The sequence below is a fragment of the Staurois parvus genome, unplaced genomic scaffold (genome assembly GCF_062004578.1).
Source record: "Staurois parvus isolate SC_StPar_1 unplaced genomic scaffold, SC_StPar_1.0 ptg000081l, whole genome shotgun sequence".
NCBI lineage: Eukaryota > Metazoa > Chordata > Amphibia > Anura > Ranidae > Staurois > Staurois parvus.
The window spans coordinates 17318479-17895194 of NW_028317877.1; the positions used below are offsets into that span (position 1 = coordinate 17318479).

Below are 576716 nucleotides of genomic sequence, written 5' to 3' on the forward strand. Positions count from 1 at the left end.
TTCAGGGGTCCATTTGACCATGACAGACGCCTTCCCTTTTGTCAAATTGGTCAGGGGAGCAGCCTGTGAAGCAAAATGAGGAATAAACCGCCGATAATAACCAGCAATTCCCAAAAACGCTCGTACCTGCTTCTTGTTGGTGGGGCATGGCCAGCTTTGTATAGCTTCAACTTTGTTGAACTGGGGCTTTATCAGACCTCTCCTAATGGTATATCCCAGATACATGGCTTCCTCTAGCCCAATGGTTCATTTGTTTGGATTGGCTGTAAACCCTGCTTTCCAGATAGAGTCTAATACTGCCTGGACTTTCGGTAAATGTGAGTCCCAATCTTCACTATGGATGACCACATCATCCAAGTTTGCTGCAGCATAGGCTCTATGGGTCTTATCCATCACCCTTTGAAACGTAGCAGGAGCATTCTGCAACCCAAACGGCATTCTCCGATACTGGAAAGAACCCTCTGGAGATACAAAGGCAGTCTTTTCCTTGGCTGATTCCGAAAGAGGAATCTGCCAATACCCTTTGGTCAGGTCCAGTGTTTTCATATACCAGGCAGTCCCTAGACGATCAATCAGCTCATCTATACGGGGAATGGGATAGGTGTCAAACTTAGTGACTTTATTCAGTTGGCGAAAGTCATTACAAAACCACCAACTTCCATCTGGTTTGGGCACTAGCACAATGGGACTGGACCAGTCACTGTTTGACTCCTCTATAACCCCCAGTTCAAGCATATTTTTTATTTCTTGGTGAATTGCCTCTCGCCGAGCTTCTGGAATACGATAGGGTTTTAACTTGACCCTTTCCCCTGGGGAGGTAATAATGTCATGCTGAATCCTGGCCACCCACCCAGGGAATGCTGAGAATTTTTCTTTGTTGCGGAGCACAAACTCTAGCTTTCTGTTGCTGCGTTTTTGATAGAGTCTCCGCTACCCCTACCTCTGGGATTTCCAAGGTAGGAGGAGCAGGAATCGGGGAAGTTTCAGCAACCAAGGATTCCCTATCCTTCCAGGGTTTTAGCAAATTCACATGGTACACTTGCTCAGGTTTTCGCCTTCCTGGTTGGCTAATTTTATAATTCACGTCCCCCATTTTTTCTAACACTTCATATGGGCCCTGCCATTTGGCTAGGAATTTACTTTCAACCATGGGGACCAACACCACTACCCTATCACCTGGTGAAAAAGAACGGATCCGAGCTCCACGGTTGTAAATTCTTTGTTGAGCCAACTGGGCTTGAGTCATATATTCCTTCACAATAGGCATTACCTGTGTAATTCTGTCTTGCATTTGGGCCACATGTTCAATTACACTTTTATGAGGGGAACTCTCACTCTCCCATGTTTCCCTTGCAATGTCCAATAGCCCCCGTGGGTGTCTCCCATACAACAGCTCAAAAGGAGAGAACCCTGTGGACGATTGGGGAACCTCTCGGATTGCAAACATTAAATACGGTAGTAGACTATCCCAATTTTTCCCGTCTTTATCAACCACTTTCTTCAGCATTTGTTTTAACGTTTTGTTAAACCTTTCTACTAACCCATCTGTCTGAGGGTGATACACTGAAGTACGGAGTTGTGTCACCTTCAGAAGTTTACAAAGTTCTTTAGTTACCCTAGACATAAACGGAGTGCCCTGATCAGTTAGTACCTCCTTGGGAAGGCCTACACAGCTGAAGACTGAAATAACTCTTTGGCAATGGTTTTGGCATAGGTGTTCTGGAGAGGAATTGCCTCTGGGTATTGGGTGGCATAGTCCATTATCACCAAGATGTGTTGGTGCTCCCTAGCAGACTTTATCAAGGGGCCAATCAAATCCATGGCGATCCTGTCAAAAGGCACCTCAATGATGGGCAGAGGAACCAAAGGACTGCGAAAATGTGGCATTGGGGCTGAAATCTGACACACTGGACAGAAAGAGCAGTACATTTCTACTTCCTTACTGACCCCAGGCCAATAGAACCTCTATACGATTCTGTCTTGGGTCTTTTCAGCTCCTAAATGTCCCCCTAGAATGTGCCCATGGGCCAGCTCTAAGACCAATTTGCGGTAAGACTTAGGTACCACCATTTGTTCTATGGTTTCCTCCGCCCTCTGACACCCGGTATAATAGATCCCCTTCTATGATAAAGTACGGGAGGGTAATCCTCTCATCGGGATTCACTAATTTCCCCTCTATTTTTACTAAATTCTCTCGGGCCCTTAGTAATGTGGGGTCCTTCAGTTGTTCAGTGGCAAAATGTTCTCAGTGTCTAACACTAGGGGTTGCTGTTCCACTTCTGAAGGACCGTTCAATGGGGAATCTGGGCCATTCCAGAGCTCCCAGAATTTTGAGAAATCCCTTCCCACAATTGCATCATGTGGTAGTTGGGGAACCAGACCCACCTGATGGCACAGGTTACCCAGGGAGGTCTCAAAGGATACTGTTGCCACAGGATACTCTCGAGTGTCACCATGAACGCAAATGACTACCAGTTTTCTAGGGTGCAAGGTTTTCCCCCTTACCAGTTCAGTTTTGACTAGGGTAACCAAGCTAACCGAGTCCAACAACACCACAACATTTCTACCATCAATACACATTTTGCAAAAAGGTTTCTCATTTCCCTTTACAGCAGTGCAAGTGATAGTGGCAAATAGGGACTGCCGTCTCTCTGTAAGAAAGTCACGGTGCATTGGTTCATCCGTACTTGGGCAATCTGCTGCTACATGGCCCTCTTTCTGGCAGCGGTAACAGATTATTCTTCTGCCCACTTCTGGCGGGGTTGGCCTTCCAGGCCGCTTGCGCCAGATATTGGAACCAGTCCCAAAAGTACCTTTCATTCCCCCTTTTCCATTCTCTCCACCCCCATCTCTTGGTGCAATCTTACCCACAGCCGGAGATGGTCTGGTCTTGGGGTGGAAAGTCTGTGAGTCCTTGAGGGAAGACTTTAGATTTTCAGTTGCTAGATACCTCTCCACAAGGTCCACCAGCTTCTCTGCTGTTTCTGGATCTCCATGACACACCCAATTCTGCAAGGTAGTAGGAAGAGACCTCAGGAATTTGTCCATAACCACCGTTTCCACAATCTTTGTTCCAGACAGTGTATCTGGCTGTAATCCTTTCTTGGTCAAATGAATAAGGTCATACATTTGTGATCGGGGTGGTTTTCCCAGTAGATAACTACAGCCTGGAGAGCCAGGGTTACTCCCAGCCACGCCAAAATTTCCATTTTTAAACAATCATAGTTCTTGGCTTCCTCAGGCTCAAGGTCAAAATACGCCTTTTGGGACTCTCCAGATAGTAGGGGGGCCACTAGTCCAGCCCACTGCTCTTTAGGCCAACTTTCTTTTTCAGCTGTTCTTTCAAAAGTGGTAAGAAACGTCTCAGGGTCCTCATCTGCAGTCATCTTTTGCAGCAGGTGACTTACATGGAAAGATGGTATGGTAGTAGAATCACTCCCAGCCTCAGTCTGTTGCCTCTGCTGAAGCTGTTTCATGATGGCCGCAATTTGCTGTTGGTGTATCTGTTCCTGCCGTTCCAACGATTCCCTATGGCGGGCCGCCACCTGTTCCAGGGCTTGCTGCTGGACTGCATTTGTTCACTGCGGATTTGCATTTGCTTGCTGCTGATTTGCATTTGCCAACGCAAGCTGTCTCAGTATCTCTTCCATGCTGGCCTTACTTCACCTGCCCTGCAAACCTCCACCATATGTGAGGGATTAGCTCGGTAGCGGGTTGTGCTTGACCCCCTGGATGGGTCAGGGCACCATGAAAGAGGCTCAGCACGACAGCAGGATCTTGGTGAATAAAGTGGTGTTTTATTTACAAGTCCGGTGAACACACAGTGCACATAGTCCAAACAGCAAAACAAATACAAATAGAAAATAAAGCCTTGCCACACTGGGCGTCTAACTACAAACACAGGTTACCTATCTAGCTGTCTGAATACAGCCTATCACTGCTCAGACACAGAGTGTTCACACAGTCTAAGATCACACAGGTTTTCTCTCACCAGAGGATGGCTTGGTTGCTCCCCAGTATGTCCTGCACAGCAAACTGGTTCCAGGTTGGAGCATTCTCTCTATGCAGCCTGGGAGTTTTATAGAGCCCACTACACTTCACTACACCTGAACTCATTAAATCATTAGTGAGCCAGCCAGGATCACTACACAGCACCAAAGGAGAAACAGTCGGTGTATAACATGAACCTGGGACAAAAGTACCTCCCATCCTGGACACATCCCTTAGTTCTACCTGACCTCCTGTCACAATACCCATCAAGTATCTAATACATTTACTTTGTCCATCTTGCTTACAGCTGCCCAGGAGATCTGATGGCATCATAAATGTAGTTGTGAGCTTACCAACACATGGATTATAATGTAAAATGGTATTTCCACACTTGGAATAGGTAGCAAGTTGTAGAGGAAGTTAACATTTAAGTATTGAAAAATTTAATTTCTCAAGAAAAAACGTCTACTATCAGTTTAAATACATGCTATAGATCACCTATAGAAGCATGCCAACTACATACCAGTTACTGCTCTCTAATAACATGCATTATCATATCATTGCACCAACTGTATCATATAGTGAACAAGAGGATGCTCTGCATTTCAGGCTAGAAAAAGAGTTTAAGAATTGTGAACAACCAAACCTCTGCCAGTAATACTTTACATTGTCAGCACGTTTTTACTCTTCTGCATCCATTCCCTTGGAGTAAAAAAATATTTTCCTTAAAATGTTCATGATGACTGATTTGTTTGGCAGAAGTTTTAATAAATCATATTATTAAAGGCAAAAAGATTACAATTTCTTTTTCAAACTCCAAGACTCTCTCAGATATGGAATATGCTGCATATCCCCAAGGATAGTTAATATTTCAATTTAAAAAAAGAATATGTAAAAATACCTGTATTCTGCTTATCCATAATTACATGGTTTCCCTTAGTGATTTCAACTTAATGAATAAAAAGTAGTGCAATCATTATTTGACAGCCCAGGGAAGAGGTTATTTGTGTTTAAAGAATATCTACACTGTGAAAAGCATGGGACTACCACTGTTGGCCAATTGCTAAAAATGCTAGTTACCAGTTCCCTGTGATGTAATGATCAAACTTTATATTTATGTTACTATACAGACTATTTAGACCATTACTTATACGGAATTTCCATTGTGGGATTATTGATTGGGGTTTGCTCTTTCTGGGAGCTGAGATGCATTGAAGTGGCTCATCTCTTTTCACAGTCCCTGCCTGCTCATCTGGGAAGGGTGTGACATCATCATGCCTGGCGTGCATTATGTCACCTGTTTGCAGCCTAATGAGGAGTTGCACCCCTGGCGCCATCTTACCATGTGGTGGTGGATGCTAGTTTGTTCAACTCCCCCCTTTTGCTACACCTACATGGTGTTGGGAGGGACCAGCTGTGATCCCTCAGAAATAAATGGAAGAGACAGGTGGGGGTCATTCTTTTTATCAGGGTATTGTGGATCAACACCTTGGCTTTCCAGCTCCAATTATGTTAGACTCATGGTAGTCTTTTTTCCCAATAATTTTTTAATTACATTTTTAGACATTTCTTTTACAAAACCAACAATATGGCAATCCAATCTCTCTTTACAATTGCAATCAAATGTCCATACAATTACAAAACTTCCAAAAATATGATTATCCAAATAACATTATACCCATATATAATTCGGAAATAAACCAAACACTTAACTAAACAAAACAAAACAAAAAAAAAAAAGAAAAAAACACCAAAACAAAAAAAGGGAAAACACATTCAGCAGCATGACTTAAATCTTACTTATATTTCATACAGCCATAAACAATATAATAGCTGGCTGATCAACATGAATACCCAAGGGACTAGTGCCCTCCAATATAGGACACACCAGCCAGTCTCCCCCTCTTTAAAGCGGAGCTCCACCCAAAAAGGGAAGTTCCACTTTAAGGACTGCTCCCCTACTCCCCATTAAGGATTGGCACCTTGGGGGGCAGGGGGGAGTGGGTACCCGAATTTGACAGGTACCCTCTCCCACTTCCGGTCCGATTGCCTAGGCAGTCGGAAGCGGAAGGTGTCCTCCCTCCCTCCCTGTAGTCTTTTGGGACACGTGACAGGTCCCAGAAGACTACAGGACCATTCATGAAGCGCAGCGCTACTCGCGCATGCGCAGTGGGTGCCCGGCTGTGAAGTCACAAGCTATCACAGCCTGGTGCCCACCTGAAGATGCCAGCCTCCTGGAATACAGGACGGCTGGTGAAACGGGCTGCGGGGACACACCATGGGACCGAGGGACAGGTAAGTGGCTGTTTTTTAAAAGTCAGCAGCTACAGATTTTGTAGCTGCTGATGTTTATTTTTTGACAGGGTGAGTGGAACTCCACTTTAAGACAATAATCTATTCAGAATTAATGAGGACGGAACTAAACCCGGAGTAGCGAGCCACCTATTTCAAATTTTCTTCAAATTTGTTTGGACAGTTTCTGTGTTGGTTAATTAGCTTTTATTTAGACAAAGTATTATTTGTATTTTCAGTTCCTCCATGGTGGGAGAGTAGGGGAATAACCATTTTTGAGCAATTAACTTACAGGCTTAAAATATACACTTGAGTAATAGGGATATATGTATTTTCTGGTAAAGTTGCCTTATCCACTATGTTCAATAAACATATCCCTTTATCTTCTGCTAAGGTATCCTGAAAAAATGATCTTATAGTACTCAGAACCCTCTTACAACATCTATGAAGTTTAGGACATCTCCACATCATGTGGATTAGAGTGGCAGGGCCACTATTACATTTATGGTGAAAGGTATTCTCTCTATGGTGCCAGGCAATTTTTCTGGGGTGTGATACAGGAAGAATAACTGTGTAAGTTATTGGGTGGGAGATAAACTAACCTTTGAGAGTGCAGACAACACCATTTCTTTGGATATCTGTTATAGGACCCAAATCTTTGAAGCACTGTTCTTTAGCTGGAACAACCACTAATGCTTGAAACTTAGCATAAAGAGTGGAATAAAATTGGGAAATAAGACCCTTCTTAGTATCACCACTCTGAAGTGTAGACGAAATAGTGGACCTGCTATATTGCAATGTATGTGTATGAGTTTGAGACTGAATGGCAAGTCTCAGCTGGAGGTACAGAAAAAACTTCTGATGTGGAAGGTCAAATTCCATACACAACTGATCAAATGATTTGAGAGAGGCATTTTCATACAGTTGTACCATATACCGTATCCATTTGATATACACGATTCCAAATACCTTCAACATTTTTTTCATTGATTGCCATACTTTTTCTGAGTGATGGAACTACCATGGTTGCAAAGGTCACACTTGCATCCAGGCCCTGGGGGGGAGGGGACCCACTGACTTATGCTCAGGTTGGGACAGGAGATAGTACACTCTCTGCACAGCGGACTGCCCACATAGTCTCTCCACTGAGTCCACCCATTGAATTTGCATGGGGCATGCCGTCAGGAAGCAGAATCTAGAAGAAGGTCAGCTGACACAGTACAGTGAATGGGGAGGAGCTGGAGGAGGTTGCAGCCACTGTGTGAGGATCCCATCTTCTGATAAATGTCAGTGGAGACACGTAGAGGGGCACCCCATCCCCCATAGGAGTGGTGGCATATAGAGGAACGGATCAGTTCCTCTACATGCCATCCTACCACCCCTCTTATCCATATCCTGCTTCCCCATGCTTTTGTGTACTCAGCATACCCCTCAGTCTCTGCAGCACTGCCAGTTTCCTCCCTCCCCTCTTCTGCCAGTTGCTGTGGGGGATGTGTCAGGATGGAGAGCGAGGGCATTCTGTGCAGCTGAGGCTGTAGAGATGGTGATTGAGGGCTGTGCACTCAATCTCCTGTCAACATCAGAGGCCTGTTTAGACCCCTTGATATTTCACCAAAGCCCCCCAACTCGGCTCCTAAAAAATTGTAAAAGAATTAATAAAAAAAGAGTTAGATAAATAAATAAAATGGTAAAGAATAATAAAACATAACATAACAAAAATAAAAAAAATATTGACACCAGTGGTGGAACTACCAGGTTTGTAAAGGTCACAATTGCGACTGGCTCATGGTGTTCCACCACCATGGTGAGGGGACTGGCTGGGGTCAGGGGGGCCCTTTATGGTTTCTTGCACCAGGACCCTGAAGGTTCTAGTTATGCCTCTACTTTATCTCATCATTTTCCTGTGTAGAAATTAGGGGGTTGATTCAGGTATCTGGCATACAAGAAAGCTAGGAGTGGATATTTATTATAAGTAAGCAATATCCCTTGTATTGAGTCAGAGTCCTAAATCCTATCCCATCCTAGCAGATGTTGTAATTGAAAGGTTAGAAAATAATACTTAACATACGGTACAGCCAACCCTCCTACCTCTCTATCCAATATCAGCATTGTCAATTTAATATGTGGATGTTTCTTCCTCCAAATCAAATCACAAAACAAGGTATCTATTTTTCTAAACTAACTAGATGTAATCCACACTGGAGAATTATGACGGATGTGTATTATTTGCGGGGCCCAAATAATTTACCTTTTGGAAGGTATATATTGCAGGAAAAGATGTTTTTAAATTGTATATTTTATTTTTTGTTTCAAAGTAATTGGATTGGCATGCTAATCAAGAAACCAATATTTTTAAAAAGAGAGGTCAGCAATGACAGCCTACATGTTCCTTGAATAAGATACAAAAGAAAATCTCTCAAGGGTAGTCTTGGTTTTACCCACCCATTTTTTTTTATTTATTCTGTAGCAAAAACCACCATATTTTAAAAACAGGTAAATTCCAACCAGTCAATCACAGTTTAATTTGCCACCTGACAACTTTCTCAAGGCAATTGGATGTCAGGGCAATTTCCCTGAATACTTGGCCCAATGAATGCTTGGACCAGTGGGAGTTTGTATATCTCATATTTGAGATAATAATCACTGTAGTAGTTGGCGCTACCCACTGTACACTGATGACAGAGGGTTGCTTGCCAGAACTACTGCCATTTGCAGAAAGCCCTATATTGTTTTCCAAGAAAACAGGGCTTTATCCTGTTGAATTGAGGGTGGGGAGGTGAGGCTGTGAGGTTGCGATCTCCACCTCATCCAAACGTCGCTACCAGAAAGCCGGATGTGAGGTTATAGGGACCCGGAAGCAACGGGATCACGCTTCTACATACGTTTCACCTAGCGGTGTCTTCAGGAACTGACATGCTGCTATATCCAGGCTTAATATATAGCAATTCGGACATGTTAATTGGACGGCTCCAAAAACATGGCTGCCCTTAATAGATTTAAAGGCAAATTAATGCCATATAAAGTATGTCGGCTGAAGAGGCTGTTGCGGTCATTCGCTATATATTCAAAATATATTTTGACTGGGACTTATAGTCATTTTATGTTGTTTATAGATCATTTTGATATTATTTGTCATATAGTTTATTGCTTTAGCGCCTACTTATTCACGAATATACCTTTTAAGTGTATTTCACTATTTAGGGGCAGCTGTCATTATTGCTGGCTTAATGCTGGCATCAGGGGCGGACTGACCATTTGGGAACTCGGGCACTGCCCGAGGGCCCGGAGTAAGAAGGGGGCCCCATAAGATGCCCCTGGTACCTTTCATAGGTGTTTTTGGGTGTGGTTTGAGTGTGGGCAAGGACACAGGGGCCCCATAATCCCCTATTGCCTGGGGGCCCTATGAGTTGTTAGTCTGCCCCTGGCTGGCATCATTCACAAACTTCTGATTTATTCACTGATTTGGGCGCAACAATATTGCTTTTTCACAAATATGTTACCAAAAGGACAACTGAACTGCAATTTTTTATGTTACTAGTAAAAAAAAATTTTTTACACAAAGAGTATGATCATTTATCTCTAAATTTATTGGTATTTTCTGCAACTCTAAATGTTCCAAACCTGACAAATGAAAACCATATTAGATTAAGAGGCAGTGAACATGACATTCACAAAAAGTCCATTGCAGGAGAATAAAAAAGCTGCAATTTAAAACACGTGCCAGGAAGTTATGCCCGCAGTGAATGTTTGGTGAATGTTACATTTACTGTTTTCTAAATACACTCTTAAGTTATTGAAATTGTATTACACGTTAAGTCGCACATGGTGCAAAGTGGCTAACCTTTGCAGCTAAACTAAGCATTTTATTGCTCTATTTATAACCCTTTCAGAACCCACATTTCAGTGAAAACAGATAAAGGACAGCTATTGCTCCCTTCAAAAAGCTAGTTTTAAATTGCTGAATGTAACTAGGTCTCTTTTAAAAGCATACGAATCCATTTAAAAACAACAGATGAGTCATATACAAAGTTTTTAGTGGTAACCATGGTCAGGTCACCAAAAAGACAGTACTCAGAAGAAGCAACATTGTTTCACAATATGAGTTATAAATAAAAGTCATGTAAGAATGGTACATACTCTTCAGTTCATGTCTGAATACTCAATAAAATGAAAAGTGGCATGCAATAAATTGCTGAATGTGACAGGAATTGTATTAACACCATATGTATATACCACAATGCCATCACAATAGCATCTTTGAAAAAAGTTATTATGAGACTATTTTAAGGTTCTGTTTCTCAAACTTTTTTCGCCCACCCATGGCCCTATTTTCTACTGTGGCCTCCCATCTAGGTTTTGTTACAATAGAAAATTATACTAGTTAAAGTGTTACTAAACCTAGGACCCTGGATTCACTCTGATCTCTGTCTTGGAAATTCGCTTTAACGAATTTCTCCTTACCGTGAGTACTCGCAGTTGGATGCGCAGAAATCCCCCATAAAGCTGTGCGAATCTCGCTTACCACGACTGCAGCTAAACTACACGAATCCTGCCCATCCAACTACTTTTAGCTTCTGTTGAGATGTGGGGGTGGTGCTCCGTTACCCTAGAATGATCAAACGACACTCTCAGGATGGTGTTGCAATTCACATAAGGGCTGGTTTCAGACTCAGCTCTCTGTTTTATTAAAAATACACACATGCCCCCCACATGAATAAAGTCAATCCCCTCCCACCGAACAATGCAATGGGGAGTGCCTATACACAGGATGTACATTCCAATTGGAGCATAGCCTTTCCTATTATCTATCACTGGTCCTCCCCCATGAGTCTTCTGAGGTCAGCAGACTTCCTCCCCTTCCCCCCCATGAGCCATCTGAGGTCATATTTCCTGTCCTACTAGCTTCTATTGGTATGTAAATTCTTTGTACAAGCATTCCCTAAAAATATCAGTCTGTACCTGGATGGGCCCGATACGATCTTTATTAAAACACATCCATCCAAGATACAGTTTCAAGTTGGTAATGGGTTGTAAGATATGCATAAGCCTACACGTGGAGTTCACACCGCTTGGCGCCTTGCGTTATGAAGCCCATGTGGTACTATGCTGCTGATATGTGGATACAGGCCCACGGTCTACTGCCAGCGACATTCGCATCGAATGCCGTGGTGGTATACACGCCGGTCTATAAGCGCAGATCTGCCATCTCATCCATTACCAAGCTGAGTACTGTAATACATACATTGTACATGCGCATGGCCCAATTGCAGCCTTCAGAGCTTTAATTAAGCCACACGAGAGACATATGAATAACACGAATATATGACACATTTAAAGTTCGACCAACAATACAAAATTTCCATGACATTCCCTCCTGTTTTATCATATTCTCCTCGTGTCCCTTCTTGATCTTCTTCAGCTTGATGGGTGTAGTCTCAAACCTCAAAGAGTTCCTGTAGTTGTCCCTGAGAATAAAGCTCCACGGGGTACCTGAAACAACAAGACCCGACGCAGACTCGACGCAAACAGGCTTGATTGAAGCAATGATCCTCAAGAGCATTGGAACCTTCACTACAGGAAGGCTCTTGCAAAAACCACAAACAGACTTGTGGTATGAATAAGGCTTGTGATCCCACGGTGGTCTGGGGAGATCCAGCAACAGATTCTCAAATTGCCCCTGCAGACGGGGCCACACAAGGCTGGTCTCGACCCAGACAGTTTTCCAAATCGCAGACACAAACCATGATGAGGCTTGAAGCTTGCTTGAAGGTCTTGGAGAATGGGGTCTTCAGGGAGATAAATTAGAGGGAAGCCAGGACGTAATCTGTAGAGAAGGTGGTTGGTGAGGTCTTCCTCCGATCAGTGGTTGGAGTGGGATCCCAGGAGCGGGCATGGAGATGTGGTCGTCTGCCCGAGCTTGGCTTACACGGTCGATGAGGCAACAGGAACATCTCACCGCGGCATATAAAAGGCAGATGAAAAAGAGAAGCATCAGGACATACACTCCCACTTCCTTCAACCAAGATCCGATGGAGAACAGGAAATCTCCCAATCCTCCCAAACCCTTGAACGGATTCCAACCCTCACTAGCTATAGCTCTAGCTTTTCCCTGTAGTTCACTAACTTTGTCCATATGGGCCTGGACCTTGTCATCGGTGTCTTCTATCCAAGTACAACAATCCTCTCCGATGAACTCACAGAACCCCCCTTTGGCGGCTAAAAGATAATCAAGGGCCATCTTCTCCTGAAGCACTAAAATTCCCATCTGCCGTTGTTCTTGGGCAATTTCTCTGACAGCCTCTACGGTCTCGTTAAACATACTATCCACGATGACAGAAAAATTGTTCAGGCGCTTCATAAGTTCTATTCCCCATCCTGTCCATGAGGGGAACCAAGCCCATGCCTGGTCGCCCTCAGAGAACAGCTCTCTGCGAACTCTCCCTGCCATCCTTACCTTCTTGTGGACCATCAACTCTTCATGATCCATCACTACATAGGATGCTGGGACTAGCTTTATGAGGGCACACGAACCTTTCGCGTTCTGGGGAAATGTTCTATAGGCTGCCGAACCACAAAGAAAATAGTATGGACCTGTCAGAGCAGAGCAGGAGGAGTTCCTCGTCCGGCCTCTGGCACTGAGCAACAGTTGCACAGACTGGGGGATTGCTCCCTCAGTCTGCACATCACATCCGTCCTTCCAACAAACGTGGTCTGGTCGGTCAGTGTGGTTACTCAGAAGGGAAGTCTGGTTAGTCAGATTGACAGTGATACCTCCCTCGCAGGTGGTAGTCCCAACAAACTTGTTACCTGTGCCAAAGCTGATGTTAAAGCACACCTGAGGGCTGCCTAGCTGCCCAGTTACCCATAATGGACTGACGAGGGTCCTACAGGAGCTAGAGCTGATATTGGTGCTGAAACTGATGTTACCTGCTAAAAATGTGTCATTAAGTTCTACCGACAAATGTCTACGTGGGGGCTGACCAGGGGTCCCTTGCTTTTTCATGCCGACGCAGATGTCATATAGGGCATGAACAGCGGCCATTGCGGACATGTGATGACTGGGTGGGGGCTTAGAGCATACCCAACAGTTGGTTTTGTTGGCGGTTCTGGCTAAACGCAGGTGCATTTTAAATAAAAGGTTGGGGTATCTGCCGTCTTTTCCTCCGTTCACACACATGTAAGACATACAAACAAAAAGAAAAAGGAAAATGACACCCCTCATTCTCTGGTGTAGCTGAAAAGCTTCTTGCAGTGGCTTGCGTGCACCCAGTTGTCTCGTCCCTCGAGCTTGAGTGGAGTAGGTGTCGTCAGCTGGAATGTTTCTTTAGGACGACCCAATCACCTGGCTCAATAGAAAGAACACCTGTTATTGCATTTGGATCCGGGAGCGATTTACGAACCCGATGGTGTATCTTCTGCAGCTCCCGTTGCAGAGATTGCACATAACCTGTAAGCTGTGAATGCAAAGACGACAACTGTTGAGGAAAGTACAACCCTGTTTTGGGAGTTCCCCCAAACAACACCTCGTAGGGTGACAGCCCATGTGGTTGCCGAGGGGCATTCCGGATGGAATAGGGGGCAATGGGGGGACACTCAGGCCAAGGTTTTTGGGTATCGGAAGACGTTCAACCTTACCGTTACTCTCGGGATTATATGGGGTGTGTCGCCGCTGACTCCAGTTCCACCAAAGAAATGCAGTCGTGTCCTTTGGAAGAGAGGTTAGTAGTGGACAAAGAAGACATGTTAGCAGAAGAGGTGTTAGTATTGTTAGTCGTGTTGCAAAATTCAGCACTGTCATTGCTGTCCTCCCCCCCCTTCTCATCTTCCAACACAGGAAGAAGAGAAGCTGGGTTAAGAATAGTGCATCGTTTGATAGTGAGGTTAGTAGGGGTTAGGAGGGCTTTCCCCTGAGAGGGGTACCTTGCCTTGGATGTCCTGTTTTCGCAGGACCGTTCTTGCTGCACCGGTGTCGGTCTAGAAAAAGATGGATCTGGGCCGACACCGATTTGTCAACTTCCTATGAGAATTCATAGGAGTTACTTACCATGTGGTCACAGGGGCGGAGGACTCATCAGGAATGAACTGCCACCGACCTTTAGGTAATTGGGGACAGCTCCTCCTCATGTGCCCCGTTTGGTGGCACTGGAAGCACCTGGGTGGGGGCCTATCCTTCCTGTGACCCAGATCCCTTGGTTTTTCGTGTGGGGTCTGGGACATAAGAACTTTGGCCTTGTCTTGTTTTCTTCTATCCATTTCCCTCTCTATTGCCGCAAGAGTGGAAAGGATAGCAGGGATAGACATCTCATTATATTCGGGTCGGGCCAGAACCAGCCTTTCCCGAATTTTAATATTGATGCCTTCCAAAAATTTGGCCTGCAACAGAATGTGCGTCGCGGTCACCTTTACCCCTTCAGTTGGAGCATCAGGTCCAACTTCCAGATCCGCATCCAGTGCCGTCTGCTTGAGACGGCGCCAGAAGCAGGCGCTTTCCTCATTAGGACCCTGGGTGAGCTTCATCATGTCCGTAGTAGAGGTAGCACCATACATTTCTGGAAGCTTTGCCTTTAGCTGTGTACAGAACTCTTTGCCCCCTGAAGTCATCTCCTCATGCGTGGTTATAGAGCACCCTGCAATCACTGTACTGGCCACTTCCATGCCCACCTTCGCCCGCAGGATCTGTGCACAATCTGACCCACTCATACCATAGCTGAACTGGTTTTGTCCAAACATTCGAGCAAATCCTCTCGGATTGACTCGATAGTCCGGGAGCTCAGCCAGAATAGTGCGGATCTCTGCCGGGGTGAAGGGGACATGCCAAACTACCCGTTCCCCTAAAGTCCGTTCCCCCTGTGCATTGGGAGGACCTTCAAATTGCTGCACTCTGACTGGATAGGCCTCGGTCCGGGAAGAGTGCAGGGCTGACCCAGCTTCATCGGTGGGCTTAGATTAACCACCTCGCTTACTGCACCTTGAGGTTTGAGGTCCCTCAGATCAGGGTATAGCTGGGGGGCAGGGGTCTGATCAGTGGTTCGTAGCGCTTTGATGCAATCCGCCCTGTTTCTTAACCGGGTGTCTATTCCCCTTGATTCACAGATAGTCTGCAAATCGGTTGTTGAGAAGGCTTCATAGTTGGAAACAGAAGGAGCTGGGGTGAAGCAGGGAGAAGGGAGAGGTAGAGGTAGAGGCTGAGGCATAGATACAGAAGACACGGAAGGCACGTCAAGAGTGACATCACTAGCAGAAGAGAAAGGTGCAGTTATACTTATCTCAGCCACTGTTGGTTGTTGGGGAACCCCAGCAGACCCTGATCCTGCCTGCCTTAGTAGAGTCAGCCCTGAAAGAGCTTCCTCCACCTCTGACACTGGATCCTCCTGTTTTATTCCCTCTGGAGGCCATGTATACATCACCTGGTTCTTCCGCACAGACACCAGTTTATGTATGCCCTGCCTCCCTAATCGGATTGACCTGTGAAGCCATAGCTGTGCGATCTCTAGTTCTGACGCCTGCATTCATGGTCCAAATTCAGAGATGAATTTTTCCCACCTCCATGCGTCAAATGTACCTTCCCGGGGAATTTCCCATCTGGTACCCTTCGACCATTTATTCCACCTTTTGAGGGGTTCTGTAGACTTCCCCCCCAAACTCACCTTCATCAGTTGTGCAGCTGTCCTTACCCTGAAGAGGGCTGGTTCCCCCTCTCTCTTCATGGACTGACTACTGCCCATCGTGACTAGTCACTGGTATATATCCCGCGTCCGGGTACCTGTTTACCCCCTGGAGCACTCGGTGGGATCCTACCGAGAGGCCTGATTCCACCACTTTCCCAGCACAGCGTAATTTATGTGATACTTATCGATCACCCGAAGCGCATCAAGTGGCGGTCAGACTGAGAGCACACCTCCCACTCCCACAGCGCAATTTATGTGATCCTGACCACCCGAAGTGTTTGTGGTAACCAGGCTAAGTGTTATACTTCCCTGGACCGCCCACTCGCACAGCGCAATTTATGTGGTTCTCATCACCCACTGTGTTTGGCAGGCCACACCGCACAATGATGAAAGTGGCTTTTCTCTCCCTGCACACAGTAGCTAACACAAGTCAAAACAAAAAAAGAGGGGTTCTTGGATGTTACTTAGGGGTCACTGGTTGGGCAGAAACCTGCTAACTGACCTTTAGGAAATTTGTGTAAAGAAAAAACTTTCCTAATACACACAGAAAAACCCTTTTTCAACCTGAAAAACTGTTAAAAAGGACAAAGTGGATCCTTATGAAAAACACGGGACGTTTCACAGTAAAACAATTACACAGAGGTAAACCGTAAAACTGCGCCAAAAGTAACCTTGTTGCTGACGCAAAAATCACTCATACCAGCACCGCTAAACGATCTGCGCTACACACGCAATCTTCACTGCAACCACCTAGAACCGTTTACACAAAAAGTCTGCTGGACGCGAAACACGTGACACAGCAGCTTAAAACAAACGCGCTTTACAATAAGGAACTACTTTTAACAGGAAAAACACAAGAAAAACATAATCACTATACAAGAAATCTATGTGCAAAAACCCAGACTTCACCGCGCTCACTAAATGTGGAACACGTGAAGGGAAAACTCGCTTAACACACTTTAAATTGGCTGGCAATACGCAAATTTAAAGCTAAAAGGAAACAAATGAAACTGTAAAAAATTTGGATTAAAAACATAAAATGGGTCAAATGCATATAGAAAGCTGCATACACATTGCATAGAGATTACTGCACATGTGGTATTCAACAAAATGGCCACCAACAGGGAAAGCACATGGTAGCCAACAAAATGGCCACCAAACAAAAGGAGTCCATGTGGTTAGTCAAGAAAATGACCCCCCACAGAGGAGCACATGGTAGATACTAGAATGACCCCCCACAGGGAAGCACATGGTAACACTAGAATGGCCCCCCACAGAGGAGCACACGGCAGACTCTAGCCTCAAAATTGCCTCTAACCTCTTACATAAAACAGACTTTTGGACAGAACATACACCGGACAATTGCACAACAATATGAAGTACACATACAACACAATTTGGCACAATCACAGAACAGATATAAAACACCAACATGTCACACTAACATGCACATGTAACAGAAAGGACCCCCTGCTGCATGCTTGCTGGGAGCAGTAGTACCAAACAGAAAGGACCCCCTGCTGCATGCTTGCTGGGAGCAGTAGTACCACAAAACATTGCACAGACTACATACAAAGATCTTACAACAGTTAACAATTAACCTAAACCTTTCAGCACTGTAATAATTACCTCACGTGGAGGGGGGTAGAGCAATTACCACAGTACCTACAACCCGCAAATACTTACCTAACACTATGCAACAACTTTTACCCGCTAAAACATATACCCGTTTAATTTTTGGTTGGAAGATTTTTAAACTTGACCAAATCCAGCCAACCAAACCCACCCCTCTGCTGCTCTCCGCAGAGACAAACCCTTGTCTTTCACCCACAAATCAAGAGTTTAGGACAAAAAACTAGGTCCTTGCTAAGCGATAATTCTTCTTAGCTAACCGAGAGCGAAATCAGCCACACGAACACGCAAAAAGCGATCCTCTTAATGGCAGAGAGACCTGAAATGTGCCGGCATACTTTTTGCTAGTTCATGATGGCTATTCCCCCCTCGTACTGGGTTAGATATGCAAGAATACACGTTAGTATCCACCAGGCTCGCCAAACTGTCTTGGAAATTCGCTTTAACGAATTTCTCCTTACCGTGAGTACTCGCAGTTGGATGCGCAGAAATCCCCCATAAAGCTGTGCGAATCTTGCTTACCACGACTGCAGCTAAACTACACGATTCCTGCCCATCCAACTACTTTTAGCTTCTGTTGAGATGTGGGGGTGGAGCTCCGTTACCCTAGAATGATCAAACGACACTCTCAGGATGGTGTAGCAATTCACATAAGGGCTGGTTTCAGACTCAGCTCTCTGTTTTATTAAAAATACACACATGCCCCCCACATGAATAAAGTCAATCCCCTCCCACCGAACAATGCAATGGGGAGTGCCTATACACAGGATGTACATTCCAATTGGAGCATAGCCTTTCCTATTATCTATCACTGGTCCTCCCCCATGAGTCTTCTGAGGTCAGCAGACTTCCTCCCCTTCCCCCCCATGAGCCATCTGAGGTCATATTTCCTGTCCTACTAGCTTCTATTGGTATGTAAATTCTTTGTACAAGCATTCCCTAAAAATATCAGTCTGTACCTGGATGGGCCCGATACGATCTTTATTAAAACACATCCATCCAAGATACAGTTTCAAGTTGGTAATGGGTTGTAAGATATGCATAAGCCTACACGTGGAGTTCACACCGCTTGGCGCCTTGCGTTATGAAGCCCATGTGGTACTATGCTGCTGATATGTGGATACAGGCCCACGGTCTACTGCCAGCGACATTCGCATCGAATGCCGTGGTGGTATACACGCCGGTCTATAAGCGCAGATCTGCCATCTCATCCATTACCAAGCTGAGTACTGTAATACATACATTGTACATGCGCATGGCCCAATTGCAGCCTTCAGAGCTTTAATTAAGCCACATGAGAGACATATGAATAACACGAATATATGACACATTTAAAGTTCGACCAACAATATAAAATTTCCATGACATCTCCCATAGTACATATTACATGGAAATGCAATTATTTTAGTACAGTGGTTCTTAACCTTTTTGGAGGTACTGAACCCCACCAGTTTCATATGCGCATTCACCGAACCCTTCTTAATTGGAAAAATAAAATATGATTTTTAAAATTCAAAACATAGGTATATATTTATACATAGGTGCACAAAATGAACAAAACCATTAAGAACAAAGAACAAAACCATTAAAACATGATTTTCACACAAAAACAAAATAATGAATATTTACCGCAAATCAGTGTGACTTCTGCTGTTGTCTTTCAGAGGCCAGTTCAGAAATGCGCGGCATTACCTTGGCAAGTGCCACTCTCATGTCATTTTCGCAACAAAGTCTGTTCCTTTTCTTCGTCTTTATGTCCAGCATCCTCGAAAAGGATTGCTCGCAAAGATATGTTGTAACAAACGGTATGAAAATTCATCCCCCATAGTAATTCATCCCCCATATAGTAATTCATCCCCCATATAGTAATTCATCCCCCATAGTAATTCATCCCCCATATAGTAATTCATCCCCCATAGTAATTCATCCCTCATAGTAATTCATCCCCCATATAGTAATTCATCCCCCATATAGTAATTCATCCCCCATAGTAATTCATCCCCCCATATAGTAATTCATCCCCCATATAGTAATTCATCCCCCCTATAGTAATTCCTTCCCCATATAGTAATTCATCCCCCATATAGTAATTCATCCCCCATATAGTAATACATCCCCCATATAGTAATACATCCCCCATATAGTAATTCATCCCCCATATAATAATTCATCCCCCATATAGTAATTCATCCCCCATAGTAATACATCCCCCATATAGTAATTCATCCCCCATATAGTAATACATCCCCCATATAGTAATACATCCCCCATATAGTAATTCATCCCCCATATAGTAATACATCCCCCATATAGTAATACATCCCCCATATAGTAATTCATCCCCCATATAGTAATACATCCCCCATATAGTAATACATCCCCCATATAGTAATTCATCCCCCATATAATAATTCATCCCCCATATAGTAATTCATCCCCCATATAGTAATTCATCCCCCCTATAGTAATTCATTCCCCATATTAATTCATCCCCCATATTAAGTCCCCAAGTCCCCCCTGTGTCAATTCACTTACCTTTGCTCCGCGCGTTCCTCTCGCTGTATTCCCGCGCCGTTCCGGTCTTCAGGGCGGACTGTGAGAGGAGCCTAGCTCCTCTCACGTTCGTCACGCTGCCCCGCCTACACACATCCTGACAGCCAATCACTGGCTATCAGGATGTGAGTGGCAGCGAGACTGGCCAATCATTGCATTTGAGTCCCTGCCGCCCGAGAGGAGGGAGGGGAGCGGGCGCCCCGCACACAAGAGCCGCGGCTTGCCGACCACTGGGCTAAGCGATGTTGCGTGACCACCTGCAGCCAATGATGGACAAGCGGGGCATGTCATCACAAATCATATGAGTCGGGTGTGGGTCACCTCCGCCGAACCCCCGAGACTGACTCACCGAACCCCTGGGGTTCGATCGAACCCAGGTTAAGAACCACTGTTTTAGTAAATATAAATTGCTAAATAACTTTCTCATCAGCAGTTAGAGCAGTCTTGTGACTTCTATCAGTGTCCAATAGAGCACTGGTTAAAGCTTGTAGAAGGAATTTTCTTTCTGTTCTAGGAGGATGCAGACCTCTCTCTGGACAGTGCTGATTGGCCCTATGCTGATCACATGCATTCTCCCAAGAAAAAAAAAACTCTCTAGCAATACACATAAAACTGAGCATGTGCCTCCACATGGTATGTCTTATCAGGAGATAAGAGAGGAACACCGGAAGAAGGGAAGGATCAGACAGGTCAGGATCGAACAACATTTTCATACAATGCAGAGGATTAACCCCTTAGGTTCCACTGTGAGTATAACTAGCAGCCTTACTGCATATACAGACTGATTTACTGTTGTGGGTTTAGTAACTCTTTAAGAGCACCAGCCTTAAAAAGTGAAGTTTACAAGAAAATTGTTGTTCAAAAGAAGTACTGGAAGAATGATTGCCTGCTTGACTCATCAAGGTTTTAGAGAACATTGGGCAAGAAAAACCAAGAGGTACAGATCAACAACCAATTATGTAGTGTGAGGTGCTGCAATGTGACTCGAGTTGCCACCTTTCTGGTATTCACCCAGACAGTCTGCATTTTGAAACATGTCTAGTTTTCATGTGTCCTGAAAACCGGACACATTATTCAGACCAGACTGTGGCTCACTAAGCTGGAGAGGACACTGCTGGTTGAACAATGCTGCAACCTCAAGGGAGGCTGCTAAAGTCTTTTCTTATGAAACTCTTTCCAATCTGTTATTTAGACAATCCTTGCATATTACATAGTTAGTCTGGCTGAAAAAAAGACAAAAGTCCATCCAGTTCAACCATTAAAAAAAAAAAAAAGTTATAATCCTATACCCACAGTTGATCCAGAAGGCAAAAAACCCAACAAAGTATGATCCAATTTGCTCCTGCAGGGAACAAAATTCCTGCCTGATCCCCGAGAGGCAATCAGATATTCCCTGGATCAACTTTACCTATAAATGTTAGTATCCAGTTATATTCTGTGTATCCAAGAAAGAATCCAGGCCTTTTTTAAAGCAATCCACTGAGCTGGCCAGAACCAACTCTTGAGGGAGTCTATTCCACATTTTCACAGCTCTCACTGTGACCTCAGGGTGACTAGCTCTACACCGAGTTCACTATATGAACCACTAATGTATTTATACATGTTGATCATATCCCCCCTTAATCTCCTCTTCTCAAGAGAGAATAAATTCAGTTCCTCTAATCCAGGGGTGTCCAAACTTTTTTGGAAGAGTGCCAGATTTGATGAAGTGAACATGTGCGAGGGCCGACCATTTTGCCCGACATTCTGATGAACCATTAAAATTAAATGCAAATGAACTATTTTATGCAAAAGTTTATTGAAAACGGCATACTTTTCATTTTGTGACTTGGATGACAAATCTAAACATGTGTTAAATCACTCTGCCTTTAATCTCAAAAAAACAGGAAGCTGAAATATGTCAGGAACATTAGAAAGTACATTACACAAAGTATGAAGGTTGTTTGTCAACTTTTAAGTTCAAAAAATGTGAACAGGAACATAACACCAAGTATACATGTGTTCAAATATATTTAGAACTGATTTAGACCAACTGACATTAACTGAGATTTTACAATGTATTCCTCTCAATTGAAAAAAAAACTTGACTGCACTAATGTGAAGGGTGAAACTGAGATCTGGACTGCAGCACATAGACTAGGTCTGGTTCAAAGGCCGTGGTTTTGATGCGCAAAATGTCACGCAGGTGAGAGTCACTTAGTCTTGTCCTCACACGGTTCTTGTTAAAGTTCATAACAGAGAATGTCTTCTCACACAAATATGTTGAGCCAAACAAGCTCAACATTTTCTTAGCCATTGTTCGAATCTCTTGAAACCGGCTCTTATCCAGTTGGCGGTAAAAGTTCACAAGAGAGAGCTGTTGGTGGCAACTGCGTAACTCGCTGTCACAATGCAGCTCAATGAGCTCGAGCTGCAGCTGATCTGGAGCATTGTCGGGGTCAACAGAGAATGGAGAGGAGAAAATGCTGATCTCCTTTTCAATAGCTGCAAAATCTTGAAAGCGCCGTTTAAACTCCCCAGCCAGAGATGCGATGTCCGCTGCATACCTGCTCGCTTGTGCACTGATATCATCCTGTGGAAAACTGTTCATTATTTCCTGCAACGCTGAAAAGTGAACAGTATTGGGCTGCGTTTGTGACAAATGCCTTAGGAAAAGTTGCAGCTTTGTTCCAAAGGCTTTGAGGTGTGAATAAAGCTGGTTCACCGCTGCATCTTTGCCCTGAAGACTCGTGTTCAGTACATTCAGATGCTTTGTTATGTTGACTAGAAACCCCAAATCAGCCAGCCAAATAGGATCAGATAGTTCTCGCATCGGTTGTCCCTTTGTTTCCAAGAATTCTCCAATTTCCTTTCTGAGGGAGTAGAAACTCTGCAGTGCAGACCCCCGACTGAGCCATCTTACATCATTATGATATAAAACATCTTCGTATTCAGCCTGGATATCCAGTAAAAACTGTTTAAACTGGCGGTGGCACAGGGCTTTAGAGCGGATGCAATTAATGGTCTTTAGCACCGGTTTCATAACATGATCATATTTGAGATGTTTAGCACAGAGAACTTGTTGATGAATGATACAATGAAGTTTGATAGCGTTGCCTCCTTCTTCAATCACCTTGTTACAGATTAGGGTTGATAATCCACTTCGTTCACCAGTCATGGCAGGTGCCCCATCAGTAATAATCCCAGTAACCTTGTTCCAAGGCAGTTTCATGTCATCTATGGCAGAACTAACAGAGACAAATAAATCTTTTCCTCTTGTTTGGTCCTTAAGGCTCTGGAGGTCAAGCAGCTCCTCAGTCACATTCATTTCATCATCCACCCCTCTCAGAAAAATCAGCAACTGAGCTGTGTCAGAGAGGTCCGTGCTTTCATCACAGGCTATTGAAAAGAAGTCAAAATCAACTCCTTTTGACGTTAACTGTCTCTTAATATCTGATGAAATTTCTTCAATTCTCCTTGCTACAGTGTTACGAGCCAGGCAAATGTTGGCAAACTCTTGCTTCTTCTTGGGACAGATATTCTGCACCATTTTCATGATACATTCTTTGATAAACTCACCCTCAGCAAAAGATTTGCAATTTTTAGCAATTAACGCTGCCACCTCATAGCTAGCCTTTGTGGCATTTTCATTTGATTCATGGGCTCTTGTAAAAAATCGCTGTTGTGACATTAAAACAGCTTCAAGTTGTTTCAACTTTTCACTGCGGTCGCGCCCTGTTAGCTTGTCGTATGTGCTATGTCTCGTCTGGTAGTGTCTCTTGATATTAAATTCCTTATAAACAGCCACAGTCTCTTGGCATATCAGACAAACACAGTGATTCCGTATTTCAGTGAAAAAATATTCCACTTTCCACCTGTCCTGGAAGCGGCGGCCCTCACTGTCAACTTTTCGTTTCTTATTTGTAGTTCCAATTATAAAAATTGGCCATAAGGGGAGAAGTTATGTAGAGACTATGAGGAGCAGAGGGTGGAACAGCAAACATAGGATACTGTAACACAGGCAGACAATAGCAGGCTGTGCAATAGTAACAAATCAGATCATCATGGCATTATAGCACAGTGATGGACAGTCAGGGGTTAATGAAGGGTATTACCAGATTCCTATATGCTCCCTTGCCTGCTTTAATGTATCCTGAGCACAGCCCAGCCTGCCTGTCAGTGTGTTGTCTGTTTTTTTTTACTTTTAATATTTTGCCTTAATGGTGGCCCTTGTCGCTTTGTGTGGAGGCTCAGCACTCTCTGGACTTGGACTTGACGTCATCAGCCAGCAAAGGGAGAAGGAAAGCTCAAATCTCGCGAGATCTCGGAGGTCGCGAGATTTGGGCTTTGTTTCTCCTTGCACTATCCCTCGGCACCCGTTCCGGACCCCACAGATGAGCTGCACAATATATATAACTTACGGTCCTCCTCTAGTGATTCTGCGAACGCCACTGAGGATTCCAGGGATCTCTCGAGCGGGAATTGACGTCATCAGCCAGCACACAGAGAAGGAAAGCCCAAATCTCACGAGATCTCGGACGTCGCGAGATTTGGGCTCTCCTTCCTGCGCTGGCTGATGCTGTCATTTGCTGCAGCTAGAGATCGCTAGAGTCCTCTGTAGCTTTCAGGGAATCACTACCGGGGGCCGTAAGTTATATATTTTGGTAGCTCACCTGTGGGGCCGTTTCAGTCCGGAACGCGGGCCGCAATTGGCCCGCGGGCCGGACTTTGGACATGCCTGCTCTAATCTTTCCTCATAGCTGATCTCCTCCATGCCTCTTATCAGTTTAGTTGCCCTTCTCTGTACTTTCTTCAGTTCCACAATATTCTTTTTTGTGAATTGGTGCCCAAAACTGAACTGTATATTCCAGATGAGGTCTTACTAATGATTTGTACAGGGGTAACATGATATCTCTCTCTATGGAGTCTATACCTCTTTTAATACAAGAGAGGATTTTGCTTGCTTTAGAAACCTCAGCTTGGAATTGCATGCCATTATTAAGCTTGTGACCTACCAGAACTATATTACCGGGGGTACTTCTGTTCTCCATATGTCCCTCTATATTTCTAAGCAGTGTTCTATCTCCTTAGCTTAACAAGATCGTATTTGTTCCCCTAATCGGCCGCTGTGGCATAATGCACGCCTACCACATTTTGCTTCTCTCACCTGTGGTCAACTATGGGCAGGACGAGAGTTAACTTATCTACACCAACTGTATGAGGGGTGCACATTCAAATCTTTTGCCCAAATGCACCAGGAGTTGTGTATTCCAATGCATTGGTCCTTTTGCTATGCATAAATCAGGCATGCTGAAGCACAAATTGGTCTCTGTAATGTTTGCCTTACTAATTCAACACTTAAGCGGGCCCTCTTTTGTCCAGACCATACAGGGTTGATATACTCCTATTACTCCTTGCTTATGGGTAAACCAGACTCCCACCTATTGAGGATTCAGAATAAGTGGTTGGGAGATATCCCTGGTCTCAGCTCTGAAAATTTACAGGAGTTGTTTAATTCACACTCGGGGACAGTGATTTCAGCCAAAGATAAGCTTCTTCAATTCCAATATTTGCATAGAGTGTATTAAATTCCATTTGTTTAAAATACATAAGAGAGACACTCCTATCTCTCATAAATGTGAAAGTGAGGCAGGTGACCTTCTACATATGGTTTGGGGATGTAATAGGATTTTACCCTTTTGGTTGCAAGTGACGGCATCTATTGCCGATATCTTTGACCTACCTAATATTTGTTGTCCTAAATGGTGTCTGGAATATTTGAAGATTTAGAAATGTCTGCCATTTCCAAACACTTTCTTCATCTTCTACTTTAGCATACCCGCAAGACGGTTGTACTTAATTGGACCTGTATGGAGACCCTACCTATTTTACTATGGAAGAAGGTTATTAACCATACCTTGCCATTGTACAAACTGACATATAAAGCTAGATGATGTCCCAATATGTTTTATAAACTTTGGGGCCCTTGGCTTGATACTCAGGACACCAGTGACTCTTTATTATCCCTGATATCTGACCCCATAAACGGATTGTTATGTTATGTTGCTGGCCTAATGTATATCTGTACCTCAGTACTGGGACATGTATAACATTTTATTGAGTGCTACCTTGACCAATGATCTACTTTCCTTCTCAGGTATAGGTGAATTGACTTTTTCTATTATCCTACTCTGTTGGTGTAAATGCAGAGTTTCTTTTTTGCATTTTTTTTTCTTTTTATGGGCAGGATGTTTCTGCCAATTAGTTTGTTATGAGTTATATAACACCATGGGTGAATAGCTTCTTACACATCTGTACCTGTATTTAGTGTGCACCGGTTGTATCATTGTAGTGACTGTACTTCTTATAGTGAGGTATATAATTTTGTACCAAGTATATACTGCTGGAGACTGCATTTACCTTGTGATGGTGTCTCTGCACTTTTTGTGTAATGATTGATTGATTGTTGCCTCATATGTATGAAGTTCCTTTTAATCGATAAAACAGAGTTTAAAAAAAAGAGAGAGGATTAGGTGTTCTTTTCCCTTCAGCCTGTAGGGGGTGATAGAGAGACAGTCTCAATGCAGCACTGCAGGGAGGTAAAGACAGTTTGTCCTCCTTCTTTCCCCTTGTCATGTGACTTATCACATGACTGGAAAAGGAAGTAGGAGCTGCCTTCTTTTGAATTCGTGTCATGATCTGTGAAAGGGAAAAGGGAGGCAATTCGGATATTAGCGACTATAATTGGGACATCAGATGGAAGGAGGTACTCCATTGAGACAGCTGGTTTAGAGGGAACTCTATTGGGGACACCAGATGTTAGGTGGGACTCTAGTGGGGGGCACATGATATAGGGGGAACTCTGGTGGGGACACAGATGTAAGGGGGACTCTGGTGGGGGCAATTGATGTAAGGAGGACTTTGACGGGAACACCATATGTCAGGGGGCACTCTGATGGGGACACCCAATGTAAGAGGTACTCTGATGGGGATACCTGATGTAAAGAGGCACTCTGATGGGGACACCTAATGTAAGGGGGACTCTGGTGGGGGCACCTGATGTAAGGGGCACTCTGGTGGGGGCACCTGATGTAAGGGGGACTCTGGTGGGGGCACCTGATGTAAGGGGGGCACCAATGGGGACACCAGATGTAAGGGGGACTCTGATGGGGACACAGATATAAGGGGAGACTCTAGTGGTGGGCACTTGATGTAGGGGGGGCTCTGGTGGGGGCACAGATGTAAGAGGGACTCTGATGGGGACACCTGATGTCAGAGGTACTCTGATGGGGATACCTGATGTAAGGGCATACTCTGATGGGGACACCTGATGTCAGAGGTACTCTGATGGGGATACCTGATGTAAGGGCATACTCTGATGAGGACACCAGATGTAGGGGGTGCTCTGATGGGACAAGGTGGTTTTATTTTCTTTTACTTTAAATGTGGATATGATTGGCCTAATTTTATGTTGTATTAGAGAGCCAGTTGGAGCTCAGATGGAATTTTAATTTATTACCCCTGCCCTAGGTGGACATTTTTGCATTGTAGGAATATGTGCAAAATTGTGCGCATTCCAGCAATAAACAAAAAAGCACAGCCCTTTTGCAAGTGTGCAGTGGTGCCATGTTTACTAATGGCACAGCCACACACCTTGCTCCTGCTCTTATTCATCTGTGGCACAATTTTTAAAAAGGTTCTACAGGTTTTACATCTATTTGCACTATAATTTGTTTTTAATTTGCCTTGTATTAAAAAAAATGCTGCATGCCACTAAAGTGTTCACATTTAGTTTGAGGAAAAGGTGGCAACCCTAAATGTGACTTCTTCTTGCATTGGAGTTCAGCAAAAACTAGTAAATCAGTTTGCTAAGGCCTTCTGTTGTCTTTTATGCTCCATGCACACTGGGAGTTTTAATAATGCTGTTAACGTTAGCTGTGTAAAGTCACATTAAATATGAGTTTTTCAGCATTTTTTAGCGCTTTTGCATTAGCGTTTAGCAGCATTTTGCCATGTTTTGCCACTTTTTCATGTTTGTGCTATTTAGCATTTTTTTGCTCAAAAAAAGTTCAAAAACGCGGATTTGCTGCATTTTACCGCATTGTGCCGTGTTTTTCAGCATTAGAGCGTTTTTACAGCTAAAAATCTCCACTAGTCCTGGGTTTTTTTCCAGCCAAAAAACATTGATACAGTCTATGTGTGCATGGACACATAGGATAACATGCTGGGGAGTTTACTGGCTGTAGCAAAAATGCCAAAAGCCAAAAACAGCCGCTGTAAAAATGTCCAGTGTGCATGAGGACTTATGTGAATACACTTGCAGCAACTTGCAATTTTATATGTCAGATAAGAACATGGGATTGTAAATGATACATTCTCTGGCTTCAACAAGATAGTACTTGCAGTAATTTGCATTTTGCAGTTATGTGGCCTCCTCAATATATCCTGTGGCCCCTATTATAGGATTTTACCTGTAACCACCTTGAAATATCCCTGGGCCCTCTGGGGACCACATGATATTGTCCAGCAAGAACTTAAACACCAGTTTTGGCTGAATCCCAGCAGGTTTAATCCTCTAATAACTTTTTACATCTTTCAGTTACTCAAGCAATAAGCGGCAATTTTTCAATTATTCTACAATTTTCTTTTACATTAGCATTTCATAGTTACAGAATAAAGTAGCTGTCAGTGAAAATAAAAAAAAGGCTAAACATCAATACCTATGGAGAAAAATTTTAGTTCTAAAAAGGCAAGTGTTTTTTACTTGGCTTGAAAACAAGCATGGATCTGGAAACTCCATGAAAGATGGAACAGAAAAAATATAATAATTCTGTTCAGCCAGGCAGCCATGCAAAACAGTGAAATTCACTGTGTTTAATGGAGAGCCCCAGAAATGACATCTTAAAAGGACAGAGAGGAGTAAGTGTAAAGAGTTATTTGCAGTTACCTCTGTCCTTTTCCGAATACAGGTCTCCAAAAGACCTCAGCACATTGATACTATTGCAAATAATTCCAATGAGAGAATAGCAGGGGCAGGAGGCAGAAAGTGCATGAAATTAAAATATTAAAGGCTAAGTTCACTTTTCTTTTTCTAAATTCCAGCTTCCCTCTGTACCAATATACCATTAATGTACCTCTCTTGCAGAAAAGAAAAAGCTTTCTTGATATTCTAGGACAGGCTTTACCTCAGCCATCAGGTTGTTTTACAGAAAACGCTTCAATTACTTTCTGCTATATGTTCTGGTATTTGCTCTGGTATTCAGGACCTGAAAGCTGGTAAAACTCAGAAGGTAGATCAGCAGCTGACCTCATTACCCACTTGCCTACCGGGCACTTTTACTCCCTTCGTGCCCAGGCCAATTTTCAGCTTTCAGTGCTGTCGCACTTTGAATGACTGATATAGAAAATGGCATATGCATATACTGCTGTGTTGGAAGATGGACTCTACAGAGGCTATAACCACATGTGGGATGTCTTAAACAGTGCATGCCTTGCTGTCCTCAATGGATCAGGAAAATCCAAATGTACTGCATGCAAAAGAAAAACAAACAGAGGGCGCACGGGCCTAGTGAATTATCTCAAAAAACCATTTATTGTATAAAAGAATTGGTAATATACTCACAAAGGATAACAGTGTCAAGGGCACATCATATAAAATACAGCTAGGTCCAGTCTCACTGAGCCTGACTTGCTCTGAGGACGAGGCAAGTGCTCGAAATGCGTCAGCCGGGTGGAGGTCTAGGCATCCCATCATTCAGTGAGACTGGACCTAGCTGTATTTTATATGATGTGCCCTTGACACTGTTATCCTTTGTGAGTATATTACCAATTCTTTTATACAATAAATGGTTTTTTGAGGTAATGCACTAGGCCCATGCACCCTCTGTTTGTTTGTCTTTTGCATGCACTTTGAATGACAACTGCGTGGTCATGCAACATTGCACCCATATGCCATTTTTATAATTTTTTTTCACACAAATAGAGCTTTTGTTTGGTGGTATTTACTCGCCACTGGGTGTTTTATTTTTTTTACTTTAAACAAAAAAAAGAGCAAAAAAATTTTTTTATTTTTTTCTTTGTTTCTATTATAAAATTTTGCAAACAGGCAATTTTTCTCTTTCACTGATGTGTATTGATGAGACTGCACTGATAAGCAGTACTGATAGGCACTGATGAGGTGGCATGGATAGGCTGCACTGATGAGGTGGCACTGGTGGGCATTGATGAGGAGGCACTGATAATGCTGCACTGATATGCAGCAATGATGGTCACTGAGGTGGCACTGATGGGCACTGATGGGTGACACTTACGGACGGCACTGACTGATGGACCTGACTGACAGCACTGACTGGGGGCACTGACTGGCAGCAGTGATGGGCAGCACTGATGGGCGCAACTGCTTGTACAGAACTGACGGGTGGCATTGATGGGTCTGATACGTGGCACTAATGGGCACTGATAGGTGAAACTGATGGGCGGCGCTGACTGATGGCACTGACTGACAGGACTGACTGGCGGCACTAATGGGTGGCACTGATGTACACTGATAGGCACAACTGCTTGTACAGCACTCATGGGTGGCACTGATGAGTGGCACTGCTGGGCACTGATGGGTGGCACTGCTGGGCACTGGTGGGTGGCACTGCTGGGCGTCCCTGATGATCAGTGCCGATCTGTTCTGTTACATTTGCTGGTTATCGCCAGTACTTTCCTCTCGCTGTGACAGCGTGAGGCAAGTGCTGCTGATAACCGTCAACTGTATTTACTCTATGATCTGCTGTGTCATTGGATATAGCCGATCACGTGGTATCATCTTTGTCCAAATGGGGAGACCTACCTTCACTTCCTGTCCCATAGCCAAACAGGGAGCGAGCGGAAACCCCTGCAAATTAAGGGAAATTCTTGGGGACCCCCAGGTCACCAAAACTAGTTCCCTATTGGAAGATTTCCCCTCTATTACTTTTCTGGGGACAACCCAAAACTTGGTATTTCCTTTTACTTTCACTTTCAATAATATCAGTAAACAGGACAAAAGGAGAGTGGAAAAACTCCCTAACGGGGACACAGACATCAATAAAAACTGTCAGGTTTTTTAATCCCCCTTCTTTCTATCCAAAAAAAAAAAAAAAAAAGATTTGCCTTTAGCTATACTTTAATTGTAAACAGCACCCCAAACACGGAAGCAATACCACATTTTGCTCATTTTGCTATTTGAAAAAATGTGTGCAAACCATAAAACACTAAAAATACCCCATGAGCCATTTTGCTGCATTGGTTGCGCAGAGGGCAGCCCTTTGAAATCAATGGGCTACCCTATGCTTGTCATAGGAAAAATGCACCAAAAACCATGTGCTCCTACTACACTAGATGTGAATGGGGCCTGAAAGTGAAATTATTGTGTTTACAGAAGAACAATGACAACTGAGTGCAGAAAGACTGAAAACTGGTGTGTGCCTGGCTGCTGTATCCCCTTTAGGGAATAAGAACTTGGGAAAAACAGCGGGGCCAGCTTGGGATCTTTGCTACATACACAGTTGTGTCAAGTACCATATCTATGGAAAAAATTTTTTTGGGTGGAATATTTAAATATCACATTTTGCATGCAAACTGCTTTACACAGTCACCTAACATTCACTTAAAGCACTTTCTAATATTTCATTTAGTGATACCTTTCCTCTAGCCTATAAAAACACATGGTAAGAAAAAAGCCTTGATTAAAAATGGGCAAACTCTAAATTTATAGTTGTGGAAACAGTCGCATTCCTCACTTTAACATGCATGGCATTGTCAGATATGGAAGCTACAATAAGTTAGTAACTGTTTTGCCACATATACTCATCCTATTTCCCATCCCAGTTCTTTAAACAATACATTTAAAAAAAAAAGAAGCTTCTGCCTATTGTGCGTAGCGACTGAAAACTGCTGTGTGCCTGGCTGCTGTATCCCCTTATGGGAATAAGAACTTGGGAAAAACAGTGGGGCCAGCTTGGGATCTTTGTTACATATACAGTTGTGTCAAAGAGTTGGCAATTCTGCCTGGCCACATTTTTAATTCATACCACTTTGCCAGGCAGCACAACTGGTGGAGGGTGATACTGCTTTTTCTGTTAAAGTTAATACAGTGGTGTCATCTCCTCAGCCTGTGGATTGAACAATGAAGGAACATCAGCCCATTGAAGCATCATCAACTCTGCTCACTCTGCTTTTCTTTACCATTAGCGTGTTCCTGGTCAAAAAAGATGTGCATGTAATAGAGCCTGATTAGCTTTCAGTGACCTTCTCATGCTCATTCTGAATGCTGTTGCTGACAGGACGCTGTAGACAGATTTGTGTACTTTGTATTAGTTGGATGTTAAATACGTTTGTTTTTTTTAAGAAATAAACCAGTTGATTATTTTTTAGATGCCTGGAGTTCAGCTTTCGTTAATTATTGTATTAAATAAATATGTTACTTCAGCATTATAAAACACAAAACAAATGTCAAGGGGCTCATTAAAATCGGCAAATTATAATTTAGGAGATGCAAAAAATATACATCTGATGTGTCAGTCACAAAAAAAAAAAATAAAATAGGTTTTACAGATCATCTCTTTAACTGTGGTTTTGCAATCATAAATTATTTAAGTGCCACGTCTATGGAAAAAAACATTTTTGTGGAATATTTCAATATCACATTTTGCATGCAAACTGCTTTAAACAGTCACCTAACATTCACTTAAAGCACTTTCTAATATTTAATTTAGTGATACCTTTCCTCTAACCTATAAAAACACATGGTAAGAAAAAAGCCTTGATTAAAAATGGGCAAACTCTAAATTTATAGTTGTGGAAACAGTCGCATTCCTTACTTTAACACGCATGGCTTTGTCAGATATCGAAGCTACAATAAGTTAGTAACTGTTTTGCCACATTTACTGTGTATCTGATTTACAGATTATAACTGCTAATAAGGAGTTTTAAAAAGGATGGTATAGTTCAAATCAAATGTAATACCTGCAGATAGTTACCGTATATTATATTTTGCAGCACCACAATCTGTTCCCGCTATGTCCACCCGGAACACAGATCGCTGTACGGGACCTCTGTGTGAGGTCCCAATTCATGTGGTCATTGATTGGTCAATCAGTGATCACAGGAACAGTATCAACAAATATACTATTTCTACTAAATGACAAAAATCTAAACAAAGGCACACATGCGAGAAGCAGTCGAGGATGGTTTTGCAATGACTGCGCCACAAATCCCTGGACACTAACAGCTATAAAACAAGCATTCAAAACCAAATTTCCCCAAAAAGCTGCCAACAAGTCTGTGGCTACCCTAACAACTTTTGAAAGAAGCCTACTAGCATTCCAAACACTGCCGAACTGCCTACACTATATCAAAGATGCCATCGTAAACTTCACAAGTTGAACAGTCCACAAGATTTAGGGAGCATCAGAGGAGAGTCAGTGTCCTGCTTTTTAAGAGACTGATGATGCAACAGGAAAGGACTTTCTCCTTCACCAAATGAGAGGGATCATCGGGGAGAAAAGAGCAGTGCAAGTCTACCTATCAGTTCCTGCACAAGATCAAAGAGATCTTTGAGGCCACTGAATAAAATATCTTGAGTACAGTATAGATGATGCGACCACAGACCAGGAGGGACAGGAACAAGAGATTAAGATCTGCTAAAAAGATCTCACTCCATCAGGGGTATTACTGTGGTCAACACTGAGCATGATCTCTCTGAATATGCAAAGGATATTTCGTTCCACATTACCGATCCCCTTGTTTCTTTGCCAAACCTACTGGCGGATCTAATAGATCTCGGACTGGTCTCCAATTTTAGAGAACTAGATTTCCAAGATTAATTACACTAAACCAGAGATTGTATGATCACTTTGTTTTCTAACCTCACCGCCAACTTGAAGGGCTCCTTAACCTTCACCTGGGCATCCACTTCCCTGAAATATTTAGGGATCCAGCTTACCGATCACTTGTGAAAAATTACTTGCTTTAACTAGGTTTCATTTGCCGTGATCTTCAGTCGTCTCATGGTCGATGACATCATAAGGGGTCGGATCAAGGCAAGAGATCTGTCATTCGGAAGCCAAGCATCAGGTGCAGATAAAGGTTTTTTTGTGTGTGCGGGTCGGCAACCAGCATTCATCCTGACTGATGATCTATTGAGATGGCTAGAACAAGCTCCTGTGGAAGTCTATGCCATATTTCCAGAGCATCTTTTTTATTGGAGTATGGCCCTATTCAAGTCTATGGGGTGTTTCAGTGCAGTAGTAAAGGAGATTTTGGGCCTGAATTTTGGCAGATTTTGGGAGGCTGCCCCTCTCATGTTGAGGTAGATAAACACTTGGATGGGGGAGGGGGGTTCTAGGAAAAATAAGGTTAGAAGACTAAGAAGTGTAAGCAGGGCTTTTTTATAAATAACTGTCCTTTAAAGTAGTAAAACACCCTTTTAGCCACTTTCCCTCCAAAGGATCTACCCCCCTTCCTCGCCAGGCCATTTTTTGCAATACAGCGCTGCGTTACTTTAACTGACAATTGCGTGGTCATGCAACGCTGCACCCAAATAAAATTTAGGTCATTTTTTTCCTCATGAATAGAGCTTTTTTTTGGTGGCATTTGATCGACCAGCAATTTTGAGAAAAAAAAGTGTAAATTAATTGGTTTACATGAAAGTTAAAGCATTTACAAATGGCTGGATTTTTTTTTCTACAAGTAATGGCGACGATCAGCGACTTATAGCGGGACTGTGGTGGGCATTTTAACACTGGAGGGGAACTGGCTTGGTGTCACTGACATCCCCAGTGACACCAATACAGTGATCAGTGCTAATAAAAAGCACTGACACTGTACTAATGGCACTGGGCAGGAAGGGGTTAACATCTGAGGCGATCAAAGGGTTAACTGTGTGCTGTGTGTCTGTTTTACTGTAAGAACACTGCTTTGTATGGCCAAAAGGGACGCTTTTTGGACACCATGGACATTTCTCAGTTTGCAGGCAGAAAGAACGGTAAAAATGCAGGCAGGGCACAGGACATTCTTTTATTATAACCGGGATGTTTACTAGACTCTTGTTCGGACAGATTTCAGTGAGTTATTCCTACAAATTACAGGCCTGCAATAAAAAAACAACATATTTCCATGCAAAAAAATGTACCGCTTTGAGCACAGAAATACTGACATAATCAGACTGCTAGGGAGGTTAATGTGATAATATTAACCACTTCCACGCCACCCTGTAGTAGAAATACTGCTACAGGGCGGCACGGATGGGCAAAATCACGTATATATATATATATATATATATATACATGATTTGCATTCCCGTGGTTTTCACACCCCTCCCAGATAGCGTCAGATTTCCCGTCAGTACACCAGTCATCACATTTAACCCCTTGATTGCCAGGAGCATGCTCATGTACAATAAACCTCCATAGCTAGTATAGTGTCTGAACGGATCAATATCTTTGATCAGATCAGCACTATACCAGCATTAACATTAGTATAGCGTCCCTAAAAATGCAGCATTAATGGGATCAGCCCCGGCACCTGCGTTTAGCCCCAACGCTTACCCCACCTTTCTCCCCCAGCAAGTGCAGTGTCAGTAGGTCACTGTCACTTGATACATTGCACACAAAACCACAGAGTTTGCAGAATCAGGCCTGATCTCTGTTAGCACTTTCCAGTAAATTTTATTATTCTCATATGCAGCAGAGTTCCAGTACTAGTATTTATTTATTTCAGGTACTTATATAGCGCCGTCAATTTACACAGCGCTTTACATTTATATTGTACATTCACATCAGTCCCTAACCCTCTAGGGGTGTACAATCTAAGGTCCATAACTCACATTCATACATACTAGGGACAATTTAGACAGGATCCAATTAACCTACCAGCATGTCTTTGGAGTGTGGGAGGAAACCGGGGTACCTGGAGGAAACCCACACAGGCAGAACATGCAAACTCCAGGCAGGAGGTGGTTGGGTTGGGATTTGAACCAACAACCCTAGTACTGCCAGGCGGAAGTGCAAACCATTTAGCCACTGTGCCGCTCTACATTTTGGTGAACTAGCGAGTACCAGCGGTCTAGTACATCTTGGTCTTTCACATAACTCCTTGATTTTTGGAGGTGTTTTTCACAGAATATCTGTATGCGTTGATTGTGGATCAAAGTAATTTATATGCACAACAATTTATCGCCGCCAACCCAAATTCAAACCTTGCTAGACCAGTCGCATGGAAACTCCTTACAGTTTCCGAATTGACATTTTTTTGGGCCTACCCCTCAACATGGGCATTACTAAAAGAAATGAATTGCAGTTGTATTGGTCCGCAGACCCGATTCATCATATCCCGTGTTCTCTGCTGCCATGGCCAGGCATAGATATGAGAGTAAAATGTGTTTTATGCATTTCAACGACAATACACTCTGTCATCCTCGGGGTGACCCTGAATTTGATTGACTCCACAAAATTCAGCCCCTCGCAAATCACCTTAACCAAAAATTTGCAGATGTCTATACTCCCCAGCAAAAAATCTGCATTGATGAGTCCCTGATTAATTTTTCTGGCCGCCTTGCATTCAAACAATTTCTCCCCAGCAAGCGTGCCAGATATGGGGTCAAGATGTAGAAGACCTGTGAGACGGTAACAGGCTATACTTATAAGTTTCGGATTTACGAGAAAAAAGATAGTCACGTGGAGCCCCCTGGATGTCCAGACTACATGGAGAGCAGTGGCAAGATAGTTTGAGACTTGGTGTCATCCTTTTTCCATATGGGGTACCACTTATACGTGGACAATGTTTATAAAGGGCGAGCCATTATTTAGACATTTGTACAATCTTGGAACTAGTGCATGTGGCAAAGTGTGACCTAATGTGTGCCCACCATTAGAAGTGGGTGGATGCAGGGCAGTATATTCTAATGGTGGGCATACCACGCACTTTTTCTGGCAGAGATTTCTTCTTTTTTTTCATTCAGCCCACAGGCTACATACAAAAAAAAAAGAACACAGCATATACACCCAACAAGGACCAGCAATGTACTGGTACATCACAGGATTTTGAATGGTTATACCAGGATGATGCCTACAGCTGCAGGCATCATCCTGGTATCGTATTTTTCAGCCTGTGATCGACTTTCATGGAAAAGCAATCCTAGTGGTTAATTAGCTGCAGGATTGCTTTTATAAGCAGAGGGATATGATGCCCCCTTCCCCCGCTGCCTTCCATGGCCTTCTCCGGCAGTCCCATGCCATCGAGGTAACCTGAGAATGCAGCCGGTGTTTCTGCCAGCTGACCATAGAGCTAATTGGAGACCAGAGTGGTGCCAATCATCTCTATAGTCTAAGAATTTGGAAGCTACAAGCATTTCATCACTTCAATTTCACAGGATATAAACAGCGCCATTTGTAAATTGGCAAAGCATCTGATCACACCGATTTTGGTTTGATTAGATAATGTAAGGGCAGAGGAGATATCCAGAGTCTGATAGACCCCAGATTTCTCAAAAAAGAATACAGTCAGGTCCATAAATATTAGGACATGGACACAATTCTAACATTTTTGGCTCTATACACCACTATACACCACCACCACACCTGCTTTAACTGCAGACTGTCAGCTTTAATTTGAGGGTATTTACATCCAAATCAGGTGAACAGTGTAGGAATGACAACAGTTTGCATATGTGCCTCCTACTTGTTAAGGGACCAAAAGTAATGGGACGATTGGTTTCTAAGCTGTTCCATGGCCAGGTGTGTTATTCCCTCATTATCCCAATTACAATGAGCAGATAAAAGGTCCAGAGTTCATTTCAAGTGTGCTATTTGCATTTGGAATCTGTTGCTGTCAACTCTCAAGATGAGATCCAAAGAGCTGTCACTATCAGTGAAGCAAGCCATCATTAGGCTGAAAAAACAAAACAAACCCATCTTAGAGATAGCAAAAACATTAGGCGTGGCCAAAACAACTGTTTGGAACATTTTTAAAAAGAAGGAACGCACCGGTGAGCTCAGCAACACCAAAAGACCCGGAAGACCACGGAAAACAACTGTGGTGGATGAGCGAAGAATTCTTTCCCTGGTGAAGAAAACTCCCTTCACAACAGTTGGCCAGATCAAGAACACTCTCCAGGAGGTAGGTGTACGTGTGTCAAAGTCAACAATCAAGAGAAGACTTCACCAGAGTGAATACAGAGGGTTCAACACAAGATGGAAACCATTGGTGAGCCTCAAAAACAGGAAGGCCAGATTAGAGTTTGCCAAACGACATCTAAAAAAGCCTTCACAGTTCTGGAACAATATCCTATGGACAGAGACCAAGATCAACCTGTACCAGAGTGATGGGATGAGAAGAGTATGGAGAAGGAAAGGAACTGCTCATGATCCTAAGCATACCACCTCATCAGTGAAGCATGGTGGTGGTAGTGTCATGGTGTGGGCATGTATGGCTGCCAATGGAACTGGTTCTCTTGTATTTATTGATGATGTGACTGCTGACAAAAGCAGCAGGATGAATTCTGAAGTGTTTCAGGTAATATTATCTGCTCATATTCAGCCAAATGCTTCAGAACTCATTGGACGCCGCTTCACAGTGCAGATGGACAATGACCCAAAGCATACTGCAAAAGCAACCAAAGAGTTAAAGGGAAAGAAGTGGAATGTTCTGCAATGGCCAAGTCAATCACCTGACCTGAATCCGATTGAGCATGCATTTCACTTGCTGAAGACAAAACTGAAGGGAAAATTCCCCAAGAACAAGCAGGAACTGAAGACAGTTGCAGTAGAGGCCGGGCAGAGCATCATCAGGGATGAAACCCAGCGTCTGGTGATGTCTATGCATTCCAGACTTCAGGCTGTAATTGACTGCAAAGGATTTGCAACCAAGTATTAAAAAGTGAAAGTTTGATTTAGGATTATTATTCTGTCCCATTACTTTTGGTCCCTTAACAAGTGGGAGGCACATATGCAAACTGTTGTAATTCCTACACCGTTCACCTGATTTGGATGTAAATACCCTCAAATTAAAGCTGACAGTGTGCAGTTAAAGCACATCTTGTTCGTTTCATTTCAAATCCATTGTGGTGGTGTATAGAGCCAAAAATGTTAGAATTGTGTCCATGTCCCAATATTTATGGACCTGATTGTATATGACAATGCCCATTGAAGTTATAAGGGATATTTGCATTCTCTGAGATAGCATTAAAAGTGATCAAAAAAAAAAAAATGAAAGTTACAGTGTAAAAATTATTTTAAAAAATCAAAATAACTCGCCCCTCCCATGCGCACACACCTGTGTGCACAAGTGTTGACCCTGTGCCTGTATGTAAACAGCGGTTGCACCATACATGTGAGGTATCGCCGTGAATGTCAGATCAAGGGTAGTAATTCTAACACTTTACCTCCTTTGTAAATCTAAAATGGTAGATTTTAAAGGCTTTTAAAGTGTTGCCTATGGATATTAAAAATGTATGCAGTTTGTCACCATTGCACGGGGCATGCGCAGTTTTAAAGCATGTCATGTTTGGTATCTATTTACTCGGCATACCATCATCTTTTATATCATACCAAATAATTGACCAATATATTGTGTTTTTGTGCATTAAAAGTAAAAAAAGTGTATTTTTTTTAAAACAAATTGCTTTTGAAAAATCGCTGCGTGAGTACTATGTGCCATAAAAAACTGTAGTACCCACCATTTTATTCAATAGGGTGTCTGCTTTAAAAAAATATATAATGTTTGGGGGTTTAAATTAATTTCCTAGCAAAAAATACAGATTTTTTTCATGTGAACAAAAAAGTGTCAGAAAAGGCTTGATCTTCAGGTGGTTAGAAGAGTGAGTGATGTGTGGCATAAGCTTCTAATTCTGGGCTTAAAATGCCCCCACCCCCCAAAACGACCCCTTTATGGAAAGTAGACACCCCAAGATATTTGCTGAGAGGCATATTGAATCAATAGAAGAAATTATTTTTTTACCACAAGTTTTTGGAAAATGACAAAAATCTTTCTTTGTTTTTTTTTCTTACACAAAATTGTCACTTAAATGATTTACTGCTCACACATGCCATAGGTATATGTGGAATTACTCCCCAAAATACATTCTGCTACTTCTCCCGAGTATGGGGATACCACATGTGAGAGATGTTTTGGCAGTAAAGCCAAGCACAGGACCCCAAAATCCAATAAGCACCTTCAGGCTTTTAAAGAACATTATTTCCTCATTACACTTTCAGACTACCTATCACCGTTTCGGAGGCCCTGAAATGCCAGGATAGCACTTAATCCCCCCCAAATGACCCCTTTTTGGAAAGTAGACACCCCAAGGAATTTGATAAGAAGCATGGTAAGTATTTTGCAGATCCCATTTGTTGTCACAAGTTTTTGGAAAATGAAGAAAAAAACAAAAATATATTTTTTCTATTTTTTTTATATTTCAAAACCTCGTGAGAAAAAATGAGATCTGCAAAATACTCACCATGCCTCTTTTTAAATTCCTTGGGGTGTCTACTTTCCAGAAAGGGTCATTTGGGGGGGGGGTTTGGTGCTATCCTGACATGTCAGGGCCTTCAAAACTGTGATAGGTATTGAGGAAGTGAAATGAGGAAGTTACGCACCTTCAGGCTTTCAAAGTGGTCATTGGATTTCAGGCTCCTGCATGTGGCTAGGCTCCCAAAAAGTCTCACACATGTGGTATCCCATACTCGGTAGAAGTAGCAGAATGTATTTTGGGGTGTAATTCCACATATACCCATGGCTTGTGCAAGAAATAAATAATTTAAATGACAACTTTGTGTAAAAAAAAATGTTTTTGTCATTTTCCAGAAACTTGTAGAAAAAAATAAATCTTACATGGACTCAACATGCCTCTCAACATGCCTCTCAACAGATAGCTTACTACTTTCCAAAAAGGGTTCATTTGAGGGTGTTTGTACTATCCTGGTATTTTAGCACCTCAAGAAATCTGATGGGCAGTCAGAAAGTAAAAGCTGTGTAAATTCCATTATCTATGCCATAGTTTGTAGACGCTATAACTTTCACACAAAGCAATAAATATACACTTACTGGGATTTTTTTTAACCAAAAACATGTAGCAGAATACATTTTGCCCTAAATTTATGATGAAATTTTAGTTTTTTTAATATTTTTTATGACCGAAACGAGAAAATATTGTTTTTTTAAAAAAGTTTTTTTTTCTTCAAAAATATAAAGTGCACAGGTGATCAAATACCACCAAAAGAAAGCTCTATTTGTGTGTAAAAAGGATATAAATTTCATTTATGTACCGTAACGCATGACCGCGCAATTGTCCGTTAAACTAGCGCAGCGCTGTATAGCAAAAAAATGACGTAAATTGCAGTATCTATACCATAGTTTGTAGACGCTATAACTTTCACACAAAGCAATCAATATACACTTATTGGGATGTTTTTTTTACCAAAAACATGTAGCAGAATACATTTTGGCCTAAATTTATAACTAACTTTGAATTTACTATATATTAGTTTACTATATATTTTTTATTGCTGAAAGTAAAAAATATCGTTATTCTTCAAAATTTTAGGTCTTTTTTTGTTTATAGCGTGAAAAATAAAAAGCGCACAGGTGATCAAATACCACTGAAAGAAAGCTCTATTTGTGTGAAAAAAGTACGTAAATTTCGTTTGGGTGCAGCATTGCATGACCGCGCAATTATCAGTTGAATTAGTGCAGCGCCGAGTAGCAAAAAGAGGCCTGGTCATTAACTCCTTCACGCCGGATCGGCGTGAAGAGAAGTTCCTGCGCTGGGATGTGGGTGGGACGGGGCAGGGCTTAGTGTCAGGTGGCCGCCGTGACGTCACGTCATGGCTGGTCACATGATCGGGAAAGGTCCCGATCGAAAGAGAAAACCAGGACCTTTCCGTGAGTACCTCACATGTGTGCTGGGAGCGTGCAGGGCACGTGCTCTCAGCACATATGTTTTTTGTTACATGAACGCAAATGTGCAGCCACTCGGCGTCTAGGCTGGCGTGAAGGGGTTAAGGGGGGAAAATCCGCAGGAGTGCAAGTAGTTAAATCAGCTACTGAACATGCTTAAAAAACTGAGGGTTTAATATCACTTTACGTTTCATTAAGGCTTTACAACTTACCCGATGTTTCAGCAAATACGTGGCTAGAATCTATATTTTGGTTATGGGTGATTGATGACAAAAAGACTCTAACCATAACTTTCTGCCCTAAATGTAGCTGTAACATAACCTGCGCTCTGAGAGCTGCCATCATAAGTCCAGGCCCATCGCTGTGTTTGCATTCAGCTTGTTATGTCTGCACTGCTGACAAGGATTGAAGAGGCACCTGGTTTGCATACCTGTTTTGCCCTCTGCCCTATATCAGAAGTACTGCTACAGGACGGCTGGGCTGAGCAAAATCATGTATATATATGTGACTTGCATTTCCAGGTAGAGGGTGCACGTAATCCGCCCTACCCACTCCGCTATTGGAGGCTAGAGATGTCAGTCATCGGGTCCCGGCCAGTGATTCCCAGCCGCCACTCGGCAATCATGGGGGAAAGCTGACAGGGGAGAGACCTGTGTGTAAACCCATATGGAAGAAATATATATTTGAAATATATTTTAAAAATATTAATATACAAAAAATGCAGCGCAATATTATAAAATAAATAAATAATAAATATACGTAAATCTTGCTCTGTGATTAAATACCTTATAAGTGCATGTACTGTGCTCAAAACGTATTGCTTTAAATTAAACACTATAACGCACACTTCCTCATACTGCTCATAATACCATGCGTTATCTTAATCCTATCCACTGTGCGTTTATCTAATATAAATCTTGGTGAACTGTCCCTTTAAGACTCAGTGCTCCAAGTGCTACTGTGCAATCTCTCCTCTGTATATATTCATCCAGTGATTTTGTGTGACCCCCCAGTGTTAGATCCACCTCCAACACACTTATGCGCTCACCTTGTGGATTGACCCGAACCGTCAGGTCAAACTGCGCCTTTCCCTTTAACCCGGGCGGGTATACTGGTGTATCAATCTCCAACTCCTCCTGCACCTCCAAACACCAAAACGCACCACTTGGAAGTTGACCCGAACTGTCAGGTCAAAAGCGCACCTTTCCCTTTAACCCAGGCGGGTTTGCTGGTATATACAGGTGAAACTCGAAAAATTAGAATATCATGCAAAAGTTCATTTATTTCAGTAATGCAACTTAAAAGGTGAAACTAATATATGAGATAGACTCATTACATGCAAAGCAAGATAGTTGAAGATGTGATTTGTCATAATTGTGATGATTATGGCTTACAGCTCATGAAAACCCCAAATCCACAAAATGAAAAATTAGAATATTACATGCAATCAATAAAACAAGGATTGTACATAGAACAATATCGGACCTCTGAAAAATATAAGCATGCATATGTACTCAGTACTTGGTTTGGGCCCCTTTTGCAGCAATTACTGCCTCAATGTGGCGTGGCATAGAAGCTATCAGCCTGTGGCACTGCTGAGGTGTTATGGAAGACCAGGATGCTTCAATAGCGGCCTTCAGCTCTTCTGCATTGTTCGGTCTCATGTCTCTCATCTTTCTCTTGGCAATGCCCCATAGATTCCCTATGGGGTTCAGGTCAGGCGAGTTTGCTGGCCAATCAAGCACAGTATCCCACGGTCATTGAACCAGGTTTTGGTGCTTTTGGCAGTGTGGGCAGGTGCCAAGTCCTGCTGGAAAATGAAGTCAGCATCCCCATAAAGCTCATCTGCGGAAGGAAGCATGAAGTGCTCCAAAATCTCCTGGTAGACGGCTGCGTTGACCCTGGACTTAATGAAGCACAGTGGACCAACACCAGCAGATGACATGGCGCACCAAATCAACGCAGACTGTGGAAACTTCACACTGGACTTCAAGCATCTTGCAGTGTGTGCCTCTCCATTCTTCCTCTATACTCTGGGTCCTTGGTTTCCAAATGAGATGCAAAAGTTGCTCTCATCAGAAAAGAGGACTTTGGACCACTGAGCAACAGACCAGGTCTGTTTTTCTTTAGCCCAGGTAAGACGCTTCTGATGTTGTTTGTTTTTCAGGAGCAGCTGGACAAGAGGAATACGATATTTGAAGCCCATGTCCAGGATCCGCCTGTGTGTGGTGGCTCTTGATGCACTGATTCCAGCCTCAGTCCACTCCTTGTGAAAGTCCCCAGCACTTTGGAATGGCCTTTTCCTGACAATCCTCTCCAGGCTGCGGTCATCCCTGTTGCTTGTGCACCTTTTTCTTCCACACTTTTTCCTTCCACATAACTTTCTATTAATGTGCTTTGATACAGCGCTTTGGGAACATCCAACTTCTTTCCAATTACCTTTTCAGGCTTTTCCTCCTTATGGAGGGTGTCAATGATGGTTTTCTGCACAACTGTCAGGTCAGCAGTCTTTCCCATGATTGTGATTCCTACTGAACCAGACTGAGAGACCATTTAAAGGCTCAGGAACCCTTTGCAGGTGTTATGGCTTAATTAGCTGATTAGAGTTGGACACTTTGAGCCTAGAATATTGCACCTTTTCACAATATTCACGGCTTGAACTATCTTGCTTTGCATGTAATGAGTCTATCTCATATATTAGTTTCACCTTTTATGTTGCATTACTGAAATAAATGAACTTTTGCATTATATTCAAATTTTTCGAGTTTCACCTGTATTATTTCCAAATCCTCCTGCACCTCCAAACTCCAAAACGCACCACGGAAAATGGAAAAAATGCTCCAGATGGTGAAGTATATCAAACCATTATAAACTTTATTAAAACTGGTAAAATTGTCCACTCACATTTATTTGTGTCCTTCTGGGACACTACAGGATCAATACCTCTTTGAATAGTGATTTTGTGAATGAAACTGCATTGGATCCCCTATCCAAGATGGTGGTACGTACACTTCCAGTTACGCTTGACGTCATCGACGTGCCCTACGCGTTACATCACGAAATCCTGCATGAAGTCACATGTCGTGACGTAACATGTAGGGCACTCCGATGACGTCAAGCCGTAACCATAATACTGTATATACCAGCAAACCCGCCTGGGTTAAGGGGACATATTGGGACACTGTTATTAGATAAACGCACAGTGGATAGGATTCAGATAACGCATGGCATTATGAGCAGTATGAGAAAGTGTGCGTTATTATGTTTAATTTAAAGCAATACGTTTTGAGCACAGTACATGCACTTATAAAGTATTTAATTATTGTCACAGAGCAATATTTATGTATATTTATAATTTATTTATTTTATAATATTAATATTGCCCTGCATTTTTTGTATATAAGTTATTTACACACACTGCATGTTGAAATGCGTTATTACAAAATATATGAAGAAAAAAATTATATATATATATATATATATATATATATATATATATATACACTGCATGTTGAAATGCGTTTTTATATATTACAAAATATATGAAAATATTTTTAAAAATAGATTTCTTTTTTAATTATATTCTTCAGATTTTAAAAAAACATATAAAAAAGTAATTTTAACATATATTTGTACATACATTTGTAAATGCATTCCAAAAATTTATAGTATATTTGAAATGTATTTTTAAAAATAGTTTTCATATATTTTGTAATTTCAACATGCAGTATATATATATATATATATATATTTATTGAAATATATTTTGAATATATGTCAATATATTTGGGAAGAATATTTTTAAAATTTATTTCAAATATTTTTTCTCAAATATATTTTTCTTCCATGTGGGAACAACACTGGTCTCTCTCCTGTCAGCATGGACATGCTGCTTTGTATCTCTCTGCACAGCAGACAGATACAAAACAGCATGTCTCCCTAGTAAAACACACAAAGCACATGGTTAACCTTTTGATCGCCCCAGATGTTAACCCCTTTCTGCCCAGTGCCATTAGTACAGTGTCATTGCTTTTTATTAGCACTGATCACTGTATTAGTGTCACTGGGGATGTCAGTGGCAGTTAGTCAGTTCCCACCCAGTGTCAGAATGCCCATTACTAGTATAAAAAAAAAATTCTAGCATATATACCGCCATTTGTAGACACTTTAACTTTCACATAAACGTGAATTTACACGTACTGGGATTTGTTTTAGCAAAGACATGTAGCAGAGTACATTTTGGCCTAAATTTATGAAGAAATTAAATTTTTTTTATTGGATATGTTTTATAGCAAAAGTCAAAAATATTGTTGTTTTTTTTCAAAATTGTTGGTCTTTTTTTGTTTATAGGGCAAAAAAATAAAAACCGCAGAGGCGATCAAATACCACTGAAAGAAAGCTGTTTTTGTGAGAATTGAATTTATCAACAGCATTGCACGACCGTGCAATTTTCAGTTAAAGTAACGCAGCAACAAAAAATGGCCTTGTCAGGAAGGGGGGTAAATCCTCTGGAGGGCAAGTGGATAAATGTCTTTACTGCCAACATCCATAAGTAAAAACATTTACCCTGTTTCCCCTAAGATAAGACCTACCCCGAAAATAAGACCTAGTGCTATTTTTGGGAATTGCTAAAGTATAAGACCTACCCCGAAAATAAGACCTAGTTGTGATCAGGGCTTTTTTTCAGGCGGAACATGGCAGACTGCCATTCCGCCACCTCTGGCACTGGCCCTGTGCACACCCATATCTACTGTCTCTTATAAACATAGAAGCACGGCTGAAGTGACAGCACCATCCGCTCCCACAGAACCTCCCTACCTCTGTACTCACTGTGGGACAGGGAAGGAACAGATATATGTGGGTGCAGTAAACAGTGTGTTTAGGGGTGCGGCATCTCCTCCTGCAGCCTAATGCATGGAAGCCGATGCCCCAGGGGTGATCACCAGCCAGTGGGGAAGAGGCGGAGCGGTGAGTAAGTGCGCTTGGTGCACTGTGTGGGAAGATAGGACCCGAAACAGGAGTTATAGAGAGGGGCCGGCTGCTGACAGCAGTGTTTTGCAAAACTAGCTAACCATATGAAGGCAGTGGAGGGGGAGGGGGGATGTGCAAAGGTGAGCTGCAGTCAGGTGTTGCAGAGGTAAATTAAGTCAGGTGAGTTGCAGACAGGGTGCATAGGTGAGCTGAGGCTGGGGGGGTGCAGAGGTGAGCTGAGTTGCAACCCACCTTTGCAGCCCCTGGCCACAGCTCAGCTCTGCACCCCCTGGCCACAGCTCAGCTCTGCACCCTCCAGCCACAGCTCAGCTCTGCACCCCCGGCCACAGCTCAGCTCTGCACCCCCCGGCCACAGCTCAGCTCTGCACCCCCCAGGCAACAGCTCAGCTCTGCACCCTCCGGCCACAGCTCAGCTCTGCAACCCCCGGCCACAGCTCAGCTCTGCAACCCCCGGCCACAGCTCAGCTCTGCACCCCCTGGCCACAGCTCAGCTCTGCATCCCACGTCTGCAGCTCACCCCTTCACCCTGTCTGTGGCTTATATCTGCACCCTGTCTGAAACTCACCTGTCAAGTCACCCCTGCAACACCTGACTGCAGCTCACAACTGTCATCAGCCGGCCCCCTCCATAGTAACCTTCATCCACAACTGCCTGCAGCTCACCTCTGCACCCCCTGTCCACACCTGGACATTTAAAAAATAAGACCTACCCAGGGGTGGACTGACAACTCATGGGGCCCCCGGGCAACAGGGGATCATGGGGCCCCTGTGTCCTTGCCCAAACTCAAAAAAGCCTATGAAAAAGGTACCAGGGGCATCTCATGGGGCCCCTACTGACCCCAGGCCCTCGGGCAATGCCCGAGTTTCCAAATGGTCAGTCTGCCCCTGGACTTACCCCAAAAATAAGACATAGTGTGTTTTTTCTGAGCCAAAAAAATATAAGATAGTGTCTTATTTTCGGGGAAACATGGTATGTAACATGCGGTCAGTGGAGAAACATCCAAAACTGCTGGAAGCAGGCAGGACCTCCTTCAGTTTAGCTATTGAGTGAAGTGCACAAGTCATCAGACCAGGACCGAGAAGTAGGAAAGCATCAATGATTTTTCTAGGTCTGCAATCTACCTACTACAACTGACATTTGCATCACAGAAATCATTTATTGCTCCTGGCAGTGAAGCCAGGGAATAAAACAGACATGTACAGAATACACTTTCCTTGATCCTACACCTTATCTGCAATTACAGTACTAACAGGGGTAAGCTGAATGTAAACAAAGTAATGTTTACACCAGACTGATTCTGAGGTGATAGTCCTTTACCACTTCAAGTTCAGACACTTTCACCCCCTTCCTGTGCAGGCCAATTTTCAGCTTTCAGCACTATCACACTTTGAATGACAATTGCGCAGTCATGCAACACTGTACCTATATGACTTTTTTAGCATTTTTTTTGAGACAGATAAAGCTTTCTTTTGGTGGTATTTATTCACCACTGGGATTTTTATTTTTTTTGCTATCTAAATGAAAAGTCCAACAATTTTGAAAAAAAAGTGTTTTTCTTATAAAATTGTGCAAATAAATAATCTTTCTTCATAAATCTTGGCGAAAATGTATTCAATTATCTTTTTAGTAAAAAAAATAACCCAAATTAGTTTATAACCAAAAATTATAATTAAAAATGTATTTTTTTACATTATTATTTTATTTTTTTATATTACTATTTATGTTTTTTTTCTTTTTTTTTTACATACTGTCACCCTAGCAGTACAGTGTCATCATGGTGACACTGTACTACTTGTGGGTGGTTTTGAATATTTTTTTTTTTTACACTGATTGCTTTTACACCCATAAATGCTGTAAAAGCAATCATTTTGCCTTCTCTCTGGCTGCATTCTTGCAGCCATTGCGAAATACTGTGTGAGCTGTGATTGGTCACAGCTTGTCACCTGGTACAAGGCTGTTGTGAATAGCTTCGTACCATGTGACCTCTGTAATCATTCACAGATTTCACACATAGCAAGCAATGATGTCAGAAGTGACATCTTGCTTACTACTCTTCAGTGATCACATGATCGGAACCTCGCACAGAGGTCCCATACAACGATCGGTGTTCCACTGTGTCCCAGGGAGCGCGCACAAGCAGGGGGCGGAATGGCCGTTTATAAACGGCCACCCGTCCCTGCACTGCCACCGTCCGTTTATATAAAACAGCCGGACGGAAAGTGGTTAAAGCACAAGAAAAGAAAAGGAAATATATTACATTTTATAGTTGTACAGTTTCTCCAGATATACACAAATTATTATCTTTTAACATTTTATTACTCCAGTGTATTGCTAAGGCATATAAACAAAACAATCACAAATTTGTATTTCCATTTCTAGCAAATGTATCATTCAAGCCAAGCAGAAAATTCAACATTTAATGTGCCTCTATTTCTGAAAAGCAAAATGTCTAGGCAGCATGTAACTTACAGGATAAATCAGAATTAGGTCCTGCCAAACTCTAATATAATTTCCTACATAATGCCCTACAGTACAAGGGGAAAGTTCCATTTCCATTCAGGAACATTATTTTATTTTCCCATTCTTAGAAATAACTTATTACATGTGTCAACTGGAAATTTTGAAATTATTTGTTGGTATTGAGTTAACAAGCATTATTACATTCCAGGTTTTAAAATACGACCTCTGTGCTTACAGCAATGTTATTGTAATGTCTGTTCTATCTTATGTCATAAATTAATTGCACAGGGAAGGATATTTTTCAGAGTATAAAATATAATAATGCATTTCTAAGTGTTCTTAGGGAAACTTAAATGTACTGTATGCTGACACTTAGCCATGATGAACCACAATGAAATTGGAGCCCTAGAATGAATCTTCTTCTAGTCAAAATTTAGGACCCTGCAAAAAAAAGATTAACTCTGTGTAACTACAGGGAATGTGCCTTGCATTTGCTGTTGAGCACCTTGAATCCTGATGCTGCCATCCTTCACATTTATTTTTTTAATTTGTAGGCTGCTTTGGCAGCTGTCTGCTTCTCTTTCCATCTGCATGCTCACCCTTTACCTGTCACGCTTGTATCACAAAGACTATGGAAGTTCTCCAAAACTTCTCCTTGACAACACTGAGAGTTAGACTAGCCATACATTGTACACTTTTCTTGAGAATTTTGCTTTATATTTACTAAAAACCATATAATATGAGGTCAAACCCACACAACACTTTCAATTGTATCCAATTAGGCAGGCCCTTGCACTACATAGTAGGTGAAGGTAAATCCAAGAAAATTAGGCAGAAATTGGACAGAAAATCGTATAGTGTATGGCCAGCCTTAGTGTGTTGTGCACACTTCCTTGTATTGAAAAAAAAACTCAGTCCACCTAACAGAGCTATCTAACAGCTGAAGGGGTTCAGGGTTTTTTAGTTTACAGTTATCCTGATTTTATCTACAGCTCAAGTCCCTCAACAGCCGTTCTCATAAGCCCTGATGAAGAGGCTGAGTGTCATAGAGAATAAAATAAAATCAGAAATGGTGTCGCGCTCCACTACCAATTGCAAAAATGTGAATAAATAAATATTACATAAATAATAGTCCAGCTTCGAAAGAATACATATCAATATCTCTGCAATTATATTACTGCTGCAAACTTGTCCTTATTAAATCCGTGACCTTGACACTTCTTCCAATGTTGTGATACAAAATAATAACTGTGCAGTTCACCAATCATAAAAAAATGTTATGCACCTTCACTGGTTGTGCTCTGGTGTATATGACCAGACCGTTAAGTGAGGTCATAAAAGGCTTGTGTCCCTTTAATAGGGCTTAGTGGTGAATGGATGGTAGGATTCCGCTTTCCCTGGAATGGATGGATGGACGGAGTGTTCCCTCTTTCCAGCAAGGGGTCTCCTCACTTCCTTATCGATTTTCCTGGAGCAGGATAAATGGACGGGAATATCCCTCTTCCCACTAGGGGGTCTCCTCTGTTCCTTAGAGATTTTTCTTCATAGGTGTAATGGCCATAGAATGTAATAAAAAATATAGTGCCTTATCCTCTTTAAAACATAATTTATTAAATATAGTAGTGCACTCACATGTATTACAAGTTAAAACCGCATGAAAATGTTGAAATTTGAATCTACAGTAAAGTTTTCCAATATTGTTAAATGCTTGCTGTATGTTGCTTTAAGCGTTGTGACGTCCGTAAAATAAGTGGGATGTTGTTTGAACTTGTTAAAACTTCCTGTTTGGATTTCAACATTTTAGTGTGTCACTCCAACCCTTTGATTCAACCAACATACTTACTTCCAAAGGCTTTCCATGGAGTTCCCTTAGAGTATGAAAGCAGCCCCCCAGATCCCCTATTGGGATGATATTAGTAGAGTTTCTGACAATACCAATCATAGGTATAAATTAACATCCACCTGGGCCCATCAAATTCACTGGCTTAAACCAGAATGTTGCCCAAAAGGGAAAGTTCCACTTGTTTGCATCCTCCTTCATCCACTGCCACATTTGCCATTTTTGGGGAGGAGTGGGGAGTGGGTATTTGGTTTTGACTGGTACGCGCTCCCACTTCTAGTCAGATGCACCAAGAAAGTTCTCCCTTCAGCCTTCTGGGACACTTCACACTTGTGCAGGACCATGCAAAAGCGTAGGACATTTTGCGCATATGTAGTAGGAAACTGGCTATGAAGCTACAAGGTTCCTTACGTAAGATGCCTGTTCCTGCACATGAAGCTGATTGAAGAATCAGCCTGGGTAAGGACATCGCTGGATCCCTGGACAGGAAAGTGTCCTTATATTAAAAGTCAGCAGCTACAGCATTTGTAGCTGCTGACTTTTAATTTTGAGATGGAGACTGGAACAAAACTTTAAGCAAATTTCTTTTTTGTAACATTGGAATATTTAGAGGGGACATTATTATTGTCCTAAATTCCTTCCTCTATAGACTCCCTGAAGAATGAAGAAAATAAAAAAAATTCTGTTTTTTGACCAGATGGCAGTTGCTTCAGTTCTCCTACAGAGTTCCAAAGTGTTGAACCTCCAACAGCTACGCTAACCAGCTCTGCACTGCCTGGATTAAAACACATGTGGCACACTAAAAAACTAAAAAACAGAATGGACCAATAAGAAGATCATATGATACATTTCCAGTCCTTGTACAGTATACGCTGGACTTTTCCAAGGAGCAGGGGAGATAAAGCATTGCTAAGGGGAGATAAAGGATTGCTAAAAGGAGCTAAAGTACTGCTAGTAGAGAACTGTTTCTTCTGGCTTACCTCCAGAAGAAAAGTTTCTTCACCTCCACATGGGGTAGGGTTTCAACAATTAAGGGGTGAAGAAATTTTTACAGGAAATTATTTCTGTTAGGGAACGTAAGGAAACATACGGTAATATATTGTTTCTAATTGCCAATAAGACAAAAGTAGATTAGTTGGTTTTATATCAGCAAAATTGTTTTTAAACGCAATGGCTGGGGATATGTAATTGAAAGGATCTAGATAACTTCCATTTTGTATTATGTACTCCATTTTAAGTATTAAGTTAGCTTTTTGCAGATATATTAGAAGTTTAATGAAACTGTTTTTGGTTGTTCAAGGATGTATCAACAGAAGCTAACATGACCCTGACAATGTCTTTGTCTGGCTGTTTTTCAGAAAGTTAGCCAAAACAGTTTGTACCAAGAATTGTATATGTTATGTTTCATGTAGTCAGCTCATGATGGAAATTTACAAGTTACAGTTTTGAAACTCGCTCTCCCCTCCTTTATTTTATCTGTAGTCTATATAATCTTTTTAATGTCTAATAAACTTTGAACATCTCTGAACATAAGCTGCCATTATTCCCGTGTTCAAGGGGTGTTCCCAGAATTCTGCTGATAAACCAGGAATCTCTCCACAGACCGGGGGTCTCTGAGGGGAAAAGAAAATCATTCCTTTCAGTAATGACAGAACCAAACTAAACTGGTGGTATTATTTCAGACACTATTTTTTTTTTACTGTTAACATCCACTTTAAAAAATGCTATCTATATTGTATCATTGATTTTAATATGATATCTAGGATGTCTGCTGCAGTGTGCAATATTCTTTTAGCTGGATGTCTTATGTGTATTGAAAGAAAATGTTGATATGAAATGTTGGTTTCCACAAAAAGCTGTTAGCCTTGGTTCACACTACTGCGGTGCAGTATATCGCATGTGATTTGCATAAGAACCGCACCGCATTCCTGTACAAATCACATGTGATTTGTATGCAGTGCGATTAGAGCCATACATTTTCTATGGCTCTATTTGCACCGTACTTGCGCCAAAAACATGCAGGACCCTTTTTTGGTCTGCACTTAAATCAGATCGCATAGGTATTCACAAATATGCGATCCGATTCTGCACATCGCACTGCGTTTTGCGGACCGATGTCGGGGTGTTGTTAACTTAACATACACACCCTCATCGGTTCGTATGAATGGGGTGCAATTCTGATGTTGTGCGGAATTTGCACTGAAACAGCATCAGTGTGAACCAGGGCTAAAATAGAATATAGTCTGTTAGGACACAGCTCTGAAGGAGTCTGGCATGGCCATTACCAAACGGTGCTCACTTTTAGAACACAAACGGGGAGTTTTACTAAAACTGGTGCACATAGAATCTGGTGCCACTGTGCATAGTAACCAATCAGCTTTTAGGATTTATTGTCAAAGCTTAATTGAACAAGCTGAAGTTAGATTGATTACTATGCACAGCTGTTCCACGTTCGGTGGGCACCAGTTTTAGTAAATCTTCCCCAAGGAATTTTAACCAACTTTACTGCAAAAAAATGTCAGTCCCAGTGTCTAGAACAGGAATCTAAATGCTATGGGGTGCGTTTTTTGCTGTTTCTATGAACAACATTTTCCCAAAAATCTTGATACCCTATTTATCATCTCAAATTAGTGGAAATGTGTGCAGCATTCACCTTATTTAAAGCAGAGTTTTAACTGAAAAATAAAAAAAAAAAAGTCAGCAGCTACAAAAACTGTAGCTGCTGACTTTTAAAATACAGACACTTACCTCTCTCTTGGTCCAGCGATGTCCTCATCACCGCTGGTTTCACCGGCCGTCTTCTCTCCCTGGTGCAGGCATGTTCAGTGTGGGCACCCAGCTGTGACAGCTTCACAGATGGGTCCCCATTGCGCATACGCAAGAAGTGCTGCGCTTTGTGAATGACCCTGTAGTCTTCTGGGACCTGACACGTGTCCCACAAGACTACGGGGAGGATGGGGGGGGGCTACAACTTCCGCTTCCAATTGCCTAGGCGAACGCAGTGGAAGTGGGAGTGGGAACCTGGAAGGTGAGACAAACTTGGAGTAGGTCTTATTAACTATGAACTGGAAGTAATTTATTTTTGAATTTGGTGCATTAACAGTGCCACCTTATAAGATTGGTGCTATTAAGAACTACCCAAGGCTCCATGCACGCTAGCAATTTTTTTATGTTAAAAAAAAACTCTGGAAAAAACGCTGGATAAAAAATGCTGGCAATAGCATTGTTTAGTAGCATTTTAGTAACATTCAGAAGCATTTAGGAGTGCTTAGGAGCATTAGCGTTTTATTAGCATTTTTACAGTACATGTACAGAAAAAAAAAAGCTAGAAAAAAGCTGTTACGGGTGTTATAGTAGAGTTTAGCAATGTTTTGGATGATAAATAGTGCAGCACTAAATGATAAAATCTGAAAAAAAATGTCCGCTGAAAAGTCTGTAACATAAAAACGTGCCAGGTGACTAGTAGAAATCAATGGTGGTGATACGTGAAGAAAAGCAGAAATGCGCACTCACCAGAAGACAGATATATGTACGTGGTATATATCAAAGCCCACAGATCTTCAATCAAGGAGAAACTGGTCTGGTCAGGATGGGTTGATCTTCCCTCAAAGATGCAGAGCTTTCACAAAGCCCTGCATCCTTGAGGGCAGATAAACCCATCCTGACCAGACCAGTTTCTCCTTGATTGAGGATCTATGGGCTTTGATATATACCGCGTACATATATCTGTCTTCTGGTGAGTGCGCATTTCTGCTTTTCTTCACGGATCACCACCATTGATTTCTACTAGTCACCTGGCACGTTTTTATGTTACAGACTTTTCAGCGGACATTTTTTTCAGATTTTATCATTTAGCGCTGCACTATTGTTGTTATTATTCTGTTCTAAGTATTTATTGGTTACTTAGAGTGCATAGCTGCTCTTTTTGGTTAGCGCTCACTCTTTCATTACATTTACAGTGTTTAGGATCATTTAGGAGCATTTAGGGTTTTTTTCTGCTGGAAAAATGCTCCAAAAACTCTACAAAAACAATTTTTTTTCTGCTCCTAGATGTGAAGCTCATAAAATACTAATGGCCTAAAGTAGCATGCATGGACACATAGGATAACACTATTTATCTTCTAGGAGCAGAAAAAAATGATAACAGTTTCTAGGAGTCTAAAAAAATGCTAGTGTGCATGGAGCCTAAATCTGACACTTGTGATGGTAAAGTTACTAAAACTGGAGGTAGGGATTTTTTAATCTTCCTTCAGGTCTTGTTGTTACTCTGCACAACCTCTCCTACATGGGAATTGAATGTCCTCTTAAAAAAAACAAAATTATGTTTTTTTTTTATTTTATTTATTCACAAACATAATACTCAAAATGACAAATTTAGGGACGCATACACTTTCTAATCTCTGAATAGTTACTTTTCATAGCCCCAGATCTAGCTCGGTTATCTGTGTCTCATTAACAGAACCGAAATGTTTCTCAAGCACGTATGCTGACAATTACATCATGTGTTTACAATAAAATAATTAGACATGTTCTTCAGTTTTAAGATCTTAAGGAATCAATTTTGTTTGGTGACTGTAAATGTGATTTTCCAAGAAGACAGTCAGTGACAAGGCATGAATACCATACTCTTATTCAGAACATGTTGCTGGCAGAAAGGATTTAATTGTCAACCATAGCTTATTGCCATGTTCACCATTTATCTCCAATGGTAAACAAAGTTGTAGTCTCAGCATGACATGACTTTTCATTTAGTCAGCGCCACTAATGAGAACACAATTATGTTAAAACTGTCAAACATTATCATATGTGATAGTTCCTGCACAGACGATTAAATCCAGTCAGTGTTCTGATACACAGATCGTATATTGATACTTGTGGATTTATTTAGTGGACGTGTACCTCTAAAACTGTAAAAAGACTGGGTAAAATTGCAAAAACCCAAATCATGGCAAGCAACTAAATGAATTTCACACCCAAGCAAAGAACAATAGCATGAAACATTTTGCTATGATGTACCCTAATGTAACTACACCCATTGGCTGACCTTTTAGAAAAGAAAAAATAGTAAACTCTCCCAGCTTTGTTTTGAATAGTTACATGCAAATTTTTAATGTTGCCATCCTGCTGCATAAGAGCGTTATTTAAAAAAAAAGTTGCAGACATGCAGTAATAATAAATAAAACACATCCAAGTTCTAAAGCCAATTTTTTTTTCCATTTTAAATTAAGTTGAAATAGCTCGAACCTCTGCAAGGTAATTGCTGCCTTTTTCTCCATTGGGGAGATCCACCCTCTCTATTTAGCTTGGTGATTGTTACCACCAGAAGTTTAATGCCAGCCATAGATGGTGTGATTTTATGGAGGGATTTTTTTTTTTAGCAAAGACATGTAGCAAAATACATTTTGGCCTAAATTAATAACAAAATTTGATTTTTAAAATTTTTTTACTGGATATCTTTAATAGCAAAATTTCAAACATTTTTTTTTTTTCTCAAAATTGTCGTGCTTTTTTTTTATAGCACAAAAAATAAAAACGCACAATCAAATACCACCGAAAGAAAGCTCAATTCGTGGGAAAAAAAGGACATAAATGTCATTTGCGTGCAAAAAATGGCCTGGTCAGGAAGGGGAGTAAATCCTCAGGAGGGCAAGTGGTTAAAGCTAGATGTACCTTCAAACAGACCTTAGGTGCAATAGGTTAATTGAAATAATGCGCTTTCCCTCTGAAAACACTACTTGTCTGGCTGGTGTACTTATCCAATAGCTTTACCATGACCCCTTTGAAAGTGGAATTTTGTTGCCCCCAAAATGTGCTGGTTGTTTTTAATGTAATCAAATAATTAACAATTAAAACATCTTGGACTCTTTATCTTTTTGGATTGGTGCCCCCTCTATATGTCTACAGCATGGATGGTACTTTTCAGCTTATTGGGGCTCATTAATACAGTCATATAACAGTCATCATTCTCTTTTTCTGTCCATAATGTAATATCTAATAATTATTGGATGCGTTAGATTGTTCTGCAACAATCCTGTCACCTTTGTGCACAAGAAATTTATTAGCACATCATAAAACATCCTTAAAACAGCGTGTAAGGAATCAAGTTCTTCTGGATCATTTCAACATTCAGGATGAGCAGAATTTTAAATCTTTGTGTTCCCCAAAAATGTCAGACAAAATTGGGTCAGCAAAATTTTGCCAGCTTGACAAAATGCATAAAGTTAATAGGAAGGATCAACATAAGGTTTTGGCTTTTAACTCCTGAGGGTTACAAATACTCCTTTCAACTATTCTTGTGCCATAAATGTCCCCCAATTAATTTACTTATTTTGTGTTTTTGTTACAAAAATTGAAAACATAGAGAGTGGAAATGGTAAAGTAAAAACTACAAAGCAACAGTAAACATGTAAAAGGTCAAATACACAAAAGGGGTAACTACACAAATAAAAAAAAAAATAAACTACCATAAAAATACCCTATATAACAGATCCTCTTAAAAACAAAAGTTTTTTTCCAAGCATATTTGATATAAGCAGCATAATGAGCAATACTGAGCTATTTGATTTCAGCAAAATGTAGGCAATGGTAAAATCAGTAATTTCACCAGAATCACTCCTCTCCTCTGTCCTAAACACTGAAGCGCAATGCTTTAGTCCACAAAATGCAAAACTGTATGGTTTGTTTCCATGGTGCACATTTTTTTAGTTTGTTTCATCAAAAGGCATAAGCGTATTGGTATAAGAGGAGCAAAAGTGTTTCTTAACCACTTGACCTCCAGAGGATTTACCCCCCTTAATGACCAGGCCTCTTTTTGCTACTCGGCGCTGCACTAATTCAACTGATAATTGCGCGGTCATGCAATGCTGCTTCCAAACGAAATTTATGTCCTTTTTTTCACACAAATAGAGCTTTCTTTCGGTGGTATTTGATCACCTGTGCGCTTTTTATTTTTCACGCTATAAACAAAAAAAGGCCAAACATTTTGAAGAAAAACAATATTTTTTACTTTCAGCTATAAAAAATATATAGTAAACTCAAAGATGGTTATAAATTTAGGCCAAAATGTATTCTGCTACATGTTTTTGGTAAAAAAATCCCAATAAGTGTATATTGATTGCTTTGTGTGAAAGTTATAGCGTCTACAAACTATGGTATAGATACTACAATTTACGCCATTTTTTTGCTATACAGCGCTGCGCTAGTTTAACGGACAATTGCGTGGTCATGCAATACGGTACATAAATGGAATTTACATCCTTTTTTTTTCCCCTCAAATTGAGCTTTCTTTCGGTGGTATTTGATCGCCTGTGCGATTTTTATTGTTTGCACTATAAAAAAAAAGGCTGACAATTTTGAGGAAAAAAACAATATTTTGGACTTTTTGCTATAAAACATGTCCAGTAAAAAAAAATGTAAAAATCAAATTTAGTCATAAATTTCTGCCAAAATGCATTCTGCGACATGTCTTTGCTAGAAAAAAAAAACAATACGTGTAAATTAATTGGTTTACGTGAAAGTAATAGCGTTTACAAATGGCGGGAAAGATACTGGGATTTTTAGGGTTTTTTTATACTAATAATGGGGGTGATCAGCGACTTATGGCGGCTATCAGGGACTTATGGTGGCGATCAGCGACTTATGGCGGGACTGCGGGACTGCGGCGGACATTCTGACACTGGGGGGTACTGACTTGGGGTCACTGACATCCCCAGTAACACCAATACAGTGATCAGTGCAACAAAAAAAAAACACTGACACTGTACTAATGGCACTGGGGAGGAAGGGGTTAAGTTTATTTTGCAGGGAAAGGTTATCTGTGTGAGGGGAGTGTTTTACTAGGGGGCGGGGGTGTGTACTGCAGGGGACATGGCTGATCAGGAGAGTGAAACTCTTCTGTCCCAATCAGCTTGTCCTCAAGCTGTCAGGGAAGTGACAGAAAGCACAGCTACTGCAGCTGTGCTCTCTGTCACTGATTGCCGCCGATTGCCGGGAGATAGCCGGTAAGGACCGGCTGTGACCCGGCGACTGACATCCGCAGCTGTGATCGGCGGGACAGGTAGGGCGGCGGCGCGCCTTGCGTGCGCCCCCTACCTGTTTACAAAACACACATTTTAAAACGTGGTTTTGCCTGCCCGTGCTGCCCTGCCGCCGTATTTCTACAGTGGCAGGGAGGCAAGTGGTTAAAGTGGTTATAAAGGTAAAAATGTGTGGTTTTTTTTAAATAACAAGCATGCCTGCTTTGTGCAATATTTTTTTAAAGAGCAGCCTTCATCCAACTCTCCTCAGGTCCCCTGCCAGTGCTCCTAGCTCCTCCCCCCACTGATTGCCCCCATAGCAAGCCACTTGCTCTGGGGGCACTTGTGCATGCTTGCTTGCTCATGATACAGCTCTGTGTGTCCATTGACACACAGAGCATGGCTTGGTCTTGCCACTTGCTCCCTCCTCACTGCCTCAATTGACATCAGTGGGAGCTGCTTTCTCTGAGCCAATGAGGAGGGAGAGAGCAGAGAGAGACTCTTCTCTTATGCTCTTATGCACATTGCTGGATCGAGATCAGGCTGTGGTAAGTATGAAGGGGGGACTGGGGGGGAGATGCTTTTTTTACATTAATGTATAGAATGCATTAAGGCAATAAAACCTTATGCCTTTAGAATCACTTCAGTGTATAATGCACAACCTCTACAGGTTTATGGCTGTCATGAGGGTTTTCATTAACAGTCACTCATGTAAAATCCCAATGTCTATATGTTAGACTCCCAGAAGACAACTTTTTACAATCATGCACTGGCTACTTGTCTTCAAGTCCTATTACAAGTGCTCCTGTTCTTTATATTTGTTCCCTTTGATTGGTAGGAGTCATAAACAAATGTTCATGTTACACCCTGTCACAAAACACTGTGATAGGCTTACAAAGAGTCATTCTCTCAAGTCTGGCTAATGTTTGGCATGGTAAATGCATGGAAGAAATGTTAGATTATAGAAGGGTGCACTGTCCAGCAGCTGTCATACTCTTTCAGAGTTGAGCCCTAACAGACTACAGTGGACTATACAATTTTTTCTCAAAAGCAGCTTTCCATACCTTTTTCTTCCAAAACGACTAAGACATCTTGTTGGCTAATGGAAAGTTGTGCACTAGAACAGAAAGGTTAGTATGTGGAAACTATTAATGCAGTACATATTCCACTCACCTCTTTTTACTTGGAATCATCTTAACAATGTAAATATTAGAAAAATTCAAACAGCTTAACAGCTTCCCGACTGCCCTATAGCAGAAATACTGCTACAGGGTGGCATGGGTGGGCAAAATACGTGATTTTGCATCTCTGGGTTAGGGGCGCGCGCTGCTATTCTCGGCTGTAGCTGTCAATCACCGGGTCCCGGCCAGTGATTACTCTCCAGCGCCGGTGATTTCCAAGGATCTCCGATGGGGAGGAAAGCTGTTTTGTTTGCTAACAGTTCTCCTCCCTGTCAGCTCGGGCACACTGCTTCGCACAGCACAGCCAACCAAAGCAGTGTGATTACAGTGAAGCACACTGACACAGCCCCATAGTAAAACACTCCCAGTACACAGTTAACCTTTTGATCGCCCCTCATGTTAACCCCTTCCTGCCCAGTGCCATTAGTACAGTGTTCTTTTAGTACTGATCGCTGTATTGGTGTCACTGGGGATGTCAGTGACACCAAGTCAGTTCCCCCCAGTGTCAGAATGTCTACTATAAGTCGCTGATCGCCGCCATTACTAGTAAAAAAAAAAATTTAAATCCCAGTATATATATCGCCATTTGTAAACGCTATAACTTTCACGTAAACCAATTATTTTACACGGATTGGGATTTTTTTATCAAAGACGTGTAGCAGAATACATTTTGGCTTAAATTTATGACGAAATTAGATTTTTTACATTTTTTTACTGGACATGTTTAATAGCAAAAAGTCAAAAATATTGTTTTTTTCTCCAAATTTTTTTCTCTATAGCGCAAAGAATAAAAAAAAGCACAGGTGGTCAAATACCACCAAAAGAAAACTCAATTTGAAGGAAAAAAGGATGAAAATGTTATTTTGGTGCAGCATTGCATTACCGCGCAATTGTCAGTTAAAGTAATGCAGCGCCGTAAAAAAATGGCCTGGTGGGGGGGGGGGGTAAATCCTCAGGACGGCAAGTGGTTAACAAAGAGGTGTAATATATGCCTGATGAGTACATATTTTGAGTTATTTTTGTAGAGCTTTGTGATGTGATTTTCACATTTTTCAATGCTTTCATTTTGCTACCATTATAAATAACTGCTCGACATTTTTTTTGCAGCCAACAGCCAAATAAAGTACATTGTTTACCAGAGGTTTGGATTTTGAGAAGGAGTTGTAAAGAACAACTATTGTGTTGCATTTTGAAGTGGAAAACAAAGCCTGTGTATGAAATGAGCAAATACAGCTTGAAGCTTCAAAGCAGACCTCCACCCTAAAGGGGAAATTCCGCATTAAGCAAGTAAGTGAGGAATTGGCACCTTTGGGGAGTGGGGGGGGGAGAGTGGGTACCTGATTTTGACAGGTACCCGCTCCAACTTCCGCTGCGACTACCAAGTTGATCGGAAGTGAGTGGACATTGCCCCCCCCCCCCGTAGTCTTCTGGGACACGTGACAGGGCTCCAAAGACTACGAGACAATTCACAAGGTGCAGCGCTACTCATGCATACACATTGAACACACGACTGTGAAGAAGCAAGCTGTTAGAGCCAGGTGCCCACACTTAGGATGTTGGCACCAGGGAGCGAGGAGCGGTGAAACCGGCTGCAGTGAGGACACCGCTGGACTGTGGGACAGGTGAATGGCTGTTTTTTAAAAGTCAGCAGCTACAGTTTTTTTGGAAATGCTGACTTTTATTTTTTCTTAGGATTGACTGGAGCTCCCCTTTAAGCTTCCTCTTATGAGTTTACTCCACCAACAGCTCAGCTCCTGATGGATTGAAATGCATAAAAGGAGCATATTGACTGTCCCTGTATTGGATGACATATTCTGGACTTTTGGAAGTTGAGTTCCTTCATCCTTGTTTGTTTGCCACTGATGTTAGCAGATCATGGACCATTTTGAAGCCTGAATCTTTCGGTAAGTGGAACAGTGTGGGGAGTCTTGCAACAGAATGGTTGGGAAAATTGTATCTGATGGTTTTGATGTCCCAGCAGGGAGGTGACACTACAGTTCTTTTTCTACAGCTGAGTAAGGTGAACACCATGAGCCCCAAGTTTTGCTTTTAATAGAGCACCCCAGAGGGTAGTGAAAGAAAATTTGATGATGGAGTGGCAATCATGATAGGGAGTTGACTTCAGGGTAAAAAGGAAGGGTAATGGCACAAAAGAGGTTTAAAGATGTCTCTTGGATGCAGATAGTGATGCCACTGACCATAATAATGTTGCCTTATTTATGCAATAAATTATAATTAAATGCAAATTTTTTTTACATTTTGAATAGAATGGAGAGGGATTAGAACCTCTGTCAAGTTTTTAATGATGTATGTGCCCCATTTAGGGGATTCACCCTCTCTATTTGTCCTATTACCAATGTAATTGAAAGTGAAAGTAAAAGAAAATCCCAAATGTTGGGCTGTCCCCAGAAAATTGATAGAAAGGAAATCTTCCAAAGGAGACACCAGTTCCTGTGACTTGGGGGGGGGGGGGGGGGGGTTAAGGATTCCCTTAATTTGCAGGGATTTCCTCTCACTTCCTGTCCTGGCTATGGGACAGGTCATGAAAGTAAATCTCCCCAATGGGACAAAGATGGCCAAAAAAAAACTTTGTCTGTTCTCTCTCTCGTTGATTGCATTCACATTTAGTACTGTCACTGTATTCAGTAAAGAATTGTACCCTATTTACCATAATGCAGTTTCAGAAATTCAGCCTGCTAACTGAAAGATACAGTATTTGCGTGCTTACAAATGGCAATCAAAAAGCTCTTTGGTGCTAGAGGTAGAAGCTAAACTATTGGATCTGTTTAAAGAGTCATAAAAATGTATTACAGAGCTGTACTTGCTGTGTTCAAATAATACGTGGTGGATAAAATCTTCTTAAAAGTTTTATTAACAGAAATAAATATGATCTGTTTATATTTTTATATTCCCATTGAGGGCTATCACATTTTCCATTGTTATCGGTCATCATCATTTTAATGTCAACTAGGGGTCATAGCAAAGACAGGGCATTTTCATTTCTTCTACATATTGAAGCATTTTTTTAAGCATGTGGGCTTTAATTGCTTATAAGGGAGTGCAAGTAGTGCCAAGGTTTTTTTTAACTATCTTTATTTGGAATATTGGTAAAGGTTAAGGATTTATGTCAGAGGCATTGTATAGTCTGATCTGGGTTCTCTACACTAAGATCCCTTGTACAGTTTAAGTGCCTGTTCACATTATGCCCGCACTAGAATTGCACAGGAATGCACAATGCGTTCCTGTGCAATTCAACCTGCATGAAAAAAGCACTGCTTTTGCGATCAATAAAATAAACTGCACGCACCAGATTGCACGGTACTTTTGTACCATGCAATCTGGTTTCCATGCGTTGTAAAAAGTAGTGCATGAACTACTTTTGGCATGGTGCAGTGCGATTTGAACGCATTCAAAACTAAAGGGCTTGAAATTGCACCGCACAGAGCCACATGTGAACCACACAGGAATGCGATTCTAATGCAAGCCTGGTGTAAACTGGCCCTTAATCTTTGTGTGGATTGTAAAAATACTCTAGTGCAAAACTGCTAGAATATTCTTCCATAACTGTCAATTTTCTGCTATTGGTTTTGCTGCTACAAGAATCAATTGATTAATTAATTAAAAAAGTATAGGTAACCCTGACAGTACTGCATTGTTTTATGCTATGCTTCCATGGGGACCATGCTGTTGTATCTTGTCTGCTGGGGATGCTTGGCAGTGTGGAAAGCAGGTGTGAGGGACCGCCGAGCGGCACCACTAGCACTCCACTGGTCAGGCGTGCCCAGAGCGCGGAATCTAAGCCCCAGGGTACTTGTTCACCAGGGCCCCTGATGGTGGGGATGGACTTGTAGTACCCTGAGACCAGGTCGCCTCTACTGAGCACACCTGTCAGTGGTAGGGGTGTCCGCCAGGGGTTCCAACCAGGGAGAGCCAAATGTGAGGAGGTCGGGTGACCCTGATGGGATGGATGGATGGATGGCTGAGCAAGTGCGTAGTCAGACAGGCCGAGTCGGTAATGTAGAGGACGGTAAGGTACAAGGGAGCAGGCAGAGAATCGTCGGGTCACACGCCAGGTCAGCAACAGGAGGTCAGATCTACAGAGGGGCATCCAGGGAGAGAGGTCAGGCAAGCAAGGGTCTGGGCGGGAGAAATCAGCAAGGTCAAGAGCAATCCGGGTCAATAACTTACAGGATACAGGTTCACAGGATCAGGAATGCAGGTAAGACCAGAAGGCAACGAAATGACAGCTCAGGGACCTTTAAATATCCCGCCCTGCGCTGCCATTGGTGCCCAGCGGGCGGCCGCGGCTTCTACTGCGCATGCGCGAACTCGAACGCCGCGGCCGGCCCGGACCTAGTGCCCGTGTACTGGGAGGAGCAGTGCGCCTGCGCCGGGACCATCGAGGGACGGATCGCGGGGATCCCTGACATTGCCCCCCCCCTACGGGCAACCTCCGGATGCCCACCCGATCTCTCCACCACGGGTGATCACAAAGAAACCTCCGGACAAGCCTAGGTGCATGGACATTATGGGCTGGTTCCCACGAATTGTCCTCAGGGCCGTAGCCCTTCCACTTGATGAGAAATTGGGTCTGGCCCCCCCTTCGACGGCACTTCAAGATTGCCTCCACCTCGAATTCCTCTTCCTCTTCAACCGTTACGGCCTCCGGGGGCCTGGATTCCCGTTCCGGGAAGGCATCAGGGACTACCGGTTTCAACAGGGACACGTGGAAGACAGGGTGGATCTTGAGTGTGTCAGGGAGAACAAGTTCATAGGCCACCTCATTGACCATCCGTTTGATGCAAAAAGGGCCTATGAATTTAGGTCCCAACTTCTTCGACGGGCAAAGCATCCTCAAGTTTGACGTAGCCAGCCAAACCTTCTCTCCGGGCTGCAACACCAGGTTCCCTCTTCGCTTCCTATTGAAAGCCTTCTTGTAGTCTTCTTGGGCTTGACGGATGGCTTCCTGTAATTTCTTATTGTTGGAGGTGAAGAAGGTCAGTGCATCCTGCGTCGCTGGAATCGGGCATTCCGGGACCAAGTCCGGGAGGAAGACCGGATGAAACCCATAGTTGGCGAAGAACGGGGACTGCCCAGTTGCTGAATGGCAAGCGTTGTTGTACGCGAATTCTGCCAAAGGGAGGAGTGGCGCCCAGTCGTCCTGAGAGAATGATGTGTAGCATCGCAGGTATTGCTCCAGGGTCTGATTGGTCCTCTCGGTCTGGCCATTGGTCTGAGGATGAAATGCCGAGGAAAGAGACAGCTTGATATCCAGGGCTTTGCACAGCGCCCTCCAAAACCGCGAGGTAAACTGCACCCCTCGGTCCGAGACGATGTCTTCGGGAACCCCATGCAGTCTAACGATCTCTCGAATAAAGACTTGTGCCGTCTCGGCTGCAGATGGAGTCTTCCGTAAAGGGATGAAATGGGCCATCTTGGATAAGCGGTCCACAACCACGAGAATTGCTGTGTGGTCCAGCGAAGGAGGGAGCTCGACTATGAAGTCCATGGAGATTCTCTGCCAGGGCCGTTCAGGGATGGGCAATGGACGTAGCAGGCCCCATGCCTTGTTCCTTGAAGGCTTGTTCCGCTGGCAGATGGCACAGGAGCCCACGTAGATCTTACAATCCTTGGCCATGTCCGGCCACCAGAAGGAACGCCGGAGAAGTTCCAGGGTCTTGACCGGTCCAAAATGTCCTGCCAGTGGGTGGTCATGGCAATGTCCCAAGACTAAGGTTCGGGCATCCTCTGGCACCACAATCCGGTCCTCCCTCCATAGGAGTCCCTCCTTGTTCTGGAGGGGGGCCCCATCGGAGGTAGACATTGCTGTGGACGCCCTCAGGATCTCGGAGCGAAGGTTTGTCTGAAGGGCCAAGAAATTCCCTGCCGGAAGAATAGTGTCGGGCACTGGGATCTCCTTGGTGTCCTCATACATGCGCGACAATGCGTCAGGCTTCGTGTTTTTCGAGCCGGGCCTGTATGTGATGTGGAACTGGAACCTCGAGAAAAACAATGCCCATCTTGCTTGTCGTGGGTGTAGACGTTTGGCCGTCCTCAGATATTCCAGGTTCTTGTGGTCCGTGAATATCAGGATGGGATGGGAGGCACCTTCCAGCAGGTACCTCCATTCCTCTAAAGCGGTTTTGATAGCCAGTAGCTCGCGATCCCCAATGTCGTAGTTCCTCTCCGCCGGGGTAAGTTTCCGTGAAAAGAATGCTACTGGGTGAAGTAATTCCTTGGCGCCCTTCCGCTGGGAAAGGATGGAGCCAACCGCGTTTTCAGATGCATCTACTTCTAAGATGTAGGGCAGGGAGGCGTCGGGATGACCCAGAATGGGTGCCGAGGTAAATAACCTTTTTAGTGCCTCAAAGGCTTCCTGTGCCTCGGGCGTCCATCTGAATCGCGTCCCAAGCTTAGTTAATTGAGTGATAGGGGAGACCAGACCCGAGAAGTTCTTGATGAACTTCCGGTAGAAATTTGCGAACCCAATAAAACGTTGGACACTTTTCCTGTCCGTGGGTTCAGGCCAATCTAGGATCGCTGAGACCTTCTGAGGGTCCATTGCGACCCCCGTGGTGGAGATAATCAGACCCAGGAATGTAACGCTAGCCTGTTCAAAGCAGCATTTCTCTGCTTTAGCGTACAACCCGTGCTGCCGCAACCGCCCCAACACCTTTGTTACATGTACCCTGTGCTCCCCCAGGGAGGATGAGAAAATCAAAATGTCGTCTAAGTAGACGATGACAAAGATGTCCAGGAAGTCCCTAAAGATGTCGTTTACAAAGTGCTGGAAGGTGGCTGGCGCATTGCATAACCCGAAAGGCATGACCAGGTATTCAAAATGGCCGAATCGGGTGCGGAAGGCCGTCTTCCACTCATCCCCCTCCCTTATGCGAACCAAATTGTAGGCTCCCCTTAAGTCCAACTTGGTAAATACTACCGCAGCCTTTAAGCTCTGGAACAATTCAGGGTAACGATTTTTAATGGTGACCCTATTCAGCTCCCGATAGTCAATGCATGGCCTCAAAGTCTTGTCCTTCTTTTCTACAAAGAAGATCCCTGCACCTGCTGGGGAAGTGGAGGGACGGATGAATCCCTTACGGAGGCTATCCTCAATATAGTCCTTCAGGGCCCCTAATTCCAGCTCAGAAAGGGGAAAAATTCGTCCGAACGGGATTTCAGAACCGGGCAACAGATCAATCGGACAGTCATATGGGCGGTGGGGGGGTAGAGCATCTGCTCCCCGTTCACTGAACACGTCAAGGAACTTGTGATAGGCTGCAGGAACCACTTGTTCCAGGCTGTCATCCCCTTCAGAGCACAGAAGAACCTGGGGGACCCCCGGGCCTGAAGTTCGACACAGTTCCCGACAATATGGGGAAGGGAACGAGACAACCCCAGTTTCCCAGTCAATTTGGGGGTTATGGGCCCGCAACCAAGGGAGCCCCAGAATGACTGGGAAAAGGGGTGATGCAATAGCATCCAGGCGGAGGAGTTCCCGGTGCTGACCGGCAATGGAAGTCATAATGGAAGGGGTCTCCTGGTTGACTACTCCTGACTTTATCCGGGAACCATCAGCTAAAAAGATATGAAACCCCTTCTCCTTTGGGCGGAGGGGAATACCCTGCTGGTGAGCAAAATTGATATCCACAAAACAGCTGCATGCCCCCGAATCAACTATGGCCGACACCTCCACGGTCCTTTCGGAAAGCTGAAAGGAGAGGGGAACAACTAAGTACTGGGACGGGGTCATATCGCCAACAGATAAAGAAGATGAAGTGAACTTACTCAGTTTCTGCGGGCAGGAACGCACCATGTGACCAGCTTCGCCGCAGTACAGGCACAGATTCTGGGAGCGTCTGCGCTGGCGTTCCTCAGGCGATAGTTTAGGCCGAGCCAGGCCTAGCTGCATGGGTTCGGGGGCATCTTCAGCCGGCAGGTTCTGGATGCTTGGCCTAGTATGTTGACCGGATCCCTGAAATGACCCCCAGGGATTTCCGCGACCCTGACCAGACCTCTCCAATCTGCGCTCCCGTAGCCTACGGTCAATTTTAATAGTGAGTGCAATCAAGTCCTCTAATATCTCGGGCACCTCTACCCGGGCGAGCTCGTCTTTCAGAGCCTCAGATAGGCCCATACGAAACTGGTGTAAAAGGGCGAACTCGTTCCAACGAGTGTCACCCATCCAGCGCCTAAAGTCAGAGGCGTATTCCTCAGCCGTCCGCCGACCTTGTCGGAGTGTGTATAACGTGGCCTCGGCCGAGGCCGCCCGTTGTGGGTCATCATATAAGATGGCCATAGCGTTAAAGAAGCTGTCGACCGAAACCAGGTGAGGGTCATTGTTTCCCCTTAGTCGGTGGGCCCAGTCTTGGGGTTCACCCTGCAGCAGGGAGACAACAAACCCCACTTTCACTGACTCTGTCAAAAAGGTCCGTGGCTGTAGTTCAAAAAAGAGCAGACAAGAGTCACGAAATGACCGAAAACGTGTGCGATCCCCATGGAAGCGCTCGGGTAAGGGTACTCGGGGTTCCGCCATAGGGAGTGATGTGGGAGGCCCAGGAGCCGGCTCGTGGGCTGCTGCGACTGGAGGTGCAGGAGCCGGGGCCTGTGAAACAGGAACAGATATGGTGCAGGCCTGAAACCGATTCTCGATCTGCAGACATCTGTCCTGTAATGTGTTTACAGCTTGCGTCAGGGTAGACAGGTGCCTGCACACCTCGTCCAACGGGGTGAGTCCTCCTCGAGGCTCAGTCATGGCCTTCTGGTACTGTGAGGGACCGCCGAGCGGCACCACTAGCACTCCACTGGTCAGGCGTGCCCAGAGCGCGGAATCTAAGCCCCAGGGTACTTGTTCACCAGGGCCCCTGATGGTGGGGATGGACTTGTAGTACCCTGAGACCAGGTCGCCTCTACTGAGCACACCTGTCAGTGGTAGGGGTGTCCGCCAGGGGTTCCAACCAGGGAGAGCCAAATGTGAGGAGGTCGGGTGACCCTGATGGGATGGATGGATGGATGGCTGAGCAAGTGCGTAGTCAGACAGGCCGAGTCGGTAATGTAGAGGACGGTAAGGTACAAGGGAGCAGGCAGAGAATCGTCGGGTCACACGCCAGGTCAGCAACAGGAGGTCAGATCTACAGAGGGGCATCCAGGGAGAGAGGTCAGGCAAGCAAGGGTCTGGGCGGGAGAAATCAGCAAGGTCAAGAGCAATCCGGGTCAATAACTTACAGGATACAGGTTCACAGGATCAGGAATGCAGGTAAGACCAGAAGGCAACGAAATGACAGCTCAGGGACCTTTAAATATCCCGCCCTGCGCTGCCATTGGTGCCCAGCGGGCGGCCGCGGCTTCTACTGCGCATGCGCGAACTCGAACGCCGCGGCCGGCCCGGACCTAGTGCCCGTGTACTGGGAGGAGCAGTGCGCCTGCGCCGGGACCATCGAGGGACGGATCGCGGGGATCCCTGACAGCAGGATTTGTAGCTGAGTTTATAGTTTTTTACTCAGAGGTTGCTTTACTGTAATCTTGCACCTTGAAAAAATTAATTTAAAAAATGTAAAAAGTACAGCCAAAATGTTTTTTTTTTGTTTTCAGATCAATGAACTAAAATAACTATCTAATATTTTAAGCACACAATTCCCCTTGTAGATATTTTCTCTCACTTCCTTTGCATCTTTAGAATAGGAAATGAAGGGAATCTCCCCCACACAAGGACAGAAACATCAAAATATCAATTTACAGGGATTTTAACTAATATGACAAAACAAAAGGTTTGGGCTATAGAAACACTTTAAATTATTAATATACTCCAAATATCAGTAGGTACAATCAGTATGTAATTTGTGTACATGTGAGATGGGGAAACAGCTCTCATTGTTTGAACACTGTTTGTGTGGAAGTAAATTAATGTTTTGACTGACATTCTGCGGTTTAGCCACAAGATGTCACTGTTTTTCTAACACAGCCTCAGACTGCATAGATTTTTATATATTCATGAAGAGGTGGGGTTTTTTGCACACAGAGTTGGAGAGAACAGGAAGGAGAGAGAGAAGCCATGTTTTGGAGCATGGTGAATAAGGGGCCCTGTGAGCTGAGAATCTGATGATATCCAGGTGTGAAAGCGTCCCTCCATAACCAGAGCTGCAGCTAAGTGAAGCTGATGAGATTGCTGCCAGGAATGCTGATGAGATTGCTGCCAGGAAGGCTGATTAGAGCAGAGGAACTAAGCAACATATACGGTGAGACCGCATGCTTGTTGGAGAGACATTTGTTCTGTTCAGAGTCACCAGCAGATGGAAAGCAGACCCGGGTCGGTAAGATCGTGCATGCACCTCAATTCAGTGTTGGCGCCTTGAGACTGAGACAAGCCTATAGTTAGTTAGGGTCTCTGTTTTTGTCAGGCCACAAGTGTTGTTACTGATCATTGGAAGGACTCCACAACTTAAAGTGACATTTCACATTGGAGAGCTGATAAAATCCCACAAACTCAAGCCAGACTGGCGTTTTGCTCAGAAGGAATACTCAGGCACGTGCTACAGGACCAGTTATGGGAGAGAGAATACTGTAGATTTGTGTAAGATTGTAAGCTGTTGTGCTGCACTGCAGGCTAGCCCATACCATACACCCATACACTGATTCTTGCTCTTTTAGGGTAATAACAGGTAAGGTGTGGCAGCTTAGTTGTGCCTGCCAGTAGGTAAATTACTTCACTTTCTACCTTCATCCATCAGAAGGTGCCGTGCTGTGCAGCACAAGGGTCTCAGCCTTTGGGCTGGGTGTATGTAAATTTATTGTATGTTTCCAGCATTTGTGGTTGTGTTTATTTACCACATCTAAGTAAAATTCTGTTGTGGCAAAAGCTGGTGTTGGGGTTGCTTTCCTCGTTCATGACTTCACTGTATCCTGGGGAGCCCACCCCGGTACACGGCTTACATACAAAATAGCATGCCACAGATGTATTGGGGTTAATTTACTGGAAAGTGCAAAATCTGGTGCAACTGTGCATCGTAGTCAATCAGCTTCACTTCTAACTTCAGCTTGTTCAATTAAGCTTTGACAAAAAGAAATCTGGAAGCTGATTGGTTTCTGTGCGGAGCTGTAGCAGATTTTGCACTCTCCAGTTTCACAAAATCTACCTCATTGTGTTTTTTTTGAATAGATGCATTACAAGCCTATAACTTAAAGGATAAGTTCACCAGGCCTGGAAGAGCCCGTTTGTCCCTCTTCAGGGGGTGCGGGACCATATGACCACTATGATGCTCAATTAACAGATGTTGATTATCTGTAACGACTCCCAATGAAAATTCTTGAAAATATGGGAGCCGTGGTTGCAATATGCCTTTCCCACACTCCCCTGGCTAGCCTGGGGTTGTGATGTTGCTCGGTATTGGCGTTCTCGGACCCCTGCTCTTGGTCTTGTTATCTTTTTCCTTTTGTACTCCTCTTTCCTTTTCTTTTTCTGTTTGTTTTTGGTGTGGCAGTGGATAGCTGCCTTTAGTTTGAGTTACTGTTGGTGTTATACTAATGTTTTTGTCATTTATGTGCCATTGATACCCGCTGCGTGGGCGCACCTTTTGCTCTGTTGGTGTTAGAGCACTGTTTTTTTATGTGCAATTGATAGCCCCTGCGTGGGCGTGTTTTGTTGGCCCTTTCTTAAACTGTTTAAAAATTAATAAAAAACCACAGGTCAGGTGAAATGCTTTGGCCAATCACAGCACAATTGGGTGGAGCTAGCGGTGACATCATCTACATCTAGCTGGTTACATCAAACCAGCAAATGTCAGATAGTGGCGAGTGCTTGGTGGGTGCAGACAGGTCTGCAGATGTCGGGTTTTTTTCTTTTTCAGTGAGTAGGCATTGTTGTAACATGGCTGGATGTGATGATTGACGATAGATTACAAAGATGGAACCATTTTTTTTAGATAAAGGACTTGTCAAAAACTGTTGTTGTGTCCCTTTTAACATTTTACACTTTTTTGGTGAATGGGTAGGGGTACTATGTACCCCATACTCATTCACAAGGGAAACCAGGATCTGGGGGTCCCCTTGTTAAAGGGGGCTTCCAGATTCCGATAAGTCACCCCCAGAGACCCCCACAACCACAGCCCAGGGTTGTGGGAAAGAGACCCTTGTCCCAATCAACAAGAGGACAAGGTGCTTTGGGGGGAGCGTTCAGGAGGGGGGGCATTCGTTTGTCCCACCGCCTTTCCTGGCCTACCAGGCTGTGCTTGGATCAAGGGTCTGGTAGAAACTTAGGGGGGACCCCACACTTTTTTCCATTATTTGGGGGTGGGGTTCCCCTTAAAAGTCTTACCAGGCCTAAAAAGACTGCTAAGCATTTTAGGGGGAACCCCATGCACTTCCCCCCCATTTCTGGAAGGTGAGGTTCCCCTTAAAAGTGTTACGAGGCATAAAGTTCCTGGTATGGCTTTTAGGGGGAATCCCACACACTTTTTAAAAAAAGTTTTACTGTGGGGTCCCTCCTAAACTTCCTACCAGATTTAAAGGGTCTGGTATGGATTGGGGGGAGGGGGAACCCAACGCTGTTTGTGCAACTTTGCAGGTAGTTTAAGCCCCCCCCCCCCCCCAGGCATGATATTTAAAGGAATGTTTTTTTTAAGCAATGAAAACTGACTTCCCCTTTAAAAACAATACTTTTTGATGTTTTTTTTTCACTGATTCATGTCCCTCAGGGCAGTACCCGAGTCCCCATACCCCTGTGATGGCCAATAACTTGCTAATAAGCCATCAAAATGAGGCATCTTGAATTTACATGTTTGAGTTTCGTAGACTTGCATTATGCTCAAAGTCTGCAGTTGAACTTTCATTAGGTTCGCATGTTCGACCATGAACCGAACAGGGTGTTCGGCCCATCACTATAGAAAAGTGTACTCTTTAAAAAATACTGCTAAAGCATTCAACATCTTACAGTTTGGCCAGTGACAAAACAGTTTAATAGTATAGTTTGTGCTGCTTTGCTTAAAAGTATAATACAATGCCAAATTAGAGTTTACTAAAACACTTCAAGACTACATTCCCTAAACCCCCTCCTATCCTTGTACCCTAAATTATTCTTAGATATATTCAAAACACAGACTGTAGGCAACGCACGTCTTGCATCTTGCAATAAATATTAGAGTGTATTTTTGGGAGGCAATGACAGCATGTAAGAAACTTGGCAAGTCTATGCCCCACTTTTTCCAAGCTATTTGTGGTGCAATCTATCCCCTGTATAATATAGTGGAAAAAAATTATGCCTTGGTTGCCTCGGAGGGGCAAATGCCTATCTGTGTTTTTGTTTTCTCTCTTTTTTTTGCATAAAGTCTTTTTTTTATTTTCATATGTATTTTATTTTTTCTGTATTTTCTTTTTTGGCTGCACACAGTAGAGGCCCCAAATGTCTCCAATTCATATGCTTTGCCAGCATAATAGTTCTTCTCCTAGACACTGAACAGCAATAAGTTTAATATTTTTTCACATTTATTTATTTAATTATTGTCAGGGCACTGAAGGCATAACTGCGGGGACTGTGCAAAGAGAATGACAGGCGCATGGTTCAGCAGTCCATGTATATGTAGATAATTGTATAAATTCCAATGTGGGCAGGGGTAATCCAGTAAGCACTAAGGGCAGGCTGCGATGGAGCAAAGAGAACTCTGCAGTAGAAGAAACAAAAGGACACAACGCCTCTAAGCGTAAACTGTGTGGTATTATTTAATAAGAATGTAAGTATAGCAACTCACAATTGGATAATAAAAACAGGCTCATAGGGAAGTGGTGTAAAAACATCTGTCGCCAGTTGTAGATGACTGATCCGGAGAAGAGTGAACCTTGGTCCGCCAGCAGGTGGTGCTGCATCAGGTAAAGCATGGATGGTAAAGCCTAGCTGGGTCTCCAATATGTTTGGGGTTAGTCACGTTGGGCGTCTGACATCATCGGGATGCGACACATTTCTGAGCATGAGCGGGACCAGCTTGCCTGATGAAAGAGCGCTCCGGCCGACACTGGTCCCGCACATGCTCAGAAACGTGTCGCATCCCAATAGCGTCAGACGCCCAGCGTGACTAACCCCGGACATATTGGCGACCCAGCCAGGCTTTACCATCCATGCCTGGATGGTGTTCTCAAAGCTCCTGGCATCTAAATTAATGTTCATAGCTTCTGATTTACTTGTATTTATAGTGTGACTTGAAAGATTTGCAAATTGTTTCAGAAGTTTAAAAAGATTTGGAAGGGTGGTGTGAGGCTTTGTGATGAAAATCAAAAGGTTATCTGCAAATAATGAATATTTATGATTAATACCTCCTTTCTCAATTCGGAGTAGGGTGTCCTTTTATGAAACTGAGATCAGCGGCAATCCTGAGGATCGTTGCTGATCTCAGATCATTAGTGGTTTAGAAAACAGAGAACATGTTCTCCGCTGATCATCTCAGCACACAGACTGCCAGTGTATGAAGGAGCGATGTCAGCCCTTCACTGGAGATCTGTGTTCTCCCTCCAGATTCTCCAGCCCAGAGGTAGATCGCTTCTCTCCCCATTAGGAGAAGTGATCTACACCATTTCATAAAAAGGCATTCAAAGGAGAACTGTCTCCTCTGAGAATGCCAGATAACTGAGCAGTGGTCATTTACTACTACAGGATAAAATGACACCTATGTTTGAAATGTGTGAATTGCAATAGCCAATGTTTCAATAGCAATTATAAAGAGGGAAGGGGATAGAGGGCTTCCCTAGAGCATATCCGACCTGATGGCTATAGGTTCTGATTTATAAAATTTCATTTTCAGCTGAGCTGTTGGAGTGCTGTATAAAGTTTGCAAAAAAGTAAGAAACCTAGGCCCTTTTCGGTCAGGACCTGAAAAAGATATGTCCAAGAAACTGTATTGAAAGCCTTCTGAAGATCAAGGGATAAACTTTTTGTTGTTCAGCGGCTTGTCTATGTGGCAGAAAACCCCACTTGGTCTTTATGAACTTAATGGGCAATAAAGCCACCAAGTCTGGAAACGTACATTTTTGTAAGTAATTTGAGATCACAACTGTATAAAGAAACTGGCCTGTAATTGGCTATCACACTGGGATCTTTATTGAGTTTTGACATTAAACAAACAAATGCCCTAGAGTCTTCATTCACATAATTACCTTCCCTAATTCCATTAAGTTCTCGACCATGTGCAGAATAAAGGGGCACATTTCTTATAACAGGCAGCTTTGAAGCCATCAGTTCAAGGAGTTATTAGGGTAATTTAGTTTTTTTTTGCCAATGCAACTTCTTCTGCTGCTACTTCTTTATCCATAAAGTCTGTGAGTCTCTGACAAAGCAGGGATGGGTAAGTTGGAGACAAAATTTTCAAAATTCTGGCCAATAGCAGAAACAGGATGTTTATATAAAGAAGTAACGCAAGTGTGACATTCTTTGAGTACAGTTAGAGGATTTTGAGTGAAAGACCCATCAGATTTCCTGAGTTTAAGAATAACACTAGCTAATAGTGGATTCAGTTTTTTAGCCAATAAGGTGCCTGGACGATTAGATTGTGAATAGCAACCATCCATTGCAAAAAAATTTCCTTTTTTGTCATAAGACAGGTGATAAGCTCTAGCCTAGTCTTTTCTATTTTATTTCTAAGATCTAGATGGGGGTTCATTTTATGTTCTTTAAGTAAATAGTATGTGTATGTATAGATGTAAGTTAGGGACCTTAGATTGTACGCCCCTTGAGGGTTACGGACTGATGTGAATGTTCAATATATATGTAAAACACTACATAAATATACGGCGCTATATAAGTACCTTTAATAGATTCATAAATAAATGGTTAAGTTAATAGGGGCCTCAGAGTTTTTTTTATATCAGGAAGCAATTTGGATAAGGGTGCCACAAAGTCATTTTATGGGCATTCCAGTTAGTTATCGTAGATATAATTTCTGAAGTATTAAGCATAAACTATTTTCGCAGGCAAAGTTCAACATTAAAATAAATGGATAGAATACTAAGAGATCCACTCAAACACCAGGTAAATGAGGACAGCTATCTACGGATTTCGGAACCCGGCCAGGGGACTTTCAAACTTTTGATGATAAGACAAGCAGGATTGCAGTTGAAGGAGTAAAGATATGGTCTATCCTAGAATACGTAGAGTGAACATCAGAGTAGAATGTATAATCACTTTTAGAGCCATTAAATTCTCTCCAGATATCAACTAAGTCAAGCCAGTGTGGTAGCTTAGCCAGCTTGGTACCAGATTTAGCACAGAAAAGAATCTGTGAATCAGGAGGTCCAGATCTATCCCAGGATGAGTCAAGAGCTAAATTAGAATTGCCTCCTGTGATGGAGAGTAGGCAGGACAGAACACACAGAGTAGATGGCAAACGCACAAAGCTTTATTGAGGCAAACAGATGACAGTCACCGAATAGGGGAGTTCGCAGAGAGGGTGAATACGCCAGTCCAGGGTGACACGGAAGGACCAACACACTTAAAATCCAACACCGAGAGCCAAGGGAGAGTCTCTGTAGCAAGTAATCCAACAGGGGGGTGGTGTGGGGTCAGCACAAGAACAGTTCAAGTGAAGCAGGCAGAGGGCTTGTACTCACAGATCTCTGGAGTCTAGCAAACAGTCTTCCTCAGCTCTGGGAGAAGGGGGGGTCCTAGGAAGCCTTGGGTCTTTGCCGAGCCTGGCCACGGAAAAGGTCCCAGCCACAGCCCAGGCTCCTTTCAGGCTCCTTCTGTCAGCTACACAGCGGTGAATACCTCGGGAGCCTGGCATCAGCTTCTTAAAACTGGTTGGACCCCCCTAGTCCCCTAGGCAACCGGGGGGGGAGTGGAGGTAGCTTGGCTCTAGCTTGTCTTAGGAATGCATTTCATCTCAGCAGAAGGGGGGAGGGGCATGGAAAAGGACAGCAGAGAGACCAGGGACAGAGCAAGGGGCTGAGAGGGGGGGCAGCTGTGACACTAGATACATAAATAAATGATTAAGTTAATAGGGGCCTCAGAGTTTTTTTTATATCAGGAAGCAATTTGGATAAGGGTGCCACGAACAGTCATTTTATGGGCATTCCAGTTAGTTATCGGAGATGTCATTTCTGAAGTATTAAGCATTAAATATTTTCGTAGGCAAAGTTCAACATCAAAACAAATGGATAGAATACTAAGAGATCCACTCAAACACTAGGCAAATGAGGAAAGCTATCTACGGAATTCGGAAACCGGCCAGGGGACTTTCAAAATTTTTGATGATAAGACAAGCAGGATTGTAGTTGAAGGAGTAAAGATATGGTCTATCCTAGAATATGTAGAGTGAACATCAGAGTAGAATGTATAATCACTTTTTTAATGGCACTTTTTAGAGCCAATAAATTATCTCCAGATATCAATTAAGTCAAGCCAGTGTGGTAGCTTAGCCAGCTTGGTACCAGATTTAGCACAGTAAAGAATCTGTGAACCAGGAGGACCAGATCTATCCCAGGATGAGTCAAGAGCTAAATTAGAATTGCCTCCTATGATAACCCTTTCTTCAAACTCTGTTTTGAGATCAATCACCCGGTGGTCTGGGGATCAGGGTGTGCTGGTGAGAAGTGGCAGGGTCCCTGCTGGTAGATGGTATAGACAGTATTTGTCTGGTAAGGTGCAGAGCTGTGAAATTAAGCCTCCGCCATGTTCAGCTCCTGAACATCACTCTCTCAATCATCAGTGACTATTGATAGCCCTTATGCTGCTAGCAGTGGTATACAGATAGGAAAGTATGTCAAATTTACTTGTTTTAATCTTTTTTTCACATTTCTTCAGGTACGTTCTGGTTTCCAGACCTAGGCAAATGATGACAAACATCCCAGGAGTCTTCAGGAGGGGTGGAGGGCTTCTTCTCCTTTGAAGCCACTGTTATGTTTAAAATCAGCACGGCTATACAGAGATATGTGAATGAATAAACTACAGGTTTCATCTGCCACCGCAGCAGATGGACTTGTAGTTTTAATTGAACTACAAGCATGCTGATTAGCATGCTTTTAGTTCATTCATTCTTCCTCCATCTTTTTAATTGAAAGCCCATACAGAGATACATTCCTGTAAAATAAATAAATACATGCATATCTCTTTTTCCTGTGAACTTAGCCTTTAGGATTTCTGCTGCAATATTGTGTTTTAAGAAACCCTGCAAGGTTCAACGTTGATGTTTGTTTAATTCTGCTGACAAATTAATGCGGGAAATAGATATTCAGAGGTGAATAAGGCAGAATAAAAGACAGTCAACAAGCTCTGCAGAAAAAAAAAATACTATTTAGGAAGCACCCTGTTGTTAACATTTAATGATGAAACAGTATACAATTTCAGTGTGCAAACTTGCAAACATTAAAATTGATAAAATAATTATAACCTTAACTGGTATTTTGATTTCTTCCTTCTATATATGTGCAGTGATTATTGAAACACTCCAATGTACTCCAGTACATTATAAAGTGAAAATATGAAATTTTGAAAAACTTAAGAAATACAACTTTATAGGCAGTGCTCACTAAATTTGAACACAGAACACTGTCAAATATAGAACTCTTGCATCTAGGTACTGAAAATGTATATGTATTGTATGATTGATTGCATTACTATGACAAAATAGATCATTCACAGAGCAAAAACCTGCTGAAAAATTCCAGCTTGCTGAGTGATTTTTGCAACAACATTTATCTAGAAAGATAATTCATATAAACAATATTTCTTGGATAAACAAACACTCGACTTGAAACCATTAACCTATGCATGTGGGTAATCTTAGTAAGTCACCCACAATCTGCTTATTATAACTAACAGAGAAAACAAATGTACCCAGATGTCTTCCAGAGAAATTCTTGTTTTTTCCTACAATTCTAGCTTACCAGATGCAAAAAAACATTTGTTGTATTACAAAAAATAGCTTTGAACATAAGAAAGTAGACACCTACCAGTTCAGAGCACCTGCCAAGACCACATTGAAATTTTAGTCGCCCAAAGCAAAATCTTTTTGTCTGATTCATCCTGTTAGTACTGGAGTTCATTTGGGTGCAGCTGTTGACAGATGAGGCTCTACCAGAACAAAGATGAGTCAAGCACATATTAAGCTATTCAGCAGAAACTATAAAAAGGTATATAAAATTATGATTTAGGACTTAATTGTTCCAATTTAATTAACAAGTCTGAGTGTGATATGCCAATCACTTTGCAAGGTATATTAACAACCAAGATTCTATAAAAGTTATCAATCCCCAAAGACTTTAAAGAAGAAATCTCACCCACCTTTTTTAGTTGATTCTGTCTCCCAGGGCACAAAATGCATAAAGTATTTTGTTTCATCTTTCTAGGCCAGCCTAGTGTTGTCAACTGCACCGATCCCCCTGCCGCTGTTCGACCAGGCAGTTAAAAAGGAAGACAATATTAAATGAACCTTGACTTGACAGCACTTTTCTCTGGCACCATGGGCTTCCCCAATGGAAAGGGAGTGTCAATTCAACCCTTTGCAACACAGGCGCACTTACAGCAGAGCACTACTGGTTCTTTGTCTGGGTAAATGGCATCTGTGAAAATGTGGTTGGTGTTCTCATGGTCATTAAGTTGATACTGCCATGAAATTAGAGATAAGAAACAGATCCTTCTGTAAAGAATAGAGAACATGTTTACCTGTTCCATTGCCCACAATGCTGATCTTCCTAGTCTTAAAAAGCTAATGTGCTCAGAGAATCCTCTTCATCCAAAACAATGGCCAATCCCCGAGTGAGTGGTATAGTTTCTGTTGCTGGCCCTTACAGCACTACTATGTCCTCTGGTTATATAGAGGCAAGCGGAGTGAAGTCTGGTGTTTGCCAGGGAATCATATACTCAGTAATCCCAGAAGTGTGTTGGATGAAGAGGATTCTACCTTTTTAAAGGGATAAGAAGTGTGTGTGGCAGGACAAGTAAGTATAATGTCTTTTCTTTATAGGTGGATCTGCTTTTTCCACTTTATAATTGAGCAACAGTGTTGTTTATTCTATCATTATTACATTAAAAAAGTATTTTTTGATCATTTATCACAGGAATGCCTATGAAAAATTCCAACGGCAAAAGTTTTTAATAGTTTCAATCATTCAAAAAAAAATTAACGATTGAGTTGTGCTCTATATTGTGGTTGTGTAGAAAATAGGCAGTGACTTGGGAATCCCTTGAGAGAGTGGATGTAAATTCTAATCTGTCACAAAAATTAAAGCAAAATGGCACCCAGTGATAACAAAAGTAAGCTAAACGTTCTCGATTACTTAATTGAGGTAAAAGATAGGAAACGTTGACATGACCACTTGCCCTCCTGAGGATTTACCCCCCTTCCTGACCAGGCCATTTTTTGCGTTTTGGCACTGCGTTACTTTAACTGACAATTGCATGGTCATGCAATGCTGCACCCAAATGAAATTTGCGGCCTTTTTTTTTCCAACGAATTGAGCTTTCTTTTGTTGGTATTTGATTGCCTGTGCGGTTTTTATTTTTTGCGCTATAAAAAAAGACTGACAATTTTGAGAAAAAAACAATATTTTTGACTTTTTGCTATTAAACATGTCCAGTACAAAAATTTTAAAAAATACAATTTTGTCTTAAATTTAGGACAAAATGTATTCTGCTACATGTCTTCGCTGGAAAAAAATCCCAATACATATAAATTACTTGGTTTACGTGAAAGTTATAGCATTTACAAATGGAGGCGATCAGCGACTTATAGCGGGACTACGGCAGACATTCAGTGCTAAAAAAAAAGCACTGGCACTGCACTAATGGCACTGGGCAGGAAAGGGTTAACATAAGGGGTGATCAAAGGGTTAACTGTGTGCAGGGAGTATTTTAATAGGGGGCAGTGTCTGTGTGCTTCACTGTAAGCACACTGCTTTGGATGGCTGCGCTGTGCACAGCCATCCAAAGCAGTGTGCCCGAGCTGACAGGGATGAGAACTGAAAAACATCTCCCCATTGGAGATCCTCAGTAATCGGGCACTGGCGAGTAATCAATATTTATAAGCAACAGCGTAAAAATAAATAAATACATAAATTTAAAAAAAATTTAAATGCCTACGTCCCCCTGTGCTTGTGTGCAAAGGCGAATGCATGAGTCTGTCTCGCATGCACGCAAACAGCAATCATCCCACACATGTAAGGCATCACCAAACATCAGATCGTGGGCAGTAATTCTAGCACAAGACCTTCTATATAAATCTAAAGTGGTAACCTGTAAAGGTTTTTAAAGGGTCGCCCATAGATAGTAAAAGTTATATTGTTTGTGGCCTTTGCACGGGTGTGCATAATTTTAAAGGAAGACATTTTTGGTATCTATTTACTCATCGTAACATTTATATTTTACCAAAAAATGTGGTTTGTTTTGTGGGGGTTTTTTTGCATTACAATTAAAAAGTGTAGTTTTTCCAAAATAACGTTTTTGAAAAACCTCTGCACAAATACCATGTTACATAAAAAACTGCAAAACCCGCCAATTTATTCTCTAGCGCCTCTGCTTTAAAAATATATAATGTTTGGGGGTTCTAAGAAATTTTCTAGCAAAAAACACTGATTGTTACCCGTAAAAAAAGTGCTGGAAAAGGCTTGGTCTTCTTCAAATGGATATGGTATTGGGGAGTCTCACATTAGATAGAGACCATTAAGAAAAGAAGGTCCCCAAAATGCTTTCAGATGTGTAGATCCTCTGAACTAACAAAAGCCAATCTGAAAATGAATGAAGGTCCAACTAATGGTACTGGGCGTGCAGTATCTCTTAAAGGTAACATAAGACAAAAGCTTCCTGCAAGTTCAGTACTGTACATCATACATATTGTTCAAAGACAGGAGGAAGACACTGAAATGTCTAGCATGAGGGATCATTTTGCAGCTCAGTCTAGGACATGGTACTCTCTGATTGGACAAGGCGGAAAAGAGGGTCATATGACACCACATTTAGTACCAACAGAACAGATTTAGTAACCAGTTTAGTGATAGCAAAGGAACCATCAGGTTGATTAAGAATATACAGTACATGGACCCCAAACCATCGAACAAAGACCTAAAAAGGAACCTTTACCTAATAGCTGCAAGAGAAGATTATGTTACCTGATTTACCAAAACCTATAATGTTTTCATGTATATGTGATTCTGTCAAAAAAATAGATGATGAATCTAGTGAACAACATTTTCTACTACATTTAGAAGGTGTCTTTGATTCGATTACCAATGAGAGCAAATCCTACTACAGATGTTTTTCGACAAAAGTTAAATAAAGTCCTAGAAGGATGCTCTCGCATCAAAACAATAGCAGATGATGTTATATTCATTTTGGAAAGCGATGACCTGGAGTTTGCACCTAAGACTATGATCAGGAGATGACATAATTCTGGACAGAAGTATATAGTAGAATAGAAAACTAAACTTGAATGAATTCAAACTGAAAATTACCGAAGTTCCATACATTGATCATTATCCAACCTTAAGTGGTTTGAAAGTGAATTCAGAAAATGCATGATCTACAAAGGAAATCTGTACTCTTACAGATGTACAGTATATGAAATCCAGTAATTTTGTAAGCCGTGTACCAGGGTGCGCTCCCCGGGATACAGTGAAGTCACGAACGAGGAAAGCAACCCCAACACCAGCTTTTGCCACAACAGAATTTTACTTAGATGTGGCAAATAAACACAACCACAAATGCTGAGAACATACAATAAATTTACATACACCCAGCCCGAAGGCTGAGACCCTTGTGCTGCACAGCACGGCACCTCCTGATGGATGAAGGTAGAAGGTGTAGTAATTTACCTACTGGCAGGCACAAATAAGCTGCCACACCTTACCCGTTATTACCCTAAAAGAGCAGGAATCAGTGTATGGGTGTACGGTATGGACTAGCCTGCAGTGCAGCACAACAGCTTACAATCTTACACAAATCTACAGTATTCCCTCTCCCATAACTGGTCCTGTAGCACGTGCCTGAGTATTCCTTCTGAGCAAAACGTCAGTCTGGCTTGAGTTTGTGGGATGTTATCAGCTCTCCAATGTGAAATGTCACTTTACGTTATGGAGTCCTTCCAATGACCAGTAATAACACTTGTGGCCTGACACAAACAGAGACCCTAACTAACTAACTATAGGCCTGGACTCAGTTTCTAGGCGCCAACACTGAAATGAGGTGCGTGCACGATCTTACCGACCCGGGTCTGCTTTTCATCCGCTGTTGACTCTGAACAGAACAAATGTCTCTCCAACAAGCATGCGGTCTCCCAGTGTATATTGCTTTGTTCCTCTGCTCTCATCAGCATTCCTGGCAGCAATCTTCCTTTCTCTGAACAGGATCAGGGTCTTGGACACGATCAGTTTCACTTAGCTGCAGCTCTGGTTACTGAGGGAAGCTCTTACATCTGGATACCATCAGATTCTCTGCTCACATGGCTCCTGCATTCACCATCCTCTAAAACATGGCTGCTTTCTCTCCCCTTCCTGTTCTCTAAACTCTGTGTGAAAAACCCCACCTCTTCATGAATATAGAAATATCTATGCAGTCTGAGGCTGTGTTAGGAAAACAGTGACATCTTGTGGCTAAACCGCAGAAAGTCACTCCAGAACATTTAATTTACTCCACACAATAATTTGCTGGACACAAACAGTGTTCAAACAATGAAAGCTGTTTCCCCATCTCACAATTTCATGGTATTGTTAAAATGAATGTAGTTTAAAATGATAAGCAGGTGTATATTTATCTTCTCTATGCAATGGGATCCCCAAGAAAAAAAAACCCTTTAGTGTTTATGACCACTTTTTCCAAATACTGTACATGTCACTCTGATAGCTGTGGGTATTTGATACACATAATTCAGAAAGATTTGGGCTGGGAATGGACTACACAGGATGGGGCATTCCAGGCTGTTGCAGATACAGATGTCCACAAATATTTTAATCCAGATGAAACAGTGGTAGTAGAATGTGATGCCTTAAAAACAGGTTATGGAGTCACATTAATGCAGAAAAACAGCTGACCATCTTTGCACAGCAGAGCTTCAACATGTACAAAGCAGGGCTGGGATCTAACTGGGAAGAGACAAATGGCAGTAGTGTTTGGGATGGAAAAACTGGATCATAAATCCAAGGATAGCATTAGAAAAAATCCACCCAATAAATATGTTGTCAATATTAATAAATTATAAATATGCATATATTGTATGAATTATTTAAATATTAGGATAACTGGAGCTAAATGTTTGGTTAACCACTTGCCTACCGAGCACTTATACCCCCTTCCTGCCCAGGCCAATTTTCAGCTTTCAGTGCTGTCACACTTTGAATGACTGATATAGAAAATGGCATATGCATTTACTCCTGCACTGGAAGAAGGACTCTACAGAGGCTATAACCACATGTGGGATGCCTTAAACAGTGCATGCCTTGCTGCCCTCAATGGATCAGGGAAATCCAAATGTACTGCAAGCAAAAGAGAACAAATAGAGGCCTAGTGAATTATCTCAAAAAAACATTTATTGTATAAAAGAATTGGTAATATACTCACAAAAGATAACATTGTCAAGGGCACATCATATAAAATACAGCTTGGTCCAGTCTCACCGAGCCAGACTTGGTTGGAGGTCTAGCAGAGGCGTCCCTAGGGTTGGTGTCACCCGGTGCAGTGACACTTGGTGACACCCCCTCCGACGATCCCCGCAGAATGGATCAGATCTGCGGATTGAGCATAATGGATTGGACTCCGATCCATTATGATCAATCCGCAGATCCGATCCATCCTGCGGGGATTGTCGGCTTTCTTTACAACTTACCATTTTTTGGAGCGGGTCCGGTGTAACCCCATATAGATTGCATGCCAACGATCCCCGCAGTAGCCAACGATCCCCGCAGTAGCGCACGTTTACTCGCATCAAATATTATTTTCTGCCAAAATGCTGCTGCTGCTGCTACCACGCTGGTCGCATTTTTTTTCTGCCTCGAAACACATGGAAGCATAAAAACAGTGCTAAAACATCCAGCATGGATGAGGCCGTAAAATGGTGCCGCACCAAAACCGCATGGTGCTGAAGTAACACGCAGTTTGGCGTGGCGTGATCGCACCCCTATTTTCCAGGTGCGTGGGGGTGGTGTTAACAATTAAAGGCACCTGCGCTCATCTACAAAGGGCAGCCGGACCCGTGCGGTGCGGGAAAAGCGCGTTTCCTGCACCGCAAAGTGGTGTGAGCGGGCCCTGTGTGAGGCTGCGTGCCCATATAAGGGCATGGATCTTGCCCCCGCCCCTTTGATGGGGGCAGGGAGAAGACCTAGCTTGCAAGCTGATTGGGTGACAAAATAAGTTCGGAGGAAGATGACGCCGGAGACAATAAAAGTGTTGCCTGTGCATTTCCGTTTCCAGTGTCACACAACAAGAAGTGCGAGGAAATCTCCTCTTAGGCCGTTGGTGTCCCCAATGGGAGGTTTCCTCATCACTTCTTGTTTTGGTGACAACTGTAAAGGTTTGGGTCCCCATCACTTCCTCTCTAGGGGACACCAGGAGAGTGAATCTCCCCAACGAGGATGTAAAGGGGTTCTCACCCATCCCCCTCTCCATCAAACACTGAAATAGACAGATGTGAGGGGAGGGGGTGATCTGAGGGACACAGGTGCACAGTGGCCCTGCCTCCATATTGCCCGTATATGACACCCCAGCGGGTACACTTACCCTGGCCTCTCCCTGTAGATCTCGCTGTATGTCTGTGGCTCTCTCATGCACTCTCTATGGCACCTGCTGTGTTGCACACCAGTCCAGAGGACGCGTCTCCTAGGTAACGGGCAGGGGGCAGTGCGCCCAAAAGGTGGGCTAACTCGACGATTGCATCACGGTGGGCGGAGCTTTAGCTGGCAAAAGGCAGACCTGCACACTCGCAGCCTACATGTGGGCGGAGCTAAACCTACAAGGCTCGAATTCACCTATACGGGGTGACACCGGACCTGCTCCAAGAAAAGGTAAGTTGTAAAGAAAGCCGACGATCCTTTCGTTTTGTCGGCTTGCTTTACAAGTTACCTTTTTGGGAGCGAGTCCAGTGTCACCCCGTGCGGTCAGTGTCACCCGGTGTACAAGCTGGCAACGCTCTCTTATACTAGAAAAGAGAGGGTTATTTCTTATTAATTGTGCTAGGGGTTCCATAAGCATGACAAAACTGATGGAGGAAAGGAGATATATATATACACTATATTACCAAAAGGATTAAAGTATTAGGACACCCCTCCAAATCATTTTATTCAAGTGTTCCAATCACCTCCGTGACCACAGGTGTATAAAATCAAGCAGCTAGGCATGCAGACTGCTTCTACAAACATTTGTGAAAGAATGGGTCACTCTCAGGAGCTCAGTGAATTCAAGCGTGGTACCGTGATAGGCTCCCACCTGTGCAATAAGTCCATCCATGAAATATCCTTGCTACTAAATATTCCACAGCCAACTGTTAGTGGTATTATAACAAAGTGGAAGCAACTGGTCAACAACAGCAACTCAGCCACGAAGTGGTAGGCCACGTAAGATGACAGAATGGGGTCAGCGCATACTGAAGAGCATAGTGCGCAGAGGTTGCCAACTGTGTGCAGAGTCAATAGCTAAAGACCTCCAATTTCGTGTCGCCTTCATATTAGCACAACAACAGTCCGTAGAGAGCTTCATGGAATGGGTTTCCATAAACGGGCAGCTGCATCCAAGCCTTACATCACCAAGTGCAATGCAAATTGTTGGATGTTGTGGTATAAAGCACGCCACCAATGGACTCTAGAGCAGTGAAGACTTGTTCTCTGGAGTGATAAATCACATCTCTCTGTTTGGCAATCTGATGGACGTGTCTGGGTTTGGTGGTTGCCAGGAGAATGGTACTGTTTAGATCTGTTTGCAGATGATGTAGCTCTCATGATATCCAACCCTTTAATATCACTCCTTGCCATACAAACAACATTCATTCATATGGAAATGTTTCATTTTACAAAATCAACAAAACTATATTTTAGTTATTAGAACTCAAAAACAGATTCTTCAAACACAATTTCAATATTCCTGAACATCTGACTCAATAATCTACCTATAAATTATGAACAATTGCTGACCAACCCAGATATCTACTTCTAGCGTAAAACTTAACTCGACATGAAGTAGGACAGGGAGAATACCAACTCTAATTATACCACTATATAAGCTATTTTATAAGGTTGTAGACAACTGGACCAAACCCTAAAGCATCCAGATGACCCAAAAATGTGATCCCAGTTGAAAGTTTTGAATGTTTCATTCCATGTTTAAACCTTACATCCTGATTTACGCTGGGTATCTATAATATTCATACACTAGATCTCTTGAAATCCTTTGATGCGCTAAAAACAGAATAACATATTCAACTAAAGAATGACTATAAATGCTCTCAAAACAATTACTTCTTCCAGAGTAAATATGTAGAAACGTCATTCTATATGAACCAAAACATATCCTGCTTCCCAGATCACATCGCAATCCATGGTATGGGAATCTCTTTATATAATGAATTTAACCTGAAAATTTGATTCCAAAAAAATTACTGTTAAGAAGGGAAAAAGATATGAGCAAAAATTCCCCATCTTAAAAATGGAAAAAAAAGCTGTTCAATATAATTTCCAATCATTCCATTGAGCGAACAACTGGGGACTACTTCAGACTACAGTAGTACAATAAACTAGAATAGTACAATAGAGATGGTACCTTACCAGTACAAGCCATCCAAGTTTTAACCATCCAACTCCACCCAGGGCTGGAGGGAATTTGGTTCTCTAGGCTCTCTAATACACAAAAAGAAACGAAAAAAGCTGAGCAAACAGTGAAAAAATAGCTGCTGGCAAGACAATCAGGTCAATTGCATACAAATATTGTAAATAAATTGCCATGCTCAAATGTCACAACTCAGAATCTGTCACAACCAAATAAGTAATAACATAAATGAGTCCAAATGTAGAAACAAATAGTCCCAATGTTATGTAGTCACAATGTATCTTCAATATAATTAGTGCTCCACCACCAGAAAATGTAGGACTCTTACCAGAACATGTGGACACTTATAAAAGAGTCACAAACGTATGAGAATATATCCATCAAATCTCTCAGAATTAGAAGATGTTATATCGTGGTACTGGATGGAAGTATCACCTTTAATTCCTCCCCATTCTTAATCTCATGATAATACCTCTCAGTATGGCCATGCAAAAAAAGACAAAGGGGTGACCATCGCATAAACCATGTTTATTATCATAAAGTATTGCACTCACATTCAGGTGAGTGTTCTTCTGTCCTAGAAACAGGTACACTTCCTGGTGTTAGAGAGTAGCGTGTAGACGTCAGGGGCACAAGCTCAATCTGCTGCATTTCATCACATATGGCGTCGTCTGGGGCATCATTAGGCATTTATTGACAAAAAAATCAAAATTTTTCAGCTTCCAAAAATCAAGTGCCCCTGATGACGTTACCTGTGATGAAGCACGTAGGATGGAACCACGCACACACGCTACTGAGCATGCACGAATGGCCAGTGGCCATTTTGGAAACTGGATAATTTGGATTTTTTTGTAAATCAATGCCTAATGATGTTTGCTTACATGTAAGTGTAACCATACTTTAAATAAATGCTGTGATTATGGTTCTACACTTTGTGGAGTCCAAGCCTTATCCTGAATGGTTTAACTACCCTAATTAAGGTCCATTGTTTGGAAGATCCTTATCTGCTGTTTTGGTGATCTGGAGGAGGATTCGAGTGACCGGCTTTCTGGATTGTTTAATAAAGCGTGATTGACCGCTCTTGACAGGGGGTCATGCCTTTCTGGTAAGCCTTCTGTAGTAGTGGTTGGCAACATGACAACTGTCCTTGGATTTCTTTTGTTTCATCACAGCCTCTGGGACTTTTATTTTATTTTATTTTTGGATGAGTATTTTATGACACATTTTCACTGTTTTCTTATGATTATTTGTAACTTTTTAAGCGCTGCACTTTTATGTATTTATAACTCAAGCATTGCTAATAAAAGAATTAATGTCCCACTCAACATTCATGCCATAGGGGAAAAAAGATTTAAGTTCATAAATCCAACTTGTCTCTAATTGAGACACTCCCCTTTTATAGGAACCCCCATGCCATGGTGCTTTATATCTATCGCCAAAAATTTGGTCCCCCTTATATCTTTATTGTGATGGAGAACACTATGTCCCTTATTGCCTTTTTCGATATTGTTTATTAATTTATTTATTTCAGGTACTTATATAGCGCCGTCAATTTATGCAGCGCTTTACATATATATTGTAAATTCACATCAGTCCCTAACCCTCAAGGGGCGTACAATCTAAGGTCCCTAACTCACATTCATACATACACATACTAGGCACAATTTAGACAGGAGCCAATTAACCTACCAGCATGTCTTTGGAGTGTTGGAGGAAACCAGAGTACCTGGAGGAAACCCACGCAAGCACAGGGAGAACATGCAAACTCCAGGCAGGTGGTGCCTTGGCTGGGATTCAAACCAACGACCTGAGTACTGCCAGGCGGAAGTGCTAACCATTTAGCCACTGTGCTGCCTATGTGTTAATGCTAATGTGTTTGTTCACTCGTACTGAAAAGGACCTAATGGTTCTACCTACATATTGTTTCCCACAAGGACAAATGATTGGATATTCCACATTTTTTGAAGTACATGTGATAAATGATTTTATGGAATACTCCTTGGAAGTAACCGTGGGTTTGAAATTATCGCATTTGGCAGACACAACATTTCTTGCATGGATAATACCCTTTGAGATCATGAAAAAATGTAAGTTGCTCAGGGGGATCGGCAACATTTGGTGCCACTCTAGCATGAAGTGAAGATAGTCCTCTAATTACCACAGCTGGTCTATCTGGGAGAGATGGACCCAAAACCTTATTGTTTTTGAGAACTCCCCAATGTTTTTTAAAGATGTTTTGTATCTGCCTATGTTGGGTCGAATATGTGGTAATGAAGGACCATTTAAATTTATCAGAGTCATCTTGTTTAATTCTATCCTCCAATAGAATATCTCTACTGATCTGTTTAATATTCATTATTTCTACTTCCATGAGATGTTCATTGTAACCTTTTTCAACAAATTGTTTTTTAAGGGTCTTAGCTTGCTCCATGTAATCCTCCAATTTGGAGCAATTATGTCTCAACCTGATGAATTGGCTCTGGGGTACTGATTTTAACCATGTCTTATGATGACAACTATCAGTAGGAATAAAAGAATTATGATCAGTGGACACTGGTTGACACTTGGTTGTTGTTCACCTTAATTTCTAAATCCAAAAATTGTATAGAATTTGAACTTGCTTGAAAGGATAATGAAATTCCCCTATTATTCCTATTCAACTCATCTATAAACATTTGTAAGGTTATTCAATCTCCCTCCCAAAGTAGGAGGATATCATCAATATATCTTACCAACAGACATAACTGGGGTCGCATGCAGGAGTATATCTCATCCCCCTCCAATTTGGCCATAAATAAATTAGCCATACTAGGGGCAAATTTAGCCCCCGTGGCTACTCCTTTCCTTTAGATATAGGATTGCTTGTCAAACCAAAAATAATTGTGATGAGTAGCAAATACCAAGAGTTCCATAATGAATTCCTTTTGAGCCTCCAGGATCCGTGTATCCTTGGTAATATAATATTCAACGGCATTAAGACCCAGCCCATGCGGAATGCAGGTATATAATGATGCCACATCTGCCGTTACTAGCAATGTTCCATCCTTAAGCACCATACAATACACATCTTATGGCATTGAAAATCATTATTATTGTACTGAAATCATATTTTTATGAATATGTCAGAAATCACAGCTCAACTGATGATTCCATTCCAAAGAAATAGCCCTTTAATGTATTGGAGTTAACAATCTATCAATTGTAGAACCTATTATTCACCCACTACTTACTATACAGTTAAACTTAACATAGCCAAAAGATGGAAAAACACCTTCCCCTTAAACACTGGAGAAGTAAAATGGGATCCTAATATATAATATGCCATGGGGAAAATCAGTTTTTAAAAACAACAATGAGACATTCAAATGTACATGGAAAATTTAGATGCTGATTCCCTGTTGCAATGTAGTATAATAACTAATATCTACCTGATGTGATGAAAATAGACTGGTATAATTAGTGGAATAAAAAGATGAATCCGAATGACTTGGTCTACTACAATACAAGAATGATACGATTCTGCAGTATTGTATAATACTGACTTGTTATTACCATACATCTGAATGTTTGTACAATAATTGCACTGTATCACTGGTATCTCTTCTGTATCTCTTAAGGAAAATCTCATCAAAATTTCTTGAAATAAAGTAGATAAATTCTATCCCTGAAACCCAAGAACTTTTCCATCCCAAATATATTTACAGCCCTTCCAACTCCTAGCCAGAGCTGGGTGGATGAAATGGCCTGGGGCACGTGGGGAGGGTGCGGGGCACAGCTTTGTGAATGAGTAGTAGAATTTGGAGACCAAAAGGGTACATTATCAGGCACTCCAGTTCTATTGGTTTCTAAACCTTTAATGTTTGACCAAAGGTGTGCTTAAATATTTCCTGTTATTTGTGTTACTGATGACCTTACTACTTACAAATGTACAGTTTTGTGAGACATTATGATAGTGTGAATATCTGACTATTTATCAATTAAACTGTAATCATTGTGCATTTATTTCCCTTTTAAAAGATCTTAACAGGTCAGTTGTCTGGAACGTAAAGGTTCAAAAATACTGTATATGCACTGATACAGATGCATCTCAGTACCAATCCCAGAACCTACCAGCAGGTGACAAAACAGAGCATTCTCAATATTACCTTTTCTATGCTTTTCACAAAATGAATGAGTAACAATTAATCCATCTTATTGTTCCATATCTTTTTTTTTATATTTGCATTAAAAGAATTCAGGTACGGAAGGGCATATGTGTTTTCCCATGGTCTGTTCCAAAGATACAACATTTCTTTGAATTTATCTTGTAAAACATTGCTGTGATTCATGCTTCTCTGTTTTGTGTTATGGTCTTTACACATGGTGGTTAGCAACGGACTCTAACTTTACAATTAGATCATCATTAGCTTGCATTTCTGGCTCTGTATTATTTGTAAAGTGTGTTTGATGGATTCATTGCTCTGGGCACTCAGTGTGTTATAAACAGGCATTTTCCTGGCGAAAGAAAAGACATTAGTGTTCTGCAGCTAGCGATAGTTTGTTTTCACCTATGATGAGCTTAGGAACAATTGGCCCTGCCTAAAAGGAACATCCAAGTAAGCTCAATTGAATCAGCCTCCATATCTAAGAGCTTTCCAAATGGACTTAAGCTAAATGGCATCCCTAACTATTTTGTGTTGATATAAAACCTTGTACATATTAGTTGTCAGCATTGCTCATACCTACCCTGGAGACTGAGGTAAAATAGGCACCTCCTTCCATGGTGTTATAACGTACAATTACATTCTTCATCCCTGTTTATGGTTAGCAGGAGATAAACACAGGTGATATGACCAGCTTGTACACAAAATGGGCAAATGTTTGTGGACACCTGACCATCCCACCTACAGTATATGAATTTGTTGGATATCTCTTTCTAAATCCATGGGAAATATTATGGAGTCAGCCTCCTTTGGGGATATTAAAGTCTTCAGTCTTCCAAGAAGGCTTTAAACAAGATTTTTGTTAGCCTGTGGTGTCATTAAATTCACATCAATAAAACATGTCAGTACATGCAATACTACATGCTGTTTTTACTCATTCAGTCACCATGGAATTAATTTTCTGTATTCTGCAAAAACCTGGTTGACCCTGCAGTTCACTGTCCCTCCCTCCTTGTCTGTGTGCCTGGTGCAGGTTGAGATTGTGTAGACCATCCATTTCCACATCTAGTGAGTATGCTTCAGTTTTAGCTCCCTTCTAAGCTCTTCATTTCCTCCTTTTTCTTATTTGTGCAGCCCACATGAGTATAGAGTCGCACATATGGGTGTATACACTCTGGATAAATGACAGCCCCCTCTCTTCCTCATCCTCCATGACCACTAAACAGCTCTACATTATGGGGACAGGATATTACATGTTGGCTGATGGAAGGTTCACCTCCCTGTAATTCTAAGTACATACAAACAGTAGACACAGGCTGGGGAGTTGTGAAACAGTGGTTGATTGGCAAAACCTCCCCCCTCGATAGCCCACACTATGTTTTGGCACAAAAATAATAAATATTTGAGTTCAAAAACATATTTGTATGATGGTTTAAAACATTTATTTTATATAAATTATGCATTTTTCCTTCTTATTCTGAAGGCTGATTTTTTTCTTTTAACATGTGACCAGCAGCAGAAGGCTAGAAGCTCCTCCTGTTGATATTTCCCATCAGACAGGCTGGGAAAGAGCTGGGTCACATGACATCTGTATATAAATTATGAAAAAGGAATTTAGAAATTTTTTTATCAAAATAAATACAGTGCCATTATCCACATACATAAATAGAAGGGATAATGTAATTTAAACAGTGTGTGTTTAGTTTCACTTTAATTCAGGGGTCCTCAAACTTTTTAAACTGGGGGCCAGTTCACTGTCCCTCAGACCGTTGGAGGGCTGGACTATAGTATTAAAAAAAAAGCTATGAATAAATGTGGACACATTACAGGAGATGACCAGAGACTGCGGATATAGTACATGAGATGACCAGAGACTGCGGACATACAACGACGGCGGGAATACTGGGCTGACCACTCCATAATACGCACAGACATTTCCCCCCAAGTGTGTCTTATGGAGCGAAATATACAGTAAATGCAGGGGGGGGAAGAGAGCGAGGAGGGGGATAGAGAGAGAGGAGGGGGGGAGAGAGAGGAGGGGGGAGAGAGAGAGGAGGGGGGGAGGGGGAGAGTGGGGAGGGGGGAGAGAGAGAGGGGGGAGGGGGGGAGAGAGGGGAGAGAGAGAGAGGAGGGGGTAGAGAGAGGTGGGAGAGAGAGAGGAGGGGGGGAGGAGGGGGAGAGAGAGGGGGAGAGAGAGGAGGGGGAGGGGGGAGAGAGAGGAGGGGGAGGGGGGAGAGGAGGGGGGGAAGGGGAGAGAGAGAGGAGGGGGAGGGAGAGGGAGAGAGGAGAGAGGGGGGAAGGAGAGAGGGAGGAGATCGATCATCTATTGCACTTATCTAGGGTCCATGGCCATGATACCCGACATGCAGCAATGGAGTCTCCTCTCTTGCTCCCCCTCTTCATGGTCAGCTCTAGGCTCCACCCTCTGGCCGTGACGGTTGCATGCACTAATCAGAATAGATGGCCGGCTGGCTGCAGAGAGGCCAGGTGAGTGGTGCGGGTTCATAAGCCGAGCCCACCTTCCCCTGTTCTAGGATTGCTGATCCCGCCCTCCTGCCTCCCGCCCGAGCCCTGCCGAGGTCTCCCGACCTGCCAAACCCTAGTCCTTTGCCTCGCGGCAGATACGCCCCTGCCCAGTGGGCCGGATAAATGTCCTCGGCGGGCCGCATGTGGCCCGCGGGCCGTAGTTTTAGGACCCCTGCTTTAATTCAATGCAAAGGTGTTCAGTAGGGTTGATTTCTGGGCTTTGTGCAGGCCACTCGAATTTCTTCACCTAAAACCATGTCTTCATAGTCCTGGCTTTGTGCAATTGGGTACAGCCCTGCAGGAACAGAAAAGGACATTCCTCAAACTGATGTCACAAGATTGGACATCTATAGTCATCTAAAAGGTCTTTTATGCTGTAGCATTAACAGAGCCCTTCACTGGTGTCAGGGATGCGGGTGTGACCAGAAGTGTGTGGACTGACAGGGAAACGCAAGCTTCAGATATGGTATAAATAAGACAATTTATTAAGACTAACAATACAAATATAAACGCAGTGCACCAAACCCCAAGCTAACACAAATACATACAACAAGGTGAAACAAACCCAAACCTAAACTGATATAGATACACAGATACATACACATATAGAGCACAACGTAGTCAGGCAGGCCGGGTCGATAACTATCAGGCAGGTAGGTACAGGAGGAGCAGGCGGAGAGAATGGTGAGGGTCACAAGCCAGGGATCAAACAGGAGAAGTCAGTAGAGGTCAGGATCAGGCAGGGTCGGCAACAAGTCAGGCAGGAACAGGAACAGGAATGCAGGTTACAAGATACAGGGTCCCATGGAAAAATACACACCAAGGCACAGACTGCAGGTCTGGCCATCCCTTAAATACCCCACCTGCAATCAGCCCCAGGTGATGGCTAATTGCCGAAGTGAACCTCTGGTTGTTGAGAGCACCTGCTGGCCAGCCCTGGTACTGCAGCCCACAAGGCAGGTGAGTCCCACCACTATTGGCAAGTCCATTCCAGACAACTGGAAACACCTGACCTCAATAATTTGGAGGTGCATTAACATACCATATTGTGTATATGTTATATATGGTAATTAATCCATCAAAAAGTGTCACACTCAAAAGGGATCTTCAATATCACCAGAGCATACAGCTGCACCTCCAGTAATGTTTGTACCTTATCCAGAGCAGAAAATGCAGCAATGGATCTTACATTGGCAAAACAGGACAGAAGTTGCAAACAAGGATGAATGTGCACAGACATATCATCAAGGAACATAGAGAAGATGACTTCTGCACACCTGTGGGACACCATTTCGCACAACTGGACCACACTATGGAAGACCTCAATATCTTAGTTCTTAAAGGACATTTCAAAACTATCCAGGAAAGGAAAACTTTTGAACTAAAAATTATATTTCTATTTAATTCAAAAGATAACGGCCTTAATTTGGACATGGGATTCCTCATTCATTATCCAGCAGTTTTACGACGCCCTCTGTGAGTGTTGTCCCAAACCCCCCAGTCTTTGCTTTTGCTCTGTCATAGCTCTAGTTTTATAACCATTGCTGTGTACATTTGTTTGTGTGTGTTTTTTTCTGTTTTTTTTCCCCTCAGAGATTGTTTCTTTTAACATTCTGCTAAAACTTTGTGAAGTAGTACTGCTTGGACCTTGAAGAAGGGGACATACTCTGAAAGCTTGTCCTGAAAATTGTATGTTAGTGCAAATAAAAAAAGTATCACGGACAATACTCAGTTGTTTCTGTCGCAAGTGCACTAATACGGCTACAATCACCTTAGGCAACATGGAAGATAGTGCATATAGTCGCATGAAGAAGTAGTTAACCAACCTAATCACAAAGAAAACACAGATCAACAGTGATATCTTCTTTTTCTCATGATGCAAAAAGAGGAATTTCATACCACAAGGCCTCCGGATTAAAAATCCTTGCGTAAATACAATCAACTCTCCTTATGCAGAAGGACTTTGCAGACGCACCAGCGAGAGATTAAGGAACAACCTCATTCACAAACTGTATGGAAAAAGGGTAATCAGGAAGCAAATGCAGTCGTTGTTTGAAACCCTAACATAATTGGACCCTACCAGCATTAACCAAATTAAGAGTGAACTGGAAACTACAAAGACAACTACAAAAACTTGCCATGAATGGGAAGCAAAAAAAAACTTCAGAAGCTACACCAAGAGCAGAACTTTTGGATACAACCTAAATGTAAAAGCAACCCAACATCTATACATCCTGCTATCAGTGACCTGGAATCCAATTCAGAATCCCAAGGTATCCCTTGTGTAAGTGCTGACCTGACTGAAAATGTGGATATAACTGGGAACTTGGAATCATCAATTTATCAAATCATAAACTTTCTCAACCAGAATTAACCATCCTCTCCAAAGGCCTAACATTCTGCCCAACCACCAAATTGGATCATTTGCAGTTATTGTCAGATATGGAGGAATTCTCCAGGAGACTAAGGCTCAAATAATATTTCCACAGTAATTAAAGGAATCCTGGGACAATGGAGTGCAACACAAAGAAAAAGTACTGCTGCTTCACACCTCCACAAGGACGCAACCCATCACCATCAAACAGTGTATAAAGGGGGAGCAGTTATTTTAATGGATACAAACAAATACATACAAGAGGGCCAGAGGTAGCTGGAAAATGCCATTTACTATAAAAAACTGGATTATGATCCAACCCAGGACTTTACCAAGCAATTAAAAGGTCTCATTAAAACATTTCCAGCCCGCCTACATTCAGAATTTATCAATGTGATTCCTGATAATCCAGAAATCAGGGACTTCTACATGCTGCCCAAAATCCACAAGCCAGGAAATTCAGGCAGACCCATCATAACAGATATGAACACACTCACCGAACAAATCTCAGGCTTTGTAGAAAAAATGTTAAAACCTTTAATCATAAATACTGCTAGTTTCCTGCAAGACACAACTGATTTTCTGAACAAGATAAACAACATACAGCAATTACCACCAAATACACTTCTAGTCACTATGGATGTAATATCCCTGTATAGTAACATCTCTCACAAGGATGGATTAGCTGCATGTCACAGATCCTTATCATCCTTACCTAAATACACTGCTGAGGATGTTACACAGCTCATTGAATTCATACTTACACACAACTACTTTGCTTTCAATAAAGGCATCTATCTTCAATGTATGGGTACTGCTATGGGAAGTAAAATGGCATGCCAATATGCCAATTTATTTATGGTTGACCTGGAGGAAAAATCCCTGAACAGCATGCAACAAAAACCATACAGATACTATCGCTATATTGATGATATTTTCATCATATGGACAGAAGGTGAAGAAAACCTAAAACAATTTTACTCATTGATCAACACTTTTCATCCATCAATCAAACTAAAAATGGAATACTCAAACAAACACGTCAACTTCCTAGACACCACAGTATACATCAGGGATGACAAGCTTCACAGCTCAATATACAGAAAACCCACTGACAGATGCAGCTACCTCCACAGTTCTAGCTTTTACCCCCAACACACGAAACGGGCCATCATACACAGTCAGGCCATCAGATACCACCGAATATGTTCAGACTCAGAAAACAGAGATAAACATTTTGGGACACTATCAGACTCCTTCCATAAGAAAGGTTACAAGGAGAAAACTATCAACACCAGCATAAACACAGCCTTGAAAACCCAAAGAGAAAATCTACCCCAATACAAAGAGAAAAAAAAGTGTCACACACTCAAAAGGGATCTTCAATATCACTGGATCATACAGCTGCACCTCCAGAAATGTTGTGTACCTTATCCAGTGCAGAAAATGGGATCTTACATTGGCGAAACAGGACAGACGTTACCAACAAGGATGAATTTGCACAGACATATCAAGGACCATGAAGAAGATGACTTCTGCACACTTGTGGGACACCATTTCGCACAACCCGACCACACTATGAAAGACCTCAATATCTTAGTTCTTAAAGGAAATTTCAAAACTATTCAGGAAAGGAAAACTTTTGACCTAAGAATGATATTTCTATTTGATTCCTCACTCATTATCCAACGGTTTTACAACCCCCTCTGTGAGTGTTGTCCCAACCCCCCCCCCCCCCCCAGTCTTTGCTTTTGCTCTGACTTATCTCTACTCTAATCCTAGTTTTATAACCATTGCTGTGTACATTTGTTTGTGCGTGTTTTTTTCTGTTTTTTTCCCCCTCAGAGATTGTTTCTTTAAACATTCTGCTAAAACTTTGTGAAGTAGTACTGCTTGGACCTTGAAGAAGGGGACATTCCCCAAACACTTGTCCTGAAAATTGTATGTTAGTACAAATAAAAAAGTATCACGGACAGTACTCAATTGTTTCTCTCTTTCTAATCAAAACTCAGTATGAAGCCAAACAGAGCAGTGAGATAGGCAGGGGTTGACAGTCAGTCGTCTGACTTATTTGGCTGTGTATAATTTGAACTTAAATTACATATTTGATAATCATGAGAAAAGGAGTCAAAGGCTTACCAGATCTCTTAAATTGTAAATATGAAATGTGCTTGTGCACAGTAGGTATAATGATTATTTTATTCCTGAACGTGACAAAGAAATAATGTACAAAAACTCTGTGTATTCCTTACTTATTTACATTTGGGAGATGTTGGAGAGTTGAACTACCTAAAAGTCTTTTTTTTTCCATGAGGAATAGGGGTGGGGGTCATGTTTGCTGCTACCATGGGTTCAAAATTTGTAATCCCATGGATGTTTTGTGCAGATTTAACCAAGAGAATTGTTGCAAATCAATATGGACTGGTCTTTGAACTAACAGCTACTGATGGGTCATTTAGGGAGCTTTTGGGTAAGCCAGCCCTCTCACTATAAAAGGGAGTCACAGAGCAGCCATAAAGTCAATAAAATTGAAAGCTGTCTTAAGGAAAGCATAGGGAAAGCTGACAAAATGCATGGGGAGAGATTTTAATCAGTTTATTTCTGATTGCTAGCTCTTTGGGCTATCTACCCATTTGCTGCCTTTTGTTCCTCTTATTTGGGATTTGTGGTTTATATTAGGGGGTTGTATGTTAGGGTTTTTATTTCTTTTGGGGTTTTATTAATTTCTTATTTTAATAAAACTGTAGTTTGCCTAATAGCCCCAACATGGCCAGATTTTAACAACAAAATTTGCCCCCATAAACATATTTCATGGTGCGGTATTTCAGGGATTGTATTTATTTAGGAGGTATGGTTTTATTTTATGTTGACAGGGCATGTATTTAGGTTAAACTGCAAGATCTCCCTTTAAAAAGTTGGATTTTGTTTCCGGGGGGTATTTTGAGGGGTTCAGTTTCTTTTGGGAGATTTTGTTTCTTGATCTGGCTTTATTTAAGTTTGGGATGCTAAAAGTGGAGCTATCAGATATTACTGACCATCTGTTCTTGGAGCTGTCCTTTGTTACAGCACACAGGCGGATACCTTCAAAGAACAAAGTGTAAGACCGGTGTCCACCAAAACCACCTCAGATTATATTACCCACATTCACCACAATCCCCCTGTCCCCCTAAATAAAATAAAAGTTAAGGCAAACATCAGTTCTGCCTATTATCCCTGGGGTCAGTAGGGGGCCCCATGAAATGCCCATAGTACCTTTCATAGGCTTTTTTTGGTGTGGTTTGAGTATGGGCGAGGATACAGGGGCCCCATGATTCCCTATTGCCCGGGGGCAAACATTGTCTAAATACAAGTGTCATGTGGATAATTTACCTCTATGCATGAGTTTCCTGTAATAAAGTCCGGTCACTGCTGCTGCACACAATGTGGATTTACATCCTTTGAGGCTATTAAGGAATATATTTAAATTAAGGTTTTTGCATCCGGAGTTCAGTTTTGAAGGTTATGTATCTGTTTGCCCTCAAACCCTATCCATGCTGTACAATATTCTTTTTCATGGGTATATGTCTCTCATGGCAGTGCCCAGCTATCAAACCACTTTTTTTACAGCAGTTTGGTTATTAGCCCTAAAAATGGCCAGAATTCAGCAATATGATTGACCCCCAATGGACTTGAATAGGATTTGCCTCTAAGTTTGGGTTCACCAAATTTCCAGCAAGATTTGCTGAACTGCCCCCTAAACCGCACAGATCATGCTAAAACAGTACCGTGTTACTGATGGGCAAATCAAACTGGGGCAGATTCTCCCATCACTAATCAATAACTTTGCTGGTAAGATTTGTGTGGTTGAGATATTCATTGTATTTTATATTATGTAGAATGCAATAGGTGCATTATATATTCCTCATTCTTATCAGCCTGTCTACCAGAGTAAGATTCAAGCTCATATAAAGCTTCTGCCTAAATGATTTTTTGTTTTATATATATATATATATATATATATATATATATATATATATATATATATATATTTGTTTTGTATATATATATATATATATATATATATATATATATATATACTGTATATATTGACATCCAGCCTTAACAGAAAAGTGCCTTCTTGCAGATGCTGCATTCTGTGCGAGAGCAGCGGTCAGATATGTACAATAAAAGCTGTAGATCTGACTCAACGGGGTTTTTTTGGATCACTGCACACACACAGAGCTCAGTGGTTTGACTCTACAGCATTCTGCAAGGAGCCACTTTTCTGCTAATGGCAAATTGTGGGAAAAAGATTAGAAATACATGTTATTGTTTTGTTCCACACAGATTCTATTAATATAGAATAAGTTTGAATTGGACTTTAAGAAAACATAACACTTTCACAGAAAACCTCTTTGTTTCTAACATATACACTATGTATACTTTATTAACAAGGCTAGACCAACCTGTATCCAATTAGTTTTATAAATTATCTGTTACAGTAATGTTAACTTAGCAGTAAACTAATAGATAAGCAACCAAATACATGTGTTGTAGTGCCTGCATATGCAATAAGTTTTATATATCAGACTTGTTGCACTTGGACTGCTATAATCTTGGCTAGTTATTCTGCATCTTATCATAGACTCTGTGAAGCAAATTGGAAGTAGTTTATGATTGGCAGTTCTTGCTTGTCTGAGTTATGCTCACTTGGCAAATTTCCAGTTCCTTGAAGTCTTAGAACGTTAGATGTGCTCTGCTGGAAAGACATTTATAGCCTTTTACAAATTTCCTTTCACACAGCCAGATACACGTAACGCTGTAACTTTTTATTCATGATAGTTCATGTTTAAGACATACAGTGCTCAGCATAAATGAGTACACCCCAACAGATTTATCAGAAAACCTTTACTTTCCTTTCAGAATCAACATTTTCGGTGGGACACTATACTACCAGGGGCGGACTGACAACTCATGGGGCCTCCGGGCAATAGGGTTTCATGGGGCCGCTGTGTCCTTGCCCAAACTCAAAAAAGCCTATGAAAAAGGTACCAGGGGCATCTCATGGGGCCCCCTACTGACCCCGGGCCCTCGGGCAGTGTCCGAGTTTCCAAATGGTCAGTCCGCCCCTGTATACTACAAAATACTCTCAAATTTGGGCCATTAATTACAAACAAGATTTGTTAATTTGCACACACAAAAAAGTATTTTTCCTAACAAATTCATTCAAGACCATGTTGCAAAAATGAATTCAACCCAATTAAAGTTTTAGGAGCAAAGCTAAATTTTAGACAATAAAATATTAATTAACAAGATTCAACTACAGGTGAGTCTAATTATTCATTAAAATTAACAGAAAAAAAAACCCTTCCCATTTCATGCTGTCAGCAATGGCACCACATGGAAGAGAAATGTCACAAGGCCTGAGAAAGAAAATAATTTCTTAACACAAAAAAGGTGAAGGCTACAAGAAGATTAGCAAAGCTTTACTTAACAGTTAGAATACTGTAGCAAAAGTGATACAAAAATTTAACAAAGATGGAACTGCAACCATCTCACAGAGATGTCCAGGCTTTCCACAGAAGTTAACACCTCGACAGGAGCGTCTTCTGATGAGAAGGGTTTAAGAAAATCGCCATGCAAGTTCACTGCAGTTAGCTAAAGAAGTAAAAAAAATAAACTTGGGTGATTGTTTCCCATGACACAATACAGCGTATGCTGCAGAGGAATGGCATGCACAGGTGTTGTCCATGAAGGAAGCCTCTACCAAAGCCCATACCCAAAAAAGCCTGCCTAGAGTTTGCCATGGCCCATGCTGAAAAAGAGGACTATTGGGATTCTGGAGAGGCCTAGATAAATGTTTTTGGAACTAATGGCTTCAAACCTGTATGGCATCGCAAAGGTGAGGAGTACAAAGAAAAATGCATGGTGCCTACAGTGAAACATGGTGGTGGCAGTGTCCTTCTGTGGAGCTGCATGAGTGTGGGGCATCATGAATTCTTAGATGTACTACTCTATATTGAAAGAGAAGACGCTACCATCACTGTGTGCCCTTGGTTGTCGTGCACTTTTCCAACATGACAATGATCCAAGACACACATCTAAGACCACTGTTGCATTTCTGCAGAAGAAAAGGGACAAAGTGATTCAGTGGCCAAGTATGTCTTCTGATCTGAACCCAATCGAACACCTATGGGAAATTTTGAAGAAACAAGTTGAGCATCACTCTCCATCCAGCATCCAGGCTCAAAAAGAAGTCATTCTTGAAGAATGGAAAAAGTTATATGCTGCAATATGTCGCCAACTTGTTCATTCCATGCTTAGAAGACTTGGTGCTGTGATTTCAAATCATGGAGGTCATACAAAATACTAGATGTAGTAGTTTCTGTTGTGGAGTGTATTCATTTTTGCATCAACTAATTTGAGTAAAACTGAAGATTTTGTAATCTAAATTATATTATAAACCTTACTTTCGTGTAATGAGCTAAACAAATGTACCATAAAACTCAGTTTTGTCAAACGTTTGGAAATTGTTCAAGTATCCATTAAGATATTGCTTAAAATGTTACTTTTCAAAAGGGATGTATTCAATTAAGCTGAGCACTGTATATCTGCATTAAGGCATGGAATCTGCTACCTAGTATATTTGGAACATAGAATTTTCACAGATAAGAACACTTTAAACAATTTGGATCACTATTTTGCATTTATGAGTTGACCCTTGTCTCCACCCATACTGCTTTTACCATCCCTTGCTTCATAAAAACATTTGAGTATATGAACTTAGTTATTGTGTCAGTTTATTAATTAGTGGAAAATCAAAGACTATATACTGACCTGTTACTGCACAACTGGTGCTGGATAACAGTTTACACATATGAATCCCACTCTCCTATTCATTCCCACTTACCTTTTTATAGCACCACCATTAAGAAAATCCCTATCCTTACACACAATGATAATAGTAAACTGGACAAACAGAGATGGCAAAACCCCTTAATAGGGATGCAGACAGCAAAAAAAAAACTAATACACTAATAGGTGTTTTAAACTATCTCCACTCTATCCAAGACAAAAAAGGTTTTGCCTTTAGTTATACTTTAAGCAACATCCAGCTATACTATACAGGCATATAGAGTTTGTAGCCCACAGTGTACAGTCTATTGGAGGTTCACCGTATGTACCAAGAATGCAGTCTACAGAGTATGTAATGCACAACACATAATGAACAGAGCATTTAGAGTACAGTATGCAGAGTGGGGTGGTCTAGAGTTTGTAGAGCGAGGTGCTCTAAAATGTATATCTGTGAAAAAACAGTATTAAGAGCGGTGGTCTAGAGCAGGGGCGGACTGACATCTCATGGGGCCCCCGGGCAATAGGGGATCATGGGGCCCCTCTGTCCTTGCCCAAACTCAAAAAAGCCTATGAAAAAGGTACCAGGGGCATCTCATGGGACCCCCTACTGACCCTGGGCCCTCGGGCAATGCCCGAGTTTCCAAATGGTCAGTCTGCCCCTGGTCTAGAGTATGTAACAAATAGCAAAGTTGGGTAGTCCAGATTAACATGCAGCAAAATGGGAAAAGGGACCTGAAGGGCAGTATGAAAAATGTAATGTACAGCACAATGTAGAAAGCGGGGTAGCAGTGGGAGTCTTAATATACAGTGGGGATCGAAAGTTTGGGCACCCCAGCTAAAAATTTGTATTAATGTGCATAAAGAAGCCAAGGAAAGATGGAAAAATCTCCAAAATGCATCAGGCTTGTCTATATGTTCATTTGCAAAGTTCAAACAATGATTTTTGTGGTGGAGACGTAGAAGAGCTTTTCTTCTGATGACTCTTCTATGAAGACCATATTTGTACAAGTATCTCTTTATAGTGGAACAGTGTACCACAACTCCAGTGTCTGCCAGATCTTTCTGGAGGGATCGTGCAGTCAAACGTGGGTTTTGAATTGTTTTTCTCACAATCCTGCGAGCTGTTCTGTCTAATATTTTTCTTGGTCTTCCAGATCTTGCTTTAACTTCCACTGTTCCTGATGACTGCCATTTCTTAATTACATTCCGAACAGAGGATATTGACACCTGAAAACGCTTTGCTATCTTCTTATAGCCTTCTCCAGCTTTGTGAGCGTCAACTATTTTCAGTTTCAGTTTTCTAGACAACTGCTTAGAAGAACCCATGGTGCTGTTTGTTGGGACAAGGTCATATGAGTCTGGGCATTTAAAACCTTTGAGATTGACATAACCTGGTCTTCCCAGACGATGATTGAGAACAATCCATGACACTGGCAGGTCTCAGCTTTGCAAAGGGGGCAGTGCATGCTATAAATTCTGCAGGGTGCCCAAATGTTTGCAGACACCATTTTTTTGTTTTCTGTTATTTTGAAAGTGTAAATGATGGAAATAAAATCTAACTTTTGTTGACATATTATAAGAATGTCTAATCTGTAATTTGATGCCTTTTGGAGATTTTTCCATCTTTCCTTGGCTTCTTTATGCACATTAATACAAATTTTGAGCTGGGGTGTCCAAACTTTCGATCCCCACTGTACATCATACAGCACAAGATATGAAGTGGGCTGGACCAGAATATATTCTTCAAGTTAAAACATAGTGTGCAGAGGTCTACTCTTGTTCTACTCTTTTTTGCAGGTGTGCTTTACATAGTGAATAGAGTCAGTTTACAAACTGGTTATCTGTCCATGATCAATATGCCATCATACACACATAGCATTTCAAACATCAGTCCCAATATCTCTGACAGAACATTAGGAGGCAAGTATACTAATTATTTAGCCACTATGGTGCTGCATTGTGTTATAATTCCTGTGCAAATATGCAGTTAGACAACTGTCAGGTTACTTTCCACAACACAGTTGTTGGAAATCTGCTGCAGGTATGGCTCTTACTAGTGTAGCCCTTTTTTGGGAGGGATTTTTGAGAAATGGCCATCCTGAAACAGGATATTGCGCTAAACCTGTAGGTAAATAAGAGAACAACAACTTTCGCTAAGTGGAAGTGTTGGTTTGATAATAAAGTTGGTAGTGCCTCCAGGGCATCTGTGAAAAGAGGGGATTTACTTCCTGGGAAACTAACCAGTAACCTAATCAAATAATTGGGAGCAGAAAAATTACTGTAACCAGCATATGACACTAACCATAAGAATATACAGTAGATGCAAAAGCTTTGTATAAGAAGAGAATAATAACAGTACATACAACTAATGTGCAAACAGGAATTATCAGCAAAAGGCCTGATAGGAGTCCTGCTGGAATTGTGGTACCTCCAGATGAATGTTGCAGCAAAGTCAAGTTGTAGGGGCCACTGAGGATGATGCTGTATTGTGTCAGATACCTGAAGACAAGATCTGCGATCCTGGGAAGATCCTCCAACTGTTTTCCAGCCAGCCATCAGGAACTGTGGTATGGCATTGAAAGCCTAACTTGGGACTTCTAAGCCTATTATCCTGACATGGCCACTGGAAGCTTAACCTGGCTCTAACCTATGCTGGTTATCAAGCCCTAAGCTAAAACTAGCTATAGAACCCCAGACCCCAGACCAGAAGGGACATGGTTAAAATAACAATCGCTGCATATAAACTATATTGCAATAAAGAGGTTCACCTACCAATATACCAATATACTGGAAGGTGATCACTACACATACAGTACAGTAGCACAGACCTTGCTATCTGGAACTGTACATGTCAAATAATAACAAGGACAGGTCAGAGATACTCGGTCACAAGGTTAAGATATATACTCAGCAACAGCAGTTTAACTATTAGGTCATAGGAATACTTGCATAATAGTCCCTTCTGGCTTGGGGATTAGCAGCATGCGCTGGACATTTGGCTGAGATTCCCTCTCTCTCTCTCCCTCGGGTTTCCAAGCCATCATCCCAGGGACAGAAAGTGCACACATGTTATACACTGCTCAGGAAAGGCACACAGGCGGCCAATCACCTGCGAGGAGGCGGAGCCGAGCTGCCCCACAAACATCAAGTGAGGGAGAGGCCGGAGTGAAGAAGGACAGCTGACAGGTAAGTGTGCCATGCTGATGGTGCTGCTGCAACCAGGTATGCTGGCTGCAGCAGCACTATGCTAAAGCAGGGGTCAGCAAGTTAAGTGTCATTGCTGTCAGTGAGAGGAATAGTGCCCCATCACTGGTGTCACTGATACTAATGATGGGGCATTATTCCTCCCACTGACACCAATGATGGGGCACTATTCCTTCCCCCACTGACACCAACGATGGGGCACTATTCCTCCCCCCACTGACACCATCTATGGAGCACTATTCCTTCCCCCACTGACACCAATGATGGGGTACTATTCCCCCCCACTGACACCAATGACGTACTATTCCTCCCACTGACACCAAAGATGGGACACTATCCCCCCCACTGACACCAATGACGGGGCACTATTCCCCCCCACTGACACCAATGACGTACTATTCCTCCCACTGACACCAAAGATGGGACACTATCCCCCCCACTGACACCAATGACGGGGCACTATTCCCCCCCACTGACACCAATGACGTACTATTCCTCCCACTGACACCAAAGATGGGGCACTATTCTTCCCACTGACACCAATGATGGGACTCTATTCCTCCCACTGACACCAATGATGGGACCCTATTCCTCCCACTGACGCCAATTTTGGGACACTATCCCTTTCCCCCACTGACACCAATGACGGGGCACTATTCCCCCCCCACACTGACACCGATGGGGCACTATTCCTCCCACTGACACCAATGATGGGGTATGTTTCTTCCCACTGACACCAATGATGGGGCACGATTCTTCCCACTGATACCAATGATGGGGCACTATTCCTCCCACTGACACCAATGATGGGGCACGTTTCTTCCCACTGACACTAATGATGGGGCACTATTCCTCCCACTGACACCAATGATGGGGCACGATTCTTCCCACTGACACTAATGATGGGGTACTATTTCGCTCCATAAGATACACTTGGGGGGAAATGTCTGTGCATCTTATGGAGCGGCCGGCCGTTGTATGTCCGCAGTCTCTGGTCATCTCCTGTACTGTGTCTGCAGTCTCTGGTCATCTCCTGTACTGTGTCCGCATTTGTTTAAATTTTTTTTTTTTTTAGAAACTATAGTCCGGCCCTCCAACGGTCTGAGGGACAGTGAACTGGCCCCGTTTAAAAAGTTTGAGGACCCCTGCTTTAGATACAGTGTGACTCTTAATTTCACTCTAGTACCATCTATGTTTAACACCCTGCTGTAATACTGGTTGCAGGATGGTAAATGGACACAAAATGGAAGTGTCCTGCAGTCCAGTTATACAGACTCTTGAAAAGTTTTGTGGGATTTGTAGGCTGATTGCAGGACTTTACTGTTTGACAGCGAGCCAGCAAACTACACTTTCCTTAAGAGCTAGCTAGTGGGCAGAGGCAGATAAATACAAAATCCCAGGACCCCGAGGACAGGAAGTGAACAGAGGAGAGCTGGAGAGCAGGTGTGAGGTGAAGGCTATGCGAAAACTGGAGGTCCAGACTGGGCCAGGCCATAGGGAGAGTGAGAAAGGAGGAATTGCTGATCCCTGGCACTACTGACGAGTCTGGCAAAATGCCCTGTGAGCAGGCGGACTGGGGTGCTGTTGTCCAGAGGGATCTCTGAAGGAGGAACCACAAGAATACGGGGGCCCCCGTCTACAGATAGACTATCCATTAGCTGACCAAGGATGAGAGAGTTCCATTCTAAAGCCATTTAGGGTGCAAATTACATGATTAAATTCAGCTACTTTATACTTAGTTTGACTGACACTGTTTCTCAAGTTACATGTTTTAAGGCTCAGTTCATCTCGCCTACTAGTTATTAAATTTTCAGCATATCCAATTACAAGAGCCTACTGCAGTTTCTGCCCTCTGTAGGTCAAGCTATATTATTGCTTCCATCACAATCGGCCAGATTCGCCAAGGAGCTTCTTCATTGCCGCAGTTTGCTACTGTGGTTCAAAGAGGAACTAATCCCTACAGAAGCGTGTTTTGTCCATTCTTTAATTTCTGCCTAAATTTACATCCCACCTTGCAGGTGTTAACGTGGTACTGTCCAAATTAAATAACATTTAAAGGGGCAGCTCTTTTTCTTTGTGTTCACCCCCCTATTAAGGAACTTCTACCTTTGCCTAATGGAAGATTTGAACCCTTATGTGCAATAACTAGGGCCCCATCGAGCATGCAGGAGATTAGATACTGCAGTTTAAAAGGGCATTGACCTATTTAATTAAAGAACTCTTCTTTCCTCAGAATTAAACCCAGTCATCAGCCCCTGAGAGCCAAAAGGGAGTTAGCCTCTCTGGTGGATTTTTTGCTCACTGGGGAAGAAACATCTCAGGACTGGGGCTACCGTTTAAATCTGAATTGCAGGACATCTAGAACTGATTGAGATTGTGCTGTGTTATGACCCTTACCTGCAGTTACTAAGAGTGATAGCTGTTATTTCATGGACATGTTTCTCTGTTGCCTTACTGTACTTATATTTGATTTTAATACAACCAAAATATCAGTTCACTCTAAACTGTGTGTGAGTCTATTTTATGGTTGCAGCCAGATGGTCCTTTTGGCCAGAAGCTTAACCAGTTGCTGCCAGGCCTATAGCCAGATGGCGGCCGGGCGAACAGCTCCTCCCTCCGGGTAGACGCCATATGGTGTCCATTCAGGCATGTGCAGTGCGCCTGCCCACAGGGCCGCTCTGCGGCACGATCTGTCACCGGCCGTGTACCTCGGACACAGCTGATGACAGTAAAATCCTATAATGTTGCGCTCCCAAAACACTCCAATTTATATATGGAATCACTTTATGTATGTCCTAAGAACCATATGCAGAAAAAATAAAAAATATATATATAATAAATCAAATGACATAAAAAATATACTGAATTGATATTAAAAGAAACCTCCGTGATTATACTAAAATAATACCTGTGATTAAAGCATGAATATAACTTCACTTATAAAAAATTATTCAAATGATCAATGTGCATAAATAAATTAATAAATGCATATGTGAAAACAGTGTCCCATATAATAAAAGTGACTTTGTGCTGTTAATTAATCTTCAATCCATATTGCATGTGAATCCGTGACTGATTGTGAATCCTCCCATTAGTGCAGATGTACGCTCACCTCCTTCTCTGCCTGTAATTAGGCTATATGCGCTTTTGGTTCTCCTCCTATGGAACCTACTTGACTAGGACTCCCTCCTTTGGAACAATGGATATCCGCCGCTATTAACATATGCTCTGGGATTGATCCCTTCTCCAGAGGATGCAACTCCTCTATACTCTCATCTCCATACGGCTCTCCACATAGGAAAAAGATCTCAACATGGTGTTTTATCCTTTATAAAGATTGGCTTTATTGACTCCAAGTATAACACTCACATGTGTTGTATTCAAAATCCGTATCACAATATGAACCGAGTCCTCCGCTGACTGTCAGAGGCATGCACCCGTAGTCCGGCAAACGAACTGACTCCCTCCGAGTGACGTTACAGTCCCACCCCTACGCGTTACGCCACTGGTCACGTGGCTTCATCAGGGGGATTTGATGATCAATGATTAATAAAAAATTAAAACTAATAAAAAAAATGAAATTATCTTTTTTTTTTCATACTGTCACTAGTCAGTGTCCCTGATCACCGCCATTCCAGTTATATGATGATGCTGTACTGCACTGGTAACAGTATGTAAAAAAAAAATTGTGAAAATAATTTTTTTCATTTTTTCATTTTCAAAAAATTATGACAAAAAAATTACAACTTAAAAAAACTCGCCATGCCTCTTATAAAACACCTTGGACTGTCTACTTTTCAAAAAGTTGTCATTTAGGGGATATCTGTACTGTTCTGACATTCTTGGACCTCAAGAAATTAGATTGGCTGTCAGTACTTCAGGATTGATCAATTTTCAGATATATACCATAGTTTGTGAACTCTATAACTTTCCTACAGACTAAATAATACATCCTAATTTGGGTTATTTTCACCAAAGAAATGTAGTAGAACACATCTTGTCCTAAATTTATGAAGAACAATTATTTATTTGCAAACTTTTATTCCAGAAACAAAGAAAAATATGTTTTTTTTCAAAATGTTTGGACTTTTTTTGTTAATTTAGCAAAAAATAAAAACCCCAGTGTTGATTAAATACCACCAAAAGAAAGCTCTAGTTGTGTGAAGAAAATGATTAAATTTTAGTTTGGGTACAGTGTTGTATGATCGTGCAATTGTCATTCAAAATGTGAGAGCGCTGAAACCTGAAAAATGGCCTGGGCTGGAAAGAGGTAAAGATGCCCTGTATGGAAGCAGTTAAGGTGGTGTCAGCAGGGGTTGGGTTTCCAGAGCGGGGTCAATAAAGACAGGGAACCTGAAAATTAATCAGACGCCCCTAAAGGGTTAGTGCTACATATGGTTTACTTACATATTTGCAGATAAGTGGTATGGCATCTTCTGTATGTGGACATATAGTGGTTGCAATGTAAAAAAGTACTCCCACTGCTTGTCTCTACTGTCCACTGTTTGGTAGAAGGTTCTCTCCTTCCAGCTTTAGGTAAGCTGTTTCCATTGTCATACTTACATTGCTTTCCAAGATGCCTGCTCAGGCTGTGGCACTGTACAAACTATATATTATTATTATTATTATACAGTATTTATATAGTTCGCTCAGCGCTGTACATTACAATGGGAGACAATACATTTGACAGTACAATAACAATACAATGCGATACACGAGGGGTTCAAGGGCCCTGCTCCTTGGAGCTTACAATCCAGGAGAGAGGGGATAGTGGTACGGGAGGAATAGCTGTGGGGGATGGAGTGGTAGGAAGAGTGGAGGGGATCGGCAATTAGCAGAGGGCAAGGTAGGCTTCCCTGAAGTGGTGGGTTTTCAGGGTGCGCCTAAAGGAGAGGAGAATAGGTGATAGTCTGATGGATTGGGGTAAGGTATGTAGGTATATATGACAGGTATGTAGCTGGAATGGCATGCAGTTTCTTTAGGAAAATACAAGAATGTTACCTCCTAGATGCAGCAATAGTAACCACATTATAATATATGAGAACAGTTGTCACACCTGTGTTTGTATAAATAGCAGGCTAACAGCAATTTGCTGAATAAATAGTCATTTTGTTCATATACAAAATTATTTTCTTAGATATATGAATTCAAAATGCCACAAAATATTTAAACAGTTTAACCCAAACAGGATGCACCTGGAACATTGACAACCCCAAGTTGTATGTGCGTATTATGAAACATACAATAGACTTTTGATGCCAGCTACACATTCCATTCCATAACATGTTTACTGTGCCTGCAGCCTTGTAGTTTAACACAGAACCTTTGTGCTGTGAAATGATTAATAAAAAATACAGGGCATTAATCCAAAAAAATATACCTGCTGAGTAAGACAGAGTCAAAGTAAATCTACACATTACCGGGATGCTAACTATAAGGTTTTTGAATTCTCTGATAAATATGTCCTGGACAGCATTTTTAAACTAAAAATATTTTGGGGTGTATTTATAAATCAGTATCTGACATTCACCAAACATTCACTGTGAATCTGTTTTGATGTGTGTGGTTTTTTACAATGACTGATTCACCTAGAGCAGTGGTCGGCAAGCCGCGGCTCGCGAGCCACATGCGGCTCTTTGCACACTTTAATGCGGCTCTTCTGTGTGCCGGGCGCCCGCTCCCCTCCCTCCTCTCGGGCGGCCGCCCCAAAAGTCAGGACTCTGCAGCTAGCCCAGCAATGGGCAAATTACGGCCCGGCGGACCCTTTAATCCGGCCCGCGGAGCGTGGCAAACATTGGCTGTCAGGATGTAGGCGGGGCAGCGTGACGAACTCCTCTCCTCTCACAGTCCGCCCTGAAGATTGTAACGGCGCGGGAACACGGCGAGAGGAACGCGCGGAGCAAAGGTAAGTGAATTGACACAATATGGGGAATGAATTACTATAGGGGGGATGAATTACTATATGGGGGATGAATTACTATGGGGGATGAATTACTATATGGGGGATGAATTACTATATGGGGGATGAATTACTATATGGGGGATTAATTACTATGGGGGATGAATTACTATATGGGGGATGAATTACTATGGGGGATGAATTACTATATGGGGGATGAATTACTATATGGGGGATGAATTACTATGGGGGATGAATTACTATATGGGGGATGAATTACTATGGGGGATGGATTACTATGGGGGATGAATTACTATATGGGGGATGTATTTTCAGTTTTAAAAATGTGGCTCTCAAAATAAATTTCAATTGTGGTTTTGGTGAGATTTGGCTCAGTTGAAAAAAAAGGTTGCCCACCACTGACCTAGAGTAATTGTTTGTTGAATTTACTGTTTTCTAAATATACTGTACTCCTTAACCGCTTCCGCTCCTCCCTATAGCAGAAATACTGCTACAGGGTGGCACAGGTGTGCAAAATCAGATATATACACGTGATTTTGCAGTTCCGGGTAGGGGGTGTGCGCCCTACCCATGCCGACATTCGCTACCTCGGCTGTCAATCACCAGGTCCCGGACGGTGATTCCCCTGCGGCAACTGGCTATCACCAAGTATCACCGACGGGGGAAAGACCTGTGTATAAACAACACAGATCTCTCCCCTGTCAGCTCCTGCCATACAAAACAGTGTGCTTACAGTGGAAAGCACAGACACAGCTCCATAGTAAAACACTCCCAGCACACAGTTAACTCTTTGATCGCCCCTCATGTTAACTCCTTCCTGCCCAGTGTCATTAGTACAGTGTCAGTGCTCTTTATTAGCACTGATCACTGTATTGGTGTCACTGGATATGTCAGTGACACCAAGTCACTTCTCCCCAGTGTCAGAATGTCCCCTGCAGTCCCACTATAAGTTGCTGATCGCCACCATTACTAGTAAAAATATATATATATTTTAAATTCCAGTATATATACCGCCATTTGTAAATGCTATAACTTTCACGTAAACCAATTCATTTACACGTATTGGTTTTTTTTTTAGCAAAGACGTAGCAGAATACATATTGGTCTAAATTTATGACGAAATTTTATTTTTTTACTGGACATGTTTAATAGCAAAAAGTCAAAAATATATTTTTTTTTTTCAAAATTGTCGGTCTTTTTTTGTTTATAGCGCAAAAAATAAAATACACAGAGGCGATCAAATACCACTGAAAGAAAGCTCTATTTGTGGGGAAAGAAGGACATAAATTTAATCAGATAAAAGAACTCAGCGAGCGCTCAAAATATAAACTCATAAAAGCAGCTGTGCACGGTAAAGGGAACCATAAACCTTTCAGGAGACATATATGTCGGATACGTGCAGCGCTAAGTATAATCCGGACAAATGTATGGTAACAATATTCATAAATGGGTTATTAGTTCACAATACAAGAGCTCAAAGGTGATATATTATTCCCACAGTCGTAGCTTTCGCAAGACTCGGTGAGGGGCAGGGTATGTATAAAGTGCGCACTCACCGGACGCCGTTGTGCCACCCCTTCTGAAGACGTACTAGTGTACGAAACGCGTCTTGGAGGAGCCTGCAAGCTTTGACGTCATGCCGCCGGGTCTTGGAGATCCGGCGGCCCATTTGATCACCAGCTGGTTAGTGCTCATAGCAGCTTGTTGCTGCAATATTCCTGCCTATTGTTTTGATACAACCTCTTGGCACATGCTTGGCGTACAGCATTTACATGTATGAGGATATTTATTTTTTGCTTCTGTATAACATCCTTCATTAAATATTTCTGACATTACTACACTATGGATATTTCCATCTGTTGCTCAGCATTGAGCATTTAATCCCCCAGAGCTCCCCCTGGTGACTTTTCCACTGTACTGAAGAGGCTGCACCCGTGTCCTTAAAGTGGACCTCCGGTTTGAAAGCATATATCAAGACGATGTTCATCCATCCCGGGCTGGCTCTATTCGTATCCTGAAAGAGACCCCCTGGCAAACCTCCGCTTTGTTGATATTTTGCACATTTTCTTTGCGTGTCTGGTGAGTGCGCACTTTATACATACTCGCCCCTCACCGAATCTCACGAAAGCTACGACTGTGGGAATAATATATCACCTTTGAGCTCTTATATTGTGGACTAATAACCCATTTATGAATTTTGTTACCATACATTTGTCCGAATTATACTTAGCGCTGTCTTATATAAATTTAATTAGGGTGCAGCGTTGGATGACCGCGCAATTGTCAGTTACAGTAATGCAGCGCCGTATCGCAAAAAAAATGGCTTGGTCAGGAAGGGGTTAAATCCTCTTGAGGGCAAGTGGTTAAAGCAGAACTTCACTCTCTCAATCAACATGTACTGTTTGTAATCCTTATACTAGCCTTAGTAACTAAATAGGAAAGTATATTATATTCACTTGTTCTAAACCTTTTGTTTACATTTCTTCAGTTTCTTCCTGGTTTCCATACCTAGGAAAATTATGTCATACTTCTCAGCAGTCTTCAGAAGGAGGAAGGGTTCTCAGCTCATCACATGCCTGAGCTAATGGGAGATGGATTCCAGGAAGTAGTTGCAACATTAATCATCTGCCCCTACTCAAGATGGCCACTGCCAGAAAAGTCAGGAGGTGTTTTTCAAAATGAGTACTCTGCAAAAACAAAAAGCATAGAGACATGGATGAATGGGGGATTTTGCTATGAATATTAAAATGTATTAAATATCATCTTTGGTTTGTGGTGCTCACATTAAGTGCAGTTCCACTTTAAAGTGATTCCTTTTAAAGCTCTATTAATGTAGTTGTACCAAGCAGTTCAGAATCAGAATGATCATTATAATTAGAACTATGGATAAATGTGACAAACTCCTGCGCTCCTTCCTAAAAACTAATACCTACCAACAAAGGTAAAGCTGCTACATACAGTCATATACCCATAGACAAAAATTATAAATGAAACACAAATGATGCAGCGCTACTACCATAAAAATTCTTCACACATAAATGAATAAGTGAAACAGTGCAAAATTAGTGAAACAAATAACAAACACACAATATAAATAGTGCCAAAAAACTCATAAATAATAACATGTGACAAGTGTCAATACGAGGTCCTAAAAGGACCAAATAACATAAATGGTGCCCCAAGTAATCCAATGGGATCCAATAGTGCTCCAAATCAAACAAGTAAGTCACAACAGGACTCAATGTGCTAAAAAAAACTCCCACCGGAACTAAAAATCAGTTCCCACCATATAACACAAAACACACGTGCATCCCAATAAACGGATAAACTAAGAACTGATCATGCAAACAAACATGAATAAATGAATGAATATATAAAGTCCCGTGAGGTGTAAAACACCTGACAATATACAAAAAACCATATAAAGTCCACAGCAATTCTTGAAGAAAAAAAAAAAGTGCTAATAAATGTGCAGAGATAGCCAAAAATGGCTGAATTGCCCGCTCACCTCCCTCTTGCGACCTGCACAGGGTCAAAAGGCCTTCAGGATCACTAACACATGGCCCCATTGGATTACTTGGGGCACCATTTATGTTATTTGGTCCTTTTAGGACCTCGTATTGACACTTGTCACGTGATTATTTATGAGTTTTTTGGCACTATTTATTATTGTGTGTTTATGTTATTTGTGTCACTAATTTTGCACTGTTTCACTTATTCATTTATGTGTGAAGAATTTTTATGGTAGTAGCACTGCATCATTTGTGTTTCATATAGAACTATGGATAAACACCTGTACAAAAGAAACTGAATGGATTTGCTTTTTGTTACATCGCCTTAAAGGAGACTAATCTTAATTATTGAGATGAAAACACTAAATGGCATATATTACCATTGTTATAATATTTTTTATTACTAGTGACTTTTATTACAGTATTACATAACTAACCAAACATTAAAATCCCCACCCACAAAGGCAATCAAGACAAAACATGCATGGGACCCCATATAGAAATACTGTATCAAACTATCCATCATTAAACATTAGAGAGGACCTGGTATTCAAATACACAGCCTGCTTTTCACTTATTGACCACCATTCCATGTCGGGACATCATATGCCACATAAAAAACACTTTTGGAACAAAGTTTTAAAAATATACCTAATCTTACATCTGCTTTCCTGCCTTGGCACCTAGATGAGGATGACATCACGATCCTTCTGGTGAGATCCCAAAAATGCAGAGGATGCCAAATATCACAAGAATATGTTCTTCCATTGTGTTGGAGTGTCTTCTTGTGAGATTTGGATTATTCAACATTCGTAATATCTTACTGGAATTACCATGATGTCACATTCTCCTTTGTGGAAGCTGGTTATAAGATAAGTATATATTTTTGTAGCTGTTCTTCACAAGTTTTTTTTTTGTGTGTGTGTGTGTGAAATGTTTTTTTTTGTAAATGGATGGGGAGTGCATTTGCACCTTGCATGTAAGGTCTACTTTAACCACCTCCCGCCCACCATATAGTAATATGACGGATGCAAGGTGGTTCTCTCGTTCTGGGAGGACGTCATATGACGTCCTCCCATTGTCACCTCGCATGCACGGCTCAGGGAGCACGCAGCGCAGCGATCGGCGGTGCGCTGTGTCCCTCGGACACAGCGGATCACCGATCACGGAAAGAGCCGAAGATGTCGGCTTGGTCATGTGATCAGTGTGCCCTGATGATCAGTGTAGCCCCATCAGTGCCACCTGTCAGTGCCCATCAGTGCCTTGTGTCAGTGCTCATCAGTGCCTCGTGCCAGTGACCATCAGTGCCACATCAATGCCACATATCAGTGCCTACCAGTGCACATCAATGCCACATATCAGTGCCCATCTGAGCTGCCTTTAAGTGTCACCCATCAGTGCCAGTCAGTGCCACCTATCAATGCCAATCAGTGCCACCTATAAGTGCTGCCAATAAGTGCCACCTATCAGTGCTCATCAGTGCCACCAATCAGTGCGCATCAGTGCTGCCTATCAGTGCCTGTCAGTGCCGCCTATCAGTGCCAGTCAGTGCCGCCTAACAGTGTCAGTCAGTGCTGCCTATCAGTGCCAGTCAGTGCCGCCTATCAGTGCCATGTATCAATGCTGACTTTCAGTGCCCATCAGTGATGCTTGTCAATGCCCATGAGTGCCACCTACCAGTGCCTCCTTATCAGTGCCCATTAGTACCACCTGTCAGTGTCCATGAGTGAATCCTTGTGATTTCATCTCTTCTAACATTCTGCTAAAACTTTGTGAGTAGTACTGCTTGGATCTTGGAGAAGGGGACATACCCCAAAAGCTTGTCCTCAAATGTATGTTAGTGCAAATGTAAAAAGTATTACGGACAGTACTCAATTGTTTCTGTCGCAAATGCACTAATACGGCTACAATCACCTCAAGTGAATCCTTGTGAAATATATAACCGTAGCTGGTATTTTTTTTTGGATATACAGTACATTCCTAATAATGGGAATAAAAGCTAGATAATTCTTAAGGTAAAAACCTGTGAATCAGAAAAAAATGGTAAAAAGAAAGGTTAACAGTTACTGCATACATAATCTCCTTGCATTGCATAGAGAAACCCTACACACTCTATAAATTCATTCACTAATCCCATTAGATCCTTAATGTTGTTCCTATTTTACAAATAATTGGAATATACTCAGCTCATGAGCTAAATGCTGATAGGTGGAAGTGGTAGACCTTCTACCTCTTGTTGGTATGTTAGATCAAGTGTATATTTAAACCAACATTTAACTAGGTGTTCCTGATGCCCTCTGTTAAAGCAGATTTTGTCTTACATCTGTGGATATCTTACCCATATATTATGACACAGAAGTGGTAAAAAAATCCACTTGCCTCATTTATGGTTATCAAATTACCAACACTGCCTTTTATCAAGGACATAAGGACAATATTTTGAGAGTCTGTTGAACTCTTTGGTCATCTTATACTACCAGTAAACATTTCTGATTTTGTGGTGGGAGCACATCTGGTCCCATTCAAAATCCTAAATTCTTGTGGAGGAAGGGGTTATTTAATTGCTCCTCAATACAGATTGACTTTATCAGGTCCTGGATTAAAATATGTCAGCTGGATGTGTTTTCTCGACTCTATACCGTATTAGACATTTTAAAGTGGAAAGACATCTCTTCTGAGCTTACTGGTAATATGCCAGCCTTAGAATCTTAAGAGGTAGTGGCTTTAAGTAGTCTTTTCTGCAACATAATTACACACACACACACACACATATATATATATATATATATATATATATATATATATATATACACACTGCTAAAAAAAATTAAAGGAACACTTTTTAATCAGAGTATAGCATCAAGTCAATTAAACTGCTGGGATATTGATCTGGTCAGTTAGTAGCAGAGGGGGTTGTTAATCAGTTTCAGCTGCTTTGGTGTTAATGAAATTAACAAGAGGTGCACTAGATGGGTAACAATGAGATGACCCCCAAAACAGGAATGGTTTTACAGGTGGAGGCGTCAGACCCCAGCCCTTCTCACCAACTTGTGTCCGAAGGACCAGCCGATCTAAGATCGTGCTGCTACTTGCGTAACAATGCCACTTTCAGCTGCGCCCCCGCTGGACCACAATCTATGTGCCAGCAGCCTGAGATCGATTGTTACTGGGTCAGGTTAATTACACAATTAACCCTTCACACTGCCACAACCACTTCTTTACAGAGAAGGAGGAAACTCACAAATCTTAGCAGTAACACTATGATATTTGAATAAGCGTCTGTATACACAATGCCACCGCAGACAGATGCATGCAGAGGGTTACTATATACAGTAGCACTCTCCAGAGACAGGGATTCTTTTAGTTTGCATTAAAAGCTTTAGAGACAGTTTCAACACTTTTCAGAAAATAGGATTTATTGCTAAAAATGTCAAAATGGTGCTATTAAAATATTTACAGAAAAGATGTAACAAGTATATATATATAAATAGAGAGCAATAAAACAACAGAGAAATAAAAGAAAGAAGGTAGGATACTTGCAAAAAGTCCTTGGTTTAAGCAGAGTCCAAACGTCCAAACAAAGAGGTTGCCTGTCTCCCAAAGATAGTTCCTGGTGTTAAAAGGGAGAATTTCTTCTTACCTCTCTCCAGGCATGTCAGCCTTTTTTCTAGTATCCCAACAGGGGTGTCTCCTGAAAGCAAAGAGCCAATCGCCTCATTTGGGGATGGGTGTTAGGAGGGGACCCAGGCTATGACCAAATCCCTTGCAAGCTTATACCATGGTCAATAACCTTCAATAGGTACATGTAGCATCCTAGCCACTGGCAGATTAATATGCAGAATCATATTCCAAATGTCCAGATATCAAATATGGCATATCCTGCCACTCCAGATAAAAATATATTGCTTGTAGACGCTACCTAGGGATGTAAGGTGTCATGTGACTCGTATTAAAATGACCTATCTGAATATATATTTTATATCAATGTGCCCAGTTCCTGCTGAAGTTTATGAATTTGTATAAAAACTGACTCAAGTGGGATGTACGTTTTATGGCCCCTGCTGTAATGCTTACATGTCAAGTGACCAACTGAGTTATGGCTTTACGACCGGGCCAAGGAAAGTGTTTGTCAGACACTCTGGCACCAGGCTAATTAGGGTTACAACCATGAAGCTTATTCAGCTGTGCCCACACCCCAGTGCACACATAGACCACATTCCATTCAAAGGGGAGGGGGGAGACTGGACGGAGTGAGAATGATATTTTCAGATCATGATACAAGATGGTAGACCTTAACAAAATGGTGGTCAGCGTCCATGTGTCTAAGCGCACAATTATCACAGAGGCCACTGACATTTTTTTTCTCCTACTCATCTTTTCTGACTGTTTTTCACTAGTTTTTCATTTGGCTAGGGTCAATGTCACTACTAGCATGAGGTGATTCCTGGACCCTACAAAGTTGCACAGGCAGTTCAACTCCTCCAGGATGGCATGTCAATACGTCCCATTGCCAGAAGGTTTCTGTGTCTTCCAGCACAGTCTCAAGAGCATGGAGGAGATTCCAGGAGACAGGCAGTTACTATAGGAGAGCTGGACAGAGCCGTAGAAGGTCCTTAACCTATCAGCAGGACCGGTATCTGCTCCTTTGTGCAAGGTGGAACAGGATGAGCACTGCCAGAGCCCTACAAAATGACCTCCAGCAGGCCACTGGTGTGAATGTGTCTGACCAAACAATCAGAAACAGACTTCATGAGGGTGGTCTGAGGGCCCAATGTCCTCTAGTGGGTCCTGTGCTCACTGCCCAGCACCATGAAGCTCAATTGGCATTTGCTATTGAACACCAGAATTGGTAGGTCCACCAGTGGCGCCCTGTGCTTTTCACAGATGAGAGCAAGTTCACCCTGAGCATATGTGACAGATGTGAAAGGGTCTGGAGAAGCTGTAGAGGGTGTTATGCTGCCTGTAACATCGTTCAGAATGACCATTTTGGTGGTGGGTCAGCGATGGTCTGCAAAGGTGGTGCAGTGGGTCCTGGGTTCCTCCTGGTGCACAACAATGCCCAGCCTCATGTGGCAAGAGTATGCAGGTAGTTCCTGGAGGATGAAGGAATTGATGTCACTGAATGGTCCCCACGCTCGCCTGACCTAAATCCAATAGAACACCTCTGGGATATCATGTTTCAGTCCATCCAACGATGCCAGATTGCACTTCAGACTGTCCAGGAGCTCAGTGATGCCCTGGTCCAGATCTGGGAGGAAATACCCCAGGACACCATCCATTGTCTCATTAGGAGCATGCCCAGACATTGTCAGGCATGCATATAAGCATTTGAGTTGCTTGCAATGAAATTTAATCAAAATGGACTATTCTGCTGCATCTTTTTTAGTCTGCTACATCTTTTTTTCACTTTGATTTTTCAGGGGGGCCTTGGAATTCAGTCCTCTGTAGGTTGATAATTTTCATTTCCATCAAACAATGGGGCATCCTTACATTCCTAATACCTTACCCAGTCCATATCAGTATAGATATCCAGCATGAGATTTTTTTCCTCATTGAGATCTGATGTCTTTTCAAAGTGTTCCTTTAAATTTATATATATATATATATATATATATATACACAGTATACTGTATAATAGTATAATTTGGAACCTGTTAATAATGCTACCTACTAAGACATTTAGTTTCCAGATATATTTTACATATATATTTTAGAGATACATCTTTTTCATGCTCCATATGTGTATACTTCAGCCTACCTAACAGTATTTACTTTAATAGTTCTTACATTGATAATACATTTTTATAAAATGTATCTAACCAAAGCCTGTGTTTGTGTTTATTCTCTCCATTGAAATGAATTAACACTCAAGCACTAAACACACTTAACGTTAATGTGCGTTTAGACGAGTTTTCACACGTCAAGCATTTTTTTTTGTGCCTCTTAACGCCCCTGCCTTTAAATTCCTCTAAATGCCTATGTGTTCATGGATACATACCGTAGGTTAAAATTCAGGGGCATTTAGAGATAGAAAAAAATCCTGCCAGACACCCCAAACAGCCACTTTCAAAACGTCCAGTGTGCATGAGGTTTAGGGCTCATTTACACTAGCAATAGTGGGGCGATAAAACCCAATGGCTGAGCCACACTTTTAATTCCCCCCCAACTGGTACCTTCCTTAGCTGTAGAGGCAGCGGCAGGAATTATATTCACTGTCGCTGTGCTACACCCACCAAATGTGACCCATTCATATGAATGAGGCCACTCTGCAAGCACCCCGCAATGCACACGGTTGCGGGGGGGCTCAAGGAGTTAAAGCTTTCTTCTGATTCCACCAGAGTGGTAATGATATCTGATACAGTTTACTTAACATATGGGTTTGATTAGCTGTCACAATAATGTTGGGTGGCTTAAAATCTTTATTCTGCAGGGTTTCTGCTTTCAGAAAATATATTTTGGGAAGGTTGAGGGTTTAACTCATTTTAATGCCGAAAATGTACATTTTACATGTGTGCAAAAAATTGCAAAAGTGGCTCTGGCAGCAAAAGGGGTTAAAGGCTTTAATAAAGCTTGCCAAAAACTCTGCAAATGGTTTGTAAAAGCATTTCTCTTATACAAGCTAAATCAAAGCTGTGATAGCACACACTCCCTGCTTCACTATATTGGAGCCTAAAAAACAATGTAACAAATAATCCAATGAAAATGAGACAAAGTGGTATATAAGCCATTCCCCACTCTCACTCCTTCCATTGAGTATATATTTTATAAAAGACTCCATTGATAATCAACAGCATGCTAGCTGAAGTAGGCAGGGCTGACAACACATGCATAGAAAATCAGAGCTGTGTTGTCATGTGAAAGTGGAAGATAGGAGGAGCATACATCTGGTACATCAGTTATTTTTATGTACTTGCAGCAAATTTACCCATATGGAAGAAAAATATATTTGAAATATATTTTAAAAATATTCTTCCCAAATATATTGCCATATATGTGAAATGCTACAATTTTGACCATATTCAATATATTTCAAAATATATTTTTTATATATATATATATACTGCATGTTGAAATGCGTTTTTCTTACAAAATATATGAAAAATATTTTTTAAAATACATTTCAAATATACTGTATGTCTTTAACAATACAAATCTACATTTTGAAATGCATTTACAACAATATGTAAAAATATATGTTCAAAATACTTTTTTATATGTTAAAAAAATCTGAAGAATATATTTAAAAAATATATATTTTTAAAAATAGATTTTTTTAAAATATATTCTTCAGATTTGTTTTTAACATAAAAATGTCATTTTAACATATATTTTTATATATATTTGTAAATGCATTTTTTAAAGACATACGGTATATTTGAAATGTATTTTTAAAATATTTTGTATGTTGTAATAAAAACGCATTTCAACATGCAGTATATATATATATATATATAATTTTTTTTTTTAAATATATTGAATATGGCCAAAATTGTAGCATTTCAAATATATGGCAATATATTTAGGAAGAATATTTGTAAAATATATTTCAAATATATTTTCTTCCATGTGGGTAAAGGCATAAAACACAAGGAAAGATTAATGTATTGCAGATATATATTAAATGTGTTGTTTTTATTTTGCCTTAACATTCTCTGTAGCCTCCCTGGCAGTGTTCCTGAGTGTAGCTCGGGGTAAAGTTTCAGCACCACAAGCGGTAACCCCGAGCTACACTCAGGCTTACCATGCAGCGCTGCTCCGGGATCTGTTCTTCACTTACCTTGTCCTGCGCTCCCGTGATGTCCCTCCTGCAGTGTCCCCGGCAATGTCCTCTGGCGGATGCCGGCATCTGTCTTCTGGGTTCCGTTCCCTGCGACGTCAGGATGTACAGGGACGGAACGGCGGGAAATTTGAAAATGACAAAAAGTGACATTCACTAAATACACTAAAATCACATAGTAAAACATTACTGTATCAAACCATTTCACATACATTTTGTCCCTAGTGCTTTGTCCTGTGCCCTGCCTGCATTTTTACTGTTCTTTCTGCCTGGAAACTGAGAAACGTCCATGGCGTCCAAAAAGCATCCCTTTAGGTCAAAATCAGTTTTAGACCAGCTAGAGAACAGCGATAGTAAATCAGAACCACTTGCAGAATTGAGTGATAATGATTCGTGGGGAAATTCGTCATCAGACACTGAAAACGATTTTGCGACTTTGCTCAGTGATGTGCGAACTTGGCGCTCTATTTCAAATTTCAGTGTTTTTGGTTTGATTATATTATTGAATTAAATTTATTATTACATTATTATTTTTTATGATTATTTATTAAATTATAATGTATGATTTCGTGTTTCAAATTTTATCATACCCAGGATGTTTACTAGACTCTTGTTCGGACAGATTTCAGTGAGTTATTCTTAAAAATTACAGGCCTACAATACAAAAAATACATATTTCCATGCAAAAAAATGTACCGCTTTGAGCACAGAAATATGGACATAATCAGACCGCTAGGGAGGTTAAAGAAAAACTCCAGTAAAAAAGGAAGGGTGGACAGTTTGACTTGTATGCAGGAGAGCCACAAGTCTCCTGTTGAAGCCCCGGAAGTATATCAAAAGCTATACTTCCAGACTTCTATGAAACTAAATAGGCAGCAATACAGGATGTGGCATACACCACAGTACACCTAACCATTTGTAACCAGATTTTTTTTTCCTGGAGTTCTTCTTTTAAGTCTTAATCCTCTGTTAATACAAAACTTTTTTTCTCCATAAAATAAATTCCTGCAGTGCAAATCATGAGCTTGAATAAAGTCATTACTTTTTGAACTATATCCAAGCACATCTGCAGGTTTCTTCTTCGCATTAGCATGTTTCTCTGGCAGAGACAACATATTGGCAGACATGTTTTGGGACATATTTATTTGCAGTAGGGAAAAATTCTTCAGCATTGAAAAAAAAAATGAACAAAGGCCTGACATTTTATGACTAAATACGATATTTTGCTCAACTTTTCACCACTGGTAAACATATGGTATATGCATACCATCAGTAAGTATGTCACTAGAATAATATGCGCTTTAACTGAATATAATGAGACTGTATTATGACTTGGAAAACAACTGTTTAAATAGCAACCTAAAAACATTGGTATACTGTATTACTTAGAATGCAAAGTTAAACTGTGTTAACTTAATTCTTTAAAGAGTAACTCCACTTTTGTTGAGACAAAAACATTCCCCTCTATATGATCTATGTACATTACATGGATTTTTAACAAACTTTGTTGCAGATTCTAACCTTTTGTTATTCTGAAGAAATAGCTGCTTTTCTGTGACCATCTGCAAAATTAATGTGACTGGGTATGACTTTATAATTATCAATCAGCTGATGCATTTGTAGGGTTCTAATGAGGAAATTGGCAGGGTCTGCATCCCTTTAGATGTGATTTCCCTTTGGAAGCTTCTGGCCAAAAATTTGTTTTTGTCGCAGGGGATGTAAAAAATCTGACTTGTGCACGCTTCTGGAAAAATAAGTAAGCCAACCACACAAGTAGGAAATTACATTTCTGAGGGGCGTTCTGTACACCAACTGCGTACAGAAAACCTCTAGATTGCCATATTGTAATGCATTTTATAGAAAATTACGGCACTGAAAACGAAAGGGTATTTTAATAACATTCAGTTACAATATGACTTGTGCAGCAAATGTAAATGCTATATTATTATCTTATTTATCGTTCTTTTTCCCACGAAAGTGAAGTCCTTGGCGGTATTCCCGAGTGTAGCTCGGGGTAAAATTTCAGTACCAAGAGCGGTAACCCCGAGCTACACTCGGGAGTCCCTGCAGCACTTACCTTGTCCTTCGCTCCCACGATGTGTCCCCTGCAGTGTCCCCGGCCATCTCCTCCGGCCGATGCCGGCATCCGGCTTCCGTGTTCCGGTCCCTGTGACGTCGGGACGTACGGGCGTCAGAAGCGGCGGCAAATTTTTAATTTTTTAAAAATTTAATTTTTTTTAAAATGATTATTATATAGTAAAACATTGCTGTTTCAATGCATTTCACATACATTTTGTCCCTACTGCTTTGTCCTGTGCCCTGCCTGCATTTTGACTGTTCTTTCTGCCTGGAAACTTAGAAAAGTCCATGGCGTCCAAAAAGCGTCCCTTTATGTCAAAAGCAGTTGTAGACCAGCTAGAGAACAGCCATAGTAAATCAGAACCACTTGCAGAATTGAGTGATAATGATTTGTGGGGAAATTCGTCATCAGACACTGAAAACGATTTTGCGACTTTGCTCAGCGATGTGCGAATTTGCCTCTGTATTTCAAATGTCAGTGTTTTTGGTTTGATTATATTATTGAATTAAATATATTATTATTATATTATAATTTTTTATAATTATTTATTAAATTATAATTTATGATTTCGTGTTTCAAGTTTTATCATATCCGGAATGTTTACTAGACTCTTGTTTGGACAGATTTCAGTGAGTTATTCCTAAAAATTACAGCCTACAATAAAAAACTACATATTTCCATGCAAAACAATGGTACCGCTTTCAGCACAAAAAATCGGAAATAATCATACCGCCAAGGAGGTTACATTTTGCTGTACTCATTCAAAATGAGTCATCTGCAATTGAAAAATGAACATTCTCTGCTCCTTTAGGGCTCTTTCAAACCAGCCTGCTTGCATAAGTAGATTGTTTTAGTGTTTGTGCTGGAGACCATTTTGTATCTGTATTGAAGGGGCGATTTTTTTTTACCTTTATTGAAATATCAAAAATGTAATTTCATCCATCTCTATGCCCCTGAGCTGAGCTATGGTGATGTACGTTGACAATGCGGAGTGAAAAAATGCAGCATGTGCACATTTTTTTACGGAACGCATCAGAACCCACCTCAATCCATTATTAAATAGGGTACATAGAAAATAATTGTTTTCTATGTGCCCTTGTGCACTTGCATTGAGCATCTATTAATTTGTGCAGGTCACTGTACATGGTAGGAATGAGCCAATGGTAAGTCAACCTCTAAAGCTGTGAATACACTGTTAGCCAGTGGCCTGATTGGAAAAAATCTAACAGATTCCTCTATCCACGCAAAGTCCCTTCAATGGTAGTCGATTAAACAATCAACTTTTTTGTCAAAAAGGAACCCACACTCTGATCAAAATTCAGCTGGTCCCTGCTGGACCAATGGAATTTCAATCAACCTATGGCAGTGTAACGGTCTGTATAGGTTGTGTTAATGCACAATTCCATAGGAGAAGCAGGCCCATTACCAAACTGATGGACTACCTAAGTGTTACTAAACCTAGGACCCTGCATTCACTATATCCAGTCTCGCACAGTACACAGACCATGGAAATGCATTTTTTTTTTGTAAATATAAACTGCTAAATACCTTTTCTCATCAGTAATATATAGCAGTCTTGTGACTTATATCAGTGTCCAGCAGAGCACTGGTTAAAGTTTGTAAGAGGAGTTTTCATTTTTCTCTGACTGTCCTATGAGGACAGCATGACCCTTTACCCTCTGTCTGGAAAGTGCTGATTGGCCCTGTGCCGATTACATGCACCCTGCCAAAGAAAAAAAACTCTCTAGCAATATACTCCAAATTGAGCATGTGCACAGTGCCTCCTAGGGCTCTGTACTATCAGCAGATGAATTGGGGACTATGGAAGAAGGGGAGGATAAGAGAAGCAGGATCAAACAGCCTTTTTACACAATGCGGAGCATTAATCCCTTGGGTTCCACAGTGAGTATAACAAGCATGCTTTACTGCATATACAGTACTGAGTGATTTTACCTGTTGTGGGTTTAGTAACACTTTAAGTAGAATAAAAGCATTTTGGTGCATTTTGGTAAACTATAGAAGCGGAAACATAGTGGGGGTGAACAAATCAATTTCCACATAAAGCAAATCAGCAAATTAACAACTATTCCAATTCACCCCAGTACATTAAAGCAAACCAATCTACAGAGAATCACACAATTTATTAATTGTGATTGTAGATTGCAAATAAAATGCTGAAACTTATTTTTAGCAATCTAACCAGATGATTGTCACTTGCCAAACAAAAATTCCTTTGATGTAACTTCTACTGTTAATTGTCTGCTAGCAACCACATATGGTCTGCATTTTTAAAAGTTCAAAGCAATGCAGAAAATAAGGGCACCGAATTTAGGAAGAAGGACAGCCAGCTGCCCATGATTAATGTCAGTATGAAACTAAAAACCATTCCTGAGTGATTTAAATGAAAAATATTTGCATTCAACTAGTTACCGGTAGTTCTTTTAACAAGATATCTGAGAAAGTCATCTACACTGTATGGCCCACGTTTATGGACACCTGACTGCCACACTTACTATATTGGAAAAAGTATGTGGACGTCTGTGCAAATTAAAGAGTTTAGTTATTTCCAATAAAGTGTATTGTTAATACTGGGACTTACAAAGATATTTTAGATATTGCCATCCTTGTGGCAACAGTTTGGGGAAGGGCCTTTTCTGTTTCAGTATGACTGAGCACAAAGCCTGCTCTACTAAGACATGTTTTCATGAGTTAGTTTTGGAGGAACACTAGTGGCCAACCTAGGCCCTGACTTGTGAAGTCAGCTTGCCTTAAAAAACAGTTTGTGTATTAAAAGACTTAGTGACATATAGAACTCCAGGCACAGTACATTCACTTGGATGGATTCACTGACATTCACTTTACATTTATCACAAACTTACTGACATTTACCATATTTTTTGGCATGTTCAATGTGTTTTCTGTGAATGTGCAATGTATATTTGACATTTTTGGAAGGATATTCAGAAAATATGCAGTGAAGCTTCAAAAAAAAGCACAGGATATAGAAGGTGACTTAGCACACAGTCTCAATATCTGTCTTAGAACGCAGGTGTCAATTCATTAGGCTTCACAGCTTTGGATTACTATGAAATCACCAAATTTAAAAGGAGATGTTGTTTAAATTAACATTGTGGTAAAGTTATATTATTGGTTTAGATGTGAATGTCTTTCTAGTTCTTGAGATCTTATTCCAAGAGTTCTAGCCTATTCATTGATCAAGACTTTTCTATAGGGTGACTGTCATGTTATCCCAATTGTACAAGCTCCTATGTCTCCATGGAATTTAAATTTCGCTCTCTCAGCACTTCAAAGGCCACCTTTTGAACTAATTTGGGATTTCCCCTTTCCATTCTCACCCACGAGACTACTTTCTTTGTTGCCATCATCTCTTCTAGGTTTGTGCCTGGGCTGACATCCTTGTCCTGTTAAGAGCCCTATTTCATCCTACTCAAGGACAAGGTGATATTGAGACCTAGAACCTCCTTCCTTTCTAAGGTGGTCTTGGCGTTTAAGTTCAACCATGACATGGTTTCTACCGTCTCTCTGTCTGGCACCAGTGTATCAAGGGGACATTTTCCTTCACTGTCTGGATGTAGCTCGTACAGTACAGGTTTATGTCTTAGCCACGGCTTCCATTACAAATACTGACTCTCTTTTTGCCATTCTTGATGGTACCCATAAAGGGAAACAAGCTTCTCCTTCCAGCATTTCTAGGTGGCTCAGAAATTTCGCCAACCAAATTTATGGTCTTAAGGACAAGGCCTAACTTTTTCCTGTCAAAGCACACTATACTAGCTCTCCGAGTGCTCCTTGTGCTTTTTGGCATAAAGAAACGGTTTCCCAGATCTGCAAGGCTGCCATCTGTTATTCTGTTCATACAGTCTCTACATTTTACCAGGTGGATTGCAAGGCCTCATATAATTACAGCTTCAGGTGTCAGGTCTTCTGCCAGCTATTCGAGCTGCAGGCTTCCCTCCAGTTTAACCGTTTTTCTATGTAGACCTGTTTGTGTTTTGATGCTGTTGCCCACCCTTCCATTAGACTGCTTTTGAACAAGCCAATTTTTTTGTGAATAGCTGAATCCTGTATTCCCTAATGAATGAGAAAAAAACAAGATTTTTATATTACCATAGATGCTGTTTCTTGGAATTCATTAAAGGAGAAGTAGGGCCAAAGCTCTTTTGGCCTTACTTTTTCAATGGATGACAGGAATGCAATTCGTTCTGCACCTCAGTGACCTCTTTTTAGCTGCTGACATCACAGAGATGGTCCAGGCTCTGAAAGGCTCCCAACCATATTGTCAGGATCCACACAGTCGCCTGACCGGCAGCTGGCTCAGCCTTTAAGTATGCCTCTGAAAGCCTGAGCCAGCTGCTCCCAACCCCTGCATAGCCCGACATTACAGTGAGCACTATATGGGGGCAGAGCAGATGGCCACCGCTCCCTGCAAACTGAAGCCCGAGTACTGAGTGGTCAGCATTGTTTGATGGCTCATTTCTTGGTCTTAGAGGTGGCAGGGGATAGAAGCAGTATCGGACCAATTCTGCATCCACATAGGTGAGTATAAATATTTGTTTTTTCTTAATCCAGAACTTCTCTTTTAAAGGGACACTGATCCCATCCCTTTACTTGTGATCTACTCCTAATACTGCTTTTCAACAAAACCAAAGAATGATGGGAGTGAAAGTGGTTATACCTGGCTGACTAATTACTTTTTTGTTTACCAGTTTCCAATTCCTCCTGAAAGCAGCAGTATAATACAATTGTCTCAGAATAACTGAATCCTGTGTCACTTAAAGCCCCACTCTGGGCAAAATCTATCTTCCTACCACCCCTTCCTCTCATCATCCTCCTTTAACACATTTTGACAGGCTTAGTTGTTTGCTTACCTTGTAAAGCCAGCCTTTCTCCAGGTCCCACTCTGTCTGGACAGGCAAACCTCCAGGTTTGCTTCTGGATGGACAAATTGCTAATACAGCACTGCAATCACCCCCTGAGACCACAAATCCCCTCCACTTCCCTCCACTGATGTCAGCCTTCTCCTTGATCTTGAGGGGACCTTGCTGCTGGTCAACCAATAGGAAGTGTCAATATCATGCAGGCAGTGACATGGGTACCTGAATAAGGCCCCAGTAGGTAGCAAATAGAAGACGAGAAGACTTGGCACTCGATCATCATGTGATCATGGCTACAGGTAAGTAAACAGTGTTTGTTGATAGGGTTATTCTTTTTTTAGTATAGTGATTAATTAGAGGCTGGTAGACAGGAGGGGAGGGAAGATGATTGTATCCCAAGGTGGGGCTTTATTGAACTCCATAAAATTAATTTTATGGTGAGCACTATATGCCTGTTATTTACATTTCAACAAAATCTTGACATTTCATGTCACGCATTTCAGGAATCATCATTTTAACCACTTCCCCATCGTCCTATAGCAGAAATACTGCTACAGGGTGGCAGGGCTGTGCAGAATCACATATATATATACGTGATTTGCACTTCTGGGTAGGAGCCATTGGCGGCTACAGATATCGATCACTGGGTCCTGGCCAGAGATTCCTCGCCGGCACCAGGCGATCTCTGAGGTCTCTCTCCTTCCAGCAATAACATGCTGCTGTGTATCTCTGCACAGCAGAGAAATACACAGCAGCATGTTTCCCTAGTAAAATAGCACATAGCACACACAGTAAAACAGCACACAGTTACCCTAGGTTCACACCTATGCAGGTTGCGTTTTGTGCGTTTCTGCATTGCGTTTTGCGGGTTTTTTTTTACATTTTTTAAAAAATTTCTTGTTGCTAGGCAGATTTAAAATGCATCAAAAACATACAAAAATACAGCAAAAATGCAATACATGCTTTTCTGCAGCAATCCCATTGAAGTCTATAGAACCAAAAATGCAATGTTTTGCATTCAAAAAAGTCCCTGACCCTTTCGAAAAAACATACTGGGTGAAAATGCACAGGTGTGAACATGTCCCATAGGAAATCATGTTAAATGGACTGTACTGCATTTCTGAAAAATGATGCCGAAAATGCTTGGTTGTGAACCTAGGGTTAACCCTTTGATCGCCCCAGGTGTTAACCCCTTCCTGCCCAGTGTCATTAGTACAGTGTCAGTGCTTTTTGTTAGCACTGATCATTGTATTAGTGTCATTGGGATGTCAGTGGTAGTTAGTTCCCACCCAGTGTCCAGAATGCCCTCCGCAGTCCCACAGTCCTGCTATAAGTCTCTGATCATTGCCATTTAAGTTGCTGATTCCTGCCATTACTAGTATTAAAAAAAAGTTCCAGTATATATATCGCCATTTGTAGACACTATAACTTTCACGCAAACCAATTAATTTATATGTATTGGGATTTTTTTTTAGCAAAAACTTGTAGCAGAATACATTTTGGCCTGAAATTATGACAAAATTTGACTTTTTAAAACTTTTTACTGGATATGTTTTATAGAAAAAAGTAAAAATATATATATATTTTTTTTCAAAATTGTCTGTCCTTTTTTTCGATTATAGTGCAAGAAAACAGAAAACACACAGGTGATCAAATACCACCAAAAGAAAGCTCTATTTGTGGGAAAAAAGGACATAAATTTTATATATGTACAGTATTGCATGACCACACAATTGTCAGTTAAAGTAACGCAGCTCCGTACCTCAAAAAAATGGCCTGGTTAGGAGGGGGGTAAATCCTTTGGCGGGCAAGTGGTTAAACTATAGCAAATGGATATGCTATACAGCAACCATTATCTTGAAATAATGCAAATACAGAATATTGACAAAGTTTCATAAAAAAGGATTAAAATACAATTCATTTCATATGACATATGTTTATTTCAAATAATTAAAAAGAACAAACATTATTGTGCACATAACTGAACTGGGTTGTCTAATCCCTGAACACAGACTGGAAACTTATAAAATTTGCATTTTCCAATACAAGCAATAGCACCGTGTCAATCAACTTTAGAGGAGTCTAGCTAGCACCAAGTTAAGCTGTTCAAAATTACAGATGAGGTTTTTTACAATTTGCTGTCTCTTGACAACTAAATCGATTCAAGAAATATGCCTTTGAAGAAGGTTAAGCTTTTAATTCCTAGAATATAAAATTTTGATCTCTTTCCATGTAATTCACATTAATTTAATACTTTCTGATATAACAACAGGCCCTGTAATAATACAGTTATAGCTGCTGTTTCATTTTGAAATTGATGTGCTCCTTCTATTCGGCACTTTCCATGTGCCTGTGAACCTTTTTCTCATTATGTATACAACAGGAGGTTTATGCTTGATGGCATGGTATTGTTGGTTGCTGTCTAAAAAGAATGCAACCAGTGAAGATGACAATATTGGGTAGGAGATGAAAATGTTCGAGTCTGGTTTGAAGATGCATGGGTTCAAAGCACATTGTCATTGTTCTAGAGGTTTCCAACAACTCCACTAGTTACAGCTGTATGAAATCAGGAGATCTTGCATTACAGCTTCACTAAGATGGAGGGATTGTGTGCACTGTGTAACTAACACTTATCTATTTCAATAAGTTCCATACCATGCACATGTGGAATCTGTGCTCATCCCTTTGTCTAGGCATAAAAAAATACCTTTACATTTCTAATGGACTGATACCTACTGCTGGAAGAGTAAAGATAGCCATACATCTACACACTTATATCCAGTACTTTCTTCTGTCGATCAGCCCTAGGGGCTAAACAAGAGAAATCTACTGTATTGATCCCTTCATCTGTGCAAAACAGCTCTGAGGGAAAAATCTCCCTCCAGGTACTATATTCTGCCATTCACCATCTGCTACTGCTAGAATACCAAAATAGTGACTGCATCTCATAGGATGAAGCCACTGCTTGGCCAACAATTTTCTGCCTAGCTCCTTTACAATTTGAAAATTGTTGGAAAGAAGGGTGCTGAAAGGGCCATCTACAGCAAGAATTTGGGTCAGTTCATTAGAAATTGGATGTAATTCCTTCTTGTATGGCCACCCTAAAGGCTGCTATACACGGACCGAACGTCGGCTGGTTTAGCAGAAACCACCCAAATTTCACTCTGTGTGTACCACTGTCTGTTCAACAGAAGTCAGTCTAATGACCAGCTTACGTTGACCAGCATTCATTCAGCACTTTCAGCCAATGACTGCAGCGATGATCTGTGTATTCTGACAGTGAAGGGGAGTCCCTGCTGTCAGAATACAATAGCTCTGCATGGCAGATCACTGGTGTGAATGCAGTTATCTGAGGGTTTTTTCTATTTAACCTGCTAGTTAAACAAAAAGAGCTCCCCACATATGCTTAATGACCAGATGTATTGCTCTAGAGCAGGGGTGTCAAAGTGGTGGCCCTCCAGCTGTTGCCAAACTACAAGTCCCACCATGCCTCTACCTTTAGTAATCAATCATGCTTGTAACTGTCAACCTTACAATGCCTCATGGGACGTTTGGCAACAGCTGGCGCCAGTTTGACACCTGTGCTCTAGAGAGTGCCAATTTGAAATTTTTTACTTATCAGGTTTGTAGACAAGCGACACACAGTTCTCACCCTGTTCCCAGACTTTTCCACTCATCTGTATAGTTGTATTTTAAATTTATCATCCAAGTCTACTATACAAATCATATTATAATGCAAAAACATTTGTTTGCCTAAGGCCATTCCTGAATATAATGTCTTTCTAAACAATATCGACTTTTCACACTGCCTAACATTGTAATTATTATTCAAAATAATCCTACTTACCAGCACAATTTTAGGTATTATTTTTTACATGCATAAAAGGATTTGATTAGTTGCTATTGGCAACTGTTCAACATTTTCTCTAGTTTCTAATACTCCTCAAATAATATTGTTAAATAAATAAGCATGATTACACAGATGTTAACCAGTTCTGCGATCTCAACCCATTTAAGCATTTTTATGATGGCTGTACCCTTCTTTGCATCATAACATCATTGTAATTAGCCAATAGGGGGTACAATATTACATATATAATATCATATACTTATTATAACTATAATATTACTAACCTCATACTAGACTCATTTATATCCACAAGATATAAAATAAGTAGGGGTAGGTGTGAACATGGAATATGTTTTACAGCCTATTTATATTAAAAACATTTATAGACTTGTGTCCTTCAACACAGTCTGCACCACTTAAATCCCAATTGAACTTTTAGATTAAATCAGCTAAATACATTCCAGGGGCATAAACAAAAAGGGTTTTAAGGTCTTGCAGCTCATTTTCTCTAAAAAGCAACCACAACCTAAATAGTAAACCCTATCCCATGCCAGTATACTGTAGATAGCGGCCCTTACTCTTTGTGTGGAAGTAATGGTCTCTGCGAAGAGGTCTGACGCACCCCCTGCTGAGTCAGACTTACAGTATAGTTCTGCAACGAGCAAGCCTCGTGCACACTACTACTTAGAAAAATCTACCTCGGATTTACAGGGGTGTGTCAGACCTCTGTAGAAAGACCTTTGCTTCTATAGAGCAGCCTTTCTCAACCAGGGTGCCCAGGCACCCTGGGGTGCCTTGGGGTTTCTTCAGGGGCACCTTGGCAAAATGTATAAAAATTGCCCATAACTTGTATACAAGCCAGCGGGTGGAACAACCCTGCCTTTTAGTTATGCAAAGACACAGTTTTTCATTGTGCACCATTATGACCTTCTAACCACCGGCAGCCTGACAACCAATGACATCATCAGTTGATAAGGAGGATGTCAGCTGCCTGTACAGCATCCTTTTTTGACCCTCCCCTGCCCCTCTCCATCAGTGCTGGGGCCACATTAGCTCAGTGATGAATAAAAACTGAGGGAGAAGAGAAACCTTGGAATTCTATTCAGTACTAGTACGCAAAAGTGTATTTTCTTTGGAAGAATAAATCACCTCTAATGTTGAGTGTCCTACATGTGTGGATGCTGCTGCGTTATATAAAACTATTAGAATAGTTTTTCACATTTTAGAATGGGGTGCCTCAAGACTGTCCATCAGTTTAAAGGGTGCCGCGGGACTGTCCATCATTTTAAAGGGTGCTTTGACTGAAAAAAGGTTGAGAAACACTGCTATGTATGCTAACATTAGACTGGCTTTTCCACTGTGGCAGCTTCCTAAAGAAAATAAGATATAAGACTTTACACACCTTTTGTTTTACAACACCTAGAATGTATTTAGTGTTTTTAAACTGAAGAGTTATTAAACTGTTACCATTAATGCACTGCAACCTTCCTATAGTTAATACAGTGCTTTTTTTAATAGTAGTTCTGAGTGCTTTGTTAAAATATGCTACAGGGTAAACCTAACACAAGACAATCTCTACTACTGAAAACAAACACTGTAATGGTGTACAGAAATGTTTATCAAAAAGACATTGAACAGGAGAACAGTCACAGATGGTACATTACAAAACTAAGTCGCATATGGCTTAGATTAGTGCATAAGAACCTATACCATAGTAGCTTTCAAAATGGCCATTACTTAAGTCATTCTCTTTGCAAAGTAAATCCAAAGCTGTTAGAATGCATACTTCAGTGGGATAAAATTATGCATAGCCTTTCAACAAGATCAGCAAATAATTTCACAGCAAATGAATTAGCCTATGTATCCTTTATATATTGTTTTTTTCCAAAAAGATAACAAATTAGAACTTGGGGTTATACATTACTTTTGTGTCATTTATTTGTCCTATATATTAACCAAATTGATTTCAAATCCAGTTTGAAATCTAATAAAAAATCATTTTAATAATTATTGCTCACTGGTCATATAGTATATTATTTCAAAATTATAAATAGCAGAAAAGCACACTTTCTTATGAGGCTTACATTTTACAATTATATTGGGATGCTGATTCCAAGAGCTGTCTTCATTACATACACAAATATAAAGGATGTATTGCAGCTACAGGAATACATTTATACTGTATCTTTATACAACATTGTTAGACTTTCTAGATCAAAAGTAAACTGTATGATGTCACTATACAGTGAACCAATACCATGCAATTTCAAAAAGAGATTTCACTTTTTTAATCAATTAATCAAAATATAATATAATGCCACATTTGTTGAGGGTGAACAGACTGGTGACTGTAAAACACCTAAACACAAAAGCTCTGTTTTTCTCAAAACTGCTGACCAAAGTACCACCTTTGAGTGCAAAAATAAAAGTTCCAATGGGGGTCATTTGCTTGCTCTGGCTCCAATGGTACATTTCGCTTGCAAGTTCTCTGCTGCTAGAAATTCACAACTTAAGTTTGTGTATAAATATATTTGTCATTCTCAGAGTGTATTCAGAAGTTACTTCCTATGTGTGTGAGCTAGTGCTTGGCTGCTTTAGTTATTGAGATGAACCTGAAGAATGCGTATTGCTTCTATGGCTTATTCAAAAGTCATCTTTAGTGGCCAATAGATTCTTAACAAGATGAGGTTGCCACTCCTATGAGTTCATTCTGAATCCCTTGGATTCACAGTTTCCCCATAGTAGTGCCCTTGTTTCCATGTATTTTGTTTGACAATAGCTTGCTTATTAGCCCTACAAATAGGCAAAATTTCAGAATGGCTATAATAACAAGATTTCCCCCTATCAACTTCAATGGGGTTTGCTGCAAGGTTTAAGAACTGCACAAAAAAATGGCATCCACTCCAACCTATTACTAGCCCTGACAGCAAGGTGCACATGAAACGGCACCGCAGATCTCAAACAAACACAAAATTCCCAGCACACTTACTACGCAGCCTGCAAAACAACCAAATTACCCTGTCTAACTGTTAGTGCAATTTGGTTGTTCTGCAGGCTGGCTGGCAAGTGTGCTGGGAAATCTTTTGTTTGTTTGTGCTGTGCATTGTCCTTGCATGTGCACCTTGATGTAAAGGCTAGTTATAGATTGGGGCAATTGCCATTTTTTTTGTTCGGTTGGTTGAATTGGGTTCAGGGACACACTAGATGCCTTTGCTGCCATTGTGCTATTGCTGGGAATCACGTGTCACTGTGCCTTTAAGGAAGAGTGGGCTCCCTCCAGGCACACCTGCCCTCAACCTATCCATTGATACATGTGCTCCTACTATGGAGACTCTGCAAATTATAGAAGTAGGACCGTGGTATATACAGAGGTCCCTTGGTGTGGGCACTGCGTCTTAGGCATATAGTTGCAAAGGTTTAAGAACTGCAAGCTAGAATCTTGAACCTGCTTGCTAACCAAAAATAAGGTAGATTTGCTCATTCCTAGCTATGAGCACAGAAGGTTCCTCAAAGAAAGCAGATTAGGCTGATATGGACACTTTTAATTCACTTTGCTTGTAAATGCATAGTAGCCCTTTAGAACCAATAGTTTTAAGGGCATACTTAGTAGAATGACCTTCACAGAGCCAAACTGAAAAGACACACTGTGGCATGCACACTTAGAGGGTGATTTACTAAATGCAAAAAGACTGCGCACTTTGCAAGTGAATTTGCACTATTTTTTCCTGGAGCTTAGTAAACGTAGTGAAGCTTCACTTTTTAAAGAATATCCAATCAGGTGCAACGAAAATATAAAAAACAGAATTTTTACTTGCACATGATTTGATGAGGGAAATCAACAGAGTTTCACCACATTCAATATGCTCTGGGGAAAATGAGTGCAGATGCACTTAAAAAGTGCACAGTAAATGTGCCTTTAGTAAAACAACCTCATTGTTTTGGAACAACACATCACTAACTGACATCAGTAAGCTTCAAAGTGTATCTGAAAGGATATGTCTGTGTCAACCATACCAACCAGATCAGTTTCCTTTCATATGGTTCATCTATGCTAATTAGAAACAGGAATTGCATTATAAGCACAGAGGTGTTAAGGGTCTCAAAAATATGTGAACTGTAAACACTGTGAATCTCAACCATTTATTCCTATTTTCACTAGTGCATACAAGTATGAATTCGGGATAAGACAACAAGACAATAAATTCAGACTGTCCTTAGGAATAGCCCAGTGAGTGCTTGTTCAAAAGTAGATTCTTCTATATTGGATGATTACTAATAAAGTAAGCGTGATTGCAATGTGTAACTCTGAAGCGCACAATGGTCTGCCATTGGTGAACGATAAAGACTTCCATGTAAAAAACAGTCAATATTTAACTCACAAGTAAGCACGCACAGCAAGCTTAGGTAGTTCTTGCAAGTTATAGGATTACACAAAGTTTGTATTCTGATCCAAGGGTGTTTCATGGTGAGTGGGCTGTATCCAGGCCACCGCATGAACAAAAGCAGGGTTCCACTTGTGCTTCTCAGACAATTTGGAAGCAGCACCATATTTCAGTTTCACACAGTATCTAGTCTTTTGGTCTTGATGCTTGAAGATCTGTCAAGATATTTTGTCCTTTTCTTTCAGCACAGTTCTTTAAAACATTATTGTATAGTATATCCACGAAGCAGCACCAGCTTCTTGGTAAAACCATTACCATTTTCCAGGTATGGGCACACCACATTCATACCAACCAACATAATTATGAGGCGTTCCAAAACCTATTTCTCCAAACATTACAGGCTCCTGAGTGTATTGGCGGTAATAACCTACAAAATATAATTTTCTATGTTAGATCACAAATATACACTCATGGTAGTCCAATATAGCAACACAGAGGGGTTGATTTATTAAAGGCAAACAGGCTGCTCACTTTGCAAGGGAGCAATCGCGTGCAAGGAAAAATTATAAAAAAAAACAGCATTTTTGCTTGCACATGATTGGATGTTAGAAGTCAGCGGAGCTTCACTTCATTGACTAAGCTCTGGAGAAAGTTATTTTGCAAAGTAAAATTTCCCTTGGAAAGTGAGCAGCCTATTTGCCTTTAGTAAATCAACCCCAGGGTGTTTACTAATGCTAAGAAGTGACAACAAATCATTCACAATTGCACAACAGAGAATCTATTCTCTTATTCATGAAGAGTTACATGTAATGAGAAACTATATTCATATAATGTTTTTATTTTTTAGACAACAATCAGACATTTTCAGAAACATTTCTTTTCTTTCCTAACTCAAAAAAAAATTTCAAATATTTCACATGCTGCTCAAGGCGAAATCAGGCTCCACACTCCACAATTACATTTCAGGTGCTGGCTTGGCTTGTCTCTACTGAAACAATCGACTGTACCAAGAAAAGGAATGCTGCACACCGAGATGAAAAATGACTTTCTTCCTTTATTAAAAGATCCAGCAGGAACAAGTTCTATTCTGACACGTTTCAAACTAGGCACAGCACTTACTCAGTTTGTCTCTCTGATAGAGTGCTGTGCCTGGCAAGAAACATGTCAGAATAGAACCTATTCCTGCTGGCTCTTTTAATGAAGGAAGAAAATGATTCTGCACCTCAGTCTACAACAAAATGTGTTTTTCTTTTGTCTGTGTTCTCATTGGAGAGATTTACCATCACTTTCTAGTCTGATGGAAGGAACGGAGACAGACAGGAAAGATTTTGAAGAATAGTGCAGCATGATCAGAGGAGCAAGAATAGGAGTATTCAGGAAGGGTATCAAAGCTATTACTAGATAGTATAAGTTTAGTAATCAAATTATGTGTAAGGTGCTGTCTTTTTTTTTTATTTCCCTACATGATTCTGTACCCATAAAAAAAAAAATCTTAAATTAATCCCTTCGCTAAGTGAATGTTCTCTACTGATTTAGTAAATAATATTCCCTGTTTCTAATCACCATTGTCTTTCATTGGTGAATGCACTGTATATGTTATGTATATGCTCTGGTTTAATAACATTTGTATTAAGTAGTAAATGGAAAAAAGTTACAGATCCATCTGTTAGCCTGAGGTGATGGTGAAAAATCTCCGAAACATAGATACAAATGCATTAAAATTAGCCCCAGATTTGCTACTATATTAGAAAAAACAATCAGGTGAATGGGAGAAGACATTGATTATTAAGAAATGTAGTAATTAAAACTTCTACCTTTCATGAAACGTTAGTATTTATTTTTTCTGAAATGACAGATTTTTTTCCATATGTATTGATAAAAGACATTTTTTTTTTTTTTAAATGTCCTTCTTTCCATAACCATCTAGTACCTAGGCATTTTACAGCTACTACCAATTGGTTAATGCATGGCATGTTCAAATGTGAGAGATGCGCTCACTGTAAATTTATCTGCACTAACAAAAGGCACTTCTGGATAAACATTGATATAGCCTGAGAAACTGTAAAAACTGTCAAACTATTGGTGTGATATATCTCCTTATATAAAAGAACAACACTGCGATTCGGTAAAACAGCAGAAGCTGCCAGCACTAAGAGTTAGGATACATAAACTCAAAAACTTAACAGAATAAAGTGCAGCACTATAAAGACACATAAATTGAGTAATATAAATATCACCATGAATGATATATATACTATAAAAAGTGATAAAAAAACAAAGGTGAGAGAAAAGACTAAACAAATCTGTTATAAAGACTCTTTTCAAAGTCCATAAAAAGTGATGGAAAACCAGTTGTATGCTTTTCAGCTCATCCTAAAGACGACGTCATGTCTGACTAAACGCGTAGGATGGGGCCTACAAATGGTGATGTCATCACAGACACGGAGCGTGATTGACTGAGAGCTTATGTCTGACCTGCAGCAACCCATAGGAATGCCACATCTGATATAATTTCTGTGCCTGTTGTCATTTAAAGATTGTGTTATTTCTATCTTTCAATACATTTTGTCCAACAGTTCTACACTATGGAAGTATCTCTTGCATTTTGTTTTTGAGCAACTTTGAAAGCATGTTCTTTGCATTCACCAGCCAGAGGAGGTTAGATGCTGGATTAGATTTTGTAATCCTCTGAAGCACTGCCTGACTTATCTGTTCATACAGGGGTCATTCTCTTCTAGTAAGAAGCTGTTGTGTGTGTTCTGGATCGGGTACACTGTGTCATCACTGGCCGGAGCTTTTCATACATAAACTCTTTGCAAAACACTTGGTGGTGTTTTATTTACTCTGACTAAAAAGTTTTTTGCACTTTAACACTTTTTATGGTTTTCCATCACTATATATGGACTTTGAAAAGAGTCTCTATAACAGATTTGTTGGTCTTTTCTCACACATTTGTTATTTTATCACTTTATATTTTTCTTTTTGAGTAAATATTATTAATGGTGATATTCACATTACTCATGTGATGTGTCTTTATAGCGCTGCACTTTATTATTTTATATATCTCCCTATATGTCCACCTGGTGCCTACTATGTGGCAAAACGAACCCATAGGAAAGCATTTTGCCTTTAATTATGGGTATAAAACAGATAACCTACTTTTCTGGCCCTTGATAGGATTCTCCCTAATCCTTGAGGGGGTGACTTTAAGAAGAAGATTTTACAAAGATGCAAAATGGATTTATGATTTAAGGATCAATATTCTTCCTAGCTTCAATGAGTAACTCAGCTTTATCCTATTTCTGTTCTCTTGAGATAATTGCTTTATGGTTTTGATCCCTTTTTAAAAGATAAATGTAAGATTAAATAATTGGGATATGCTATCAAGTGGTTTTCTCTTAATATCATTATATGATATGTCTATACTGTGTGTTGTTTGTACTTTGAGTTTCTATATTGCAATTGATTCATTTTTATTTCTTTTAATCTCTTGGCACTGAGTTTCTGGGTTTTTTTGGCATCCCAAGGAATGATGGTAGTTTTCTTGCATGCATCCTGCTTTACTTTCCAGTACTGTCTCTGGGATGGCCTGGACATGCACAGTGTAACACACTTTTGATTTAGTAAAACTGGAGCTTGAAAAAGCTCTGCATAGAAACCAATCAGTTTCCAGGGTTTAAAGTTAGAAGCTAATTGGCTACCATGCACATCTGCACCAGAGTTTGCACTCTACAGTTTTAATAAATCAACTCCAGAGTTTGCAAGTGCAGACGATGAAGTCCCTTGTACGCTTCTAGCACATGCAATGTATTGACAGAAAGCATCATACCTTGGGGCTAGAAATGAAGTTTCTGGTGGGGTTGAAAGGGGTGAGGGCTCGTGGCAGGTTATTCTGAGCTCTTGTGCTTGAGAGCTGGGATAGGCAATGTACACGCCATTGGGCCTAGACTTTCCATATATCATCTGAGGTACCTTTCTTTCTTTCTTTCTCTTTCTTTCTTTCTCATGGTGGACCTTTTCCCCATCCTGTTTTTTTTATCTTGGGGATTTACCATGCTGTTTTCTGATGTGCCCCCAGTTGTTTGTTTTAACTCTGTTCAGATATATGGGCTTGTTGCCTTACAGTTTCCCTCTTAAGGGTGAATACCACAGCTTGCTTGTATACATCGATACATATGTACGGATAGTTGAACAAAGGTTTCTTTAACTATCAGTTAACTATTAAACACTATATTGCCAAACGTATTGGGACGCCTACCTTTACAAGCAGATGAACTTTAATGGCATCCCAGTTTTAGTCTGTAGGGTTCAATATTGAGTTGGCCCACCCTTTGCAGCTATAACAGCTTCAACTCTTCTGGAAAGGCGGTCCACAAGGTTTAGGAGTGTGTCTATGGGAATGTTTGACCATTCTTCCAGGAGAGCATTTGTGAGGTCAGGCATGGATGTCGGACGAAAAGGCCTGGCTCACAGTCTAATTCATCGCATTCTATCGGGTTGAGTTCAGCACTATGTGCAGCCCAATCAAGTTCCTCCACCAAAAACATGCTCATCCATGTCTTTATGGACCTTTCTTTGTGCACTGGTGTGCAGTCATGTTGGAACAGGAAGGGGCCATCCCCAGACTGTTCCTACAAAGTTGGGAGCATGAAATTGTCCACAATGTCTTGGTATGCTGGCTCCTAGATTGTAAGCTCCAAGGAGCAGGGCCCTCCTTTCCCTCTTGTATTGAACTGTATTGTTGCTGTATTGTCTCCCGTTCCATTGTAAAGCGCTGAACAAACTGTTGGCGCTATATAAATCCTGTATAATAATAATAATATGAGTTCCTTTCACTGGAACTAAGAGGTCAAGCTTAACCCCTGATAAACAACCCCACACTATAATCCCCCCTCCACCAAAATTTGCACTTGGCACAATGCAGTCAGGCACGTACCATTTTCCTGGCAACCGCCAAACCAAGACACATCCATCAGATTTCCAGACAGAGAAGTGTGATTTGTCACTCCAAAGAACATGTCTTCACTGCTCTAGAGTCCAGTGGCGGCATGCTTTACACCACTGCATCCGATGCTTTGCATTGCACTTGGTGATGTAAGGCTTGGACGCAGCTGCTCGGCCATGGAAATAAAATCTATGAAGCTCTCTATGCATTGTTGTTGTGCTAATCTGAAGGCCACACGAAGTTTGGAGGTCTTTAGCCACTGACTCTGCAGACAGTTGGTGACTTCTGCACACCATGTGCTTCAGCATGCTCTGACCCCGTTCTGTCATTAGTGGCCTACCATTTCGCAGCTGAGTTGATGTTGTTCCCAGTTGCTTCCAGTTTGTTTTAATACAACTAGCAGTTGACTGTGGAATATTTGGTAGCAAGGAAATTTCATGGATGAACCTATTGCACAGGTGGCAACCTATCACAGTACCACGCTTGAGTTCACTGAGTTCCTGAGAGCAACTTATGCAGGCCATAGATGGGTCGAAAATTGGCCGATTTTTTGGCCGAAAATAAAATCGGCCGATTTTCGGATCGTTAGTGGGCTATTTGTTCGGCCGTTCTTCGGTATTTTGGCCGTTTTTTTTTTTTGGTAAAGTTGGAAAAAAATCGTCCGATTTTGCCGATCAGCCGATTTTCGCGGCAATTAGTGGGCAAATCGGCCGATTTTTTTACCGATAAAAAATCTGCGCATGAGCAGTGACCTGCAAGAGGAAGACAAAAAGAAGAAAAAGAAGAAGAGGAAGAGGATGAAGAAGAAGAGGAAGAAGAAGAGGATGAAGAAGAAGAAGAAGAGGATGAGGATGAAGAAGAAGAGGATGCGGATGAGGATGATGAAGAAGAAGAAGAAGGAGAAGAAGAGGATGAGGATGAAGATGAGGATGAAGAAGAAGAAGAAGAAGAGGATGAGGATGAAGAAGAAGAAGAAGAGGATGAGGATGAAGAAGAAGACGAGGATGAGGATGAAGAAGAAGAAGAGGATGAGGATGAAGAAGAAGAGGATGAGGAAGATGATGATGATGAAGAAGAAGAGGATGAGGATGAAGAAGAAGAAGAAGAAGAGGATGAGGATGAAGAAGAAGAAGAGGATGAGGATGATGAAGAAGAAGAAGTAGGATGAAAATAAGAGGAATTCCAGTCCAGCAAAAAGTGTCCCTGCAGAGAGCTCCGCTATTTCTTTGACAGTTCTCTGACAGTTCCTTGACATTTACAGCGGTTGCAACATTGTATCTATTTGTTTCCGAATAAAAACATCTGTATCCTAAATGGAAACAAATAGATACATTGTTGCAACCTCTATAAATGTCAAGGAACTGTCAGAGAACTGTCAAAGATATAGCGGAGCTCTCTGCAGGGACACTTTTTGCCAGCTGTAGAAGGGATGAAAATCGGTCGATTTTTTTTACCATTGATGGTAATGTCGGCCGCTTGAGCGACCGATTTTTCGTTTTTTAAAAGAAAAATCTGCCGTTTTTCGACCCATCTATGGCCTGCATTCTTTCACAAATGTTTGTAGAAGCAGTCTGCATGCCTAGGTGCTTGATTTTATACACCTGTGGCCATGGAGGTGATTGGAACACCTGAATAAAATGATGTAGAGGGGTGTCCCAATACTTTTGGCAATATAATGTGTGTATATATAGTTTAAAAACATATACATGTAAAATAATAAAATGTAAGTGAATATTTACAGTAATTCTGAATGTTATTTCACACATGAATAATCATACATTTAAATAATATTTTAAATTTATTGGCTGCTGTATAAACTGGATGAAATGTCTTTAATATATGAATTTTAACACTTTTTACCCATGGATATTGTGGGTGCTATATCCCATTTTATAATATAAAGAATAAAAGAGACCTTTGTATGGCATGTGCTGAAAAATAAATCCCTTTTTTCTCTTTGTCATTTATTTGGAAATGCATACATGTAAGTTGAGACTGTGATGTCACTCACCTTTAGTTGTTGGCAGGAATTCAGAGAGAGGATCTGTTCTTCCTTCCATATAGGAATCCACAAACTGACAGTGATCCTCTCCTCTCCCCCAGCTGTCACCTATACTGTAAAATGTGTCTTAAAAAGAAAAGAAAGATTATGTTGACAGGATTGGTAATGAGTCGGATATTTATGGGTCAGCTGGTAATAAAACAGACACAACTGATGTTAATGAGAGGGCAAACAAAAGAAGCAAACAGGGGAATGAGAATACAAAATGCTTATCATCAGAGAGTGAACAGTGGCTTGATTGATGTTGGTATGTACAGTATGTCTCATAGTGGTTAGCAATTCTGCCTTGAAGCACTGGGGTTCTTGGTTCAGGCCCTAGTCAGGACACCATCTGCATTGAATTTACTTATACTTGCATGGGTTTCCTTCATGTGCACCAGTTTCCCCCCACACTCCAAATACATGTTTCTAGGTTAATTGATTCCTTTCTAAAAGTGGCTAAAGGTATGATTATTCTACTGCATGAACTCAAGATGGCTGCGTCATTGTACACGAGTCCCCAGGGGGAAAAATGCTATAGAATTATAAATGAATTAATTACGACAGTACTTATTTCTATAGGAATAAAGGATCATTGTGATTTGATGCAAATTAGTTCACACACCTTTTCATTTCATTTATCTTTTACATTCACAATTTTATATAATACATACTATATTTCTTTCTTAAAGATGAGGGCAATCAGATTAAATATCAAGAGAATGCTGTAAAATCTTCTAAAATATTATTGTGATTTGTAAGTGTGGAAATAATATCTGCTTTCAGGAAATACAAACGTTATATCTCCTCCCATTCCCGAAACCAGATAATAAATTATTAATTTAAGAAAATGTCATTGTAGGCATTGACAGAGAAAAAGTGAAGCTTTTTTTGTAGTACGTCATAAGTACGCCACATGGGAGATTTTATTTCAACACACTCAGCTACTTGTTTGTGGTACCCTGACTGCTTATTCTGGGACTTTAGCATGCACCTATAATTTACTGTCTGCAATGAGCCTGTTGTAGCACTACTGGCATCATGATTGAGGTGCCAGTAGGGGCTATGAGTATTATAATCACTATAGAAGCATACAGTATACAGTCATTGACAGAGGTGAATTCATATCACACATATGCAGTAGGTGTTTGTGACCATCTTGCAACTTTGTAAGTCCCAAGGCACAGGCATATTTTAACATTCTCATTTGAGTCTGTCACCTGATTGCATTGGGAGACAACACCAGGGTTCTAGTGTGATTCATTCTTATATGGCCATGACTGCTGTAGTGCCCCAATCAGAAGACAGTGCTCAGAAAAACTCTCCAACATGTCCACACCATGGTGTGGGCACATTGGAGAGTTTTTTGAGCATTGTGTTCTGATTGGAGCACAATTCTAACTACTGATTTGGGACTTCCGGACTTTGTTTATATATAATATTTTTATTTTTTATATATATATATATACCCTTTTTTGTACATATTTATTGATGTCTCTTCCATCTATGAGCAGCAGCATTTATTTATTGAGGTTTTGAGTTTTCTGTGGCGCGGGTTTACTTTATTTCCTGACTGCTGTAATGCTGTCTGTTGCACTTTTATTGTTCTGTTAAAGGATCAAGTCCTTTTATTTATTCCTTTTGGGGCTGTAATGCTGTGACAAATATCATTATTTCATTAAATCAATTGGGGATTAGTTAATACTGAGATTCAACAGCACACAAGAACATTCAGATATACAGTGGGGCAAAAAAGTATTTAGTCAGCCACCAATTGTGCAAGTTCTCCCACTTAAAAAGATGAGAGAGGTCTGTAATTGGCATCATAGGTAGACCTCAACTATGAGAGATAAAATGAGAAAAAAAATCCAGATAATCACATTGGCTTATTTGGAAAGAATTTATTTGCAAATTATGGTGGAAAATAAGTATTTGGTCACCTACAAACAAGCAAGATTTCTGGCTCTCACAGACCTGTACCTTCTTCTTTAAGAGGCTCCTCTGTCCTGCACGCATTACCTGTATCAATGGCACCTGTTTGAACTTGTTATCAGTATAAAAGACACCTGTCCACAACCTCAAACAGTCAAACTCCAAACTCCACTATGGTGAAGACCAAAGAGCTGTCGAAGGACAGCAGAAACAAAACTGTAGACCTGCACCAGGCTGGGAAGACTGAATCTGCAATAGGCAAGGAGCTTGGTGTGAACAAATCAACTGTAGGAGAAATAATTAGAAAATGGAGGACATACAAGACCACTGATAATCTCCCTCGATCTGGGGCTCCAAGATCTCACCCCGTGGGTTCAAAACGATCACAAGAACAGTGAGCAAAAGTCCAAGGACCACGCGGGGGGAGTGAATGACCTGCAGAGAGCTGGGACCAATGTAACAAAGGGTACCATCAGTAACACACTACACCGCCAGGGACTCAGATCCTGCAGTGCCAGACGTGTCCCCCTGCTTAAGCCAGTACATGTCCGGGCCCGTCTGAAGTTTGCTAGAGAGCATTTGGATGATCCAGAAGAGGATTGGGAGAATGTTATATGGTCAGATGAAACCAAAATAGAACTGTTTGGTAGAAACACAACTCGTCGTGTTTGGAGGAGAGAGAATGCTGAGTTGCATCCAAAGAACACCACTCATGCATAGTATATCATAATTTCATCATCAAGTTAGCTGGATTTGCAGAGCTGGTCCCCAGTTAAGCTTTGGTCTCATTTCCATCAGCAGTCAGGACACATTAATCTTTCCAGACTGAAGGATATCCATTTATTCTGAGAATTCCAACAAGAGAAACCATAGTGGATCTGGAACGTTTACCTACCCATTTCAATATCAGCGTGGATCACCAACCATTGTGATGGTTATCCATCCACATGCAATCTCACTCAACTGCACTCCAGTTTGTGATTGAACACTTAGTTATTGTAGTGGCTGTGTATTTATTTGCAGCTGTGTACCATCCAGCACAATATGCCAGTTTTGCAGGTATAACTGGGACTATGCTATAATGATATAAGCCTTTCCTTCACCTCACTCCCCAAATCCAAATAAATAATCCAAGTACTCCCCAACTACCTAACAATATATTATAAATCTCCCAAATCAATTAAATAATATATAAATATTAAATGAAAATAAAATAAATATAATATAAAATAAAATATAAAATAAATGTCCAAATATATAAAATCCCTTCAGATGAAGTCCGGAAGAGACAAAACGCGTTAGAGACGTGACGTCTGACTCTTGCACGCAAAACCGGAAGTGTCGCCATGACCATTTTGATTGCTGGAAAACATTTCCATACCCTAAAGACTTCAAGGCTGGTTTGTTTGCCACATAGCTGCAATTATTATACCCCAATGTAAAATATTTTATTAAATTGTCCTTATACTTGGAATACCTATTACATGAGTCTCCTTTGCTTTATGAGCAATATGGAGGATTGGCTTATGAAGTAAATGAAAGCTTGGAAGTAGTACATTTACCAAGAATATCGAGATAAGCTTGTGAATACTACCTGAGGGTAATGGTATTTAATATCACTATTTGGAGGTGGTCACAGAGTGCTCACTATATGAATTGAAGTGTTCACTTACATATCTTATTTGTTTCACTGATGTACTGTAGTTGATGATCTTTGAATTTATTTATATTTTTGGTTATATTTTTTTTTTTCTTTAATTTCATGCATTGTTATATTTTCACTGATCGCATGATTCACGTAATATTCACAGTTGTATTGGTTTTTTATTTTGGTGCACTTATTTATTGGTTGCACTGATACATTTACATACTGTTAATTTGTTATTTAGAAGGTAATACACTATTATAGTATTCTTTTTTCGAGGTATCATGAGAATTGGAAGAGGAATTGGAAATTCAACTTACTGGATTTGTATGGTGTTGGTGAACGTTTGTTTTGGACTTTTATATATTTGGACATTTATTTTATATTTTATATTATATTAATTTTATTTTCATTTAATATTTATATATTATTTAATTGATTTGGGAGATTTATAATATTTTGTTAGGTAGTTGGGGAGTACTTGGATTATTTATTTGGATTTGGGGAGTGAGGTGAAGGAAAGTCTTATATCATTTTGTTAACTTTCAAGGGGGAAAGTGTCACTTTCTTTTATGTGGTGATTGTGTGGGGGGTTTCACGTATTTAGAATATTGAGGTGTATTTACTCATGGGACTATGCTATGTTATTTACCATTGTATATGGATTCTACATGTAAGCACATTATTGCCAATTTTCATGTGTGCAATACAGATATATATATAAATGTTGGGTTGTGCAGTGTGATAATCTGACATGGTTTGCCCTTTGGGAAGGTTACATTACAACATTTAGAGCATAAAATAAAATATGTCCATTATTGTGGTGCACAACAACCACAGCTGCAGCATAAATGTGTCCACTGACCTCCAGCACGAATAGTTAGATATGGGGGTATTTGTTAAAATGTAACTAGCCAAGTCCCCAGGGACTGAACATTTTTACACAATTGTAGGTGTGTTTTATTTGATAAAATAAAGATGTATGCCATTTTCTTTCCTGCATTTGGGCTACTTTGTTTATTGTTAGGTTACCTATACAGTATATAGTTTGTTTTTAGCTATGGCTTTGGGGTTGAGACATCCATTGTAGGTTTATTGGTTGTGCTATTTTCAGGGTAATTGACCTTGTGTGCTCCCCGATTTGCATGTAGAGCACCCATTTGGTTGATTTCAGTATTCTTCCAATCTGAGTGTTGCAGTACAGGGGATTGAAAGAGACTGATATCAAATCATATATAGATGCTTTGCATTTGGAAATATTTTAAATGATTTATTGAAGACTACAGAGATGCATTCATTTTTCCTTCTTAAAGTTCAGCTTTAGATGATTACTCCAAAAAATTATAGCAACACTTGGCTTTTATGTCCATTAACGATGAAAATAAATCTTTTGTAAATAAACAGTCTTACCTCTTAGATTTTCACTGAGATAAATCTTATATCGCAAAGAATTGCAGAGCATGACCCCAACAAACTTTCGGTACCATGTGCGTTTGACATATTGTTTTCCTTGACAGCCACTATAACTTGAGTCATGTTTGAATGCATATGGAATCCAAATGGGTTCACCACCTTCAAAGAAAAGTTACATTGTCATGATATTCTGGTTGTCACAATTCAAGTACACATGCTACTTAAATCTATCATCAGAGGAACCTGGAAGCTTCCATTGCAGACCTCTTATTCTGAAAATTTATTTTGCCTGCCTGTCATAATGATCAGATGATTTCTGATTTGCATGCATGTTTTTCATCAGTGACTTGGATAATATGGATGCTTACAGAGTTATCATACAAGTCAGGCAGACAGCATTTGCAAAATTGTTATGGTTTGTTCCTGACACTCAGAGTTCAAGAAGTTACTTAGATAAGGGGTAAAATGTCTTCAACAGTAAACAAAAAGTTCAGGTCGAACTACTACTAGCCTTTTTAGAAGGAATTTTGCATCAGTTGTGTCTATATTTTATACTATGATAGACTTCCTCTAATATTCAAATATCAAGTTATTTTAGCCACTGGGTATTATCCCTGTTAATTCATGCATAAAACTTACCTGGGGGTCTAACGATGAGCAATGGATTATCTGTAGGAGAAAAAGTAGAAATTATAAAAAGATGAGTAACCATAATGAAATAAAAATTTTACATGGCTGCTCAGCCAATGGCTGAGAGTGCTGAGTGGAGTGTTCTGGCGGGAAGGGGGGGATAGGAGGGAGGGCGGAAGTCAAATTCATGGGTGAAGGTCCCCTTTAAAACCAAAATCTCAATACTTAACCTTATTTATTTGTTTGAAAGCTAAGGGGAAAAACAGTTTTTTTGTTTTGAAAGCTAAGGAGAAAAAAAAGTTTTGAGTACATTAGCAGAAATTATAAATGAATGTCTAATTTGTAAAGTATCTTTAAAAAGGTAAATGCATGCTATTTTAACATTTTGACAAAATATGTATATAAATATTTAGAAAAATAAAATACTGTACTTGCTTTAAAATTAATTTTCAGTTAAACACACACCCACAATATTGAAAAATGAACTTGAATTGGACAAAATAATGTAGAGGTTGATGAAGGATGAAGGAAGTTTGTTGTTCTTCCGAAAACACGTTCCCTAGAGTCACACACACTTACTCCCTCGGTAATACCAGACTGCTCATCCTTTCCCGCACAGCAATCCTTTCCAGTGAAGCTTTGGTACCAGCGATTCCCTGATCCACTGATTCACTAGTGCACAGAGCGGCTGGAGCTCTTGCACTGACAGCCATCTGGAGGAGGACAGACTGATGCTAATCCATCCTCAATACCCCTGATGAAGTCACATGGTTCTTGACGATACACACGGGGGGAGGAGCCAGGTGACATCAGAGCCGGAACACTTAGTACGGTCAGAGAAACTGCATAGTCTATATCACAGCTTCACAGCTTTTGTCACACTGTGTTTTTTTACTACTGTAACATGTGAGTGCATTTTTAATAAACTTTATGAGATTTTAAGAAACGTGCTGCACTATGGTCGCTTTATATGTTTGTGAGTTCTACCCACAGAGCCAGCTATACCATTAAAGGGTTTACTTGGAGGATACAGTGACCATATATGAAAGGCGGATTATCCACAGAGGAGAGACCACTATTAGAAGGGGAGATGCCCGTTTGACCTGTTTTCTATATGGGTCCATCCAAGAAGGTGAGGGTCCACACCAGGGGCGGACTGACAACTCATGTTGCCCTCGGGCAATAGGGGATCATGGGGCCCCTGTGTCCTTGCCTAAACTCAAAAAAGCCTATGAAAAAAGGTACCAGGGGAATCTCATGGGGCCCCCTACTGACCCCGGCCCTAGGTTAGTGCCCGAGATTCTAAATGGTCAGTGCGCCCCTGGTCCACACATTTCATATGGTCACCGTGGTGATGCACATCATTTAAAGATTTACAGCACCAGGATTGTGGGCTTACTCTCAAGTAGAAATATGTTCTTCCCACCTACATTATTGAAGAGATTTTCCTTCTTTTTTCCTTTTGGACTTATATTATTGAGTATTTTTACATGGTTCTTGGATTTATATGTATATTATGTTTAGTGTCTTTGAGCAGCGCAGAACTATTCATTGGTTTATTATTTCACATGTGATGAACACACACTTTATGTGTTTGCAGGAGCTCGTGTTCACAATTGTTTCACCATTTATTTAATTATTTGGCAGCACACAATTTTTTACCACTTATATATCTCTTGCACTTTTCTACTCTCCTGGCTTTGCATCCCGCTCTCTAGGGTGCCCATCCTCTCTGCACCTCCAGTGGCTGCCTCTCCATCCATCTCCCAGTGGATCAAGCCAATATTATATGATTTTAATGATCTTTTTAACAAAATGACATAATACACTATGTTGGTTCCTTGGGTGCCTCTCTCCCCTTCCCCATTTATTCATTTCAGATATCAGTCCTCCCAAGCCAGATTGGAGTCAGCAACCTGGTCCCATTAGTGTATGTATATATATCTAGTTATACAGCCTTACCTCCAGGAATTTGTTTATTCTCAAATTTCGCAGTATGAAGTATTTGTTACATTGGATCATATGTGTTTACTTTTAAGTTGTTACAAGGTTTAGTCAATGAGTAGACCATGTTGTTACTCAAACACTAGCAGTGATTTGTTTCACTGAGTTCATAAACAGCACCTGATCCGTGAACCAACGCCACAGGCAATTTTCTTCTTTGTTTTCTGACAAAATAATGTAGGAATCTGTCAACTATATATAAAACAATTACTATAATTAACTGCAATCATACCTGATTCTGTTACAAATGTCACCGAAGGGCTCATGGGTCCCAAACCATGTGGATTCTTTGCTTGGATTTTAAAATAATATCTAAAACGAAAAATAAAAAAGAAGAAAACTTTATTCTGTTCATACAGTTTATTGTGAGAAAAGCATTTGTTTGGATCAAGTACACTGCATGATGTAATGCAGAGTATAATTGCCAGCTGTACTGTACAAAATGGCTTTCTTGCAAACAAAACTTGGAAAACATGTATTATTAAAGAAAAACAGAAGATATAACTTATCCCTCGGAAATTTCAAAAGGTTTTCCAATTTATTTTCCTGCCAAACAGCTCTGTAACCATCAATGCTTGGCTTTATCTGCCATGACACAGTATTAAAGTGACACTCCAGGCAAGCAGTATAATACACAGTTGAAATAAATATGTTTATTCTTTGCACTGTCAAAGCATTTGTAATTCTGTACAGCCAATTTTGTAATTCACACATATTTTTCACACTAAACAACCAATCAGGTGACGCACATATTTCCCTTATAAGCAATTTACCAGTAGTTTCCTGTTTCAGCTATTCAGTTTTCTATGACACTCCACCACCTTCAAGCTCCTCATTGGATAGCGAATCAGTATCTTCACATTTGTCCAGTGAACAGTGAGCTGACCCAGGAAGTAGAATATCTAAACTTGTCGGCTACATAGTGGCCATATTGACTAGCAGAGGTATGTTTTTCACAAAAATGGCCAGACAATATTGCAAAATACATTTTCAAAGTTTTTTGTCCTGGTACAAAAACAGCATGTGGTTAATATGTATTTATCTATTGTTTTTTTACTTTTACATTAAAATATATACTGTATGGGTAAAGGAAATTTGGTTAAAGGAAAATGGTTACAGCTACATTTTTAAATTGTTAACAAGCAGTATTTAGTGGTACAATATAATAATTAACTTATTATTTGCTCTGCTAATCAATGAATCACTTCCCTATCAGGCCAATTCTGACACTTCTTACATACATTAAAAATCTACTTTTGTTTGCTAGAAAATTACTTAGAACTCCCAAACATTGTATACATCGCTCAAAAAAATTAAAGGAAAACACAGCAGATCTCAATAGGGAAAAATATCATGCTGGATATCTATTGTGATATGGACTGGGTAATGTGTTAGGAATGTAAGGATGCCTCATTGTCTGATGGAAATAAAAATTATTAACCTACAGAGGACTGAATTCAAAAGACACCCCGAAAATCAAAGTGAAAAAGTAATGCCGCAGGGCGCAGGCTAGTCCATTTTGCTGAAATTTTATTGCAGCAACTCAAAATGGTACTCAGTAGTTTGTATGGCCTCCATGTGCTTGTATACATGCCTGACAATGTCGGGGCATGCTCCTAATGAGATGACGGATGGTGTCCTGGGGTATTTCCTTCCAGATCTGAACCAGGGCATCATTGAGCTCCTGGACAGTCTGAGGTGCAACCTGGCGGTGTTGGATGGACCGAAACATGATATCCCAGAAGTGTTCTATTGGATTTAGGTCAGGCAAGCATGGGTGCCATTCAGTGGTATCAATTTCTTCATCCTCCAGGAACTGCCTGCAAACTCTCACCACATGAAGCCAGGCATTGCTATGCACCAGGAGGAACCCAGGACCCACTGCACCAGCGTAGGGTCTGAAAATGGGTCCAAGGATTTGATCCCGATACCTAATGGTAGTCAGGGTGCCATTGTCTAGCCTGTAGAGGTCTGTGTGTCCTTCCATGGATATACCTCCCCAGACCATCACTGATCCACCGCCAAAAAGGTCATGCTGAATGATGTTACAAGCAGCATAAGGTTCTCCATGCGTATATATATATATATATATATACACACACACACATATATGTGTGTAAACAAAGAGCTGAAACTGGAAATGCCGAAATCCACCTCACTTCCAGGTTCCAGGGTCACAGAGGGAACATCACAACATCAGATCCTCTCTCTCTGTAGTGCTGCAGTTGCCACCAGTCGCAGTGCTCCCAGGCTCCTGGCGGCAGCTGGATGCACACAGAAGTGATTGAGTGGCTATTCAGCCACTTGATCACTTCAGCCTACAAAGCATTGCAGTCTGCAAGAATCATCCAGGTATAACCACTGAAATTCAAGGACGTCCATGGACGTCTTGGTCAGACAGTGGTAATATATATTATTATAGAGTATTTATATAGCGCCAACAGTTCGCTCAGCGCTGTACATTACAATGGGAGACAATACACGAGACAGTACAATAACAATACAATGCGATACACGAGGGGTTCAAGGGCCCTGCTCCTTGGAGCTTACAATCTAGGAGGGAGGGGATAGTGGTACGGGAGGAATAGCTGTGAGGGATGGAGTGGTAGGAGGAGTGGAGGAGATCGGCAATTAGCTGAGGGCGGGGTAGGCTTCCCTGAAGAGATGGGTTTTCAGGGTGCGCCTAAAGGAGAGGAGAGTAGGTGATAGTCTGATGGATTGGGGTAGGGAGTTCCAGAGGAGGGAGGAAGCCCTGGAGAAGTCCTGGAGACGGGCATGGGAGGAGGAGACCAGGGAACTAGTGAGAAGGAGGTCTTGTGAGGAGCGGAGAGTACATTTAGGGTGTTATTTGGATATCAGGTCGGTGATGTAGTTTGGGGCAGTGTTATGGACAGCTTTGTACGTCAGTGTTAGCATTTTGAATTTTATCCATTGGGCAATCGGAAGCCAGTGGAGGGATTGGCAGAGGGGGGCGGATACGGAGCGGTTAGTAAGGTGGATGAGTCTGGCCACAGTATTCAGGATAGACTGAAGCGGGGATAACCTGTGGTGAGGAAGGCCAGTGAGGAGGGAGTTACAGTAGTCAAGTCGTGATATGATAAGGAAGTGAATGAGTTGCTTAGTAGTTTCCTGGGTTAGGAACGGACGCATTTTGGAGATGTTGCAGAGGTGGAGTCTACATGAGTTTGGCAGCGATTGAACCTGGGGCTGGAAGGACAGATTGGAGTCAAGGATGACACCAAGTACTCTGGCTTGCGGGGTGGGACTGATGGTGGCATTGTTGGTCGTGATGGAGAAGTCGGGGGGGGGGCGCAGGCTGGGGGGAAAACTAGGAGCTCGGTTTTGGAAAGGTTCAGTTTGAGGAAGTGGAGTGACAATAATCTAGAAATCACTGAAGGTATACAACCGAAAAAACTTGTCTACAGAAATCTGAAACATTAAACAAAATTATGGTCAAAGAAGCATATAAAGGTGTACGTTGAGCCAAAGCATTTTCTTTAGAAAAAGCGGTAAAGGATTAGAACTACTATTTTACCCTCACTTCTTGTCCTGTTGACTGATCTCACCACACAGGAAGTGAGGAAATAATAGGGATACAGACATACAAATCTGACAAAGGCTGCAGTCTTTCCCATTATACAAAAGAAATGCATTTTTATTTCTGGCTGCATTGCTGATGGAGAATTTCTCTTGCTTCCTGCCAGGTAAAGAGTTTCCAGAGAAACATAAAGCCTTGAATAGTAATTAAAGTGTTACTAAACCCACAACAGTAAAATCAGTCTGTATATGCAGTAAAGCATGCTTGTTATACTCACTGTGGAACCTAACAGGTTAATCCTCTGTGTAAAAAGGCTGTTTGATCCTGACTTCTCTGATCCTCCCCTTTTTCCAGTGTCCCTCTCTTATCTCCTGATAAGACATATAGTGTGGAGTCGCTCTGCACATGTTCAGTTTGGTGTGTATTGCTAGAGAGGCTTTTTTTTTTCTTTGCACAGTGCATGTGATCAGCACAGGGCCAATCAGCACTGTCCAGACAGAGGTCAGGGGTCCTGCATCCTCCTAGAGCAAAATGAAAACTCCTCCTACAAGCTTTAACCAGTGCTCTGCTGGACACTGATAGATGTCACAAGACTGCTCTAACTGCTGATGAGAAAAGGTATATTGCAGTTTATATTTACTAAATAATTGCATTTTCATGTTGTGTGTACTCGGAGAGACCAGATATAATGAATGCAGAGTCCTGGGTTAAGTAACACTTTAAGATCCTAACCTTTCCCCACTACAAAAGTAAAGAAAAAAAAAAGTATTAGCTGGACTTACATTTTAAGTTTGAAATCATACTTATAAAGGTATTATACTGTTCTTGCTAAAAGTATTATCAAAAATTTCAAATGTAGTAAAAGTACGCAGAAGTGCCTTTTATGTTAAACATTCCTCCTAGAATGCAACACAGGCACCTGCTGGGCCAGAGGCAGGTACCTATGGAAAGTCACAGCAAAATGCAGGTATCATAATCTTGGAGTCTATTGCCTGCAACAGTATGTAACTCCGTGGTTATAAGCAGGAAAAGTTTGGTACACAAAGAACAGTAGCAGTATAGGAGCAAGAAGTCTGGATCAAATGTGGGTATAGGATTATAATGGTTTTTTTTAATGGTTGAACTGGATGGACTTTTGTCTTTTTTCAATCAGACTATGTAACATAGTTTGTGATCAAGTCAAATTTGGCAACCAAGGGCATCAGGTTATAAGTAAACAGTGGTGAAGGGTGGTTGGTGAATTTTTAGCCAAAGGTCAGTACACAAGATAATGACATAAGCACAATAATCTGGCAAACAGAAAGTCTAGAGCAGCAATGGGCAAACTACGGCCCGGTGGACCTTTTAATCCGGCCCGCGGATGTGGCTGTCAGGATGTGTGTAGGCGGGGCAGCGTGACGAACATGAGGGGAGGGGAGCTAGGCTCCTCTCACAGTCCGCCCTGAAGACCGGAACGGCGCGGGAACACGGCGAGAGGAACGCACGGAGCAAAGGTAAGTGAATTGACACAGGGGGGACTTGGGGACTTAATATGGGGGATGAATTACTATAGGGGGGATGAATTACTATATGGGGGATGAATTACTATGGGAGATGAATTACTATGGGGGATGAATTACTATATGGGGGATGAATTACTATGGGGGATGAATTACTATATGGGGGATGAATTACTATGGTGGATGAATTACTATATGGGGGATGAATTACTATATGGGGATGAATTACTATATGGGGGATGAATTACTATGGGGGATGAATTACTATATGGGGGATAAATTACTATATGGGGGATGAATTACTATATGGGGGATTAATTACTATGGGGAATGAATTACTATATGGGGGATGAATTACTATATGGGGGATTAATTACTATGGGGAATGAATTACTATATGGGGGATGAATTACTATGGGGGATGAATTACTATATGGGGGATGAATTACTATATGGGGGATGAATTACTATATGGGGGATTAATTACTATGGGGAATGAATTACTATATGGGGGATTAATTACTATGAGGAATGAATTACTATATGGGGGATGAATTACTATATGGGGGATTAATTACTATGCTTACTATGGGGGAATATTACTATACTTACTATGGATGACACATACACATCATTCATCTACTCTTGGTCCGGCCCCCGGGTCCAATATATGAACCCATTGCGGCCCTCAAGTCAAAAAGTTTGCCCACCCCTGGTCTAGAGGAATGGCTTAAAAATAATGTTTAAGGGAGCAGCAAGGAGGTCAGAGTTCAGAGCAGAAATTGGGTATCAATGAAGATTAGAGATCAGGTAAGAAGCTACCTAGAGATTCAGGTGGCCCTGCAGAAAAAGCCACTACCAGACACAGCAGAGGCCCCAGGTTCAGATCTGAATTCTGACAGCAGGATGACCAACACTGATTGCCATAACAGAGCTACACTAAAAAGATGTAACCAGATTTAAAGAAAGACAGCTTGCAGATTGTTTCTGTGGTACAAGCAGGGCCTTTCTTTAATAACCAGTGGCTATCCAGTAGGTAGGGTAGTTCATTTTATATTACATTTGAATTGTCATTGCCAACAGAAGAAACACTTGGACTTTGCGCTTTCCCGCTGCCCTATAATAGAACTACTGCTACAGGGCTGCAGTGCTGCGCAAAATCACATATATATATATATATATTTATATATATACGTGATTCGCATTTCTGGGTGGGGAGCGTGTACGCCGCCCTACCCGAGCCGCTGTTGGTGGCTAGGCATGTCAATCACTGGGTTCTGGATGGAGATTCCCCACCAGAGATTCCCTGCCAGAACCCAGCGATCACCGTGTAAAGCTGACAGGGGAGAGACCTGTGTGTAAACAACACAGGTCTCTCTCCTGCCAGCAATGGCATGTCTTGTATTTCTCTGCACAGCAGAGATATATAAAACAGCATGTCTCCCTAGTAAAACACACAAAGCACACAGTTAACCCTTTGATCGCCCCAGATGTTAACCCCTTCCTGCCCAGTGCCATTAGTACAGTGTCAGTGCTTTTTATTAGTACTGATGTCGGTATTAGTGTCATTGGGATGTCAGTGGCAGTTAGTTCCCCCCCCCCCCAGTGTCAGAATGCCCACCGCAGTCCCGCAATAAGTAGCTGACTGCCGCCATTACTAGTATAAAAAAAAAATTCCAGTATATACAGGTGAAACTCGAAAAATTAGAATATTGTGCAAAAGTTCATTTATTTCAGTAATGCAACTTAAAAGGTGAAACTGATATACGAGATAGACTCATTACATGCAAAGTAAGATAGTTCAAGCCATGATTTGTCATAATTGTGATGATTATGGCTTACAGCTCATGAAAACCCCAAATCCACAATCTCAGAAAATTAGAATATTGTGAAAAGGTGCAATATTCTAGGCTCAAAGTGTCCCACTCTAATCAGCTAATTAAGCCATAACACCTGCAAAGGGTTCCTGAGCCTTTAAATGGTCTCTCAGTCTGGTTCAGTAGGAATCACAACCATGGGAAAGACTGCTGACCTGACAGTTGTGCAGAAAACCATCATTGACACCCTCCATAAGGAGGGAAAGCCTCAAAAGAAGTTGGATGTTCCCAAAGTGCTGTATCAAAGCACATTAATAGAAAGTTATGTGGAAGGGAAAAGAAGCGTCTTACCTGGGCTAAATTAAAACAGACCTGGTCTGTTGCTCAGTGGTCCAAAGTCCTCTTTTCTGGTGAGAGCAACTTTTGAATCTCATTTGGAAACCAAGGACCCAGAATATGGAGGAAGAATGGAGAGGCACACGCTGCAAGATGCTTGAAGTCCAGTGTGAAGTTTCCACAGTCTGTGTTGATTTGGGGAGCCATGTCATCTGCTGGTGTTGGTCCACTGTGCTTCATTAAGTCCAGGGTCAATGCAGCCATCTACCAGGAGATTTTGGAGCACTTCATGCTTCCTTCTGCAGACAAGCTTTATGGGGATGCTGACTTCATTTTCCAGCAGGACTTGGCACCTGCCCACACTGCCAAAAGCACCAAAACCTGGTTCAATGACTGTGGGATTACTGTGCTTGATTGGCCAGCAAACTCGCCTGACCTGAACCCCATAGAGAATCTATGGGGCATTGGCAAGAGAAAGAAGAGAGACATGAGACCGAACAATGCAGAAGAGCTGAAGGCAGCTATTGAAGCATCCTGGTCTTCCATAACACCTCAGCAGTGCCACAGGCCGATAGCTTCCATGCCACGCCGCACTGAGGCAGTAATTGCTGCAAAAAGGGCCCAAACCAAGTACTGAGTACATATGCATGCTTATACTTTTCAGAGGTCCGGTATTGTTCTATGTACAATCCTTGTTTTATTGATTGCATGTAATATTCTAATTTTCTGAGATTGTGGATTTGGGGTTTTCATGAGCTGTAAGCCATAATCATCACAATTATGACAAATCACGGCTTGAACTATCTTGCTTTGCATGTAATGAGTCTATCTCATATATTAGTTTCACCTTTTAAGTTGCATTACTGAAATAAATGAACTTTTGCATGATATTCTAATTTTTCGAGTTTCACCTGTATACCGCCATTTGTAAACGCTATAACTTTCACATAAACCAATTAATTTACATGTATTGGGACTTTTCTTTAGCAAAGACATGTAGCAGAATACATTTTGGCCTAAATTTATGACAAAATTAGATTTTTACAATTTTTTCTTTTATTTTACATGTTTAATAGCAAAAAAGTTAAATATATTGTTTTTTTTTTCAAAATGATCTGTCTTTTTTTATTTATAGAACAAAAAATAAAAAGTGCAGAGGTGATCAAATATCACCAAAATAAATCTCTACTTGTGGGAGAAAAGGACATATATGTCCTTTTTCATTTATGTCATTTATGGACAGCGTTGCATGACCGCACAATTGTCAGTTAAAGAAACGCAGCACTGTATCACAAAAAATGGCCTGGTCAGGAAGGGGGGTAAATCCTCTGGTGGGCATGTGGTTAAAACAGAGCTCGGTCTAAGCTTTTTTCAAGATGTATCTGTATGTAGCATTGCAAAGAGTTTCAATCTCTGCCAGAATTTATTTCTGTCTTTAATCATGGAAAGATTTCTCCAACTTCATCTCTGGCTAGCACAAGAGGATGTAAGGTAATCTGGTCAGTGGGGACACAGAAAGCAGCAAAAAGGCTCCAAGCAAAGTGCACGATTTCATTTTAAAGCCCAACTCTGGGCAAAATAACTTAACCAGGGTTAGGGAAGTTAAATATTTCTTTGCATCAAATGCAACCTTCTGTCATGCAGGCTTTCTTCTACATTTAGTAAATCTGCTTGTTTACATGTCGGGATTAGTACAGCTATCACTGTACATCCATACAGCTCAGATGTGAGCAGGTCTAACAAACCCCAGTGCTGCACTGCACTCTACTCTCTTTGTTCCTGGCCATTCAACAAAACATACACAGCCCCAGGCTTTGACGAATATGACCAAAATATACTGTTATTTAGACCAGGTTATTTTTTTAAATATATATAAATAATTATGCCACATTCTTTTATATTTATTAATATATCTAAATATTCATCCATAGTAACATTGATAAAAGGTTTAATTTAATAATGTACTAATGAATACAGAACTGCATTTATTTGTGTCTTTATATTTGTTTAAATCTGAGCTTTTTTCTTCCAATGCTGTTAGAAACAATTATTTTCAAATGGTTTTGGAATCAGTTTTATAATGCACATAGCTAGGTCATTGCAGGAAATACAGTAAGGCTCTAGAACAGGATAGAAAATTACAAAATCTTTAAAGAATGCATGGAAAGGAATTGAAAGAGAAGTTGCCCAATCTTTACAAAGGTCACATTCTGAATGGTAAAATAATCAAGACTCATGCTGATGTGCTGAAATTCAATTAAATATCTTGCAATTGTCTTCATAAATACTTTCTGAAACATGTCTTTAAGATTGGTGCAAAGCCCATATCTACAGCCTCTTTTGATCCTCCACTCCAGTGAAGTTACCATTCAGATTGTGTAAACTCATGATAATTCCTAACCATAATATGTTCCATCTGGGTGATGAGTGCAAAGAATAAAATATGACTAAATTAGGTATTACATATACACAAAAAATATATATGACACAGGTTGTACAAATTACATAAGGTATATAACTGTGTATAACCAGTACATACATGGCTGGAGATGGTACAAAAAACTTAAGACAACAGTTAGTATTTTGTATGATTCTGCAAATGAGTAAACATCAGTCAGGCTAAGGTCCCCTTTTTGTATGTGCCAGGATGTTGGGTAATGCTTTGGTTGATTTATTTGTGCTCCTACGACTATACAGATCATTTGGGTCATTTGTACAGTATATGACTAGTGTTTGACCTTTGTCTTTATTGAACTACTTTACCAAATGTAGCCATACAGGGGCGGACTGACAACTCATGGGGCCCCCGGGCAATAGGGGATCATGGGGCCCCTGTGCCCTTGCCCAAACTCAAAAAAGCCTATGAAAAAGGTACCAGGGGCATCTCATGGGGCCCCCTACTGACCCTGGGCCCCCGGGCAGTGCCCGAGTTTCCAAATGGTCAGTCCGCCCCTGTAGCCATATATGACCTAGTTATACATGGTGGGATCAAAAAGTTTAGAAACAAGGCTGCATGCACAGTCGCAGGGAGCACCGACCTTCATAAGTCAGTGTGCCAAAAGATATCGTTCTTTGTACATCGGGAGCTGTGCAACTGGTGCTATTCTGACCATGTACATTACCATGTCTGCTATTTCATCATAGACAGCAAGTTAGAACAAAGAGCAAAATGTGAAATTCTGCGTGCACCAGTTGCACAGCTCCCAATGTACACAGGATGATTTATTTTGGCACACTTACTTATGAAGGTCGGTACTCCCTGTGACTGTGCGTGCAGCCTTGTGCTGCCATCTGCTGGCGTGTTACAAAACTAGTCTTGAAATCTTGCGATACCACCTTGTATACACATACAGTATATACATCGGTAATCTGATGTGTTGCCAAAAAAAATCTCATTCTAGATGTAATTAAGAAAGGATTATCGTATTTGATGAACTTACTTTTAAGAGTAAGTGATCAAGGAATGTCCTCTATAAGGTTTAGATTTTCTTTCATGTTGGGACTGATCATATAACTACCGATACTGATATATAATGGCAGCAACAAGATCATGATGCTTTTAGTGGAAAGTGGCTGTATGAGGTGGTAGAGGTGTAGAACATATGTGCGACTTACAAATCATAACAGGCAAGATTCAAAGACGTTTGCGAAAAAATATATTCAATCAGTGGAGGTTTTTTTTTTCGTTTTTTTTCTCAGCAACCATAGTGGGTAACTTTTACAGTTACTAGACTTGTGGCCAGGAACAGTAGTAACAGGGTGCCAAAATATTTAGATAATTATTTTTTTTTAGTAGGGACAGATGTTCAAAATCTGATTGATCTTGTGTCTCTCCATTTCTTTTTTGTCAATGTGCTCGCTACTCACAGCTGTTCTAAACTCCATTCACACTCAATACAGCATAAATAGAGTCACACAGCATTTACCAAAAACATACCGCATGACCCAACTTTCACCCTGAAGTGCTGAAAGATCTAACATAAATGTTGGCGAACACTGCAGCACAAGTGTAACAGATAAATTGGAGTAAGACCAGCTTCACTTCAACCTCTCCAGCTCACACATTAAACAACCTTAATAATTTACCAACGCTGCAATTTAATCAGTAGATCATGTTATATTGACACTGACTGCATCAAGACCTAAAAACAGTCAATATTTTTCCAGCTTAAGTGCCAAAATTAAGAGTACTCACATCGTACATAAATTACTCATTTCACTGCAGCCTGGGACACTTACTTTTTTTTGTGCCAACAAGAGCAGTCTGCATTCTTTTTGCATTAGGAAAGTATACAACGTGGCAGGACTAGTGAAAAAGCATCTGGTTGTTTTAGTAACTTTGTGTGGACATACTAGCAAATGATACAGTTTTAAATCTATTCCATGATTTCCAGATTACACCCTCCATTACATTTCATATCAATGTGAATGTTTTATGACCTATTACTGAAGATAATGTAGGGCACATTTTCCTAACCTGCAAAGCTGTGAAGTCCAGCTGCAGAGAAGGGCCATTACATTTGCTGTACCCTGTAACCATTCCCACATGGAAGAAAAATATATTTTAAAAATATTCTTCCCAAATATATTGAAATATATTTGAAATACTACAATTCTGGCCATATTCAATATATATAAAAATATATTTCTCCCAGAAAAAAAATATATATATTATAATATATATATATATATATATATATATATATATATATATATATAAACACTGTATGTTGAAATGCATTTTTATTACAAAATATATGAAAGATATGTTTAAAAATATGTTTTCAAATACACAAAATACAAATCTACATTTTTGGAATGCATTTACAAATATGTGTAAAAATATATGTTAAAATTACTTTTTATATGTTAAAAAAAATCTAAAGAATATATTTTAAAAATATATATTTTTAAATATATATATATATTTTTAAATATATTCTTCAGATTTTCTTAACATATATTTGTAAATGCATTCCAAAAATGTAGATTTGTATTTTTAAAGACATACAGTATATTTGAAATGTATTTTTAAAAATATTTTTCATATATTTTGTAATAAGAATGCATCTTAACATACAGTATATATATATATATATATATATATTTTTTTTTTTTTTTTAAATATATTGAATATGGCCAAAATGTTAGTATTTCAAATATATGTCAGTATATTTGGGAAGAATATTTTTAAAATATATTTTTCTTCCATATGTGTTGTCACGGGTAAGGTAGGGCAAAAATTTAATCTCAAGAAGTTACAACCCAGATACGGCAGAAGGAATTTTACAAATTATACAAACTACCATCTGATACCTCCAGTCAGCTAGTTTCACACTGTGTCAACATTTGCCTTTATTAGCCCTGCTTTCCAACTGTATATGCTTTCAAAGATGCAGACAGTTGATGCGGCCAGTTAAAGTAAACAGCATACCTTACATGCCGCTGTGCAAGGTACAGAAGTTAGGAACACCCATGAACAGGGACAGATTGGCCATTTGAGCACTCGGGCACTGCCTGAGGGCCCGGGGTCAGTAGGGGGCCCCATTAGATGCCCCTGGTACCTTTGATAGGCTTTTTTGGGTGTGGTTTGAGTGTGTGCGAGTAAACAGGGGCCCCATGATCCCCTATTGCCTGGGGGACCCATGAGTTGGCAGTCCGCCCCTGCCCATGAAACTCTAAATCATTGTCATTATTTAGGACAATATAGTATTCTATACGAATGTGCTACTGTAAGTTTTAGCACCACAAGGCCATAGGGCCTACATTGTTGTGTGCTTCTGGAGTCTGATTTCATTTATTCCTGTAACGGATTCTGTAACTATCCTGAAACCACGATTGTCTCCTGTTTCTTTGGATGGCCTTTAGAGATTCCCAGAGATTCTACAAACCATTTTATGTAGCAAAAACAGCCCAGACAAATGCCTACAGTGATAAAAAAAACCATTTGCATAGATTACCCAAAGTTTATCTGGTTTTCTGTTTGTACTGTAATTAATTATAGTCTTAGAAATGGTTTATTCTTAAAAAAAATGCATAGGCATAAACTGAATTTATCCCCCAAATTTCACTGTCTTCTCGATTTCTAAGGCATTTCCCAGCATTTTTAGATTTTTCTTTGTTCCTGTGATGAGAAACTGCTTTTATTACTACCCACGACATCACCAGGCTTGTAAAATTCTTGCAGGGGCAATCGCTGGGAGGTCAATTCCTATTGTCCTAGACATGACCCCAAAATGAGTTCTCCCATGTGCTCTTGTGTTGGCAGCCACTTGCGAGTCTAGGTAACAGAGTTGTTTTGCTGGGAAAGAAATCAATGTACACATGTGAAATGGGTCAGAGCAGGGGCGTATTTACCACAAGGCAAACAAGGCACTTGCCTAGGGCGGCATTTTTCAGGGGGGCAGCACCTCCTCTCAGAAGAAGGGATGAAAGAAGGGACACGCGCAAAACGGGAACTAGGTGGGATCAAAGAGAGGCTGTGGGCTACTTGATGGTGTATTTAGAGCTTGACTGTCCAGAGACTTGATGTCCAGAGCTGTAAAGATGAGTGTCTTTCTCTCTATCACCATGGGGGGTGGGTAGTGGAAGGCTCTCCCAGGTGGGGGGCAGGGATGCTGTTGGTCAATGTCAGGCTCTCTCTATGGGAGGGGGAACGGGGGAGTGGTGTTGATCGGTGTCCGTGGGGGCAGACAGTTTTTGTGTTGCCTAGCGCAGCACAAAACCTAAATACACCACTGGATCAGAGGGTGGCTAGATAGAGTTCTGTAGCCCAGAAACACTGATTTGGATTTATGTGCAGTGCAGAGGTGGACTGACAACTCATGAGGCCCCCAGGCAATAGGGGATCATGGGGCCCCTGTGTCCTCGCCCATATTCAAATAAGCCTATGAAAAAGGTACCAGTGGCATCTCATGGGGCCCCCTACTGACCTCTGGCCCTCGGGCAGTGCCTGAGTTTCCAAATGGTCAGTCTGCCCCTGGTGCAGGGGATGCACAATTGTCGGACAACAGCAAGAAGTTAGGAGTTCTGAAAGATCAGGGAGATGGGAGTCACTTAGAGTGGGGGGCCCATGGCACCCAGCTCACTTTGAAGAGGTGGGGAGACCCCTGTTTCAGCTCCCCATATCCCTCTTATGTGTAAATCACCCTGTGCCTGTTAGGGGTACAGGGTAATTTGTCCTAATATTGGGGTGGGCTGTTGATTGTTTAATGTCATGTGGTTGCATCCCATTGTTCTATTGTGTGTCTTGCTTGGGAGAAAACTATTATGGGATGTATGTGTTTATGTATATTAGCTTAGTGGGGGTTGTCTCCAGCAGCCCTCCCTCCTGATGGGACTGTCTGATGGTGTGAAGTTTGAATACCTGTGTGTCTCTTGTTACTAAATGCAGATTGCCCCGCCCTGTGTCATTATGCAGGGAGGGGGGATTGTCCCCTGAGTGTATATATCTTGTATCTGTGTTCAAATAAACTAGTCTACCTCCTTGTTTACTTCAAGACTGGTGTCGCCTAGTCTTGTATGGTCGGCTGTGGTGACTGTTGTTGGTGTTCGGACGGGGAAGCGGTATTCTAACGGAATTACCCAAGCGCAGTCTGGGTCTGTTCCGTTACAACCAGCAAATAGTTTTCTATACAGGGTCTTTAGGGAATAAAACAGAGAGAAATGTCCATGTATTGCAAAGGTGTACTGCGTTTTTTTTTACTAAACATACACTTCAAATGGGTCAACTGTTTTAGTGAACACAGGAGCTTTTGTTGCAAGTAAACATTATTCCATCTGCTCAATTGTGTTTCAGAAAATTCCTGCAATTCTGCTAGTGCTCTGTATCAGGATACATCAGAGAGCATTTTTAAAATTATTCAGACATAGGATTTGCTAAGTAGACAGTAGTTTGAACTTCCTGTCACCTGTTTCTTCTATTAGATTTTTATTGTGTAAAGCAGGTGACTGTGATGACACATTATCAATCTCCACAGATGAAAATTTGATCACATCTGAGAAAACAAGCACATTCAAGGATTACCCTGAAAGGCTCAGAACAGACAGCAAGGCCAAGGAGAATGTGGAAAAACAATAAATGATGAAATGCCTTACATATCTAATCATTTCTACAAATCCCTCTCCACATATATTTTACCAAATGTGTTTAGTTTATTTCACCGTGTGGCTGTCAGTGCACCATTTATAACCCCTTTGCAAAAAAGTTTAGATTCTTTAATATCCAATACTCGGACAGATGTCTCACAGAGCTATTCCAACCACACACAGATATAGATTGTTCCCAAAATATCATCCTGACAGATGCTGAATTCTAATATATCAAGTAATTTAAACTTGCTATACCTTACATAAGTAAGAAGAACTGGTTCCAAAAAAACATAATTTTAGTGTTTTTTTGTACTCAATCAGTATGACATAACCAGATTCATATTGTATAAACCATTGTAAAGCCAAGAACTTACTTATTTATTAAATTGTCTGGAATCAGAACTGTCTGTGTTCAGTATCACAGCCAATAAAATTTAAGCCACATTGCAAAGCTGGAAAGTTGGAGAAGAACATGAAGACTCAAATAAGTTATTAATTGTAAAAACTAACAGTTCTTTGTGATTTTACTTCCAGTAATCAGAAATGAGTCTCTTCATGTGGTGTAGCCTTTTGTATTTTTGCTTTTTTATTATGCATGTGTATCACTCACTGATTTTAAAACATTTCATAGCTATTATGTGCAGTCATTTCATTATCCGTTGGTGGGAACACAAGTTCAGAAAACTGAATTAACTGGTTCCCGACCTCCCTATAGCAGAATGTATATGTGTGTGTGATTTTGCATTTCCAGGTAGGGGGCATGCGTGCATGCACGCGCTGTCCTATCCACGCCGCCTTTGGTGACTACAGCTGTTGTTCACCAGGTCCCGGCCACAATCCCCCGCCAACACCCGGCAATCCCCAAGGGACAGTGAAAGGGGAGAGGTCTGTGTGTAAACAGCACAGATCTCTCCCCTGTCAGCACAAACAGACTGCTTTGTATTTATCTGCACAGTAGAGCAATACAAAGCAGCTTGTCTCCCTAGTAAAACACACACAGCACATAATGTAAACCACAACACAGCACACAGTAAACAGTTTGATCACTCCAGATGTTAACCCCTTCCTGCCCAAAGTCATTAGTACAGTGTCAGTGCTTTTTATTATCACTGATCACTGTATTAGTGTCACTGGGGATGTCAGTGGCAATTAGTCAATTTCCTCCTAGTGTCAGAATGCCTGCCGCAGTCCCGCTATACGTCTCTGATCGCCGCCATTACTAGTATAAAAAAAAATTCCAGTTTATATATACCGCCATTTGTAGAGGCTGTAACGTTCACGTAAACCAATTAATTTACATGTATTGGGATTTTGTTTTTTAGCACAGACATGTAGCTTAATATACTTTGGCTTAAATGTATAATGAAATCTGATTTTTAAAATTTTTATACTGGATATGTTTTATGGCAAAAAGTAAAAAATTTTGTTATTTTTCAAAATAGTCTGTCTTTTTTTATAGTGTAAAAAAAAAAATGCAGAGCCGATCAAATGCCACGGAACGAAAGCTCTATTTGTGGGAAAAAAGGACATACATTTCATTTGGAGCATTGCATGACCGCGTAATTGTCAGTTAAAGTAACGCAGCGCCGTATCGCAAAAAATGGCCTGGTCAGGAAGGAAGGTAAATCCTCTGGAGGGCAAGTGGTTAATATAATTAAACAATCTACCATGTCTTGAATTATTATACCACACATTCATTTACACAAAATGAGAACTATAATAATACCATTAATAATATATAACAACACAAAGGACCAAATGTGATCCGCAAGTGGTATTGGTACCAAATAAAGACAGTCATAGTGCTCTCCATTTGGTGCCCTGTCAATAACGTATAGGACTGCTCACCCACTGTTGACCTCACTTTATTCATTGAAATATGATATGGGCTTTTTTATTAGCTAGTCTATTTTTACTCACTTCACAGATCATTTTAAGTAGTGTATTGGGAATGGGATGTTGACAATTTTTTAATACATTCTATATTTAGCCTTTCAAATATACATATAATGTGTAGAATTAAGGGGGGGGCACAAGCACATAAGATGGATGCAAGAGAATCATAGAAAACATGTGATGGTATTATAACGTGCTGTCTGACATTTGAGCAAAATCATGGCATAGCGTATTGGTCTAAATTTGGACATCTGCTAATTAATGGTTTGCAATATCCATCATTATTTAGTCGACAGCAAGCTATGGATGTGTGTAAATCTGTAAACATTACTTACATACTCAAAAAGGATGGGAGGGGGTTTGAAGAAGTAAGAAGTAAGTTAAACCTGCATAAAAGGAGTAGGCAGATCCTAGTTAGGGATGTGCAGTGGGAAGAGTAGTAGGGACAGAGTCAAGGAGGGTGGAGTTAGGCAAAAGAGGGCAAGCAGGGGTATTAGATAGAGCTGAATGGTTAAGTCTCTTAGAACATGTATAAAGAGTTTGAGTATGGTCAAGAGAAAACAGAAAGTGAATCCAAAAGGTATTTCAAAATGTTTTTTAACCTAAGATATACGAAAGCCATTGGTTCCTCCATAGTGTTGATTTCCTACACTTTGGAGATCCACAAAAAGCATGGCTGGTAGAAGTGGTGACTTCCACATTATGTGTATGAAGCACCCACTAGTGTGCTACTAGTGTTAGTGTAGATAAATTTGCTGTGGCATGACTCATGATAACTGTGTGAGTCTGTAATTAGGTCGGGTTACTGCAGGTCAGACTGGGTGACTAAGCAGGTTGGGACTCTGTCACCTCCACCTGGTTGTGGAGGCCCATGGAAGCTTCCAGAAGCCAGTGGGAGGAAGAGGTGGAGACCTAAATCTGCATATTTATGGGAGTCTCACCAATCCCAGGATAAGAGTCCCTGGTAGAGTGGTAAGAGTAGCCCATAAATAGGAGAGAGCTATGCCAGCAAAGGAATTGGGTGGAAGATGGCATGGCAAGGAGGCTGTCGGTGGTCTAGGAGGGATCCCCTAGGTCTGAAGGGGGGTCTTTACCTCCAGGCTGGGTTCGAGCTAGCTTAGGGAGATGTCATCAATGGGGCAGTTTGAGGAGGAATCAAACAGGACAGAGTGAGTACATCAGCCCACCCAGGAATTTACAGCATATTTCAGGAAGAAGAGAGACTGCCATATGTAGCAAGCCTACAAAGGACGACGCTGTGTTTAACCCTTTATCTATGTGCTGGGAGATCTTCAGAGCAGCCAAGAGGGCTGGTAGTATCTGCAGGCTGTGGAACTTTGAGCAGTTCTACAGGAGAGAGGTGATACTTCTATATGTAATTTGTAATAATCTGTGCTAACCTTTAAGGGGGGCCTGAGAGTCCCTAGTCTGTAAAGGGCGTTTGCTACTGATCTATAAAGACTTACCGGATCCAGTAAGAACAGTCCAGCATCTCTGTACATAGGAAGGAGGTTGTCCCAGTGCATTGCTTCAGTCAAGTTGGGCATCCCATAATCCCTATTACCTCATCCAAGTTATTTCCCTAATAAAATAACAAAAATCTAGCTCATGGACTGTTTACTGACTGTGGATGCAAGTGTGGAAAAATGTGTGTTGCCTGGCTGTGCAAAGCTTAGGGGAACCCAGAAACACAGCAGTCCTAAAGAGGGTAGTGCTACAGGTATATAGGATCTTGCAGTGTTTATCAAGTGTATGAGGAGAGACTAAAGATCGTATTGGGGTCAAATGGCAGAGGAGGGCACTGTATACTGGTTAATGTAAACATAATGGAGATTACATCATCATAACATGACTTGAAAATGGGGCATTCCCGGGTTTTGTGGATGTATTTTGTGTAGTAAGGTTGGTACATCAAGCAAGAAGTTTTTCTTGTATCCTACTTGCCAATGATTCTTTATGCTCATGGAGAAAAATATGCTCTCTTTACTGGGGTCCAGAAGATATCAAGGTCCTTTTCACCTTGCCACATGTGTTCTGTCTCAAGTCAAAGATGCTTGATCACCAAAAGCTGATAATTTATCGTTCAACAGATAGGCAGGGTGAACTCTTCTGGTGACATTATTTGGAGTGCATAAGAGATTGATATTCCTTGTCACATGGGTTCTGTCTCCAGGGAAAGTTGCTTGAACACCAAACGTTTATGGTTTATCATTCAGCCACGAAAATTGGCAATCAACAAAATGTCAGATTTGGAGGGAGCTTAACCAGGATAAGAAGAAGCTATCTTTCTTTCTATATCTCAGGAAGATTTCCAGCCTGTGCAGTCTATAAAGTATTGAAGGCGCATTTGCTTAGATAGTAAAAGCGTGCAGAATATTTTGTCTGATATTCCTGGTACAAACCTAGAGTGCCTTATTACTGGGATAAGATAGACAGGTATGGGGTGATCAATGAAGGTTGTTCCACTCTCAGGAGAATTTGAAAAGTTGAACCTACTTAAGTGAATTTAAGTAATTTAAAGTGGTTGTAAACCTCAGTCATGGAATCTGAACAAAACACATATCCGTGGTGTCTACCTATCTCAAAAGCTTTAAGTGTTGTTTCTCTCTGGTGCTTTGTTCTTCTGTAATCAATGTGTCACTTCTGAGTTTTCCTGACACATGAGATAAAATTGTGATGGGGAGGGAGCTCAGCACACATCTTATCTACTCATAACATAGCTCTGCGAGTTCCTTCATTCCTGTGCAGTGTGTGAAGAGTGGGGGTGTCCTTTTCCTCCAATCAGCTCTCACACAAGTTCTCTAACTACAGTTCTCCACCCCCTCCTCTGATACTGACAGACAAAGAAAGATTTGATCACAGTTCTGTACTTTTGAAGGGATGTTTTCTAGAGAAGACTGCAGGTAAACAAGTAAAACTTATGTAGGAGGATTTGTGTCATCTCTGTGTATCATCTGAGGCTATTCACTTCATTTGGTATATGTAAGGGTTTACAACTACTTTAAGTGAATTCGGGATCTCATGTCCTAAGTAGGGACAGTTATGTAGTGGTACTGTGAACAACTTTGCACTAAGTGGATTTGGTTTCATAGTTTCTGCACCAGTCTAATGCTCTAGATCTATGCATCACCTTATAGTAAGAAGTCTGGAAACCCTTTACCTCCTGCTACCCTATGGGCTAAGACTGGGATGCCATTAAAGTTCATGTGCGTGTAAAGGCAGGCATCCCAATACTTTTGGCAATATAGTGTATGTATATTTATATATACATATACACACATATACATACATACACACACACACACACAGTGCTCAGCATAAATGAGTACGCCCCTTTTGAAAAGTTAGATTTTAATCAATATCTCAATGAACACAAGAATAATTTCCAACATTTTTTGATTTGTTTAGCTCATTACTGGAAAGTATAGTTAATAACACAACTTAGTTTAAAAATCTTCAGTTTTACTCAAATTAGTTGATGCAAAAATGAATACACCCCACAACAAAAATTACTACATCTAGTATTTTGTATGACCTCCATGATTTGTAAGGACAGCACCAAGTCTTCTAGGCATGAAATGAACAAGTTAGCGACATACTGCAACATCTATCTTTTTCCATTCTTCAAGAATTACCTCTTTTAGAGCCTGGATGCTGGATGGAGAGCAATGCTCAACTTGTCTCTTCAGAATTCTCCATAGGTGTTCGATTAAGTTCAGATCAGGAGAAATACTTGGCCACTGAATCACTTTCACCCTGCTATGCTTCAGAAATGCAACAGTGGCCTTAAATGTGTGTTTTGGATCATTGTCATGCTGGAAAAATGTACAACGACCAAGGGCATGGAGTGATGGTAGCACATTATTTCAATATAGAGCAGTACATCTGTGAATTCTTGATACCATCAATGAAATGCAGCTCCCCGACACCAGCAGCAACCATGTAGCCCCACAGAAGGACACTGCCACCATCATATTTCACTGTAGGCACCATGCATTTTTTGTACTCTTCACCTTTGTGACGCCATACAGTTTTGAAGCTACCAATTCCAAACACATTTATCTTGGTCTCATTATTCCAGAGTACAAAGTCCCAGTAGTCTTCTTCTTTTTCAGCATGGGTCATGGCAAACTCTAAGCCATTTTTTTTGTGCATGAGCTTTAGGAGATGCTTCCTTCGTGGACGACACCCATGCATACCATCCCTCTACAGTGTACACCGTATTGTGTCACAGGAATCAATCACCCCAGTTTGGCTTTCTACTTCTTTAGCTAACTGCAGTGAACTTGCATGGCAATTTTCTTCAACCCTTATCAGAAGACGCTCCTGTCGAGGTGTTAACTTCCAAGGATGGCCTGGATGTCTCTGTGAGATAGTTTCAGTTCCATTTTTGTATCACTTTTGCTACAGCATTCTGATTGATAAATAAAGCTTTGCTGATCTACTTCTAGCCTTCACCTTTCTTGTGAAAATAAATTATTTTCTTTTTCAGGCCTTGTGACATTTCTTTTCCATGTGGTGCCATTGCTGACAGCATTAAATGGGAAGGGGTTTTCTTTGTTAGGTAATACCCTTTTATGTTCAACTGTCTGCTGGACACCTGTTTAATGAATAATTAGACTCACCTGTAGTTAAATTTGTGTTAATTAGGATTTTTTTGTCTAAAATGTATATTTGCTCCTAAGATTTTAATTGGGGTGTATTCATTTTTGCAACATGGTCTTGAATGAATTTGTTAGGAAAAATACTTTTTGTGTGCGCAAATTAACAAATATTATTTGCAATCAATGGCCCACATTTGTGGGAGTATTTTGTAGTATAGTGCCCCATAGAAAATGTTGATTCTAAAAGGAAAATAAAGGTTTTCTGACACATCTGTTGGGGTGTACTCATTTATGTTGAGCACTGTACTGTATATATTTATATATACACACATACATATACACACAGTTTATATCTTATATATTGATATGTACATTTATGTGTCTCTTGAAATATATATATACATTTTTTTCAGATTTCCAGTGGATCTCTCTCCTTTTTTTCTTTTGTCCAAAATGATAGGTAGTGTGTATCCTCACTCTGTTTGGGAATGTCCACTTTTTGCTGTTATATTCCTCTGTGTAATTATTAGTATATCAATCACTTGTGTATATTGATTTCAACTATATGGTTATGGTTCCATATATGGTACAAATAACAACTGATCGTGATATGTTTTTTTGCCCCTTAAATTGATGAACTTTATATTTAGCAATCTTTTGCATGTCTAAATATGTTCTATGCATTCTATGAAAATAACAGCTTCATACCTTGTATTCGGTTTCAAATTTTCAACAGGTAAATTGGTCCCTCCTGCTGTCCGTGTTGCCCAATTATTCCTCAAATAATCATCATAAGACGCACTGTAAACCAAATATCCTGCCAAATTAAAAATATATTATGGTTTATTTTGATTAAGTTAATTAGTTAAAATGCATTGTTAATGCAACAAATCTATGTAAACTGATGTTCGATATTAGACAAATTACCCTTAAGAAAAGTTAGAGTTTATTTTAATGATAGCAGACAATGAAAATGAACTTAATCTAGTTCTGTGTTTTTGAGAGAAATAAATTATTACAAATACAAGTATAATGTAAATTGGTGGTCTTTTTGTTCTTTACTTTGTGTTTCTTTGAACTGAGCTTCTTGGCATGTGATGACTGGAACATAGTCATATCTTCCCTAAATGACCACTTCCAATAGCCAATTGTTCAGAATTTTCTGGAATTTTGAATTCCATAAAGGAGAGGATTTGGGCAAACTGGGTATGGTATATTCGAAGATGGACAGTTTTGTTGAGTAATTATATAAATTGGGCCAGTTTCTGTGTGTCTTTTTTTTTTTTTTTGAAATGTTGAGAGTTATATCATAATTTGGCATTATATTATATCGGTTCTGTAAATGAATCAAGAGCAAACTTTTTATTAATTGACTTTAAAATCACATATGTAGGAAAAAACTTTTGTTTTGTTCAATGATATCTAAACCTAAGAACAAAAAAAATTTAATCTATTGCAATTTACCAGTCCTTAAATTTGGCTGCTGCATTTGTTTTTTTCAGACTATTTAAAAAGTGCAGAAAAAAAAACAATAGATGATCCTACTGGAATTCCATTGCCCTGTGTGCAATGCACTGATAATTCAAACAAACAATCTAATCTAATTTCCCAACTATTTTTGTGAACTATATAACACCTCCTCCTTATGTAATGGTGATGAGAAGAGGGGGAGGTATTTGCAGTCAAAATCAGGAAAGAAGCCTAAGATGGCAATGCTACTCCTCCATAGATACAATGCAGTAAGTATGCATTGTCACACTAGGACAGGAAGTGTGTTACTAGCAGGATCCATGGATGAAAATAAAAGAAAAAGGAGTGCAAAAAGGAAGCTAATACAGCCACCACATCTAAGGATAGGTAAGCTGCAATATAATATGTTTTTGTTTTTGTGTTTAAATACACATTAGTATGCTTACTTAAAAACTTTTCTATAGAGTATTATGTTATTCTGGTCATAACTAAGTCATATGCATGCAGATTATATGTTTTCCTCTGAAATGTATTTTAAGGATATTGAAATACTGTATGTAAATCAGTGCGAAAATATAAGTACCATTTTGGAAATAGCTATTAAAATACTAGTAATGAAGTAAGAAAACAAACTTTTGTATAAGTGGTAGCTCAATATCAACCAGGAAAGGTTTAACTGACTCCATATGAATGAAGCATCTGGAAAATGATTTGTAATGCTTACTAAAGGTTTATAAATATTGTCTGTCCCTTTTTAACAAAATCTACAGTGTGGATGACCTTCTGAACAGCAACCTATTCCTGTGATCTATAAAAGGTGACTTCTAAAGCTTTCATATGTATGAAACATGAATGAAAACCAGACAACCAGTATGGTATACAGTAAAAAAAAAATCTCGAACAGAAGAATTTCTGTTTCATAATACCAAAATACCTCATATACATACATAATTAAAGTCTTCTGCATTGGTTTGGAAGCAATAGAACATTTTTTTGGGGGGTAAAACAGTGTAAAAAGTAGTAAAATATATAACAAATAGTAGACAAATGTAGTCCAGAGCTTGAAAGCAACCAACTATCAATTTTGCTCAGGTGAAACAGAGACTAATGGGCACCAGGGTGCATAAAAAAAAACAACTTACCGCCAAACTTAACAACACCCACACTAACTTTCTTAAGCTCTGGATCCCATGGTTGGACTACAATAATCATATGACTCTTGACTGTTCCCTTCTTTATTTGTAGCTGTCGGTTTGGTTGTCAGGCGGTTGGATGTTTAATCAGGCGCCACGGGAACCCCCTTCCCCCTCCCCTGGGACTCCCCTTTCTTCTTCTTTTGTCTATGTCCTCTTCTCCCCCCCCCACCCTTGTTTTTTTTTTTGCTTTCCATTCTGAATGCTCCTTCATGACTCAACCTCATACATAAACATTCTTTTCCACTATTTATATAAAGCCATTCTTGTGTCATTTAAGAGGAATTTCCACATGGGCACATGCTTCCTGTTAAGCCTACCTTAATATAATGTAATAGCATGTAGAATTATATGGTGCTGCAACAATTTCTTGTTTCTGTACTTTATTTCCAGTGTTTTGCACCTTCTGTATATATCATAAACAAACTTAAAAACTCCCAAAAAAATTTTTGAAATACAAAGTAGTAGCAAGTAGCATCCAACCGGTCTATTGTGGTTGGTTACGAAATCAGGATTCTTTTGCAATGGGTTACTACACATTCTCATCACTCTCTATACGTTTTCATATAAATGGGATGTGGAGGTCAAAAGTTTTAACAACCAATTAATCCTTTCAACCGAACCAATTGTTTTTTTTTTTTATTCAAGATCACTTGACTAAGGTGTATATGCAATGTCCTCAGAAAAATCAATTTTTTTGTTAGTCGATTCAAACATAATAGGCCTGGCAGGACAGCAATCATCCCATATCTGTGACTGTTATGTTAAAAAAAAAAGTATGTGTTTGTTCTCACATCCAACATTATACAGAACAAAGCCCACATTCATACTCATTTCAAATGGCAATGTAATATTGATCTCTTTTGGAATCATATCATCTGAGTCATACATTATATTAAAGGGATCCTGAATTCATGAAATATACTTATTATTCTCTTTCTCATGATACATTCTCACGTATTAACCATATACTGATCTTTCACTGAAATATCTCCTTGATCTCACATTCTAAAATATAACACATTACATGGACCAACCATTGCACTAGTCTTCTTTTATTGAGCTCTTTTCTTACTTGACATGGGGTTATGTTTTGGACGTTAAACGATTCTCAACTGACCAAAGTCGCTCTTTGCTTGATTATCAGTAACTCTCTGTCAGATTGCATCAGGCATAACTCCATTCCTGAAACCTCCCCATTTACTTTATGGGAAGCACAAACTCCCACTATACTTTTCATTTGCATAAAACAAACTTAAAATGCAAAGAAACAGAAGAAAACCACCTTACAGAAACTCAAGAGGACCTTTAATGAAACTGCTGTAAGGTTTCAATGTGACCCTTCACCAACTAAACAGCGTACTTTAAATACAGTGCTCCTTGAACTAGATGCTATTCTGACTAGAGATGAGCGAATCAAACATGACAAAGTGGAATTCGTTCCGAAGATTTGGAAAAATTCGATTCGCGACGAATCCGAAAATTAGCAAACTTCGGATGCACGAATCGAATTTTCCCAAAAATGGCGGCAACATGTGTGGCGACAGGAGAAAATGGACAGAGAAGATGGGGCGGGGATCTCTGGGAAGGCGCGCAGACAAGGCGCGCTGACCCATAATGCATTCATGAGTCATGAATCATGACATGTGATCGCATTAGCCAATCAGCAGCCAGCCAGCACTGTGTAATGGTGGAGCTATAAATCGCAGCCATCTTAGAATTCTCCATTAGCCTCCGGTCATTCAAGAGAGACAGACCTGTCTGTATTAAGGGACAGAGTTAGGGCCACAGAGACTTTAGGGCCACAGAATCGTTACTCAGGGACACAGAATCGTTACTCAGGGACACAGAATCGTTACTCAGGGACACAGAATCGTTACTCAGGGACACAGAATCGTTACTCAGGGCCACAGCTATCAAAGAATCGAAAATTTAAAGTGACATACACCCTTTTTTTTTTTGGTGGCTGTCGTGCACAGTTGGTGCTGCAGTTTGCCGATTGTGCAAAATAAACTGACTTTCTGCTTCACAACCACTATTGTACGTTCAAAGAGTTAAATCCATTTACACGCCGGCTGGCGGTAATATCTTTTGGGTGATTAGTGCATTCCAGTGACACAAACGTACAGTTTCCAGCCAACGGCAAACTGCAATTGACCGATTGTGTACAATAAACTGACTTTCTGCTTCACAACCACTATTGTACGTTCAAAGAGTTAGATCCATTTACACGCCGGGTGGCGGTAATATTTTTTGGGTGATTAGTGCATTCCAGTGACATAAACGTACAGTTTCCAGCCAACGGCAAGCTGCAATTGACCGATTGTGCTAAATAAACTGACTTTCTGCTTCACAACCACTATTGTACGTTCAAAGAGTTAAATCCATATACACGCCGGGTGGCGGTAATATTTTTTGGGTGATTAGTGCATTCCAGTGACAGAAACGTACAGTTTCCAGCCAACGGCAAGCTGCAATTGACCGATTGTGCTAAATAAACTGACTTTCTGCTTCACAACCACTATTATACGTTCAAAGAGTTAAATCCATTTACACGCCGGCTGGCGGTAATATTTTTTGGGTGATTAGTGCATTCCAGTGACAGAAACGTACAGTTTCCAGCCAACGGCAAGCTGCAATTGACCGATTGTGTACACTAAACTGACTTTCTGCTTCACAACCACCATTGTACGTTCAAAGAGTTAGATCCATTTACACGCCGGGTGGCGGTAATATTTTTTGGGTGATTAGTGCATTCCAGTGACATAAACGTACAGTTTCCAGCCAACGGCAAGCTGCAATTGACCGATTGTGCTAAATAAACTGACTTTCTGCTTCACAACCACTATTGTATGTTCAAAGAGTTAAATCCATTTACACGCCGGCTGGCGGTAATATTTTTTGGGTGATTAGTGCATTCCAGTGACAGAAACGTACAGTTTCCAGCCAACGGCAAGCTGCAATTGACCGATTGTGTACAATAAACTGACTTTCTGCTTCACAACCACCATTGTACGTTCAAAGAGTTAGATCCATTTACACGCCGGGTGGCGGTAATATTTTTTGGGTGATTAGTGCATTCCAGTGACATAAACGTACAGTTTCCAGCCAACGGCAAGCTGCAATTGACCGATTGTGCTAAATAAACTGACTTTCTGCTTCACAACCACTATTGTACGTTCAAAGAGTTAAATCCATTTACACGCCGGGTGGCGGTAATATTTTTTGGGTGATTAGTGCATTCCAGTGACAGAAACGTACAGTTTCCAGCCAACGGCAAGCTGCAATTGACCGATTGTGTACAATAAACTGACTTTCTGCTTCACAACCACCATTGTACGTTCAAAGAGTTAGATCCATTTACACGCCGGGTGGCGGTAATATTTTTTGGGTGATTAGTGCATTCCAGTGACATAAACGTACAGTTTCCAGCCAACGGCAAGCTGCAATTGACCGATTGTGCTAAATAAACTGACTTTCTGCTTCACAACCACTATTGTACATTCAAAGAGTTAAATCCATTTACACGCCGGCTGGCGGTAATATTTTTTGGGTGATTAGTGCATTCCAGTGACAGAAACGTACAGTTTCCAGCCAACGGCAAGCTGCAATTGACCGATTGTGTACAATAAACTGACTTTCTGCTTCACAACCACCATTGTACGTTCAAAGAGTTAGATCCATTTACACGCCGGGTGGCGGTAATATTTTTTGGGTGATTAGTGCATTCCAGTGACATAAACGTACAGTTTCCAGCCAACGGCAAGCTGCAATTGACCGATTGTGCTAAATAAACTGACTTTCTGCTTCACAACCACTATTGTACGTTCAAAGAGTTAAATCCATTTACACGCCGGCTGGCGGTAATATTTTTTGGGTGATTAGTGCATTCCAGTGACAGAAACGTACAGTTTCCAGCCAACGGCAAGCTGCAATTGACCGATTGTGCTAAATAAACTGACTTTCTGCTTCACAACCACCATTGTACGTTCAAAGAGTTAGATCCATTTACACGCCGGGTGGCGGTAATATTTTTTGGGTGATTAGTGCATTCCAGTGACATAAACGTACAGTTTCCAGCCAACGGCAAGCTGCAATTGACCGATTGTGCTAAATAAACTGACTTTCTGCTTCACAACCACTATTGTACGTTCAAAGAGTTAAATCCATTTACACGCCGGCTGGCGGTAATATTTTTTGGGTGATTAGTGCATTCCAGTGACAGAAACGTACAGTTTCCAGCCAACGGCAAGCTGCAATTGACCGATTGTGTACAATAAACTGACTTTCTGCTTCACAACCACCATTGTACGTTCAAAGAGTTAGATCCATTTACACGCCGGGTGGCGGTAATATTTTTTGGGTGATTAGTGCATTCCAGTGACATAAACGTACAGTTTCCAGCCAACGGCAAGCTGCAATTGACCGATTGTGCTAAATAAACTGACTTTCTGCTTCACAACCACTATTGTACGTTCAAAGAGTTAAATCCATATACACGCCGGGTGGCGGTAATATTTTTTGGGTGATTAGTGCATTCCAGTGACATAAACGTACAGTTTCCAGCCAACGGCAAGCTGCAATTGACCGATTGTGCTAAATAAACTGACTTTCTGCTTCACAACCACTATTGTACGTTCAAAGAGTTAAATCCATTTACACGCCGGCTGGCGGTAATATTTTTTGGGTGATTAGTGCATTCCAGTGACAGAAACGTACAGTTTCCAGCCAACGGCAAGCTGCAATTGACCGATTGTGTACAATAAACTGACTTTCTGCTTCACAACCACCATTGTACGTTCAAAGAGTTAGATCCATTTACACGCCGGGTGGCGGTAATATTTTTTGGGTGATTAGTGCATTCCAGTGACATAAACGTACAGTTTCCAGCCAACGGCAAGCTGCAATTGACCGATTGTGCTAAATAAACTGACTTTCTGCTTCACAACCACTATTGTACGTTCAAAGAGTTAAATCCATTTACACGCCGGCTGGCGGTAATATTTTTTGGGTGATTAGTGCATTCCAGTGACAGAAACGTACAGTTTCCAGCCAACGGCAAGCTGCAATTGACCGATTGTGTACAATAAACTGACTTTCTGCTTCACAACCACCATTGTACGTTCAAAGAGTTAGATCCATTTACACGCCGGGTGGCGGTAATATTTTTTGGGTGATTAGTGCATTCCAGTGACATAAACGTACAGTTTCCAGCCAACGGCAAGCTGCAATTGACTGATTGTGCTAAATAAACTGACTTTCTGCTTCACAACCACTATTGTACGTTCAAAGAGTTAAATCCATATACACGCCGGGTGGCGGTAATATTTTTTGGGTGATTAGTGCATTCCAGTGACATAAACGTACAGTTTCCAGCCAACGGCAAGCTGCAATTGACCGATTGTGTTAAATAAACTGACTTTCTGCTTCACAACCACTATTGTACGTTCAAAGAGTTAGATCCATTTACACGCCGGCTGGCGGTAATATTTTTTGGGTGATTAGTGCATTCCAGTGACATAAACGTACAGTTTCCAGCCAACGGCAAGCTGCAATTGACCGATTGTGCTAAATAAACTGACTTTCTGCTTCACAACCACCATTGTACGTTCAAAGAGTTAGATCCATTTACACGCCGGCTGGCGGTAATATTTTTTGGGTGATTAGTGCATTCCAGTGACATAAACGTACAGTTTACAGCCAACGGCAAGCTGCAATTGACCGATTGTGCTAAATAAACTGACTTTCTGCTTCACAACCACTATTGTACGTTCAAAGAGTTAAATCCGGTTTTATTTTTGGGGTGCTTATTGAATTAAAGAGTATGTCAGACAACACGCAGAGGAGTGGCAGAGGAGGCAATGTTTCAGGAGCGAGCAGACGTGGCAGCAGAGGAAGGGGTCGAGTTAGCACTAGTCGCAGCCAGAGGCCAGTGCTCTCGGTGTCATCCAGCGGTCGTGTCTCCACCGACAACCCTGCCGTCATCGATTGGTTGACTCGGTCGTCTTCCTCTTCCCAGGTCACCTCTGACACCTACAGCCAACAGTCGGTGGGTACGTCAGACACAACCGTTAGTTGGCATGGCCCGGGAGCAAGCCCACTGAAATCACGTGTCCTCGACCTGCCCCTGTCCTTTGGTGTTCCCTCACCAAGCGAAGTATCGCATGCTGTGGTCTCAGCCCCACTGTACAGTGAGGAAGAGCTAACAGAGGGCGGTCAGGAACGGGGGAAGACATCCGCCTCTTCAGCAGCCAGGCGAAGAAGTACTGGCAAGCAGAGTGGCTCGGTAGCCGGTCTAGAGACAGGTCTGTCTCCTGACCCACACGCAGCCGAGGGGGCTAGTAGTGACGCGGAGACCCTAATTGATGATGATGAGGCTGATCGCACTTGGCAGCCTCGTCGTCATCAGGCTATTGCTTTCGCATCATCAGGAGAAGAGGGTGCCAGCTTGCCAGCGAGCAAAACAGTCGGTGGGTTGCCCAGGAGGCAGCAGGGTCGCAGCAGTGTCAGTGGAGCCAAACGGCCACGGAGTACAGCACCAGCTCCACTGCAGCCTACCACCACGGCCAGTAGTGGTGCCGGTGTGCACGGAGGAAGTAGCAGTCAGCCAGTGAGGAGTAGCGGGGGCAAAGTTTCCTACTCGGCGGTTTGGCAATTTTTCGTCAAGACGCCCGAGGAAGTAAACGTAGCCGTATGTCGACTATGTGGCCAGAAAGTCAAGCGTGGCCAGGGGGCCAATGTTGGGACTACAGCGTTGCGTCAGCATATGCAGCGTCGCCATTCGGTGGCCTGGGAAAACCGTGATAAAGATACGGCGGTTCTGCCTGCCCCAGCCCCCGCTCCATCACCCGCTCCGTTACTTGCTCCATCACCCGACGTCAATCGCCCTCTATCAGCCAGTCAAGGCTCCAACACCTCTGCTGAGGGGAGTTGTTGGTCGTTGGCATCTTCCGCTCGTTCAGATGCTCCTTCTCCTGCTACTCCTCTTCACGGATTCCGTCAGTAGTCTTTCTTGGAATCCGTTTCCAAGAGACAACAGTTTGCGAGCACGCACCCGACGGTGCAGAAGCTGAACGTCCTCCTGTCCAAGTTGCTGGTGCTGCAGTCCCTCCCTTTCCAAGTGGTGGACTCAGCACCTTTCCGAGAAATGATGGCTTGTGCCGAGCCGCGGTGGAGAGTGCCAAGCCGGCATTTCTTCGCCAAAAAGGCAGTGCCAGCCCTGCATTCACATGTAGAAGAGATGGTGGGCCAGTCTTTGAGCATGTCGGTCTCTGCCAAAGTGCACGGCAGCGCCGACGTGTGGAGCTGTAACTACGGTCAGGAACAGTACATGTCATTTACGGCCCACTGGGTGAACGTGGTGCCGGCACAGCCGCACCAGCAACTTGGACAGGTCACGCCGCTTTTGCCTCCACGTTTGCACGTCCTTGGTCCAGCAAAGATGTCCGCCTCTACCACCTCTTCTTCCGCCATGTCCTCAGCCGCCACCCCCGTGCCAAGTCCCATTACCCGACCCGCATATCACATGTGCAGGGCGCAACGGTGTCACGCTGTGCTGCACCTGGTATGCCTTGGCGAACGTAGTCACACAGGGGAGGAACTTCTGAGTGTAATGAACAGAGAAATCGACAGATGGCTGTCTCCGCGCAAACTGAAAATCGGAACCATGTTGACCGACAACGGAAAGAACATGGTGTCTGCTCTGCGTCAAGGAAGGTTGTGCCATGCGCCATGCATGGCTCACGTGTTCAATCTGGTTGTCAAGCGGTTCCTAAAATCCACCATCCCACTGCAAGACATCCTTAAAATGTCACGTAAACTTTGCATGCATTTCAGCCATTCCTACACCGCAAAGCACACCCTCCTTGAGCGGCAGAACGGAATTCCACAGCATCGCCTGATCTGCGACGTTGCAACAAGGTGGAATTCAACCCTACATATGTTAGACCGCCTTTACGAACAGCGAAAGGCCATCACCGATTTCCTGATGTTACAAGCGGATAAAGGTACTCCCCTGTGTAACTTAGATGTCAGCCATTGGCAGCTCATGCGTGACACCTGCCGCTTGCTCAGGCCCTTTGAGGAGGCCACGCTATTCGTGAGTCGGCAGGACTATGGGATGAACGACGTCATTCCTCTGTTGCACGTCCTGGAACAAATGCTGTTAACAATGGCTGGTCAGGGTGCGGTAGACGTGGCGCACAGATCTCAATGCCACATGACCCCTGTGGGGGCAGGACAGGAAGAAGAGGAGGAGGTAGAGGAGGTAGAGGAGGTAGAGGAGGACATTGGTGCTCAGGAATTATTGAGTGAAATGGGTGGTTTTTCCACTCAGCGGACAGGAGTGGAGGAGCAGGAACATCTGGTAGAGGAGGAGGAGGAGACAGAGGAGCCAGACGCACCGTGGCAGTATGCTGTGGAGATGGAGGCAGGGAGTCCCTCACATTCCTTGGCACCAATGGCCCATGGCATGCTCGGTTGCTTGCGTAGCGACAGCCGAATAATAACCATCAGACAGAGGGATGACTTTTGGCTGTCCACCTTGTTGGACCCTCGCTACCGTTCAAAAATGGTGGCCTTTTTCACACCTGCTGAGAGGGAGGCCAAAATAAAGTACTATAAAAACCACCTATGTAGTCAGTTGGTCTCTGCCTTTCTGCGCCAACGTCCATCCTCAGACACTGTGGGCCCTGTGCGCTCGCGTTCCGCTGCCATGGCAGCAGGGGAGGGGTGGGGTGGTAGGAGCAGTGGCAGCTCCACCAGCAGCGGCTGCCTCAGTCTGCAGTCGATGATGAGTAGCTTTCTTCACCAGCGCAGTGAGGAAACTACTAACCAGCCGCAGCAGCAGCAGCATCAGGTGGACCTGGAGCAGGACCTCAAACAACAGGCTTGGGCCTACTTGGACAGCACCCTGCCAACCGAGGTAGACAATCCCCTTGACTACTGGGCAACGAAACTTGACCTTTGGCCCCAACTAGCTGAATTTGCCCTTGAAAGGCTGTCATGCCCGGCCAGTAGCGTGGCATCGGAGCGCGTGTTTAGTGCGGCAGGAGGTATTGCAACTCCGCGGAGGACACGACTGTCCACCCAAAGTGTGGAGAGACTCACGTTTGTGAAAATGAATCAGGCGTGGATTAGTCTGGATTTCAAACCACCAGTTCCTGACACAACTTACTAAATCCGCCATGAATCATGCCCCAAACATCTTATTATGGACAAATGGAAGACCTCCACCTGATCCGTACATTTGTATATATATTTTATTGAGAGGCTGCTGGTCGGCCGACTCATGTTTTGCGCATTTTTAATGACTTATACTCTGCAGGTCGGGCCCCTCATGAATTGGGGTTTTTAAATTATTTATACGTCGCTGGACGACTGTCACATGAATTTAAACTTTTTAATTATTTATAGTCGACCAGTTCCAGACCGATGGAATAGCAATTTTTTTAAATATTTATTTGACACGTGTTGTCCATCTCATCAATGAGGTGGACTGTTTATTTATTGGCCACGGTTTGGCCCCCTCCTGTTTCTTACATTGTTAACTTGTTGTATCGGTCACGGTTTGGCCACATGTTTGGTTGTCTTGTTAAGATTTTCTGTAATGTACACAGTTACGCTTGACTTGTCGACTTTCCACAATCTACTAAGGTATAGCATCGCATCAAAGTTTTTTTTTTTTTTTTGGTCTAAACCATTTCTTATAATGTCAATTTGTAGGATACGCCGCTGTAAGGCGACCTACTTTTTTGTCACTGTGTAGACATCTATTTATAGGCCGATGTTTGGCCAGAAAGATATATTTAGTAATAACCTAGCCGTTCAAGCCGCTCACTGAACACCTCGGGAATTGCTTTGTATATCTGTCGCCTTAGGGGCCGCTGTCTGGCGACATAATTTTTTGTCACTGTGTAGACATCTATTTATAGGCCGATGTTTGGCCACAAAAATATATTTAGTAATAACCTAGCCGTTCAGGCCGCTCCCTGAACACCTCGGGAATTGCTTTGTATATCTGTCGCCTTAGAGGCCGCTGTCTGAACAGCTCATGAATTGCTTTCTATATGTGTCGCCTTTGAGGCCGCTGGCTGGATAGCTGATGAATTGATTTGTATATATGTACTTATTGTCCGCTGTCCGGACAGCTCATGAATTACTTTTTGTATATAGCCTTCCAAACCACTCTCAGAATAAGTCATGATATTCATGCTGTGTATAGCCTTATAGGCCAATGGTCAATCAAGTCATGATTGTTATAGTGTGTATAGCCTTATAGGCCGCTGTCTTTACAACTTTATAATTCCATGCAGTATATAGCCCTATCGGCCACTTTCTGGCATCCAGTTGCTGTAGCCCCCATCACCACACTGTGCCACGGGCCCCTGTACCGCCTTCTCATACTGCTGCCAGATCCATCCTCTGCCATGTGCGTCTTTGTCGTCTGCTCACGCTACTGGGTTCCAGTTTTAAACCTAGGCCTGTGTATGGCTTCCGAATACTGCTGCCTCCACCGCCACCCTGCGACATGTGCCTCTGTCGTCTGCTCACGCTGCTGACGGCTTCCGCTTTTTAACCTAGGCCTGTGTATGGCTTCCGAATACTGCTGCCTCCACCACCACCCTGCGCCATGTGCCTCTGTCGTCTGCTCACGCTGCTGACGGCTTCCGCTTTTTAAACTAGTCCTGTGTATGTCTTCCGAATACTGCTGCCTCCACCGCCACCCTGCGCCATGTGCCACTTTCAGGTCTCCTTACACTGTTGGTGGGTTCCATTTTGTGATAGGGTGCTGTATGGCCTTCCATTGCTGCTGCCTCCACCGCCACCCTGCGCCATGTGCCTCTGTCGTCTGCTCACGCTGCTGACGGCTTCCGCTTTTTAACCGAGGCCTGTGTTTGGCTTCCGAATACTGCTGCATCCACCGCCACCCTGCGCCATGTGTCTCTGTCGTCTGCTCACGCTGCTGACGGCTTCCGCTTTTTAACCTAGGCCTGTGTGTGGCCTTCAATTGAAGCTGCTTCTGCTCCGCCACTCTGCCATTGGACTCTTGATAGTCGTCTCCCCACGCTGCTGCTGGGGGGACTTTTTAACATAGGCCTCTGTATGGCCTTCAATTTTAGCTGCTTACGCTCCGCCACTCTGCCATGGGCCCCTGTACCGCCTCCTCATGCTGCTGCCAGGCCCGTAATCTGCCATGGGCCCCCGTACCGACTCCTCATGCTGCTGCCAGGCCCGTAATCTGTCATGGGCCCCTGTACCGCCTCCTCATGCTGCTGCCAGGTCCAGAGTGTGTCATGGGTCCCTGTACGGCCTCCCATTGTTGCTGTCTCCATCGCCACACTCTGCCATGTGCCACTTTCAGGTCTCCTCACACTGCTGGTGGGTTCCATTTTGTCATAGGGTGCTGTATGGCCTCCCATTGCTGCTGCCTCCACCGCCACACTGTGGCTCCACACTCTGGTTTTGGCCCCGTGACTGCCCAAATGAGTGAAGTGTGCGGTGATTCTAAGATCGACGGCACTCATCTGCATGTCATACTGACTGACAGTATTATTTCTCTTCCCCAGCAGACTCCAAGGGCATTTAAATTAAAGGTACAGTGTTCTGCACTAATATAAAGGCTCTCTGAAGCCTAGAAACACCCTTTTTATAAGTTAAATTCGCAGCGAATATATTCGGCACGAAGCGAATTTAATCGGCGAATCAGCCGAACCGAATTTTTGAATAATTCGCTCATCTCTAATTCTGACACAGGATGACCACAAACAACTGTGTAGAATTAAGCACAGGTTTTATGCAAAATGCAACAAACAAGATATTCTTTAAGCCCGTAGACTCAGTTGATTCAGACTATAAACTGATTAAGCTAAAAACTGCAGGTCAGAATTATACTAGTGACCCTGTGAAGATTTACCTCTTTTTTTTGTTAGTATATTATCATTTATATAAAAACCTTTTTGCTATCCTACCCGTGAATTCCCACGAATAACAAATAAATAAATAATAAATCAAATAAATATAAATCAAATAAATATAAGATGAATGACAATAAATAGATCAATCCATGCATAAACCACTAATCCATTATGTGTCCAATTAAAGTCCAAAACTAAAGTCTCAAATGTGTCCAATTAAGGTCCAAAAATTGAAATTCCAAAATCAATCCGGTAGGAAGGATTTCGATCCTAAAATAGTCCACGTGAAACCTCACAGAAAAGAGATAATCTATAGTGCATTATTTTCTTAAATATATGAATGTGCAAACTTCAATCAGTGCAACAATCCAAACCACTCCAATAGTGTTATGGTGATACTACAAAACACATCGCAAAAAAAAAAAAAAAAAAAAATTAATAAATGTATATAATGAATGCTTACATGAAACAGTGAGCACTTCAATAAAACAGTGAACACTCTGTGACCACACTAATAAATACAGTAAACACTCTGTGACCCATCCAAAAAAGTGTTACTAAATACTATTACCCTCTGGGAGTATTCATATGCATAGCCAATATCTCTAGCACCAGTAATCTTCTAATTCCTTCACTTTAGGAGTTGATCCTCCAAAATCCTCATAAAGATAAGAAGACTCTTATAACAAATATCCAAGTATAGGGATAATTTTATTCAAAACTTACATAAATTTTCACAACTTCCAGCTCTCTGGGTAACTCAGGACCAGCCCTGCAAACAATGGGCATAGAAAACCACGTCTTGCCAACCAACAAAATGGCCGCGACGACACTTCCGGTTAGCGTGCGTGCGTATTGACGTCACGTCCCCTAACGTGTTTTGTCACATCCGGACTTCATCTGAAGGGATCCCTAACATCACTAACCTGATCAATCACTGTTTTTGGTAGAAATGATATTTCTACATGGCAAATAATTTACTAGCAGGTGTAGTAGAGTAATAGAAATCCAACAGACCCAACACTCATGACATGCATGCTGCTGATTCTGTGTAATTGAATCACTAATTGAAAGGGGCATGTTCAAAATAATAGCAGTGTGGAGTTCTATTAGTGAGGTCATTCATTCTTTGAAAAACAGGTGGCAATTATTGCCCTTATTTAAGGAAAGAAGGCAGCAAATGTTGTACGTGCTGGTTACAGTGCATTTCTCTCTGAAATTCTGAGGAAAATGGGTCGCTCCAGACATTGTTCAGAAGAACAGCGTACCTTGATTAAAAAGTTGATTGGAGAGGGGAAAACATATAAAGAAGTGCAGAAAATGATAGGCTGCCCAGCTAAAATGATTGCAAATGCTTTAAAATGGCAACCAAAACCTAAAAGATGTGGAAGAAAGCGAAAAACTACCATTCGAATGGATAGAAGAATAGCCAAAATGGCAAGAACTCAGCCAACAATCAGCTCCAGGAAGATAAAAGAAGGTCTAAAGTTACCTGTGAGTACTGTTACAATTAGAAGACGCCTATGTGAAGCCAAGCTATCTGCAAGAAGCCCCCGCAAAGTCCCACTGTTGAAAAAAAAACATGTGCTGAAGAGGTTACAATTTTCCAAAGAGCACATTGACTGGCCTAAAGAGAAATGGCGCAACATTTTGTGGACTGATGAAAGTAAGATTGTTCTTTTTGGGTCTAGTGGCCGGAGACAGTTTGTCAGACGACCCCCAAACACTGAATTCAAGCCACAGTACATTGTGAAGACAGTGAAGCAGTGTTGCGCAAGCATCATGATATGGGGATGTTTCTCATACTACGGTGTTGGGCCTATTTATCGCATACCAGGGATCATGGATCAGTTTGAATACATCAGAATACTTGAAGAGGTCATGCTGCCTTATGCTGAAGAGGAAATGCCATTGAAATTAGTGTTCCAACAAGACAACGACCCCAAACACACCAGTAAACGTGCAACATCTTGGTTCCAGACCAACAAGATTGACGTTATGGAGTGGCCAGCCCAATCCCCGGATCTTAATCCGATAGAGAACTTGTGGGGTGACATCAAAAATGCAGTTTCTGAGGCAAAACCAAGAAATAGAGAAGAACTGTGGAATGTAGTCCAATCATCCTGGGCTGGAATACCTGTTCGCAGGTGCCAGAAGTTGGTTGACTCCATGCAACGCAGATGTTCAGAAGTTCTCAGAAACAGTGCTTATACAACTAAATAATAATTAAGTGATTCAAAGGAAAGCAAAATCTTCACACATTTTTCAGTTTATATAGTGAATGTTTGAGTTTGTAAAGAAGAATACAAACACTGCAATTTTTTTTAACAGTCTAATATTCACTTTTCTTCAATTTTTTTTTAGAGGAACAACACAAATTTGATATATTTTTCTTCATGTTTTGATGTGGAATAGAATGTGTAGTGTTCCCAATGCATTTGTGTGTATGGAAATAAAAGCTATTAGAAGGATTTTTAGCTTTAGTCACTTTTTTCAACACACTGCTAATATTTTGAACACAACTGTATATATATATATATTTTATTTGTGATTATTTTATATCACGATCATTAGATCTTGACATATACTTTTTATAACTGTATAACATATTTTATTTTGGGATTACCGGTTTGTATTCTTGTCTTTACATATCCAATATTATGGTCTTGTTCTCATACATCTGTTTTCTGTATTTTTCTCATACTTGTTCGATAGCCCTGAAGAAGGGAGAGCCCTTTTCTCTTAAAACACTTTGTCTTGATATACTTGTTGCTATTCTCAATAAACACTTCTTAATTTACCATCAATCTTGCATTCCTTTGAACATCGGGTGCGCAGTCTTTCCTAATAGTCCAAGTCATGTGGAAACGACCTTAAGGCCATACCAGGAAGGCAACAGCACAAGCCCTAAGAGGGTTCACAGCCAGTATCCACCATTTTGCACAACCTTACTGAAGGGTCATCTCCTTACTCACCCACACAATCACCCCCCTTCCCTAGTGACTGATCCAGTCAGTCCAGTGAAGTATTCAGCACAAACAAGATACAAGCAGCCCAATTGGCATGGATTCCTAAGTTTTACACTATTTTTAAGTCCTCAATTTGGCTGTCTCTAGAAGTTATGGAATGTGACCTGATTCAAAATCAAACCTGGCTGATAGGCCGCAAATTCTCAATCCCATTTTAAGACACTCTATGCAGGTTTGGAAAGCGCATAGATACTCTGTGGGCTGAGAAACTTCAATTAAACCTCTCATGTCATTCCTTTATAATCCAGCATTTATCCCAGCTTTCCATTCCCCCTCTTGCTTTCAGATGTGGGCCTTCAAATTAAACATTTTCTGGAGCATTATATCAAGTTCCCAGATGGTACATTGCTTTTGTCCCCATTTGAACAAAGGTGTTGTAAGGGCCCACATTCCCCAGGAATTATATCACTTACCCATACCATTCTACTCACCCCACTCATGTCCCAGCTCTCAACTTAGAAACATCAGTGGGTGACAGAGCTTGGGACAGACCTAGAAGTATCTGATTGGTTCTGATTGGTTCCATATGTGGGACACAATACAATTGTGCTCTCACAATGTGCTTGCAAAAGAAAACAACTGTAAGGTTTTGACCCAATAGTATTTCATGCCTGTTAAAAATGCAATATTTGTTGACAGTTTCCTAATTGGACAATTGGAAACCTATTTTTCATATACATTTGACTTGCTCACTGTTGCAATTTAGTGAGTAGTTTTTTCCATTTTTACTACACTGATGAGACAGGAAATCGCTCTCAGAGCAAAATATGATCTTCTTTGTATTAGACCCCCCAGATCTTTTCAAAGTACAGTTTAAGTTATTGATCCATGTCCTCACAGATGCTAAACATACAATTATCAGAGCATGGAAGACCCCAACTCTCTCCATAGCCAAAAGTAAGTATTGGATCACACAAACTATGTTACATGAGAAAGTGAAGGCCAGGGTAACTGATACAATACAAAAGTACTCAGCTGTTTGGTATTCTTGGTTTTTGCATTTTCTTCCAGCTGGAACGGACTGTAGCCTGTCCAATTAGGCTGGTCTAAACGGACGCTCTCCTGTATTTCTTTATGCCTCCCCCTCTTCTTTCCTCCTGTGCCAACTATCCTCTTCCCTCCCCTCCATTCCATATTCCCCAATGTTTGACTATTATTTATATTGAAACTTTGTTTTTTGAGCCACCGCATATCTGCAGTTTCTATACATTCTATACAAGCTATTGCTAGACAACAATATGACTGATACTTTCCTTGTTTTTGTACGAATATTTCTGTGATGTATTCTTCATTATCCTATGACTTATTTGCAAGTCTATGAAAAATCTATACAAATGTATTGAAACAAAAAAATGCGTTAAGGGTATTCTTGTTTTGATGTAACACGTCATAGTTACATAAGTTTGAAGTAATAGATCTAAGTATTGAAATGTAGTATCAGCCAAATGAGGCAAACTATACTGCTTGCACAACATATAATGCATTGATTCAATTGTAAATTCATTTGTAGCTACACATGTACATACTGCAAGATATTCTTTAGCAAATTCATTTGGAGCAGCTTCTATGTTAACTATATTTCCTCTCCAACCAATGTATTAGCCACAATCATAGACATGTGCTTTACATCTGGACTTGCTCCAGCTCCCATCTGCAGTAGCTGGAAACAAACTCTATTACAACTGTGACCCAATACCATCAAAACAGATGTTTGACATTTGTGTTTTTTTATTCTTGATATAATTTACTTTGGGGTTGCACTTAGAAAGTTTTTATGTATTCAAAGAAATTTGTTATAAGAAAAAGTAGTATAAGACATAGTACAAACATTATTTCACACTCGAGAATTCGATTTACAAGATTCCACCCTAAGGTATGGGATGCATTTACTGCTGTGGTGTGTATTTTTATTCTTTATATAATTTACTTTGGGGTTACACTAAGATTTAGTATTTAAAGAAACACATGGAACAAGATATACTGCACAAGGTATTTGCGTTTGAGAATTGGTGTTACAATAAAGTACACAAGAAACAGCTTGCCTGGGAAGCAAGTAGTGCCTCTTCTTTGCTGAATATTCTTAACCGTGGACCTTCCACTCACATTATGCAGTAAAGAAGAAGTTGGCACTCTGGCAAAGCAAAGTGAATGCAGTACTTCATTTCACTGGAAATGCAACATTGTAATTTACTGTATCATTACATTAGGATGTTGCTTTAAGGCTCCATTCACACTTGTGTGACTTTGGACAGCAAAGTAGCATGACAAGTCGCAGCCCATTCTTTTCAATGGCATCTGTTCAAATATGTGCGACTTAAAGTCGCAGTGATTTTGAAAAGGTGCCTGCACTACTTTGGTGCAACTTTGGATGCGACTTTGGTCCAGAGAATGTAAAGTAGTTTCGAAGTGGCACAGAAAGTCACATCAAAGTCACACTTGGAAATCATACGATGCAAGTGAAGATGCACTAATGTGAATTGTTGTGAGATAAAGTGTTGCTTTTATTGTGGTTGCTGCTATGCCCAGGCGTTAATGGGGCCTTAGTGTTACAATAGCTAAGTAATTGGATGCAGGGAACACAAGAATTTCGATCCATGTTTTGGGCAGGAAGGTTGTACAGAAGTCAATATACTGATCAACCTCTGTACAACTGCTCTGCCAAATTTTCCGAAAGCTGTAGCCTGCAGCATTGATCATTGTACTAGATTTCCTGCTGTCAGAATACAATAGCTCAGGGGGTAAGATTCCCTTATCCGCATAGAGTGTGTGGATGGGGGAATCGCTTCAGTTTTTTTCATTCAACCCACTGATTGAACAAAAAAAGCTGGCCCATCTATGGCAAGTAGAGATGATTTACTAATGGCAAATAGGCTGTTCATTTTGCAAGGGAATTTGCCTCTGAGGTTAACGAATGAACACTCTGCTGACTTCCATCTCTCAATCATATGCAAGCAAAAATGTTTTCTTTTTTTTCTTTTCCTTGGACATGATTGGGTATTCTTTGTAATGTGAAACTTCACAACATTCACTAAGCTCTGGGGCAAATTCTCTTGCAAAGGAAAACTTTGCTTGCGAAGTGAACAGATTTTTTGCCTTTAGTGAATTAACCCCTATATATCTAAAACAAAACCTGTTTTGCTTAATTTTATGTAACATAGGGAATGGTTAAAACTATAGTCAGCTGTTTTAGCTGTTTCTTTCTGTTTGGGATGATTTCCCTTCTTTTTCTGTCTGGAGACGCAACAGGAAGTTTTGTCACCAGAATGTGCATTTCCATTAGCTGATTTCCCCTCTATTCCTGATCTGGCTACAACTGTAACATTTTGGATTTCCCATTATTTGCACTGTCACACCAACAGCGGCCCATAGAACAAAGGGGGGCTTGAACATCACCAGCCATGACAAACAAACAGGTTTCAGCACTTCAACCAAAAGTCACAAAATTAGTACTTCATACGATTGGTTAAAGATTTGAAGTTTTGGAAGTTTCAATTGCAAATCAAATCAATTTCCATACTTTAATGTGATAAATGAGTCCTGTCCTTTCATTTGTTCATGTGCCTTTCTATATAATTGTTGAATATGAAGAATTATTTAGAAGACAGCAGGGCTTGATACAGAGGCAGCAACACTGAAATATCACTTATGGACGCTGCAATACTGATATGAATTACTTGCTTTTACTTTTACAAAATATAGAATTAAAAAATAGTTTATAAAAAAAGAGCTGATTTGTACAAAACATGGTGCTGATTGTTCCATTTTATTAATTAGTATTGCACTGTAACACTAAATGTTACTGTGTTCACATCAATTTTGAATAATTAGCAGCAGCTTTAAGCAAAAAAATTTAAAGTAGCTGCAGGTTTCTCCATAATACAAATATAGCTCTTCAGGGCAGCTTTACATGTTGTTTTTAATTTGAAAACTATTTTAAAATACTGTAAATCAACTTTGCAATAGGAAAAAAAAATTGAATTGTTGGCAGGTTAACAAGCAGGCAACTTGAGGTGCCTGTGCATACTTTCAGTCGTCATTAAGGCCTGCATGCCACTCTGATGGGCAAAGCTCCAGCACTTATTGGTGGTGTGGAGATGTGGAAGCTTCCTCCCACTTCCCACACATGGGCCAATCAAACATCCCATCATATATTAAAGTATCAGTGGTCTTGAAGGCTGCTGAAGGTATGTGCACTGTACATTTTTTTCCCTTACTAGTGATATAGTTGCTTCAGGTGTGTGACACATATCAATCTTACATATTTACTTTCATTTTTCTACAATTTTTGAGTATTTTCATTTTACTTTTTTATGTGTGTGTTTGCTGGCATCTTTTAAATACTGACATAATTATGCATTTTTCCAAAGGCTACCATACTTTAGCTGTGCATAAAGTCACTGAAAGAGGAAAGCTTCTTCTATGTACACAGGAAGTGTCAAAACTGGTGAATTCCTGCTTCTGATTTTCAGTACTTGGGGCATTATTTTAAAATATGTAGGAAATGTATACAGAGGTCCAGTCAACTTAAAAAAAATTAAAAATAAAATAAACTGTAGCTGCTGACTTTTAAAAAACAACACTCACCTGTCCCTCGATCCTGCAGTTTCCTAACGCTAGGTTCACCGCTGCAGTTCTGTGTCTCCAGTGCTGGCATCTTGAGTGTGGGCACCCAGCTGTGACAGCTTGTGGCTTCCCAGCAGGGTGCCTACTGCGCATGCTCGAGTAATGCTGCTCTTTGTGAATGGTCCCGTAGTCCTCTGGCACTTGTCACTTGTCCCAGAAGACTATGGGGAGGGAGGAGGAGGGAGGATAACTTCTGCTTCTGATCGCCTAGGCCAGGGGTCTGCAACCTTTAAGACATAAAGAGCCACTTGGACCCGTTTCCGAAGGGAAAAAAAAGACTGGGAGCCGCAAAACCATTGCAACATTTATAACAAATCCGACACTGCATATATTGCAAAAAGCACTCTGGTCATGAAGGGGGTAATCATAGCCTTAGGTCAGTGGTGGGCAACCTTTTTTTTCAACTGAGCCAAATCTCGCCAAAACCACGATTGAAATTTATTTTGACAGCCACATTTTTAAAACTGAAAATACATCCCCCATATAGTAATTCATCCCCCATAGTAATTCATCCCCCATATAGTAATTCATCACCCATAGTAATTCATCCCCCATATAGTAATTCATCCCCCATATAGTAATTCATCCCCCACATAGTAATTCATCCCCCATAGTAATTCATCCCCCATATAGTAATTCTTCCCCCATAGTAATTCATCCCCCATATAGTAATTCTTCCCCCATAGTAATTCATCCCCCATATAGTAATTCATCCCCCATAGTAATTCATCCCCCATATAGTAATTCATCCCCCATATAGTAATTCATCCCCCATATAGTAATTCATCCCCCATAGTAATTCATCCCCCACATAGTAATTCATCCCCCATAGTAATTCATCCCCCATAGTAATTCATCCCCCATATAGTAATTCATCCCCCATATAGTAATTCTTCCCCCATAGTAATTCATCCCCCATATAGTAATTCTTCCCCCATAGTAATTCATCCCCCATATAGTAATTCTTCCCCCATAGTAATTCATCCCCCACATAGTAATTCATTCCCCATAGTAATTCATCCCCCATAGTAATTCATCCCCCATAGTAATTCATCCCCCACATAGTAATTCATCCCCCATAGTAATTCATCCCCCACATAGTAATTCATCCCCCACATAGTAATTCATCCCCCACATAGTAATTCATCCCCCACACAGTAATTCATCCCCCACATAGTAATTCATCCCCCATATTGTCTCAATTCACTTACCTTTGCTCCGCGCGTTCCTCTCGCTGTGTTCCCGCGCCGTTCTGGTCTTCAGGGCGGACTGAGAGAGGAGTTCGTCACTCTGCCCCGCCTACATCCTGGCTGCCCCACCTACATCCTGACAGCCAATGTTCCACGCTCCGCGGGCCGGATTTTTGAGGAGGGAGGGGAGCGGGCGCCCGGCACACAGAAGAGCCGCACGTGGCTCGCGATCTGCGGCTTGCCGACCACCTGGTGGGCAGTGTGCTCCGGAGCCGCAGCAAAGATGAAAAAGAGCCGCATGCGGCTCTGGAGCCGCGGGTTGCCGACACCCGGCCTAGGCAATCACAGTGGAAGTTGGAGCGGGTACCTGTCAAATTCAGGTACCCCCTCCCCCCTGCTCCCCAAAGGTGTCAATCCTTAATAGGGAGTTTGGGATGAAGCCTTAAAGTGGAACTTCCACTTTAAATCAATTTGCTCTACAAAACTGTGCTTTGGCCTACAAATGACAAGAGATAGAGTAATTTAAGATATAATTTTAGAACATAATCAAAAATTGTGTTATCAGGTGACTATTTAAGATGTCAGTCTTTGTGAAATCAATTGCATTCACATTAAAAGGAGAAGTATGGCCAAGCTTTTTATTTTGGCCTTACTTCAATGGATCACAGGAGTGCAGTTTGTACACTCCCGCAACCCGTTTTCAGTTCACAGCGGGCTAAAGTAAATTGTCAGCTGATGTCATTCAGACAGTCCAGGCTCTGGATTGATCCTGAATTTATAGTTGGAATCTGGCCCAATGCCTATACTGGCAGCTGGCTCAGCATCTCAACAAGCCACTGAGAGCCTGAGCCAGCAGCTCCTGCCCCCTCCGCAGTCCAGCACTCTAGTGAGCACTGGATGGATAGAGCATAGAGTCGGTGACTGAAAGTCAGTGACACTCTGGTCCAGGGGTGGACTGACAACTCATGGGGCCCCCGGGCAATAGGGGATCATGGGGCCCCTGTGTCTTTGCCCAAACTCAAAAAATCCTATGAAAAAGGTACCAGGGGCATTTCATGGGGCCCCCTACTGACCCCGGGCCCTCGGGCAGTGCCCGAGTTTCCAAATGGTCAGTCCGCCCCTGCTCTGGTCACTGAAGACTGGGAACTGAGCAATCAGAGGTCTTTGATCACTCAGTCTGAGAAGATTAGTGATCGATCTACCTAGGTAAGTATAACTGTTTGTTTTTTTTAAAAACCTGTACTTCTCTTTTAAAATATCATTTAGCAGCTCATACCCTCCAGCTTAAAATCTAAGGATGTTGATGTGGTATTTTGAAAAAATTCTAAGGTTGTCTTTCTTAAAATGCATGTCTGGGCAAAAACACAATCAAACAAAAGTATGCAGTACATACCCAGTACATATTTGAAATACATCTATATCTCCCCATGTCGTGTCTATTTAAAAACTCTGCAAGTAGAGAAAAATATCTATTGATCTACCAGAAATGCATTATACACCTAATTCTTGTTTGAGATGACAACCCCTTTGTAGAACTGGAATCCCATGCAGTGTTGTCAGCCCTGACTCTTTTGCTGGACTACAAAACACATTCCTTCCCATTATTATGAAAACAGAGGCAGGTATTCTGTAGTCTAAGGGTCATCTGGGATGGGATGGTAATACTGCTTGAGATTTCAGTGTGTCACAGTGCTCAGGAAGCTAGGAACTCACTGGCTTTCTGGCAGGCATTGCTTTGTACATTCAACACGGGAACCCATGGGGAAATACATATAAACTGCATTGTTTTATCCTGACATAAGCTTTAAAATGTGATGTGCCAGCAAAGAATACTTTATACTTAACTCCATTGCATTTTTTTCCAGTATTATTTTTATTTACCTATACACCCACCATGTAGACATTCATCTATATCTACTTGTAACTGCCATCAGGTTTTACAAGCCAAGTCTTGAAATAATCTTCAGTATTTTGGCAGTGACTCAAAACGATCCACCTGTCCCAAAGTGCATTTTACAGATTTGATTTATTTCCATAGTGATAGTAAATAACATTAATACATTTGGGGTTTAGACAATGTAACTACTACACATCCAAAAGAGATAATAATCCATTCACAAATGGAAAAACATGACTGATATTATCAACAATCCATTCAGCCTTGTTTTACCACCATCATTTAAATGCATAAATTAAAAAAAAAAAAACCTGGAAAAGTATCCTTTTGGGAAACAATGTTATAATGTTTGTTATGCAAGCCAAAATTAATAATCCCACTACTTATATATGTATAATGTGTGTGGATTGTGTAGCATGTTTACCTAGAGAGACCAACATCACAAAAATTTAACACATCAAACCCACATCAAAGATCAGACCTTTTGTGGTACTTGATGAACTGAACCACTTATTTTACCCTTGTTATTCAAAGCATATATTATTACTGTAAAAATAATATTTATTATTCCCAAAACAATAAAAACTATAAAACATTATATTTTTGCTCATCCAACACAGATATTGGACCCTAATGTATAAAAATGTAACCACTGTGTTTCCCATTGCTGATGGAGTCTATTATCTATATCAGAGATCTCCAAACTCCCTCAGGCCAGATGTGGCCCCTTAAGCCCCGTATACGTGTTGAGAATATCGGACGCATGCTAGTCTCATATTGAAAGTGAAGAGGTTACTAAAGTTATGAAAATTATTGTATGACAGAATAAAAATTCGAACGTGATGTAATGTATTTGTAATATTTCTCCCAATAAAACCAAGGATGGGGCATTGTTTCCTCCCACTGGCCAATGTCTGACCCCTTAAATTCAAAAGGACATAAAACTGTCCCTTTGTTTATAAGGACTGGAGAGCCCTGCAGTATACAATGGATCTTGTGACGGACCGCCTGGCACTCCACTCGAGTGCGTCCGTCATAGGACTGCTTTTTTGCTGCAGGGACACAGGACCAAGATATTATTGTTGAGCATTGCACCGAAGACCTAGACGACACTAGCTTAGGTGCAGCTGGAACAGTACTGGTTAAATGAAAATTGTATGATCTGGTATAGTATAACAAAAAATTCTGTGCTTGTCCCTTTGAGTAATTTAGGACCCTTGCTTTGCACTAACGATCAGATTATCGTACAATCGCGTTAGAAGCAGCATTTTTTGCACAATTTTTTTTTTATCGTGTGTACAGGGCTTTACTTGGTTTTATCCAGCCCTTGGGACAATATTCCTCCCAATAAAACCAAGGCTGGGGCATTGTTTCCTCCCATTGGCCAGCATCTGACCCCCTAAATTCAAAAGGACATAAAACTGTCCCTATGCTTATATGGATTGGAGAGCCCTGCAATATATGATGGACCTTGTGATAGACCGCCTGGCATTCCACTCAAGTGCATCCGTAATAGAACTGCTTCCTCACTGCTGGGACACAGGACCAAGGTATTATAGCTGGGCATTGCACCCAAGATCTAGACGACACTAGCTTAGGTGCAACTGGAACTGGAACTCTTTGAAATACAGGTTTTTATACACTTCAGAAATAAGAGCAGTCCCAACATGAACAATATAAAAAATATTACATATTGTGATAAACATCCCACATTGATTAGGTAAGAGCTTGATCACATCATCCTGAACAGTGCAAACAGTAAACAGTACAGCTAACAGTGATCTAATTAACAGTAGGCTAATCAACAGCTAGCAACTAACATGTAATAGTGATCTAATTAACAGTAAGCTAATCAACAGCCAAGCACCCAGTCAACCCAGGGAGCCCACTCCAGACAGCCCAGCACCTCTAACCCTGAATACACAAAGTACATTACACATGCTGTCTTTCAGATGTTTGCTTTCACTTGTATAATCTATCCATCACAAGGCAAAACTCATACAATGTTCCAACAGTTTGAAAAAGTGGAATAAATCTATCTTCACAGATTTCTTGAGGGAGATCATTGATAAATATTTCTGTCCCAAGTGCAGGAGCTCCAACCAAATCTGCAGGAGGGCCCCATATTTTCTCTGACCAATAACCTGTATAAGATTAATATTAAACCTTTCCATCCACTTCCGAAGGGAAGCTTTATTGTCTTTACTCAGAGAATTAATCAAAGCCTCGCTCTCAGCGTTCATTATGTTGTTATCCATCATCACAGACTTATCTGCTCTCTCCATGTGATCAGAGGCTGGACTGAGCTATTTTCCATGCTCTGACTGGGAGAAGCAGACAAAATCCCCAGTCTCCTCCATGGGCCGTAATCAGTGGCTAGAAGGCTAGCCCCTGGCCCCCTCCAAAAGCCCCTTCCCCAGTTGGGTCTGTCACAGAAACGTACCAGAAAAGACCAATCCCCTGTTTAGGGAGGGATAAGCAAGTGACCCGTCAAACTGTTCGCCTGCTCATTGGCCATCTGACGAGGTGCCCGGTTTTTATGTAAGTCTCTCATATTCCAAGATATGAGACATAGGGGAGAAATTGATTTGAGAAGTGTTCATCTAATTCTGTCACCTACGCTGAACTAGGTTTATTAGCTCAGAGTCCCTTTAACTCCTGGGAATGCTCCTTATCTTGTTATGAGGTGTGAAATTACACAGGTACTTTGGCCAGTGAGACTCCAGCTCTCTTGGGAAAACTGGTCCTATCTCTTCCTAGGTGAGAAAGGATACAGCTTTCACAGACAGGCACGAGCTAGAAATTCCTTGCCAGGCCAGTGACCCATAAACAGTACATATACACACACTGGCCAGATGTCTCCTCTCAGTGAGAGGGAGGGGTGGAAAGATGAGGGGAGAAAATGGAGATGCCTAACAAAATGGTCGAACCGCATCCATCTCTGAGGCGCACGTTTGTGACAGCCACCACATCTAAGAATTGGTACAATGCAATATACAGTAATACATTTTTTTTTTAGTTTATTACAGCTTTAAATGTTACTTATTAACCTGGGTCAGGAACACAACCACCTTGATGAAATTAACTTCATATCAGAAGCCCCCTTCACATCAGAGGTACCCCCATTACATCAGACCCCCATCCCCAGAGTCCCCCCCTAAATGTCAGAGTCATGCCTTCATTTCAGAATTCACCCAATAGATCAGAGGCCCCATATACATTTGCATGAGTCCCTCCATCACAACAGGGTCTACCCATCATAGAGCTCTTCCAATCACAGAGCAACCTATCACAAAACCCCCAATCACTCAGTCCCCCCCATCACAAAGCCTCCCAACCACATTGTCCCTTCTTCACATTAAAGCCCTACCTTTTGGCTCCAGCAGAATGGCAGAGGGCAGGAGGTGGACTAGCTCTGGAGGAGGCTAACTTCCATCTGGGGGTGACCCAGCATCCGTCCTGCCCTGGATCAGAGGAATGCATTGCCATTTGCGACCTGACAGACATCACCATAGCAATGAGTGATACTATACATTTTGGCCCAAGACTGCCATGGATTGTTATGGTGCTGGTGGCCAACCACTCAGAACATGGCCACTAATGACACCAATTCAGGGCAAATTGGGTTTAATGCTTGTGGAATCCTGGGGGAACCCAGATGGCAAACTGGTTAAGAAACAATTATTCATGCTACATGGCTAAAGGTGTGGATTATTGTTTATAACACCTAGGTACCCATATTCATTAAAAGGAGGTTAAACATAAGCCAAATATCTAACTGCTGAAAATATTTTTTGGGGCCCAGAAACATTAACCAAATTGAACCCTGTTTCTCAATTTTACATAGCATCCTAAGCCCAACAGAGGGTAGCATGGCCTGGCTCCCAAAACACGTTGGCATTCAAATAAATGTATCTGTATTCTTGTTTGATGCTCTCATTCCCTCATTGCTCTATGTAACTCTTCAAATGCCCAACTGAGAGTCAGAGCCACTGCACCCCTTCAACTGAATCTTTACATCCACACTTTCACATTTAAAGCATGTCCCTATTGATTCAATCAATTTGCATTCAACCAACTGTTCTTAAAATGGAAATGATTTAAATTAAAAGCTTGTAAGATTGTGTTACCTGTGATGAAGTCTCCCTTTTTAGGTTTGGCCCAATCTAGAATGACAAAGGAATGGCAACCCTCAACAGCCACAACAGTAATATTGTATGATATGTTCTTGGGAGGTAAGACGCTGTCTTCCATCTCTTTAGGAATAAGATCTGCAAGATTTTCCACTTGGAAGTGTTCAAGAGCATCCGTCAAGGAGCAAGGAGTATTTGGATCCTTACTTATATAAGACACATAAGGCGCTATTAAAACAAAAAAGTTATATGATAACGTATTTCTGGACTAAAATACATTTATTTATGAATGTCCAGCAAAAAGCAAACATAGACATAGTTACTGTACCTGTAAATCTCTTCTTTCCAGCAGCATCAAATTCAGAAATCAGGTTGTTGTCAAAAGACTTTATTTCTGAATCCTCATAAAAAAATGGAGGCTTAGTTGTCGTTGTTTGAAGCGGGCGCTGGGTAGTCTCAATTAACTCATAATCTGAAAAGTTGCATTGAAGAATTAGTTTCAAAGTTTGTTACTTTAATTTAAACCATATATAAAATCACATTTTTTTCTTTTTTCATTTTGGATCGAGTTGGGGACGATAAAACTATTGTCAGTTCTACAGACCATCTGTGTCTAATTGGGGAGATTTCCCTTCACTGCCAGTTCCGTAGACTCAACAGCAAGTGTGAAGATATCTTTCCAATATAAAGAAAACCCATTCATAGTATTTTGTCATGTGAACAAATTACCCCAGTGAAAGTTTTCTCCTCTATTCCTGTTCTGGTGGCAACTTATTTTGGATGTACTCTCATTTTCAGTCCGAGTGTTATTAGTGATCAGGAGAATTAGAGAGTGAATCTCACTATAAGAGAGACAGCAATAAAAAACAACAGTGATTCTAATCCCTCACCACTCTATCAAAATCTAAAAAAAAAATCGTTTTGCCTTTAGGTATATTTATTTTATTAAAGAAGTAATACACTCTTGAAGTATTTCCTTTGGCATGCTTCCCTATTTACAATGAACTTTTAAAGAAAGATTTGGCAAGATGTTTTTACAGCACAGTTTCATGTGATTTGGATTAAACTGTGCAATATAAGGCCTTTATATTTTAAAGTTCATTGATTTGGTGAGTGTGCCATTTGATTGCAGTGGAGGATGTACACAAGGGTACCCTTATTTGAAGTGCAGCACATATGGTGGATGAGAGGAGGTTTACTGTGGTATTTCATGTGAAAAGCCAATATCACAGTTTAAAAGCTTAACTCCACTTTTGTTGAGAATAAAAAAAAACAATTCCCACTGGGTGTTCAAAGTAGTAAGTAAGTAAGGAGGAAAGGAAGGAAAGGGAAGGAAGGAGGGAAGGGAGAAAGGAAGGAAGGGAGGAAAGAATGAAAGGAAGGAAGGAAAGGAAGGAAGGAAGGAAGAAAGGAAGGAAGAAAGGAAGGAAGGAAGGAAGAAAGGAAGGAAGGAAGGAAGGAAGGAAGGAAGGAAGGAAGGAAGGAAGGAAGGATGGAAGGAAGGGAAAGGAAATTGAGCCACATTGCATGCAGTTACAGAGGTCAGTAAGGTTTGGTTTGAAAGCGTATTTGCTGCTTGTTAAGAATATGTAAATATTTGAAAAGTCATATCATGGACATAGTTCTTCTTTAAAAAGGTCAGGTTGAAAGGAGAGAGTGAGGCTGTGAAGGGCAGGACAAACATAAGCAATTGCTCCATCTGCATGAACAGAGTAACTTATGAGCTATCTTCATGCTTTGAGAACTATTCTGTATACATGTCTTACTCCTTAAGCTGTTTCTCTCTCTCTCTCATCTTTTACTGTACTTTAATAAAAAAGGGGGTTTATGTGGACTTAAATACACAGCTTTACATTATTTCACTATAACCTCATTGTAACTTAAAGCGATATTACAGGCAATAAAAAAAAAATAACAAACATGTTGTACTTACCTGTTCTGTGTAATGGTTTTGCCCCATAGAGCAGCCCCGATATTCCTCTTCTTGGGTTCCCAGCCAGCACTCCTGGCCCCTCCATTCTGCCAAGTGCTCCAGAGCTAGCAGCTTGCTTTGTGGGCACCCAAGCAGGCTCACTCCTGAGCCGCTGTTCTGCATGTCCATTCACACACAGAGCCATGGCTCAGCTCCATCCCCTCTCTCTCTTCATTGCCTCATTGATTGTGATTGAATGCAGTGGGAGCCAATGAGCAGGGTCCCTGGAGGGCTGAAGCTCTCATGCACATTGCTGAGTATAGATGTGGCTCAGGTAAGTATTAGGGGAGGCTTAGGGGGCTGCTACACTTGCATGAGAATAGAATGCATAAAGGTAAAAAACCTTGAGCCTTTACAACCATTTTAAAACTAACTGGTAGAAACTTGGCTTGTACAAAATGTGATCTTTAAATAACATTAAGAACAAGAAGACTGTATATTGTATATATTCTGGTTGTTAGAATATAAAATCTACATTTACCAAAGATAAACACTTAATCTATTTTAAACTGGACAGTGCAGTTCAGGATCTGTATTGCATATTACCTACCAGAAAATGGGGATGCGTTTTTCTCATTCAGTAAGGGACAGCTAGATGTTGCTTTCATTTTGCATACTTTTCTAATAACATACCAGCTGAAATCTGATTAGTTGCTATAGTGGCCTTTATACACCAGTAATGAAGTCTGTGATAACAGATCTTTATAGGAATGAATCCCACGTTATCATCAAATAAAATAATTAAAAGGTGAAGGAATGAATAATTATTACCATCATCAAGATCAAAATATGTAACTCTTTCTGGAGTTTCAGTGGTAACAATCAGGTCTTGACCAGAGTAGCTATCTGCCAAAAGAAAATGCAACAAAGGTATTATAACACTCAGCTCTGTTATTTAAATGCTGTTTAGAAATATATAAATATACAGTATATATCATGATTTACATTAGGTACCATAAGCACTTACCTATAGGCAACAAATGGTTTTTCAAGGTATAATCACTGGGAACACATTTTTTCCTATTTCCAATAGGCATAGCCATATACTCTATGTTTATTAAAACTTTATTACAATATTCAAAGCCAGGTTTGGACCAGAAAAACAGGAAAATGTCCTGTGTAAAAGATGTGATGCTAGCACAGGGTGATATGTTAAATGTTGCTAGGGGTCTGCCCCAAGGAAATGGTTGTCCCTGGATTCGTCCTCAGGAGTTGACACTGTAAGCTTCACAGTGCATGGCTCCAATTCATTACACTGCTCACGGTCAGTTCCAAAATGGTGCTGGTAGAGCCCTTAATACTGCAACTCATGAGCAGACCACTCCAACCATGCCATGTTGGACAGACACTTGCATAACATGGCTAGAGCAGTCTACGCATGCATGGCAGCATGAGTGGCAGCGCACACGCAGACCACTCATGCAGTGTAAATTGGAGCTGTGCATTGTGAAGATTACAATGTGCCTTGCTCCCAGAATGATGCTGGGCCTTGAGCTGGGGTTGACAAAAACAAGCCACAAGTAACATGTAACAGTAACTACATGATCCCAGAACTCTGCATTTCCTAATCCTGATCCTTGAAGTTCGGGGGTCAGGATTAGGTAACACACAGAGTTTAAAGGTCAGGATTACATAATGAACAGAGGTCAGGGCCTGCTCTCTCTACCTCACTTAATCCTGATCCCTGAACACTGGTGTTACTTAGTCCTGACCCCTGCACTCTGTGTGATACTTAATACTGATCCCAGAACTCTGTGCATTACTTAATCCTGACCCCTGAGCTTTGTGTATTACCTAATGCTGACCCTTGAACACTGTGTATTACCTACTCCTGACCCCTGAACTCTGGGCACTACTTAATCCTGATACCTGAATTCTGTTTGTTACTTGCTTCTGACCCCTGCGTTATTTAATTCTGACCCCTCCATTATGCATTACTTAATCTTGATCACTGAACTTTGACGTAACTTAATCCTGACCCCTGAACTCCGTGAACTACCTAATTCTGATCCCAGACCTCTATATGTTACTTATTCCTGAGCACTGCACTCTGTGTATTACTTACTCTTGAACCCTGATCTTTGTGCATTACTTAATCCTGACCCCTTACCTCTCTGCATTACTTACTCTTGACCCCTGCACTAAGTGTGCTGCCTATTTTTGACCCCTGACCTCTGTGCATTACTTAATCCTGACCCCTGAACTCTGGCATTACATAAAGTGATATTAAAGGCATTTAAAAAATATAATAACAAACATATCATACTTACCCACTCTGTGTAGTGGCTTTGCACAGAGCAGCCCTAATCCTCCTCTTCTCGGTCCCCTGACAGTGCTCCTGGCCCCTCCCTCCTGCCACATGCCCCCATAGCAAGCAGCTTGCTATGGGGGCAGCCAAGCAGGCTTACTCCCTAGCCGTTGCTCTGCGTGTCTGTGCACACAGAACCGTGGCTCATCCCCACTCTTTCTCTCTCCTCATTGGCTTATTGGCTGTGATTGACAGCAGCGGGAGCCAATGGCACCCACTGCTGTCTCAACCAATGAGAAGGAAGAGTCCCAGGAGAGCCGAGCATGGTGCATCTTTGCCCTTCTTGTAACACCCAAGATTGCCTCTTATTCTGAAAGTCCGCGACCATTTGTTACAGGGAACGTTAAAAAATAGGGTCATGAATTAGTGGGTTTGGCTGAAAATGAGGTTGACACCTTGTTGGCATGGTTATTAGGGTTTCCTTAGATTTAATTTTAAATATCTGGTAGCCATACCACAGGATCCAATAGCATTAAAGAGGAACTTGACTCTGGGAGCTGTGCATAAAAAGACAGGCAGAGGACAAAGTAATAGTCATCAATATTGCTTTTGGGTTCTCTGAAGCTGATCTCTCTTCATTTACTCACTTACTGGCTCAATTTACACTAAGCATCTACAAGGTTTTTCAGTAGCATAAATCAAAGTTACCCTAAACTGTGAAACAGACTGGTTGCTATAGCTTTTGCATATTATCATTGCTGGTGCACAGCACTGCCAGAAAAAATTGAAATAGTATGCAAAGGCTAAGGAAGATGGTGCAAAAGGAAAGGCAGGGATGATGATGACAAAGAGAGGACATACCAGGCAACAAAAAACAGTCAGGGATGAATGAACCTACCAAAGAAGAGCAATGATATTACCATGCACAGAGAAACCCTGCTAGGGATGGAAGAGCACAATGACGTGAATTTACCTAAGCTGGCCATAAACTAGTCGAACCTTCATTTTAAAAATGGTCATTCTATTTTCTAATCATTCATGGTCAAATTGAAATTTGTTTTTTACCACAGTGAGGAGAAATTTCAAGTGAGCAGGATGAAAACATTTTTTAAAAAATGGTCATTTTATTTTCTAATCATTCGTGGTCAAATTGAAATTTGTTTTTTACCACAGTGAGGAAAAAATTCAAGTGAGCAGGATGAAAACATTTTTGCTAACAGTTTATGTTGTTTTCATTTGGGGAAGTCCATTGGTTAAAATTTGAATGTTAAAAGTAAAAACATTTTTGAAGTACTTTCAAAAGACATTCTTCAAGTTATCGATTGTGCTAAGAATTTTCATACAAAGGTTCGTACAAACATTTGTTCGAAAATCTATAAGCGTAAAGCTAGATTTAGAATGGAGCAGCTAGAATCTGGAGCAGTACATGGCAACTAATCAACTTCCAACTTCCATTTTCAAAGCTGAAAGCCAAACTCCATGTATGAATTTTTTTGCATAGTTACAGCTTGGACCAATGTCAGTATGCATATTTCATACCTGGTTGATTCTTGTGGAAGCAGAGATTCACAATAGTAGCCACTACTACTACAAGGATCCTCGCTGCCTTCCAGATCCCATGCCAAGCAGCTTCCCTGCTGCACAGTAAAAACAGGGAGCCATTCAGAGAACACCTTGCATTTTTCTCAATGAGTGCAAAGTTTTTTCTGACTGTACATGGTGGATATTGTGATGTCAACACTCCACCTCATCCAATCTGAGAACACTTTGCTTTTATCCTATGAAAGGTGCCCCCGTACAAAGCAATCAATCACCCATGCCTACTATGCAGTGGGGCAACCACTCAGCACAGGTCCTGGATGACAGCGAGGATCACTGTAGCAGCAGCAATTATTTCAGTGACTATCTGCTTCCATAGGGATCAGCCAGGTATGGAATATGTATACTTACTATGTATACTTACTTTGGTCCAAGCTGGAACAATGCAAGTATTCATAAAACATATCTGGAATTCAGCTTTAACTGAACAAGCTGAATATAGAAGCTAAATATTACTATGTACAGCTGCTCCAGATTATGCCTTTTTCAGTTTTAGTAAATGCCCATAATGTACATTATTCTGATCTGATGTGTTACAAATGTGTATTTTTCTTTAGATTTGAATAGCTTACTCTTAAACATTTTCATAAGTCCTTTTTAAAGTTTGGTTAAATATTATAGTAAATATTTTAAATATTAGTTCTCCTGCTGGGTATGTTAGTTTCTCCATAAATCGAGTTTTTTTTTTTGGACTTGTTCCAGCTATTACCCAACATCTGACTAGAAGCTTACATACTTCTCCAAGGGTAGAAATCTCTAAGATTTGATCAAAAAGCAGATACTTTTACCTCAAACCTAATCATCACTATTCCTTTTGAAAGATGCAACAGCCTAATTCTAAAAAGAAAACATGTGTCTTCCATGTTTCCTTCTACATGCATGCAGCATGATTTACAGAGTGATTGGACCTTGCAGGTAAAAAACAAATGGCATAATGGTGCTGGTCGAAACTGAATTTGAAAATGTGGAAAAAGATAGCATCCCTTTAAGTGATCAGATATGATGCTGTGTTGTTTCCAGTTTTAGTAAAGGTAAAGAGGTGATCTGCAGGAAAAATAGATTTTGAAGTATTCACCAACATAATGCATAGAATCAGATAAATACTTACAGATTCAGAACACTATCCCCACCAAGACAAAACATAGCTAGCACAGAGATCGCATAAAGACCAACAAACAAGATGAGTAAACAGAGAGGAACAAATCTGAATAATGGTCTTTTGATTCAAAACATGAAATCTGCGTCACAGGTTGAAGGATATGTCCTCTTACACCCAATCTAAATTTTAGATAGCAGTCAAACTCATAACATGGTACAACCTGTATGTAAATGTTGAGCCATCAATATGAGTGGCATTTTCTGTTTAGCCCATTCAATTAGTGACTCAGGGTAGACAATCTATTCTCTGGATAGGACCTTATTTTGCATTACTCACTGATTGGCACCAGCTCTCACATTGCCAGGGTCAGGACATATTGTCAAATGCCGCTCTGTTCTGAGAAGTGGTCAGGAGTTGGCAACATGGTGGGGTCATATTCTACCCATCAGATGACCATGGCCAACGGGTAGATTTCAAACAACTTTTTGCCGACTCCCACTCTAAATGCAAGGTGGACCAGTTAGATAAGTCCTCTTTATATCAGAGTTGATGTGTATTCTGTAGTAGGTATGAACCACACTTTGGTCATCAAACAAGCTATTCTTAAACACTGAAATACTTATTGGAATGACTCAACTGTGGGTCACCTTTACAGTAGGGATCCATGTAGCGATTTTACCAAAACTGATTTTGCAGTATAATTACGTTTCACCTTTAACAAAAGTTTATAGAAAGCAGTTTCAAAATTTAACATGTGAATTGCTTGGATAAAAATTTGTTTGAGAAAAAAAACATGGCCTGGTTTTCCAATAATGCAATATGATCACCTTGCAGGCCAATCCTAGAACTAACAGTAACTCTAACAGTAACCTTAGACTTATTACTAACCCTCATGCTAACAATTATGCTTTATTTATTAAAAAAGTCATATGACCTCTTGTCAACGCAATCAGAATTGTCATATCAATCTCATGACTTTGTAACTATTTCAGTGCTGACACGTTGGTCATATGGTGTCAGGGCTGGGATCTGAACCCTCAACCTCTCTGCGACCTGGGTGCTAGCCTGCAGGAAAACCCATTACCTCCATCAGGAGCTCGGGTGAATACCGGCTATTGCTGGTTGGTGGGAGCCTCTCTACTGCTATAGCTACTGGTCTCTGAGCCAGACCCCTGACCATGACATATAGCTTCTGGATAGACAAAGGGTTAGGATTAATACTAGTATTAAGGTTAACAATAATGTTAGCATTAAGGTTAGAGCAAGGTTTTGGGTTAGCACTGTGGTTAAGGTTATGCACTTTTTGACACAAGAAAACATCCATGATAGTTGAAATGAGCTTCCCAAATCCTTCTGAGTCATATAGGTCCACTGCAACCTGATAAACCGCTAAATTCAACCTTAAGTTGGTACCAATGTAATTAGCCAAATGGTGAAATTTTAGTACAATTTCAACAAAATGTAAACCTAATATTTTCTGCTTTTACATTACCTCTATGGCTTGTATTCCTAAAATGCTTCAGAGAGGCGTTGCAACACAAAAGCCAAAAGGTAAGGCAATTCATTTATTTCTTCCCACAAGCGTTTCATTTTTAGTTTACTAACGCATTTTGGCATGGTGGGGTGGGAGGCCTGATAATGAAAAAAAAAGGAAGTCCTTGCTTTTCCATTGCAAGATCCACTTTAAGATATGTTTCTTTTTGTCTCCGTTCCTCTACAACCCACACACACACACCGCAGACAGTGAGCTGCGTGCTCAAAGCAGAGGGATCCTCTCTGCAAACATCCTTGAAAGCACATTTCCATGTGCTAATTTCTGCAACTTGAGTGGTATTATAAAGGTGATTGTGGCACTTAACCTTCAGATCCATGGGCTATATTTATATACTTTGTATTAAATATGTGTGAATGGGCAGAAAAAGGCCATATGCAGTTTCTAGATGATAAATTCAGAAGAAATTTACTAATGACACGTTACATCAGAAACAACACATTTGTATCCTAACATTTTATATGGAAAATTATCAACAGGATTTGGACCTATGGTGACAGATTCTTGAGCATGGACATTGCTAGCACCGAGCATCTGCGCATGTCCCCCGCATTTCCCAAGGTCCCAGCACTGCATGTTCATCAACATTTCCTGCAGTTTTCACACAGGCCCCAGATACTGTTTAAGCAGCTCAGAGACTCTCCTAGGCTTCTCATCACCTCTGAAATATGAAACAGACAAGGAGAAGCTTGAGATGAAAGACTTCCCACAATTCTCTGAAGAGCTTCATCTGAAGTCTCTAAATTGATTGGGAACTTCTGTTTTTTTGCTTTCTGTATCCTATTGGGAATTTTTTCCTTTATTCTGTGTCCTAGATACACAACAGCAAAAGGCAATCTTTACAAAAAGGAATTCCCCTCTTAGACGGTTGTTACCAAAACAGATATCCCCGATTAAAAACTTATCTTCACTTCTTGTTCTGGTGACAAATTTAACAATTGTATTTTCCATTATTTTCTGTCTTTTTGAAAATACCCACCAGGACACAAAGATGGATGAATTTACCCAAAAAGTGCATGGATGACTATACATAAATTAAAAAAATATTTGTGGGTATCAGAAATTACATAAATTGCCTATTAAATAGGGAGAAGACTCAGGTTCTATTTACCTATGTACCTTGAAGTTCCTCCTAATGCCATCACAGTGTGGCCACAGCAACCATTTAATACGCCACTCTACAGTCCCTCAAGCTGCCCCAGGTGTTTCACAATCTAGCAACACCCCTGCTCTTGTGAAAATCTAAGCAGATCAAAATCCCTAAGATTTGAAATGTTGCCTTTTAAAAAAATTGAAAATGTTTGATTTACACTTGATAATCTTTATCCCTAATTAGATGAGGAATGCAGTAGAATATATTTTCAAAGTTACCTGTATACATTTTGTGTCTTGCCTTACTTCCTTTTCTTTCCACTTTCCCATTCCCTGATATCTCCACCACTTTTATTTACAATTTTCTCCTTTACTGTTCCTTTGTGTTCCCTGCCCAGGTTATACTCTTTAAGTATCGCTCAAACCCCTACTTAGTATGGCTGTATTGCTAACCTTTCCATTTGTCCCTTGTCTACATTATACAGTATATCTCTCTACCTCTTATATATCTGTTAAACAAAAAAGGCATCTGACAAAGATGGATCACACACCCACCCCTTCTTTACTAAGTAGTTATCACAAGCTCTTGCTTTTACACATAAAAAAAATCCAAATTCACAGCTTTCAAAACTGTTACACAAAGAAAATATACAGTTCCATATTACCTTCTGTATAGCAATCAGGCTTGTCATCAGGACCCATGACCATATTTCCTTCTTCATCATACTGTGCATAAGAGCCTGGTGCACATGTAGGTATTACTAGTTCTTCTGTTGTTGGCTCAACAGTTGTTGGTTCAGGTGTAGTGGTTGTTGGAGGAAGGGTGGTTGTGGTAGTAGTAGTTGGAATTGGAGTAGTGATTATCCTTGTTGTAGGAATTCTGGTTGTTCTTGCCACTTCGAGTCCCCTGAGAGGGCGTCCTCCTAGAGTCAGCACAGGCTTCTCTTGAGCACTTGCTACGGGTTTGCTGAACCTTCCATGTCCAAACAGAGGTAAACCATCTGGGCTAACAATGGGGGTACCATTCATATCTGTTTTTTTTACAAGAAACAATGTAAGGTGACAATACAAATACAATAAAATATTTTATTAACTGAACTACAAAGGGTGATTGGTGTTTAAGGATTTAACCAAATTTCAGGAAGGACAAGTGCATCGCTGTGCATGTCCAGCACTAGCTTTAATGTGAACAGCACAACTTCACTCCTCTGACCCATGACCTGACATGTGTTTTGTTATCCTGTGTTTGACCCAGCTTGCCTCTTGACAGTACTATATCCTGACCTCCTGTTCCTGATCTTAGCTCTTATCCTGACTGCACCTTCTGCATGTTGTCTTGGTACCTCTGATGCCTTTCTGGCCTGAATTCCTGCTTGTGGCTTGGCTGCCCAGCTGTTGCTGACTTGGCTCATCTTGACTATGGCTTTTCTCTTTGCATCTTCATGTTCCTGTGCCCGACCTGCAAGCTTCTTGTGTAGACCTGGTATGAGTATCTCCCGCAGCACAGCAGCTCCCAGACTGTCTTTAAAATTGCTGCATCTGAAACAATTGCAGGCACCAGTGCCACTTTTTGTCCTGCTACACCCTGTCTCCATCTCTGGGGGGTTCTGGACAGGAGGTGTAAGGGAAGCCCTCTCTTCATCTTGACCTCTAGCAGGTATGTGACACCAAGTATACAAGCATAAGTACTTTACTTGGCTCCAGAGTGTTTTAGTAACCTCTTACATAATCCACCAATGAGTATACTCACATAGTAATCCATGTCATTTTTATTCAACCCTTGGCCCTAATAGCACTTATTACATGTAATGCCAATGACTCAAGGGTTTTCAAGTATGCAGACGTTCAAACCAGTCTGCAGATATCAGTGTGTTGCTTAGCTGCAAATACTTGACAAAAGTTCCTTAACACCCTGAATGTATGGAGGTACATTTGGACCTCTTTAGATGAGATAATTTATTTGTGTTATCGGCAGTGCAGTGATGATGTTTCTTAATCTACTGCAAACACTGGAAATTTTCCATGCATTGTAGAGCTGCACTGGTTAATCATTGACTATACTCATACAGCCAAGATTAAAACATATTGTCTATTACCATACTGGTCATTGTAACAAACAATTGTATTTGTTTGTTAGCATTATTGTAGAATGACACTTCTCCAGTATGGATCGAACCACCGGTTCCAAGTTCATTTGCCAACCACCATCTTATATGGATACTTTAAGGAAGTATTTGTGGTCAAGGCTATACACCTTAGAGATTGACAGCCTCACCTAGCTAAATTATAGTCTTGCAAATTTTAAAATCCCATCACTGACACTCAAGCCTTTTTTAGAGTCTGGTTCTACTTTAGGCTTATTATCAATAATCTGTTTCTGGGTAATCTAATGTTTCATGTGTTTATATAGTTCTATTGGGGCAAAGTTACAATGTTTCTGGGGGCTCTAAGTAGACACACACTATATATTTATATTTACAGAATAAAGTGCATGCATTTACCAGATAAGAAAAACCTGCAAGTCAGGAATTATAAATGAAGAGTTTACATACCCACAATGGTCCGACCATCTCCTCCCATTTTTATACGAAGAGGCTTTCCTTGAGAATCCTGGAGATATCGTCCTTCTGGGTTAAGAACCAACCCACGATTTAAATCTACAACCTAAAATCAGTCAAACTGTAAAGGCAAAATATTCTACAAATAACATGAATCAAATGACATACAGTACATAAGTAGTTAAATATTTTATTTATTTTCATCTATTTTAGTCTTCTTTCTGACTTTATAATCTTCTATTATTTATTTAATTTTTTTTAATGTTCTGGTTCTCTGTCTTGTAAATTAGTATTTTCATCTAAATCTTGTTTCTCCCAAGATGGCAATTTTCTAGCAATTTCAACCACTAAACCAGTTTTTTGGTCACAAAACCACTGAGTGCCTCAAGGAAATGAGGTCCTGGCTCAGTGAGATAGTTTAACACCTATAGTTGGGAAGATACTGGAGAGTTTAATACAAGACCACATAGATTAGTTCTTGCTGGAAAAAAAATATTTTAAGCAACAGATAGCATGGATTCATGAAAGACAGAAGTTGTCAAACAAATCTGATTTCTTTTTTTGAGAAGGTGAGCAAAACCTTGGACAAAGGGGTGGCTGTGGATATGGTATACTTGGATTTTGCAAAAATGTTTGACAGTTCCCCACACATGGCTAAAGTGTAAGGTAAAGTCTACAGGCTTGGAAAAATCAGTATGTAAATGGATGAAAAACTGGCTAAAAGATCGTATTCAGAGAGTAGTGGTTAATGATTCATACTCTGAATGGTCTAGGGTTGTTAGTGGTGTATCCCGAGGTTCTGTGTTGGGACCCTTAATTTTTTATATATTTATAAATGATATAGAGTCTGGTTTTAAAAATACTATTTCAGTCTTTGCAGATGACACCAAGCTGTGCAGTGGAATAACGTCCTTACAAGGTGTCTTCAACTTACAAGCCGATCTCAATGCACTGTTAATTGGGCAACGATGTGGCAAATGAGGCTTAATGTTGATAAATGCAAGGTTATGCACTTGGGGGCTAAGAATATGCATGCATCATACATACTAGGGGGGTACAACTGGGGGAATCAATAGTGGAGAAGGATCTGGGAGTTCTGGTAGATCATAAACATAATAATGGCATGCAATGCCAAGCTGCAAAGAGAGCAAAATCCTCTCTTGTATTAAAAGAGGTCTAGACTCCAGAGAGAGAGAGATACCATTTTACCCCTCTGGATATCATTAGTAAGACCTTATTTGGAATATGCAGTTCAGTTTTGGGCACCAATTCACAAAAAGAACATTGGGGAACTAGAGAAAGTACAGAGAAGGGCAACCAAACTGATAAGAGACATGGAAGAGCTCAGCTATGAGGAACTTAATTTATTCTGGGCCCTCTGTTTCCTCTTGTATCAAATTGTATTGTAACTGTTATGTCTACCTTCATTTTGTAAAGCGATTCGCAAACTGTTGGCGCTACATAAATCCTGTGCAATAATAATAATAATTCTCTCTTGAGAAGAGGAGATTAAGGGGAGATATAATCAACATGTATAAATACATCAGTGGTTCATATAGTGAACTTGGTGTAGAGTTATTCACCCTGAGGTCATCACAGAGGACAAGGGGGCATGCTTTACGTCTGGAGGAAAAAAGATTTAATCTGCAAATACGGAAACGTTTCTTTACATTGAGAGCTGTGAAAATGTGGAATAGACTCCCTCAAGAGTTGGTTCTGGGCAGCACAGTGGATTACTTTAAAAAAGGCCTGGATTCTTTCCTAGATACACATATTTTAAATGGATACTAACATTTATAAGTAAAGTTGATCCAGGGAATATCCAATTGCTTCTCGGGGGATCAGGAAGGATTTTATTCCCCTGCAAGAGCAAATTGGATCATGCTTTGCTTGTTTTATTGCCTTCCTCTGGATCAACTGTGGGTAAAGGATTATAACTTTTTTTCTGGTTGAACTGGATGGACTTAGACTGACTATGGAACTATGCAACATGAGAATCACACCATGTAGTTCTTTTTCAGGGGGAGTATAAAGAACATTTAACTAGCAGAAGTAATCATCATCACATTTTTCAAATTCTCTCAGGTACAGATCTCTCTTTTCTCAAACAAGAAAAAGGAAGCTAGCATTAGCCTTTAATTTATCTCTTTTATTGTTCAGAAAAGTACATTGCAGTGGTTCAAGGATGAGTAGCTAGCAGTGAGGCAAGTGACAATCTTTTTTTTATTTAAAAAGCTAGATGGATAAATTAATTTACCTTAGTTGAGTTTATGTCAAAATACTGAGCAACAGGTCAAAATCAAAATAAAAAATATTCCTCATGCTGTTTGTAATTTTTGATTTAAAAAAATCCATTAAAAGTATCTTGAACTGTCTTCTCCAGAAATGTGACCCATTGGGAGACAACAATGAAGATCTACTACCAATAGTATTATACTCCAAAAAGATTGGCACAATACTACCCTACCACCTCCTCCGCATGCTGGAGGAACTGTAGCAAAGAAGGATCCATCTTTCACATTTGGTGGGACTGTCTATATCTGAAATCCTTCTGGGACTCTATATCCTCCCTTCTCCGTGAGACTTCGGATATAAAAATCTCTTTGACTCCACAGATGGCTCTTTTTGGACTGAGATTAAATGCCTGGCTGTCCGCACATTACCCTATAGTCACACACATACTGATAGTAGCACGTCTATCTCTAGCACGTGCATGGAAGTACCCTAATCCTCCTACACTGCAAATGGTTATTTCAACACTGAGATGACCAATGCCTTAGGGAATTCCTTTTCACTAAAACACACCTAACCATCTCTAAATTCTCCAAGCATTAGCACCCTTGGTTGATAGATTCTCAATGCTCAGTAACCTACAAAACTGCTTAGCTCAGCTCCATAGATGCATGCACATCTATTCCATAGTCAATTGACTCTATCCTTATAAGAGCCATCTGTTAAGCCCTGACTACTCTAGGCTTGCTCTCTGGTTCCTTCCTGAGTATTCCTTAGAAATATCCTGGTCTTTGTTCCCCTTCCTTTTTACTCTTTAACCGTTTCCAGACCCCCCTATAGCAGAACTTCTGCTACAGGGTGGCAGAGCTGTGCAAAATCACTTATATATAGTGGGTTTTGTATTTCTGGGTAGGGGGCACGCGCAAACGCGCCACCCTACCCGCGCCGCCACTGGACAGCTGTCGATCACTGGGTCCCGGACAGAAATTCCCCGCTTGCACCCAGTGATCGCCAAAGAATACTGACAGAGGAGAGGTTTGTATGTAAACAATACAGATCTCTCCCCTGTCAGCACCAGCATGTTCCTTTGTATTGTTCTGCTCTTTCCCAGTAGAGCACACACAGACAAAACAGTAAAACAACATACAGCACACAGTTAACCCTTTGATCTCCCCAGATGTTAACCCCTTCCTGTTCAGTGTCATTAGTACAGTGTCAGTGCTTTTTATTAGCACTGGTCACTGTATTAGTGTCAGTGGGGATGTCAGTGGTAGTTAGTCAGTTCCCCCCCCCCCTCCCCGTGTCCTGCAGTCCTGCTATAAGTCACTGATCGCCACCATTACTAGTATAAAAAAAAATTCCAGTACACTGTATATACCACCATTTGTAGACACTGAGTATAACTTTCACATAAACCAATTAATTTGCACATATTGGGATTTCTTTCAGCAAAGACATGTAGCGGAATACATTTTGGCCTAAATTTATGACGAAATTTGATTTTTTAATTTTTTTCACGGGATATGTTTAATAGCAAAAAGTAGAAAAAAAGGAATTATATATATATATATATATATATATATTATTATTATTATTTTTTTTTTTTTTTAATTGTTGGTCTTTTTGTTTATAGTGCAAAAAATAAAAAACACAGAGGTGATCAAATACCACTGAAAGAAAGCTCCATTTGTTGGAAAAGACATAAATTTCATTTAGGTGGAGAATTGCATTGCGTAATTGTCAGTTAATGTAACACAGTGCCGTATTGCAAAAATTGGCCTGGTCAGGAAGGGGGGTAAATCCTCTGGAGGGCAAGTGGTTAAATACTCGTCTATTTTAGTTTTACATGACAACTTGTCTACCATTATTGATAATATCTTATAACTTGACCACCTTCTAAAGGGTGACTACATTTGAGATAGACTTAACTTACATAATATATTGTATATCCTATACTTCCCTATAGTATTATCTTTGAAGATCAACTCTAAGCAATCGAGGAATCTCTCTCCTTCAGATATTATTACATATCTGGATTTGTATTTTGTCTGTACTCTGATACATGTATATTCCTTTTTTTTTCAATAAATACTAAAAGTAAAAAAAAAGTATCTTTAAAAAGACTATCTTATAAAAAGACTATATTAAATATATATATATATACAGTTGCAAGAAAAAGTATGTGAACCCCTTGGGATTACATGGAGTTTTGCATGAATTGGGCATAAAATGTGCTCTGAACGTCATCTAAGTCACAACAATAGAAGAACACAGTCTGCTGAACATAATACTACACAAACATTAGATGTTGCCATGGTTTAATTGCACATAACATGTAAACATTCACAGTGCAGGGAGGAAAAAGTATGTGAGGCCCTAGCTTAATGACTTCTCCCAGAGCTAATTGGAGCCAGGAGTGAGCCAACCTTGACTCCAATCAGTGTGATGATATTGGATGTGTTGCTGACAGCTGTCCTGCCCTTAAAAAACACACACCTGTTTTGGGTTTACTGGATTCAAGAAGCACTGTCTGATGTGAACCATGCCTCGCAGAAAACAGCTCTCAGAAGACCTACGATCAAGAATTGTTGACTTGCATGAAGCTGGAAAGGGTTACAAAAGTATCTCCGAAAGCCTTGATGTTCATGTGTCCACGGTAAGACAGACTGTCTACAAATGGAGAAAGTTTAGCACTGTTGCTACTCTCCCTAAGCAGGGTCGTCCTGTAAAAATGACTGCAAGAGCACAGCGCAGAATGCTGCATGAGGTAAAGAAGAATCCCAGAGTGTCAGCTAAAGACCTACAGAAATCTCTGGCACATGCTAACATTTTTGTTGACACATCTACAATAAGGAAAACATTAAACAAGAATGGAGTACATGGGAGGACACCACGGAGGAAGCCATTGCTGTCCAAAAAGAAGATTGCAGCACGTTTGAAGTTTGCAAAAGAGCACCTGGAGGTTCCACAGCACTACTGGCAAAATATACTGTGGACAGATGAAACCAAGATTGAGTTGTTTGGGAAGAACACACAACACTATGTGTGGAGAAAAAAAAGGCACAGCACACCAACATCAAAACCTCATACCCACTGTGAAACATGGCGGAGGGAGCATCATGGTTTGGGGCTGCTTTGCTGCCTCAGGGCCTGGACGGATTGTTATCATTGATGGGAAAATGAAATCCAGAGTTTATCAAGACATTTTGCAGGAAAACGTACGACCATCTGTCCGCCAACTGAAGCTCCGCAGAGGATGGGTGATGCAACAGGACAATGACCCAAAGCATACAAGTAATTCAACAAAACAATGGCTGCAACAGCACAGAATACGCCTTCTGGAGTGGCCCAGTCAGAGTCCTGACCTCAACCCCATTGAAATGCTGTGGCATGACCTTAAGAGAGCGATTCACACCAGACATCCCAAGAATATTGCTACACTGAAACAGTTTTGTGAAGAGGAGTGGTCCAAAATTACTCCAGATCGTTGTGCAGGTTTGATCTGCAACTACAGGAAACGTTTGGTTGAGGTTATTGCTGCCAAAGGAGGGTCAACCAGTTATTAAGTCCAAAGGTTCACATACTTTTTCATCCCTGCACTGTGAATGTTTACATGTTATGTGCAATTAAACCATGGCAACATCTAATGTTTGTGTAGTATTATGTTCAGCAGACTGTGTTCTTCTATTGTTGTGACTTAGCTGACGTTCAGAGCACATTTTATGCCCAATTCATGCAAAACTCCACGTAATCCCAAGGGATTCACATACTTTTTCTTGCAACTGTATATATATATATATATATATATATATAAACCAGATGCCCCCTGTTGTCCCTAAAGTCTGGACACATACAAAATACATACTGAGGATAGAACATAGTTAGTGATATTTCCTGTGTCCAGACTTTAGGGACACTCTGCAAATTTAGACAATTCTATAAATCCTGGCATTTGAACTCACGTGTGAATAATAGAAAAAGGTATCTGAATATTTTACCCCTTTGCAATAAATTAGGTTCCAAATTTTTAGCAGCTTAGAAAATGAAAACACAATTTTTAATTGGCTACTGTTTTCAACACTGTTTCATAAACTTCATATAGTCTTTCTTAAACTTAACTTCTTTTACGTTAGCTGTTCTATTTTAAGGTAGAACTTCAGGATTAATGTGTGTGTGTTTGCTATGCATTTTATCCTTTTCTGTCCCTTCTCCTTTTCCCTACCATTTTTTAAAGATCATATTTACTTAAAACCCAGCTTCTCTGAGATCCTCACTGTGCAGCTTGTTTGCGGCCAAACAGCCTCTCTCCTGAAATCTGTGCTTGTATGCCACAGACTGTATGCACTTCAGGGTAAGCCCATCTGTAGCCTGTTGGCAGGCTATCCATTTAAAGTGTTACTAAACCCAGGACCCTGCATTCACTATATCTGGTCTCAAACAGTAGACTGAACATGGAAATGCAATTATTTTAGTAAATATAAACTGCTAAATACCTTTTCTCATCAGCAGTTAGCGCAGTCTTATGACTTCTATCAGTTTTCAGCAGGGCACTGGTTAAAGCTTGTAGGAGTTTTCTTTCTACTCTAGGAGGATGCAAACCCCTGACCTCTGTCTGGACAGTGCTGATTGGCCCTGTGCTGATTACATGCACTCTCCCACACAAAAAAAAAACCTCTCTAGCAATACACACTAAACTGAGCATGTGCATGTGGCTACGGGTTCAGTCTATCTTATCAGGAGATAAGAGGGGGACATTTGAACAAGAGAGGGGCAGAGAAAACAGGATCAAATAGCCTTTTTACACAATGCAGAGGATTAACCCCTTAAGTTCCACAGTGAGTATAGCAAGTATGCTTTACTGCATATACAGACTGATTTTACTGTTGTGGGTTTAGTAACACTTTTAGAAAATACAGTCAAGTAGCTTCAGGTAGTATCATGCTGAATTTGGGAACATTTCAGGAGAGAGGATCTACAGCATTTAAAAAAGAGGTAAACTACATTTCTTTTAAAAACATCCCAACTTGCCTTGAACATGTTGGTTTACCACTTTGAGAGGAAAAAACTACAAGGTTTAGATGGACTTAAAGTTCAGCTATATACAGTATTCAATAAAATCTGCAAAAATATCCTATAATCCCACTATTATAAAGGAAATAAAGCAAGATAATAATAATATCTTCCCATAACCCCTGAACACCAGGCATTAGAAAAGAAGTGGGAAGCTGTGAGTCTAATATGTTTTCAAACACTAAAGCCCGAAGAATCAGCCGTTACTTAATCAGGTGCCGAATGGCGGCTACAGAGTGGTCGGCTGGTTCTGAGAGGGTGTCTATTGATGTCCTCCCAGAATCCCACCCACCGGAGGCGTGCTGTCCTTTGGACTCAGCTGATCACAGCTTGAGGTAAAATGCCAATCACTGAAGCCTTTTATCATGTGATTAGCTGTGTCCAATCACAGTTGATCACACTGTAAACAAACTTGTTGGTTATTGGCAGTCTTTTGGCAGTCTTTTCCTCACTCGCTGTAACAGCGTGAGGAAAGGAGAGCTGGCATTTGCAATTCTCAGAGGCACATGTACACTGATAATCAGGACACTGATCATCAGTGCTCTTATTATCAGTGCAGCCCCATCAGAGCCCATCAGTGCAGCCTGTCAGTTCTCATCACTGCAGCCCATGAGATAAGTGCCAACTATCAGTGTATGTCAGTGCACCCTATCAGTACCACCTATCAGTTTCCATCATTGCCATCTATCAGTGCCCATCAGTGCCGACTCATCAGTACCCATCAGTGCCCACCAGTGCCACCTATCAATGCCCATCAGTGCCACCTCATCAGTGCCCATCAATGCAGCCTATCAGTGCCCATCAGTGCAGGCTCATCAGCAGCCATCAGTGAAGAAGAAAAATGACTTACAGTATTTGCAGAATTTAATAATAAAAATTAGGAAAAATGTTTGTTAAAAAAAACTGGTAATTAAATACCACAAAAAAAGAAAGCTCTATCTGTCTCAAAAAATGATAACATTTGGGTACAGTGTTGCATGACTGTGCAATTGTCATTCAAAGTGCAACAGCACTGAAAGCTGGCCTGGGCAGGAAGGGGGTGAAACTGCCCAGTAGGCAAGTGGTTAAGGCACTCACATGAGAAAAAAACAACTTCAGCAATGCAAAGGTACTCGCTGAAAAATGTGACAGACTTTACTACTGTATTTCAGCATACCAAAGCTATTTAAAGGGAGATGTACAGCCTAGACATAAAATTTGTATTCACCTGCGATTAGTTAAACTTGGAAAAGGTAATGCCAGATCATACCTACACTCAATAAAAATATGATTAGGGTCAAAGCCTAAATAGCTTCCTAAAGTGCCCCTTCTCATTTTAAAGGCATCAAATAGTTCATGATAAGGGTACCTGTTCTAAGTAGCTATAGAGTCAAGAACAGATGGGTGTACAGTGCATGAAAACACGGTGCATTTAAAAAACATCAGGTCTAAAAGTTCAAATGAATGGATTAAATAAACCACATAAACATTATCTATGTAGTGGAATGCAAGGTGAGTGAGTCTTTATAGAGCCCAACTTTGATCCCCCCAACCTGCCATAAGAGGGTCCATCACCAAGAACTTTATCCTAGTGCTAAAGTTCTGGACCGAGCAGTGTCCTTATTTCCCTGTGAGTACTCGAGTCCGATATGTGACGTTGTCTCTCCTACCCAGAAGTAGAACATCGGACTGTGCACAGAAGTGTGGTGAGACGCCAGCGGTTCAATACACGCGGTGACCAGTGCTTTATCAATATACTTGATGTGAATTTTATTTATTTCCATGTGAGTGTTATTTTATGAGGGATATTTTGCAATAGAATTTAAAAACGGAATTGCGCTATGTGGTGCATTTGTGCTTTATATTTATCCACTGGACCTATCGGATCTTTTGCGTGGTGGAGATTGTGGGTCCAAGAGGAGGATATTATTATTGTGCCTAATTAACTGCTGGAGTGAATTTATGAATTACAGAGACTTTCCCTATAAGATCTATATGATGGACTTTATCCTCTTTTTTCACTCTGCTACACCTTGGTGGACGATTTTACATTTAGTATTAAGTAATTAATTCATTAATTCATAAATTTTTTAATTAATTTTTTAAAATTTATATTTATATTATCATGTGTTGGTCTATTGCTATGATCATATGGAGTGAAGCGCTGTTTTTATGAGGATTTTTTTGACTCATATTATCCTAGTGCTATTTCACTTTTGTAATCTCTGACACAATGACATTGGAAGAGTTATACCAGTAGCTTTCAAATGTTTCCCTTAAACCTCAGCCACAGCTGACTGCTGAAAAAGGTTTGCCAATGTCAGGGCTTTGGAGAATCAAAAATGACCTACCTGGTGCCATTTCACTGGAAGCACCAGCTTCAGCTGGAAAATTCTTTCTTCTCCCTTTCGTTAAGTCCACCATAATTTTGTTTGATCCTTTAATCTTTATCAGAGATCCTTTTTTTCCCATCTTTAAATGTACAGCATGGACCCTCTTTTCTCTCCCTTTGCCCACAGTGCACATCTTTTGTAATTGAGTAGCCCTATCACTCTACTTTTGCTAGAGAATAAGTAAATCTCTGTAACTTTTAACCACCTGTTTTCCTAAAAAGAGTCACTATTAACCCCACTAATTCTTTTCTGCTGGATACTGACAATAAATGACTTGTCCACACATTTTACCGGTGGTAAGAAAAATCAGTTGGCTGGATATACTCATACAACTTTCGAACTCTTTCAGAGCGCGATGACAGAAAGTTTTATGAGCACTTGCTGCACATTACTGTTAACACAAGTAGAGTGTGCCTCTGCTGATACAGCAGTTTAGCTTTCATGCTGTCATCTATTCTAGACTTTAGAAGTAAATTGGTGGCTCGATCACCCATCACTAAAATTCATTACATGGTTTAAGAACAGTTGTACCAAATAATCCTTTCTAGGTATAAAACAAAATTTTAAATACTTTATTTTTGTTTTTTTATATATAAACTCTGTTCTCAGTTGCATAAGGGGCTTAGAGAGCTGAGGGTGGAGACTGCAGAGGGGCATATCAGCAGGAGGCAAATAAACAGCAGTACACTTATCTTTACAGTGAAGACCTGTGCAGGGGGCTTGTTAGCACAAGTCTGACCACTGAATTACAGGCAGGCTGTGCTTTCAAGTAAAATGTAAACAAAAAACTGACCATGCTGGAATGGCTGCACTTCCTTGCCTTGCTGTGGTCAGTTTAAAATAGAAAACAGGGGACTGGCAGGATCACCAGGTATTTTACACAAAGGAAGCAATGCAAATAAGACAGAACACTTTTTTCATACAAGCACATGGTAACACAGACACATCAGGAATGAGAACACAATACCCAGGATATTATACTATATTGTAGAACACCCTTTTACTATTTAATGTCAATTAACCCATCAAAATGGTATTAAAAACAAAATTTTTAATACCAAAATCAGGATGCCTCCACTATTGACTCCCATAGGACTCCCATTAATGTCCATTGGTCATTTGTATTTAATAATATGATATATCCTCAGGAGTCAATGCATCACCCTTATTGAAAGAGGATTAAGGATGGTAAGTGGGCCAGCAAAGCAGATAAAGCTTGCAATGATTTCCATCAAAGTTCTTTAACTTTGGACAAGAATATGTCAAACTGACTCACGGAAGATTTATATCAGGTGTTTATATTAGGGGATCCCACTATGTATCCATACTTAGCTCAGTTGAAGAACTGGTGCTCATCATAAACGGTATTTTGTAATAATTATTTTAATGGCATATACAGTATATGCCACAGGAGCTCAAAAAGGGTGATTATGATTTTGGTCTTGATGTCTAGGCCTTGACCTACTTTTGGGGGGGTTTTGTGTGGAAGAGCATGTTTGAAAGACTCCTTTGCACATGAAGAGCGTATGGCTGAAAGACACTGTTACTTCATATTTTGAACACTTTTGCTGAGCCCATGGGCTTTTGGACATTGCACTCTATTGAATGACTATTGAAATTGTTTATTTGTTCACTTCTTAATATTGGTGCACTTATTTCCACATCATGTACGAGGTATGGTCATGTTTTTATGCACTTTAATGTTGCACACTAAAGGGTTTTTGAATATATAGCATGCATATCTATTTTTATGAATCTTGTACATTGGGTTTTCACTTGCTGTAGGTGTTCTTGATTTATTTCTTGGAATTCACATGTTAGTTATTTTGATTAATTTTATTTTGTGAAGTGCTTCTTTTAATTGTATGTTTAGTTTATATGTCTTGTTTTCTATAGTGGAACTTTTCTTTGTCAAAGTCCTGAAGACACATCAGGAAGTAATGCAATATTTGCAAAATTCACTCCTAAACAGTTTTTCCCTGGAAAAAATGTCACCATTAAAATGTTCCCCTTATTTCCCCTTGTTTTAACAATTGTAAGATTTTGGATTTTCCACCATTTGTGTCTTGGTGACAATATGAGAATGGCAAATAGAGAGGGTTAATCTCCCAAGCAGAGATAGAGACAGCAATGGAAACTTGACAAGGTTTTAACATTTCCACATTCTATAAAAAAAAATGAAAAATAAAAATAGGTTTAGCTTTAGGTATACATCAAAATTAGTAAAGTGCTACTGTGCATTTTATTGGCAAACCCAGTCAATTAATCACATGAATATTTATATATAAAGTTGCCCTACCCACTTTGTTCCTTCGGGTCCAAAAATCATCCTTTGTCCCCCAAGATTCCCATTTCTATTATCAGAAGGAGTGTTCCCATTGTTGCCCAACCTTGGAGTCAGATTTGGCCTTCCATTATTACCTGCAAGAAACGTGAACACAAAATTGTCAAACATTTAATGACTATTATTTTAGATTTAAGGGGTTGACAGCTTCTGCCACTAAAAATGGGATTACACATTAACTGCATACCTTTAAGGCAGTGGTCTCCAAACTGTGGCCCAAGGGCCGGATGCGGCGCTTTGCTTGCTTTTATCCGGCCCTTGGGGCACTGTTTTATCCACTGATACCACCAATGGGGCGTAATTCCATCCAATAACATCAATGGAGGAGCACAAATCCTCCCAATGGCATCAATTATGAGGCACAATTCCTCACAATGAAACCAACAATCAGGCCCAATGACACCAATGATGGAGCACAATTCCTCCCAATGATACCAACGATGGGGTGCCATTGCTCCCACTAAAACCAAAGAAAGGGCATGGTTTATTCCCACGGACATCAGGATTTTTTCTACTCCCAGTGGCCATAGGTCAGCCCCCTAAAGTCTGAAGGACAGCAAACTGGCCCTTTGTTTAGAAAGTTTGGAGACCCCTGCTTTAAGGGAATCTTTTTCTGAATTAGCAAAGTGGCAGGTTCTTTTAAAAACACAATTCTGCACTCACCAACATTCACCTGTGCCATGCTAACACACAGCCTTATTCATTTGTGGGAGCCTGGGTCTAAATCCTGTGTAAACCTGATCATTGTCAGTGTTGAAGCTTAATGACCTGCTCTTTTTCCCCACATGACTATATTTGGGCCTGGTGATTAGCCACTCCTGAGCACTGCTTCTTGAAACGAAAAAGGCACCAAATGTGAGTATCAGTTGGCTGTGGGGTAGGCTTTCAAGAGTACATTTTACTTTATCCTGAATAGCCAAATTCACAGATTTGTTTTACGTTTTATTTGGTTTGTAAGGTACCACCACCACTTTAAAATGAATGATGAAATGGTTATTTGCATGTGAGGTAATGATGAGCCTAGGTTTACTTTGAGCAGGGTTTGGTGAATTTCAAAGAAGTTTGCATGACACACCTGAACCCCCTTTGAAATCAATGGAAGCTGAATCTGTCAAATAACAATGTCAATTTTCTGGGCTAATAGGCAATTATATGACCTCACAATGTATGTGGGTCATGTGCTTAGGGTGAGAGCATTCTGAGCACTATGGTAACACAGGAGGAATCACAATTTTGGCACAACCTTGAGCTTCACTGTTTTTTGGGATAACAGCACTGGAAGGTTCAAGAATTGTATGCATGCACCTGGATTGCATTTATGTTTGTCACAAATTGTCAAAATAAAATAAACTTATACACTGCACATGCAATTTATTGATAACTTTATTGCAGCACACCTTTACTATATTGTGGCATTTTGTCAATTATTTTATTTCTTTCACTTTTTTTACCTTATTTATTAAAAATACTGCTGTTATATGTGTATATGTAGAGGTAACAGCACGAAGCACAGTTGTTATTTAAGTCAAGGGGCTAGCGCAGCAACATTTATTGTTTACAATTTTAGTAGTTATTGTGGGAATACAATAGGTGTTAGCAGCTACCACAGTACTTATTTATTTATTTGTTATTTTTGCAGTTTTTTTGGTAGCGCAGGAGTTAATTCTTACTCTAAAACATTTGTGGGTATCTTTATTTATTTCAAGGTCACAACTTTTTTTTGTGAATGGGTAGGTGTGCTATGTACCCCATGCTTATTTATGTAGGGGCCTCCTTGTTAATAAAGAACACTTCCAGATTCAGATAAGCTCCCCCACAACCACTGGGAAAGGGCTGTGTGGAAGCCATCAGCATGGGGACAAGATGCTTTGCCAGGGATAGCCCTCCTGCCAAGGCACTCCATTAGGTTGAGGGCATGTGGTATACTAGGTAACCCTTTAAAATCCATACCAGACTCAAAGGGTCTTCTAGTATTTTTTTGTATACTCTACACCAGCTGTCCACAACCTTTTTGGCACTAGGGACCAGTTTTGTGGAAGACAATTTTTTCTACAGACCAGGGGGGTACAGGAGTGTAATACGGTCTGCTACCAGATGGCTAATTCACACAGTGTGCAGTGACACCACAAAGAAACAATTGATTCCTGTGTGTCCCATTCACACTGCATGCTGTGAGAAAATGCAGACATCCTGAATTGGCAGTGTACGTTGCCATGAATGAAGTGAATGTTTTATACACTTCAAATAAAGTTTGTACAAAACAAAAAAAGGTAAACATGTGATCCACTGAATTGCACACCACACTGGCCACTATCACAGCCAAGAATGGACAGCTGCCAGAGCAGAAAAGTGAGGCCCAGGGGTTGAAGACCTCCGATGTAAAGTATAATCACACAATGCAGATTTACTTACCATGTTGGTAGGGAGGCCTTGTGAACTGCCTTCGTAAGGGAGATCCCAGTCTTGAATTTAACATTCTCTGACGTAGCAAGGAGGGAGAATGCGTAGGAGATAGAGTGCGTGGAGGTGTCGTAGTTGGCATAGCTGTAGTTCTGAAGAGTGACCTTCCATAATTTTGTTGTCTAGATATTGATGGAAGTAAATGATATGGTACTCTGGAGCTTTGAGGTTGACTGGTTGTTGTTGGCAGAACAGTTGAAGATGTTCTCCTTGGAAAAACAGCTTGCCTAGAATTCATGTAAGAAGAAGAAACTCTAGTTGGCCTATGAAAACTTCTTCTTCCTCCTTGTGGAACATGTAATTCTTCATCTTCCCGATGAGACTGCTTCTGACCAAAAGTGGAAACCACAGAATTATTAATATTCCCATTGTTATGTCTATTTCTAAGTAAACGAACATTGGAATATGAAGATAACCTTGACCTGATAAGGGGCGTTGGATTTTCTTCTTTCTCAGATAATGGCAGTTTTTCAGGAATGCTTTGAATAATGCCTGCGTCAGCAGTTAAAATTCCAGAGTTTGGTAAAGGGGCAGGAACCGGTTTAACTGAAGTTTCACTTTCTGAAGATGACATGTGTGGTTTGAGAAGTTTTTTCTCACTTTCAAGAGAATTCCTTTCTGGGATTGGTCTCAAATGAGAATTATGTACTGTTCTAGACATTGGGAAAGATTGTCTTTTGGAAGCTAAGACTGTTTCATCATTGTCCTCAGCATCATTGGTTTGCGATAGTGGATCTCTTGGCAATACCGAGGAATCTTGTCTTAGATTAACCATAGTTTTCTCAACCCCAACATTTTTGTTGCTTGGTAAATGTGATTGTGGTGCCTCTAAAGGTTCAGTGTTACTTCGAGATTTTTCAGATGTATCTCTTGAGTTTGTATTTGTAGACTGTCCATGATGAGTAGGTATAGCTGACCCTGATCTTGATGGATCTTCTGGTTTTGATGAAAGCAGTAAGGTATTACTTTTTTTGCTTTTGTTAGGAGTAAATTTTCTTTCCTCTGGCTTCTCTTCATGTTCTTTAGAATTCCTGGGTTTTTCACTGTATGCAAGGGAATCAACAGATGGAATCTCAGTCTGCTTAGGTTTTAACTTTTTCATTTGCTCAGATGTGCTTTCCTTTTTTATAGGTGTTCTGTGTGTTTCCGTTTTATGTTTGGAGGTCACCAGTGGTGTTTTCTTATCATCTTTCTTAGATATGTGAAGCTCTTTTTCTTTGGATTCTTTAACATGCATTTCTTGGTGAAATTTACCATATGAGGAATGCTTGGTAGGCACTTCAGATGAACTTAAGTATGGATCATCCTTCTTATCAGGGATATCCAGCAAACGGTTTTGACTGTAACTTTTTATTGTTTCAGAAGGTAATGTGGTTGTCACAACTGTAGTTGTAGATATTTCAGTAGTTTTAACTGACTGATTTTTTATATTCCTATTAGGTATTATTATGCGACCAGCATTAGCGCTAACCTGAGAGCTTCTTCTTCTGTAGTACTCTAGTAAATCTAAAGCTGATTTTCCAGAGAAAGATGGGACTGATGGTGATTTATTTGGTGGTAGTTTATCAAGTTTATTAGGTTTGTTTGATTTAGTAGTAGTCTGTGCTTCAGCAGTAGTTGTAGTGGTGGTAGTAGCAATGGTGGTGGTAGTGGTAGAAGTAGGAGTAGGAGTAGTAGTTGTTGTAGTAAAAACCTTTCTTGTTGATGTTTGTGGTCTAATTTTTGATAAATTATGTTCTTTTGATGTCCTAAAATCATGTAAATGCACATCTTGGTTGTCTTTGTTAGCATCAGTGTGAGAATCTGTAGAATGTTCTGATCCCTTGTCTAAAATTAATCTAGTGTCTGGTTGCTGGTAATTAGTGTTGTAAGATGAGAATGGATTAGACTGACGTTGTGGTGTTGCTGGAATAGGAAATCTATGTGTAGGTTTCCTGTGGGACTGGAGAGGGGGAGTGGATTTAGGTTTCTTGTCCATCTCACTTATGTCTTTCTTTTCTCCATTCATACTTTCCAAAGGCATATGGTGTGGTTTGTGCTCTGTAGGCAGTTTTTCTATGCTGGAAGGTTCACTATTTTCTGAACTGACAGAGTCTGTATTTAAATCTCCCCCATTGTTTATATAAGGGTCTTCTTTTTTTAATGTTTTAGATGATGGAGAGAATGGCATGGCATGACCGTTAGGCAAATTAATGTTAGATTCAGTCTCTCTCTTGCTTGAGTTTATTGTGAACCCCTTACGGTTTGTGTTTCCTAAATCATCATAATCTTCATTCAAATGTTCTGCCTCTTTTCTTTCCTGACTTACTTTATCAGAATCCTTTGACTGTTTATCTTCAGCAATGGAGGGAGTATTTGATTCCTCCGTTTTGGAATTTTTGGTCTCATTTTCTTCATCTATTACAACACTAGGGGAAATAGGCTTCCGCGCAACGATCCTTCGTCCTAAATTCAAAGAGCTTGTTCTAAATGGTCTTCTAGCTGTGTTTGGATTAAATTGATTATTTAAGGATGGACGAAATCTTCTACTTGGAATCGGTGTAGACAGTTTTGGAGTTGATGTTGTCTCACTCTCATCAGTAAATTCAGTTGACTGACGGCTGCTTACCGAAGCTGTTTTTCTATTGGGTGCAGGCATCATACCAGATTTTCTATGTGACAATTTCTCCCTAGGATCCTTAAAACTGGTCTTTGGGAAAGAGTCCAATGTATCTTCTTCAGAAGATTCTGAAGGAACAATTGATTCATCAGTATTTTCTTCTTCTGTTTTCTCTACCTTTCCATAATCTTCTATATGAGATTTTTGATAACGATTCTTTGTTACAGATCTAACTAGAAAAAAAAATATGCAGCTGTAAATAGGAGCAAATATGGACTGATATTCACATCATTTAAAATTCACTTCCACCTAATTCTGTTAATACAGTATGTATAAGAAGACCATTTACTATATTTTAGCAAAAATATTACATTGAAAAATTGATTTTTAAATTATTTCATTAACCTGAACAGTATTTATAAGTAAAAGTAAATAAGTAAGTTTCAGTTCTCTGGTCTGACGATCAGTTCATAAACCATCTTTTAAGCATAATCATATTACTGGCAGTTAAAAAAATGAAAGGCATCTTGGCTGTTACTCATAAAACAGTTTTTGTAACAGATATTGTATAAAAGACTGGTATAACAATAATCTACAAACATTGCTTTTCTACATTTACTAGCTTTTTTAGTAGTTAAATCAACCTTAAATGAACACTTAAGGAAAAACTGAAAAAAACTGAAAAAAAAAAACACATAGGAGGCATGACTAGGGTTTCCATTTTTATCCAGACACAGCTATAGTGCACCAGACAACTGCATTGCGTAAAAAGTCCTTGTTTTTGTAATATCCAATATGTGGGATTTACCACCACACACCTCCAAACAAGAACTGGTGGTCAGAACCCCTCTGTTTCTCACTCCTCTGATGTACTCTAATGAAAGTAATATGTGCTTCTTCTCATTTCATAGCATTGAAAAGGTTTCACCGCTGTTGATTCGTGCAGGAGGCTTTTACCAATGTTGATGCATTGGGGTTAATTTACTAAAGCACCTTGTCAGCGAATGGGTGCATTCTCATGCACAACCATCCACTTTTAGATGAAGAAAAGATTTATTAAAGCAGGCAAATAGAAGCAACTGAAAATTTACTAACGGCCACAAAACCAAGTGACCGTCTAAATGAGTTCACCTCCTAGAACAGCAATGGGCAAACTACGGCCCGGCGGACCTTTTAATCCGGCCCGCGGATGTGGCTGTCAGGATGTGTGTAGGCGGGGCAGCGTGACGAACGTGAGGGGAGGGGAGCTAGGCTCCTCTCACAGTCCGCCCTGAAGACCGGAACGGCGCGGGAACACGGCGAGAGGAACGCGCGGAGCAAAGGTAAGTGAATTGACACGGGGGACTTGGCTTACTACTTGGGGGGAAATAGTACTGTGGGGGATGAAATACTATATGAGGGATGAATTAATATGGGGGATGAATTAATATGGGGAATGAATTACTATAGGGGGGATGAATTACTATATGGGGGATGAATTACTATGGGGGATGAATTACTATATAGGGGATGAATTACTATGGGGGATGAATTACTATGGGGGATGAATTACTATATGGGGGATGAATTACTATATGGGGGATGAATTACTATATGGGGGATGAATTACTATGGGGGATGAATTACTATATGGGGGATGAATTACTATGGGGAATGAATTACTATATGGGGGATTAATTACTATGCTTACTATGGGGGAATATTACTATACTTACTATGGATGACACATACACATCATTCATCTACTCTTGGTCCGGCCCCCGGGTCCAATATATGAACCCATTGCGGCCCTCAAGTCAAAAAGTTTGCCCACCACTGTCCTAGAACCAGGTGCAATGCAGAGAAAAATCTTTTTAACAACATGATCTCAAGCAATTTATACTTCCTATACATATGTGGAACATTTGAAAGAATAACTGCTTTAAAAGAATTCTAAATTTGTCTGTATACAGTGATATATTTAAAAAAAATATAATATAATCAAAGGCATTGACTTCACCGCGTAGAAACATCTCGGTAGTGACATGACTGAGCATGCCCAGACTAGGAAATCTAAAAAGTGCCTTTACATTGTTTTTTCGGGATGTGCTATAGTAAATGCCTTTGTTCACAAGCCTGATAATGTCCTTCAAGAGTGTGAACCTGTTTTTGCGAAAGCGCAATTAATAAACAGGCTAGCATTTAAATATATATAACAGTATAAATCAATACTTGTAACAATAGAACTGTTACTGTGCACAGAAACACCAATATAGATGTTCTAAGAACTACATTCCCTTTGTAATGTTATTTAGCTGTTTTTTTGTTTTTGTTTTTTTGCTTCTTATACAATATTTATCTTTTTTTCATTTTTAACTAATGTTGGTACTGTGTTTTAATATATTTTTTTTTTTGTGGGGGGAGAGTATAATTCTCTGCAGTATATATACTTATGTATGTACTGCCATGTGCATTGAGCATGCCAGGGACTTAGGCTTTTGAGATATATTAACTAAATGGTAGAAATACTGCACTTGGCTCTCAGCATCTGACAAAAATTTAAATCCAAACTTCCACAGCTGTCTTCACGAACCACACACAATACCAGTGCTGAAGCAAAATAAAAAGAAATACAAATGTTGTGCTGTGCTTCTAAATTCAATGTGTGTTGGTTATATGTATCCCAATACAAAGGATCATAATGTTATTCCAAAAAATGTGATGTGTCCCAACATCATAAATACACATAAAAATGATAAAAATAAAAAATCATTGGGTGACACCACTATTCCACAGTGACACACCTATAAAGAAAAAATATTAATTCATAAATCAATAAACATAGATCCTGATGGGAGTCCACTACCTATATATAAATGTAAAATTAAATTAGTAGTTATGTGTAGGAGGGTTCCACCATCATTGCAAATCTTGACATATGTTTTCACTTGTGAATGTCAATAAGCAGTCTTGTGAATTCCACACCAACACCAATAAATGTATTTCAGTACGTTTTGGAAGTGTCTGGCCATGTTCCAGTGTAGGTCCATGCAGAACACATTCATCATGTTCTAATTTTGTGGGCTGCACAAGAACACGGTGCACTGGGGTGAACTATTGGAATAGATGGGAAATACTGGACATGTGTTTTGAATGCTGATGACAAATGTGCTTGTCGGCAATTTGAGTGAAGAAGCCGTCACAAATCTGAGATTTCCCACTCACATGCCCAAGGAGTTACAATCTGTATTTGTTTTCTTTTTTTCAATCCTGAGCATGGGACTTGAACATTTCACATTTTCTGTTGTACACTGCACATGTACATATTGCTTATATAACTGTTGCTTTCTTTCTGTGCTTGCTAATGGGCTTAGATCATTGGCCAGTAGTCTGTGAATTGATGCACATAGCCAAGGGCCAGGGGCGGACTGACCATTCGAGCACTCGGGCACTGCCTGAGGGCCCAAGGTCAGTAGGGGGCCCCATGAAATGCCCCTGGTACCTTTTTATAGGCTTTTTTGGGTGTGCTTTGAGTGTGGGCAAGGACACAGGGGCCGCATGATCACCTATTTCCTGGGGGCCCCATTAGTTGTCAGTCCGCCACTGCCAAGGGCTACCACAGTTCGAAAGAGTATTTGTGCCTGCTAATCAGGTGCAATCACTTGAGGCATATATGATAATACAGATTGAATGACACTGGTGGGTGTGTCCTTTATTGGCTTGTGGAGTTGTTTGGTGTGCTAACAACACAACATATCTTATATAAATCATCATGCACAGTGGACGTTTTTACAGCTGCTGTTTTTGGCTTTTTTTTGGCGTTTTTTTCTACAGCTAGTAAACACCCCCACACGTTATCCTATGTAGTGAAGATACAGCGAGTGCTCAAAATAAAATAAAATAAAAGTGCCACAAGCTGCGTATGCACCAACGTAGGAACCCTAAAACCTAGTGAACATCAATTAATACAGAAACAGTGCAGCACTAAAAAGTATTAAACAAAAGGTAATGTAATCAATAAAGGTATCCTCCAAAAACAGTATTAATCAATGATCACAGTTATAACATATAAACGTAAGTGAATGCAGCGCTATATAAGGCGCCAAACAAGAACGTGGTTTTGTGAATAGTCTATTAACCAAAATATGGTTCAAAGATAGTGCAGGCTTGACGCGGTCAGGCCAGCATATCAGTGCCCCGTCAACATATATTGCTTTAGTGACTTCCAGTAAATCTGTGATTTAATCCGTGCGAGAGATTGTATAAAATGCGCACTCACCAGACGCATATAAATTATGCGCATTAAGCTGAATATGAATCTGTAGGGAGCCCCTTTAGGTAACTCTGCCAGACAGCATGGAACCAGGATCCCTCCTCTGGACACAAGCCTCCTCTGCAGCCACACTTCCACTGGGGTCCTCTGCGATCTTTAGCTCAGGTCAGAACCAATAATATAAATGCCTCATAGTGTAGTAATTATAAGTATTTATTGTTTAAAATTATTCTATAGATGATCATCCAACATTAAAATCTGTAAAGAGCATACAAAGCTTTCAGCTAGTTTCCTGAAAAGTACATGTGGCTAATCAGCCACTCTCTATGATGGCCGCTGGACCTTCGTGCGGCTCCGGCGGCCTGACATCACGGCGTATGGCTCCTCCTTGAAGCGTTTTGTGCCATGCACGTTATCAAAAGGGGTGTGCCTAATGCCAAACGTCCATTACCTCCTTATATACTAGTGATGCGCATGCGCATTAAGCGTGCACCATTTTCCCAAATACAGTGTGATGCCATTTTACTGGCGATCTTACAATCGGTTGTTATAATGTATGCGCGAGCGTCATTCCAATCAGAATAAGCAAATAACAGATGCCATATCACAAAGACACAGCAGTATTATGAAGATGCCATTTCACAACATGCCAATTTCACAAAATATCAAATGCCACTTCACAAAGACACAGCAATATTATGAAGACCTAGGGATACATATAAAATCAGTATATATTAAATATTTCACAAAATATCAAATGCCACGTCACAAAGACACAGCAATATTATGAAAACCTAGCTATACATATAAAATCAGTACATATTAAATATTTCACCAGATACTGTGGGTTCATATACCCAACCAGTTCCAATGTTGATAACTCAGGGTTCCTCCTAAGCATCAAACCATGTACAGATCACCAGTGAGATCGTATTCCAATAATAGGTATAATGTTGGTTGGGTTCATATACCCAACCAATTCCAATGTTGATATTATAACCCACACAAATTAATAAGGGATAAACTATAGTTATTAATTAAGGGTATCAAGATTTTAATAATCAATAAAAAAATTATAAAATAAATATCAAAACGCACTAAAAGCTTTTATGGAAAAACTGTTGACTAAACTAATCAAAAAAACCTTCATAAAAGCAAATGTGCTAAAATCTTTAAAAAGAATTATTTGAGAAAGGCTAAAAAAAACTATTAAACGGCCAGGAATGGAACCCACAATATTGGATCGTGAATAATCCCAAATTTACTATATCAATAACATGTATATTATGATAATATTATTATTTCTATCCTTCTATTTAAAATGTTAAACATACCTAAAATACAACCAAACCTGGCAGTGCCGTATCTTAGGAATATATTATCTAAAATTTGTCAAATATGCGTGTATCACCAGTAATCAAAAGTGCATATCATGTATTTATGACTAGTTATATATTATAGAATAAAATAACCCAAATTTATTGACTAGAATAGGAATGAGTAATATATGCGCATATCTCAACTCCCAAAAGTGTGTGTCATATTACTGTAACTATTTAATAAAAAAAAAATAAAAAAACAAAAATATTGAATAGGATGGGAATGAATGTTAAATTTTAGTACATATTGTGAAAATTATAAAGGATTATAGACACTACCAATTATCAACATCTCAATGGGTATGTCATATTATTATTACAAATTATAGAATAGGATAGCACAGAATTTCGACCTGAATAATATAGAATAGGATAACCATGAATGGTGGAAATTGTCGGTTTAACTATTATCAATTAAACAGTTTATGTCTATATCTATGTTGAGCCCCAACAGAGTCAGAGACTGGATTTCGTAAATCCATTTAGTCTCTAATTGGGAGACTGCTCTTCGCTTATTAGTTCCCCTCCAATGAGGATGGATAAGGTCAATAGCTACAAATTTCAGAGATGAGGGGTCTCTGTTGTGGTGGTACCTATAATGTTTGGATAGGGAGTGTTCTTTAAGGCCTTTCCTAATGTTGTAAACATTCTCCATAAGTATATCCCTCAGTCTCCTAGTAGTCCGTCCTACATACTGTTTTTGGCATGGACATTCCAATAGACACACCACAAAACGGCTGTTACAGGATATAAAGGGTGAAAGCTTGTACTGTTTACCCATAGTATGGGATACAAATGAATCAATGATGTTTTTCCTCACCCCATTACATCGGCAGATAACACATTTATTGCGAGTGTAGAAACCTTTCATATTGGAAAAAAATGATGCAGTAGTGGGTGGGTCAACAATGTTAGGCGCTATTTTAGTTCTAAGAGGTAAGTGATTTCAGGTTTTTCCGGAAGCACTTTGGATAGGATGAGATCTGTTTTTAACACTCCCCAATTTTTGTTAATTATTTTTTTCACTTCTCTATGCTGTATAGAGAAGTTAGTGATGAATGAACAAAATTTAATTGTCTTATCTTTCTTATATTGGTTAAGCATATGCTCCCTATTTATATTCGCAACCTGTTCCAAAGTGCGATCTAATGCTGATTCTTCATAACCTTTCTCACAAAATCTCTCTTTCAGAATGTCAAGTTGAGAGAAAAATGTGTTTAAATCCCCACAGTTTCGCCTAATTCTCATAAACTGTCCCTTTGGAATGTTGGACAGCTAAGAGGGATGATGACAGCTATCGGTGGGAATATAACTATTCCTGTCTGTATTTTTAAAGTAAGAGTTAGTCGTAATTTGTGTCCCCTGGTTAATCAAGGTGAAGTCCAGGAAGTTGATTTCCTTAGTACTATAGGAATAAGTTAACTGTATGTTGAGGGTATTATTGTTCAAAGTGCCAAAAAAGTTATTTAAAGCATCCTCATCCCCATGCTATAAAAGGAAAACCTCATCAATATAGCGCCTATAAAAAATAAGCTCTGGCCAATCTCTTGCATAAATTACGTCTCCCTCCCATCTTGCCATGAAGAGGTTAGCCAAGCTAGGGGCAAATTTTGCCCCCATCGCTACTCCTTTAGTTTGTAAGTAAAACGTTTTATTGAACCAAAAATAGTTCCTTTTCATGGCGAATTCCAGTAGCTCTATAATAAAACTTTTTTGTGGGAGAGGAATATTACTAGCCTCATCTAAAAAAAAACTTCAGCTATCATTCCATCTCCATTGCCTATGTTACTATATAGGGACGCTACACCTGCTGTGACAAGAAAAGTAGTGGGATCAATAATGACTTCCCTAATGTCATTAAGCACCTGTTTTGTGTCCTTGAGATACGCAGGTGTGGTGGATACTAGAGGTTGCAGGAAATAATCTATGTATTCTCCTATCTTGAGCAAAAGGACCCTATGTCACTAACAATCGGCCTCCCTGGGGGTTGTGTACAATTTTGTGTATTTTTGGTAAGCAATATAAAACCGGTAATCTAGGAGCTGAAGGGCATAATAATTATTTTTCTTTTTTATTTATAATCTGATTTTTAAATCCTCTTTTAATTATGGCTTTCAAATCACGTTGTGAGTTATCTCTATATCCTTGTGGTGGATAATAGTGGGACTCTGGGTATGTGTTTTGTCCATTATGGTAACCTCTCGGGCCTCTCCAATTTTGCTGCTGTCCATAATCATTTTTACTATTATTATTTCTAATATTATTTCTATTACTGGGTCTATACAGACAGGTTTGAGACTGTTGACCCTCATATTGGTAGTCCCTTCCTTCTCGCGAGGGGTGCCACCTAAAATCTCTAGATCCAACATTTTCATCCAAAAGATGCTGTAGGGGACCGTATTTATTATTTACAGGAACATTATACCTATTATTGGAATACAATCTCACTGGTGATCTGTACATGGTTTGATGCTTAGGGGGACCCCTGAGATATCAACTTTGGAATTGGTTGGGTATATGAACCCACAGTATCTGGTGAAATATTTAATATGTACTGAATTTATATGTATCGCTAGGTCTTCATAATATTGCTGTGTCTTTGTGAAATGGCATTTGATATTTTGTGAAATATTTAATATATACTGATTTTATATGTATCCCTAGGTCTTCATAATATTGCTGTGTCTTTGTGAAATGGCATTTGATATTTTGTGAAATTGGCATGTTGTGAAATGGCATCTTCATAATATTGCTGTGTCTTTGTGATATGGCATCTGTTATTTGCTTATTCTGATTGGAATGACGCTTGCACATGCGCATACATTATAACAAACAATTGTAAGATCGCCAGTAAAATGGCACCGCACTGTATTCAGGAAAATGGCGCCCGCTTAATGCGCATGCGCATCACTAGTATATAAGGAGGCAATGGATGTCCAGCGTTAGGCACACCCCTTTTGATAACGTGCGTGGCACGAAACACGTCAAGGAGGAGCTGTACGCCGTGACTTCACGCCGCCGGAGCCACACGAAGGTCCAGCGGCCATCTTAGAGAGTGGCTGATTAGCCACATGTACTTTTTAAGAAACTAGCTGAAAGCTTTTTATGCTATTTACGGATTTTAATGTTGGATGATCATCTATAGAATAATTTTAAACAATAAATACTTATAATTACTACACTATGAGGCATTTATATTATTGGCTCTGACCTGATCTAAAGATTGCAGAGGACCCCAGTGGAAGCGTGGCTGCAGAGGAGGCTTGTGTCCAGAGGAGGGATCCAGGTTCCATGCTGTCTGGCAGATCTACTTAATGGGGCTCCCTACAGATTCATATTCAGCTTAAGGCACATAATTTATGTGCATCTGGTGAGTGCGCATTTTATACAGTCTCTCGCACGGATTAAATCACACGGATTTACTTTTACTGGAAGTCACTAAAGCAATATATGTTGATGGAGCACTAATATGCTAACCTGACCGCGTCAAGCCTGCACTATCTTTGAACACTATTTTGGTTAATAGACTATTCACAAAACCACGTTCTTGTTTGGCGCCTTATATAGCGCTGCATTCACTTATGTTTATATGTTATAAATGTGATCATTGATTAATACTGTTTTTGGAGGATACTTTTATTGATTACATTAACTTTTGTTTAATACTTTTTAGCGCTGCACTGTTTCTATATTTATGGATGTTATCCTATGTCTTCATGCACACAGACTGAAATAAACATTTTTTGGCAGGGATGTTTTGTGGCTGGAAAAAAACCCAGGACTAGTGGGTTTCTAGAGGAGTTTTTTAGCTGTAAAAACGCTCTAACGCTGAAAAACGTGGCAAAACGTGGTAAAGCAAAGTAAATCATGGCAAACCAGCATGTTTGGACTTTTTGTGACTTAAAAAAAAAATTTTTTTCTTAAAAAAAACTCTAAAAAACACGTAGACATGAAAAAACATGGCTAAATGCTAATACAAAAATGCTAAAAAATGCTGAAAAACTCACGCTTTTAACATGAATTTACACAGCTAACGTTACCAGCGTTATTAAAACGGCTAGTGTGCATGGAGCCTGAAGGACTGCTGTAGTGGGGTTTGCTTGGCCGGAGAAGGGGCCAGATTATTTGCTGTCAGTCCTTGACTTTTGTTGGCGCTATGTTGTAGTTTGTTGGTATGGCTTTTTTTTATACCCTGTTTTGTTTTGGAAAATCTTGCACCTAACAAATTGATGGAGATGGGTAGGGTGGTATTTGTTGTACCTTAAAATGTGTTGTCTGGGTAATATTAGCCTTATTTTGTTCCCTGCTGTACACTGTAAAAATTAAGTTGGGATCCCTTTAAGATTGTAGGCTCTTATGAACAGGGCCCTACTAACCATATTGTAAAGTGCTGTGCACCATAAATACCATTTATTCTTTTTACTGTACCTAACTGTTGCCGCTCTCAAAATAAATAGCATATACTATTTCTGTATTTGTTGGATCAATAAACTTTTTTCCTCAAGTGGAATGTATTGCTAACACCCATACAAATAAAGATATAATAGTCCACAAAATAAACATTTTATTCTGTAGACATGCAGGGCATTAACCGCTTCCCGGCTGCCCTATAGCAGAAATACTGCTACAGGGTGTGCAAAATCACGTATATATACGTGATTTTGCATTTCCAGGTAGGGGGCACGTGCGCCCTACCAGCGCAGCTATTCTATCAATCACCGGGCCCTGGCCTGTAATTAGTCGCTGGCGCCTAATGGTTTCCGAAGATCTCCGGCGGGAAAGAGAACTCAGCTTGGACGCACTGCTCGGGATGGCTGTGCACAGCACAGCCATCCAGAGCAGTGTGATTACAGTGAATTACAGTAAAGCACACAGACACCGCCCCTTAGTAAAACACTCCCTGCACACAGTTAACCCTTGATCACTCCTTCCTGCCCAGTGCCATTAGTACAGTGCCAGTGCTTTTTTTTAGCACTGATCACTGTATTGGTGTCACTGGGGATGTCAGTGACACCAAGTTAGTTCCCTCCAGTGTCAGAATGTCTGCCGCAGTCCTATAGTCCCGCTATAAGTCGCTGATCGCCACCATTACTATTAAAATTTTTTTTAAAAATCCCAGTATATATACTGCCATTTGTAAACACTATTGCTTTCACGTAAACCAATTAATTTACACGTATTGGGATTTTTTTTTAAGCAAAGATATGTAGCAGAATACATTTTGGCACAAATTTATGACGAAAATTTGATTTTTAAAAAAATTTTTTAAGGGACATGTTTAACCTCATATGATTATGTCAATATTTGTGTGCTGAAAGCAGTACATTTTTTTGCATGGAAATATGTCATTTTTTTATTGTAGGCCTGTAATTTTTAGGAATAACTCACTGAAATATGTCCAAACAAGAGTATAATAAACATCCCGGGTATGATAAAATTTGAAACAAGAAATCATAAATTATAATATAATAAATAATCATAAAAAATAATAATATAATAATAATACATTTAATTCAATAATATAATCAAACCAAAAACAATGAAATTTGAAATATAGCGCCAAGTTCGCACATCACTGAGCTTAGTCGCAAAATCGTTTTCAGTGTCTGATGACGAATTTCCCTACAAATCATTATCACTCAATTCTGCAAGTGGTTCTGATTTACTCAAAATAAATAAAAATATATAGCGAGCGCTCATACAAACAGCGGCTAGAACACTAAAAGGAATCACACAATCCTCATCACATAATGTATAAGATCATAGTGCAGCGCTAACAATATATTAAGTCAAATGCATGAAGGTTCATATGATTAATCCCAGAAGCAGCATAAAATGAATCGCTGAAGGTATGAAAGTTCATATAGTAAATCTAAATATGCGACACCAGGAAAGGCTCCCTCTGCTGTAATATACTTGACTGGCAAAGAATATAGCAGAAATGCGCACTCACTGACCGCGCATTAAAATGCGCATGTGAATAATCATCCGCTGAGATGAATTACCCCGGGTATGCATCATGACATCCCTCCAAGGTATGGATCATCCAATTAAGATGGAATGGTATACAGCAAGGCTCAGAGGTCCCCTGGGTGCCAGATGAACAGCTTGGATGGATGGATTCCTCCCTCTAGGTCAAAGTAATGCTGGGCTCTGAAACCCTGGTAGGTTCAATGCCCCGGGGTTGGCAGGCTGGCAGGCCCCAGTCTGTGTCGAGACAACAAATCTTTCACCTCACAAAACTGACAGCAACCAGCGTTCAAGATGGTGGTGCCGCAGAGCAATCCCATCGTCCACAGCAGAGGGAGCCTTTCCTGGTGTCGCATATTTAGATTTACTATATGAACTTTCATACCTTCAGCGGTTTTGACTTACTATCGCTGTATTCTAGCTGGTCTAAAACTGCTTTTGACATAAAGGGATGCTTTTTGGACGCCATGGACATTTCTCAGTTTCCAGGCAGAAAGAACAGTAAAAATGCAGGCAGGGCACAGGACAAAGCACTAGGGACAAAATGTATGTGAAATGCTTTGATGCACTAATGTTATACTATGAGATTTTAGTGTATTGAGTGAATGTCACTTTTTAAAATTTCCCACCGGTTCCAGCCCCCGTACATCCTGACCCTCGCAGGGTCCGGAACCCGGAAGACATCAGCCGGAGGAGATGGCCGGGGACGCTGCAGAGGACACATCGCGGTGGCGCAGGACAAGGTAAGTGATCGAAGGAATCCCAGAGCAATGCTGCAGGGTGTAGCTCAGGGTTACCACTTTTGGCACTGATAATTAACCTCGGACTACACTCGGGAATACCGCCAGGGAGGTTATTAGCAAAAAGTCAAAAATATTGCCTTTTCTCAAAATTGACAGACTTTTTTATAGCACAAAAAATAAAAAACGCACAGACAATCAAATACCGCCAAAAGAAAGCTCAATTCGTGGGAAAAAAGGACATAAATTTAATTTGGGTGCAGCACTGCATGACTGAGCAATTGTCAAAGTAATGCAGCGCCGTAATGCAAAAAATGGCCTGGTCATTAAGGGGGGGATGGTAAATACTCAGGAGGGAAAGTGGTTAAATAACTATAAAAAAAAAACACCTTAAGGCTTGGTTCACATCTGTGTGGGTGGCGCCACCTCCACCTGCACAGAGGATTGCGGACCCGTGGGTGGGTGAATTTAGTGAATTTAGTGAATGTCACTTTTAAAATTTCCCGCCAGTTCCGTCCCCGTACGTCCTGACATCGCAGGGAACGGAACCGAGAAGACAGATGCCGGCATCGGCCAGAGGACATTGCCAGGGACACTGCAGGGGGGACATTGCGGAATTGCAGGACAAGGTAAGTGAAGAAGAGATCCTGGAGCAGCGCTGCAGGGTATTCCCGTGTGTAGCTTGGGGTTACCGCTTGTGGTGCTGAAACTTTACCCCGAGCTACACTCGGGAATACCGCCAGGGAGGTTAAGGTAAGAGAGATGTGGCTAAAGCTAAAGTTTGTTGTAATATAACATTGAAAGACATCTGTTAGGTAACAACATTGTAAACTTGCTGTACCAAAATGCTGAACAAGAACACGAAGACAGGCAGTAACACCTAGGAATGCTGACAAGCTCCAAATGCAGAGAATGGATAATTGCCATCTGCCTACAATTTATAGTATAATTGGCATTGGCGTACATGCGTGCTCAATTGTGCGTATTTATTCACGCTAATGACCACTTCTGCCTCACTTTGTGCAAGCATGGCTGAAGAGGAGGAGGCTCTGCTGCTGGGGCTGGCTATGTTTGCAAGAGCCTTCTGTAAAGCAGAGAGGAGGCACGCAACCAAGCTGCTGCTCCTATGGCCCTCCTTCACCACCACATGCATACTTGGAAAACATGCAGGACTCTGATTGCAGGTTTCACTTAGGGCAAAAAGCAATTATGTACCTCTCTGAGCTCACCCTTACCCTCAAGAAGCTTACAATATAAGGTCCATAACTGACATTCATAGATACACATACTAGGGCCAATTAACCTACCAGCATGTTTTTGGAGGGTGGGAGGGAACCCACACAGGCACAGAGAGAACATGCAAACTCCATGGTTGGAATTTGAACCAATGACCCTAGTGTTGCTAGGTAGAAGTGCTAACCAGTAGGCTGCCCATAACTTTAACTAGAATACCTAGTAGTACTATGATTAAAAAATGTATATATATAATATCTAAGTAGAAATAAGAAAATTTGAATTAGACATTACAAATTGTTTGTCATATAATATAGATATAATGTTAATTTTTAGATATATAGATAACATTAGAAAATAGCATGCATTACTCTGTAACATTCATTAAAATGCATTTGTTTTCAGAACATGTAAAAAAAACACTACGAAACAGGAAAGAGAATTAGCAATAGAATTTGCATCAAAAGAAGCCATACAACAAATTACACCTGTCAACTGTTTCTTTTTGCACACAAAAAAAACGGGATCGTGGCTAAATCTTGCACTGTTGCTCCCTCTAGGAACCAAGTTTAGCATTGCCTATTATGTAAACACGGCTATGCCGATACAACATTTACTAATTCGCCTATTTGATGGCGCTTTCCATTTTGCCACGGCAAGGTCTTAGTTGTTTCATTTAGGTGTAATTAGGTGTCTAATGTCTATTGCTTCCCCTTATTCCTTAGCCCCCTTGTGTCTTAATAGTATTGTATTGTCTACCTTTTAAAGTTGTCAGTAAAAGCTTGTTTTATTTCCATTCTTCCTCAGCAATGTCTATTCTTCTGCCTCCTCCCTGAATTCATGTTGACTTTTTCACCTTCTGTGCTGTCTCAGACTACAGCATAATGTGTTGATGTAATGTGGTCACATGGTACACTCCTCTCAAGACTAGGACATCTATCACTGTGTACGCTTCACCACCAAGTTCCTAAATCCCACCCAAGACACATGTAAACCCGTGCTGCCTCCACTCCTATTACATATGTCTGGCAGCTGTAGGGTTTTTTTAATCATCATTATTGCTTCTGGAAAGCAATGGGGACACCTTGCTCTACATATCCATTGGCATCGTTAACGGCATTGATGGGGGAAGGGGTGTTACAATTGGATGTCGAATAAAATAAGGAGCAAAATTTGCATGATGGCATGAGGTTATAATGCAAAATGCAGAGTTATGTCATGAATAATAGGAAATACAAGCATAGAGATTTTAGTTGCACTTTAATGATCATTGCTTTCTGAACGTAGGGGAGGAGGGTATTTTAACTTGTCTGTAGAAATGTGTAAGGCACTCGATGTGGATGGGGGGATCCTCCCCACTGAGCCTTTGTATTCTGACAGCTAGTAGACTTTTCCACTATGAGAATACACTGATGAAGTGGGAAAATTCCAACAGGGCGGTTGTACAGAAGCCAATCGGTAGATCAAACTCTGTACAACCTTCCTGCCCATACTTGGAACAAAATTTGTCCATGTCCCTGCTGAACTGGCTGAATTTCAAACCCTGTATGGTTGGCTTAACTAGCTATGGCTAAGGCCACATAGGATGAAATGTGTTAGTAACTGTTACTTATGAACTATATGGATCTTTAATTAAGCAGAATATGGAGGAGTCACTAGCTGTATATCACAGACTTATTTAACAGGAAATGTATACCTGCCCAGGGGCACATGGAAAGATCATGAAGGAAGTGTATTACATATTTAAGATAAATTGGTGCAATTCTGACTTTAGTACATGGCCTGGAACTGAGAAAAGCTAAGGGGAGGGCCAGCATGACTGGGGCTTGCAGACAAGGCGAAGATTTTAATAGGGTGGGAGTATATTCATTAGGTAGTGGTGGTTGCTCATCTGATTGGAGTATTTGAGTGAAGAGGGTGGTCTTTCCAGGATGAGGAGAGGGGTTGGGACTTGTCAGGGGTCAGTCGGAGCTTCTGCCAGCACGGGTGAGGTTTCCCTCACCCTCCCTCCCTGGACCTGTTTTTTTAATTTGTTATTTCTTGTTCCTGGTTTTGTCCTTTGTTGTGTTTGTCTTGCTGTTTTGGTTTTTTGGGGGGTTCTTTTTGTTTTCTTTCAATTATTTGCATTTTGTGTCTTGGGGTCCTTGTCTTGCATTTTGTTTTGTCATGGCAGCTTGCAGGGGTCACTGGGTCTTTGAGGGCGGTGCTGGAGTGACAATTTTGTGGATTATGGGTTGGGCCCATCGTATGTATGGATGTCCCTTCCCAATTATAAAGTTACATTGGTAAGGTTGTAGTTAATGGGCTGTATCTGGGTCTATGTAGCTGTAGTATTGTCCCTGAGGCGGTGTAGTAGTGGCTGGAGACCTTTTCATTGGGTGTCAGATACAGCCAAGTTATTTGATGTGATTAGCAGTGCCTCCGAAGACCTTGGACCCAGTTGGGATCATTACTGTCAGTTAATACATTGATTGTACTTTATGAATTGTTATGTAATAGTTATGTTAAATAAATGGGCTGCTATGGCCGGTTTGACACCAAAAAAGGAGAGTTGTGTGGTTATTTCAGGTGGGAGAAGATTGAAGGGGTGGTTGTTTTATTAGTTAGGTGGTAAGTATTAGCCTCGATATTCTGCATGTCCCTCAGTCAAACATAGTTACAATGCTTCATGAGTAAAATTAGCAAATAAGTGATTGATTCTAGTTTATGCCTGGAATTGCTCCATAATTTGATGTTTATGAGACACATTCAAATTTCAGAAATCACGTATTATTGTTTCTATATATATATATATATATATATATATATATATTTATATATATATAGGTGAAGACAAGCAAATCTTTTAACATTTAAGTTTACAAAAACACAGGTTAAAGGCAGCAAAATATGATTCAGTACTCTAACCCCTATATCACTGTTGGGTCCTATGGTAATGCAGGGGTCAAGGAATGGAAACACTGTGCGCAGCAGGGAAAAAAAAATCTGACACTTCCAGGAGTATTGAATCTCAAAGACACTGGGATTGATTTACTGAAGGAAAAAAAAACATGTTACTTTTCCAATAGAATTTTCACATTACACAGTAGTTTTTACTTGGCTTAATGACTGCGGGAAAGTTGTGCTAACTTCTATTACGTGCAAACAAAATTTCTATTTTCTTTTCTTTTCATGCAATGGATAATATCTGCAAAGTAAATTTTCACCATATTCACTAAGAAAAGTGAAAATTCCCTTGTAAAGTGAACATGCTTTACTCCTTTCATAAATCAACCTCACTAGCTAGAGCCACAATGCTGGAACAGAAGGGAGGTAAGATACACACGCTGCCAATGAGCTAAGTATACTACCTCTTCTAGTAGTCATCTGTGTTTTTGTTAACCTGACAGGATCACTTTAAGAACAGAGAATAAAAAGCATATTGAACCAAAATGCACAGAAACATAATACAATGAGCATGGAAAAACAAGGAAAATTAACTTTAAGCATAGAAAAATCATTGTATGTATGAATGTAAGTTAGGGACCTTAGATTGTACACCCCTTGAGGGTTAGGGACTTCAAATTGTTAGTGTACCTAAATCTTCTAGCCCATCTAACATTACTCTCCCCCCAGACTAACAATGCTGCTGTCCAAAGGTGTCTCTGGTGCACCGTCATCCAGAGTGGGGACACTCTAATATAGGAGGTGTGTTACTGGCCACATCAACAGGTGAAAACAGAGGGGAAAAAGCCTAAAAAAACTAAACAAATGCAGCCAGCACATCTAATGATTGATAAGATGCAAAATATAAAATTTTTAGTTTTTGGATTAATACCGCTTTAAATCCTTATAAAATGAACACATTGCAAAAACTGCAGGAAATCTGCAACAAACAGCATTTTCACAAATTGCACTGCACCAAAAGTCAAAGGTTTAAACTGTTAGGGCTCATGTACACGGGGCGTTTGGAAAACTCTTCTGAATGATGGAAACTGACTGCTAGATAACGTAGGTCAAAAAATGTCAGTTTAGCCGTGTTTGCATACATTTATGCGCATTTATGAGCGTTTGTGTTTAGAAGAGTTTTTTAAGATAACCTCAGGAGACCTTCCAAAATGCCCAGAATGCACTGAAAAACAGTAAAAAGTTAACTATTTCAGACATTTTGAGAGAAATAGAGAGAGCAGAAGCAGAGAGAGCAGTATGTGTTGAGATGAGCTGTCTTTTCTGGTTGTATTCACTATGGATCCCATCATGAGCATAATGCGTCACGTTCTACCATTTTTTCCTTCACGCAAAACCTGGAACTGACTGCGCTGGTCTACTAGGTCCATCTGAATACATGGAAAACACTTTTCATGCATTTCTGATGATGAAAAAAGGCTCTGGACAGCATTTGGATAAGGAACAGTTAAAAAACGCTTCTAAACGCAAATGCTTTTAAATGCGGTTAGCCGCGTTTACAAGCGTTTGGTGTTTGAAATGCCGGTAAAATCTACTCCTGAACACAAGTTTGGTGCTTTCAAAAAAATGACTGTAAACTCAACTGCCTGGAAATGACTGTAAACGACATAGTGTACATGGACACATAGGAAAACATTAGGGAGAGTTTAGGGGCTGCTGAAAAAAACACAGAAAAGCTCCTGAACGTGCGTTTATCAGCTGCAGTGTACATGAACCCTAAGGCCCCATGTACAAGGGACACTTCTGAACAATGGAAACTGACTGCTGGAAAACGTTGGTTAAAAAACGTCTGTTTAGCCACGTTTGCATAACGCGTTTATGCTCGTTTATGCACGTTTGCGTTTAGAAGCGTTTTTTAAAGATAAGCACAGGAGAACCCCCCAAATGCCCAGAATGAACTGAAAAGTAGTAAATTATTAACTTCTGAACGATTGAAACTGACTGCTGGAAAACGTAGGTTAAAAAACGTCTGTTTAGCCGCGTTTGCATAACGCGTTTATGCGCATTTATGTGCATTTGAGTTTAGAAGCGGTTTTTAAACATAAGCACAGGAGAACCTCCAAAATGCCCATAATGCACTGGAAAGTAGTAAATTATTAACTATTTCAGACTGTTTCAGAGAAATACAGAGAGTAGAAGCAGAGACAGCAGAATGTGTTGAGATTATCTTAGGTGTGAGTTGCTCAGTAACATTTCTTTTGTTTCCAAGGGTGGGAAAGGTGTTTGCTGGAGTGAGTCATTAAGGCCACCTGGCAGGGGTCTTCATGAGGAATTTGAGGTGTGAATGGTCATTAACATATCTTTTGTTTCCAAGGGCAGGAGAGGTCTGAGGTGTGAATTGGTCATTAGAATGTGTAACAAGCTTGGTAGGAACATCCTGTGTTCAGTGTTTTGTCCATCTGAGTACCTTGAAAATGCTTTGCATGCATCTTTCATGATGAAAAAAAGGCTCTGGACAGCATTGGGAACTGGAAGAGTTAAAAATAAAAATTTCAAACGCAAATGCTAATAAACGCGATTTGCGGAGTTTACAAGCGTTTTGCATTTGAAACGCTGATAAAATTGACTGCTGAACTCAATTTTTCTGCATTCAAAAAAACGGCTGTAAACTCAACTGCCTGTAAACAACATAGTGTACCTGGACACATAGAAAAACATTAGAGAGAGTTCAGGGGCTGCTGAAAAAAACGCAGAAAAGCTCTTGAACGTCAGTTTATCAGCTGCAGTGTACATGAGACCTAACACTGAAAATAAAGGATAAAACTGTTCTTGCTCTTTTGGTGCAGCTTTTTAAGTTCGAGGTAGGGCAATAAAAACCCTTAGTATAATTGGTTCTTTAACATGCTAACAGTTTATAACTTAAAACTGATCAAAGAGAATTTGAATAGCATATATTGTTATTTAATTCCCTATAAAATTAACTTTAGCTCTTACTAAACAGGGGCTTTTAGATTTTCATTTTACAAGCTATAAAATAAACACTGTTTCTACAAGACATGCTTGTGCAGAACATGTAAGGAAGCAGAAGAAACCAATAAAATGCATGAAGTAACAGCAAAAACAGATGCGTAAATCCATTAACTATGCATGCTTACCATCTGGCATAATGACTGTAAAGGCTTTAGATTGAGGGCCCTGCCCTCTCCTGTTAGCTGCCCTGACTTTGAAAATGTACCGTTCCCCAGGCTGTAGGCCATCGACTGTGGCTGATGTAGTAGTTCCCGAGTATGTAACAGATTTACCTCCAAACGGTTTCATTGCGGGAGCATATGAGATAATGTATTCTGTGATGAGTTGAGAAATAAAAATTACCACATCATTCTGTAACATCATTCATAAAACAAAAAAAATCTCCTTTATACTGTACATAATGGTGTACTGTAAAAACTTCAAACTTTTTAAATAAAACAAATTCTTTGACATCAGTTTCCTAAAATCTAGGTGTGGCAACAGTGGCATTGAGTTTTCTGAGTTTATTTTTCATTATAACAGTACTATTACATCAGTCTCTTTTCTCATTCCAAAAAAAAAAGTTTATTTGGAACAGACTAAAAATGGAGCATACAAAATCTGACGCAGATCTGCATGGAAACCAATCAGATTTCAGGTTTTATTTTGTCAAAGCTTAACCGAACAAGCTGAAGTTAGAAGCCGATTGGCTGCTATGCACAGCTGCATCAGATTCTGAGTGCTCCAGTTTTAGTAAATCTCTCCCATAGTCTCTTGAAAAGAATATAATGTTCTGTAACTTCAAGTACATACTGGATTTAATAAAAAATTGTATTGGCTTTTTTCTTTACAGGTACAGAAATGTTTTTTTTTATAGAACAGTGATATTGGGGTTGAAACCTTTTTTTTAACTAAACATGAAAATATAAAGAGTAATTTGAAGAGTTATCTGGTAAATAAAGTGTTACTAAACCCACAACAGGCTAAAATCAGTCTGTATATGCAGTAAAGCATGTTTGTTATACTCACTATGGAATCTAAGGGGTTAATCATCTGCATTGTGTAAATAGGCTGTTTGCTCCTGACTTCTCTGCTCCTCCCCTTCTTCCAGTGTCCCCCTCTTATCTCCTGATAAGGCATATTGTGTGTAGTCACTCTGCACATGCTCAGTTTGATGTGTATTGCTAGAGTGTTTTTTTTTCCTGGGAGAGTGCATGTGATCAGCACAGGGCCAATCAGCACTGTCCATACAGAGGTCAGGGGTTCTGCATCCTCCTAGAGCATAATTAAAACTCCTCCTACGAGCTTTAACTAGTGCTCTGCTGGACACTGATAGAAGTCACAAGACTGCTCTAACTACTGATGAGAAAACGTATTTAGCAGTTTATATTCACTAAGAAAATTGCACTTCCATGTTGTGTGTACTGTGGGAGACCATATATAGTGAATGCAAGGTCCTAGGCTTAGGAACACTTTAATTTATCCACTTGTTTCCAGAAAGTGTACAAATACTGTAAAGATGTATCAAAAGTCCAAAAATGTACTCGAATTGAGCCACCCAACCAAAAGACCTTTACAAATTCTTCCTTATCTATAGCCAAATAATGCATCTATCTTATGATACTTAACCTCCCTAGCGGTATGATTATTTCAGATTTTTGGTGCTGAAAGCAGTACCATTATTTTGCATGGAAATATGTAGTTTTTTTTATTGTAGGCTGTAATTTTTAGGAATAACTCACTGAAATCTGTCCGAACAAGAGTCTATTAAACATCCCGGGTATGATAAAATTTGAAACACGAAATCATAAATTATAATTTAATAAATAATCATAAAAAATAATAATATAATAATAATACATTTAATTCAATAATATAATCAAACCAAAAACACTGAAATTTGAAATAGAGCGCCAAGTTCGTACATTGCTGAGCAAAGTCGCAAAATCGTTTTCAGTGTCTGATGACGAATTTCCCCACTAATCATTATCACTCAATTCTGCAAGTAGTTCTGATTTATTATCGCTGTTCTCTAGCTGATCTAAACCCGCTTTTGACCTAAAGGGACACTTTTTGGACACCATGGACGTTTCTCAGTTTCCAGGCAGAAAGAACAGACAAAATGCAGGCAGGGCACAGGACAAAGCACTAGGGACAATATGTATGTGAAATGGGTTGAAACAGCAATGTTTTACTATGAAAAATTTGTTTTGAAAAAAATGTCAATTTTTTATATTTTCAAATTTCCCGCCGCCGCCCGTACGTCCCGACATCACAGGGACCGGAACACAGAGGCCGGATACCGGCATCGGCCGGAGGAGACGCTGCAGGGGACACATCGCGGGAGCGCAGGACAAGGTAAGCTCTGCAGGGACTCCCTATGCAGCGCCGCATGGTAAGCCCGAGTGTAGCTCGGGGGTTACCGCTTTTGGCACTGACATTTTACCCCGAGCTACACTCGGGAATACCGCTAAGGAGGTTAAACAGAGCAATCAGGGCCTGTTGACGACTAGGAAACCTCATTAGTGACTCAGCTGGCAGAATAATGCTTTTAAATAAATTCTACGACCATGACTGTCAAAAAGGCCCTGAGGCCCAGGCCTTAAATAGGGCCCAGCCATGAAATACAGCATGGTAGCTTGGCCAACCACACACAACTTTGCTGAATAGCTCACACTTGTGTGATAAGGTTTCTTCACAGTGAGAGCTGTGAAAATGTGGAATAGACTCCCTCAAGAGTTGGTTCAGGCCAGCTCAGTGGATCGCTTTAAAAAAGGCCTGGATTCTTTCTTGGATACACAGAATATAACTGAATACTAAGATTTATAGCTAAAGTTGATCCAGGGAATATCTGATTGCCTCTCGGGGGATCAGAAAGGAATTTGTTCCCCTGCAGGAGCAAATGGGATCGTGCTGTGCTGGTTTTTTTTTTTTTACTGGTTGAACTTTTGTCTTTTTTCAGCCAGACTAACTATGTAACTATGCAATGTGATCGAAAAACACTGAACCACCAGGGAAAGGATGAACTCCCTCCTATTTCATTAAAAAAGTTTAACCATTTCCCATCCAGCAACGTACGGTACATCACCGGACTTTCAGTAGTTATACTGGTGTGATGCATGCAGGACGTCTCCCCCTGCTGCCTTCTTCTGTTCTCTCAGGCTCTTCGGTCCCACCGGACAGCTGAATAAAGCCAGGATCGGCTTTGATTGGCTCTCCCTTACATTAAACCGGAAGCAACGATCTGACTACACTTACTCAGAAGTAAACAGTGCCATTTTTTTAAAATAAAAGCATTCAGAAACACAGATCTTGGTGTTTCTGAATGCTTTTAAGTGCAAAGGAGGGATTTAGGGTCTTATAGACCCCAGATCTCTCCCTAAAGAGTACCTGTAACGTACCTATTGCTGTCACAAGGATATTCACATTTCTTGTGACAGCAATAACAGTGATAAAAAAAATATATATAAAAAATAAATTAATATTTAAAAAATAATATAAAGTGCCCCCAGCCTCCCGTGCTCACACTGAAAAGCAAATGTGCATATTGGTACCACACACACGCAAACAGTGATCGACCCACACATGTGAGGTATCACCACAAACATCAGATCATGGGCAGTAAGTCTACCAAACTTCCACTGTAAATCTAAAGTATTAACCTGTAAAGGCTTTTGAAGCGTCACCTATGGATAGTAAAATTTACATGGTTCGTCGTCATTGCACAGGCATGCGCAATTTTAAAGCGTGACATGTTTGGTATCTATTTACTCAGTGTGACATCATCTTTTATACTTTACAAAAAATATGGGTTATGTATTGTGGGTAAGTAAAAAAAGTGTGTTTGAAAAACTGCTGCACAAATACCACATGACATAAATATTCTAAACCCACCAATTTGTTCTCTAGGGCCTCTGCTTTAAAAAAAAAAAAAAAAAAAAAAAAAAAATTATATATATATATATATATATATATATATATATATATACACACACACACACACATATATATATATATAATGTTTTGGGGTTCTAAGTAACTTTCTAGCGAAAATAGATGAATATTACAAATGAACAAAAAGTGCCAGAAATGGCCCAGACAAAATTACATATTACAACAATAGTAAAAAATGTCACAACTATTACCATTGGGTTTCTCATAGCTTTACAACTTTGAAGGACCATTTGATTTATCTATCACTTTAGTAGCCACCTTTTACAGTTGTTAATTTTGCTTTTGCTTGTTTTCAGGTGCCTTCAGGGATTTCAGGAACTTATGGAATAAATTGTTTGGTTTTAACAAAATGGCCATTCCCTTGCAAAGGAGTGCTGGGAAACAGACAGCAGTGTAGGTAGCTTGCCTAAGTTAATTTTTGGTGAACAGTAAAAACAGAAGAAGGTTGTTTAACTCTCTAGCACCTAACAAAAGTGAAATATAGGTTTTGGGTGAATTGCCCCTTCAATTATACATTGGTTTGACGTTTATACATTAGGACAAGACTGATAAGTACTCAAGGTTGAGAAAGACAAAAAGGACTAATAAGAAATAAAATCATACTGGTAAAAAGGTAAATATAATCGCAAAAGGAAAAGGAAAATGAAAAAGGTTATGGTGGTACTAGTATAATATCTGTACTGGTAATATCTCACTACATTCTCTGCTTACCTGCAAGAATGTGGGATTACTGAACAGAAAACAATAAAAAAAAGTTATAAACTGTATTATAACCTGCAATACAGACTTTTGGGATTCCTCATGATATTAATGTTTGTATAGATCTATAAAATTTCAGTATGGTTGATTAAATGTGACTAAACCCAATGCCTAAAGGTTATATTCAATCCAATAAAAATAGTGCAAGAATGCAGATTATTTGAAATATTTTGCTGCATTTATCCATATGTCTGCAAGCACCAACTCTGTCCCTTGTATTAGCATACTAAATTACTAAGATCGTGAGGAGCACTGTCACCTGCTATATCTGAAGCCTTAGAAAATACAGCATCTTTATTTTACAATCTCACACTTTCTCATAATCTCGAAATAGAAGTTCAGGGGGGATTTTTGATAAACATGAATGCAAAATATGTCTGTAGTATTGCTCGTTTTCACTTTGGCATGCAAAAAATGCATACAAATGTAGCACTACCCCCTTAGGAGACCCCTCTCTAAAAGCCCAACCCCTGCTGACCGCAGTACTCTTCTGATCAGAGTAAATTATAACCAGAAAATAGACTTGTACACAGATTAGAGTGAACTGATTTGTTGTTTATATTGAACTTTGCTGTAAATTTGGTAAAACAGCATAAAGAGATATGTGTGTACGTAATGGCAATTATCATTCTTAGCAACCCTAAGCAAAGAAAAAAACACATACAGAAAAATCTCAATCATTGCTGACAGGCCTGCTATTCCAAAGTTAACCCAGAACCTAAAGCCTGAGGTGTTTCTAGTCCCCAGTGAGCAAGGAAAACTATCAAAGGGTGAACTAGCTCACTTTGGGCCCTCAGGATCTTATGGCAAGGTTTAAATCTGAGATAGGAAAAAAGCTCCTTAATTAGGGTAGTCAACGTCCCTTTAGATGCAGTGAAGAATCTTCTGCGTGCTTTTTAGGGCCCAGTTGGTGCACTAAATGATCCAGACCTTTTAAGTTGGGAGAGATGAAGGTGGCAGTCCCTCAAAGGATTAATACAAGGGGAAAAAAGGAAGAGTAAGTACTATCCCTTTCGAATTACAATTTTTTTACAAATTTGTTTCGCATTACAAAGTGTTGGTGCCGATTTTTAAATGCAATTGCCAGCTTTTTTTTCTTCACCATAGCTCACAGAATTAGCTGTCACTTTCCCTGGAGCTAAAGCATACTTTGTTTCTTTTATCTTGGGAAACAAACTAAAAGGAAACATTGTTCCTTTTAACTCGGGGAGATAAACTAAAAGGAAACTTTATTTCTTTTAGCTGGGGGGAAAGTGACAGCTGATTCTCTGAGCTATAGTGAAGAAACAAAATGCGGTAATTACATTTAAAAACCAGCACTGACCTATAATGACAGAGACTTTTTTTTTTCTGACCTCTGTAACGGATTAATTGGTTTTCAATGCATTCCTATGGGAAACCGTGTTTTGGTTTACAAATTTTTTGCAATACAAAACATCCCGGAGAACGCATTAAATTCATAAACCGAGGTACACCTGTATTCTGAATTTAATTTGTTGCGTTAGAGGAAGTCAGTGGAGGGATTGGCAGAGAGGCGTAGCGGACACTGAAAGGTTGGTAAGGTGGATGAGTCTGGCAGCAGCATTTATGATGGACTGAAGGGGGGATAGCCTAAGTAGAGAGAGTTGAAGTAGTTGAGGCGAGTGATGACCAGAGAGTGAACTAGGAGCTTTGTGGTGTCATTTATTATACGATTCATCCTAATTGAATCTCACCACTAGTCCAATTGCATCCACAATTCCAAGTCAATCCCGTTCTCTTACCTAGAATAACTTTTAGGGCTTGTTCACACCGGGAACGCACACAAGAGCATGCATTTTCCCACACTGCAAAGAAAAGCACTGCCCTCTGCAGATGTGCGCAGGTGCAATGAATTCTTTATGGCACCTCTACACCTCTAGGAAACATAGACACATTTGCAGCTACCAAAATGCATGTTACTAGAGTACTATGTGGTTTGGTGCAGTGCACTTATAAAAATCATGCCTGCGGTATTTTTTGCAGATTTCCATGTGTTTGACAGCCCATTGAAATAATGGGCTATGCAAAACAAAAATTGAAAAAAATGGCGCATGCATAAATGAGTGGGTTATCCATGCAGCTAGATCCACCTGTTACACTATGGGGACACTGTATGCCCAATGGGCAGCTGTATGAACACAGCCACAGGTTTTAATCTGATAGGTGTGCAGGTGTAGGTGAGTGGCCATGAATGCACGCTGTCTGTGTTTAGGGCCGTACACCTGTAGCCACATGCTTGTCAAACTAGGACCGGCGGCTGTGTTCATACAGCTGCTTCATCCCCATAGTGTAACCTAGACTGCCTCCACACAGCTCCATCCACATAAACAAAGAGATTATTCACACTGTACAGGCCACAATGCCCATGTGAATGACCCCCAAGACCTCATTTACACACAGAGCTTTATTTCCTTAATACAGTTTTATCTTTAGATTTAGCAGAAACTTTGTAAGTTTTGTTGTGTTTGTGTACACTAATAAAAATGCTAGTGTATTTCTAGAGAAAATATAATTTTGATGTTTTCTGGTCAAAGGGGGCCCTGTCAGGTAGGCTGTATGGGGCCCCAAGATATCTAACAGTAGCCCTTCCTACATGGGTGCTCAGACCCCATGTGTATGAGACAGATACAAGTTGACAGGACATGCTGCATTTTATTGCAGCACGCCATGCTGAATTGCACTGCAATGTAAGGCAGCGCAGTGCACTGCCCTACATTACAGTGAATGAAGTGTACGTTTTGTACACTTAGCATAAAGTTTATTCAAAACAGAAAAAAAGGGAGCCATGTGATGCACTGAATCGCACACCACACTGCTCCCCCCTGACAGCCAGCAACACAGAGCAGCCATAGCAGTGAATGACTTCGGCTACTCAGCGTTGCAGTGTGAGTTCACCCGTTGATTTGGGCACTGGTGTGGGAGTACTTTTGAGAAGCTTTATGTGGCAATTACCTCACCTATTATGCACAGTGGATTTTGTTTACTTTCTCACCAAGGGGATGAACGACACCTCGTGGACTTATTTATTACAGGTATTTATATAGCACCGTCAGTTTACACAGCGCTTTACATATATATTGTACAGTCACATCAGTGTCCACCCTCAAGGAGCTTACAATCTAAGGTCCCTAACTCACATTCATACACATACTAGGGCCAATTAACCTACCAGCATGTCTTTGGAGTGTGGGAGAAAACCCACACAGGCACAGGGAGAACATGCAAATTCCAGACAGGTTGTGCCATGGCTGGAATTTGAACCGAGGACCGACTGATAGGCGGTCGTGCTAACCACTTAGCCACTGTGCTGCCCAATCTCCATAATTCTATCTGACAGATTTATAGAATTCCTGGAAGTCAGCTATCGGTGTAGTTCCGGGAGCTAGATGCTAGACCTTCTACAAAGAGGCTGAATTTCTGGAATTCAGCTTTAATGTCAAAGGAAAAGCTGTACTCTAACTATTCATGCAAAGGGTTCATCCCCCCTCCTCCTACCTATCCTGCTTAATTCCTTTAAAAAAAAAGGTCTGCATGCTTATCTATTTTCAATCTGGACAGATCACTTGATCCCATAGCTTTGACTCCTCTGTGCAAGGGAGCTCTCAATAATGGTTGTGGATTCCGGGAGCTGTAGCCCAGCTATTGTTGGTCCACCCTCCTCTCCCTTGCAGCAGCCAGTCACTGACACAGGGGTGTAGGATCAAGTGACTGGAGTGGAATAAAAATTGGTAAGTACACACATCTTTTTTATACAGGATAGGTAGGAGGAGGGGGAGGGAACATTTTTAGGAATAGTTATAGTTAGGCTATTCTGCCACTTTAACAAGCATTAAGACCATGGCGGTTTAATAAGTAGATGGCACTAATGCTGGGGCTATATTTCCACTTCTACTGAGCACTGACATTGAGACACCCATGTTTTGGGTGTCAGTGGTTTGAGGTAGGTGGGTGTCAATGGTTTGAGCTGGGCGGGTGTCACTGTTTGGGGGATGTGGGTGTCAGTTTGGGGTGTCATGTGGTTTGGAATAGGCAGTTGTCAGTGCTTGAGGATAGGTTGGTTTCAGTTATGAGTGTCAGTGGTTGGTTGGTTGGTAGGTTGGTGTCAGTCTAGGATGTCAGTGGTTGGGGATAGGTGAATGTCAGTCTAGGGTGTCAGTGATTGGGGGAGGGGGTGAGTCTGGGGAGTCAGTGATTTGAGGGTAGATGGGGGGGTGAGTATGGAGTGTCAGTGGTTGGGGGTAGGTGGGTGTCAGTTTGAGGTGCCAGTTGTTGGGGGTGAGTCTGGCGTGTCAGGTATTGGCAGAGATAATGCTTTTTCTGTGATCACAAGATCTTTCAAAGTTGGGGTGTTGGATCCATACACAAGAGAGGGTTGACCAGATGTTGAGATCCGGTAAAGAGCTGAAAATGAAAAGCTCTGCTCTGCTAGCAAGATTGACCTGTCTGAAATGTACAATAGACTTAAATAGACAACATAATGAAATAAAAAAAATAAACCAGGAACTTTTTCTGCCCAATGTGGCCTAAGACATCTATGAATGAGACCCAACACAAAATCATAAACTGTCACGAGTTTTCACCAACACCTACATATGTGAGCAATCATTTTCATGAAGCATACGAAGGATGAAGGACACAAATGACAAAATTAGAACCAAAATATTTGATAAATGCCTTGAAAATTCATTGAGAATTGCTACTACATCCATCGAACCAGATACTGATGCATTCATTTATCAAAAACTGTGTCAAATATCGCTCAAGTTTTAAGTTGCCCTCTTTTCTATAATAATAAAAGCATTACAAAAATTATTACTCAGATACGTACATTATCTATATCAGTGATCGTTAACTTGTGATCAGCCTGACTTTATCTATTCAACAGCTATTCATATTGTTAGTGTACTTTATGTGTGGCTCAAGACAATTCCTTTTCTTCCAATGTGGCCCAGGAAGGTCAAAACCCAACCCCCGCTCTAAAAGAACCCAATATAGATATTAGGCATAATATTTAGAAAATGACTTTAAGTTCTGCACAATTTACCTTTTATCTTGCCGGCTGAATCAGAGAGTTCATCCCATGTAACAGTCACAGCTGTATTTTTTCCATTTATTGCTTCCACATACAGGTTCTCTGGTGCAGTTGTTGGAGCTTTTGAGGAAAAAAAAGTTATGAAAGACTAGTTAAAGCATGAAGGGGCCATTTAACTCACAAAATGTTGTTATTGTCTGGAATTTTCTTTCTTTTTTTTAATGCATCCTCCTTGAACAATCTACAAAGAATACACTTCTTTCATATACAGAGCAGGGGCGGACTGACAACTCATGGGACCCCCGGGCAATAGGGGATCATGGGGCCCCTGTGTCCTTGCCCAAACTCAAAAAAGCCTATGAAAAAAGTACCAGGGGCATCTCATGGGGCCCCCTACTGACCCCGGGCCCTCGGGCAGTGCCCGAGTTTCCAAATGGTCAGTCCGCCCCTGATACAGAGTAATACCATCTAGTGCTGTTTTTATTTTATACACTATCAGCATACAGTATCAGTGAAAAGTACCTTAATCTGTCTTGATATCAACCTTTTACCATTTCCCTGTACAGAAGAAGTTAGACTGACAGTAAAAGGGGTAGCACTAGAAGCCAACCAGGAGTGTTGCTTACAAATATACTGACAACAAACCTACTGAAAGGATGGGAGAAAACAGGGATGAGTTCATCAGTCTGCTGCTGCTCCTTCTTTTTCCAATAATAGGATATGGTGATGTGACATAGCTGTATTTCCTAACTGCAGTAGACAAAAGTTAGGTCACCAGACTGATCTTGCTGCGTGGCTCAGCTGTGTAAATATCAGGACAGGATGGAACTACAAAACCCATTGGCAGGTTAAATATCTCTTGCACATAAACAGTTATATGATCAATACTTCAGCTGATCATATAACTGTTTGCCTGAAAATTTGTTCACATGATACATTTTTTCTTTTTTCTAGAATTTTCCTGTTAAACTTGCGAGGAGGATGAAGAACAATAGAACCACAGATATTTCATATCTCTGAAAAAGTCCCCTCCCAGGGATGAAACGTGTAAGGGCGGAGCTACAAAATCCATTGGCAGGTTAAATATCTCTCGCACATAAACAGTTATATGATCAATACTTCAGCTGATCATATAACTATTTGCCTGGAAATTTGTTTCATATGATAAATTTTTTCTAGAATTTTCCTAGTGTTAAACTTGCGATGAGGATCAAGAACAATAGAACCACACAATATTTCATATCTCTGAAGAAGTCACTTCCCAGGGATGAAACATGTAAGGGCCGAGCCTGTCAGTACCACGTTATCACGTTTGTGGGTACAGCCACACAGCCATTGGGATTGCTGGTGGCAGTGAGATTGCAATATCTGCACCCAATCCTCTTTGCAAGTTTAACACTTAATATGCTAGATACATTTATGTTTATGTGAGTGAATTTGGATTGTTTCTTCTTTTAACCACTTGCCCTCCAGAGGACTTACCCCCCTTCCTGACCAGGCCATTTTTTGCGATATGGCGCTGTGTTACTTTAACTGACAATTGCGCAGTCATGCAGCGCTGTACATAAATTGAATGTATGTCCTTTTTTTACCACAAATAGAGCTTTCTTTCCATGGTGTTTGATCACCTGTGCAGTTTTTATTTTTTGTGCACACAAAAGGGCCAACAATTATGGAAAAAAAGTATTTTTGACTTTTTGCTATAAAACATATCCAGTACAAGAATTTAAATAATCTAATTTCTTCATAAATTTAGGCTAAAATGTATTCTGCTACATGTCTTTGCTAAAAATCAAAAAGCAAAAAAACAATACATGTAAATTAATTGGTTTACATGAAAGTTATAGCGTCTACAAATGGAATTTTATTTTTTCATATATACTAGTAATGGCGACCATCAGCGACTTATAGCTGGACTGCGGCGGGCATTCTGACACTGGATGGAAACTGACTAACTGCCACTGACATCCCCAGGGACACTAATACAGTGATCAGTGCTAATAAAAAGCACTGTACTAATGACACTGGGCAAGAAGGGGTTAAAATCTGGGGTGTTCAAAGGGTTAACTGTGTGCTGTTTTACATCATGTGCTGTGTGTGTTTTACTAGGAAGACATGCTGCTGTGTATTTCTCTGCCGTGCAGAGAAATACAGAGCAGCATGTCCTTGCTGGCAGAAGAGAGACCTGTGTTGTTTACACACAGGTCTCTCCCCTGTCAGCTTTACTCGGCGATCGCCGGGTTCCAGTGGGGAATCTCTGACCAGGACCCAGTGATTGACATCCCTAGCCGCCATTGACATCCCACACACACGCATGCTTCCTACTTGGGAATGCAGATCACATATATACACGTGATTTTGCACACCCCTGCCGCCCTATAGGGCAGCGGGAAAGCGGTTAATAAATTGGTTAGAGAGGGTCCCTCATCTAACTCCATGGAGCCGGCTGAAGCATGGAGGATAATCCACAGAGGGCTGGAATGCACGTGGGACGTGGCATAGGACGTGATGACATCACCGGACGTAAACAAGACACGTGTTTCTGAGAAAGCAGCATGCCTGACAGGCCATCACAGTGTAGATGATCTTCAGCCGACACCATGGAGTTAGATGAGGGACCTCCTGCACAGTGAAGGACACAGTTTTTGCATTGAAAACTGTCGCCACCCCACCTAGGACTTATTTTAAGAGCCTGCCTTTCTTCTTTGAAATGTGAGTTGCCATTTGCACCTTATTTTGGAATAAACATTGTACTCTTGTCTACACTTAGATGCACCTTTATTATCTTTCTTGTTTTATACGCATTGCCTGGAGATCGCTTCCACTCCAATCAGAGCCTAACCCTAAGTGCAACAGACATTCCCCATGCTCAGGTGATGTTTTCTCCAGATGGACTTTGTTCACATGGACGTTTATATATTAGGAGTCAGACTCATTGTGCCTTTTCTTCTTTTAAAACACAATGAAGCCTTTTGATTGGGCAATAAAGAAGAAGCAGCAATTTAGTAAAGTCTAAATGGCTCAAACAGCTCCCCACTCTTAGAAGAGGCTGGTATTAAGAAGCATGAAGGTAGTTACATTTTACAATTATCTGCCTAAAGCTCTACTTTAGGTGGGGTCAGGGGTGGACTGACCATTCGAGCACTCGGGCACTGGCCGAGGGCCCAGGGTCAGTAGGGGGCCCCAAGAGATTCCCCTGGTACCTTTCATTGGCTTTTTCATAGGCTTTTTTGGGTGTGGGCGATGACACAGGGGCCCCATGATCCCCTATTGCCCGGGGGCCCCATGACTTGTTGTGGGGTTTTCCAATATCCCACATGTGCCACATCTGCATATCAGCCATATCAGATTTAAACATTTCAGTAGGTTCCCAAGGCACAGCTGTCCACCATGGACAAATCCTTCATTGATATTTGTTTTTTACCTTGACCTGTTTTTAGTTGGATTAATGCTTCCATACATGCTTCGATAAATGATCAATTTCTTTTTGGATCGATCTTTTTCCAATAGCAATAACAAATCAATAGTTGACAACCCGTTTGACCGACATGCCACACACAGGGAAGTGGATTTTTGACGGTTAAAGTGCAATTGCAACTTACAATCGTATAATATCAGCTGCATCTCTTTTTTACACCATACAAGCTCATAATCGGATTATTTGAAAAACTATCACATTCATGAACAAAATATCTCAGTGCTGCTCATCGAGGTAAAAGATTGATAATATTCCACCCTGACTGATCAACTCAGTTTGATGAGGAGACAGAGTCTAAATTGATCAAAAGGGACATAATGGCTATTTGATTTTTGCAGATGTCATCATGTTGCACATCGAACAGATAACAAAATTAAGAGTGTATGGCCAATAATAGAGTACATAATTCTGTGCACCTCGACTCTTGTCCATCTATGCATTATAATCTCTTTTGGAGTACCCTTTCATGCAATGTTGTTGATGTGCGGTGTAAATGACATATTCTTTTGGGTGACATATGATTTGAGTTTTATGGAAGTGGTAAAATACCTGGAAAAGTATAATAAAAGTGTGCAATAAGCAGACAATCATATTACATACTAGAAACTGTAACAACAAAATAGTGCACAGTACAGTATATACATACATTCCTATGAGCAAATACAGTCCATGGAAGGTAGAATTGCCTGCTTTTTTATATAAGAAACATTGAAGGAAATAAGTATTTGATCCCCTGCTGGTTTTGAATGTTTCCCACTACAAAGAAATGATCAGTCTAAAAATCGAATGGTAGATGTATTATAACACTGAGAGACAGAATAGGAACAAAAAATTCAAAAGAAATGCACGTCTAACAAAGTATGCACTGATTTGCATGTTCGTGAGGGAAATAAGTATTTGATCCCCTATCATTCAGCAGGATTTCTGGCTACCAGGTGTCTCTCAGTTTTACAATACACCTACCATTCGATTTTTAGACTGATCATTTCTTTGTGAGTGGGCAAACATTCAAAATCAGCAAGGGATCAAATACATATTTCCTTCACTATATGTTTGTACAATGCTTTTAACTGGTTATAGTGCATGGTTAGGTTTTTTTTTTTTTTTTTTTACAGGGTTAGGTATTTTCTAAGCTTACATAAGACTTACCAGATTCTGGCGTTCTTTGAAAAATTGAAGGGCTCCACTGACCATCTTGATCTTCTTGAGAAATACGGACTGAAAATTCATACATAGCATCAGGATTTAGTTTGTCTACCAGCACACGCCGAGTATTTATTTCCTTGTAATCCCAACGTGCAGACTCTCCTTTTTCTCGATAGCGAATTGTGTAACGTCTGTAAAATATAAGTGTCTGTTAAGGTTTGGGGTGGATTATAAAGGGTGACAAAGAAAGACGGTCATTTATAGTAACTTAGTATCATCTTACTCCTCCATATTCAAATAGCAGCAGATACATTTTTGTGGTTGAGTGCATGCATTTGTAAATGTAACACGGGTATTAAACTCCCCTTGATAATGCCTTTATTTGCTTTATTCTACAGAAGGACGGAGCCATCTTTGATCAAGCATTATTCATGATCAGTATCTACACCAGGACTGAGATGCTGGCTCAGGGATGACATGGGTTGATTTACTAAAGCTGGAGAGTGCAAAATCTGGTGCAGCTCTGCTGAGAAACCAATCAACTTGCAGTTTTTTTTGTCAAAGCTTAACCTCCCTAGAGATCTGATTATGTCAGTATTTCTGTGCTCAAAGCAGTACATTGTTTTCAATGGAAATATGTTTTTTTTTTTTTATTGTAGGCCTGTAATTCTTAGGAATAACTCACTGAAATCTGTCCGATCAAGAGTCTAGTAAACATCCCAGGTATGTTAAAATTTGAAACACGAAATCATAAATTATAATATAATAAATAATCATAAAAATAATATAATAATAAAAATGTAATTCAATAATATAATCAAACCAAAAACACTGAAATTTGAAATAGAGCGACAGTTCGCACATCACTGAGCAAAGTCGCAAAACCGTTTTCAGTGTCTGATGACGAATTTCCCCACAAATTATTATCACTGAATTCTGCAAGTGGTTCTAATTTACTATTGCTGTTTTCTAGCTGGTCTAAAACCGCTTTTGACCTAAAGGGACGCGTTTTGGACGCCATGGACATTTCTCAGTTTCCAGGCAGAAAGAACAGTAACAATGCAGGCAGGGCACAGGACAAAGCACTAGGGACAAAATGTATGTGAAATGGTTTGATACAGTAATGTTATACTATGAGATTTTAGTGTATTGAGTGAATGGCACATTTTTTAATTTTTTAATTTCCCGCCGGTTCCATCACCCGTACGTCCCGACACTCGCAGGGAACGGAACCCAGAAGACAGATGCCGGCATCGGCCGGAGTATATGACCGGAGATGCTGCAGGGGGGACATCGCGGGAGCGCAGGTCAAGGTAAGTTCTGGAGGGAATCCCTAAGCAACGCTGCAGGGTAATCCCAAGTGTAGCTCGGGGTTACAGCTTCTGGTACTGAAAGTTAACCCCGAGCTACACTTGGGAATACCGCCAGGGGGGTTAATTGAATAAGCTGAAGTTAGAAGCTGATTGGCTACCATGCACAGCTGCACCAGATGTTGCACCCTACAGTTTTTATAAATTATCCTCACAGTCATGTAAAGCATGATTCCTACGCAGCTCTTTGCTGTGTTCACAAACATCTGGCACAAATCAGCCCCCCTTTTCATTCCCTAAATATGCAATTTGCTTCAAATGTACAATATTGCAACCTGATCACTGGGGATGAGGACATGCTTCCTCCTGATCTGCAGCAGATCAATGACATCATCTCAAACAAGCGTCTTGTCTGAAATGCAACCCATTTACATTTTCTTTCTAGGAAGAGTATACTGTTTCTGTATAATGTGGCATAATTAATTTTACAAATATTAAGAAAAAAACTAGCAGAAAAATGCAATGGGGTTGATTTACTACAGGCAAATTCACTGTGTATTTTGCAAGTGCAGTTACACTCTGCAAGGGAATTTGCTCCAGAGCTTAATAAATGAGAGGAATCTCCGCTCACTTCCATCATCCAATCGTGTGCAAGAAAAAATATTCCTTGTTTATTTTCCTTGAGCCCTGGTTCACTCTGATGCAATTCTGAATTCGCAGCATTTTCTGTGCGAATTCCGCACCGCTTCAGAATCACAGCCCATTCATGCGAACCACTGCCGGTGTGTATGTTAAGTTAACAACACCCTGAAAGTGGTTCGCAAAATGCGGTGCGATGTGTAGAAACGGATTGCATACGTGTGAATAGCCATGCAATCCAATTCTAATGTGGACCAAAAAAAGGGTCCTGCACATTTTTGGTGTGGGTGCGATGCGATTAGAACCATAAAAAATTTATGGATACAATGGCACCGCGCACAAATCGCTTGTGATTTGCACAGGAATGCGGTGCGGTTCCTGTGCGAATCACATGCGATATACCGCACCGAATATATGTGAACCCGGGCTGAATCAGCTGATTTACTAGGGTCTGGAGCAAATTCTCTTGCTAAGTACAACTGCACTTTCAAAGTACACAGTCTGCCTTTAGTAAATCATCCCCAATGAAGGTGATTCTGTAAGGCATTTTGCAGCACATTTCTGGCTATGTGGATGTAGCCAGCAGCCTTGCAGCAAAGTGATAAAGCCCATGTGCGACATGCAACAAATTCATGTAGTTCTTATTTGTAACAATTTTATTGTATTTCACTAATGTTGTGCCAAATTCGTTAAGAAATAGCATCATATCGGGGATATGGAAAGTGAAGAAGATTGTGTCATGCTTGTAAGCATTATGTTGCATATTTGAGACAATTATAGGACAAAGTCCTTATGGAAAAATTCAACAAAAGATTCATATGCAACATACTGCCATTAATTTGTTGCAAGTTGCACCATTTATCACGCTATCAGAGACAAACTCCTAATTACTATCTATGAACTCTTTAACCAATTGCCCTCCAGAGCATTTACCCCCCCTTCCTGACCAGGCCATTTATTGCGATACGGAGCTGCGCTAATTTAACTGACAATTGCGCGGTTATGCAATGCTGCACCAAAATTAAATGTATGTCCTTTTTTTCACAAAATTAGAGCTTTCTTTTGGTGGTATTTGATCACCTCTGAGTTTTTTATTTTTTGCGCTATAAACAAAAAAAGACTGACAATTTTGAGAAAAAAACAATATTTTTTTCTTTTTGCTATTAAACATGCCCAGTAAAAACATTTTAAAAATCTAATTTTGTCATAAATTTAGACCAAAATATATTCAACTACATGTCCTTGCTAAAACAAATCCCAATACGTGTATATTACTTGGTTTAGGTGAAAGTTATAGTGTCTACAAATGGCGGTATAGGTACTGGAAGTTTATTTTTTAGGTTTTTTATTTATTAGTAATGGTGGCGATCAGCGATTTATAGCGGGACTACAGTACTGCGGCAGACATTCTGGCACTGGAGGAAACTGACTTGGTGTCACTGACATCCTCAGTGACACCAATACAATGATCAGTGCTAATAAAAAGCACTGACACTGTACTAATTGCACTGGGCAGGAAGGGGTTAACATCTGGGACGTTCAAAAGTTTAACTGTGTGCCTGCTTCAGTGTAAGCACACTGCTTTGTATGGCTCCACTATGCCGAGCCAAACAAAGCAGTGTGCAGGAGCTGACAGGGGAGAGATCTGTGTTGTTATACACAGGTCACTTCCCCGTCGGAGATATTCAGCGATCACCGGGTGTAGCAAATAATCACCGGCCTGGACCGGTGATTGACAGAGGCCACAAAAGGCAAAATCTTGCGTATATATATATATATATATATATATATATATATATATATATATATATATGATTTTGCAAACCGTGCCGCCATGTTGCATTATTTCTGCTATAGGGCGGTGCGGAACCAGTTAAAGAAAAAAAAAAGGTAGAAAGAAACATCACTTACATATTTTCAATATATCCATATTGTAATATAATGTAACTTATTGCAGGGAGCAAATTTTATAACAAGCCTTTCCTTCCACTTTAAGTACTATCTAAGTTACTCACCTGGATAATGAATATTAAGGGCCAGTTCAGACCACATGCAGTCCAGTGCATTTTTTTCTGCATCAAAATGCATTAATAGTAGGTTACATGGTTAACAATGGTATAGTTCACACCAGTGCAATCAGTTCCAGTACGTTCCAGTTCCAGAAAAAAAGCAGAAAATGCTGCATTTCTTTCTGCACTGAACTGTACTGGACTGCAGTAAAATGCATAAAAACACACCAAAATGGGACTGCCCCTAAACGCACCCAAAATGCACTGGAACGCACATGTCCTTATTTAACCTCCCTAGTGGTCTGATTATGTCCATATTTCTGTGCTCAAAGCGGTACATTTTTGTTGCATGGAAATAGGTAGTTTTTTTATTGTAGGCCTGTAATTCTTAGAAATAACTCACTGAAATCTATCCAAACAAGAGTCTAGTAAACATCCCAGGTATAATAAAATTTGAAACACGAATTTATACATAAATTATAATATAATAAATAATCATAAAAAATAATAATAATAACTTTAATTCAATAATGTAATCAAACCAAAAACACTGAAATTTTAAATATAGCGCCAAGTTTGCACATCACTGAGCTTAGTCGCAAAATCGTTTTCAGTGTCTGATTTCCCCGCGAATCATTATCACTCAATTCTGCAAGTGGTTCTAATTTACTATCGCTGTTATCTAGCTGGTCTAAAATCGCTTTTGACCTAAAGGGACGCTTTTTGGACGCCATGGACGTTTCTCAGTTTCCAGGCAGAAAGAACAGTAAAAATGCAGGCAGGGCACAGGACAAAGCACTAGGGACAAAATGTATGTGAAATGGTTTGATACAATAATGTTATACTATGAGATTTTAGTGTATTGAGTGAATGTCATTTTTTACATTTTTGAATTTCCCGCCGGTTCCGTCCCTGTAAGTCCCGACGCTCGCAGGTAACGGAACCCGGAAGACAAATGCCGGCATCGGCCGGAGGCGATGGCTGGGACGCTGCAGGGGAGACATCGCGGGAGCGAAGGACAAGGTAAGTGCTGGAGGGAATCCCTGAACAACGCTGCAGGGTAATTCTGAGAGTAGCTCGGGGTTACCGCTTTTGGTACTGAAAGTTAACCCCGAGCTACACTCGGGAATACAACTAGTGAGGTTAAGTTGAAGAAAAATAGAGGGGGGGAAATAAACTGGAACGCATCAAAAAAGCATCAAATACACATAAAAACACACCAGAATTCATCAAAAATGTGCATGCAGAAATGCATCCGGACTGCGTTTTTATAGTGTAAACCAGCTCTAAAGCTTATCTAGATCCAAAAGAAAAATGTAATATATTGCTGCTTATGACTCCTTAGATGGAAAGCATGCATTAGCTTTCTTTTTTGTTTTCTTTTTTCCTGTCCTTATTTTCACCTGGTGATTCTGCTAGTAACATACTTCATGCCCTAGAGTAGTGATCCTCAAACTGTAGCCTGGGGGGGCCTTTATCTGGCCCTTGGGGCACTATTCCTCCACTGATACGAAACACTATTCTTCCAACTGACATCAACAATGGGGCACCATTTCTCCAACAGACACCAACAATGGGGCACTATTCCTCCCAATGATACCATGTGGTGCCTATGTGGTGATGTTTATTGATGCCAGGAAAATCTCCACTCCCGCTGGCCACAGTCCAAGCCCTCGTAAAGTCTGAAGGACAATAAACTGGCCCTTTGTTTAGAAATTTTGGAGACCTCTGCCTTAGAGTGTCCTGTATCCATAGAGAAGCAGCATTTTCATCCAAGGCCACTCTCCTGATTTTTTCTACGAAAACCTTCTCTTTTTCTCATCTTCATAATTTATGGCAAGGGGGTATTCTGTAGTCTACTGAAGAAAACTGGAAAGACTGATAGCATTTCTTGAGGTTTCAGACTAGTTCTAGCTATTTTCTGTACTTGCGGAAAATGTACTTAGCCATAAAAAAAGAAACTAATGTTGACCCTACAGTATTCCCTATAACTGTTCTTTTATATGTGTAGTTGAAGCAGCAGACACATTGGGGCTGATTTACGAAAGGCAAATAGATTACGCACTTTCCAAGTGCAGTTGCTCCAGAGTTTAGTAAATGAGGTGAAGCTTCACTTTGCAAAGAAATCCCACTCATATGCACGGAAAATGAAAAAAAATAAAAGTTTTGCTTGCGAATGATTGAATTATAGAAGACAGAAGATCTTCCCCTAATTTACTAAGATCCAGAGCAACTGCACTTCCAAAGTGCACAGTCTTTTTGCCTTTAGTAGATCAACTCAATAATAAAAAGAAAGTAACTGTCAGTATTGGATGATGGATAGCTCCTTGTCTGTGTTTCCCTCCAAAGTTTTTACAGAACCTCAACCCTCTTATGCCACTTCATCATTGTGTCTTCCCAGCATTAGCTTTAGAAAAGGAGGAAACTGATTTATAAATACTACAAAAATGACAAATGGCAGCATTAAAAAATAAGTGACTAAGGCAGTTAAAGATTTTATTTTATTTTGGATAGACCTGGGAAGGGTTAGTCTGTCAGGTTTTTATTGTTGTCTGTGTCCCTATAGGTGAAATTTCCATTCCCTTCTTGTCAAGGCAGGAAGTGATAGGAAATGTCTCCAACAGGGACATAAAATAAAAAAAAAATTAAAAAAACACTTAATAAAGCCTAACTCCGAGAGTTTTATTTTTTTTTTCTTACAGTAGGTCCCCTACACTGCAAGAGTTAAATACTCATTAGGTCCAGGGCTGCACAGAAAGAGAGTAAATACATACCTTACCCTTGGCTCCAACAGGGTCGCTCCAGCGATGTGACTGACTCCTATCACACTCCAGTCTCCTCATGATATAATACAGGGTAATGTCCCTTTATTCATAAAGTGTAAGAAACATATAAAAAGGGGGCCCCTGACAACGTTATTGATGATGAAACATGTAGGGAGGAGCCAGAGCATGTGATGTCATTGTGCACCGGAACATAGCGGCAATCTTGTTGGTTTGCAACTTACTACCAGAGACATGGTGACATGCTGTTTTGTACTTTATATGATGTACGTTTTTTACTGTGTTTGAGGCATTAACATATATTTTATTTACTACACTATGAGGATCCTTTTTATCTTTTGAATTGGACTGTCCTCTATGAGGATAATACTTTTTTAGGTTCATCCTTGAGTCCATTTAGCGTGAAGATCTAGATTTAATAAGTGCCTAGGTCTATGGCTTGTCACTGGGGATCATACAACGCATTTTGACCCATCCTTAATTGGGGGTCATTACCATCCGGTAAGAGTCAGTTTGTTTGGTGGTGGTGAAGGATTCTTCCTCTTTCTCCTCTTGGCGTTTTTTTGTGACATTTATACCAGTGCTGTGAAACTGTGGGCGATGCGCACATTCCCTATATGCCTCAAGTCTTGTGGATTGGACTTTTTATATGTTTCTTACACTTTATGTATAAATTACTTTAGCGCTGCACCTTATATACTATGCCTACTGTATATTGTTACCTATTTTGGTGGCTGCTTATGCAGTTCCTGTCCACTTTAACTTCTTTATACCATAGCGTGGAATTATTTAGATTTTTTAATGTCCTTTTATTGTACATGGAAATGCTGATGCTCTACTCACAGACAGGGGCGGACTGACAACTCATGGGGCCCCCGGGCAATAGGGGATCATGGGGCCCCTGTGTCCTCACCCACACTCAAATCACACCCAAAATAGTCTATGAAAGGTACCAGGGGCAGTGCCTGATTTCCCAAATGGTCAGTCCGCCCCTGCTCACAGACCAGAGCTTCAGGCAGAGGAAAAGGGTACAGGAGCCAGCCAACGTGGGGTATAAGATAAGTGACAGAGTCGGCACTGTGCACCCCTAGACAAAACAAGCATTTAACCCTTGCAGTGAGGGTAGGCCCTACTACAAAGGTGTTTTTTTTTTTTTTTTTTAATTCTTGGAGATGGGCTTTAATTGCAGTGTAGTGTCAAAAAATGTTTTATAAATTATGTAAAAAAGAGCTGCGTTTACCCTACCAGCAGTTTAGTGATAAAAAAATTCTATATATCGAAATAAAGTAGTAGAATGAAAAAGTATGTCCAAATATCCACCAAAAGCAACAATTATAAATCTCATGAATATATATAAAACAATTATAGATAGAGTGCATACAAAAACATTACAGAATATAAATAGTCCAAAAAAGTGAAAATGTCCAATAGTGCCTGTTTTCTTTAACTACCCAAGTGATGATGCCTTTAAATGAAAGTGTTTAAAATGAATAAACTGCAACGCACCTCAGTGCATGCAAAAACTGGTGTATCCTGCATCTGTTAACAACCTAACATACAGGATATTGTGCATTGTGCTGTGCTACTGTGAGATGCAGTGGAGGTGTGTTCTGGAAGTGTGGTCGGGGTGTCATTTACAATCCATGGTGCTACATAAACATCAGCACCAATCAAATTGTGGTAATAAGCACATTAATGCAAGACTGCTGGTGTAAATGAATCCTTAAGCCAGCCATGCATAGATCGCTGCTAAACTGGTCGAATTTCAATCCATGGTCAAACTGGTTGTACAAATGTTAGGTAGATCCTGACCACATGGTCTAAATCTTTTCAGAGCTCAGACCAGCTGAGAGAGATCAGCCGACAACAGGTTTTAGCCAACTATTGGCTGAATACGGGTCAGAGGAGTGCAGAACTGACTGCACTCCTTGGATCTCTAGGAGAAGTACAGTGATATAAAAATTCTACACACCCCTGTTAAAATGCCAGGTTTCTGAGACAAAGACAAATAATTTCAGAACTTTTTCCACCTTAAATGTGACCTATAAACTGTACAACTCAATTGAAAAAAAAAACTAAAATCTCTTAGGGGGGAGTAAACATAAAAAACTAAAATAATGTGGTTGCATAAGTGTGCACACCCTCTTATAACTGGGGATGTAGCTGTGTTCAGAAAAAAGTAATCACATTCCAAATCATGTTAAATAGGAGTCAGTACACACCTGCCATCATTTAAAGTGCTTCTGATTAACCCCAAATAAAGTTCAGCTGTTCTAGTAGGTCTTTCCTGGCGTTTTCTTAGTCACATCCTACAGCAAAAGCCATGGTCCGCAGAGAGCTTCCAAAACATCAGAGGGATCGCATTGTTAAAAGGTATCAGTCAGGAGAAGGGTACAAAAGAATTTCCAAGGCATTAGATATACCATGGAACACAGTGAAGACTGTCATCATCAAGTGGAGAAAATATGGTGCAACAGTGACATTACCAAGAGCTGGACGTCCCTCCAAAATTTATGAAAAGACAAGAAGAAAATTGGTCTGGGAGACTGTCAAGAGGCCTGCAGCAACATTAAAGGAGCTGCAGGAACATCTGGCAAGTACTGGCTGTGTGGTACATGTGACAACAATCACCCGTATTCTTCATATGTCTGAGATATGGGGTAGAGTGGCAAGACAGAAGCCTTTTCTTACGAAGAAAAACATTCAAGCCCGGCTACATTTTGCAAAAACACATTTTAAGTCACTCAAAAGCATGTGGGAAAATGTGTTATGGTCTGATGAAACCAAGGTTGAACTTTTTGGCCATAATTCCAAAAGATATGTTTGGCGCAAAAACAACACTGCACATCACCAAAAGAACACCATACCCACAGTGAAGCATGATGGTGGCAGCATCATACTTTGGGGCTGTTTTTTTCAGGTGGAACTGGGGCATTAGTCAAGGCAGAGGGAATTTTGAATAGTTCCAAATACCAGTCAATACTGGCACAAAACCTTCAGGCTTCTGCTAGAAAGCTGAACATGAAGAGGAACTTCATCTTTCAGCATGACAACGACCCAATGCATGCATCCAAATCAACAAAGGAATGGCTTCACCAGAAGAAGATTAAAGTTTTGGAATGGCCCAGCCAGAGCCCAGACCTGAATCCGAATGCAAATCTGTGGGGTGATCTGAAGAGGGCTGTGCACAGGAGATGCCCTTGCAATCTGTCAGATTTGGAGGGTTTTTACAAGGAAGAGTGGGCAAATATTGCCAAGTCAAGATGTGCCATGCTGAAAGACTCATACCCAAAAAGACTGAGTGCTGAAATCAAATCAAAAGGTGCTTCAACAAATGATTAGTTTAAGGGTGTGCACACTTATGCAACCATATTATTTTAGTTTTTTTATTTTTATTTCCCTCCATCCTAAAAGATTTCAGTTAGTTGTTCAACTGAGTTGTACAGCTTATAGGTTACATTACAAGGTGGAAAAAGTTCTGAAATGATTTATCTTTGTTTCATTTTTTTACATCACAGAAACCAGACATTTTAACAGGTGTTTGCAGACTTTTTAAAACCACTGTATAGCCAAAATAGCTTTGGCTATACTTCTCCTTTGAAGTAATTGTAAACCCAAAACTTTTCTGTCTGTGCACTGTCCAGGGAATTTCACTTCCTTTCCCGTAGACACAGCAGGAAATAAGAGAAGGTATCTCCAAAGCAAAGAGAAATACCATTTTAAACTAGCAATATATGTGTAGATTTGTCTTGCACAGCCCCTGGGGCTGTAACTGCCTACAAAGTGTTAGCTGGAGTGTGACGTTAGCTGAAGTTTAATGTGTTAATCAAGTCAATCCAAATTTGCATCTAACACTACCTTGTCCCTGGATTGACAATGCTGCTGTCCAAAGGGGTCTCTGTTGCCCTTTTATCCATTGTGGAGACACCATAAGACAGTAAATGTGTTCCTGGCCAGATCACCAGGTGAAAATAAAGGGAAAAAAACTTTAAAAAGGAAAACTAACGTAGCCATCACATTTAAGGATTTGTAGAATGCAATATTGGGGTTTTTGGGTTTAATAGTGCTATAAAAGCATGTTTTGCCATTCAGAAAATCCCTTTTCTTAGATCTTTAACAGATACTTTTCAATTAGCAGATAAAAAATTATATAATGAAAATGTATTCCCATTATATTTAATTTCAAAGTCCTAAAAGTCACAGTTATTTATGTAATAGTTTTAGTTGGAAGAAATTCTTAAGTACAGTTTATGCAAGTGTACAATCCCTGTGCTCCGGAACCTCGGTTTACACAAGTGAGAAGCAACGGCATAAAAGGGATATAGTTGTCTTCTAATTGGCCTCCACCAATTAATCACTAAAATACATGCTATAATTTTTGAATAACTCCCCACAGTTAAGGGAGTATTATTTTGGTTTTAAATCTAAAGGACAGCTGTGAAAACCAAGACTTAATTCCCAAAGACATAAGAGATAAACTAGAACAACTGTATAAATGATGAAACAAATGTAAAACACAATATCTTAGTGTTTGGATGTCCCAGTGAGTAGGTTCATCAGGAAGTGGAAACTTCATCAGACCACTTGGAGGCTTCCTTTTAATTAAACTCATTTCTCAAAACTCTCTCTGTGGACAAGATTGAGGCTTGTGACAGGAACCACACAGGGTATGATCATTTTGTACTGTCAGTCATATCCAGAGTTCTAACATAACAGAAACCTCTATGGAAGTGAGGACCAAAAGATGGAGTGACTCACAAACGACTATATGGAATTGGGTATAATGTTTACCAAAAAGGTAATAGAATGTTTTAAGCTGCTCACACACTATAAGAAAATTAGAAGAAAAATTCTCTATGAGGAACAATCAGCCAATTATCTGATCTAGAGATGAGCGAAGTATTCAAAAATTCGATTCGACTGATTCGGCGAATTCGTAGAAAAAATTCGATTCGAGTCGAATATATTCGCTGTGAATTTAACTTAAAAAAGGGTGTTTCTAGGCTTCAGAGAGACTTAATATTAGTGCTGAACACTGTACCTTTAATTTAAATGCCCTTGGAGTCTGCTGGGGAAGAGAAATAATACTGTCAGGCAGTATGACATGCAGATGAGTGCCGTCGATCTTAGAATCACCGCACACTTCACTCATTTGGCCAGTCACGGGGCCAAAACCAGAGTGTGGAGCCACAGTGTGGCGGTGGAGGCAGCAGCAATGGGAGGCCATGCAGCACCCTATGACAAAAATGGAAACCACCAGCAGTGTGAGGAGACCTGAAAGTGGCACATGGCAGAGTGTGGCGATAGAGACAGCAGCAATGGGAGGCCGTACAGGGACCCATGACACACTCTGGACCTGGCAGCAGCATGAGGAGGCGGTACAGGGGCCCATGGCAGATTACGGGCCTGGCAGCAGCATGAGGAGTCGGTAGGGGGGCCCATGGCAGATTACAGGCCTGGCAGCAGCAATGGGAGGCCGTACAGGGACCCATGACACAATCTGGACCTGGCAGCAGCATGGGGAGGTGGTACAGGGGCCCATGACAGATTACGGGCCTGGCAGCAGCATTTGGAGTCGGTACGGGGGCCCATGACACACTCTGGACCTGGCAGCAGCATGAGGAGGCGGTACAGGGGCGCATGACAGATTACAAGCCTGGCAGCAGCAACTTGGACAGGAGGACGTTCAGTTTCTGCACCGTCTGGTGCGTGCTCGCAAACTGTTGTCTCTTGGAAACGGATTCCAAGAAAGACTGCTGACGGAATCCGTGAAGAGGAGTAGCAGGAGAAGGAGCATCTGAACGAGCGGAATATGCCAACAAGCGACAACAGGGGCCCATGACAGATTACGGGCCTGGCAGCAGCATGAGGAGTCGGTACGGGGGCCCATGGCAGATTAGGGGCCTGGCAGCAGCTATGGGAGGCCCGTAATCTGCCAGCACCCTATGACAAAAAATGGAACCCACCAGCAGTGTGAGGAGACCTGAAAGTGGCACATGGCAGAGTGTGGCGATGGAGACAGCAGCAATGGGAGGCCGTACAGGGACCCATGACACACTCTGGACCTGGCAGCAGCATGAGGAGGCGGTATAGGGGCCCATGGCAGATTAGGGGCCTGGCAGCAGCTATGGGAGGCCCGTAATCTGCCAGCACCCTATGACAAAAAATGGAATACACCAGCAGTGTGAGGAGACCTGAAAGTGGCACATGGCAGAGTGTGGCGATGGAGACAGCAGCAATGGGAGGCCGTACAGGGACCCATGAGAGACTCTGGACTTGGCAGCAGCATGAGGAGGCGGTATAGGGGCCCATGGCAGATTAGGGGCCTGGCAGCAGCTATGGGAGGCCCGTAATCTGCCAGCACCCTATGACAAAAAATGGAACACACCAGCAGTGTGAGGAGACCTGAAAGTGGCACATGTTTGGGGCATGATTCATGGCGGATTTAGTCAGTTGTGTCAGGAACTGGTGGTTTGAAATCCAGACTAATCCACGCCTGATTCATTTTCACAAACGTCAGTCTCTCCACACTTTGGGTGGACAGTCGTGTCCTCCGCGGAGTTGCAATACCTCCTGCCGCACTAAACACGCGCTCCGATGCCACGCTACTGGCCGGGCATGACAGCCTTTCAAGGGCAAATTCAGCTAGTTGGGGCCAAAGGTCAAGTTTCGTTGCCCAGTAGTCAAGGGGATTGTCTACCTCGGTTGGCAGGGTGCTGTCCAAGTAGGCCTAAGCCTGTTGTTTGAGGTCCTGCTCCAGGTCCACCTGATGCTGCTGCTGCTGCTGCGGCTGGTTAGTAGTTTCCTCACTGCGCTGGTGAAGAAAGCTACTCATCATCGACTGCAGACTGAGGCAGCCGCTGCTGGTGGAGCTGCCACTGCTCCTACCACCCCACCCCTCCCCTGCTGCCATGGCAGCGGAACGCGAGCGCACAGGGCCCACAGTGTCTGAGGATGGACGTTGGCGCAGACAGGCAGAGACCAGCTGACTACATAGGTGGTTTTTATAGTACGTTATTTTGGCCTCCCTCTCAGCAGGTGTGAAAAAGGCCACCATTTTTGAACGGTAGCGAGGGTCCAACAAGGTGGACAGCCAAAAGTCATCCCTCTGTCTGATGGTTATTATTCGGCTGTCGCTACGCAAGCAACCGAGCATGCTATGGGCCATTTGTGCCAAGGAATGCGAGGGACTCCCTGCCTCCATCTCCACAGCATACTGCCACGGTGCGTCTGGGTCCTCTGTCTCCTCCTCCTCCTCCTCTACCAGATGCTCCTGCTCCTCCACTCCTGTCCGCTGAGTGGAAAAACCACCCATTTCACTCAATAATTCCTGAGCACCAATGTCCTCCTCTACCTCCTCCTCTTCTTCCTGTCCTGCCCCCACAGGGGTCATGTGGCGTTGAGATCTGTGCGCCACGTCTACCGCACCCTGACCAGCCATTGTTAACAGCATTTGTTCCAGGACGTGCAACAGAGGAATGACGTCGTTCATCCCATAGTCCTGCCGACTCACGAATAGCGTGGCCTCCTCAAAGGGCCTGAGCAAGGGCAGGTGTCACGCATGAGCTGCCAATGGCTGACATCTAAGTTACACAGGGAATACCTTTATCCGCTTTTAACATCAGGAAATCTGTGATGGCCTTTTGCTGTTCGTAAAGGCGGTCTAACATATGTAGGGTTGAATTCCACCTTGTTGCAACGTCACAGCATGAGGAGTCGGTATAGGGGCCCATGGCAGATTAGGGGCCTGGCAGCAGCTATGGGAGGCCCGTAATCTGCCAGCACCCTATGTCAAAAAATTATACACACCAGCAGTGTGTGAGGAGACCTGAAAGTGGCACATGGCAGAGTGTGGCGATGGAGACAGCAGCAATGGGAGGCCGTACAGGGACCCATGACAGACTCTGGACCTGTCAGCAGCATGAGGAGGCGGTATATAGGGGCCTATGGCAGATTAGGGGCCTGGCAGCAGCAATGGGAGGCCCGTAATCTGCCAGCACCCTATGTCAAAAAATTCTACACACCAGCAGTGTGTGAGGAGACCTGAAAGTGGCACATGGCAGAGTGTGGCGATGGAGACAGCAGCAATGGGAGGCCGTACAGGGACCCATGAGAGACTCTGGACCTGGCAGCAGCATGAGGAAGCGGTATATAGGGGCCTATGGCAGATTAGGGGCCTGGCAGCAGCTATGGGAGGCCCATAATCTGCCAGCACCCTATGTCAAAAAATTCTACACACCAGCAGTGTGTGAGGAGACCTGAAAGTGGCACATGGCAGAGTGTGGCGATGGAGACAGCAGCAATGGCAGGCCGTACAGGGACCCATGAGAGACTCTGGACCTGGCAGCAGCATGAGGAGGCGGTATATAGGGGCCTATGGCAGATTAGGGGCCTGGCAGCAGCTATGGGAGGCCCTTAATCTGCCAGCACCCTATGTCAAAAAATTCAACACACCAGCAGTGTGAGGAGACCTGAAAGTGGCACATGGCAGAGTGTGGCGATGGAGACAGCAGCAATGGGAGGCCGTACAGGGACCCATGACAGACTCTGGACCTGGCAGCAGCATGAGGAGGCGGTATATAGGGGCCTATGGCAGATTAGGGGCCTGGCAGCAGCAATGGGAGGCCCGTAATCTGCCAGCACCCTATGTCAAAAAATTCTACACACCAGCAGTGTGTGAGGAGACCTGAAAGTGGCACATGGCAGAGTGTGGCGATGGAGACAGCAGCAATGGGAGGCCGTACAGGGACCCATGAGAGACTCTGGACTTGGCAGCAGCATGAGGAGGTGGTATAGGGACCCATGGCAGATTAGGGGCCTGGCAGCAGCTTTGGGAGGCCCGTAATCTGCCAGCACCCTATGTCAAAAAATTCAACACACCAGCAGTGTGAGGAGACCTGAAAGTGGCACATGGCAGAGTGTGGCGATGGAGACAGCAGCAATGGGAGGCCGTACAGGGACCCATGACAGACTCTGGACCTGGCAGCAGCATGAGGAGGCGGTATATAGGGGCCTATGGCAGATTAGGGGCCTGGCAGCAGCAATGGGAGGCCCGTAATCTGCCAGCACCCTATGTCAAAAAATTCTACACACCAGCAGTGTGTGAGGAGACCTGAAAGTGGCACATGGCAGAGTGTGGCGATGGAGACAGCAGCAATGGGAGGCCGTACAGGGACCCATGAGAGACTCTGGACTTGGCAGCAGCATGAGGAGGTGGTATAGGGGCCCATGGCAGATTAGGGGCCTGGCAGCAGCTTTGGGAGGCCCGTAATCTGCCAGCACCCTATGTCAAAAAATTCAACACACCAGCAGTGTGAGGAGACCTGAAAGTGGCACATGGCAGAGTGTGGCGATGGAGACAGCAGCAATGGGAGGCCGTACAGGGACCCATGACAGACTCTGGACTTGGCAGCAGCATGAGGAGGAGGTATATAGGGGCCTATGGCAGATTAGGGGCCTGGCAGCAGCTATAGGAGGCCCATAATCTGCCAGCACCCTATGTCAAAAAATTCAACACACCAGCAGTGTGAGGAGACCTGAAAGTGGCACATGGCATGAGACACTGTGGACCTGGCAGCAGCATGAGGAGGCGGTATATAGGGGCCCATGGCAGATTAGGGGCCTGGCAGCAGCTATGGGAGGCCCGTAATCTGCCAGCACCCTATGTCAAAAAATTCAACACACCAGCAGTGTGTGAGGAGACCTGAAAGTGGCACATGGCAGAGTGTGGCGATGGAGACAGCAGCAATGGGAGGCCGTACAGGGACCCATGACAGACTCTGGACCTGGCAGCAGCATGAGGAGGCGGTATATAGGGGCCTATGGCAGATTAGGGGCCTGGCAGCAGCAATGGGAGGCCCGTAATCTGCCAGCACCCTATGTCAAAAAATTCTACACACCAGCAGTGTGTGAGGAGACCTGAAAGTGGCACATGGCAGAGTGTGGCGATGGAGACAGCAGCAATGGGAGGCCGTACAGGGACCCATGAGAGACTCTGGACTTGGCAGCAGCATGAGGAGGTGGTATAGGGGCCCATGGCAGATTAGAGGCCTGGCAGCAGCTTTGGGAGGCCCGTAATCTGCCAGCACCCTATGTCAAAAAATTCAACACACCAGCAGTGTGAGGAGACCTGAAAGTGGCACATGGCAGAGTGTGGCGATGGAGACAGCAGCAATGGGAGGCCGTACAGGGACCCATGACAGACTCTGGACTTGGCAGCAGCATGAGGAGGCGGTATAAAGGGGCCTATGGCAGATTAGGGGCCTGGCAACAGCTATAGGAGGCCCATAATCTGCCAGCACCCTATGTCAAAAAATTCAACACACCAGCAGTGTGAGGAGACCTGAAAGTGGCACATGGCAGAGTGTGGCGATGGAGACAGCAGCAATGGCAGGCCGTACAGGGACCCATGAGAGACTCTGGACCTGGCAGCAGCATGAGGAGGCGGTATATAGGGGCCTATGGCAGATTAGGGGCCTGGCAGCAGCTATGGGAGGCCCTTAATCTGCCAGCACCCTATGTCAAAAAATTCAACACACCAGCAGTGTGAGGAGACCTGAAAGTGGCACATGGCAGAGTGTGGCGATGGAGACAGCAGCAATGGGAGGCCGTACAGGGACCCATGACAGACTCTGGACCTGGCAGCAGCATGAGGAGGCGGTATATAGGGGCCTATGGCAGATTAGGGGCCTGGCAGCAGCAATGGGAGGCCCGTAATCTGCCAGCACCCTATGTCAAAAAATTCTACACACCAGCAGTGTGTGAGGAGACCTGAAAGTGGCACATGGCAGAGTGTGGCAATGGAGACAGCAGCAATGGGAGGCCGTACAGGGACCCATGAGAGACTCTGGACTTGGCAGCAGCATGAGGAGGTGGTATAGGGGCCCATGGCAGATTAGGGGCCTGGCAGCAGCTTTGGGAGGCCCGTAATCTGCCAGCACCCTATGTCAAAAAATTCAACACACCAGCAGTGTGAGGAGACCTGAAAGTGGCACATGGCATGAGACACTGTGGACCTGGCAGCAGCATGAGGAGGCGGTATATAGGGGCCCATGGCAGATTAGGGGCCTGGCAGCAGCTATGGGAGGCCCGTAATCTGCCAGCACCCTATGTCAAAAAATTCAACACACCAGCAGTGTGTGAGGAGACCTGAAAGTGGCACATGGCAGAGTGTGGCGATGGAGACAGCAGCAATGGGAGGCCGTACAGGGACCCATGACAGACTCTGGACCTGGCAGCAGCATGAGGAGGCGGTATATAGGGGCCTATGGCAGATTAGGGGCCTGGCAGCAGCAATGGGAGGCCCGTAATCTGCCAGCACCCTATGTCAAAAAATTCTACACACCAGCAGTGTGTGAGGAGACCTGAAAGTGGCACATGGCAGAGTGTGGCGATGGAGACAGCAGCAATGGGAGGCCGTACAGGGACCCATGAGAGACTCTGGACTTGGCAGCAGCATGAGGAGGTGGTATAGGGGCCCATGGCAGATTAGGGGCCTGGCAGCAGCTTTGGGAGGCCCGTAATCTGCCAGCACCCTATGTCAAAAAATTCAACACACCAGCAGTGTGAGGAGACCTGAAAGTGGCACATGGCAGAGTGTGGCGATGGAGACAGCAGCAATGGGAGGCCGTACAGGGACCCATGACAGACTCTGGACTTGGCAGCAGCATGAGGAGGCGGTATATAGGGGCCTATGGCAGATTAGGGGCCTGGCAGCAGCTATAGGAGGCCCATAATCTGCCAGCACCCTATGTCAAAAAATTCAACACACCAGCAGTGTGAGGAGACCTGAAAGTGGCACATGGCAGAGTGTGGCGATGGAGACAGCAGCAATGGCAGGCCGTACAGGGACCCATGACAGACTCTGGACCTGGCAGCAGCATGAGGAGGCGGTATATAGGGGCCTATGGCAGATTAGGGGCCTGGCAGCAGCTATGGGAGGCCCTTAATCTGCCAGCACCCTATGTCAAAAAATTCAACACACCAGCAGTGTGAGGAGACCTGAAAGTGGCACATGGCAGAGTGTGGCGATGGAGACAGCAGCAATGGGAGGCCGTACAGGGACCCATGACAGACTCTGGACCTGGCAGCAGCATGAGGAGGCGGTATATAGGGGCCTATGGCAGATTAGGGGCCTGGCAGCAGCAATGGGAGGCCCGTAATCTGCCAGCACCCTATGTCAAAAAATTCTACACACCAGCAGTGTGTGAGGAGACCTGAAAGTGGCACATGGCAGAGTGTGGCGATGGAGACAGCAGCAATGGGAGGCCGTACAGGGACCCATGAGAGACTCTGGACTTGGCAGCAGCATGAGGAGGTGGTATAGGGGCCCATGGCAGATTAGGGGCCTGGCAGCAGCTTTGGGAGGCCAGTAATCTGCCAGCACCCTATGTCAAAAAATTCAACACACCAGCAGTGTGAGGAGACCTGAAAATGGCACATGGCAGAGTGTGGCGATGGAGACAGCAGCAATGGGAGGCCGTACAGGGACCCATGACAGACTCTGGACCTGGCAGCAGCATGAGGAGGCGGTATATAGGGGCCTATGGCAGATTAGGGGCCTGGCAGCAGCAATGGGAGGCCCGTAATCTGCCAGCACCCTATGTCAAAAAATTCTACACACCAGCAGTGTGTGAGGAGACCTGAAAGTGGCACATGGCAGAGTGTGGCGATGGAGACAGCAGCAATGGGAGGCCGTACAGGGACCCATGAGAGACTCTGGACTTGGCAGCAGCATGAGGAGGTGGTATAGGGGCCCATGGCAGATTAGGGGCCTGGCAGCAGCTTTGGGAGGCCCGTAATCTGCCAGCACCCTATGTCAAAAAATTCAACACACCAGCAGTGTGAGGAGACCTGAAAGTGGCACATGGCAGAGTGTGGCGATGGAGACAGCAGCAATGGGAGGCCGTACAGGGACCCATGACAGACTCTGGACTTGGCAGCAGCATGAGGAGGCGGTATATAGGGGCCTATGGCAGATTAGGGGCCTGGCAGCAGCTATAGGAGGCCCATAATCTGCCAGCACCCTATGTCAAAAAATTCAACACACCAGCAGTGTGAGGAGACCTGAAAGTGGCACATGGCATGAGACACTGTGGACCTGGCAGCAGCATGAGGAGGCGGTATATAGGGGCCCATGGCAGATTAGGGGCCTGGCAGCAGCTATGGGAGGCCCGTAATCTGCCAGCACCCTATGTCAAAAAATTCAACACACCAGCAGTGTGTGAGGAGACCTGAAAGTGGCACATGGCAGAGTGTAGCGATGGAGACAGCAGCAATGGGAGGCCGTACAGGGACCCATGACAGACTCTGGACCTGGCAGCAGCATGAGGAGGCGGTATATAGGGGCCTATGGCAGATTAGGGGCCTGGCAGCAGCAATGGGAGGCCCGTAGTCTGCCAGCACCCTATGTCAAAAAATTCTACACACCAGCAGTGTGTGAGGAGACCTGAAAGTGGCACATGGCAGAGTGTGGCGATGGAGACAGCAGCAATGGGAGGCCGTACAGGGACCCATGAGAGACTCTGGACTTGGCAGCAGCATGAGGAGGTGGTATAGGGGCCCATGGCAGATTAGGGGCCTGGCAGCAGCTTTGGGAGGCCCGTAATCTGCCAGCACCCTATGTCAAAAAATTCAACACACCAGCAGTGTGAGGAGACCTGAAAGTGGCACATGGCAGAGTGTGGCGATGGAGACAGCAGCAATGGGAGGCCGTACAGGGACCCATGACAGACTCTGGACTTGGCAGCAGCATGAGGAGGCGGTATATAGGGGCCTATGGCAGATTAGGGGCCTGGCAGCAGCTATAGGAGGCCCATAATCTGCCAGCACCCTATGTCAAAAAATTCAACACACCAGCAGTGTGAGGAGACCTGAAAGTGGCACATGGCAGAGTGTGGCGATGGAGACAGCAGCAATGGCAGGCCGTACAGGGACCCATGAGAGACTCTGGACCTGGCAGCAGCATGAGGAGGCGGTATATAGGGGCCTATGGCAGATTAGGGGCCTGGCAGCAGCTATGGGAGGCCCTTAATCTGCCAGCACCCTATGTCAAAAAATTCAACACACCAGCAGTGTGAGGAGACCTGAAAGTGGCACATGGCAGAGTGTGGCGATGGAGACAGCAGCAATGGGAGGCCGTACAGGGACCCATGACAGACTCTGGACTTGGCAGCAGCATGAGGAGGCGGTATATAGGGGCCTATGGCAGATTAGGGGCCTGGCAGCAGCTATAGGAGGCCCATAATCTGCCAGCACCCTATGTCAAAAAATTCAACACACCAGCAGTGTGAGGAGACCTGAAAGTGGCACATGGCATGAGACACTGTGGACCTGGCAGCAGCATGAGGAGGCGGTATATAGGGGCCCATGGCAGATTAGGGGCCTGGCAGCAGCTATGGGAGGCCCGTAATCTGCCAGCACCCTATGTCAAAAAATTCAACACACCAGCAGTGTGTGAGGAGACCTGAAAGTGGCACATGGCAGAGTGTGGCGATGGAGACAGCAGCAATGGGAGGCCGTACAGGGACCCATGACAGACTCTGGACCTGGCAGCAGCATGAGGAGGCGGTATATAGGGGCCTATGGCAGATTAGGGGCCTGGCAGCAGCAATGGGAGGCCCGTAATCTGCCAGCACCCTATGTCAAAAAATTCTACACACCAGCAGTGTGTGAGGAGACCTGAAAGTGGCACATGGCAGAGTGTGGCGATGGAGACAGCAGCAATGGGAGGCCGTACAGGGACCCATGAGAGACTCTGGACCTGGCAGCAGCATGAGGAAGCGGTATATAGGGGCCTATGGCAGATTAGGGGCCTGGCAGCAGCTATGGGAGGCCCATAATCTGCCAGCACCCTATGTCAAAAAATTCTACACACCAGCAGTGTGTGAGGAGACCTGAAAGTGGCACATGGCAGAGTGTGGCGATGGAGACAGCAGCAATGGGAGGCCGTACAGGGACCCATGAGAGACTCTGGACCTGGCAGCAGCATGAGGAAGCGGTATATAGGGGCCTATGGCAGATTAGGGGCCTGGCAGCAGCTATGGGAGGCCCATAATCTGCCAGCACCCTATGTCAAAAAATTCTACACACCAGCAGTGTGTGAGGAGACCTGAAAGTGGCACATGGCAGAGTGTGGCGATGGAGACAGCAGCAATGGGAGGCCGTACAGGGACCCATGAGAGACTCTGGACCTGGCAGCAGCATGAGGAGGCGGTATATAGGGGCCTATGGCAGATTAGGGGCCTGGCAGCAGCTATGGGAGGCCCTTAATCTGCCAGCACCCTATGTCAAAAAATTCAACACACCAGCAGTGTGAGGAGACCTGAAAGTGGCACATGGCAGAGTGTGGCGATGGAGACAGCAGCAATGGGAGGCCGTACAGGGACCCATGACAGACTCTGGACCTGGCAGCAGCATGAGGAGGCGGTATATAGGGGCCTATGGCAGATTAGGGGCCTGGCAGCAGCAATGGGAGGCCCGTAATCTGCTAGCACCCTATGTCAAAAAATTCTACACACCAGCAGTGTGTGAGGAGACCTGAAAGTGGCACATGGCAGAGTGTGGCGATGGAGACAGCAGCAATGGGAGGCCGTACAGGGACCCATGAGAGACTCTGGACTTGGCAGCAGCATGAGGAGGTGGTATAGGGGCCCATGGCAGATTAGGGGCCTGGCAGCAGCTTTGGGAGGCCCGTAATCTGCAAGCACCCTATGTCAAAAAATTCAACACACCAGCAGTGTGAGGAGACCTGAAAGTGGCACATGGCAGAGTGTGGCGATGGAGACAGCAGCAATGGGAGGCCGTACAGGGACCCATGACAGACTCTGGACTTGGCAGCAGCATGAGGAGGCGGTATATAGGGGCCTATGGCAGATTAGGGGCCTGGCAGCAGCTATAGGAGGCCCATAATCTGCCAGCACCCTATGTCAAAAAATTCAACACACCAGCAGTGTGAGGAGACCTGAAAGTGGCACATGGCATGAGACACTGTGGACCTGGCAGCAGCATGAGGAGGCGGTATATAGGGGCCCATGGCAGATTAGGGGCCTGGCAGCAGCTATGGGAGGCCCGTAATCTGCCAGCACCCTATGTCAAAAAATTCAACACACCAGCAGTGTGTGAGGAGACATGAAAGTGGCACATGGCAGAGTGTGGCGATGGAGACAGCAGCAATGGGAGGCCGTACAGGGACCCATGACAGACTCTGGACTTGGCAGCAGCATGAGGAGGCGGTATATAGGGGCCTATGGCAGATTAGGGGCCTGGCAGCAGCTATGGGAGGCCCGTAATCTGCCAGCACCCTATGTCAAAAAATTCAACACACCAGCAGTGTGTGAGGAGACCTGAAAGTGGCACATGGCAGAGTGTGGCGATGGAGACAGCAGCAATGGGAGGCCGTACAGGGACCCATGACAGACTCTGGACTTGGCAGCAGCATGAGAAGGCGGTATATAGGGGCCTATGGCAGATTAGGGGCCTGGCAGCAGCTATGAGAGGCCCGTAATCTGCCAGCACCCTATGTCAAAAAATTCAACACACCAGCAGTGTGTGAGGAGACCTGAAAGTGGCACATGGCAGAGTGTGGCGATGGAGACAGCAGCAATGGGAGGTCTCCCATTGTCCCAACATGGCCCAAATAGTCCCAACATGGGCCCCCTGGCCACGCTTGACTTTCTGGCCACATAGTCGACATACGGCTACGTTTACTTCCTCGGGCGGCTTGACGAAAAATTGCCACACCGCCGAGTAGGAAACTTTGCCCCCGATACTCCTCACTGGCTGACTGCTGCTTCCTCCGTGCACACCGGCACCACTACTGGCCGTGGTGGTAGGCTGCAGTGGAGCTGGTGCTCTACTCCGTGGCCGTTTGGCTCCACTGACACTGCTGTGACCCTGCTGCTGTCTCCTGGGCAACCCACCGACTGTTTTGCTCGCTGCCAAGCTGCCACCCTCTTCTCCTGATGATGCGGAAGAAATTGCCTGATGACGACGAGGCTGCCAAGTGCGATCAACCTCCTCATCATCAAGTAGGGTCTCCGCCTCACTACTAGCCCCCTCGGCTGCGTCTGGGTCAGGAGACAGACCTGTCTCTAGACCGGCTACCGAGCCACTCTCCTCGCCACTACTTCTTCGCCTGGCTGCTGAAAAGGCGGATGTCTCCCCCCGTTCCTGACCGCCCTCTGTTAGCTCTTCCTCACTGTACAGTGGGGCTGAGCCCACAGCATGCGATACTTCGCTTGGTGAGGGAACACCAAAGGACAGGGGCAGGTAGAGGACACGTGATTTCAGTGGGCTTGGTCCCGGGCCATGCCAACTAACGGTTGTGTCTGACGTACCCACCGACCGTTGGCTGTAGGTGTCAGAGGTGACCTGGGAAGAGGAAGACGACCGAGCCAACCAATCGACGACGGCAGGGTTGTCGGTGGAGACACGACCGCTGGATGACACCGGGAGCACTGGCCTCTGGCTGCGAATAGTGCTGCCTCGACCCCTTCCTCTGCTGCCACGTCTGCTCGCTCCTAAAACATTGCCTCCTCTGCCACTCCTCTGCATGTTGTCTGACATACTCTTTAATTAAACGATTATGTGTCCCTGAGTAACAATTCTGTGTCCCTGAGTAACAATTCTGTGTCTGTGCGAGTAACAATTCTGTGGCCCTAAGTAACAGTTCTGTGGCCCTCAGTAACAATTCTGTGTCCCTGATTAACGTTTCTGTGGCCCCAAGTAACAGTTCTGTGGCCCTCAGTAACAATTCTGTGTCTGTGCGAGTAACAATTCTGTGTCTGTGCGAGAAACAATTCTGTGGCCCTAAGTAAAGTTTCTGTGGCCCTAAGTAACAATTCTCTGGCACTCAGTAACAATTCTGTCTGTCCCTGAGTAACAATTCTCTGGCACTCAGTAACAATTCTGTGTGTCCCTGAGTAAAAATTCTGTGGCCCTAAGTAAAGTTTCTGGGGCCCTGAGTAACAATTATCTGGCACTCCGTAACAATTCTGTCTGTCCCTGAGTAACAATTCTCTGGCACTCAGTAACAATTCTGTCTGTCCCTGAGTAAAAATTCTCTGGCCCTAAGTAAAGTTTCTGTGGCCCTGAGTAACAATTCTCTGGCACTCCGTAACAATTCTGTCTGTCCCTGAGTAACAATTCTCTGGCACTCAGTAACAATTCTGTCTGTCCCTGAGTAAAAATTCTGTGGCCCTAATTAAAGTTTCTGTGGCCCTAAGTAACAATTCTCTGGCACTCCGGAACAATTCTGTCTGTCCCTGAGTAACAATTCTCTGGCACTCAGTAACAATTCTGTCTGTCCCTGAGTAAAAATTCTCTGGCCCTAAGTAAAGTTTCTGTGGCCCTGAGTAACAATTCTCTGGCACTCCGTAACAATTCTGTCTGTCCCTGAGTAACAATTCTCTGGCACTCAGTAACAATTCTGTCTGTCCCTGAGTAAAAATTCTGTGGCCCTAATTAAAGTTTCTGTGGCCCTAAGTAACAATTCTCTGGCACTCAGTAACAATTCTGTCTGTCCCTGAGTAACAATTCTCTGGCACTCCGTAACAATTCTGTCTGTCCCTGAGTAACAATTCTCTGGCACTCAGTAACAATTCTGTCTGTCCCTGAGTAAAAATTCTGTGGCCCTAATTAAAGTTTCTGTGGCCCTAAGTAACAATTCTCTGGCACTCAGTAACAATTCTGTCTGTCCCTGAGTAACAATTCTCTGGCACTCCGTAACAATTCTGTCTGTCCCTGAGTAACAATTCTCTGGCACTCAGTAACAATTCTGTCTGTCCCTGAGTAAAAATTCTGTGGCCCTAAGTAAAGTTTCTGTGGCCCTGAGTAACAATTCTCTGGCACTCCGTAACAATTCTGTCTGTCCCTGAGTAACAATTCTCTGGCACTCCGTAACAATTCTGTCTGTCCCTGAGTAAAAATTCTGTGGCCCTAATTAAAGTTTCTGTGGCCCTAAGTAACAATTCTCTGGCACTCAGTAACAATTCTGTCTGTCCCTGAGTAACAATTCTCTGGCACTCGGTAACAATTCTGTCTGTCCCTGAGTAACAATTCTCTGGCACTCAGTAACAATTCTGTCTGTCCCTGAGTAAAAATTCTGTGGCCCTAATTAAAGTTTCTGTGGCCCTAAGTAACAATTCTCTGGCACTCAGTAACAATTCTGTCTGTCCCTGAGTAACAATTCTCTGGCACTCCGTAACAATTCTGTCTGTCCCTGAGTAACAATTCTCTGGCACTCAGTAACAATTCTGTCTGTCCCTGAGTAAAAATTCTGTGGCCCTAAGTAAAGTTTCTGGGGCCCTGAGTAACAATTATCTGGCACTCAGTAACAATTCTGTCTGTCCCTGAGTAACAATTCTCTGGCACTCAGTAACAATTCTGTCTGTCCCTGAGTAACAATTCTCTGGCACTCAGTAACAATTCTGTCTGTCCCTGAGTAAAAATTCTGTGGCCCTAAGTAAAGTTTCTGGGGCCCTGAGTAACAATTATCTGGCACTCTGTAACAATTCTGTCTGTCCCTGAGTAACAATTCTCTGGCACTCAGTAACAATTCTGTCTGTCCCTGAGTAAAAATTCTCTGGCCCTAAGTAAAGTTTCTGTGGCCCTGAGTAACAATTCTCTGGCACTCCGTAACAATTCTGTCTGTCCCTGAGTAACAATTCTCTGGCACTCAGTAACAATTCTGTCTGTCCCTGAGTAAAAATTCTGTGGCCCTAATTAAAGTTTCTGTGGCCCTAAGTAACAATTCTCTGGCACTCAGTAACAATTCTGTCTGTCCCTGAGTAACAATTCTCTGGCACTCGGTAAAAATTCTGTCTGTCCCTGAGTAACAATTCTCTGGCACTCAGTAACAATTCTGTCTGTCCCTGAGTAAAAATTCTGTGGCCCTAATTAAAGTTTCTGTGGCCCTAAGTAACAATTCTCTGGCACTCAGTAACAATTCTGTCTGTCCCTGAGTAACAATTCTCTGGCACTCCGTAACAATTCTGTCTGTCCCTGAGTAACAATTCTCTGGCACTCAGTAACAATTCTGTCTGTCCCTGAGTAAAAATTCTGTGGCCCTAAGTAAAGTTTCTGTGGCCCTGAGTAACAATTCTCTGGCACTCCGTAACAATTCTGTCTGTCCCTGAGTAACAATTCTCTGGCACTCCGTAACAATTCTGTCTGTCCCTGAGTAAAAATTCTGTGGCCCTAATTAAAGTTTCTGTGGCCCTAAGTAACAATTCTCTGGCACTCAGTAACAATTCTGTCTGTCCCTGAGTAACAATTCTCTGGCACTCGGTAACAATTCTGTCTGTCCCTGAGTAACAATTCTCTGGCACTCAGTAACAATTCTGTCTGTCCCTGAGTAAAAATTCTGTGGGCCTAATTAAAGTTTCTGTGGCCCTAAGTAACAATTCTCTGGCACTCAGTAACAATTCTCTCTGTCCCTGAGTAACAATTCTCTGGCACTCAGTAACAATTCTGTCTGTCCCTGAGTAAAAATTCTGTGGCCCTAATGAAAGTTTCTGTGGCCCTAAGTAACAATTCTCTGGCACTCAGTAACAATTCTGTCTGTCCCTGAGTAACAATTCTCTGGCACTCGGTAACAATTCTGTCTGTCCCTGAGTAACAATTCTCTGGCACTCAGTAACAATTCTGTCTGTCCCTGAGTAAAAATTCTGTGGCCCTAATTAAAGTTTCTGTGGCCCTAAGTAACAATTCTCTGGCACTCATTAACAATTCTGTCTGTCCCTGAGTAACAATTCTCTGGCACTCGGTAACAATTCTGTCTGTCCCTGAGTAACAATTCTCTGGCACTCAGTAACAATTCTGTCTGTCCCTGAGTAAAAATTCTGTGGCCCTAATTAAAGTTTCTGTGGCCCTAAGTAACAATTCTCTGGCACTCAGTAACAATTCTGTCTGTCCCTGAGTAACAATTCTCTGGCACTCCGTAACAATTCTGTCTGTCCCTGAGTAACAATTCTCTGGCACTCCGTAACAATTCTGTCTGTCCCTGAGTATGAATTCTGTGGCCCTAACTAGCGTTTCTTTGTCCCTAAGTAACAGTTCTGTGGCCCTCAGTAACAGTTCTGTGTCTGTGCGAGTAACAATTCTGTGTCTGTGCGAGTAACAATTCTGTGGCCCTAAGTAACAGTTCTGTGGCCTTCAGTAACAATTCTGTGTCTGTGCGAGTAACAATTCTGTGTCTGTGCGAGTAACAATTCTGTGGCCCTAAGTAAAGTTTCTGTGGCCCTAAGTAACAATTCTCTGGCACTCAGTAACAATTCTGTCTGTCCCTGAGTAACAATTCTCTGGCACTCAGTAACAATTCTGTCTGTCCCTGAGTAAAAATTCTGTGGCCCTAAGTAAAGTTTCTGTGGCCCTGAGTAACAATTCTCTGGCACTCAGTAACAATTCTGTCTGTCCCTGAGTAACAATTCTCTGGCACTGAGTAACAATTCTGTCTGTCCCTGAGTAAAAATTCTGTGGCCCTAATTAAAGTTTCTGTGGCCCTAAGTAACAATTCTCTGGCACTCAGTAACAATTCTGTCTGTCCCTGAGTAACAATTCTCTGGCACTCAGTAACAATTCTGTCTGTCCCTGAGTAACAATTCTGTGGCCCTAACTAGCGTTTCTTTGTCCCTAAGTAACAGTTCTGTGGCCCTCAGTAACAGTTCTGTGTCTGTGCGAGTAACAATTCTGTGTCTGTGCGAGTAACAATTCTGTGGCCCTAAGTAACAGTTCTGTGGCCTTCAGTAACAATTCTGTGTCTGTGCGAGTAACAATTCTGTGTCTGTGCGAGTAACAATTCTGTGGCCCTAAGTAAAGTTTCTGTGGCCCTAAGTAACAATTCTCTGGCACTCAGTAACAATTCTGTCTGTCCCTGAGTAACAATTCTCTGGCACTCAGTAACAATTCTGTCTGTCCCTGAGTAAAAATTCTGTGGCCCTAAGTAAAGTTTCTGTGGCCCTGAGTAACAATTCTCTGGCACTCAGTAACAATTCTGTCTGTCCCTGAGTAACAATTCTCTGGCACTGAGTAACAGTTCTGTCTGTCCCTGAGTAAAAATTCTGTGGCCCTAATTAAAGTTTCTGTGGCCCTAAGTAACAATTCTCTGGCACTCAGTAACAATTCTGTCTGTCCCTGAGTAACAATTCTCTGGCACTCAGTAACAATTCTGTCTGTCCCTGAGTAACAATTCTGTGGCCCTAATAACGTTTCTGTGGCCCTAAGTAACAATTCTCTGGCACTGAGTAACAATTCTGTCTGTCCCTGATTATGAATTCTGTGGCCCTAACTAGCGTTTCTTTGTCCCTAAATAACGATTCTGTGGCCCTCATTAACAAGTCTGTGTCCCTGAGTAATGGTTCTCTGTCCCTAAGTAACTTTTCTCTGTCCCCAATTATCGTTTCTGTGGCCCTAACTCTGTCCCTGTCCCTAGTACAGAGCGGTCTGCCTCTGTTCAATAACTGCAGGCAAATGAAGAATTCCAAAATGGCCGCTATTTATAGCTCGACCATTACACAGTGCTGGCTGGCTGGCTGCTGATAGGCTGATGCGATCACATGTAGTTGAGGCATGCATTATGGGTCAGCGCGCCTTGTCTGCGCGCCTTCCCAGACATCCCCGCTCCGTCGCCGCACATGTCAGCCGCCATTTTCTGAAAAATTTCGATTCGCGCGTCCGAATTAGGCTATTTTTCGGATTCGGCACGAATCGAAATTTTTCAGATATTCGACTCGAATTCCACTTCGGATACTTCGATTCGCTCATCTCTAATCTGATCGTTAAAATAATGCTTTTGACAGCCACTTCCGAATGCTTAGATCAAAAAAAAGGTGCAAGCTAGAAAATTTTTCTGATGAAGAAGGGACACCCTTCCAAACGCATCAGCTATACTGAATACTCATCCCCTTGATGGGATTCGCGCTATCTTCAAGTCCCTGTGAGGACTTACATGCCTGATTGCATTCGCTGTTTGTGAGTATATTTTTTAAAATTAATACATTTTGGTTACTGAGGTAATGCGCAAGGTTGGTGCGCTTCTCGTTTTCATTTCATTCTGCAGTATTGGTCGGGCTATTTTCGAGCCGCACAACCCTTTATGCATTGGTGGATGATTTCTCCAGGTCTGGTTCCATCCATTCGCCACCTGTCTGGGTCCTAGAGCGCAGGAGAATTCGTCTTTGATTTACTGTAGTACCACAGTTGCCGCATCTTGCTGTGGTTTTGCCGCATTTTGCGTTTTCTCGCAGTCGGCAGTTTAGGGCTCATGTACGCAGAGCGTTTGAAAAACTTCTCTGAATGCTAGAAACTGACTGCTAGAAAACGTAATTTAAAAACATCAGTTTAGCCATGTTTACCTACAGCGTTTATGCATGCTTAACTTAGATTGTAAGCTCCAAGGAGCAGGGCCCTCCTAACCAGGGGCGGACTGATCATTTGGAAACTCAGGCACTGCCCGAGGGCCCGGGGTCAGTAGGGGGCCCCATGAGATGCCCCTGGTACCTTTTTCATAGGTTTTTTTGAGTTTGGGCAAGGACACAGGGGTCCCATGATCCCTTATTGCGTGGGGGCCCCATGAGTTGTCAGTCCGCCCCTGCTCCTAATCCTCTTGTATTGAACTGTATTGCTGCTGTTTTGTCTCCCATTATATTGTAAAGCGCTGAGCAAACTGTTGGCGCTATATAAATCCTGTATAATAATAATAATATTTTAGCTGCATTTATGCGCGTTTGCATTTAGAAGCGTTTTTAAAAGATAACCTCAGGAGACCCTCCCAAATGCCCAGAATGCACTGAAAAATAGAAATTATTAACTATTTCAGACATTTTGTGAGAAATAGAGAGAGCAGAAGCAGAGAGAGCAGTACTTTCTGATGGATGTTACAACTGTAGCAAAAGTGGCCATAACCACCCCTTAACAGCACCTAGAGCATTTCTGACGTGTTAGTGAAGCATTTATAAAGTGTTAACTGGAGATAGGACTGGAGATAGGGGGAGAGACAGCAGAGGTTCCTGTTTCCAAGAATGCACTGGGAAATTATTATTATTATACAGGATTTATACAGTGCAAACAGTTTGCTCAGCGCTTTACAAAATGAAGGTAGACATTAGAGTTACAATACAATTTGGTACAAGAGGAAACAGAGGGCCCTGCACGTTGGAGCTTACAATCTAGGAGGAAGGGTTGAGTGATACAAAAGGTAATAGCTGAGGGGGATGAGCTGATGGAGGAAATAAAAGGCAATTTACTAGTTAGAAGCAGGATAGACTTCTTTAACCACTTGCCCTCCAGCGGATTTACCCCCCCCCCCCCCCCCATCCGACTAGGCCATTTTTTGCGATACGGCGCTGCATTACTTTAGCTGAAAATTTTGCAGCCGTACAATGCTGCACACAAATGAAATTTACATCCGTTTTTCCCACAAATAGCTTTCTTTTGGTGGTATTTGATCACCTGTGCGTTTTTTATTTTTTGCGCTATGAACAAAAAAAACTAACAATTTTGGGGAAAAAATTATATTTTTGACTTTTTGCTATTAAACATGTCCAGTAAAAAAATTTTAAAAATCAAATTTCGTCATAAATTTAGGTCAAAATGTATTCTGCTACATGACTTTGCTAAAAAAAATCCCAATACGTGTAAATTAATTGGTTTACGTGAAAGTCATAGCATCTACAAATGGCTGTATATTTACTGGAATTTTTTTTTTTATATACTAGTAGTGTCGGCGATCAGTAACTTATAATGGAACTGCGGGACGGCGGCAGGCATTCTGACACTGGGGGGAACAGACTAACTGCCACTTCCAATGACACTGTACTAATGACACTAGGCAGCAAGGGAATAACATCTGGGGCGATCAAAGGGTTAACTGTGTGCTGTTTTACTTGATGTGCTGTGTGTGTTTTACTAGGGAGACATGTTGTTGTGTATTTCTCTGCTGTGCAGATAAATACACAGCAGCATGTCCTTGTTGGCAGGGGAGAGATCTGTGTTGTTTACACACAGGTGTCTCCCCTCTCAGCTTCACCCGACGATCACCGAGTGCCGGTGGGAAATCTCAGGCCCGGACCCAGTGATTGACATCCCTAGTCATCAATGACAGCGCTACCTGGAAATGAAAATCTCATATATATATATATACGTGATTTTGTGCAACCCTGCTGCCCTGTAGCAGTAGTTCTACTATAGGGTGGCGGGAAAGTGGTTAAAGAGGACCTGTCATTCTTATTTCTATTACAAGGATGTTTACATTCGTTCTGATAGGAATGAAAGTGATGGAAAAAAAAGTGACAGTGTAAAAATAAAATATAAAAAAAATTTAAAAATTTAAAGCGCTCCCATCCCTCCCTGCTCATGCGCAGAAGTGCGAAGCACACATGTGAGGTAGCGCTGCAAATATTAGTGCGAGAGGAGTAATTCTAGTGCTAGACCTCCTCTGTAACTCTAAACAGGTAAGCCATAAACAATTTTAAAGCATCACATATGGAGATTTTTAAGTGCCATAGCTTGTAGCCATTCCACGAGCATTTGAAATTTTAAAGCGGAACATGTTAAGTATCTATTTACTCGCCATAACATCCTCTTTCATATTTTACAAAAAAAGTGGGTATATAATGTGTTTTGGTTTTTTTAATTCATTAAAGTTTATTTTTTCCCCAAAAAATTTACATAAAATTGACATAAAAAATTGCAACGATCGCCATTTTATTCTCTATGGTCTCTGCTAAAAAAAAAATATAATGTTTGGGGGTTATCAGTAATTTTCTAGCGCATACTGAGTTAAGCTTGTAAACAAAACGTGCCTGAAATTATTGTTCTTCAAATGATGTTGTGCTATTTATTTTAATGGGCTGTCCCCATACTTAAACAGACTAATAAGGAACAGGAAACATTTTTACCAATATCCTACAGCGCACCAGAATGCATGACATATGTGTTGTGATGTGTCATGCATGTGCAGCTACCGTACTCTGCATTGGGGTGCCGCTGGTAATGGATGGCATCACGCAACGTGGTAGTACATGTTAACAAAATGTAAAGGTGTGAGTAAAGAGGAACCCAATAGGATTTCTTTTTTCCACATTTATGGCTCTTTTTTATTTTTCATTTTCATGAATGCCTATGTAAAATTTAAAAGGACATCCTGAACTTAAGACATCCAATCCACATTTCATAATCTCCTGATCACAGCAGTGTTTAGCGGTGTTTCCTTTAGTTATGTCAGAGATTCCCTCTGGTCTTCCCATGTATTTCATAATACTATGTATTACATAATCAGTACATACAGTCAAGACTGCTGTTAGAAACCACGGGGCCCCATACAGCCAACCTGACAGGGCCCCCTTCTAAAAAAAAATACCGGAACTGATCCCCTGTATGGCTCTCTCTGCAGCAGCTGAAAACCAGCTGGAGGGAGAGAAGAAGAATCCAGCTTTCAGATGATGCAGAGAAAGCCATACAGAGCATCATTTCCAGTAATCACCCTCCCTGCCCCGGACAGGAGGGCTGGTGGTACCCCCCTTATTCATGGCCCTGCATACAGTACTTACTTGATATCTTACATGAAACGTACCACATGCACAAAATTACCGCAGTCAACATCCAGCACAAAACCTAAAACCAACTCGATTCAGAATGAACAGGCACACATTTTCCAGGTTATATTTAGAATATTACATCATGAAAAACATTTGAATCTTTGCTCATTGATTTGCAAATGTTCTTTTTTTTATAAACTCATGTCCTTTAGATTTATAGGTACTTAAAATAAACATCTGTGACTTCTAAACTAAGTAAATATACCAATTTGATTTAACGGTTATACACCAAAATAAAAAGAGCATTTTACATGAAAAGGGAAGTGAGAATTCAGATGCTTGTACTTTGACATGCCTAGTTTATGAGCATCTCTCTTTTACGGAATTCATCTGAAAAGCATCAAAGTACTGAGAGTAGTTCCTCACCAGCACCATTTGAAAAAAAGAAAACCCCACATCCTTCCTGTCAAATGGGCAGAAGTAAAGGAAGCCATGGTCATTACACTTAATAGGCACAATCATTTTATAATGATCGTTCTATGAAATTGCATGCTTGTACTGCCAAAGCAGTGGAGGAAAGCGGGCATACATCTATTACACAAGTCACATCTCAAGGTAATTATTAGTGATCAGTGGACAAAGATAAAATCTGTCTCTTGGCTCCATAAAGTCGGTCAACAAAAAAAACATTATTCCAGTCAATTAAAACAGAGTTCTAGGCATTATAACCCCAACCCTGATGCCCCCCAAGTGATTCTTCTTTTTAAAAACGCTATATAATTTTTCTCGCTCTTTTACCCAACCTGGTGATGTCATGACAGCTTCCTCTTCCTTGTTTGGCAACAGTTGGGGCATGCATTCCCCAGGATTAAGTGGCATGAACAAAATGAAGTGTGAGCTCAGTTCAATCCTTGAGTACTGTAAGTCCAGTTTGCATGATGACATGAATTGTGTAAATGACAGGCTGGGTTCACAGGGCAGAGAGAACCCCTGGCACTAGACCGGGGGGGGGGGGGGGAATCGAGTGAGCACCACAGCATGGAAAGTGTTAGTAGAGATTTGCTACAATTTTTATATATTAGGGAGTTAATAAAAATAAATGCAGTTCTACTTTAATTAAACTTAGATGACAGGTAGAGTAGACAAGATGTGTTGGGAAACAGTCAAGTCAATAGGCATGCTTGTGAAAACACAATTATAATATCTTGATTTAATATATAAAATAATCTGGGAATTCAGGTGCATGAATTTGGGACTCGCACCTCTGAGACTGGAGTGGCCATATGTACGCTCCATGCTCAGTGCAGCTGAGCTTCCTCCTGCCTTTCAATATGTCACACAGACAGCGCAACAGCCAAAAAATGTTAAATATGGGTGGGCAGAGCCTGATTAGGATTCACAGACACTAGTTCCTCATCAGATCTGCTCTCCTTCCAATTGATAGCAGGAAATGGGTGTATTCATAGCCTATGAACAGCTTGTTATATACTCATTGTGGAACCTAGGGGGATAATCCTCTGTATTGTGTAAAAAAGTTATTTGATCCTGTCTTCTCTGATCCTTCCCTTCTTCCAGTGTCCCCCTCTTATCTCCCGATAAGGCATATTGTGTGGCGTCACCCTGCACATGCTCAGTTTGGTGTGTATTGCTAGAGGGGTTTTTTTTGTTTTCTTCGGAGAGTGCATGTGATCAGCACAGGGCCAATCAGCACTGCCCAGACAGAGGTCAGGGGTTTTGCATTCTCCTAGAGCAGAAAGAAAACTCCTCCTACGATATTTAACCAGTGCTCTACTGGACACTGATAGACATCACAAGACTGCTTTAACTGCTGATGAGAAAAGGTATTTAGCAGTTTATATTTACAAAAATAATTGCACTTCCATGTTCTGTGTACTGTGGGAGACCAGATAGAGTGAATGCAGGGTTCTGGATTTAGTAAAACTTTAATTATTTATCTACAAACTTAGGGTCATTATTTTTTAATTTGGTGCAGTAAAAGCATTACTTTATAAAAGAGGTGCTACTAAGAACTACCTGAATCTGCTGCACATGTAGGTATAAGTATCAAAACAGATGGCAGAGCCATTTTAAAGGACCATACTGACAGAAAAGTGTCATTAAGGGTTTATTACATTCCCCCCAATGTTCTCTATAAAACAATGTCTGTTAAAAGCATAAGTACCTGGAGTCACAAAATCACAGCAACTTACCTGTTCGAGCCAATCTTTGCAGACTTTTCATATACTGGGTCAACCCAAGTAACGAGCACAGACTGAGAGGAAAGGACTCTGGCACTTACATCCTTAGATTCCAATGAGTAATCATTTTCTGAAATGATACATTCTTAGTTAATATTCATCACAGCATATCACAATATGTTTTTTTAACATCACTAATTAATGTTGATATGCTAATGATTTAAAGTCTATCTAAAGCCAAAATCCTTTTTTATATTTTTAAACAGACAGCAGGCAAGATTTGAAAGCTCAGATCAGGTTTATATCACTTTCTGTGTTCCTGTTTAAGGTGGTTACCTTATTATTTGTCCTGATATCTATTGTCTTTGAAACAAAAAGTGATGGGAGGTCCACATTTTTACAGCAGGAATACAGAAGTTGTCAAACAAATATGATTTCATTTTATGAGGAGGTGAGCAAAACCTTGGACTGAGGGGTGGCAGTGGACGTGGTATACATGGATTTTGCAAAAGCGTTTGACAAAATCTGTAAATGGATAGAAAACTGGCTAAAAGATCGTATTCAGAGAGTAGTGGTTAATGATTCATACTCTGAATGGTCTAGGGTTGTCAGTGGGGTACCCCAAGGTTCAGTGTTGGGAGCCTTACTTTTTAATATATTTTAAATAATATAGGGTCTGGGATTAAAAATCCCATTTCAGTCTTTGCAGATGACACCAAGCTGTGCAGTGGAATAACACCCTTACAGGATGTCTCCAACTTACAAGCCAACCTCAATGCACTGTTTAATTGGGCAACTATTTGGCAAATGAGGTTTAATGTTGATAAATGTAAGGTTATGTACTTGGGGGTTAGAATATGCATGCATCATACATACTAGGGGGAGTACAACTGGGGGAATCAAAGGTGGAGAAGGATCTGGTAGATCACAAGCTTAATAATGGCATACAATGACAAGCTGCGGTTTCTAAAGCGAGCAAAATCGTCTCTTGTATTAAAAGAGGTATAGACTCCAGAGAGAGATATCATATTACCCCTGTACAAATCATTAGTAATGCCTCATCTGGAATATGCAGTTCAGTTTTGGGCACCAATTCACAAAAAGAACATTGGGGAACTAAAGAAAGTACAGAGAAGGGCAACCAAACTGATAAGAGACATGGAGGAGCTCAGCTATGAGGAAAGATTAGAGGAACTGAATTTATTCTCTCTTGAGAAGAGTAGATTAAGGGGGGATATGATCAACATGTATAAATACATCAGTGGTTCATATAGTGAACTCGGTGTGGAGTTATTCACCCTGAGGTCATCACAGAGGACAAGGGGGCACTCTTTACGTCTGGAGGAAAAGAAATGTAATCTCCAAACACGGAAAGGTTTCTTCACAGTAAGAGCTGTGAAAATGTGGAATAGACTCCCTCAAGAGTTGGCTCTGGCCTGCTCAGTGGATTGCTTTAAAAAAGAGCTAGATTCTTTCTTGGATGCACAGAATATAACTGGTTACTATTTATAGGTAAAGTTGATCTAGGGAATATCTGATTGCCTCTTGGGGGATCAGGAAGGATTTTTTTCTCCTGCAGGAGCAAATTGGATCATGCTTTGCTTGGTTTTTTGCCTTCCTCTGGATCAACTGTGGGTATAGGATTATAACTTTTTTTTTTAAATGGTTGAACTGGATGGACTGTTGTCTTTTTTCAGCCAGACTAACTATGTAACTGAATAGAGGGTAAATCTTCCATTAGGGACACCTATTCATATAACAGCTACCTATATAACAGCTACCTATGAATGGCTTTCCCCTAACTGTGAATAGATTTCCTTTCACTTAATGATGTGTCTATGAGACAAGAGAAATCTCCATAGTGTAGTGATACAAGGACAAAGGAAATGCTGAGGTGTAATCATTCCCTAACTATGCACAGTGTAAAAAAAGTTTTAGTTTTAGATATAAAGTCCAACTCCAGGAAAATGTGAAAATGATCCGCTTCAGTGGGGTACACATGCACTGCAAGGGATAACTGCTTGTTTAGTCTAGGGGTGAGAAGAAGCACTTTAAGGTACCCAATCCTCCCACAGATGGAGCTCCCCCACGCTTCAGAGGTGGACAGTTCCTTTTCCTTGCAGGAATCGGTCTGGCAGCATAGAGGAGCAGAGGACTGGGTAAGTAAACCTTCTTTTTTTATGTTCCCTTGACCTAAACAAGCAATTAACACTTGTAGTGAGGGCGCATGCCCACTGCAAGGGATCATTTTTAAGTTTCCCAGTGTTGAGCTTTAATGATGCAATTATGTACCCTAACTATGTGTATAAACAAAATGCACTTTGTTAAACCTTTATCATTGCTATTTCAAACATATCCCATATATATATATATATATATATATATATATATAATCCTAATGGAGCACGTCTATGGTTTTTCTATAGTTTTTGTTTTGTTCAAAGATAGTCGAATACTGTAGAGCTTAATGTTTTGCTGTCAACTGTTGAGAAAGCAAGTGATGCACAAACCCCTGCTGCCTTTTTGCTGCAAAAATAAAGGTGTTTAATGGGTCCCATGGAATATACCCACCCGCAACAAAACAGTGAACTGATACCACCATTTTATCCCCTTTATACACCTTCACTATCACTACAATACTATCAGCCTAAAAATGGTAAAAAATTCAAAAGCAGATACAGATCTCTGTCTGTGAAGTACAGGCAGGTTCAAACTCTTTTAGATTGCGAGGGAAAGTGAGATCTGTCATCTGATGCCAACTGTAATATGCACTAATTTCTTGTCTGGTGTTTAGCTTCATAAAATAAAATGTTATTGATGTATCGTTCAGTGTATAATTATAACAGCTTACACAATGTGCAGATTTTATTTTTTAACACTGTGGAATGTGCAAATGTATTAGGGCTTTGTAATAAATATAAATCTTCAAACAACAGGAATTTTTCACATGTCTTTTTTTTTTATATTTCTTTTTGGTAGACATCAATAGCCTAGTTTTAAAAAGTTTTTCTCTTTTTAGTGATTTTTTTTTTTAAACATTGTTTCATAACTGCTAGTATTTTTTCACGGTGCAATAGACTATTGATTTTTTTTGCTGGTGTGCAATGATGAATATGACAGGAAACATTACATGTCAGCACAGATATCTTGAAACCAGGGGCGGAGTGACCATTTGGAAACTCGGGCATTGCCCGAGGTCAGTAGGGGCCCCATGAGATGCCCCTGGTACCCTTTTCATAGGCTTTTTTGAGTTTGGGCAAGGACACAGGGGCCCCATGATCCCCTATTGCCCGGGGGCCCCATGAGTTGTCAGTCCGCCCCTGCTTGAAACAATGTCAAAGTCACAACCTTTTGTAATATCAATCTACAATAATCCAGTAATGAAGAAGCCCCAATGATCTGCAGGTACAATAGTGATCATTAGAGTACAACCAGTTAGATTATGTAAGGCTCCCTTTAAGGGCCCATATTTTTTTCAATAATAACAGAAGAAGGGAAGGAGTATTGTTTCATATTTGGTGCTGCTTTTGATTTGGAACACAAATAATTTAGGATCTTCAAGAACACTACGTTGGAAGGCCATGAACCACCAGCTGCACCAGTACTATCCAGTAATATCTGCAAAGACGTTTTTTCACTCTCATTAACATCTTTATTTAAGGCAAAAATAAAATAGCATTTTTACAAATCATGACATATCATGATATAAATCAATATTAAATCCAATACAACACATGATTACGGCTACCAGAACCATGATAGCCTGAAACTGGCACAAATCGATCTATCCTATGTCTGAGTGGGTGTGTAAAATGACAATACACTGAGGAGAAACCTCTTGAAAGACTCCTTGGCTTCAGTGGAAATATTTTCGCACCTCCGATGCTCTTCCACAGTAGTTATAAAGAGTAGTCTCCCCCATCCACTCTGAAAATGGAGGCATAGCTAGACTTTTCTCTTTTTTACCTTATCTTCCCCCCATTTTTTTTTCTCTCTTCTCCCCCCCCCTTTTTTATTTCCCTCCCCCTTGCTAATTCCCTGGGTTCACGATTTGTGTACCTACCATGGTTTTTGGTCCTTCCTTATGTCATTATTTTATAATACTAATGCAAGTCACATGTTTGCTGTCTATGATACAATGCCTGCTGCTAACCTCTGACTGGGCTCACATCCAGGATCCCTCTATAGTGATTGTTTGTCTGACAGAAGATTTCTCTGTCCCTGAATTGAAGGATTGAAGGTCTGTTCTTATGATCTTTCAAGAGACAGACTTACCTATTGTTTTTTGTCCTTGAGCCCCTAAGCTTTAACATTGCATAGTCTATGCAATACTGCTTTTGTGTGACATACACCAATATGCCCGGTACATTAGATTTTTTTGGTTGTTTTTTCTTATTATGAAATTTCCTCATTTGGAAATGTTATTGTAACCTGAAAACCTTTACTAAAAAGAGATTATATATAAAGCAATATTAGCAATAATATCAATACTCATCATCATCATAGTGACTTGAAAGGCAGTTCTAAAAGTTCAATATCAATAAGAAAAGTAATTGATTTTGAATCATTAAAAGGTATGTAAGTTGTCTTCTTTTTCTTGAAATGTGCTGTTTCTACAAATTTAGGATACAACAGTAGTGCCCCCTGACTCCCCTGAATACAGGATAGTACCTCCAAAGGACAGGGAGTGAGCTAGCATTTACCCCAACGCTGTGTCCATGGCTAAAAAGGGGAGATTAGAACAGAAATTGGGCGCCAGTCACTTTAGATCTTTTTCAAAGCTTTAATTTTGAATTTGGAAGGAAGTGGAAGGAGAGGGTTAGGGGTTTCAGATGTCACGCAGATCACTTACAGACTCCTTGGACCCAGAAAAAAGCCTTCACAGCATCAGAACCTTTTAGCCGACACGGCAACACAGCAAGCACGTTTTAAAAGTCTAGCGCGTTCTCCAAGCGAGTCACCAGGCCATTCCAAGAGATCAGCCTTCATCTTGGCTCTCTGCAGCAAGGGGCCTCCCCTGGATCTTTTCACCTTGGTTCGGATTCCTCCACCCCATGCAGCTTTGGACCATTTCAGACAGGCTTCTTGGCCTAACAGAGTGCTCTCCTTAGCAACACCTCCTCAGGCCTCAGCCTAAGACAAGAGAGTGAGCACATTGCCCTCCCTATATATGTATGTCCTCTCCCAGCATGCACCAGTGGCCATGACCTCCTACTGGACTGGCTGAAAGAAATATGAATATTCATAACTTAGTCCATTTTACAATCTCACACTATGACCTGTGGTACCAGTGACACCTACTGGTGACAGGGAGAAATGCACAACCCAACTGAGATTAGCGGAAAGCCAAATAAAGAATTGTACAATCAGTGTAAGATAACTACAGCCCAGCCAAACACTAGATTTGCATAGTAGCCCCAGTTTAGGACCAGGGGGCTACACAACTAGAAAATATTAAAAATGTGTATGTTTTTACTGTAAGCATGCATACATGTCATTGCTTTAGGGCAATAAGTGATACGCAGGTTCACTCAAGCTGTTTTTACCTGATTCATACTGGCCATTCTATGTGTAGAAGGGTTGCTCATGTCTTAAAAATGCCTTGCTATCTAATCTGTCATTGTTCAGAGTTTGCACTAGGTAACCATTTACAGAATCAGTGTCTGTATGACACTGTAGATACTATTATTAGTTGGCAGCAAATCAGTGTGTCCAGTTCAATCAGTTTAAAAAACTCTTTAAGCCTGGGTTCACACTGATGCGGTGCGGAATTCGCACAATTTTCTGTTCGAATTCTGCACCGCATCAGAATCTCACCCTGTTCATGCGAACCACTGCGGGTCTGTATGTTAAGTTAACAACACCCCGAAATTGGTCCGCAGAACGCGGTGTGATGTGCAGAATTGGATCGCATAGGTGTGAATACCCATGCCATCCGATTCTAGTGCGGACCAAAAACAGGGTCCTGCACCTTTTTAGTGCGGGTGTGGTGCGGTTAGAGCCATACAAAATGACATGCGATGTACTGAACCGCACATATGTGAGCCTGGGCTTAGAATTGATATCTGGTGACATGCATGACAGGGATATTGCCTAAATTGTATGTTAACTCTATCAGCTTCTCTTGTTTGCTCAATTTCTTCTGTTAAATATTCCTTTGGGAGGAAAGAATACCTGCTGAACATGGTGGAAATCTCGTAAACTCTTCAGTTGCTGTACAATCTGCAGTGTAATTGCCAGCACAACTTTCATCCCTGCCCAGCTCACTTCTGTGGACTACAGAACACCTCCCCTGTAATACGGAGAGAAACAGATGTCCTTTAGTTCTAACATACTTCCTGTTCCGGGATGACAACACTGCCCCTCCGCAGACATAGTACAGTAAGAATTGTTCCCATATAACAAGAATTTGTTGCTGGCAGGATCATCGGGTGAAAATATAGGAGACAAATATGGAAAAAATAAAACTAATGCAGCCACCATGTCTAAGGGCTGGTAGGCTTTAATATCTTCAGATTTTGTTCTTGAGCTTAGATACACTTTAGTGTCATCATGTCCCTTATGACAGTTGTGTAGATAGACTCTAAATTAACAACACACTGGTCAAATGCATCCATCAAGTTGAACCCTTTAAGATATTAATGGCCCAGTATCTGGTGCTTGTCTTAGCTAGTACAAACCAGGGGCTGACTGACCATTTGGAAACTCGGGCACTGCCCGAGGGCCCGGGGTCAGTAGGGGGCCCCATGAGATGCCCCTGGTACCTTTTTCATAGGCTTTTTTGAGTTTAGGCAAGGACACAGGGGCCCCATGATCCCCTATTGTCCGGGGGCCCCATGAGTTGTCAGTCCGCCCCTGGTACAAACATAATTTACTTGTTCTACAAGCACAGACACACCCATCTACAAAGCTGAAATGATTTGAGCTAAACCTTGGCCATTCACTATTGTGTTATGTTTATCATAGGCATCCACTTTTATGCTGTTCTTTAGCAAATATAAAGGGGGATCTTTATTAAAACTGGAAAATGCAAAATCTGGTGAAGCTCTGCATAGAAACCAATTAGCTTCCAGGTTTTATTGTCAAAGCTTAAAGTACAATTCTGGGAATTGTTTTTTTTTCCTGTGCTGGCACTGTACAGGTTACCTGCTTTATTTTTTATTTTATTTATTAGAGGTACTTATATAGCTCCATCAATTTACACAGCACCATACATATATATTGTACATTCATATCAGTCTCTAACCCTCAAGGGGTGTACAATCTAAAGTCCCTAACTTACAATCATACATACATACTAGGGCCAATTTAGAGAGGATCCAATTAACCTACTAGCATGTCTTTGGAGTGTGCAAGGAAACCAGAGTATCTGGAGGAAACCCACACAAACAGAACATAGCATATTCATCTGACTGGTCCTTCGGCTCGTGCCCCCCCCCCTTCCTCCTCCATGGTCCAACAGTCTTGTAAATGGACTGTTCCTAACATCAACATGCTCAATGCACGGTCCATAGACAGGAACAGTCCACAGGTGGACTGTGGGGGAGCATGGTTTTCCATGGAATTGGCGGGTCAGGTGAGTATGTGCTTTGTCCTTACCCCTAGAAAAAACGAGCAGCTGATCCATGCAGTGGGAGCACAGCCCCACTGCGTGGTAAGAAAAGAAATTTTGAGTTCTGCTTTAATTGAGTAAGCTGAAGTTAAAAAGCTGATTGGCTACCATGCACAGCTGCAAAATTTGAGTGTTCCAGTTTTAGCAAATTTCCCCCATAGAATTTTGACAAAGTCTGTGGAGGTTAACATCTTTTCAACATGTGTCTAAGTGATCTATTTTTTCCATTAAACCTCAGAGCTTGGATATTTTAGAATGATCTGTATTCAATTCTATAGCTTTAGCGCTACTGTATGGCTTATTATCAAAGTAATCCTGTCTAATACCTGGAATTTTGAGCTTTGTAACAGCTGCCCGATACACTGGCTGACTTTTTCCTTCGAGATTCATTGAAGGCAGGGACACCACATGTACAGATTCAGATGCTGCAAGAGAAGAATAAAAGAACTTTCATTGTGTAATTATAGCTCACAGCTGGATCAATATTTCTAAATTTGGCTTTGAAACAATCTATTTTATCTATTATAATATAATATTTCAGAATGAATAGCTCTAATCAAAGCAATAGAGGCTGTTTTTTGTTCATTCTAATGGACCCGCAATCTCTGTTATCTTACAGATTTTCTTACAGGTTCAGTAACATTTAGCAGCTACCAGATGCAAAACAGCAACAACATCTGTCTTCAATGGAAGGTTTGAAGCTGTCTATTTGTAATGCATTTTAGCATGAAAAAATAAATACTGATGTACAAATTATAGAGTCCCGTGCATAAAAAACAGCTTTGCATATTGTATACAGTATTTTTTCAAGCAATATCATCAGCTGCTTGTCTCAATGCATTAATAGCAGGTAAACTAATCAGTTTTTCTTCTTGTAATTATCAATCAAATTATTATGATTGTGCATTATTTGAACTGGTAAAAAAGGCTGTTTTTAGATAAATCAGGGTTCTAGACAAGAAGCATATTGGAGCCCTCTTGGCTGGCATACTGCTATCTGACACCACCTACTTCAATGGGTAGAGAATATTCTACTCTTTTGTGTCTTTATACCTTTATGATTTAAATCAGCTGTTAAGCAGACATTTTTCAAGAGTTCACAGAGTTCAGTTTGGCAGAAAAGTGGTGAAGGGGCATCGGAATAATAAAAATGCATATTATACCTTTTATTAATTTAGAGGTCATATCAATAAGGAATTAATCAGGGGTCCCCAAACATTTAAAATAAAGGGCCAGTTCACTGTCCATCACACAGTTTTGGTTCAGACCATGGAGTAAATGCTTCTGCATCAGTAGCATTACAAAAGACAGCCTGTCGGCAAGGTGTCCGTGGTGAGCGGGGCTCGTGCATTCCTCTTGTCCTTTCGTTTTTATACCAGTGGCGGGTGGACACTTGACTTGTGAGTGGAATGAAATTTTAAATAAATGTTAACGGTTTTAACTTGCTGCACCATCATGCCTTTCCTTTATTTCTGAGTGGTATTGCCATATACTTGGAGGATGATCGATATATAAAGGGTCCTGGCCATACTACAGAGTGGTTGCAGAGTATTGCTCCTGGTATCTGGATGATGTCAAACCACAGAGTATTGCTTCATGATCTGGATTCACTCATCGCTCCCAGAGCAAATACGCTAGTGCTGATTTATAATTTGATCAGCATTGAGCTCTGGTAAATTTATTCCATTCATCTGGTGGTGGATTAAGCACGGTGTTATAATACGATTAAGAAGATTACTTTGGGGTGTTAGACTTTTCACACTAATATTCTACGGATTGTTTCACTGTGGAATTTTGTATATGTTGAATTTATGGTGTTTGGACTTTTTTGCACAGTATATGGATTTTCTTATATTTTTTTAGCGCATTCAGATTTTGATTTATGTTTTACATCAAATTTGGGTTAGAGGTTTGCTGCTTTATAATACTAATATTATTGATTGGCGCTTTCTTTTTTGTGAGATTAATGGAAGTGTGGTAGATTCCTATGATGTGTGCCTATGGGGCGAAGTAAATTCAATTTATGGAGTAATAGTAATATTCAAGATATGTGTGTCTAGGGACGACACGAGGGACTGGTGAAAAATGGGACATGTTCTGCATTCCCTTCTTGTAATACTAATGAAGGGAGGGGTCATGACTATGGTGTCCATTGATTCCTGGCATGAGGTGGATAAGGCCATAGAAAGCCATAAAAACCAAAGTGTGGCTTGTGGTTGCCAACCTGCCCTCTAGGGGACGAGCTCCCTGTCAAAGTAACCCTACATTACACACCAACAAACGCACATTCTGCACATTACATACAGTCTTTATACACTAAAATACTTACAATTCGCAGATTACAAACATACAGTATACACAATCTTCACATTACACACAAACATATACCCAAAAAAACACACAATCTAGTGAGAGTACTGGATTTCAGAAAATTTGTGCTAGCCAATAATGCAGTTTTTCATTCAGATGTACTTACAGGATCTTCCTATGGCTTAAACACGTTCTTCTACCTGGCCTCATACATCAAGAAGTGCAATTAGCAATACAGGAATACAAGTATCATACTTGAAGAGTTGTTACTATATGACAATGTTCACAATTGTATGTACTTTTCCTTACCTCTGTGTTTATTTTCTTCACTTCGAACCATGGGCCTGAGAGCAGCATGGTTAACTCTTCTTGTACTTTCTGCAGGGTTAGAAACTTGGCCTCGAAATCTGCGAACAGTTCTCATTCCAGCAAACTGGGGAAGGGGAGACCTACCATCAGGACGTCTGGGGTGCAGTCTAAACAATCTCCTCGGAGGCTTCTTTTCTTAAAGGAGTACAAAGAAAAATGAAATTGTTATTTTTTTAATCATACAGTCAGTGTACATAATACATAGCCACTAGATATATATTTAGAATTATGTTGTTAAAAAAAACACAATATAAGTGAAAAAGCCTCACTGTCACTGTCCTAAAGGCATAACAGTGCTAATGCACAAATATACCTGCCATGGCTACTGTCAATGTGTGTACATGGTTTTATACACTGCTATCTCTGAACAGACTTCTATTGATGACTACCCATACAGGTTTTTTTTTACTCATGCAGGTTTGTTGACCCTTGGTGTGCTTGGTGCACACGTATTTCATGACTTAGCAAGTCACATCCTTGTATGTTTTGCTAGATAGATTCAACTACAATTCAGGGAAACGGCCATTCATGTGCGTCATAATGATTTATCCCTGCTTTCGTTCAAGTACAGTAGTCAATAAGGCCCATTGTGTTTGATCCTCTGGGTCCACATGTCATTGATTAGAAAACAAAAAATCTGAATCCAAAACCTTTTTTCTTTTTTTTTTGTTTTAGATAGAGTAGGGAATGATTAAATCCCTGATGGTCTTTTGGTCTTTCACAACTAAAAGTGAAAGGATTTTTTTCATAGCAAGGGACATTTCCTTTGGGCAATTGTCTTTGGAACAAGTGTCCCAGTTTTCCTCTATATTATTGTTCTAGCAACAATTAAAAATTTTGAATTTTCCTTTACTTTTAGTGCCCGCTCACATTATTATTATTATTATTATACAGTATTTATAAAGCGCCAATGGTTCGCTCAGCACTGTACATTACAAAGGGGGACGGAACATGTGACAGAACAATAACAATACAATGCAAAACATGAGGGGATCGAGGGCCCTGCTCTTTCAAGCTTACAATCTAGGAGTTTCCAACTTACAATCTAGATATATACAGATATATACGTATATACAGATACGGTTTGAACCACATTCAATCCGCATGACATGTGAAATATTGTTGCTTCCTTTGGTGCCTGTTATGTCTGATGCATGCCTGTGCAGATTCAGTGTGGTTTTAAAAAGAGTCATGTCCAATTTCTGAGCAGTGGCTTCAGGTTTACATGCGGATTTCAGGCTATTGACTTCTATGGCAACCGTTCCGAAACCGCATACTGTATGTGTGAACAGGATAAGATGCTGAGCTAATCCTGTCCTGAACCTGATGTAAATCTGATGTGAACCTGTGAACAGCTACTGTATCAATTAGCTGTGAAACCTGAGATTCAATCTGCACCGCATATATGTGAATCAGCTCTAAGACTCCATTACAATGATCACTAGAACAAATAAGGAGGGTAAGGTTCTAACCTCTCACCAGACTTTCTCACCAAATATATTTTGCCTTTAGTTGCATTTTAACCAGTTAGGGACCGACTACCACAAATATACAGCGACAGAGGTCCCCTCTGCACCAGATCAGTACATGTACGTGATCCGGCTCTTCCGGCTGTTCTGTAATTCTCTACAGCACAAACCAATCAGGCTTAGCACCAGGGGCAGACTGACAATTCATGGGGCCCCCGGGCAATAGGGGATCCTGGGTCCCCTGTGTCCTTGCCCAAACTAAAAAAAGCCTATGAAAAAGGTACCAGGGGCATCTCATGGGGCCCCCTACTGACCCCGGGCCCTCGGGCAGTGCCCAAGTTTCCAAATGGTCAGTCCGCCCTGATTAGCACTGATCACTATACTAGTGTCACTGGACATGTCAGTGTCATTTAGTTGGTTCCTACCCAGTGTTAGTTAGCATCAGATTGCCCGCTGCACTATCAGGCCTCATTCACGCCATACGTGCAGAAAAATTGATGGAAACTGACGCACAGATTTTACTTGCAGAGACACCAGTTTACTTGTGCACTTCAATGAGTTTTATACACTTTGCAGATTCTCATGCAGAAAAATCTGCATGTAATATAAGTGTTGTGGTGTGAACAGGGCATATAGAGAACAAATGATTTTGTTGTGCCCTTGCAGAACGCATTCAGAAAAATTTACATCTCTGTATCATGGTGTGAAGAAGACCTTACAGTCTCACTATAAGTCACTGATCACCTCCATTACTAGTATAGAAGAAAAAATAAATAAAAATTCCAGTATATATACCATCGTTTGTAGATGCTATGACTTTTACACGAACCAATTAATATACACTTTTTTTTTTTTTTTTTTTTTGAGCAAGGACATTTTGGCCCAAATTTATGAAGAAGTTTTTTTTTTTTTTTTTTTATTGGAAATGTTTTATAGCAGAAAGCAAAAAGTATTGTTTTTTTCATTTTTTTTTTTCATTTATATAATAAATAAATAAATACCACCAAAAGAAAGCTCTATTTTTATGAAAAAAAATGATATAAATGGGGTACAGCGTTGCCTGACCGCATATTTACCAGTTAAAGTAACAGTGGTTAAACTTCACAAATGTTATAGTAGTATTGAACTCTCACCTTTTTTTTTAACACTGATACTGTATATTCAGAGCAACCAAATTAACATTGCCCGGAGTATTTCTCTATATATGTGCTGAAGCACTTACAGTTTGTAAATTTCAAACCTGCTGGCTGCAGATCGCTCAGTGCTCCTTCCCTGATTTTCTAGTGGGGAAGCACCTGCACTGGGTGCATCACATGAAGTTCTCATGAAACAGGTCACAATGGAAAGCACAGTCTCAAGCTGCTGCCAATCAAGTTATTCGCTTGGAGGAGGGGGACCAGGGAAGTGCCTTGCTGTCCTAGATTTCAGGTCTGTCCATGTTGCTGCACACAGTGTAGAGACATTCAGTTTCATAGCACCCTGCAAGGCAATATAGCCCCCAGGAACCAGAGATCTGGACAGCCATCTTGGGACTGGCTGGATTTGAAGGAAAAGAAGTGTTTAAAAGAAGAAGCAGCAGACAAAGTGCTGTGGTCAGCAGCTATAACATTTTAAAGTTCACTTTAAATTTATTTTAACATAACTTGGAAAAGAAGACTTAAAACCCAATCTCATGATTGGCCTACCCTGGGCTAATCAGGTTCATTTGGATCATAAAATACTTTGCTGCCGTACGTCTCTTACTTTAACAAGTCATTGACTATCATAATGTTCTTTGTCATCTCAAAGTCTTTACCATAACATTCCTCTACATTGTGACAGCTTGTGAACTTTGCCACTTCAGTATCACAGTATCAGCAGTCTTTCTTAAAGAGTAAATCCATATCTTTTGAGGAAAAAATTCCCCTCTGGGTGATCTATGTACATTGCAGGGATTTTAAAAAAAAAACTGTATTGCAGATTTCTACCTTTTGTTATAATAAAGAAATAGCTGTGTACAGTATGTGTGTCTATGTGGAAAATGAATGTGAATGGGAGTGATTTTATAATTATCAATCAGCTGCTGCACTTGCAGGGTTCTAATGAGGAAAGTTGCAGGGTCTGCATTCCTTTAGATGTGATTTCCATTTGGGAATATCTCACCAAAAATGGCATTTCTGTTGTAGGGGATGCTCATTTGTATCTTGCTGCATACTTCTGGGAAAATCCATAAGCCAATCACACAAGCAGGAAATTACATTTCTGAGGGGTGCTCTGTACACCATCTGCCTACAGAATGCCTCCAGGTTGCCACATTGCTCTGCATTTTACAGAAAATTACAACATTACAGCACTACAGATTGGAAGGAAAGGTACTTTTTTTAAATATTCATTTACAATATGACTTGCGCCACCATTGCATATTTTATATTTATATTCATATATATATATATATATATATATATATATATACACGCTATATTGCCAAAAGTATTAGGACACCTGGCTTTACACGCACATGAACTTTAATGGCATCCCAGTCTTAGTCCGAAGGGTTCAATATTGAGTTGGCCCACCCTTTGCAGCTATAACAGCTTCAACTCTTCTGGGAAGGCTGTCCACAAGGTTTAGGCGTGTGTCTATGGGAATGTTTGACCATTGTTAGAGAAGTGCATTTGTGAGGTCAGGCACTGATGTCAGACAAGAAGGCCTGGCTCACAGTCTCCGCTCTAATTCATCCCAAAGGTGTTATGTGTAGGCAAGTTCCTCCACCTCAAACTCTCTCATTCATGCACTGGTGCGCAGTCATGTTGGAACAAGAAGGGGCCATCCTCAAACTGTTCCCATAAAGTTGGGATCATAAAATTGTCCAAAATGCCTTGGTGATGCCTTAAGAGTTCCCTTCACTGGAACTAAGGGGCCAAGCCCAACCCCTGAAAAACAACCCCACACCATAATCCCCCCTCCACCAAACTTTACACTTGGCACAATGCAGTCAGGCAAGTACCTTTCTCCTGCCAAACTCAGACACATCTATTGTATTGCCAGACAGAGAATGATGATTCGTCACTTCAGAGAACACATCTCCACTGCTCTAGAGTCCAATGGCAGCGTGCTTTAGTTTACACCACTGCATCCAACGCTTTGCATTGCACTTGGTGATGTAAGGCTTGGATGCAGCTGCTCGGCCGTGGAAACCCATTCCATGAAGCTCTCTACGCACTGTTGTTGTGCTAATTTGAAGGCCACACGAAGTTTGGAGGTCTTTAGCTATTGACTCTGCAGACAGTTAGCGGCGTCTGCGCACTGTGCGCTTCAGCATGCGTTGGCCCCGCTCTGTCATTTTACATGGCCTACCACTTCGTGGCTGATTTGATGTTGTTCCCAGTTGCTTCTACTTTGTTATAATACCACTAACAGTTGACCGCGAATTATTTAGTATCAAGGATATTTCACTGACTTATTGTACAGGAGGTATCCTATCACGGTACCACGCTTGAATTCACTGAGCTCCTTAGAGCAACCCGTTTTTTCACAAATGTTTGTAGAAGCAGTCTGCATGCCTAGGTATATATATATATATATATACATACACAGGTGTACCTCAGTTTAGGAACGCCTCGGTTAACGTAATTTTCGGTTTACGAATGAAAATCCATTGAAAATAATGTTTCGGTTTACAAATTTTTTTCGCAACAAGAAGTTTTCCCAGGATGCGTTGTGCCTGGGAGGTTTATAGCGCCGACCCCGTGCTGCCCCGTGCCTTTAAAGTGCACTTTATAAAGAGTTTTGAACAGATAAGACCTTTTTTTACTTTTTTCTGAGCTGCGGAATGGATTAATTGGTTTTCAATGCATTTACAAATTTTTTTTAATCATGTCCCTGTACAGTATTTATGCCTTTAAAGAGCACTTTATAAAGAGTTTTGAACAGATAAAACTTTTTTTTACTTTTTTCTGACCTCCGGAATGGATTAATTGGTTTTCAATGCATACCTATGGGAAACTGTTTCGGTTAAGAATTTTTTGCAATAGAAAATGCATTCAATTCGTAAACCGAGGTATGCCTGTATATATTTTATTATTGTAAGCTCGAAAGAGCAGGGCCCTCGAACCCCTCGTGTATTGTATTGTTTCTGTCTTGTCTCATGTTCTGTCCCCCTTGCTATTGTACAGCGCTGAGCAAACCCTTTGGCGCTATATAAATACTATATAATAATAATAATTATTCTTTTTCCCTGGTTATATATTTCTGGTCATTTTTGTGCTATACACAAAAGGAGTCGGTAAGGGACTATTGCCCCCAAAATGACTGGAACTTAGAGCAGACAACAATGTTAGAGTTTTAAATGCCATATGACTAGACTGCAATTATTAAAGGATTTTTTTTACTGAAAACAAATAATAAGACATAGAAAAAGTCATGCTATTTAATAACAAATATTCCTCCAATGGTTTTTGTGGTCTAGTTAGGAAAGTTCACCATCCTAACTTCAGACTCCAGGACATTAGAGTTTTGCGTCAGTTCCAAGAAGCCCTAACACATTGCAAGTCAGCATTTTAACCTTAAGCCACAAGTTGGATCCAACAAATATCGGCTTCTGCCAATGTGAAAAATTAATGTTTTCTTTGCTACCTCAAAAGAAATGAAAATACCACATTTATATTATATTTGAAATGCTTTCAGCCCTAAGGCATTTGAAAGAAATACAAAAGCATTGCAGAATGCTTTGCTTTGTCCACGTTTATTCTACCAGTTCTTCATAAGCTAAGGCCAGTATGAAAACACTAAGCTACCAACCACATAGATATAATATTGTGGGGATTTGAAAGTAAGTCTGAACATGCCTTTGTCCAGTATAGTCTTAACGCCAAGCTGCATTCCTTCACAGATGGGTAAATGCCATTCATATGCTTGGGTGGATAAAAATCACACACTTTCTGTTTTTTAACATCTTGTGTTTCAGGTGCTACAGCATAAAGAATTTGGAAGATTTATGAGATTTGTGATGGTTTTCAGAATTATCCAGGTTATTTGCTTTTTTCATTGTCCTTTGCACAGCTGTTTTAACTAGACGAACTATATGGAAATACAATATGTGGAATATCTACCAATTCATGCTATGCAAGGCAGCACTTTTCATGCTATTCCTAGTCTCTGAATACTTTGCCATGTAAATACCTTCCTGCTGCAAATAGTGTGCCTGTAAACCCAATACTAATGTCAAACAATGTGTAATCTCATGTGCTCTTTTTAAGCTGGCGAAGTACTGTAAATACAGTTGGCGAGTGGGAGTGTTCACTAAAGTTAAAAAAATCTTGACATCATTTCTGCTGATCGTGAAATGGATCAACAAAAAAATGCATCAATTATGTTGTTGACGAAGGACAATATGTCAACAATTTGGGGGAAAATGTTGTATAGTATCAATGATGGCATTATCACACACTTTTTCGACAGATATTTATCAAATATGAAAGATTTTTTGAACGATTTCATACCCATCTATGGCCAGCTTAAGAGTTTATTTTGCTTCAGGGCTGCACTTGTGAAATCTACTAATGGATTTCACTGACCATTTCAACTCACTCAGCTATAGGTGCACATGGCTGGAGATCTTGCCTTAGTTATAAACCCTCCCTGCCCAACCAGGAGCATCAATTTAAATTTAGAGTTGTTAAGTTGTAAAAAGCCTGAGTCTGACTTATTTTCCTTGTGTCTCTCCTAGATTCTGGTTATTCTTTATTTCTGCCTGTGGCTGGGGAGTGTTCCTGGCAATAGTGTGGGAGGCTACAATAGTCAAAGGCCAACAACTGGGAGGTCTATTGCCAGTGGTGCAGGCTAGGAGAAAGTATAAATATTTAGGAGTGACCTTGGGAGGTCAGTCTTCCCCAGGGGAGGGACACAGTTGTATGTCATGTCCTCATCTCTGGGGATCAGGGGGGTGCTATAGCTATAACTGGTAAAAGTGGTCCCATTCTCTGTTCTTTAAATATATACCATGGCACAGCATATAGAGCTGGGAAGTCCACAATAGATAACATACAGCAGGACATATAGGTTAGAGCAGTATTAAATGTTTTAGGGGTAGAGCAGCAAACTGTGATACTTACCTTTTCTCTGGTTCTGGCAATCTTCCACCACACTGTGCAACCAGTCCACAAAAGCCTCTTCAATGGTCCTGCCAGCGGTCACACAATTACAGTGGGGCAAAAAAGTATTTAGTCAGCCACCAATTGTGCAAGTTCTCCCACTTAAAAAGATGAGAGAAGCCTGTAATTGGCATCATAGGTAGACCTCAACTATGAGAGACAAAATGAGAAAAAAAATCCAGACAATCACATTGGCTGATTTGGAAAGAATTTATTTGCAAATTATGGTGGAAAAAAGTATTTGGTCAATATCAAAAGTTCATCTCAATACTTTGTTATATATCCTTTGCTGGCAATGACAGAGGTCAAACGTTTCCTATAAGTCTTCACAAGGTTGGCACACACTGTTGCTGGTATGTTGGCCCATTCCTCCATGCAGATCTTCTCTAGAGCAGTGATGTTTTGGGGCTGTCGCTGGGCAACATGGACTTTCAACTCCCTCCAAAGGTTTTCTATGGGGTTGAGATCTGGAGACTGGCTAGGCCACTCCAGGACCTTGAAATGCTTCTTACGAAGCCACTCCTTCGTTGCCCGGGCGGTATGTTTGGCATCATTGTCATGTTGGAAGACTCAGCCACGTTTCATCTTCAATGCCCTTGCTGATGGAAGGAGGTTTGCACTCAAAATCTCACGATACATGGCCCCTTTCATTCTGTCCTGTACATGGATCAGTCGTCCTAGTCCCTTTGCGGAGAAACAGCCCCAAAGCATGATGTTGCCACCCCCATGCTTCACAATAGGTATGGTGTTTTTTGGATGCAACTCAGCATTCTCTCTCCTCCAAACACGACGAGTTGTGTTTCTACCAAACAGTTCTATTTTGGTTTCATCTGACCATATGACATTCTCCAAATCCTCTTCTGGATCATCCAAATGCTCTCTAGCAAACTTCAGACGGGCCCGGACATGTACTGGCTTAAGCAGGGGGACACGTCTGGCACTGCAGGATCTGAGTCCCTGGCGGCGTAGTGTGTTACTGATGGTAACCTTTGTTACGTTGGTCCCTAAGTTTAGTATGTATTGATAGAGAGGTTTTTTTTCCTTTTGGAGGATGCATGTGATCAGCACAGGGCCAATCAGCACTGCCCAGACAGAGGGTCACAAGGGTTATGCAGCCTCATAGGACAGTCAGAGCAAAATTAAAACTCCTCCCACAAGCTTTAACCACTGCTTGGCCAGACACTGATAGAAATCACAAGACTGCTATTTACTGCTGATGAGAAAAGATATTTAGCAGTTTATATTTACTAAAATAATTGCATTTCCATGTTCTGTGTACTGTGGAAGACCACATATAGTGAATTCAGGGTCCTGGGCTTAGTAACACTTTAAGTGGTTTTGTTTCAGTTGCTTAAGTTTTGCATTTCAAAATTTTGGGAAAAAACTGAAACTTTGTATAATATCATTTATATAAAGGAAGTTCATAGCTTACAGTATTTATTGCTGGTGTAGAATGAGAGGTCCAAGACACAGCTGTCAGATTTAAATTACACTCAAAACTGCTCTACCTGCACTGACAGATATACTGTAAGTCCCCCAAGAAAAAAATTCATTGAATCCTTTGATTTATATGGACCATCTGTAATCTTTTGGCATACACGTTTGAGCTATGACATTTTCTGTAGATATATAATCTCTACATTGTATTTTCTCAACAAAGTTTAATGCTGAAAGCTACAAACTCCATGTGTTTTCTATCATTCAGCTTCAGCCTCTCACAAATCCTGCAGTTCAGATACATCTAATATGAATAAAAATGCATTCCAGTATCACATACACTGTAATAAAATGCATATTGCAGTCAATAAAACGCCTAGTTGTAACTGGAAATGCTAAAATAGCACAGTACAATATGTCAAGTGCATAATATTGATTTCCTTTAGGAAATAGGATATGTGATCTTTCCAAATATTTTTTTTGAATGCTAACTACTTCAGAACTTACAAAAAAATTGGTAAACCTACCAAGTCAAGTAAAAACAAACTCCAATTAAAGGTTCCTGCAATAGAAGAGCGTTTATACTCACTTTTCTGGTTCTCTGTGTTTCCTATTGTCCCTCTGTTTCAGTACCAAAGCCTCTGTAAGAGTTTGACATTCAACAACTCCGAGAGTGTTGAATGTCCATGTCCCCACTGCAGGCCGTGGTTTCATCCTCTAACCCCTACGTCACTGCTTAGCAATTATATCTCATAATTTATGTAGCAGTACCCCTGTAGGAGCCCACAGTCACTCCTTTGGCTTAATGAACTGTCCAGAAGAATTCTCTTTTTGATGTTTTTATTTTGGGTATCTTGGATAGGGATGGGGAACTGTATGGGTTACTCCAAAACTGTGTACAAACAAGAAGACACTTTTTATTCTTTAGAATTATAAGCCAAGTCCTTGCACAAGCAAATGGTGGACTGAGCCTTGTAGTAGCAACTTGAGAAATCTGAGCAGAGTCCTTTCACTAGGCATTAAATAGACTAAGCTCTTTAGGACACCAGACACAATGTCATCTTTGAACACAGCTAACGTTGTAGCACCAGAGGGGTGGCAACAGCACACAGAATCTCTCACACCAGTCTGTAATCACAAATGTCCTCAGATGTCCTTCTAAAATCTTCCAGACACTTTCTCCCATGATACTAGACTAGATCCTCAGACGACAGGCCCCTCAGTCAGCTACAGCAACTTTCAACAAATTCAGCCCCCCAGCCAGCCCAGTTGGGACTATGATAAACAGCAAGTTTGCCCATGGGCTGTGATCTCCTCCTCAGGGGCAAGACACTTCTGTTCCAGGTTTCAGACTATTTAGACCTCTTCCCAGCAACCATTTGTGCAGTCTGCCACAGGGGTTGGTTGCTACAGTATGAATATTCATTTGTATAGAACAACCCAAAAAGTTCTGGATTTCACAAAAAGCAATCAAGCCTGAAGCCTGTGAAACACAGAACAGACCTAAACAATCGCAAACAGCCATACTGATTACAGTGAGCCCAGAACTAAATTTACCTATCTAGGAAGGTGCTACATATACAACATAAATCACTTTTACTTTATTTTCTCCCAGGAGCTGGTCTTTCTTCACCCTCCCAGAATTGACTTGGTAGCCTACCAACCCTCTAATGTCTAACATAAACACAGAGAAGGTGCACAGGAAGTGGGAGAGAGCAGAGTGCTGAGCTTCCACTGGAACAACTTCATCGATTCTTTTGTGAATTTTGAATGAATCACTCAACATTGCCTGTAGCTACAGTGGTCAGTAATGGTGCGTTGTAAAGTTTATTTATATTTTAAGTATTAAAATATTTTAATGCCCATCACCCACCCACAGTTATGATGTGCTTAATAAGATTATACTACACAAAAATATTCCATTGAGCACCAGTTTGGTTTACCATGGTGAGAAATGCAGGTACCAAACAAAGAAGCAGCTCTAGCACATGCTGTATTAATAATTTTAATGATGTAGAAAGCACAATGACTTGTTTACTTTCTATGTTTTTTTTACAGTGGAATTTATTAATATCATTAGGCATTTTGTATTTTATTGTAGTGCCCCTAAAGTGTATGAAAAATAGCTAAGAGATGTTAAATAGCATCAAGCAAAGTTAATAAAATCTTATTTTCATTCTAGATGTATCAGCATCAGGAATATGCTTGAATATTAGAACATGTACAATAGTTATTAGCAAACCACATTTATTAATGAATTAGTTGTATGTACAATGTCACTTTCCTACGTATGTACATATTCTTCAGTAAATTAGCACATAACTCCAAGGCCTTCAACTTTAAAGACATCATACGTTTATATTTATGGTGGCCTTGATGCTTATTCTAATTATTCACTGAGATCATTATATTGATGTAGATTGTTGATAGCCGCATGCAAATGTTTTTGGCAGTAGACTGTTTATTTTCCAATTTCATCCAGAAAGAAAAAAGGAAAATATGAGGCTTTAATTATTGTGATCAATTTAGCATTTTAATAGCATGTCTGACTATAAAGTAGGTCTTTATTTAATTTTCATGCCATAACATTCAGTACAGAACAAAGCCAAATGTTTCTATAACATTTTGGAGAAACATAATATTCTTAATTTCCTCTGACTCATCCGTTCTATTCTATTTAACTGCTTGTCCGCTGCCTTATAGCAGAAACCCTGCTACAGGGCGGCAGGGCTGTGCAAAATCATGTTTTTATATATATATATATATATATATATATATATATATATACATGTGATTTTGCATTTCCAAGTAGGGGGCCTACCTGTGCCACCATTGGCGGCTTCAGCTGTAGATCACCGGGTTCTGGCCGGTGATTCCCCGCCGGCACCCAGCGATCACCCACTATCGCTGACGGGGAAGAGATCTGTATGTAAACAATGAAGAGTAATACAAAGCAATGTGCTGACACTGTTATACAGACACACAGTTAACCCTTTGATCGCCCCAGATGTTAACACCTTCCTGCCCAGTGTCATTAGTGCAGTGTCAGTGCTTTTTATTAGCATTGATCACTGTATTAGTGTCACTGGGGATGTCAGTGGCAGTTAGTCAGTTCCCCCCTCAGTGTCAGAATGCCCCCCGCAGTCCCGCTATAAGTCGCAGATCCCCACCATTACCAATATAAAAAAAAATTCCAGTATATATACTGCCATTTGTAGACGATATAACTTTCACATAAACCAATTAATTTACATGTATTGGAATTTTTTTTTTACCAAAGGCATGTAGCAGAATACATTTATTAGCCTAAATTTATGACGAAATTTGATTTTTTGATTTTTTTTACTGGACATGTTTAATAGCAAAAAGTCAAAAATATTGTTTTTTTTTCTCAAAATTGTTCGTCTTTTTTTGTTTATAGCGCAAAAATAAAAAAAACCCAGAGGCGATCAAGTACCACCAAAAGAAAACTCCATTTGTGGGAAAAAAGGACATAAATTTCACTTGGGTGCACATTGCATGACCGTGCAATTGTCAGTTAAAGTAATGCAGTGCCTGGCCTGGTCAGGAAGGGGGTTAAATTATCTGGAGGGCAAGTGGCTAAAGAAACCATGTGGCTGTACATTTATACTTTATGCTACTTACCTGTAAAATCCTCCTTTGCATAGACATCCAAGAGCCCTGAGACTGCTGTTGGGTGCTGTCATCTTGGATGTGATGTCAGCCTCGTCAGCAAAATCAGAGCTGTCACCTCAGTAACACTGGTAACAATGGTAATTTCCTTCTCTCCTCCCCTGGAGGCTACTTAAAAGTATGTAGGGAAAAGTAGGGAGGGGTATAGGAGCTTGGCCAACACAGGCAGTACTTAGATAATAAGCAGAGGAGCGGGCTATGTGCAATAAGGGAGTAGGCTGTGCAAGTTTTACTAGTAAATGTCAAAGGCTAATTGCAAGTGAATTAAAAATTATTTAAAATTTAACTCCACTTTTCTTAAAACAAAACAGTCCCCTGTGAGTGATCAATGTACAGTGTAAGAATTTTAACAAATGTTGTAGATTCCCACTGTTTTCTGTTCTGAAGAAATAGCTGTTTCACTAGGTCCTTTCCAGACTGATTCCTGAATGGGAACATCTGTGTTCATTATTACTACCTCATCAAATACAAAAAAAGCCAGCACAGCATAGCTTTGACTATTACCACCTGATGCACTAATGAGGAAAGCTGCAGTGTCTACATCCCTGTAGAAGTAGTTAACCTCTCAACGCCTTTCACATGGGGTGGATTCCATTCCGAACAGCAAGGATCCACTCACAGTTCCCCTTCTGATCAGAGCAGAGCAGGCAGATGACACATCTGCGTTTCTGCAAAGCGGACATGAACAGAGCCTACTCTGCTCTATGGGTGGCCGGGTGTAAACCAACTCCATTGTACTACTACCCTCTGATCCACCTAAAAGAAGATGACTGATCCCCTTTCATTTTATATTTTAGAGCTCCGGATCGAACCCAAAGGTAGACAGGTGTCCATTTACACTCACCTGTCCATAGGAATGTATGGACATAGCCAGGGGCGGACTGACAACTCATGGGGCGCCCGGGCAATAGGGGATCATGGGGCCCCTGTGTCCCTGCCGAAACTCAAAAAAGCCTATGAAAAAGGTACCAGGGGCATCTCATGGGGCCCCTTACTGACCCCGGGCCCTCGGGCAGTGCCTGAGTTTCCAAATGGTCAGTCCGCCCCTGGACATAGCTATAAAGCCCGCCTGATAAACTGACAGACAGACCTGATCGGATCGCCCATGTGAAAGGGGCCTAGAGGGGCATCTCTCCAAAAATGTCTACAATTGTTTCTTGGATCTTAGTGAAGCAGTCTGAGAAAATCAGTGAGCTAATCACATAAGCAGGAAATTAAATTTCTGGGGGTGTTCTATACATCGATAGTGGACAGAACACAGGTTGCCATATGGCATTAAAATTTTTGACAATTTTAGAATAATACAGCAGCTACAGATTGAAATGTAAAGGTAATTTGTATTAATATTAAATAACAAGTTGGCGTATTTAACAATTTTGTATGCTATGAAGCTGTATTTTAAGGAAAATATTAACACTGAAAGTAAGCATTTAAAATACTTTATGTTTCTGTTTTTGTACCTATGGTTATTTAACGTAAAACTAAAGACAAACTGTTTTGTTTTTCACCTTGGATATAACCTTGGAGGGTTATAACCCCTGTAAGATTTATTTTTGTCCCTTTGGGGAGATTTCCCTTTACTTCCTGTCCTACTGGACAGAACACAGGTTGCCATATTGCATTAAAAGTTTTGACACTTTTAGAATAATACAGCAGCTACAGTTTGAAATGTAAAGGTAATTTGTATTAATATTACATCACAAACTGGCATATTTAATAATGTTATATGCTATGTTAAACATGAAGCTGTATTTTAATGAAATTATTAACTCTGAAAGTAAACATTTAAAATACTTTGTTTTTCAGTTTTTTTTACCTAGGGTTATTTAAAGTAAAACTAAAGACAAACATTTTTGTTTTTCACCTTGGATAGAATAAAGGAGGGTTATAACCCCTGTAAGATGTATTTTTGTCCCTTTTTGGGAGATTTTGCTTCACTTCCTGCCCTATTGCCAAAACAAGTAGTGAGCAGAAATACCTCTAAAGTGAGAGAAGCCCTGGTTGGCAACTGAGTCACCAGAACTAGTGTTCCCATTGGAAGATATTCCCACTATTTGTATTATTGGGACAACCCAAAATTAGGGATTTTCTTTCAGTTTCAGTGAAGGTAAATAGTACAATAGAGAGGTTGAATCTCCCTAACAGGGACACAGACAGCAATAAAAGTGTTCTAATCCCTCTCCACTCTATCCAAAACTAAAAAAAAAAGTTTTGTCTGTAGTTATACTTTAAGCTGGTGAGTCATACAAAAGTTTAAATCTATGATGGGAGCCCAACTGTTTTTGCAGCATATGGATTATAATATAATCATATGAAAGGAAATAAAGCACAAATCTATAAAACATTTTATTAAAATAAATTTTTTTTTGCAACTATTTCTTATTGCCTGTATTTATATAACCACTTGACCTCTGAAAGATTTACCTCTCATCATCACCAGGCCATTTTTTGCTATACGGCACTGCTTTACTTAAACAAGTTACTGACAATTGCTTGATCATGCAACGCTGTACATAAATTAAATTTATGTAATTTCCCCCCCACAAATAAAGCTTTCTTTTGGTGGTATTTGAGCACCACTGTTTTTTTAATTCTGTGCAATATAAACAAAAAAAAATATTTTGAAAAAAAAAACAATATTTTTTTACTTTCTGCTATAAAACATATCTGATAAAAGCATTTCAAATTTCTTCATAAATTTAGGCCAATATGTATTCTGCTACTTATTTTTGGTAATAAAAATCCCAATAAGCATATATTGATTGGTTTGTGCAAAAGTTATAGCATATACAAACTATGGTATATACAGGTGAAACTCAAAAAATTAGAATATCATGCAAAAGTTCTTTTATTTCAGTAATGCAACTTAAAAGGTGAAACTAATATATGAGATAGACTCATTACATGCAAAGCAAGATAGTTCAAGCTGTGATTTGTCATAATTGTGATGATTATGGCTTACAGCTCATGAAAACCCAAATCCACAATCTCAGAAAATTAGAATATTGTGAAAAGGTGCAATATTCTAGGCTCAAAGTGTCCCACTCTAATCAGCTAATTAAGCCATAACACCTGCAAAGGGTTCCTGAGCCTTTAAATGATCTCTCAGTCTGGTTCAGTAGGAATCACAATCATGGGAAAGACTGCTGACCTGACAGTTGTGCATAAAACCATCATTGACACCCTCCATAAGGAGGGAAAGCCTCAAAAGGTAATTGCAAAAGAAGTTGGATGTTCCCAAAGTGCTGTATCAAAGCACATTAATAGAAAGTTATGTGGAAGGGAAAAGTGTGGAAGAAAAAGGTGCACAAGCAATTTTGTTTTGTATACAAGTTATGGCAGCGATCAGCGACTTATAGTAGGACTGAAATATTGCAGCAGACAATCTGACACTAAATGACACTGACACTTTGTGGGAACCAGTGACACTAATGCAGTGATCAGTGATAAAAATATACACTGATACTGTAATAATGACACTGGCTGGGAAGGGGTTAAACATCTAGGGCCATCAAAGGGTTAACTGTGTGCCTAGCCAATGTTTATGTTTATACAGTGTTTTTTCTACTTAATGTGCTGGCTTTTTTTCCAGCACATCACAGCTGACAGGATACAGCTCTGCCTTGTTTACATAGACAGAGCTCTGTTCTGTCTCTGCTAGGCAATCAGCATGTGATGGCAGTAATGCATTGGCCAGCAAACTCTGATTGACTTCTGCTCTGACTAATCACAGCAGAAGTGGCGCAGGGAGAGGTTGAGCGCCCCCTAAATCAGGAAGTGCAAAATCATATATATATATATATATATATATATATGTGTGTGTGTGTGTGTGTGTGTTATTTTACACAGTGCAGCTGCCCTGTAGGGCTATAGGGCAGTCCTTAATTAGATCATGAAAATATATTATGCACTGTTTCAAAGAGAATGTATGATCTGTTCAGGGTTTCAATAAAAACATTTAAAAAATCAGCTAAATGTAAATGAATTTATCAGTGTAGGAAAATGCTTCAATGCTTTCCATGTAAAAGATTCTGAATACATTTATACTGGGGGACAAACATGATTACTCATATGATGCCTCCTGCTTTTCACAGTAGTTGTGCTTTACTGCTCCTTCACTCAAATCATTGAATCAACCAATGCTTTGAATAAATGCACCTAATGTGTAAATTAAAATGAGAAGTCCATTAAAAATAAAATTACTAAACCATTGTTCTCTGCATTATTCAACTTTAATCCAGATATTTCCATTGCAGTACTACTTTCTGTCACTAGATGTCATCAGTCTGATGGCCAGCATCATTAAATCTGATTCTTCTGAGCCCAGGTCATCCTGGGCCTGCCCCAACCTCTGACTGGACAGTAATAAACTCAGCTCTCTGTTTAGGGCTCAGAAGCAACTGCCGTGTACACTCCAGCAAGAGGAGGGCATAAAAAAGCAGGATCTGTAAAATATGCTGCAAAGTAGAGAAGGAACATATTTTGGCTAGGGTGTCTTTGTCCCATCACTGTCTCTGTGACTTTGCTTTCTCTTTCTATCAACATGCTTCTTGTCAGCATTTGTTCTGCTTCCTCTCACAATACAGTTCTGCTAAACAGGGACTGCAAGATGCTGATATTCAAATTCAAGTAAAATTCAAGTACTTTACTGCTTCAATTTAACAAATACATTTAAAGGCCAAGTTCACATTTTAAAAAATAATATATTCTTATTTTTTTGCAGGTAAAGACAAATGTGCAATATTTTTTTTTCAGGCACCAGCAGAGCATTGTACCTGCAATCAGCAAATTGTAAGTACAATGTCAGGCTCTTGCAGACATTGCCTAGAGCTTTCAGCCCCAGGGGCGGACTGACAACTCATGGGGCCCCCGGGCAATAGGGGATCATGGGGCCCGTGTCCTTGCCCAAACTCAAAACAGCTAATGAAAAAGGTACCAGGGGCATCTCATGGGGCCCCCTACTGACCCCGGGCCCTTGGGCAGAGCCCAGGTTTCCAAATGGTCCATCCGCCCCTGTTCAGCCAATACCCCTGTATGGACTTTCTGTTTGAAAGCCATAGGAAGTGTCAATGAACTACAAGAGCTCTCATCAGTGCCATCGCAGTTCATTGAGGACTACAAGCCATCTGCCATAGTGACAGACAGGACTTGCAGTTCATTCATTCACAAAACTCCACCCACACAGCCACACTGTTTATAAATTGTGAGTCTCCCGCCCAGTGTCAGTGGGGATATTGGGGGTGTGGGCAGGTGCTCTTTAGTTGCATGTTACATATTAGACCCTAAAAACAGTTGTAACATGTAATATGTTTCTAAAGGTGAAATTATCCTTTAATGATGTATAAATTATTATTAAGCTATATAAATTTGTGACTTTTATATCTGCCTAGACTTCAGTTTTAAAAGAAAAGACACAGTAAATGCATTAAGCCATCAAGAACTATTTCTAGTGGGTATATCAAAAATTATCAGAAATGTGAAACTTGGATCAAAATTAATATTAGGTAAACACTTCTATCTACAATATGTCCATTCTGAAAGTACCCTATTCTTTCCCCTTAAACAGGTCATGTACAATCACTCATGACCACTCTGCCTGAGGAACGTGCAGTCTAATGTCTGTATGTAGTTCATGTATATGAGCATTTATTGCTAACAAGCGTATTATTGTAGTAATTTTTTTTGGGTTGTAGGATGTACAATTACAGCCAGAACATACAAACATCACACAGAGGAGACCTGGCAGAAGCAGTTACTGAGATCAACTCCAATTGCTCAAATGAGACCTGATGGAGTCTATAGTGCAGGAAAGAAATGAAGATTATTGCCATTATGATGTTAAACTGGGAAATGGCATATATTACTTGCTCTAGAACAGTGGTCTGCAAACTGCGGCCCAAGGGCCAGATGTGGCTCTTTGCCAGTCTTTAGCCTGCCCTTGGGGCACTATTCTTCCCACTTTGTTCTTAACACCAACGGTGGGGCATAATTCCCCCAACTAACAGCAATGATGGGGCACTCTTACTCCCTCTAATATCAATGATTGAGCACTATTCCATTCACTGAAACCAATGACAGGGCACTATTCCTCCCAATGATAGCAATGATGGGGCACTATTCCTCCCATTAATATAAATGATGGGGCACTATTCCATCCACTGAAACTAATGACTGTGCACTATTTCTTCCATTGATAGCAATTATGGGGCACTATTTATCCCAGTAATACCAATGATGGGGCACTATTCCTTCTCCTACTGATCACAGGCACTATGCAACTGAACGCCACACCTGAGGCATTGCTTACACTCATCGATGCCCGGCCTAGGACATTTTCTACCCCCACTGGCCACAATCCAGCCCACCAAAAGATTGAAAGACAGTAAACTGGCCCTTTGTTTGGAAAGTTTGGAGACCCCTGCCTTAGAAGATCATCTAAGATTCTGGGAATAGATTTAGAAGTTTAAGTAGCTTTGTCAGTTCAGATGTGTTACATTTCGTCAGATTGATACACTGTATCAAATCTAAATGTTAGACCAGCCTTTCTCAACCCCATCCTGGGGCGCTTTTGAGGTTTCCTCAGGGGTGCCTTGGCAAAATGTCTAAAAATTTCCCAAAACTTGTATAAAAGCAAGCAGGTGGAACAAGCCTTCCTTTTAGTTACAGTTTTCATTGTGCACCATTACGACCTTCTAGACACCAGCGTCCTAACAACCAATGACATCAGTTGATCAGGAGGATGTCAGCTGCCTGCACAGCATCCTAGTTTGACCCTCTCCATCAGTGCTGGGGTCATTAGCTCAGTGATGGAGAAAAACTGAGGGAGAAGAGAAACACTGGAACACTACTCAGTACCAGTGTGTACATTTGCATTTGCTTTGGAAGAATAAATCACCTCTAATGTTGGATGTCCTACATGTATGGATGTTGCTGCGTTATATAAAACTTTTACAATAGTTTTTCACATTTTAGAATGGGGTGCCCTTTTAAAATTATGGACAGTCTTGACTGTCCATAATTTTAAAGGTTGCCTCGGGATTGTCCATAATTTTAAAGGGTGCCTTGACTGAAAAAAGGTTGCGAAACACTGCACTAGACAATGTTAGGACTGCCACTCCAGTTGGCTCCCAGAAACTACAGAGTAAGCCAACATAAGTTTCATCTGGATACACTGTTGCTTGACCTTTATATTTCCAGGTATATTTTCAGCAGACTAGTGTCCCAATACAGAATGGAGTAGAATTTTAGCCTTAAAGGGTGGTTACAGTTATAATTAAACCAGCATTAGCACTAGTAAGCCATGGACTGCCTATTTATATAGAATGAGCATTTATATTCCCCTTAAGATAAGTGTAGCACCCCCAGCTTAGGTTTAATGCTCATAGCTTCTTACAGTGCCATCTCTATCATTGATTCCAGACTGTATTTTTACACTATGGACTGCCTTATCTAGCCTCATTGACAAAAGTGGCTAAATTAAGGAAGACATGCAAAATTGTCCACATTATCATGGACATAACATGGAATCACTGGTAGGAGCAACAGTGTCTGTAACTTACACATTAACTCTTTTATGGCTCTCTGATACTTGACAGTAAGGGGCAGAGGGAGGAAAATGTTTTAGTAGCGTTAAGTAGACTCTGCTTTGCAAGGAATTGACAGTTAAAGTAGTTTTAAAGGCTGCAGGTTCTTTGCACGAAGGTAGAAAACCTTCAGTGTGCAGCTTCCCCCGCAGCCTTAATATTTACCTGAGCCCAATCTCAATCCAGTGATGTGCACATGAACAGAGGCTCTCTCTTCATTGGCAAGGACACAGCAGTGGGAACCAGCCAGTTAGGAGGAAGCAGTGAGTGGGACTGAGTCACTTTCTGTGTGTCCCATAGCCACACAGTGCCCCCAGGGCAAGGAGAAGCAATGCTTTTGCACAGCAAGATCAGTATGATGTGTTTATTATTTTAAAGAAAAAAAATGAAAGGCTTCAGAACCATTTTAGGAGTTGATAGAGACTTCTAGTAATACACTTTTATGTAACTTGGTACTAGGAGAACCCTGAGGACAGGGTGACTCCAGAGTGTTCTGGAGAAGTTCTGATCATTGATTGGTTGATATATTTAAAAGAAAACTCCCAACTTCTGCCAAATCAATTTTTAGTAGGAGAGGATAAGGAAATAAAGGGATCTTCTCATAGGCATAGCTTTTTTTAATAGAGTAATGCTGGAGAGACCTCAGTGAGCACTTATCTTTATCTGTGGTGAGACTAAGGAACCATGTAGGCCATGGGGGGTGCCTGGTTAACAAGTGAGATACCCTGACTTCAATACATAGCAGGCAAGAAGAACAGTAGGTCAACATCTCTAATGCTGTCCCTATACGCCGCAATTTTAATTCAGCTTTTGATTTCAAAATTATTTGAATCAAATGTTCTAATCCTTCCCACTTTACTACAAAAGTAGGGTTTATTGCAGTATTTGTTAATTTCCTGTTCATGGTACAACCAGTGACCTAAATCCCCAATAGGGACAATGATAGTACAGAAAAATTAATCTGGCTATCCAATTTTCGGGTTTTGGGTACACTTTCTCTTTACTATACAAATATAGGGAATGTCAATTGTGTGCATTGTTGTAAATGATAATATTCTAACTTTGACTTACTCACAAAGGTATCTTGCTCCTCCACTGATTTTCAAATCAAACCAAATCAAGTCAATACATAACACTTCCAAACGTTTTAGTGGTTGCAGAGTGGATGGAGACAGTAGTACTACACATAACACTTTAGAACACTGAATGAACTATAAAAACAAGCTTTGAAACGATCTGCTTTAGTAAAAGCTAAGAACTATATTTTATGTTATGCCAACCAATGCTTCACTTTTCTTTCCTTTTGGCACATACATGGTAAAAATTATATTTTTATTTAATTAAACGCAATTATAGTTCATGTTGACACATATTATGGATTGCAGCCAAGCTGAATGCTTATATAACTGCTAGTCTTCATGCAGAAGGAGTCAGTTCTTATAAAGTGAACCTATCACCTATAAAGTTCTGGTGATAACGGGTAATTTTATGTGTAGGATTTAGGGAGTTAAGGTCTAGTTTTAGGGTTGAGGTTAAGTGCATAGGACACCACAAAACATGTTGACCATATGTAGTCTTCCAATGTCACTTAGCTCTCCCTTCTTATGTTAACTACACTTAAGGATTAAGGTCAGTGAAGTCTGTGGTGTAGGCGACAGAAGGGAGTAACAACTTTACTTCCATAATTATGTGAAAATGCTCAGGCCTAGTGACTGGAATCTAGGCTCCTGTCTTGTCACAAGGGAGCAGGTCCCATTCTCCCCCATAACCAGAAGCTTCATATGGTGTCACTGGCTGCAACAAAGGAACGAGCCATGAGTGATGGCGGATAAACTGCGTATAAGGGGGTTGGGGAGCCTTTGCAAAGATACTGTCATTTTGCCTTGCATGGGCAAGGAGACAGTGACTTTTTAACCCTTTTACTGCTGCCAATGTAACTATTATGTTGACTGCAGCACCACCATGCATATAAACTTTGTTTACATTTTTACAGCAAGCTGTCGGCATTCGCATAGAAAGGATTCTGGCAGCTATACACTATATACACTAGTATTGCAAACACATGCAACAGGCATGCACACATACAAAAATAATGATTGCACCACATGCATTAAGTTTCACTACACATGCTTGAATAGGAGCAATAATTCCAGAGCCATAGTTCACTGTTACCTCTAAATTGATGAGCTGTGACATCTTTGAAAATGTCAGTTATGGGCAGTTTATGGTACCATAGTTTTTTGGTTTTCACTGCACAAGCAATTTGGTGGTTTGACATATTTCGTATCTAAAGACTCAATGAAACTTCATCTTTTATATTTTACAAAAAAAAAAAGAAGAGTACTATAGATAGGAGGGCAATTATTGCATGCCATAAAAAATGAAACTTCAAGCATTTTATTGTACAGGGTCTCTAAATTCAGAAAGTATAAAATGTTTTGGGGGTTTTCTTAAAGCTAAAAATTTGCTTTTTAGCATGTGTGCAAAAATATTAAAAAATTACTCTGGCGGCGCAATGAGGGAAGGGAACAGTTAGAGATTATGCATAGTGCAAGTGATATGATCTGGTTAAGTGTTATGCATTAAGTGTTAAATGTTAGAGTGCAAAGTGTTAAGCGTTGCCACTTGTGTGATGTTGGAATCAACTGTTAAGAGGAGTCTTAGGGATCGTTCACGCTATGTGCAGTGACTAATGTTTTTACCACACTGAATAAATGCCAATGACACAAGGGCACATAGAGAACAATTGTTTTCTCTTTACCCTATTCACACCACAATTCTGCATCACAAAGGATGGTTTAGCACATTGCACTGCACTGCACCACAGCACACTATACTGCTGTGCAGAAGCATGAATAAAGTGTCACTTCAGTATAGCATCTATAAGTGTACCCATGGTCAAAAATTAAAATCCCAAATTCATCTTTTCACTGTAATTCAATTATTTCTAGCCTAATACTATTAATCTGAATGATCTTGAAGTTTGAAAATGTACGCATTGAAGAATCCCACACATTTACTTCCTTGAATTCTGTGCCACATATTCACTATGCCATGTGAATATTCAATATTTGTGGCACATGTTTAACAGAGCCTGTCTGAATTACAGGAGGCACAGCCAAAACAGGGAAAATGATCTGCTTGCAGAGACCCATAGGATATGTAGGATGCTGGAGGCAATGTACATCCAACCAACTGGTTTGCTTTGGAAATTCCACTAGTCAAAGGGAATCCTAGGGCCCCAAATTTTAGTCCAAACTGAAGGTATGTACTTTTTTTACTTATTATACACTTACTTTACACTTACTCAAATTATTGCACATAAGTGTACATTTGCTTGTGTTAGTTTTTCACAATGCTGGATTTGAACTATAAATTCAGTGCCAGGTATAGGTAAATTTCAGACATAACTGAATGTTGATATTCCATATGTGCATATAGGCAAACCCATGCTAGCCACAGCATCAACTTACATTGTTCTATAAACTGCAAAATGGTGCACATTTTCACTGAATCTACAGCTAATATACAAAAAATACAAAACTACTAATAAAATGAGAATACCAAAGTACAGCTAATGGCAAACTTGTTTCTGGAGAGGTGGAGATTAGTATTATATGACCATCCTTGAATTCCTTCATATAATTATCTTCTTATAACATGTCAAATAATTTGGGAGAGATATAATTATATCTTGGAAGAAAGACAACAGAAATGCATGGTATGTCTGGTAAAAATCAAAAGCAATAGATACCTTGGACAGCATGAAATAAGAGAAGCTTGTCTGACATGTATTAAATCTCTTAATTTATTCCAGGGCTGATCATAATGCTCCACTGGATGGGTTGCCAGCTGCTGGCACTGCCTATCAATGGAATAGAACAATATCTTTATGTCTTGCTTCTTTGAAATTTAGTCTGACTTAACAGGAAGATATTACTTACACATTATTGTTATTATTATACAGGACTTATATAGCGCCAACAGTTTATAGCACTTTACAATATAACGGGAGACAATACAGCAACAATAAAGTTCAATGCAAGAGGGATAGGAGGGCCCTGCTCCTTGGAGCTTACAATCTAGGAGGGAGTGGCTAGTGGTACAAAAGGTAGTAACCGTGGGGGATGGACTGGTTGGAAGAGTAGAAGATTCCATTATAGCTGAGGGCAGGATAGGCTTCCCTGAAGAGATAGGTTTTCAGAGATCGCCTAAAAGTGAGCAGAGTAGGCGATAACCTGATAAATTGGGGTAGAGAGTTCCAGAGGATGGGGGAAGCTCTGGAGAAGTCCTGGAGATGAGCATGGGAGGAGGAGCCAAGGGAGCTAAAGAGTAGTAGGTCTTGTGAGGAGAGTAGGAGGTCTTACACACATAGAGATACTTCCGTATACAGTATTTAGCTTATTTTGAAATAGGATATAGACCAGACATATACAGGCAGCTTTAGTCAAAAGATAATAATGTCCTACTTATTTATATTTTCCTTAGAAAAAGGTTACTTTTTAGTACCAAAGGTAAGGCACAATGTGTATCGTCCTGCAAAAGTGTAGTAAAAATGTATGGTTTATAAGAACTATTCACAGAAAATAACAATATGGCATTTCTTATATTAGCAAAAGTATTGCCATGCCAGAAATACAAATTATGGCATTGTACACAGTGATATTAGTAAGAAACCTTCACCTCCTCAATGTTTCCTGCACTTAGTCTTTTCCTTGGATGGAGCCCAATCTCTGACCAGCCAGAGCCTGGGAAGATCAATGCAGAGAGCCTTACTGCCAGTTTTATTATACTACAATATGAGCAGTGTGTGGGGAAAAAGAGTCTAATCAGTATATTACCTTTTTTATCAGTTACCTTTTATCAGTTAAAAGGTAACAATGAATTGTCCACAAATCACCCCATGCCAACATCCCTTTCTGGTCATTGGTGCCAATGAGCACTTCCATTTCAAAGCTCCTAGTACAATGGTGGAGAACAAACACGCTGGAATCAGAATTGTAGAACTGTAAAGGTTTACAGCTGCCTTAGAAGGAAAATGCAAGCATGCATGTCTGGGGCAGGGAGTGGAGGGTTGTGTTTTTGTTAAGCAAAATGGTAGCAAGAAAAAATTCTTAAGTGATAAAATTATTAAAAAGCAAAAACTGCTAACTAAAAGTTAAAACATAAAGTGAGATACTTTACTTTCCCTTTGCAAACCAGGCAATATCATCACATGTAATAATATTACCGAATATACTGCTGCTAACACAAGAAACATAATACTGCACCTTAATGAATGAAGATGGGTATGTTAACAAGTAGCCATCTCAATTTATTGATCAACGTTCTATGTTACAAAATAGCCACTTGAAAGTCCATTTTTACTCTGTGGAAATCTCTATCCCATCCTGATAATGTTGACAAAAAAGAAATCACACCTTATTTATACTTTTTATATACAGTATTGTACATATGCCACGTATAAGAGTTAACAGAAATTTTAAATTTGTTGTGTAGTTTGCAGATTGTCTGTAATGGAAAAACTATCAATATTATTGTAACCAGGGGCGGACTGACCATTCGAGCACTCGGGCACTGCCCGAGGGCCCAGGGTCAGTAGGGGGCCCCATGAAATGCCCCTGGTACCTTTTTTATAGGCTTTTTTGAGTGTGGGCAAGGACACAGGGGCCCCATGATCCCCTATTGCCCGGGGGCCCCATGAGTTGTCAGTCCGCCCCTAATTGTAACATTCAGCAATTTACTGTTTGGACAAAGCTGCTGATATTCCACTGTTTATTACAGTAAATTATCAGTGTGAAATAGATTATTTATATAGATCGCATCCTGCTAGGATTTTCCATATCTAACAAAATATGTGGTCCAGGATTTATTGCACTGTACTGTGTTTTGGTTCTGCTAGTTGTAGGACAAGTTTGTGTGAAGACCTATAATTTGAAATGCAGAAGTTCAATTTAAAGAATATTAACTAGTCATTATTTTTGACCATGTGGTTAACAGAGGGCAACCAAAGTATTTTATTTTTCAGTTTCAGTAATGACTTTGAAAGCTACTTATTACACTAATCAACATTGTATGTTAAAAGAAGGGTAAGGGTCAGACCCGAAATGTACAAGCAATCTTCCAATACAAGCATGAAAAGAAGTATGGCTTATATTATTAACTTTGGCATGCCAGAGAGAATTGATAATCTAAGAATACATCTCAGGAGAGAATTAAAGTAGAACTATAGGCAAAACATTTTTTTTTCACTTTCGATAGAGCAAGGGAGGGTTAAAACCCCTGTCAGATTTTTTTTTCACCATCTGTGTCCTATTATGGAGATTTTCCTTCACTTCCTGTCCCATAGCCAATCAAGAGGCGAGAGGAAATCCCTGCAAATTAAGGGAATTCCTTGGGGACCCCCAGGTCAACAGAATTAATGCCTCCATTGGAAGATTTAACCACTATTACTTTTCTGGGGACAACTCAAAATTTCAGATTTTCTTTTACTTTCAATATCAAAATACAGTAAAAAGGACAAATAGAAAGGGTGAATATCCTTAATAGGGGGCAAAGACAGCAATAAAAACTAACAAGAGCTCTAATCCCTCTCTTCCCTAAGAAAACTAAAAAAAAAAAGCTTTGCATTTAGTTATACTTTAACTATGGGGAAATACAGGTCTAGAAAGTAACAGTGGTTTTGCTAAAGATTCCAGCAAAAGACTCTTTTTCAGGCTATTAAAGACAAAAATGAAATGATTTGTATACTGCTACGTACTGTATATATATATTTGCCGACCTCCTCCACTCTTCCTACCACTCCATCCCCCACAGCTATCTCCTCCTTTGCCACCACCCCCTCCCTCCTAGATTGTAAGCTCGAAAGAGCAGGGCCCTCAAACCCCTCGTGTATCACATTGTATTGGTATTGTTCTGTCACATGTTCTGTCCCCCTTTGTAATGTACAGCGCTGAGCGAACTATTGGCGCTTTATAAATACTGTATAATAATAATAATATATATATATATATATATGCTTTTGTAAACTCAGGTCTCAGAACCGGGATTCAATAATGACCATATGATGGGATGTATTCTGTTAGTTAACTGAGAGTGTAAGCTGCCTTCACTCCAGAATTTACATTTTCCTCTCTGCACTCCTCCTTCCTTTGCAGTATAAAAAAAATTGTGTTTCCTATATTTTAAATTTTTTTTCATATTGCCCCTGCCCCTACCTCAAGTCTTGCAACCTGCTAGGACAGCCCCAATTGCATAAACCCAGAAAGCTGCAGGAGTAGAAACGCATAACAGATGGAGGGTGGACCTGATGGTGTGTCATCAGGGGCCAGATTCAACAACCCAGAAGAGACAATTGGCTTCTGATGATGTAGGAAGGAAAGGTGGCAGCAGGGGACCTGGCCTGAGGCAACAGAGTAGTGGATCATATCAGGACAATGCTGAATTTGATGGGCAGGTGAGTATATATTCCAATGAGAATCCTGCAGTACAGATAAGAGTGCAAAAAACAGATGGGGGGAAAGTTAAGTTCCTCTTTAAAGCTCAACTGTGAAATCTCACATCTTTTTTTTCCTTTTTTCTAGTTGTGTACCCCTGCATGCTATCCTGCTTACCTGAATTTTACTTAAGAATAGGACTTTTGACTTAACTGCAAAATCCTTCAAGAGAGGTATGACCGAATCCAAAAGTCCCTGTCCGTCAGGACCTGGACAAAGATAACCATGCCATTTACTGCAGCAACTGAGAAGCATGATGGTGAGCAGACCTCTGAGGTAAAAGTTACAAATGAGAAAATACACCCACCACACTCTGCACCAAAACATCCGTGACTTACTGAGATCAGATGACCAAAAAGGTCAAAGGGGTGTCCCTTTATTGTGAAGAGGGCTTGTTCTCAGACTCGTGAGGCTTGGAGTTCATCACTGAGGGGGGAGAAAGGAACACTTCTCTAGACATAGTTCTACTTGCAGATGTACAAGCCTTCTTTTTCTGATGTAAGAAAGAACCCTTACCCCCAGTCAAAATTTTGACCAGAATTTTATCCAGAGGATCTTTTGTATGTAAATGGAAAGGATGCCCATCCTAGATAAATGATTATGTTTATCTGCCAGACTGTCTAAGAAATAGGGTAGGACCATGGCAAAAGTTCCAGTGTTGGAAGAAGGGATCCATTAAAATAGATCCAAAGTCATGGACCATGCATTTATTCCAAACAGCCAGATTCTGCAGACTGCATGGATGCAACAGAAGGTTGCATAGAGGAACCTGCAATTATGAAGGCCTTAAAGAGGGCTTTTTGCCTCCTGTCTTCTAAGGTTTTGTTAGGATAAGAGATGGCTGGATCCATGACAGGGACAGACCCATCAGTCAACAGCTTTCAAGAGAACTTTATTGACCTGTGTCTATGCTGTTAAACATGTCCTGGCAACAGTGCGGCAAAACTGCAGTGTTCTCTGAGTAGCTAGATAGGAAATCTGGTTTTGGTTGTCAATAAGGCCTAGGATAACAGTCCTAAATTTTGGGCATTAAGCATGTAAATATATGCCCAAGACCTTGAGTGGACCTTACTAGGTTCAATCTTATTCATGATAAGATATTTTGTTTTTGCTATTTATGATCTAACTGACCAGTGTTTGAATCTATTTTTATTTTCTACAGATTTTTTCTAGTATTACTACTTTTTTGTAATATTCCTTATGATAATATATATTCTAGCTGCAGAATAACATCAATGGACTGTTTAGCATTGAAAGATATGTGCAATGTTGAAGATTTCCCCAGATGAAACCCTCTTTGCGGGGCCTAAAATCTGTTAGGATGTATTCTTCTGTATTTAACAGTTGGCAAATGATCCCTCAAGTCTGTCCCCTTTTTTTTTTCATTTTTCTTATTTTTTTTTTAAATCTTTTTGTCGTATCACATGCTGTTCTCTCCCAATGCAATTTCTGGCAATCACACTGTGTTTTACAATCTGTTTCGGGGTGTCATTAACTTACAGTTGTGGCCAAAATTATTCAACCCCCACTGAAATTGAGTGTTTTGGCCAGTTTGACATTGCTTTTGATCATTCAGTCATCTTGCTTACATTTACATTAAAGAGGCACTTGTAGGTCAGACAAATATAACATAACAGTTATAATGAAATAACCACAAATGTCTTTTCTGTGCTCACAGCATTATCAGTTTTATTCAACCCCCAAGTGACATTCAATCTTAGTACTTAGTACAGCATCCTTTTACAGTTATAACAGCTTTTAAACGTGAAGCATAGCTTGACACAAGTGTCTTGCAGCGATCTACGGGTATCTTCGCCCATTCTTCATGGGCAAAGGCCTCCAGTTCAGTCACATTCTTAGGCTTGCGCACTGCAACTGCTTTCTTTAAGTCCCACCAGAGGTTCTCAATCGGATTTAAGTCTGGTGACTGCGATGGCCACTCCAAAATGTTCCAGCCTTTCCTCTGCAACCATGCTCTAGTGGACTTGGAGGTATGCTTGGGATCATTGTCCTGTTGAAAGGTCCAACGTCTCCCAAGCCTCAGGTGTGTGACGGACTGCATCACGTTTCCATCCAATATCTCCTGGTACTGAAGAGAATTCATGGTACCTTGCACACGCTGAAGCTTCCCTGTACCTGCAGAAGCAAAACAGCCCCAAAGCATGATTGACCCTCCACCATGCTTCACAGTAGGCAAGGTGTTCTTTTCATCATAGGCCTTGTTCTTCCTCCTCCAAACATAGCGTTGATCCATGGGCCCAAACAGTTCTAATTTTGTTTCATCAGTCCACAGAACACTATCCCACAACTTTTGTGGTTTGTCCACATGGCTTTTGGCATACTGCAGTCGACTCTTCTTATTCTTTGGAGACAGCAAGGGGGTACGCCTGGGAGTTCTGGCACGGAGGCCTTCATTACGCAGTGTGCGTCTTATTGTCTGGGCTGAAACTTCTGTACCCACATCTGACAAATCTTTTCTCAGTTCCTCAGCAGTCACACGGGGACTTCTCTCCACTCTACGCTTCAGGTAGCGCACAGCAGTCGAAGTCAGCATCTTCTTTCTGCCACGACCAGGTAGCGTTTCAACAGTGCCCTTTGCCTTGAATTTGCGAATGATGCTTCCTAAGGTGTCTCTTGGTATGTTTAACATCTTTGCAATCTTCTTATAGCCATTGCCCTTCCTGTGAAGAGAAATCACCTCTTCTCTTGTCTTCCTGGACCATTCTCTTGCCTTCACCATGTTTGTAACCACACCAGTAAATGTCTAGAAGGAGCTGAGTATCACAGTCATTTTAAAGCTGCCTAATTGGTGCTTATTATGCTTGATTGCTGCTCGGTGACATCCACAGGTGTTTTCAATACCTGATGGAAAGCACCTGTATGAACCTCTGTTCTTCAGAGTGGTAGTCTTTAAGGGGTTGAATAATTGTGGCAATGAAGAAACCACATAAGAACCATTTACTACTGTATTACATAAACAATTGATGTCATTTTAGTTGCATTTGGGTAGTTACAACGTCCTTGTAGGATTTGATTCTGAATACAATTCCAAATGTACACTATAGTCCCTAAACCCCTTTACAGCATTGGGGGTTGAATAATTTTGGCCACAACTGTAATATTGACACTCGCACCAGATCGCATGAACGCTATGCAATGCAGTGCGGGAAATGCACAGGATTCGCAGCATTTCCCACACCGCATTCGTGTGAACCAGGTCTTATGGATACAACAAATTGTACACACCATTGTATGGTTTTGAATTTGTAGTCAGTATTGTTCTTTATTCACATAATTTTATTGTGAAAAGAGAGTCATATTCCCAGAGAATGTGCTCATTCCTTACTCACGCCAACACTCGCTACTGCAACATGGCCAACGTTGAATTTCAGTATGAGGTTGTATCACATATCAGGTGGTTGGCAGGCCTGTGGTGATGCTGCATTTTGACCATGCAAACACTCAGTTGGGATGACCACCTGAAGTGGCCCCACACTCTCCTGAAGTGCTGCAGGACATCATGGAAGCTAGGAAATGTTGCACCACCAGGTTGAGAATGTTTGTCAGTCAGCTGACAGAATACCTGGTCCATTATGGTTCCTGCCCTCCAGATGTACCAACTGCAAAACAGCCATTACATAGGCTTCTGGTCACCTGGGGGACTAGTGGTTCTGAGAAGTTACTAGATGAGACCACTAGGAATAAGGGAGTAGAGGCTACTGAGCTGTCACAATCAACAAGGTGTAGGTAACAGGGTTTTACTATCAGCCTCTATTGATGTGTCCCATCCTGCATCCTTCCCAGTCACCAGCAATTTTACTCTTCCTATGCTGTCTATATTTCTGTGGTCATATGGACCCTGCCACTGACCTTGTGATCCAGAAACACAGAGACCTTAGCATTCACATGCTAGTCAAAGGCAGGAATGGACTTCTATGTGAAAGAATGCTGACTTGGTATCTGCCAGTGTGGTGCAGCACAGGCCACAAAATAACAGAAGGGAGCAGACTAAAACAACTGTAATGAAAGCAGCTGTAAAGCAAACAATTTTGCCAAGCTGGCATTAAGATGCTGGGCATGGGGGTACTTGGGTGCTTTTTCTTACCAGCAGCTGGGGATGGTCAAGGATGCTGCTGGACATAGCAGTGTGGGGTTAAAAGGTTTATAGCCAGGTTCAAGGTCACACTTGTCCCTACTATGGTTCCATGCTGACCTTCTTTCCCACTTGATGTGCCGTAAGCAAGTTTCTCAAATCCCTTGTCAGATTTTCACCAAACTCTTGGTCGACCCAAACCCAAAGCTCATTACTAATAATTTATGTTTAAAGATCCTCAAAGATCAGAGCTGAGACTCTAAAGTTAGATTTTAATTGCTTTCCTAGCAGCTCATGTTTCTAAGTAGCTCATGTGTGTCTATTTAGAGAGTTGGAAGACTGTCAATACTCTGCTAAGATAGAAAGTAAAGGGGAAAGAAGTTGTGATTTCAGTGCCTTTGTTGTGAACTTTGAAGTCTCGTTTCTCCAGAACGCCTAGAGCTACGAAAGTGAGGGTTTGTTTTAAAGTGCTTTTACTGCTAGTTCGTGTAAATACTTTAAGGACCAATTCATATTGACGCTTAAATGGGTGGAAAATGCACTTACATTTCCATCTATTTTAGATGAGTTTTAACTCACACTGGCATCCGTTGGCATACATTTAGATATCCGATGATTAGATATGACGTTCGTTGACATGCATGCCCAGTGTTATGGTGTGAATAGGATATACTGCAAATTACTGTGTTTCAGATGTTCTTCTGTTGATCAGCTGCACTAAAACGTAGATCCACACTGGTGTGAATTGGCCCTAATGTGCATAGTCTGGGCATAGGTTCATTTTAAAGTATTGTTTTTTAGAAATTCTTTATTTTGAGTTTTAAAGAAAGCAAAATATAGAGAGACAAAAATATTAACCTGTTGTTCAAAGAGATAAAGATTCATAGTAATTAAAGATATATACAGCAGTAGTACTACATTTGCAAAATAGAAAATTACATAACAGGAACAGTGTGAATGGTAACATAGCCATAACATCATTCAGAATATCAAATGTCCAATGTCCCATTTGCAAAACCAATCTTTGTGGTCAAAAGAATGTGATGTACTTAAGCTGTCAATGTAAAATATAGCATCTGGTTGCTGTAAAGGCTGAGTTGGTTACCCCCCCCCCCCCCCTTTGTAATATGACTGTAAGCAGTGAACAAACTAAACAAGAAAAAAACAAAAACATGCTGAACAAAATAGACAAATGGATAAAAACAAAGCAAACTGGAAGAAAGAAGAAAAGGTTGGGCTAAAAATGGCCAGCAACCTATCAGGAGCCATCCTGGACCATGCAGCCAATCAGAAGTCTTCCTGCTCCAGGGCTGCTAGAGGTGGGCTCTGTTCAGCTGTAGCAACATCCATTCAGAACACAGTCCAGCCTCGTGTCTCCTTGCAGTTGTCCATTACAGGAAAAAAGAGAAAAAAGTCTTTACTGTTTATTTTGTCAGCATTGCGGGGCAGAATTTAAAGAGCCCAGTCCACTGCTACATTATTTTATATATTGCAGCTTATCAATCATTAAATGTGGTAGCTACATTAGTTACCTTTTTTTAGGCTTTTTTCCTGTTTTTGCCTGGTGATCTGGTCGGTAACACACCTCCTCTATTAAAGTGCCTACACTCGGGATGACGGAGCACAGAGACACCTTTGGATAGCAGCATTTTCAGTCTGGGGGGAGGGGAGTATTAGATGCACTAGGAGATTTAGAAACGCTAACAAATTGAAGCCAAACCCAGCTTATACCTTCTAAGCAGGTACAGCAACAGTTTATTCCTTTTGTGATAAAAGTTTTGCATAAATTAACGTAAGCACCCTTGTCAGTGGTGCTAATTGCTACATCTGCAGGACAGCTTGATCTGTTGAAAAACAACAGACTTACTGGCTTGATCACCAGGTGGAAATAAAAGAAAGATAGCTTAAAAAGAAAACTAAGAATTGGGAAGCCACAATATAATAAATGTTTAGTCTTGTGTTTAATACTGCCTTAAGTTAGATTGTACAATTTTTAGGTTGTAACATGGTCCAGCGTAAAGTGGACCATGCATGAGAAGACAAGATCCACTTATTACATCATCAACCCATTTCAAAATACCACATTAAAGTGTAAAATAAAACTTGAGGGAAAAGTTAGAAAAATAACCTTAACTTACTTCTGTCTCAACACTTAGATAAGGGTGACATTCCAGTGAATACTGAGGTTCTTAAATCTAGTGTGAAGATACTCCCGCATATTTACTGCTAGACTCCCAGGATCTCACTGAAAGGATCATGACATCCCCTTTTCCAATGTGGAAGTTGAGGGTAAGGCCCCTTTCACACGCATATTTACTGCTAGACTCCAAGGATCTCACTGAAAGGATCATGCATCCCCTTCTCCAATGTGGAAGTTGAGGGTAAGGCCCCTTTTACACGGGAGTTCCGTATGTCCATTTTTCATCTGTCCATTTACGGAATACCCATGTATTTCTATGGATTTGCGGATGTAAGCGGATGTTCATCTATTTACATCCGTTAATGTCCGCATTCGTTAACATCTGTTTTTTTAAATGGAAGAAAACTCTGTCTTTCTTCCGTTAAAAAAAATGGAGCGAACTAAAAACACATGTAAACAGACAAGAACAGATGTAAACGGACAAAACGGGTGTAAACTGATGAAAAACTGATGAAAAACGTCTGTAAACTGATGAACAACTGACATAAACTGATGAAAAACTAATGTAAACTGATCCATTTTTTCTTGGAAAAAACATGACTGCACTGATGAAAAAAAATGGAATACCTGTGTGAAAGGGGCCTTAGTTTAATATATATTTTTTGTTTTTTTAAATGGAAAAAAACCCTGTCTTTCTTCTGTTAAAAAATGGAGCGAACTAAAAACACATGTAAACAGACAAGAACAGATGAAAACGGACAGAACGGATGTAAACTGATGAAAAAGGATGTAAACGGATGAAAAACTGATGAAAAACTACTGTAAACTGATGAACAACTGACATAAACTGATGAAAAACTGATGTAAACTGATCCATTTTTTCTTGGAAAAAACATGACTGCACTGATGAAAAAAAATGGAATACCTGTGTGAAAGGGACCTTAGTTTAATATATACATTTTTTTAATTTTACTGGCTTTTTTTTGCACTATAATGCAGTGATTTCATATGGGTGGATCCTTATGCAGTAAGAGGACCTCACCTTTTAGTACAAGGACCACCTTAAGGTTAATAAAGTCAAATTAATGCACACAATATCTTTGGCAGTGAATGTATTACATATTTCAAAATGTGGATTGAGTGCCATACTGTCATAAATGTGCTACCTCTTTGACAAAGTAATACATAAATATGAATTGCTTGACAAATGCTTATCCCTTCTAGTAAGGAAAGAACACGTTCCTGCTTGAACTGCCAGCAGCTTAACATTGTTAATAAAAAGTGAGTACATATATCACCACCATGACTGGATTAGGGAAACTGAAGCCTAATGTGTCTTTTGTAGTATACTGTATGTCTTCAAACAACCTTACAGGACAATACATGAATTCTTAATACCATCTAGGCATTTATTTACTGGCATATTACAAAGAACTAATAAAAGTTATTTTTGGAATAGGTGCCATAGATTTCAGTGTGTGTAGTAGTAGTGTTTGCACATGTTCATAAATAAAATGCTAGATCACGAAAGTTGGAGAAAAAAGGTGTTTCCCATAGCAACTAAACAGAATTTGTGTTTCAATTTTATATAGAACTAAAAGTAGGACCCGAATGGTTCTTATTGGCAGCAACTTTTGTTCCCTTTTTAATTTTTCCAGTTTTAATGAAAATAACCAGAGTCAAAAGTACAATTCCTGAATCAGATTAGCTTATGGTCAAAATAACACAATCAGGTCCTTCTAGTCACCAATGACTAGACCAATGACGATGTCACCAATGACGAAAATGCGTAGGGAGGAGCTAGAGCGCATGATGTCAGTACGACCTGGAATGTGGCGGCCATTTTATGGGTTTAAAACTTATCCATCTTTATGGTGACAGGCTGTTTTATCAATTACTTTGATGTACGTTTTATATTATGCTTTGGGGCAATAAATCTTTCTTAATTTACTACACTATGAGGATTTTTTTGCTTTTTTAATGGGTTTGTCCTCTATGAGGATAAATCTTTTCTGCAGGTTTATTTTCTCTGTTCAATTTTTGGAATTAAAGTTCGGAGCTCTAAAATTGTCTGGATCACAGCCAGTTTTTGTAATTATCCAACAGGTGTTTATCCATCTACTATTGGGGGCCAGTTCAATCCTTCGATGTCAAAAAGTGTCCAGCTCCATGGCATGCGCTTGGAATTTGCATTGCGCATTTTGACCCAACCTTAATTGGGGGTCAATTTGATCTGGTAAGAGGCAGAATTTTTTGGGTGTTGGTGATGGTGGGTTTTCTTCATCTTTTCGACCAGATTTGAAGCATTCATGACAACATTGATGTCCCATTAAAGGGGCTTATTTCATGTTATATCTCCTTCACATGTGAATTGGACTTTCAATTTACTCCATGTATTTGCACTAACTTTTTGGTTATATGAAGTGCCACACTTTGATGTTTTACTGTTTGACAAATTGTGTATAGTTAGACAAATAAGGGTTATGATTCCTAAAAAAAAAAAAAATAGTATTGTGATTTATTAAGCATTTTAACAAATGCAATGAAGCTTTTCTTGCACTTGAAATAGAAGTACCTATATCCATTACTGTCCTCCCTTATCAGCCAATACTGCTGTATTTTGTTTGAAATACAACAAGATGGCCAAACTCTGTCCCTGTGTTCTTCATTGAAATTTGCCCTTAAAAAAACAAATGGAACTATGCCTTTAAAAAAATAGCATATTCTTTAAAGTGACAATATTAAAAGCAGCATATATGATCTATGTTATAAGAATTTAAAGTAAAACTATACTCAACTTCAGTCCAGCAATGCAATATCCCGGAGCTTCCTGCCAGCCACTAACACTAACGTCAGCTTCGGCATTGCCAAATTTGTACAATAAGTTGCTCATGCACTACTTACTACTTACTTCCTATACAGGGGCAGACAGGCAGGTAAGTGAATTTAATGCAGAAGAGACATCTTCTGCAATAAAAATCCTGCCTGTTAACCCATTTATATTTTTTCATAAAGTTCCAACAAATTACTAGCAGGTGTTAAAATATTGTTAATAATAGAACATATATACTGTACTATGTTTTTATCAATGCTTCTACTCTTGACAGCAATGCATGTTTTTGGGTTAGTTTTGCAAAGATAAAGACTAATTTTATCTCATGTTTTTAGACCTGGTTGTGTCCTTGCTGGGGAGATTCACCCTCAATTTTCCTGGTGACCATTGTCAACAGGACAAAAAGTGAAGCGAAATCTAAAATGTTACAGTTGTCACCGCAAAAAAAGAGGAACGAAAACATCTTTCAAAGATGACATCTGTTCCGAGGCGATTTCCCCTTCTTTGGAGGCCTTTCTGCTAACTTCCTGCTATGTAACTAAGAAGGAAGTCAAAAGAAAACTCCCAAATAGTACATAGGCAGCAACAAAAAAAAAACTTGTCAGGAATTTTTTATTATTCCCTACCAACTAAAAAAACGTTTTGGTGGGTGTGGTTTGACACGTGAAGGAGATGGCTGCCTAAGATAGGTGCTTCGCTGCCACCTGGGGATTTCTTTGTTTCTACCACTGCCCTGCATTATATGGGGAAGATAGGATGTCCGATACACACCACCAGAACCCCTCATTCCCATCTGGGTTGTAACCAGGGGCGGACTGACAACTCATGGGGCCCCCGGGCAATAGGGGATCATGGGGCCCCTGTGTCCTTGCCCAAACTCAAAAAAGCCGATGAAAAAGGTACCAGGGGCATCTCATAGGGCCCCCTACTGACCCCGGGCCCTCGGGCAGTGCCCGAGTTTCCAAATGGTCAGTCCGCCCCTGGTTGTAACCTGCCGGAAATAATCAGAACCCAAAATGGAATAACAAATATCAATCTGCACAATTATCATGATCACACCAAAGGGCAGGATCCCATGGATATCATTTACCACATATGGTCATGTCCATATATGGTCAATGACATCCCTGGAAGACCCCGCCCCCTTGTATTTAACAGCTGTCATCCACTGGACTTTAGATTTGTTGGTGACAAGCAAATAAATAGAATGTGTCTTGGTGGCAGTTTTAATTTTTTTCAGCATGTTGTCAGCAGTAGGGCATCATGAGTAACATGGAACTTCATCGCTGGTTGAAATGATTGACAATGGATTTACAACAAGGGATTTTCGGTGGGATTTGATTTTCTTAATAGGACTTGTCAAACATTTGGGTACCTTTATTTCAAGGTTACATCTTTTTTTTGTGAATGTGTAGGGGTCAGGGGTGGACTGACCATTTGGAAACTCAGGCACTGCCCGAGGGCCTGGGGTCAGTAGGGGGCCCCATGAGATGCCCCTGGTACCTTTTTCATAGGCTTTTTTGAGTTTGGGCAAGGACACAGGGGCCCCATGATCCCCTATTGCCCAGGGGCCCCATGAGTTGTCAGTCCACCCCTGGTAGGGGTAATATGTTAAAGGGGCCTCCTGATTCTGGTAAGCCTCCCCTGCAGACCCCCACAACCCCAGACAAGGGTTGTGGGGAGGAGGCTCTTGTCTTCATCAACATGGGCCTCCTTCATGCTGAGAGCATGTGGCCTGGTACGATTCAGGAGGTGGGCAAAACACTTGTCCCTCTTCTTTCCTGGCCTGCCAGACTACATGCTCAAATTAAGGGTCTTGTATGGATTTTTAGGGGATCTCATGCATTTTTTACTTTTTTTTTTTTCTGCATGAGGTACCCCCTTAAAATCCAGTTGTAAAGGATCTGGTATGCATTTTGGTGGGGACTGACATTTACAAAAAAAAATGAAAGTTTAAATTTTTACAAAACACATAGTAGACCCCTGGGGGAAGGGGGGGGGGTGTTGGGGGAATTTGGATGCTGTTTTTTATTAACAAAGAAGTTGTCAAGGACAGCTGTCAAAGTCATTGACCAGTTTTCCTAAATATCATTGCTAACAAAATCACTGCCCCTAGATGCATTGAATTTTTTTTTTATTGGTACATGTTCCCCATTGCAGTGCCCACCCTCATGCTATTTTTAACACCCCCTTGATGGGCATTTTTAATTTGACAGATTCGGGTCTCATTGATTTCAATGGGGTTCAGCATCTAAAGTTCTCCTGCTGAACCAAACCCAGGGCAGCTCATCACTTGCTATAAATATATCCATATTTTCAAACATCTGAAGAGGACATTTATACAATTAACGTAACCAATCAAAGGGTCTGTTGGGGAACCACTTCCTTATTTCACCTAGTGTGGGTACTGTGCATCAGAAGTCTACAGTAACCACTTAAAGTAACAAAAAGGTTTTACCCCTTTCATGACCAGGGCATTTGTTTGCTATTCAGCACTGCGCTACTTTTACTGCCAATTGCGTGGTCATGCAACATTCAACCAAAAATGAAAGTTTTATCATTTTTTTCACACAGAGCTTTCTTCTGATGATATTTGGTCACCACTGTGTTTTTAATTTTTTGCTATATAAACAAAAAACCCCCAAAATTTGAAAAAAAAAGCAATATTTTACACTTTCTGCTATAAAACATAAAAAATATCAAATTTCTTCATAAATTTATTCCAAAATGTATTCTTCTACGTGTCTTTGGTAAAAGAACAAAAAGTCCCAATACGTGTATATCAATTGGCTTGTGCAAAAGTTATAGTGTCTACTAACTATGGTATATATACTAGAATTTATGCAGCTATGACGCTAAACTGGTAAAAGCGATGATCAGCGACTTACTGGGCACTGTGGTAGTATGGCAAGCAATCTCGCGCTACCTGACGCTGGCTGGGATGGACACTGACTGACTAAGTGACACTGACATCAACAGAGGCACTAATATGGCCAGGACCTGCTGGCAAAATCCAGTTTTCAATCATAGAGCTGGACATCAGGGGAATCACACATGTGTGCTCCAAAATAGGAAGCAGATTTGCAATGTTTATTTATGTTGCTAACCTGGCATGCAGCTGCCGCCCCGGTCACAATAGATTTATTGTGACAAGTTGTTAACTAGTTAAAACAGCCACCTCTCAGTACTGTCTGTGCTGTCATCATACTGTAGTTCCTTCCCAAACCCCTGGACTGTAACCTTCCCTTTTTAGGAAAACAGCTGCCTATACCATGTGTCCCTGCACTTAAACTGGCTGTTTGTCCTGCCATTAAACTGGCCTGCTACAGGTCAGCTCACCTAAACCTAAGGGCTGTAGTACAAGTGTTTTAGGAAAACAGTTGCCTATACATTCTGTCTGCATTTAGATTTATTTTCTACTGCTGCTGTCTGGGCATGCCAAAGCTTCCACCTCTCCAAAAACCCAGCCCTATAGGGCTGCTAGGAACCTTCTCTGCTTTTTCTGGCTACATCCCTATATTTCCATTTATTGGCCTACTCTCTACTCTGTAAGGTTGCCAGGAGCTTCTCATAGCAAAATTTTGCAACATCACCAGTTCTCTAATACGCCCTTCTTTTTAAACTTGTTGATTTAAATGGGACTTCTTAAATAGTGAACTTTGGATGGCTGCAAAAGTTTGCCCAAACCACAAGTGATTGAACTATCCAGAAATGTTCCCTTCCTTAGTTGGAAATAAGGGGTTAGAGTGCAAGGGTTATGTACAAATTTAAAAAATGGGATATGTTTGTACAAAGAATTACGAAAATTGTATCTAAATGTTGGGAAGCACAATCTACAATGCATAAAAAACATATTTTGAAGAGACAATGTGCAAATATGTAAATAAAACTTTCTTCTTTGTGGTTGAGCCTTCCCCTCAATATAATAAAAAAAAAACCACAAGCTCTTAACCACCAAGACATTCCTGGAGTGTATTGCTGTGACAAAGAAAAAAAAATCAAGAGACATAAGTAGTGAGGAAAATAGAAAACCATGATGATGTTTCTTGCAAAGAAGGTTCCTATATTATATAGTACAAAAAATGGCCACTGCCCCAGTCTATAACTGGCCTTCACAGGAAGGAACACATGACGGGTGACGCATGTCAAAGAACAAAAGATAAAAGTTCCCAGCTCAACTTGCCATCCATTAAATGCATGTGCCTCTACTATGGGGGCTCTCAAAATTTGTAGAGTTAGGACTACAAAATATCAGGGTGCCGTGACGAGGCTCTGTAGCTTACGTATGTATTTACAAATGTGTGCTGGCTAAATCCCTGTTTTTAACGCATACTGTTAGATAGGTTAATTCAGTTTGTTTGCAAGCTGGCTGGCAAGTTGAGCTAGGAAGTTTTCTCTTTTGTTGTCTGACATCCTACATGATATAGCCTGGCAAAAGAAAAGGACCAAGAAGTCAATTGAGTACCTCTTTTATTCTTTCCCCCTACTTTGAGGTCATGCCTCCATGTTGTTCTTGACTCCAACTTATATTACATTTAGTGTAGTCAATTCATGTAATGAGCATTTCACTTAATAGTATATCAAATTATCCAGTGTTATTTGGATAGGCACATCCGGTTTTCACATAGGAGGTAGCTGATGAGTGAAGCCGTGCAAGGTTTATATTGTCAAGGAATTAAGCCTACATATCTGAAAGCAGGTCTGATAAATTAATGCTATGTGTACTTTAACCATGTATTATCAAACAAAAGCTTGCCAATAAAGGCTGAGACAATAATAGTAGACAAAAGTGTCTAGTGTCTAAAAAAAAGATTATTAATTTTGGTCTCATCATTTGCAACAGACAAAAGAATTAATAATTCCAACCCTCAGGACACAAAGATTAGAAATCTACAAAGTAGATGAGAATTGCCAAGGGCTTATTGTTTAACGTACATTATTTTCTTTGCCAAATACAAAATATAATACCATTGGCAAATACAATAATTACATGTTAAACATCTACATTTAGCAATGTCAGTTATAGCCACAATTGCAATTATTTTTCAACAGACTGAGCATTGTAAGTAATATGCTTTACAAAGAAACATCAGCTATAAACCAGCTTTTCTGTGCATTTTCATGTGTAGGCAATACTGAGCTAAGTACTTAGGCTGTCCACAATAAGATGGTATTGGGATAAAACCGTTTCTGTAAGAGGCATCTCACACTGTAATCACCGCTCAAATAGAAGTGCCTGAGACTTGACCTCACTGAGTCCATAGTCATGGGCATGGGTCATGGATGTAAAAGTCGACACTTCTTATTAAATAAAATAGTCTTTTTGTTGCATCAGTCATTTATTTCTTGCAAAACATTATAATCTCTGCTGATATGCCCAAAATTAGTCTATCCAGGAAATAAGTAGTCCTTCTTTGTGGGCACCTAAGATCTCACAACTTTCTCAACTTCCAATGACTCCAGCACATAAACACACACTACAGTAAATGCATCGGGCATTACACCAGGGAGCCACCAATGGCTTCTCCTAGATCTCCCTTGCACCTGCAAACATAAAAGTAGCTTAGAAAAGTAAGTTTCTGGCACAGCAACACTTATGATCATACTTATATCAGTATATTGGTGCCTTACATGGGCATGTGATAAAGAGTAAATATATATATATATATATATATATATATATATATACATATATATATACAGTGGGGATCGAAAGTTTGGGCACCCCAGCTAAAAATTTGTATTAATGTGCATAAAGAAGCCAAGGAAAGATGGAAAAATCTCCAAAAGGCATCAAATTACAGATTAGACATTCTTATAATATGGCAACAAAAGTTAGATTTTATTTCCATCATTTACACTTTCAAAATAACAGCAAACAAAAAAATGGCATCTGCAAAAGTTTGGGCACCCTGCAGAATTTATAGCATGCACTGCCCCCTATGCCAAGCTGAGACCTGCCAGTGTCATGGATTGTTCTCAATCATCATCTGGGAAGACCAGGTTATGTCAATCTCAAAGGTTTTAAATGCCCAGACTCATCTGACCTTGCCCCAACAATCAGCACCATGGGTTCTTCTAAGCAGTTGTCTAGAAAACTGAAACTGAAAATAGTTGATGCTCACAAGGCTATAAGAAGATAGCAAAGCGTTTTCAGATGTCAATATCCTCTGTTCGGAATGTAATTAAGAAATGGCAGTCATCAGGAACAGTGGAAGTTAAAGCAAGATCTGGAAGACCAAGAAAAATATCAGACAGAACAGCTCGCAGGATTGTCAAAAAAACAATTCAAAACCCACGTTTGACTGCACGATCCCTCCAGAAAGATCTGGCAGACACTGGAGTTGTGGTACACTATTCCACTATAAAGAGATACTTGTACAAATATGGTCTTCATGGAAGAGTCATCAGAAGAAAACCTCTTCTACGTCCTCACCACAAAAATCATCGTTTGAACTTTGCAAATGAACATATAGACAAGCCTGATGGATTTTGGAAACAAGTTCTGTGGACCGATGAGGTTAAAATTGGACTTTTTGGCCGGAATGAGCAAAGGTACGTTTGGAGAAGAAGGGGCACAGATTTTAATGAAAAGAATCTCTGTCCAACTGTTAAGCATGGGGTTGGATCAATCATGCTTTGGGTTGTGTTGCAGCCAGTGGCACAGGGAACATCTCACGGGTAGAAGGAAAAATGGATTCAATAAAATTTCAGCAAATTTTGGATGGTAACTTGATGCCATCTGTGAAAAAGCTGAAGTTAAAGAGAGGATGGCTTCTACAAATGGATAATGATCCTAAACACACCTCGAAATCCACGGGGGATTACATCAAGAGGCGTAAACTGAAGGTTATGCCATGGCCTTCACAATCTCCTGACCTCAACATAATTGAAAATCTATGGATAGACCTTAAAAGAGCAGTGCGTGACAGACAGCCCAGAAATCTCAAAGAACTGGAAGACTTTGGTAAGGAAGAATGGGCAAAGATACCTCAAACAAGAATTGAAAGACTCTTGGCTGGCTACAAAAAGCGTTTACAAGCTGTGATACTTGCCAAAGGGGGCAGTACAAGATATTAACTCTGCAGGGTGCCCAAACTTTTGCAGACGCCATTTTTTTGTTTTCTGTTATTTTGAAAGTGTAAATGATGGAAATAAAATCTAACTTTTGTTGACATATTATAAGAATGTCTAATCTGTAATTTGATGCCTTTTGGAGATTTTTCCATCTTTCCTTGGCTTCTTTATGCACAATAATACAAATTTTTAGCTGGGGTGCCCAAACTTTTGATCCCCACTGTATATATATATATATATATATATATATATATATATATATATATATATATATATATATATATTTCTCCTCTCCTTTAGGCACACCCTGAAAACCCACCTCTTCAGGGAAGCCTACCCCGCCCTCAGCTAATTGCCGATCTCCTCCACTCTTCCTACCACTCCATCCCCCACAGCTATTCCTCCCGTACCACTATCCCCTCCCTCCTAGATTGTAAGCTCCAAGGAGCAGGGCCCTCGAACCCCTCGTATATCGCATTGTATTGTTATTGTATTGTCTCGTGTATTGTCTCCCATTGTAATGTACAGCGCTGAGCAAACTGTTGGCGCTATATAAATACTGTATAATAATAATAATATATTTACATATACAACTTCCTCTTAGTACTTACTACACTAGTTTTATACTTTTGTTTTGTTTCCTTCATGGGACTGTTGTAACCTCAGATATAAAGGGTTATTTGAGTTGTAAGTTCTAGTTTTTCCATCATATATGCGTTTTTCCATCATATATGAGTTATATATTCTAAGCCCAAAGGGTCTTTGTTTTATTCACATAAGCCAGGTAAAAGCAAGCAAATGCACTTCAAAATCCCCCTTCATTGTGGCTTAAGGGTCCATTCACACTAGCAGCTGCATTACAGAACAGCATCTGGTGTGCTGTGTGGTCCAGCGGGTCCAGTGCAGTGTTGATGCGCCAATCCCGGCACATCATACTATTCAGTTTTTTTAAACAAACTGTATAGAAATGCCACAGTAACATTTCATAAAGTTCTGTTGGCTGATGTACTGTGACCTGTGTTGTGCTAGAGAAAAGTTCAGCACACAGCGCCCACACACCACCACAATGCAGTGGTGTGAACCAGCCACGCCACTTTTCAACTTGTCTTGGGGTGGGGGTGTGGAGGGACTGCAGTGAGGCCCAACATAGTCCCACCATACCTGATGTGAATGGACCCTTAAAGTTGTGAAGTGGACAGCACTTACATGACTTAAAAAATAGTAATAAACTGTGATTGGTCTTTGCTACTACAGTATTTCCATACAAGCCCTGTAGCTGCTGACTTTTAAAAAACACATACTTACTAATCCAGGCTGTCTTCCTAACACCCAGATTCTTCAGTCTTTAGTTCTGCAATGCCATCTTTAATTCAAAATCTGGCTGTGACATACTGTTTAACTGCATAAAGCCCCTATTGCACATGCACAACTGATAGGGACCTTCCCAAGGCTACAGACAGGGGGGCAGACTCAGCACAATGTCATCCTCAGGATACAAAGAAAAACAAACAAACAGAGGGCTAGTGCATTATCGTAAAAAAAATGTATTGGAAGGATAAAAAGTAAGTATTGTACTCACAATAGGCAAACAGGTCAAAGGCACATCACACTAAACAGTGGTGTCCAATCCACATTGCATATAAGTCCAAAAAAATGGGACCCTGGACTTCCAACAGACTAACGCGTTTCGAGGTCTCAACCTCTTCCTCAGAGCCACCACAAGCAGTGAGTCTGTACCTCTCTTACATATGCTAGCTAATGCAGTTGCACCAGAGATGGAGACTGGCGTCACATGAGCTGTTCTTACATGCCATCATAAAAAAGAATGTAAACATAAATGCAGACATCGTTTGAGTGAATAATATAAATTATATAAGGACCACAAATCACATAAAACACATGGAAAGCATAAAAGAAATCCATAATCTTAGAATATATCCGCAATGAAACATCCATTCGTACCTGCATTTACTGATGAATGGATGATGATGCAAATGCTCACACTAGTGACACTAATAGAGGAAAATATTTTTTTATTTACTGCTATAAAACATATCCAATAAAAATGTGACAGAAGCGTAGGCGGGACAGAACGCACACGGAGGATGATAAACACAAAAAGTTTTATTGAAATAGGAGAGACACTCAATCAGGGTAACAAGGGTAGCGTCCGTGTACCCAAATAGGGGGGAGGAGAGGGAGGAGTCCAAACAGTGATAATCCGGCCCACAGTAAGGCGATTCAGGTAGCAATAATCCGAGCACTCAGCGGGGCAGTCCAGGTAGCTACAATAATCCGGGCACACAATAGGGGCAGTTCAGGCAAGTATTAATCCGGGTACACAATAGGGGCAGTTCAGGTAGGTATTAATCCGGGTACACGATAGGGGCAGTTCAGGCAAGCAGTAGTCCAGGTATTCAATGGGTCAGTCCAGGCAAGGGAATTATGGGTGTTCCACAGGGCAGTCCAGGAAAGGATAATATGGGCATTCAATGAGGTAGTCCAGGCAAGGGGGAATATGGTGTACAATGAGGCAGTCCAGGCAGGGGTGATATGGGCACATGTTAAGGCAGTCCGGGCAAGGGCAAGGGGCACACAATAAGGACAGTTCCACACTCCTCCACATGCGGCTTGTAGGGGCACTCACGGCAGGTAGCTTTCCAGGGAAAACCAGGAATCAGCAGACAGGGACCCTCACAGTACTCAGCTTTCCAGGGACAACCAGCAATCAGCAAACAGGGACCCTCACGGTACTCAGCTTTCCAGGGACAACAGCAGGCTCACAGGGACTCAGCGGGGGTCTTGGCTGTGGGGTCTGGTCTCAGCTCAGACCTCACACAGCGCTTCTCTCCAGAGCAGGGGACCAACAGGTCTTCAAAGGGCTGTGTGTCTTGGCCGCAGCTTCAAGACCACACAGGCATTATAGGACCACAAGTCCCAGCAGTACACAAAACAAAGCACAGTTCCATGCATCTGCTAGTTAGGCTCAGCTAGGAGTGACTCTGACTTCCTCTCTCTAGCTCACTCATTCATAAAGAGACCGCATGGCCCTTTCAAATTGTCCAAGCCCCCAAACTCCCAGTAAGAACTGGTCTGGTCTTTCACAGCCATAAAAGACCATGCTGTCTGCGCTCCCTGCGGAGATCAATCCCATTTCCCACCCCCTGCGGGGTACAGGAACTCCAAATTGAAGACAAAGCAGACAGGCTGACTGTTCGGCCACAAACAAAACACAAAAATAAAAGAATATTTCTGCTGTCCATCACAGAAAAAAAATTAAAAAAAAAACAAATTTCTTCATAAACTTAGGATAAATGGTATTCTGCTACATGTTTTTAGCAAAAAAATCCCATGTACAGACATAATACATGGAAGATGGAGGCTCCTTAAGAATCAATTTAAAGAACTAGGCTGCAAGTTGAAGGGAAGGACATCCAAGGTGATATTCTCTGAAATATTACTTGTGCCATGCGCAACTCAGGAAAGACGGGGAGATTAGAGAACTCAATACATGGCTAAAGACCTGGTATAAGAGGGAAGGATTTGGGTTTCTCGAGCACTGGGCTGACTTTTGATTGGGGTACAACCTATATGCTACAGATGGTTTGCACCTAAGTGGAAGGGGGTCTGCTGTGCTGGGGAAGAGGTTTATGGGAAGGCTGGAGAAGTATTTAATCTAGGATCAAAGGGGCAGGGAGAATTAGATTATCACGGGGTAGACAGATCAGACAGAGATCAGTACTTATTAGTGGGTTGAATGGGGAAAGATGGGGGGAATGCTATGGCAGATGATAAGAAGGTTCCCATGTTACAAACAACCATTGGAATTGGTACCATTTGTATGAAAATAAAAAATATGCAAAATACGTGTGAACAAGGTGTCAATGAATTAAAGTGTTTGTTCACCAATGCCAGAAGTCTGCCAAGCAAAATAGGTGAGTTGGAAGCTTTGGTACATGTAGAGAACTATGAATTAATTGGTATTGCTGAATCTTGGCTTCATTCTTCACATGACTGGGCCATTAATATTCCTGGTTATGTTCTCTTTTGGAGAAACAGGCTAAATAGAAAAGGTGGTGGTGTCTGTCTCTATGTGAGAAGTGATCTCAGAGCGAGTGTGAAAGAGGACCTAGTTGATGGAGAGTGTGATGAGGCTGAAGTATTATGGGTGGAACTGCACATGGGGGTGCGTACTACTAAGGTAATCATTGGAGTTCGTAATAGGCCTCCCAGTGTTAATGAGGAGATGGAGACTCAGCTCCTTGCACAGATTGAAAGGGCTTACTTTTTAATATATTTATAAACGATATAGGGTCTGGGATTAAAAATGCCATTTCAGTCTTTGCAGATGACACCAAGCTTTGCAGTGGAATAACGTCCTTACAAAATGTCTCCAGTTTACAAGCTGACCTCAATGCACTTTTTAATTGGGCAACTACATGGCAAATGAGGTTTAATGTTTATAAATGTAAGGTTATGCACTTGGGGACTAAAAATATGCATACATCATACATACTAGGGAGCGTACAACTGGGCAAATCAATGGTCAAGAAGGATCTGGGAGTTCTGGTAGATCACAAGCTTAATAATGGCATGCAATGCCAAGCTGTGGTTTCTAAAGCTTGTATTAAAAGAGCTATAGACTCCAGAGAGAGAGATATCATATTACCCCTGTACAGATCATTAGCAAGACCTCATCTGGAATATGCAGTTCAATTTTGGGCACCAATTCACAAAAAGAACATTAGGGAACTGGAGAAAGTACAGAGAAGAGCAACCAAACTGATAAGAGGCATGGAGGGGCTCAGCTATGAGGAAAGATTAGAGGAACTGAATTTATTCTCTCTTGAGAAGAGGAGATTAAGGGGGGATATTATCAACATGTATAAATACATCTGTGGTTCATATAGTGAACTCGGTGTATAGCTATTCACCCTTAGGTCATCACAGAGGACAAGGGGGCACTCTTTACGACTGGAGGAAAATAAATTTAATCTCCAAACACGGAAAAGTTTCTTCACAGTGAGAGCTGTGAAAATGTGGAATAGACTCCCTCAAGAGTTGGTTCTGGCCAGCTCAGTGGATTGCTTTAAAAAGGCCTGGATTCTTTCTTAGATACACAGAATACAGTGAGGAACATAAGTATTTGAACACCCTGCAATTTTGAAGTTCTCCCACTTAGAGATGATGGAGGGGTCTAAAATTCACATTGTAGGTGCATTCCCACTCTGAGAGACAGAATTTAAAAAAAATTCAGGAAATCACATTGTATGATTTTAAAAGAATTTATTGGCAAACTGGTTCGAGATGAAAGAAAGGCAACAGTAACTTATGTCAATATAGACCAAAATGTCTAAGGAATGTTTACAACACTTTGTTGCGTCTATGTCACGAAGAATTAGGGCAGTTTACAAAGCTGTGTCCTGTCACTCTCCTCAAGGATCAATGGGTGCCAGTGCTCATCCATTGGCCCGCACTTGTTGATTGGCTTCTGCTGTGTCCAGTCACAGCAGAAGTGTCACTCCGGCGACATGCGTGTGCCCCATACAGCGGAAGTGCAAAATCACTTTTACATACATGATTTTACACAGAACGTCCACCCTGTAACAGTAAATCTTTGACAAGTGGTTATGCTGCAATATATTACATTTTTTGTTCTTAGGTTTAGATATACTTTAATCAATTTAAATGTGAATGGACACATGGGCATGGCGACTGAGAGTACAAGTGTGAACATGGACAATTAGAAATAATGGGATTCTGCATGTTAGGAATAATCAGGTATAGGACAACAGGCTAAAAAAAGCTCACGTTAATGGGGCTTAGATGCATTAAAAGTGATTACTTCTCTAATACTGTTTTTAGGCACTTTGCACAATTCAGAAATGACTGATGTCTTCAGTAAAAGAAAATACAATTTTCTAACGAACTTTGTCATTGTAAAAACTATACAGACACCATAATATTTATCATATGTATCTGTGATATTTGGCAATATCTTAGAAAATAATTGTGGCATTGTGCTAATCTTTTGTTGAAACCCTGACAGTTATATTTAGAGATGAGCGAATCGAACATGGCGAAGTGGAATTCGTTTCGAAGATCAGGAAAAATTCGATTCGCGCCGAATCCGAAAATTAGCAAACTTCGGATGCACGAATCGAATTTTCCCAAAAATGGCGGCGACATGTGTGGCGACGGAGCGGGGATCTCTGGGAAGGCGCGCAGACAAGGCGCGCTGACCCATAATGCATTCATTCATGACATGTGATCGCATTAGCCAATCAGCAGCCAGCCAGCCAGCACTGTGTAATGGTGGAGCTATAAATTGCGGCCATCTTAGAATTCTCCATTAGCCTCCGGTCATTCAAGAGAGACAGACCTGTCTGTATTAGGGACAGAGTTAGGGCCACAGAGACTTTAGGGACACAGAATCGTTACTCAGGGACACAGAATCGTTACTCAGGGACACAGAATTGTTACTCAGGACAACAGAATCGTTACTCAGGGACAGACACAGAATTGTTACTCAGGGACACAGAATTGTTACTCAGGGACACAGAATCGTTACTCAGGGACACAGAATTGTTACTCAGGGACACAGAATCGTTACTCAGGGACACAGAATTGTTACTCAGGGACACAGAATCGTTACTCAGGGACAGACACAGAATTGTTACTCAGGGACACAGAATTGTTACTCAGGGACACAGAATTGTTACTGAGGGACACAGAATCGTTACTCAGGGACACAGAATTGTTACTCAGGGACACAGAATCGTTACTCAGGGACACAGAATCGTTACTCAGGGACACAGAATCGTTACTGAGGGACACAGAATCGTTACTCAGGGACACAGAATCGTTACTCAGGGACACAGAATTGTTACTCAGGGACACAGAATCGTTACTCAGGGACACAGAATCGTTACTCAGGGACACAGAATCGTTACTCAGGGACACAGAATTGTTACTCAGGGACAAAGAATCGTTACTGAGGGACACAGAATCGTTACTCAGGGACACAGAATCGTTACTCAGGGACACAGAATCGTTACTCGGGGACACAGAATCGTTACTCAGGGACACAGAATCGTTACTCGGGGACACAGAATTGTTACTCAGGGACACAGAATCGTTACTTTCTGCTTCACAACCACTATTGAATTAAAGAGTATGTCAGACAACACGCAGAGGAGTGGCAGAGGAGGCAATGTTTCAGGAGTGAGCAGACGTGGCAGCAGAGGAAGGGGTCGAGGCAGCACTAGTCGCAGCCAGAGGCCAGTGCTCCCGGTGTCATCCAGCGGTCGTGTCTCCACCGACAACCCTGCCGTCATCGATTGGTTGACTCGGTCGTCTTCCTCTTCCCAGGTCACCTCTGACACCTACAGCCAACGGTCGGTGGGTACGTCAGACACAACCGTTAGTTGGCATGGCCCGGGAGCAAGCCCACTGAAATCACGTGTCCTCTACCTGCCCCTGTCCTTTGGTGTTCCCTCACCAAGCGAAGTATCGCATGCTGTGGGCTCAGCCCCACTGTACAGTGAGGAAGAGCTAACAGAGGGCGGTCAGGAACGGGGGGAGACATCCGCCTCTTCAGCAGCCAGGCGAAGAAGTACTGGCGAGGAGAGGGGCTCGGTAGCCGGTCTAGAGACAGGTCTGTCTCCTGACCCACACGCAGCCGAGGGGGCTAGTAGTGACGCGGAGACCCTAATTGATGATGATGAGGCTGATCGCACTTGGCAGCCTCGTCGTCATCAGGCTATTGCTTCCGCATCATCAGGAGAAGAGGGTGCCAGCTTGCCAGCGAGCAAAACAGTCGGTGGGTTGCCCAGGAGGCAGCAGGGTCGCAGCAGTGTCAGTGGAGGCAAACGGCCACGGAGTAGAGCACCAGCTCCACTGCAGCCTACCACCACGGCCAGTAGTGGTGCCGGTGTGCACGGAGGAAGTAGCAGTCAGTCAGTGAGGAGTAGCGGGGGCAAAGTTTCCTACTCGGCGGTGTGGCAATTTTTCGTCAAGCCGCCCGAGGAAGTAAATGTAGCCGTATGTCGACTATGTGGCCAGAAAGTCAAGCGTGGCCAGGGGGCCCATGTTGGGACTACAGCGTTGCGTCAGCATATGCAGCGTCGCCATTCGGTGGCCTGGGAAAACCGTGATAAAGATACGGCGGTTCTGCCTGCCCCAGCCCCCGCTCCATCACCCGCTCCGTTACTTGCTCCGTCACCCGACGTCAATCGCCCTCTATCAGCCAGTCAAGGCTCCAACACCTCTGCTGAGGGGAGTTGTCGCTCGTTGGCATCTTCCGCTCATTCAGATGCTCCTTCTCCTGCTACTCCTCTTCATGGATTCCGTCAGCAGTCTTTCTTGGAATCCGTTTCCAAGAGACAACAGTTTGCGAGCACGCACCCGACGGTGCAGAAGCTGAACGTCCTCCTGTCCAAGTTGCTGGTGCTGCAGTCCCTCCCTTTCCAAGTGGTGGACTCAGCACCTTTCCGAGAAATGATGGCTTGTGCCGAGCCGCGGTGGAGTGTGCCAAGCCGGCATTTCTTCACCAAAAAGGCAGTGCCAGCCCTGCATTCACATGTAGAAGAGATGGTGGGCCAGTCTTTGAGCATGTCGGTCTCTGCCAAAGTGCACGGCAGCGCCGACGTGTGGAGCTGTAACTACGGTCAGGGATAGTACATGTCATTTATGGCCCACTGGGTGAACGTGGTGCCGGCACAGCCACACCAGCAACTTGGACAGGTCACGCCGCTTTTGCCTCCACGTTTGCACGTCCTTGGTCCAGCAAAGATGTCCGCCTCTACCACCTCTTCTTCCGCCGTGTCCTCAGCCGCCACCCCCGTGCCAAGTCCCATTACCCGACCGGCATATCACATGTGCAGGGCGCAACGGTGTCACGCTGTGCTGCACCTGGTATGCCTTGGCGAACGTAGTCACACAGGGGAGGAACTTCTGAGTGTAATGAACAGAGAAATCGACAGATGGCTGTCTCCGCGCAAACTGAAAATCGGAACCATGTTGACCGACAACGGAAAGAACATGGTGTCTGCTCTGCGTCAAGGAAGGTTGTGCCATGCGCCATGCATGGCTCACGTGTTCAATCTGGTTGTCAAGCGGTTCCTAAAATCCACCATCCCACTGCAAGACATCCTTAAAATGTCACGTAAACTTTGCATGCATTTCAGCCATTCCTACACCGCAAAGCACACCCTCCTTGAGCTGCAGCGGCAGAACGGAATTCCACAGCATCGCCTGATCTGCGACGTTGCAACAAGGTGGAATTCAACCCTACATATGTTAGACCGCCTTTACGAACAGCGAAAGGCCATCACCGATTTCCTGATGTTACAAGCGGATAAAGGTACTCCCCTGTGTAACTTAGATGTCAGCCATTGGCAGCTCATGCGTGACACCTGCCGCTTGCTCAGGCCCTTTGAGGAGGCCACGCTATTCGTGAGTCGGCAGGACTATGGGATGAACGACGTCATTCCTCTGTTGCACGTCCTGGAACAAATGCTGTTAACAATGGCTGGTCAGGGTGCGGTAGACGTGGCGCACAGATCTCAACGCCACATGACCCCTGTGGGGGCAGGACAGGAAGAAGAGGAGGAGGTAGAGGAGGACATTGGTGCTCAGGAATTATTGAGTGAAATGGGTGGTTTTTCCACTCAGCGGACAGGAGTGGAGGAGCAGGAGCATCTGGTAGAGGAGGAGGAGGAGACAGAGGACCCAGACGCACCGTGGCAGTATGCTGTGGAGATGGAGGCAGGGAGTCCCTCGCATTCCTTGGCACAAATGGCCCATAGCATGCTCGGTTGCTTGCGTAGCGACAGCCGAATAATAACCATCAGACAGAGGGATGACTTTTGGCTGTCCACCTTGTTGGACCCTCGCTACCGTTCAAAAATGGTGGCCTTTTTCACACCTGCTGAGAGGGAGGCCAAAATAACGTACTATAAAAACCACCTATGTAGTCAGTTGGTCTCTGCCTTTGTGCGCCAACGTCCATCCTCAGACACTGTGGGCCCTGTGCGCTCGCGTTCCGCTGCCATGGCAGCAGGGGAGGGGTGGGGTGGTAGGAGCAGTGGCAGCTCCACCAGCAGCGGCTGCCTCAGTCTGCAGTCGATGATGAGTAGCTTTCTTCACCAGCGCAGTGAGGAAACTACTAACCAGCCGCAGCAGCAGCAGCATCAGGTGGACCTGGAGCAGGACCTCAAACAACAGGCTCGGGCCTACTTGGACAGCACCATGCCAACCGAGGTAGACAATCCCCTTGACTACTGGGCAACGAAACTTGACCTTTGGCCCCAACTAGCTGAATTTGCCCTTGAAAGGCTGTCATGCCCGGCCAGTAGCGTGGCATCGGAGCGCGTGTTTAGTGCGGCAGGAGGTATTGTAACTCCGCGGAGGACACGACTGTCCACCTAAAGTGTGGAGAGACTCACGTTTGTGAAAATGAATCAGGCGTGGATTAGTCTGGATTTCAAACCACCAGTTCCTGACACAACTGACTAAATCCGCCATGAATCATGCCCCAAACATGTTATTATTTTTAACATAGGCCTCTGTATGGCCTTCAATTTAAGCTGCTTACGCTTCGCCACTCTGCCATGGGCCCCTGTACCGCCTCCTCTTGCTGCTGCCAGGTCCAGAGTGTGTCATGGGTCCCTGTACGGCCTCCCATTGCTGCTGACTTCATCGCCAGACTCTGCCATGTGCCACTTTCAGGTCTCCTTACACTGTTGGTGGGTTCCATTTTGTGATAGGGTGCTGTATGGCCTTCCATTGCTGCTGCCTCCACCGCCACCCTGCGCCATGTGCCTCTGTCGTCTGCTCACGCTGCTGACGGCTTCCGCTTTTTAACCGAGGCCTGTGTTTGGCTTCCGAATACTGCTGCATCCACCGCCACCCTGCGCCATGTGCCTCTGTCGTCTGCTCACGCTGCTGACGGCTTCCGCTTTTTAACCTAGGCCTGTGTATGGCTTCAGAATAATGCTGCCTACACCGCCACCCTGCGCCATGTGCCTCTGTCGTCTGCTCACGCTGCTGCCAGGTCCATACTGATTCATGGCCCCCTGTACCGGCTCCTCATGAACGTGGTTCAGCGGGTTTGCATCACTTAACGGCAAATCGTTGGCAAACGCTGGGACGTTCAGTGTTGTGCGCATTAAGCCAGAAACCAAAGGGCAGCACAGACCTATTATTACTCGCTCAAGCATGGCTGAACAAAACCAGTCTCTACCACAAATTGGACCCAGACCTGCCCAGGGTCTCGTAAGTAGATTGCACGGAGGAGTAGAGTTCGTTATTGGAATTAACTGTGAGGGACTTTTAAACCTAGGCCTGTGTATGGCCTTCAATTGAAGCTGCTTCTGCTCCGCCACTCTGCCATTGGACTCTTGATAGTCGTCGACTATCAAGAGTCCAATGGCAGAGTGGCGGAGCAGAAGCAGCTTCAATTGAAGGCAATACACAGGCCTAGGTTTAAAAGTCCCTCACAGTTAATTCCAATAACGAACTCTACTCCTCCGTGCAATCTACTTACGAGACCCTGGGCAGGTCTGGGTCCAATTTGTGGTAGAGACTGGTTTTGTTCAGCCATGCTTGAGCGAGTAATAACAGGTCTGTGCTGCCCTTTGGTGTCTGGCTTAATGCGCACAACACTGAACGTCCCAGCGTTTGCCAACGATTTGCCGTTAAGTGATGCAAACCCGCTGAACCACGTTCATGAGGAGCCGGTACAGGGGGCCATGAATCAGTATGGACCTGGCAGCAGCGTGAGCAGACGACAGAGGCACATGGCGCAGGGTGGCGGTGTAGGCAGCATTATTCTGAAGCCATACACAGGCCTAGGTTAAAAAGCGGAAGCCGTCAGCAGCATGAGCAGACGACAGAGGCACATGGCGCAGGGTGGCGGTGGATGCAGCAGTATTCGGAAGCCAAACACAGGCCTCGGTTAAAAAGCGGAAGCCGTCAGCAGCGTGAGCAGACGACAGAGGCACATGGCGCAGGGTGGCGGTGGAGGCAGCAGCAATGGAAGGCCATACAGCACCCTATCACAAAATGGAACCCACCAACAGTGTAAGGAGACCTGAAAGTGGCACATGGCAGAGTCTGGCGATGAAGTCAGCAGCAATGGGAGGCCGTACAGGGACCCATGACACACTCTGGACCTGGCAGCAGCAAGAGGAGGCGGTACAGGGGCCCATGGCAGAGTGGCAAAGCGTAAGCAGCTTAAATTGAAGGCCATACAGAGGCCTATGTTAAAAAGTCCCCCCAGCAGCAGCGTGGGGAGACGACTATTAGTCATCTCCCCACGCTGCTGCTGGGGGGACTTTTTAACATAGGCCTCTGTATGGCCTTCAATTTTAGCTGCTTATGCTCCGCCACTCTGCCATGGGCCCCTGTACCGCCTCCTCATGCTGCTGCCAGACCCGTAATCTGCCATGGCCCCTGTACCGCCTCCTCATGCTGCTGCCAGGTCCAGAGTGTGTCATGGGTCCCTGTACGGCCTCCCATTGCTGCTGTCTCCATCGCCACACTCTGCCATGTGCCACTTTCAGGTCTCCTCACACTGCTGGTGGGTTCCATTTTGTCATAGGGTGCTGTATGGCCTCCCATTGCTGCTGCCAGGCCCGTAATCTGCCATGGGCCCCCGTACCAACTCCTCATGCTGCTGCCAGGCCCGTAATCTGTCATGGGCCCCTGTACCGCCTCCTCATGCTGCTGCCAGGTCCAGAGTGTGTCATGGGTCCCTGTACGGCCTCCCATTGCTGCTGTCTCCATCGCCACACTCTGCCATGTGCCACTTTCAGGTCTCCTCACACTGCTGGTGGGTTCCATTTTGTCATAGGGTGCTGTATGGCCTCCCATTGCTGCTGCCAGGCCCGTAATCTGCCATGGGCCCCCGTACCGACTCCTCATGCTTCTGCCAGGCCCGTAATCTGTCATGGGCCCCTGTACCGCCTCCTCATGCTGCTGCCAGGTCCAGAGTGTGTCATGGGTCCCTGTACGGCCTCCCATTGCTGCTGTCTCCATCGCCACACTCTGCCATGTGCCACTTTCAGGTCTCCTCACACTGCTGGTGGGTTCCATTTTGTCATAGGGTGCTGTATGGCCTCCCATTGCTGCTGCCAGGCCCGTAATCTGCCATGGGCCCCCGTACCGACTCCTCATGCTGCTGCCAGGCCCGTAATCTGTCATGGGCCCCTGTACCGCCTCCTCATGCTGCTGCCAGGTCCAGAGTGTGTCATGGGTCCCTGTACGGCCTCCCATTGCTGCTGTCTCCATCGCCACACTCTGCCATGTGCCACTTTCAGGTCTCCTCACACTGCTGGTGGGTTCCATTTTGTCATAGGGTGCTGTATGGCCTCCCATTGCTGCTGCCAGGCCCGTAATCTGCCATGGGCCCCCGTACCGACTCCTCATGCTGCTGCCAGGCCCGTAATCTGTCATGGGCCCCTGTACCGCCTCCTCATGCTGCTGCCAGGTCCAGAGTGTGTCATGGGTCCCTGTACGGCCTCCCATTGCTGCTGTCTCCATCGCCACACTCTGCCATGTGCAACTTTCAGGTCTCCTCACACTGCTGGTGGGTTCCATTTTGTCATAGGGTGCTGTATGGCCTCCCATTGCTGCTGCCAGGCCCGTAATCTGCCATGGGCCCCCGTACCGACTCCTCATGCTGCTGCCAGGCCCGTAATCTGTCATGGGCCCCTGTACCGCCTCCTCATGCTGCTGCCAGGTCCAGAGTGTGTCATGGGTCCCTGTACGGCCTCCCATTGCTGCTGTCTCCATCGCCACACTCTGCCATGTGCCACTTTCAGGTCTCCTCACACTGCTGGTGGGTTCCATTTTGTCATAGGGTGCTGTATGGCCTCCCATTGCTGCTGCCAGGCCCGTAATCTGCCATGGGCCCCCGTACCGACTCCTCATGCTGCTGCAAGGCCCGTAATCTGTCATGGGCCCCTGTACCGCCTCCTCATGCTGCTGCCAGGTCCAGAGTGTGTCATGGGTCCCTGTACGGCCTCCCATTGCTGCTGTCTCCATCGCCACACTCTGCCATGTGCCACTTTCAGGTCTCCTCACACTGCTGGTGGGTTCCATTTTGTCATAGGGTGCTGTATGGCCTCCCATTGCTGCTGCCAGGCCCGTAATCTGCCATGGGCCCCCGTACCGACTCCTCATGCTGCTGCCAGGCCCGTAATCTGTCATGGGCCCCTGTACCGCCTCCTCATGCTGCTGCCAGGTCCAGAGTGTGTCATGGGTCCCTGTACGGCCTCCCATTGCTGCTGTCTCCATCGCCACACTCTGCCATGTGCCACTTTCAGGTCTCCTCACACTGCTGGTGGGTTCCATTTTGTCATAGGGTGCTGTATGGCCTCCCATTGCTGCTGCCTCCACCGCCACACTGTGGCTCCACACTCTGGTTTTGGCCCCGTGACTGCCCAAATGAGTGAAGTGTGCGGTGATTCTAAGATCGACGGCACTCATCTGCATGTCATACTGACTGACAGTATTATTTCTCTTCCCCAGCAGACTCCAAGGGCATTTAAATTAAAGGTACAGTGTTCTGCACTAATATAAAGGCTCTCTGAAGCCTAGAAACACCCTTTTTACACGTTAAATTCGCAGCGAATATATTCGCTTCGAATCGAATTTATTCCGCGAATTTGGCGAATCAGCCGAATCGAATTTTTGAATAATTCGCTCATCTCTAGTTATATTGAACCTATTTTATTTTCCACTTGATTCTATAATAATGTACTCTGAACTGGCAAGAGTACATTTTCATTCCAACAAAGTATTAATGGTATTTGCCAACAGCTATTTAAAACCTCAAACAAGCTTCCAAAAAAACTGTTAAATAATGTGGGCTGGCAAGTTGCAGCTGCAAGCATTCGTTCTGCTGAAAGCATTGCTAGGGGAGGTCTGGTGATTTCTTCTACAATGATGAATAACGTTTCAATCAACTTGACAGTAATTCCCATTTAGTGTGAATGTTTATTCCTATTTTTATGCTACTTCAGTTTAAAGCAGGGAAGAGGGAAATGGTCCTTTATACTTTTATAAGGTGACTCTAATTGTAGAAACAATTTGAACTCTATATTGATAAAATCAACAAAGTAATCAATATTTGGAACCTAAGTATACAGACAAGAATATGACACGTGGGAGGAGATTTACTAAAAGTGGCACACTCAGAATCTGGTGCAGCCATGCATGGTAGCCTATCAGCTTCTAAGTTCAGCTTGTTCATTTACGTTTTGACAATAAAACATGGAAACTGATTAGTTCATATGCAGAGCAGCACCACATTTTGCACCATGCAGTTTTAGTTAACAACCCCCTAAATGCCTTCATGAATACGAAGTACCAGGGTAATAAATCACTGATGACTGCATAAAACGAGTTGATGAATAATGAAACATGTTAGAGAGCTAGAGATAAAAAAAATACTGATATAAAAGCTGAACTCCAGACAAGAATCTAAATATGCAACTGAACTGCATACATGGTAATTGTTTTACCTTCCAAAGTATTTGAAATTTAATCCACTTTGTTTTGAAATTTACACAGTACAGCAAAGTTGGTGACCCCACTTTTCCCTACTGAACTGAGGCAACATAGCAGGAACCCCTCCTTGAGCCCCAAGCCCCCACCTCACACACACCCCAGGCCTGTTATTGGACAATGAATGTGATGATGTCATGTCTTTCTTCTCTCCTTTACTCATTGTGTTTTTTTCAGTACACGTGCATGCAGCAGAGTGCAATTGGCCTGTATTGGTGGCCCTCATTCTATTAGTCTACTGTACAGATTTAGGTACCTAAACTAGCTGCATTTGGAATTATGTTTATTGACCTTTAATTAATGTATAGCTGCATTAACTGTTGTTTATTTTTGCCTGGGGTTTTGGTGGTTTAACATATAAATTCACCAAAATATTCCTTAAATTTGATTTAGCATTAATCACTACCTGGGAGCCAGCCAGGTCAAATATTTGTAGTGTTCGATTGCCATTGCTATTTCCAAATAGTTGCCTGGTTAATGTTGTGACCCACTAAGTTTAATGCTTTTGAGTCACTGATTTGGAATGTTAACAGATGAAGAAAATCTAAGAAGTATTAGAAATTCATTTCGGCATACTCCCTCATGCAGCCAAGGAACTGACTTTTTAAACAGAGAGGTTAGCAGTGGAAGATTTAATATATATATATATATATACCATATTGCCAAAAGTATTGGGAGGCCTGTCTTTACACACACAACTTTAACCTCCCTGTCGGTATTCCCGAGTGTAGCTCGGGGTAAAGATTTAGTACCAAAAGCGGTAACCCCGAGCTACACTCGGGCTTACCATGCGGTGTTGCTCTGGGATCTGTTCTTCACTTACCTTGTCCTGCACTCCCGCGATGTCCCCCCTGCAGTGTCCCCGGCAATGTCCTCCGGCCGATGCCGGCATCTGACATCTAGGTTCCGTCCCCTGCGAGCGTCAGGACATACAGGGACGGAACGGCGGGAAATTTTAAAATGACAAAATGTGACATTCACTAAATTCACTAAAATCACATAGTAAAACATTACTGTATCAAACCATTTCACATACATTTTGTCCCTAGTGCTTTGTCCTGTGCCCTGCCTGCATTTTTACTGTTCTTTCTGCCTGGAAACTGAGAAATGTCCATGGCGTCCAAAAAGCGCCCCTTTAGGTCAAAAGTGGTTTTAGACCGGCTAGAGAACAGCAATCGTAAATCAGAACCACTTGCAGAATTGAGTGATAATGATTTGTGGGGAAATTTGTCATCAGACACTGAAAATGATTTTGCGACTTTGCTCAGTGATGTGCGAATTTGGCGCTATATTTCAAATTTCAGTGTTTTTGGTTTGATTATATTATTGAATTAAATGTATTATTATATTATTTTTGATTATTTATTAAATTATAATTTATGATTTCATGTTTCAAATTGTAACATACCCAGGATGTTTCCTAGACTCTTCTTTGGACAGATTTCAGTGAGTTATTCCTAAAAATTACAGGCCTACAATAAAAAAAAATACCAATTTCCATGCAAAAAAATGTACCGCTTTGAGCACAGAAATATGGACATAATCAGACCGCTAGGGAGGTTAATGGCATCCCAAGTCTTAGTCCGTAGGGTTCAATATACAATGTTCAAAATTCCTTTACCCCAAACTTGCTTTGTGCAATGGTGCGCAATCATGTTGGAACAGGAAGGGGCCATACCCAAACTGTTACAACAATCTTCGGAGCATGAAATTGTCCAAAATGTCTTGGGATGCTGACACCTTAAGAATTCCCTTTGCTGGAACTAAGGAGTCAAGCCCATCCCCTGAAAAATAACCCCACACCATAATCCCCTGTACACCAAATTTTACAGTTGTCACAATGCAGTCAGCAAGTACTGTTCTCCTGACAACCACCAAACATAGACATTACCATCAGATTTGCAGACAGAGAAGTGTGATTCATCCCTCCACAAAACATGTCTACACTGCTTGAGATCAGAGACAGCATGCTTTACACAAGGCTTGGATGCAGCTGCTGTGCCATGGAAACCCATTCCATGAAGCTCTCTACTCATGAAGTTTGAAGGTCTTTAGCTATTGACTCTGCAGACAGTTGGCGACTTCTCTGCACTGTGCACTTAAGCATGTTCTGACCTGCTCTGTCATTTGACATGGCCTACTATGGCCTACCCATGGCTGAGTTGCTGTTGTTCCCAGTTGCTTCCACTTTGTTATAATACCACTAATAGCTGACCGTGGAATATTTAGTAACAAGGAAATTTCATGGATGGACTTATTGCACAGGTGGCAACCTATCACGGTACCACACTTGAATTCACTGAGCTCCTGAGAGCGACCCATTCTTTCACAAATGTTTGTAGAAGTAGTCTGCATGCCTAGGTGCTTGATTTTATACACCTGCGGGCATGGAGGTGATTGGAACACCTGACTCCAAAGATTTGGAGGGAAGTCCCAATACTTTTGGCAATATAGTGTATATATATATATATATATATATATATATGTATGTATACAGTGAGGAACAGAAGTATTTGAGCACCCTGCGATTTTGCAAGTTCTCCCACTTAGAAATCATGGAGGGGTCTGAAATTCACATTGTAGGTGCATTCCCACTCTGAGAGACAGAATTAAAAAAAAAATTCAGGAAATCACATTGTATGATTTTTAAAGAATGTATTTGTCTTGCACTGCTGAACATAAGTATTTGAACACCTAAGAAACAGCAAGAATTCTGGCTCTCAAAGACCTGTTACTGTGCCTTTAAAAAGTCCACCTCTACTCCACTCATTAATCTAACTTAGTAGCACCTGTCTGAGCTCTTTAAAGACACCTGTCCACCCCACAGTCAGTCAGACGCCAACTACTACCATGGGCAAGAACAAAGACCTCTCAAAAGACACTAGAGACAAAATTGTGGACCTCCACAAGGCTTGAAAGGGCTACAGGGCAATTGCCAAGCAGCTTGGTGAAAACAGATCAACTGTTGGAGCAATTGTTAGAAAATGGAAGAGGCTAAAGACGACTGTCAGTCTCCCTCTGACTGGGGCTCCATGCAAGATCTCACCTTGTGGGGTATCACTGATGATAAGAAAGGTGAGGAATCAGCCCAGAACTACAAGGGAGGAGCTGGTCAATGACATGAAGAGAGCTGGGACCACAGTTTCAAATGTCACTGTCAGTAGAACACTACGCCGCCATGGTTTCAAATCATGCATTGCACGGAAGGTTCCCCTGCTCAAGTCATCACATGTCCAGGCCCGTCTGAAGTTTGCCAATGACCATCTGGATGATCCAGAGGAGGCACGGGAGTCATGTGGTCAGATGAGACCAAAGTAGAACTTTTTGTTCTAAACTTCACTCGTCGTGTTTGGAGGAAAAAGAAGGACGAGTTGCATCCTAAGAACACCATCCCTACTGTGAAGAATGGGGGTGGTAACATCATGCTTTGGGGGTGCTTTTCTGCGAAGGGGACAGGACGACTGCACTATATTAAGGAGAGGATGAATGGGGCCATTTATTGTGAGATTTTGAGCAACAACCTCCTTCCCTCAGTCAGAGCATTGAAGATGGGTCGTGGCTGGGTCTTCCAACATGACAACGATCCAAAGCACAGAGCCAGGATAACCAAGGAGTGGCTCCGTAAGAAGCATATCAAGGTTCTGGAGTGGCCTAGCCAGTCTCCAGACCTAAATCCAATAGAACATCTTTGGAGGGAGCTGAAACTCTATGTTGCTCAGCGACAGCCCCAAAACCTGACAGATCTAGAGGAGATCTGTGTAGAGGAGTGGGCCAAAATCCCCGTTGCAGTGTGTGCAAACCTGGTCAAGAACTACAGGAAACGTTTGACCTCTGTAATTGCAAACAAAGGCTTCTGTGCCAAATATTAACACTGATTTCCTCAGGTGTTCAAATACTTATGTTCAGCAGTGCAAGACAAATAAATTCTTTAAAAATCATACAATGTGATTTCCTGAATTTTTTTTTAAATTCTGTCTTTCACTGAGGATATGCTATTGAGGATATGCTATTGGCTGGAAGTGTGTCATTCACAGGATTACCAAGTGAGATAAAGGGGAAACAGTCTGAAAAACATAAATAAATACAACCACCAGGTAAGGATTGGTAATTGCTAAATATTACATTTGAGTGTTTAGCATAAGATGCATGAAAGCCCCCTTGATTGGCAGCCAGCTCCCTTCCAGTCGGCCAAAGTTTCCTTTCATCTTCTTCATGCCCCAAGATGAAATAGGGTTTCCACACATCTGTAAGGGGAGACACTCTGCCATCTTGGCTACTCCTATTCTTCTGGCCTGATGTCCACCTCCAACAGTAAGGGCTGTTCACAAAAGCAGCCTGTTAACGGTTTTACTATAGTAGCAACATTTCTTGAACCATCATAATGCTCTCCTCAGCTCCATAGCTCTACATAAAGAACACAATTCAATATCAGAACGCAAAGTGTGCAGCTATCTCTCATATACTCCTCCTTGTAGAGCCTCCATTAGTGTTCTCTCTAAGTGCCCGTTTACATATTTGTAGATTGGATGCAGTTTGAACCTAATACAATGACATGTGAAAAAACATTGCTTCTTATGATTCCTGTTTACATATGTCCAGTACACTGACGGTGCAGATTCAGTGCTGTTTTAAAAACAGTCATGTTTGATTTCTAAGCATCATGGTCTGCTTCAGGTGTAGATTACAGGCTATTGATTTCTATGGGAACTGTTTCTAAACCGCATATGTTTGAACAAGATAAGATCCTGAGGCTAATCCTGTCCTGAACCTGATGCAAACCTGATGTGAACCTGTGAACAACTAATGTGTCAATTAGCTTGAAACCTGAGCTTCAATCCACATGGCACATATGTGAATCAGCTCTAAGAGTCCTGTGGCCTACCCTGAAGGAGACCTCTCCTTTTAAGGCTACAGACATCCATGGTGTATACCAGGTGTAGCCTGTTCCCATCATTCCTCGAGCTAGGACTCTCACTTTCTCACACCATGTTTTATTGAGACATCACACTTCACCCACTGGCCACTGCTTAAAGGAGGGACCTTGCTAAAAGGGGTACTAACCCCTGCTTACATATGTTTTAAGGAAAAAATTGTGCCTAGAAGTTTAACCATCATAAATTACATCCTACTTCCAAGGAATTCAAATGTTGTTTTTACAATGTGATTCGTGACATTTTAGAAGTCCAGCAGGGAAACATTAAGCTGGAGAATATTCTGTGCAGACTAAAAGTGAAATAAAACTTGGAGAGTGAAGCCAATTCAGGATTATACAGCATGAAAACAACATGAAAATAAACAAATCCAGTTCCTAGACACACTCAGTCCTGTCCATTGTTATGCTATGTGCCTTCATTTCAAAGTTGGCTTGATTAATTTCACAGCAACATTTTGTATTGAAATCAAAAACAATACTTTGAAAGATAAAATGTAATTGAACTCTTCCAAGAGCATGAATATATTATTATATTTATCACTTGTGCTTTCTGCCAAATAGCCAAGTGGTTTTGAGGCCCCAGTTAACTGGACTGCAGCGAGGGAATCAATCATGGTGATTTCCCAAAGTGTATCATGGATCAACATTTCATTGTCTTGTATGATTTTAAAGGCCAAGAACTCAGTTGATCAAAGATTGATTTACAGAATATCAAAGCCAAATAAAACAAACAGTGAATCTCACAGACATGGTAGCAAACACACAAAGTCTGTTTTTGTGCTTCCATATTTTGTCCCAGAAACTCTTCTATTGAAGACACACTGTTTATAGTCTGGTACATGGCCTTTTCAAGTCTAATTAGAGAGAGCAACAGGGATGAAATGATAATTAAACCTATATACCCATTCATGCACATAAAAAAAAAGTACCCTTAAAACACATAAATAGAAATTTTCATGTAATATCAATCATATTTAAATTACAAAAAATAACCAAACACATCAAGGCAGCCTACCTACTTTTTAGGTCATTTAACTACTTCAATACAGGGCACTTTCACCCCCTTCCTGCTCACGCCAATTTTCAGCTTTCAGCGCTGTTGCACTTTGAATGACAATTGTACGGTTAGGCAACACTGTACCCCTATGACATTTTAATCATTTTTTTCACACAAATAATGCTTTCCTTTGGTAGTATTTAATCACTACTGGGTGATTAAAAAAACACAGTTTTCTATATTTCTGTTATAAATTCTTGCAAATAAATATTTGTTCTTCATAAATTTAGGCCAAAAAGTATTTTGCTACATTTCTTTGGTGAAAATAACTCAAATCAGTGTTCATTATTTAGTCTGTAGGAATGTTATAGTGTCCACAAACTAAGGTACATATCTCAAAATTGATTAATCCTAATGTACTGATGACCTATTTCATTTCTTGATGCCCTAAAATGTCAGGACAGTACAAAAAAAACCCAAATAACCCCTGTTTTGGAAAGTAGACAGTTCAAGGTATTTAGCAAGAGGCATGGCAAGTTTTTTGAAGTTGTAATTTTTTTTGTCATAGTGTATTGGAAAATTAATAAAAAAAGAGTGTCGCAATTTTTTTTTGTACATACTGTCACCAGTGCAGTACAGTATCATCATAGAACTGGTGTGGCAGTGATCAATAATTCTTTTTTTTAAATTAATTTTTTTTTCTCTTTTTTTTTAGGACGTTCTTTAATACACAGAGCAATACAATGTTGCCATAGTAACATTGTACTACTCTGGGGAAGGGATCCAGATTTTTTTTTTTTACACATTATGATTGCTTATACCAATGAATTTAATTCCCACTGTATAAGAAAGCATTTTTACTGAATGAAATTGATTAATTCAGTTTGTATTGTTGTGATTAGCTGTGATTGGTCACAGTTAATCACATGGTACAGAAGGGCTGTGATTGTCCCTGTCTATGCCATGTTGATCACTGTGACCAATCACAGCTAGCAACACAATTGTACACAATGAATGATATAAATCGAAGCCATGTATTGTTTACATCTGTCATGTGATCAGCTATGACTGGTCACAGCAATCACATGGTATCGGCAGTGGGCTAGTACAGTGATCTGTACTTAACTAGTTCGGCAATAGAACAGGTTTTGTGCGGTTTTATTAAATTTTTGTACACATGCAAAAATCTTCATTTTTGGTCATAAAATGACTAAAGCTCCCAAAATGCTATATAATTTCTAAAAGCAGAGGCCCTGTAGAATAAAAAGATGATAGTTGCAATTTTTTAAAGATATTTTCCAACTGTTCATAAAACATATATTTTCAGGAAAAAACAATGAGTTGAATTTTAGTGCAAACACACACAATATAATACCCATTTTAATACCCAGGTTTTAATAGAAACGTTTTTTGTGGTAATGCACAAGATGTGTGCACCCTCTTGTGTGCTTTTTACAGTTACCTGAAGATTCCCCGATCTGTGGAGGGCTGCACCTGAGTCAGTGTCATGTACCGTATATCCGTGGAGAGCACCTTGATCTGAGCCCTGGAGTGTTTTATATTTATTGACCCATTATTGGTAAAGCATAAAAGATGATGTTGTGTCAAGTAAATAGATACCAAACATGTCAAGTCTTAAAACTGCAAGCGCCTGTGATTTTACAAAAAACTATGGTACCCAAAAATCTTCATAGGTGATGCATTAAAAGCCTGTACAGCTCATTAATGTAGAGTTAACCAGGAGCTCAAGTGCTAGAATATGATTTTTTGTTTTCGCTTTTAAGAACAGCTTGGCTTACAGTAGCAGCAGCACCACCACAATCTAATTCATTACATGGTTCACTTTTTTTAATTATGGAAATAAGGGGGTGCATTTAGCTGTGTGCTGGTTTCGGTGCAAACTGTTTTTGCTCTTTATTTTTGTTTTTTGTTGTTGTTGTTTTTTTATGTATTTTAAATGATACATCAGTATAGCTTTCACTTGTTACTGACCAGTAGATTGAATCACAGCTCATCGGCTTTCTCCAACCTGGACTGCTAGGCTCTACTATGCAGAGTTTACCAGTAAATTAAAATGCTTTTCCATTCACCTTATTGGAGGAGCAGAGAGAGTGGGTGAGCTGTTATTTTTTTATTTGGCTAGCAACATGTTAATATTGTGCTTTGAGCACACTTAACTGAAAGCAGCCTTATCAACGTAAAATGAAAACCAATATATCCCCCAAAAAATGAAAAGCCCAAAATACCCCTACTCTGAAACAAAATCCCTCAATGGATGCCTTGCTGCAGAACAAGCAAGCTTGCTATGGATGGGACAGCAGCTAAAAGTGCCCTCAAATATGCCACAAAGTAAAGACAAACAAAGCCTGTGTAGCACTTTGGATCCCCTGTTGTCCTGCACAGCCAGGCAACACGCATTTTCTTCAGACCTTGCACACAGGAGACAGTAAGCAATCCTTGAGCTTGGTTTTTTGGGGTAATTTTATTAAGGGGTATTGAACTTGGATGGGTTTGAGGGGTTTATGGGATGCCCAGGGTAACTGTAAACTGAGGACAAACCCCTTAACAACCATGGGTGTGGGTATACTCACTCAGTCTTCTCCTGCAAGCATGTGGGTTGGTGACTGCCTTCAGGCCTTACTCCGGGCTGGCTCCTTCCATGCTTCCTAGATTGTCTTCTCTCAGGGAATGATTGAGGATGAAAGATCCTCCCTTCCAGCTCCTCTGCCTGTAGGTAGGCCCCTCTTCTGGACCCCCTCCCAGGCTCCTCACTCCAGCCTGCTCACCCCATCTTCCAGCCAAACTCTAGCACACTTAAAGGCTGCCCTGGTCCCATGCCAAGCCTCCTGCTAGGGGATTGGCCAGGATCCCTTAAGTGTGCAGGCCAGTCCCTCCTCACCCCCGCCCACTACTTCTAGCATAATCTCCAAGATTCCAGAGCAGTGGGAGGTATCAGGGAAATGGAAGTTTTGTTTTTTGTTTTTTTTTTACAGTACAACTCAGCATATGAAGGTCTGCTTTTTTTTGACAGCCCACTGCCCCCCCCCCTTCCCTTTAAAAAGCCATTTGCAAACAAGCAGTTTGCCCCCCAAAAAATTACCTCAGCCATACACACACTTTAAGTTGATTTTTAACTGCTATTTTTAATTGTTCTCACACATGGTAAAAAAACGCTTTGATATCTGATCAGATATCAAAGCTTTATTTTAACACATGTGAGAACACTTAAAAATGACAGGTAAAAATCAGCTTAACCACTTGACCTTTGGTAGTTTTTACCCCCTTCATGACCAGGCCATTTTTTGCTATTCAGCACTGTGCTTCTTTAACTGGCAATATAAACACACACACAGACGTGTTTGAGCTATGATTTGGGGTTCACACCCTAATGCAAGAGGCTGTGCACACCTATGATTTTTGTATATCTAACTATATATGTATTAATAAAGTGCATTATTCATGGCAGTGCAGCATTATAATGCACTTGCATTTCTATATATGGTGCATACATTTGTATTGCGGACATGGGCTGCTACCTGCTGTGGTCTTTCTGCAGCATCAAACACAAGCAGGGGCGGACTGACCATTCGAGCACTCGGGCAGTGCCCGAGGGCCCGGAGTCAGTTGGGGGCCCCATGAGATGCCCCTGGTACCTTTCATAGGCTTTTTTGGGTGTGGTTTGAGTGTGGGTGAGGACACAGGGGCCCCATGATCCCCTATTGCCCGGGGGCCCCATGAGTTGTCAGTCCACCCCTGAACACAAGTGCAGCGATATGCAGCGCAACCACCCATCAATACTGTAAATGAATTCAGAATTTTCTGCCTATGGGCTCCTGAGATGTAAATCCGACCTTAAGGAACAGTGAAACATTCACTGGTATTTTGCTACAGTCTCTATTTGGAGCTGAGAGAACATCTACTGTATCTGCCATGGATGAGGGAAGTCTGAGCTCCAGCCAGAGACTGTCAGTCTGTGAAGATATACTATCATTTAGGTATTCCATCCACCATGTTTATGTTGATAAGCCTTTAAAAGATTTCATGGATTAGACTGATTTTAGATCCATGTGAGTGAGTACAAAGCTTGGAGAAAGTGCACTGCCAAATACAGTACAATAGGTCCTAATCGCCAGTCGCGCGGGTAGGGCACGTGCACGGCTCGCGCACTCCCCCTACCCAGAAATGCAAAATCACATATATATATGTGATTTTGCACACCCGTGCTGCCCTGTAGCAGTGTTTCTGCTATAGGGCAGACAGGAAGCGGTTAATATGTGTTCAGTTTTAAAGGCATAAGGTGGCAACCCTACTCTGGGGTGGATCTGGGCTCTTGGGATCTTTCCCCAGCTTGGACCGGCTGAGTGACATCAGCCAACAGTGGGCTTCAGCTCGCTGTCAGCTGAAAACGGGTCACAAGGGTGCAGAACGAATTGCACTCCTGTGATCCACATGAGTGCTTCAGCCAAAGCTTTGGCTGTACTTCTCCTTTAGGAATACTAAAAACATAGCTACACTAGCAATTGCCCAAAACCTGCACCATGATTTGTGCTACTTGAAGGTGTATACCCTGCAGAAGCAATCTGCCATTCAGAAGTAAACGTCATCAGTGGTGTATTTAGGTTTTGTGCTGCCCTAGGCAACAAAAAAATCGAGCGCCCCCCCCCACCCCTCCCCGGCGGAGAGAGCCTGACACCAAAGACAGAGAAAAATATACTCACCTTCACAGCTCTGGACATCCCCAGGAACGACAATCGTGCTCTGCATACACCATCAAGAAGCCCGCAGCCTCTCTCAAATTCAACATGGTCCCCTTACTGCATATGTCCCTTCTTCTAGGGGGCAGTGCTGCCCCTCTAAAAAATGCCGCCCTAGGCAAATGCCTTGTTTGCCTTGTGGTAAATATGCCTCTGAGCATCATATCCCATGAATTGTTTGCTTGGCTCATCCTTTAAAGCCATGAAATTTGTTTTATAGATCAGCTGGACAATGATGCAGGCAACTGGTGAAGATTCTGGGATGAGGTGATGATTACTCCAATACCTTCAACAAATGCTGAAGCTAGCATGGGCAGAATCTGTGAAAGCAGTAAAGAACCCATAAAAAGCAGTTGCCTTATAGAAAATTGACATGCGATCAGCTGCTTCAGTTTGTGGAAATGTAAAATGTACTTTAAGGAGCATGGAAAGAATTCTTCATAGTGAAACTAAATGGAAATAACATTGAAGTCAAAATGGATAAAAATAGTAGAAAATAAATGAAGGCTGACATCTTCGAAACGTATTAGAGGGGGTGGAACCAACTTGGGGGGAAATAAAAGAATAGAATGCAGAAGAAAAAGGTTCTGGCAAGAATACAGCTATAAGAGAAAGGGGAGTAAATGGAAGAGAAAGATGGTACAGAAGGATCGATTGTCTTCTTAATATAGTATGAAAGGAAGAACAGATGACAAGGACCAAGGAATATGGTTTTCCCTATACACACACACATATATATATATATATATATAAATATACAGGGGCGGACTGACCATTTGGAAACTCGGGCACTGCCCGAGGGCCTGGGGTCAGTAGGGGGCCCCATGAGATGCCCCTGGTACCTTTTTCATAGGCTTTTTTGAGTTTTGCCAAGGACACAGGGGCCCCATGATCCCCTATTGCCCGGGGGCCCCATGAGTTGTCAGTCCGCCCCTGTATATATATATATATATATATATATATATAAAAGATAATGTGGACAAATTAAAGAGATTATGGGATAGATTTACTAAAGGAAGGTATGTACATTTTGGAAAATGAAGGTACTAGCTAAGTGACTGAAAGGAAAACCATCCTTATTAAGGTCTCTTTTAATTAATCCCACCATTCCATAAATTCAACCTGTCTGAAAAACAACTTATCTTTTTCCCTACCTGGAAGATCATCTCTGTGTGGCCCAGTCCATCACCACACAGTCTTTGCAGTGGAAACACTCCACATCTCCATTGATACTTATGGGTGAGCCGTACTCATGGCAGTCTCCAATGAAGGTACAGTTGTTCTTGAAACATTATATAGAGAAGGATGTAGATGACTCGCAGTGTGGATATAAAACGAACAGGTAGACACAAAACCATAATTTTGCAATACATATTTGTTCTATGCACATAATGTGCATCTTTATTTGTTTTTTGCAGATTTAAATCGGCAGACCACAGTGTTATCCATAAAAAAAATCAACATTTCACAAGAAATACCAAATAATTTAATAGGAATGGGTAAAATGAGTCTTAAAGACACCTGCTCTGTGTCAATGGACTCAAAGAGGACAACTCGGTAGCGAGCTTGCATTGAAGGCAGATTTCAATGAGGGCACCTGGCAAAGAGGAGGGGCCAGGAGTGCCGGCAGGGGACCCCAGAAGAGGAGGATCATTGCACAGAGCAGGTAAGGAATGACATGTTTGTTATTTTATTTATTTTATAACTCTTTTCAGCTTTGTCTTAGGAGTATGTAATAAGAAGGGTAAGAGATCATGCCAAAGGCATCACATAAAATAGAACAGTACAGTGCACACCGTATGTTGATGATTTGTGCTAATAGGAAAAAAGGAGTACAAATCATGGTGGACTTTCAGAGGGCTAAGTGTAAGACTGTGTAGCCAGGTGCTTGGATAAGAATAGAGAGTGGAAGAAACTGGCTGTAGCTGCTGCCCTGTATCAGGCACCACTGAGAAACTCTACTGTAATCAAGAGCTTTTGAATTGCTTTTCCCAGAGGGTGATTACCAGGAGGATGGGAAAGAGCTGTACAAGACACAGCTTCCATGAGGGAGCCTGCAAAGTGCAGATCGCTGAATAGTGTGCACCTCCACTGCTGCATAATGGCAGCCTTAGCAGGATTAAGAGTGCTGAGTCCAGGTATGCCAACAGCTAGAGTCACCTGGGTGCAGAGAAGAGGGTGGACTAACAGGTGTGTGTGACCGAATGGTGAGCTGCACTATTGCTGGGACTGGTGACCTGTTGCTGTGGGGATTTATTATCTGTTGCTAGAGAGACTGAGCCCTTTTAGAACTAACCATACAGCCAGAGAACTATCCAGTAGCCTTATTGCTGCTTGCAGGTTTGACTGGGACTCTTCTCCTGTGCATCAATGGTACAACTGGGCCCCAGCACTAGCCAGCTGAGGATTTAGGACTAAAGACTGTTCCTTTACAACTGCTACACAGAGACCTTTACCTATTGTTTATGGTAAGAGGCACCCCTCAGGGGACATTATCCTAGAGGGCATGCTAGACTAGTTAAAGTATTATCATTCACATTGCAGTTAATGTTTATATGCAATTTTATTGCTGACTTTGCTGATTCATGAGTTAATTCCAGTATAGTGGTACAGAACTCTATTCTAAGTTACCTTGGCATAGTGATTATACTGTACTGTCTAGTGGGCTATGTCTGAACGTAAATTCTGTGTGTTCATTGATGCTAAAACCACCATTTGTTCTAACCCATACCAATACATTGAGTTAATTTACCACTAAACAGTCTTGTGTCTATTTCCTGATGCTAATTCCCAGCCAAAAGTATCTATACTTATGTTCTTATGAGTGATTGCAGTAACTTTCATTTAAACAGGTGTGTCAGAGTTGCTAACAGTGTTCTTGGTGTCAAGGCATAGAACAGAGAACACAAATTACCAAGCTGTGCCTGCAGAAGAAACGCTACAGCTGTGACATGAATAAGCATGTGCAAGAATGATGAGGGAAAAACCAAGGAGGAAACTGATTAATTACAGTTTTGTAAGTCAGTCTAAGAGAGCAGGAGATAAAGGTTAAAGTGGTTCCAAAGACTTAAGGTTTTTCATCTTAATGCATTCTATGCATTACGGTGAAAAACCTTCTGTACTGTAGCTCCCCCCTCCAGCCCCTGCTTTTTCTTACCTGAGCCTGATCCAATCCAGCAATGTGCATGAGAGCAGCAGCTCTAGCCACTGTCTCCTTCCTCATTGGGCAGATTGATTGGGCAGATTGATTGGGCAACAGGAGTCTTTGGCTCCTGTTGCTGTCAATCAAATGCTGTGACACTGGATCTGGGGGCGGGGCTAAGCCACCTGCTCTGTGTCAATGGACTCAAAGAGGACAACTCGGTAGCGAGCTTGCATTGAAGGCAGATTTCAATGAGGGCACCTGGCAAAGAGGAGGGGCCAGGAGTGCCGGCAGGGGACCCCAGAAGAGGAGGATCATTGCACAGAGCAGGTAAGGAATGACATGTTTGTTATTTTATTTATTTTAAAATGAAAACAAAGAAACAAAGGTTTAATATCACTTTAAGATCATGACCACTAATGATGTTGCAGAAAACACAGCAGATCTGAACCCACAACTGGGATATTGAGTGATACAAAGTTATCAATAAGGATCATGAAAGGAGGTCAAATTGAGTGTTCCCATTTTGCGGAAACATTAGCAAAAATCTACTTTTACAAATACAAACGCTAAATAAAATAAAATAAACTACAGAAAACAGAACTTTTCTTTTGCAACCAAATTTCACCTAGGGAGTTTAACCGCTTCCCACCTTGCCACTGCACATAAACAGCCAGGCGGGAGCTTCTCTGTTCTGAGTGGACGTTCAGGAACGTCATTCAGAACTTGGACATGCAGCTGCGCGCTCTTGGCATGCCTGTGTCCCTCGGACACAGCGCAACACCGCTCGGCAGAAGGGCCCTCTGATTGGCCCTTCTGAGCACATGATGGCTGAGTCTAATCACAGCCTTCATATGATGTCAACAAAGCCTCCATTCAGCTGAACAGCTCTGCCTCTCTTCACACAGAGCCCGCTAGTGAGGAGAAGCAGAGCTGATCTGTGAGTTACACACAAGCACATCGCCCACACATCACCCTGTCACAGTACCAGTGATCCACATCTGTCACAGTACCAGTGATCCACATCTGTCACAGTACCAGCGATCCACATCCGTCACAGTACCTGTGATCCACATCTGTAACAGTACCAGTGATCAACATCCATCACAGTACTAGTGATCAACATCTGTCACACAGTATCAGTGATCCACATCCGTCACGGTGTACCAGTGGTCATCCACATCTGTACCAGTGGTCCACACCTGTCACAGTGTACCAGTGTAAAATTCACATCTGCACCAGTGATCCACATCTGTCACAGTGTACCAGTGCTCATTCACTTCTGTACCAGTGATCAACATCTGTCATGGCCTAACAGGGTCAACTCCACATCTGTCACAGTTTACCAGTGCTCAATATCTGTCACAGTGTACCAGTGTAAAATCAACATCTGTACCAGTGATAAACATCTGTACCAGTGAACATGAAAATGTCTAAAAAATTATACACCAGTGAGGAGGCTTTCCAGATACTAAGTATGATGGACGAGAGTAATGGGGAACTCTCTTTTTCAGACTCAGATTCTAAGCCAATTGAAAGCAGTGGGTCAGCAATGAATTCTGAGGAGGAGAGAGTCCAAACAAAGAGGTTCAGGAGATCTGAGGAGGAGCAGGCATGCACCAGTAGTGCAGTGACAAGTACAAGCAGCGCAGCACTCCCAGAAGATAGGCAGGCATCCAAGGGAAATTCCATTGTCCTGGTGCTCCAGGGTCTTCACAATTGTTATAGGTAGTCAGGAAATGAGATGTGTAATTTATGCCTCCAGAACGCCTGCAGGTTCTGCTTGGATGTTGGGCTTCTATATGTGGCCAGGCTGTGGAAAAGTCTTACACATGTGGTATCCCCATACTCAGGAGGAGTAGCAGAATGTATTATAGGGTGCAATTTTTTGGTATGTACATGCTATGTGTTAGAAATATCTTATAAATGGACAACTTTGTGTAAAAAAAAACATTTTAATCTTCTTTACACATTTTCTGACAACTTGTGGAAAAAAATTACATGTTCAAAGGACTCATTATGCCTCACAGAATATACATTGGGGTGTTTTCTTTCTAAAGTGGGGTAATTTTGTGGGTAATTCCATTGTCCTGGTGCCCCAGGACCTTCAAAAATGTATGTGGCCAGGCTGTGGAAAAGTCTTACACGTGGTATCCCTATACTCAGGAGGAGTAGCAGAATGTGTTTTGGGGTGAAGCTGCAAGTATGCATATGCTGTGTGAGAGGAATAACCTGCTAATAAAACAGTTGGTTGAAAAAAAATTCTTTACTTTCTTCATTTTCCAAAGAATTGTGGGGAAAAAATTACAGCTTCAAAAAACTCACCATGCATCTTACTAAATACCTTGGAATGTCTACTTTCCAAAAAGGGGTCATTTAGGGGTATTTGTACTGTCCTGGCTTGTTAGTGTCTCAAGGAATGAGATAGGCCATCAGTACATCAGGTTTGATCAGGTGTGTTCAATTTTCAATGATTGGTACCATAGCTTGTAGACTCTATAACTTCCACACAGACCAAATAATACACACCAGTTGGGATTATTTTTACCAAAGCAATGTTGCAGTATACATTTTGGCCCAAATTTATGAAGAAAAATTACTTATTTGCTAAATTGTATAACAGAAACTAAGAAAACTGTTTTTTTTTTCAAATTTTTCGGTCTTTTTTGATTTACAGCGCAAAACATTTTTAAAAAAAACAGTGCTAATTAAATACCACGAAAAGCAAGCTCTATTTGTGTGAAAAAAGGGACAAAAATTTAATTTGTGTACAGTGTTGCATAACTGAGTAATTATCATTCAAGGTGTGGAAGCGCTGAAAGCTGAAACTTGGTCTGGGCAGGAAGGGGGTAAAAGTGTCCTGTATTGAGGTGGTTAGTGGGTGACATTGAAAGTTTCCAAATTGCAGGATCAATCATTTCACAGTTAAAATTCATTTAGTCAAAATCACTATGCTTTTCCCTAGTTATTAAACTAAACCATATAAAATATCATAGATTTTAAATTGACTTCAGTGTTTTCAACAGGTATATGTACAGGAGACCCCCTAATTTACATCCCTAATCTTGAATCCTCTAGTGATTTAAAGTGTACGTAAAGCCAACATTTGTATTCTAGTTTTGGGTAAAGTATGGAATTGTTAGAACATCTTTTGGAATTTAACAGCTGGATGGTAAGTGTAAGAGGCATTGAATATTCGTTTTTGATGTCTCTTAAATGTATGGAGCTCAATATCTCTAGTAAGGCTGTTCCCATGAGAAGCAAGGTACCCCTTCCTGGGAGACTCACAGTAAATGTCCACAAGTAAAAGGTCTAGTACAAAACCAATGATAAAAGTCCAAAAGAGCCAAAATAATTCATAATAATAAGATGTTAAACAGCCAATGAGTTTTGGGGGCTCTAGCACTCGCCCTTTATCAGGGCTTAATTCTGCAAGAGCTTGCAAGGAATTACTCAGTTATTAAAAACAAATTACTGAATCAACTAAGTTTAAACCAAGAAAGCATACAGCTCACCACTATTATGCAGACCTTCTAAACTTTGTAGTGCACAAAAAAACAGCCTTCTTGTCGGCAGGATAAAATGTAGCAAAAGCATATCAAGCACAGCATAAGTCCTTCAAATATTCACTTTATTTGAAACAGCACTAAAAGCAATCTGCTGATGTGTTTCTGCCTCACAGGGCCTTAATCATAGCTGGATTGCAAAGATCATAGACACCAATTTAAAAGCAAACACCTGTTATATAAGTGGAGACAAACTTGATTGCTCACAAACGTTCTGCAATCAGATCATAAACACAACTAAATTAAAAACATGAAACATTTCATCAGCTGTCAGGTAGATGAACAACCTACATAAATACATTCTGCAAGTGCAGCTGTAGCTCATTTTAAAAATAAATGTATATCTTACCTGTAATCAATGTAGTATTAAACCCAAAAGCAAAAAAATATTATATTGTAGCTTACCAATTCTTAGGTATGGTGGCTGTATTAGTTTACTTTTGTAGGCTTTCTTTCTTTTATTTGTATCTGATGATCCAGCCAGTAAGTGTTGTTTTTTTAACAGAAAAGCTCTCTTGTCATTACGGGGATGAGACAGATCATTTAACACTGGCAAGGGTGCTTACAATGATCAGATTGTATTTATTTATGTAAAAACTTTATCCCAAAAGAAATAAAACACTGTTGTAACTGCTTAAATGTATTAGCTGGTGTTTGGCTTCAATTTGTCACTGTATTTAAAGCTGCTAGTACTTCTAACACTCCCCTCCCCAGAGTGACAATGCTATTGTCCAAATCTGCCCCCTATGTTCATTTATCCAGAATGGGTCTGCATTATACAGGAAGTGTGTTACTGGCTAGATCACCAGGAGAAAACAGAGGGAAAAAAACTAAAAAAAAAGAAACCTAATACAGCCACCACATCTAATGATTGGTAAGCTGCAATATATTACATTTTTGGTTTTGGTTTTTAATACCACTTTAAGGACCAGTGGAGCTGTATTTAGACAAAAAATCCACTGGGCCTTTCTTCATAACAGCCTTCTTTGGTCATTTCCACCTCTTAGATTTGGAAGCACCCTTCTGATACTATAGAATGGGTGAAATTCCGCTTTAAGCTTTTTTGAAATGATCAATGCCGAAGCGCCACACTACACAGTAATCAGTAGGACAGAAATTATTTAAAATGGTTTCCCCTACCTGCAGCATACTAATGATACCAGCAATGAGAAAGGATCAGAAAATAATAAGTTTCCTGAAATTATAGGCAGGTGTTCTTAATCCCGCACCCTCCAAACTCTTTTGTTTCATTCACATAGAAGGAGTTATATGAGGGAGTTTGCAACAAACAAGGCCTAATTTGATGCGGATAAGGCAGAAAGTGAGTATAATTACCACTTTAATCTACCACAGAACCTGTGTAAATAACATGTGTTCGGTTTTAAAGGGTTGAGGTGGCAACCCTACTTCTACCACATATATAAATGCTAAGTATGGCCTTCAGGAACATCATCAGCTTTGCTACAGCAACCACAATGTGACAATGCAAATTCTGTAATGTAAAGGGTATCACATGACATCATACTGTAGAACATGATCTAAGGCAGAGGAGATTAATTTGTCAGTTTTCATGGTTATCATGGTTGTCCATGATGGCAGCCTAGAGTGGTTCCAGCCTCCAACAGGATGCCCATACCTTTGGAAAAATTAAAGGTATACAACATTTATGTCCTGCCCTGTCTGGCCAACATATATAGTTCAAGGCCAGAAAATGGAAAATTCGATTCATTTTTCATGTGTGCTTTTTGTAAGAAACCAAGTCTTTGACAGGAAAAAAAATGTCAGATGTTATTTCTTCATAATAACTTGCACTGGAAGGGGGAATATCTGAGCTTTTTCAATTATTCTAAAGATTTTACTTGTCTTTGGTCTTCCTAAAAAGTGTTTCCATTAGTATAGTTGCTAATGCAAGCAAATTTATTTTTAAAAAGTGTAGCAAGTACTTAGTGTCTTAACAACTTGTGGTAAACCAAGCATGTAGAGACAGATGGAAATATGCAGCCTTTTCCAACACCTGTTACACATTATTGTTTTTTCTACTAAACCAACTTGATTATGGTTTCTGCAGTTTTAAACTAAATTCACACTTTGTGTTGTGAAAATGTATACATTTCAATGCGTATTTAATGATATGACATACATTCCCATTTATTTGCCGCAATTTCTTGCATGTATTTGTATGTTAATGCCTGAATGAATTAAAACTAGCCTCTGTCTGCTGTCCAAATGGTATACTGTTTTAAATTGCAGTAAAATGGACTGCATGTGCCTTTTACTGTATTACCAAGCATTTATTTGGGCTCAAACCACATGGAGGCTGTTTTCTATAATGTATGGTTCCCAACTGTCAATTACTTGGAATTACTGCCCCTCTTTTGGAAAGAAATCCCTATGCCCACCATTTCCCTCAAATATTCATCTTTTTACTCTCGAGTAGAGATTTATATATATAAATGTACTTTTTTGAATTGCCAAAGTTGCTTAAATATTGACCTGAAATGTAAAATATCCTTCAGATTATGGCATAAATTTATTTTAAAAGGTAATATAAAAATACAATGGATGTAAGTGATCATTTTTTTAAAGATCCATATAAATGAAGGAAGCAGGGGTGTGTCCGTTCCCTAAATATTATGTGCACAAAGGTGTCCCTCTTTTTCCATCTCAGAACATGGGGAGTTATGTTTAATATACAGTGCTACAAGACAGAAATATGAATATGGCTAATTGATATTTATAATAATTCTAGATTTACTGCAGTTTACTGGTGGTAGCGTTATACTTGAGGCTTTATTTACACAGAGATTCACATAGAATTTTAATGGTCCATGTGTGTCCCCAGTGTGCTTTATTGGGAGACAATAGTCTTTTTACAAGTCTTCAGCTATATAAGTATGTGCTCAGCTAAATGTAACACTTAAAGTGTATCTCCAGAGAAAACCTTTTTTTAAAATTGCAACTTTAAGTAAAAGTGAAAAGGGTGACCTGGCAAGTTTTTTAACTACAGAAGAGACATACTGGGGGAGATTTACTAAAACTGGAGCACTCAGAATCTGTGCAGTTGTGCATGGTAGCCAATCAGCTTCTAACCTAAGCTTGTCCATTTATGCTTTGACAAAAAAAACTTGGAACCTGATTGGCTTCTATGCAGAGCTGCACTAGATTTTGTACTCTCAAGTTTTAGCAAATCTTCGCATTATGTTTTTTCTGCAGGAAAGGAATCATACCTGCCTCATTGTACAGTTTCTGCATCTTCTGGGGTGAATGAACTCCTGTGCATGCACAGGAATTACGTTATCCCAGCACAGCCAATCAAGATGGCTGAAGGTCTTGAACATAGAAGAAGGCTGGGTGACGATGACAGCCAAGCAGCTCACAGATATCACATCACTGGAGGGAAGGGGAGTATGCAAGGAGTATGGTTCCACTTTAAGTTTTGTTACCACTAAGGAGATTCACGCTTCTTTTTGTATTCCATAGTCACTAAGACAGAAGTTGAGAAGCCTAAAGAATTGTCTCCAAAACCAGAGGCAAGAAGATATCTGTCTAAGAGGGAGTTCCCCTTAGTTTGTAAGATTTCCTTTAAATTCTGAATGTGTCTCTTGGACGGGAAGTGAAGGTAAATTTCCCCAACGGGACACAGATAATAAACAGACCTGGCAGGCATTCAAAAATGTTAAAAGCTTTGGCTATAGATGCTGTACACTTTAGTCAGTGCAGTTTCAGAAAAACATTTCTGTGAATAGTTTGTGAAAACATACATACATGGTGGAGAATTAGCTCCCAGCGCCAAGCTTTCAGTAACAGTTATCCTGAGCCTAACTCTTTATTTATAGAAATATTTTCCATCAATATTTTGCAAAAAAGAAAAAGGAGCAGCACAACACACAAAAGTAGTGCGTCATAGACAGTACACAGCTGACAATAATCAAAAGTTTACAGAAGAGTGATTTCAGATAAAAAAACTAAGACCTCAACCAATGCAGCAAGTACAGCAAAAGTGGAGACATTTCATATGTTCTCATAAAAGGGAATGGTGAATCTAGTAGGTTAAATGTGGGCACCAAAGGCGGGAGCCGGTTAACTTAGAAGATGCTATTAACCAGTTGGTTCGACACTTTACATAGCACAAATTAAGATGTACTGTCATCAATCAGGTTATGGGCATCAATAACTGAATGCCCTCTGGACACCACAGGGTGTTACACTGACATCACTAAAGGTCCAAAAGAGTACAGTGTCATGTGGTGCGGGCTCCAATCAGCTGTTTGTCAGGTACCATAACATAAGAAAACCAAGCACCCAGGAACAAGTATAAAGAAGAAGAAGGAGAAAAAATAGTAACTCAGATAGGATGCAGATCTGTAAACATAGGCAACAAGTCATGCTATAACCGTTGCCTTCACTCAAAATATCGTCTCAGACAATAGGGCCTACAGAGAAGCTGAGGGTTAGAGATTACTCAAACTGCCCCCGATGGGGAGAGCAGGGACTCAGGCAAGGGGGGAGTCGGGGTCCCTGAAGCACCTGATTTATAACGCATCTATGTGGCCCAGATAGAGTAAAACTGGTCATATCTGTCTTTACATGCAGCCATCCATTTCTCTGCCTCCATTATGTCATGCACTAGCCATACCCAGTCGGAGCAACAAGGAACCTGGGTCCTTTTCCAGTAAATCGGGATCAGATGCCATGCAGTGTGTTAAGAGATGTGGCAGTACACTCTTTCTATAGAGGCTAGTAGGAATGGAAGGAACATGGAGCAGGAAAAGCAACGGTGCATCAGGGACATCAATATCTAGGATCACCTTAATCGGGGCTCAGATATCTAGCCAGAAGGATGCAACTTGGGACACTCCCACTAGGTATGCAAAAAGGTGCCATGCTGTCCAGAATCCCTCCAGCAGAAATGGAACAGGGAGGGATAAATCAGTGCCAACTTAGAGGGAACCCTATACCAGCAAGTGAGCACCTAGTTCTAGTAACCTTTAACCTCCTAAAATAATTGGTTATGGACTCAACCAGGACTCAAACAAATTAAAGCCTACCTCTGAGGCATCTGGTTATACCGGCGAAACCAGTCAGGAAGGGAATATCCACGCTCCCAGATCCACTAAAGATACTCATGGCTGCAGCATGATACGTATCAAGTGCATTACCTTGACCCTGCTCCAATATCTTGAACTCTCTATACTTTGAAGTATCCATGCATTATATGCATCAAGGAACTGTTGCATTTTTCCACTACTATGCCCTGCTAGTGGCCACAAGGAGACAGACCCTATATATGTAAGAGGGAGGTCCTGTTCATCTGAATCCTCCCTGGGATGGTATTTTTAAATCATGGGATACCAGAGGGAGGTGAAGACCACCATTATCTATGCAACTACATGGCTTGTTCCTTCCTCTGGACTACATGTGGTCTGGTCCTTTGTCTGGGTTCTCCAAAGTCAGGCATAGTACTCTTCATGACAGCAGCTCAGTTCTATTAACCTCTGCCGCACTGGAAAAATATGGGGGTGAGGTAGGGGCGTGGCATTGGAGGACGGGAGATTTCTAGAAGACAGCAGCACAAGGGATATATCACACTGAAGGCAAGTAATGTACCTTGTGCTTTTTTTATGGTATCATATGTGGAGGAAGGATCTACATGGCTGAATGTGTCATATACTGTCAGAACGCTAAGGTAGATTGCTGTCAAAATGTAGAGGGTAGAGATGTTAAAGCCAAACTAAACCCTTTACAACCAAGGAAGCTGCCATCTTAGCCACTGTTTGATCTGCATTTGCCATGGTGCTGTACATTTGACCAGTGATGACACCAGCCATTTCATGGTTTAACAGTTTGGTTGCAAGCACAAGTAAATGTGATAATTATCATACACAGCATGCCTTGAATTTAACTGTCTGGAGAAAAAGTTAAGTCAATGGGTTTAGTTTTCCTTTAAAGCAGCATTATATGTGTCCAGAGCTTCCAGGCCCCTGTTTAGTGATAGCTGTTCCAGTTTTACGTAGATGGCCTCTCTCATACATCTTGTGAACAGGTGCCCAAAATGTGCATCTCATTGTCCAAAGAATGTCCCTTTCCCTTAAGGTGTACAAAAACTGCTGAGTTTTGACTAGACTTTAACCACTTGCCCTCCTGAGGATTTACCCACCTTCCTTACCAGGCCTGTTTTTGCTACTCTAATTCAACTGATAATTGCACGGTCATGCAATGCTGCACCCAAACAAAATTTTTGTCCTTTTTTCACACAAATAGAGCTTTCTTTCGGTGGTATTTGATCACCTGTGCGCTTTTTATTTTTTATGCTATAAACAAAAAAAGACCGAAAACTTTGAAGAAAAACAATATTTTTTACTTTCAGCTAAAAAAAATATATAGTAAACTCAAAGTTAGTTATAAATTTAGGCCAAAATGTATTCTGCTACATGTTTTTGGTAAAACAAAATCCCAATAAGTGTATATTGATTGCTTTGTGTGAAAGTTATAGAGTCTACAAACTATGGTATAGATACTGCAATTTACGCCATTTTTTTGCTATACAGCGCTGCGCTAGTTTAATGGACAATTGCGCGGTCATGCAGTACGGTACATAAATGAAATTTATGTCCTTTTTTCACACAATAGAGCTTTCTTTTGGTGGTATTTGATCACCTGTGCGCTTTTTATTGTTGGCGCTATAAACAGAAAAAGTTTTGAAGAAAAAATTTTTTTTTTTTCTCATTTCGGTCATAAAAAATATACAAAAAAACTAACATTTTGTCATACATTTAGGCCAAAATGTATTCTGCTACATGTTTTTGGTTAAAAAATCCCAATAAGTGTATATTGATTGCTTTCTGTGAAAGTTATAGCGTCTACAAACTATGGTATAGACAATGGAATTTACACAGCTTTTACTTTCTGACTGCACATCATATTTCTTGATATGCTAAAGTACCAGGATAGTACAAACACCCCCAAATGACCCCTTTTCGGAAAGTGAAACCCTAAGCTATCTGCTGAGAGGCATATTGAGTCCATGGAAGATTAATTTTTTTTCCATACGTTTCTGGAACATGACAAAAACATTTTTTTTTTTTACACAAAGTTGTCAATTAAATGATTTATTTCTCACACAAGCCATGAGTATATGTGGAATTACACCCCAAAATACATTCTGCTACTTCTACCGAGTATGGGGATACCACATGTGAGACATTTTGGGAGCCTAGCCACATACAGGAGCCTGAAATCTAATGACCACTTTGAAAGCCTGAAGGTGTGTAACTTCCTCATTATACTTCCTTACTACCTATCACAGTTTCAAAGGCCCTGACATGCCAGAATAGAACCAAACCCCCCAAATGACCCCTATCTGGAAAGTAGACACTCCAGGGAATTTAAAAAGAGGCATGGTGAGTATTTTGCAGATCTCATTTTTTTCTCACAAGGTTTTGAAATATAAAAAAAGAATAGAAAAAATGTTTTTGTTTTTTTTTCTTCACTTTCCAAAAACTAGTGGCAACAAATGAGATCTGCAAAATACTTACAATGCTTCTTATCAAATTCCTTAGGGTGTCTACTTTCCAAAAAGGGGTCATTTTGGGGGGTTAGGTGCTATCCTGGCATTTCAGGGCCTCTGAAACTGTGATAGGTAGTCTGGAAGTGTAATGAGGAAATAAAGCCCTATAAAAGCCTGAAGGTGCTTATTTGGGGTCCTGTACTTGGCTAGACTGCCAAAATGTCTCTCATATGTGGTACCCCCATACTCAGGAGAAGTAGCAGAATGTATTTTGGGGAGTAATTCCACATATACCCATGGCATGTGTGAGCAGTAAATCATTTAAGTGACAATTTTTTGTAAAAAAAAATATTTTTTTTTTGTCATTTTCCAAAAACTTGTGATAAAAAAATAAATTCTTCTATTGATTCAACATGCCTCTCAGCAAATAGTTTGGGGTGTCTACTTTCCAAAAAGGGGTCGTTTTGGGGGGTGGGGGCGTTTTATGCCCAGCATTAAAAGTTTATGCCACACATCATTCACTCTTCTAACCACCTGAAGATTAAGCCTTTTTGGTAGGAAATTAATTTAAACCCCCAAACATTATATATTTTTTTAAAGCAGGCACCCTAGTGCATAAAATGGTGGGTACTACAATTTTTTTATGGCACATAGTACTAGCACAGTGATTTTTCAAATGCAAATTTTTTTGAAAAAATACACTTTTTTTACTTTTAATGCACAAAAACACAATATATTGGCAAATTATTTGGTAAAATATAAAAGATCATGGTATGCCGAGTAAATAGATACCAAACATGACATGCTTTAAAACTGCGCATGCCCCGTGCAATGGCGACAAACTGCATACATTTTAATTATCCATAGGCAACGCTTTAAAAGCCGTTAAAAGCTACCATTTTAGATTTACAGAGGTCTAGTGTTAGAATTACTGCCCTTGATCTGATGCTCACAGCAATACCTCACATGCATGGTGCAACCGCTGTTTACATACCGGCTCAGGATCAAGGCTTGTACACACAGGTGTGCGCGCATGGGAGGGGCGAGTTTTTAATTTTTTTTTTTACTTATTTTGATTTTTTTTATTATTTTTACACTGTACCTTTCATTTTTTTTTTTATCACTTTTAATGCTATCACAGGGAATGCAAATATCCCCTATAACTTCAATAGGCATTGTCATATATTCTTTTTTGAGAAATCTGGGGTCTATCAGACTCTGGATATCTCCTCTGCCCTTACATTATCTAATCAAACCAAAATCGGTGTGATCAGATGCTTTCCCAATTTACAAATGGCGCTGTTTATATCCTGCGAAACTAAAGTGATGACATGCTTGTAGCTTCCAAATTCTTAGACTATAGAGATGATTGGCACCACTCTGGTCTCCAATCAGCTCTATGGTCAGCTGGCAGAAACACCGGCTGCATTCTCAGGTTCTCCCGATGGCTCGGGACTGCCCGAGAAGGCCGTGGAAGGCAGCGGGAGAGGGGGGGCATCATCTCCCGCTGCTTGTAAAAGCAATCCTGCAGCTAATTAGCCACTAGGATTGCTGTTTATATCCTGCGAAACTAAAGTGATGACATGCTTGTAGCTTCCAAATTCTTAGACTATAGAGATGATTGGCACCACTCTGGTCTCCAATCAGCTCTATGGTCAGCTGGCAGAAACACCGGCTGCATTCTCAGGTTCTCCCGATGGCTCGGGACTGCCCGAGAAGGCCGTGGAAGGCAGCGGGAGAGGGGGGGCATCATCTCCCGCTGCTTGTAAAAGCAATCCTGCAGCTAATTAGCCACTAGGATTGCTTTTACATGAAAGATGATTGCTGGCTAAAAAACATGATACCAGGATGATGCCTGCAGCTGTAGGCATCATCCTGGTATAACCATTCAAAGTCCAGTGATGTACCAGTACATAGCTGATCCTTGTTGGTTATATATGCTATGTTCTTTTTTTTTTTGTATGCAGCCTGTGGGCTGAATGAAAAAAAGAGAAGAAATCTCTGCCAGAAAAAGTGTGTGGTATGCCCACCATTAGAATATACCGCCCTGCATCCACCCACTTCTAATGGTGGGCACACATTAGGTCACACTTTGCCACAAATGCCAGTTTCAAGATTGAACAAATGTTTAAATAGTGGCACGCTTGAACAAAAATTGTCCACGCATAATTGGTACCCCATATGGAAAAAGGATGACACCAAGTCCCAAACTATCTTGCCACTGCTCCCCATGTAGTCTGGGCATCCAGGGGGCTCCACGTGACTATCTTTTCCCTCGTAAATCCAAAACTTATAAGTATAGCCTGTTGCCCTCTCACAGGTCTTCTACATATTGACCCCATATCTGGCACGCTTGCAGGGGAGAAATTGTTTGAATGCAAGGCGGCCAGAAAAATTAATGAAGGACTCATCAACGCAGATGTTTTGCTGGGGAGTATAGACATCTGCAAATTTTGGTTAAGGTGATTTGCGAGGGGCTGAATTTTGTGGAGCCGGTCAAATTCAGGGTTATCCCAAGGATGACAGAGTGTATTGTCGCTGAAATGCATAAAACATTATACTCTCATATCTATGCCTGGCCATGGCAGCAGAGAACACGAGATATGTCTGCGAACCAATACAACCGCAATTCATTTTTTTAGTAATGCCCATGTTAAGGGTTAGGCCCCAAAAAAATGTAAGTTCGAAAACCGTAATGAGTTTCCATGCCACTGGTCAGGCAAGGTATGAATTTGGGTTGGCGTCGATAAATTGTTGTGCATATAAATTGCTTTGATCCACAATCAGCGCATACAGATATTTCGTGAAAAACAGCTCCAAAATCAAGGGGAGTAGTTAAATTTGCTATTTCCGCCTGAATTCCGGGTTGGGCATGAATGGGGGAAGTACTGGTGCTGCAGAATTTGTGGGCTGTCAATCGGGATTTGCAAGCACATCCAGAAGGATACTAGGAGCTCTACAGGCCTGTATGCGAATTCTTTGTGGTTGCGGGACAATACTTGTGCTCTCCACCGCACCAGCTTGTACTGCACTTATGGGACTCACCACATCGCCAAGTCATACTGCAGTGCTGGTATTATTATTATTATTATACAGGATTTATGGCGCCAACAGTTTGCTCAGTGCTACAATATAATGGGAGAAGGGGGAGTAAGCGTAGGGGCTAAACGCAGGTTCTGGCAGGTGTCGGGGCTGATTGCACTAACGCTGCATTTTTGGGAATGCTATACTAATGTGAACGCTGGTATAGTGCTGATCTGATCAAAGATATTGATCCGTTCAGACACTATACAAGCAATGGAGGTTTATTGTGCATGAGCGTGTTCCTGGAAATCAAGGGGTTAAATGTGATGACTGGTGTACTGAGGGGCAATCTGACACTATCTGGAAGGGGTGTGAACACCGTGGGAGTGTGAATCACGTATATATATATATTAATATATATATATGTCATTTTGTGCACCCATGCCGCCCTGTAGCAGTATTTCTGCTATAGGGCAGTCAGGAAGCGGTTACAGAAGCGGTTTGTGTTATGTCGCTGCGTTACTTTAACTGACAATTGCGCGGTCATGCAACATTGCACCCAAATTAAATTTACGTCCTTTTTTCCCACAAATTGAGCTTTCTTTCGGTGGTATTTGATCGCCTGTGCGGTTTTTCTTTTTTGCGCTATAAAAAAAAAAGCTGACAATTTTGAGAAAAAAAACAATATTTTGGACTTTTTGATATAAAATTTGTCCAGTAAAATAATTTAAAAATCAAATTTCATCATAAATTTTGGCCAAAATGCATTCTGCAACATGTCTTTGCTAAAAAAATCCCAATACGTGTAAATTAATTGGTTTACGTGAAAGTTATAGCGTTTACAAATGGCGGTATAGATACTGGATTTTTCATTTTTTATACTAATAATGGCGGCGATCAGCAACTTATGGCGGTGATCAGCGACTTATGGCTGCAATCAGCGACTTATGGCGGGACTGCGGCGGACATTCTGACACTGGGGGGGAACTGACTTGGGATCACTGACATCCCCAGTGACACCAATACACTGATCAGTGCAAAAAAAAAAACACTGACAATGTACTAATGGCACTAAGGAGGAAGGGGTTAACTTTTTTTAGGCAATGAAAGGGTTAACTGTGTGAGGGGAGTGTTTTACTAGGGGGTGGGGGTTGTGCTTCACAGGAACACACTGATCCCAGAGATAAACTCCTCTCTCAGGATCAGTGTACTTGGAACTGACAGGGAGCAGAGCTGCAACACTGTAAACACTGCAGCCGTGCTCCCTGTCAGTGATTGTCGGTAATCGCCGGGACCCGGCGGGTAATGACTGCCCGGCACCTGGTGATTGACACCCGCAGCCACGATCAGCGGCGCAGCCAGGGCGGTTCCCCTAACCGTTTTGCAGAATGACGTTTAAAAACTTGATTCTGTGCAGCGGTGCCGCCCTGCCGCAGTATAAACACTGCGGCTGGACGGCAACCAGATAATATGCCCACCTTCAGTCATGTAAAGTGATGAATTAACATTTATGAAGCCTTCCTGACACCACACCACCCATCCTTTCATCACACCTCCCATCCTGTCCTTAGACAATAACATCATCCTTTCCAGGTTTCAGTCTTTGGATCAAGGTGTTAGTGTTTGGATATAAATGCTGGGGTATGTTCCTGACACTCATGAGAACTGAAGAAATGGCTTGGACAAGCTACGAAACATCCAGGGGAGGACTGACCATTTGAAAACTCGGGCACTGCCCGAGGGCCCGGGGTCAGTAGGGGGCCCCATGAGATGACCCCGGTACCTTTTTCATAGGTTTTTTTGAGTTTGGGCAAGGACACAGGGGCCCCATGATCCCCTATTGCCCAGGGGCCCCATGAGTTGTCAGTCCGCCCCTGGAAACATCTTTAACATTACATAACAAGTTCCGTTGAATATGACTAACTACTACTAGATATACTATGTCCTGGATAAATTTGAACCAACATAGGCTTGAATCATTTTCTTTAAATGACAAAAATAATAATAATCTGTTCAAAAGATATGAAGTTAATCTTTGGAAATAAATTGAAAACAATGTAACTGTCACTTCTCCTAGTTATGATTTAAACATATTTGCATTCTTTGGTCACCTTTTAGCTGCCATTAAGACCTCTTTAAGCACCAGCTATAATAAATTACCATACCCAGGGGCAGGATTTGGCATGAGCAAGTTAGTTGAGAAGACGGATTTGGGAAAATGCCTTCCAGCAGGTGTCTGGTATACAGAGCTTGACAAGTTGAGAGGTGCACTCAGATCCTTTTACTGCAGAGTTGAGCAGGAAAACAAGCTAGTACAAGGTGCAGTGACGCATCGTCTGTACCCAGTCATGTGATCCTTCATTATCAGTGAACCGTACAATGTATATGAGGCATATATGCAATATTGTGCAATGTGATATTGTAATGCCTCTACGTGATACTGTGATACCCTGGGGGGTAAATTGAAGTGAGCATTTCAGGCAAAGAGTAGTGACTGGTAACACTGCACCTGTACAGTACCTGTGAGTGCATAGGGGGATCTATTTGCTCTCCTCCTATAAGCTGTATTGAGCAAAGATAATTAATACAGTAAAATCTGATTGCAGCTCATGGTGGTAGAATATGAATTTACTGGGAGTAGATGCAGAGCTTAGGCAGCAGTGTACCAATACTCGTAGCTGCTTTCTAAAAGAGATCAGTCAGCAAAGCATGCTGGGCACAAAGGTGCTGAAACAAAAAGATCCAATTGCACTGGTAGAGCTGTAGATGACAATAAAAGAGTACAGGTACTCGATCAAGTGATCTGATCTGTAATGTCATATGATCAAGTATAGGAGATGCATGGGGGAAGGAGAAAGGTCTGTGCACTCATCACTGGTCTTTTGCAGCTTTTCTCAGCAAATCTTTTGGAGAACTGAGTTAGAATATCCTACCAGCTAACGTATTCTGCTTTGTCGTATTACTAAGAGTCAGAAAGGGGGTGGTTACAAATAGATGTCAGCGATCCAAATTTTGCATTGGGGTCCATCCAGTTCTAGCTTTTCCATTCCATACACCACTTTATTGGTTGCAGGTAGAGGAACAGCTAGCATATTTATCTGTATATTTTTTATTGTTTTTCTACAGTATATGATATGTAGTGAATTCTTGCTGGCTGTGGCCAGTGGTTTTCTAGTACAATACAGGCAATGGCGCACAATTTTTGTAGTATTCCTTTCCCCAAGCTGGTAGCTGAGTGTCTGTTTCAGCCTGTATCCTTCAATACCAAAATTAAAATGTTGAGTGTTACTGCACTAGGGATGGACAGTAAATCGAAAGCAAATTAATTGCCTCTAGTGGCCTTGCTAACCACAACACATAAATTCAAATAACCAAGACAACCATTAATACCAGCTGTTAATTCATGGCAGGCGAGTAAGAAGAAAACTGACTTTAGCATGTAATGTATCAGTATCGCTATGGATACTGTTAATGAGTGGTTGGCACAGCAAGTCTAGGACTTCATGAAGATGTCCACCAAGCCAATTGTTGAAGGCATATGCTAAAGGAAAACATTTTATCACGTTTATGTGAATAATTTCAGAAAAATGCAGCTGTATCAATAGTCATTCTGAAAAGAAGTCTATGGTACAGATAGACCAAATAAGTAGTGGCGTAGGCCACATTATGTATACTCCAGCTAATTAGCTTGATGTTTATTAATTAGGTATATTCTATGTTGAACTTTGTGGTGACAACAACATTATTATGAAGGGTATAGTGTAGAGATGAAAATATGAAAATTGTTTAAAATGGAATCCTGCCCTGATAATGATTACAAATAATGATAATGCCACAAATAATAATAGGTCACAAATAATGATGTGGCAAGTAGAATAAACCATTGAAGGAGAACAAGACCTGCTTTGGTCCCTGCAGCATTTCTGTTTTTGATGAGAATGCTAGTGTAAAGAGAGGGAAAGACAAATCTAATCTTCCATTGCTATACAAAATTCAATGCAAACCAAGAAAATACATATTTATTTCAGTATAAAGTCTTTAATATCACCCAAAATACAATGGATAAGTCTGCAACTAACAAGTTGTTTTGTAAAAGTTGAGATAGATAGATAGATAGATCGATAGATCGATAGATAGATAGATAGATAGATAGATAGATAGCCCAGATATGCAGTAGTACATTATAATGAATAATTGCTAATCTGAAGTATCGTTAATTGGTATAGAACTGAATATACAGGTTAAGACAAGCTGTCATTATAAAACAGTGAAGTAATCACTAAAAAAAACCTGCAGTAAAATAGAGTTGGATATAGTAAGAAATTACAGTAATTTCCTGAGAAATCAAACTTTTAACATTTTAATAAGACTTTTGTAATATACCTAAAAAGTTGATTTCAGTATAAATCACATGCTTAAAATACATTCTAACATAAAAATACAGTGCAATTAGTCTACTATGACTTCGAAAATACAGTGATGAAATGCATACTGTACTTATTCTGACTCTGCCATCCTCTAATAGTTCAATGCACATCTAGAAGTAACTCTGAAACACAATGCAATGGTAAATTTGGACATGTACCTACACGTGTGTCTTTTGATCCGTCAGTACTAAAATGAGTTTATGATGTAAATGAATACAGTTATATATCTCAGCCTCAAATCTACAGGTGCTAGGGAAAACAGTAACAGAATATATACATTGCAAGGTGTAAGTCCTACCTGGTACTGCAGCTGATGTGTCTAGCAGAGTCAACAGCATAAGAGCCAGGAGAGGGAGGAAAGCAGGTATTTTCTTGGTAGTATTCCTTTGAGCCATCCTTTTACATTAGACACCCAGACAAAGTAAGTTGGGAGAATGCAGACAGGAAAAAAAGAAGCACTGAAAGACAAGATGCAAGAAATTCCTCCTGTGATAATGCACCAAACACTACTTCTAATACATCCCAAAGTTGTCTCAGCCTTTCCTCTTTCCATCTGTTCTCCCTTTTTCAAGTTCTAGTTAGTTGTGTAGAGAGAAAATGATTCATTCTATACATAAGAAGAGAGAGAGCACCATCTAGTGCATTGCTTGGCCAAGTAAAGTGTATAAAAATAGCTGTGACTTCTCGCTTCAGGCATTGAAAAGTTTTAAAAGATATCTATACAGCCAAATTTGAAGGATATAGCAGCAATGCTAATGTATACTGAGATTCATTTTGTTTCTATTAAAGGATAACCTCAGCCAAGATACATACTTCTGAGTTGACCAAGACAGGGCTCACCTTTTGCCAATTCTTCAGTTTATCTGGGATCCTGGCATGAAAGGCTGACACTGCCCTAATAGTCCTTACTAAGTTAATATGGAGAATCTAGCTCAGGGAAAGTTCCACAACTGCCCTACTTAAACCTAAACAAAGTTTTCCAGGGTTACTGGATAAATGGGGAATTACCACTTACAATATTAACTTTTAGAGCCAGGACAAAGGGGAGTATAAATGGCATGTGCCCCAGATGCAGTGCTTATACAGTATGTGGATGGGCATAAGCTGGGAGCATCAACTACTCTGCTCTCCTGCAACTCACTGACAATAGTGACTGCACTGACAAGAGTCACTCCTGTCAGAAGGAATAGCTCATAATATTCACTCCTGCCCATATTCCTCCTCTGACATCTCTATACAACTATCAGTCCCTCCCCTTGCACCAAGGTGCTAGGTGTAATCCTGAAATCTGACTTGTCTTTTCAGCCCCAAATCCGATTACTGTCCAAATCTTGTAGATTTCACCTCCTTAACATCTCCAAAATATGCCTCTTTTTAACCATTGAAACTGTTAAGCAAATTCACTCCCTTGCTATCTCTTGCCAGACTCATCCACCTTACCAACCACTCAGTGTCTGCCACCCCTCTATGCAACTCCCTCCACTGGCTTCCCATTGCCCAACAAATAAAGTTCAAAATATCAACAACATTTAAAGCCATTTCAAACTCTGCGCCAAGCTACATCATCAATCTTTTCTCCAAATATCACCCAAACCTCCCTCTCTACTCCTCCGCAGACCTCTTGCTCACTAGCTCCCTCGTCTTCTCCTCCCATGGACTTCTCCAGAGCCTCTCCCATCCTCCGGAACTCCCTACCCCAATCTGTCCGACTATCTCCAACTTTGTCTGCTTTTAAGAAATCCCTAAAAACTCATCTCTTCAGAGACGCCTATCCTGACTTCAGCTAACAACTGAATCTTTTATTTCTCCCATCAGTTCATCCCTCACAGTTATTACCTTTTTATCAACTAGCCCCTCCCTATTAGACTGTAAGCTCCCAGGAGCAGAGCGCTCCTAACCGTCTTCTGTTGAATTGTATTATTGCTGTATTGGCTCCCTTTATATTGTAAAGTGCTTCTGAACTGTTGGTACTATATAAATCCAATATAATAAAAAATATTAATAAAAAGGAATAGGGTCCCTAATGTCTGCTGAAAAGAGTATTCTGTTCTCTCCTCCCTCTGTTAGCAGCCTGCTGTGAAGCAAAATAGAGAGGGCACCCGCTGAGAACACACTTCCACTTCAGCATAGTGACACTGGGGAATGAGGGCAGACTGCCCTTCTTCCTGTTCCCCCATGTTATGTGACACATTACATGACCCTGAGATGGGAAGACATATGTAGTTCCCTCCTAGTTAGTGTAGGTTGTAAGGTAAAATTAGTTTAGTTGTATAGTTTGTGGAGGAGGGGTCAATTGCTCCAGTCTGCTCAGTGTCTCACGGGCTGTTGAACTGAATCACTTTCACTAGTGGCTCCTCTGGGGGTATGCTACAAATAGAAGCTGCCTAATTCAGGCTGGACACCAACAGTCATCTGAAGTGAGTGAGTACATACAAGGTGGAAGAAAACACAGCCCTAGACCTCCCCTCTCATCCTCAGAACTTCCCAAAATTTCCTTTGCCTCTTCTCTCCCTCAGAACTTTCTAGCCCCCTCCCTCAGAGCCCCCTCCAAATCTCTTTAGTTCAATGCACCCATAGAGCCCACCTTCTAGCTTCCCTCCCCTCCTTCATCCTACTGGCCTAGATGCCAATGCAGTCCTCCTCAGGCTGACACCACCACTATAGGGTCATTTTTCCTTTCAGTGAATCCAACAACACAGGCTACAGAAAAATGGCTAATGATCGCACACAGGACACCGACTCACTGTGACCAAAACTAAACCAGGTAATGTATGGTGGCTTCAACTCTGCTCTCCACCCAAAGAAGAGGTCCCTCAGATGATTAAATCCACTAGGGGAAGAAAGACGTCTGAGGGATCTCTCCTGCAAGTGGAGAGCAGAGCTAAAGCCATCTTGCATTACCTTGGGTCACAGTGAGTTGACATCCTGTGTAGGATACGTTGCCATTTTTCTGCAGCATATTGTAGCCTGAAAAGGCTGTTTTAAACGATCTGCACCAGTTCATTACATGTCATGTCAGCTGATATCAGTTATAGGAGCTTTAGAGTGTTTTTTGTTTTCTTTTTGTTTGTCCACATACCAACAACACAGGGACACTTTTTTTTCCTGTGGCACCACCAACATTTTTTCATTTTAGTGGCACCATCCACTCAGGGACATTTTTTCATTTCAATGACACCACAGAAGTAGGTACATTTTTCCTATCAGTGACACCGCCTACGCAGGGACATTTTTTCCTTCCAGTGACAACACAGATGCAAGGACATTTGGCTATAGCGCGGTTAGCAAGTGGTTAAAGAGCAACTTCACTCTCTCAATCAACATTGAATATTTTTAACCCTTATGCTGACAGCATTAGTAAATGGATAGGAAAGTATATCATATTTACTTGTTTTAAACTTTTTTCTTACATTTCTTCAGCTGCTTCCTGGTTTCCATGCCTAGGTAAATGATGTCATAAATCCCAGGAGTCTTTAGGAGAGGATGGAGGGTTCTCAGCTCAGCCACTGCCTGAGCTGAGGCCAGATGGATTCCAGGAAGTAAATGCTACATAAATCATCTGCCTTTACTCAAGATGGCCAGAAATGCCAGGGGGTGTTTTTCAAAATGATTTCTTAGCAAAATAAAGCATAGAGACATTGGTGGATGGGGAAGTTTGCTTTGAATTTTTTGGATTGTGGTGCTCAGATGCAGTGCAGTTCCACTTTAAGAGGCAGATTAAGAAGGTCCAACATGAAAAGAATCTCTGAGCAGCTGTGGGACTGATTGTCAGGAGGGTTTTTTGCACAAAAAGGCAATAGTCCAGCTTGCCAGACCTCCTCCCTTCTCAAATGAGTTATGCTGCAGGAATCAAAGATTAAAAGCTATGTTACTGCTCATGCTGGGCTAAAAATAAGTCTCTATCCTTGTACAATGAAGACAGGCAGGTTCTGCAGCCATAAACATATATATATATATATATACATACATACATACAGTATATATGGACTACATAGGTCCAGATTGAATCCTAAGAAAATCCTAAAAAAAAAATCAATCAAATATTGCTTAAGTACTTAAATGTAAACCAATTGCTTTGCTGTTGAAGTAGAACTGAACAAAGCATTTTTTTTTTCATTTTAGGATAGACTAATGGAGGATTATTACTCCTATCAATTTTTTTTTTTACCATCTGCGTCCCTTTAAGGAGATTATTATATAGTTCCATTACTAAAACAGAAAATGACAGGAAACTCATTGAAAGTGAGAGAAATTACTAGTTGTCACCAGGGCCACCAGAACTAGGGTCTTCTTTACTCCTGTCCTGGTGACAACTCACTTACACTCTTTTGTTGACAGTAAACAGGGCGAACAGAGGCAGTGAATCTCCCCTTTTCAGTCTATCCAAAATATTTTTTTTAAGTATTTTGCCTTTAGATATACTCTGAGCAGCCATAACTTTATGACCACTGGCAGGTTAAGTGAATTGATTATCTCATTATAATGGCATCTGGAAGTCAGTAGGATATTTTTAGGCACCAAGTAAACATGTTGTCCTTGCAGTTGTTGTGTTGAAAGCAGAAAAATGGTTATCACAGTTTGTTGTGTATGGGGCTGCTTAGACTGGCCAGGGTGCCCATGCCAACCCTTGTTCACAGCCAAAAGCACCAACAAGTGAACATCAGAACTGGACCATTGAGCAATTTAAGAAGGTAGTCTGGTCTGATGAATCAGGTTTTATTTTATATCATGTAGATGGCCAGGTGAGTGTGCGTTGCTTACCTGGGGAAGATATGGCACCAGGATGGGAATACAGCAGTGTGAGGCTTTGGGTAATGTTCTGCTGGAAAACCTTGGGTCCTGCCATTCATGTAGATGTTACTGAGACATATACCACCTACCTAAACATTGTTGCTGACCAAGTACACCCCTTCATGGAAACAGTATTCCCTGATGGAAGTTGCCTGTTTCAGCAGGATAATGCATCCTGCCACACTGCAAAATGGTTTAAGAATGGTTTGAGGAACACAAATCAAGTGTTGACTTGGCTCTCACATTTTCAGATCTCAATCCAATCAAGCAACTGTGGAATTTGCTTGAAAAACAAGTCTGATCCATGGAAGCCCCACCTTACAAGATCTAAAGAATCTACTATTAAGGGGTTGGTGACAGACACCTTCAGAGTTCTAGTGGCACCCATGCCTCGCTCAGTCAGGGCTGTTTTGGTAGTAAAAGTTGTTGTTTTGGAGACAAAAGAGGGACATACTCAAGTATAGGTGGGTGGTCATAAAGTAATGGCTGACCATTGTACTTTTTGCTAAAAGTATATTGCAGTGTCACTTAATGGCATAACTATAGTAGCTGTTTTGCTGTAACCTGTGTTATTCTCATGGCTAAAGAGCTCAGATCCTTCCGGGTAACAAGGGCACAGTTGGAGTTGCTAAGCAAAGTGTTTTGGAGGCCTTCCTACTTTGTCAAGCCTGGTGGGTATCTGGAATAGCGACAGCTATATGCCCTTAGAGGTGGGAGCTGTAGGGGAAGCTGCAAATAGAAATGTTTGAATACTGTTTTTTTATTATTTAAAGTTATGAAAGCCTTTATTAAGTTAAAAATTAGAAAGTGTTTTAAAATTTTATTAAAAAATTAAAAAAATAATATAAACAGCATAAAACTTACTATATCCAGGTCAATGGAAGGAAAAATGAATCGGATGTAGTGTTCGAAGATAGAGAGCACCACTAGAGGAAAGAATGAGACTGGTTATATTTACAAGAAGTTAGGTATTGTACAATGCAGTGATTCGCAACCTGTGGAACCTCAGGGCCTACGCTTGTCCTTGGTCATTGAGTTGCGTCCCAAAAATAATTTAATTTCCAAAACACTATAATTTATTCCACAAAACAACTTGTGCAGTATAAGCTTAGCAATGCCTCCTCTACTTCTCATTCTCTCAAAGGCACACTAAGTTAAGAGTATTAATGTCTTCAGTGGCTTTTTACATAAACAATATACACTTAGTTCGTAGGGTTCAATATTGAGTTGGCCCACCCTTTGCAGTAATAACAGCTTCAAATCTTCTGGGAAAGCTGTCCACAAGGTTTAGGAGTGTGTCTATGGGAATGTTTGACCATTCTTCCAGAAGCGCATTTGTGAGGTCAGGCACTGATGCCGGACAAGAAGGCCTGGCTTACAGTCTCTGATCTAATTAATCCCAAAGGTGTTCTATCTGGCCGAGGTCAGAGTAGAGTCTATTAGCGGTGAGCTTTACACCACTGCATCCAACGCTTTGCATTGCACTTGGTGATGTAAGGCTTGGATGCAGCTGCTCGGCCATGGAATCCTATTCCATGAAGATCTCTACGCACTGTTGCTGTGCTAATCTGGAGGCCACACCAAGTTTGGAGGTCTTTAGTTATTGGCTCTGCAGACAGTTGGCGACTTCTGCGCACTTCAGCATGCACTGACCCCACTCTGTCATTTTATGTGGCCTACCAGTTGCTTACACTTTGTTATAATACCAGTAACAGTTGACCATTAAATATTTAGTAGCATGGAAATTTCACGGATGGACTTATTGCACAGGTGGCAACCTATCATGGTTCCACGCTTGAATTCACTGAGCTCCTGAGAGCAACCTATTCTCGTTCAAATGTTTGTAGAAGCAGTTTGCATGCCTAGGTGCTTGAGTTTATACACCTGTGGCCATGGAGGTGATTGGAACACCTGAATCCAATGAATTGGAGGGGTGTCCCAATACTTTTGTCAGTATAGTGTAGTTTGTACAATATTTGTGTGAGGGTTTTAAGCCCCCCTCTCCCCCCTCTCATGCACGCCTTCAATCCCCCCTTCCATGAGCTGCTTTAGCCTACCCTTTTATGCCCCTCCTCCTTTCCCCTTTTATGTTCCCTCCTTATCCCTCTTTCACAACCTCCTTTAACACCCACCTTGACCCTCTTTTCATGCCCTCCCCTTTCATGGTTTTCGTCAGTTCTCCCTTTTCATGCACACTTTCAGTCCCCCTCCCCCCATCATCTTCACTTTCCTGTTTTCTTTCACTCCTTTCAAAATGCGCTCTCCATCACCCAGCCACAAGCTAGGAAAAGTACCTGTCGGAGTCCTTCCCTGGCAGCTAGTTGTGCTTTTCTTCTCTCCTGCGCATCTGGCTGGCTGGAAGGTAGTATAGTTATATGTCACCTCCAGCTGCAGAGGAAGGATGACTGAACACGAGGGCCGTGGGACTTCTTTGTAAGTGCACCGTGCGCACCACCTTAATGGGAATATCTCTCCACAATAATACAAATATTAAGTCCGGCCATAGTTGTCATCCTGGCTGTCTCAACATTTATATTAGTGCGGCCAGCAGTTTTTATTAAGCTATGTTGTCAGGGCATCGGACTCTTTATTGGGGCATTAGAGACAATGTATGACCCACGGCCCAGTCCCCCCCTGGTCGCGCCCCTCTTTTGGGTCACGACCCATTAATTGAGAAACAGTGGTATAGTGGAAACAATGTTGGCAAGTTTTATTAGGGATAGAAATAGTTGCTAATGTTTTCTTCTTATAATCTTAAAGTAGAACCTAACTGCACAGATTGTTCTCTCCTTCCCCTTTTCCATGCTGCCATTTAAACAAAAAACGGGAGCTGGCAGAGATTAGCAGCGCATCTGCACATGCATGGAGGATTCAGGCACATGTGCACAAGTGCCACTAGCTAGCCCTAGTTAGGTGCTATAATGTCCACTGTTTTTGTGCACATTTGCAGAAATAAGCCACACGTGCTGCAAACTTGCAGCTTAGTAACAAACCTCCTCCTGGAATAGCTGTGACATTTCCAATTCTAGGATGCAGCAGGGACCAGAGTAGGTAAGAAGTAGATAGTGGTGCTTCGCAAGAACAAAAATTAAACCAAAGGTGAAAATTGTGATAATTTTTTTGCATTTGCGTAAAGGAGGGGGGGGGGGGTAAATTAGAAGTGTTAGACGTCAGGGCCATGAGTTCTACAGATTTTATACACAAAGTCAATGAATATCAAGTACTCCTCATGCACAAATTAGAGCTATGTTTCCAAAGGAGAATAAATCCAAGTAGGTTACCTATGATTTATATAGTGTCTGGGGTTACAGTATGGTACTGTGTGTTTCTTTTTTTAATATATCTTTTGTATACTTTATTTTGATTCACTGGGTTTGGCCCGTGGAAGTCCCGAAGTCAGGAATTTGTGAAGCTTCAATACGTTATTTTCACCTATTTTTCTCTTTCCAACCTCAAGCTTTGTATAGGTACAAACAACAGTCTCCCCTAAAGCCATTCTGGTCTACCAGCCTGTCACGTACCTTGATGGAGGCCGAAGTGATGAGAGGGCTTCCTTTGCGGCTCAGGTCCAAAAACACCTTAATGTGAGAACAGGAGTGCGAAGCTCAGGAGAACATGGTTACCGGCGGTCCCGGATGATCAGTAGAGATTATCTGCAGAGATGGTGACAGATGCAGCAGAAGAAGACCTCATGTTCAACTGTGGTAGGCAGCTTGCGTGCTGGTAGCATGGGAGTGCAGAGTAACCCCCCCCAAAAAAAGTCCTGGTAGGTAGGGTAGCCAGTACCTAATACTAGTATGTAGGAAGATTAAAAGCCGAGCCAAGGTCATACATTGTCAGATGACTGGAATAGAAGATGTGATCAGAAGCCAGCCTAGGGTCAAACACAGTTAGGAGGTAGTAGCAAGGCAAGATCCAGTGACAAGCCAGGGTCATGCACTGGAAAGAAGATGATAACAGAAGCAGGGTCTGGAGGCAAGCTGGGTCATGATTGAGAGATCAGACAGGAGCAAGGTCAAGCAGCAAGCCAAGGTCACAATCCAGAGAGAATCAAGGAGATATCCAGGGACAAGCCAATTTTGCAACAGGTAGTCAACAGTGGGAAGCACAGGAATAAGGATCACAGGTAGGTGAAGATCCTCCAGCTAATATTGATCACCATGGCATACACTGTCGTGCACCAGTGTGCAGACATGGGCCAGTGCAAGCAGACGTATGCACGTTGATGCGCCTGCGTGTATACCTACACACCTTACTGGAAGGAATTTCATTTCTACATGATGGCACATGCATATTTCCACCAGCATCCTGACAACCAAATACTATGATGCCATGTGAACAGTTTAATTCAACACCTGTTTCTGAGACAGGTACATAACACATACAAACTGATAGTCCTATTACTTTTCCAGCTTATGTACCTAGTCACCTGTCGTGATTGTTGCTGATGGATGCATAACCAAGTGCTATTGGCTCAGAAGTTGCAGATAAGGACTTTTGACTAATTCTGATTTTCATAAACTCTAAATTTGTTGTGGGTCTGTGACTCAAAGTTTTTGCATCAGAGGGTACCTTGTGAAAGCTGTCTACAGTTTAAAGTATATATATATATATATATATATATATACACACATATACATACATACAATTTTTCGCTCCAAAAGACGCACCCGACTATAAGACACACCTAAATTTTAGAGGAGGAAAAGAAGAAAGAAAATATTCTGAACCAATGGACTGCAGACATAGTACAGGAGATGACCAAAGACTGCGGACATACTACAGATGACCAGAGACTGCAGACATACTACAGGAGATGACCAGAGACTGCAGACATACTACAGATGACCAGAGACTGCGGACATAGTACAGGAGATGACCAAAGACTGCGGACATAGTACAGGAGATGACCAAAGACTGCGGACATACTACAGATGACCAGAGACTGCGGACATACTACAGATGACCAGAGACTGCGGACATACTACAGATGACCAGAGACTGCAGACATACTACAGGAGATGACCAGAGACCGCAGACATACTACAGATGACCAGAGACTGCGGACATAGTACAGGAGATGACCAAAGACTGCGGACATAGTACAGGAGATGACCAAAGACTGCGGACATACTACAGATGACCAGAGACTGCGGACATACTACAGATGACCAGAGACTGCGGACATACTACAGATGACCAGAGACTGCGGACATACTACAGATGACCAGAGACTGCGGACATAGTACAGGGGATGACCAGAGACTGCAGACACAGTACAGGAGATGACCAGAGACTTTGGACATAGTACATGAGATGACCAGAGACTGTGGACACAATACAGGAGATGACCAGAGACTACGGACAAACTACAGGATATGACCAGAGACTGCAGACACAGTACAGGAGATGGCAAGAGACTGCGGACACAGGACTGCAGACCTATGGGGAGCGGGGGGGGGGGGTATCCGAATGTACCCGCTCTCACTTCCCCGTAGTCTTGTGGGACACATGACAGGTCCCAGAAGACCACAGGGCCATTCACAAAACGCAGAGCTTCTCGTGCATGCGCAGTGGGCACCTGTCTGTGAAGTCCCAAGCTGTCACAGCTGAGTGCCCACACTGAAGATGCCGGGGAGAGAAGATGGCCGGTGAAAGCAGGACACCACTGGACCGAGGAACAGGTAGGGCCAAGGAGCGGGTTCTTCTGCAAAGTAGAGCCAAGAGGCTGGCCCAGTATTCTAACACGGCGGCTGCAACGGGGGGAATACTGGGCTGGCCGCTCCATATTCGCTCCATAAGACGCACAATTTCCCCCATTTTTGGGGGGAAAAAAGTGCATCTTATGGAGTGGAAAATACGGTATATAGGCAAAAACTTTTTTTTTTAGTTTGGACAGAGTTGAGCTGGATTAGAACACCTACTAGGTTTTTATTGCTATCTGTGCCCCCATTATGGAGATAAACCCTATTTGCTCCTAGATTGTAAGCTCAAAAGAGCAGGGCCCTTGACCCCCTCATGTTTTGTTTTGTTACTGTATTGTCTCATGTTCTGTCCCCCACTATCATGTACAACGCTGAACAAACCTTTTAGCGCTATATAAATACTGTATAATAATAATAATAATTTGCATGTTTACCATTATTGAAAGTAAAAGTAAAGCCCAAATGTTAGGTTTTCCCTAGAAAAGAAATAAAGGGGAAATCTTCCAAAGGGGACATTAGTTCTGGTGATTTAGGGGGGCCCAAGGAATTATCTTAATTTGCAGGGATTTCCTGTCACTTCCTGCTTTAGCTATGGAACAGGAAGTAAAGGTAAATCTTACCAAAGGGACACAGATGGCCAAAAAAAATCAACTCTCCCTTACTCTATCCAAATTGAGAAAAATAAAGATTTGTCGATAGTTCTACTTTATTTGAACAAGCTGAAGTTAGAAGCTGATTGTCTAAAAACTGACAGGGCTTATAACCCTCCCTAACTCTATCCAAAATAAAAAAAAATGTTTTGCCTACAGTTCTACTTTAAAAATGCAGATCATTTGAGAGATAAAATAGCTCCTTTTCATGTATTTCATCTGTGTAGTTTCGCTGAATTTTAGTTTTCATTTCTTAAATTTTAAATATCCCTCACCCCTAGGCTTTATAGAGATATCATTTGACCTTTCTGTTTCCAGTTACAGAAGTAAGTTCATTGAATCTGAAATACCATTAGACTTCTGCTTTGAACAACAGTAGATACTGTTTAACTTGCATGAGACCTGTAGTGAGAGAAATGCCAAAGCTCCCGGCAACTTCCTTCAAAGAACTCCAGCTGCCTGGCTGTCTCTGGCTTCTATACTATGTGACCATGAAGATCAGGAAAGTGAATTCAGAACACCTGACTCTGAAAGTACTGGTCAACCAGGCAAGGAGTATTTTCAGCATAAGTGCAAAAAAATAACCATGTCCACATTCTCTCATAAAAGATTTATTTTAAGGCAAGGTTCACACTAGTGCAGCTGTGATTTGATCTGATTGTCAGTGCTATTATGTAGTGCGACTTGGTTGTTTTTACACTTTTTTGTACTACTGGATTTTTCCGTAAGGGAAAAAGACTGGATGGAATGACCATATATGGACAAGTCCATATTTGTTCAATAACTTCATAAGAATAAAGTGTCATCCGGTGACATCATTGACCATATATATACATGCCTATATATGGTCAATGACATCACCAGGTGACCATACCCCTTCATTTACTTCAGCGGCTGGGGGAAGGGGAATGTCAGTTAGTGCCTGGCAAGTGATGGGAGCGGTCAGCAAGTGATGGGAACCCCCGCCCACAGACCCCCAGAACCACTAGGTCAGGTTTATGGGGGGAAGAGGCTCTTGTCCTCCTGGCAAAGAACCCCTCATGTTGAGAGCATGTGAATGGGGCAAATGCTCACTCCCCCCTTTCCTGGCCTGCCAGGCTGCAGGCTCAGGTAAGGGTCTGGTATGGATTTTGGGGGGGACCCCAAAGTCAGTTCTCCCAAGTGTCAGAATGTTTGCCGCAGTCCCGCTATAAGTCGCTGATCGCCGCCATTACTAGTAAAAATTAAAAAATATTCCAGTATCTATGCCACCATTTGTAAATGCTAAAACTTTCATGTAAACCATTTAATTTACACGTATTGGGATTTTTTTTAGCAAAGACATGGAGAAGAATACATTTTGGCTTAAATTTATGACGAAATTTGATCTTTCAAAATTTTTTACTGGACATGTTTAATAGCAAAAAGTCAAAAATATTGTTCTTTTCTCACAATTGTTGGTCTTTTTTTTATAGCGCAAAAAATAAAAACACACAGGTGATCAAATACCTCCGAAAAAAAGCTATTTGTGGGAAAAAAAGGACGTAAATTTTGTTTGAGTGCAGCTCTGCATGACTTGTCAGTTAAAGTAACGCAGCGTTGTAACACAAAAATAGCCTGGTCAGGAAGGGGGGTAAATCCTCTGGAGGGCAAATGGTTTACAAACATAAATTTGTTACATTGTGTCTGTACAATAATTACCAGTGAGAAGGTATGGTGGGGCTTTTGTTCAGATTTTATAAAAGAGCAGGAATTTCATCAATTCTCCTAATCTGAGAAAACACAGTGTATTTATAACTCCCTATACTGTATACTGTATCTGTGGAAAGTGTGACACATCCTGTTTTGCAGGTTCAAGAGAAGCCTTTTCTGGGTAACAGTGTTCTACACCCCCTTGTACTGCAGATGTGGAAATAATTGAGTGAACACCAGAGCAGGAGTATTCCCTAGCAGGGCCCAGTGGCAGACGTTGCCTTGTGCTAAAGGACGTTTTAAGTGGCTATCAAGTTGACAATAGTTATTGAGGGACCAGTTCAGGACCAAGCCCCCTTAACACTGTGGTACAGCCATTGCAGCAGCTTCATGAGTTTGTACAAGGACAATCATTTGTGTACAGGTATTATATCAAGAGTAGTAGTAGTGCATCAATCATGCCCACTAGACATGTACAACTCGTTTCGTTACAAATTGAAATTCGGACAAAATTTTCATTATTCGGATGTATCCGAATTTCCAACTAACAATAGTAACAAATTTCAATGAATGTGAAATAAATTATAACAAAATGAACTATTCGAATTCAAAAATGAATTCGAATTAGAAAAGTATTTTAAATTCCAACATGAATTCGAATTTGAAACATATTCCAATAAATGTAGCAAGGTATAAAAGGGAAATAAGATGATGATTCCTACTTAGGCGGCTGAATAGAATAGAAAAGAATAGAATAAAACAAGACTAGAATAGAATAAAACAGAATACAATATAAACAGACAGAATAGAATAATATAGAATGGACAATAAAAGAATATAATAGAATGGAATAAAATAGAATACAACAGAATAGAATAGAAGAGAAAAAAAGATAAGAATAGAAAAAAAAGAAATAGAATAGAATAAAATAGAATATAGCCATATTTATAAATTTGAATTTCAAATAGAATAGATTAGAATAAAATAGAAAGAATATAGTCCTCTTTCCAAATTTAAATTTCAAATATAATAGGGTAAAATAGAAAGAAGATAGCTGTCTTCTGAAAATTGAATTTTGAATAGAATGGAATAGAATAAAATAAAATAAAGAATATAGCCATCTTCTGAAATTCAATTTTGAATAGAATAGACTAGAATAAATTAGAAAGAATATAGCCATCTTTCAAAATTCAAATTTCGAATCAATTCAAAAGTAATGAATATACTAAAGAAATCCAAATATACAAAGCAAATATGAGGCAACAAAACTATTAACTTAACTAATGAAGCTGAAACGAAACAAATTTTTCCATTGTGCACAGCACTAGTGCCCACTATGCAGCGTTATGTAAATCACAAAAATATTGACAGTACAATTTTCACCAATGAATATTAAAAATTAATAAACAAATGAACCATTAATTCATATAGAAAAATAGTAAAGTCAAATTAATAAACCACATCAAAAGTTCATTAAAATATAACATCCAGTTTCAAAGTGCTTTAGTGCTGTCTTCTTGTGCAAAGATTCCCACGCTAATACCCCATACACACATACAAACTATTTGCGGAACCACTGATTGAACGATTTTCTCTTCGTTGATGAGCAGGATGTTTTAACTGATAACAATATTGTGAACGAAAAATTCTGGTTGAACAACAGTGAAAAATGTTGTCGTTTTGCATACAAACGAGTGATTTTCTATGCGGTGGTATGATGGTCGTATGAAAAAAATCTGTCAAGCGCTATCACGCATGAGCGGAAACAGAAGATGGCCCGTATGTTTATGTCCAAGGAATCTTCGTAAACACGAACGAAAAATCCAAATGTTAAAAGTAGATTGGCCAATCGTACTGGCCGGAGGGGCGTGGCTACAAGGTCACACGCACACTGCATCACTTCCACTTGTACAGAAGAAGTCAACACTACAAATTGCACGACGAATGATTTTTTTTTAGATTGGTAATGTGGCCACAATTTCGATCAACGAACGCCTCTCGGTCATCGGATGACCGATCGGTCGATTTTCTAATCGCGTATTCCCACCTTAAGCCCTGGTTCACAAATGTGCGACTTCAGGTGCGACATACGATTTACAAATCACACCTGAAGTTGCACCTAATGTATTTCTGTAGCATTGTCTTAATCAGTGCGTTTTGAAGTAGCTCGATTTAAACATAGTTCCTGCATTACTTTATTCTGATTTCATTGCGACTTGCATTGACTTCTGTTAAATTAAGTTGCAAGCCACAGTGAAATCAGAGGCACAAATCACACTGATCTGCAACTTTTAAATCACGCTATTTCAAAGTTACCTTCAGTGTGAACCAGGGCTAAATGTTCACTCGGTCTTCAGAGGACAACACCTGTCAGACAGAAACTCACCAGATCAACATGCCTCTCCTTTTACAGATCAGCGTGTAAGGCATAAAAGTCCTCCAGGCAGTAATAAATTATTTTTGACAGGCTATCTACCCTCCCTTCCAGCTGCTGCACACAGTTCTTCTCATCCAGGCCACAAAAGAAGGAAGCAGCCCAACAGTGGAATTCCATATAAACAAAAGACTTTTATTAAGACAAAAAAATCACTCACAAGGAACAAGCTTAAAATCACTTCAATAAAAGCCGCCAAGTCTCTGTTCACCTAGCTGCATCCAAATCCGGCAACCATTGGACACATAGGCTAACATGCAGGGGCGTTTAGAGGCAGAAAAACAAACCCGACAAGCTAGACATGTGCAGAACGGTCTAATTTAATTTCAGGTATACTTGTTATGTTACTAATTTTGTTTCGTTATTCGTGTTCGGAATTCAGAATTCATTTCATTTTGATTAGCTTTGTTTATAGATTTTCTAATGAATTTAGAATTTTTGGAACGATTAGAATTCAAATCGGTTGGAAATTGATCGACCGACCCAAATCCTATTTGAAGAATAGCTGGTTGCCAAGGAGCTGGCTGGCAAGCAGGACACCACGTCTTTAACCACATTTATCTACATGGGCCGGGCGGGAGCACTGCTGATGTGGGTGGATGTTTCCATTGCCTGTGTGCGCTCCCTGGGAGCACGTGGCACTGCAATCAGAACATAGATCTCTGTGTGAGGTCCTGATTCATGTGATCACTGATTGTCCAATCTGACGGCCGATAGGGGTATTTTCGGCCAAAACGTTGCAACCACCGAATTTTACGGTGCACCCCTACTGATAAGTTGTGTGATTAGGGAGATAATGGTGGAGAACCCCTTTATGAATTTATGATAAAAATTTACAAAACACCCAAAAATCTCTGGACTCCCTTTTTGCCAGTTGGTGTAGGCCATTTGAGGATGGCTAAAACTTTCTGTGGATCTATGGATTCAGTCAGTGGAGATTATTTGTCCCAAAAATTGGATGGCCTGTTTTTCAAACTCACATTTTTCTCTCTTTATATACACACAATGCTCTCTTAGTGTGGACAGAACATTTCACATGGACCTAACACAGCTCTAGTAAAGCTAAACAAATTCAAGATATTATTCAGATGCATTATTAAAAAGAGGTCCAGGTATTCTCTGAAGATGTCATTTCCAAAATGTTGGAAGGTGACAAGAGCTTTACAAAGTCCAAATGATATTACAAGGTGCTCAAAGTGCCTAAAATGTGTCCAAAAGGCAGCCTTCCATTAATTCCCCTACTTGGTGCAGACTAAGTAGGCACTCCAATTTTGTAAAAACTTGAGCTGTCCAAAACCTTTGGAAAACCTCAGGGACTAGAGGAAGTGGGTAGCAGTCTGAGTAAATTATCTTTTTTTTTCAACAAAGAAGATCCCAGCTATAACAGGGAATGATGAGGGTCATATGAACTCTTTTTACAGTTTCTCATCAATGAAGTGCTTCCATCTCAAGTTCAGACAAGGGAAAGATTAGGCCAAAAGGGATCTGTGCACCATGGAGTAACTCATTTGGACAGTCATAAGGCCAATGGGGTGGAAGTGTATCCAGTTTCTTTTTATTTAAAATGTCCAGAAAATGATAGTAGATAGGAGGGAGAACCTGACTGGCATTAGGTAATCATTGGATGGAAAGGCATAGCAGAGAATCTGTGGAACCAGGAGCAAAGCAGTGTTGGCAACAATAGGTTGACTGAAAAGTTATTTCCCCTATATTCAAGTCAATCTGAGGATTATGGTCCTGTATCCAAGGAATTCCAATGATTATCAGAAACATGGATGACCTTGAGACATCTAAACAAAGGAACTCTTGGTGGCCTGAATCAGTCATAGTCAGCATGGAAAGGGTTACTTTTGTGATGGGCCCGTCTTGGGGTTGTGACATCTACGAAGGGAACATTAGGTCTTTGCTTTTTAAAAGTGAGGGGAATCTGCAGCTTTTTTGCAAGAGAAATTTCCAGGACACAGCTGCACACCCCAGGGTCAACAATGGCTTGGAGCTTGATTTTCTTTCTAGCCACCTGCAACGAGATGGGAACAATGACATCAGTGGAGAAGAACAACATGGAGGTACATAAAGCACTGCGGTTTAAACTTACTTGGCCTAACAGCACAACTGCTCAGGAAATGGCTGCCTTCCCCACAGTACAGGCAGAGATTTGCTTGGCATCGTTACATCTTCTCTTCAGGAGTTAAGAGTAAGGAGGATGATTTTCATAGGTTCTCCCTCTGATTTGGATACTGGTTGTACTGACAAAGTAGTAGCTGTGGCAGATGGGACCTTGAGTAAGATCCATGTGGGTAGGTAGGATTTGCTCTGTTCTGACCGCCATTCCTGCAAATGATGATCTAGCTGGATGAACAACTGGATAAGATCCTCTAAGGAATCAGAAGTTTCAACTTGTTCAAGCTCGTCCTTGAGTGCTTCGGACAGACCTAGTCATAGCTGAAATTTCAAGCCAGCATCATTCCAACATGTGTCTGCCTACCATGCCTACCTACAAAATTCAGCAGTATAGTCCTTTTCAGGTCATTGGCCTTGCTGCAACACATGGGGGTGGCCTTGGCAGTAGCAGTCCACTAGTGGTTGAAATATAGTTGTGCCATCACCTGGGAAAATGCTGAAATGGTTGTTAAAAACCAAGTTCTTTTGCTCAATAAGATTATGCGCCCAGGATTGAGGTTCTTCTGACAGGAGGGATATGATGAATCCCACTTTTACAGATTTGAGTAAAAAAGTCTGAGGTTGCAGGGCAAAATTAAATTGACAGGCACTATTCAAGTCCTTGAATTTTCATCTGTCTCCTGAAAAATACTTGGGAGTAGGGATCCTGGGCGCTAGTGGCAGCATCACAAATGTAGAGTTGCAGGTGGTAGTCTTTGGAGGATGAGGCAGTCGTTGTGGATTTACCTATCCTTGAACAACCACATCGGGCACCTCTGCCAATCAAACTGTCGATGAGCTTTCTTTGAGCTGACTCTTCCTACCAATACATTACCCCATGCACCCCAAACCCTCCTTCTCTTCAACTGCTTACTCTCTTCAAACATCTGTTCCTACACAAATCTCTGGGAAAAGGAAATATTTCAGCAATTTATCTGTCTATAATTGAGGGCTAACGTCCCTCCCCACTACCATACTTTGCATGATGGCAGAGGAGTCTCCACAAACTGCTTAATCCATATGACTGGATACAAATTTTAAAATTAGAAGCTGATCATAAGGTACATTTGCCCTAATACATTGAGCTCCAAAAGAGCTAGGTTTGTGCAGAGAGCCTCTCCTTATTGTTTTCAAGGTTGCAACAAAACTGGCACAATATTACATGCTTGGTGGGACTACCTTAAATAAGACACTACTGGATAGGGGTCTACCAATTAATATATATGATCCTTGGTCGAAGCACTGGGTAAATTCTTTCACAGGATTTAATAAAACTAAAACCAGAAGGTTATAATGACTTCCTATTCAAACTTGCAGCATTTATTCTACTGGTTGCTAAGTAAACATTGACAAAGGCATAGAAATCAGCCATATCTCCTGTAATACAGGTCAAGCGAAAAAAACTTTCAGTATTTCTATATGATTCCATATGCAAGTTCCACAGAGTCTGAATACCCTGGATAACACATAAGGTGGCTGAACTTGATCACGCATTGTTGACAATCTAAAGATCTGTGGCACATTCCTTCCATGGGACCAGACCACCTCCAACACCTCCCCTCCCTTTCCATCCTCTTTACTTCCTCTCTCCTCTATCTCCCTCTGCACTATTTTCACTAATCTTTCTCTTTCCAACCTTATGCTCTGTATTGGTACAAATTACATCTTCCCCCAATGCCAATATGGTCTATTAACCAAAAATGATGTCACCACATGAACGGAATACTTCAACACCTGTTTGTCACACAGGTACTTGACATATAGAGAATGATGACTGTGTTACATGTCTATTTCCAGACAAAGGAAGCCCTAACTAGAAATAATTACAAACAACACAGAACTGATTGCAGATGTGGAAGTACGGGATAATTTAGGTAACAGTGATCACAGCATAATTACATTTGCCATACATTATAAGAAAAGGACACATGAGGGTAGGACAAGAACACTACATTTCAAAAGAGCCAACTTTACTAAGGTGCACTGCACATTACATGACACTAAATCGGATCAAATTCTTGGAAAAAAGAACCACTAAGAACTTTAAGAACATATTAACAATGGCATTCATCGGTGCATTCCAATGGGCAACAAATATAAAAGAACAAAACCTGAGCGGCTAAATACTGATGTAAAAAGACACATTAATGAGAAAATGGTCCTTTAATAAATACAAGAAAGAATAGTTGTCATTGACATTCCAAAACTTCAGAGAATGCAATAAAAAATGCAACAATGCAATCAGGGCAGTTAAAATAGTTTACTAGAGACACATTGCTGAGGAGAGTAAAAACATCTCCCAATTTTTTTTCATATGCATTAAAAGTAAAAAGGCTAGGGCAGAGCATATGGGCCACAAAAAAAAAGATGTTCAGGGGAAGTGGCAGGGAGAAGTCAGCTGTATAAAACATATTCTTCAGTTTATGAGAAGGAAAAGGGGGTGTGAAAACATTAACTTTATATTGAGTGTACCCTTGTGGCTGACAGAAACCAGTATTCATAAAAGACTAGAAAAACTTAATGTTAATAAATCACCAGGACTAGATGGCTTACACCTGATAGTTCTTAACCACTTGCCTACCAGGCACTTATACCCCCTTATTTACCAGGCCAATTTTCAGCTTTCAGCGCTGCCGCACTTTGATTGACAATTGCGCGGTCATGCAACATTGTACCCATATGAAATTTTGATCATTTTTTTCTCACAAATAGAGCTTTCTTTTGGTGGTATTTAATCGCCACTGGGCGCTTTACTTTTTGCGCTAAAAATAAAAAAAGTGTAAAAAATAAAAAAAAAAGTTTCTTTGTTTCTATTATAAAATTTTTCAAACAGGTATTTTTTCTCCTTCACTGATGTGCGTTGATGAGGCAGCACTGATGGGCACTGATAGGCGGCACTGATGGGCACTGATAGGCAGCACTAAAGGGCACTGATAGGCAGTACTAATGAGGTGGCACGAATAGGCGGCACTGATAGACAGCACTAATGAGGTGTCACGGATAGGCGGCACTAATATGCAGCACTGATAGGCGGCACTGATAGGTGACACTGATGATGGGTACTGATAGACGGCACTGACTGGCATCACTGCTGGGCACTGACTGGCCAGTGCCCTGATGATCAGTGCCGATCCCCGCTCTGACAACTGCCGGTTCTCGGCAGTACTTTCCTCACGATCTGACAGCCTGAGGAAAGTGCAGCCGAGAACCGGTACTTGCATTTTCCTCTGATCAGCGTGTCATGGGACACCGCTGATCACGTGGAAAAGGCCGCTGTGATTGGCCTTTTACCACATCAGATGATCAGCTGTGTCCATAGGACACAGCGATCACGGAGATCGCCGGGTGCGCGCCCCCTGGGGCGCGCAGGAGAGCGCGTTCTGGGAGGACGTCATATGACGTCCACCCAGAACTGGCCGGCCGCAGTGCAGCCGTCATTCGGCTATCTGCGGTCGGCTACTAGTTAAAGAACTTAGCCATGTGGTTGCCAGACCATTGTTCATAATTTTTAAGAACAGCTTACTGACTGCAATGGTTCTAGATCAGGGTTTCCCAACCAGGGTTCCGTGAAACCTAGGGTTCCTCCAGAGGTTGCCAGCAATGAGCAATTTTTGCCTCTCAGGTAAGTTCCCACTGACACCATTAATCTTTTTAGCAATCTGTAAGGGGGGGTTATTCTTCCCAATGACCACAAGTGTAAGGAGCATTTTTACCTCTGACTATCACACTAATGTGATAGATTTTTAGCAGTGGTTCCGTGAGACCAGAAAGTTATATCAAGGGTTCCTCTGCATTGAAAAGGTTGAAAAAGGCTGTACTAGATGATTGGTGAAAGGCAAATTTGGTACCAATACTTAAAGGATAAGTTCAACTTTTAACAAAAAATAATAAATAATAAATGCACATTTTTTTGCAGGTAAAAAAAAAATGTTCATTTACTTTTTTTTTTTTTTTTTTTTAAGGAGCCTGGAAAGCATTGCACCAGCGATCAGCAGATTGCTGGTGCCATGCAAGTCTCTTGCAAACTGTCAGTGTAATATGTCTGCTTGTACCTCATACGAGCAAGCAGGTTTACACTGACAGAAAGAATCAATGAACTTTTACAGTGCTCAACAGCGCTGTAGTAGTTCATTGAGAACTACAAGCCAACAGCCACAAAGTTGTCACAACAGGATATCAGGGGGGTGCGGGGGATGGTCCTGCAGTAACATGTTACATGTTACACCCTGAATATGGGTGTAACATTTTACGAAAGGTGTACTTGTCCTTTAAAAAAAAGCAGAGATTAATACCTGGAAACTACTGACTAGTCAGCCTAACATCGATAGTATGTAAGCTATTGGAAGGGACCATATCCAAGAATTTGCTAATGAAAATAGTTTCATTAGTAGCAACCAACATGGATTTATGAAGAATTGTTCTTGCTAGACCAAATTTTTACCATTCCTTGAGGAGGTAAGCTGTAATTTGGATAAAGGAAGGTCTGTGGACGTAGTGTATCTGGATTTCGCTAAAGCATTTAATACAGTACCCCATAAACCCTTAATTTAATAATTAAGGTCTTTTGGCATTGATAAGGTTGTATATACCTGGATAGAAAACTAGTTACAGGGTCAGATTAATGGCATATTTTCTTAATGGTCTAGAGTTTTAAGCTGGGTCCCCTTGGGCTCAGTCCTGAGACCAATTCATTTTAACTTGTTCATAAATGATCTAGAGCTTGGAATAAATAGTTCAATCTCAGTTTTTTCTGATAATACAAAGCTAAGCAGGGAAATTACCTCACAACAGGATATAGCAACTTTACAAGAAGAGCTACTTAGAATAGAGGGATGGGCAGCTATATGGCAGGTGAGGCTTAATATTGAAAAATGTAAAGTAATGTACTTGGGAACTAAGAATATGCATGCAAGATACACACTAAGGGGATAACCTCTGAGGGATTTGAAGATGTAAAAGGATCTGTGGTTCCTGGTGGATCACAGACTCAACAATAACATGCAATGCTAAGCTGCAGAAAGCAAGACCAACAGACTATTATCAAGCATTAAAAATGATATTTACTCAAAAGATAAAACTATAGTTCTATCACTTTACAAAACTCTAGTAACTCAATAAATGACTACAAACATTTAACCTATTCTCCCTGGAGACAAGACATTTAAGAGGAGATATGCTTGCAATACTGAAATCATTGAATGGTGATTCCAGCATTGGAAAGAAATCACTTAAAGAGGAGCTCCACCCAAAAGGGGAAGTTCCACTTTAAGGACTGCTCCCCAGCTCCCCATTAAGGATTGGCACCTTTGGGGGGCGGGGGGGAGCGGGTACCCGAATTTGACAGGTACCCACTCCCACTTCTGGTCCGATTGCCTAGGCCAGTGGTGGGCAATCATTTTTTTCAACTGAGCCAAATCTCACCAAAACCACGATTGAAATTTATTTTGAGAGCCACATTTTTAAAACTGAAAATACATCCCCCATATAGTAATTCATCCCCCATAGTAATTCATCCCCCATATAGTAATTCATCCCCCATAGTAATTCATCCCCCATATAGTAATTCATCCCCCATATAGTAATTCATCCCCCATAGTAATTCATCCCCCATATAGTAATTCATCCCCCATAGTAATTCATCCCCCCATATAGTAATTCATCCCCCATAGTAATTAATCCCCCATATAGTAATTCATCCCCCATATAGTAATTCATCCCCCATAGTAATTCATCCCCCATATAGTAATTCATCCCCCATATAGTAATTCATCCCCCATATAGTAATTCATCCCCCATATAGTAATTCATCCCCCATAGTAATTCATCCCCCCATATAGTAATTCATCCCCCATAGTAATTAATCCCCCATATAGTAATTCATCCCTATGAATTACTATATGGGGGATTAATTACTAATATGGATGAGGAAACTAATATGGATGAGGAAAAACTTGTCAAATAGAGATGTCCAGGGCCACACTAATCCTGTCCATATCCTTGTTCTGCACATGCACAGCTAGTCAGCCCATACATATCCTCTGCAGGAAATCCCTCCTTGTTACACTTGAAGATAACATTTAAAAAAAAAACTCCTCTTATTTATTTTTGTTGGACCTGAAAATTCCCAGATGTTTTCTTTAAAATGAGGCACAACAATTAGCAAAAGTCCTCACTCACGGACATCCCACAAAGCACTCTGGTCCTCATAACCCTATTTAGCTTTGTGTTGTTTTATAAATCCCGACTAACATAAATTACGTGATAGATGCAGCAGTGCCCAAGTTGTTCTGTTGGGCTTTTAAATTTGTTTGCGTTCTACCAAAGTGAAACTTCACTCTCTCAATCAGCACTGACTATTTTTAATCCTTATGCTGCTAGCATTAGTAAATAGATAGGAAAGTATACCATATTTGTTTGTCTTAAACCTTTTTGTCACATTTTTTCAGTTACTTCCTGGCTTCCATGCCTAGGCAAATTATGTCATACCTCCCAGGAGTCTTCATGAGGGGAAGAGGGGTTTTCTCAGCTAAGCACGTTCTCCTGCATGTTTGAGCTAAGGGAAGATGGATTCCAAGAAGTAAATGCTGCATGAATCATTTGCCCTTACTCAAGATGGCCATGGCCAGAAATGCTGGGGCTTGGGGGGATCAAAGTGATTTATCAACAAAATAAAGCATGGAGGCATGGATGGATGTGGGAGTTGGCTTTGAATATTACAAATTAATTAAATAGCATATTTACCGTATTTTTCGCTCCATAAGATGCACCTAGGTTTTAGAGGCGAAAAACAAGAAAAAAAATATTCTGAACCAGTGGACTGCAGACATAGTACAGGAAATGACCAGAGACTGCGGACACAGTACTGGAAATGACCAGAGACTGCGGACATAGTACAGGAGATGACCAGAGACTGCAGACATACTACAGGAGATAACCAGAGACTGCGGACATACTACAGGGAATGACCAGAGACTGTGGACATAGTACAGGGGATGACCAGAGACTGCGGACATAGTAAAGGAGATGACCAGAGACTGCAGACATAGTACATGAGATGACCATGACTGCGGACATAGTACAGGAGATGACCAGAGACTGCAGACATAGCACAGGAGATGACCAGAGACTGCGGACATAGTACAGGAAATGACCAGAGACTGCGGACATAGTACAGGGAATGACCAGAGACTGCGGACATAGTACATGAGATGACCATAGACTGCGGACATACTACAGGAGATGACCAGAGACTGCGGACATAGTACAGGGAATCACAACAATAAAGCAAAAGCAAGCCACCAAAAATGACACGAATTACTGATGTCATTAGCATATCTCCGACTCACTTGTATAAGTGTGGATACATAAACCCAAAGAACAGCATACTAAGCAATATGATAGTGTGACAAGGACACACCTATCTGAAAAAGAAGGTTTCTAGATGATCCACGCGGAGTAATATGAATTCAAAAGAATTTTAACAATACTTTATTTGATCACATAGATCATAGGGAGGTTAAACATGAGCACGGAGTTCTGACGAAGTCTGCAGTGATTGGCGGACGAAACGCGTCAACGTATTGACGTCACTACGCCTGGCGTCTTCACTGGGTGCGGCGCCCACGAGGCGGGAAGGAACGGCGGTGTCACAGCTCTCTGCTAGGTAGGCCCAAGACCCTCTGAGAACTACCAGTGGGCTATTATCACAGCGGTTCGCAAACGGCAATCCCTCAGGGAAACATACCTTCCACCGGTGGCAAGTTATTTAAAGCTTACGGCTGTTGAGATTTACAGAGCCTACATGGTGTTAATAGGGCATGTTTTATGGGCCTAATTTACCCTGTATACTCGGGGAATTTTTTGGAAATCCTCTTTGGAGGAGAATCTACATATATATATATATATATACGCTATCCTATTCAGGTATTTTTTGCTGTGACATAGCCACATCCTTATAAAACCGCAAATAACCTTCTCTAATTGAGCAATTTTTGGAAACCCTTTATTGGGTATACTAAACACAGGTATCTACGGCCTGCTATATGCTACATACACATTATATGTGTTTGAAATCCACGCATCGTGTATACCTGGTTCTTCACCCCCATATGCATCTTTGAAAAAGCATCAAGGACCTGATCTTATTTCAAGTCGACAGGAGTCTTCTTGATCCTTATTGATGGTAATATATCCACATTTTATGTGTGTTTTGTTTTCGGGGTCACCTGATGCCCATGATCTACACATTTATTATCTTTTTCTATATATATCCTCAGAATCATTTGGTACTGTGGACCTTGTTTCATTTGGGGTGGCTATCCAGGAAGTCCCTACACTTGAGAAGCGGGTATGATAGTCTCACTATTGAGAAGGTAACAGCAGTATCCATTGACTATTGTGGAGGGAGGCCTGGTAAATTTTGGATGTGATTTGGTTTCCATATTTCTATACATATACTATGTATTTTTGTGTTCCAGCTTGTACATTCCAGGAGGTCCCTGACATATACTGGGAACACACCCACTGAATACATGGTTCACTCAAATATAAAGCGGGAAACCTACGGAAACCCAGGATAACTATTTCATCATTACACAACTCTGCCTTATATGGTGCTCTGTTGGCTAAGATGACCCTAAATTGAAGACGCTAAGTGTTTTTTAACATGATTTTATTTATTTTTTTCATATGTACACCGTGCTCATGTTTAACCTCCCTATGATCTATGTGATCAAATAAATAAAGTATTGTTAAAATTCTTTTGAATTCATATTACTCCGCGTGGATCATCTAGAAACCTTCTTTTTCAGATAGGTGTGTCCTTGTCACACTATCATATTGCTTAATAGTACAGGGAATGACCAAAGACTGCGGACATAGTACAGGAGATGACCAGAAACTGCGGACATAGTACAGGGAATGAACAGAGACTGCGGACATAGTACAGGAGATGACCATAGACTGCGGACATACTACAGGAGATGATTAGAGACTGCGGACATAGTACAAGAGATGACCAGAGACTGCGGACATACTACAGGAGATGACCAGAGACTGCGGATATAGTACAGGAGATGACCAGAGACTGCGGACAAAGTACAGGGAATGACCAGAGACTGTGGACATAGTACAGGGAATGACCAGAGACTGTGGACATAGTACAGATGGCCAGAGACTGCAGACAGTGCAGGGAATGACCAGAGACTGCAGACAGTAAAGGAGATGACCAGAGACTGTGGACCTTTGGGGAGGGAGGGGGAGCAGGTACCTGAATTTGACAGGTACCCGCTCCCACTTTCGCGGAGTTGTCCTTTGCTCTTCTTCCCGCGCCCGCTTCTGTGACAGCCAGGTGCCCACTACACATGCACGAGAAGCGCTGCGCTTTGAGAATTGCCCGGTGCCTTCTGGGACCTGTCATGTGTCCCAGAAAACACCAGACCATTCACAAAGCGGAGCGCTTCTCGTGCATGCGCAGTGGGCACCCGGCTGTCACAGAAGCCAGCGCGGGAAGACTGTACAGCGCTGGAGCTGGGAACAGGTAAGGCCCTGCAGGAGAGAAGAGCTGAGCGGCCGGCCCGATATTCTGACATGGTGGAGGCAGAAATACCGGACCGGCCGCTTTATATTCGCTCCATAAGACGCACTGACATTTTCCCCCCTTTTTTGGGGGGAAAAAAGTGTGTCTTATGGAGCGAAAAATACGGTAGTTTGTGGTACTCAGGTGCAGTGCAGTTCCACTTGAAGGAGGAAGATCATGAAGGATTTAGAACATGCCAGCAATTGATCCTTTCATTTACGTAACGTAATAATTCATCTTGCTATATCTATATGCTATAATTGTAATTAATATGTTTTTGTTTCTGTTGAGAGAGTCAGTGAATGAACAGCGCCATTTTATTTAATGTATTCATTCGCGCTGTAGTGAGCATCAATCGTTAACCATTACTTCCGAATAAATCGTATTTGTTTTGGTTATTTTTTCTTTTCTGGAAAGAAAAAAAAAAGCATTGTCAAAAATAAAGCAATAACTTTCAGAAGTAACAGTATACAGACACATATCTGCACCATGCAATATTCACTTTTCAGAGCTGCATCAATTTAACCAGTAATACATTTTGATTGAACAGTATATTCTGATTTGGAATGTCCTTGGCAAAAAAGGCTTTTCATCATTTTATTGTTGTTAATACAATTACAAAAATATATTGTATGTATGTTTACTGTTAGATATTTTTAGAAAATAATGAGAAAACAGAGTACAGTTATTTATATATTGTGATCTAACTTTTGCAATATTTAAAAAAATCTATTTATATTTGATATATTAATATTTAATAACATGCTGTACGGGCAAGCAGATATACTGACAGGTCTGCAGGAGACCTGCATGGCTCCAGCGATTTGCTGATTGCTCGTGCAATGCTTTTCAGGATTCAGAAACAAAATATAATAAATGCTAATTTTTTACCTGCAAAAAAATGTGCATTTATTATTTTTTGTAAAAAGGTAAACTTATCCCTTAATTCATTCAGATCTTTGCAAGCCAATGGAAAAACTGACTCCAGGAAAGAACAGGTATTTTCTCACTTTTATAGATGATTGCTCCAGGTATACTACATTATAAAAAGTTACATGACAGAAGTGAAGGACCAGAAAACTTTGAACAATATTTGGTGCAAGTTAGCAACAAATCTGGCAAAATGACATGTGTATTGCACACAGCCAATGGAAGTGAATATATAGATTATAATACGCAGGCAATTCCCAGAAAGCATGGCATAATATTTCAAACTACTATACCATACAATGCAAAACAAAACAGGGTTGCAGAAATCATGAACTGTACACTATGTGAGAGTGGATGAGCCATGCTGTTTGATGCAGATATACCAACCACATACTGAGGAGAGGCAATTATAACCGCATACTATCTCCAAAATCAACTGCTAGGAAAATTCATAAGAACTGTGGAATAGAAACGGTTCATAGATAAGGGTTATGATCCAGAGAAATTGGGGAAAATTAGGTATGATATTAGTAAATATTATGTAAGCAGGGTAAGAAAGAAGTTAAAACCTAAGAAAAAGGATAATAAAGATTTGGATTTTGCATTTATCTTTGATTATAATTAACAGTATAAGGATGCAGAACAGATTATTAAAAAGTATTGGCCCAGGTATTGGGCCCTTTGGTACCGAAATTTATTCATAGGAAGTCCTCCAGTTTCTGACACAAATTAGTTAAAAATGTAATTTCCCCTCTAGAGAATCTAGAGAAACTATGCTGGATTTAAAAGGCTTCTACGCTTGTAAAAAGCGCACTATTTGTAGGGCTACAGACATTAGGTTTCATGTCCAAGGTTACACGTAGGGACAGGGGCAGATTGACAACTCATGGGGCCCCCGGGCAATAGGGGATCATGGGGCCCCTGTGTTCTTGCCCAAACTCAAAAAAGGCTATGAAAAAGGTACCGGGGGCATCTCATGGGCCCCCTACTGACCCCCGGGCCCTCGGGCAGTGCCCGAGTTTCCAAGTGGTCAGTCCGCCCCTGCGTAGGGAATATACCATCAAGAGCCTTATCTCATGCCAATCTACCTATGTCACCTAGCTATTGGAAGGCCAGACAATGAGGAAGTTGCATATTAGATTGTGGGAACATGTCACCAACATTAAGAAAGGTGTGCAAAACATAGTCTGTCCAAGCATTTCAAAGAGGTACATCATTGTAACCCCACACTTTCGAAATCTTGTGGTATAGACAGAATTGGGGATCATTGGAGAGGGAGTAACCGTATTTGAGAGGTTTCTAGGAATGAAACCTTTTGGATATGCAAGCTGGATAGTATACACACTATGGGGTTAAATGTAGAGCTGGATCTGAATTGTTTTATTTCAAACTCCTAAAGGTTGTTATCAGCAGTTGTAAGGTTTTTCATTATATATCAATATATACACATGTCTAATTTTCCATATTGGGAATTTTCTGATATTCACAGTAGCCATATATACATTTTATCTATTTCAGTTTATTATATCTAATATTTTTCAGAGATGTGATTTTATTTTATTTTTTATAAATGTTTATTTATATTGTATTTTTTTATATTTTTTATTACTGATTATAGTTTATATATGGCATTATATGAATAATCACTAGGGATGTTGGACCATGTATTAGTGCCAGGGCTTCTGGTGTTGTTGTCCCATGTTCTTTCAGTGGAGGGAGCCAGAAGGGGAACAATGATTATGTATGGGTGCATTAACCTGTTGTAATAGCACACTGAGAGTGGTATATATTAGTAATGCTGGTGCTGTCATCATTGTACTGTTTTATTGGGTATGATTTATAAGGGGATTCTAAGTAATTCTGGTATGGGGAGAAGGGTCCAATAAAGTAAAATGGCTGACGAGTTCTCCAGGAAGGGTGGTATCAAACCCTATATGAGTGGATGGTCTAGCCGCGTCTGATGTTCACGGCCTATGAAGAAGTCAACGTAATGACAAAACGTGTCAGAGCAAGTGATGTCAGACGCAAACCGGAAGTACCGCGGTGGCCATTTTAGAGAGGGTGTTCTATTACTAGAATCCATGTAAACATTCATTGAATAAAGTTAATTTTACTTATACTGCTGCACTTGGAATTCTGTTTTTAATCACACATGTCGGGAGCACAAGAGATAGAGAAGAGGTAATATTGGAAATCCAACAGACAGTTAAAAGAAGGCACATATCCAGTTTACAGAGGGTAAGGTGCATGGCCTGAAGGGGGATTGTGAAGCACTAGTGGTGGTGTAATTTTTTAAGGTGGATGGCACATACCTGTGAATACATGTGATGATTAGTGGAGAAGATACACATATAGATGTCACGCATGGAATTTGTAGAGAAGATTAAGAGTAAATATTATGAATGGTGATGGGTGATGATTACATCATAAATCTAGAGGATCATATAGCAACTTTGGAGCACATTATATTAATTGAGAAAGTGAGCACATTATATATTGGATTTATATAATTAGTTAAGGACATTCTACACTATATTTGGGGTTTTTTTTATTTGGGAGCACAAGCAGAAGAGTAGATGGAAGAGAAGAGGAGGAAAGGAGGATTTATTTGTATACAACGCTTGATTATCAGATGAATCTGGTGCACGCATAAGGAGATTTGATCGCTTATACGGATCGTGGTACTAGTATTGCACTGGTTTAATATAGACTAATTGGCCTGCCCAGGGGGACAGTTAAATTTTCAGCCACAGAACTGGTTTGGACCTTTGGCGCTAAGGGACATTAGGGATATACATTGTGGAATAGAAAAGCCCCAAATTTGAACCATCTAAAATTTTTTGAAGCAAATCCTATGTGCACATACCAAAAGAAAAACATACAAAATAGGATGCTTACGCAAAGGAAGGAGTACTTGTGGGGTACATTGAATCTCAAATAGGATGCAGAATTCCACACCTAGACACAAACAAGGTACCTATCAGTAGAAATTTAGTTGTCAAAACTTTAGTGTATTCAGTGTTTCATGAACTAACACAAGCACTTCAATCTGAGGGAAATTCCACATCAGTGTCACATGAAGATAAGCAACAAAGTGACACAGAAATAGAAATTATCTCAGAAAATGCAAGTATTGTAAAAGAAGAAACCAACCCACAAGTGACTTTAATCAGGAAATCCAGCAGAAGCAATAAAGGTATCCCAGCCAAACTTGTGTCCTATGTTGCTTGCATAGCATTAGAACTAGAGCCAGATTCATGGGTTGAGATGCAAAGACTTCCAACCCAAGAGAAACCGATTAATAGAACTGAGATCCAAAATGGGACTAATATAAGGAGTAGTTGTTGAGTGGGGGTGTTGGAATACATTGTTCATGTAATTCTTGTGCAACAACTACCTATTCGGTAGAAATATATTCAGTTTGAATCACTGTTGCCATGCAAGATACCCTAGCACTGACTGGGGCACCCGTTGTAAAGGGAGTGTAAACCTGACAGCAACAGTGTATATATTAAAAACAAACAATACAAGACCTTATAATAAATCACTGAGGAAGGAATAGTGTACATGTTTTCTAATATAATTTACAGACATGTTTAGATTTTTTTATATTCATTTTTACAACATTGACACTTTTTTGCAGTAATTTGCAATGTTACAGGAAAAAAGTGGCCATTTATAACATCATGCTTCTGTATTATTGGACCTTAGCAGGGAGTATAACTATCACACTCTCCATAATAAAAATGAAATGACAGTTTAAGTATGAATAGAGCAGGCAACAAGATTTGGGAACTCAAAAGACATTTCTAGTACATCTCTAAAAATTAAAAACAAAATGAAATATAACTTTCAATAAGACTGAGTCTTTAATAAGACGAAGTACCCATGTAGATATGTGGTCATTAAAGTGTAACTAAAGGCCACACCTTCCTATCCATTTTGGAAAGATTAAAGTGCTACTAAACTGTGGACCCTGCATTCGCTATATCCGGTCTCCCACAGTACACAGAACATGAAAATGCAATTATTTTAGTAAACATAAACTGCTAAATACCGTTTCTCATCAGCAGTTAGAGCAGTCTTGTGACTTCAGCAGAGCACTGGTTAAAGCTTGTAGAAGGAGTTTTCTTTCTGCTTTAGGAGGATGTGAAACCCTTGACCCTCTGTCATGACAGTGCTGACTGGCCCTGTGCTGATCACATGCACTCTCCAAAGAAAAAAAAAACCTCTGTAGCCATACACACCAAACTGAACATGTGCATGTGACTATGGATTCAATCTGTATCAGATGGTCATTTCCACAAGAGGAGGGGCAGAGAAGAAAGAATCAAACAGTCTTTTTACACAATGCAGAGTATTAACCCCTTAGGTTCCACAGTGAGTATAACAAGCATGCTTTACTGCATATACAGGCTGATTTTACTGTTGTGGGTTTAGTAACACTTTTTAAGGAATGGTTGTAAGCTTTTGTTTGTTTATATTTTTGGCATCTGTGTCCTATTGGGAAGATTTCCCTTCACTTCCTGTCCCATAGCTAAAACAAGAAGTGAGAGAAAATCCCTCCAAAGTGAGGGAGTCCGGGTGTGTCACCAAGGTCACTAGAACTAGTGTGCCCATTGAAAGATTTTCCCCTCTAAAAGTGTTCTGATGTCAACCCAAAATTTGGGATTTTCTTTTACTTTTACTATGATAATGTTAAACAGGAAAAAACAGAGAGGGTCAATCTCCCTGACAGGGGCACAGGCAGTAATAAAAACTAAAATATTTCAAAAATGGACCGCGCTAAGGTCACAAATTGACTAAATAAATTGTGAAATCTTTAACCGTTTCAATACCGTGCAATTTTACACCTTCCTGCCCAGGCCATTTTTCAGGTTTCAGCGCTCTCACACTTTGAATGACAATTGCGCAGTCATACAACATTGTACCCAAACTAAAATTTTATCATTTTCTTCACACAACTAGAGCTTTCTTTTGGTGGTATTTAATCACCGCTGGGGTTTTTATTTTTTGCTAAATTAACAAAAAAAGACCAAAAATTTTGAAAAAAAAACACATTTTTCTTTGTTTCTGTTATAAAAGTTTACAAATAAATAATTGTTCTTCATAAATTTAGGCCGAGATGTATTCTGCTACATGTCTTTGGTGAAAATAACCCAAATTAGGATGTATTATTTAGTTTGTAGGAAAGTTATAGAGTTCACAAACTATGGTATAGATCTGAATATTGATCAATCCTGAAGTACTGACAGCCAATCTAATTTCTTGAGGTCCAAGAATGTCAGAATAGTACAGATATCCCCAAATGACCCCTTTTTGCTGAGTAGACAGTCGGACGTACTTCATAAGAGGCATGGCGAGTTTTTTGAAGTTGTATTTTTTTGTCATAATTTTTCCGAAAATGAAAAAATAAAAAATATTATTTTCACTATTTTTTTTTTTACATACTGTCACCAGTGCAGTACAGCGTCATCATATAACTGGCATGGCGGTGAACAGGGACACTGACTGGTGACAGTATGAAAAAAAAAAAAATTATATTTTTTTTTAATTTTTTTTTATTTTTTTATTATATTTAATTTTTTATTACATTTTTTTTTTATTTTTTTTAAGATTTTTTTTCATATTTTACTATGACCAAAATAGTACAATGTTACCATAGTAACATTGTACTACTTTGGGGAAGTGATCAGTATTTTTTTTTTTTTTTTTTTTTTTACACAATTTGCTTATAGCAAAGAATTACTTTGCTATAAGCAAGCATTTAGCTGAATGAAATCGATTCATTCAGCTTTTTTTTTTTTTTTTTTTTTTTTGTGCTTAGCTGTGATTTGGTCACAGCTAATCACATGACATGTGCATGTGATTAGCTGTGACCATTCACAGCTAGGCACTAGTATACAATGGATGGCATCATGAATGAAGCCATCCATTGTATACAACTGTCATGTGACCTGCTGTGATTGGTCGCGGCAGGTCACATGGTACCGGCAACGGGAGCCGGTACTCGGATCTGTCATCGGCCGTGTCCGAGGTGCACGGGCGGTGACAGATCCCGCTGCTGCGCCGCTCTGCAATAGCGCAAACGGCGCATGTGCGGGAGCACGCCAAATGGCGTGGACCCGGAAAGCTGCAGCGCTTTTCAAGCCGCCAAACGGCTATTGGCCGGGCGGCTAATGGTTAAAGTGATAACAATGAGCAAAATTCAAATACAATATTAATTTTCAGTCCCAACATGTGAATAATTGGTGCAATGGTGCTGTATCTTTAACGGTGATACTCCATACTGAAATGACAAGTGCTTCACTGTGTTCACACCGGTGCCCTACGTAGATGTAAACTGACCGTCATTTCATGACCACCTATCTCTAGGTAAGTCACACTTGCTTTTTGGGGCTATCCCAGTATGCAATCTGGTCCTGATGGCCGATATTCCTTCGCCCTTATAACCGTCGTTGCTGGTAGAAACCAATAACTTTCCACTAGGGCTATATCAATGTTAGGAAACTCCTCTCCTCCACAGGCAGTATTTCATATTTTCAGCATAAATTAAAACAAAACCAGACATCCCATAGAAGTCCAAAAGGTTTAATGAACGATCACATAGTTACAGCAAGGAAACGTTTCGGAGTCTCGCAAGACCCCTTCATCATGTCAGATGCCTGATGAAGGGGTCCTGGGAGACTCCGAAATGCTGCCTTGCTGTAACTATGTGATCGTTCATCACAACTTTTGGACCCATATTGGTGATCCACGGTGTGCTGGTGACATTCTCCCTTGCGAGCTCTGCTTTAAGTCACAGGAGACCTGTATTAGGTATACTATCTGAACATGAAGATCATGAAACTGAAGTCAAAACATCTGATCTGCCTCCCTGTTCCAAGTCAGTGACTCAGAAAATGCTGAAGCCTTGGGATCAGCAATTCAAACAGCATTTTTAGAATAAGTTATTATTAGGGATGCACTGATACTGGTTTTTTATCAGCGAGTACAAATACCGATACTTTCAAGTACCAATACTTTATGGTGCAATTTGCGTTAATGGACACAAATTGCACCACAAAGAATTGCATGTGATTTGAACGGGAATGTCATTCCTGTCCAAATCACACGTGGTTTCCCCACGGCTTCTGTAAGGATGCTGACCAATCAGATGCCGTCCAGCCCAAACTGTCATTGCTGCAAAGAGAGGAAATAAAACAGTGGGGATTTCAAATCTCCACTGCTTTCTCTCTTCTCCTACCACTGACACGCAGCATAGGATGCCTGCAGGGAAAATTCCCTCACTGCTCCTGTGTGAACTTGGTCTATGACAAGCCTGGGTTCACATAGGAGCAGTGGGGAAACCACATGCAATTTGGACAGGAATCTCATTCCTGTTCAAATCGCATGCTAATCTTTGTGGTTCAATTTGCATCCATTAACGCAAATCATACCGCAAAGTATCAGTTAAGATATCAGGAGTATTTTCACAAGTATGAGTACTCATGAAAATACTCAGTATCAGCACCGATACCGGTATTGGTATCAGAGCATCCCTAGTTAATATTAAAAAAGCTATCTCCATATTCTCTAACTATAAGTTTCCTTTAACCACTTCAAGTCCAGACACTTTCACCCCCTTCCTGTCCAGGCCAATTTTCAGCTTTCAGTGCTATCACACTGTGAATGACAATTGCGCGGTCATGCAACACTGTACCCATATTAATTTTTTAGCATTTTTTTGAGACAGATAAAACTTTATTTTGGTGGTATTTATTCACCACTGGGATTTTTATTTTTTTGCTATATAAATGAAAAAGTCCAAAAATGTTGAAAAAAAAGTGTTATTCTTATAAAATTTTGCAAATAAATAATCTTTCTTTATAAATCTTGGCCAAAATGTATTCATCTATCTTTTTAGTAAAAAAAAAAACAAATTAGTTTAAAACCAAAAATTATAATTTTTCTAATTTTTTTAACATTTTTATTTTATTTTTTTATATTATTATTCATGGTTTTTTTTAACATACTGTCACCTTAGCAGTACAGTGTCACCATAGTGACACTGTACTACTTATGGGGGATGATGAATATTTTTTTTTTCTTTTTTTACACTGATTGCTTTTACACCCATAAAGGCTGTAAAAGCAATCATTTCTCTTTCTCTCTGTCTGCATTCTTGCAGTCATTGAGAAATACTGTGAGAGCTGTGATTGGTCATAGCTTGTCACATGGTACAAGGTTGTTGTGAATAGCCTTGTACCATGTGACCTCTGTGATCATTCACAGATTTCACAAGTAGTAAGCAATGATGTCAACAAGTGACATCTTGTTTACTACTATTCATGTGATCACTGATTGGCCAATCAGTGATCTCATGAATCGGGATCTCACACAGAGGCCCCGTACAGCGATCGGTGTTCCGCTGTGTCCTCCATGGAGCGCGCTCAGGCAATGGATGCGGGGGGAAGTTTACAAATGTCCACTCGCTCCAGCAGCGCTCCTGTCCAGTCATTTATGTACATGGACCGGACAGGAAGTGGTTAAAGTTTACCTAAACCCTCACCTTGTAGAACAACCATTTCAGTTTAAAATAGAAATGAAAGGCAAAATATTTGTATATACGTAGATACAAAAACATTATAAATACCTTTTTTCCCAATTTTTTTAATAAATGATCACATTCCCTTTGTCATCAGCTTCATAAGAGTTAGGGTAGGAGAAACAACAGTACGTTGAACTTATCAGTGAATGGCTGTGCAGGGGTATGGCGGCGTTTCGGGTCAAGTCTGATCATTGGAGGAGAGCACACTGAATTCCCAGCACGGTCAGAAAACTGATCACACTGTGCTCTCATGCCTAGTGTAGTCAGCATTTAATAGGAAAACAGAGGGACTGGCAGGAACACCAGGGATTTCACACAAAGGAAGCAATACAAAGGGAACAGGGTACGTTTTCATGCAAGTACATGGTACAGCAGGCACAAATATGAAATGTTGGGTTTACATGGTTGTGACAGAGTTCAGAAATATTATTTTATTTTTGTGTTGTTTTGTTGAACTCAACAGTGTGTCAAGCAGTCAGCTTGCCTGCTTAATTCAATCTATGAGTTCCTGGGGGGGGGGGGGGTTCATCTCAGCAGGAGGCACAGACAGCATGGTGTCCTGCAGCTGGAAAAAGCCAGACGTGTCAGCACCGTGTGCTTGAGGTTTGATTGAATTGAAGGGACAATATAATGTCTCTATGCTGGCAGAAAGGTTTAGACTTTTTCTGCGTTTACTCCTGTTATGGACGCACAGAAGCTGAGGGCTGCATGTCTTCCTAGAAGGAAGTTAGAAGATACGCAGAACTGCTGAGAAAGATAGTCTTGTATGGGCCGTGCTTTCTGAACTGCTGGGACTTGTAGTATCATATTGTCTATGTTGCTTTCCTGGACACTGGGACTCTGCTGTCCTCTCCTCTCTGCTCTTCCTGCAACTGTTGCCTGTGTGGTCTTGAAGCTGCGGCTAGGACACAACACCCCCCGAGGACCTTTGATTAGTAGGTGAAGGACCTCTGCCATCTGGACCTCCTCCAGGCCACTCTGTCTAGACTTCCTCTGCTGAGGCCACTGTTGGCTGGTGAGTCCGTGAATTGCTGCCCCGTGCCTCGGACTTTGCTGTACCAGTCTGTGGCCTGCGACTCACTGTGCTTGGATTGTTGCTTTTGACTCTGGACTGAGCCCCGCTGTACTAGAGTGCCACAATGTGCCAAGGACTTTGCCTCTATTGTGCTGGATCCCTGTCCATCCCTGCTGTGTGCCCTGTTCCTTGTGTGGCTTAACCCTTTCCCTGCCAGAACTCTGCCAACCCTGCTGTGTGTGTGGACTCTGTGCCTGCTATCCTCCTCCCTGTACTGTGGTGCTTCTGAGCTGTGACCAGACCCCACAACCCCATCCTGGAGACCATACCTCTGGCTGTGCCCTGTGTGCTGGCTTTAACCCTCTCCTCCCCAGATCTCTGTCCTGAGGTGGACTTCACCTGTGTGCAGGATTAACCCTGCTCTGCCTGGACCCTTTGCCCTGCAAGCTGAACATAACCCTATACTGCCTGGAACCTTTTGCCTTGTGTGCTGGACTTAACCCTTTGTCTGCTGGAATCCTGCCATCCCAGTAGTGTGTTCAGCCCTGTGTTACAGACTTAACCCTTTGCCTGCCAGAACTGTGCTATCCCTGCTGTGTGCCAGCCCCATGTTGTGGACTTACCTCTTTACCTACCAGAACTCTGCTTTTTCTGTCTTTCAATAAAAGTCTTGTATGTACTCCTGCTCTCTGTGTGTGTTCTGCTCCACCCACACCTCCGTCACAATATTCTTTAAATATTAATATTTGTTAGAATAATTTTCAAAAGAAACCCAAATGTACTTGTTTTTATACTAATAATTGGGCAATAATGAAAGAAAATGTTGTTTTAGCAATTCAGCCAGGACCAATTCATTTCCATTTATTGGCCTCAGAACCTATGGAAATGCTTCAAGTATTTAGCACATTTAGACAACTCTCTCAAATTTTGCCAATACTGCATAAGATTACAGAGCTTCAACATTTCCTCCAACCGTGACAACTGCCAGAGCAATCAGCACCTACGAATATATGGAAATAGCACGGAGGATTTCTCAGGAAATCACTGGTTTTCTTTGTTGTACATGGCACAAAGGGGCAATTGAAGGCCAAGTAAACCACTTTATTTTCAACATTTTTAAGTCTTACCTAAACCTAAAGAAATCACTATGAAATCCTGACAAGTAATCTTGCCACCCACAGAAAAAGATGAACTTTCTCACAGCTAACAATTTGGCCTCAAGTACAATATATGAGGCTTACTCTGTAACTATAACTGTGCATGATCCTGAGAAGAAAGATCATTCATTTCAATTGTATAACCTTTTTCTCACTAGTAACATCATTGTAAAGGAAACATTTGTTGTTCTAGTGTAAGCTCACCCCCCCCAAAAAAAACAAAGTGAACTAACACCATATACCCCTCACTACTACCCCAGACCCAGCTGTACTTACCTCCCTGCAGCCAATGTAGTAATTTGAGGATTTGAAATTCCTGCCCTTCTCCTTCTTCTTTCTGCAGCTCTTCCAAAACAGATCAGAACAATTCTGATTGGTCTACACCAGCATAGAGCATTGCTTTGATCTGTCCTGGAAGCTCTGCAGAAAGAAATGAGGAAAACAAGGAGGGGGGTTCAAATCCCAATGTATTGTATCCCAATCTTCAATGTGTTTGAATGTGATTGCCTGCCATTGTTCTCAATTACCTGCTTGATCCTGCCTGTGCCCCTCCTCCTGATAGTAAACAGACCATGCTAAGCATGGCAGCCAATCCATGCTAGTGTGGTCAGTTTAAGTCTCCTGTCATCCCACTGTTAGATACAGGCATGCTGTGCAAGATCACAACATGGCTGTATCTTCTGTAGTCAGTGTACAGCTACACCCACTACCCAGCCCTCCTGCTTTGACTGACAACTGCTTCCCCAGTGAGCAGATCCTCCCCTCCTCTTTGTACATGCCCCACTCTATACATGCCCATCGGCAGGTCCGTGATCTGCTCAGGAATCAACAGCTTTCGTTTTTTTTAAAAAACAAAACATGGATTTATGACAGGGTTACAGTTATCTACTGAAAATTATTTTTTAGATCACTGAAATTCACAACTACTTTACCTGTGTGCTGCCTCTGCAGGAAATGGGAAATGCAGTTGTATTCGTGTATACAGCCTGTGTTGATTTCTAGTTAAAAGCAAAGTTCGGGATATGAAAAAAAAACAAAAAAACAAACATTTGCACTCACCTAGGTGGATACAGCATTGATCTGATGCTGCACCTTTCCCCTTCTGCCTCTACACTGAGAACCGAATGATCAAAGAACACTGGTCGCTCAGGTCTCAGTCTTCAGTGAGCAGAGCACCAGTGACTGTTGGGATCTTTCCAGAGTCGGGATCAGCTGAGTGATGTCAGTCGACGGCAGGCTTTAGCCTGTTGTCAGCTGAATATGGGTCACAGGAGTGCAGAACAAAGTGCACAGGAGAAGTAGGACCAAATGAGATTTCAACCTATTTCTCCTTTAACCTTTTTGCTGCCAGGTCCATACGTCATACTGACCTGACAGCAGGGGAGTTTACACACTATGGCTATAGGCACTGAGATTGTGTGGAAATCTGACAAGCAGACTGCCTCCAGTCAGGTCTTTGAGACCGCAAATGTCTCATTAAAGAGAACCTGTCACCAAAAAATCATCACATAGGGCAGGGGGGTCAAACTGGCGGCCCTCCAGCTGTTGCGAATCTACAAGTCCCATCATGCCTCTGCCTTTGGGAGTCATACTTGTAACTGTCAATCTTGCAATGCCTCATGGGACTTGTAGTTTTGCAACAGCTGGAGGGCCGCCAGTTTGACATAGGGGACTTTTTTTTAACCCATGTGATGTAAAATGTAAAAAAATGTTTTAATTGTAAAAAATTCCATGTATACCCAAGCAAACAAAATCCCCCCCCCCAAAGCTTTTGAGGTCCCCACACTCCCACATATACACACGTGCAAACCTAAAAACGGACGTGTTGGGGGTGCCCATGTATGAAAATGACGATTGCGATACACATATAGTATGTGTATCGCAATCGACTAAATAAACAAAAAAAAAACCCCAGAGCCATTCATTGTGTACAATTATCATGTGATCTGCTGTGATTGGTCACAGCATTCACATGGCACCAGCTGTAAACCAGTATAGTGATCTGTCATTGGCCGTGTCCAGTGTTCGGTAGCCCATAGAGCGCTATCCTGGGAGGATATCAGGGCTAGAAATAACTAAGCTGAAAACTGCTCTAACCCTCCTTCTAACACTTTTACTAATTACCCCGTAGAAGGAAGATGCATATACTTACCTATTCTCGGGATGCTTCTGTCAACTCACGTGATCGGCTCCAAATGGCCAGCTTCAGGGCAGAGGCGGGACAGCTGACAACAGATGCCACATAGTAAACCTATGGATGATATCACAGTCCATCTGTTGTTGGTGCTCTCTCCTCTCACCTGAATTCGACTGCTGGGGAGATCATGTAACCATCCCGAGAATAAGTAAGTATATGCATCTTACTTTTACAGGGTAGGTAGTATAAGCTCTAGGAGATAGACGGGAGTAGTTTTAAGCTTAGTTAACTCTAGCCTGGAATTCAACTTTAAGCTTTAATGACTTTTTTTCACAGTTGTGGTTTTGAAAGCATATTGCTTTTGGTAGACCTCCAGTTTGCACGCTCGGCCATTAAAATCAATGACTATGCATCTTCTGAATACAAGGCGAAACCACTCTTTTCCCACCAGTATAGATAAATAGATGTAACCGTTTCCATACAGGGCACTTTTACCCCCTTCCTGCCCAGGCCATTTTTCAGGTTTCAGCGCTCTCACATTTTGAATGACAATTGCACGGTCATACAACATTGTACCCAAACTAAAATTTCATCATTTTCTTCACACAACTAGAGATTTCTTTTGGTGGTATTTAATCAGCACTGGGGTTTATATTTTTTGCTAAATTAACAAAAAAAGACCAAAAATTTTGAAAAAAAAACATATTTTCTTTGTTTCCGTTATAAAAGTTTGCAAATAATAAATTGTTCTTCATAAATTTAGGCCAAGATGTATTCTGCTACATGTCTTTGGTGAAAATAACCCAAATTAGGATGTATTATTTAGTTTGTAGGAAAGTTATAGAGTTCACAAACTATGGGATATATCTGAATATTGATCAATCCTAAAGTACTGACAGCCAATCTAATTTCTTGAGGTCCAAGAATGTCAGAACAGTACAGATATCCCCCAAATGACCCCTTTTTGCAGAGTAGACAACCCGACGTACTTCATAAAAGGCATGGTGAGTTTTTTGAAGTTGTATTTTTTTGTCATTTTTGGAAAATGAAAAAATGTAAAAAATTATTTTCACTATTTTTTTTTTTACATACTGTCACCAGTGCAGTACAGCGTCATCATATAACTGGCATGGTGGTGATCAGGGACACTGACTGGTGACAGTATGAAAAAAAATATATATATTTTTTTTTTTAGTTTTTTATTAAATTTTTTTTCTTTTTTTTAAGATTTTTAGTTCATATTTCACTATGACCAAAGTAGTACAATATTACCATAGCAGTATTTTTTTTTTTTTTAACACAATTTGCTTATAGCAAAGAATTACTTTGCTATAAGCAAGCATTTACCTGAATTACATCAATTCATTCAGGGCTTTTTTTTTTTTCGTGTTTAGCTGTGATTTGGCCACGGCTAATCACATGACACAGCTGGGCTGTGATTGGCCCAGCTTGTGCATGTGATCGCTGTGACCATTCACAGCTAGACACACTTGTATACTATGGATGGCATGAAAGGAAGCCATCCGTTGTATACAACTGTCATGTGACCTGCTGTGATTGGTCACAGCAGGTCACATGGTACCAGCAACGGAGCTGGTACTCAGATCTGTCATCGGTTGTGTCCGAGGTACACAGCCGGTGACAGATCGTGCCGCCGCGCGGCTCTGCAGGTGCGCAAACTGCGCATGCCCGAAAGGACGCCATATGGTGTCCACCCGGAACACTGAGAGATTTTGCCAGCCGCCAATCGGTCATTGGCCGGGCGGCAAGAGGTTAAACTGTACCATTTAAGCGGTTGTAAAGTTTGTTGTTATTTTTTTTATTAAAACAAAAAAGATGCCTTAATTACCTGTCAGTCACCGCTCTCTGCTCTTCCAGCACTCAGTGGATCGCCGAGCAGGGGAGGCGGTGGTCACAGCTGGCTCCAGCTCTCAACCGCACATTGGGAGGCAGAACCAGTTGCCAAGCAGGCAGCCGAATAGATCATGACAATATGGTTGGGATCCTCTAAAGCCTGATACTGCTCTGCCATGTCAGCGGATAGCAGGCAACAGCCCGCTATTAGCTGACTGATCACAAGAGAGCATAAGTAAGTGTACTCCACAAGTGTGAACCACAAAAGAAGTATACCCAGAAAAGCTTTGGCCATGCATCTCTTTTAAGCAACAACTCTAGGATCGCCTGCCCACGTTGTACCACGGACAGGTGGCTCCTACAGGCACAGCAATGTACCTGTATGTCACTGCCTTCTTCCTGGTTCAGGGCATGCGCACATCCAACCTGCTGTGTCCAATCTCAGCCCAGATTGACAACACAGGGCTCTGTACAGAGGGAACAATCTCTTTTTTTCTGTGCCCTGCACAGCAGGGAGACGGAACAAATATTTTTTAGTAAAAAGCAGCACATAATACACAGGTTAATGTTTGTTAGGCCCACACTTCACCCTGTGATCAACCCTTTCCCAGCCAATGTCATTAGCACAGTGACAGTGTATAATATTACTAATCACTGTATTAACGTCATCAATGATGTCAGTGTCAGTTAGTCAGTTCCCACCCAGGGGTGGACTGACAACTCATGGGGCCCCCGGGCAATAGAGGATCATGGGGCCCCTGTGTCCTTGCCCAAACACAAAAAGGCCTATGAAAAAGGTACCAGGGGCATCTCATGGGGCCCCCTACTGACCCCGGGCCCTCGGGCAGTGCCCGAGTTTCCAAATGGTCAGTCCGCCCCTGTTCCCACCCAATGCCAGTTAGTGTCAGATGGCCCATTGCACTCATTATATGCCGATGATCACCACCAGCACAAATAAAAAAAATAAATTCCAGTATATGTTCCAAAGTTTGCAGACACTGTAACTTTCAGACAAAAAAAATCAATATAAACATATTGGGATTTTTTTAACAAAGACATGTAGCAGAATACATTTTGGACCAAATTTATGAAGACATTTTTTAATTTTTTTTATTGGATATGTTTGATAGCAGACAATAATAAATATTGTTTTTTTTTTCCAAATTTTTAGTCTTTCTTGTTTATGTGATAAAAAATAAAAAAACCCAGTGAAGATCAAATACTGCCAAAAGAAAGCTCTATTTGTATGCGTACAGTGTTGCATGTCCGTGCAATTGCCAGTTAAAATAGCGCAGTTCCGAATAGCAAAAAATGGCCTGGTCACCAAGAGGGTAAAACCTTCTAGAGCTCAAATTGATCAAGTTGATGGATAGTTACAGTACGTCTATTGTCTACATCTCTTTAGCATATATTTTCCCTTACATAAAAATCGCGCAGAGGTTCTTTTATGAAACAAAAAGAACTTAGCAACACAACATTGAGGCTTTTTCATAGTACATTTGGCCTATCATGTAGACAGATATGTAAATGATCCTGTTTGTCAGACTTACTTCTGCAAATTCTCTGCTTCTTCAATAGTTTCTGGTAGAGCCCGTCCTTTAGTTTCAGGAAGAAGCAAAACAAGAACTCCTGAAAATGTTCCAATTACAGCTAGAGTACATGATCAAAAGGAAGCAGAAACAAATATATAAGCTCAATAAAGATACAAAAAAGTTGTTTACATATGTTTATGTATTTCATTGAGAAGGTACTGCATATCTCAAGCTGCTGTGCAGTGTCAGACAATAAAGCAGAATTCCAGCTGTGGTGTGTCTTGCATAGTTACGTTGGTCCAACTTGGAAAATTGTAAACATGGATATGCTGTACCTATGGGTTCCCTGTGGAAGCTGGAAATCACTGTAGTAGTATTCACTACTACAGTGTTTGACTCTGTCTTCCAGGTCCATTGCCTAGCCATTGCCCTGCTGCATTGTAACCACAGAATGTCACCCATTCAGCATTCACAGTTTTCCTTGCATTTTTCTCAATGTTTAAAAGTGTCTCCTGATTGGACTTTGTGGAGAGGCAGTGCCGTGTTGTCACAATACCCACCTAGTCCAGTCAATAAACACCTTGCATTCATTAAGAAAAATGCAAAGCATTCAGTAAGTTGTACCCAATCCAAGCAAGCAACCCCCCTGTTTTCATGTGTTCTCTATGCAGAAGGGGTATAAAACTATACACATTAGGGTTGATTTACTAAAGGCAAATAGACTGCCAGTGCAATTCCTCCAGGACTTAGTAAATGAGGTAAAGCTTCACTTTGCAAAGAATACCCAATCACATGAAAATAAAAAAACAGCATTTTTTCTTGCACATGATTGAATGATGGAAGTCAGTTAGGTTTTCAGATTGTGGATAAGGGTTTATACCCTTCTCCGCACTTTCACACAAACATTAAGCGCAACCCATACGAAGTGCTATTATTTAAACCATTAGTGGGCCTACTTCGTCCTGAGCAGCAGCTGACATCGCGTCTAATTATGGCTACCAAACTAACAATTGCGAGGTCTTCTCAGCTTCGAGGTAGTCAAGAATCGGATTAATTTTATAATGGTTAATGAGAACTAATGGCTATGATATTAGACACTCACACGAAGTTTCTGCATATCTGGCGTCCCTGGCTTGATATAGCCCAACCATCTAGGTTTGACCAGACCCTTTTATCGATATAGGATTTTTCTGGTGCAATCCTCTGGAGCCCTTTCTTTGTCTTTTGTCTTATCTTTCTTCTTTTCTCTCTTTCTCTTTTCTGTCTTGTTGGTTTTCATGATATTTGCGCTGATGGTAATTTTTTTCTAAAGAACTATACCAGCAATATTATATGTGCCTGTCGGACTCCCTTGGGAGTCCTGGATGTGGAGTACCAATATGCATCCAGTGAGATTCCGTGTTTCATTTTCTCTGCTTTCTGGATGTGGACTTTGTGAAAGTTTTTGGCCTTTGTTAACTGATTCATTGGTCTTTATTGTCTGCTATTTATGCAAATTATTATGTTTTATGTCATCTCTTCATTTACTGCACATGTTTACTCAGTTTAGATCTTGGCCTATACTTCAGTGCATTTATTGTAGTTTTCATCAGAAAGTTTGTACGTTTTACTTATGTATGTCAGTGATTTTGTCTATGACTGTTTCTCTGATACAGTCTAATCTATAATAAAATTCATTGTAAAAGAATGATGGAAGTCAACAGAGCTCCTGCTCACAATCTATTTGCCTTTAGTAAATTGACCCCATTATGCCAAGAATACTGAAAAAATAGAGTCAGGGTAGGCATGCACCGATACCCTTTTTTGATCGGGGAGTACGAGTACCAGTACTTTTGCAGTGCAATTTGCATCAATACAAAATGTATATACGCAAATTGCAATGCATGGAATAGCATGTGATTTGAACAGGAATGCAATTCCTGTCCAAATTGTATGTGGTTTCCCTACTGCTCCTATGTTAATCCAGGTTTGTCGTAGCCCAAGTTCACACAGGAGCAGTGTGGAAAACCTCCCTGCAGGCATCCCATGCTGAGTTTCAGTGATAGGAGAAGAGAGGCAGCAGTGGGGATTTGAAATCCCCGCTGCTTTCCTTCCTCTCCTTGCAGCAATGACAGTTCAAGCTAGAATGCATCTGATTGATCAGCATACCCAGGCTTGTCAAAGGCTTAGTTCAAACAGGAACGATGCGGGAAACTTCCCTGCACCAAACACATGCTGTCACAGAAGTAAAAGATGGGGATTTGAAATCCCAGCGCTTTCTCTCCTCTCAGTGCAGGGATGACAGTACAGGCTAGACGGCTTTTGATTGGTCAGCACCGCTAGGGTGCTGACCATTCAGAAGCCATTTAGCCAATACTATCATCCCTGCAAGAAGAGGAGAGAAGGCCATTTCACAGGTCTGGGGATTTGATATTCCCCGCGGCTTTTGCCAGTCTCCTTGCAGGTATGACAGTATGAGCTAAACGGCTTCTGATTGGTCAGTTCCGTGGCAAATCAAAAGCCATGTAGTCCATGCTGTCATCCCTGCGCTGAGAAGAGAGAAAGCCACATGGATTTCAGATCCCCAGCTTTTCCTTCTGTGACAGCATGGAATCCGTGCAGGGAAGTTTCCCGCAACGCTCCTGTGTGAACTCCGGCTATGACAAGTCTGGGTTCACACAGGAGCAGTGGGGAAACTGCATGCGATTTGAACAGGAATTGCATTTCTGTTCAAATCTCCTGCTATTAAAAGTGGTGCAATTTGCATCCATATATTTTGTATGGACGCAAATCGCACCACAGAGTATCTGTTTCAGGTATTGGAAGCATTTTCACGAATACTCGTACTCATTAAAATACTTGGTATCGGCAACTATACCGGTATCGATATCGGTGCATCCCTAAGTCAGCGTCTACTTACTTGCAAAAGAAAGCCCTAATATTAAATTGAATAATAATTAATTGCTTTGATTATTCACAATGGTTAAAGTGAAGCAAAACTTAGAGCAGAATTCAGTAAAATGTGTGGGAAAATACTGTAAATGTTTTATACTATTTTATGCAATTTTTTTCTCTTTTATATTTAGGAAGTTTATTACTTTTAGACTTTCACAAAATACTTCTGTGAACATGTAGAAGTGTGTGTCCTATCACTGTGATGATTTGCTTACCAAATACTAGGAGTGGTAGCTCCTTCCAGACATTTGACAGCCGATAAACAATAAATGGTGTAATTATTCCTCCCAGATCACACATTGATGAGCAGACCATTATGCCAAGATTCCTCATAAAAGAGATTTATAAGAGTCAGACATGAAGTCAAGTTTCTACAATACACGCTGTATACACTGCTCACAGTTCTACCTTTTAGAGCAGGGGTCTTCAAACTGGCCAGTGGCTGACTTTGGCCCTTTCATGCCTTTATACGGCCCTTGGGGAACTATTCCATTCACTGTAGCGAGGCATTATTCCTGCCACAGACCCCAATGAAGGGACACTATTCCTTCACTGACACTAGGGATGGGGAACTAATTTTTTCACTGGCGCCAATTGTGGGACACTATTCCTAAAGTTTAATTGCAAGTAAACTGGCCCTTTGTTTTAAAAGTTTGGAGACCCCTGTTTTAGAGTAAATAATAAACTATATTAAAACATAATTATGTAATTTCCAAGCAGACGTGTGGCTTCTCTTAAAGCAGATGTCCAGCCACCTAGTCCTCCCCAGAAACCGACCCACACTCTTTTTTTTTGTTTCCTATATGCATACCTTTGGGAAAGCTGTCATCTTGCCAGTCTAGTGATGTTGGAAGTCCTTCCTTGCCTTGCCCAGCATCAATGGCTGGTGGTCCTTACTGCATCACTGAAGAGCACTCACATAATGACGTGCAAGTGCCAATCTAAGCTGCTGAACTGTGAGCTAGGGTTGCCACCTCATCCCATTAAAACCGAACACATATTAATTAGACAGGTTTTGGGGCTAATTTATTGCACATAAGGCACTGAGTTTAATCACCACCTTAATCAGCCACAGAACCTGTGTAATTCAGTTTTAAAGGGATGAGGTGGCAACCCTACTGTGAGCCCAGGGGAACATAATGACATACCTTTGCAGCTGTGTCCATGAGAACCTCGTCTCACAAAATGGGATTAAATGATGCTGTCCACCATTCACCCTGGAAGTGAATGGCTAAGAGTAACACTGGGGGATGTAGAGGGCAGTGATGTGGCGTGGAAAATGTGGGAATTGCAAAATATGATTTTTTTTTATTTCCTCACTCTATCCAAAGCAATAAGTCTAGACTTTACATACACTTGTCAGTTAAAGTAACGCAGCGCCGTATTGCAAAAAAATGGTAAGGAAGGGGGGTAAATCCTCTGGAGGGCAAGTGGTTAATTAGTAGATGTAAACATCAATAGTGTGTATTAAGTAGTCTTTTGTTCTGCAGATTACACATTATGCTGTCATTCAGTCTGCCCATGCACTGCTGCCATATACAAGACTTATTAAGTAGTAGATTTAAACATCAACAAGTGTGTAATCACCAGCAGTGATTACATGGTGTTGATATTTACATGTCTATTGAGCAGCAGAGGCAGCTAATAGGGTCCATGTACACATTATGCTGTATGCTTGTAAACATTAGCACAAACATTTACATGCACAAAATATGGCGCAAATTTGTATGTTTTTCCCTTTTTCACAGCTCCGGATCACAGATCTCTGCCCAACTGTGTTAAAGGACCAATAGCATATCATACAGCTGCATTCAGATCGTTAAAAAAAGTATGCATTACATGTGTATAAGCCCTCTTGCTGCCAATAAGATCCTATAAAAAAAACATATACCCTTGTGCATTAGCCCTAAAGTAATACTAAAGGCTATATATTTTTTTTTCTATTAAATATATTATTGTTTGACTTAGAACCACTTTATGTTAAAGCTTAAATTTGGGTATGGGATATTTACATTATTACATTATTATGGGATATTCACTTTGGTCCAGCTTGGACCAATATAAGTATGTACAGTGCATGCAGAAAGTATTCACAGCGCTTAACTTTTGCCACATATTGTTATGTTACAGCCTTATTCCAAAATGGATTAAATTAATTTTTTTCCACAACATTCTACAAACAATACCCCATAATGAAAACAAAAGAAGTTTATTTTGAAATCTTTGCAATTTATTAAAAATGAAAAAAAAACGTACATAAGTATTCACAGCCTTTGCCATGACACTCAAAATTGAGCTCTGGTGCATCCTGTTCCCACTGATCATCCTTGAGATGTTTTCACAACTTGATTGGAGTCCACCTGTGGGAAATTCAGTTGATTGGACATGATTAGGAAAGGCATAGACCTGTCTATATAAGGTCCCACAGTTAACATTGCATGGCAGAGCATAAACCAAACCATGAAGTCCAAGGAATTGTCCATAGACCTCCGAGACAGGATTGTATCAAGGCACAGATCTGGGGAAGGGTACAGAAAATGTTCTGCAGCATTGAAGGTCCCAATGAGCACAGTGGTCTCCATCATCCGTAAATGGAAGAAGTTTGGAACCAACAGGAATCTTCCTAGAGCGGGCTGGCCAGCCAAAATGAGCGATTGAGGGAGAAGGGCCTTAGACAGGAAGGTAACCAAGCACCTGATGGTCACTCTGAAAGAGCTCCCCTGTTTCTCTGTGGAGAGAGGAGAACCTTCCAGAAGAACAACCATCTCTGCAGCACTCTGTCAATCAGGCCTATATGGTAGCGTGGCCAGACGGAAGCCACTCCTCAGTAAAAGGCAAATGGCAGCCCGCCTGGATTTTGACAAAAGGCACCTGAGGGACTCTCAGACCATGAGAAACAAAACTCTCTGGTCTGATGAAACAAAGACTGAACTCCTTGGCCTGAATGCCAAGCGTCATGTCTGGAGGAAACCAGGCACTGCTTACCACCTGGCCAATACCATCCCTACAGTGAAGCATGGTGGAGGCAGCATCATGCTGTGGGGATGTTTTTCAGGGGCAGGAACTGGGAGACAAGTCAGGATAGAAGGAAAGATGAATGCAGCAATGTACAGAGACATCCTTGATGAAAACCTGTTCCAGAGCGCTCTAGACCTTAGACTGGGGTGACGGCTCATCTTTCAACAGGACAACGACCCTAAGCACATGGCCTACATAACAAAGGAGTGGCTACGGGCCAACTCTGTGAATGTCCTGGAGTGGCCCAGCCAGAGCCCAAACTTGAACCCGAATCAACATCTCTGGAGAGATCTGAAAATGGCTGTGCACTGACGCTGCCCATCCGATCTGATGGAGCTTGAGAGGTACTGCAAAGAAGAATGGGAGAAATTGGCCAAAAATAGGTGTGCGAAGCTTATATCATCATACTCAAAACGACTTGAGGCTGTAATTGGTGCTAAAGATGCTTCAACAAAGTATTGAGCAAAGGCTGTGAACACTTATGTACATTTGTTTTTGTTTTTTTTGTTTTTTATTTTTAATAAATTACAAAGATTTCAAAACGAACTTCTTTCATGTTGTCATTATGGGGTATTGTTTGCAGAATGTTGAGGAAAAAAAACGAATTTAATCCATTATGGAATAAGGCTGTAACATAACAAAATGTGGCAAAAAATAAGCGCTGTGGATACTTTCTGGATGCACTCTATGTGCCACACCAGTGGGATTCCTATGGAAGCTGGAAATCAGGGTCCCATCCCGTTCACCTGCCCTGCTGCTTACTGAAAATAGGAGGTTGGGATCCTGAAGCTAGTGCAGATTACTGCATAAGCAGTGCCTACTACAGTGATTCCCAGCTTCCACAGGGATCCCATGGGTATGGCCTATACATACTTACATTGGTCCAAGCCTGACAAATGTAACTCTGAAAAATTTGTGTTACCTAAACCTTAGCTTTAAATATAATGCACTTTCACATTTATTTATTATGTATATATATAGTATCTGATGTGTATATCTGCGTATTTATATAATCTATTTACCTGATAAAGGTTGGATACAGCTCAGCATTCACCAAACAAGTCATTTCCAAGGAAAGTGTAATTCCCATTCTGCTTAAACATCCTAGTATCAGTCTTAACCATTGTAAACCTGAAAAAGAGAAGTACTAGACTGATGTTTTACAAACTGGCTCATTGTTGGCAGTCCATCTGTGATGACTTATTAGAAAAGTACTCAGGTATAATATATAAAATTGTACAGTGTCTGTTCTTTATCAGTCCTGTCTTGTGTTATGTTCCTCTATTCTGTGTTTTGCATCTTGTAATGTACTCTATATTGTAGTTATTGCTTTGTAGTCCATTATTGCCTTCCATTGTTTTTCCTGTTTTTCAATTGCCTGCAGTGATCTGTTGGACCAATCTATTAAGTCCCTGTAGCTCTACCATGTTTGCTTCAATTCATGTTGCTATCCCAGCCTCTAATTACACTTACCTGCTAATCTGTGCTTCCACCACCATCCTCCCCTCAGATACCGGCATAGCTCCCAACTGTCCTTAATTTAGAGGGACTGTCCCATCTTTTAGAGATGAATCTCTCGGTCTCCTCTTCTTCTAAAGTTTTCCCTCTTTTTGGTCTGATGTATGCTAGATATCTATACCAATTTTATTATATATATACAGTGTCATAGCATGTGCGTGGGGGAGAAGTCGCTGCTGTCACCCCGGGCGCAACATTCAGAGGGGCCCAGACATGGCTAGTGCCATCATAAGGCAGCCCAGGCAGAAGGCAAACTAAAACCTTCATGCTGTGCCTGGTAGGAGAGAGGTCGCAGTGTAGAGTTTGTTCTAGTTTACCTGCTATTTATCTGTTGTCACTGAGAAAGAGTGGAGAGAAACTGGGGGGGGGGGGGGTGTGATCATAGTGTAGGAATCTGGGGGAGGAGTCTAAGGGTGTGATCAGAGTGGAGGAATCCAGGAGGAGGGAATCTGGGGGGGTGTGATCAAACCAGAGATATCTGGGGGGTGTGAACAGGGTGGGGGTATCTGGGGGGGGGGGTGATCATGGTGGGGGTATCTGGTGGGTGGTCAGGGTGGAGGTATCTGGAGGTGTGATCAAAGTGGGGTTGTATCTGGGGGTGTGATCAGAGTGCAGGGATGGGGGGATGGGAACCTGGGGGTGTGATCAGAGTAGAGGGATCTGGTGAGGGTTCTGGGGGTGTGATAAGAGTGAAGAGAATCCGGGGTTGTGATCAGAGTGGAGGAATTGGGGGATGTCTGAGGTTGTGTTCAGAATGGAGGAATCCGGGGGGGGTTATCTGGGGGGTGTGATCAGAGTGGGGGTTATCTGGGGGTGTAATCAGAGTGGAGGGACCTGGGGGGATCTGGAGGTGTGATCAGAGTGGAGGGATGGGGGGGAATCTGGGGGTATCTGGGGGTGTGATCAGAGTGGGGGATATCTGGGAGCTGTGATCAGGGTTGGGGTATCTGGGGGGTTACTTAGGTTCCACAGTGAGTATAACAAGCATGCTTTACTGCATATACAGACTGATTTTACTGTTGTGGGTTTAGTAACACTTTAAGTTTGTCAGATGTGGACATTAAATTATAAGTAGTATGTATATTTGAGAGGACTCTTATAAGAGTTTTTCTTTGTGCTTATATCACTGCTGATTTCTCAGAATATGTAGATTACATTAATTCAAATTGTGTCATACTCAGAAAGTGATTTACATGAGATATATGTGTTCCTTGTATTGACAGAGAAGGACCCAACATGAAATTTGTATTTTTTAAAATGTATGATAACGTAAAGCTGATACTGATTTTTGTTATTTTTTCACATCTTAACAAAAAGCACATATTTCACATATTGATTATCATTTTGTCATTAATTCCAAAGTATTTTAAAAATATAATTATTACTATAAATGTATTAATAATACTATTAAAAAGCCTGGTGTATACAATATCTCTCCATAGCCTTTTACCTTCTCTGTCTATGCTCAGTTTGAATTGTTCAGGTTTGTGTATAGTTTACTGTAAAGGATGCATATTTGCACCGAAGTGATCCCACTGACCAAGTGCAGAGATTCCCTAGTGGTCTGTACTCATTTTAGCTCCTGTATATTAATACTGTACATTTATGCATATAAGCTGAGGGCATCTATGGATGCAGCTGGTAGAGTGGGAATACATCTACTGTACTACTAAGCTGGGAACCAATTATGAAAACACATGGACTTGTCCTCTATATGAGTCTTACAGACTTACCTTCAGGGATAAAAGCAGTAACAAGGCAGGCCAGACCTGTCACAAAGCAACCCACTGCCCAAGGATATCGGCGTCCAATGCGATCCACTGTAACTATTATTATAAATGCCGCAGGAAATTCCACCATAGCAGAGATAAAAAAGTCCAAGTAAATGTTTTCAGCCGTATATCCTATGTGCAAAATCAATCCTTGGTAAACAACAGCACATGTAAACCTAAAGATATAGGAAAGAACATGACAAGCATGTTTTAATTAACTGAATGGTCATGTCTGTGCCTAGGATGCCCAGACATGGTTTAATCTTTGCAAATATCAGACCTGACTTGAACATCTCCTGTGAATAGGATGAGGATTGGTGTATGATCCTAGGGGGATGATAATACGAAAAGAGATTTTCAAAAACAGAAAATCTATTTGCAATTAAACCAAGCATTCTTCTCTCTGTGGAGAAGAGGATCTGAGTATGCAATTATATATATATATATATATATATTTTTTTTTTTTTTTTTTTTTTTCCTGCAGGAACTCCCCCCTTGTCTCCACCCTTTACCCACCTCTGAATACCGTCCCTTGGTTTCACCCCCTACCCACCTCTCAGTTCCACCTCTTTTAGAAGTTACGGAACCAAGTTTAATTTTGTGGTGCTAAGTAATTTGTATGGAATTTGTTAATGATAGCAAAAAAAGCAGTAAAATAGACTCCTGCAGCCAGCAACAGTAGATCCTTCCCCAGCAACATTACACTCCACAGCAACAATTCATCGCCCCGCAACTGTGAACCTCCCTGCAACAATGGACCCCCAGCAACAAAATACCATCCCAACAACAACACATCCAACCCAGCAACTATAGACCCCCAGCAACAACAACAGATCTCTCAGCAGACAACAATAATAGACCCTTCAGCGGTCAGCATCAACAGACTTCTTCCTCAACAGTAAATCCCTCCCAGCAACAACTGATCCTCCCCAGCAACATAAGACCTCCTTAGTAACAATTATCCCCCAACAGGAACAATAGACGTCCCCAGCAAACATAGATCCCCCACTACCAGTACACTTCAAAATCACTTGCTGGTAACATATGTTCAGTGCTGGAGGTGCCGTAACTACATTCCCATACAGTATATATATAAACAGGGGTGTATTTACCACAAGGCCGACAAGGCATTTGCCTAGGGTGGCATTTTTCAGGGGGGCAGCACTGCTCCCGGAAGGATGGACAGAAGAAGGGACACATGCGGCATGGGGACCAGGTGGGATCTGAGAGGTTGCGGGCTGCTTGATGGTGTATGCAGAGCCTGACTCTCATTCCAGGGGATGCCTGGAGCTGTAAAGGTGAGTGTGTTTCTCCCGCTCGCTGGGGGGGAGGCGGTGTATGGAGGGTGGTGGTAGTGGAAGGCTTTCTCGGGTGGGGGGGTGGGGGGTCAGGGTGGTGTTGGTTGGCGTTAGGCTCTCTCCGCAGGGGGGTGGCTGAATTTGGTGTTGCCTAGGGAAGCACAAAACTAAATATACCACTGTATATAAATACTATATATATATACATATATATATATATATATATATATATATATATACATACATACAATATGCTAATTAGCTGAATCACAGAGAAAAAAAACTGTGGGTTTATGTGATGCAATTAAGAATGGGCAGGTGCCTTACCACATAACACTGCCCAGTTTTATGCTGTCAAAGTTGGAGTACCTTGTAAATGCACATCTGCCTCTGCAGCAAGTAGCAAAACAATTGATCATAATAAGACTAACCCCATTCAATATTCTATTTTAGTGTCCCTGCAACAGTTTAGGTGATTTTATATTGAGAAAAAAAAAAGAAACATTTGGGGACATTTATCAATAAAGTTGTATACAGTATGTTGTGTCCATTAATGTGCTCCCTTTGGTGAATTTGTTGCAGACTTGGGACTCATATAATATAAGGTTTGGCAGATTTGCCACACTTGCAGAAGAATGTATGGAGCACTCTAAACATTCTTGTGGCCCAGACAAAATAAATGCTGCAGTGACAGAAGATGATAGCTCTGCTGCACAAATCATCAATAGTAGAACATCAATGGAACATCAATGCTCAACAAAAGCTTTTTTGGCTATCCTGTAAAATGCAAAATCCTGTAAAATGCATTTCAAAGCCATAAATCCGAGTCTTTATCAGCCAACAGTGACAGTTACTGAAACAATGCATTTAGAAGATTTGACACAAATTTTACAACTTGTCGCAATTTGCTTAAAGCAAACAAAATCGTGAGATTAATAAAAAGAGAAATAAAACTATGTGATCCTTATAAAATATTTATTGTATGTTGTATATATAGTATTTTACGTGTAAGGTAACATTTAGAGAATGGGGCCTCATCCTGGGCCCCACCTTGTAACATGGATGTTTTGAGAGTTTTGGAGAGGGTTCAAGGGAAGGAAAATACTTTAATAAAAGGTTTGAAAAATCTTACTTGCAGTGAAAGATTGGAACAAGTTTAGTTTGCAAAAAAAGATGATTTCGATGTGAATTCACTAACATGCTTAAACATAATTAAGGTCAGTATAAAGAATTTGCAAAATGCATTTTAATCCCATTGACTATACAAAGGGCAAAAGGATGTCAGATAACATGTAGAAGAAATTATGTTTTACTATTAGTTTTGGAAAGGGTTCTTTAAATAAGAACAAGAATGGTTAAGCTTTGGAATGCTTTATTTACCACATGGAAAATAAATGGCAAAACCAGTATTGGAAACATTTAAAGAATCCTATGGTTGAAGCTAATAATATTCAAAGTTTTGGCTACAATTCATTATTAGAGAAATATGTTGACCAGGGAATAGAGCCAACTATCTTTGGGGGTTAGGAAGGATTTTCTTTTTTTCTTTGTGTGGCAAAGTTTGGTGTAAATGCCTATGGATTTTTATTTTCCCTTCCTCTGGACCAAAACTGCAGCAGTTATGTTGTGCATCAGCTTATTTTTAATATGTAAAATAGGAAAATAACAGAAAGTTTTATATCTGCTGTTAAACGATTCAATAGATATGCAAAGTTCCATTTTACAGATAAATGTATCATACCAGGTGTACATTAGAATAAAAGTGTGTTTTCTTATCTGGGGAGTTCTCACAAGGTCTTTGAAAGATGGAACTTGTTTATCACCACTGTCTTCATTTGCAGTTAGACTCTGAAATTTAAAAAAAATACACTTACATAAAATCAGCTTTTTATCATTTAGTTATTTTTTTTTTAAGCTTTTAAGCTGTAAGATCCTGCTCTGCAACCTATGGAATCTCAAATAGCATGAATGGATGGCAAAACACTTTAAGAACTGTGGGCTCAATTTACTAAGTGTAAAATACCGCATGAACATCAGTGGTAAATTAAAGCATGTGTTATTTTTCAAAAAAGCTTTCAGTTTATCAAAAAAATTTTGTTAAAAATGCAAATGTTAAATGTATTTAATGCATTTTTTACATGTAATTTTACCATTGGCTGAAGCGAAAAGTTAAACATTTAGTAGTAGTATGGGACTGTAGGCAGTATTCTTTATTCTATAACAATAAAAGACCACAACTCTTATTGTTTTGGTGCTAACTTGGCCGCAGCCGGTTTATTATCGGTGTAAATATCATTCTTTATAATAACTCTTTATTTTTACATATTAGCTTACTAATAATTGTAAAACATTTTTACTTAAATTAATATTACTCAAAACCCCAGCTTAGTCACTATGACTCAAGCTGTACTTATTAACACAACACTTATCAACCATATGTATTAACCATACAGCTTTTGCAATTAACATACTTACGTGTTCTACCATCATTTAATATGATAAATACCAATAATAATTGGCTGCAACGAAAAAAGGGGCGGGGGGAGGGGAGCAACACAGAGATGCCTCCCAGGTTTCAGTTTTTTCCGTGAACGGACCCCCCTTTTATAACCCTCTCCTCTCTCCAATTCTTCTCCCTATTGGTCACTTTTTCTTCCAGGATTGTCCAGGTGAAGTGGGGGGCTAAAATCTCCCATTTTCTAGAATCTTCCCCATTATATTAGTATACCATGGGGGAACTTGAAACTTTAACAGGTTTTTCTCCTCCTCACACTAATGGGGGGGACTAAAAACCCTACTGACCTTCTAGAATGTTCCCCCACTGTATAAATACAGTGGGGGGACTTGAAACTTTATTTCCCCTGCCACAATCCCATAAGAAAAAGGGGGCCCCTACAAATCCCCCTTTTCTTTTCTTATTCCTACCACTGCTACATGTGACAGTTGCTGGCTATCAAGGAATCAGGTTCCTGCCAGTGTCCTAACAATCAATGACGTATCCCTGCCCTGCTCATTCAGCTGTTAACTGGGGGTTTCTGGCTGACAGGTGAATGTAAACACAGTCGGGACAAAAAGGGCATCAATAATTTCACCCAGGTTACTCTGCTACTTTATTTGCTTTAGCGGGACTTGTAGATACACTTCCGATCCTGTTGCTTTCCTGGCACTGAATGACATGTCCATTTCCCCCCACCGCTAAAGTAAACAAATTTGGTGGAGTCACCTGGTGACATATTTGACCAAACATGGACATGCCTATATTTGGCCAAGGACACCAACTAGATGACCCATCTTTTTTTACTTTAGTGGCGAGGAGACTGTAGTGCATGCACATAGTAGTCGTGGCAAGTAAAGTTGAATTAAATCTGAACAGGGTTTTGAGCATATTTAAAGCTTGGGGCCCTTAAACTCTGTGTACATCTCAATAAATTTTCTATCCCTCTAAAAAATTACAAACATAAAAAATAATAAGTAATAGAACTAACATATATCCCAAAAATACTTTAGGACTAGTAAAGGCTCTGGGACTGAAGTGGTTTGGAACTAAACATCAGTCACTTTTATGTAGAACAGATCACATAACAAGCAATGCTGTTCCTATTAACACTGTCCTGCAAACCCATCATTGCTTCTTATCTTCCCATAAAGTTGTAAATATTTCATCCAACAGATAAGGTCATCTTGAATGGTTAAATAAAAAAAATAGGCATAATGCAATTACAAAGAGAAAATATTCAGAATCTGTAAAAGCAGTGAGAGGATGGAACATGGAAAACATTACAAAACAGAAAGACCTCAAAAACCTGTTAAACTTTCACACCACTAGCCAACAGCTTTAAGACCCCATTCACACTTGAGCAGTTCGTTGCTTGAAGCTCAAAAAAAACGCTTAACAAGTAAAAACCTATTGTTTTCAATAGCCCTTGTTCACCGTTCAGTCGCTTGTAGCAAAATGTGTGTCGCTCAAAAAAGTACATGAGCTACTTTTCAAGCAGAATTGAGTATTTTTGTCTCCATAGAAATGGAAAGCATGATTAGAGCATTTTCAAGCATTTTTTCCAGTTTTTTCAGCTCAGCCTGAAGCTCTCCTCCTCTTTTTTAGAATCCATTGGTCACATAAATAACATTTGGTTGAAAAAAGCCTGAAAAACAACTGACAAAAGCTGCAAAACCGTGCAATTCTGCTAAAAAAAACACTTAAAAATGTGACACTAGGTGTAGCCATAGGGTCTCTATACATGTCACTGTCTAAATGTACAATCTTTGAACAATCTTTAGATTTATCAAAACTAGGTAATGTGAGGATGTATCTAATGTATACAATCAATATGTATCCAATCAGGCAAACCCTTCGCCAACATAAAAAAAATGAAAGATGATCTAGCACACTAAACCCTTCCTACCCCCTAGTCTCCTTGCTGTACTTCCAAGGGTGATGAGCTGTCAGTGCCCACACAGATGGTGTAGTGATCTGGAGATCTGAAATACCCTCTCTTCTCCCTCTTCTCTTTTCAGGACTTCCAGGACAGATCAGAGCAATTCTGATTGGCTAGACACAGAGCATCATTCTGATCTGTCCTGGAAGCCCTGCAGAGAGAAGAGGGAAAAAAAGAGGGAATTTCATAACCCTGGGCTGCTGCACTGGCTGCGTGGGTACTGACAGCTCATCATCCATGGAGGTAAGTACATGGGTGGTGAGGGTAGAGGGTGAGGGGTGTAGAGTGTTAGCTCACCTTTTCTTTTTTTCTGAAAAAGGTGAACTAACCCTTACGTCCTGCACACTGCACCTGGTAGGCAGCACACTCCAATCAGGTATTTGTGATTGCTTGGCATCTACAGGATAGGACATTATTTGGGGTGTCAGACCCAAGAGGATAGATGCTTTATATGATTTGTTTCTGCCAGAATCTTGGCAATGTGCCTACAAAATGGGCTGAAACTTGCTACAGCTAGATGTGTAATAATGGCCATGCCCCCCCTTCACTCAATGAGCCCTGTGCTCTGGTCTAGGTCACCTTGTGGGTAGGCAGGCCTTCTCTGCAAGTACCTGCTTTTGTCTTGAAACCACTTCCTGTGTCCCTGTGGAAGCTCTGAAAGCTAAGATAAATATTTTACAAAGGGCATTGCCATCTGTCTCAGTCAGAATTAAAGAACTATAGGCAAAATATGTTTTCTTTCATTTTGTATAGCGTAAGGGGAGGGGGGGTTATAACTCATGTTTTTGCCATCTGTGTCCCATTGGGGAGATATCCTGTCACTTCCTGTCCCATAGCCAAAACAGTAAGTGAGAGGAGATCCTCCCAAAGTAACGGAAACCCTGGTTGTAACCAGGGTCTCCCCATAAAAAGATATCCCCTCTATTTGTTTTTCTTTTACCTTAAGTTTTAGCCTGGGTTCACATATATGCAGTGCGGTATATCACATATGATTCGCACAGGAACCGCACCGCATTCCTGTGCACATCATATGCGATTTGTGTGCAGTGCAACTGAAGCCATACATTTGTATGGCTCTAATCGCACAGCACCCTCACCAAAAAAGTACAGGACCCTTTTTTGGGTCCGCGCTAAAATCAAATTGCATGGGTATTCACACCTATGCGATCCAATTCTGTACATCGCACCGCGCTTTGCGGATCGCTTTCGGGGTGTTGTTAACACACACACCCGCAGCGGTTCTCATGAACAGGGTGGGAAGTTTTCACAGAAAACGCTGCGAATTCCGCACCGCATCATTGTGAACCAGGGCTCAACAGTAAACATAATACCACAATAAACATAATAAACAGAGAGGAAGAATCTCCCTAATGAGGGCACGGGCAGCAATAAAAACATGACAAGTGTTCTAATCACTCTCCATTCTATCCAAAACCAAATAAAACTGTTGCCTTTGGTTATATTTTAAGCTCCGCTCCCTCCCATTACTAAGCCTGCCACCTGTCATTCAACTACTAAATGCTAGAATTTCAGTGGTTTCGGCATTCAATATGCAAATAACACGGGGCAGGGCTTAGCAGCATGCAGCAAGCGAAAACTATGTGCGTCTTCATAATGACCAGAAAACAGATATTCACCTGTAAAGTATCAGGTATAGGTTTCTTATTCTTCTTAGCAATATGCTCAATAATTTCATTGGCCTTATCTTTCTGGTTTTGGGATAGGAGCCATCGAGGTGATTCTGGAACAAACCTGTAATAAATTACTTTTTAATATAAGGGCCACGTCACATTAGCAAATGTGTAGCGGAGATCTGCAGCAGCTACAAATCTCTCTGCTTTCTTATCTGGCAAAGTTTAGATGGATACTGAACTTCTGCTGCAGCTGACTCGAGTATTTAGCTAGGCAACTACGAATCATAGGTTTGCCATGGTCATCAGGAGCTGCCTTGAATAACATGATTAATTATTGATTTTGGCAGAATTTCTTCAAAAAAACAAAATTTCCAGGAGTGCTGATCTTCTGTGTCCTCCACTGCTGTTTCTGTATTCTTAAGGCCATATGTGAATTGATTCCTAGTGTAGTAGCAACTTTTGGAATACCAGGTAAAACTCCGGACACAAACTTGAGGAAAACAAACTTTTTATTAATCAGCGCTGAGTGACCCAGCAAGGGCTCATGCCAGCAAGCTAAGTGGCTTGAAAAACATCTCATTCTCATATATTTCCTCTTTCACTTTCTGTACATTCAAAAGGCTTTCTAAGCAATTATAATTTATCTTCAGCTACAGATAAGGATACCAGCTACAGACTGGAACACATTACTTCACAGGAAATAAGGGAAGGGGGAAGTGAGCTGATGACCTTGCGAACAGAGGCTGTTAGAAATGTTAAAGTTTAAAGGGAAACTCTGCAATATTTGGGTCCTGCCACACTAGCTCTCTGCAGTTTGGTTTGTACTTCAAAGACTTTTATGTAGGATGGACATCGATAGACCCTGTCACCTCTAGCACATCACCCGGGTCACCAGCTGTGTCCCCGCATCTAGGGACAGCCAGTCTGTGAGTGTTTTTTTTACCCATGCCTGGGAATAGATAAGGGGGAGTGGACACCGCTCAAGACCAGCCCCGGGAGTCCATGTGTTATATGTGTGGAATGGCCTCAGCACAGCACTAGCCATGTGATCTGATGCATTTCACTCCTCCCATCAGGGCTTGGTCACGTTGGCGACCTCTGTGACCAAGCCCCGATGGGCAGGCTAAAACGCGCCAGAAGGGCATGGCTAATGCGGTGCTGAGGTCACTCCACACATAAAGCACACTGGACTCCCGGGGCTGGTCTTGAGCAGCGTTCGCTCCCCGTTATCTCTTCCCAAACACTGGAACGGACTGAGGACACTGTTCTCTTCCTTCCCATGACAGTGGGGTGATCCTTTCTGCTTATCTAGCTTTGGAGCAGCACCATCAAGCTTTACACATGCCTTTTTTTACCCAACACATCCTACAGTTTTGGTGCTGACATCATTCAGCAGATCCAGTGGCAAGTAACCATCTGGGGTAAGTAGCTACTGACATCAATTACCTAGTTGGCTCCTAGTCAGATTGCATTTGCATGCAGACCACTCTACGCAACACTCATGTGATGCTGAGCCTCCATGATTGAAAGAACTTAAATTTAATGAATGAAAGGGGCAGGCCAGAGACAATAAGGCTGGGCAGGAAAGCGCTAGATGAAATGAGCCAGGAAAGGAGGCGGGTCAATATGACTTATAGCAGCTTCAAATGCACACTGTGAGAAGCTAACAATAGGCAATGAATTAGAATAAGCACTTTCAGGACAGGAGAGGAGTCTATACAACCCTATAAGACTAAAACTAAGGCCGGCCATTCATGGGTCGATTTTCAAACCCATGAACTTTTCGAAGTTTTCATTCAAAAATCGGACCTAAGAATAATCGGATGATTTTCGCTCTGTTAAGGGGCAATGACACCGGTCGATTTTCGTGGTTCCTCCCCATTTAGTTTATCGGGCATGCTGGAAGATTCGTGAAAAACGACCAATTTTCGAAATCATTGGTGGCACCATCGGATTACAAAACGAATGTTGTTTTCGATTTTCGATTAAAAAATCATTCGGAATCGACTCATGTATGGCCTGCTTAAGGCTGTTCTTTAGCTTTAAAGTGAACTTGGCCTGGATTAAAGTAACTACACTGCTACAGTATAGCTAGTGCCTGTGTTAACCTGAAAATGGATCCCTGTGGAGCTCCTTGGATTCTAAAGCTGGCCATACATGGCTCAGTTTCTTTTGTTCAGCCAGCTTTAAACTTTAAAAAAATGAACCGATTTTCTCATCCACACATTTGAGGTGGATGGGAAAATCCTCCCAGCTGTGTCTTGGTTTTCTGACAGCTGAACTCCTCCGCCATCAGAATACATCAATCAGCGCTGCAGTCCATTGGCTGAATGCACTGATCGAATGCAAGCTTTGTAGCAGGACCATTCGATAGAAGCCGATCTAACAGAGAGGGCTACACATGGATCAAAATTTGGCTGGTTCTGGCTGAATTTTGATTCATGTATGACCAGCTTTAGTCTGGCCTACACACAGGGCCTCATTTTTTTTCCAAATAGTGATTAATCCCTTTGTCTCAGAATTAACTATTTAACTATCAAATCCAAGAAGCCCCATAGATACACAGAGCACCGAAACACGTACCTTGAATATCACAACGTGCCTTTACTTCAACACTGTTGTTAGCTTAGGCATTCTTTAGGCCAGGTCAGACTAACTGTATTTTAAAAGGTCTATTTAAAGCAGAACTACACTGTATCTGAGCACCACATATCAAAAGCACTATTTAATTCATTTTTAATATTCAAAGCAAACTCACCCATCCATCCATGTCTCCATGCTTTATTTTGCAGAGAAAAGACTTAGAAAAACACCCCCTAGCTTTTCTGGCAGTGGCCATCTTAAGTAAGGACAGATGATTCATGTAGCAATTATTTCCTGGAATCCATCTACCCTTAGCTCAGGCATGCAGGCAGGAGTCTGTGCTTAGCTGAGAAACCCCCCCCCCCCCCCCGAAGACTCCTGGGATGTATGACATTTGCCTAGGCATGAAAACTAGGAAGTAACTAAAGAAATGTAAAAAATAGTTTAAACAGGTAAATATGAAATACTTTGCTACTTATTTACTAATACTAGCAGCATGAGGATTCAAAATAGTCGATGTTGATTGAGAGAGTGAAGTTGGACTTTAAAGTATATTTCTAGCTTTGCAGTCAAATTTGAGAACCCCTTCCCCCACTATATGTTTGTTATATGTTCTCATTCACATAGCATGCTTAAAGATAATTTCTAAAATAAAAAAATGTTCACCTTTTAAGTTGTTTGTTTGGAGCAGGTTAACCGCTTTCCCGCTGCCCTATAGCAGTATTACTGCTACAGGGTGGCAGGGGTGCGCAAAATCACGTATATATACATGATTTTGCACTTCCGGGTAGGGGGCACATGGGCCGTGTGTGCACCCTACCCGTGCCCCTAGTTGCGGCCACGACTGTCAATCACTGGGTCCCAGCCAGTGATTGCCCACCGGCGCCCGGTGATTACTGAGCATCTCCAATGGGGAGGAGGACTGTTTTGTTTACTAAGAGTCCTCCTCCTCCTTGTCAGCTCGAGCACACTGCTCTGGATGGCTGTGCACAGCACAGCCACCCAGAACAGTATGAGAACAGTGAAGCACACAGACACCGCCCCCCAGTAAAACACTCCCTGCACATAGTTAACCCTTTGATCACCCCTCATGTTAACCCCTTCCTGCCCAGTGCCATTAGCAGTGTGAGTGCTTATTTTTAGCACTGATCACTGTATTGGTGTCACTGGGGATGTCAGTGACACCAAATCAGTTCCTCCCAGTGTCAGAATGTCCACTGCAGTCCCACAGTCCCGCTATAAGTCGATGATCGCCACCATTAGTAGTACAAAAAAAAAAGAAAATTCCAGTATCTACGCCGCCTTTGTAAACGCTATCACTTTCAGTTAAACCAATTAATTTGCACGTATTTGGATTTTTTTTTTAGCAAAGACATGTAGCAGAATACATTTTGGCCTAAATTTATGACGTAATTTGATTTTTAAAATTTTTTTACTGGACATGTTTTATAGTCAAAAATATTGTTTTTTTCACAAACTTGTTTTTTTCTTTTTATGGCGCAAAAAATGAAAAATGCATAGGCGATCAAATACCACCAAAAGAAAGCTCAATTTGTGGGAAAAAAAGGGCATAATATTCATTTGGGTTCAGCGTTGCAAGACCGTGCAATTGTCAGTTAAAGTAACGCAAAAAATGGCCTGGTCAGGAAAGGGGATAAATCCTCAGGAGGGAAAGTGGTTAATACATAAAACACTGTAGGTGGCTTCTATTTCTTTGAATTTATAGCAGTGTGGAGATAAGGGACTGGGAGGGAAACACTAAGAGATAATGCCCTAACATACAATGCACCAGTGAAAATGTGTAATCTTTAACAATGACAGGTATGTACATCTAGTTTACAACTAGTAATGAAATCTGGCAGCACAGTATAAACAAGGTTAATTATGGCCAGCCCCTTCATGAGCATTACATAAAAAAGAACTAAGTGGGAGTCATCAGAAAAGTGCACATAGCAGTAATTTTTTAAAAAAAAGTTATGCTATTTAAATGGGAACATATAACAAATATAGAGTAGGTGTTATCCCAGTTTGGCTACAAAAGTGGAATTACGCCATAAATGTCTTTGCTTGTCCAATTTCATATTTTGCTGCACCTGATTTTTTAGATAGATAATGAAAAAATGTTACCAGTAATATGTCAGGAACACAAAGTTTGGCAGAGTGACTGCCAGCTGAAGCCATCTCCAGTTAGTAATGACATAAGCCGCTCCTGCAAGTGCCAGAAGTCCAACTGTAAATGCAACTTGGTATAAAACTCCGACAGTTTTTCTGTGATCCAAGCCAACAAGCTCTGCAACTAGAATGTGGTGACAATTGTAAGACATATCTGAAATGCCTGTGATTATCACAAGTTTACTCTTAAATTTATATTAGTATTGCAATATTAAATAAGTAACTATTATTGTCAATAGCCCTATACGTACCTTATTGTTTTGTTTTTTTTTATTTAAATATTTATTGATTTTCCAATTTATAACATTATATATATAAAAAAATAAAATATAACATCATACTTTATTTTCCCTTTCCAGGAATATTTCTCTATCCCCCCTGCCTCCTCCCCCCACCCCATCCCCATCTCCCTTCCCTGCATTTTCTCTCCATCTTCTTATAAGAGCAAGTACATTTTTTTTTTCCTATCTTACTCTTTATTCTTTCCTAAATTTCATGTTTAATTTGGCTTTTTCCCAATTCTCCTATTTCCCATAGTAGGCCTCCATCTTATCTTTTTGAATATGGCAGAGTTTTTCCATCTTTCTAATCTGCTCCACTCTTTCTATCCAGTCCTCTTCCTTCGGCACCTCCACTTTCCGCCAAAACCTGGGTATCAGACCTTTTGCAGCATTTAGATAGTACCATATGCCTGATTCTTTATATTTATTCACTGTTATATCTATATTGTGCAAGATACATACTTCTGGGTCTAGCCCTATGTCTATTTCAGTTATCCTTTCTATCAAATGGATTATTGTCTTCCAAAATACTTGGATTTTTGGGCATCCCCACCATATATGGTATACCGTACCTATTTCTCCACATCCCCTCCAACACAACGGTGAATTCTCTCCACACATCCTATTTTCTACATTCGGTGTAATGTGCCATCTTATCAAACACTTATAATTCATTTCTACTTCCCTCATATACGTATCTTATTGTTAATAGCTCTGTATGTACCTTGTATGTCCTGCTATTCTGCTCTGTAACTTCAGCTACAGAAACCTAAAAAAGTTGAAAAATGTTTTCTTCCTAATACAATTATTTAATATTTAACCAATTCCAAGCCCCTAGTTAACTTCAACTATCCCATATTAACTCATTCCTTTCACCTAGCTACCTTCCCTTCTTAGCTAGTTTTTCTTCTTTTTTTGTGCTCTAATTAAAATGTTATTTTAAATGTATTTTTTATTAAAAAATAAGAAAGCCTTTGTACACAATGTCCACACAGTAAGGCAAGTAGTGTAACAAACGGTACCATCAGAATTGAACAAGCAAAATAGTTAACATTGGCAACTAAGGGATGAAGTACAGGTAGGATTCAATCAAAGAGGTGTCAAAACAAGAAAAACCTAATAGTTATAAATATACACAAAATACCTGAAAGCTAGAGATGTACATGAAAAGCCTGATAGCCATAGATATACATGAAAAGCCTGATAGCCATAAATATACATGAAAATCCTGATAGCTATCTCTATCTATCTATCCATTCAGTTGTATCTGACCCTTGGCGATTGCATGGACCGTCACTTGTAAGCAACTTTTTCCATGAATTGTCTTAGCAATTATATTACAAGGTAGGTTGTCAGGTCTTTCCCTAACCCCTACCATGCAGGAAATCCCATGTGGCCAGGGATGAAACTAGGACAATTTAGACAGGAGAAAATTAACCTACCAGCATATCTTTGGAGTGTGGGAGGAAACTGGAGTACCCAGAGGAAACCCACACGAACACAGGGAGAACATGCAAACTCCATGCAGGAGGCGCCATGGTTGGGAATTGAACCCATGACTCAATTACTGCAAGGCAGAGGTGCTAACCACTAAGCCACTGTGCCGCCCCTGATAGCTATAGAAAGCATCAAATAACCTAACAGTAGCCCATGTAAATCTCAAACTAATGAGATATAAAGCAGTGATGAGAATCACAGCTATGGGACATGAACAAAGGCTGTAGTTATACCTTGCAATCCAACAGAGTATCAAGGAAGAAGAAAAGAAAGAGAGGGAAAAAAGAAAAGAAGAAAAAACGTGGTGGGGGGAGGGGGTTAGAAAGTAGGGAAAGGGGTAGGCAGCAGGGAAGCACTGGGGTAGATGTAATAGCAATCACCAGACAGCTCATGTAGAGCCCTCAAATGGTTCCATGGGTCCCAACCCCGTTCACAGATAGGAAGTGTGCTATTTAAGAGGGCATCCTTGAGTGTAATGTCTCGAATACATGAGTGGGTCTCTAGTGGTAATTCCTTTTTTACCATACACAAACATTTTTAATAATTTTGGCTTTTTTTATAACCCCTCATAGTTAGAAGCCAGGATTTGTATAGATAAGATAAGTATAGCTGTGTTTTTCTGCTTAACAGAGAGACAGTTAGGAACATCTAATCGGAGTCTCTGTTTATCTGAGTACTGTGATGGATTAGTCAGGTCTGCTCATGATGCTCTGGTGCTGCTGAGTTTGTTTAAGTTCTGCCTGCCTTCAGGAAGCTATGAGAGCCTTCCAGAACCTGGGAGGGAAGTAGGCAAATGAGAAGCATGAATATGGATACAGCCCTGGCCAATTGCAGGGGAGGGTGGCCCCATTGCTTGCTGGGAGTGGTATTTATGTTATGTGAGCACATGAGTTCAGCGTCTTTTCCGGTAGAGGATTGAACCAAGCCAGGATGGAGGCAGGCTTGCCTCGCCTGGCACCTGGTGGGCGACCTGAGGGCCTGAAATTAGAAAGAGTTACCCTGGTTCTACAGTAAGCTGACTTAGGTGAGCCATTTGCCAAAGCTCTGTCTGGTATCACTGGAAAGAGAGTCGCTTGGAAATTTGAAGGAGGCTACCATTCTGTCCTTGGACTTGTAATTACAGACACTGAGAGATCTGTGTGCTTTGCTACACCTCTGGTGCTTGATAGTCAGCATGGGTCTGAGAAGAGGGAACAATGGCTGGTGTTCTGAAGAGCTTGTCCAACTGTTGCTACTGCATTGGACTTTGCTCAATTATACCACTTTTGGACTGCCACAGTCTCCCTTAACAGGCCTGGAGCTGAGGAGCTCAGCCCTGCAACTACTACGACTGCTAAAGGGACTTTGGTCACTCATAAACTACTTGTTACTACAATTTAAAGAGAAGTCTGCTATCTACTTTCAGCCAGGACTTCAAAAAGTGCTCAACTAAGAGATCAGCTAGATGTCCTTAGTGTGAATAGTTGTAATCTTGGAATATCCTACTATATTCCCCATCACTATCCCCAGTTCTACCATAAAACTCCAAAACCAAACATCCCCTAGACTAGTCATTGAAGACAAAGAGCGAAAGAGTGTGTGTACCTAGCTGTGGAAAATACCTTCTGCCTGGCTGCAGGATGGGTAGCTCCACTTTCATGGGGGAACAGATAGCAATTAAAAAATAATATAGGATATACAATTGCGACACAAGTCATATTGTAATTTAATGTTATTAAAAAATGCAGAATGCTCCCTGAAATGTCATTTCCTGCTTGTGTGATTGGCTCACTGGTTTTCCCCAAAGTCTGCAGTAATATTTTTGGCATCCCCTGCAACAAAAACGCCATTTTTGGCAAGATACTCCCAAAGGGATGCAGACCCTGCAGTTTTCCTCATTAGAGTCTTGCAGGTGCAGCAGCTGATTGATAATTATAAAGTCACTCCCATTCACATTAATTTTGCACATGGACACAGTCAAACAGCTATTTCTTCAGAATAACAAACGGTAGGAATTTGCAACAAAGTTTGTCACAATTCTTGCAATGTTGATCACCCTGAAGGAAATGTTTTTCTCAACAAAAGTGGTGTTAAGGTAAAAAAAAACCATATGTATCATTACCCTCTTGAGGGCCACTGAGTTTTTGGGTCCACCTGAGCGCTGCACAGCCAGGCAAAACACATTTTCCAATCTGGCATCCAAAGTAGGTATACAGTTCATGAGCTTGGTTTTTGTTGTTTTATTAGGGCTTAACAACTTGGATGGGGTCTAGGGGTATATGAGATGCCCAATGGAATTGAAACAACTTGGAGGACAACTTCCTATGTACAAAAAGGCAAGAATGCAGCAAAAAGCACAAAAATAGATCCTGGACTTTCTACTCATTCAGGAGTGGCTCTTGTCTTTTGAAGAATCAGCACACAGTCTTTATTAGAACTTGGTATCCTTAAATTAAAAATCTCCTCATCCATCTGGCTGTCATGAGAGTATCTCAGGGCAGGGGATTCCGAGACACATGAGAATGATGTCCCAGGGAGAACTAGTTGGGTATTGCACCTGATCATCCTCTCCCTTGTAGGCCCGGGGGTGTAGAGGTACTCACACTGTCCTGTTCCTGTAGCTTTGAAAGGTGAAGCTGCTTTCAGGCTTTACGCTGGGCTGGCTTCTTCCCCTGACAGACTCTCCTTACTTGTAGACTGTAGAACAGTGGAGGTCCCTCTTTTCAGCTTCCAGCCTGTAGGTAGACCTCACTCCTCTGGGGCCCCCTCCCAGGCTCCACACCAGCAGCACTTCCTCACTCCATCTTCTACCCGACTCCCCTGCTGGCCAGGCTCCCTCATATTTGTTGGCTGATCTCCCACACTGCAAGGGCTGTTGCCTGGGATTGGTCAGATTCCCATAAATATACAGATCAGCCTCTCCTCATCTCCACCCACTGGCTTCTAGAAGCTTCTACATACTAGAGCAGGGTTGAGGTACCAGAGGACTAACCTGTAGAGCCGTTCAGCTCTAGGTTAAAGTAACTTCGCTGACTCACTCCCAAGCTTCTAACAAGCCTCTAGCTATACACAAAAACGTATCTACACTTGAGGGCATTACACATACAGTATACCTTTAGTCCCACTCTAAATTAATTTTTAGTGACAGTTTGCAGTGACAGGCCCTTTTTATGAAGATATTGGAAGTCTATTGGACAGCTAATATCTCATTTGCACTGCTTCAAAACAGATGGAGTACTGAGAGTACTGTAATTGTTTACATTCCTGCCTGCCAGTGACCAGAACAAAAGCAGAGCACTTCTGGGTTCACAAAAAAAGAAAGCTGATCATTGCCGAACCTCCTCTGCTTGATCATCCTGAACTCCTGGCATTAGTCCCAAGCCTTACTCAGGCAAGAATTTTAATGTCAAATGGTTACTACCTGTATTGTTAGGGGATAATTGTTATTACATTGAACTTCTAGCCTAAGTAATGCTCAGGGTTAATGCCAGAGAAGTTACAGGAGTCTAGATCAATCAGGAGGTGTGCCCTTCAAGTGTACACCCATCCCATTGCACAGCCCACTTGAAGAGATGAATCAGGCAGGCGCATTTGAACACTGGAAAGAGACCTGGAGGGCAGTCCCATTGCCAGCAGCCTGTAAATGTGCATTAGACCTAAAGGCTAATGTAACACCCTGTTAGAAATGTCTAATGCAGGATGTTGAAGCCAAAACAAGATGTCAGTGTTCTGCAGAACAGTAGCAGCCACATGTAGGAGGATAGCCATGGAGAACTTGTATGCTGAATTGCAGGACTTTACTGAAGAACAGTGCACCTGAGAACTACATTTCCCAGAGGAACTTGCGTAGGCAGGGGCATATATAACTAAAAGCCCGGGAGACTAACCGGGAAGTGAGAGGGGAGAGAGGGGAGAAAAGGAGGAAGTGTGCTGACGGCTGGAGTGTTGGACCAGGAGAAAGAGAGTCTGAGAGGGAAGAAAAGCAGAGAGTCTGGGGATCATCAGTCTTGCCACTCTGCCCAGTGAGCCAATCTGTAAGCAGGAAGCCAATTGGGACGTCAAATCAGGACCAGAGAGTCTGTGGGGGCCCCCATCTGTAAGGAAAGATGGACTGCTATGACCTGCCAGATGCCATTAATCAGGTGAGAGAGTTCCATACACCCATTACCTGAGAGAACATAGACAATTCCATCACATTTGCTATCTACCTGCACATAATTGCAGGCAATACACTTAATTACCCTAGTTTTCAGCTTAGTTCTCCCAGCCGGCATTGTTGGAACACGTTTGCATTAAAGTCTCATCATCCACGCTGACCGCAGGACATACTGCTGCAGGCCAGAATACAGCAGTGCCAAGTGAAACAACACCTTTCCCAGCTGAACGGGATTCTAATACTGTTGCCTTTGGCCCTTATCACCCAGTGAGAGTTTTTTTGCCCGTAAACACGTATGCCAACTGTTACACTTCACTACATCAAATCTGTCCTTGTTTAGTGCCTTAAGGAGGACCTTACATCAGTTCACCACCATCAAGAGGAGAAGTACTTATTAGTTATCATCTACGCCTTAGATCATCTTCACACCAATTGGGCCCCAGCTAGCGCGCAGAGGACTCCATATTTTTCTTAAAGGGATCTTGGTTAAATATAGATGAGAGCTCTCTCCATTTTCAAATCTAATTCTTGCCATCAGGTTCTGAGGACCTGCAGTAAGCTTACCTGTTTATTGATAGTTGTTCTCACTAGCTGGGGATTCAAGTCACCTCAAATCTGAGGCAGTGGATTATTTCTGAAAGCAGGCTTGCTAACAGTTACTGGTACTTTTCTTTGGATGCTGTTACTTTTACTTAGAGTTGACCAGAGTGATTATATTGCTGCAGATGCCTATGCTATTTTGTGTTTTTTTGATCAAGCTACATTCAAACCCAATTTACACTAACTTGGGTGTGAGTCTATTTTACAATGGTGACTTATTTGGGTCACAAGAGTGCGGTGGTGTCAGCAGAGGTTGGGCTTTCAGAAAGAGGTCCAGATTGAAAGGGAACCGAAAAATTACTAAGCAACCCTTTAGCGGGTAGTACTACACTAAGTTCAACTTTTCGGGCAGAATTTCAGTTTTCATAGTAGATAGAAGTCTTTTGTAAACTCATTTTGCCCCAAGCCATCCCAATGTGCTTATCTCTCACTTATTTTTTTTCACACAAACAGAGCTGTCTTTTGGTGACATTTAATCACCGCTGAATTTGTTTATTTTTTGCTGTATAATATATATGTATATATATATATATATATATATATATATATATATATATATATATAAAAATATTTTGAAAGAAAAACATGTTTTTCTTAGTTTCTGTTATAAGATTTTACAAATAAACCATCTTTCTTCATATTTAGGCCAAAATGTAGTCTGCTACATTTCTTTGGTAAAATAACCCAAATCAGTGTATATTATTTAGTCTCTGTTAAAGTTTCCTGGTTTGACAGGTACCCGCTCCCACTTCCAGCTCAGTTCGCCGCGGCGAAGTGATCCGGAAGTTCAACCCCCTCCTTGCTCCCACAGTCTCCTGGAAACTTTCACAGGTCCCAGGACACTGCCGGACCAATCAGGAGGTGTGGCACAACTCATGCATGCTCATTGGGCACCAGGCTGTGAAGCCACAAGCTGTCACAGCCGGATGCCCACAGTAGAGATGCCGGCGCCGTGGAGGACAGGAGAGAAGGGACTGGGCGGTTGAGTACATCGCTGGACCCCAGGACAGGTAAGTTTGTGTTTATTAAAAGTCAGCAGCTGCAAAAACTGCTGGAACTCTGCTTTATATCAACGATCTGTGCAAGATGAAGGAAAGGGAGAAAAAAATTGAAGGCTGTGTATTTAGTGAGATCAGTGATCGCTGATTGCTTTGGAAACGCATGAACCTGCAGGTTCAGAGATGGTTGGAAGCAATCTCCTGAAGGGGAGGACAGGTGCAGGGTGCTTGTTAACCACTTCTTCGCAACCCTATAGCACAAATACTGCTACAGGGCGGCAGGGCTGCACAAAATTACGTATATTTATGTGATTTTGTATTTCTGGGTAGGGCCGCCATTGGTAATTGCCGACTATCACTGACAGGGGAGAGGTCTGTATGTAAACAATACAGATCTCTTCCCTGTCAGCACCAGCATGCTGCTTTGTATTGCTAATACAAAACAGCATGCCTCCCTAGTAAAGCACACACACAGCACATCCATTAAAACAGCCCACAGTTAACCCTTTGTTGGCCGAGATGTTAATCCCTTCCTGCCCAGTGTAATTGCTTTTTATTAGCATTGATCACTGTATTGGTGTCACTGGGGATGTGAGTGACAGTCAGATCCCCCCCAGTCTCAGAATGCCTGCCGCAGTCCCGCTATAAGTTGCTGATCTCTGCCATTACTAGTATAAAAAAAAAGAAGTTCCAGTATATATACTACAATTTGTAGACGCTATAACTTTCACGTAAAGCAATTCATTTACATTGGGATTTTTTTTTAGCAAAGACATGTAGCAGAATACATTTTGGCCTAAATTTATAACAAAATTTGATTTTTTACATTTTTTTACTGGATATGTTTTATAGGAAAAAGTCAAAAATATTTGGGGTTTTTTTTTTTCAAAATTGGAGGGTTTTTTTGTTTATAGCGCAAAAAAATAAAAAATGCAGAGGCGATCAAATACCACTCAAAGAAAGCTCCATTTGTGGGAAAAAAAGGATATAAATTTAACTGAGTGAACTGTTGCATGACCATGCAATTGTCAAAGTAATGCAGCGCCGTATAACAATAAATGGCCTAGTCAGGAAGCGGGGTAAATCCTCTGGAGGGCAACAGGTCAATGAGGTCAGCTGCTGAACTACTTCTTTCTACTGGTTCTCCAGTCCTTAATACCAATTTCAGGGTGGTTCATGGAGGAGTTTTCAACAGGACACTGAGGCTAAGATAAGGCCTGGTCTAGGACAAATAGAAAGTTTTCTTTTCTAGAAAAGAGGTACATTATTGGTATATTGGTACATAGGGGAGATGGAATTTAGAAAACAAAAGAGACAGACAATGGGAGAGAGGAAAGAAGGAACAGAAGGAAATACAACAGTTGGACACAGAAAGCAGAGCACATGTTAATGCAGCAAAAAAAGCTAAACACTTTCTATTGAACTGTTTAAGGAAATTTCAATTTGCATACATTTTCAATCTTTCTCAGTTTTTCTACCATATACAGTATTTTTTAATATTTACATTGCCAGTTAAGTATTTTAGTATTAACCTTTGTATCTATATGTAACTAAAAGCTGGTAGAAATGTCTTGACAGTTGCTATAGGTCAGTGATGGCGAACCTTTTTGAGCCCGAGTGCCCAAACTGCAACCCAAAACCAACTTATTTCTTTCAAAGTGCCAACACTGCAATGAAACCTGAATATCGAGCTTTTGGTTTAGAAAAAACAACTCGTACAGTAGTGCAAACTAATTAACAGTACAGGGATGACCAGAGACTGCGGACACAGTACAGGGATGACCAGAGACTGCGGACACAGTACAGGGATGACCAGAGACTGCGGACACAGTACAGGAGATGACCAGAGACTGCGGACACAGTACAGGGATGACCAGAGACTGCGGACACAGTACAGGGATGACCAGAGACTGTGGACACAGTACAGGAGATGACCAGAGACTGCGGACAGTACAGGAGATGACCAGAGACTGCGGACACAGTACAGGAGATGACCAGAGACTGCGGACACAGTACAGGAGATGACCAGAGACTGCGAACAGTACAGAAGATGACCAGAGACTGCGGACAGTACAGAAGATGACCAGAGACTGCGGACAGTACAGGGATGACCAGAGACTGCGGACACAGTACAGGGATGACCAGAGACTGCGGACAGTACAGGGATGACCAGAGACTGCGGACACAGTGCAGGAGATGACCAGTGACTGCGGACAGTACAGGGATGACCAGAGACTGCAGACACAGTACAGGGATGACCAGAGACTGCAGACACAGTACAGGGATGACCAGAGACTGCGGACACAGTACAGGGATGACCAGAGACTGCGGACACAGTACAGGGATGACCAGAGACTGCGGACACAGTACAGGAGATGACCAGAGACTGCGGACACAGTACAGGGATGACCAGAGACTGCGGACACAGTACAGGGATGACCAAAGACTGCGGACAGTACAGGAGATGACCAGAGACTGCGGACACAGTACAGGAGATGACCAGAGACTGCGGACACAGTACAGGAGATGACCAGAGACTGCGGACAGTACAGGAGATGACCAGAGACTGCGGACAGTACAGGGATGACCAGAGACTGCGGACACAGTACAGGGATGACCAGAGACTGCGAACAGTACAGGGATGACCAGAGACTGCGGACACAGTACAGGGATGACCAGAGACTGCGGACACAGTACAGGGATGACCAGAGACTGCGGAAAGTACAGGAGATGACCAGAGACTGCGGACAGTACAGGGATGACCAGAGACTGCGGACATAGTACAGGAGATGACCAGAGACTGCGGACAGTACAGGGATGACCAGTGACTGCGGACAGTACAGGGATGACCAGAGACTGCGGAAAGTACAGGAGATGACCAGAGACTGCGGACAGTACAGGAGATGACCAGAGACTGCGGACAGTACAGGAGATGACCAGAGACTGCGGACACAGTACAGGAGATGACCAGAGACTGCGGACACAGTACAGGAGATGACCAGAGACTGCGAACAGTACAGAAGATGACCAGAGACTGCGGACAGTACAGGAGATGACCAGAGACTGCGGACAGTACAGGGATGACCAGAGACTGCGGACACAGTACAGGGATGACCAGAGACTGCGGAAAGTACAGGAGATGACCAGAGACTGCGGACAGTACAGGGATGACCAGAGACTGCGGACACAGTACAGGGATGACCAGAGACTGCGGAAAGTACAGGAGATGACCAGAGACTGCGGACAGTACAGGGATGACCAGAGACTGCGGACATAGTACAGGAGATGACCAGAGACTGCGGACAGTACAGGGATGACCAGTGACTGCGGACAGTACAGGGATGACCAGAGACTGCGGAAAGTACAGGAGATGACCAGAGACTGCGGACAGTACAGGAGATGACCAGAGACTGCGGACAGTACAGGAGATGACCAGAGACTGCGGACACAGTACAGGAGATGACCAGAGACTGCGGACACAGTACAGGAGATGACCAGAGACTGCGGACACAGTACAGGAGATGACCAGAGACTGCGAGCAGTACAGGAGATGACCAGAGACTGCGGACAGTACAGGAGATGACCAGAGACTGCGGACAGTACAGGGATGACCAGAGACTGCGGAAAGTACAGGGATGACCAGAGACTGCGGACACAGTACAGGGATGACCAGAGACTGCGGACACAGTACAGGGATGACCAGAGACTGCTGACACAGTACAGGGATGACCAGAGACTGCGGACAGTACAGGGATGACCAGAGACTGCGGACACAGTACAGGAGATGACCAGAGACTGCGGACACAGTACAGGGATGACCAGTGACTGCGGACAGTACAGGGATGACCAGAGACTGCGGAAAGTACAGGAGATGACCAGAGACTGCGGACAGTACAGGGATGACCAGAGACTGCGGACACAGTACAGGGATGACCAGTGACTGCGGACAGTACAGGGATGACCAGAGACTGCGGACACAGTACAGGAGATGACCAGAGACTGCGGACACAGTACAGGAGATGACCAGAGACTGCGGACAGTACAGGAGATGACCAGAGACTGCGGACAGTACAGGGATGACCAGAGACTGCGGACACAGTACAGGGATGACCAGAGACTGCGAACAGTACAGGGATGACCAGAGACTGCGGACAGTACAGGGATGACCAGAGACTGCGGACACAGTACAGGGATGACCAGAGACTGCGGACACAGTACAGGGATGACCAGAGACTGCGGAAAGTACAGGAGATGACCAGAGACTGCGGACAGTACAGGGATGACCAGAGACTGCGGACATAGTACAGGAGATGACCAGAGACTGCGGACAGTACAGGGATGACCAGTGACTGCGGACAGTACAGGGATGACCAGAGACTGCGGAAAGTACAGGAGATGACCAGAGACTGCGGACAGTACAGGAGATGACCAGAGACTGCGGACAGTACAGGAGATGACCAGAGACTGCGGACACAGTACAGGAGATGACCAGAGACTGCGGACACAGTACAGGAGATGACCAGAGACTGCGAACAGTACAGAAGATGACCAGAGACTGCGGACAGTACAGGAGATGACCAGAGACTGCGGACAGTACAGGGATGACCAGAGACTGCGGACACAGTACAGGGATGACCAGAGATTGCGGAAAGTACAGGAGATGACCAGAGACTGCGGACAGTACAGGGATGACCAGAGACTGCGGACACAGTACAGGGATGACCAGAGACTGCGGAAAGTACAGGAGATGACCAGAGACTGCGGACAGTACAGGGATGACCAGAGACTGCGGACATAGTACAGGAGATGACCAGAGACTGCGGACAGTACAGGGATGACCAGTGACTGCGGACAGTACAGGGATGACCAGAGACTGCGGAAAGTACAGGAGATGACCAGAGACTGCGGACAGTACAGGAGATGACCAGAGACTGCGGACAGTACAAGAGATGACCAGAGACTGCGGACACAGTACAGGAGATGACCAGAGACTGCGGACACAGTACAGGAGATGACCAGAGACTGCGAACAGTACAGAAGATGACCAGAGACTGCAGACAGTACAGGAGATGACCAGAGACTGCGGACAGTACAGGGATGACCAGAGACTGCGGACACAGTACAGGGATGACCAGAGACTGCGGAAAGTACAGGAGATGACCAGAGACGGCGGACAGTACAGGAGATGACCAGAGACTGCGGACAGTACAGGAGATGACCAGAGACTGCGGACACAGTACAGGAGATGACCAGAGACTGCGGACACAGTACAGGAGATGACCAGAGACTGCGGACACAGTACAGGAGATGCCCAGAGACTGCGAACAGTACAGGAGATGACCAGAGACTGCGGACAGTACAGGAGATGACCAGAGACTGCGGACAGTACAGGGATGACCAGAGACTGCGGAAAGTACAGGGATGACCAGAGACTGCGGACACAGTACAGGGATGACCAGAGACTGCGGACACAGTACAGGGATGACCAGAGACTGCGGACACAGTACAGGGATGACCAGAGACTGCGGACAGTACAGGGATGACCAGAGACTGCGGACACAGTACAGGAGATGACCAGAGACTGCGGACACAGTACAGGGATGACCAGTGACTGCGGACAGTACAGGGATGACCAGAGACTGCGGAAAGTACAGGAGATGACCAGAGACTGCGGACAGTACAGGGATGACCAGAGACTGCGGACACAGTACAGGGATGACCAGTGACTGCGGACAGTACAGGGATGACCAGAGACTGCAGACACAGTACAGGGATGACCAGAGACTGCGGACACAGTACAGGGATTACCAGAGACTGCGGACACAGTACAGGGATGACCAGAGACTGCGGACATAGTACAGGGATGACCAGAGACTGCGGACACAGTACAGGAGATGACCAGAGACTGCGGACAGTACAGGAGATGACCAGAGACTGCGGACAGTACAGGAGATGACCAGAGACTGCGGACAGTACAGGAGATGACCAGAGACTGCGGACAGCACAGGAGATGACCAGAGACTGCGGACAGCACAGGAGATGACCAGAGACTGCGGACAGCACAGGGATGACCAGAGACTGCGGACAGCACAGGGATGACCAGAGACTGCGGACAGCACAGGGATGACTGCTGACCTTTGGGGAGGGAGGGGGAGCGGGTACCTGAATTTGACAGGTACCCGCTCTTACTTCCGCAGAGTTTTTTTTTTTTATCTTACCTGTTCCTTTATCCAGCCGCGCGTTGTCTTCCCGGCTTCTGTAGTGTGGGCGGACAGCCGGATGCCCAGTGCGCATGCGCGAGAAGCGCTGCGCTTTGTGATTGGTCCGGCGGCTTCTGGGATCTGTCATGTGTCCCAGGTACCGCCTTACCATTCACAAAGAGCACTGCTTCTTGTGCATGCGCACTTGGGACCCGGCTGTCACGCACACTACAGCCGGGAAGACAGCGCGCCGCTGGATTCTCCTGGCGTGCCCACAGATAAGGCTCGGCGTGCCGGCTGTGGCACGCGTGCCACGGGTTCGCCATCACTGCTATAGGTATTATGAGTAGAGATGAGCGAATCGAACCAGGCGAAGTGGAATTCGTTTCGAATTTCAGGAAAAATTCGATTCGCGGCGAATCCGAATATTAGCATACTTCGGCTGCACGAATCGGATTTTTCCCGATCAGCTGGCAAAAGTGTCCCTGCAGAGAGCTCCGCTATTTCTGACAGTTCTCTGACAGTTCCTTCACATATACAGTGGTTGAAACATTGTATCTATTTGTTTCCATTTAGGATACAGATGTTTTTATTCGGAAACAGATACAATGTTTCAACCGCTGTAAATGTGAAGGAACTGTCAGAGAACTGTCAGAAATAGCGGAGCTCTCTGCAGATACACTTTTTGCTGTACTGGAATACTTCTTCTTTTCATTCTTCTTTTCATTCTTCTCATTCTTCTTTTCATTCTTCTTTTCATTCTTCTTCTCATTCTTCTTTTCATTCTTCTTCTTCTTTTTATTCTTCTTTTCATTCTTCTCATTCTTCTTTTCTTCTTCATGAAAAGCAGAATGAGAAGAAGAATGAAAAGAAGAATGAAAAGAAGAATGAGAAGAATGAAAAGAAGAATGAAAAGAAGAAGAAGAATGAAAAGAAGAATGAGAAGAAGAATGAAAAGAAGAATGAGAAGAAGAATGAGAAGAATGAAAAGAAGAATGAGAAGAATGAAAAGAAGAATGAAAAGAAGAAGAAGAAGAATGAAAAGAAGAAGAAGAATGAGAAGAAGAATGAAAAGAAGAATGAAAAGAAGAATGAGAAGAATGAAAAGAAGAATGAAAAGAAGAAGAATGAAAAGAAGAATGAGAAGAAGAATGAAAAGAAGAATGAGAAGAAGAATGAGAAGAATGAAAAGAAGAATGAGAAGAATGAAAAGATGAAAAGAAGAAGAAGAAGAATGAAAAGAAGAATGAAAAGAAGAAGAATCTTTTCATTCTTCTCATTCTTCTTTTCATTCTTCTTCTTCTTCTTTTCATTCTTCTTCTTCTTTTCATTCTTCTTTTCATTCTTCTTCTTCTTCTTTTCATTCTTCTCATTCTTCTTTTCATTCTTCTTCTTCTTCTTTTCATTCTTCTTCTTCTTCTTTTCATTCTTCTTCTTTTCATTCTTCTTTTCATTCTTCTTCTTCTTCTTTTCATTCTTCTTCTTCTTCTTTTCATTCTTCTTTTCATTCTTCTTCTTCTTTTCATTCTTCTTTTCATTCTTCTCATTCTTCTTTTCATTCTTCTCATTCTTCTTTTCATTCTTCTTTTCATTCTTCTTCTCATTCTTCTTTTCATTCTTCTTCTTTTCATTCTTCTCATTCTTCTTTTCTTCTTCATGAAAAGAAGAATGAGAAGAAGAATGAAAAGAAGAATGAAAAGAAGAAGAAGAATGAAAAGAAGAATGAGAAGAATGAAAAGAAGAATGAGAAGAATGAAAAGAAGAATGAAAAGAAGAAGAAGAATGAAAAGAAGAATGAGAAGAATGAAAAGAAGAATGAGAAGAAGAATGAGAAGAATGAAAAGAAGAATGAGAAGAATGAAAAGAAGAATGAAAAGAAGAAGAAGAAGAAGAAGAATGAAAAGAAGAAGAAGAATGAAAAGAAGAATGAAAAGAAGAAGAAGAAGAATCTTTTCATTCTTCTCATTCTTCTTTTCATTCTTCTTTTCATTCTTCTTCTTCTTCTTTTCATTCTTCTTCTTTTCATTCTTCTTCTTTTCATTCTTCTTTTCATTCTTCTTCTTCTTCTTCTTTTCATTCTTCTTCTTCTTCTTTTCATTCTTCTTTTCATTCTTCTTCTTTTCATTCTTCTTCTTTTCATTCTTCTTCTCATTCTTCTTTTCATTCTTCTTCTTCTTCTTCTTTTCATTCTTCTTTTCATTCTTCTCATTCTTCTTTTCTTCTTCATGAAAAGAAGAATGAGAAGAAGAATGAAAAGAAGAATGAAAAGAAGAAGAAGAATGAAAAGAAGAATGAGAAGAAGAATGAAAAGAAGAATGAAAAGAAGAATGAGAAGAATGAAAAGAAGAATGAAAAGAAGAAGAAGAATGAAAAGAAGAATGAGAAGAAGAATGAAAAGAAGAATGAGAAGAATGAAAAGAAGAATGAGAAGAAGAATGAGAAGAATGAAAAGAAGAATGAGAAGAATGAAAAGAAGAATGAAAAGAAGAAGAAGAAGAAGAAGAATGAAAAGAAGAAGAAGAATGAAAAGAAGAATGAAAAGAAGAAGAAGAAGAATCTTTTCATTCTTCTCATTCTTCTTTTCATTCTTCTTTTCATTCTTCTTCTTCTTCTTTTCATTCTTCTTCTTTTCATTCTTCTTTTCATTCTTCTTCTTTTCATTCTTCTTCTTTTCATTCTTCTTTTCATTCTTCTTCTTCTTCTTCTTTTCATTCTTCTTCTTCTTCTTTTCATTCTTCTTTTCATTCTTCTTCTTTTCATTCTTCTTCTTTTCATTCTTCTTCTCATTCTTCTTTTCATTCTTCTTCTTCTTCTTCTTTTCATTCTTCTTTTCATTCTTCTCATTCTTCTTTTCTTCTTCATGAAAAGAAGAATGAGAAGAAGAATGAAAAGAAGAATGAAAAGAAGAAGAAGAATGAAAAGAAGAATGAGAAGAAGAATGAAAAGAAGAATGAAAAGAAGAATGAGAAGAATGAAAAGAAGAATGAAAAGAAGAAGAAGAATGAAAAGAAGAATGAGAAGAAGAATGAAAAGAAGAATGAGAAGAAGAATGAGAAGAATAAAAAGAAGAATGAGAAGAATGAAAAGAAGAATGAAAAGAAGAAGAAGAAGAATGAAAAGAAGAAGAAGAATGAAAAGAAGAAGAATCTTTTCATTCTTCTCATTCTTCTTTTCATTATTCTTCTTCTTCTTCTTTTCATTATTCTTTTTTTCATTCTTCTTTTCATTCTTCTTCTTCTTCTTTTCATTCTTCTTCTTCTTTTCATTCTTCTTTTCATTCTTCTTCTTCTTCTTTTCATTCTTCTCATTCTTCTTTTCATTCTTCTTCTTTTCATTCTTCTTCTTCTTCTTTTCATTCTTCTTCTTCTTTTCATTCTTCTTTTCCTTCTTCTTTTCATTCTTCTCATTCTTCTTTTCATTCTTCTTCTTCTTTTCATTCTTCTCATTCTTCTTTTCTTCTTCATGAAAAGAAGAATGAGAAGAAGAATGAAAAGAAGAATGAAAAGAAGAATGAGAAGAATGAAAAGAAGAATGAAAAGAAGAAGAAGAATGAAAAGAAGAATGAGAAGAAGAATGAAAAGAAGAATGAGAAGAAGAATGAGAAGAATGAAAAGAAGAATGAAAAGAAGAAGAAGAAGAATGAAAAGAAGAAGAAGAAGAATGAAAAGAAGAATGAAAAGAAGAAGAATGAAAAGAAGAATGAGAAGAAGAATGAAAAAAAGAATGAAAAGAAGAATGAGAAGAATGAAAAGAAGAATGAAAAGAAGAAGAAGAATGAAAAGAAGAATGAGAAGAAGAATGAAAAGAAGAATGAGAAGAAGAATGAGAAGAATGAAAAGAAGAATGAGAAGAATGAAAAGATGAAAAGAAGAAGAAGAAGAATGAAAAGAAGAAGAAGAATGAAAAGAAGAGGAAGAAGAATCTTTTCATTCTTCTCATTCTTCTTTTCATTCTTCTTCTTCTTTTCATTCTTCTTCTTCTTTTCATTCTTCTTTTCATTCTTCTTCTTCTTCTGAGGATGAGGATGAGGATGAAGAAGAAGAAGAAGTAGGATGAAAATAAGAAGAATTCCAAGCCGGGAAAAAGTGTATCTGTCAGAAATAGAGGAGCTCTGCAGATACACTTTTTGCCGGCTTGGAATTCTTCTTATTTTCATCCTTCTTCTTCTTCTTCTTCATCCTCATCCTCTTCTTCTTCTTCTGAGGATGAGGATGAAGAAGAAGAAGAAGAAGAAGTAGGATGAAAATAAGAAGAATTTCAAGCCGGCAAAAAGTGTATCTGCAGAGCTCCGCTAAGTGTATCTGCAGAGCTCCGCTATTTCTGACAGTTCTCTGACATTCACATTTTACAGCGGTTGAAACATTGTATCTATTTGTTTCCATTTATGGAAACAAATAGATACAATGTTTCAACCGCTGTTAATGTGAATGTCAGAGAACTGTCAGAAATAGCGGAGCTCTGCAGATACACTTAGCGGAGCTCTGCAGATACACTTTTTGCCGGCTTGGAATTCTTCTTATTTTCATCCTACTTCTTCTTCTTCTTCTTCATCCTCATCCTCAGAAGAAGAAGAGGATGAGGATGAGGATGAAGAAGAAGAAATAGGATGAAAATAAGAAGAATTCCAAGCCGGGAAAAAGTGTATCTGTCAGAAATAGAGGAGCTCTGCAGATACACTTTTTGCCGGCTTGGAATTCTTCTTATTTTCATCCTACTTCTTCTTCTTCTTCTTCATCCTCATCCTCATCCTCTTCTTCTTCTTCTGAGGATGAGGATGAGGATGAAGAAGAAGAAGAAGAAAAAGTAGGATGAAAATAAGAAGAATTCCAAGCCGGCAAAAAGTGTATCTGCAGAGCTCCGCTAAGTGTATCTGCAGAGCTCCGCTAAGAAATAGCGGAGCTCTGCAGATACACTTTTTGCCAGCTTGGAATTCTCCTTCTTCTCATCCTTCTTCTTCTTCTCATCCTTCTTCTTCTTCTCATCCTTCTCCTTCTTCTCATCCTTCTCCTTCTTCTCATCCTTCTTCTTCTTCTCATCCTTCTCCTTCTTCTCATCCTTCTTCTTCTCATCCTTCTCCTTCTTCTCATCCTTCTTCTTCTCATCCTTCTCCTTCTTCTCATCCTTCTTCTCATCCTTCTCCTTCTTCTCATCCTTCTTCTCATCCTTCTCCTTCTTCTCATCCTTCTCCTTCTTCTCATCCTTCTCCTTCTCCTTCTTCTCATCCTTCTCCTTCTTCTCATCCTTCTCCTTCTCCTTCTTCTCATCCTTCTCCTTCTTCTCATCCTTCTCCTTCTTCTCATCCTTCTCCTTCTCCTTCTTCTCATCCTTCTCCTTCTTCTCATCCTTCTCCTTCTTCTCATCCTTCTCCTTCTTCTCATCCTTCTCCTTCTCCTTCTTCTCATCCTTCTCCTTCTTCTCATCCTTCTCCTTCTTCTCATCCTTCTCCTTCTCCTTCTTCTCATCCTTCTCCTTCTCCTTCCTCATCTCCAAGGGCATTTAAATTAAAGGTACAGTGTTCTGCACTAATATAAAGGCTCTCTGAAGCCTAGAAACCCTTTTTATAAGTTAAATTCGCAGCGAATAAATTCGCATCGAATCGAATTTCTTCCTCAAATTCGGCAAATCAGCCGAATCCAATTTTTGAATAATTCGCTCATCTCTAATTATGAGCTTTAGAGCCATTTCATACTTGTGTGTGTACAGTGTGATGTATGGGTTTTCAGAAGGACCTTCCAAAAGCTTTTAATACTTTGTTATGTGCCTTTTTTGTTCATGCATATGCAGCATGAAGCAGCATGCAGAAGAGAACATTTTCATGGTGTTAATGTACTGAAAAGTCTGTACAACCAAGTTTTTATGTTCTTAATTAAAGTTTTCAAGTTCATTTTAGAACTATGAGCAGGGAATTTTATTTAAAGCAGAGTTCCACTCACACTGTAAAAAAATAAACTGTAGCTGCTGACTTTTAAATAATAGCCACTTACCTGTCCCAGGATCCCACGGTGTCCTCCCCACAGCCCGTTTCACCGGCCATCCTGTGTTCCAGACGCCGGCACCTTCAATGTAGGCACCATTGTGCATGCGCAAGTAGCACTGAGCTTCTTGATTGGCCCCGTAGTCTTCTGGGACCTGTCACGTGTCCCATAAGATTACAGGGAGGAAGGGGGGGGGAGGACAACTTCCGCTTCCGATCGCCTAGGTGATCACAACAGAAGTGGGAGCGGGTACCTGTCAATTTCAGATACCCACTCCCCAAAGGTGTCAACTGTCAATCCTTAATGGGGAGTGGGGGACCAGTCTTTAAAGCGGAACTTCCCCTTTTGGGTGGAACTCCACTTTAAATATTTTACCTTTTCTCACTGTAGATCGATTTAGAGTGGAATTCCAATTACCTAACTAACACTAAACCTACTCCTACCCCCATCCTAAAGCTATTCTATTCTATTCTAAAAGATCTTTATACTTACCTATACTGAAGCAGTCCAGTCCCAGGCTGAGCTGTCAGCAGCAGCTTCTATGTGCAGGATAGGCAGTCAACAACGGATGCGCCATAGTAAGTCTATGGGTGACATCATCTCCTAGACATTTCCCAGCCATTGTCTGCTTTCTCTCCTGCACAGAAGCCACCGCTGGAGACCAGACTGAAGCAGCTTCAGTATAGGTAAGTATAGTGATTTTTTCTTTACAGGGTTAGATAGAATAGCTTTAGAATGGGGGTGGGAGTATGTTTAGCGTTAGGAAATGAATGGAATTCCACTTTAACTTCTGTCATCTGCATTCTACTTACTTTCACACTTTAAAAAACTGGCCTAGCAATTAATTACTGATACAAAAATAAGCCCTTCCCTCCTTCATAGCATTATATCTGCTACAAAACAACAGATCTATATTTACATAATATAACTTACCCAATATATATCCTGATGACCAACTGCCTTTGCTGACTAAGCCTTGAATAAAGCGGAAGGTAACCAGCCACGGATACGTTGGAGCAAATGCCACAAGGACACCAAAAATAGCAGTGACCAGGAGAGAAACTAAAAGACATGGTTTGCGACCAAATCTGCAGACACAGATTAGAGTTATTAATGGAGGTAACTTCTCTAGAGGACAGAAGAAAACAAAAACAGTTAGGCCTGGCTCACACCTATGCATGTTGCAATCTGACCTTATCCCAAAACACAACGCTGAAAATGCATAGATATGAACGTGTCCCATAGGAAACCATGTTAAATGGACTGTAGTGAGTTTCTGCAAAATGCAAAAAGCACTGAAAAACGCATATGTGTGAACCAAGCCTTATAGTAAGAACTAAAATATAAAAGAGATGTATTGTTTTCACATTATATTTAACAGATGTCTTGACACATAGACCTCTACCTGTCTGCAAGGTATCCGATAAACAAAGAGCCAAGGCAGAATCCAAAATTCACAACTGACTGGGAAAGGTCCAGTTTCCACGAGTCATCGCACACAAGATTAAACTGAATAAAGAAAAGACTTGATTAGTTTTATTGCAGCCTATAGCCTATTGATCTCTAATAGCAGTTGGAGTAATAATTATAATGTTCAGAAATGTGCCCTGTCTATTCCACTGAAATGTAATTGGCTGCTATGAGGTGTCCACCATAACTGCTTTATTATTTGTAACTAGTAACAACTAGTCCTTTATATTTCCAGGGCAAATAAAACAGGAAATTACTTTTTTTTTACCTTTTTGTAGCAGGACAGGTAAGTTGGATCTGATTCAACTGCCAGCCATTAAATATTCATTTGGACTACACAGAAGATAGTGACACTAGAGCTCATGCCTTTAAATCTGATGTTTAGCTAAAAAAAAAATATCCCTCTTGTGTTAGTCATATCACTTACCTCTAATGAAAGAGGGTAACTTTGTGCAGGCAGCTGAATCCTGAAGAAGTTGGGTCTTCTGGCAGAACAGTAGGATACATTGTCCGAGAGGGACACATCACCTCTTGCCCGTTCAATTGAGAACATTTTTTTCATTGATTATACTGCCTGTAACGAAGTGGAGCGAGTGCTGTGGCTGATCAGATCACTCCCCCCCAGTACAAATGTTGTGTTACAAGCAGTGTAATCAATTAAATAACTTTTCTCAATGGAGGAGAAGGAAAGGAGAAGGAGTGCCCTTTCAGACAGCAAGGTATCAACTAAAAATATTTTTCACAGGATCAATAGGTTTTCAACCTTATTAATCGTAATAAAATGCATTCAGTGGTACACTTAACAGAACAAAAGGGACCAAATAAGAGAAGGTAATCGTTAGGTTTAGATATGCTTTAAAGACACAAAAGGAGAGTTGCAAAAAGTCCAGGAACAAGATTTTAAACTTTAATATATTCATCAATCCAAGCCTTTAAAGTACAACCAAAATAAAAAAAACAGTGAAATCCACACAAGGGACATAACTTACAGCTAGTAGGATATATCCCATGTGCTGATGTCCCAATGCAGAGTCCAGCTTAAGGTAACACCACACTTGTAATCAAAACAGGTTGCTACCTAGTGTAGCAGGGCCATTGCTGTTTCCCTTTTAAGATTGCATGTTGTCAGAAAGGGTTTGATTGGCTCAGCTCTCAGCAGTACTGGAGTGTTTGTGGGAGTTGCAGTTTCATCTCAGAGGCAGACAATGTAACTTTATACTGCACAGGACTACAAGACCAGGATGACTTGCAAGGAGGAGGGGAAGGAGAGCCACGTGTGCCTTTGCAGAGGACATGTGGGAGCTGGTCTGCAGCCCCTACTGTTGAAGTACACTGACACTGTTTCCAGAAAAGCAGAGGTTTCTAAGGACAATGGCTATCTACAGCAGCTGAAGTCAGCAGCAACTGTGATCATTGGTACCAGTCACTCGTGACGGCAGTTACCGACAGCAACGACATCTCCCACCACAGAGAGAGAGGTCAGAGTGTTGGAAATCGCAGATGAGGCATGTGACCATCCCAGGTGAGGCACCTCAGAGATTGAGCAGTATCGACAATTGACAACAGGAAAAAACTTCCAGAGAGACAGAGCCCCAGTCATCATCCCTTCAAGGAGTTAACCCCTGGAGACTTCTTGGATGTGGTGAGCAACTGCTAACAAGTGACATGTCAGTCCTTAACCACTAGCTTACAGGGCACCTATACCCCCTTCTTGCCCAGGCCAATTTCCAGCTTTCAGCGCTGTCACGCTTTAAATGACAATTGCGCGGTCATGCAACACTGTACCCATATGAAATTTTTATCATTTTTTTGAGACAGATAGAGCTTTCTTTTGGTGGTATTTAATCACCTCTTGTTATTTTTTTCTTAAACAAACCAAAAACCACTGAAAATTTAAAAAAAAAACGTTTTTCTTAGTTTTTGTTATACAATTTTGTAAATAAGTGATTTTTCTCATTCACTGATGTGCGCTAATGAGGCTGCAGTGATGGGCATTGATAGGCTGCACTGATGGACACTGATAGGTGGCACTGATGGGCACTGATGAGGAGGCACTGGTAAATTGCACTGATGGGCATTGACAGGCATCACTGATGGGCACTGAAAGGCAGCACTGATACATGACACTGATATATGGCACTGATAGGCAGCACTGACTGGCACTGATAGGTGGCACTGACTGTCACTGTTAGGCGGCACTGACTGGCACTGATAGGCGGCATTGATGCGCACTGATAGGCGACACTGACTGGCACTGATAGGTGGCACTGATTGGCAGCACTGATAGGTGGCACTGATTGGCATTGATAGGTGGCACTGATGGGTGACATTGAAAGGCAGCTCAGATGGGCACTGATATGTGGCATTGATGTGCACTGGTATGCACTGATATGTGGCATTGATGTGTCACTGATGGGCACTGGCACGTGGCACTGATGAGCACTGACTGCTAGCACTGATGGACACTGACAGGTGGCACTTCTGGGGCCACACTGATCATCAGTGCCCTGATGATCAGTGTACATGTCGATTACCGGCTCTCCTCTCCTCTCGAGCTGTCAGCGTGACAGCTCGAGAGGAGAAAAATGCCGATAACCGGCATTTCCGTGTTGACATGTGATCAGCTGTATCAGGGATATACAGAAAATTATATCTAAACATTGGAATATACTGAAACTAGATAAGACCCTTAAGACTATTGTTAAAGATAAACCTAGGTTCATTTATAAAAGGGCACCTAATATTCATGATCGAGTAGTAAAAAATGTGTTAGAACCTCCCCACATATTGACTAGCACTTTAAGTTTTTTCAATGGGACAGGGTTTTACAAATGTTGCTATAGTTGTAGAAGAACGCATGGGAATCCAAGATGTAGACAATTATTTATGAATCCAAAGAATGGGAAACAATATGAGATCGATCAATTCATTTCATGTGACAGTAGGGGTGTAGTGTACGCCCTAAAATGCCCATGTAATCATTTATATATAGGACGTACAAAGAGAAGTCTCAAAGAACGTGTAAAAGAACATATACACAATATCAGTATAGGCTACAAATATCATCATTTATCAGTACATTTTAAACTATATCACAATCAAGACATAGAGAAAATAGAATTCTGGGGTATTACTAAACATAACTCACATTGGAGGGGAGATAATTTAGTGCGTGAAATAAGTAAAAAAGAATCATTCTGGATCTATGAGTTGGGAAGTTTAGCACCAGGGGGTTTAAACAAGGAATTTGATTTATCTTGCTTCATTAGTGATGTTTAGATGCAAGAACAATATATGATGGTAATATCCATATATGTAGTTTTCACCCTGGCCTAGGAGGTTTTGTATCTTGATGTGGTGAATGTGAGAGGAGTATTAGAGATAAACAGTGGGGATAACTCTTCTCTCATTCACCACAGATATACATTGATGAGATTGTATTAATATGTCTAATATATCGCGTATCTTTAGTGATACTATAATGAAGGTAGTACATATGATAGTGGAGGGCTTTGATGCCGAGTTTTATAAGTATAGAAGTAACACATTTGGATTATGGGTATAGGTAATTTCTATGTTTATATACTAGATGTGCAAACTACTAATGAATTTATGTGGGAGATTTTTTATTTTTTGTCCAAAAAATTTTTTTTGGTATATTAATTAAAGATATTCCTTGTAGGAGATTTTTATTTTATTTTTTAAAACAAATTTTTGTATTATTTATATATTTTTTTTATTATTGGTGTATAATTATTGATTTGCATATTTTAATATATTACAATTTTTATATATATACAGAGGTATGTGTTTATATACACATATATCTATATATGTTTTATGCATGATGGTTTGTATAATTTAAAAATATGATCGCTTTTAATTATAAAGAATAAATTTGTATTGTGAGCATAATATATAAGGAGAACGTTTGAATCCTGGCAAGCCGCAGAGTCATGTTACAATGTATTTCTCTGGGTGAAGTAATGCAGTAAGTGCAACAAATGTATCAATTGGAAAAAGTGTTAATGTAACGAAATTGCCCCCAAAAACATGGCTGCCCCCTGTAGATATACAACAAAATGGCGGAGCCGAGCTATATAAGCCGGCAATGGGAGAGTGACTATCCTATCAAAACCCCCTGATGAAGCCACGTGACCAGTGGCGTAACGCGTAGGGGTGGGGCTGCAACGTCACTCGGAGATAGCCAGATTGTTTGACAGACGGCGGGTGCATGACTCAACGGTCGGCGGAGGATTCGTTACATACAAATTGCCTTATATTGAATGCAGTAAATGTGAGTGTACTACTTGGAAGGAATAAAGCAGTATTTTAAAAGGATAAAACACTATGTCTGGTAATTTTTCCCTATATGTGTAGAGGAGAGTATAAGGGGCTTGTATCATCGTGAGGAGGGATTAATCCCAGAGGGGATAATTAGTGATAAAGGATATCCTTATTCCACAATCTAAAAAGGAGAAATCTTAATCAAGCAGGTTCCAAAGGAGGTGAACCAAAAGCGCATATAGCCTAATTGTAGGAAGATAAGGAGGTGAGCTTACATCTGCACTAATTGGAGGATTCACAAACAGTCACGGATTCACAAACAGTCACGGATTGAAGATTAAATAAAGTACAGAGTCACTATTTTTATGATTAATGGGACACTGTTTTTGCACATTATTAAATAATTATATATGAGTATTTATATATTTTTTTGACATTTTTCATTTTTTCAATATTAATGGTGTACAATTGGTTTAATAATTAATTTTATAATCACGGATACGTATTATTATTATGAATTATTGAGGTTTTTATTAGAATATTTTTTATTAAGTGATTATTATATATGAATTTTTGGTTAATGGTATGCACATGTGTTTAAATATTTTTGCGTATTAGATTATTTGTTTATACATGATTATTAATTTTGGGTATAAATAAGGGATTAGAAGTATTGAAGAGATATTAATTAACAGGAGCGCAACACATTATGGTGAAATTATAGATGAAGGAAATCATCTGCAATTTGTTTACAAGAAAAAATAAGGGTCCAAAGACATAACTTACCAGCAATTGAAACAGTATATTTTTTTCTTTGTAAATGTCAGTAGGTAGGTTGTACCAGGGGTGTATTTACCACAAGGCAAACAAGGCACTTGCCTAGGGCGGCATTTTTGAGGGGGGCAGCACCTCCTCCTAGAAGAAGGGATGAAAGAAGGTACATGTGCACCATGGGAACCAGGTAGGATCCAAGAGAGGCTGCAGTCTGTTTGATGGTGTATGTAGAGCCTGGCTCTCGCTCCCGGGGATGTCCAGAGCCATGAAGGTGAGTGTCTTTCTATCGCCGGGGAGGTAGTGGAAGGTTCGTTGTTGTTCATTGTCATTCTATATCTGCAGGAGGGGGAAGGGGGGGTTGTGTTGGTCGGTGTCCATGTGCGTATACGGTTTTCGCATTGCCTAGGGCAGCACAAAACCTAAATACACCACTGGGTTGTACTGTATATATCATACAGGTGTGCCACTTCATAGGCAAGTTAAAGTGGAGCTCCACTGAAAAGGGGAAGTTTTGCTTCAAAGACTGCTCCCCCGCTCCCCATTAAGGATTGGCACCTTTGGGGGGCAGGGGGGAGCGGGTACCCAAATTTGACAGGTACCCACTCCCACTTCCGCTCCGCTCGCCTAGGCGATCAGAAGTGGAAGGTGTCCTCCTTCCCTGTAGTCTTTTGGAACACGTCCCAGAAGACTACAGGACCAGTCCTACTTGCGCATGCGAAGTGGGTACCCAGCTGTGAAGCCGCAAGATGTCACAGCCGAGTGCCCACACTGAAGATGCCGGCGCCCAGGGAGAGAAGACGGCCGGTAAAACGGGCTGCAGGTGACACACCGCGGGACCGAGGGACAGGTGAGTGTGTGTTTTTTAAAAGTCAGCAGCTACAGTTTTTGTAGCTGCTAACTTTTATTTTTTGACAGCATGAATGAAACTCCGCTTTAAGGGCATCCCTCGGGCATAATATTTAAAGGAATTCCACATTCTTGGGGTTCTTGCACACAATACTGATGTTTGAACATCAGCAGTCCTGGCTGAAATTTCAGGCATTTATTTTGCTAGTATTCGTGCGTATTTACACGTACACGCAAACATGAGTAAAATGAATTCTAACCTCTTCGAATTGACAAAATCTGTGAAGGCACATATTTGAGTGAATATGTGTCTATACACATAAAATAATGACCAGCAACTCAGATTTCATTATATTTTACTCATCTGTACGAACACATTTTACATGCCTGTGTGTACAGGCACATTGTAAACTATGTGCTGAATTTAGATCAGTAAAAAAGAACGTCTATATGCCTGAAGAAGCTCAGTATTTGGCAGCAGTTTGCAAGAGGCCCTAAAGTATAACTAAAGGCAAAACGTTTCTTATGGTTTTGGATATAGTGGAGATGGATTAGAACAACTATTAAATTCTTATTGATATCTGTGCCCCGTTAACCACTACCCATCCACCCTATAGCAGAAGTACTGCTACAGGGCAGCACAGGTGAGCAAAGTCACATATATATATATATATATATATATATATATATATATATATACACACACATGATTTTGCACTTCTGAGTAGGGGGTGCATGAGAGGCATGCGCGCCGCAATTTGAAGGCCTCGGCTGTCAATCACCGGGTCCTGGCCTGTGATTACGCGTCGGCACCCAGTGATCAAGGAGCTTTACCTATGGAGGGAGAGAACTGTAAGTAAACAATACATTTCTCTCCTCTGTCAGCCCATGCGCACTGGTTTGCACAGCCATGCAAAGCAGTGTGCTTACAGTGAAGCACAAAACACAGCCACACAGTGTAATACAGCACACAACACACAGTTAGCCCTTTGATCATCCCACATGTTAACCCCTTCCTGCCCAGTGCCATTAGTACAGTGTCAGTGCTTTTTATTAGCACTGATCACTGTGTTGGTGTCACTGGGGATGTCAGAGACACCAAGTCAGTTCCCCCCAGTGTCAGAATGCCCACCGCAGTCCCACAGTCCCGCTATAAGTCGCTGATTACAGCCATTACTAATAAAAATACAAAATCCCAGTATATATATACACCGCCATTTGTAAACACTATAAATTTCACGTAAAGCAATTAATTTACAAATTGGGATTTTTTTTTTCAGCAAAGACATGTAGTAGAATACATTTTGGCTTAAATTTATGACAAAATTTGATTCTTAAATTTTTTTTACTGGACATGTTTAATAGCAAAAAGTCAAAAATATTGTTTTTTTACTCAAAATTGTCTGTCTTTTTCTTTTTATAGCACAAAAAAAAAAAACATGCACAGGCGATCAAATACCACCGAAAGAAAAACGACATAAATTTAATTTGGGCGCAGCATGACCGCTCAATTGTCAGTTAAATAACACAAAAAATAGCCTGATCATGAAAGGGGGTAAATCCTCAAGGAGGGCAAGTGTTTAAGGAGATTCACCCTCTCTATTTGTCCTGTTTACCATTTTTATTAAAAGTGAAAGTAAAAGAAAACCCCAAATTTGGAGTTGTCCCCAGAAAAGTAATAGACAGAAAATCTTCCAAAGGAATTTCCTCTCACTTCCTGTTTGGCTATGGGACAGGAAGTGAAGGTAAATCTCCCCAATGGGACACAGATGACAGGGGTTATAACCCTCCCTTACTGTTTTCAAAATGTAAATAAACATTGCTTATAGTTCTACTTTAATGTTTAATGTTGCTCTTAAATAACTGCTTCTCACTGAACAGAATAGAAAAAAAAAATTTGCTTTGGTACACATTTTGCAGGGCAGCTGCCAGCCCCCAATGCCACTTGTTTGACCATTTCTTGCTTTTTAGCCTCAATTACTTTTTAACATTTAGCTCCTATTGACTTCAGTAGGGTTCAAATTTGGCACCCAAAATTTACTTGTGTTCCGTGAACCTGCCTCAAGCCAAGCCCAGGTATGTGTAGCTCATCCCTCTTTGAAACACTTGTTTGCACTATTTGTGTTAGGACTTGCGTGTCCTAGAAAAAATATTTTCAAGTTACCAGGGCTTTTTTTCAGCAGGAACGCGGGGGAACGCAGTTCCGGCACCTCCAGTACTGAATGTAGGTAATGGTGCTGAAGGGTCTATTATTACTAGCTGCTGGGGTATCTGTTGTTGCTAGGGAGGTCTTTTGTTGCTGTGGGTGTCAAGTGTTACTGGGAGGGATAGTGGGATGGTGTCTATTGTTGCTGTTTGCTAAAAGGGTCTATTAATACTGACTGCTCATAGATCTATTGTTGCTGAAGGGTGTCTATTGTTGCCGGGGTATCTATTGTTGCTAGGGAGGTCTTTTGTTGCTGTGGGTGTCAGGTGTTGCTAGGAGGGATAATTAGAGGGTGTCTATTGTTGCTGTTTGCTAAAAGGGTCTATTAATACTGATGGCTCAGAGATCTATTGTTGCTGACGGGTGCCTATTGTTGCCAGGGGATCTATTGTTGCTAGAGAGGTCTGTTGTTGCTGTGGGTGTCAGGTGTTGCTAGGAGGGATAATGGGAGGGGGTCTATTATTGCTGTTTGCTAAAAGGGTCTATTAATACAGATGGCTCAGAGATCTATTGTTGCTGAAGGGTGTCTATTGTTGCCGGGGGATCTATTGTTGCTAGGGAGGTCTGTTGTTGCTGTGGGTGTCAGGGGAGGGTGTCTATTGTTGCCAGGGTATCTATTGTTGCTAGAGAGGTCTGTTGTTGCTGTGTGTGTCAGGTGTTGCTAGGAGGGATAATGGGAGGGTGTCTATTGTTTCTGTTTGCTAAAAGGGTCTATTAATACTGATGGCTCAGAGATCTATTGTTGCTGAAGGGTGTCTATTGTTGTCGGGGATCTATTGTTGCTAGGGAGGTCTGTTGTTGCTGTGGGTGTCAGGTGTTGCTAGGAGGGATAATGGGAGGGTGTCTATTGTTGCTGTTTGCTAAAAGGGTTTATTAAAACTGATGGCTCAAAGATCTATTGTTGCTGAAGGGTGTCTATTGTTGCCGGGTATCTATTGTTGCTAGGGAGGTCTTTTGTTGCTGTGGGTGTCAGGTGTTGCTAGGAGGGATAATGGAAGGGTGTCTATTGTTGCTGTTTGCTAAAAGGGTCTATTAATACTGATGGCTCAGAGATCTATTGTTGCTGAAGGGTGTCTATTGTTGCCGGGGGATCTATTGTTGCTAGGGAGGTCTTTTGTTGCTGTGTGTGTCAGGTGTTGCTAGGAGGGCTAATGGGATGGTGTCTATTGTTGCTGTTTGCTAAAAGGGTCTATTAATACTGATGGCTCAGAGATCTATTGTTGCTGAAGGGTGTCTATTGTTACCGGGTATCTATTGTTGCTAGGGAGATCTGTTGTTGCTGTGGGTGTCAGGTGTTGCTAGGAGGGATAATGGGAGGGGGTCTATTGTTGCGGTTTGCTAAAAGGGTCTATTAATACAGATGGCTCAGAGATCTATTGTTGCTGAAGGGTGTCTATTGTTGCCGGGGGATCTATTGTTGCTAGGGAGGTCTGTTGTTGCTGTGGGTGTCAGGGGAGGGTGTCTATTGTTGCCAGGGTATCTATTGTTGCTAGAGAGGTCTGTTGTTGCTGTGTGTGTCAGGTGTTGCTAGGAGGGATAATGGGAGGGTGTCTATTGTTTCTGTTTGCTAAAAGGGTCTATTAATACTGATGGCTCAGAGATCTATTGTTGCTGAAGGGTGTCTATTGTTGCCGGGGATCTATTGTTGCTAGGGAGGTCTTTTGTTGCTGTGGGTGTCAGGTGTTGCTAGGAGGGATAATGGGAGGGTGTCTATTGTTGCTGTTTGCTAAAAGGGTTTATTAAAACTGATGGCTCAAAGATCTATTGTTGCTGAAGGGTGTCTATTGTTGCCGGGTATCTATTGTTGCTAGGGAGGTCTTTTGTTGCTGTGGGTGTCAGGTGTTGCTAGGAGGGATAATGGAAGGGTGTCTATTGTTGCTGTTTGCTAAAAGGGTCTATTAATACTGATGGCTCAGAGATCTATTGTTGCTGAAGGGTGTCTATTGTTGCCGGGGGATCTATTGTTGCTAGGGAGGTCTTTTGTTGCTGTGTGTGTCAGGTGTTGCTAGGAGGGCTAATGGGATGGTGTCTATTGTTGCTGTTTGCTAAAAGGGTCTATTAATACTGATGGCTCAGAGATCTATTGTTGCTGAAGGGTGTCTATTGTTACCGGGTATCTATTGTTGCTAGGGAGATCTGTTGTTGCTGTGGGTGTCAGGTGTTGCTAGGAGGGATAATGGGAGGGGGTCTATTGTTGCGGTTTGCTAAAAGGGTCTATTAATACAGATGGCTCAGAGATCTATTGTTGCTGAAGGGTGTCTATTGTTGCCGGGGGACCTATTGTTGCTAGGGAGGTCTGTTGTTGCTGTGGGTGTCAGGGGAGGGTGTCTATTGTTGCCAGGGTATCTATTGTTGCTAGAGAGGTCTGTTGTTGCTGTGTGTGTCAGGTGTTGCTAGGAGGGATAATGGGAGGGTGTCTATTGTTGCTGTTTGCTAAAAGGGTTTATTAAAACTGATGGCTCAAAGATCTATTGTTGCTGAAGGGTGTCTATTGTTGCCGGGGGATCTATTGTTGCTAGGGAGGTCTTTTGTTGCTGTGTGTGTCAGGTGTTGCTAGGAGGGCTAATGGGATGGTGTCTATTGTTGCTGTTTGCTAAAAGGGTCTATTAATACTGATGGCTCAGAGATCTATTGTTGCTGAAGGGTGTCTATTGTTGCCGGGTATCTATTGTTGCTAGGGAGGTCTTTTGTTGCTGTGGGTGTGAGGTGTTGCTAGGAGGGATAATGGAAGGGTGTCTATTGTTGCTGTTTGCTAAAAGGGTCTATTAATACTGATGGCTCAGAGATCTATTGTTGCTGAAGGTGTTGCTGAAGGGTGTCTATTGTTGCCGGGGGATCTATTGTTGCTAGGGAGGTCTTTTGTTGCTGTGGGTGTCAGGTGTTGCTAGGAGGGCTAATGGGAGGGTGTCTATTGTTGCTGTTTGCTAAAAGGGTCTATTAATACTGATGGCTCAGAGATCTATTGTTGCTGAAGGGTGTCTATTGTTACCGGGTATCTATTGTTGCTAGGGAGATCTGTTGTTGCTGTGGGTGTCAGGTGTTGCTAGGACAGATAATGGGATGGTGTCTATTGTTGCTGTTTGCTAAAAGGGTCTATTATTGCTAATGGCTCAGAGATCTATTGTTGCTGAAGGGTGTCTTTATTTGCTGGCAGATCTATAGTTGTGGGGGGTCTATTGTTGCCGGTGAGAGGTACCTATCGTTTCTTGGGGTATTTGTTGTCGGAGGGTCTATTATCGCTGTAGGGGGATGTATTGTTGCTAGCAGCAGAGGATCTATTTTACTGCTTTTCTTGTTATCAATACTACATCCACCACAATATTATACTTGGTTCTGTATTATCTAAAAGGGGCAATACAGGGAGGTTGGTAGGGGGAGGAACCAAGGAATGGTGTTTGGAAGCTGGTGGGGGCAGGGATAACAGGTGACTCGAAAGGGGGGAGTACCTGCACCTATCTGAGAAAAAAAAGCTCTGGAAGTTACTATTGAATCAAAACCTCTTACCTCTGTTACTATTGATGATCCTGTAGTATCATACACCCAACCATTGCTACAGCTGGTAACGTTATTATTACTATATGAGGTTAGATTCCTCATTGGATCTGTACAAGACAGGGATGTCCAGTTCCAGTCTGTGCCATACTGAAGACACTGGCTAAAGTACAGAGCATCCACAGAGTCATCTGGAAGGATAGCAGTGTAATTCATTTCCTCTTCAGCATTCCAACCACATATCCTACCTAATTCCTCAGCGGCAGGATTACGGCATCTGAAGTCAGGTACAAATCCCAGAAATACAATTCCCACATCTATTGGGCTGAACACAACAGAGATAAAGCACATAAGAAAAAACAGTTGCTTCTGAAATGAGCCAAACTGTCCAATTTCCTTCAAAACATCATCAAAAGATGTCATGTTTTCCGATCTTGTCTTGAGATGTCTGTTAGATTGTTTCTTGTGTATCCAGTGTATAGAAAAAATAGCTTCTTTTAAAACAAATTGTTCAAAGTCCTCTAAATAGTTTTCAGACAACTCCAGAAATTCTCAAAGCAGACTGAAGGATTTTTGTGCATAACAGGTCATTTAACCTGTAGCACAGTGCACTTTGAATTTCAAGCCAAACCAGCTGAGCCCACTTAAAGATGCTTAAAGGGATTGTTACCCTTTTTGTTTTTTTTTTAATAATACCTGTTCTGTGCAATGGTTTTGCACAGAAAAACTCCTGGCTCCTCCTCTTCTGCAAGTGCCCTTATAGCAATCTGCTTTCTATGGGGGCACATGTGTGGGCTCAATCCTGAGTCACACTGCCTTGCCACAGACAGCGTGGCTCGGTCCCGCCCCCCGCTCCATCATCACAAGATTTGATTGACAGCAGCAGGAGCAAATGTCTCCCGCTACTATCAGTCTGCCCCAAGAGCAGGGAGTGAATGGAGAGAGATGCTACTCTAGGGCACAGCGCTGGATCAAGATCAGGCTCAGGTAAGTATGAAGAGGCTGGGGGTGATCTTGTGTCACAGAAGGTTTTTTACCTTAATGCTCAGAATTCATTAAAGTAAAAACCCTTAAAGTGTTACTAAACCCAGGACCCTACATTCACTATATCTGGTCTCCCACAGTAATCAGAACATGGAAATGCAATTATTTTAGTAAATATAAATTGATAAATACCTTTTCATTCTCCCCTGATTGTCCTATGAGGCTGCAGACCCTCTGTCTGGACAGTGCTGATTGGCCCTGTGCTGATGACATGCACTCTACCAAGAAAAAAAAAAACTCCCTAGCAATACACACCAAGCTGAACATGTGCAGCTTGCACCCAAGGCTGTTCTATCAGCGGATGGATTGGGGACAGTAGAAGAAAGGGAGGATTAGAGAAGACAGGATCAAACATCCTTTTTACACAATACAGAGGATTTACCCCTTTGGTTCCACAGTGAGTATAACAATCATGCTTTGCTGCATATACAGACTGATTTTACTGTTGTGAGTTTAGTAACACTTTAAATATACCATGTTTTATATCAGTCTGGCAAGTTAAAAAAAATAATATAGCTGTTTATCCAGTCTGAAATCTTATGAGCTGATAACTCAACAGTTAGAGCAGTCTTGTGACTTTTATCAGTATCCAGCAGAGCACTAGTTACAGCTCGTAGGAGGAGTTTTAATTCTCCTGTAGGATAATGCAGGACCCCTGACCCACTGTCTGGACAGTGCTGATCAGTCCTGTGCTGATCACATGCACTCTCCCTAGAAAAAAAAAACTCTCTAGCAATACACACTAAACTGAGCATGTGCAGCATGCCCCAATGCCTCTGTTCTATCAGGAGATATTTAGGACACACTGGAAGAAGGTGAGGATCAGAGAAGACAGGATCAAACAGCCTTTTTACACACTGTGGAGGATTAACCCCTTAGGTACCACAGTGAGTATAACAAGCATGCCTTACTGCATATACAGACTGATTTTACTGTTGTGGGTTAGGTACACTTTGAACCACTTTTACTAAATTTCACTAAATTACATGTTACTAATGTAAGACACCTGAATCTAGGTCTACAATACATCGATAGAGCGAATGTTCTTAAATTTCAAACTAGAATATAAATAATGTCATGACAGATTTTAGTCTGTGACATAGATATAGCAGCCCATGCTGCTGCTATGGGGTCCCTAGGCCAGAAAGGGGTCCCCAACAGGGAGTATTTCTGATGTCACATGCACAGGAACATGCATTGTGATCAGACCTCCTTTGCACCCCCTATCTGTGAGTAGATATATTGCCTTCAGAACTTCTGGTCATTCTGGCTAGTGTGAGCTTGCCCCAGTACAGGTGATAGCTGAACATGAGTGATAACATCACTAATCATGACCAGCACTTTGATATTAATTCTGTACTCCTATATTTTCAGCTAAAAAGTGCTAAGATATTTGAAATTCTAATGGGACCGTATGCAGAAACTTTTCACAAAGCAACCAAAAACATTTTAATGATACTCCACACAATTGGTCTATTGGTTTGAAATGGCCGAGGCCCTTTAATTTTGGTGTAAAATTCAACCAAAAATTACAAAAATATTACACATAACATGAAATATAGATCATATTATTATATTTAAGTTATATAACTAACTGTAACTCATCCATACAGCTCGAGTTATAATAAACTGTTACAGTAAACATTGTCCCACTTCAAAGGAAAGAGACGAAGACCACATAAAAAGGAGCCGCAACAAAGGGAGGGATCACGGGAAACTCTGTTCTTCTTGATGTCCAGCGCCAACTGACAGATCTAACATGCAGTTTCTTTTGTTTTAACTAGGTACGGATCATAACAGGACTGGTATCAACAACATGTGACCTTCAAACAGTCAAGTACAGGCTAGTATGCAAATTGACTCCAAAACAGTCAAAATGTATTTATACTTTTGGATCTGCAATGGTCCCATAAGTGGGTGGGGTGCAGTTCTTTTACCCCACCCAATACAAAAATAGTTTGTATTACATTTATAGAGTGATTGTGCAGAGGAGCACTAACAATTATATAATTCCATAAAATAAAAATATATTTTTGGTTTATTTATAGACTACTGAACCTGAATACTCTGCATTCATTGGCTGGGGTAGAACAGCTTATAATTTACATTTATACTCTGACAGATTTTTTTGCAAAGGGGACCCCAATTTACTTCCATGTGGCCAATACATATGCAGCTTGGCTCCACCTGCACATACAGGGTTGCGGGGAATCACACTCACGTTCAGTCCAAACCAACATACTGTTCACATGCATGAATGTCAGTCATAAACCTCTTCTCCACATCCTCCCAGTCACTGGACACATGAACCCGTTCACGCCTGTAGTACTCATGCATAGGCCTGTGGTTTGCACATGGTTTGGAGAGAAGCGCAAAAAATCCCACCATCCACCCAGGGCCCATGAAACATGATACATGAAGGGGGTTTTCATGTAGAGATATTAGAGATAAAAGAATAGAATAAAATAGAAAGAATATAGCCGCTTCTTCCTCTCCTCCCGGCAATCTCCCTTTCGGAAATGCAGTTCAAAAGCTCTTGATTACAGTAGAGTCTCTCACCTCTGGTCTACAGTTCCCACAATGCAGTGCTGACTCAGACTATTGAGCTCTTCCTGATCAACAGCTCCCTCCCCTTGCTGATATAGCTGCTAACCAGTTGAGCACTGCAGGGCTACAGAGAGCAGCTGCAGCCAGTTTTTCTCTCACTCTCCATTCTTAGCTAAACACCTGGCTACATAATGAAAGCAACCACAGGGCACACACAATTGATCGGCAGTGGCCCTATTTAGTTCCACTGCCCTAGACCCAGGGGGTTTCCATCTGTCTGTTAATTTACAGACAGTTTGTAAAAAAAAAAAAAAAAAAAAAAAAGTGATGATTTTCCTCTGTTTATGAAAGTCCATGTACAGGAAAATGGCAGTAAAAAAAATCCTCTGCCATTTAACACTGTGCACATGCAGTTCCGGAGCCAGCCGATTCAAGCTCAGCTGAATTTTTTTAGAACACCACGGGTCCTTGAAAGTCCGCTGTGTTGTTCTTGCTGTCTTCATGCTTTATGGCTTGCAATATAATTCCATTTGCATTGCCACCTTGCACTGTACTTCTGCCTGGACTCTCTCCTCCACCAGCTTAATGGGGGACCCCATTAGATCCTTCTGGAACTGTGTCTTTACCCGGGTAGTCTGCCCTGCCCACCCAGCCTTATTTTTTCCTCAGACTCCCTCCCCCATCTTCGTCTCTCCTGCTTCCCTCTCTATCTACCACTACCCTATGTACTGCACTATGTGTCTGTAAGACTTGTAAAAAGCCTGCTTGAAAAATGTTCAATTGCTCGCAGTGAAGTGGAAGGACAAAAGGAATGTTTTCGTCCTGTTTTCCATTCACGCAGACACGACCATCCAAATTTAAAAAAATTAAAAATAAAAAAAACAGAAATAGTTGTTTTATTGTTGTTGAGTTACTGTTTTATTGTTACTGTTTTATTGCTAACCATTGCTGTTTTCTTTGCAGGAATTCAGTTGCAGCACCGATCTGTTTATTCTGACAGCAACAGGGTCTTACTCTCGGAATATACACTGCTCAAAAAAATTAAAGGAACACTATCATTCTGGATATCTAGACTGATATGGAATGGGTAATGTGTTAGGAACGTAAGGATGCCCTTCCGTTTGATGGAAATTAAAATTATCAACCTATGGAGGACTGAATTCAAAGACACACTGATAACACAGGTCTGCGACTAAAAAGCTGTTTGATTATTTTCATCTAATTTCCATGTATTTTGGTGTGCTGAAAACAAATAAAATATTGAAAAAACTCCTAGATGTCATGATTTGCCACAAAATGCAAAATTGTCTTCAAATTTATCAAATGTTTTTAATTTTTGGTATTTTTTTTATATTATGGGTTTTTAACCAAATTTAAAGTCCAAATTACTATTAATGAATTCACATAAGTGCATTTAAGATATAAAATGCCAAAAAAAACCTTAAAGGGGTTGTCCGAGTTATGTAAAAAAAAAATAGCACTGTAAATCTGATGGTCAGCAATATATACATAAGCTAAGCAAGTTTTAGGTAAAAAAAAATTCTATTTCCTCATTTCCCTAGTTCTCTTCTGGCCCTTTGTTGTTATTTGCAGGTAAACAATCTCTGCCCCTCCCCCCCTGCAAAGGGGGTGAATACAAGTGCTGCTCTGAGTGACATGTCTGACTACTGGGATACTCAGCAGCATGCTGTATGTGTAAGCCTCAGCCCTGAGTCTGTGCTTCTAATGGTAGAAGGGGTTAATCTTTCCTGAAGAATCCAGTGGGTGGGATACCAAATACCCTTGTTTTCTGTGTCTATGGGACAGTCGAGACCTACAAAATCACTGGACCAAGAAGAGTTGGCAGCCGAGGGAGCTAACAGTCAGTGAAAAAAATGTCCTCTGAGAAACTTTGCTACCTTCCCATAAAGTTCTTCTACCACCTCTCCACATAAAATTGGGATTGATCAAGCAATTTGTAAAATCACTTCCAAGAGATGGAGAATGCTTCAAATACTTGGTCATCAAGTTTCCAGACCTGTCAGAGGCAAAATTGAAGGAAGGTGTGTTCGTCGGACCAGACATTAGAAGGCTTATAGTTGATCAAGAGTTTGTCAATAGCATGATGGATCCTCAAAAAGAAGGGTGGATTGCATTTAAAGAAGTTGTACAGAAATTTTTAGACAATAACAAAGATCCTCACTACAAAAAGATCATCGGACGAATGCTGAAAGCATTTTAAGCTTTAGGTTGCCTGATGAGTTTGACAGTGCATTTCCTCCAGTCCCACCTTGACTACTTTCCTGAAAATTTGGGAGCTGTGAGTGAGGAACAAGGTGAACGATTCCACCAAGACATTAAAGAGATGGAAAGGAGATACCAGGGAAAATGGAGCATTACAATGATGGCAGACTACTGTTGGATGCTTCAGAGAGACATTCCAGATGCTACTCACAAGCGTAAATGCACCAAGAGGAGCCTCACAGGGAAGAAGAATCGAGTTTAGTGTGTGTAGGTGAGCTCATTTCAGTTCAAAAAAGGATTTTCTTGAAAAAAATTGTAATAAAACTTTAATTTTATAAGTCTATTTCCATTTATTTTGAGGTATTGCCTTATTTAACAGTTACCTAAATTGTGAGGAAACGTGATGTCCTATGACAAAATGGAGGTCATTTTCCGATTCAGCGCACCAAAAAACATAAAGATTATGTGGAATAAGCAAAACAGCTCTTGAAAAAAAATTTTTTTGCAAACCTGTGAAATCAAAGTGAAAAAATGATGCAGCAAGCTAGCCCATTTTGCTGAAATCTCATTGCAGTAACTCAAAATGGTACTCAGTAGTTTGTATGACCTCCACGTGCTTGTATGCATGCCTGACAATGTCGGGACATGTTTCTAATGACAAGTCAAATGGTGCCCTGGGGTATTTCCTTCCAGGTGAGGACCAGGGCATCACTGAGCTCCTGGAAAGTCTGAGGCGCAGCCTGGTGGCGTCGGCGGACTGAAACATGACAGAAATGTTCTATTGGATTTACAGTTGCAAGAAAAAGTATGTGAACCCCTTGGGATTACGTGGAGTTTTGCATGAATTGGGCATAAAATGTGCTCTGAATGTCATCTAAGTCACAACAATAGAAGAACACAGTCTGCTGAACATAATACTACACAAACATTAGATGTTGCCATGGTTTAATTGCACATAACATGTAAACATTCACAGTGCAGGGAGGAAAAAGTATGTGAACCTTTGGACTTAATAACTGGTTGACCCTCCTTTGGCAGCAATTACCTCAACAAAATGTTTCCTGTAGTTGCAGATCAGACCTGCACAACGATCTGGAGTAATTTTGGACCACTCCTCTTCACAAAACTGTTTCAGTGTAGCAATATTCTTGGGATGTCTGGTGTGAATCGCTCTCTTAAGGTCATGCCACAGCATTTCAATCGGGTTGAGGTCAGGACTCTGGAATTCATTTTCCCATGAATGACAACAATCCATCCAGGCCCTGAGGCAGCAAAGCAGCCCCAAACCATGATGCTCCCTCCGCCATGTTTTACAGTGGGGATGAGGTTTTGATGTTGGTGTGCTGTGCCTTTTTTTCTCCACACATAGTGTTGTGTGTTCTTCCCAAACAACTCAATCTTGGTTTCATCTGTCCACAGTATATTTTGCCAGTAGTGCTGTGGAACATCCAGGTGATCTTTTGCAAACTTCAAATGTGCTGCAATATTCTTTTTTGGACAGCAATGGCTTCCTCAGTGGTGTCCTCCCATGTACTCCATTCTTGTTTAATGTTTTCCTTATTGTAGATGTGTCAACAAAAATGTTACCATGTGCCAGAGATTTCTGTAGGTCTTTAGCTGACACTCTGGGATTCTTCTTTACCTCATGCAGCATTCTGCGCTGTGCTCTTGCAGTCATTTTTACAGGACGACCATGCCTAGGGAGAGTAGCAACAGTGCTAAACTTTCTCCATTTGTAGACAGTCTGTCTTATCGTGGACACATGAACATCAAGGCTTTTGGAGATACTTTTGTAACCCTTTCCAGCTTCATGCAATTCTTGATCGTAGGTCTTCTGAGAGCTCTTCTCTGCGAGGCATGGTTCACATCAGACAGTGCTTCTTGAAACCAGTAATCCCAAAACAGGTGTGTGTTTTTAAGAGCAGGACAGCTGTCAGCAACACATCCAATATCATCACACTGATTGGAGTCAAGGTTGGCTCACTCCTGGCTCCAATTAGCTCTGGGAGAAGTCATTAAGCTAGGGCCTCACATACTTTTTCCTCCCTGCACTGTGAATGTTTACATGTGCAATTAAACCATGGCAACAACTAATGTTTGTGTAGTATTATGTTCAGCAGACTGTGTTCTTCTATTGTGACTTAGATGACGTTCAGAGCACATTTTATGCCCAATTCATACAAAACTCCACATAATCCCAAGGGGTTCACATACTTTTTCTTGCAACTGTAGGTCAGGCGAGCATGAGGGCCATTCAATGGTATCAATTCCTTCATCCTCCAGGAAATGCATGCAAACTCTTGCTACATGTGCCAGGCAGTGTCATGCACCAGGAGGAACCCAGGAACCACTGTACCAGAGCAGGGTCTAACAATGGGTCCAAGGATTTCATCTTGATACCTAATGGCAGTCAGGGTGCCATTTTCTAGTCTGTAGAGGTATGTGCGTCCCTCCATGGATATGCCTCCCCAGACCATCACTGACCCACCACCAAAACAGTCATGCTGAACGATGTTACAGGCAGCATAACATTCTTCACAGCTTCTCTAGATTCTTTCACGTCTATCACATGTGCTCAGGGTGAACCTGCTCTCACCTGTGAAAAGCACAGGATGCCAGTGGCGGACCTGCCAATTCTGGTGTTCAATAGCAAATGCCAATCCAGCTCTATAGTGCTGGGCAGGCCACCCTCATGAAGTCTGTTTCTGATTGTTTAGTCAGAGACATTCACACCAGTGGCCTGCTGGAGGCATTTGGTGGGGCTCTGGCAGTGCTCATTCTGTTCTTCCTTGCACAAAGGAGCAGATATCAGTCCTGCTGATGGGTTAAGGACCTTCTACAGCCCTTTCCAGCTCTACCAGAGTAACTGCCTGTCTCCTGGAATCTCCTCCATGCTCTTGAAACTGTGCTGGTAGACACAGCAAACCTTCTGGCAATAGCATGTTTTTATGTGCCATCCTGGAGGACTTGGACTTCCTGTGCAACCTCTGTAGGGTCCAGGTATTGCTTCATGCTACCAGTAGTGACACTGACCCTAGCCAAATGTAAAACTAGTGATAAACAGTCAGAAAAGATGAGTAGGGAAAAAAATGTCAGTGGCCTCCACCTGTAAAACCATTCCTGTTTTGGGGGTTGACTTATTGCTGTGCATCTAGTGTACCCATTGTTAATTTCATTAACACCAAAGCATCTGAAACTGATTAACAACTTCCTATGCTACTTAACTGACCAGATCAATATCCCAAGAGTTTAATTGACTTGATGCTATACTCTGATTAAAAAGTGTTACTTTAACTTTTTTGAGCAGTACATAAGTGTGTGAAGCGCTGTTGGATGAGAATTTTCAGCCACAATTAAAAAAAGAGCATATATGCCCAAGTATGGGGGCCTGGGGTGGCCAGTGGGTGGATTGCCCCTATGCTTCGGCATATATATTTTATAATATTTTTGGCACACATTTCAATAAAAACGTTGTTTTATGGTGTTACTGCTTTATTGTCACTATTTTATTGTTAACCGTTGCTGTTTTCTTTGCAGGAATGCCATTCAGCTGCATCCGATCTGATTATTCTGACAGCAACAGGTTTTGCTCTCAGAATATACGTCAGTGCGTGCAGCACTGTTGGATGAGATTTTTCGTCCACAGTTAAAAAAGAGCATATATGCTCAAGCATGGGTGCCTGGGTTGGCCAGTGGGTGGATGGCCTCTATGCTTTGCATATATTAACAAAAAAAAGTTAACAGAGATTTCTTCATCCACATCGATCGATGTCAATAGAGGAATTTGTTTACTCGACATACCATCATCTTTTATAGTTTACCAAACAATTGGCCAATATATTGTGTTTTTGTGCATTAAAAGAAAAAAAGTGTTTGTTTTTTTTAAATTGCGTTTGAAAAATCACTGTGCAAGTACTATGTGACATAAAAAATTGCACCACCTACCATTTTATTCACTAGGGCATCTGTTTTAAAAATATATAATGTTTGGGGGTTCAATCTAATTTCTTAACGAAAAAAATACAGATTTTTTTCAGGTGAATAAAAAGTGAAAAATAGAAAGTGATGTGTGGCATAAACGTCTAATGCTGGGCATAAAATGCCACCCCCCCAAAAAAAAATGATTCCTTTTTGTAAAGTAGACACCCCAAACTATTTGCTGAGCGGCATGTTGAGTCAACAGAAGAATTAATTTTTTTACCACAAGTTTTTGGAAAATGACCAATAAAATTTTTTTTTTTACACAAAGTTGTCACTTAACTACCTGCCGACCGCAGATAGCCGAATGACGGCTGTACTGCGGCCGGCCAGTTCTGGGTGGGCGTCATATGACGTCCTCCCAGAACGCGCTCCGGACACAGCTGATCACGTGATGTGGTAAAAGGCCAATCACAGCGGCCTTTTACCACGTGATCAGCCGGGTCCAATGACACGCTGATCACCGGGAAATGCAATTGCCAGTTCTCGGCTGCACTTTCCTCACGCTGTCAGATCGTGAGGAAAGTACTGCCGAGAACCGGCAGTTGTTAGAGAAGGGATCGGCACTGATCATCAGGGCACTGTTGATCAGTGCCCTGATGATCAGTGCCCAGCAGTGCCACCCACAAGTTCCGCCCACTTGTGCCCACTAACTCCGCCCACCTGTGCCCAGCAGTGCACCCACTAGCTCCGCCCACCTGTGCCCAGCAGTGCATCCACCTGTGCCCAGCAATGCACCCACCTGTGCCACCCAACAGTGTCACACAAGTGTGCCAAGAAGTGCCACCTACCTGTGCCCAGCAGTGCCACCCACCTGTGCCCACCAGTGCCACCCACCTGTGCCCACCAAAGCCCATCAGTGCAGCCCAGCAGTGCTGCCAGTCAGTGGCACCAGTCAGTGCCCAGCGGTTGTGCCAGTCAGTGCCCAGCGGTTGTGCCAGTCAGTGCCACCTATCAGTGCTGTCTATCAGTACCCATCATCAGTGTCGCCTATCAGTGCCGCCTATCCGTGCCACCTCTTTAGTGCTGCCTATCAGTGTCGCCCATCAGTGCTGCCTATCAGTGCCCATCAGTGCTGCTTCATCAACGCACATCAGTGAAGGAGAAAAATTACCTGTTTGAAAAATTTTATAATAGAAACAAAGAAACTTTTTTTTTACAAATTTTTTGCAATTTTTTTGTTTATAGCGCAAAAAGTAAAGTGCCCAGTGGCGATTAAATACCACCAAAAGAAAGCTCTATTTGTGAAAAAAAATGATAAAAATTTCATATGGGTACAATCTTGCATGACCGTGCAATTGTCAATCAAAGTGCGACAGCGCTGAAAGCTGAAAATTGGCCTGGTAAAGAAGGGGGTATAAGTGCCCGGTAGGCAAGTGGTTAAATGATATATTGCTCACACATGCCATGGAATTACTTCCCAAAATACATTCTTCTACTTCTCCCGAGTATGTGGAGACTTTTTGGAAGTCTAGCCGTAGACAGGATCCCAATATCCAATAAGGCTTTTAAAGAGCTTTATTTCCTCATTACACTTCCTGGCTACCTATCACAGTTTCGAAGGCCCTGAAATGCCAGAATAGTACAAACCCCCCCTTTCCCCAAATGACCCCTTTTTGGAAAGCAGACACCCCAAGGAATTTGATCAGAAGCATGGTGAGTATTTTGCAAATCTTGTTTGTTGCCACATGTTTTTTGGAAAATGAAGAAAGAAAACAAAAAACATATATTTTTTTTTTTTTAAAACCTTGTGAGAAAAAATGAGATCTGCATAATACTCGCCATGCCTCTTATTAAATTCCTTGGGGTGTCTACTTTCCAAAAAGGGGTTATTTGGGGGAGTTTGGTGCTATCCTGGCATTTAAGGGCCTCCAAAACTGTGATAGTTAGTGAGGAAGCATATTGAGGAAGTTACGCACCTTCAGGCTTTCAAAGGGGTCATTAGATTTTGGGCTCCTGTATGTGGTCAGGCTTCCAAAAAGTCTCACACATTGAGTATCCCCATACTCGGTAGAAGTAGCAGAATGTATTTTTGGGTGTAATTCCACATATACCCATGGCATTTGTGAGCAATATATAATTTAAAAGACAACTTTGTGTAAAGAAAAAAAATGTTTTTTTGTCATTTACCAAAACCTTGTGGTAAAAAATAAAGTATTCCATTAACTCAACATACCTCTTAGCAAATTGGTTGAGGTGTCTACTTTCCAAAAAGGGGTAATTTGTGAGGGGATTGTGTTATCCTGGAATTTAAGAGCGTCTAAAACTGGGATAGGGAGTGAGGAAGTGAAATGAGGAATTTATGCACCATCAGGCTTTCAAAGTGGTCACTGGATATCGAGCTCCTGTATGTGGCTAGGTTCCCAAAAAGTCTCACCTATGTGGTATCCCCATACTCAGGAGAAGTAGCAGAATGTATTTTGGGATGTAATTTCCAAATATACCCATGGCATGTGTGAACAATATACCATTTAAATGACAACTTTGTGTTAAAAAAAAAATGTCGTTTTCCAAAAACTTGTGGAAAAAAATAATCTTCCATGGACTCAACATGCCTCTCAGAAGATAGCTTACGGTGTCTACTTTCTGAAAAGGGGTCATTTGAGAGTGTTTGTAGTGCCCTGGAATTTTAGCAAATATGCAGTCAGAGGGGAAAAGCTGTGTAAATTTAAGTTTATTGGATATTTTTTATGACAGAAATGAAAAAATATTGTTTTTTTCAACCCTTTTTTGTTTATAGCGCAAAAAATAAAAAACCCAGAGGTGATCAAATACCACCAAAAGAAAGCTCTATTTGTGTGAAAAAAAAGAAATAAATTAAATTTATGTACAGTATCGCATGACCGCACAATTGTCAATTAAACTAGCTCAGCACTGTATAGCAAAAAATAGCGTAAATTGCAGTATCTATACCATAGTTTGTAGATGCTATAACTTTCACACAAACCAATTAATATACATTTATTGGGATTTTTTTTTACCAAAGACATATAGCAAAATACATTCTGGCCTAAATTTATGGCGAAGTTTGAGTTTGTAGGATATTTTTTATAACAGAAATGAAAAAATATTGGGTTTTTTTTCAAAATTTTTGGTATTTTTTCTGTTTACAGCGCAAAAAATTAAAAACCCAGAGGTGATCAAATGCACCAAAAGAAAGCTGTATTTGTGTGGAAAAAAAACATAAATTTCGTTTGAGTACAGCATTGCATGACAGCGCAATTACCAGTTGAAATAGTGCAGCACTGCAATGCAAAAAATGTCATGTTAAGGAAGGGGAGTAAATCCTCTGGAGAGCAAGTGTTTAATCATCCCTCTTTACACTCTGCTACTGTAAGGACCAGTCTGACTGGTCTCCCAGAGTCAATAAAAGAGCCTATTATTGTGGTGATCCCGAAGCCTGGGAAGGACAGGCTGCACAATGACTCCTACCGCCCTATCTCTTTGCTAAATACAGACGTTAAACTCCTGGTCAGAGCTCTTGCTACCAGACTCTCGGGTGATAAGCAAGCTGATACATCCAGACCAATCAGGATTTATTCCCTCTAGATCAACTGCCAATAACATAAGACGCTTGTTTCTCAATTTGCAGATACCTGTGAATAATCCAGGAGTTAGGGCCATCCTTTCCTTGGATGCTGCTAAAGCTTTTGATAGTGTTGAGTGGCCCTAACTCTGGGAGGTTTAGGTGATTTGGCCTGGGGGAGGGTTTTATAAAATGGGTGCAGGTACTTTACTCAGCCCCTCGTGCTAGACTTCGTATTAATAATGTGCTCTCATCCACTTTCCCCTTATATAGGGGCACTCGTCAGGGTTGCCCTCTATCCCCCCTGCTGTTTGCACTAGCAGTGGAACCCTTGGCAATGCTGATTTGCCGACTCCCCTCGATTGTAAGATTCCACAGAGGTAGCGTAGAGGATAAAGTATCTCTCTATGCTGATGATATGCTGATTTATTTGGGGGACGTGGCTGACTTCATTCGAATCCAGATGGAGACCATTATTGAAATTGGTAATTTTTCAGGTTTCACTATTAACTGGACGAAGTCTGCCCTTATGGCCTTGGATCCCATTTCCTCTCCTCTACCGGCATGTTCCAGGCAAATCCTATTGTTCAATCCTTTAAATATACTGGTGTGATGATTTCTCCAGATCCCTCTTCCTATCTGTCACTGAATTTACTACCAGAGTTAACCTTATCAAAATTTGGGATCCTCAACCCTTATACATATTTCATAATTCTCCTATGTGGATTTCACAGAAGTGGTTCTAGAGGGTGGACTCAATTTAGGGCCCTTATTTGGAGAAGGGGGACTGGTCAGATAAGTCTGAATACCCTACAGTATGGTAAAGATGGGGGGGCTAGCTGTTCCACATGCTAAGTGGTACTTTCTTGCCGCTCAATTCCAGCAGCTTGCGGGGTGGGGACGACAGGAAAATCTAGATCCGATTGCCAGTCTGATCTCTGTCCACAATCCGGATTTAATGCCTGCTTCTCATTTAGATATGGATCTCCCTTCCTCAAGTCCCACTGCTGTTCTCCTGCTGAAGGTCTGGTATGCCTTAAAGGTAGTGTTGGCTATCTCAGGTTTCACAGATTTCACCCCTATCTAGAATAATCCTAGGTACCCAGAATTAAATAAATTAGGTTTCTCAGAATGGAAAAATGGAGGTATTCTTTATCTTAGTCAGTTATTTTCTGATGTTCATCTGAAGTCATATGATCAGTTGAGTAAGGAGTTTTCATTATCTATTTTATTTTTATAAATATCTTCAACTTAGGGCTCATGTACACTGCTGCTGGGCTGTTCAGCATTTTTTTCAGAAGCCCCGGAATGCACCCTAATTTTTTCCTATGTGTCCATGTACACATCTTCGTTTAGTTGTTTACAGTCATTTTTTGGAACGCAACAAACTTGCGTTCAGACGTCGATTCTATGAATGATTCAAACATGGCTAAACGCGGCAAATCGCGATTATAAGCGTTTACTTTTGAAATGTTTTTTTAACTCTTCCAGTTCCCAATGCTGTCCAGAGCCTTTTTTCAACATGAAAAATGCATGCAAAGAGTTTTCAAGGTGCTCAGATGTACAAAACACTTAACAGGATGGACAAAACACTTAACAGGATGTTACTACCAAGCTTGTCACACGTTGAAATGACATACAAAGAAAAAACTGGTCACCTACCCAGGTCTATAACTGGCTTTTTAAACAGTGAACATGGAAGGCGTCACAGAGTAAAAAATAGAACTATCCAGCTCAACTTGCCAGCCTACCCCAGTCTAATAATGGCTATTGTCGGCAAGGAACATGGATAAGTATAACTTATCAAAAGAGGGGTATAAGAAAGCCAGTTCAAACTGACAGCCAGTTAGCCAACTATCAAAAACCAAATTAATCTGTCTAAGAACATGTGTTTAAAAACAGGGGTTTAGTTAGCACACATTTGCAAATACATACGTAAGCCACAAAGCCACATCACGGCACCCTGAGTATCTGTGGTCCTAACTCTATAAATCACATTGAAATGACAAATTCACACCTCAGACCTCTCCTACCCTTGGAAAATAAAGATATGTTAATGCCCAGTCACACCTCAAATTCCTCATGTAGACCCTCTGCCAGGTGACCTTAATGACTCACTCCAGCATACACCTTCTCTCCCTTGGAAACCAAAGAAATGTTAATGAGCAACTCACACCTAATTATCTCAACACATACTGCTTTGTCTGCTTCTACTGTGTGTATTTCTCTGAAACACTGGCTGTCTAGTACAATACCTTCTAAGAAATGCTAGGTTGAATATGTTAATGCTCTCCTTTTACGGAAACAAATTACCTATGGTCACCCTAATGCGCCATGTAAATTTGAGCTTATCTGGCATTGCTGGTTAGATACACCCGGACTGACCCCTCCTAGATTGATAATGAACAGACTTTTGCAAATATGATACACTATGATTGATTGTTGAGATAAGACCTGGTGGCCCACCTGCAACTGTTATTGTTGTTTTTGTTGAGTGTTTTGTTCTTCTTTACTTCCTTTTCTTTTTTTTATTTTTATTTTTTTTACTTAATTTCTCCATACTCTGTAAAATATTGATTAATCCGATACTCAATATCCACAACAAAGGGCCCTTAAAGATGTAATCCTACTGGGTTTGATGTATACATGCAATGTACATTTCTATCTGTACCCATCTGTAAGATTGTCTCATGATCTGTTATCTACTCATGTACTCCATTTTCAATTTTCAATACAAACAGTTTGGATTCAAAAAATAAAATAAAAGGATGTCAGGGCAGGTGGGAGGGAGTCAATGTTTACATATTGTTTATATTCTTTATTAAATACTATTTATCTTAGTTTCTAATAGGAGTTTGTCATATTTTAGGCTGTCAGTAAAAAATGCAGAGTGTCAGTAATTTATTTTTAATGTTTTGTCAGAAAAAAAAAAAGTCGTGGATCTGGTATGAAGCCCTTGAGTCAGGGTGTTGTATTACTGCTTACAACAGATGCCTCTGAGAAAGGTATTTAACTTTGTGACCCCAGCAGTGCTGCATCAGAAAGGGATGCAAATCATTCACAAGTGTGATTTTTGTTCAATAATATTTTACAGGGTAACTGAATTTCTAGTTGCTTTATATCATAACTGGACCATTTTTAAACTGTCTTTTGCTGTATTTTGGTGGACATTGACAAAATAAGTTAATTTGTAAAATGCTTAGCAAGATAGAAAACAAAAAACTAACCAAGCATTTAATCTATTTTTGCTTCCTGTACTGTACCAGAAAACATCAATACATTATTGTTATATTTTTATAAACCATTCACAGGTCTGCGACTAAAAAGCTGTTTGATTATTTTCATCTAATTTCCATGTATTTTGGTGTGCTGAAAACAAATAAAATATTGAAAAAACTCCTAGATGTCATGATTTGCCACAAAATGCAAAATTGTCTTCAAATTTATCAAATTGTTTAAATTTTTGGCATTTTTTTATATTATGGGTTTTTAACCAAATTTAAAGTCCAAATTACTATTAATTAATTCACATAAGTGCATTTAAGATATAAAATGCCAAAAAAACCTTAAAGGAGTTATCCGAGTTATGTAAAAAAAAATATAGCACTGTAAATCTGATGGTCAGCAATATATACATAAGCTAAGCAAGCTTTAGGGAAACAAAATTCTATTTCCTCATTTCCCTAGTTCTCTTCTGCTCCCTTTGTTGTTAATGGCAGGTAAACAATCTCTGCCCCTCCCCCCCTGCAAAGGGGGTGAATACAAGTGCTGCTCTGATTGACATGTCTGACTACTGGGATACTCAGCAGCATGTTGTACAGTTGCAAGAAAAAGTATGTGAACCCCTTGTGATTATGTGGAGTTTTGCATGAATTGGGCATAAAATGTGCTCTGAACGTCATCTAAGTCACAACAATAGAAGAACACAGTCTGCTGAACATAATACTACACAAACATTAGTTGTTGCCATGGTTTAATTGCACATAACATGTAAACATTCACAGTGCAGGGAGGAAAAAGTATGTGAGGCCCTAGCTTAATGACTTCTCCCAGAGCTAATTGGAGCCAGCAGTGAGCCAACCTTGACTCCAATCAGTGTGATTATATTGGATGTGTTGCTGACAGCTGTCCTGCCCTTAAAAAACACACACCTGTTTTGGGTTTACTGGTTTCAAGAAGCACTGTCTGATGTGAACCATGCCTCGCAGAAAAGAGCTCTCAGAAGACCTACGATCAAGAATTGTTGACTTGCATGAAGCTGGAAAGGGTTACAAAAGTATCTCCAAAAGCCTTGATGTTCATGTGTCCAAGGTAAGACAGATTGTCTACAAATGGAGAAAGTTTAGCACTGTTGCTAATGAATTCCAGAGTTTATCAAGACATTTTGCAGAAAAACATACGACCATTTGTCCGCCAACTGAAGCTCCGCAGAGGATGGGTGATGCAACAGGACAATGACCCAAAGTATACAAGTAATTCAACAAAACAATGGCTGCAACAGCACAGAATATGCCTTCTGGAGTGGCCCAGTCAGAGTCCTGACCTCAATCTGATTGAAATGCTGTGGCATGACCTTAAGAGAGCGATTCACACCAGACATCCCAAGAATATTGCTACACTGAAACAGTTTTGTGAAGAGGAGTGGTCCAAAATTACTCCAGATCAATGTGCAGGTCTGATCTGCAACCACAGGAAACGTTTGGTTGAGGTTATTGCTGCCAAAGGAGGGTCAATCAGTTAATAGGTCCAAAGATTCACATACTTTTTCCTCCCTGCACTGTGAATGTTTACATGTTATGTGCAATTAAACCATGGCAACATCTAATGTTTGTGTAGTATTATGTTCAGCAGACTGTGTTCTTCTATTGTTGTGACTTAGATGACGTTCAGAGCACATTTTATGCCCAATTCATGCAAAACTCCACGTAATCCCAAGGGGTTCACATACTTTTTCTTGCAACTGTAAGTATAAGATGTTTGTTATTTAAAAAAATAAAATACAAAATTAACCTTTAGTTTCACTTTAAGCTCCTCCTTCCTCAGTAATGATATGGCAGTATTTATTTTTGAATTTGTTACAGCCATAGTGACACACACAATGTAAAAGTGTAATACTTAGAAACCACCTGAATTGGCCCCATATGCTAGAAACCGCATATAGGTTGTTGCAAGGTTTTCCTGATCCAGCAATGTACACAGGAGCAGAAGCTCTCCAGGGTCCACACACACACACAGCACAAGACGACCGCAGTGGCAGCAGCAGCAGCTTGCTCACACCCTGGATGCCATACACTGTGCCCCTCCCCAATCTTCCCTTACATCAGTGTCCATTTCTCCCATCAGGTCCCTCTCCGGTGTCTGGACAACATACCTTACTACCGGCAAAAGGGATGTGGATCAAGTCTGGACAGGAGGAGGAAGCTACATCCTCCCCATCTGATGCGGGGCCCTTCCATTAACTTTGACAGGTTGGGCAGCGGGCAGGATTTGCCACTGTAAACTGTGTTTATTTGCTCCTGACCGCTGGTGCTATATTGAGGTAAGTGGTGCAGCTTTTTTAGGGGCATCAGAGCAGCCCTGGGGACATTTGCCTCCCTGCCCCCTGACCCAGCCCGCCACTCCTATCCAGACAGCCCAGGCCAACCGGGCAAATGTGTCCTATGGCCAGTCTGGGCCTGGTCCCAAGTAGAGATGTAAAATTTCCAGAAAGTTTGAAGCCATGGGAAAAAAATGGACATTTTTGAAAAAAATGTTTAAAAAATTCAGTGTGGAGTAGTCTTACAAATTTGAAAGTAATTTTGTTAAACTGCAAATTGTAGCTTTTCTCTCAGAAGAAATTGCACTGTGGAAATGTTTCCAGACTCTAGATCAAGGTTTCTTTACCCTTTTTACCTTTGAGGAATCCCTGGCAAAAAGTCTGGGATCTCGAGGATCCCCTAAAAATAATTTTCTTATGTAAAGCTCACTGTTAAGCTCATTGTACAGCACGGAACTGATTATTCTTAGAGCCCTAAACAATAAGATAAATATTAAAACTTCTTTAATGTGAAACTTGTGCTTGCTTTTTTTGCACAGATGCTAAATTTTGGGTTAAAACTGAGATAAACAGTATACAGGAGGTCAGAAGGGCACAGCACAGGGCATTCAGGTGGGAACAGTATAGGAGGGTCAGGAGAGAACTGTACAGGGGGGCAGGAGGGAAAAGTCAAAGAAGAAAGTACACAACTATTTCAAACAGAACTGTTTTGTTATAATTAATATCTTATATTGTTCCATACTTTTATATTACAAGTGGATCAAAAATAAAAAAAAGTCCTTTTGTACCCATCAACCCAAATATATCAATTAGAAGATACAAAACAGGGAAGCAAACTAGAGTAAAATGTAACGCTGGGTAAAATTACACACAAATGAATGCCAAGTTTCCCGATGTTTAATTCAGCACCATTATATGCAGTTTAGATAAATTGCCCATGATATAAAAACACGTTTGCATTGCTTCAGAGAACAATGTATGTACCTTGTGCTTTTTTTCTCTGCAGTCCGCAATGGTGATTGACATAGGCCACCATCATGGAGTAGTCCGATTGGGTCCTAAGCAGGCACCCCCAAAGATGCTCCGTCCAGTGAGCTAGACACAGTCTAACCACAAGTGGCCTTAGGACCTTGATAGGGAGCCAAGACTCCTCAGACATCAATTGGCCCTGGGCCAGCCATGAACTCAGTACCCCTCTGGCCAGACAGGCTGGCTTCCACTTTGACTCCATCCATTTTGAAGGAAAAATATCTTCCTGGCAAGAAGAGATGGAAAATGAAGACACCAGTGGAGGGAGGACTTGACCAATCATCCCACATGTTATGACTGTCCAAGAACACCGGGGATCCTCATGGGGAACTGCACATAAGGGACCACCTTGAAGAACCTACATGCAGAAACACAGAGAAGGCCACCTGTGGGAAAGCAGGAACTGATCGACACTCTGAAGGTTTCAAGCTTTCTCAGTGGCAGAAAGACCTTGGCCCACAACGATCCAGAAGCAAGCCCAGGTATACCAATCAGCTGGTCAGAGGCAGAGTGGACTTCTGGAGGGAAGAGAGAGACTCCAAAAGGAAGATGTCCAGAGAGTCTACCACAGCAAACCCCCGTTGTCTCAGTAACACCAGGAGGCAGAGACTAGACAAAAGGGGAGAGTCACAAGATGACAATGAGTACCCGCTACCATAAAGCACAGGATTGCTGGTGCCCAGAGATCCCACAGATCAGAACATGTAATATGCATTCTTAACGGCCGTTGAGGCTTGGCAGTCCCCCAGATGGAGAGAGGCAACCACAGAACAGACAGATTCCATTCTGAGCTTGTGTATCCTTACAAAACAAAAGAAAAAGAAACCAAACTCTTAGGTACGGCAAAGTATTGGATTCTTTGGGCACAGTGAGAGACCACACAGTAAAATACATATAACCATTTATTGACATAAATGTGTCATATAACCATGATAGGACCCATAGTACAAACATACTCCTCAAAGGAGAAGACAAGAGCAAAACAAGTCAGAGTTGAGCACAATGCCCCCCTCATGTAAAATATATATACATGAGGGGGGTATTGTGCTCAACTATGACTTTTTTTTTTTGTACACTGATTGATTATTTGATACACTCTATGCATTTATTATCATATTGGCTTCACAGTTGTGGCATATTTTCCAATTTTAGTGCTGGCACCCCTGGAGGGCGTTTTCAGTCAATTTTTCTAAATTTGTTGGCTTCTTGTCACTAGTAGATTTACACTCTTGGCAGGTGTTTTACTATTTTTTCATTTAGTACATTGCATTTTGTTTATTTTACTTATTGTTTTTGCTTCTCTATTTTGCACCCCTGGCAGGTGTTTATTTTTCTACTTATGTGATATTAGTTATTTGCATCTCGTTATTACACTGCACACTGGTTGTGAGCCATATTTATGTCTTTTATGCAATTGAGTTATTCACCTTGGGGGTTATCACCTCTGTTCCATGTTTATTGAGTTAGGGCAGCACAATTTACTTTTTTTGTTTTTATATAGATTGGGGTGGTTGCCACTTGTTTGAAAAGTTGGTTGAATTTGTTGCGGGGACGCACTGGATGCCTTCAGCTGCCATTATGCTTTTGTGGGGCAACCCATGCATTTTTGTGCCTTTAAGGAGGGGTGGACTCCCTCCAGGCAAACCTGCCCTTAATCTATCCACTGCTATATGTGCTCCAACTTGGAGACTCTCAAAACTATAGAGTTAGGACTGCTGTATACAGAGGAGCCTTACACATAATGTATATTTGATACGTATAAATGTGTACAATTGAAACCCTCTGTTTTAATGTGAATTGTTAGAAAGGGACAATTTGTTTTTTGCAGGCTACTGGTAATTGTGCTTGGAAATGTTTGTTTGTGATGTGCGTTGCCCTTCCATGTGCACCTTGCTGGATAGGCAAGTGATAGATTAGGGTGGTTGCCACTTGTTTGTACAGTGTATTTTTAGAAAGATCACCTTAAGAAGTAGATGATTGAAAGATAAAGATTTTTGGAGCTTGCTAATTTGTTAATAAAGGTGCACATTAAGTACACAGGACAAAAAACAAAGTTTTTAATAATAGATTTTATTGAGATATTTATTAAGAGTTAAGTATTATAAACTCTGATGGTTGTAGACAAGCAAATATATGTACATCAAATCCTTTACGTAACAATTTACTGTACAAAGTGAAAAGATTCCAAAAAGTAAAGTCTCCTCAGGTAATCTTAAACTCTTGTGACTTGAAAAACAAGAGTTTTGACTTTGAGTGGAATCTTTTTCCTGGAGTTCATTAACAGACACAGGGTAAGGAGGAATAACTGGTCAGGTAAATTCTATCTGAATTCTTTTACCTGAATGAATGGAATGAGTGTCTTCAGGTCCAAAATAGGCAAACAGGTTTGAGTAGAAACCTAAAACATTGTTCCCACAATGGGAAAAATTACTCCTTGGGAGGATTTGTGCCAGGACAGTGTAGAGGTCTGGTAATATTTGCAGGAGTCATGGTAGATGAGACTGCATAATTAAGGGTGGAGGTAGAGTTTTAATTTCTAGCTTGTAGCCCCTGGACACCACATCCCTCACTAATGTGCATGATATTCTTTAGGTCCAGTTGGTTGGAAATGCTAACAGACATCTCCCCACTTTAGAAAGTGGGGGCATCCCCAGGAGGACTTGCCCACAGGTTTAGAATGCTTTGGTGTTCAAGGTTTGAAGGGAATGGAGACCCAGACTCACACTTGAGCTTAGAGGCCTGTGAGAAAGGAAAATAAATCTGCTGAGTTCCAGAGAAATTAGGTTTTCCAAGTTGAGCCTTCATTTTCTTTTTGGGGGGGGGGGGTAAAATACATGTACAGAGAGGAGACTTGTTCTGTATAATAAACATACCATATCCAGAAGCCCATCAATACAGTAGTGTAGGGCAACAGGCACGAGTTCTAACTTTTGAAAACTGAAGGATTAGTTAAGAATGTTAATTCTAGTTAAGTTAAGACCCCTGAGGTCTAGCAAATATTCATAACAGCAATGGCAGCTTGCAGAGCAGGACCTGCCCAAAAAAAAAGAGACTTTGAAAGAATTTGCAGTCTTTTATCAACCAAGAACAGTCAGGGTACTGCTATGGGAAGGCATGTGCACCATGGGAAGGGTCCATTTCTTAGGAAATGCCTCCTCAATAAGATATTACAAGGGGCGGACTGACCATTTGGAAACTGCCCGAGGGCCGGGGTCAGTAGGGGGCCCCATGAGATGCCCCTGGTACCTTTTTCATAGGCTTTTTTGAGTTTGGGCAAGGACACAGGGGCCCCATGATCCCCTATTGCCCGGGGGCCCCATGAGTTGTCAGTCCGCCCCTGGATATTACTCACACGCAACACACTTGGGGGGGGGAGGGAATGGCTTGTAAGCAGAGACTCAGTCGCCATAACAAACAGGATATAGTAGCAAAAGTAAGGTTTTATCAGGTTGAGAACTTTTACAGTAGCCCGATGTGCAACGTTAGAGAATTCAGATGCCCATTGCACCAGTTCTAAACCTGCATGCAATCTGTCAATAAAAGACAAGATATTATCCTTAAAAGGTAACACTTTCATGAGAAAAAAAATTGTGCTGTCTTAAAATATGATGCAATATGGCAGCCTGGCGGTGTTCTGTACAGAGTTGGTGTACAGAACACCCCCAGAAATGTAATTTCCTGCTTGCGTGATTGGCTCACTGATTTTCCCAGAAGTCTGCACTAAGATGCAAATCAGATTTTGGGCATCCTCACATCTTCTGAAATAAACATTTCACTTTTGGCGAGATATTCCCAAAGGGTTAATCATGTCTAAAAAAATTCAAACCCTTCCACCTTTCTCATTAGAACCCTGCAAGTGCACCAGCTGACTAGTAATTAAAAAGTCACTCCCATTCACATTCACTTTGCACATGGACACTGTTAAACAAGCTGTTTCTTCAAAATAACAAAAGGTAGTCTGCAAAAAAAGTCTGTTAAAATACCTACAATGTACATTGATCACCCAGAAGGGAGTTACTCTTAAATGTTAAAGGTAATTTTTTTTGTTTATTAGAATAAAAAACATAATACTCACCTGCTCTGTACAATGGCTCTTGCTGCTGCTTGAGTCCCTGTGTGAAGAGGAAGAGAGGGGAGAAGAGTTGCAGCAGCGCACAGTGCTGGATCTATTCTACCCTTTCTTCCCCTTCACACAGGGAAGGGGGGGAACAGAAAAATATAAAACATTTTTTACTATAATGCAAGGAATGCATTAGGCTATAAAACATTTTTAGGTTTAGAATCACTTTAAGCCCAGGACCATGAGTGATGTCAGCTGACTAAACCTCCTAAGGCACCAGGTCATCCAAATGGGATAGGTCAGACTCCTCATCATACTCAGCTGTACCTACAGAAGCAACTGCAGCTGAAAACATATCGAAAACAGAATCTGAAGGAGAAGGCATAGAAGGCATTCCCGGTGCTGAGTCAGCAATTTTGGCAGTAATTGTTAACCCAATCCAGGCTGTTGGTGTCAGATCCAATAGGAGGAACATTACAAGCTATCCCAGAGCTGTTAGTGGATCATTATCTGGAAATGTTTGCAGGAGCGGTCCCTTTTCTCTTATATTGTGCCATACTGCTAGTACAGACAGTAAGCTATGCCAAAAGAAGTATTCACAAAAACCCAGCTGCAGAAGCAAGAGAGGTTAGGTGACCTTCTGTGACCAAGTCACTGTAGGCAGCAACAGGGATAACTCCAAAGGAGTCTTCAAGAAAAGGCCCACACTGGTGGGTGTATCATGGCCTTGCACTTGTAATGTGCTTTGTGCCTCATTTGTACAAGTCATTAGGTACCTTGAGAGCACCAAAAGCTCAGAGCCCTAGGATCATGTTACAGGCCAACACTGCATGTTCCTCATGGCAGGGTCGGGGTACAATCTTCAAGGCAGCGCTGAAAACCAGCTGATCTGGAAATTGAAGAAAAAAATACATCTTGATAGAAAGGAAAAAAAATGGTTGTAGCTTTTCTCTAAGGAGAAAAAATGTACATTTTCCTAGGACACTAGGAAGAAACTGAAGCATGATGGGGTGGAAGCCATAATGCTGGCTAACAGCTTTTTGTTTCTAGTGTTCATTTGTTGCTAGTGTCCAATTCTCTAGAAACAAATCAACAGCCTCAAAGCCCTAAGTCCTGCAAATTAATATGGGAGCCACTAATGAATACTTATATGAAAAAGAAAATTCATTTAAGGCTCAACCAGAATTACGTGGATTTTTTGTATAAAAAAAAAAACTTTACCTGAAAAATATATAAATATTTGTGGCCAGAACATAATAAAGAATTCTCTTTATTGTGCAAACACACATAACACTTAAAAACATCTTCTTTTTTGTGTTCTTTAAGAGATAGGTGCTTTATTTTAGCTAATATCTATGTTCCCTCACCATACCCAGATACTGTCTTGAAACACTTGACACAATTTAAAGTGCAGCATCCATTGACCCCTGTTTTGGTGATGGGGGCTTTTTACAATATCCTCAGTACTGTGTTAGATAAATTTAATGTTGCTGGTACTAAGGTAATACAGAGAGAAACTGCAACTTTAACAGATTCAAAGGATTGATCCATAGAAAACTAACCCAACTAACATCCAAAAAGAAAAAAAAACAGAGACTGGCTTGCATTCTAGACATCATATAATTCGCTCTCAACACAACTCAAAAACAACCCCACCCAACAACTCAGAAAACAGCTTGAGGACACAAAAAAATACGAATAAATTTATGTCTAACAGACCTCACCAATAATCTGGACTTCCTACTTGGCAATTGGCTTCACTAACGATATTCCCTAGTTAAACCTATTCATTTTAACATTGCAGATGAGGCCATAGCAGCGACCTAACTAAGATCCTTACAAAATTTTAAAAGAATAAAAAACTCAACACAAGTCCCTTACAATTCAACAAAACCTCAGCACCCTGCTTCTACTCCTACCTCCCTCTTCTGAGCATTCCAGAACAACTATATATTGCCTTGGAAACACCAACAACCTCCTTAGAAATACAACTTACCATTAAAGTTTTGAATCTAAAAAGCGCCCCAGGCCTAACAAAATTTACAGCCTACAAAAAATACTCACATTGTCAGGATTCAGCAGCAGGAATGGCCAAATCTGCATCGCTGCACTAGTGTGCACTCTCATGTGGTGAGAGTATGCAGGCAGTTTCTGAAGGATGATTGAATTAATACCACTGAATCACCCCCATGCTCGCCTGACCTAAAACCAATAGAACACCTCTGGGATATCATGTTTCAGTCCATCCGACAATGCCAGGTTGCACCTCAGACTGTCCAGGAGCTCAAAGATGCCCTAGTCCAGATCTGGGAGGAAATACCCCAGGACACCATCCGTCGTCTCATTAGGAGCATGTCCCAATGTTGTCAGGCATGCATACAAGCACGTGGGGGTCATACAAACTACTGAGTACCATTTTGAGTTGCTGCAATGAAATTTCAGCAAAATGGACTAGCCTGCTGCATTATCAAACATAAAGATAGACGTGAACCATAACCATATAACAAAATACCTAACAAACAACCTAACAGAATAACAAAAGCCTAATTTAAACAACTATCTATATACAATATTTACAAAATGGGGAACACAGAAAAGCAGAGTAAAACAGGAGCAGGGAACAGATGAAAAGGGGGAAGAAGTGGGAGTGGAGTCAAGGCAGCAAGGTACAGGGTGTAGGTACACAGCAAAAGTACTATCAGGAGCAGGAACAGGATAAACAGCAAGCAGTATCTGGCAGCAAAGCAAAACACTAGAGAGTGAGGGAAATGTAGAGGAGGAATTAAGTACCCTTCCAGCAGCCAACATTAGGTGGAAACTGATTACGGGGATCTGCAGGCTGCTGGGAGGCACCAACTGGTGGGCACTAGAGCTACAACCTTCTACTCTGGGAAGTACAGTGCCACCAGCAGATGTTCCAGGTTTCAACACAGATATTCTTGTACTACACTTAAACAACTTGTTTAATTACGAACAGTTAGGTTTAAATATCTGGATTGCGGCTTCAGCAGTGATACCAAAACTGACCACCTTAACTGGTCCAACTTTTGACCAATTCCCTATTCAACCTGGCTGTAAAAACTTTCAGCGAAAGTGTTGACCCTTAGACTGAATAATGAGATCCCTACAGTTATTAGTAGAGACAAAGGGAACTTTATACCCATCCAACCAGCCACAGGTGTGTTGTCTTCTTCATTTCATACAAAAAAAATCAAATCCCTAGTACCTTACTGTCATTAGACATACAGGAGATCTTTGATGCTGTATTTTGGCCTTACCTGTTTTATACAATCGATAAATAGGAATTTGACCCACATTTCAAAAATGTATACAAGCACTTTATATGGATCCTAAGGCTTTCATTTAATATCCAGGCCTTTGTTCCCTAGGATTCATGATTTCCAAAAGTATACACCAAGGCTGTCCTTTTCTCAGATTTTGTTTGCTGTATTACTTGAATCCCTGGCTAAAACAATCTGACACAATTGGATATAAATGGATTAGAGGTCACAGGATATGAACACATAGTCTGTATGTTTGCAGATGGTACTACCATCTTTACCAGTCTACTCATTTCTGGTTTACAGGTTAACTACAAATACATACAAAGCATCAATTGTTAATTTAACACCAAAGGTAGTCTTGCAGCTGCGGTTATCCTTCCACTTTCAATGGAAGCAAAAAGCTTCCTTCAGTTAATTTGGACTGCTATGCTGCTCAACTAGCCCCTTTACCGTCTTACTACACAGCAAGAGGCAAGTACATCTGGGTAAGCCCCCACTGCAATTGACCCTCATTTATGGACACTCTCATCCCAATTACTTGAAATTTTGTGTCATTCCCAAATATTTAAATAAATTGGAATCACCACACTTCCCCTTGGCAACCATAATACACAACCCAGCCTTTTTCCCAGAGCTCAAATAACCCAGCCTTTTTCCCAGGGCTCATAGAGCATCATAGATTACATCTCTGGATACATTGCAGCCAGAGATATGACTTTCTCTCCCCAAAAGGAATCATAGGGGTAGATTTCCTAAAGGCAAATAGACTGTTCCCTTGGCAAATGAAGTTGAAATTTGCAATAGAATTTTCCCCAGAGCTTAGTGAATGATGTGAAGCTGTACTGACATCCATCATCCAAACACATGGAAGCAAAAATGCTGTTTTATTCATTGCATGCAATTGGGTCTTCTTTACAAAGTGAAATTTCACCACATTCACTAAGCTCTGGGGGAAATTTCCTTGCTAAGTGCAGCTTCCCATGCAATGTGAACTGTCTGTTTGCCTTTAGTAAATCAACCCTACCAACAAACACAAACTACCACCATCCAAGATTTTAAACATTTATATTTGCAGATTAAAAGCTACTTTACCTCATCCGCCCCAAACCTCCTCTCCAGCTGCTTACTCTCTTCAACAATCATTTCCCACACAAATCTCAGGGCAAAAGAGATATTTCAACAATATATCTGTCTTTAATAGAGGGCTAACCTCTCTCCCCTCTTTCATATCTGGCACAGTGGGAAAGGGATCTCCACAAAGAGCTTAATTCAAATGAATGGATTCAAATTTTAGAATCTGAGGCTAATTATAAGGTATGCTGTTACATGGAGCACCAAAAAGGTTTCCAAGGTTGCAAACCTCAGGCAAAGACATAGAAATCATCCATATCTACTGTAACATGGGTCAAGTGAAAAATATCATGGTACCTGATAAACATAAAACTTGCAGCATTACTACACAATTCCATGCGCAAGTTTCACAAAGTCTGAATTCAATGGATAGCACATATGCCGCCTGACTTTGATCATGCATTGCTGATCATGGTCAAGATCTGTGGCACACGTTTTCCATGGGACCAGACCACCGCCAGCACTTCCACACCTCCCTTTCCATTTCACTAATCTTTCTCTTTCCAACCGTAAAGTGGTTGTAAACCCTCACAAGTGACTGGCCTCAAGTGATACACAGAGATGAAATAAATCCTCCTACATAAATTTTACCTGTTTATCTACAGCAGCTGGTTCCTTACATCCATTCAAAGTGCAGCATTTACACAGGATCTCTCAGTTCTGCAAAGCAGGGTGAGGGGAGCTGAAGTTACATCAGTGAGGGGAGCTCTGAGAGCTGATTGGAGAGAAGAGACACATCCACCTTCACGCACCACACAGGAACAGAGCTGAGGCTGTCAATCACAGACCATGCCCTCCCTGTCACCATTTTTCTTATGGTGTCAGGAAAACTCATTAAAAGCGACTCTTGTATATAGTAGAGGAAAGAGGCAGCAGACAGAAACAACACTTAGTACTGAGACAAGTACACACACAGTGGGATATGCTTTGTTCATATTTCATGTCTGAGGTTTACAACCAGTTTAAGCACTGTGTTGGTACAAATACATTCTCCCCCCATGTCAATATGGTCTATTAGCTGAAAATTACAACACCACACGAACAAAGTCATTCAGCACCAATTTGTGACAGAGTACTTGAGGTACACAGACTGATGACTGTATTACCACTCCATCCTTTGTACCTAATCATAATCACCTGTCATGACTGTTCCTTGCTGAACATTTAACTATGTGCTATTGTACCTCCTATGTTAAAAACAATAAAAATATATGAAACAATTCACTAACTCAAAAGTATGACTTTTGACTCATTTCAACTTTTCTGATCTGAAAATTTGTTTCTGGTCTAAGACTCAAAGTATTTGGGGACAATCTGGCTACCTATTAGATGAATAGAAACAATAATGCTGCCCACATCTTTACATTTGAAAAAAAATAAAATGACCCTCCCCGCTTTATTTATTATTTTGGCACCAGGAGATTCTCAAAGGATTTCTTTGAAAAGAGCCACAAAAATTAGCAAAAAAATCCTCTTTCATGGATATCATACACAGCACCTTGGTCCTCATAACCCATTTTAGCATTCCGTTGTTTTTTGTTTTTTTTTACATCTTGGCTAACAGAAATCACATATTAGGTGCAGCAGTACCCAAGTTGTGCTGGCAGGCTTTGCAATTTGTTTCTGGTCCACCAAGTCTCATAACTGAAGAAAGAAGACTGTGAAAGAGTTGCAACAATTGTGCCAGCAATTGATTCCTTGATTTACGTAAAGTAATATTTCATTGTCCATATCCTATCATTTTAAAGAATTTTTATTGTTTTTTTTATTCCTGGTCAGAAATTCCATGACAGAGCAGTGCCATTTTATTTAATTTATTCATTCCTAGTAAGAGTCAATCCTTAGCAATTACTTCCAAATAAATTGTATTTGTTTTGGTTATTTTTTCTTTTCTGGAAAGAAGATAAGGAAAAACATTGTCAAAATTAAAGCAATGACTTTCAGAAGTATACAGTATATACACGTCTGCACTGTGTAATATTCGCTATTCAGAGCTGCACCTATTTAACCAGTGTTACATTTCAACTGTACTTAATATTCATCGGATTTGCAACATTCTTTAGTAGCAAAAAAGGCTTTTTATCATTAAAAAAAAATTACAAAAAAAAACTGTATGTCTGCTTCCCATCCACCCTATAGCAGGATTTACCCCCTTCCTGACCAGGCCATTTTTTGCATTACGGTGCTGCGTTACTTTAACTGACAATTATGCGGTCATGCAACGCTGCACCCAAATTAAATTTATGTCATTTTTCCACACAAATTGAGCTTTTTTTTTCGCTGGTATTTGATTGCCTATGTGTTTTTTATTTTTTGCGCTATAAACAAAAAAAGACCAACCATTTTGAGAAAAAAAAACTATATTTTTGACTTTTTGCTATTAAACATGTCATTAAAAATTTAAAACATCAAATTTCATCAGAAATGTATGCCAAAATGTATTCTGCTACATGTCTTCGAAAAAAAAAAATCCCAATATGTGTAAATTAATTGGTTTACGTGAAAGTTATAGCGTATACAAATGGAGGTAAATATACTGGGGTTTTTTTGGTTACTAGTAATGGCAGCAATCAGCGACTTATAGCGGGACTGCGGCAGACATTCTGACACTGGGGGGAACTGTTGTGGTGTATCTGACATCCCCAGTGACACCAATACAGTGTCAGTGCTAAAAAAAGCACTGACACTGTACTAATGGCAGTGGGCAGGAAGGGGTTAACATGAGGGCCGATGAAAAGGTTAACTGTGTGCTGGGAGTGTTTTACTAGGGGGCGGTGTCTCAGTTTGTGGTTCACTGTAATCACACGGCTTTGGATGGCTGTGCTGTGCAGTGTGCCGAGCTGACAGGGAGATCCTCGGAAATCACCAGGCACCGGCAAGTAATCACTGGTCGGGACCCGGTGATTGACAGTCACAGCCGCGAATGGCAATGCTGGTAGCGTGCTCACGTGTGCCCCCTACCCGGAGATGCAAAATCACGTATATATATATATATACGTGATTTGGTGCACCCGTGCCGCCCTGTGGCAGTATTTCTGCTATAGGGCGGTCAGGAAGCAGTTAAAGTACCATTCACCAATCAAACCAGCTGTGTAGAGAGCCACTCCCTGACCTCTGATGCCTTATGACATTATAAACCCCATCAAAAGTACTGAAAAAATCAATAGTCAATCACCCTGGCTAATTTGAAGTCACACATATACCAAAAGCTAATGTGGGCACTGGGTAGTGAAAATAGCTTCAAACCATGGAAATGATGCACAACACCCGATTGGACACATCTGTCAGATGAGCCTGATTGGGGAGCTGTGTAAATTTCCCCCAGCTGCAGCATCATGGTTGCTAAGTGATTGGACTATTGTCCAATAGAAACCTGCTATGCAGCTCATACATGTGCAAAAAACAATGGATGACATGGTGGAGTGCCATTAGAAATAAACAGGCACGCATCCCATCATGGGTTCACAATGTGTTGTTGAAACATGTATAAATACACATCAAGCGTGTCCATATCACAACACATTGTAGCACACATTGCTGCAGTCCATTACCTATGATTGGTTTCTGCAGAAGAAAAAAAAGAAAGAAAAACAGATGCAAAAATGGATGTAGACTGATGTAAACTGAACTGAAGAATGTAAACTGAATTAATTTTTTCTAGCAAAAATTTGACTTAACGGATGACATCCATGAAAGGGTCTATACATAAGAAATAAATGCTCACAATAAAAATGGCCTCTGGGAGCTTTATGCCATGTTGTACTGGTATGCACAGCATATTAGTACATTATGGCAGACTTACCTTTCAAACAATCCCTTCCAGCACTGCAGTGGCGTGCAGCTCCATTCATCATGGTCTGCAGGTGTAGACATCCCATAATTTTTTTAATGTTAATTACATTGATGTACTGTATGTCTGGACAACCAGTCATATTGTACCACATGCAATTAAGTGGTGAAATCTTGTTATAAAAAGTTATGTTGTTATGTTCTTTCATTATTTTCTACATGAGGGTACAGAAATTCACATGCTGTCTGGTAGTGATAGGCTGTATGTTCGAGTCGAACGTAAGTTCGTCTCAAACATGGGCTGTTCGTGTGTTTGTTGAACACAATGCCCTGACAGTGCATTGTGATTGGCCAAAGCACTGCACCTATCCACAGGTCAGGTGCAATGCTTTGGCCAATCACAGGTCATGATGACATCACAAAGGGGTGGTGTGACCATGACCCCTTGTGACGTCATCACCCTATTTAAGAACTGTCATCACAGCGCAGCTGTCAGATGGCGAGAGACAATGTCGAGGGTGGAGCGTATTTTTTTTTCTTTTTTCAGGGTGGCGGTGGGCATCGTGATTGATGCTGTATCTACTTAAGGAGACTTTTTTTTTTATTTTTTATAAAGGACTTGTCAAAGACTGTCTTTTTTTACACTACATTTTTGGGGGGGTGAATGGGTAGTGGTACCATGTACAGCATACTCACATGGGGGGCTGGGATCTGGGGGCCCCCTTGTTAAAGGAACTTCCAGATTACGCCCGCAGACCCTCCAACCTCCAGCCAGGGTTGTGGGGAAGAGGCCCTTGTCCCCATCAACATGGGGACAAGGTGCTTTTGGGGGAGCCCCCTGCCCCAAAGCACCCCCCTGTGTTGAGGGCATGTGGCCTGGTATGGTTCAGAGGGGGGGCCTCTCTCACCCCCCTCCTTTCCTGACCTGCTGGGCTACATGCTCGGATAAGGGTCTGGTATGGATTTTGGGGGGCTCCATGCCATTTATTTTTAAATATTGGTGTGGGGGGTTCCCCTCAAAAACTATACCAGACCCAAAGCGTTTGGTATGGATGGGAGGGGGACCCTATGCGTTTTTTTTTCACTTTGTTTCACTACTAAAATACCGCATGACTTAATAATATAACTCATACGTTATTTTAGTAACTGAACATACTTAGATGCGGTAAGATACCACTCAGTAAACTGTCCCTGTTCAAAGTTCATGGTCAAACGTTCAGTAGGTTCAAATGTTCGCCCACGAACCAAACAGGGGGGTGTTCGGCCCATCACTACTGTCTGGTTATACTGCCATCTACAGGAAGATTGGAAACAAAAAAATGTAGGCCTCCCCTAGGATAATTGTAGCAAGAAGTACCAAGAACCCAAGAACCAGTAACCATGAACAAAAACACAGACGGGTGGGACCTTGTATATATCAATGGACATCAAGAAAATAATTTTATGGTGAGCACAAAAACCCTATTTCCTTCCCCACCCATTGAGGGATACAGAAATTCAGATACTCCTCAGGACATCCAAAAGCAGTCCAACTGAGGGGCAGCCAACAGAGCAACAATAGTTATTGCAAGCCAAGTGTTGTTTTAATGTGACACCAGCATCCCGGTACTTTTAGACCCAATTCACATATATGCAGTGGGGAAATGCAGCAAATCCTGAGCAGTTCACACACCGCATTGAAAATGCACTCTGTTCATGCGATCTGCAACCGCTGTCAATGTTAAATTAATGACACCCCCATAACAGATCGCAAAATGCAGTGTGATTGCAAGAATTGGATTGCATGGGTGTGAATTGAGCCCACACAAAACGAATGGGCTAAAATTGCACTGCAAAGAATTGCATGGAATTAGAACAGGAATGCCGTGCACTTCCTGTCCAAAACACATTTGATTTCCCAGACCACTATAGCGTGGATCCACTTTCAAACGAAGTGCTCTGCTGCTGTTTGGGCATCAGACCCATGTGGGACATAGGTTTAGATGTTCGTGTCAAGCCATCACAATTGAAGCTTAATGCTCCAAACAAACAGCATGTTTCACACACTCGATTAGGAATGGTAGTATAAACCTGTGGTGGAAAGATTCTTTTTTATGGGATCTAACCCATTCTGTCATGACAGATTAAGGTCACTGCCAGCAAAGGAAAGAGGGCAGAACCTACCTGGTCAAACTGGAATTTAAAGAAGGATTCCATCTGCTGGTCAGTAGAATCCTTAAAGGTAAGAACGTCATCTACCTATCTCATAGTTATTCAGTGGGAATAGACCACAATTTAACAAATTCCCTCTCAAACGGGAACAGTTACAACTCTCAGATGGACCCACAAACCTTCAGGCAATCAAAATCTGAAAGACGTGGAAGAAAGCGAAAAACTACCATTCAAATGGATAGAAGAATTGCCAAAATGGCAAGGACTCAGCCAACAATCAGCTCCAGGAAGATCAAAGAAGGTCTAAAGTTACCTGTGAGTACTGTTACCATTAGAAGATGCCTATGTGAAGCCAAGCTATCTGCAAGAAGCCCCCGCAAAGTCCCACTGTTAAAAAAAAGACATGTGCTGAAGAGGTTACAATTTGCCAAAGATCACATTGACTGGCCTAAAGAGAAATGGCTCAACATTTTGTGGACTGATGAAAGTAAGATTGTTCTTTTTGGGTCTAGTGGCCAGAGACAGTTTGTCAGACGACCCCCAAACACTGAATTCAAGCCACAGTACACTGTGAAGACAGTGAAGCATGGTTGCGCAAGCATCATGATATGGGGATGTTTCTCATACTACAGTGTTGGGCCTATTTATTGCATACCAGGGATCATGGATCAGTTTGAATACATCAGAATACTTGAAGAGGTCATGCTGCCTTATGCTGAAGAGGAAATGCCCTTGAAATGGGTGTTCCAATAAGACAACGACCCCAAACACACCAGTAAACGTGCAACATCTTGGTTCCAGACCAACAAGATTGACGTTATGGAGTGGCCAGCCCAATCCCCGGATCTTAATCCAATAGAAAACTTGTGGGGTGACATCAAAAATGCAGTTTCTGAGGCAAAACCAAGAAATAGAGAAGAACTGTGGAATGTAGTCCAATCATCCTGGGCTGGAATACCTGTTCACAGGTGCCAGAAGTTGGTGACTCCATGCAACACAGATGTACAGCAGTTCTCAGAAACAGTGCTTATACAACTAAATATTAATTAAGTGATTCAAAGGAAAGCAAAATCTTCAAAATTTTTCAGTTTATATAATGAATGTTTGAGTTTGTAAAGAAGAATACAAACACTGCTATTTTTTGAACAGTCTAATATTCACTTTTCTTCAATTTTTTTAGAGGAACAATACAAATTTGATATATTTTTTTTCATGTTTTGATTTGGAATAGAATGTGTAGTGTTTCCAATGCATTTGTGTGTATGGAAATAAAAGCTATTAGAAGGATTTTGAGCTTTATTCACTTTTTTCAACACACTGCTATTATTTTGTACACAACTGTATGTAGTGGTGATGAAGCTAGGCCCAAAGTGCATGGCAAGGCCCTAGGTACTAAGAAACCCAGGCATCTGGTGCTGATGAGAGTTAGATGACCGGAGGTGACCAGATCACTGTAGGTGGGCAAAAGGAATAGATCAGAGACCAGAGTTTCACATGGTGCTTGCTAAGCAGGAGCAGAAGAGGGATGATGCTTCTTCTTCTCGAAATGACATTAAAGAGAGCTCACATTCAACACTAAGTGTGGCAGTCTCTGGAAAAATTTTGTCAGAATACACTGACAGCGGGTCCCACCATTAGAATATAATGTCCTGGGGGGTGATTCCTCTGTCCACTTCATTTGTGATGAAAAAAAAATAACAGTCTATGGCCAGCTTTAGTCTTCATAGACAGGGCAAGCGCTGAAGCAATGTCATGACTATGACCTGGAAAGCACTTTGTGGCTAAGATTTACTAATACAAGTAGGTCTGGAAAGAGCCACAATGCAGAGCCCTGTGCCCAACGGTTGCATTTCAGGCTAGCCCTGAATGTCCAGTCCAGTGAGTTCTGGGCACGGCACTTCAAAGCCAGACTTAGGAAAGGCTGATGTGGATAGCTGCTATGTAGATACCAGCTCAAACAGCAATGCAGTGAAGAATCTTAATTAAAGTCGATGGAATATATCAGGGGGAAGACTGCTCCACTTTTCATCAAATCAACTTGTGGAATCTCTGGTAAAATATAGACAATTGTCTATATATTGACAGGCTGTTGTGATTTTCAGGGCCCTGGACAGCAAATCAACATCCCCTAGAAGCCCTGGTGCTCTATGCCTCAGGCTATGTGGCCTACACTAAATTCAAAGGTTTGCAATCCTCAGGCCATACTTTAACATCGCCTCAATTACCTACACCTGTCATTTCCCCCAGCACTCATGCACATATTTAGGTACTCAAATGTATTATTCACATGAACATGTGTGCACATGCACTTTGGAACACTTAATGATTGGTTGGACTCTCTAGAATTCTCAGGTGTGTGCAGGGGCGGATTGACAACTCATGGGGCCCCCGAACATTAGGGGATCATGGGGCCCCTGTGTCCTTGCCCACACTCAAAAAAGCCTATAAAAAAGGTACCAGGAGCATTTCATGGGGCCCCCTATTGACCCCAGACCCTTGGGCAATGCCCGAGTGTTCGAACGGTCAGTCAGCCCCTGGGTGTGTGTTTTGCTGATCTTCTGTTATTGAACTTGACCACGTTACTGTATATGCCCTGATCTGAAAAAGAAAGCTAAAAAAGCCAAGAAAGCTAAGGAACTGAACATTTTTGGTATTAAGTTTATATATATTTTAAAGCTGAACTCCAGCCTTATTTTCAGTTTTGCACAGTTGTACAGGCTCCTCTCCCATACTGAAATTTCTTACTTTGATTTTGTTGCACACTGTAAGCATCGTACAGTGTGCATTAGAAGCTACAGCAGAGAAGGCAGAGCCCACCTCATTTCCTTGTTGGCAGACACCCAGCATCATCCAGCCCTTTCCTCCACAACCTTACTAACCTTGGCTTGCCCATTTCATTCTTTGAATTTTATTTCTTTCAATTATAAAGGCTCTGCATCACATGTGGGCATGACCTAGGGTAGTCCGCATGCACATGCAGCCTGTCTAGAATGCCCACTTCTTTAGACTGACATCCACACATTAAAGTGGTTTAAACAATAATGACCTATTTTCACAGTTGAGGTTTTGAAACAAACCAAAGCATTTTGCTTCTGGTTTGCTTTCAGTTTGCATGCTTGGCCACTAAAAACAATGACTATGCATCTTGAAAATACTGAAGAAAACCATCAGTTTAGATAGATTGAAACTGTACCACTGAATACTAGACATTTCATATCTTAATGAATCGATTTCTGGATGAAAAATTGATTTTCGGAGATTCGGATGTACACAAATATAACGATTTCAACAATCCAAAAAGTTATAACGAAACAAATGCATTTGTTTCATTTGGATGACATCACATGTAAATTCAAATAATAATATTCAAGCGAGCGCTATTGTAATTAACCATTTGCCGCCCGCCCTATGGACGAATGGTGGGCGGCAAATGTCATCAGCGTTTCAGGTGGACGCCATATGGTGTCCTCCCGCACATGCGCAGATTGCGCTTCTGCAGAGCGGCGCAGCGGCGCGATCTGTCACTGGCCGTGTACCTCTGACACGACCGATGACAGATCTGAGTATCGGCCCCGTTGCCGGTACCATGTGACCTGCTGTGACCAATCACAGCAGGTCACATGACAGTTGTATACAATGGATGGCTTCATTCATGCCATCCATTGTATACTAGTGTCTAGCTGTGAATGGTCACAGCTAATCACATGCACATGTCATGTGATTAGCTGTGGCCAAATCACAGCTGAGCACAAAAAAAAAAACCTGAATGAATCGATGTCATTCAGGTAAAGGCTTGCTTATAGCAAAGTAATTCTTTGCTATAAGCAAATTGTGTAAAAAAAAAAAATACTGATCACTTCCCCAAAGTAGTACAATGTTACTATGGTAACATTGTACTACTTTGGTCATAATGAAATATGAAAAAAAATCTTAAAAAAAAGAAAAAAAATTTAATAAAAAATAATACAAAAAAATATATATATATACATATATATATTTTTTTTTTTCATACTTTCACCAGTCAGTGTCCCTGATCACCGCCATGCCAGTTATATGATGACGCTGTACTGCACTGGTGACAATATGTAAAAAAAAAATAGTGAAACAAATTTTTTTAATTTTTTCTTTTTCTGAAAAATTATGACAAAAAAAATACAACTTCAAAAAACTCGCCATGCTTCTTATGAAGTACATCGGACTGTCTACTTTGCAAAAAGGGGTCATTTGGGGGATATCTGTACTGTTTTGACATTCTTGGACCTCAAGAAATTAGATTGGCTGTCAGTACTTCAGGATTGATCAATATTCAGATCTATACCATAGTTTGTGAACTCTATAACTTTCCTACAAACTAAAAAATACATCCTAATTTGGGTTATTTTCACCAAAGACATGAATACATCTCGGCCTAAATTTATGAAGAACAATTATTTATTTGCAAACTTTTTTAACAGAAACAAAGAAAAACTATTTGTTTTCAAAATTTTTGTCTTTTTTTGTTAATTTAGCAAAAAATAAAAACCCCAGCGGTGATTAAATACCACCAAAAGAAAGCTCGAGTTGTGTGAAGAAAATGATAAAATTTTAGTTTGGGTACAATGTTGTATGACCGTGCAATTGTCATTCAAAGTGTGAGAGCGCTGAAACCTGAAAACTGGCCTGGGCAGGCAGGTGTAAAATTGCCCGGTATTGAATTGGTTAAATTATATAAATTAATAAAACAATATAATAAAGCAGCTTGCAAAAGAAAAAAAAACCTCTAAATCCTTAAAAGTAACTATATCAAAATTGCAGTGCTAAAATAGTAATAATAATAATATCAAATGGCAATATAAAGTGATAAGTGAAACAGCACTACCAAGGAGCGCAATAAAGTGACAATAGTCGTCGTCCTATATGGACGAAAACCAGTGACATAAACGCACAGTATAAATGTATAATAGTCCACACAAATTCTTCCTTAGATATGAGCTTATATCCAGTGTGTGCGGATACTTAGCAGCTCCTTCACAGATTCAAATAAATATGGTGCTTGTGACTCCTTGTGGGTAAGGAAAATGAGGTGTGCTTGCACTCACCAGACACACAACCAAATTGTGCATGTAAAGGTATTCTGTAGGGCACTAGCGGTCATCTAGGAGCCGATGGAGATATGGTACTTCTCAGGTACACGCTACACCCTTAACCGGACTTCAGACCTCTCCGTGGGACCCTCACAGCAAACAGAACAGCTCCTCTGTGTTAATTCCACCTGCTTTCACAGCAACTTAGTAACGCTGGATCTCCACCTTATAGCAACTCCAGGAATAAGCCACCAGAAAAAAGCTCAGCTCTCTTCTATCTCCGCACTCACTTGCAAAGCCGCTCCTCAATACCAGTCTAGGACAACGCACTATTGCCACTTTATTGCACTCCTTGGTAGCACTGTTTCACTTATCACTTTATATTGCCATTTGATATTATTATTACTATTTTAGCGCTGCAATTTTGATATAATCACATGTAAATTAATTACATTTTCGAATTTGTTCGATAGTTCAGATTTGAATTATTTTGAGATTTAAATTGAATGTGTAATTGTCACAGTCAGTCAGTTCAGTTCCATAGTCTAATGCAATTTTTAAGTTTGGAAAATTCAGAGCTGCCAAATTTTGCAGTATTTATTCTGTTGCTTCAGAAAATATTGAATCCTTCCAAATAGTTTTGATATATGAATATAAAATTCATCCGAAATATAAAGCAATCTTGCAAGAAAACTGCTAAATATTTAATCCACCAAGACCAACAAAGTTACGGAGCAAATTCCGAAAATGAATCAGTTCAACAAAACAAAAATGACAAAACAAAATTCTTCAATGAATATATGCATCCGAAACAAAATTCTTCAATGAATATATGCATCCGAAACAAAATGAAAATTTTCAGTGTGCACATGTCTGTTGAATACTATGTACAGATTTTTCCGTGCTCTTTGGTTTCTTATCAAATCTCAGGCAGGTGGAAATTGGCCCTTACGGGTAATAGGAAGGATTGCAGACAACCTGTTATGGACTCTAACTCATAATTTGAATTTTCAGCAATCCAAGAATCACACAAGATCCCTGGGGTTGCAGGTATTTCATTGATAAACAGTGTTTGTATATCCACAACTTTTTAGCAAATGTTTCCTTTTCATTAAATAAACCGAACTTAGCACATTTGGACTATTATTTACATGATTTTGGATGTAAATGATTCTGTTGGTCAGACTTACTTCTGCAAATTCTCTACTTCTTCAATAGTTTCTGGTAGAGCCCGTCCTTTAGTTTCAGGAAGAAACAGAACAAGAACTGCTGAAAGTGTTCCAATTACAGCTAGAGTACATGGCCAAAAGTTAACAGAAACAAATGCATAAGTTCAACATACATACAAATGGTTTGTGTACATCTATTTATGTAATACAGTGCAAAGGTACTGCATATCCCAAGCTTCTTCTGCATTTATGAATGCTAACTTTTAAAACTGAGTAGGTACTTTGTCACACTTTCTATTCTATATAATATTCAGAGGAATTGAAGGGATACAAGCTTTCTTTTCACTGGAGAGTCTACCATATATCTTGTGGGTGTTCTGTGTGTTGAGCAGAGGCCAGATCTGAGTGATCAGTTCTATCTAGGGTTGAGCTTAGGTTTAGTCTGAACTTGGGTTAGGTTTGGCCCTGACCATCTTCTCACAACACACTGAATCTCAGCCCTGTACTGCTACTGCTAATTGTAAGAGAGTGGCTTAGGCCGGCCATAGAAAATTTGAATCTCAGCAGGAACTGGACGAGATTCCAACCATGTATGGGCAGGTTGAATGTACCAGGTTGATTTACTGATCAACTTAGGTACAACCAGCTTGCTGGATTTACTTGCAATTATCGCTAGCAGCTGCTATAGCTGCTAGCAATAATCACGGTCTTCTCCCGGCAGGGACGGCTTCCCCCACCCCACTGCCAAGAGAATACAATATCTCGACAGGAGTGATTCCAAGGTAAGCACTGCCTGTAGGGATGGGAAAATCGTGCAATTTTTTTTCCTACAATCGCAGGAAAGAAATTTGCACCGTCTATTGCCTGCTTTAGTGTTGTTATCCTGCAACTGGAAGTGCTGGATCTCCACGTAACAAACTCAGCAACAGATTACAAAACACAATTTGCTTAAGAAAACTATATACATATGATGTCAAACATACAAAAATAGAGTCAGGGAGCAAGAGCAAGCCATGACATTAATTTGAAACACATTTCTTGCTTTGATTAGTCACAGTGGTTAACTTATGCAAAATTTAAGAGAATTGAGTAACATTTGTGGTGAAATGCTGTATGTATTATTTGCTATTTTATTGAATTATTTCTACTTTATATTTACAAAGTTGGTTAGTTTTGGGTTCTCAGATATTACTTTTAACATGTAGAAGTATGCGTATCTTTTCACTTTGATGATTTGCTTACCAAATACTATGAGTGGTAGCTCCTTCCAGACATTTGACAGCCGATAAACAATAAATGGTGTAATTATTCCTCCCAGATCACACATTGATGAGCAGACCATTATGCCAAGATTCCTCACAAAAGAGAGAAAGAAGACTCAGACAAGAAGTAAGGTTTTTACAAAACATGCTGTATACACTGTGTTTACAGTTTTGACTTTTAAAGTAAATAATAAAATCTAGTAAAACATAATGTATGCATGTGATTTCTAAGCAGGCATTTGTCTTCTCTTAAAGCAGATGGCCAGCCATGGTAGCAACCTAGTCCTTACATGCCCCTTTCCCATTGCTGGACCCACTCACCTTCATTTTTTTAAATTGCTTACATACATAAAGCTGTCATCTTGCCAGTCTAGAGATGTCAAGAGTCCTCCTTTTTTGTGTAGCATCAGGGGCTGGTGGTCCTTACTGCATCACTAAAATGCGCTTTTATAATTATGTGAAAGCACCAATCAGGGATGCAGAACTGTGATGCGGTTGAACACATCTCCAGATCACGGAGCACTGCACTGATGTGCGTATGGGCCCATAGAAGATCTCACAGCTGTGCTTAGCTCCATAAAGACAGTATGTATTATGGATCTGATCACAGTGTTTTTTGCACCCATGTGAATGAGCCCTCTTACTGCCAGCAAGATCCGACTTAAAACCATATACCAGTGTGCATGAGCCTAAGTATTCTGTTATTGAACGAGGTGGAGATTCACGTCTCTACCCTGCCTCTACACCATGTCCAATCATAGAACACTTGCATACTGTGAAAAAATGCAAAGTATTCCCTGAATGGCACCAGTGCCAAGAGAGCAACCTTGTGTATTTACAATGCAGCAGAGGGCAGACGCTCAGCATGGGACCTGAAAGCCAGTGGCAATCATTGTAATAACAGTGACTACTACTGTAATTTCCAGGGTTTTTTTTTTTCGTTTTCAAGGGGGGTTCTATAGCACATATTGTACATAATTACAGTTTCATTTTGTATATCTATATATTTATTTTTATTTTTTTTTTACCTGATAAAAGTTGGATAAAGCTCAGCATTCACCAAACAAATCATTTCATAAGAAAGTGTAATCCCCATTCTGCTTAAACATCCTAAAGTCACTCTTAGCCATTGTAAACCTGAAAAAGAAGTACAAGATGTTTTACAAACTGGATCTCATTGTTGGCAGACCATCCGTGATGAATTATTAGAAGAGTACACAGGCAGCATCTGTCCAATTGATGAGTGGCTGTTCTCTTTCAATCTTGTCTTGTTCTATATTCTTCTACTCTGGGTTTTTCATCTTCTATCAATGTCCTGCCTGCTTTTGTGTGCCTGGATTTGAGTCCCTGCCTTGTGACCATAGCCTATTCTACATTTGCATGAGTAGTTTGCATCTCTAGGTTGCTTTGTATTTCATTATTGTCTTCCATTGTTCTTCTGTGTTCTGCTGTTGCCTACAATTATTTGTTGGGTCAGTCCATTACGTCCCTGTAGCTCTACCATTCCATATAGAAACAGTAAAGACCCTCTGGGTTTAGGGATTTTTTATGCAACAAGATATGTCCAAGAAACATCCAAAACCAATTGTACTTTATTGGTACATATTTTAAAATGTTGTTACAGTGAAATATACAGTTTAAATGGTAACTCATCTATAGACAATACAAGTCTGAACATTGTAATAAAACTTATAGCCTAAGACGGTGTATGATGACACCCAACGCGTTTTGAAATCAATTCTCTTCTTCAGAGGTGCATACAGGTAAGTTCAAATCTCATGCTCTGAAAAGTGAGGACAAGTATATGTCATACAAAACAAGTACAGTATTGTATATCAAACTTGTATGACTATTACGATATCATGACTAACCTATCATAGATAGTCCAACAAGTGTATACCATTACCAAACATAAAAACAACCATGTGAACAGATGCCACTGCTCATAGATATGGCTAACAGGAGACCTGGGATGCTGTAATCACTGGAGTCACCAGACAGGACCAAGTGGACCCAATATATATGATGTAACAAAGTACTGTAAGGAAACAGAAAAGTGGTCTAAGATATTCTTTATTTCTCCAGGCAATAATATGATCCAGAGAGAAATTCAAAGCATTCATTTAAACTTCCATATTATTAGTGAAAAAGTACAGCTAGATCCAATAGATGTTGATTGTTTAGTCTAAGTTAGTGTAATTATAGCAATACAGAGGCTATCATTATAAGGACTCAAATAGATGATAATCTAAAAGAAGCAAAACAAAAAGAAGAAATGGAATCCAATACAGGACCATAGTAGTAAAAAAAGCCTCTAGAACAGTACCCCACACTAGCATTCAGGGACTTACAGATCACATGGCAGGGTAGCCAACAAATGCAGCTGACAGGCATCACCAACAAGATGCTATTTCCCTGCCATTAAATAGGGCTTGCTGGTTTGGAAAGTGGGCAGTCATCCTGTGCAGCTTGATGCCGCAGCAATCAGCTGTACTGCGGTCCCGATGGGACTCCCTGGCTAGGCAGCATGGCGCAACACCACCCCTTCGGGTACGATGACATCACCCGTCACATGGCCACCGACGCACAGCAAGGGAAGCGAGATTCGGTCTAACCAGACCTTGCTCTCAGATGGAAGCAAATCAATGTGCCATCAGAAAGGGACTATTCTAAAATGACAAAAAACAGGGAAGGCCTGCGTGCGTCGGGTGGACACAACATACAAAGTCAGAGAGCGCTCTCTGGTGCCACATAGAGCAACAGCGCTTACAAAATAACAAAAAGACCTTTTTAAACATCTTATAATATCATATATATCATAGGAAAAAGAACAAGTAATTGATATATAAAACAAAAACTAAAGAGAATAAATAAAAAATCCCCCCAAAAATTCCACCCAACCACCAGGGCCCCCAATCATTTCAGAAAATGGTTCAACAGCGGAAAATTTAAGCAGATTGATAGACCATCATCTACATCCATTTGTTATAGGACTTCCTTCATAAATACTGGATACTAAACATACAAATTAAAAAACAAAACAAAAAAATAGAGAAGCCATAAGGGAGATTGTGTAAATTATGTTCAAATATTTCTCCCAACCCCCTGAGGAAAAACTCTGAAGGAATGCTAGTGTGCGGTATTGTTCTAGAGGCTTTTTTACTACTTTGGTCCTATATGGATTCCTTTTCTTTTTGTTTTTGCTTCTTTCAACACTTATTGAGTCTTGCTGGATTTTTTCACTAATTCTATGTAAGTCAATCTATGTGAATGCTTTGATTTTTCTCTCTGGATAATATTATTACCTGGAGATATAGAGAAAATCTTAAACCCTTTTTCTGCTTCCTTACATTACTTTGTTACATCATACATATTGGGTCCAATTGGTCCTGTCTGGTGGCCATATCTATGAGCAGCGGTATCTCTTTGGTTGTTTTGAAATTTGGTAATGGTATACACATGTTGGACTGTCTATGATAGGTTAGTCATGATATCTGTATAGTCATACAAGTTTGATATGCAATACTGTACATGTTTTATATGACATATACGTATCTTCACTTTGCAGAACATGATCTGAACTTACCTGAATGCACCCCATCCTACGCCTTCTTAGGCTATAAGTTCTAATATAATGTTTTGACTTTTCTTGCCTATAAATGAGTTACCATATTAAATGTATATTTCACTGTAACAACATTTTAAAATAAGTACCAATAAAGTACAGTTGGTTTTAATTTTTTGGATGTTTTGTGGACATATCTTGCTGCATAAAAAAATCCTGAAACCTAGAATGTCTTTACTGTTTCTACTGTATATATAATATTTGAGATGATTTCAGCCTCAAAAAAGGTCTTCAGTATAAAACTGCCATGCTATGTGCAGCAAGTCATGTTGCTATCCCAGTCTCTTATTACCCTTGCCTGCTATTCAGTGCTTTTACTCACCTCATTTTCTGACTTCAAGTAGCAATGTCTTTTAGTTATAGCCTCATGTTTATTTATTTATTTATTACAGTTACTTACAGTGAGGAACAGAAGTATTTCAACACCATGCGATTTTGCAAGTTCTCCCACTTAGAAATTGTGGAGGAGTCTGAAATTCACATTGTAGGTGCATTCCCACTCTGAGAGACAGAATTAAAAAAAAATTCAGGAAATCACATTGTATGATTTTTAAAGAATTTATTTGTCTTGCACTGCTGAACATAAGTATTTGAACACCTGAAAAAATCAGTGTTAATATTTGGTACAGAAGCCTTTGTTTGCAATTACAGAGGTCAAATGTTTCCTGTAGTTCTTGACCAGGTTTGCACACACTGCAACAGGGATTTTGGCCCACTCCTCCACACAGATCTCCTCTAGATCTGTCAGGTTTCGGGGCTGTCGCTGAGCAACACAGAGTTTCAGCTCCCTCCAAAGATGTTCTATTGGATTTAGGTCTGGAGACTGGCTAGGCCACTCCAGAACCTTGATATGCTTCTTACGGAGCCACTCCTTGGTTATCCTGGCTGTGTGCTTCAGGTCGTTGTCATGTTGGAAGACCCAGCCATGACCCATCTTCAATGTTCTGACTGAGGGAAGGAGGTTGTTGCTCAAAATCTCACAATAAATGGCCCCATTCATCCTCTCCTTAATACAGTCCAGTCGTACTGTTCCCTTTGCAGGAAAGCACCCCCAAAGCATGATATTACCACCCCCATACTTCACAGTAGGGATGGTGTTCTTGGGATGCAACTCATCCTTTTTCCTCCAAACACGACGAGTGAAGTTTAGACCAAAAAGTTCTACTTTGGTCTCATCTGACCACATGACTTTCTCCCATGCCTCCTCTGGATCATCCAGATGGTCATTGGCAAACTTCAGACGGGCCTGGACATGTGATGACTTGAGCAGGGGAACCTTCCGTGCAATGCATGATTTGAAACCATGACGGCGTAGTGTTATACTGACAGTGACATTTGAAACTGTGGTTCCAGCTCTCTTCATGTCATTGACCAGCTCCTCCCTTGTAGTTCTGGGATGATTCCTCACCTTTCTTATCATCAGTGATACCCCACGAGGTGAGATCTTGCATGGAGTCCCAGTCCGAGGGAGACTGACAGTCGTCTTTAGCCTCTTCTAACAATTGCTCCAACAGTTGATCTATTTTCACCAAGCTGCTTGGCAATTGCCCTGTAGCCCTTTCCAGCCTTGTGGAGGTCCACAATTGTGTCTCTGGTGTCTTTTGACAGGTCTTCGGTCTTGCCCATGGTAGTAGTTGGCATCTGCCTGACTGTGAGGTGGACAGGTGTCTTTAAAGAGCTCAGACAGGTGCTACTAAGTTAGATTAATGAGTGGAGTAGAGGTGGACTTTTTAAAGGCACAGTAACAGGTCTTTGAGAGCCAGAATTCTTGCTGTTTCTTAGGTGTTCAAATACTTATGTTCAGCAGTGCAAGACAAATACATTCTTTAAAAATCATACAATGTGATTTCCTGAATGTTTTTTTATATTCTGTCTCTCACAGTGGGAATGCACCTACAATGTGAATTTCAGACCCCTCCATGATTTCTAAGTGGGAGAACTTGCAAAATTGCATGGTGTTCAAATACTTCTGTTCCTCGCTGTATATAGCGCCATCAATTTACAAAGCGCTTTACATATTGATCGTACATTCAAACTAGTCCCTGCCCTCAATGAGCTTGCAATCTAAGGTCCTCGTATTCATACATACACATACTAGGGACCATTTAGACAGGAGCCAATTAACCTACCAACATGCCTCTGGAGTGTGTGAGGAAACCGGAGTACCTAGAGGAAACGAGCGTGGGTACTCCAAACTCTAAAAGGGAACTGCAAACTCTGAAGGGGAACTGTCCGGACACAGCTGAAGCTCCCATCCACTGCTGGAAACTACTAGTGCCTAAGCCTTGAGAGCAGTTCAGTATTGGGAAAGGAATATCATTGTGCATGATACTGTAGAGCTATGTATTTCCCCCTCTCTCCTTCCCAGTGAAGGCAACCTCTAACACTGCATGGGAGACTTGGCAGTAACAGTAATATCATGTTTGAATTTCTGTCCTTTTCCTGCATGTGGTATGTTCCAGTGCTCATCCTCCCCTCTGAGGTCAGTGGAGCAACCATCTGTCCTTCATTTGGAGAGACTGAAGACCTTTTGGAACCAAATCTCTCTGTCCTTTTTTCTTCCTAGGTTTCCCCTCTTTTTGGGCTGATGTGTAGTTCTCTATATTATGTCTATTATATGTACAGCAGATGTATTTATATTTAAGCTTTTATCTAATCTTTAAATTATTACATTTGGGTTTTTTTTCAAAGCATAAATATATAAATAAGGAAAAAGTAGTGATGAAAAAAGCAATTTTGGGTTACACCAATCATTGTTTGCCCGGTAATCATCATGGTCCGCATTACTAGAGGTGTGTCATTTGTCTACATACTATAATGTGTCTCTTTTTACCATCTTAAAAAGTTAGTAGGTATGGAGAACAGTAGTAATGTAATGGTTTGGTAAGACTAAAGCTATATTCACACAGAGCTTTGGCCCAATGTGGATGGTAGAAGCATTTTGTGCCAAAATGTCTGAGCAAATATAGCCTAGATGCATTTGTGTGAGCAGTATTCTAGCTTTAGGGCAATTGTGGCTAAAGTGGCCCCAAAGAACACCTGACTTGTAGGTGGATGCTCATGTTTATGCCAACTTATCTTGGACAGAGATTTTGGCTTTAACACAGGGCTGGCTGAATACGTGCACTGATTTCAAATATGTGTCTTGCCTATATAATTTGATCCATTGTTCTTTGTATTTTTAGTATCAGCCATTTGAATGAGTAATAGGCTTTATGTTCAAGCTGTTCGCCCCTCATACCCCACAGTGCATTGTGATTGGCCAAAGCAATGCACCTGACCACAAGTCGGGTGCAAGGCTTTGGCTATTAACAGAGCATGACGACATCAAAAGGGCCGGGGTAACCCTGCCCCCTTGTTAAGTTATCACAGTATTTAAGAACTGTCATCCCGCAGGCGCCAGTGGTGGGAGCCAGCATCAAGACCAGAGTGTTTTTTGATTTTTTTTCTATTTTTGTTTGTTTTTATTAAAGAACTCGTCAAAGATTCTTTTCTGTCATTTTTTTACTACACTTTTTTTTTGTGAATGAGTAGCAGTACCATGCACCGCATACTCTATCACATTGGGGGGGGGGGCCAGGATCTGGGAGCCCCCCTGCCCAAAAGCACCCCCCCATATTAAGGGCATGTGGCCTGGTATGGTTCAGGAGGGTGGCTACTCGCTCATCCCCTCCCCCCCCCCCCTTTCCTGACCTCCCGAGCTGAATGCTCAGATAAGGGTCTGGTATGAGTTTGGGGGGACCCCATGCCATTTTTAAAAAATATTTTGGCGTGGGGTATCCCCTCAAAATCCATACCAAGACCTGAAGGGCTTGGTATGGATGGAAGGGGGTACCCCATGCCATTTAAAAAAAAAACTAAGAATTGTCAGGCAATGCCTACAATTCTTTTGACATTCAGTTGTCAGCGAGGAACCCTGTTGACAGCTGAATCATTAAATAATGTCTTCACTACTAATATACTGCATGTCTTAATAATATTACTTATGCGGTATGTTAGCAGATGAGCAGTATGCTACCACATACTCAGATGCAGTAAGATACCTCTCAGTAAATTGTCCCTGTTTGAAGTTCCTAGTCGAACTTTCAGTAGGTTCGAATGTTTGACTACGAACGGAACAGGGAGGTGTTTGGCCCATCACTAATGTGAATGCAAAATCTGTCCACTCTGTTAACATTGTAATTGATGTTTGATTTACAAAATGCACTTTGGTTGGTTTACAAAAATACCAATTACATTTAATATTGGCAAGTGTATAAGAATCCTACTCATTTCATGTTGTTGGATAAATAAGTATATAAATGGCTGCCAATGTATGTAATTTGAGTTTATCTGAATATAAGCAATGTTGTAAGCATGTATGCTGTGTCTATGGGAATACTAAAGGTCATGCATAGCAAAGCAATTCCCAAAGACATAGCATGTACAGTATGCCCTGTCCAAAGGTTTGTCACTTCAGCATTTCCGTTTAGTGGATGCTTTAAGGCTACTAAACATTATTATAACTCTTTTTTATTGCACAGTCCTATCTTATGCATTCATTTTATCAGATGTGGGCAATAATTTATATGTAGGGCATGTATTTGAGAGGAACTTTTCTTTGTACTTACAGTATTTCACTACTGATTGCTAAGCAAGAATGTGCAGATTGCACTTATTCAAACTCTGCCACACTCATACTATAAAGTGGTGTATATTGGATGTTCCAACATGAAACATGTATTATTTAAGATGTATGACAAAGCTAATACTGATTTTTATAAAATATGTAGTGCAGCGCTATAAAAATCATAAAATAAAATTAAAAAACATAAATACAGTCAGGATAACAAGGTATCAATCTAAAGTGCATATATAAGTAGTGTCCTTATCAGGATGTGAAATACTGATAAACAACCAAAATCCACTATGAACTATAATAGGCATTAATAGTCCCATAGGAGCAGCGGAGGGGTTCGGAACCTGTGAGGAGATAGGATTTAATCATTTGTCTACACCCGGAAGTTTATCCAAAGCTGAAGATTTTTCAGCCACTGTATCTCTTTACAAGAGCTGCTTCTATCACCGAGCACTTAACCCCCTAGGACACCCAGGTGACCAGCCCAGGGCCCAGAGGAGAGCTGTACCCAGCAGACCCCATTTGTAACCAAGCCTTAAAGGGGACCTCTAGAAGTACCATCACCATAATCCACTGAAGAGGCATCCATTCCAGGCTACATCCTACCCAGGATTGATGGGACCTCTGATACATTTGATGTAAATGCGCATGTATATTGCGCCTCTGGTGAGTGTGCAATTTACCCGTTATTCCCGCACGACACCAGATTATATGTGTTACTGGGATTAATCGAGTCACCTGCTTTCAGTCCACTTTGTGTTCCCACCATCTTTACCACCTATGGGACTATTACTGCCTATTATAGTTCATAGTGGATTTTGGCTGTTTATCAGTATTTCACATCCTGATAAGGACACTACTTATATATGCACTTTATATTGATACTTTGTTATCCTAACTGTATTTACGTTTTTTAATTTTATTTTATGATTTTTATAGCGCTGCACTACATATTTTATGAGTATCTTAGAAGGTTATATGGTTCCCTTTTTTTGTGTACTAGCTGCTCTTTTTTCTGTTAGCGCTCGCTGAACCCTGTTTGTTTAATACTGATTTTTGTTATTCTTTCACATCTTAACAAAAAGCACTTATATCACATGTTAATTATCATTTTGTAATCAAGTACAAAGTATTACTAAAAGAAAAGAAATATTATTATAAATATTCAATAATACTATTACAAACGGATACTTCTCTATAACTCCGTGTCTTCTGTGCATATGCTCAGTTTGAATTGCTCAGGTTTGTGCCAGGTATACTATAAAGAAGGAACTTAATATTTGCACCCAAGTAATCCCATGCAGCAGGTAATTGACCAGGTCCAGAGGTGCCTTAGTGGTCTGTACTCATTGTAGCTATAATAATACATTTATACATATAAGCTGAGGGCATCTACAGATACGGCAGGTAGAATGGAAATACATCTACAGTACTTTTAAGCTGGAAGCTAATGAAAGCACATGAGCTTTTCCTCTATATGTGTCTTACAGACTTACCTTCAGGAATGAAAGCAGTAACAAGGCAGGCTAGACTTGTCACAAAACAACCCACTGCCCAAGGATATCGGCGTCCAATGCGATCCACTGTAACTATTATTATATATGCTGCAGGGAATTCCACCATAGCAGCGATAAAAAAGTCTAAGTAAATGTTTTCACCCGTGGATCCCATGTGCATAATTAGTCCCTGGTAAATGACAGCACATGTAAACCTAAAGACATAAGGAAGAACATGACAAGCAAGTTTAAATTGAGTGAATTGCCATGTCTGGTGCCCAGGATGCCCAGACATGGCTTGATCTATGCAAATACCAGACTTGACCTAAATATCTCCCACGAATAGGATGGGGATTGATGTATGACAGGGTTATCTAAAGGAATAATAATATGAAAAGAGATTTTCATAAACAAAAAAATCTGTTTTCAATTAAACACCAATCATTCCTTTCTCTGTGGAGATCTGAGTATGCAAACATACACTTATGAAGGCCATACACGGGTCAAACATCGACCGATTTTTCGAAAAAAAAAAATGGTTGTTCGTTCGACCGACGTTACCACCAACGGTAAAAAAAATCGGCCAACAAAATCATAAAGTTCACCCCATAACTTCTGTCCCTTGCATGTCACGGTTCATGCACTGATTTTTTACCAGTAAAACGATTGGCCAATTTGCCCATCATTGCCGAGAAAATCGGCCGAATTTTCCAACATAACCGATAAAAAAACTGTGCAAAAAACCCGAAAAACGGCCAAACAATTAACCCACTAACAGTGCGAAAATCAGCCATTTTTTTTTTTGGCTGAAAAATCGGCTGATTTTCGACCCGTCTATGGCCAGCATATATTGCCAAAAGTATAGGGACACCCCTCCAAATCATTGGATTCAGGTGTTCCAATCACCTCCATGACCACAGCTGTATACAATCAAGCACCTAGGCATGCAGACTGCTTCTACAAACATTTGTGAAAGAATGGGTCGCTCTCAGGAGCTCAGTGAATTCAAGCATGGTACTGTGATAAGGTGTCACCTGTGCAATTAGTTCATCTGTGAAATTTCCTTGCTACTAAATATTCCACGGTCAACTGTTAGTGTTATTAGAACAAAGCAGAAGTAACTGGAAACAACAGCAACTCGGTCACGATGTGGTAGGCCACGTAAAATGACAGAGCAGGGTCAGCGCATGCTGAAGCACACAGTGCACAGAAGTCGCCAACTGTCTGCAGAGTCAATAGCTAAAGACCTCCAAACTTCATGTGGCCTTCAGATTAGCAACAACAACAGTGCATAGAGAGCTTCATGGAATGGGTTTCCATGGCTGAGCAGCTGCATCCAAGCCTTACATCACCAAGTGTAATGTAAAGCATCGGATGCAGTGGTGTAAAGCACGCTGCCACTGGACTCTAGAGCAGTGGAGAAGTGTTCTCTGGAGTGACGAATCACGCTTTTCTGTCTGGCAATCGGATGGACGTGTTTAGACTTTGTGGTTGCCAGGAGAATGGTACTTGCCTGACTGCATTGTGCGAAGTGTAAAGTTTGGTGGAGGGGGGATTATGGTGTGGGGTTGCTTTTCAGTGGTTGGGCTTGGCTGCTTAGTTCTAGTGAAAGGAACTGTTAAGGCATCAGCATACCAGACATGTTGGACAATTTCATGCTCCCAACTTTGTAGGAACAGTTTGGGGATGGACCCTTCCTGTTCAGGGGCGGACTGACCATTTGGAAACTCGGACACTGCCTGAGGGCCCGGGATCACTAGGGGGCCCCATGAGATGCCCCTGGTACCTTTTTCATAGGCTTTTTTGAGCTTGGGCAGGGACACAGGGGCCCCATGATCCCCTATTGCTCGGGGGCCCAATGAGTTGTCAGTCCACCCCTGTTCCTGTTCCAACATGACTGCGCACCAATGCACAAAGCAAGGTCCATAAAGACATGGATGAGCGAGTTTGGGGTGGAGGAACTAGACTGGCCTGCACAGTGTCCTGACCTTATCCTGATAGAACACCTTTGGGATGAATTAGAGCGGAGACTGCAAGCCAGGCCTTTTGTCCAACATCAGTGCCTGACCTCACAAATGTGCTTCTGGAATGGTCAAACATTCCCATAGACACACTCCTAAACCTTGTGGGCAGCCTTCCCAGAACACTTGAAGCTGTTATAGCTGCAAAGGGTGGGCCAACACAAAAATGAACCCTACAGACTAAGACTGGGATGCCATTAAAGTTCATGTGCATGTAAAGGCAGGCGTCCCACTCAGGGGCGGACTGACAACCTTGGGGCCCCCGGGCAATAGGGGATCATGGGGCCCCTGTGTCCTTGCCCAAACTCAAAAAAGCCTATGAAAAAGGTACCAGGGGCATCTCATGGGGCCCCCTACTGGCCCCGGGCCCTAAAGGGCAGTGCCCGAATTTCCAAATGGTCAGTCTGCCCCTGGTCCCAATATTTTTGGCAACATAGTTATCACAAAAAAATGCAATGTTTCAAGGCCATACATCAGCCCCATTAGGCAGACAGTGACAGGGGATGGTATAGGGCCCAAAACAATGCATTTTTGTGATAAATAAAGAGGCTTTTTTTGAGCATGTAATGTTCTACTGTTTTTTTATATTGATTTTACAGCTTGTCACAATTTGCCTAAAAAAATAAAAAGATGCAAAAAGCATTTAAGAAATATTTTCAGATATTTGTAAAAAAAAATAAAAGGTGGTTCATGTCATTTGTTAATTATGTGATCAGAGTGTAGTCTAGTTCATAACACGTGTGACAAATGTGTAAAAACAGGCAGCCTTTCACAGATTAGTTGCAGACTTTCCTAGAACAAGAAGTGCCACAGCACTTGCAGACATTAAGCCACAAATGATAGACTATGAACTACAACAAGCGTGCACACATTTGTATGGTGTGACATTTAGAAATAGACAGCAACTGAGCCTCCACAGTATATTTTATTCATTTTCTGTCGGTCTTGATATTAATTTTAAATAAATGTTCTACAGCATTTTTTGTAGAATGGATTGCTACTGGACATTTATTTTATAGCAGAATATTTTCCAATAATATGGAAACTATTAAGGTAGTATACATCCTGGGAAAAGTGAATAGTTTATAAGGAAATCCTTCTATAATTCATATCAAACCTTTCAAGAACCCTATTCAGCTCCTTGATAAAACAATAATTTATTTAAAATACAGTGGGGCAAAAAAGTATTTAGTCAGCCTCCAATTGTGCAAGTTCTCCCACTTAAAAAGATGAGAGAGGCCTGTAATTGGCATCATAGATAGACCTCAACTATGAGAGACAAAATGAGAAAAAAAATCCAGACAATCACATTGGCTGATTTGGAAAGAATTTATTTGCAAATTATGGTGGAAAATAAGTATTTGGTCACCTACAAACAAGCAAGATTTCTGGCTCTCACAGACCTGTACCTTCTTAAGAGGCTCCTCTGTCCTGCACTCATTACTTGTATCAATGGCACCTGTTTGAACTGGTTATCAGTATAAAAGACACCTGTCCACAACCTCAAACAGTCACACTCCAAACTTTACTATGGTGAAGACCAAAGAGCTGTCGAAGGACACCAAAAACAAAATTGTAGACCTGCACCAGGCTGGGAAGACTGAATCTGCAATAGGCAAGCAGCTTGCTGTGAACAAATCAACTGTGGGAGCAATAATTAGAAAATGGAAGACATACAAGACCACTGATAATCTCCCTCGATCTGGGGCTCCACGCAAGATCTCACCCCGTGGGGTCAAAATGATCACAAGAACGGTGAGCAAAAATCCCAGGACCACACGGGGGGACCTAGTAAATGACCTGCAGAGAGCTGGGACCAACGTAACAAAGGCTATGATCAGTAACACACTACGCCGCCAGGGACTCAGATCCTGCAGTGCCAGACGTGTCCCCCTGCTTAAGCCAGTACATGTCCGGGCCCATCTGAAGTTTGCTAGAGAGCATTTGGATGATCCAGAAGAGGATTGGGAGAATGTCATATGGTCAGATGAAACCAAAATAGAATTGTTTGGTAGAAACACAACTCGTTGTGTTTGGAGGAGAGAGAATGCTGAGTTGCATCCAAAGAACACCATACCTACTGTGAAGCATGGGGGTGGCAACATCATGCTTTGGGGCTGTTTCTCCGCAAAGGGACCAGGACGACTGATCCATGTACAGGACAGAATAAATGGGGCCATGTATCGTGAGATTTTGAGTGCAAACCTCCTTCCATCAGCAAGGGCATTGAAGATGAAACGTGGCTGGGTCTTCCAACATGACAATGATCCCAAACATACCGCCCGGGCAACGAAGGAGTGGCTTCGTAAGAAGCATTTCAAGGTCCTGGAGTGGCCTAGCCAGTCTCCAGATCTCAACCCTATAGAAAACCTTTGGAAGGAGTTGAAAGTCCATGTTGCCCAGCGACAGCCCCAAAACATCACTGCTCTAGAGGAGATCTGCATGGAGGAATGGGCCAACATATCAGCAACAGTGTGTGCCAGCCTTGTGAAGACTTACAGGAAATGTTTGACCTCCGTTATTGCCAACAAAGGATATATAACAAAGTATTGAGATGAACTTTTGATATTGACCAAATACTTATTTTCCACCATAATAAATTCTTTCCAACTCAGCCAATGTGATTGTCTGGATTTTTTTTCTCATTTTGTCTCTCATAGTTGAGGTCTACCTATAATGCCAATTACAGGCCTCTCTCATCTTTTTAAGTGGGAGAACTTGCACAATTGGTGGCAGACTAAATACTTTTTTGCCCCACTGTATCTGAGTATTATCCCTAAAATCCAGAAATGAAGGAAGCATTCATATTTATGTGTGATCTTATGGTGCATACAGTATATCTGCTAAATACCTTTCAGGTCAGGTTAGGTCTTTTGACTTTATCAAGACCCTAGCTTGTGTGCCTACCTATACTTGTAGACCTCTTATAAAGCCACATCACTCAATGCCAATTGGCAACTGCGAAAGCAAACAACATTTTGAGATGAATAAAAAGGGAAATAAAACAATGGCATCCTTATGTCATATTTAATCTATATCGTTTATATAGTCTGTCAGGTAACTTCTAGAGAATGGGCCTCATTCCACCTAGTAAAAGAGACATTATGAGAGTTTTGGTGAGAGTTCAAAGGAACCCAACTAATTTGATAAAAGGTTTGAAATTAGTACAAGTTTAGTTTGGAAAAAAGATGATTGAGGCTTCATGCACACTTGAGCTCGATAACTGCTTCTCCTCTAAACGCCACCTCTATGTTAGCCTATATGTTTATGCACATATAGGTGTTTACAGGAATTTTGAAGCAAGAGCATTTAGAGGCAGAAAAAAAAAACAAACATCACTTGTGCGTTCAAGAGAGGAGAATTTTTTCAGAAAAAAACATGTCTTAGAATTGTTTTAAGGCTACATTTCTCCTGCCAAGAGAAAAGCATTTAGAAGATCCCCTGTGAGCATGAAGTCTTAGATGTGACAGCACTAACATTTAAACATATTCAAAGGCAGTATAAAGAGTTGGCAAGCTAGATTGTTATCCTAAGGACTTTTCAAAGGGTAAAAGGATTTCACATACATAGAAGAAATTATGTTTTATTATTAATTTAGGAAATGGTTCTTCACAGATAGCGGTAAAATGCTTTACCACATGCAGGGGCGGATCTACCTCGAGGCAAACAAGGCATTTGCCTAGGGCAGCAATTTTATAGGGGGGCGGCACAGTCCCCCCCGGAAGAAGGGACCTTTTGAGCAGCAGCGGACAGCAGGAAGATTGATGTGGTGGGGTGTGGGGGAGGGAAGTTGCAGAGCGACGGTCATGTACCTCTCCTCAAGCAGCCGACGAGCCAGGACCAGGGGACAGCCTGGTGCAGGGAGAGGAGAAGTGTCAGAAAGGAAAGAGCCTGGAGGAGGTGAGCTGTGTTGTCCTCTGTGGGCTCTCCCTCCTGTCATCCATCCCATCTAGTACATTGCACACTGACAGATCTGCCCGGAGATCAGCAGCCCTTGGAGAGGGGGGTGATCCCATACGATCTGAGAAAGAGGGGGGGGGGGGAGAGGGAAGAGAAAGAAAGGGAAGAGAGAGGGAGAAAGAGGGAGGGAGAAGGATAAAGAGAGGGAAGAGAAAGAGAGAGAGGGAGGGAGAAAGAGAGGGGGGAGAGAGAGGGGGAAAGAGAGAGGAGAGGGGGAAAGAGAGAGAGGAGAGAGAGAGGGAAAAAGAAAGAAAGAGAGATGAGAGAGAAAGGGAGAAAGAAAGAGAGGGGAGAGAGGGAGAAGGAAAGAGAGAGGAAAGTGAGAGGGAGAAAGAAAGAGAGAGGGAGGGAAGAGAAAAAGAGAGGGAAGAGAAAGAGGGGGAAGAGAAAGAGAGAGGGGGGAAGAGAGAGGGAAGAGAAAGAAACGGGGGAGAGAGAGAGGGGGGAAGAGAGGGAAGAAAGAGAGAGGGAGAAGGAGGGAAGAGAGGGAGGGAGAAAGAGAGGGAAGGGAGAGGGGGGGAAGAGAGAAAAAGAGGGGAGAGAGGGAGGGAAGAGAGAGAGAGGGAAGAGAGAGGGAGTGAAGAGAGAGAGGGAGATAAGAGAGAGAGAGGGAAGATAGAGAGAGGGGGAGAGAGAGGGAAGAGAGAGAGATGGGGAGGGAGAAAGAGAGAGCGGAGGGAGAAGAGAGACAAAGGGGGAAAGAGGGACGAGAGAAAGAAAGGGAGAGAGAGACAATCATATATACACACACACTTATTGAACTCTCTCGCTCTCTCATTGGGTGGGGCAAAATGTTTGTGTTGCCTAGGGCAGCACAAAATCTAAATACACTACTGACCACATGGAAAGGGAATGGCAAAATCAATGATTGAGACTAAAAAAATTATTTTCTTGAAGCTAATAATATTCAAAGTTCTGGCTACATGACATTATTAGAGAAACATGTTGACCCTGGGAATTGAGCCAACTGCATTTGGGGGTTGAGAAGGATTTTATTTTTTTCCCTTCCTCTGGACCAAAACTGCAGCAGTTATTTTGGGTATCATCAGTGTATGTTTAATCTAATTTAACTATGTAAAGTAAGAACATAACAATGTTTTATATCTGCTGCTAAATGATTCTGTAGATAAGTACAAGTCTAGTTTACAGATAAATTTATCATACCAGATGTACATTAAAATGAAAGTGTGTTTCCTTATCTGGGGAGTTCTGAAAAGATCTTTGAAAGATGGAATTTGTTTCTCGCCAGTGTCTTCATTTGCAGTTAAACTCTGTAATTAAAAGAGTACACTTACATAAAACCAGCTTTTTATCACTCTGCTTTGCAACCTATGGAACCTTAATAGCAAGGATAGATGCACATTTAACACTTTAAGAACTCTGTACCTTTCGAATTTTCTACCTGGTATAGGCTAGAATGCAATAAGGAGAATCATCCCTGGGTATTTCCAATAATTATTTCATCATGATGTTTTCATACATTTTTTAATGGAAATTGACTTTAAAGTAAACCTGGACCCAAGCCTTATATTTGGCACATAAACGTATTCTCCAAAAATGGATCTCATCCACATTTCCAACTTATAATCAGTGGCGCAATGCCCTTAATTTTAATTTAAGGAGGGAGGAGGCAACTTATAAACACAGCGGATGCCCAAACAAATTTTAAAAAATATGGTATCTGTGGCAGGAGTCCAAGGAATCAACACTTCCACCGCTATCCCCGGAATCTGCTAAGGGAAGCTAGATATTTGTTACACCCGTAGGTTAGGATCCTAGTTAATACACTGCCTTCTGTAAGGATTGTATTACACCACCTCACAATTTAGAATATGATAAAGTGCTGCATAATAGACAATTAATGTGGATATATGGCTAAGTGAATCTTGTGTTATAAGAAAAAAAAACAAAAAAAAATCGTACAATCTCTGAAATCAGTTTAAAGCTATTTTTTGTTATTATGTCTTCTTTCTTGGATTGATGTTTGCTCCACATGCTAGATTTTGTCTTATGTAAACTCACATTTTTTGTGTTTGTTTTTTGTACAAAAGATACAGAAAAACCTTAATAAAAACGACTTGACTGAAAAAAACAGTAAACCTGACTTGGATGAAAACATTTCTAAGACACCAAAAATGCTGTAATGCAGGCATATATTAATGGGTAGAGTTCAATTAACTCTAAACAGGGCCTCTGGTAGATTTACAGCTAGCTTTACATCTTTTTGATTCCCAATAAATTATTTGTGTGTGTGTATATATATATATATATATACACACATTTATCGAACTTGCTGCTAAGTTACATTTCTATTTGAATTCCCCCCAAAAAAACATTCAAAGCTAAAAGTCATAAGGTACAGAACTAACATATATCCAAAAAAAATTACTAGACTAGGAAAGGCTTTAGGGCTGCAGTGGTTAGGAGCTAAACATCATTTACTTTATGTAGAACAGATCACATAACAGGTAATGCTGTTCTTATTAACACTATCTTCTCAGAAAGCTGTAAATATTTCACCAACAAGAGACATCTTGAATGAAAGTGAAAAGGGCATGATGCCATTGCAAAAGAATACTATTTAGAATCTAACAACAAAGAGAGGATGGAACTTGAAAGACATTACATGGTAGAAAAATTGAAAGGCCTGTTAAATCACATCACTAGCCAACAGCTCTAAGGATCTCCAAACATGTTACAATCTGACAGTGCAATCAAGTTTAGGTTTGTTAGCAAAATATGAGGACCTACCTAATCTATCCAATCAATATGTATCAAATCAGGCAGTCCCTTCCTTTACATAGTTGTTGGTAGATCTAAAGGCAATCGAGTTTTGGTGACTGTAAAGCAAGCTCTGTATCTCTCTTTTGCTCCTAGGCAGTCACAAGTTTAGACTTCAGGTATAAAGCTGGCCATACATAATTATTTTTTTCATTCAACCAGCAGGTTGAACAAAACATAAATTAGCCTATCCCACCATCTATAAATTCAAGGTGAATGGGGGGATCATTCCTGCTCTGGTATTGTATTCTGACAGCAGGGAGCCTTCCCCGCCATCAAAATACAATGATCAGTGTTGCTGGCTATAGCCGGAGGTGCTGATTGGTTGTACACAAGTCTATCAACAAATACAGCAGGGACCAGATGGGGTTGGGGGGGATGGTGTAGGGTGTTAGTTCACCTTCTAATTTTTTCAAAAAGGTGAAATAATCCTTTAAGTTCTGCGCACTGCACCTGACAGGCAGTATGCTCATTGGTAATTAGGTATTGGTGGTTGCTTGACCTCTGCATCATAGGACATTAGCTGAGGGTGTCAGACAAAAGAGGATGGCTGCATTATATGATTTGTTTCTGTCAGGCTCTTAGCAATGTGCCTACAAGACAGGCTGAAACTTGCCACAGCTATGTTTGTAACAGTGGTCAGGCCCCCCTTCATTTGCTGGGCCCTGAGCTCTTGCCTCATCAGTTGTCTGACCCTGTCTGTAAGTATCTGTTTATGTTCTCAAACCAATCCTTGTGTCCCTGTGGAGGCCCTGAAATCTAGGCTCAATGCTGTACCAAGGGCCTCGACATCTGCCTAAGTCAAAAGTAAGCTCTACCCAGGGGCAGACTGACCATTTGGAAACTCGGGTACTGCCCGAGGGCCTGGGGTCAGTAGGGGGCCCCATGAGATGCCCCTGGTACCTTTTTCATAGTCTTTTTTTGAGTTTGGGCAAGGACACAGGGGCCCCATGATCCCCTATTGCCCGGGGGCCCCATGAGTTGTCATTCTGCCCCTGGCTCTTTCCCTCCCATTGCTAAGCCTACCTCCTGTCATTCAGCTGTCAAATGCTAGAACTGCAGTGGGCTGTAGTGAACTCCAGTGGGCTGTAGTGAACTCCAGTGGGCTGTAGTTGTCAGGAATGGACTTGCCAATAATGGTGGGACTCACCTGCCTTGTGGGCTGCAGTACCAGGGCTGGCCAGCGGGTGCTCTCAGCAATCAGAGACTCAACCCTGCAATCAGCCAAAACACCTGAGGCTGATTGCAGGTGTATTTAAGGGATGGCCAGACCTGCAGTCTGGGCCTTGGTGTGTGTTTTTCCATGGGCCCCTGTATCTTGTTACCTGCATTCCTGTTCTTGTTCCTGTCTGACTGATTTGTTGCCGACCCTGCCTGATCCGGACCTCTGCTGACTTCTCCTGTTTGATCCCTGGCTTGTGGCCCCGACCATTCTCTGCCTGACCCCCTGTACCTACCTGCCCGTTAGTTGCTGTACCCGGCTCGTGACCTGACTACTCTCTGCCTGCTCCTTCTGTTCCTACCTGCCTGATTGTTACTGACCCAGCCTGCCTGACTACGCTTGCATTGTATGTATTGTTATCTGTGGGTGGTTTGGTTTGGTTCGTTGCACTGTGTTATGTTTTAGTATTGCACTGTGTTTATGTATTGTTAGTATTAATAAATTATATTGTTTATAACATATCTGAAGCCTGCGTTTCCCTGTGTCAGTTCACATACCTCTGGTCATACCCGGAGCCCTGACATTACACCAAGGCCAATCCTGACCAGAAGTGGCTGCACAGGGAAGCCATCTTGGCTTGTTGCTGGGAAGGATGGATCTTGATGAGGTTGTGTATTTGTCGCTGCTGGTTTTTGATGACAGAGAATATGCTTATCAGACTCTGAGGGAGTATACCCGGGATCAACTGCTAGAATGTATACGGATCGCTCATGTTCTGGTAGATCAGGGCACAGAGTTCTCTGAGGTGCAACCTTTGATTCAGGTTTGTGTAGAGTTGGCTTCATCTGGTACCCCTGAAAGCAGGAATGACTTTTTGCCACCATTTAGTGCAGACCAGGTAGAGTCCCTGGTATGGTTATTAGAGGATGATGTGGATTGCTTCTTGGAGCATTATGCTGCATGTTCACCACAGGTATTAAGGGATTGTATAAACGCAGTGCAGTCTTTGGTCAGACAGTCTTTGTGTAAGCTCAGCTTTGTTCAACCCGTACTGCAGACATGGTCAGACTTGTTGCACCCAGCCTCAGTCAGCTTGCAACGTCATTCCTCTGCTCAAGGCACTCTTCCTGCATCCCCGACAGCACCCCCAGTGACGGCCCAGTATACTCTGCTAACTACCACATACCAGTCCCCTGCTCCCACCCGCTGCACCTATCCTTTCTTTGGCCCTGTGGAGAGGTCCTCTGTGGCGGCTGCTCCCTCCTCTGTTCCATCTTCCAGCTCTTCTCTGTCCTCAGCTGCTCCATTCATTTGCAGACCTGCGTTTACTAGCAGTGCTCCAGTAGTTAAAACCAGAAAAAAGCGAAAATTCTTTCCAACCAGTACCATCCTGCCAGTATCCAAACCGGTGAGCCTGCCGTCTGAGAACCTGCCTTCCGTGGTTCAGCCTGGTGCCTCGGCACCCGCACTTCAGCCTGATGTTTCTACCCAGCCTGATGTCTGTACCCAGCCTGATGAACTGATCCAGCCTGACGATCCAATGCTTGATGACCCAGTGCCTGCTGTCATGCCTGGTGACCCGATGCCCGCTGTCGAGCCAAATGACCTGATGCCTGGTGACCCGATGCCCGCTGTCGAGCCAGACAATCCGGTACCCGGTGCCCGCTGTCATACCTGGTGACCCGATGCCCGCTGTCGAGCCAGACGATCCAATGCCTGATGACCCAGTGCCCACTGTCATACCTGGCGACCCGATGCCCGCTGTCGAGCCAGACGATCCAACGCCAGATGACCCGCTGCCCGCTGTCGTGCCAATTGACTCAGAGCCCACTGTCGTGCCTGGTGACTCGGTGCCCACTGCCTTGCCAGATGACGCGGTGCCCGCTGTCGAGCCAAATGACCTGTTGCCTGGTGACCCGATGCCCGCTGTCGAGCCAGACAATCCAATGTCTGACCCAGTGCCCGCGGTCATGCCAGTTGACTCGGAGCCCACTGTCGTGCCTGGTGACTCAGTGCCCACTGCCTTGCCAGATGACGCGGTGCCCGCTGGCGAGCCGAATGACCTGATGCCTGGTGACCCAGTGCCCGCTGTCATACCTGGAGACCCGATGCCCGCTGTCGAGCCAGACAATCCAATGCCTGATGACCCAGTGCCCGCTGTCATGCCTGGTGACCCGATGCCCGCTGTCGAGCCAGACGATCCAATGCCTGATGACCCAGTGCCCGCTGTCATGCCTGGTGACCCGATGCCCGCTGTCAAGCCAGACGATCCTGCGCCAGATGACCCGCTGCCCGCTGTCGTGCCAATTGACTCAGAGCCCACTGTCATGCCTGGTGACTCGGTGCCCACTGCCTTGCCAGATGACGCGGTGCCCAATGTCGAGCCAAATGACCTGATGCCTGGTGACCCGATGCCCGCTGTCGAGCCAGACGATCCATTGTCTGACCCAGTGCCCACGGTCATGCCAGCTGACTCGGAGCCCACTGTCGTGCCTGGTGACTCGGTGCCCACTGCCTTGCCAGATGACGCGGTGCCCGCTGGCGAGCCAAATGACCTGATGCCTGGTGACCCAGTGCCCGCTGTCATACCTGGTGACCCGATGCCCGCTGTCGAGCCAGACAATCCAATGCCTGATGACCCAGTGCCCGCTGTCATGCCTGGTGACCCGATGTCCGCTGTCGAGCCAGACGATCCAATGCCTGATGACCCAGTGCCCGCTGTCATGTCTGGTGACCCGATGCCCGCTGTCGAGCCAGACGATCCAGCGCCAGATGACCCGGTGCCTGCTGTTGAGCCAGACGATCCGGTACCTGATGACCCGGTGCCCGCTGTCGTGCCAATTGACTCAGAGCCCACTGTCGTGCCTGGTGACTTGGTGCCCACTGCCTTGCCAGATGACGAGGTGCCCGCTGTCGAGCCAAATGACCTGATGCCTGGTGACCCGATGCCCGCTGTCGAGCCAGACGATCCAATGTCTGACCCAGTGCCCGCGGTCATGCCAGTTGACTCGGAACACACTGTGGTGCCTGGTGACTGGGTGCTCACTGCCTTGCCAGATGACGCGGTGCTCGCTGGCGAGCCAAATGACCTGATGCCTGGTGACCCGATGCCCGCTGTCGTGCCTGATGACCCGGTACCTGCCGCTCCGCCTGGGGGCCCGGTGCCCGCCGCCCCTCCTGGGGGTCCGGCGCCTGCCACTCCGCCTAGGGGCCCGGCGCCTGCCGCCCCTCCTGGGGGCCCGGCGCCCCGCCTGGGGGCCCGGCGCCCGCCGCCCCGCCTGGGGGCCCGGTGCCCGCCTGGGGGCCCGGCGCCCACCGCCCCGCCTGGGGGCCCGGCGCCCGCCGCCCCGCCTGGGGGCCCGGCGCCCGCAGCTCCGCCTGGGGGCCCGGCGCCAGCCGCTCCGCCTAGGGGCTCGGCGCCCGGCGCCCCGCCTGGGGGCCCGGCGCCCGCCGCTCGCCTGGGGGCCCGGCGCCCGCCGCCCCGCCTGGGGGCCCGGCGCCCGCCGCCCCGCCTGGGGGCCCTGTGCCCGCCGCTCCTCCTGGGGGCCCTGTGCCTGCCGCTCCTCCTGGGGGCCCTGTGCCTCTGCCCGGAGTCCAGCCCGATGTGCCGCTGCCCGGAGCCCAGCCCGATGTGCCGCTGCCCGGAGCCCAGCCCGATGCGCCGCTGCCCGGAGCCCAGCCCGATGTGCCGCTGCCCGGAGTCCAGCCCGATGTGCCAGTCTTTGATATCCCGCCAGTTACCAGACCCGGGCGGTGGAACATTTTGCTCAGCTAGGACTGTTTGGAGCGTCCTGAGGCCGCTCCTTGAGGGGGGGTACTGTCAGGAATGGACTTGCCAATAATGGTGGGACTCACCTGCCTTGTGGGCTGCAGTACCAGGGCTGGCCAGCGGGTGCTCTCAGCAATCAGAGACTCAACCCTGCAGTCAGCCAAAACACCTGAGGCTGATTGCAGGTGTATTTAAGGGATGGCCAGACCTGCAGTCAGGGCCTTGGTGTGTGTTTTTACATGGGCCCCTGTATCTTGTTACCTGCGTTCCTGTTCCTGTTCCTGTCTGACTGATTTGTTGCCGACCCTGCCTGATCCAGACCTCTGCTGACTTCTCCTGTTTGATCCCTGGCTTGTGACCCCGACCATTCTCTGCCTGACCCCCTGTACCTACCTGCCCGTTAGTTGCTGTACCCGGCTCGTGACCTGACTACTCTCTGCCTGCTCCTCCTGTTCCTACCTGCCCGATTGTTTTTGACCCAGCCTGCCTGACTACGCTTACATTGTATGTATTGTTATCTGTGGGTGGTTTGGTTTGGTTCGTTGCACTGTTATGTTTTAGTATTGCACTGCGTTTATGTATTGTTAGTATTAATAAATTATATTGTTTATAACATATCTGAAGCCTGCGTTTCCCTGTGTCAGTTCACATACCTCTGGTCATACCCGGAGCCCTGACAGTAGTGAACAGTTATATAACATGGGGCATGAGGCTTAGTGCTTCAGTTTAAGCTTAAACCATGTGGTCTTCAAAATAACAAAAGAATTTAGATATTCACCTGTAAAGTATGGGGTATAGGTTTCTTATTCTTCTTAGCAATATGCTCAATAATTTCTTTGGCCTTATTTTTCTGATTTTGGGATAGGAGCCATCGGGGTGATTCTGGAACACACCTGTAATAAATTAACTTTTTAGTTTACATTTGTAGCAGAGGTCTGTAGCAGATACAAATCTCTCTGCTTTTCTCCTTTGGCAATTTTCAGCTAGATACAGCATTGCTGTTGCAGCTGAGTAGAGTACCTAACTGGCTAGCAACAAATCATGGGTTTGCCTTGGTCATCAGGAGCTGCATTGGGTTATATAATTAGTTACTGATTTTGGCAGAATTTCTTCAGAAACGAACACTTCCAGGAGTGTTGATCTCCTGTGTCCCCCACTGCTCTCATTGTCTTCTTCTGCTGACACCAACATCACTACTGGGCTTTTTAGTAATGTGGCTGTCAGGGGAAAGAACCAGGGGACCTCTCTTGCCACTAGAGCCACAGAACTCTGCTCTGATCTAAGTAATGGTCCCCCAAACTCTGCTGGAAAACCAATACTTCTCAAGTTGTCAATATTAGCGGTCACCCGCAGTTCTCACTGGTTCCTCCAGGCCACTGCAGGAGACAGTGACGTGGAGAGACGAGTGAATGCTGCACAGAAATGAGACACAGTCACAGAGTAGAAAAGCCTGTCTCTTGCCAGCATGCTGTAGAGATGGATTTTTGTTATTTGTGTTGAAGCAGTGGTCTCTTTACAGAGATCAAACTTCCTTTGTGCTGAATCATCATCATGAGCTTTGACTCTACACGGAGCATGTCAGATCTCTGCAAACACACCAGAGTTAGAAAACCATTTTTAAGACACTTCTGTTTTGATACCCCTGAAATGATCTTAGCTAAAAACTGAAAGTTTGTTGGGTTTTAAAGCGTAAGTTAATCTTTAGGAAGGTTTTCCAGAAATCCCTGATTAAATTCCATTTCAAATGAGTAGTGCATACCAGAGCCCCTACAGGATGCCCTGAACAATGGAATAAAGTGCCCCATAGTGGCTGCCACTGAGCCATTTAAGCTGTGCGCATGCACAGTGCTTGCTCTCCCTGATCCCACTGAGTTCAGTTGCAGCCACTATAGATGTTCTAGAGAAAGAAGCAGTGCACTGCATATTCACACAATTTGTCTGGATTGGAGCACACGCTACTAAGCTCACCTGGTTTGAAAAGCATGATGAGGGGCCTGTCTTTCTTTTCTAGAAAGGCTTGCCCCGCACAACTGCAACTGTAATGCGAGGGCCTTCACCATTTGCAACAGATGTGGCTCTGGTACAGTATATATACAATTCATTAGATACAGAATTGCATGGAGAACATTCTTTGGAAATTCCATGTGAACACTTAACCCTATGTCTGATCAGGTATGGTATAGGTACTGGTTAGGTGTTGTGGATGCACTGGGGTTCATTTACTAAAGGCAAATAAGCTGTTCACTTTGCAAGAGAATTAGCTCCAGAAATTAGTGAACAAGATGAAAGTTCCATCATGTCAATGAAACTGCCAGTAGTGTGTATGGCCCCCATGTGCTTGTATGCATGCCTGACAACATCCAGACATGCTCCTAAGGAGACGACGGATGGTGTCCTGGGATATTTCCTCCCAGATCTTGACCAAGGCATCACTGAGCTCCTGGACAGTCTGAGGTGCAACCTGGCAGCTTTGGATGGACCTAAACATGATATCCCAGAGGTGTTCTATTGGATTTAGGTCAGGCGAGCATGGGGGTCATTCAATAGCGTCAATTCCTTCATTCTCCAGGTACTGCCTGCATGCTCTCACCACATGAGGCCGGGTATTGTCGTGCACCAGGATGAACCCAAGACCCACTGCACCAGCGTGGGATCTGATAATGGGCCCAAGGATTTCATCCCGATACCTAATGGCAGTCATGGTACCATTGTCTAACCTGTACAGGTCTGTGCATCCCTCCATGGATATGCTTTGCCAGACCATCACTGACCCACCACCAATACGATCATGCTGAATGATGATACAGGTAGCATAACCTTCTCCTCAGCTTCTCTAGACCCTTTCACGTCTGTCAGGGTGCTCAGGGTGAACCTGATCTCATCTGTGAAAAGCACAGGGTGCCAGTAGCAAACCTGCTAATTCTGATGTTCAATGGCAAATGCTAATCCAGCTCTATGGTGCCAGGAAGTGAGCACAGGGCCCACTAAAGGATATCGGGCCACCCTCATGAAGTCTGTTTCTGATTGTTTGGTCAGAGACATTCACACCAGTGGCCTGCTGGGGGTCATTTTGTAGGGCTCTGGCAGTGCTCATCCTGTTCCTCCTTGCACAAAGGAGCAGATATCGGTCCTGCTGATGGGTTAAGGATCTTCTACGACCCTGTCTAGCTCTCCTAGAGTACCTGCCTGTCTCCTGGAATCTCCACCATGCCTTTGAGACTGTGCTGGGAGACATAGCATGCCTTTTGGCACCTCGACCAAACAGCTCATTTTTGTTCAAGTATCACCGTATTGTACTCCTTAAAAACAACCACACCATCTTTTTCCAGAGCAGTCTGTATTTTTCTTGTGGTTACTTATTGGTTTCCCTTTGTATCCCGAACAATTCTTCTGGCAGTTGTGGCTGCAATCTTTCTTGGTCTGCCTGTACTTGGCTTGGTATCAAAAGATCCCCGAACTTTCCACTTCTAAATAGGTTATTTAACAATACTGATTGGCATATTCAAGGCTTTGGACATCTTTTTATGTCCTTTTCCATCTTTATAAAGTTCCATTAGCTTGTTACGCAGGACTTCTGACAGTTCTGACAGTTTTGACTAGCCTAGTCAGTGGTTCCACATAAGAGCTAACAAACTCATTGACTATTTATACACTGACACTAATTGCAATTTAAAAAGCCACAGATGTGGAACATTAACCTCTAATTGGCATTTTATGTGTCACTTTGTGTGTCTGTACCAAGGCCAAACATTCCAGGGTATGTAAACTTTTGATCATGGCCATTTTGGTGATTTCTGTTATCATTATGATTTAAAAAAGAGCCAAACACCTATTTTATAATAAATGGCTTCATATGATCATCATCCTTCAATAAAAGAGCATTTTTTTGCATGATCAATCATATTTTCAATATCAATGCCAAACTTTCACAATTTCTGCCAGGGTATGTAAACTTTTGAGCACAACTGTATGCTGTTTCATATTTGGCTTAAGCTGTTTTTTTAGATAGATAATGGCAGAATTTTACCAGTAATATGTCAGGAACACAAAGTTTGGCAGAGTGACTGCCAGCTGAAGCCATCTCCAATTTGTAATGACATAAGCCGCTCCTGCAAGTGCCAGAAGTCCAACTGTAAATGCAACTTGGTATACAATCCCGACAGTTCTTCTGTGATCCAAGCCAACAAACTCTGCAACTAGAATGTGGTGACAATAGTAAGACATATCTGAAATGCTCTGATCTCAATTTTACTTACATGTAATAATAATAGTATTGCATTAATAAATATGTAATTATTAACCATTTAAGGACCAAAGATATACTAGATATGCCTTGAATGTACCTTGTATGTCCAGCTGTTCTGCTCTGTAACTTCACCTATGAAACCAGAAAAGTTTTTTCTTCCTAATACAGTTATTTACTATTTAACCAGTTATTAACCTCAAGTGAACTCCAATTAGCTTGTATTAACCCATTCCTTCCACCTAGCTACCCTCTTGTCTTAGCTAGTTTTTCCTTTTTTTTGTGTGTGATTTTGTTACCATAAACAAGTTTTTATTAATTTTTGTAGTGCTGTTTTTTTTTAAAAAAAACAATATTTTAAAAAGCTTTTAATTGTAAATGACTTTGCTGTGGTTTGTACTAAAAACATAATAAAGGCATACTAAAAACAGGGCAGCAAGGTACTTAAGCTCGTTGTGATAATAACTGGCTGGCGGCAGATGCGTGTTCTAATTTCAAAGAAGTATCTTCTGCTGCTATTCCATAGGCTTCAGACTCAGCAGGTCATGACAGGCCCAGTAGCAGCGCTATAACTCAACATCTAACTCGATCACTCTGACAGCATTGATGTGCACTGCTTTTTCAAATGAAATTTTTAGAATTTTTTTTGAGACAGATGTAGCTCTCTTTTGGTAGTATTTAATTACCACTAGGATTTTTATTTTTTTGCTCTATAAACAAAAAATACCTACATTTAAAAAAAAACAAAAACATTTTCCTTAGTTTTTGTTATAAAATTTTGCAAATAATCTTTATTCATAAATTTGGGACAAAATCTAATCTTCTACACTTCTTTGGTAAAAAAAAAATAACCCAAATCAGTGTATATTATTGACTCTGTGTGAAAGTTATAGGATCTACAAACTATGTTATATATATATGAAAATTAATTAGTCCTGATGTATTGATCAGGCCAATCTCATATTTTGAGGCCCTAAAATGCCAGGACAGTACAAATGCCCCCCAAATGACCCCTTTTTGGAAAGTAGACATCCTAAGGTATTTAGAAAGAGGCATGGTGAGTTTTTTGAAGTTGTAACGTTCGTCACAATTTTTGGGAAAATAAATTAAATAAAATTAGGGTTTTTTTACATACTTTCACCAGAGCAGTATAGACTGGAGTGGCAGTGATCAGGGGCATTAATAGGTGACAGTATGTTAAAAAATATATATATATATTTTTTTTTTTTTTCTTTTTTAACTTTTTTTAAACTTTTTTTTTTTTACTTTTTTCACAATTTTTTTTAACATGCTGTAACCAAGCAGTACAGTGTGGGACACAGAAGGCAAACAAGAAAATAAATAAATAACAAGTTTAACGTTTAACCATTCCTTCCTCTATTTAAAAGTTAAAAAAATAAAATGTTTTGTCTTTAGCAATGTGTAAAATGTTGAAATACTGTATTACACAATATTTAAAAATGCCATTTAGTATTTATAATGCAAGGACTACTGTATATTACTAATAATTTTATGTACATATATTGTTTTAGAATAAATAAACCTCTTCCTGACCGCCCTATAGCAGAAATACTGCTACAGGGCGCCTCGGGTGTGCAAAATCATATGTATATATACATGTGATTTTGCATTTCCGGGTAGGGGAAAAGTCTTATACATATAGAAGGCACAGGTGCACAGTCCAGCCCTATTGTCAGCAGCCTAACCCCTGATTCACATATATGCGGCCGTGCGGGCTGCGTTTTGCGTGGGCACGAGAGCCCATTCATTTTAATGGACTCCTGTGCCCCGTGACACGCAGGGAAGAAGTCCCTGCACTTCCTCTGAAAACACCGCCCGCATGGGAACTTCAATTCCCAGTACGGTTGCGTTTTCCAGTGCGGGCGGCGTGCCATCAGAACTAATAGCACCCACCCACGGGTCCGCATTCCTCTGTGCGGGTGGCTGCACGGATTTTCATGCGGATCCGCAGCTGCACCACCCGCACATATGTGAACCTAGCCAAAAGAGGCAGATAGTGTGACCCAGAGAGAACATAAGGAACCGTAGCAAATGTAACACTTGGATACAGCAAGCAGAGCACTGGCAAGTGCCTGACCAAATCCTGATGGCAAATGCAGCAAAAAGCCCAAACACTTTCTATGATACTGCTTAAAGGGATATGGTTTTCAAGCATTTTTATTTTTTTCAGTTATTCTACCAGATTATTTTTAGTACATACTGTGCATTGCCAGTTTATCAAAGGTAGGTTGCAGATGTTTGTTCAGTCACATTGTATCAGCTAAAAAGCTGGTCAAAATTTCATGACAGTTGCTATAGGTATTGTCAGCTTTAGAACCATTTCAAACTTGTCTGCGTGCAGTAATGTATGTGTGGGTTTTCAGATGCCCTTACAAAAACTTTTAATGCTTGTTTATGTGCATTTTTTGTATGCAAAATGTATGTATAACCAAGCTTAGGTTCCTAATTTTAAGTTTTTATGTCCTCTTTGGATCTATCAACAGGGAATAAATTAATTTAACCTGTCCCACTGTAGCCTGATTTTAAGGTCCATCATCTGCATGCCCTTGATTCATAGTTCAAAAAAAGTACCTTGCAGTTAAGACAAAAAAAGGCCCTTCTTTTCCTTATATTATTATGTCTGCTACAAAAG

General features: G+C 41.4%; 3 protein-coding genes and 1 pseudogene across 3 annotated transcripts in view; all 4 read right to left on the reverse strand.

The window, feature by feature from the left end:
• Window positions 1–22227: 22227 nt before the first annotated feature.
• LOC149469136 (general transcription factor II-I repeat domain-containing protein 2 pseudogene) lies at window positions 22228–23664 on the reverse strand (annotated as a pseudogene).
• Window positions 23665–133419: 109755 nt separating this feature from the next.
• On the reverse strand, window positions 133420–406828 carry FNDC1 (fibronectin type III domain containing 1). Its single transcript, XM_089669817.1, has 20 exons — window positions 406566–406828; window positions 314333–314527; window positions 312040–312138; window positions 304114–304231; window positions 268632–268819; window positions 264017–264124; window positions 254385–254573; window positions 232123–235002; window positions 229666–229787; window positions 217687–217798; window positions 215800–216165; window positions 208316–208390; window positions 205901–206044; window positions 205570–205800; window positions 176831–176939; window positions 154574–154653; window positions 152347–152376; window positions 151705–151866; window positions 146688–146804; window positions 133420–140158 (listed from the first exon to the last, which is right to left on the reverse strand). Exons 1-20 carry the CDS (start codon window positions 406660–406662, stop codon window positions 140043–140045), a joined length of 5538 nt encoding a protein of 1845 aa, XP_089525943.1. The 5' UTR covers window positions 406663–406828; the 3' UTR covers window positions 133420–140042.
• Window positions 406829–450484: 43656 nt separating this feature from the next.
• LOC149469138 (solute carrier family 22 member 2-like) lies at window positions 450485–505036 on the reverse strand. The gene is made up of 10 exons (XM_089669827.1): window positions 504609–505036; window positions 492927–493030; window positions 492455–492609; window positions 471791–471959; window positions 467084–467198; window positions 462752–462858; window positions 459674–459888; window positions 457445–457553; window positions 453620–453732; window positions 450485–450588 (listed from the first exon to the last, which is right to left on the reverse strand). The coding sequence occupies exons 1-10, from the start codon at window positions 505017–505019 to the stop codon at window positions 450485–450487; spliced, it is 1602 nt and encodes a 533-aa protein (XP_089525953.1). The 5' UTR covers window positions 505020–505036.
• A 28829-nt stretch (window positions 505037–533865) lies between these two features.
• LOC149469139 (solute carrier family 22 member 2-like) overlaps window positions 533866–576716 on the reverse strand; it is a 56395-nt gene continuing 13544 nt past the window's right edge. Inside the window, exons 4-11 of the mRNA XM_089669837.1 lie at window positions 573848–574016; window positions 570599–570713; window positions 563273–563379; window positions 556128–556342; window positions 547417–547525; window positions 546369–546481; window positions 545148–545247; window positions 533866–534846 (exon numbers count right to left, since the gene is read on the reverse strand). Of these exons, the coding sequence (XP_089525963.1) occupies window positions 534789–534846; window positions 545148–545247; window positions 546369–546481; window positions 547417–547525; window positions 556128–556342; window positions 563273–563379; window positions 570599–570713; window positions 573848–574016 (986 nt within the window). The 3' untranslated portion in view covers window positions 533866–534788. The remainder of the gene's footprint in view (window positions 534847–545147; window positions 545248–546368; window positions 546482–547416; window positions 547526–556127; window positions 556343–563272; window positions 563380–570598; window positions 570714–573847; window positions 574017–576716) is intronic.

What these genes read in the sequence shown, in the direction of transcription:
- FNDC1 (XM_089669817.1), bottom strand. Translation starts at nt 406,662, where the DNA reads ATGGCTCAAAGGAATACTACCAAGAAAATACCTGCTTTCCTCCCTCTC. An exon ending in CACATCAGCTGCAGTACCAG is followed by an intron (nt 314,528 to 406,565) that starts GTAGGACTTACA and finishes TACTCCTTTAAG; the next exon opens with AAAAGAAGCCTCCGAGGAGA. An exon ending in AAGGCCTCCCTACCAACATG is followed by an intron (nt 229,788 to 232,122) that starts GTAAGTAAATCT and finishes CGTTTCTTGCAG; the next exon opens with GTAATAATGGAAGGCCAAAT.
- LOC149469138 (XM_089669827.1), bottom strand. Translation starts at nt 505,019, where the DNA reads ATGACATCTTTTGATGATGTTTTGAAGGAAATTGGACAGTTTGGCTCA. An exon ending in CTATACCTGATACTTTACAG is followed by an intron (nt 462,859 to 467,083) that starts GTGAATATCTGT and finishes TTTAAATTTCAG; the next exon opens with AGTCTAACTGCAAATGAAGA. An exon ending in TACTGCTTTTATCCCTGAAG is followed by an intron (nt 457,554 to 459,673) that starts GTAAGTCTGTAA and finishes TCTCTTTTTCAG; the next exon opens with GTTTACAATGGTTAAGACTG.